The sequence below is a fragment of the Elephas maximus genome, chromosome 25 (assembly GCF_024166365.1).
Source record: "Elephas maximus indicus isolate mEleMax1 chromosome 25, mEleMax1 primary haplotype, whole genome shotgun sequence".
NCBI classification, from domain to species: Eukaryota; Metazoa; Chordata; class Mammalia; order Proboscidea; family Elephantidae; genus Elephas; species Elephas maximus.
Window position 1 is genome coordinate 20,454,807 of NC_064843.1, and position 520,225 is coordinate 20,975,031.

The window sequence follows — 520,225 nt, forward strand, 5'->3', positions numbered from 1 at the left end:
AGGGTCGGCAGATTGAATCCGCCAGGTGCTCCTTGGAAACTCTATGGGGCAGTTCTACTCTGTAGAAGAGGGTCACAAAGGGGGGAGGGAGGGAGGGAGAGGGCTTTTTATTGATCAATCAGTAGATAAGAACTGCTTTGGGTGAAGGGAAAGACAACACTCAATACAAGGAAGGTCACCCTAATTGGACTGGACTAAAAGCAAAGAGGTTTCCGGGATAAAATGAAAGCTTCAAAGGTCAGCGGAGCAGGGGCTGGGGTCGGGGGAACTTGGTTTGAGGGGACTTCTAAGTCAACGGGCAAAATAATTCTATTATGAAAACATTCTGCATCCCACTTTGAATTGTGGCGCCTGGGGTCCTAAATGCCAGCAAGCAGCCATCTAGGATACATCAATTGGTCTCGACCCACCTGGAGCAAAGGCAAAGGAAGAACACCAAGGTCACACAACAACTAAGAACCCAAGAGACAGAAAGGGCCACATGAACCAGAGACCTACATTATCCTGAGACCAGAAGAACTAGTTGGTGCCCGGCCACAATCGATGTCTGCCCTGTCAGGGAGCACAACAGACAACTCCTGAGGGAGCAGGAGACCAATGGGATACAGACCCCAAATTCTCATAAAAAGACCATACCTAATGGTATGACTGCGACTAGAGGAATCCCAGAGACAATGCTCCCCAGAACTTCTGATGGCACAGGACAGGAACCATCCCCGAAGACAACTCATCAGGCATGAAAAGGACTGGTCAGTGGCGGGGAGAGAGATGCTGATGAAGAGTGAGCTAATTAAATCAGGTGGACACTGGAGAGTGTGTTGACAACTCTTGACTGGAGGGGGGATGGGAAGATAGAGAGGGAAGATGGCAAAATTGGCACGAAACGAGAGACTGAAAGGGCTGACTCAATAGGGGGAGAGCAAGTGGGAGAAGGGAGTAAGATGTATGTAAACCTACATGTGACAGACTGATTGGAATGGTAAATGTTCACTTGAAGCTTAATAAAAATTAATTAAAAAAAAAAAAAAAGAGGGTCGCTATGAGTCGGAATCGACTTGACAGCACTGGGTTTGGTTTTTTTGGTTATATCCAACCACATACATAGATCTGTTTTCTGGCTTTCTCTGCTGAGAGTGCCTGTAAGCAGAGACACCCCAGTGGCAATGAGCACACCTAGTGTCCAGATCTTGGTTTCTACTAAAGGGAACCAGGGCTCCTTGGAGAAATGGCTGAATTCAGGACTGGGGAAGAGAAAAGAACAAGGTGAACCTGGAATATCTCAGTGTGTCAGAAAGCAAATTGGGGCTCAGAAAATGATGGGACATGCCGAAAGGACACAAGAACCACCTTGGAGGGTCTTCTGATAGTCCAATTTGGAGCAATTTGAGCAATATTGTAAATGGCATTAATGGATTATAACCCGTTGAATAAGAACTCACGAGTCGATGCAGTGTAAGTAAATGAATAAACAAATGGAGAAGGGAAGCCTTTTCCTGCAGCAGGAGAATGCTAACGATATTAGATGTAGAAGGAATGAGGGAAATGGAAGGTCATCAGTGGTGGCTGGTTGAGATGGAAGTTGTCAGTGGAGGGTGAGGGCACCGGGTGGATGTGTGAGGAGGAACAGGTCAGGAGTGTTTTCAGAATATCTCCCCACAAATGCTCATCAGTGACAAAGGGGAAAGGGGGACTTTATGGTGAAGAAACCCGGCAGGTCTGTGTAACTGACCCGACCCACAAGGTGCTTGTGGATAGGCAGAAATAATGAGTCCTTAGCTCACATTGGTGGGTCAGTGGATCCCAAAGGCCCGGTCCTGCAGATAGGCAAGCCGAGGGTGAGAGGACGGCCTCCCACAACAGCCTGGTCAGTGTTCAAAAAGCAGGTGGTGCTGATTTGTGTCAGTACTTTCTCAAACTCTTAGGAAGATGTTAGTAAAGATTATTTCCTTATAGCTGGTTTTTATTTTTTTACATTTTTTAAGAGTTTGCTGTTCTGGTTTCACCCTCCCCTGGAGTATTTGAATATTAATCCTAGTTACCATTTCAGTGTGAACACTTCTGCCCATAGGCGTTTCTTTTAAGGCCCTCTTTTTTTCAGGCAGAGGAATGTGTCACGTATGAATCTAGGTTTCCTTCCATAGCTCACTGAGCTGACGTGCTGCCTGTGCTGCCCAGCACGGCCCCCTGGAGAGGGAAGAGGGGCTCTAGGCCTGGTGTGATCAACGGGAAGAGGAAGCGGCCGTTCCCGAGGAGCAGTGTGCTGCTTGCCAAGGGGGAGACAAATGTTCGCTCAGTAGAGTCTGACCATTTATAAGTTGGAGAAGTACAAACCTGAGGATAGAGATGCATAACTTGCTTTTTTGTGTGTGACAGAACTTTAAAAGCTACTGTTACCATCTGGTGGCGCAGTAGTTAAGAGTTTGGCTGCTATCCAAAAGGTCAGCAGTTCAAATTCACCAACCACTCCTCGGAAACACTATGGGGGCAGCTCTTTGGTGTCCAGTATGAGTCACTGTGAGTAATCGGCACCACAGCAACGGGTATTACCATCCCTGGTTTTAGGGCTTAAATGCCTCTCTGTGGGTTCTTGAAAACAGACAAGAAAAACTTATTTGAAATTTCCCAAATCCATCAATAACGGATTTGCCAAGCACTACTGGGTTGGCACATTTTCTTAAATAGACTTTGAAGGAAATATGTGCTTTTAAAGAGGCAACGGATAGCTTAGGAGGTGGTGGGGGTTTTGATTAATGAAAGTCGTGGAGCCATTTTCTTGGAATGTGTTACTCTGTGTATTTGCTTTACTGTGTGTTTACAAACATGTACATATGTGTTTATGTGTATGTACATATATATACAGTATATATAGAATATATGTGAAACTAATATTTTTAAACACCATATTCTAATCAGACCTTTAATGACATTCCAACTTTTCTTTATTAGCAAAAATATATAATTTAGGAAATTAGCACTGCTTTGTTTAGTATGTGCTTAACCAAAGTTTAATATCTTAAAATACTTCTTTTTCACACTCTTGCAAATATTCATTGAAACCTACTTTGGTCCCAACACTTGTTAGGTAGGTACTGCAATGACAATAGTAAAAGCAGTCTTTGTGTAGTGGGAGTTTTTCAAAATGACTTTTTATTTTAAAAAGTAACTTACAGAAAATTTGGAAATTACCCACAATCCCTGTTATGGATTGAATTGAAAATACGTATTGAGGTCCTGCCCCCTAGACCTGTGAATGTGACTGGGTTGGGAAATAGGGCTTTCTTTGTTGTGTTAATTAATTCAATCTTGTAGGATGGGTCCTAAGTCTCATTACTTCGGAGATTCAAGAGCAGAATAGAGATAGCAGTAATGCGGGAAAGATGCCATATGAAGACACACACACATGGCAGATGCACCTATAAGCCCAGAAATGCCAAGGATTGTTGGCAGCTGCTAGAAGCTGAAATAAAGATCCTCCCCCTAGAGTCATGCCCTGAATTCGGACTTCTAGCCTCCTGCAGTGTGAGAATTCAATTTTTGTTCTTTAAGGCCACCCACTTGTGGTATCTTTTTTAACGGTAGCATTAGGTCATTAGGACAGAATTTGGCACCACAGTGGGCGTGCTGCTCTAAAACTGGGAACTGGTTTTGGAACTGGCTAACAGGTAGTGGCTGGAGGAATTCTGGTGCACTTGATAGTAAGAGCCTAGATTGCCTTGAAGAGACTTGCTAGGAATGTGGACGTTAAATGAGGCTTTAAACAGAAATGAACATGTTCTTGGACACTGGAGGAAAGGTGATCTTGTTACGATAAGTGGCAAAGACATTGTATGAATTATGTTTAAAGGTTTTGTGGAAGGTACAGCTTGTAAGTGATGAACTTGGATATTTGGCTGAGGAAATTTCTAAGCAAAATCTCGAAGATGCAGTGGGGCTTCTCCTTGCTCCTTATCGTAAAATGCAGGAGGAAGCAAGTGGATTGAGAAATGAGCTGTGCAAAACCACCAAAAACCGTGAACTTAGACTTGGCAACTTCTATTGCCCCTGGAAAGGGCAACCATTTGCTAAAGAGATTAGGCCTGTGAGCTATGAATCGAATCAACCCATCTCAGCAGAAACCCTGTCAGCTTAGACTGAAAAGGACAGAGATAGGATAAAATGAAGGGAAGCTGTTTGCCTTCTGGAATTCTAGAGGCAGGAAATGGGCCAGTGGAGCTACTTGGTTGCAAACATTTGTTGTCTTCCAAAAAAATGAAAGGACCATCTGTGAACAGTTCAGAGATGAGCAGAATTGTTGGAAGAAACAGGGGGCAGGGCTGTAGCTTCCTTGGCTTCAAAGGGTAGAAACGCCACCTAGATCTCAAAGGGTGGGGCTACCACCTGGGTTTCAAAGAGTGAGGTTGCTGCTACCTTGGTTCTGGAGGATGGGGCTGCTGTTCTGGTGGGCCAGGAGAATGGGGCTGCTGCCCAAAGTTGAGAGGACAGGAAAACAAGGTAGCACAGGGCAGAGGGGCTGGGGTCACTGCTCTGGTGAACCAGGGGAATTGGACCACCCAAAAGCGAGGGGGTGGGGCCACCATACCAGTAGGTAGGCCTGGAAGGTGGGGCTGACATCCAGCATCCAGACTGTAGCCAATGCCCAGAGCCTCAAGGGTGGGGCCACTGCCCGGATGTTCCTAAAAAACGGGACTATTTTCAAAGCTTGAGGGCTAATGAGTTGCCCTGCTGGGTTTTCAGCTTGCTTGGTAACTGTGACCCCCTTTCCCTCCAATTCCTTCCATTTGGGATTGGAATGTTCACTTTATGCCTAGTTCACTGTTGTACTTTGGAAGCAGATAACTAGTATTCTGGGCTTCACGATCCACAGATGGGGGGGAAAAAAAATTGCCCTGGATGGAACACATCTGAAGTATTGAGATTTTAGACTTGACACTGGAATGGGTTAGGTCTCTTGGGGATGATACAATAGGGTGATTATATTTTACACATGGGAAAAATGAATTTTGGGGGGCCAAAGGGTGGCACATTATGGATCGAATTGTGTCTTTCCAAAGTATGTACTGAAGTCCTGGCCCCTTTTACCCCCAGGTCTTCACATGATCCCGTCTGTAGTGCACAGGCAACTGTGACACTGGCTGTAAAGCCACTTGTGAGGAGGTTGGTGGGACAGGATCAGGTTGTGACTCACCTCTTCCTGCTCTGGTTGTGCGAGTTAGCCAGCAGCTTTGACTGGATGTCCCTACGTCCTTACACTGCAGTGTCCGCAGCACTGGGTGGGGGGTGACTCTGACCTCTTTGGCATTGCTGAACTTGGTGTACAGTTGGTGCCATTTTGGAATGGGGTCTGTAAGAATCCCGAGTTTCATGTCTGCAAGCTGTTTTTCTGTATTATCTTTTAAATTGTGTATTAGCTATATAAAAAAAAAAAACAAAACCCGCTGCTGTTGATTCCAACTCATAGCAACCCCATAGGACAGAGTAGAACTGCCCTATAAGGCTTCCAAAGCTGTGATCTTTATGGAAGCAGAGTGCTACAACTTTCACGGAGCACCTGGTGGGTTTGAACCACAGACCTACTGGTTAGCTGCCAAGTACTTAACCATTGCACCACCAGGGCTCCTTGTGTATCAGCTACAGCTGCTAAAAGGCCTCCCAAGGTAATGGCCTGCAATTCTCGGGTTTAGAAGTTGCTTGGGCCTTGATTTTTTCGTGCAGCTGCTCCCTAGGGGTCTGTGTGGTGTCTCTGGGAGATGGTGAGAAATGTGTTGCCGGTTAGCAAACAGCATGCCCGAAAGGCCCCTCTGGGCCCTACTAAGTTATTTTCCTGAGTGGCTCCTTGGATTTATGGTCAAGAACCTGTGAAAATGTGGTTGAAGGCTGAATCAGACTTAAGCTAAAAAAAAAAAAACAAACACTGGGCATGCTCAGACCTTCACTAGCCCAGGGACCACACTGCCTTTTCAGTTAGCCAAATGGCTGAGACTGGGGAGTTGGGGCCTTGAGCGTGTGTGGCAACTAGCTTATCCCCTGAAAGCTCCAGAGTCTGCGTGGTCCTAGACCTGGCACACTCTGAGGTGCCTGGACAACTGTGTGGACAAGGGAGCGTGATGGCAGATGGTGGATTCTATGTAATGAGGCTTCTGGGCTTTGAACAGCACTTTGCACTGTGTCACTCATGGCCCTGATACTGTGGTGTAGCGCGCAAATATTCGCCTTTGGCAGAGGCCTCGAGCAGCAGCATGAGCTGAGCTGCCGTCCCTGAGTGACAGGCAAGACCCTGGACAAGCTATGTCACCTCTCTGTGCCTCAGTTTCCTCATCTATAAACTCGGGAGAATAAACTAGCTCATAAGGTTGTTACGATAGTGCACGTAAATAGCTTACCCAGTGTTTGGAAGGCTCTGTTCTTATTACTGTTGTCCTTTTGCTCACAGCTGGAAGCTGGCTGCCCCTCATTTTCCTAGCCCCACACTTGGGCCGATTCCCTGCAGGAGTCATTACGCCTTCCTCCCCCCAAGGCATGTCTTTCATTCCTGCTGAAACTAACTGCTGCCAGGGCCCTCCTCACAGGTGTGCAGACCAAGTTCCAAACCCCGCCCGCCCCCCCCCGCCCCCGCCGAAAAAGCTTGGAGACAGGTTCCCAGAGAGCCAAGATCTGCACCCATCTCGGGTGCCGCTGGAAGGAGTGGATGAGTTTTGGAAGAGGTTGGCTCCCAGGCTGAATGATGAGGGCCCCAGCCCCGTTTCCTCGAGGTGTCACTGTAGCAGAGGTGGCAAGAGGAACTGCACTTCTGGGGTGTGAGGCCTGGGTGGGGACCCTGGAGGGGAGCAGCCAGAGCTGGTCTTCTTCACAGGGCAGACTGTTTTCCCCTGGAGTAAGTGGACTTGGAGGGGCAGCTAGTCCCAGCTGCATTTCTGCCGAGCCTGGGCTGAGGGGTTTGAGCCGGTTATCACCTGTCTACATGCCTGTTTCTCTTCAAAATACACCCTGAGCCTGTCATCTTTCCATCTTCACTGCCGTACCCCGAACTATGTCTTACCTGGACAACTGCAACCGCCTCCTAACGCTCTCTCTCCGCATCCTCCCGCTCCATTCTTCAGCAAAGGAAACTCAGCACATGCAAACCAGACTGGCGGCACCCAGCCTAAAGCCTGCCCCTGGTCTCCCTGGGCTCCAAAAGTAAGACGCACGCTGGCCCAGCTTACCAGGCCCCGAGTGAGCTGCTGCTTCCTGCCCACCCCGTAATCACTGTGCTCACTGTGCTCTGGCCACACTAGCTTTCTGTGTGTCCTTGAACTGCCAAATCCCATCTCGCCTCAGGCCTATGCACTGTTCTTTCAAGGTTCTCACATGGTTGGCACTCCATGCTTCACATCTCAAATGTCACCTCTTCAGTGAGGTCTTCCTGTGACTGTCCCATCTAATGTGGCAGCCCTACATGGCCGCCCCTATTACCTAACTTACGTCCTAGTCACATTTATCTCCAACTTGTAGTGATCATAGCCATCTCTTCCCCAGTAGGATGTAAGCTTTGAAGGCTGTTTTCTCGGGGCTTAAAGCATTGTCTGACACATGGGACATACCCAGAAAAGATTTGTGCAAAGGACAAATGAGGGTCGACCAGATGATCTGTGGCCCCTCCCAGGGTAAAACTGGTGAAGGGTTCCAAGGTAGTCAGGCAGGCTTTTCTCCAGCCCCATGGGCCCTACCTGCCACAGGTGATCTTTCGTCCTACATCCCTTGTGATGAAGCTAATTTCATGTCTTTAAAATGTGACCTCATTTTTATGGCCACAAAACTTTAGACTGCTGTTCCCCAAACTCCATTGTCACAAGTTTTGCCGCTTCATTCCTAAGTGGTTCCCCAAGTTGAGCACCAAAATCACCTGGAGGCTGGTTAAAACAGAGCACCGGAGTGGGATGCAGACCACAAATTCTCATAAAAAGACCAGACTTAATGGTCTGACTGAGACTAGAGGAATCCCGGCGGTCACGGCCCCCAAACCTTCTGTTGGCCCAGGACAGGAACCATTCCCGAAGACAACTTGTCAGACATGGAAGGGACTGGACAGTGGGTAGGAGAGAGATGCTGATGAAGAGTGAGCTATTTGTATCAGGTGGACACTTGAGACTATGTTGGCATCTCCTGCCTGGAGGGGAGATGGGAGGGTAGAGAGGCTTAGAAACTGGCAAAATTGTCACGAAAGGAGAGACTGAAAGGGCTGACTCATTAGGGGGAGAGTAAGTGGGAGTATGGAGTAAGGTGTATATAAGCTTATTATGTGACAGACTGACTTGATTTGTAAACTTTCACTTAAGGCTCAATAAAAATTATTATAAAAAAAAAAACAAACCAGAGCGCTGGATCCCAACCCCAGAGTGTCTGAAGCAGGTGTCTGGTGCGGACCCCCAGAACATGGATTTCTAGGTGATACTAATGGTACTTGGAGAACCACTGTCCTAAGCAGTTAACAGCTACGAAATTGCTGGGCTCGTTTTTTATTACAAAATACATATGATCAATCTTCCTTTGGGTGGTACTACAAATCCCGTCCATCATGTTTTGAGGAATCCACCTTTGACTAAATGAAGGGCAGCTCTGGTGGGATGTTCCGGACATCTCACCTTGTCTGCACTCACGACAAGCCTGGTTTCCTAAGCAGCCTGCGGGGACACTAAGGAGTACTACTAACTTGGGACAGGAGAGTCAGAGCAAAGGGTAGGATGTTCACATGGCTAGGTGCTTGGAATTTGGGTGCCTTGGGGAGGGTTCTGCAGTCTCCCTGCTAACTGGCTAGGGTGCTCAGCAGGCTCAGGGACGTTTTCCCCCTCCGAGGCTGAGCTCTATAAAGTCACGGCAGAGGAGGCTCTCAGGGTAGGGCTGGCTCTCGCTTGGCTTTTGATTTAAGGAGCGGCCGGCTGGGCTAAGCTCCTCCTCTGCCTAGTCCTGCTGGCATCAGGTCCAGACTCACAAAGACTCAGGATCTGTCTTCTCAGCTGGTGTTTGAGCAGAAACCCAAATTCCCTGAGCAGCGACCGTTACCTCCTGAGACACGGATGCGTTGACACTGCTTGAGAGGAGACAGCTTGTTTTCCAGCACAAGGTAAATAAGCCTCTTCTCTCATTTTGTCTCCTATTTCTCACGAGCCCTCCCTTTGCATCAGATCTGAGAACATGTTTCCTTGACCTGTTGTGGCGCTTTTTCACATGGACAGTGCATTCCCATTGCCAAATTCTTCTCTTACACCCACCAAATTATAAGGGAGGAAACCCAAAAACGGGTAAATAACTCCACATCCGTTGTGGCTGGACCCCTCCCCCAACAGTGAGCTTTGTTAAGTACTGCCTTCACTACTAGGACCACAGCTACCCCAGAGAAGGGGGGCTGGGTGAGCTGACCATTCAGCTCAGGGCAGTGTTCTATCAGGGGGCCCTGGCGCATCAGAGAATTCACTGGAAAATGCCTTCTGGCGGAAGAGTTGTCTTCAAAGGACCCATGGCGCTCCTTTGCCATGCCTGAAGGCTGTGTCATCCCTTGCAGTCACAAACGTAAGTCACCTAGTTTCTGAAACAAATACCTTGCCAGCAAGTACAGGGTTGTAAGCACATACTTGGCTTTTATGAAATGGAACAAAAGGTCACGTCCACAGTCTGCATAAAGGACTGTGCCCAGGGGCAGGTGTGCGGCTGACCCATTTTTACCAGCGCCCTGTGAAAAGGGATAAGGTAATGCCACAAAGGCAAAAACTCTACACAGTATTTATATTAAAAAAAAACTTGTTAGCAAGATGCCTCATTCCCTTATTAACTGATGATCTGTTTCTAATTTTTGCCAGACCGTCAAGCACAGTGGTTAGACTAATGTGCCATGGAGCCAGGTTACCCGGTATGAGTCCTGCCTCCATCCAGCTGTGCAACCTGTTATGTTCCTGCACATCCCAGGAACACAGGACAGCAGACCTGTTAAGATACTCAAGCCCAAAGATACACATGTATTTCTCAATGACGAGAAACAGCGGAGACTGGGTCTGTGATATTTAGGCAGTTTTGGGTTCTGGGTCACTGGGTAGAAGTATGCGGGAAAAACTAACTGGATATTACAACAACTTAAAAAGTGGGTGGGCGTGTCTCGATGGGTGAGGTAACAAAGAGGAACACTGGTTGGGACAAGTCACAATGGGGATGGGAGCCCATACGGGAGGAACCACTGTGGCCCACAAAAGCCTGTGAGCTGTGAAAAGAATGTTCTGGAGAAGAGACAGGTACCATGCAACACCCAGGATGAAAAAGAAACTAGTAGGCCTCACTGACATGGTAAAGACAAAGATGGCTTCTATTCACGAGAAAAAGAAAGGTAATTAAACTTCAGGAAAAAAAAAAAAATCCCCAAGAAAGTCAGTATCCAAATATAATTCAAGCTAAAATGGGACATGACTTTAAGGAACTCATATAGCATGAGGAAAAAAACCAATCCACAGACCTTGACTCTAAGAACACTCTCCTTTGAAGGCTACAGAAGTCAAGACACTGGACCTGGGGAGAAAGAAAAGTAATATTTGCCCGCTGCCTGGCCCACACCAAGCATTGTTCATGCCATCCTAACAACTCAAGCAGGTAGTGTCCATTGCTTTCTAACTTTTAAAAAGGTTCAGAAAAGAGCTGATTATTGCCCAGACTGAAATGTTACCTACTCTGACAGTGAAGACAGACCTAACGTGGAGAGTGGAGCCAGAGTGAGCCCCTCATCTTCAATACTGAGATTCAGGAGATCTGGACCAAAGCTAATGGGACAAGAGGTAGATGATTATTTAAAGATAAAAAGAACCATAAAGTCATATAATTTAAAAAACTTAGGGTAGAAGCTGAGTGAGCTAAATCCTTATTTTTCATAGCAGGGAGTTAACACGTATTTTAAGGTTGACATATCAAGAAGTAGTGGTAAAGAATTAAGGAAGTACCTCTAAAAATACGAAAGGCAGTGCTGCTTCAAAGGTTTTGTTTCCAAGAGTCGAAGTAGGGACAGGGTATTGTAGCGTACGCATATAATAGTTTGATTAAATGCCAAACTGATTATGCCCCACAAGTTAAGAAATGAAGTACCATTTTCACCCATCACTATGGTGGCAAAAATAAAAAGAAATAACGGCCAGCATGGGTATGGTGGAAACCCTGGTGGCGTAGTAGTTAAGTACTACGGCTGCTAACCAAAGGGTCAGCAGTTCAAATCTACCAGGCGCTCCTTGGAAACTCTGGGGCAGTTCTACTCTGTCCTATAGGGTCGCTAGGAGTTGGAATCAACTCGACAGCACGGGCTGGGTTTTGGGTTTTTTTTGTGGGTATGATATATAAATTGGCACAACCTTTCTACAGGGTAATTCTAACTTAAGGAGCCCTGGTAGCACAGATAGTTAAGCACTCTACTGCTAACCAAAAGGCTAGAGATTTGAACCCACCCAGTGGCTCCTTGGGAGAAAGACCTGACGATCTGTTTCTGTAAAGATGGCGGCCAAGAAAACCGTATGGGACAGTTCTACTGTCACATGGGTTGCTACGAGTCAAAATCAAAGCACCTGACAGCAGTTCCACATTCAGGAAACAATCCAAAGTGTAAACAAAGATTAATGTATACAATGTTCATCTCAAAAGTTATTTATAAAAGATTAATATTTATAAAAATCAGAAAATGCTAAGATGTCCAACAATGGTTATAATTACATATAATTTGATAATGATATATCCAAATGATAAACCCTTATATAGCCACTAAAAATCATGTTTACCAAGTATGTTAAGTTATATAATATATATATATATATATAAAACTATATATACAGAATGTTCTCAACTTTGTTTAGCAGGAAAGAAGGAAAAGAACCAAAATGTTTGAAGTAAGCAGGATTATGAATGATTTTTCATTTTTTAAATATTTTTCTGTTTTTTTCCCAAGTTTCCTACAGATAAGATATACTTACAATCAGAAATAGGTTATAAAAGCAGGGTGAATCAGTGGACCCAGCAAGAAGCTCTCATGATGAACTTTGCAAAGACGGTTCCCAGTATCTAAAAATGCCCTGGGGGCAGGGGACACATGTAGGCCAGGACTATACTCCACAAAGAGCCTTCCACCTACCAGGACTGCTGCCTGCTGAGTAAGATAGGGTGGTGGTCTCCACTGCTCAGTAACAAACCATTCCTCCCACTCAAGGCCCCGATTACCTGCTACTTAAAACAATTAAACCAATAGCAGCTTTAATTTCTTAGTATTTACTCTGTACCAGGCACTCTGCTTAGGTACTTTACCTTCAGGGTAGTTGTAAGAATAAACTGAGGTAGTACATGTAAATATTATTATTCTCATTTTTCAGAAGAGAAAAAGAGAAGTGTACAGGTTAAGGCATTTCCTCAAGGGCACAGTCAGTGGCAGAGCTGTACCTCAAGCCCAGGTCTACCTGACCCCAAAGTTGGCAAACCCAGCTCTTTGGGCTTCGCCGCTGAGCTGCAGCCACTAAAACGTGTCAAATCCCTACAGCAACGTCAGCCTGCCACCTCGTAACAACGCCCTTAAAAGTCAGACGTAAAAACTGTCCTAGAGAATGGAATGAGAAACCTCAGTTTAAAGCTTTTTAAAAAACAATTAACTGAGAATACTGATTAATGAATTATGCCAGAGTAAAGGAAAGTAGAAGGTTCCGTCTTCCTCTTCAGAAACAATTTTAAAGGGCCCACTTGCTGGCACTATACAAAGGTGAACCATCCACCATCTACTACTTCCTCGTAATTCTGGAAGGAAAAGATTCAGGACTTACGCAATCCTCTGAGGTTAAGATGCTGAAACAGAAGTTCTCCAGAGCTTTAGCCAGAGCGAGCCACGTAGATATGCTAGGGGCGAATCTGAGTGCCAAGCGCAGAGCAACCGTCCCCACCAATTCTGTGCTTCCCGCCCTAGGCTTTTATTTGCGTTAGAATAAATTGTTTGTAGTTTAAAAATGTATTCCAAGGATATCTCAGAATCCTTCCACCAATGACTGATTAAGCCAAAGTAGTAATATATGATTTAATGCTTCCATTACTGTGTCAAACAACAACAAAATATCAGATGGGTTCAAATAGACTTAAAATTGCTTCTCCTAGACCTCAGGCTTCCAAGATGCTATGGTTTGAAAAGTTCCAAGCAACCTCTGATGTGCAGAAAAAGACATTGTGAAAACGATCAAACATCCACAGGCCGGAAGTCCTCCCAAGAGCACGTGAGGCCAAGCAGCGCCTCTCTCCCCTGTTCCACAGAGGAACTGCCTGTCCACAGCTCACGCTGCCACCAAGGAACTCCTATATGAAGTTCCAGTAGATAAACTCTAAGCCTGAATTAATGTTCCCTTCCTCTTTGTAAAAAGCACTAAATTTGAGTTAGGATTATTTAGAAATTACAATTTTATGGACTCCAGGAGGGAAAAAGCGAGAGATTTAAAGATATTCTTCATTACCAAAGCATCAGAGAGCTCTGAAAACCTGGCCTTAAGATGGTCTTAAATACGTATTTTAGGGCTTTCTTTATTGCTGATTATAGATTTAAAACTATGAAATGTGCACTGCTTGGCAAATCATACAAGCGATTCTTTACTTATTCACATTTCTGATAAAAGCTTAGGAAACAGACAAAAATACAAAGACAAGAGAAGTACAAATGACAACGGTCTCAAAACAAAAGGCTTTAGTAAAAGAAAGTCTGCACAGCCAGTGCTCGTCGACAACTTCAATGGCCCAAACAGTGCCAGTGCTCAGCTCAGTCCAGGTCAGTTAATAGTAGGTCCACTGATGATGCAAAGGGAAAAGTCACCCACTTATATTTATGACCACACAAATCACCTAATTTGCTCCAGGTTAAGCTTAAAGCAACATTTAATATCCTTTACAAGACGGATTTTGTGACAACTTCAAAAGGAAAACTTGCTTTGTTTTAGCACAGCTCTGCTCAAAGTTCTACATGATCATCTCCTCACAAAGCATCCGGGGCTTATTATCAGCCTCTTAGAAAAATGCAGTTCAAAGCAGTGTCACGCTGGCCGCCTGCAGGTAGCCTTGGAGATACTGGAGAGCTTCTGCGTTGAGGCTGGTGCTCACCATTGACGGGACCTGCAAGAGATTGGAAACACTCGGCCCGGCTGTTGGGAGATCCTGCTGAGCTAACACAAACCCCGTGTTCTACCAAACAGCAGTCAGTCATAAATCGCTGTCAAAGGGATTCCAAAGTGACTCAACTACTTTTATGCCTTCAAAAATGGATGGGTCTAAAAAAGCAGATTCATAAGGGATTACCATTATTAGGTATGATAGCAGCATTATGGTTATGTTAAAAAAAAAAAAAGTAAATGAATATTGGAAAACTGTTGGTAATTATTGAAACTGGGTACACGAGGATTCATCATACTCGTTTCTGTATATGTGTGAACTTTTTCATAAGGAAATACTGAAAATATAAATATCAGATAACATAAGATTCTGTAAAAAGTGCTGACTAAACGCAACTCTACAGCCACTAGTAGGTTTAGTCCAGGTTCCATTATTTCATTTCTGAGTATACTGCAGTACAAAAAAAAAAAAAAAGCCCACATTTTAAGAATAGATTCATGCTTTCTATACTAGACTGATTATTTACAGGTGGAAAATAAATACATTTCTATTCAAAGATCCTACCCCCCCATAACTCTTAAAATCATTTGCTTAACTTATATCTGCAGTATGTCATAAAGAGAAAAAAATGACACATCCTTATAATTAAAGTCAGCTTTGCCTATAACTCAGTCTGAGACGTAATTTAATGATGCTGACCCATGAAGAGAGGCACAAGCACTGCCCTCTCACCTCCCCATAAAATCTCCACAGTTGTAGTTCTTTGACAACACAGATACTCACCCTTCCTGGACAGGCAGTAGACAATTTGTGAAGTGACTGTGCCAGGTGGATCTTGGGGTTGTTCACCATTTGACCTACAGGGTCATGCTCCTTTTTCCCAGCAAACGCCAACTGTGAGAAGGCAGTCTGGTACCCTGGTGTGTCTTCAATGTCAATAAAATGCTCCTCATCAGGAATGGTGTCATCTTCAGGTAACTCAAAAAGGCCAATCAGAGATTGTAATAAAGGAGTCCTGGATTAGAAAAATGTGAAGACAAAAGAAAATACTTTGAAAACTTAAACAATAAGTAGCAGTTCTTCAGATAAACAAAATTACATACAGTTTCAAGAGTAGGAAGGGACTTTTGAAATGAAGATGGACATTAGTGCCTTACGCTTATCCAGACATCATTCTTCAATTCTTTCACCCACAGCACCCGTTTGTCTTTGGGAAACTACCTGACCCCCAAAACTCTCAAGCTCTGCCTGTGTGACCCCCCCACCCCCACAACCCCTCAAAAAAACCCAAACCAAACTCTTCGCCATCAAGTCCATCCTGACTCATGGTGACCTACAGGACAGAGGAGAACTGAACCATAGGGTTTCCAAGGCTGTAATCTTTACAAAAGCAGATTGCCACATCTTTTTCTCACAGAGCAGTTGGTGGGTTTGAACTGCCAGCCTTTAGTTTAGCAGCCAAGACTCCTTTGTGTGACCCAGGCCTGGCCAATTAGAAGGGCATGTGACCCAAGCCAAGCCAAGACGACTCAATGCTAGGCCTTTGGTTAGAAAATACAAACCTCAGGTTGCCACATCATTTCATGGCAACGGGCTGCCTGAGTGAAACCAAAATAAGGAGAAGCAAGACGTAGAGAAAAGCCACCCCATTCAGTTCCCCCCTCATAAAGACTTAGCCAGTTTGGTTGGGCTTCTGTCATTAAACTGTCTTAGAGACCATCTAGACCACTTGCATCAGATTCTCAAAGTCCATGATGCCCCCAGCAAAGCTAAGAACCAGTTAGGAAGCCCAGAAGGGTCCCCAAGTCATACGTAGCACAAGGTTGTTGCTAGTGGAGAAGTCAAGATCAGAACCCAATTCTCTTAGTCTCAAAGGACTATACTTGGTTAATTTTGCAGTCATAAGGAAAAGAATCTATAATTTCCAAAAAAATTAGAATGGTGTACTTACCATAGCTTAGTATACTCAGTGTCCATCATTGGGGGACATTCTGTTAGTAATTTGGTTATGCCAACTGCACAGATCTTCTTCTCTACATTTCCAGACACCTTCTGAATTTCAGGAATAATGATTTTCTCCAAAACCATTCCAAACATTCTATTAATTAAAGCAAAATAAATCCACTCAACGTTAGAGTATCACTGTAAAGTGAAATGCTGAGATGTTATTTATACTCAGTGACTTCTTATGAATAAAATATTAAATTAAAAAGCTGCCTATTTTGTCAACTGAAATGAATTAAGAAATCTCGAGCTGACAAAACCAACTTCTCCCTGTGGACACGTGCCATCAACTCTGTAAATGAACATTTATATCACTGTAAGTCCGTGCTCAGGGAAGATCCTTACAGCTTTATTTTTCTCCCTGATTTTTTTCATTATTCAAGAAATCCTTGAAAAATTGGAAACTAGAAAACAGAGTAAGAGCAAGAGTTAAAAAAAAAAAAAAAAACCACTCGTCCCAGCATCATCTAGTGGTAAGTAGCTTTAATAATTCTGGATTATAACCTACCTTTCTTTGCTTACTTTGCTTACATACCTTCAACTACGCAAATGTTAATGGCTGTATTAAGAAAAGGATTTGGCCAATCAATCACTCTATGTTATTGCAAACATCCTAGAAGCAAAGTTTTTCAAGATTCGAAATTATGCAAAATCTTGTTTATGCTTTAATAAATTCTTTGAAATGGAAACACCAGGTAAGGCTCTGGATACAGAGTGCATATTTTTTGCTCTCTAGAAAGACTGTCAACTTAGGCTCCCACTAGCGGTACATGAGACTGTTGATTTCCTCACCATTCCCTATTGCTCAAATTCATGTTCTCTGGTACTCCTTTTGGGTTATTTTTCAAAAAATCCAGTACAGACACCTGATTTGAGTTTCCTCCCCCAGAAGCTGACTCTATCACTTCTTTATAACTCTTCCTTTTGCCATGAATGCAAAATAACACCTAATTACATTTCTTATATATACACTAAATAACAAAGGCAAAGTTTTGTTGGTCTAAGCTTTTCCCATTTAAAAAGTCATGCCGTTGGTCTTTACAGAGCAGGCTCCTGAAAACACTACCAACCTCCCGACAGAACACTGGCTGTCGAGATGAGCACGTGAGAGTGCAATAACCTGGTGGGGAATTAGGGCCATGTTTTGCAGGTATTTTCCTCTTTACAACTCAACACCCCAAGAATATTTTGAAAAGCTCAGAAATATCACTGCATCAAGAAACCTGAAATCCTGTATAAAACATATATTGGTCTGAGCTGAAAGGAGAGGTCAAATAATTTTTCCCTTTTATAAATAATGAAAACAAACTTACTTTGGTTGTATGCCATCAAATATCTCTTGCAGTGCTAATGCCCCATATTTTATGCAATACAAGTTAATAAAGACTAAGAAACCTGTTGAAAGAAGATACTGAATGTCAATATAAATGATTTATTGCACTAAGGTTTAGGTCTTGACACACAAAAGGGCTTTCTGCCAAATGAAACATTTGTAATCATTAAAAACTCAATTACACCCACTCCTCACTTATCAACATGGTTAGGTTCCAAAGACCAGGTCATTATGCAAAAATGGAGGATGACTACATCATTACATAACTTCCAAACCACTGAGATTCATGGCCCAGCCAAGTTGACCCATAACCTTTAACCATCACAGCCAGCATTACTCTCACTTCATACCCTGGCATTTGCTGCCAGACAAACACGCAAAATAGTCAGGTAATAGTTTACTAGTGTCATAAATGCAAACTGTCGGTAACAAGATCAGAGGTAGGTAAGGAATAGGTACACTGGAACTTATGCAATGACCTGCTCTCTGATATGAAATTATTTCTATTGGAAAAATGTTCTGACATCTAAACTTCCTAACCAACCTTTGGAACGCAATACATTTGAAGGTGATTCAGTGTTTGGAGAACACAAACATTTAAAAATATTTTATATGTAACATTTATAACTGATAAAAGGATTGTAACCATAAAGTCTGTTATTGAATTGAATTGTGTCCCTCCAAGAGAAGAAGTCCTAACCCCTATAACCTGTGAATGTGACTGCGTCTGAAAATAGGACTTTTTGTTTGTTATTGGTTACATCATACTGGAGGATAAGTTGGGCCCTTCCTGTGCTGTCTTATAAAAGGGCAGAACAGACATGGAAACAGTCACATATACGGGAGCAAGACAGTATATAAGGGTCCTGCTACAAGCTGAGGAACACAGAGAAAACAGCAGGGTTACCAGAAACTGAAAAGAGACAAGGAAACATCTTCTCCTGCAGCCACAGAGAGAGGGCACAGGCCTGCTGACACCCTGAATTCTGACTTCTAATCTCCAGAATTGTGAGAAAATATATTTCTTTAAAGTCACCGACTCTGTGGTATTTTCCTACAGCCAAACCACACTCACTGCCATGGAGTCGATTCCAATTCATAGTGGCCCTATGGGACAGAGTAGAACGGCCCCATAGGATTTCCGAGGCTATAAATCTTCACGGAAGCAGACTGCCACAGCTTTCTTCCTTGGAGCAGCTGGTGGATTTGAACTGCCGACCTCAGTCAACAGTCGAGCGCTTTAACCACTGTGTCGCCAGGGCTCCTTTTCCCATGGCAGCCCTAGGAAACTAAGACAAAGTTCCAAGGGTTTTAGCCACTTTCCTTCACTTCTATAGGAACACCTAAATGACTTTACTTACTCTTGATAAACTTTGTTGTTTTGGAATTCTGAAGTCTTTGGAATAGTAGAATGAATATTTGCTTCCTGTACTGGTCAACTGACTCCCTAAAAAATTGAACAAAAAAGCAACAATATAAATGCAGCATTTTTCTGAGTACTAAAGAAAATCTTTGATTAAATTCACGATGCAGTTACATTTGCACTCACGGAGGCATGTGCTCTATGATACTGTTGAGAAGATAAAAGCCTTGGTGGTCATTTGCTTTAGATGCAATCAGCTTCTGGAAGACACCTAGCAACCCAGGCTGTAACGCATTAGACCAGATAAACAAACAAACAAACAGTAAAACAGATGACACACAGGTTTAAGAAGAATTAGTCTTTTCTCTGTAGTTCCTACCTTTGAAATGTAGGAAAAAAAAAAAAACACACCACGACATGCCCTTCAAGTTCTTGAAATTAATCCATTTGACTTATTTTTAAAGTTTTTCTACCCGAGATAACTACTGAAAGATACCTAATCCTAATAAAAAACACATTAACATTTTTTACCAATTACCTCGCTCTTTATTAAATTTAAAAACCCACTGAACTGGCAAATGTTGTGTTCTATGTATTTTTACAATAAAAAAAAAAAGAAAAACAATTTAAAACCTGATACCCTTAGTTCCTCAAAGCTACTTTAGAAAATTGGAACTATATCGAGACAAATCTGACTCACAATTTTGTCAGCTGCAGCGCTGGCTATAGTGTTTGAGCCACGTTCTAAGAATGCTTGGAGAAGCCTCACTAGCGCAGGGATGTTCCCCGTTCTTTCCCAAAGCACTGGCTGAAGGAGGTGAGGAAATAAGGCCATGTAGGAAGAAGGGATATCACTTTTATGTGTTTCCAGAAGCAATGACATCACTTGAAAGACATAGGGAATAAATTCTGTTGATAAAAGTAAACACAGCTGTTAGTTTCAGAATTAATGGCGCTGATAAACATGACACAGATCTTAGGCAGGCTGCATTTTATAGCTACTGTCATCATTTTATTCTTTTAGAAAAGGTAACTTCCTTTTACTTACCTTGCACATCATTTTGTAAAATTTCAGTGAATACCAGAAACAAAGCCTCCTCAAAGTTTACCACAGCAGCAGGGTTAGCTTTGCAAGTGATCCTTATGGACAAACATATTGCCTCGAACATGTAGTGATTAAAGTGAGGTTTACTTGGGTTCTGAAATTTAATAATAATGAAAAGCTAATTATTCTAATAATTCAAGTGACTTTTTAATAACTAAATTAAAACACATCTAACCTTTGTAAAACACATTTAAAAGAGAGCCACTTATTTCTTCGTCATCAACATTAAGAAAAAAATACCAGTTACACTAAAAAGACTGTATATATGCTGAAATTTTAAATTGACTTTAAAATTAAAAAAGCAGCAGTACTTAGTAGTACTAGTTTGTTTTTAGTGGACAGAAGTCCACTATGGAAAAAATACTCCGAGTCATACGTAGGTAATACACAAGCCTTAGCTCTCAGAGCAGTAAGGACCCTTCTCATACCTGCACACGCTCCTAAAGCCATCACTGTATAGAAATGACGTGGTGGTGAAGAAACAAGCAGGAGTAGGACCACGTAAATTCTGGCTCTGCCACTAGCCTGGTGTGGGACTGTGGCAAACCTTAACTCCTATGGGCCCTGATGCCGGTATCTACAGTGATGATTGTCCGTATCAGTGGTTTTCTTTTTTTAAAACAACAAAACCTTATTTCCTTGAACAAAATCTTTCTTGGAAGGCTACCACATAAAGTTGATGAAGTCGGAAAATGAGAATGTGTACTGTACTTGCAGGGTGTGTGTGGGGGTGGGTGGATAACTGCTTTCCTTCTCCCTTGCTCCTCCAGGGCCCAAAGTAGTCCAAGATCCTTACCAAGAACTAGTGAAAAATAATCACCTTGTTCTTCAAGGTCCCTCTAGTACTTTCTGTGAATGTATCTCCCTTCATAGAGTAGTCAGGAATAAGCATCTAAAAGTGGAATTTTGTCAGCCTTAAACAGATCTTTTATTTTCTAAAACTCAGTATTAATATCTAAATACAAACAAAATTATACATAACATTTTAGACCAGAGTGTACTTTACTGCTGGGAAGTATACGGACGCAAGGACGACAGAGGACGAGCTACCTGTGTTCTACAGGGGCCCGACGGCCTCTTACGTCCTTCAGCGCACAACCTGTCACCCTCCACCTGACACGATTTCAGACCACCCCAACTTTCTCAAATTTCCACAAATCAACATGTTACTTTTGTAATCAGAATAAAAATGTATTAAAATTTCTGAGCCTGCAGGTAAAGGTGACTGCCACATGAATCCAATCGAATACCATCCCTACATTTTTAGAAAAGTTTATTAACTGCTGGTTAGGAAGAATTCACAGACTTTCTCCCAAGTCTGACCTACTATCAGGGAGTTCTGAGGGCCCAGCAGATTGGAAGGTAAGTTAAAAAATGGGTGCACTTTCGGAATTGCTCTGTTACCTTACTAACAGCTAATAGCTTCTGTGTGAGCTGAGTGATGAGAGTAGGGATGTAGGGGATTATGGCTTCCTGGAGGAGAGAAAAACTCCTCATGATGGCTGTAAATACAAAAACAGAGGTCAGTTACAATTCAGAATAAAACAATAAGGAACTGTTTAAGAAATTATTTATTGTAATTGCATTTGGATCCAGTATCATCAGAAATCAAAATTGTAGGTTCTCAACTTCCAAACATCTGCTATAAACAAGGCCTTCAAATTAAAGACATTTTGTCACTTAAAAAATAAAAAAATCAGGGGAGGGGAAAGCCCACACTAATTAATTCATCAGCTAAAACTGTAATAAGCTTAACCAATCCTCAGGTAGCTATCTCAATTTAAAAATTACATTTCCCATCCTTTTAAAATTGGGACATGGGTTGGCTACAAAATTTAGCTGGGAAATATTCAAGTATTTCCAGAAGGCCCAAGGCTTGAAGAATCAAAAATGGACAAGAAAAATTAATTAAGTGACTAAAGAGATAGACAAATAGGAGAACTAGTGGGTTGAGATGGGGCGTGGGAGTGCGGCGTGGTGCTGGAGGGCAAAGCAACCTAAAGTGCCTTGGAGAACTGCCTCGGTCGTCTCTGTCACTTAGGTAGCAGTGGCAGGAAATGTTTATCTCAAGCCTACAGGAAACATGACCTCAGTGTTTAAAAAACTGTACAGGAAACTGAAAATGAAGGCCACGAATCCATCTTCTCCCGAAAGAGAAATTAAGAGCCTAAGGAAAATCTAAAAATACACATAAAGCCACCAAAACCCAAACCTGCGGCCGTTGAGTCGATTTTGACTCGTAGCGACCCTGCAGGACAGAACAGAACTGCTCCATAGGGCTTCCAAGGCTGTAAATCTTTACGGAAGTAGACTGCCACATCTTTCTCCTGTGGAATGGCTGGTGGGTTCGAACCACCAACCTTTTCGTTAACAGCCGAGTGCTTTATATAAAGCCACAGAAGGACCCAAGCTGCAAAACTACTGCTCATTAATAGATGCCTGAGAATTATTTGCCATGAGAGATAAATACATTGTTAAGGTAAAAACGTATGCTATCTCCTCCCACAAACAGAACACACGTTTACAAGTAGAACGCCTACTACATGCCTGGCACAGGGATAGAAATTGATCTTCTCTTGCCTCTAAAACTTTGGATTTGATTTCCTCTACCTGAGTCAAAGGCCCACTCACCCTTCACACCTCAGCTTAAACATCATTTCCTAGAGAAAGCCATTCCCTTAGCTCGGAGAGGATGAATCAGGTGCCCTTCCTCTGGGCTGCCAATGAATTCCTTCATTATTCACTCACATAAGGATATTTATTAAGAAGGTATTACAACCTTAATGCTTTTGCATACCCTAGGAATACAGCACTGAAGACCACAGACCAGTTACCTGCCCTCATAGAAATGGACACAAAACAAAAATAACTACACATTACTGTTGGGAGATGCGTAGCGCTAAGCGCACGCACGCACACACACACGCGCACGCACGCAAGCGCGCACACACACACACACACATCAGGCGTCCTGAGCCAGGCTGAAAGCGTCTGAAATCATTTCTTTGAAAAGTGTTTCCTATGGGTTTTGGATGCAACAATTAAGACTGAGATTGTCCTTGAAATCAGTAGCCAGGGGACTCTCCTAGTGTGCTTGGCAGGTGGTTACAGCTGCCTGTGTCCTTGGTAGTACATCTGTCTATAAAGGCAGGATCTGCGGGGGGTCTGCTGTGTGCACACTGCACCAAGATCTAGGATAGCAGGCCTTTAATGAACGTTTCTTGCATAACCTGATTCTTGCCCTCAAGAAATTCAATACAGAAAAAAAAAAAATTTGCTGCTTTTTCTGTAAGAGGGGAGCTATATCAAGTTAAGGTAAAAAAACTTCTGAAAACACTTAGTATAAACAAAACCGTATTTTTCATTTTAAAATATCTAAACCTACTGAATTCTTGGCAAACAGTATCTGGTTCACAAACTATGTAACCTGAGATTAGATACTTAATTACTATCTATATACCAGGAAAAAGGCCTACCTTTCATAATATATTCATTTTCTGAAGAGCCAGGAAGTGTGAGGGCTTTGAAAAGGTTTGTTAGCAGAATCTCAACAAACGGTGCAATTTCTGCAGCTGTAAAGCTATAGATGAAAAAACAGCTTTCAGTCACTACCAACTCTTGAGCTTGTCACTGTGGAATACCCTTAGCAACTTAACCACTAAATCACGATTCTTAGCATAAGACTGAGCCATCTCCTACCACTGACAACTGGCAGACAGCTTAGGGAAATAACATTTCTTATATGCTCCTGTGAAGCTCATAAAGAAGGCAAATCTGGGACTAAACACAACTGAACAAACCAAAAACCAAGAAAACTCAACATAATCTAAGGCTGCAAAGGTAGTCCTTGATTCCTATCTATCATGCCTCTAACAGGACCTGGACTCTCAGGGGCTTCAGTATCTCTTTTTTTCCACGTAGAGCAAATTTAAAACTGTTTTCTGCATCAACTCTGGTCTGAAGATAGGTACTGTCTCGACTCACCTCAAGGAATGTCCTCCAAACCCTTAACTGGACACTGAAAGTATCTGTACTACAGGTTCTTGATGGAGCAAAGAACCAAACTATTACCCACCTCTGACCAAAGCTAAATTTCTGCTACAGAATGGCCTGAAAGATAAGCAAACTATCCATTCTTCTATGTTTTATCCTTGGAACAGGTCAGAAGAGCTACTTCTTGGCTTCCAGACAGTTACTTTCACTCAGCTGTGTTGTATCTCAGCACTGAGAGAGGCTACAAAAACAGCCATGTGAAAATAACTGCTGCATGATGTTGCTGAAAACACTGCTAACTTCACAGCGTCCCTTACCGAAGACCCACTTCTGAGATGCTAAGTGATTTTAAATCTCATGGACATTGTGACTATTTTAATTCACCAAGTTTTTCTTTTTTGCCTTGGCTGCTAGGAAACTCCATATAAAATTTCAGGAGCTTTTATACCTACTGTACAGAATCCTTTGACATAATAAACCAAACTAATCCAAACCCGTTGCTGTCGAGTTGACCCCCACTCACAGCAACCCTACAGGACAGAATGGAACTGCCCCATAGGGTTTCCAAGGAGCGGGTGGTAGAGTCAAACCGCCAGCCTTTTTGGTTAGCAGCCGAACTCTATACCACTGCATCACCAGGGCCCCCTTTGATGTAATACTTTTGTTGATTAACCTTTCCTCACTTATTGTGCTCCCCAATTTCCTCATGTATTTAATTTTACTCTGTCATAGCTTATTTATTTTGGTAAGCTGCCTCAAATTCATTTTGGAAGGAGACAGAATGTAATTGAGTAAAAAGTACACATTTCTTTTCCTAACTACTAATGAAATTATCAATCTATTCAGACACATCTCTGACGAAGTATACAATAGCCCTCCATCCTGAGCTAAAAACTGTATCAACTGCCTAGAACCATGTACTTACAGAGTGGCGCTGTTGGGCCCTCTCATAGTAAACAGCCTCTCGAGAGCATGTGCGGCGTAAGTATGAACAACAATACTTTCAGCTTGAAGATGGTTAATCAGAAGAGGAATAGAGACTAAAAGGTGCTCTTTCGGTACCTGAAAAAATACAGTAACACACACACACTCTTAAAAACATGATGCTATCCTAGAGTAAAAGAGAATTAAGGAGAAGCACTTGCTGATTTAAAAAGCTGATTTTTTAAAACACTCTTACAATGGAAGATTATACTGTTGAGAAATTAAATACGCCTCTATATAACAATTCAATTCATGTTCATTTTTCCAATTCTTTTTCTGAGAAACTTAAGAAAACTAAGATGAGGGTAAATCTTATATAAATAGGCAATAACATCAAGGAGAAGCAGACCAAGACTGCACCAAATTTTAAGAACTATACTTTTTACTCTTAGATATTTCTTGGAAAAGTCATCGAACCTCTTTGTGCCTCGTTTTCTTTTTTAAAAAAACGGGGCAAAAATAAGAGTTATAAATTGAATTAAAAGCCTCTAAAAATCTAGAACATACATCACTGAATCTTGAAAATACAGTAGCTTGGCAAGGTTGTGTAGCATAGCAACCCTGGCAAATACTGACAGACACACCAAAATTATTATTTTGAAAACGAAGAAATTGAAGAATCACCCACAGGAAATAAACTGTGGCATGGCCTCATGATGGAATACTATGCAACTGTTAAAAAATGAATTATGGCTACATCTACTAAAATCAAAGCTCCAAAATAAAAATTTAAAACCTACGAAAATCCCCAAACCATGTTGCCTTTGAGTCAATTCTGACTTATGGTGACACCCAGGTGTTGCAGAACCTATAGAATACTATATAATTTTTATGGATATATAAACACATAATAAAAGTATAAACCCGTACAGTGTTCAACCTAGCTCAAATAAGGAAAATCAAATTAAAACTACAATGGGACACCATGTCTCGTCTATCAGATTGGCACAGCTCCAACATACTCTACTGGGAAAACAGGCGTTCTCATTTATTTTTCAAAGAGATGCAACATGGTACAACCTTATGAATGGAAATTGGGCAACATCCAGCAAAATTACATATGCAATTACCTTCTAATCTACCAATCCTACTTCTAGGATCAACCCCAAAGTTACAAGGGCAAAAGTACAGAGCGACACATGAACAAGGCTAGTCAAGGTATGAGTATTTAAAAGAACAAGGGGCAGAACACAACCAAAATGTCTATCCACAGGGGCAGCTGAGTCAGCCGTGGTAGTACTATGCAGCTATAAAAAAAGAATGAGGATAATGTGTACATACTGTGGGATGATATGCGGGATTTTTAAGTGACAAAAAAGCAAAGTACAAAAATATTCACAGTGCACTGTCTTCTGTGTAGGACAAGGGAAATATGAATGTACACAGGATAGGTATTTAGTTCTATTTTCAAAAATAAGTACTGGAAAAATAAACCAAAACCCAACCAAAAAACGGTTACCTTTAGGGAGGGGGAAAATAAGGAGAAAGGTACAGGGATGAAAGCTAGACCTTTCTGAAAATAACTTGTTTTTCTATCGTTTTGATTTTTTGGAATCATGTAAAACAGCCCCTTCTATGCTCCCCCCAAAGCAAAAACAAAGAAAAACTCACAAACCAATGAAACTAATTGTTTACTAAGCTGGTAGCTAAAAAGATAATGTCCTAAGGACATAAAAGAATCACAAAGAAATTAAACTGCAAATAGTAGTCTTACATTAGCATTATACTGTTCTTTTCAAACCGTTAACAAACATATTAGGACAAGGTAAGTAACCAGAAATATAAATATAAAATTAAAAGTTAACTAAAGACTTTATAACCTTAAATGTGAATTGCTTACTATCAATAGGATTTTTCCTATTTCCTTCTACATCTATTTCCTAGCTCTGTCCTGGGAAAAAGCCTAGAACCAATGACAACTCATAAGCAGTATTCCTAGCACCCAGACTGTGGTCTTTCAACAACATTTCCCACCTTTAAGAGGTGCTAATTCAGATCTGGGGCGGGGGATGTACAAGATAAGCCTCGGACATCTTGTCAGGCGTGAAAGGAGGGAAGCTATCAAAGGCTACTGAGTTTACATCAAGAAGTTTATATCAAGAAAACATAAGGAGACCACGTGAAGAGCCTCTCCCCGGCCAAAGACTGTGGAGCAACTAGAGTACAAAACAATCAATAAAAATCCTAATTTGTCTTCTCTGAAAGTTGCTAGGGCACTAACTCATTACTCTGAAATTGATAAAGGGAAAAAACCACAAGCATTTGTCTTGCTGTTTCCTGTGTACACTAGTAATAAAACTGTCAATGAGACGAGGGTCATGGTTACACAACATAATGAATATACTAAAAACCACTGAAGTTGACACTTTATTTTTTTTTAAATAATTTTTATTGTGCTTTAAGTGAAAGTTTACAAATCAAGTCAGTCTGTCACACATAAGCCTATATACACCTTACTACCTACTCCCATTTACTCTCCCCGAGTCAGCCCGCTCCCTCCCTCTAGTCTCTCCTTTCGTGACCGTTTTGCCAGTTTCTAACCCTCTCTACCCTCCCCATTTCCCCTCCAGACAGGAGACGCCAACACAGTGTCAAGTGTCCACCTGATACAAGTAGCTCACTCTTCATGAGCATCTCTCTCCAACCCATTGTCCCGCCCCTTCCATGTCTGATGAGTTGTCTTCGGGAATGGTTCCTGTCCTGGGCCAACAGGTTTGGGGACCGTGACTGCTGAGATTCTTCTAGTCTCGGTCAGACCATTAAGTCTGATCTTTTTATGAGAATTTAGGGTCTGCATCCCACTGTTCTCCTGCTCCCTCAGGGGTTCTCTGTTGTGCTCCCTGTCAGGGCAGTCATCGGTTGTGGCTGGGCACCATCTAGTTCTTCTGGTTTCAGGATGATGTAAGACTCTAGTTCATGTGGCCCTTTCTATCTCTTGGGCTCATAGTTATCGTGTGACCTTGGTGTTCTTCATTCTCCTTTGATCCAGGTGGGTTGAGACCAATTGATGCATCTTAGATGGCCACTTGTTAGCATTTAAGACCCCAGATGCCACACTTCAAAGTGGGATGCAGAATGTTTTCATAATAGAATTTATTTTGCCAATTGACTTAGAAGTCCCCTTAAGCCATAGTCCCCAAACGCCCGCCCTTCCTCCACTGACCTTCGAAGCATTCAGTTTATCCCGGAAACTTCTTTGCTCTTGGTCCAGTCCAGTTGAGCTGACCTTCCCTGTATTAAGTATTGTCCTTCCCTTCACCTAAAGTAGTTCTTATCTACTAACTAATCAGTAAATAACCCTCTCCCACCCTCTCTCCCTCCCCCCTCTCGTAACCACAAAAGAATGTATTCTTCTCAGTTTATACTATTTCTGAAGATCTTATAATAGTGGTCTTATACAATATTTGTCCTTTTGCATCTGACTAATTTCGCTCAGCATAATGCCTTCCAGGTTCCTCCATGTTATGAAATGTTTCACAGATTCGTCACTGTTCTTTATCGATGTGTAGTATTCCATTGTGTGAATATACCATAATTTATCCATTCATCCCTTGATGGACACCTCGGTTGCTTCCAGCTTTTTGCTATTGTAAACAGTGCTGCGATAAAAACATGGGTGTGCATATATCTGTTCGTGCAAAGGCTCTTATTTCTCTAGGGTATATTCCGAGGAGTGGGATTTCTGGGTTGTGTGGTAGTTCTAACTTTTTAAGAATATGCCAGATAGATTTCCAATGTGGTTGTACCATTTGACATTCCCACCAGCAGTGTAAAAGAGCTCCAATCTCTCCACAGCCTCTCCAACATTTATTATTTTGTGTTTTTTGGATTAATGCCAGCCTTGCTGGAGTGAGATGGAATCTCATCGGTTTTAATTTGCATTTCTCTAATGGCTAATGATCGAGAACATTGTCTCATGTATCTGTTAGCTGCCTGAATATCTTCTTTAGTGAAGTGTGTGTTCATATCCTTTGCCCACTTTTTGATTGGGTTGTCTTTTTGTGGTTGAGTTTTAACAGAATCATATAGATTTTAGAGATCGGGCGCTGGTCGGAGATGTCACAGCTGAAAATTCTTTCCCAATCTGTAAGTGGTCTTTTTACTCTTTTGGTGAAGTCTTTAGATGAGCATAGGTGTTTGATTTTTAGGAGCTTCCAGGTATCTGGTTTCTCTTCGTCATTTTTAGTAATGTTTTGTATTCTGTTTATGCCTTGTATTAGGGCCCCTAACTTTGTCCCTATTTTTTCTTCCATGATCTTTATCGTTTTAGTCTTTATGTTTAGGTCTTTGATCCATTTGGAGTTAGTTTTTGTGCATGGTGTGAGGTATGGGTCCTGTTTCATTTTTTTGCAAATGGATATCCAGTTATGCCAGCACCATTTGTTAAAAAGACTATCTTTTCCCCAATTAACTGACACTGGGCCTTTGTCAAATATTAGCTGCTCATATGTGGATGGATTTGTATCTGGGTTCTCAACTCTGTTCCACTGGTCTATGTGTCTGTTGTTGTACCAGTACCAGGCTGTTTTGACTACTGTGGCTGTATAATAGGTTCTAAAATCAGGTAGAGTGAGGCCTCCCACTTTCTTCTTTTTCAGTAATGCTTTACTTATCCGGGGCTTCTTTCCCTTCCATATGAAGTTGGTGATTTGTTTCTCCTCACATTAAAAAATGTCACTGGAATTTGGATCAGAAGTGCATTGTATATGCAGATGGCTTTTGGTAGAACAGAAATTTTTACTATGTTAACTCTTCCTATCCATGAGCAAGGTATGTTTTTCCACTTATGTAGGTCCCTTTTAGCTTCTTGCACTAGTACTTTGTAGTTTTCTTTGTATAGGTCTTTTGCATCTTTGGTAAGATTTTGAAGTTGACACTTTAAAATGGTGAACTGTATGTTATGTGATGCATACATCAACTTAAGAGAACGCTCTTTAAAAACTGCTGATGAGGGAAAATTTCTTCTTCACCTGAACCCACTGATCACTCTTAATACCAATAAAAATAGACAACCAGACACGATGTGTGTCTTGATTAAATGAAATAGAAAGTGTACTTATGACATGTTCATGTCCCTCTCCAAAGAATCTCAATCTAAATGAAACCTCCAGATCTAACAGCTCATTTAGAAATGCAGGGACCAGAGGAACAAGAGAACTGTGCCGTGAAGATGCAATTAGCCACAGCATAATGTGAGAAAGCCTACAAAATAAATTACTGTTTTCTCCAATAAATAACATGCATAAAAGGGGGAAGGAGGACCTCCCCGTTGTAGATCAAAAGACTTGAGACAAAAATCAAGCATAAGCAATGTGTGGACTTTGTTTGGATTCTAATAACAAACCCTATAAAGTGACATTTTTGAAACAGTTAAGGAAAATAAAGCCTGGGCTAGAATCAGAAGAACTGTGAATTTTGTTACATGTGGATGTCAAATGATTCCACAGCACCATGGAAGGGAAGCTGGGATATAATAAATGAAAAGCTACTTACTTGATTCCTAAAAATCATAATATATTTGATACCATCAGCTTTAAGAACTGGAAATTCATTCACTATTAAAAGAATAAAAAGTCATAGTTACTTAAGTGCTAATTATTCAGACTGTTACTATCAAAGTAGTGACAATATTATCAAATTTTTAAAAATGGTTTTGGTAACCCAAATGTCAAATAACTAAGCTTACTTAATTATACAATGTTCTACTATGTAGCCATTAATTCTGCCCTTACCTTTGAGTTACATTACAAATGACTGTGTATTACTTATATAATTGAGTAAAAATAATTTGGACCATGTTCTAATTCCCACAATGTAGCTATCTGGAGTTAAGAACACATCACTCTGGCTGGGATTTGCTTTATTCTAATCCCCTTGCTGTCAAGCCGACTCATAGTGACCCTATACGACAGAGCAGATATGCCCCATAGGGTTTCCAAGGCTGTAATCTTTATAGAAGCAAACTGCTACATCTTTCTTCCATGGAGCAGCTGGTGGGTTCAAATGAGTGACCTTTTGGTTAGCAGCCAAGCACTTCAAACTGTGCCACCGGGGCTCCTTTTAAATCATTCTAGTGGTGGCAATATAAATGAGTGCGAGAGATAGATAAAGAACACTGGCCAAATGCTAGTAATTCTTGAAGCTGGAAGATGGTAACGTGGAAGTTAGTTATAACATTCTCTTCTCTCTGCCTTTGAGTGTATTTAAAAATTTTCATGCAAAATGTTAAAAAAAAGAAATATATATATATATACACACACACATATATTAGCTTGATTAACATATTCTCTACAGGAAACTATCCTCAATATTTATCAGTTTCAAGTATTTTGAAATTTACCTCTATTTTTGAGTTAATTTTTCAAATGAAAAGGAAAATGCAACAAGTACAATTACTATGCACACACCAAACTAAAACTCAGTTATGGCTCAGACCTACTTGTTTCTTTTTTCTTTCTACACAAGTGACATTTTCTTTATAGAAAGTTCATTTGACCGGGGCAGGATCTGAGGAAGCCATTTAAGATTTTATTCAATGAAAGAAATAACTGCAATAAGTACATGAACCAGTTTTATGATCGTCATTGTTATGTAGAGGCCTTATTACAACTTTTGCCAGAATGTGACTTACTCTGTAGCATAAAAAAAAAGATGCAAATAAAAATTAGTAGGTATAATGCTGTAGGAAACCCTGGTGGCGTAGTGGTTAAGTGCTATGGCTGCTAACCAAAGGGTCGGCAGTTCAAATCCGCCAGGAACTCCTTGGAAACTCTATGGGGCAGTTCTACTCTGTCCTACAGGGTCGCTATGAGTCGGAATCGACTGAACAGCACTGGGTTTGGTTTTTTTATAATGCTGTAAGCTGTACTAAAGAGAAGTGTCACACAACTTACCATTAGCTGATTTTAAATCAGGGAGAATGTGATTCACAAAGAACTCGGTCAGGTTTACGAGTTCATTTGCTTGTGTAATCCCGTGCTGAAAAGCAAATTTGTAACAGCATAAAATAATATGAAGTACTTACACAGATCTACCTACCACATTAGAAATCTAGGCAACTTTAGAAAACCACATTAAAAATGGAGATGAACACAAAATGTTTACATATAAAACAAGACTATCTTAATAGACAATAAAGAAATGTCCCTAAATTAAAGAACAGCAAAATTTAAGTTTAGCATACTTTATACATCAGTCTCAGCTAAGGTAACAAGTGTGGCATCTCGTCCATTTTTGGTCCATTACAAATTTAAGTATTTAATACATCAACATAAAGCCACTGTTGAAGATGACATAAATTCTAATGAGAACTAACAGGTGATTACATTGTATCTGGTTATCAGGCAGAGTAGGCTCTATCATCAGATAAGTAGGTTACTTCTTGACTTCTGTGGTCACTGACAAGTCTGAGAAACAAAACCATATTGAAAAGAATCACCTTCTGTGTTTGGGCTTTGGAGGCTAAAGACGTCACTAGGTAAATGGCTGCATCTTTGTGTTTCCAGTTGACAGATGGGTTTTTTGCATATTCCTGCAGCATGGAATTAACATAACCAGAGAAGATCCCTGTCACGGGTCCCTCAAAAAACTTGCATAATCCTCGTACAAGATCACACGCAGCCCTGCGTCTAGTGTCAATATCTATAAAACCAAATGGAAATACAATCACGGGAGAAAGAAATAACCACCAACCATTGAGCAAGTTCATAAGGAAACAAACTGCCCTCTGACAGCTATAAGCAACATAAATTAGTGAAAAGAGCACTCCCCCCAACAACAAAAAAAAAAAAACACAAAATGACAACAAGGCTAACAAGGAGGTCACAGCAGTGGGAGAAACACTAACAAGTACATAAGGAAGGAAAGACAAATGACTCAACCTTTGATACTGCGTGTAGCTCACAGAAGAGCTGCTTTTTAAGGTTTACAAGTTAAAGAAAAACATTTCTCCAGCGAAGGCCCGTTGAGATGATGCCCATATACAACTCCCACTCTTCCTCACATTTACCAGAAGAATGATTTTAAAACTGGATTGCTAAGAGACTAACAGTTAAAAACCAAAATACACACCAGATCCTTCCAAATCTCTTCTTATATACTCCTCAGAATTATCTTCAAATGCTTCCTCATCAGCAGCTACAAAGAGAGTTGATATTTCAGATAACCCCCGAAAAGCCATGACAAGTCTTTGTACTTTACGACTCCGTAAGCAGGTGAGTATGCAAAATTGTCTTTTTCACAGCAATACATACTTTTCCATCAAATGACTACTTCATATACTCTTAATCATCACGGTAAGCAACAATTACCACCCTGAGAAGCTTTAGGTAATTCAACCGCTGTGATACAGGCTCACTTGTTCTAACGTGGCAGGGTCCAGAGTAAGATCTCACCAACCAATTATTAAAAGTAAATGGTGGAAACCAATCTAGGGATGCCAGCATTTTATTTTGCTACATAAGGACATTAAAAAAAGAAAAAAAAACCCTAACAACTATACCACCATTATTTCTTAACAACCACTTCAACACCAAAAAAGATGGATGGTATCAGAATAAAATCAGTCCTTTGAACAAATCAGTGTTTTATGAAAATACAATACACTATATAATGCCCTTATTTTCCTCATTTTGGTGCAGGCTGGCATTCTGGGAACCACTGATCTTAATGACTGCTTTGATATAAAACGCAACCCAGTCCACCTTTACTACTTGCTCTTCCTGACTATTAGAAAGGGGAAGGGCATTCTGTATACAAATACAGGCACTCAGGACTATTTAATCTTAGATACAAACTAAGTGGGCTTTCATCAATGCTATTCTCAAGTCAACTGAACTACTAAATCTAACAAAACCAGGTTCTTTCTCTACATCGAGACCCTAGATAGTTTACTTTCCCTCAGTATAACAGGATTTTTCAAGTCTTGTTCAATATTTCTATGAAAAAATCTCCACAGTACGCAAAAGAGCTCTTCATAGCAGTGCTCGCTTCACAAATACCTTTGATACCACATTTTACCACATTTTCTCTCTAGGTTTAGAAAACAAGCAATAAATGATCCACACGAGGTTTTATTTACTAATAAATAATAAATATGTTACAAAAAGAAATGAGGCGAAAATATTAAAAGACATATTGATTTTTACACTTTTTTTTTTAACCAAGAGCTTTTAACCCCTGAAAATGCTTCATACTCTGCCATAATTACCTCTAAATTCCATGTTAGGGACAATAACCTTTTCACAGATACTTGTCAGTGTGTTCTGGTCCTCAAATAGATTCTTATAATGTGGTCTCTCACAAACTGAAGCCAGGAATTGAATTGCATTACTTACCAACTGGAATAAAACACAAAAAGTTCACATTATTAAAGGCAAAGCTGACCAGTTTCTTTCCTAGGGGAGGTGGTGAAGAGAGTATCTTTCAATGATTTGTCTCCATTCTCATCTTACCAAATCATATTTAACCTCTTGACCTGTTGTAACTAACAAATTCCAGATGGCGGTGACAAAACGAGGCAGGTACCGCTGAAATTCTTCATCATACTTTTGTGCATAGAGTGCAGCATTATCGCAAATCTGGGATTTTAAGAGCTCCAATAAGCCTGCTTCCTCTTCATCCTCATATAAGAAAAAACAGAACACTCAAACATACAACTTTAACGCTACCATGAATACGGAGCTGTCATTTCTGAACTAGACGCTTTAAAATTTAAATCCAAAGCCAAGTGTTCCTAACTATATTCACGCCACCTTCAATCTATTCAGCTCATCTTTCAAACAGGTAAAAGATGGAACACTTTTCATTTTTTACTTACTAAGAACTGTTCTCAAAAATTTTCAAGTTAAACAAAACCTTTTCTTCTGGTTGTTGAATTATAAAAAACATTTTACAAATTAAACTGAAAATAGTATATTCCTATGGAAACCTGGATAACCCTGCAAACATAAAAAAATCACATCACATTTTCCTTTGTAACAGGGTTGTCTTGCTGTCTCCCATAAAGGTTCTCATCTCCAATACATTCAGATGTGTAATCTCCCCCACCCTCCTCCCCAAAATTCGGTAATCCTATGAAATTCTCACAATAATATTTGGTTATAAAATATTAAACAACAATCTAAATCAGGGATCAGCAAACTACAGTCTACGAGTCAAACCCAGCCTGCTGCTATTTTGTAAGTCAAGTTTTACTAGAACACAGTCATGCTCATTTGTTTATTCATTTATATAATTCATAGTACTGTCCATGGCTGCTTTCACACTACACTGCAGAACTGTGTAGCTGCAACAGAGGCCGTATGGTCCTCAAAGCCGAAAATATTTACTACCTGGCCCTTTACAGAAAAAGTTTGCGAACCCCACTGTATACCATGACAATGATTTACATAATAGCCTCTGCTATAATAATCTCTACCCTTTGAGCTGTATTATGTGCCAATAAACTGAAACTTAGAAGAGATAAAAAGAATTCCCTCAAGGCATGTGCACGTTTGTTTTCTTATTATCTTCAATGACAAGCAATTTTCTATTTCATAAAATGTTCACGATGTGCATACTAAGCCCTTACATTTCAAAGATGTAACAAAATACAATAAAACCAATTCTGTATACTATATATAACTAAATATGGAACATCCAACAGAATTGCCTATTACTTCCATTCTTGGAATTTTATCTATTAACAATGCAAGAGTAAATAATTTTTAAGGAAGCAAATGCTAAATATTCTCAAATATCTTTTTATTTAATTTTTTACAGTTTAATAACTATCCCCCAAGGGTTTCAAAGGGTACTAAATAATTCTTAAGAAAAAAAAAAAAAAAAAAAAGCTAGTCAGGCAACATTTGAAATAACACTTACATCAGTTTGGAGCAGCTTATTATCTAATGTCAAGAGGGTATGGAAGTTGTCCATCCAAGTTTCCATATTATCCTCAAAAAATTCAGGAAGATCCTAAAAAATAAACACTGACTTAGGACTTCTCTTTTAATAAGTCTTCACCACCAGATACCCACATGCCAAACTTCCTAAACTGATCCACTCATATCCATTCTGACAAGAATTCTCTGCTCTAGCCAGGTCTGACAGCTGAGGAAACCATTCTGACTTCTGGCTCTGTTCATACTCTTGAACACAAACATTGCCCACCTCTACTTCTTAGTCTCCAATCTAAATCTACTTATTCCTTCAAGGTCCAGCTATGGCTGTACAAAGCCTTTCCTTTCAAAACTCAGTGCTTATTTCTTTTCCTTTCTGTGTTACTTATTTCCTGGGGCCTAGTACTGCTTTCTTAACAAGGGATAAGCCCTGAGGGCAAGGACAATGCCTCCTTCTTCTGGTCTACCTTACTATGCCTAAGAAGTTAAGTACCTCATTTTACCTGGCTTCTCAGGAGCAGAATTGAAAAGAAGATGTAAGCAAAAGCAGTAACATTCATTGTTAGAATTCTCAAACTGCTGTCCCGGCTGACCTGATGTGGGCACATCCATCTCCATTTCTGCTACCTAAGAGAGCCCAACTTCCCTTTGGGGAATGCTCTTCCTATTGATGAGTGCAGTTGTGTTGTGAGGGTGAGTCCAGGTACTTGGCTCTTGCTATGAACTATGAAAAGGCCAGATTCTTCCTCTTACAACTCGGTATGGTAAACTGCACCAGTGAAGTGACTCCTCTCCGAATCTTAATGTTTCAACAACATAAAGAATGACTGGAGGTCACTAAGTAGCAGTACGGTGACCAGGCATTTTCTGTGAAAGACTGGCTGTTTTCTTGGAAATAACATTGATTCCTACTCTTCCAAAGCCTTGTTTTCCAGCCTTCTGTTGCTTCTGCCAATCTCTCCTAAATGCTTCCAATAAAAGTATAATCTAGCCAGGAATGGAACAGGTCCTTTGTTGCAAGGAACAGAACGTATCTATTCCTTGCAACGAAGGACTCTAATCAAAACTGGTTTCCCCAATGATAATATCTATGTAAATGAATAAAAGAGGAGGACCAGAGGAATGAGATTTCTCAGTGCTTTCAAAAGAATACTGTATAGAGTGACTCTTCAAAAAGGTGACTGAGGATGCAGGGTTTCCTCAACTTATTAGGCTACAAGAGATTGCTACTTTTTCCCACGAAACATCCACTTGCAACTCTAGGAACCACTATAAAGTAGAACACTTGTTTGGGAAATGCTGTTTAATATATTTTAAGTATCTGGTGATCTATAATTCTTCGTGACTCTAGAGTGACAATTAAAATCTTAAAGTGGATAAAAATTGGAGAATCAGAAAAAACAAATTTCCTTAATTTCAGAAAAATCAATTCAGGCAAAAAGATCTTTATCAAATAGAGAATAAGAATCAAAAGGAAAAAATAAAGTGAAACTTACCTGGAAGTTTAAACTATAGAACAGCTTTGAGATCAGAATCAGTGAAGAGAAAAGGATCCTCAGGGCAGAGGCATCATTTGCGTGCGTGCTACAGAGCTCGATAGTGGCCTTGACAAGGAAAGGGATTGAGGGACACAGCTTTAGTGTGTTGCAAACCTAGCACACTTATCTTGGTGACACAGCCTTGCACTAGGCTTTTAAACGGTAGTATGTAGTCATTTAAGATATTTGGGAAAAACATATTTTACAGTATACATTTTTAAAAGTCTATAATAGCACTACTGAAAAGTCCAACGTTAGTGTGAGTATATATACATACGTGTGTGTATGTATGTGTGTGTATATATATACACACACATATAAAAACCAAAAACCAAACCCAGTGCTGTCGAATAGATTCTGACTCATAGTGACCCTACAGGACAGAGTAGAACTGCCCCACAGAGCTTCCAAAGAGCGCCTGGCGGATTCAAACTGCTGACCCTTTGGTTAGCACCCATAGCACTTAACCACTATGCCACCAGGGTTTACTTACTTACTTACATACACACTTACATACATACTTACATACATACATACATACACACACATTTTTCACAAATCTGTCTTTATAGGCTCTCATTAAATAATTCCCCTGCCAGTTGGCATTTAAGTAGTTTTCAATTGTTCATTACATGCTGCAAAACCAGGCTTATACAGAAAACTTCGTACACAGCTCTCATTTTCAGCCAGAGATTTCTAGAAGTGTCTTACAAGGCAGCATACATAGTATGCCACGAACACAGGTTTTGGAAACCAGACAGATCTAGGTACAACCCAGACTCTGTTACTCACAATGAGTACTACTCTGAACAAGTTTTTTTTTTTTTTTTAACTTTGCGCTCCAATCTCCTCTGTAATGTAGGAATAATGCCTATCTCATAGACAGAGTGTGAGAATTAAATGCGAAAATACACATAAAAGGCCCTTGTACTTGGTGCAAACCTGGTATGTATTCTGGAGTCCAAAATATGAATATTAAGGTTTTTCTTAATGAAATGCCAAATGGGCCTCCAGAAAGGTAGTACCAGTTACAAACCAATGGCCAGGACACCAGAGAGTTCGTTTCACTGCTCTCTGACTAAGGTTTGTAACATCATTTTGTCCCTATTTTATTTTTTAAAATAAAAATGTACCATCAGTAAGACATGCTCACTCTGAATTGTAGAAAATAAGAAATGAACAGCTTTTCTAGAGCCAGCACGACTAAGTTTGAGGCCTCGCTTCCTTATTTATTAAATGTGTGACAGTGGACCCCCTTCTTTAATGGAAGAAACAGTTAACAATACATCTCCTGTGATCCCAAAGGATTTTCATAAGGATCAAACAAGAAAACGTTTAGGGAAATAGCCTGTACACTATAATATGATGTACCAATTACTTTAATTCCATAAACGGTGAAATCAAAATGTGGATCTACCCTGCATACTCAAACACCTATGGGTAAAACGGCACACCGTCTGGGGTTTGCTTTTTAATGTTTCCATAAAAGGGGTGGGTGGGGCGGTAACTGTTAAACTTGTCTAAGCGCACATGGGGATTCATTATACCATTTTCTATTTCTATGTAAGTTTGAAATTTTCCAAAAGAAATAATGCTCTAAATATTACCAAATAAACTTTCAAAGCATTCTTTTAAACGTAAAACTTACAGAAATATTTAAGAGATCAGTAATTTAAAATTATCACCAAAATTGTTAATCCATACCTTAAAGAGATTAGTTAAAGGCAAAGCGAAGGCATCCAGAACAAGTTTGATTTCAGTCCATAACTCGTTTGACTTAAATTCATGGCGATATCTAGATAATTAAGGTAAAATAGATAAATTAAAATTTTCTGTTTACTCACTTCAGTCTTCAGGGATAAAGGATGATTACAGAAAATAAAATATAACTAGACAGCTTTCTGAAATTCAAAGGGAATTTTTTTTTTTTAAATAAAGGAATCACTTTATTAAGACCAGGTATCTTACAGGTAACCCTATGGATTTCAGCTCTGCTGTGACACACATGGAGTTGCCAGGAGTTGGACCTGACTCGGCAGCAACTGGTTAACCTTACAGGTAATAGGGCAGTGTGAAATAAACTTGAGAAGAAACAAACCCAATAACGAGCTGAGAGTCTTACGCTCTTATTCTAGGATGATCATATTCCAAGGAGTGACAACAGTCACAAAAATAAAAGTTTATAAAACCAAATATATTTGAAAAGTACTTTAAAAGTATGAATTTGTAGAACAATACCTTTTAAATAATGAATGTGCGGTACGAAGGACTCCATTAATAACATGAAAATCTCCACTCTGAAAGCGATTCACCATTTCTGTCAACAGGTCGGGCCATTTCTGAGGGAAGTCTTCTCTGCCAATAATGCTAATGGCATCACTTAGCTGGGCGGGAGGAAAGGATTAATTAGATAAAAGCGTTAGAAACAAGCCTACCTAAAAAGCAGAATTGTGTGTTACCTGCTTCTGCATCTGCTCTGGGCTGCTAAGCATCAAGTGCACTATGTTGGCTTTAATAGCAACTCGATCGGCTTCGCAAATTTTGTTTGGTTCATCTTCAACCTACAAGCAAAACATCGATGAGCAAGTAACATAGAATCTATATGCATATCTATGAACTAGTAGACAAAACAGGATCTTTTTTTTTCTTTTATGTCCTGGTTATCTGAGAAAAACGTATCACTGTTTATAATACAAAAAATTAAAACGGAGGTGGGGCCTTCCCTTAGTTTTCCTCTACATGAATGGGTCAGATTCCTTTAATAATCTGTTGAAAGCGCAAAACCTTTTCCTAGCAAAATTACATTTTCCCACCCCCAAATGCAAACATTTAACATACAAATTAATGGGCTTCTGACTCCCATGAAGAATCTCAGTTCTGTACGTTAACAAATCAGGACATGTGGTTAAAATCTTTATAAACATATGCCACTTAATCCACATTCATCTTCAAAAGCTTCTGTCTGACGTTCACCCTAAGTCAAAGGTCTTTTCTATGAAAACTTCTTGACCATTACGGGTTAGAATGCATCTTGGACTACATTACCCAAAATGGTTCTTGAAGTCTCACAAGTGTTACAAATTACAATAGAAATAGAGGGCTAGCACGCCTACAAGTAGAGGGAAGGACTTTCTAAGACTCATCAATTCGTTTCTTCACCAAATGTGGTAACATGACTAATTATTTAAGCTTGAAAACAGTATTTGCTATATATTTTTTTATCCTTTATGGAATAAAATACATACTGCTACCACTACAAAACAATTACCATATTTTCTTTATCCTAGGCCAGGGTTTCTCAACCTCAGCACTGCTGACATTTTGGGCCAAAGAATTCTGTGTTGTAAGGCTGTCTTGTGCATTGTAGGAAGGTTAGCCACACCCTTGGCCTCTTCCCTCTATGTGCCAATAGTACCCCTTCCCCAGCTGTGACAACAAAAATGTCCCTAAATATTGTCAAATATTCCCAGGGGAGCAAAATCACCCCTTACCGAGAACCACTATCCCAAACTAAGGTAGGGAAAATGCCTGTTTCTCAATTTCTAATTTTATACTGGTCATTAAATTTGTAGCTAAATAGGAATCGTCTTGAAATTAGAATCTATTTCCACAGCCCATCAGACAGGGTAAAGCCCATCATTAAAAACTTCAAATCTAAAATTATTTCCATGCTACAAAAATTTTTATACATAATGTGGATTTTTCATCTTTAATTTTTCCCAGTGCACAAAAGAAACTACTCCACTTATTCCTTTAGGCTGTGCCTTCCCACACAGTATCTCCTCACTAAACAGTGAGCTAGAGTTGAATTTCAACCATAAAGGAGGTTAAAACCAAGTCGCACACCCTCCAGCAACCTGTGTCTTGAAGCCGAAGTAATCTATGTGAATTCAAGTGAAATAAAAAAATAAAAAAGAATTTTTTTTTTTTTTTTTTGGAACACAGCCCTGTTTAATTTTACCTTTAATGCACCTCTGACTCTTTCAGGAACACTGCTTATAGAAATCTTATAACCATATAGGGTATTAAATTAAAATTAGGTAATAACAAAATACCTACAATTCTCCAGTTCCTTTTAATATAGTTCTTGAATGTTACTGAGGCACACACTTTGATGACATTATCTTGAGATTTTTCCAATAATGTTAAAAGCAACAGTGGGTAATTCTGGTTTCCTTCTACAGATTCAAGAAATTTCTCAGCTGTAAAAGAATTTTCATGTTAGAAAATCTGTTTTTGTAATCAGAATCTTTCTCTACTTTATGTATATGTGTACTACGAATATCTCTTCTTGAAGCATCAAAAAGTTGAAAGATTAGGATATTTTCCTTTTGGAAGCCTACAATGGGTATACTCGGCCTTAATCTTATCTATTAAATGGGTTATATACATAATGTTACATTAAATTTACATAACATTTCATTTTCCAACCTATCAGATCACCTGATTGTCATAAACCTGTAAAGTGGCCTAACTGGACAATCACTCCTACTCCGTGGTCGGCATTTTGTACGGGCAACATACCGTGTCCATGGCTTATGGAGACATCCATAAAGACAGGTGTCTTTCCTAAGTTACAATCCACATCCTGGAAGCAGTATTCCCATGAATGTAAGTCTCGTTACTCCTTTCTGTGTTCTTTACCTTCAACTTGCCACAGAATATCCACACTGACATGTTTCTGCACACTCAAAGAGCCTCAAGAGGTCTTGCAATTCATCCATACCACTGTCACATCTTAATAACCGAGGAAACTGAGCGGTATACGTAAGCTGTGATCTACTGCACATTTCCACCTCCAGATTATTTCATAAAGATGTTTGGTAAGTCTCGTACCAATCCCTCAGAAATGCCATGTTCCTAACTCTTCCCAGGAGTATCAGTTTATTTTTACACTGTCCTGGATTCATAAAGCACCTGCATCCTCACCTTACAAAGACACAGTTACCAAAAATAATTGTTAATAGGTAACACCAGGAGAAGCTTTCTGGGAAAGTCTGAGAAGATTAGAACCATTACCTTCCCTTTATCAAGGAAATAATTACTTCTTAAGAACTAATGAGAAAATCACAATGTTCTCCCTCAGAAATTACCTAGACTTTTCTACAACAGGGTGGATTTACTGACAAGTTTATGCCTCTCCTTATTACACAGAACACAGCAATGCACCACGTACACCCACGCGCTCATCTGTAGCTTCAGGGACCCTTCCAAAAGCATCTCTACGCGCGGGCACGTTAGTAAGCTCTGAGGAGTCAGGTTATGAGTATTTCTGGTCAATATGGCTCAAATTGAGGACTACAAATGACCACTCACAGGCCACACCTGGCCCCCTGAAGTTGTTTTGTTTGCACTGTGATTTAAAATTTAAGTTAATTGCTACCATTTAAAACGGAAAACACTTCTTATAAATCACCTTATTTTTAAAGCAAAGCTGGAAATCTGATCTTACAAAACTTTCTAACTGGACCTGACAATCTGCCCTTTGACCAGGGCAGATACTCATACAATGTCCACACTTGGCCTGCCTCCCTCATCTACCTCCATCCCTGACTCCTGTGGGCATCTGAGTTCGCAAGTCAAAGCTTATAGTAAGTTTCTAACGGAAAGTGATCAAATTCAGGAGGAAAAAAAACCCTGGATCATAAAACATTAATTAAATCAAACCCAAAATGGATATTAAGAGACAGTGTCTGATTACCTGGTCTCATTCACTCAATTACTTTTTAGGCGATTAACTCCCATCTCTATGCCCTAATTATTATATCTCTATAAAGCAAGCAGGTTTTAAATGGGGATGTTCAGACAGGCCAAGGGACAAAGCATTTCTAAACATATCACTACTTCTTATCCCAGAAGATGCCAAATAAAAGCTCTTTTACTCAAAAGGCACCTTATGTTATCACAGCTACAAGCAGCCAACCACACATGTTATGGCTAGAGAATGAAAAACAAACTATGTCTGAGAATCGAAATGCAAATCTTTTTCTTTTTAATATATGAACAGGCAGATTCCATGAAGGTTTCGGTCTCCCGTCCTTGAAGACTAAAACAACTACAGTACAGTATTTATTCTCTTTACCTGGACGTCTGATGGTAGGATCAGGATCAAGGGTTTTCTTTAAATATTCTGTTAGTGTTTGCAAATTTGCATCACTGAGCTCCATTGCTGTAGAACCTAAAATAAAAAACGAGGTTTGTATAATTGGTCACAAGGGGACAGTGTGATTTACATAAAAGAATCCTTTTTATATTATGGGCCTTCCCCCTCTCTGAAAGTCATCCATCTATTATTTCAGTATGTGCTACAAGCCTGACTCTTAGCTGAGACAGAGTCCCAGAAGATGGGCTTTTTTTGAAATCATGGTGAGATAATTTTGAGGTTAAGAGAGAAGAAAAACCATACCGTGATTTCAAAAAGACAAGTATAGAATATGGAAATTGCTCAAAGTGACCAAAAAGATTATCTGATTTAATGCTATAAAAAAGGGCTAACAAAGGATTTTAAAAGGACCCACTAAAGAAGTTTTTTTTTTTTTTTTTAATAAAGCCCCACGACTAGAAATTAAAAATTTCAACAGAGGAGTCCCTGGGTGATGCAAACAGTTAACATGCTCAGCTGCTACCACAAAGTTGGCAGTTTGAGTCTACCCATAGAGAATGGCGTGGTAATCTACGTCCAAAAAATCGGCCACCGAAAACCCTATGAAGCACAGTTCTACTCTGATACACATGGGGTGGCCGTGGTCAATCTGTTCTGTGGGGTTCGTATAAGTCGGAATTGACTTAAAAGCAATGGGTTTGGTTTCTGTATGTGTTAGCACTGGCCAGGTACAAGCTGCCTTGATTTCTGACCAAGTCCCACATGGGTGAGACGGCATAAAATCATTTTAAACTGTAAATAAAAACCAAATCTGCTGCTGTCAATTTTGATTCACAGTGACCCTAAAGAACAGAGTAGAACTACCTGTAGGGTTTCCAAGGCTGTAATCTTTAGGGAAGCAGACTACCACATCTTTCTCCCACAGGGTGGCTGGTGGTTTTGAACTACTGACCTTTTGGTTAGCAGCTGAGGCACAGTGGTTAAACAGTAAATAAGGACCCCACAAAGAGCTCTGAGATTAAATAAACTAGAAAAAAATTCCTATATGCAATCGTAAGTTGGTGTTAGCTGCCGTCTAGTCTGTTCAATGTATAGCAATCGTATGTACCAAAGAACAAAACATTGCCCAGTCCTGCGCTATCCTCATAATTGTTGCTACGTGTGAACCCACTGTTGCAGCCACTGTGTCAATCCATCTCGTTGAGGGTCTTCCTCTTTTTTGGTGACCCTCTACCTTACCAAGCACAATGTCCTTCTCCAGGGACTGGTCCCTCATGACTACACGTCTGAAGCACACGAGATGAATTCTTGCCATCTTCGGTTACAACGAGCATTCTGGCTGTACATCTTCCAAGACAGACTTGTTCGTTCTGCTGGCAGGCTGTGGTATATTCAATAAGCTTGGCCAACACCATGATTCAAAGGCATCAATTCTTCTTCAGTCTCCTTATTCACCATCCAGCTTTTGCATCCATATGAGACGATTAAAAATAGCATGGCTTGGGTCAGGCGCACCTTAGTCCTCAAAGCAACGTCTTTGCTTTTCAATACTTTCAAGAAGTCTTTTGCAGCAGGTTTGCCCAATGCAATACGTCGTTTGATTTCTTGACTGCTGCTTCCATGGACTTTGATTAAGGATCCAAGTAAAACGAAGTCCTTGACAACTTCAATCTTTTCTCCATGTATCATGATGTCGCTTACTGGTTCAGTTGTGACAATATTTGTTTTCTCTATGTTGAGGTGTAATCCATACTGAATGCTGTAGTCTTTGATCTTCATCAGTAAGTGCTTCAAGTCCTCTTCATTTTCAGCAATTAAAGTTGCATCATCTGCATAACTCATCTGTTAATAAGTCTTCCTCCAATCCTGATGCCACGTTCTTCTTCATGTAGTCCAGTTTCTCAGACTGTTTGCTCAGCATACAGATATACACTGACGTACACCTTTCATGTTTTTAAACCACGCATCATCCCCTTGTTCTGTTGGAATGAATGCCTCTTGGTCTGTGTACAAGTTCCGCATGAGCACATTAAGTGTTCTCGAATTCCCATTCTTCGTAATGTTATCCATAATTCGTTTATGATCCACACAGTCGAATGCCTCTGCATAGTCAAAAAAAAAAAGGGGGGGGGACATCTTTCTGGTATTCTCTGCTTTCAGCCAAGATCCATCTAACATCAGCAATGATATCCCTCGTTCCATGTCCTCTTCTGAATCCAGCTTCGATTTCTGGCAGTTCCCTGTCCATGTACTGCTGCAACCATTTTAAAATTATTTTCAGCAAAAATGTTACTTGCGTGTGATATTAATGATATCGTTCGATAATTTCCACATTCTGTTGGATTACCTTTCTTTGGAATAGGCACAAATATACATCTCTTCCAGTCAGTTGGCCAAGTAGCTGTCTTCCGAATTTCTTAGGATAGACGAGTGAGTACCTCCAGTGCTGCATCTATTGAAATATCTCACTTGGTATTCCATCAATTCCTGAAGCCTTGTTTTTCGCCAATGCCTTCAGTGCAGCTTGGACTTCTTCCTTCAGTACCATTGGTTCTTGATTATATGCTACCTCCTGAAATGGCTGAACGTCAATCAGGTCTTTTTGGTACAGTGCCTGTATATTCCTTCCATCTTCTTTTGATGCTTCCTGTGTCATTCAATATTTTGCTCATAGAATCCTTCAATATTGTTGCTTGATTTGAGGCCTGAATTTTTATTCCATTCTTTCAGCTTGAGAAATGCCAAGCATGTTCTTCCCTTTCGGTCTTCTAATTCCAGGTTTTTGCACATTTCATTATAATATTTTACTCTGTCTTCCTGAGCCACCCTTTAAAATCTTCTGTTCCACTCTTTTACTTCATTATTTCTTCCATTCACTTTAGCTGTTCTACATTCAAGAGCAAGTTTCAGAGTCTCTCCCAACATCCATTTTGGTCTTTCCTTTCTTTCCCATCTTTTTAATGACCTTTTGCTTTTTTCTTGTATGATGTCCTTGATGTCATCCCACAACCCATCTGGTGTTTGGTCATTAGTGTTCAATGGGTCAAATCTATTCTCGAGATGGTCTCCAAATTCAAGTGGGATACACTCAAGGATACACTTTGGCACTTGTGGACTTGTTTTAATTTTCTTCAGCTTCAACTTGAATTTGCATACGAGCAATTGACGGTCTATTCTGCAGTCAGCTCCTGGCCTTGTTCTGACTGACGATATTGTGATTTTCCATTGTCTCTTTCCACAGATGTATTTGATTTGATTCCTACACTTTCCATCTGGTGACGTCCAGGGGTATAGTTGCCATTTATGTTGTTGAAAAAAGGTATTTGTGATGAATAAGTCATTTGTCTTGCAAAATTCTATCATGCGATCTTCAATGTCATTTCTATCACCAAGGCCTTTTTCCCAACTACCGATCCTTCTTCTCTGTTCCCAACTTTTGCATTCCAATCACCAGTAATTTTCAATGCACCTTGATTGCATGACTGGTTGATTTCAGACTGCAGAACTTGTAAAAATCTTCCATTTCCTCATCTTTGGCATTAGTGGTTGGTGCATAAATTTGAATAAAAATCACATTAACTAGTCTTCTTGTAGGTGTATGGATATTATCCTATCACTGATAGCTTTGCACTTCAGGATAGATCTTTTTGATGATGAAATGTTCTGACGATGAATGAGACACCATTCCTCTTCAATTTGTCATTCTTGGAATAATACGGCCATATGCTTGTTGTGATTCAAAATGGCCAATACCAGTCCATTTTACCTCACTAATGCCTAAGATATTGATCTTTATGTATCTCATTTTTGATGACTTCCAATTTTCCTAGATTCATACACCGTACATTCCACATTCCAATTATGAATGCATGTCTGCAGCTGTTTCTTCTCATTTTGAGTCATGCCACCTCAGCAAATGAAGGTCCTGAAGGCTTGACTCCATCCCTTGTTATTAAGGTCGACTCTACTTTGAGGAGGTGGCTCTTTCCATTCATATTCTGAGCGCCTTCCAACCTGAAGGACTCATCTTTTGGCACTATATCAGACAGTGTTCCACTGCTACTCGTGAGGTTTTTACTAGCTAATTTTTTCAGAAATAGACCACCTGGTCCTTCCTAGCCTCTCTTAGTCTGGAATTTCTGCTGAAACCTATCCACTATAGGTGACCCTGCTGGTATTTAAAATACTGGTGCCATAGCTTCCAGCATCACAGCAACACACGGGCCACCTCAGTAGGACAAACTGACAGCCTTGTCGTAGACTAATTATAATCCTAAGTACTCACTACAAACCACATGCGGAGAATTTGCATAGGAGATGATTTGGGAGTTCAGAAGATGCCAGCTGTGACTATGATTAAAAAACTATTTTCTTAAGAATATAAAAAAAATTATGTACAGGAAGGAGCCCTGGTAGTGTAATGGTTAAGTGCTTGGCTGCTAACCGAAAGGCTGGCTGTCTGAACTCACCCAATGAATCCATGGGAGAAGATTTGGCAATCTGCTCCGGTAAAGATTACAGCCTAGAAACCCTATGGGGCAGTTCTACTCTGTCACATGGGATCGCTATGAGTGGGAATCAACTAGACAGCAACTAACAACAACATAACATATGTGTATGTACGCAGACAAATATATGTATAGGTACGTATATGTGTGTGTATATAGGTATGCATGTGTAACTGTAGTGCACACATATTTATATATATAATAAAGCACTGAGAGGGCACAGTATATGAGACCAACTGGTCAGCAACTACCTTAAAACAAAGACGAGACTGCAAGGGGGCAAGGAAACTAGAATAATGGAAAGAGAACAACCAGAATGGAAATACTGAGAATGTTCACGCATTGTGAAGAATGTAACCAATGTCACTAAACAATTTATGCAGAAACTGTAGGATGGGAACCGAAATTGCTATGTAAACCTTATTGTGAAAACACAGTATTTAAAAAAAAAAAACTTTTCTTATCAAACATTTAAAGCTTAAACTAAATAAAAATCACAGAATACACTTATGAGTGACCACAAAATTCACATCTAACATGTAAGCTAAACAGATGGCCTACAGTAGAGATAACTGGTAACACAAGGCTAACACATGTACAAAAGAAATAACACATAAACACAGATTACAACTGTGTGTGTGTGTGTGTGTGTGTATATTGCCAACGATCAAAAATCTTGGGAGTGTTATAAACTGGGCTTTACGGTCTCTGAGTTGTTGGTGAGTACATAAAACCAAGTGCAAAATGATGGAACTTTTTGGAATGACAGAAGTATTCTAAACTCGGATGTGGTGATGGAATCACAACTGTATAAATTATTTTAAACTCATCAAATGGTATATCTAAAACGGGTGAATTTGATAGTGTGTAAATTACACCCCAATGAAGGTATTAAAAAAATCCACTCTGCTTAGGTTCCACTAGGCAGTTTTTAGATACATAGCTACTCGTAGCTGCAAAGGAACCTGGGAAATACAGCCTTTTCAGGGCAGCCATGCACCAAATTAAACCTGGGGATTCTATAAACAAAGAAAAAATAAAAATTAAGTCCCCAGTAATTTTTGTAAAATGTCATAAAACTAGGTTAAAAAAAAAAAAGTCAAGTATATGATAACTCAAGATATGTTAAAAAAATTTGTTTTTGTTAAATTTACATACACCCAAATGTTTAGAAAAAACTAAAAAATACATTCCAAAATGTAAACAATGGTAACATTTAGGTGATGAATATGGGAAATTTTTATTCTCTTCATATTTTTCTAATATCCTAACATTGTGTCCTACTTTTATGTATTCCATTTATAATCAGAAAGTTATTAAACTTTTATTTTTAAAATGTCTACTATACAGGCAATTTAGGAGGCACCACGAAGTTTGTATACTGAGTGAAAGCACATTTCTGCCCTCAAAGGATCTCACATACCAGTATGGAAGATAAGACACAACTGAAATGCCAGGTACAGACCTATAACCCCTTTTCTGCAGTATGAAACCCAATATTATATAAACTGAATCTTGGTTTTTTTTTTTTAACAAGTTGTGGCAAACTCCTTTGACAGTAAAACTCAGCCTAAACTGACTGACGCTGTGTGTGTGTACACACACACACACACACACATAACGAAAGGGTCAGTAGTTCAAATCCACCAGGCACTCCTCGGAAACTCTATGGGGCAGTTCCACTCTGTCTTGTAGGGTTGCTGTGAGTCGGAAGCAACTAGACAGCACTGGGTTGTTTTGGGTTATATACCAAACCCACTGTCATCAAGTTGATTCCAACTCATAGCAACCCTACAGGACAGAGTAGGACTGCCCTGTAGGGTTTCCAAAGAGTGGCTGGTGGATTGAAACTGCTGACCTTTTGGTTAGCAGCCAAATGTTTAACCCCTACGCCACCAGGGGTCCAATATAAACTAAAAGTTGGTATTCTTTTTAGCTGTATATACAGACTTTATTTACTCTATTTAGTATGCATATTTTTTCACTAAAGAAATTTTGTGTTTGATTGCAGGGTGCTACTCCACACCTCACTGGGATGTTGCACAGTTCACAGTATATGCATTCAAAAAATTCTAAAAACAAAAATTTGTCCCCCAGCATCAATTGGCATAGCAAAGTTTATTAATAAAATGTTCTGCATCCCACTTTGGTGAGTGGCGTCTGGGGTCTTAAAAGCTAGCAAGCGGCCAGCTGAGATGCATCAATTGGTCCCAAGCTACCTGGAGCAAAGGAGAATGAAGAACACCAAAGATACAAGGAAAATATTAGTCCAAGAGACAAAAAGGGCCACATAAACCAGAGATTCCATTAGCCTGAGACCAGAAGAACTAGGTGGTGCCTGGCTACCACCAATGACCACCCTGACAGGAAACACAAGAGAGTCCCTGATGGAGCAGGAGAAAAGTGGGGTGAAGAACTCAAATTCACATAAAAAGACCAGACTTAATGGTCTGACTGAGACTAGAAGAACCCCAAACAACATGGCCCCCAGACTCTCTGTTAACCCAGAACTAAAACCATTCCTGAAGCCAACTCTTCAAAGATTAGACTGGATTATAAGACATAAAATGATGCTCATGAAGACTGTGCTTCTTAGTTCAAGTAGATATATATATATTATATATAATAAAACATAAATGGTCAACTCCTATCCAGAGGTGAGATGAGAAGGCAGAAAGGGGTATAAACTGGTTGAATGGACCTGGGAAATCCAGGATGGAAAGGGGGAGTGTGCCGCCACATTACAGGGATAGCAACTAGGGTCATATAACAATGTGTGTATGAATTTTTGTATGAGAAACTAACTTGGGCTGCAACCTTTCACCTAAAGCACAATAAAAATAAATAAATAACAAGTAAATTTGGACGCTGGAATTGATGTTAGCCGCTGATGAGCTGCTATCCGACTCACGCTGACTCCCTGCACAATGAACAAAGCCCTGCCGGGTCCTGCTCCACACCTCCAGGACTGGCCGCAGGTCTGACCACTGTGATCCACAGGGCTTTCTTCGTGGTCCACCTTAGTCTGAAGGCTCCACTGACACCTGTTCAGCAACACGCAAGCCTCCAGTGACAGACGGGTGGTGGCTGTGCATGAGGCGCACTGGCCAGGAATTGCACCAAGGTCTCCCACATGAAAGGTGGGAATTCTACCAGTGAGCCACCTTTGTGTCCTCTGAATCACCAATGTGCCCTTATCCTCCTGAATAGAAGCCTCAGTGAGTCACACAGACAGCAACTTAACTGTTAGACGATTAAGAGAGTCACTGAAGGACGTGGCAGTCATTTCCAGGGGCTGAGCCCTGAATCTCAAAGATATATCGATTTGGATAGACGAGTAGAATGAGGACCCATCTCACAAAATAAACAGTGTGAGCAACGTCAGAGAAGCAGGGAGAACAGCAGAGTGCAGAGCTCCTTTAGGCAACAGTGACTAGGAGACTGAAATCTTGTCATCCAAGTTCCTCAATGCGTGGCTGAAGAGCTGCATGATTTAATGTACAACACGGAGCCACTGAAGGGTTTTTGAAGTGGATTTCATTTTACTTGGATCCACTATCAACATCCCATGGAAGCAGGAGTCAAGAAATCAAACAACATATTGCACTGGGCAAATCTACTGCAAAAGACCTCTTTTAAAGTATTAAAAAGCAAAGATATCACTTTAAGGACTAAGGTGCGCCTGACCTAAGTCATGGTGTTTTAAACTGCCTCACGTGCATGCAAAAGCTGGACAACGAATAAGGAAGATCGAAGAATTGATGCATTTGAATTATGGTTTTGGCGAAGAATGCTGAATGTACCATGGAGTGCCGGAAGAACGAACAAGTCTGTCTTGGAAAAAGTACAGCCAGAATGTTCCTTAGAATGAGGATGGTAAGACTTATCTCACGTACTCTGGACATGTTATCAGGAGAGACCAGTCCCTGTGGAAGGACATCATGTTTGGTAGAGAGTCAGCAAAAAAAAAAAAAAGACCTTGATGAGACAGACTGACACAGTGGCTGCAACAATGGGCTCAAACAAAGCCATGATTGTGAGGATGGTGCAGGACCAAACAGTGTTTCGTTCTGCTGTGCACAGAGTCACTATGAGTCAGAACTAACCTGACGGCACCTAACGAAGACTTAATGAAAACGGAATACAGAAACTTTGGGCTGGTAATGGTTTGCAGAATGGAGCTGAAGTATAAGAGAACAGATCTGTTAGGAAACTTTTTTTAACATAGGAGAGGGGATCACATCTATGAACTAGGCATTGCTAGATGTCGTATACGTTTCTTGTCATTTATTGCGCATAATAATTTTACACTCAAAGAGAGAAACTGAGAGGTTGACTAACTTGCTCCAAGTCACACACAGTTAAAAAAAAAAAAAAAATCAGATTTCAAATCAATCGCACCATCCTCTGGCTATCCAAGACTGCCTCAAGTGGAAGTGATAATGACAGGGGAACTGAACTAGGGTGAAAGTACTGGGAAGAAAAATAGGATAATGTGAAGAAGGGCAGCCAGATGAGAACCAGGAAGAGGAAGAAGAAAAAGATGACTCTGAGATTCTAAACAGGGCTGATCCAAAAACCATAATCCTTTATCTTGAAATTAGGCAAAAAAAAAAAAAAAAAAAAAGCTAGAAAGATAAAGAAAATGGCTCTCTGCTGTGCTTGTGCCTGGTACTCCTCAGCAGCCAGAAACCTCGACCTTCTGAGAAGTGTTTGAAAGGTTATTCTTCTTACTACAGTCTTTCCCCCTCATTAGAAAAGGTTTTTAATCACAAGAGGAACTAGTATCCTACCACCTCCCCATCTCCACTCCCTCTGACCCAGGGCATACCACTCTATGTGCACGAACAGCAAGTTCCATTCAACCACAGGATTTATTTAAAGGCTACCCTTTCTGGCCTTTAATATTCCAAGTCTGGTAAATGCTACACATTATATTTTGTTCTCTTTAGAGATTCACAATATATATTAATATTTAAATGCTTCAGGAACTCTGATCGGTAACTTCCCAGTTTAATCCAGTTTTCCCCCATTACTTGGCCAAAGAAACCCTTTTCTGTGGAACATAAACACTTTGGAAAGCAGTGATTTAGTCAATTCGTTTTCTCAGTCTTTTTTTTTTTTTTTGTGTTGAAATACTGAATCTGTTATGAAATCATATAAGTTTGCTGTTGCCAAGTAAAATTATTTGCATCGGTGTATTTGAGCTTTAAAAAAAAAAAGCAACTGCCCTATTCCTTTAACTCACGCAAATTTATTCTTCGGGATTTATGCAAGGCAGCATGTTAGAAACTGTGGGTGGGGGGGGTGCCTAGAGAGATTAATTGGATCTATTTAGTTGGTTTTTAAAAAACCCTCCTCAATAATTAAATTTCACTGTCTTCATGATGTTGCTATAGCACTTGCCCAAATCCCTACCAAAATTTATCAGCCCACTATCAACTCCTGAAAGAGGGCCTTCCGTGATCACTATCTACCTCATTTACCCCCGAATACGGTTTAAAGCAATTAATCCCATCTGAAATTATCCTTTTTAGAAATTACTTGTTTTCTCTTGCACTTGCTAGATTGTAAGCTCCTTAGGGCAGAGGTTTTGTGTGTCTTGTCTGTGTGTCCAGGACCTTCAACATTGCCTGGCACATAGGAGACATTTGGTAAGCATTCGCTGGATGAACTAAGGGATGAGTCGGTATGTCAATCACTCAGCTAAAACATGAGTTCCTGGTCAGGACTGGAGAATATTCTTTGAGGGTCAGTTATTAGCGGTCCCAACATATTGTAGGAACTCAGAACAAGCGATCAATGTACCTGCCACAATTAACTTGTATACATCCAAAAGTACTTAAAGAAAGAAGTGAATTTTGAGACTTATTCTGTATTACTGTTCATACATGGCAGTGCTTATACTTTCATTTCGGGGCTTTGCACTTAACTGTTCCCTCTGCCTGGACAGCTCTGTCCCCAGAGAGCTGCACAGCTCACCACCCCACTTCATTCAGGACTCTCCAGAGATGCTTTCCTGCACCATTCTATCTAAATGAGCACCCAACACAGTCACACTCCATCTCTTTTATTTTTTTCAAGTAAGTTTTACCAGACATATTAATTTTAATTTACTTTCTTGTTTACTGTGTTCCCCCCTCCATTAGGCTGGAAGCTCCATGAGAGTAGGGACTTTGCTTTGTTAAGCTATATCCCTAGAGCCTTACAACAGTGGTGAGCACCTAATACATATTAGTTGTACTATTTTAAAAAGCTGGGTACTCTTGCTTGATTTTCCATCAAAAGCATTACCATTCTTCACATTTATTCTGGTCAATTCGACTGTGACACAAAGAGGTGGAGAAAATTGACTCTAAGACCACAAGATAGAGTGTCCCTAAAATGATAAAGTAGACACACTGGGGTAGGGAAATTTGTAGGAGTTAAAAAAAAAAAAAAGTGGAAAGTTAAATAAATATGCATGTTACAACTCCTGAAAATTAAAATACTATGTAGATCCTAGAATTTTACTGTTAGTTAAGGCACTAAATCTTTGTCAACAGCCTCTTTTCCTATCTCCTTAATGACAATGTCTATAAAACTCAATTGCAAGCTTAGCCCAGATTTGGGAAAGTATGACAAACTGGGGAATTCCACAGAACACTCCACAGGTAGTCACAATATATCAGCAAGACAAAGGTTTAATTAAGTGATCTTATTTGACCATAGGTGAAGGTTCTTTGACACTTGAAAATATTTATCAAGCTATAAATGTAAAAAGTGTTAAGATTTTATAATAAAAATCCAAACTGGAAATAAGAAATCCAATAAAGATTTTATTTACTGAAAAACAAAAAAATATATACCATAATAAATCAATTATGACACACTTATCTAAATTCCAAGTTCTTCTTGTTGACTGAATGGCTGGAACCTAAGTCTAGCCCCTTCACATAGGTCCTCAGTTATAGATGAAGTTTTGGAACAAAAACTTGGCTTTCCAAGGTCATCTCACAGACATCTGTGACACAAGCCGACACAAGCTGTGTGCCTTTTTCTTAAATATTTCCTCCACGTTAGAGAACTATTTCTGAGGCTTTACATCTGTGAGGAGGGAAAAGAGACCCAATGAATAAGAACTACTGGCCACCCACACATTAAGAACACACTCCACTGGTGAAGGGTAAGACAGTACACAATACTGGAGAAGCCAGCACAACTTGTACAAGGCAGGGTCACAGAAGCTCCACAGAGACATCCAAACTCTCCTGAGGACTGAATTGCTGGGCTGAGGGCTATGGGGACCATGCTCTCGAGGAACATCTAGCTCAACTGACGTAACATAGTTTATAAAGAAAACGTTCCACATTCTACCTTGGTGAGTAGCGTCTGGGATCTTAAAAGCCTGTGAGCGGCCATCTAAGATACTCCACTGGCCTCACCCCTTCAGGAGCAAGATAGAATGAGGAAAACTAAAGACACAAGAGAAATATTAGTCCAAAGGGCTAATGGACCACAACTACTACAGCCTCCACCAGACCGAGTCCAGTACATATAGATGGTGCCCGGCTACCATCACTGACTCCTCTGATAGGGATCAAAATAGAGGGTCCTGGACAGAGCTGGAGAAAAACGTAGAACAAAATTCTAACTCACAAAAATAGATCAGACTTACTAACTAGCCTGACAGAGACTGAACAAACCCTTAGAGTGTGGCCCCTTGGACACAGTTTTAGCTCAGTAATGAAGTCACTCCTAAGGCTTACCCTTCATCCAAAGATTAAACAGGCCCATAAAACAAAACGAGACTCAAGGGGCGCACCTGCCCAGAGGCAAGGACGAAAAGGCCTAAGAGGACAGGAAAGCTGGTAATAGGGAACCCAAAGTCAAGAAGGGAGAGTGTTCACATGTTGTGGGGTTGTTAACCAATGTCATAAAACAATATGTGTACCAACTGTTTAATGAAAAGCTAGTTTGTTCCGTAAACCTTCACCTAAAGTATAATTAAAAAAAGGAACACACTCCAATACCTCAGCCTAATCATAGGACTAAACCACTTAGAATCAAATCAAAACTCCTTATATTGCCTACAAGGCCCTGTATGATCTGGCCCCTGGATACCTCTCCTTCTTCACACACTATACTCAGCAACTTGGCTGTTCCTCAAATATTCCAATTATTCCAAAGTTGTCCCTGTTCCCTCTGCCTAGAATGTTCTGCCCCCTCACCTATGCATGCTAGTCTCAGTTTAAATGTCACCTCCCCAGGGAAGCCTTCTTTGCTTGTCACATCACTGTCACTTACCATTGTTTGAAATTATCTAATTCATGTATTTGTGTTGTTGTTTGCTTTACCCACTAGAATACAAGCTCCCCAAGAGAAGAGACCTTGTCTATTTTTGTTTCGCTACTGTATTCCCAGAATTTTAGTGGATGGTCAATATAGTTAGTAAAAGAAGAAATTAATTCCAAAGCTAGAGCATTGCTCCCACACCCAACCAATTCTGTAAAGAAATGGTTTCCCTCTGCCCAACCTCCAACTAGCAGAAATCAAATTAACTAGAAGGGGTGAAAGAATTCCCCTGTATTGTTGAGAAGAAGTGAAAGACAAAAGGTCTTAAGAGAGGAGTGGCTAGGCAGACCAAGAGCCCCAGACAGTCTACAAAAAAATGAAGAACCACAAGGACAGGCCAAAGATCTGACTATGGGGACCCAACGTGAAGACAAAGAGCACTGGTGGACTCCAAAAATAATGAGAACCCACCTGTGCCTCCAAAGAAGAATAATACTTTTTACATTGTGCAACTATCGTGTGACAAGCACGGGTCACTGGAAATACAAGACAGTCAAAGTTCTTGCTCTCAAAGAGCTTACACCTAGTAGTTGAAAAAGACAATGAAAAAGTAATGCTATGAAGCAAATAAGACTAGGATGATGTGATGATGAGTTGAGGGAAGAAGGTCCCTAGAGAGGTTGCTCAGGGAAGGTGTGAAGTGAGGGAAACTTGAAGAATAAAAAGCCAGTTTTGCAAAGATCTGGTACCGGCAATTTCCAAGGGAGAAAAAAAAAAAATACAAAACCCAACCCCAGTGCCATCCAGTCAATTCTGACTCATAGCGACCCTATAGGACAGAGTAGAGCTGCCCCATAGTTTCCAAGGAGCGCCTGGAAGATTCGAACTGCCGACCCTTTGGTTAGCAGCCATAGCACTTAACCACTATACCACCATTAAACCAAAGACATGTGCAAACGCTTTAAGACAGGAACGAGCTTGGAATGTTAAGGAAGGAGAAAGATCAGGTCAGTGCAGCTACGGTGGTTAAGGAGAAGAGACAGGGACAGGGGCACCAATGGTCAACTCAGGTCGGGCTTTGCAAACCATGTAATAACTCAGTGGAGCCTCACTAGGTTATTTTAGGAGCCACTTTAGGAAGAGACAGATTGTATTACTACCCCGTTTTGCATATAAGGAAATGGAGCTGAAATGACTGGCCTAAGTTACACTCCTAGGAATCAAATTTTCTCTCCCCCCCACCCTCCATCGCCGTCAAGTTGATTCCGACTCACAGCGACTGTACAGGACAGAGTAGAACTGCCCCCCAGGATTTCCAAGGCTCTGATCTTAATGGAAGCAGACTGCCACATCTTCCTCCCACGGAGTGGCTGCTGGGGTAGCAGCTGATCTTCTGATGAGCAGCCAAGGGCTTAACCACTGCACCACCAGGGCTCTTTAGGAACGAACTCAGGCGGCCTAATTCCAAAGCCCAAGCTCCGAAGCACCACACCACAGCGTTCTCCCCAGGAAGGAAGGTCCCATATTATTGGATATGTATTATATCCCAGCTGCATCAGCTAGAATTTAATCCTCACAAACAACTCAGCAAAGTGAAATCACGATGCCCAGTTAGTCGAGGAGGCTGAGGCACACAGAGTAAGCTCCCCTCATTCTTAAAAAGAACGGTGAGTCCAGGGGCCTGACTGGAGTCGAGAGGTCAGAGCGATCGGACCTGGCCGCACGCCCACGCACCCTACAGCCCGGGCGGCCAGGCCTCGCCGCGCGCCGCACACACAGCTCACGTTGCAGGTGGCCGGGACCACCCCAAGCCTCGGAGAACAGACGCGCAGGCGTGACCAATCAGAGGCGACCTTCCCGGGCGGCCAGGCGGCGGCGCAGCCAATCAGCGCAGCGCCGGAGGGGAAAGGGCGGGCGCTCGGGCGGTTCGCGTTAGGCCGCGCCGCGGCTACCCTCGCCCCTCATAGGCCCCGCGGGTCTGGGCCTGAGAGCTGGGCGCCGCGAGGTGAGGCGAGACCAGTCTCAGAAATCAAAGCTCCGGCTCGAGAACGCCGCCTGAAGCACCGGCTCACACTCCGCTCTCGCCCAGAGGTGCGGTCCGGCTTCCTAGCGCTCGGAAGTGCCAGGAGCGCCTCACCATTCCCTCGGCGGGGTCCCAGGAGGCCACCCTTTTAGACCGCGCACGCCCCGCGCCTTACCTCGTGGGGATACGGGAACGGAGAAGGGAATCCCAGCCGCGGACTGTAGCCGCTACTACCTGCTTCGGCTACTGCTCCGCCTCACATTCAAACCCCGGCAAAATGGCGCGGCGGGGAGACTGCGGCAGGAGCGCATGCGTGAGAAGAGGAGCGGCAGGGGGCGGGGCCAGGATTGCTCCGGCCCCACCCAAGCGCGAATAGCCAATCGGAACCCCGCTCTGGTTTTACGTGACGTCACGAGTGACAATGCCCTTTGACTTTGACCACTTTTAACCAGCATTACAATTCCAAATTTTTCTGAGATTAACCCAGATCCCGCGAGTGGCTGCTGGATTTTGATCTGTTTTGATGGCAGGACGTGGTATGTAGTAGGTCTATAGCAGCAGTTGAATGAAGCTTCCAAAGTCATACATATTGTCTCAGACAGAACAGAACTGCCTGCCCCTCATGGAGCTTATATTTTAGAGGAAGAAAGAAAATAAACAAGCAAATAAGATGATTTCAGATATTGATAAATGCTATGAGAAGAAAAAGGAGCCCTGGTGGCACAACAGTTAAGTGCTGGGCTGCTGACTGAAAGGTCAGCGGTTCAAATCCACCCAGTGGCTCTGCAGGAGAAAGATCTGGTGATCTGCTTCTGTAAAGGTCACAGTCAAGAAGACCCTATGGAGGCAGTTACACTCTGTCACATGGGGTCGCTAGGAGTAAAAATTGACTCGATGGCACCTAACAACAACAACATGATAAGAAAATAAACAGGAAAACAGGATGATATGACAGACAGTGACTTGGAAAGTAAGTGGGATGGTCATGGAAGGCATCTGGACAAGAGACAATTGATCTTGATTTCAGGAAGGAGACAGCTGTGTGAAGATCAGCCGGGAGACCATTCCAGGAGGAGCAGATAGCAGTAGCAAAGGCTCTTAGGCAGGAATGAGCTAGGCTGGAGCTTAGTGACGTAGAGAGTGGCAGGAGATGTAGTTAGAGGCCACAGGGGCAACGTCAGGTAGACCTCCTAAGCCAGTGTCTGGTCTCTGTCTTCAGTGCATCTATCACAGGATGACCACCAGGTTTCCACTTTAAAAGTCTCACTGGTGGCTGTGTAGAGAATGGACTGTATGGACAGGGAGACCAGTGAAGAGGCTGTTGGAGGCACCCAGGTGAGAGATGTGATGGCTTGTACTGAGGTGAGTAGCAGTACATATGAAGAGAAGTAGACAGCTTCGAGATATATTTTAGAGATACGGCCCATAGGCTTGAGTGTGGGAAAGAGAAATCACAAACCTCAGTTTGATCACTGCCTCCTCTTCTCTCATCAGGCCTGCCTAGCTTTCTCCACTCAGAGCCATCCCTTGGAATTGCTAGCATGCTACTCCTGGGATTGAACTATGTGGTCATTTTTAATGAACATTATAAGAACAGAATTATGTAGGCACCCTAGCTATAAACATGTAAAAGCAATTCCTATGGATAAAATGTAAAACGTTCTGTTTTGAGTGGCGGGGTTATAGATAATAGTTTTTTGTAAAGTTATTTGCCATCTCCAAATTCTTTGTCATGGCCAGTAAGCTCTGTAAGATCTGGCCCCTGCCAACCTGTCTGACTTTATCTCCTTCTTCTTTCCCTCCTTCTGCCAGCTTAGCCAGCACACCTTCTTTCTAGTCTTCCAAGCTCATTCCCATTTACAGAGCTTTTACACTTGCTGTTCCCTCTGCCTGGAATGCTCTTCTTTCAGATCCCGCATGACAGGCTCCCAGCTCAATTGTCACCTCCTCAAAGAGGCCTTCCTGGACCACCCTACCTAAATCTGCCCACCCTCCACCACCCAGTGATGCTGTATTTAGGGTCACCAGATTTAGCAAATAAAATACAGGACGCCCAGTTAAATGTGAGTTTCAGATAAACATGTTGTTAGGTGCTATCAAGTCATCACCGACTCAAGTGATCCTGTGCACAACAGAATGCAATATTGCCCGGTTCTGTGCCATCCTCACAACAGTAGGTATGTTTGAGCCCATCGTTGCAGCCACCGTGTCAGTCCATCTCACTGAGGGTCTTCCTCTTTTTCGCCGATCCTCTACCAAGCATGATGTCCTTCTCCAGGGATTGCACCTCTCTCATAACATGTCCAAAATATATGAGACAAAGTCTCACCATCCTTGCTTCTGGCTGCACTCCCTCCAAGATAGATTTGTTTGTTCTTTTGACAGTCCATGGTATATTCAATATCCTTCACCAACACCAGTCTTCCTTTTTCATTGTCCAACTTTCCCATGCATATGAGGTGATTGAAAATACCAAGATGAATATAAGCATTGTTTATCTGAAATTCACATTCTACTGGCCATCTTATCAGACAGCCTTAGCTCCAATATATCAATGTTTTCTTCATGGCACTTATCACTCCTTGCAATTCATTACCTGTTTGTTGTCTCTCCCCACCAGCCTGAGGGCTTTATTATAGTAAAGGCCTTATTGATCTTATTGACAGCCATACTCCCGAGCACTTAGCACATAGTAGCTGCTCAATAAATATTTGTTGACTGTTGAATGAAATACCATTTATAAATAGGAGAAGTTCGTTGAGAAAGATGGATGGTGGTCAAGGGTGGGCAATTTCAGGTAGGATGATCCAGGAAGGTCTCTTTGAGGAGGTGACATTTGAGCTGGGATCTGAACATGATGAAGGAACCAGTCACTCGGGATCTGGAAGAAGAGCATTCCAGGCAGAGGGAAGAGCAAGTGTAAAAGCTCTGAAGTGGGAATCAGCTTGGAGCTTGGAAAGAAAGTGGTGCGGTGGCTGAGCTGGGAAAGGGAATTATTAGAACATTAGTGAAAAAGACTATGTTTTTACCATTGCATCGTATGCATTCCTGGAACAAGCGTTTTCTTCAGTCCTGGTATGAGAATGACCTTGATGACCATTTTCCATCTCTGAGAGCCAGTCATGAAGGAGGCTGGCTGGCATCCTGCATCTGTCTAGCATCTCTCCTAGTTTCTTCAGGAAGCCCTCAAGCTATGCCAGGATGACCATGTCTGTGGACACAGTTCAAGGGGCACCCCACCCCTTCTTAGCCACCAAAAGAACATGTCGGTGAGGACTGTGGAAGGGCTGAGGGTCCTTCCTCTCCATTCTCCAAGGGGGATGCGTGATACCCGAAGACTCCCTGAGGAGCCCTCTCCTAACCCCTCCTCCCCCATGTACACACACTCTTGGGGTTTGCTAAAACTGGTAACAGACTGTATTGGAATCCAAAGAAAATAATTCAGCCACTTGGGGGAGCAGAGAACTGAGGACTCATTCATGTAATTTTCTTTCCTTCCAAACCTTGATAAGAAAATCTGCTTAAAGTATGCACAGACATTCTGAAAAGACACGTCACCTAGGGCATGCTCTGTGAAAGATCATTTTACATTGTAATTGGGTTCAGAAGGGTGTGGACACAGGCAAACATCGGGCTGTGCTTGGAAAACACAAGTCTTCTTTTGACCCAATCTCAACTAAGATACGAAAGAGTTGTTGTTAGGTGTCATTGAGTCGTTTCCCACTCATAGCGGCCCTGTGTACAAGAGAACAAAACACTGCCTGGTCCTGTGCCATCCTCACAATTGTTGCTATGCTTGTGCCAACTGTTGCAGCCACTGTGCCAGCCCGTCTTGTTGAAGGTCTTCCTCTTTTTCGCTGACCCTCTACTTCACCAAGCATGATGTCCTTCTTCAGGGACTGGTCCCTCCTGATAACATGTCCAAAGTATGTAAGACAATGTTTTGCCATCCTTGCTTCTAAGGATCATTCTGGTTGTACTTCTTCCAAGACATATTTGTTCATTGGTAGCCCAACACCATAAGTCAAAGGTGTCAGTTCTTCTTCAATCTTCCTTATTCATCGTCCAGCTTTCACATGCATATGAGGCAACTGAAAACACCATGGCTTGGGTCAGGCGCATCTTAGTCTTCAAGGTGACATCTTTGCTTTTTAACACTTTGAAGAGGTCTTTTGCAGCAGACTTGCACAATGCAATGCATCCTTTTATTCCTTGACTGCGGCTTCCATGGGTGTTGATTATGGATTCAAGTAAAATGAAATCTTTGACAACTTCAATGGAGAAGTATTAATAGCTAAAACCGAGAAGTATCAGTTTGCTGTTTCTTACCTTTTTTAAAATGGAGGTACCTTTCTTTTTAAACATGCACGCATGTGGTGAAAAAATTTACAGTACAAACAGGAAAGCTTTTGGTCTTTCACTACTAATTAGAATGTTAGCTGTAGGTAAAATATATTATTTATACCCCTCCATCCCCTTATTTTGGAGACCTGGTGGCACAGTAGTTAAGAGTTTGGCTGCTAACCAAAAAGTTGGCAGTTCAAATCCACTAGTCGCTCCTTGGAAACCCTGTGGGGCAGTTCTACTTTCTCCTATAGGGTCACTGTGAGTCGGAATTGACTCGATGGCAACAGGTATGCTCTTATTTTAAAATTGCCTTTGCCTTATGTCTTCTGAGTGGCATGTTAGTCTGTCATCATGATTCTGGCCTTGTCATTTTTCCTGTGTCCTTCAGTTTGCCTTTGGTTTACATTTTGAAGCTATGCTATTAGGTAGATAAAGCTTTGGGGGATTGCTTCTTGATGAAGTCTACCACTTGACCATGTGAAATATTCTTCTTTGGCCCTTTCAAAGCTTTCCTCCTCAACTTCTGTCTTGTCTGATATTGTTAACAATTTCTCGGCATATCTCCTTTTGTAGCATACTAGTTAAGCGTGTATTTGAGCCAGATTACCAGTACCAGAATCAGTTGTCGAGTTGATTCCAACTCATGACGATTCCGCATGTGTTAGAGTATGACAGGGTTTTCAGTGTCTGATTTTTTGGAAGTAGATCACCAGACCTTTCTTCTGTGATGCCTCTGGGTGGACTCAAACCACCAACCTTTCAGTGAGCAGCTGAGCGCATTAACTGTTTGCACTACGCAGGAATTCCAAAGACAAAGGTATATTTATCAAGGAAGGAGGATAGAATGCATTTTATTCAAGAGCTTATTCGCTTGATGTACATCTTTTAAATATTTAGACTTAACTGCAGGTGAGCCTACGTCTGTATTTCTGCCCCAGAGCCTGCAAATGTTGGTACTGTGCCACATGTGTTCTCTGCCCACTGGGGCTGCCCAAAGGGGACAGTGCCCTATATTGTGATTGTCTTCTCTCTAGCACATCAAAATAGCCCTTCCCTTGTGTGAGATTCCTCCTTAGGGTGCGACTGAAGGGAAGAGAGGGATGGGGCAGGAGCTAATGGCACTCAAGCACCCAGCACTGAGGGGGGTGGGTATGGGGCAGTGGTTCAGAGGTGGGCTCTAGAGCCAGACTGCATGGCTTCAAATTCAGCTCTATGGCCTTAGGCAAGTTAGCTGACCTCTCTGAGCCCCAGGTAACAACAACAACAACAAAAAACCCCATTGCTGTGGAGTTGGTTCCAACTCATAGCAACCCTATAGGATAGAGGAGAACTGCTCCACAGGGTTTCCAAGGAGTGGCTGGTGGATTCTAACTGCCAACCTTTGGGTTAGTAGCCCTGTCTCTTAACCACTGCACCACCAGGGCTCCCCCAGGTGGCGCTCCACATAAAGAGGTAAAAAAAGGGGATGGTCATAATAAGAGTACCTACCTCATGGGGCTGTTGAGAATTAAAGATGATGTGTGCAGAGCACCAACAAGGCCTGGCACAGAAGAATCCAATAAAGGTCATTACTACCATTATCATCACTTAGCTGCTAGGTACTTGCACAAGGAGTCCTGGTGGTGCAGTGGTTAAGTGCTCACTGCTAACCAAACAGTTGTCAGCTGGAACCCACCCAGAGGCTCTGTGGGAGAAATACCTGGAGGTCTGCTTTCATAAAGATTACAGCCAAGAAAACCCTATGGGGCAGTTCTGCTCTGACACATAGGCTCCCTATGAGTCAAAAACAACTTGGCACCTAACAACACAAAGGCGCTATCACAGGAATGGAAAAAAAAAAAAAAAAAAAGGCTCAACGATAGTTGAAATAGTAGGAGTATATAAAATGATCAGTCTGGGAAGCAATAAACTTTTCTTCTTTCCTTTGGTGGAGTGAGACTTCAGCTGGAGTCTGGGATATACAGAACTCCAAACTGTGCCCTTTGAGCACCCAGGGTCTTTGGAGGGTGAGGATCAAGGGCCTTCCAGATCTCAGGGAGGCAGGTGCTGAGGGCTGGTTTCCACCTATGACAATGTTGAAGGGAAGTGAGTCTTCAGGTGGCAGCTTCCTGTTCAAGCTGAGGAAGACAGGAGCTGCCAATGGCCCGAGAAGCAAAGTTAATTAACTAACTCTCCTGACGTAGTGAACTGTCCTGTGGTCATCCTAGAAGAATTTCCACTTAAAGAAAGGATCCCACTTTCACCTAAAGCACAATTAAAAAGAAAACAGGTAAATTTGGGGAGGAGGGTAAACATTTTCCATCATGGACAAATTAATGCATTTTCAGAGCCAAGCAAGATAATCCACCAGAGAGAAGCAATATAAAAGACCATGTGGTTCAAGAAAGACTGAGAAATGGAGACACAGTGTCTTATGAGTTATCAATTCCAGCATGTCATTTCCCCTGATCTTTTCAACAATGAAGTTGCTTTCTACCTGAAAACAAAGATCCCTGCACTCTTTCACCGAATATTTACTGAGTGTCTAGTATGTGCCAGGTACTGTGTTCCAGCTGGTGAGATTGTCCTAAATAAAACACATGGTCCCTGGCCTTGTGGAACTTCTGTGGGGAGGTGGGGGGAGATGGGGGAGGGACGAACAGGCAGATATTAAAGAGATGGTTGCAGATGGTGGGAAGCTCTGAGGACACAAGAAGGTAACTGTAGTCAACAAAGGCCTCCCTGAGGAGTTAACGTGTGAGCTGAGCCCAGGATGAGGAGGAAGGAGCCACAGAGGGATCTAGGGAAAGAACATTTCAGGCAGAGGGACAGCAAGGGAAAGGCCCCTGAGGCAGGAGCAAGTGTGGACTCAAAAGCCACCACAAGTTGAAGTTTGAGGTGTGTAATCAAGTAGAAGAGTGAAGGGGAAGATGAAAATTGGTGAGAATGAGGTGAGATTTTAGGATAAGGAGAAAACCACAAGGGCTTGCTGAGCCAGACCCCAGCATCTGCTCACTTCCCCTTATATTGTCTCTGCTTGTCAGTTTCTTTCCTTGACTTCTAAATCTCCATAAAAGAAATATTTATATAAATAGTCATGCGAAGTCCAAGTTATGGTCCTACAAAGGCTAAGGCCAGGGGTCTGGCCAAGATTGTTTCTAACTCAAATTTGCAAAACCCAAGCAGTTCAATTTATGAACAGGGCCTTGGAGACCAGGACTACATTCTGGGCACCCTCCCTGATGTCCCCGCCACTGCCCCCAGGTTAACTGTTGGCAGTGAGAGGTGTTGTGGTTGGGGTGATGGTGACAAGCATGTGCTCTGGAGATAGAACCTGGGTCTGGGTCCCAGCTGTTCCATTTCCTGTGTGATCAGGGTGCAAGCCTCAGTGTGCCTCTCCAGGCCTGTTTCCTCATCTAAAAAATGAGGATGTGGTGTCCGGCTACCAGCACCAACTGCTCTGGTGGATCACAATAGAGGGGGAGAAAAATGTAGCAACCCTATGGGGCAGTTCTATTCTGTCTTATAGGGTCGCTCTGAGTCAGATGGGTTTGGTTTTTATTTTTGGCATAAAATTATCTTCAATTGCTAAATCATCAGTTAAGCACCAGATAAAGTTGACTTCTATATGCAAATAGGAATTTTTAAAAATACGAAAATCACTTTTGCCAAAATATTTGGTGTCCTATCCTTTACTTTTTCCTTTGTATACGTAGTTGCAATCACTAAATTGGATACTCCTAAGATGTGACATAAATAACTGAAGGACAACTTAGCAGATTTCTTGAAGGAAAACAGTCATATTATACAGGTTTGCAAAAATTCCAGAGAACTACTCTGGTCCCCTGAAACAAGACTTACTTTTTCCTAAAATGTGCAGTCTGTTAGCAGGGTACAAATGCAGTGTATTTTTTTTTTTTTTTACATTGATGATCTCTAATAAAATTTTACAGACATGAAATACATTTATTTTAAAAGGAAACTTGATGTCACTACTATATATGGAAAACCAGATTCACTTGCCATAAATAGAAAGTAACTATAAAAACAAAGATAATGACAGCAAGAGACAGGATTCCTGCTGGAGATGATTTTAAAAAAGACTCAAGTATGAATAACCTCACTATTCACTGTTATTTGATGAGTCAGGTGGGAGGGGTCTCTGTGTTAATTTCTGAGCCCGCCACAACAAATTACCACAAACTTTAGCCATTAGAGAAATGCAAATCAAAACTACGAGATTCCATCTCACTCCAATAAGGCTGGCATTAATCCAAAAAACACAATAAACGTTGGAGAGGTTGTTCAGAGACTGGAACACTTAAACGCTGCTGGTGGGAATGTAAAATAGTACCACCACTTTGGAAATCGATCTGGAGCTTCTTTAAAAAGCTAGATCCAGCAATCCCACTCCTTGGAATATATCATAGAGAAATAAGAGCTTTTACACAAACAGATGTATACATACCTATGTTCATTGCAACACTGTTTACAATAGCAAAAAGATGGAAGCAACCAAGGTGCCCATCAACAGATGAATGGATAAATTACGGTATATTCACACAATGTAATACGACACATCGATAAAGGCCAGTGATGAATCTGTGAAACATTTCATAACATGGAGGAATCTGAAGGCATTGTGCTGAGTGAAATTCGTTGCAAAAGGACAAATATTGTGTAAGGCCACTATTATAAGAACTTGAGAAATAGTTTAAACAGAGAAGAAAATATTCTTTGAGGGGGGAGGGAGGGAGGGTGGGAGAGGGGTACTCACTGATTAGATAGTAGATAAGAACTACTTTAGGTGAAGGGAAAGACAACACACAATACAGGTGAGGTCAGCACAACTGGACTAAACCAAAATCAAAGAAGTTTCCTGAATAAACTGAATGCTTTGAAGACCAGCATAGTAGGGGCGGGGGTTTGGGGACCATGGTTTCAGGGGACATCTAAGTCAATTGGCATAATAAAATCTATTAAGAAAACATTCTGCATCCCACTTTGGAGAGTGGCGTCTGGGGTCTTGAATGCTAGCAAGTGGCCATCTAAGGTGCATCAATTGGTCTCAACCCACCTGGAGCAAAGGAGAATGAAGAACACAAAGGACACAAGGTAACTACGAGCCCCAGAGACAGAAAGGGCCACTTAAACTAGAGACTACATCAGCCTGAGACCAGAAGAACTAGATGGTGCCCGGCTACAGCCGAGGACTGCCCTGACAGGGAACACAACAGAGAACCCCTGAGGGAGCTGGAGAGCAGTGGAATGCAGACCCCAAATTCTCATAAAAAGATCAGACTTAATGGTCTGACTGAGACTAAAAGGACCCTGGTGGTCATGGTGCCCAGACCTTCTGTTGGCCCAGTACAGGAACCATTCCCAAAGCCAACTCTTCAGACAGGGATTGGACTGGACAATGGAATGGAGATGGATGCTGGTGAGGACTGAGCTTCTTGGATCAGGTGGACACTTGAGACTATGTTGGCATCTCCTGCCTGGAGGGGAAATGAGAAGAGGGGATTAGAAGCTGGTGAAACAGACACGAAAAGAGAGAGGGGAGGGAGGGAGCGGGTTGTCTCAGGGGGAGAGCAATTGGGAGTATGTAGCAAGGTGTATGTAAGTTTTCGTGTGAGAGACTGACTTGATTTGTAAACTTTCACTTAAAACACACACACAAATTTACCACAAACTGGGTAGCTAAAACAACAGAAATGTATTTGTATTCTGTTAAGTTCTGGAGGCCGAAAGTCTGAAAATCAAGGTGCTGGCAGGGCAGTGTTCTCTCTGAAGGCTCTAAGGAAGAATCCTGTTCCATGCCTCTACTCTAGCGTCTGATGGTCACTAGTAATAATGCAGCGTAATTTTGAAATTACCTTTCAAAATGCTTAGATACTTGGCATCTTAAACAAGGCTTCCTCAACCCCAGTATGCCTTCTTTCATAAAACGAGATCTTTCAAATGGGTAAGTGGAAGTGGGAGCCCTGGTGACGCAGTGGTTAAAAGTTCGGCTGCTAACCAAAAGGTCGGCAGTTCAGATCTACCAGCCGCTCCTCGGAAACTGTGTGGGGGCAGTTCTACTCTGTCCTATAGGGTCGCTAGGAGTCAGATTTGACTTGAAGGCAACAGGTTTGGTTTTTTGGTAAGTGGAAGTGAGTTTTTTCTTTTTTAAACAGAAAAAGGCCAAAGAAAGCTGAAAGGATCTGCCACTTTTGGGTCCTATAACACCATCCCACACGAACCTTGTTAAGACTTGGAGAAAGGAAGTCATTTTAGTTTGGGGTTTCTTAACCTTGGCACTATTGACACATTGGGCTAGAGAAGCCTTACTTGTAGGAGCCTGTCCTGTGCACTGTAGGATTACCAACATCCCTGGCCTCTACTCACTGGATGCCAGTAGCACCCCCCATTCCCCAGGCTATTGACAACCAAAAATGTCTCCAGACATTACCAAGTGTCTTCTGTGGGCAGAACTGCCCTTAGTTGAAGATCACTGCTCTAATTAAAAGCCAGGCACTATCTGCTCTGAAGAGATAAAGACTCTTCAGAAACTTCCCCCCCTCCCCCGCCAAAGAAAGGGCTTTCTCTTTCATACTTCACTGGCGCCATCTACCACAGAGACTAGAGGTTTTACTGCACAGCGAATTAACAAAGATGACCATATATTGGTCATATTTAACACTGGAACATTTTAAGTACAGTTAATATTTAAAACTTAAAAAAAAATGCAGAATGGATTCTGAATTCATGGGCAGTAAATCCACACCTAGATTTTACTGTCTCCAGAGATGAACGCCCTGAATGAACCCTGGAATTCGCCACCTACTCACTCAGTGCCCCATACGCTAACCTGCGAGTCCTCTTCCGGTATCTCAGGACTGCACACTTGCCCTCCATGTCAGCGTGAGACTTCTGTTCTCGCCAGGAACTAACCCACTGATCAATTAATGAGTTACAAAGTGGATTTCAGAGATAAGTAAGAATCTTCTCATGACTGGATTTTTTTCATGAGCAAAAACATACTCAAAAAAATTAAGACCCACAGTTAATGTTCTCTCCTTGATAGTCGTTTTCCGTTTGCCCATGTGTGCCTAGTAGAGCTGATGCATAGGGTTTTCAAGCTGTGACCTTTCAGGAGCAGATTGCTAGGCCTGTCTTCCAAGGTGCCCCTGGGTGGGTTAGAACAGCCGACCTTTCATCTAGTAGTCAACTGCACAGCTGTTTGCTCCACCCAGGAACTCCTAATAGTCTCCCCTTAATTACGTATGTTAAATACGAAGTCTGATTTTACCACCAATCAAGCTTATACCTATCGTAAGAAGAAACTAACCCAAAACCATGACTTGATAGATGTTTTAATTATTACATCCAAAACAACTTTACTTTTTAAAACTTTATTGATTTACCACCTGATTAAAGCATGGGATATTTTAACAGTATTATACATGGTATTTTTCCATAGAAAACTTTACAGAGCATTTCATATTATATAAGTCTGCTTATTCTTTCAAAAATGTATACATCCATTGGGCAAGGAGTGCTTTTCATTAAGTCACCAATATTAAATGCACGTCATCATTGTGTACAGATTAAATCAAAGGGGCTGGTAACTAACTTTTAGGCATTTTAAGGAGGAAAAACATGTATTTTGCACATAAATATCTGATGTAAATATGCAGATACAATTTTTAAAAAATTAGAACACTGAGAAAAACTACACCTTTGATGAGTGTCTGTGATTTTTTTTTTTTCAGAGCAAGGAATTCCAGATATATTCATTCTTCAAAATATTCAGCTTTGGCTTATTGTTTTTCCCAACTTCAAAGCTGCTGATAACAAAGCTCCAAGGATTTCCTATAAGCTCAAGCCATGTTTAACACGAACATTAAAACAGAATTCAGAAAATAAAGTACTAGGGATCCAGCTTCTGTTTAAATCAATATCTGCTTGCATCGTAACAACAAACATTCGAATGAGATGGTAATACTTGCATTTGTCAGCAGGTTCCTTTATTAACTATGACTACGGGATGTGCAGCCATGATCACAAAACAACAAAAAAAAGTTTAGCTTTTTTGTATGTTTGTTTTGTACAAAAGTCACCTGTCAAAGGATAACGTTCTGTTCCCAGATATTACTATACAATTTCTGTAATGTATGTTCTTTGGTTGTATACAAGGAGCAGCAGGGAAAAGGTATATTTGTCTCTAAAGATGCAGATTAGAAAGAAAATACACCATCCACCATTTGTTGTTAAGATGCCAAAGCTGGTGATTTCCCTAATGGACAATGAAGAAAAACGAAATCGTTCAAAGCAGCAGTATTGTAACAAAAACTTCTCTGGGGACTCTGCACATAATCAACACTTAAAGCATTCTGAGAAAGAAATAAGGCCTTGAAAAAAGCTTCACACTCCTCCATAACTTTGTGAAATAAACAGCGCCTGGCCCAGTGCCCTGGAGTCGCACACACCCTCTTCACTAGTGTTTGAGTGGCACAAGCCATGTGTACCACAAGAAAGAATAGATTTATTCACAAAAAGGAATTTCGGCTGAATGGCTTATCACTGGAGGTAAGGGGTTTCCTCTGTCCGTTACTGTCTACCAAAAAGAAAAATTACCCAAAATGGTTTTACATCCAGTTTTTAAAAGGTCCACTGCTGGTACACGTCAAATTCAGAAAAATGAAACATTCAAAAGACAAAGTTAAAAAGAAATCTAAGCCTGAATGTTTCAACAATAAAATGCTCTTCCACAATCTAGAGGAGGCAAAAATTAAAGAGAAGGCAGGAATACACTGGAAAAGTCTTAGAGTTACAATCGATGAGGAAGTGCCACGTGAGAACCTTGGAAGGAAACAAAAATACCACCAATCCAGGGATGTAGCTCTACTGTACGGAGGACATACATATGAATGAACATACGTGTTCCATTTATACTTTTAGTAAAAATATTGGTTATCACTGAGGTTGTGACGAACTACAGTACCAGGGAGTGAGCCTTAGAAAGTGGGTTTCACGCTGCAGTGTAAAGATGTAACAGATTCCAGGAAAGTCGGTCACGGTCAAATGTGCTAATATTTTCCATTCACAGTCAAATATTCTCCCATAGTCCCTTCCTGTTAAATTATATAGCTCCTCTTTGCTAATGTAAGTAATATAAAAACCTAAACTTGGTCTTTTTTTCTTTGGTAGAGAAATTAAAACACTTTTTGGGAAAGAAGAACAGAGACAGAGTATGGCTGGACAAAACCAAAAAATTCTCAAGGCTGTTAAAAACAAAAACAAAAAAAACTTAAAAAATCAGTCTCTTAATAAGCACCAGAAATCCTTCTCTATAAAGACAAAATACCCCGTTTTACAGATAGGTTCCCAAACTAGTAACTTCTAAGGCACCAGAGTTGACATCAACACCACCCAATTTACAGAACTAAAGGGTGTAGTAGAAGTGTGAACGTTTGAGTAACTGTGTAACACTTTCTAACGCTCACTGCTGCTCCAGGAGAGCAGTGCACGAGAGGGCAGAGAATGAACGTGTGGGTTTTTTTCGCTGACTCAGAATAAATTAAGCTTCCACGTATGCTGTCTGCAGGTTCCGGGCTATATATGTGTAAGCCCACTTTTACAAAAGCTGCTTCAGAATTCACTTCTACTGCAGTTGAGAGTATTGCACCATCATTAACATATTAAGGACCCCAGAATCTAACCGTCCCAAAAATTCAGCTCCCAGGCTCAAATTAACGGAAGTGTTGGGCGCATGCCACCTCCTGCCGTCACTGCGTCAGCTGTGCTGGCCCCGTGACAGCACAGGCTCGTTCTGGTTCAACCCAGGCTCCTTGGCTGGGGGGGTCCACGGGAGCATCCCTTTGCACAGTCACCGTCCCTCTCTCGAGGGCCCTTTAGTGGGGGCTGTGCAAAGCAGTGATACAATCAGTACACTCACTATTCTGAGTTAAAAATAAAAAGGTTTTACTCAAATATAAATTAACTCTGGTTAAATTACTACATTTTCATTACTATGTCATATATTAGATTTCAGTGTGTGAGATGGACAATGTATTCTGAAATTTTAATTTAATACCCATCCACATATACTTACTTCAAAGGAGACCAATCATCTTCCTTAAATTGTTTACTTTTTTCCTACAGATTTTTCTCCCCAACTTACTAAAACAGGGAGAGCCTGGAGGCACTATATTTTTTTTTTTTTAAATCCTGCAAGCTCTTAATTCTAACTTAATTACTAAACTCTGTCTTCAATCAAATCTTCGAGAATAACATTTTAAAATACTTTAGAAACAACTCAGACATTAAAAAACAAAAAACAACCCTTCTTTTCCCGAACTTTCCCCAAACTGATCTAACTATAGCTGACTTACAACTTGACAAAAACACTCAAACTTCTCTAACACACCCAAACAACAAAAAACCCAGCATATTTTCGGTGGCAGTGAGCCATTATAAGAAATTTTATTAAAGTACTCTCTAATAATCACGAACCTATACAGCTATGTTCAGTATTTTCAAGGAGAGCAACTTCCTCTGACAGAACGTTTACAACCAATCATGGGACTTGGCTAGAAGACGACGGCATCTGTGGTGACAGATTCGACAGACGATTCAATCAGCAAAATGGAATGACGGAGATGAAACAGACTCCCCACCTCCTGTGTTAACTGCGCAGACAACAATTTGATGAGATAACCATCATGCTTCTAGTCAGGGACTCTGATGGGGCCAGCGTAGAGGCCATCCTCACCCAGGCCATTCTGAGATCCAAGATGCTGAACTCTTTGTTTCTATAACCTGACCCTTCATAAGATGTGTCAGTCAGAGGAGGCATTAGGAACGTTCTGTAGAGCTGCAGCTGTGGTCCCGGAGGGGCCAGTGCTACCACACTGGTGACAGGGTCCCTGGGACACACTGTGATGGCTCTTCTGGAATCCATATCTTATATACAACACCTATCCGTAAGAAGAACTTCCGCAGAACTGCTCGGAGCTCAGGAATCAAGTCAAACTGCATAATTTCACACAAGTAGGGATAGTACATCGACGCATGTGCTTTAAACTTGAGGTGGGAGAGAAGCGGAAACATAAAATTAGACGTGGTGCCATTTTCTTTTTGCACCAGATTTTTAAAACTATTCCTTTCACCCCGAAACTTCTTGCAATATTGGTGCTTTTTCTTGCTATTAGAGAGTTGGTGCCAAAACACTTGCAAATTAACGATATTTAACTACAAATTATTTGGGGATAGCCTTGCCACCCAAAGTCAAGTCCTCAGGCCTAAACCAGTTTTTCACAACCTCAACCCCTCTAGTCACTTCAAAAAACCAACCCCCAAAACAGAAAAAAAGGCAATCCAAATCTTATATCCTAGTGGAGGCATCAGGAAGTTTACTTGTTTATACCTTTTCATCATTTATTTTGAGGGTTTTTGTTAGGAGTAGCAACAGGAGACTTGTCCAGGCCTCTCGATGGCTTTCAGAGTTCACCGTGATGAAGTATGCAAGAGCTTCACTGCACACACTAGAAGTACGGGGGGAGGAAGACGCAGCAAACAGCAATTAACATCTCACGTTTAGTGCAGAACTTTTATTCTTGCAGTGGGTGTTGACTGAGCACCCACTCCAGCTGCGCCATCTTGAGCAAATGCTGAGCACCTCACTTTCCTCAGCTCTACAATGGGGATAAATAACTGTACCTAACTCAAGGTGTTGTTTTGAGGATTAAATAAGTTTGTTAAGTTTTGGCTCAGGCCTGGCACACAGTGAGGGCTCAATCAATATTTGCAGAATTCATCTTCTTCAGCTCATGGGAAAAGCAGGCAACTCAAATGCATGATTTAATTACACACTGCCTCCCTCTTTTCACCACCACATACAATTGCTATTTTTAAAAACATGTTATGCTAAAAACTTAACCCTTATGTATCTCCTTTAGGGAAACTTTATGACACTATGTAGGTAATTCTCTTTTGGGCTTGGTTTAAGTTGAGATGAGCCAGTGGAGTCCCATTCATTTACTTATTGATTTTTTTCAGTTTATAACTTCTTATATATTCTCATTGTAAGGCAACTGCAAAGTACATAAAATTATAAATGAGAGACAGAGTACCCATAATTTCATCATCCTAAGGGGCGCATGATGACACTTTGGCATATTTCTTTCTAGTTTTTTAGCTATGATTTTTTAAAAATATTGTTGAAAATCACAAGTATATATAATTTTACATCCTGAATTTTTGTCTTATTGTCTGATGAGCATATTCCCATATCAAAGGAAAAAAAAAATCTTAATTTTCAATGGTTACATAAGACTCCATCATACACAAGTTAGCTGTCCATTTTTAATTTTTTCTCTTTCTAAGTCAGCCTGCAATGAAATATTCTGTGTGGGAATTTGGGTTCCTATTTCTAAAATATTTTCTTAAATAGATTCCGAACAGTGGAATTACTGAGTCAAAGAGAATGAATATTTTAAGCTCCTGAATATATAATGTCACCTGCTTTCCAGCAGGATCATGTCAACATGCACTTCCACCAGCAGTGCAGGAAAGTCTGTGTCTCTACAGCTGCCAGCACTGCAGGTGACTGCTTTTAAATCTCAGAGGAAAAGGGAGCACAGACATCAGCAATCTAGCTCAGCCACCCAGGAGCTGGGTGGCAAAGATATACGCTTCTGACTGAGGCTGTCTCGATGACATTCCACTGCCTCCCCATAATGGAAGTTGGTGCATTCCAGTATCCATATGATTCTAATATATTCATCTTGGAAAAAAGGAATGATGGGGTGCTAGAGCTGACTGGGCTCTAGAGTCCCAGGAGGGGAAGTGACTGGCTCCAGTCCTGTGAGGACTCTGAGCTCAGAATGCTTCTCACTGCTCATGTTTCTGTGCCTTAAAGAGGACTTATGACAGAAACAAAGGAAGCCTGATGCTCCAAACAGAAAGTAAAAAGAAAACAGCTTGTGAGGGTGTCAGTGTAGCTGTTCTTCTCTTACTTTTCCATCCACAGTATCGTGGTGATGCATTTTGTATATCACGAACAAAAAATTTAATTGGAAACCAATCTTCTTACGTTAAAAGTCGCTGCTGTATTTCTTCCCAGGAATCCCTGCGGTTCTCATCGACATACATTCGAAACAGGATCCTCAAACAGCAGGCCAGGCTGCTGGTTTCTTGTTTTAGAAGGTTGGGCTTAGACTTGCCCTTAAAACCTAGAGATCAGATACTCACATAAGTAGTGCACATCTCCAGGATAATGTGGAGGAATCATGTGGGAACCTAATATAGTCACTTTAGGAAACAATGAAACATCTCCTATACTTAATACAGCTCAATTACCCGAAATAGAATGCTTTGTGTGCCAGGTGACGCCATTAGCTTCATCTTCTCAAGTGTAATAGCTCTTAAGGATTCTAGCATGTTTCTAAACTGCAAGATGTTTTTTCACAAAGTACACAATAAAGTATAAGAATACACTTTCTTCAACAAAGCAGTACCAATCTGCCAGAGATGTGCAAACCACTCTTACAATCTCTTTTTATAGCAAAACATTGTTAAAGGCAAAGACATAAAACATCTAGATATTTTAAAGCCTTGGAGGAAAATTACTTTTTTTAAAGTTGTGGGTTAAAATAGGAACTTGGGCAGAAAATGAAAGTAATGGTAACAATACAAAAACATTAATAAAGCACTTTTATGCAAAGTTCAAAATACTGAGAAGTCCCCCCCCCCGCTGCTACATGTGCATGTATAGACATACACTTGCACACAGCACACACACACAGCACACTCAGCACTCACATAACACAGCACACGGCACTCACACACAGCACACTCATAGCACACACAAAGCACACGTGGCACACAGCACTCACACAGCACACTCGCACAGCACTCACACAACACACACAGCACTCACAGCACACACACACAACACACTCAGCACGCTCACACACAGCACTCACAGCACACTCAGCACGCTCACACAGCACACTCAGCATGCTCACACACAGCACTCACACAGCACACAGAGCACACCACACACAGCACTCACACAGTATGCCCAGCACACAGCACACTCACAGCATGCTCACACAAGTGCACACACACAGCACACAGCACTCACACACGGCACACAGCACAGCACACACAGCACTTACCCAGTACACACAGCACACTCACAGCACACACAGCACTTACCCAGTACTCACAGCACACTCAACACTTACCCAGTACACACAGCACACTCACAGCACACAGCACACACAGCACTTACCCAGTACACACAGCATTTCACCCAGAACACAGTACACTCATACACAGCACATTCACAGCACACACACAGCACACAGAGCACTCACACAGCACACTCACAGCACACACAGCACTCACTCAGCACACTCACAGCACACACACTGCACTCACACACAGCACACACACACAGAGGAGAAGCATAATTTCAAGGCTGGAGACCAAGGAGCTGTAAATTGTTCTTAGGTGTTTGTGACACACAGCAGTATCCCTGCTGCTAATCAGCAACCACTGCCAGGGCCATGGAGCCTTGCTATTACTTTAGAGCCTTGGAAAGCCTGTGAGCGATTCTGGTGGCTTTGTGGTGTTATGCCACATTTATCACTGTAGTAATTTTAAATATTTTTTTACAGCTGATAGCAATGTCACCTGTGTCCCAAAATCTATACTGTTGAAATGAAGTTAGAATTCATTTTAAAAAAGCTGCTGAGGGGGCCACACTTTAAAACAGAAAGATAAATAAAATAAGCTAAAACAGTATTTAAAGCAAAGTTACCTTACAGTGACTGTGGATACATGCGCTCTAAGAACGTGACCCCTCTCCTTTACTCTTAGGCCTCTGGAATATACCTCTTGAGTTACTTGAATTTTGAATTATAAGAGGTGTTGAGGAATCAGAAAAACCCAACCTCCCTATTTAAGAAATACACCTTTTCTAGCGAGCCTTACAGATCCAAAGTCTCATGTACTTCCAAAGAATATAAATATGACATGTAGCTTACCTGGAACATAAAAACCATGTGCAGCACAGAAATAGTAGCATTCCATAAAAAACAACTATTTGAAATACTGGACTCACCACCAGGGTTTACGCATTTATTTTGGGAGGTGGGAAAGAGAGAGAAGAAAGGTGGCACTGTGGAATCCCTAAAAGCCTCAGGAAATGTCTGAATATTTTCAGTTCTTCCTAGCCCACCATATGTTTTACATTACATTTAACTACACTATTTTAATTTAATGTGAAATGTCTTGACTTACTAGATCAGTTCAAGTCTCCAACATTCGATTTGTTGTTTCATCAAATACTGTGAGTCTACCAGTTGCCAGGCAGTGGTTCTGGTGCTGGGATAAAACCTAGCAAGCATTCCCCTTCCTTCCCTCTCAAGTAGGAAAATATTTAGTAAATGACTCCAGCTATTGTTTAAAATATCAGGAATTTCCCAAAGATTCTAATATTTTAGGACGGTGGGCAGCGTGGCCACTTGTCCTATCTGCTGGGGTGGCCTTACCTGCTCGCCACAGGACGGTCCGCTGCTCGTAATTGGAGTTGAAGGCCTTTGAGAACGAATGGGACTCCTGCAAACAGTCCAGCAGCTTGAAGAGGTGCTGCGACGACATGTACTTGTACATGCCCTGGTCCTCTGTCTCTATGTGGATCTCTGCATCCAGCGTATCTTGCTAGGAGGGAGGCGGGGAGAGCTAACTGAACACAGTGGAGTGGCTTTGGAACACCGGCAGGAAAGCTTTCCTGTGATATCAGATGAAGTCAGTTCTGACTCCCCAAAAGTCACCCTCTGTATATGCTACACTTCATCCCTCAACACCCTAAACTGTCCTCCATTCAGACTTGGCTCACTGGCTGGTGAAAGAATGTCACGAGCTCATGTATCAGGAAGACTGCTGGCTAAGGATCCAGTGTCGTCAGGGAGGCCTTCGTGGAATGAATAGGAATGTGTGTTTCCACAATTATCTGACTATAGGATTGCACTGTCCTCTTTATTTCATAAACAAAACTGGAAAATAAGAAAATTAACATGCTAAACGATATATATATACGTAGAAATTGTTAAATAGGTACCTAATTTGCTGTGTAAACTTCCACCAAAAATACAATATTAAAAAAAAAAGAAAATCAAGGTGCAATATATGTAATAAAAAGTCTCACACATATTGACTGAAAGATAGAAAACATTAGGCCAAGCCCAAGTGGCGTCTATAGCCTCCATCAGGTGATTGATGAACCCTTGATTCTGGCTTCTCTGGAAAAGTTATAAGACTGACGACTTGACCCCTGGATGGTGGCCCTCCGCTGCAGCCACTTTGGCGGGAGCCCTCCACTTTACCACAGTCCCCACCTGTCTGCCTCATCCACTCACAGGGCCTGCTAGCCGCTGAAGCATTTGAGTTTGCAGCCCAGGGTGTAAAGTTACTATCCAACTTTTGCACACTCAATTCTCCATATTTTCAAGAATACCTTACATATAAAAGGTTGCATATACAAAATGAACAAAAAAGTAAGCTTTCTGAATGAAAAACTGGGATCCTTATTCACATTATTTTCCTTCATTTATGGTTAAATTATAGACCAATTAGAGGAAATAGTCCTTCTGATTAATAACACTCATTTCAAAGCATCAAGGTGGCCTCTGAGCAGTGGTATGCCTAGAAACAGCTCTGGGGTAGGGGGGAAACCCTATTGTATAGTGTCTCTCATTTTCTGTGGTGTAAGTATTTCCCCTGTGGCTGGTTTCAAGCTATTGATATGACATCGCTGAATGCAGAGCTGGGAAAAGCCGAACACCATCAGCTTTTGCCAGCCAGTACAAGCGTATCACTGCCTCCAAGTCACCTCCCTGCAGACGAGGAGGTCCTTCTGAGGCCTGCTGTCATTACCTGGGCAGCAACCATGTGCTCTGCATCCTCCTTTTTGCTCGTTGCAGGGTAGAACACAATGTTGTCAATGGCCTGTATCAATTCCAACTGGACCACACACTTGATGAGGAGGCTGGCAAACAGTTTCTGATCTATATTAGATAATAAGGATTAACCCTAATATGATTTAGCCAATAACCAAAACCAAACCAAACCCAGTGCTGTCGAGTTGATTCCGACTTACAACGACTCTGTAGGACAGAGTAGACCTGCCCCATAGAGTTTCCAAGGAATGCCTGGTGGATTCGAACTGCCGACCCTTTGGTTAAAAGCCATAGCTCTTAACCACTACACCACCAGGGTTTCCGATTCAGCCAATAGTGAATAAATATTCACTGAGTTCCTACTATGTGCCAGGCACGATTCATGACGCTGTGACACAGCAAAGAATAAAAGGGACAAAAATCCCTGTTCCCACAGAGTAGACAGAGAATAAACAAGACGTTTAAGTATGAGATAAAGCTTGTCAGATGATGATGACATAGATAAGGAAGGAGGACAGGAAGTGCGAGGGTGAGGGTACGAGTTTAAATAAGCTGCTCAGAAAGAGCTTTGTGAAAACATGACTATTTGAGAAAGACCTAAAGAAGGTGAGCGAATGAGCTATGCAGGGCAGGAAGTTTCTCTGCCACTCAGTGGGCCTCCCCTACAGGCCACCTCTGGCTTTTGCCCCAGCAGCAAGAGGCTGTGTGTTCCTGTGGCAGCCCACCTCTCCTCAGCAGTCTGAAGCTGAGCCTCGGGAGCATAGGGTGGCTCTTCTAAGTTCCTAGTCCCTGGATCACACTCTCTCCGCCCTACTGGAGGTAGATGCTTTTTGCATTTTCCACTTCTACATCCGTTACAGTAGCCCTGGTGGCACAGTGGTTAAGAGCAATGGGTGCTAACCAAAAGGCTGGAAGTTTGAATCACCAGCCGCTCCTTGGAAACTCTATGCAGCACTTCTATTCTGTCCTATAGAGTTGCTATGAATCAAAATTGACTCAACAGCAACAGGTTTGGTTTTGGTTTTTATATCCATTAAGAGTCCTCTCTTACCCTTTCGGTAGTTCGCTACCTTTGACTAGTTAACAATTCTTCATTGAATTCTTCCTGTTCAAATTTTTGGCATGGCTTCTGCCAACTGATGAGACTCTGACAGTGCCTCATCTGTCTCTGTATCCTCAATCCCTGGGCTCAGGGGAGGCCCGTGTCAGGCACTTCGTAAGGGATGACTGACTTGCCTCTAGCAAGGGCGAGTCCTTTTCCAGCTTCTTGTTACAGAATCGGAATGTGTAAAACATTCAATAAAACTTTTAGTGATGGAAGACAAGGAGGTGGAGTTATCGTCACGTTTCTGAAAGTGCTTGTGAAATTATACATACATACAGAAATTCTCCAAGCAGTATTAGTCTTAATTAAAAAACAAAAAAATACAGTGGAGTTACAAGAGACGTATACTTAACTCACGCCAATCCATTATACCATCTTAAAAGAAAGAGAGAGAGAAATACAAATGGCATAGGAGATTCTGCCTGCCAACTGGCTTACTGAACGTATACCCACCAGGGCAGCTGAGGTAGGGGGCTAGAAGGAACACATCCACTGTTGCCTGGGGGAACCAGGGGTCTCAAGTTCCAGGTACCTCTTGGGGTGCAGACACCCTGCTGCACTGAGAGACATTCTATTTTTAAAGAAATGTATACTGCTCCCCGCACACACCAATCACTTTGTCTGGAGTTGATGGAAGAAACTGAGACCGTACCACCACTGGACACGGTGGAGAAAACTGGGCGTGCTGCAGTTACTGAGACCCCGCGGGGTCTACTACACAGTGCTTTTTTAATGGATTTCAAGGGTGATTATTTTTTATTCCTTCGAAAGATAATGGCTTTTGTCTAATGTGCTGCTTCAGAAGTTAACTTCAATGTCGGCACTTACAGCCTGGTGTGGTGAGGAGGGGGTGGGACCTCAATGAAGACAAACAGTGGGGCGCACAACTTTAAAAAGAGCAAAATAATAACACGTAAAAGTTCCAACTCCTCAGTCAGCCAAGGATGCGTGTGAATCCCAGCTGGCACACGTCGCCTGTCTAAGCCTCCGGTCACACAAATGTAAAACAGAACGTCCTTCAAAGGGCTGTTGTAAAGGCTCAACAAATGAGACCACGCACATGAAGCACGGAGTGCCTGCACACAGCAGAAGTATTCCACCATCTGTATGAAAATGAGGGGAGGAAAATTCACACAGACGTATATACGTGTGTTTGCTTGCACATGGATGATGTGTCTCCGGAAAGGCAGGCAGCACTGGCTGCCACAGGCAGGGGTCTGGCAGACCAAGGCATGGGGGTGGGAGGGGAGGCTTATCACATGTACCCTTCTGTACCTTCTGATTATCTGAGTCATGTAAACGTGTGACCTATTTTAAATCAATGAAAACATTAAAAAATCTGTGGTCTTACTTGCATATGGTCTACCCTTCCAGCTGTCGTCAGTCGGGTTAGAGAGCTGGCTCTGGCCCCTCTCTGATGCATTCTTATCTACGCTGCTTAAAGACTGGCGGTCCAGATCCACATCCTGAAAACAAACCAGAGAGGAACACACGGTTCACTTCTCTTCATCCAAAAGCAGTGCTGGCCAGAGGTGTGCCTGTTTCAGCACTGCCAGGCCAGCTAGATTTACGGGCCGTGCCCAAAGTAAAATTTCTACTGCATGTACTTCTCCAAGGCTGCAGAGGAGAGATTAAGAAGTTCAATTATGTCTCCTCTCATTAAAGCTTCACATTTTCCTATTCCAATTTAGAAGGCATTTCTCTACATGCTGTGATTTAACGTGAGTATAACAAATTTTTAATGAGCTCGAGTTCAAAAATAAATCAGTGTGGTGGCTACTGATTTCAAGTTGACAGTGGAAGACAGAGTCAAGGAGCAGAAAATGTTTAAATAATGTGCTTCGTTTCTGTATCTCAAATTCCTCTTACAAGGTTAATGAACTGGTGGTAGTTATTTGAGAACAGAAGTCAATAATCCAAACTCCTCTGTAAACCACAGTATTTTAAAATGAGATTTGAATTAGAACTTCTGAATGTGGCCTCATCTAAAAAACAACTTTCACTGATGGAGAGTAAAACTCTGTTTGGGAAAGCAACAAATCAAACAGTGTAACTTATAATAGTGAAACGCTGGAAATGACCTGAGACTCCAACAAGGGAGATTGGTTAAATAAATTGTAACAATGTACAGCCACTGAAAAGGCTGTTCTCAAAAAATATTTAAGAATATGGAAAAATACAATGTTAAGTAATACGACATGTCCCAAATGATCCCTTGTTTCAATTAAGTATGGTGTATGTGGGCATAGCCACACAAAGAAAAAAACTAGAAATGTAAACTCTGGTTTTTATTGGGTGAGGTGACTCATTTTCTTAATAGTTTTCTGTACATTCTAAAAAAAATTTTTTTTAAATGAACATACATTGTTTTTAGCTCTTCTGACTTTTTTTTACTCACATCCCATCAAAGAAGCACAGACTGTTCGGGCTGACTGATCTTTTACTAAGATATAAGATCACAGAAAAGACAAAAAAAAAAAAAAAATCCTACCAAATGTTTTTCTGATGAATCTTCCTCCATGCCTACAGGTCTCCATGTCAGCAAACTTACGGGAATGCAAGAGAAGGGAATGATCAATGTCAAGGGCAACCAGCTTCAAGACAATCACTGAACACAGAATTACACTGCAACAGTCACATTACACTTACATATGTGGGATGGTTGTTTTGAAAATATCCAACATACAATTGCATGTTTCATCCCAGACACCAGGGCTGAATTTCTCTCCATTGGATATTACTAAGTTTTCTAAGCAATTTGTACCTGATCGAGCCAACTGCTCATTATCTGCAAAATAAAACAACATCTATCATTAAACTCCAACTGCTGTTTTGGATTCCAATTAAATCCCTGATCCTTCATATTTTGAGGTGGAGACTACACAAGTGGCAGGTTTGTAGGCTTTTAATTAATTAAGTAATGCTACAGACAGCATTACAATTTTTATAGTTTAAACAGGCTACAGAGAGGTAGGATTATTTGTCATGGTTTTATTGCCAGGGATGAAGAAAGATCAACATTTTGCTGCTTTAACTAAATGGGTTCACATATGAGAAATGCTAAAAGAAGGTAGAAAATATTAGACCAGTGTTTCTAAAAATTTAGTCACTTCAACACTACGTTTCTAATTTTTACCATATTAGTATCAACTCTTTCATCACTTACGTTATTTTATAAAAACTAGGTCGCTTTTTGAAAAACTTAACTAATTTACCCTTGTCCTAAGCCAAAACTATCTATGGGATCCAGGTATGATGTCTTAGTTGGGTATTTTTTTTCCTAACATACACTAAAATAAACACATAACTACCTAAACAAAAAAAGTCCACTCATGAAGCTGTTGATCATGAATCCAAGGGTACATTTCAAAAACATTTTATTATAGAGAATTTCAAACACACACAAAAGTAGAAATAACAGTATAATGTACAAAGGTACATTTTAAACATATAGCATTAACTACATCCCATCTTAAAGAAATGCTTATAAACTGAGTTGGGGGGGTTGCTTTTATGTTCCAGTTTAAACACACACACGCACACACATGTACACTTTCACCAATAAAATTATAGAGTGTACTCCTTGGCATACATCTGTTTTTATACACTGAGAACAATCAGCCTCTCATGAAGGACCTGGACAAGAAAACCAAGCCCACAGGCTTAAAGAGTACCTTGCTTTACACACCACTGCAACTGTGCAAATACATCAGGAAGCAGAACTTCATTCAGAGCTTCGTAAAACTGGGTAAATACATCACAAATAGCATAAAGGGCGTGGTTGCAAGTTGTCGTCATCCACTCAGATTTCTAGAAAAATCATACAGAGATAAAGCTTAAAGGCCTCTCTCCTTGAGATGAGATGGACATTCTCATACACTGTTGGCAAAACTTCTGGAAAGCTATTTGGTCATGTTGTCAACAGCCTTAAAAAAGTTCACACCTGCTGCCCACTACTTCCAGGAATTGATCCTAAAGAAATAACCAGGTTTATGAATAAAGATGTTTACCACACTGGCATTTATATACTGAAAACACAGATACAACCTAATGTCTAACAATGTGGGTATTAAATTAAGTACATCCACATGACAGAATATTCAACGGATATTCAAAATGATATTCATAAAGAGTCCTAATGATCTGGAAAATATGAATGTATTATGCTAAATACTCACACCTTACACTAAAATCTTAAACATTAAAAACGAGGCCATGACATCACCAGAAGAAATACACGTGGATATTTATAAATCCTGGACAGTGGAAGGGCTGCTATGCATGATTCCAAATGTAAACCATGAAGGCAAAAACTGAGAGATCTGGCTGCTTTAAAAGCTAAAAGTTCCCAAAATAAAAATGAAATAAGAGTGCCAAAGTGGGCAAAACCATTTGTAATCTACGTAAAGTATGCTACTACAATCTATATATATTAATATAGACTGTGGTAGCATGTAGCAACAGGAAAAAGGTGAAAACCAAATAGAAAAATGTATTAAGTTATGGCTTTAAAACATGAAAAATATAATTTAACTGAAAATTGCACCTTAATTTTGGATATTGCTATTTGATTCAATTCAATTCTTGGAAAACATGAAGTATCCAAGAATTAAAAAAAAAAGAAGACAAAGAAAAGCAAATGATCAAAGATGTGGAAAAGTGCAGGCTCACCAGCAATTAAAGAAAAATTAAATGTGATACTTTTCCTATCAAATTAACAATGATTAAACCAATTAAATATGAAAAGCTCGAGTGGTCGTGGAGAAACAGGAACGCTGACACACTGCTGACAGAAGTGTAAAGGAGTACACATTTATTTGGATGTAATTTAGCAGTACTCATCGAAAAGCTCAGTAACATGCAAGCCCCAAACCTGCCATTCAGACCACTTATCCTAGAGAAAAGAAAGAACATGAGTAGAAGTGTAGCTACAAAAAAATGTTCGTTTCAGTGTGTCTGAAGAAATGAAAATTGGAAACAACCTAAATGTCCAATAATAGAAGACTGGTTTAATAAACTACGGTACATTCACAACTAGGAATATTTTGCAGCCCTTAAAAATACTGTAGAAGAAAAGTTAGAGTTGTGAAAGGTTGTATATGTGAAAAACTCTCATATGCATTAAGTTAAAAAAGCAGTTTACAGTATGAGCAGTGGATTCCATTTTTGCAAAAATAAAATGTGTATGATACAGGAAGAGAGGAGACATTTGAAGGGGTTAATTAAAGGTTGTCAGTGCAACTGTGGGTGGTTACATTTTTTTCTTTGTTTTATGATTTTTCTGTAATGAATATGTGTTTGTTTTATAATGAAAACTTATTTTAAAATTAAGGGAAAAAAATACTATAAATTGCATCTATACTATGAAGACTAACCACACCTGACTGAAGCCATGGTGTTTTCAACTGCCTCATATGCATGTGAAAGCTGGACAATGAATAAGGAAGACTGAAGAAGAACTGACACCTTCGAACTATGGTGTTGGCAAAGAATATTGAACATACCATGGACTGCCAAAAGAACAAACAAATCTGTCTTGGAAGAAGTACAACCAGAATGCTCCTTAGAAGCAAGGATGGTGAGACTGCATCTCACATACTTTGGATATGTTATTAGGAAGGATCAGTCCCTGGAGAAGGACATCATGCTTGGTAAAGTAGAGGGTCAGCAAAAGAGAAAGACCCTCAACAAGATGGATTGACACAGTGGCTTTAACAATGGGCTTAAGCATAACAACAATTATGAGGATGGTGCAGGACTGGGCAGTGTTTTGTTCTGTTGTACACAGGGTCGATATGAATCAAAACCGACTCGACGGCACCTAATAACAACATGTAATAAAGACAGAGAAATTTGTCGAACAGTAATTCTAGTTTCTGGATGGTAAAATGATGAATTTTCTATATTTTTCATGTTAAGCTTACGTTACTCTTACACTAGAAGAGGGGGAGGAGGGCATGGTGTTCCTAAGAGAAGGTTAAAAAGTTACCTAAAAATCTTGAAATAAAATATCCCCTTTACCCTCTTCCCCAGGGGGACAAGTAACAAAACACCTACATGTATCTGAAGTCCTTTGTTAAAAAATGACCTAATATTTGCCATCATTCATCTCCAACTCTCAAGGGATCAGAAACATTCCACTTACTACTGACTCTGTTTGGAAGTCAATGTGAACAAACAACTATGACAGCCAGTAGGGAGCCCTGCCGAAGTGGACAGGTAGGAGGCCTGAGGGCCACGTGGACAGATGATGGTGACTCATTTCTGCTCCCCTTTCCCGGACAGGGAGAGCCTCTTTAGTCCTAGTTGATGCTGGTAGGAGAGTACCAGGAAGGGAGCCTCCATTCTCAAAACCCACCTTACAGAGCTCAGTATTTCAGACTTCCAAGTTGATGACTATGCAGACCTAGAGGTGGACCAAGGCCAGAGGCTTTTCTCCCCATCGTATCCAGGGCAGTGCATTCATCATCCTCTTACCTCTGACTGCTGCTCCGGAAGTTTCATGTTATCAAAAATCCTAAACACAATCCTGAACAGATCCTGCCACCAATGCTTTTCAAAGGTGTGGCCGTAGCTCTTCATGATCTCAAACATGACGGTGAGTCCTCTGGAGGAAACAGAGCCAGGCGCAGAAGAGGGAATGGGGTGGGGGAGGGAACAACAGAGAAGACAGTGGGAGACATGGGGCCAGGTAAGCAAGTGCCCAAGGCCCATGACAGTGTTGCAGGGGGCCGCCACAGTGGGGACACGGTTACCTTGTCCGTACATCTAACTTGCATCTATTAATGATGCAGGAGAGCTCAAATAGGATGGGGAACCAGCCTCGGACCCAGACTCTGTCACCAGGAGCTACATTCATGTCATCGCTTGTGTATTCTTGTAGCACCTACAATGAAAATCACATCTAAGACGTGGACTCAGCAAGCAAAGAGAAGAACTTAAAAGGAACACAACAAAGATTAAAGCGATGTACATTTTCCTCCCCCCAAAATATCCTTTCAGCACCGGTACACAGGGAGTCCCCAGGCGACAGACATTTGCCCGTCCCAAAGGACATACAAGCAGTTTCCCCATATAAACCTACAGCCCTTTGCAGGTTTGAGTGGGGCAGATCACAGATTCCTGGGGGTGGGAGGTATCATGTTAAAAAAAGCACTACAGACCAAATCGTGTTAGCTAAATATCCAGGATGACTGAAAATCTTAGATCATTCCAGACTGTTACTGTAATAAAAACTACTTAAAATTAACAGCAACAGCAACAGCAACTACTATATACTAAGTGCTTGCTATGGGCCAGGAACTGTTAAGGTGCTTTACATAGATGCAGGGAGAAATAATGGTCCCGTTTTACAGATGAGTTAACTGACACACTGAGAGGTGAAGTATGCTGCCCAGGGTCATACAGCTAGCAGCTGGAGTCTCTCCACAGTCTGGCTGAGGGCCCCCACTTTCTGCCCCATCACTGGGATTTTGACCCCTCTGCTCTGTAAAAAAAAAAAAAAAAAAAATTTTTTTTTTTTTTTAGCTCTGTTACTAAGGAGCCCTGATGGCACGATGGTTAAGTGCTCAGCTGCTAACCAAAGGCTGGCAGCTCAAACCCACCAGCAGCTCCGTGGAAGAAAAAACCTGGCAATCTGCTGCCGTAAAGATTACAGCCTAGAACTGTCCCATCGAGTTTAACCTTTATAGGATTTAATTTTTAATCCCATACATAAAGATTAAACCCTTGGGGCAGTTCTACTCTGTCATACAGGGTTGCTATGGGCTGGAATCAACTCTACAGCACCTGACAACAAGCTCTGCAACCACTCTTGAAATGGTATCGTCTATTGTAATGGAATTTCTTTATCAACACTGGTTATCTATCATTTGGCAATTACTTAACCTCTTTGTTCCTCAGTTACTTTCCCTGTACAATGGGGATATAATTATTTACCTCATTGAAAAAAAAACCAAACCTGTTGCCATCGGGTCCATTCCAACTCATGGGATAGAGTAGAACTGCCCCATATGGTTTCCAAGGAGCGCCTGGTGGATCTGAACTGCCGACCTTGTGGTTAGCAGCCGTAGTTCTTAACCACTATGCTACCAGGGTTTCCAATAGGTCTGAAAATACCTAGAATGGTGCCTGAGATATAGTACGTGTACAATCAATATTCGTTCGTTCTCATCATGTTCGTATCTTAGTCACTAGACATATCATCTTAAAGGTTTACAGTTCTCTAAAGAATGCTTACTAAGAAGTATGTAGAGGTCATCAGAGTTTAGATGTGCTGTTTCCGCCCCAATTTCAGTGCCTGGGGACACTGTCATTTAAACCAAGTAGGTCTCTTTAGAAAAGTGAAGTATAACAGAAAGACTCCAAACATTTTCAGAAGAAGATGAAGGCTGATTTTTAAATGTGATTTCTTGGCCACATCACGATGGCATAATACCATTTCCTAAAAGACATTTTTTTTTTTTTCAAATAGGAAGGTCTAGCTTCTTTGGCTTTGCCAAAAAAAGCAAAAATACTATTTTCTTTAAAAAAAAAAAAAAAAAAAGACCTATTTACAGAAAACCATATGAAAGTTCAGTTTTTAAAAAAAAATGATTTCATACATACAAAATAACAGAAAAGTAAAACCCCTGTGCTGGTAGCATTTTGAAAGAAACACTTTGTTTAGGGCAAACACAATTCTGAAAGAGCAGCTGGGAAGCTCTTTGTCAGTGGTGTGTTCTTGTCCCAAAAGAGCCCTTCTGCCCTCACTGTCCATGTGAACAAGGAGAAGAAAACCATACCCGGGGCCTCTCAGAGACGTATCTCCCACAGAAACGGATGAGCCGGATGGCTTCCATGCTGGTATCAGGGAAAGCGACGTTGCACGCAAACTCTGATAAGCACTTCACCGCGTCCTGAAAGGAATCGATGGCTGCAGGGAAGTGGTGCTGGAAAATAGTAGCTGGGGAAACAAACAGCATATGTATATTTAAGGCCAGGATTTAGAAATGGACATTCATAAAACAAAACGAAAACAAAAAAATCTATAAACCAGAGACAATTACTTTCGTGAAATTCTAAGAAAAGCATGTCAGTATCTCTAGAAGACTGTTATTCTCATTAAGTTATTTAAGAATAAATGTATTGAGCACATCTCGGGCTAAACTGGTTCCCTGAGCTCAAGCAATGATGTAAAGGTTCAAATAGTCATTCATTCTACATATATTTACTGAGTGTCAATTATGTGCAAAGCATGGACGTATGCCTGGGGGTACAGAGGTGAACAAACTGAGCTCCAAAGAACAAGATGGACAATAATCGCGTAAGTCACCATACATATAGAATAGGCTCTGGTGGAGTGAGTGCCGGGCAAGGGGACAGAGGGTAGGAGGGGTTGCTTAGGCAGTGATGAAGGAAGGACTCTCTGAAGAGGGCCTATCTAAGAAGAGACCCTAAGGAAGTGAGAGAGGGCAAGCTGTGAGAAAACTAACATTTACCAGGATACCAATGTGTCCGTTACAACTTAATTCATTTTAGGATACAGCTGACTCGAGGAACTATGTAAGATATAAAAATGGATCTGTGCATGAAGCCAACCCACAGAGGTCTATCCAAAAGAGATTAGCACCGAGCAAAGCTCTGACCCCAGTTCCATGATCCTGAACACATCCCTGCCTTCCCTGGCCATTTCCCTCCTGAGACACACCTCCTGCTACCTCCCTGGAGCCTGGTGAAGAGCAAGTGAAGAAGGCACAATGAGCTGAAAGGCAATTTAGAAATCCAAGTTCTCAAAATCCTACAAATATCACCTAAGAGAAAAATATCGGTAGCAAGAAGCTTACAAAAAATTAAGAGACCTCAAAGGTAAAAAGTAACTGGGTGCCTCACAGTTTCCCCAATGACCAAGTAAATATCTTGTTAGTGATCACAGGCAGAACCAGAGACTTCTGGTCAGTACAGGGTGGTGGAATACTGCATCAACGTTGGGGCTGGATGGCCTGGGTGTGAGTCCTGGCTCCACCACTTCCTAGTGAGGGACCTCAGACAAGTGGTCCTACTTCACTGTGTCTCAGTTTCTCTTTAGTAAAATGGGAGAAATAATGGTATTTCCTTCATAGGGTTGTTTTGAAGATTAATGGATTAATGAGTGCCAAGTGCTTTGAACTGACCACCTGGCACATGATCATATCACACAAGAGGAGAAACAAGCCCCTTTTGGAGTAAAAGAGACAGCAAATAAGTAGTCACTCTCCTAGACTTGCAGGTGGGATGCTGGTCAGGAGGGAACAGAGCCACTTACTGACAATGTGGCCTGTGGTCTGGAAGGCCAGCTCCACGATGTTTCCGTCGTGATCGGAGGCTGCCTGGTGGAACACGGTGAAGATGTTCTTCCAGCCTGAGCGAATGTTAGCTGCCTGGGAATTCACCATCTGGGCAATGCAGCGGATCACCATGTCTCGGATGGTTGGAGACCTGAGGAAAGAATGGGGCAGCCATGTCATCTCTACTTTGGAAAATGGGAAGAGCAGTGAATCTAGCACATTACTTAGAAAGAGCGCTTGAAAAAAAAATTTTTTTTTTAATGTACAAGTAATCCACGTTTATTTTTAAAAATGCTGTTAGGTGCCGTTGAGTTGGTTCCAACTTATAGCAACCCGACATACAACAGAATGAAACGCTGCCCAATTCTGCACCATCCTCATAATTGTTATGCTTGAGCCCATTCTTGCAGCTACTGTCAATCCATCTCACTGAGAGTCTTCTTCTTTTTGGCTGACCCTCTACCAAGCATGATGTCCTTCTCCACGGACTGGTCCCTCCTGATAACATGTCCAAAGTATGTGAGATGAAGTCTCACCATTCTTGCTTCTAAGGATCATTCTGGCTGTACTTCTTCCAGGATAGATTTGTTCGTTCTTCTGGTAGTCCATGGTGTATATATTCAATATTCCTCACCAACACCATAATTCAAAGGCATCAATTCCTGGGTCTTTCTTATTCATTGTCCAGCTTTTGCATGCATATGAGGGGATTGAAGACACCATGGCTTGGGCCAGGTGCACCTTAGTTCTTAAAGTGATATCTTTGCTTTTTAATACTTTTAAAGAGGTCTTTTGCAGCAGATCTGCCCAATGCAATGTGTCATTTGATTTCTTGACTGCTGTTTCCACAGCTGTTGACTGTGGATCAAAGTAAAATGAAATTACTGACTTCACTCTTTTCTTCATTTATCCTGATGTTGCTTATTATTGGTCCAGTTGTGAGGATTTTTGTTTTCTTTATGTTTTAAGTCCTCTTTGCTTTCAGCAAGCAAGGCTGTGTCATCTGCATATCGCAGGTTGTTAATGAGTCTTCCTTCAATCCTGATGCTGTATTCTTCTTCATATAGTCCAGTTTCTTGGATTATTTGCTCAGAACAGAATGAATAAGTACGGTGAAATGATACAACCCTGATGCACACCTTTCCAGACTTTAAACCATGCAGTATCCCCTTATTCTCCTCGAACAACTGCCTCTTGGTCTATGTACAGGTTCCTCATGAGCACAATTGAGTGTTCTGGAATTCCCATTCTTTGCAATGTTATCCATAAAAAAATTAGAGACAACAAAAAGAAAAAAACAAGACAGTAGCAGAAACTATTAGTTGCCTACCCAATAGCCATTCCCTCACCCCTTAACAAGAGAACTCTGATTTCATCTGGGTGGGAACAGACCCAACTACAGGGAACAAATCACAAATGGTATAAGGCAATCTGCCTTTACTGAATTTTCCAGCCTCCCTTGAAGTTAGGGGAGCTATATGAACTGTTAGATACAAGAGAAAGTCTACAGGGGTCGGGGGCTTCTGGGAAAGTTTTCACTCTTGTCTTAGAAGGAACATACATGGTTGGCTTTGCCCCTTTTCCTCTTGTTCCCATTCTGAGCACAGCATGCTGCTGGGATTAATAGCCACGATCCTGCAACCATGAAACAAGGAGTTCAAGGATAAAAAGCCAACACTGTAGATGGCAGGACAAAAGGATGGAAAAAGCCTGGGCCTTCCATGACAATTTTGGGCTATAGAACCGAAGTTGGGATGCTTGACTCTTGTTTCTTGTTAACAATACACAGACTTGTGGTTTAAGCCATTGTTATTCGTTTTTTTTGCTCCTGGCCAAAACATTTTGACTAATACACTCATAATTTAGCTACCCAGAGATAATCATTTCTAAATTCTTAGTGCATATTCTCTTAGATTTTTGGTCAGGTATACTTATGTATGATAAACACATACCCCCGGATCACAGTATACGTATATAACTAAAGAAACAATATTTTTAATTTAATTATTTAAAAACTTAACAAAACCTGAAAACAGAAAAAATGGCCCACTTTCAGAAATGGCTCCTATGTAAAATACGGTAGCACCCTGAATACTTGTAATAGGCTAGTATACATGTCTTGAAACCTATTAAGACGTGTTCCATTATACAGTGAGCTCTATTACTGTATTTTTACACAAATAACACGCATGCTCTATGTTTGTTTTCCAACCACAACCTCCCCTGGTGAGGTATTTCTGAAAGTACACTATGATAGCTGTTTTTATAATAACATGTAAAAAAAAAATACTGGTATAGCGTGCTTACAAAAATAACTCATGGGGGAAGAGTATGGTTGGCAAAAAATTGTAGAACACATGTTATTTGCATAAAAATACGGTATCCCACAAATAGCAAGAAGCAAGGGTAAGCAAACCTATCACTTCTATAGCACTTCCTTTGAAAGGCATTAGGGTAGCTTTGGAATTGCTGATTTGACTTTTGAATTTCACCTGGCTAAAAACAACATTCATGTTTGTCTGCTGGACCCATACTAATTAATAATAGGAAAGGTCATTTAGAGAAGCAAGGAGAGAAACCCTGGTGGCGTAATGGTTAAGTGCTACGGCTGCTAACCAAAGGGTCAGCAGTTTGAATCCGCCAGACGCTCCTTGGAAACTCTATGGGGCAGTTCTACGCTGTCCTATAGGGTCGCTATGAGTTGGAATCGACTTGACGGCACCGGGCTTGGTTTGGTTTTTGGTTTATTAAGCATTTCCCTGTGTCATAAATTTTGTGTATATTTTTAACAGCTGTACAACATTCCATGTTATAACCATACCATTATTTACTTTTAGATAGCTTCCAGTTTTTATTCAAACTATTTTACATGACTCACAATGTTTTCCTGTAGTTCAAATTAACTCCTTAGGAGAGGTTTATGGCCGTGAGGCACAGAAGTACTAAGTCCCTGACGCGTATCATCAGAATGCTTTTGGAAACATTACAGCAGATCTGCAGCATCTGCTTAGGGGCAAAGGGTGTGCCCAAAGTCATCCTTGATACCTGTTCTGGACTAAAACGTGGCCTTCCCCAAAATGTGTTCGAATCCTAACCCCTATACCTGTGGCTGTGATCCCCTTTAGGAAAACGGTTTTCTCTATATTAACGAGGCCCAGTCAGTGCAGGGTGTGTCCTAAACCTGATCACCTGAGTGCTGAGCAGCAGTAGACAGAGAGACAAGCAAGCAGAAACTGGGGAACCTGGAGCACAGTGAGGGTTGCCAAGTAACAGGGGACACCAGGGCCACACGGACCTTCCCCCAGGGCTGACAGAGAAAGCCTTACCCTAGAGCCCATGTCCTGAATTTGGACTTCTAGCCTCCTAACCTATAAGAAAAATAAATGTTTTTCAAAGCCACATACTTGTGGTACTTTTGTTACAGCAGTACTAGGAGACAAAGACAACACCTTTCTCTCATGCCGCACAGCTAATTCTACCAGCCAGCGCATGCACATGGAATCCAATGCCAGCACATCTCTCCATGGCCACTGCTACCACCCTGGTCCAAGCCTGGACAACTACAGAGCCTTCCTAACTCGTGCAACTGCTTCTCATTTTCCAGGGAGCAATGACGGGTGGTTCTTTAAAAAACACGTCAGACCACTTCTCTGCTCAAAGGCCTCCAATGGCTTCCATCTCTCACAGAGAGCAAGCTAAAGTGCTTAGAACGGCTGACCAGATTCTACATGATCTAGGCCCCGGCTACCACTGGGGTTCATCTTCTACCTCTCTGGCTTGTTTGCTCTGCTCCGGCCACACTGGCCTCCTGGCTACTCCTTCACTGTGCCAAGTGCTCCTGCTGCAGGGCTTTTGCTCCTGCTCATCCTTTTGCTTATGACACCTTTCACAAGACAGTATAGAGCCATCCCTGGCATTCCTCACTTCTTTCAGGTCTTTGTTTAAGGGCCACCTTTACAAACCCATCTTTACTGACTGCCCTATATAAAAGAGCAAAGGAATCCTGGTGGTGCAGTGGTTAAGCGCTTGGTTGCTAATCAAAAGGTTGGCAGTTCGAACCGACCAGCTGCTCCGCAGGAGAAAGATGTAGCAATCTGCAGCCTGGGAAACCCTATGGGGCAGTTCCAGTCTGTCCTATAGGGTCACTATGAGTCGGGATCAACTCGATGACAACAAGTTTGGTTTTCTGGTTTAAATAAAGGAGCAGTTCTACCCCATCCTCTTATCTTGGTTTACTTTTTTTCAGAGCACTTATTACCTACTGATTCACCAAACATTTATTTATCTACCCCACCACAATATAAACACAGATTCATTTTATCATGGAAAATTTCAAACATACCAGTATAAAAAAGTAGAGAGGACTGTAGAATGAACTCCCATATATCCATCACCCAGCTGCAGTGATTATCAATCCAGGGCTCAACCTAAACAGGGATTTCTGAATGCTTTCTGTATTGTGTATTCTCAGCATTTCGAATAGGACCCAGCAGATGGCAGGCCTTAATAACTAGGCTTCAGGGGAACAGGTGTCCTAACCTCTTTTATCATTTCTCCGGAGCAGGAATGCTGGTCATGTAATTTTTTTTTTTTTTTTAATTTTATTGTGCTTTAGGTCAAAGTTTACAGTGCAAACTAGTTTCTCATTCAAAAATTTATACACAAATTGTTTCGTGACATTGGTTGCAAAATCCCCGCCATGTGTCAGCACTCTCCCCCTTTCTCTTTCTACTCCAGGTTTCCCGTGTCCATTCATCCAGTTTTCTTGTCCCTTCCTGCCTTCTCGTCTTTGCTTTTGGGCAGGTGTTGCCCATTTGGTCTCATACACTTGACTGAACTAAGAAGTATGTTCCTCACCCGTTACTGTTTGTTTTATAGGGCTGTCTAATACTTTGGCTGAAAGGCAGCCTTTTGGAGTGGCTTCAGTTCTGAGTTATCAGGGTGTCCAGGGGCCAGTCTCGAGGGTTCCTCTAGTCTCTGTCAGGCAAGTAAGTCTGGTCTTTTTTAGTGAACTTGAATTTTGTTCTACGTTTTTCTCCCGCTCTGTCTGGGACCCTCTATTGTGATCCCTGTCATAATGGTCAGAGGTCAAGTAATTTCTGCCCTGTCTGGGGCTGCCTCAGCAGTGACTTTCTCTTCAATCTTCCTGGCACCAGCACCAGCAAGGACGCATGACACATTTCTACTAATTGCAATGGTGTAATCGCTCCTTATGGGAAGGGTTACACACAGATCTTAGGGACAATAGATGTGAGTCACAATCTGTTCATTCTATCTGCTTCCACCACCAACAACAACAAAAAAAACCAACAAGGGAGGAACAAATTAACCATGTGGTTAGTGTCAGGAGGGGCAAATCTAACCAGAGTCTTCTGGAACAAAGTACATACCTGTTTTTCTTCATAATATGCTCAAAGGGTCTCAGAAAATCCTTCTGGAAACGGAAGTTGGCTAATTCTCCCTTCTCAAGAAACTTCATAGAGAGTTGCCTTAATGAGTCAACAGCAAAGATGGCCACGTCTTCATTGGGGTTACAGCCAACCTGAGCAGGAGCAGAAATGAGGTAAAAAAGGCACAGTCAAACTCCGGTGTATCTGAGGTTCTGAACGTCAAAAATGAGTACTCGACCTTCCAAACAAATTCTCTGGGAAAATTCACCCAAAGAGAAAAGAAAGTGGTATTCCTTGGCTATGACCTGTCCAATATTTTTTAAGGACAATGACAAAAGGTCTGTATTGCACATTTAACTCAGAGTGCTCTAAAAATGTGCTATTTAATTTTATCCAAACATACATGAGGGGGGTCAAAAGACCGTATAGTCAATGTAAAGCTTTCTTATACTTGCCTATGTCTGCCACCTAAAGCAAATAAGTGTAAACAAATATCATTAGCCTCAAAAAACTTACCAGAAATATTGAGGCTTTTCAATTTCCTTGCAAACTGTACTTGTTTACGGTTTATCTAAGGAACCCTGGTGGCACAATGGTTAAGTGCCCGGCTGCTAACTGAAAGGTTAGTTGTTCAAACCCACCCAGAGGCTCCATGGAAGAAAGACCTGGTGATCTGCTCCTGTAATGATTATAGCCAAGGAAATCCTATGGGGCATTTCTACTCTGTCCCATGTGGTCACTATGAGTCAAAAATCAACTTGATGACACCCACAATATCAACATGGTTTATCTACTTTAAGGAATTGGAGTTATTGGCACATATTCGGTTGGTGCTTCTCACACTTTTCCCTCAAGAAGAACCCTTAAAAGCAGAGCAGAGGGAATGTTTCCCACCAGTACCAGCCAAGGGATCTGGGGACACCTTGCAGTGGCCTGGTCCAAGTGACAAATTTCACTGCAATGTGGTCTGACCTGAAAATGTCTTGTTTAACAAAAATAACTCAACAGTATCATTTATAATAAAGAATAATTGGGAACATCAATAGGAAAATGGCTACATAAAAATACATTCATATACATAATACTATTTGGCAGTTAAAAAGAAAGAGTAAATCTCCATAAGCCAACATGGCTAAATCTTTAAGATTCCTTGCTAAGTGCAAGAAGTACAAAACGATATGTAGAATGCTACTTATGCTTTTTTTTTGAAATGCAGAACAAATCAAGACAATAATTCCTACATTTCTGAGTACATACAAGTGCCTAGAAAAAAGTCAGGAAGATACACATCAACCTGATAAGAATAATTAGCTTTGGGAAGAGCCAGGTTGGGGTGGTCAAAGTGTTTTGGGCTCTAATTTTTTTTGTAAACAGGGAGAATGTACTCAAGTAATGTTCATCTAATTAGAGACTAATAAAAAGAATATTTCCATCCTAAAAATCCAGGTAAAACACATGCTTCGAGAATACACACCACACTTATTCTGCAGATTTGCACCCCACCTGCCCACCTCCCCTATCTGCCCTGGTTTAGAAGAGGGCTACCGACTATTAAAACGGCCCTGCTAGAATTCTGAGAGCTAAGTTACAGCTATACTCAGCCATCTACCATGTCTTCATGTGGATGCTCATGTGATCCAGTTCACAAGGATCACACAACACTTTTCCCAGGTGGTGGGAAGAATGAAGAACCCCCGAGTAAGTAAGTTGGTTTTCCAGACGTTGTGCTCAACAGCACCGAGTTGATGGAGCAAACATTTGCAATGAAGATGACCACCATGGAATGTCTAATTACTACCTGCCAGCCTACGTCCCAAGCTTGCCCGTAAGTGGCCCACAGATCAACTGAGAATTGGCACGTACAGTTCTGACAGGCAGAGTCACAGGTGGGAAATGTACAAACTGATGTTCCGTCTCTGGAAAGAAGTCCCACTGAACAAGAAATCTAGACTTTAAGGGTTAAGAAAATGTTTACGAAAACACTTTTTAGATAATCATTTGTAAGAGAACAAAAGTTTCCACAGCTGTTAGCCAGAAGATCTTGTGGAATAAATGAGTAATCGCTATTCTGGTTTAGCTGTTATTTCCATTGAGCTACCCTTGACTCCACAGAAAAATGAATGATAGACAACTAAAAAACAGGTCAACTCTTTAAGTGCTTATCACTTCTCTTTAAATTTAGTTGCTTGCATTTTGGGGTGGGGGTAGAGATGGCACAGTTTTTGAGTTTCAAGTGTTACCTTATTAAAGTGATTTCCAATCACATGCCATATTCGGGACCACTGCAGCCGGATCCGATTCATGTTGTAGTATGATATCTCGACAATCTTCTGCAAGCTGAACATACGAGGGTGGTGGGGGGAAGCCAGCTCGTCCATGGACACAGCACACAGCCAGTGGACAAAGTCAACTACAGGCCAGACCCAACAACACACACGAGGCCTCATTAGTCATGGTCAGTCACAGCATGAAGGCTGCTGTAGCTGCCACAGGTGAGTCAGATACATACCGATTGCATTTCCATCCAGTCTGGTAGAGCCAGTAAAAATTCTAGAAAGGCAATTTGGACATAATAAAATAAGAGTTAGATTTGGAAGATAAAGCTTCAACCTCAAAAACTCTGCAAAGGGAGAAAGAAAACTTTTCTAAATAAAAGAAACAACAAAGCATCACAAGGATAGAACTGGTCAACGAACTGAGGTGAGGGCAGAAAATGCCTACGCTGATAAAGAAAAAAAGACATATTGAAGGGGCTAGGAGTTAAAATGTAATATCACGTGATGTCAGAGGGAATGACGGAGTAGGGACCTATAAGAACCTACTCTTACGATATGTGAATTATATTCAACAAATATATATTGAATATGTTCAATAAAAAGAAATGCAATAGCACATAAAAGGGTGCTGGGCAAGATTTCTAATGTCTGTTGTTATTGGGTGCCGTTGAGTCAATTTCAACTCATAGCAACCCCATGTGACACAGCAGAACTGCCCCACAGGGTCTTCTATGCTGTAATCTCCCCTGGAGCTACTGGGTGAGTCTGAACTACCAACCTTTCAATTAGCAGCAGAACGCTTAACCATTGTACCACTAGGGCTCCTTTTCTAATGTCTACTACCCCACAGAGAAACAAGAAAGAAATGTGTGGGTAATGGAGAAATAAACACCTTGTTCTGTAAGTATAAATCAAATTGGAAAAAGTGGGGAAAGTCTGTCAAAAGTAAATTACATTACAGGCAATTCTTGACGAGAAAAAGAAGCAACAGGAGCAAGTTCTTCAAAATAAGTAGATGAAGAATTTAAAACACTAGAAGAACCGTTCTGACAGAATTATGTATGTGTTATGTCAACAATTCCGTACCGCTAACCTCCTCAGGTTGTCTGCATTTCATACGTACCTGGCGCAGGTCATGAAACATCAGAGAGTGGCTTACGTGACTGTTCAGTAAGAATTTTCAAAAATGTCTCGATTTTAAAGAAAATTCACACTTCACGCACCGGTACCTAGTGAGTACCTTCAAACAAGCATATAAGCATTTCTCCTGGGTTTTAAGGTCAAGTTCTAAGTAAACAGAACTAATAGAAACGTTCTGAAGAGAAAGAAATGGAAACTGTCAACTCTGCCAACTCTCACTCATGAGCAGGTTTTAGATCCTAAACTCTGAGTTTTTTTTTTTCAAGTAATTTTTGCGAAGGAAACAAGGCAATTTAAAACATCAGCACGAGGGAAAACTCTTGTTTGTGACATTTTCTCACAATATTAAAGTTATAATCTTTTAAAAGTTCACAACACAATTCAAGGTCAAAATTCTAATGCACGTGAAGGTTATTAGTGATACATCACGAGTGCCACTTTTCATTTTTTTTAGCTTGAGTAAATCTGGAGCTGACAATACTCATAGCAGTCGAACAAATGATGTATCATTCGCATCTGGTTACTACATAGGACACCAAGCCACCAGGGAGTCCAGCCTCCCTGGAAAACAAACATTCATTACCTGTCCACAGCTACGACTACGCTCTGTGAACTGGTTTCACCAACCGATTCCTGGAAGCTGGCCATCTGTCTTTTATCCACTCCACCGCTCACCAAGTTACCTGAAACACAATGCACAACACTGGTAAGTGCTTCAAACACAGTCAAGTATGTAGAACGAAGTACCCTGTGGTGTCAACTATGCAGAGACAAGGGTCATACATGAGAATGGCTCCACAGGCCAAAAAAAACCAACTGATGACAATAAAATTAAACTTATGTTTTGGCATCTGACAGTTAAAATAACCATCCTTATTACAAGCTCCCTGTTCATACCAACCATTGCCCTTTCTCTACACGCACACTCCTCACTTACTGACACGGTTAGCTTCTATAAGACCCGGCTGTTACTCGAAAATTGGCGTTATGTGCAAACAGAGGATTTTTTTCTTCCTGTTTTCAGACCATCAGTTTCTCCAAGTTTGTTTATTTAGAAAATATGACCACCGAAATAATAACAGCCAAGATTAACTGATGTGCTCACCACTGTGCTAAGTCCAGTTATGGATCATTCTTCTGTGGAGGAGGAGGACTGGAGGAGACAAAGAAGGATAAAGCTGGGCTGGCGTGATTGGAGGGCCCACGGCTTAACCACTTCACCTTCTTCCACAGAGCCTCCCTCGCAGAGCCACCTCCAGTGCTCTGCTCCCACCCCTGCAAGCTCTGTGTTCACAATCCCAGAGTCTGCTTGCCCTCCTGGCCTGGTGAATCACTGAGGCTCAGGGTTTCCTGCGAGGACGCTGGGAGCCTGGCTGTGCAACTGGCCCCACCAAGGCAGAGGCTTTGGGCCCTGTTCGGCTTTGGGATGTCATTAAACTCACATGCATTTCTTCCAAACTCCCTCTCTGAGGCCTCTTTCTTTCCTCCCTTCCCGCCAGATAGCAATTTTGAGCTACAGGGCCTCAGGCTGCATAGGAGCTGGGAACCCCAAACAGGTGCCTGCTGGCCTGGTGCTGCCTGAGTGTGGGCCTGGGGGCCCTGGCCATGGAGGAAGCCAGCCCCACATGGCAGCTGGATGAGATGCCCCACAGGCAGGAGGGAGCAAAAGCTCAGGGCAGCGCGGTCCAGCTTCCTGGAGGTCACTGGGAGACCCTCCTCGAGGGAGGGGATGCTCTGCAGCCGTTGTTGCCATGCCTGCTGCCTCAATAATATGCAAGATAGTTGGACAGTAGATTTTTTTTTTTTTTTACCGTTGTCGTAAACATGAAATTCAATAATCGGATAACGAGATAGTCGGTAAGTGAGGACCAGGTGCAGCCTTTTACATTTTTATAGTATTAAGTGCTGATATTAGGAAAACAAATTAGGATCAACTGATACTAATCAGAGGCCCCAGAACATGTAACGCTCATACTTGCTGAATGCTCTGGGTGCTTTACAGGATTCCATTCCACTCATCTTCACAAGGACCCTATAAAGCAGGTGCTATTACAACCCCCATCTTCAGAGTCCACGCTTTTCACCACGACGCTGTACTAGTCTAACCACTGTGCATGGGGCCTGGGAGCTGACTCTGCAATCTGATGTCCTTGATTTAATTCTGCCTCGGCCTCAGACACTTCCTGGCAGTGTGACCCTGCTCAAGTCCCTTCACCCCTGTGTGCCTCAGTTTCCTCATATACAAAATGGGGATGGTAACAGTCTCTAAGGAGTTCTGGTGGTGCAGTGGCTAAGCGCTCAGCTGCTAACCTGAAAGGTTGGTGGTCTGAACTCGCAAGGAGCTCCATGGGAGAAAGACCTGGAGATCTGCTCCGTAAAGATTACAGTCTTGGAAACCCTATGGGGCAGTTCTACTCTGTCCCACAGGGCTGCTATGACTTGGAATGGACTTGATGGCACACAACAACAACAGTCTCTATCTCACTGGGGTGTTGCGAGGATTAAATGAATTAAATATATAAAGTGAGGGCTCAGAACGTGGCCTACATGTTTGTTCTTTTGACTATATTTTATTACATTGCTTTCACATCACTGACAGGAGAGTCTCTCAATCCAATTGAAAGCACAAAGTAAATCTACCTTCGCGGTAAGGATACCCTTTAATAAAAGCCCTCCAAACAAACATGGGAGAAATGATGAATCCCAGAAGGACATGTATACAGCCCTTTAATACCAGGCACTAAAGCTGTACCCTTTCTAAAGCCAAGGCCTCCCCCGCAATATAGTTATCTATATGGAAAAAAGGAAACCCTGGTGGCGTAGTGGTTAAGTGCTACAGCTGCTAACCAAAAGGTCGGCAGTTCAAATCCACCAGGCGCTCCTTGGAAACTCAGTGGGGCAGTTCTACCCTATCCTACAGGGTTGCTATAAGCTGGAATCAACTCAACGGCAACAGGTTTTTTTCGTTTTATGGAAAGAAAAGTGATACACACTGCTGATTTCTGTCAGCTAGGCATTTCACTCAATAGTTGAGCACAATTAAGAGAGTTGAAGCAGGACTTCCAGCAATAAACACAGTGTTAGCTGCACCTAAGGAAGAGACAGTTTATGTGACAGTCCTGACAAGCCAGTTGACTTGTGAATCCATGACCGCAGGGCTGGCATCTTACCGAGACCAAGGCCCATGAACTCTTCTCCCGCCAACGTGTGGCTCTTCAGACTCCCCTCTCTTTCACGCCCAGACCCAGACAGGTAGCGGGTCTTCACACCGGTTCCTATTAGCTGAGCGAGCTCCAGCTGGCTGATGCATTTCAAGATCTAATGGAACAAAGGCAAGAAGAAATGAGTTCCTGCTTCACAGCTTACAGAAGGACACTGTCATCTTATGCAACAGTCATTAAAGAGTATTTTCAAATAAGCAGTGTTTCAAGATGAAGATAAAACTGGGGGTCTTTGGATTGTTTCCCTAGAAGATAGAATGATTGGCCAAGGCATAGCAAGGGTCCTGGCTAGACAACCCTTTCAGAATGGGTCTTGAAAACAGACTGAGCAAATGAGCAAAAGAAAAGTTGGAAAAAAAGAAAAAGAAAAAAAGAGTTGGTACAATAGAGTTATACCCTATAGATGTTTACCAAATCTAATTAAGTTTTTTAATTAAGTGCTCAATAGAGAAGCAGTATTTAACTGGAGCTGGGATTCCACCCACCATGCTTCCATGCTCCAGAGCCAGTTTCTCTCAACTAATTAGATGGAGGGGGCAGGGGGGTTACAGGCTGAAAACAATTTTCTTTCTACATCAACACAGTCCTATCACTCTCCATGGTTTTATCTCTATTATTCCATAGTTTTCTCTCTAAATAAAAACTAAGACATATGAGGTGAAGGACCACAGACTCAGGACAGCTATGTCAAATGGTACAACATAGTTCATAAACACAAAGTTCTGCATCCTACTTGGGTGAGTAGCATCTGGGGTCTCAAAAGCTTGTGAGTGGCCATCTAAGATACTACTGGTCTCTTAGTGTTCAGAGCAAAGGAGAGTAAAGAAAACCAAACACTCAAGGGAGTAATTTGTCCAAAGGACTAATGGACCACATGAACCACTGCCTATACAACCCCGAGACCAGAAGAACTAGATGGTGCCTAGCCACCGCTACCAACGACTCTGACTAGGATCACAACACAGGGTCCCAGACAGAGCAGGAGAAAATCTGTAGAACAAAAACTCAAATTCACAAAAAAGATCAGACTTGCTGGTCTGGCACAGACTGGAGGAACCCCCAAGACTACAGCCCTAAGACACCTTCTGAACTAGAACTGAAGCCATTCCTGGAGACCACCTTTCAGCTAAACGATACCTGCTGCTGTCAAGTTCATTCCAACTCACAGTGACCCTATAGGACAGGTTAGAACTGCCCCACAGGGTTTCCAAGGAGCGCCCAGTGGATTTGAACTGCCGACCTTTTGGTTAGCAGCCAAACTCTTAACCTCTACTCTTTGGGTTTCCAGCCAAACAACAGACAGTCCCCCGAAATAAACAGTAACACCCGAGAGGAACATGCTCATTAGAACAATCAATTAAATGAGATCGAAAGGGCAACAGTTGCCCAAAAACAAAGATGGGAAGGTTTAGGATGAAACAAAACAGGGAGCCTAGGATGGTAATGGGAGAGTGCTGACACACTGCGGGGAATGAAACCAATGTCACAGAACACCGTGTGTACAAACCATCGAATGGGAAACTCATTTGCTCTGTAAACTTTGACCCCCTGCATAATAAAAATTAAAAAAAAAAGTAATACATACAGAAGAAAAATTATAAAAATATGATTCAAGAAAAAGAAAATAAGAATTGTTGAAGTTTGTTACTGTCAAGTCGATTCTGACTCATGGTGACCCTATATATGCAGAGTAGAACTGCTCAATAGGGTTTTTGAAATAAAAAGTCTCCATAATTCTATCCCTAAGATACAGTGTTAACATTCTGGTTTATCCTCTCAAACTTCAAACTCTGTATTTGTCTGGCAAAAGGGACCATGCCTTACACAATGTTTTACGAAGACTTTTTAATATACCGTGATCATCTGTGGTGCGATTAATTACTTGTGTGCGTGGCCTTTCTTAGGCGTGGGCTTGCAATTCCCACCCAGGTGACTGTGTAATAGGTAACTGTGGCCTACCAAGGGGATCGGTCAGTTTTGCCTTAAAAGAAGGCCAATTCCAGAGCAGGGAGGAGGAGCCCACCACCACCACCACCAAGGACGGAGAGCCCCAGCGGCCAAACCCTAGCACGGTAAGGTTCCTGGCCCATGGAGAGAAAAAGCTGAGTGCCTTTGGGCAGAGACTGAGGGCCAGGGAGAGGCGTGCCTGTGAGCATAGCTGGGGAGAGGCTATCCCAATGGAAGAACACTGCAGTCTGAGTGTTCTTGAGCCTGAATTTTAACTCTTACTTCCCTAACAAACCCCATAATTTTGAGTATGGTCTGTGAGTTCTTTGTGGCCGTTGCAATGAATTATCAAACCCAGTAGAGGGTGCTGTGGGAGGGACCGTTGGTGTCAGAATTTGTAGAGATGGCAGAGAGGAGGCGTGTGTGACTTCTACTCATAGAAATCGGCCTTGGGCTGCTGGTCTTGGTTCTCCTTCCCCTAGTGGGGTCAGAGGAGATCAGACACTTCTCCCCCACCATTCTTACATCTTCTCACAGCGTTAGACGGTTTTCCTAACACCTTTTTCTTTTTTTTAACTCTTTTAATCCATACGTTCTGCCATCTAAGAAAAGGCAATTATGGAGTTGTCATGAGACACACACCTCGTGCCAGGAATTCCCCAGGTAGTTGCCATCGGTGTGAGCCACTGTAATAAGCGTCTTTATGGTGTCGATGTTTTTCTGCTTCATTTCCGTGATGCTGGAGCTGGCGGTCAGTAGGGAGAAGCGAGCGAGCGCCTGAACATAGGCATCTCGTTCTAGCTGTAACGAAAGCCCAAGAGAGAACACTGTGATTCCACCCTTAGCGTGTCTGTCTTCGCATCTACGGGACTGGTGCACCGGACTTCCCGGACACTTCTGTATACACGTCAACAGGCTTTATGCACGCTAAACCATGTCAAAACCAAATCCCTTGCTGTCGAATTGATTTTAACTCATGGTGACCCTATAGGACAGAGTAGAACTGCTCCCTAGGGTTTCCATGGCTGTAATGTTTACCAAAGCAGACTGCCACATCTCACTCCCACGTAGTGGCTGCTGGGTTTCAACTGGCGACCTTCTGATTAGCAGCCGAGTGCTTAACCACTGCACCACCAGGGCTCATGGTTATTGCAGGCTGGTCTCCTCCTGCTACTGGAACATCCCAGTGAAGCTTCCTGTGCACCACCACCTGTCTGAGAACTAACCCTCTCCTTTCTAAGAGATTGCAATCAAACTCGTCTGTCCCATGTTCCATGCCCTGGGAGGGAGCAGAGGAAGAATCTCTTGGATGCTAAGCACGTCACATAAATTTGAATATCTACAACAACCCTGCGAGGGAGGTCTGTCTTCTCAAGTCTACAAATGAGGAAATACATGGTGTCTCAGAGAGATGTTAGCTGGGCCAATGTCATGTGGTTAGGAAGGAACACAGCTGTGGTCCTGGTACAGAAGAAAAAGTCTAACTAAAAGGAATGGAAAGAGAAGACTGAGTTTTTCAAAATAAATGAGTGCAAATCCTTACTAATTTAGATAGCAAGGCATGGGATTGAAACCTCCAGATTTTATTACAGTTTGACAACTGTATTTTATTTTTTTGAAATTTTTGAGATTCAAAAGGTTTACAGATAACACTTGCATTAAATTATGTTTCCCCAGAGAAGAACTAGGAAAAAGAGAAACTATAATAAAAACTGACCCCTTAAAAAAAAAAAAACACCACTTTAAGCACCAAGGCAGGGAAGTCTGGAAGATGGGTAGGAAGACCATTTGGTCACATCCAATTTTTAATCAAGTAGTTTGGACTCTGCCTAACCTTGAAGGCTTTAATCTAAATCTCTAATCTTTCCCTCGAATGAGGCTGTGGCCAGCACAAACCTATGGGTTTCTCCTCAGTGGGTGTGAGTAAGTAGTTTGCTGAGACTTTTGGCTAGCTGGAAACTTCTGATAGTTTCTAAGTTTGGCCACATCTAAAAGAACACAGCCCAGCAGCACCTGTGGAGGCTTGTCGATGTATACCCACCTGCATTCCGAAGATGCAGGCGATTCGGATTGCACAGCGGATGCCTTCCAAACACAGGGAGGCGACTTCAGTGTCATCGCAGTTCTGCAGCCCGATGCTGTAGGCTGCCAAGAGTGGCGTCCAAACCAGCTAACAAGGAAGGTTTCAACAGCATCCAGAATTTAGCATGGGAAGGGCATTTAGAGGCCAGTTCACTGTGTTTCGATTTCGATCTATTTACCATAGAAAACAGTTCCTCCTGAATTGCGGTCATCACTATAGCTGTGTTCCTTACTAATTAGACAGCTCAAAATGAAGGATGGCTAGTGTGCTACTATTACACTACATGGCTAGTGTGCTACTATTACACGGACCTGTGTTCTTGGCAGACATCACTAATCACCCACAGACCCCATTCCCTGCTGAGTCTATATGGGGCTTAAGATCCTTCTTTACACAGTGCACCAGGCAGCCATGACCGATCAGAGGTTGGCATGCAAAACAAAACCTGTAGGCAACGTCTGTTCTATAAACTTAATTTACTGAAACGTCTCAATTTCAAATTACTTAGACTTTACTTTTCTGCCAACCTTATTGTGAATTCCCTGGAAATAAAAGCTCATAAATATCTAGAGTTGATCACCCAAATGGAAACTGAAGATGTATCTTTTTCAGACATTTTTAAAACAGAGAGACCGCGAGGGTATTATCTTACTTCCACTTAATCTAATCTGATAAACTAACCCTGAGGCCCCTGAGGTGAGATGTCTCAACAAAACTGCCTCTTTATCTTTTGTCTGAATAGATAGTAATTCATTCAATCCTCCCAGCAGTCCTCACAGCAACCTTATCTCTTGTCCTACAGGCGATGGAGAAGTTGGGGTCACACAACTACACAGTGGCAAAGTCAGGATTCGAAACCAGACCTTCTGACTCCAAGTCCATGCTCTTGGCTGGTGCTGCTAACTCCCCAGCATCACCAGGGAGCATCTGCAAAGGACCCACTTCAGTTCTGTTCAGAGAGAAGCACCCAAATCTGGCCTTGCCTCTCCTTAACCTCCTCACCATTATCAAATCCCTGGTCAGCCTCCTGCCGCTCGACTCCAGCATCAAGCCCCTCTGCCTTCTTAGGGTACTCACTTTGAACATTGGCCGGACGTGGTCCAAGTGAGTGGCACTTGTAAACGGGGCTTTGGCATGGCTCACGGCCTCCATCAGAGCTTTGGCTGTTTTCGCCATTTGTTCCATCTCCAAATTGTACAGTAGTCGTCGCTGCTTTTCACTAGCTACACCTACAAAGAAACAAAAGCATGATAATAGCAGCTACCACTAACCGAGTGCTTCCTATGTGCCAGGCCCTGTTCCAAAAGATTTACGATTAACTCATAAACTCTCCCAATCATCTCATGTGGCTGTTATTAGTATCATTACTATTTTACAGATGGGGCAAATGAGGCACAGCGAGGTTAAGTAACTTAACCAGGGTCACACAGCTAATAAGTACAAGAGCTGGGACCTGAACCCAGGCAGTGGCACTCCAGAGCCTGAACTGTAAACCAGAACACTCTGCTGTCTCTTAAATAAAGAAATGAATAGCTTCACAGGGGGCTTACCTATCAAAATTTTAATCAAGCCTGGCACAATCACCACAGGAATTAGAGCAAAGTCTTAAGAAACATTTTTTTCTTTTTGTAATTTAGCTCTCAAATTACTTAAATTCCCTCTTGTTCCAAATCAAAAATGTAGCAAGAAGACGGTAATATTATGAAAGAGCTAGCATCACCACAATTAATACTTCCTAGTAAGATTTCTAGATACGTAAATTACATTTACCATCATACTTAGTCGTGCATTCAGATACACTAGGAAATTGGAATTAACAGAATTTTCATTAGACCTTACTCTGCTTAGTAGATTTGGTTGCGATCGTATGCTCTTTTGTTTCTTTCATTGCAATTTTCTTGCCTTCTATCTCTTCATAGATGCTGGAGAGATATTCTTCTGGTAGGTCTTTACTATCATTGATACCCCGATTCATCTTAATATACTGCTCTTTTGTCATTTTATTTTTTACCTGAAATTAAAAAAAAAAAAAACATTTTTTAAAATATCCAATGACCCAAATAAAGCTATTTACTTAGCTACTGCGATACACAAATCATTAAAATATTTTACCTGAGGACTGTGCAAGTCGGTAGTCAGCATGATAATTGAGTACGCTAGGACGTAGGCAGTGTCAGCACTAGCAAACAGAGTTTGCCTAGAAGACAAGAGTCCAGATGTAAAGGCAATGAAGGGGGTACAACGCTAATGGAGGCACACTTCACTGAAAGCAGGCCGACTGCTCCATGGGAGGCCACATTAGTCAAGGGGGTTCTTGTTTTCATCACCACCCAACATTATTGACCCAGAAAGTGGAAAAAGCTAGTTAAGGCTATGCGTCAGGTCCTAGGTTTCTTTGAATCAAGTAGTTTCAAGTCAGTTTTTACAAAAGACCCGTAAGGAACATCTAGGATCGAGACTAGGGTCAAGACACGGGATTAGAGTCAGGCAAGTGAGGCACCCAGGCCCACAATTCAAGGAGGCCCTCTCTCAGGGGCCGGCCCTGCACTGGACGCACCGTGGAAGTGAGGCCTCCTTACATACGCAGCCAAGGTGCCTTGCTTGCCTCACTCTAGTCCAGTTCCTGGGAGCGTCTATCTTGTGCCACGTGCAGTGCCATGACTAAAACTGCTGTTAGGTGCCGTCGAGTCAATTCCCACTCATAGTGACCCCATGTGACAAAGTAGAACTACCCCAAATGCCCCACAGAGTTTTCTAGGCTGTAATCTTTACGAGAGCAGACCACCAGCTCTTTCTCCCGGGGAGCTGCTGGGTGGGTTTGAGCTGCCAACCTTCCGGTCTGTGGCCAAGCGCTTAACCGTCTGCACCACCAGCTCTCCTTAACTGTTTTTTAGTTATTAGTTATTTACAGCTTCATTGCGTATTATAATATTTAACAGTAGAAATACAGAGGAAAATATTTATGTTGTTCTAAACAAAATGCCAGTGAAGTTTGACTTTTTTTTGCCTTGGGCAAGAAAAGAAGGAAAAACAAAACAAAACAAAAATCTGGATGCATAGCCTCACAGGATGTGCAGCTGAAGCGAGAAAAACTGGCCTGTGCAAACTGGCCCAAGGGAGGAATTCCGACGAATACAACAAAACGTCTACATTCTAACACGAAATTTAACTGGGTCACAGGTTTACTGACTAAGGAAAACAGACCAAGGCCTCCAGGTCCAGACAGGAGATATAGTTAAGGTCAATAACCTCTATTTATGTCTTCCCAGTGAATTCTAATGTCCAGGAGGTTAAAATGACCAGCTGCTGCCTTTGCTGACCATGCTGTCTCATGGAGACAGCCTGCCCTCCATTGGTCCTACTGGGGCCAATTAGTATGGAAACCAAGTTGACTTAAGAGGCAAAAACGTTTCCATTGAACAGTTTCCAAATCTCGTTCACAGTACACTCAGACATTTTAAACTTCATGCTCAGAGGAAAAGGTATGAGCTTTTGAGCGAGACAAATTCATATTCAATCTGGTCTCTGCACTTACTAGCTGACTGATACTTGGACAGATTGTTTCATCTCCTAAAGCCTCAGTTTTCTCATCTGTAAAACACAGGTACTATCCCAGGGTCACCGTTAGAGAAACAATGCATGTAAGACCCACCGCACAGCTGACACACAGGAGGTGTTTCAGAAAGCTCACTCCCTTTTCTATCCCCACTTCATATAAAAACACGAAGCACCCACCAAAAAAGGTGCCAAGATGAAAATCACATACTTAGGTATTTTTTGTTAATTATGCTACCATCTTTGTAACCTGCTCATCAGGGTGTAGTCAAGAAAAACCCCAATTCTTAAGATCTACCATGTATATCAGAGAGCTCTTCTTGATTAGGAAAGAGATGCCCGAAGGTCTAGTCTTCAACAGCATGGGCTCTAGTTGTATGCTCTTGGGCAAGTTACTTAACCTCTCCTGTGCTCAGTCTCCTTATCTGTAGAATGGAGACAGACATAGGGCTGCTATGAGGCTTAAATGAGGTAGCTCCTTAGCACAGTGCCTGGCACACGGTGAAGAGAAACTGCAGCTGCTTGACACAGATTTAGATAGAGTAAACCCGTCCCCCAACCAAAGACTGATGTTCTGAGGTAGGCAAAGATACACCTGAAGTGGGAGGGACTCAAACACGGTGCTCACCCCTGGTTGCACTCTATGTATCTTGCGGCAAACTTCTCCATTAACCGATCAATCTTCTGGGCCTCCCCGGGTAGGCGGAAACCTTCGAGGAACGTCCGCAGGGCTGAGACGAACTCCTTTTCGCAGAAGTCGAGCTGGTCAACGTAGGCATACATCACCTCCTTGTTGAACCTCATGCTGTCTCCCAGAAATTCACCTACTTGGGTCTGAAGCATACATACTCACTCACATCTAGAAATCACTGAATATGAACCCACCACCAAACTCACTTCAGCCAAAGCGGGGAACGGACGGCCCTGGCTTAAACGCCCAGAACAGGCTGGACTGTTAGAAGAGCTGGGCAATCCCTGAGCCCGCATCCACCCAACCATCCCTGGGTTAGTCTGTCCTGCCACGGATGAAGGGAGAGGAGGCAGAGAGCCCTAAAAGCAGAGGGAATGACATGGCACGCTCAGGAGGGAGGTTAGCTGCAGATGTGCAGCCAGAAGAACAGTTTCTAGCCATCAAAAGACACATCGCTCTGATGCTATTCCACCAAATACACAGCCACCTGTCAGGAGGCTGGTTTGTTCCCACCGAAGAGCTTTCTGCAACACTGCAAAGGCACATGCTGGACTGCTGTAATCAGGTGTCTGGACAATAGCCATAGTACTCAGGTCAGCCAATCTCTAGGTTAAAGTCCAGGAGGTGTCAGAATCACCTGATGGAACCTGCCTACAAGTGCCATAACCCCCAGCCTTACAGAATCTAGGCGCTCCTCCTGGTGCAGAAATTGGGCAATGTCTTCAACTGACGTTCCCAGCATTCCTTGTTCCTGGAGAAACTGGATCCCCCTCTTGGGCTTTTTGTTGAACCTGCCTCAACAAGAGATGGGACACAGGTTGCTCACTTCAAAATCTGGATGGAAAAAGCTGGCAGTTGAGGCAAATTACAATAGAAAATACTACAAACAAGTCACCACATATCAGCTAGGAAGGCTCCCTGTGTCCTGGTAGCTTTTCTGAATGCCAGCTTCAGTTTCTGAGTCATATATAGCAGAGTCTGCTGGTTGTTCTCCCCTTCCCCAACACTAATGTAATCCTAGATATTTAGCTGAGCACACAACCACCTAGACAAAAACTGTATTTCCCTGTCTCCTTTAAGCAAAGCATGGCTATGTGATTAAAGTCTTCTTACAAGTGATAAAGCTGAATATGAACCTACAATAAAAGGGAGTAGGTCCCTTTGCTTAAGGGAGACATTATTGACTTCTAGAAAGATCCTTAAACAAAACAGACTCAGCTGGGAGGTACAATCTTTTGCCCTTTTCCTCTTCTTCTTACCCAGAATATATGTGTGATGGCTGGTGCCCCAGCAGTCAATTTACACCAAGAGGCAACCCTGAAGATGAAAAGCATGTGCTAAAGATGGTGAAGCAGAAAGATAAAAGGAGCCTGAATCTCTGATGTCCACAGAGCCAGCATAAGAGCCCTGGGCTGTTCGCTTTTGGATTTCTTTCTCTTGAGAGAGAAATACAGAGTTTAAGCACTGTTATATTTTTTGTTAGAGGCAGACAAAACTAACTATTGTATAAATTCAACTTATTTTTTACCAGGCTCTGCACTGGAGAATCGCACTCATATATTAAGCACACACTGGGGCAAGCACTGTGAAGGAAGGACAGAAATAGGGTCCAAGGACAGAGAATAACTCAGGGACGTGTTAAGATATCATGGTTATGGGAGGTCTCTTTGAGGAAGTAATGGTTTGCCAAGCCTGAAGAATGAAAAAGAGTCAAGAGTATTCCAAGCAGAGGACATAGAGGCGGTGAGAGTTTGAAGTGTTCGAGTGACTGAAAAGGCATTGTGTAACTCAGGGGATGAGGTGAGTGAGGAAGCCGGAAGCTTATCAAGGAGGACAAGAAGAAACCTGGAATGATGTGGGGCAGGGGAGTGAGAAGACCTGATTTATGTTTTTTTTACAAGATGACATTAGCTGTTAGAATAGACTGGAGGGATGTGGGATGGTGAAAGCGGAAATGAGGAGATCAACACTTCAATCACCAAATAAATACGGTCACTTCCACTTTTAAAATAAACTGAATTTACTAAGCTACTCCATCATTCAAAAACTGGACAGAACAGGAGATTGTGTGTGGATTTGTGTAAAAGACTGGAAATAAACACAAGATTTACCGATGGCGTGTTGATGATGCTGTGGTTATATGGAAGAATGTCCTTGTTTTTCAAAGATGTGGGGCTGAAGTTTCATGATGTCTACAAATTACTTTCAAATGGTTCAGAAAAAATATATACATAAACAAACTTGGGAAATGTTAATTTTCCTGTATCTTGAAATGTTCATAATATACTGTTGGAAAAAAATGTTACCAATACGGATTTCCTCCAAGTAGCAACATTAAGAGCGATTGTTATATTCTTGCTTTATAGTTTTTTGTGTTTTCTAAATTGTTTTAATTTTTTCGTTAGGGAAAAAAAAAAAGCCAGGCATCAACCACACAAAGGTACTAAATTCTCTCTTTCTTGCACTCTCCTTGTTGCAATTAAGCTCATCTACAGGTGCCAGGTGCCAGGATTAGCTTTTTGTAACTGGCATTTTCCCTTCAGGAGTCAGTCCCAGGTTCCCAGAAAAGACAGGCTTTGTCGGACTTCCCAGGAGATTCTGCCAGAGCAGAAGCCATACTCACAGCTCAATGCCGTGTTCAATGATTTCCTTTTGTTGCTTGATGACCTCAAACTGCTCTGGATCATCCTGGACAGCCGTCTGAGTCCCGGAGGACACCGTGGACTCCATGGACGTCACACTGCTCCGTCTCGCCATGTCAAGGCCTTTCCCATCCCCCATTTCCTGATCTGGGAGCCTCTCCTGACCTGCAATGACATAAAAGCAAAGGAAACCAAATAAGCAGATGGGACAGACACAGCTGAGTTCAGGTCTGGCTTCGCGGGTCCCTTTCCCAGCTCTGTAACAATACAATTCTTACTGTTAGGATCATAAGCATGAAACCTTAATGTTACTCAGATACTTATTTTTCATGGACCTTGGGAGGCATTTCTAAAAGTCACAAGAATGGGTAAAAATTTGGGTCATTTAAAAAGAACAACAAACAGGAGGATTTGCCCTACGAGGTATCAAAACTTACTATACAACTCTAGAAATCTGAAAAATGTGGTGCTGGTACAAGAACAGACAGATCAATAGAACAGAAGAGAAAACAGTATTTTACGCAAATGGTGCACAACTTCTACATTTGTTTGCCAACCGTGCCCTCCTCTCACAAGGTATTTTCGTAAGCTCGCTATGCTGATTTTTTTTTACAGCAACATGTAAAAAAAAAACTAGCATAGTAGTGCTTACCAAAATAATTTGTGTAAAAATACGGTACATACATACAGGAGTTTAGTGTATTAAAAAGGTAGTGTTTCAAATCAGAGGAAGGAGAGACTACTAAAGTAAGATTGGAGCAACTAGTTCTCCATTTGGAAAAAAGTTCAAAATGACAAATGTTCTGTTTTATATATATATATATGAATAAAAAAATATATATATATATATACACATTCACAATTGGAAAAAAGGTAAAAAAAAAAAAAGTTTAGAGATGACTTCACGCTATTCCTCAAAAAATTCCAGATGAATTATAAAGTAGAACCTTTAAAACACAACAAGATGACTGCAAACTAAAGTTTGCTTAGTTACAAGACCACTCCACCAAGACGACAGTCGCGAGCAGCCGATCATGGATGGAGGCGGTGTGGCGGCGGCAAGCGTGCTCTCTCACCGAGGCTGGTCTGGTGGTTGGGGTTCACGTACAGGTCTTTGCTCCACTCCACCATGCACTTGAGAATGGACACCAGGCATTCTAGGCCTTTCTTCCTCAGACTGAGCTCCTACAGAACAAAAGGGACACGGCACAGAGACTCAGCAGATAACTCACATGCAGACACCTATGGGGCCCTTAGGGAACTCCAACACTAGATAATCACTGAAAACCCAAGGAAAAGTTAACATGAGGCTAGTCTTATGGCTCACTGCGAAAAACACTTAACGCCTCTAACAGCGTAGATTACAAATATCCCAGCAGTAGAAACGTGGGATGTGTGCATTCCTAAACCAACAATGTTATTTGGATTATTTTTTTACATTTTCATTTATTGCTCTGTGCTTAAGAAAAACAAAACACTTTCCCTTAAAAAACAAAAGCAAGGTCTTAACCAGTAACTCTGAAAAATGAGAAAGGAACCTTGTGTGATGCAGCAAATGAGTGATTCTGGACACAATCTTACCCCTAAAGGCTCACGAAATGGATTCCAGTTAAAGGCTTGCCCTATATGTCATTTTTTAAAAACAGCATTTCCTTAAACAAGCAGTTGAATATCAGTCGCAGATAATCTTTTACAAATACAAACAGATTAAACTCGAGCCACTTCTAATACAGCATCTCAGGTGTCACAGATCTCCCTGAATTTGACAACAGCTATGGACCTTCCTCCAGGAAAAATGCACACACACCAAAGTTCTGCACCTAAGTTTAGGGGGTTCCTGGCCTCTGACAGGCCATGCACAGACCTCAGGTTAAGGATCCCGTTCTCTTTGCAGGCTCTCTACTCATGACAGCTACCCACTTCGCCCAGACAGGGGACTAGGGTCCTGCTCCAAACATTATCTTTGAAAAGGCAGCCGAGAATAAACTCACTCCCTGTCGGTCTCAGCCAAATTATTGTCTTCTCAGGGAGACCACCGTGACGACCACATAAAAATGTACAATGCCCTCATCTCCAGCACTTACCCTCTATCTTCCCTGCTTCATTCTGCTCAGCAGCATTTACCACCACCTGAGACCACAACTCTTTACTGTCTGCTCATAAATTTCATGAAAGCAGGAATTGTGTGTATGTGTGTGTGTGTGTTTTGTTCACTGCTGTGTCCCCGGAACCAAAAACAGTGCTGGCACATGGTAGCACTCAATCAGTGCTTGTTGAGATAAATGAACTTTAGATATAAATGAGTGTTCACAAGGTTTTTACCTGCAGAGGTGTCATTCCCAGCTCGTGTCCACTTCTTCCCTGAGCAATTTTGGATAAATCATTTACGAGGCGCTCAAAAATGTTAGCAGCATTTAAATCACAGTCGTAGTTGACGTAAATATCCACAACACACTGGGCATCTATGAAGATAACACACAAGTTATCAGAAATTCTGACATGATCTTATACGAGATCCCTCTGCTCACAATTCTCCCCAGTGACCAGTGAACCCAGGAGGCCAGGTCTCCATCAGGAACCGCACGTGGGCGGTACTGCCAAGTCGGCGGGCCTTGTTTTTAGGACGCTTCCACACTAACCGAAGTCTCAGGCAGCGTTCTATCTCACCAAGGCTCACTTCCCTTATCAAAAAAACCAGAGAACTATGGCCCTGTCCCCTCTTAAAGTTGCATAACTCTTATGAAACCAATTTGATGAGACAAGTGAAATGTTTAGCTTATAATATCCACACAATTGTACAATGTGAGGTAAACCGAAATACACCAAACCACCCGATCAAGAATTTGTAACACCAATATCTTGGAGCCTGTGCCTCACTAACAGCATTCAGCTTGTAGGCAGGGGGACCAAGTGCCCTGGTTTGCCAGGATGTGGGACTTGCAGTGCTAAAACTGGGAGAGTCCTGGGTAAACCAGGCTGGGTAGGTTATCCTATAAAGAAGGATGGGGTATAGAGGTGAGATGGGACATTCATAAGGTTAGAATTAGCTCAGAAATGCTTTTGATACATTCATTTTCCAAAGCCCCGATCAGGCGTTTCTGAGTGAGTCAAATGGAGGAGGAAGCTCAGGATGAAAATACCTGCACAGATCCTTGTCAGAGTCTGAATGACCATCCACCTGTGCTCGAAGGAACTTGTGGACGTTTCTAAAATGTTTAGGAAAATCTCTTTAAAAAAGACCTATATGACATGAAGACAAAGAAGGACATGGATTAACAGTCTAAGTTAGGGCTCAAAACCTCCAAGGCTTTAGAGGACACGCAGATTCCGTAGTGAGTGAAGTAGCCTGGGTAGAAGCCTGGCTTAGAGTTGGAACAGCAAGGAGGGTGGGCCGTGGTGAACTTCAGCACGCCAGCCCCATTGGAAGGAGCAGCTGCCCCTCAACTCCAGCCAAGAACTGTTATGTGGAAACTTAAGACCAGTACTGTAACTCTTCCAGAGAAACCGCATATCTGGATTTTCACATAAAATCTGGTTTCTCAATTTGGCAACTAATTCATGTTCTTTCAAAGGATTTACACACCAAACAAACATGTTTGGGGGGTTGAGTCCAGCACCTGGGCCCTGAGATTTAAACCTTTGGTTATAATGAAAGACGTACAAGGCTTTGGGGCAGTAATGTCTTTCTGAAAGGTATTCTTCCTTCACTCATTCAAAAAGTTCCTCTTTGGGGTGCTAGCAAGTTGACTGGGTAACTGGTTTCTGGTGATGGTGACACCAGTAGTTCCTTCATTTGGGTTATCCATTTATTTGTTGATGGGCATTTAGGTTGTTTTCACCTTTTAGCTATTGTGAATAGTCCTGCAATGAACACTGGTGTACAAGTCTCTGAGTCTCTGCTTTCAAGTCTTTTGGGTATATACCTAGGAGGGAAATCACTGGGTCATATGGTAATTCTATTTTTAGTTTTTGGAGGGACCACCACACTGTTTTCCACAATGGCTGTATCATTTTGCATTTCCACCAGCAATGGATAGGAGTTCCAATTTCCCCCCACATTTGTTATTTTGTTTCTTTTTTTTAAATCTTAGCCATCCTAGTGGGAGTGAAATGGTATCTCATCATGGTTTTGATTTACATCTCTCTGATGGCTAATGGACTTGAGCATCTTTTCATGTGTATGGCGGCCATTTGGGCTAAATGTCATCAAATAGAAAAAGCAAACTTCAAGTCCTTACCTCGATCTGCATTTTCAAGTGCATCTTAAAGTTTGAAAGAAGAGTAAGAAAAATTGCAAGAGAGAGCTCAAAGACATCAGGCACTGAAGAGACGCCGTTTTTGGACAAGGCCACACAGAGATACTGCTTGATTGCATTGATGAACATCTCATGCGTCCTGAAGACCGGGCCGGCATTCTGCAACACGGAGAGGAGGAGCTGCAGGGAAACCACCTTGGAGCGCAGCTCATGGGATCTGGCAAAGAAAAAGAAGAACGAGGACGTGCTAAAAGATCAAATGTAGGGGACGTGTTTCTTGAGATGGCCTTGCTCCTCTATCAGTGACGAGCATTTCCTGAGAGGTCAAGGAACTAAGAATTAGTAACGGCACCTAAATGTCAAGAGCATGAGGGCAGATGGCACAAGGTGGGTCATCATGGGACCTGCAGGACCTCTGAGAACAGGAGCTGCCACTTCTAGTATTTTTGTCTCTCTCCACCCCACAGTAGAGAAGACAGTAGGAGCAAAGGAAGTGTCAAGTGATTCTGGAGTGATGGTTCTGTAACTACCAGAACCAACTACTTTACATGTTCCATGTGAGGCTGAGATCTGTCCCACTCTATCCTTACACACAACAAGGTGCTGCTCTCTATCCACCCCCCTCCCTGATTCACCAAGTTCAAATATGGTAAAAATGGGAAATTTTTTTTTTTTAATTTTTATTGTGCTTTAAGTGAAAGTTTACAAGTCTATCATACAAAAATTTATATACACCTTGCTATATACTCCTTTTTTTTTTTTTTTTTTTTTTTTTTTTATATACTCCTAGTTGCTCTCCCCAAAATGAGACAGCACACTCCTTCCCTCCACTCTCTCTTTTTGTGTCAATTTGGCCAGCTTCTGTCTCCCTCTGCCCTCTCATCTCCCCTCCAGACAGGAGCTGTCCACATAGTCTCATGTGTCTACTTGATCCAAGAAGCTCACTCCTCACCAGTACCATTTTCTATCCCATAGTCCAGTGCAATCCCTGTCTGAAGAGTTGGCTTTGGGAATGATTCCTGTCTTGGGCTAACAGAAGGCCTGGGGACCATGACCTCTGAGGCCCTTCTGGTCTCAGTCAGACCATTAAGTCTGATCTTTTTACGAAAATCTGAGGTCTGCATCCCACTGCTCTCCTGCTCCCTCAGGGGTTCTCTGTTGTGTTCCTGTCAGGGCAGTCATCGGTTGTAGCTGGGCACCATCTGGTTCTTCTGGTCTCAGGCTGATGTTAGTCTCTGGTTTATGTGGCCCTTTCTGTCTCTTGGGCTCACAATTACCTTGTGTCTTTGGTGTTCTTCATTCTCCATTGCTCCAGGTGGGTTGAGATTAATTGATGCATCTTAGATGGCTGCTTGCTAGCGTTTAAGACCCCAGACGTCATTCTCCAAAGTGGGATGCAGAATGTTTTCTTAATAGATTTTCTTATGCCAATAATGCCAATTGGCTTAGATGTCCCCTGAAACCATGGTCCCCAAACCCCCGCCAAGAATGGGAAAATTTCGTAAACCATTTTCCTAACGGTCATAATAGTAGCTAGCATTCTCAATAGGAGAGCTGTGGCTTATAAATGACAACTAATAACAACAGTGACTGCAAAACTATAAAAGTGTAAGGTCGTGTGCTCAGGACATCACCTATATTGTTTCGTCTAGTCATCAACCCTGGATGGTGATTTTCTGTACTTCCATTTCCCAGATAAAATCTGGTAACTCGCACAGCCGCAGAGCGAGTATTAAGCGGAGGAACCATGATGTGAATGCAGCTTTCTCTGGTTCCAGAGGCTGTGCTTTCATCACAGTGCTGCCATTCCTGCAGTGGTTTGTTCACTACAAAGAAATGCTGGGCTTCCCTGGGCTGAATCTAGGGCTTAAGTCTGTATCCATCAAGCAGAGGTTTCCAACCAGGGCAGGGAACTGAGGTTTGCATGTATCCTGCCCCTTCCTGCCCCTCCCATCAGGAGAATAAATCAATTAGTAAAAAAGGGGTACATGTTCAACATGGGAACCCTGGTGGCGTAGGGTTAAGAGTTTGGCGGCTAACCAAAAGGTTGGCAGTTTGAACCCACCAGGTGCTCCTTGGAAATCCTATGGAGCAGTTCTACTCTGTCCTACAGGGTCGCTATGAGTCAGAAACAATGGCAACAGGTTTTCTTGTTTTTTATGTTCAATATACTGTCTGTTTTTAGCATATAAGCCAAGAAAAGCAAAACAGGGTAATACTTTGGTTGGTGGGGATCCAGGGACAATTCAGTGAAAGGACTGTGGGGACTGCAGGACTGTCCAGAATTTCACGCATGCCCTGAATACGTTCCAGGGCTCACTAAGACAAGAGGACAGTGCCAGAACAAGGCGAGGCTGAGACACAGCGTCCCATGCTCCTGGGTTGTTTGGGCTGCAGAGGGCCAAGAACTGGGGTCTGCTTACTTTGGATCTGGGGGGCCTTCTCCAAGGGGTTTCATGGAAAGCTTGCAAAGGGAGCGAAACACGAGGAAGGCATCCTTCTGCAGAATGTGAGAAAACTTAGCAGCCACCTGATGTCCTTGCGTGTCCGATTCCTGATATTTGCAACAAATAAAAGAAAAACCAAAGGGTCAACACAAAGGATTATTTTTTCCAAAAAATAAGAAACATAATTATCTCATTGAGATTGAAGTTCTTATGTTTATTCACACAGGGTGGTGAAGGATGTGGGGGAGGGGAGAGTCTGGCAAAACAGAAGCCATGGGGGAGCCCTTACGGCAGTATAAAGCCTTGTTCCTTGTCCTTCAAAAAGCTGGTATGGATGGTTTAAAATGATAAATGACCAAAAATTAAACCACAAAAAATTCTAACACAAAGGTAAATATTTATACAAACTTGGGGTAAGGAAGGTATTTCTAAGAATGCTATTGCAGAATAAATGGGAAAAACAGCAGACGTTTTAAAATAAACTTTTTTACAAAACTAAAGCACGTTTTAAAAAAAAAGAAAAATACTTGTAACAGGATACAACATACAAAATCTTCTTAGAATTCATTGAGGAAATATGGGACCCCCCCTCTCTCCCCAGGTAAAGCAGCAAAAGACATTAATAAGCAATTCACCAGAAATACAAATGGCAAATAAACCTAAACAAACTTCCTAGTAATCACTAAGGTAGGACCTTTCTCCCATCAGACTAGCAAACATTTAAATGAATGATATTGCCTGGTTTAATGACAGAACAGGTACCGACACCCTGCAAGTGGGCAGATACTTGAGTATGTCTTCCCAGATGGCTAATTTGGTATTAATGATCAAAAGCCTTAAAGCTTCCAACTCTTTTGACACAGCAGTAACACTTCAGGAATTTATCCTAAGGAAAGAATGAAGGATGTGCGCAAGATTCATTTACAAGGGTGTTCATTACAGAACCATTTCTTCTGATAAAACTGAAACATCCTAAAAACCTAATAGAAAAAAAAAAAAAAAACCTAATAGGGGACTGGTTAAATAGATTATGGTAATTCACATGATAGAATTTCACGTGGCCATTACAAAATTGGTTAGATCTATATGCACTGACGTGGGGAGATCTCCGTGATACAGCCGGGGTGAACAAAAAGCAAGGTACAGCTTAGTAGATCAGACGCAAGTCCCTCGTGTGGACCCGAGCGTAACCCTGCGAGCGCAACGCACGCGTTCTCAATGGGGATGGTACCACCCCAACAAGGCAAGGAGTAGTTCATGGGGAGAGGCGTGTCTAATCCTCTTTATGTACAAGGCACAGATATAACAGAGTACATCAGAAGACACACAGTACTATCTGTAGCATTAAAGTATTATGGGGAGGGGTAGTGATTAGGAAAAAAAAATATCTCAGAAGGCTCCTTAGGAGAACGATATATGAAAAAGGTTGAGAAATACTGACATAAAGGTGCAGAGAGTGGGGTCTGGAGGGATGTTTGCAAAACAGCAGTAGGACCTATTTCTCAGGGCGGGGGGAGGGAAGGATTTCTGTCGATACTACTTTTTGTTTTGAATGTTTATATATAGCAGTTTATATATAACAGTAAAGCTACTTTTAAAAAATAATGTGACAGACATGTTTATGGTCATGAAAGGATGTTTATAATATACATGAATTTTAAAAGCAGGTTGCAAAACAGCACGCATATTGTGTTATTCCATTTAGGTGGAAAACATATGCAAGTGGAAGAAATATCTAGAAGGATACATGTAAAATGTTAACAATAGTTATCTCCAGGTTACAGGGGTATGGATGATGTTGATTCCTCTATTTTTTCCCTTCTGTATATTTATTTTCCTATGATGAGTGCACATCACTTTGTGAGGCAAGAAAAAGGGCAGGATACAGTAATACTTTAAAGTCTGAATAAACAGAGTTTAATAACAATGTTATATATAACCAACACTAGCACATTCCTGGAACTGAGTCTGATAATACACAGAACATCAGACTTTATGACTAATAACACGGTAGGGCTTGTTTGTTTTTCTTGATTGAGTTATATTCTGCATCTTCTAAAAAAAAAGTAAAAATAGAAATGAGACTGAATAAAAGAATCATCAGCCTACCAGATTATCTGCCGATGACAAGGACTGCCTGTCGTCTGCTATCCCATTGGTCTGTGAGTTTTCATCTACTCCTGGGGGGACAGCAGATTCCTGGCACTCTGGTCCGCCTAGGACCCCCTCGGGTTCTGTCACACTGTGCTTTTCTGCTGCTGCTTAAAACACAAGTGCAAATGTCGTCGCCAAATTAGTTCTTATCCTAAAAGGCTTCCTGACACCAGAAAGAAGTTGCTCCATAGAACTTCCCAGATAACACATTTTCCCTTCACCCCTCTCCACCACGCTGTGACTGACAGACAGGAAACCAACAGAGCTTGGCCAAAGTGGTGCTTAAGCTTGACACGTGTCTGTTATTTACAGCCTCACTCCCAGGGCTGCAGCAACGCACAACTCACTCTCAAGGGCTTCATTCCTATTGGAGTCCATCTCAACGTGCCCCCCGGATTGTGCAATGCAGCAGCCCTGGCTAGCTTCACCCATTTCTGAAAAAGATTTACAAGCAGCTAAAACACGAAAGGCACAGAAAAAACAAGGAGGGGAGGGAGTATTATAGGGGTTAGAGAAGATGATTCATACGGATGAAAAGGGTTTGACAGTTATGACAGAAACCTCAAACACAGAGAAAACGTAGACCTGAGCTTCCTGGCAGCCATGTGAAAAAGGGAAAGACAAAGAATTAAATAGATCTCATCATTTTGTGAAGGAAGGTATATTCAGCGAGTAGCAGAACAAGTGAACTCTTCGAGGAATTTGCCATGTGGATCGACATAAAGGGACACTGAATAATTTAATAAGCAGGATCTTCAATAATGGTTTTAACAGAGCATATATTCATTCAACAAACATTTATTTATTAAGGGTGTATCATGTGCCAGGCTCTGTGCTAGGGGCTGGGATCTAGCAGTGAACAAGACTGAGAAATACTCATTATGTAATGACTTCTTGTTATGTTGTTGTTGTTAACTGCTGCTGAGTTAATTCCGACTCATGGCAACCCCATGTGAAACTTTCTGTGAACTTTCTGAAGCAGAATGCCAGGCCTATCTTTCAAGGTGCCTCTGGGTGGGTTTGAACTGGCAACCTTTCAGCTAGTAGTTCAGTGCTTAATCATTTGAGCTGCCCGGGGACTCCTTTCTTGCTACAGGACCCAGAAAAAAAAAATCTAAAGGTACAAAATGAAATTATTCTATTTTAAAGCCTTTTCTACAAGGAGTTCAATAAATGAAGGAATCTGTGTATGTAGTATGTGGTACTCTATATTAACAAAAAGATATGGCTTAGAGCAGAGGCTTTCAAATTTCTCTGACCAAAACCCTCAGTAAGAAATACATTTTTAAACAATATGACCCAGTACACGCAAATGTCCACATAAATAACTGAAACACATGCTTCATGAAACAACACTTAATAGTTCTACACACAATGCAATGAGCTCGTATTCTATTTCTTATTCTGTTTCATTTAAAAAAAAAGTGCTAATTGCAACCCACTAAATGATTGATTTCTCAACTCATTAATCATTTACTGGCACTGGGCCGAGCATTCAATATGTAGTCATTTACCTGAGACTACAGGCGAAAAGAAAGAAAAAAACTATCCAACGGTCATTCTGAGCTATACACACTGCATTCCACTGAAGCCAGCAACACCATGAAACTGAAGGAGTTTCGAAGTCTAACAAAATTAATAAAGCTTCCTGTGCGCCCAGTGCCTGCTGACAAGCGGACTGTCCCCTTGAGGCAGCGGTGGCTGGCCAGGACAATTCAGTGGCAATGGACTTGGGGCTCAGAGCCTCCTCCTAGAAAGGCCTGGGCGCCCTTGAGCTGCAGAATGCATACAGGAGTGGCCCGTGGTGTCTCATGTGGAACATCCAACCCTACCATGGTCAGACTTTGCTCCCTGAACCTAAGCCGCATGAGAACAGTATCAATCAACAAAAACAGGTAGTTTTGTTATTCCATCTGAAAGGCGGGCACAGAGCTCCATGAGTTCACTAGGGCGAAACAACAGTAAGAGCAACGATAATAAAACCACATCACTACCATATCTGACGAAGGGCTTTTTTGGAGGAATGAGGCTGGAACAAAGGCTAGGTCCTTGGTTCTTACCTTTAACAGCAGATGTGACTACATCTTCTAAGATCTCCTTCACCACCTCCTGGGCTCCATCCACGGGGGTTTCATCCATTCCTACACACACACCCAAATACACAAACACACACACAGGGGCGTTTCCAGGGAGAACAAAAGAAGAGAGAGAAGCAGATCCCGTCAATGTTCCTTTGTAGTCACGTTTCAGAAGGCCAGGGTGCGAGCAAGTCCTCCCCAAGGCCAAATCTGACTGTGCCAACGCAACAGCGTGCCCTGAAATCTGAAACACTTGGGCAGCATCTGCTATGATTTCGAGTTTGCCTCTGCGGAACACTAAGCCCCCCTGACTTTCACACTCTTCCTTTGTAAGTCACAGTTGTTCTGCCAGGGGCCACCCCGCAACCTGGAGGCAGGAGCTGGGTTTTATTCAGCTCTGGTTCCTGGGAGAACACAAGATGGAGCTTTCTGCTGCAATTTCACCTTGGGCGCCTCGGAGCCTCGGTGAGTGTTGTGCCTACCCCAGACGGTACACCCAGAATTTTGCGAGAGATTTCTAATGTGACAGCTGAGGACTGGCTAAATTTTAAATTGAGCTACTCTGTTTAAGCCGAAGAGGTTTGGCACCAGCTGTTTTTTTTTGAAAACTAGTTCTGGGAAACAGTTTATAAAGTAAATAGACTAGACTTTTAGTAAACACTGTTGATTTATAAAACAGTGCAGTGACCAAAAGACCATTACCTTACATAAACAAAATTAAAATAATCATTTTAACTCTTCCCTAATGAAGATCTTCAATCAAGCCACCGTTCTTTTGAGTTCTGGGCTTTGTCTACAAGTTCCTGGAGAGCTAGCACTAAGCATTTTCATTTCCATACAGCACTTAACACACCGTAACTAAACAGGTAGGTAAATTTATATTAAAAAGTATTGATGTTATAGGCTTGTCTTAGAGGGCAAAAAGAACTTGAACCTAAGTTAGAAAACTCCCCAGCCAGTCACAAGCACCTGGATCTGCTTCTCCATCTAAATAAGATGGTTTAGACTAGGTCGATGTTACCCTCACTTCAGTCACTCTCATGCCACCTCCATGATTTTTGCCATATTCACGTACCACTTACATGATTACATACTTGACAACACTCTTTAAATTAACTTCCCTTAAGCAGTATCTGCAAAATCACAGGCTTGATACGCTGATTATACTTTCTGGATGTTAACATAAACGTATAACTATTAAAATAAAAACTGCTCATCTGAGAACCGCCCAAAATCATCTTACCTACACCATGGTTTGGCAAACATATGACTAGACAATTCCAGGTTCCTTTCCAGTTTTAATAGCCTCTGATGCTATGATTTCCTAAAATTATAGTGACAGTTTCTAACCTGTATTGTACATTCCAAAGTAGCTGGTACACAGCATGTTGCTCACATTTACCACCCAAGAAACATAACTTAATGAATACATTTAGCAGATAAGCTACAAGCCTGGGGAGTTAGACCAGAGGCTGTAAAGTGGGTGGCTGGCAGGGACAACTAGCCCGTAGGTTTGTGTTGCTTAGCCTTTGCACTGCTTTTTAAAACTTTTGAATTAATTTCCTACATTTGAAAACTAGGAGATTTCTCACAAAAATCCAGATTTCTAACATAATTGGGAAAAAACCCACAAAAACTTATCTGGCCCCACTGGGCTACAACTGGCTGCAATTAGCAGCAACTGCTCCCTGTAGCCAGGGCTCCAATGAGCTGTGCAGAGACCTGGGTCCTCACCAGTCCCAGCTGTCTCCCCTCCACTGAGGCCAAGTGCCAGTCACCATCACACTTGTATCGCCGTTGTTACGGTACAGCAAGTAGGAAAGTAAGACGTGTCTAGAGTGGGAGAAACAGGAGGCTCAAAGGACCGCGTATTTTAAGAAACACCGGAGGGAAAATGTTCCCTTGCAGAAGTGAATCTGACACACGGTGGAGGCTCTGGAGGCAGCGTGCCTTGCTCAGGTCTCTGCTCTGCCACTTCCCAACTTGGGGATTGAAGTTACTTCACCTCCTCCAGCCTCAAGTCCCAGTGAACGAGGATGATCACAAGAGGAGCTACCTCACAGGGTTTCGTACAAATTAAATGAGATGCTAAAGCATTTAAAACAGTGGCTGGAAAAAGTGAGCACTCAAACGTTAATTTTTTTAGGCCCGTGTGTTTTACATGCACAGAGTGGCTTGTGTGACAATATGTATGCCACGCTCGGAATAAAAGCCCACACCTTCCTGTCACCTGCCTGGTCTGGTAGACTAAGCCCTCCCTACAAAAGAGAATCCATATTGAAATTTCCCATCTAACCACTGTGATGCATACAGAAGGCAGTGTCAATTAAAGCAGTCACTGTCTTTCATTTCTAAGGAGAAAAACATTTTCCATTTCAACAGAGTTCCCCTTTTCCTCACTGCAGCTCTTCTACTTAAACAACATCAGGATCACCATTTTTTAGAGGAATAAATGTTTATCAGGAGGGACCAGTTCCTGGAGAAGGACATCCCGCTTGGTAAGGTAGAGGGTCAGTGCAAACAGGAAGACTCTCAATGAGACGGAAAGACACAGTGGCTGCAACAATGGGTTCAAGCATAACCACGACTATGAGGATGGCACAGGACCTGGCAGGTTCGTTCTGTTGTACACAGGGTTGCTATGAGGTGGAGTCAACTCAATGGCACCTAACAACAACAACAACAGTGTTGAATTCATTTTCTTTGACAAGCTGGGAAGGACCCGTGCAAAATCAAAATGTCCTCAGGTCAGGAAGGAGAGGGGGTTGAGTCAGGGAGCCCTAACACTGGTGGAAGCTTCCTGAAGGGGGAGAAGGGAGACATGGAGTCGGAGGGGCAGATGCAAACACATGGTGACAATGAAGTGAGGCCTGCTTGTTTCCTAGAAACCGGCTCAGGGTTTGGTTGCTTCCAAGCACTTAGTCCTATTTAAGAATATGAAGGGCAAGAAACCAGCAGCAAAGCTTTTTGCCGTCCCACTCCAGCCACACACCGATAGGGTTCCTTGACAGTAAAACCATGGTTCATTGAGAACAAATCCATTAGGTGATGTACTGTCCATTACACAGCTACTAAAAATGCTGTGACCCAGTGAAGTGAAGAATCCAATGGGGTTTATTCCTTGGAAGACAGCCTGTGTCAAAAACAAGCCAGGAAGCAGGGGAACCTAGCAGTGTACTTTGCTAATTTTATAAAGTGTCACTCTGAAGCCTGTTGTTTTTTTGGTCAACAAAAAAATAATAAAATTCATAAAGCAGGGGATTTGGTGTTGCTAATGGGGAGAGAATGTTCTCTTGTACACAGGGTCGCTAGGAGTTGTACACAGGTCCTACTGCATGGCCCTGACCTCCTTCACTCTGATTACCATCTGAAACATTTGCCATTTTTCTCTACCCCAGCTTTGAGCTGAAGTTTATTAAATAGTAATACTGATAGCAAACACTTACATAGCCCTATGCGCCATACACTGCTCTCATTTCCTTCTCACAACAGCCCTGTAAGACAGGTACTGAAGGAGTCCCCGTGGTGCAGTGGTTAAGTGCTCGGCTGCTAACTGAAAGGTTCAGTCTGAACCCACCAGCTGCTCCACAGAAGAGTGGCAGGCTGCTTCCATAAAGATGACAGCCTTGGAAACCCCAACGGACAGTTCTACTCTGTCCTCTAGGGTCACTATCGGTTGGAATCAGCTTGAAGGCAACAGATTTTAGTTGCATCGCCCTTTTACAGGTCAGAAAACTGAAGCTCAGAGAGGTTAAAGATTCTGTCCAAGGTCACAGAGCAATAAAGTGATGCAGTCACGATCTAAACCCACACTATCTTACCTGGGAGCCTCTGTACTGGCTGAAAGAAGATAAATTTTCTCTATTTTATTTTATAGTACTTAAGAGTTGGGTTGTTTTCTTCTTTGCAAGAAGAAAAGATGAGCTAAAAAATTCGTAAACACATAGACAAGCTTACATATTATCTACATAAATGTAAAACTGATAATGTCTAACGTTAGGGGTCAAAAAGCCAGAATCTTAAAAATGAACTGAAAAGAAAACGGGAGAGACTGCTAATGGGTACAGGTTTCTCTTTAGGGTAATGACAGCATTCTAAAATTGACTGCGGTGCTGGTTGCACAACTCTGGGACTATACTAAAAACCACAGGATTTTAAAAGGGTAAATTATATAGTGTGTAAATTACATCTCAACAGAGCTGCTAAAAAAAAAAAAAAATGGGCAAGAACAGTTGGAAAATCAGAAGAGGTGTGAAATGTAAGCAGGGAAGGCTGGCTGACCACACCCAAAATTTCACATGAACTAGCATATCTCAGGATCAAAATTTTCATTTGGTGAGTTTACAAAGAGCCATTGACCCACTTCTTCATGGGCTGATGAGACTGACAAATTGGTTGTCAATTTATTAATGTAGCATGAGAAACAGAACTGCTACGGGCAAAGAGATGCTCCAGCGTGCCAGTAAATTCTCTCCATCTGGGCAAATGGGGAGACAAAAGGCCCCAGGAGGGCTGTGGCAAAGGCTCTCAGTAACAGGAAAATAGGTGTCAGTGAGTTGGATAGCACAGAACCTGGCACAGGGCCTGCCCAACTGGGGAAGCTACTGTGAAGGGGACCAGTACAGGATGGAATCTGCAGGAGAATCTGATGTGTTCTCTCTATCACAGAGTAGCTGAAGCATGGCCTCTCAATGACTGCCTGGACTCCGGCCCAGGTCACCGTCTCCCTGGATGGGCACCTCCATCATCTGCCTCTCAGGCTGCCCTTCCTCTGTGCCTTCCAGCCCCGCTTCATCCCCTCTTTTCAAGGGCCCATCCTGTCTTACGGCCTCATCTTGAGAACTGGAAGCCATTTGCTCTTCTTAAGGTAACGGTGCACCTCTGATCCACTCTCTGGAGGTTTGCAGTCTGACTCTCATCGACCAGTCTAATTTCAAGTTCCTGGGAGAAGCCCCCAGAGGTCCACGAAGTACAGGAACAAAACCCATAGCAATATAGTAACCACCAATCATTTTCCCTTCATTACAGCAGACCTTCAATTTACAGTGTTTGTTCAAAACTATATTGTATAAATCATGTTTTTCCTATTCATTCAAAAAATACATTTACTGAGTATCTGTCATGTGTACCAGGCACCACTCTAGGTATTGGGAAGGAATACAGTGGTGAACAGAGAAGGCAGCCCAGGTCTTAGACCAGGAACAAGTAAACAGAAACAAGTAATTTCAGGTAGTAACAGGCACTGTGAAGAAAATAAAGGTGGACAGGACAGAAGTGATAGGCTGTTTCAGATGGCAGGCTCAGGGAAGCCTCTCTAAGGAGGTAACGTTTGAATAGAGAGACCTGAAGATGAAAGAGGGAGGAAAGTAAGTGCAAAGGCACTGAGGCCAAAACAAACAAGACACATGCAAGACCAGAACCAAAGTCTGTGCGTTGTGTAATAAACAAGAGGGAGAAGTGTAAGAGGACAGAGAAGGGAACAGGGGCCAGGCTACACAGGGCCTTGAAAGCCATGGGGGACAGGCAGGAGGAAGGACCATGAATTTTACTCGGAATGGGATAGGATGAGAAATTACCCAAGGGGCTCGTGCAGATTAGGGCTTTTAGGAGATGACTTTGGCTGCTGTGTAGATAATGGTCTGTAGCGGAAGCACTTTCATGCAACTCAGAGGGATATGCTTTTATATCTGCACAACTATGCTTACTATAACTAGCATGCTTAAATATTAATATTTATTGATTGATCATAGTTTGATACCAGTTACAGTACAATGCGGGTCCTTGCTCTGGAGAGTGAAGGAGGCAAAGATGAGGACAGATGAAGAGGGTGGGCTGGGAGTTTCTGAAAACCTTTCTTAAGACACATGACAGAAGCAATGAGTAGGCAGCAACTCTGCTCACCCGGAGACACATGTAATTCTTGTGGCAACTTTCTCTTTTGTCTTTCCTTGAGCAAACAGATACAGAACAACATTCCAGTAACAACACTCTGGCAAATTATAAAGAAACAAAAGCTGCTCAAGCTATGCGCACTCTAGCAGGGAAAACATTCCAGAACAGAAATCATTATCACCAATGTCACAGAAGGTGGGAGACCAATTTTAAAGATGGGTCGGGTATTTCTCGTAGAATAAGCAGCTAGAGTGAAGAATTTTTTGACAGATTCATTTGGGAAGGGTAAATTCCTGAAAAACTAAGAATTTTGAATCTGGTTCTTATAAATTGCCCAGGGAGAAATATAAACATTCATACATAATTTTTTGTCAACTCAAGCCAAGATTTTATTTAACTATAATAGGGTTTGGAATATTCTTTCATTAATAAAAAGTAAACAAGTGATGTACCTGGTCACCAGGAAGAGGAAAAGAAAGGTATCTATCTGTCCATCAATCTATCTACTCACCCATTTTCTTGCTCCTTTCACAGATGTTTGAGTAGCTAACTGCCAGGCACTGGGCAAGGACTGGAGACCCAGTAGAGACATGACAGACAGGGTCCCCGTCCTCCTCCAGGTGATAAAAGACAGACAATAAATGACCAATCACTCAAATAATGAACTACTGGGCGCTAAGTGCCCCCACACTGAACCCAGTGCACTGAAGCTGACATGAAGAAGTAGCTAGAGACATTCTAGGAGCTATGTGACGAACACCGCATGGCCAGCAGCAGGGCACTAGATCAGACACCATGCCTCGCTGGTTGTGTTCCATAACAGAAAAGCAAAGGGGAAGGATGTCAGGGGAAAGCCCAGGAACAGCCAAGCTGCTGCTGTCAGAGGTTCCCTGCAGATGTTACCCGACAACCCCAACCACCCCTCAGACACAGGCTGATTCCCTCTCGCAGCTGGAAAGGGACAGAGCGCTGGGGCGTACCTGATAGTGACGGGTCTCTTTCTCTGAGCACGTCTCCGTTTTCTGGGCCCACTTTACCAGAACCACTGCTGGCATGGTCACCATTGGTTAAATCTGTTTTTTCGGGAGTTGTCGGTTTGTTCTGTGCCTGGTTCTGCTTCAAACGACCAAACTTTGGGGATACTGCTGCAACTTGGCTCACGGGGGACTGGGGTTTCGACTGGATTGGTTTTTCCAATTCTCTGGCCTCCTGCAACTAAAAGGCAACAAAAGAGGGATTCAATCAAAAGGGTCCCAGCATCTTGATAAGAATAAAAAATATGCCAGCCCAATGCTTAAAATATTTCCAACTAGAAGGGTGAAATTTAAAGAAGAAAGGAAGCTCCTTTGACAAACTCATAGTAAACTCTGAACACAAACTTCAAAATCTGCATTAGATTTTCGCTCTGGTTTTTAAAGCAAGAACAAAAGCACAGTACAGGGAATTCACAGGGAAGAGGCATAACGCGAGGATTAAACTTTAAAACTCTAGGGCTTCTCCCCAGGGTGCGGGGCCACACATTAAACAACACGCAGCAGCAGACGGACGGGACTCTCCGCTCAGCGGCCGATAACCGCATCACTCACCACTTGGTTTTCCATGCGAGTGAAAATGACGTTCAGCATCTGAGTAAGGGTGGCCTTGGCAGTAGTTTGATTGATGAGATTCTTGCTGGCCAAATAGATATTGTAACACGTCCTAACCGTCTGTAGGATAGTGCCCTCGTGAATCTCAATGTGTGGGGAAGTCACCGCGGTCAGGAGAGCCTGAAACAGAAAAACCCAACCTTCACATTCCCGAACACGCCCCCCCCGCCCCCCACGGTTAAAATTTTCTAGAGGGGTTGGTTTTCTTCAAATGAATTTTAAGGAGATGACTCTGCAACTAAGCTGGACGGCAATACCAGGAGCTACCTCCCTACTGCTCTGGGTTCAAACCAACGATTGAATCCATGAACCCAAATGATTTGAAATAATTAAGCTGTGTTGAAGTGGGCTTTCTACAAGCTCACTTTAAAAAAGGCCAAACTTCCAAATGTTAGTATTGATTGAAAACCTAGAATGCACAACACAGCCACTTGTGTCAGGAAGGAAAAAAGCCCCAACTCGATCTTGTCCATATTAATCACAAAATGTACCTGTTTTGGTGGGCAGGTTCCTAGCTCCCTCTTGGGTTTTGGAGGGAGCTTTTCACAGTGCAGCTAACAGGAAGCCATCCCTCACAAAGGTAATACATTCAGGATTTAGGATTTGGAACCTTGGGTATACCCATCCTGATCCTGTTCTGACAAGCAGATGGTACCATCCCATGCCAAACCATTCCTGGCAGCAGAAATGGAGGGGAAGTGGAATGGGGCGGGGGACAAGAAGACAGGGGACAAGCTGGTGATATGAGTATCAACAAGAACCTACTGAAAAATGGTAGACGGGGAAATCCAGAATTTCAAGGGGGCAAGACCAGAGGGTTTCAAGCAGGTTTAATTCACAAGGCAATTTAAATTGTTACTAGCAGAACTGTTTTCTTGGAAAACACACCTGGCTCCACTCTTCTTGTCTCAGTCCACGCTAAAAAATTCTAACACTTAAAAGATGTAAGTGATGCTTTAATTTTTCTGTTCTAGCTGAGTACCAACCAAGACAACTAACACATGGAAAATCAAAAATCCAAATTCCCAAAGGGGAATGATGTCCTAATTTAATAAGTAGACCAGGCAAACAGGAATACCTTAATTATCTGCAATTGAACCCCTTCATCGGTCTGAGGGCCCTGGAAACAATTGCAAATGGTTTCAACGATCCTATCGATCAGCCGCTTCCCTGGGGCTCCGCTGTCGGGGGCATTGCCCGTGATGTGCCCATACGCGATGAGTTTCTAAACAGGGAAAGAACAGAGATGAGAAGTTTCTGCTGCCTGGGACTAAGGCCGCCCACAACAGCAAGGCAGGCAGTGCGCATGGCCTTTAACTTCCGGTTCCCACAGATGCTTCTGCTCCCCAGGAGCAAGGCAGGCACAACATCTGCAAGGGCAGCCAGCTCGCCTCCGCCTGTCCTGACAGTGAGATTCCAGGATAACAAGACAGGGCTCGATGAGAAAGGTGATACAGAACAGTTCCTGGTGTGCAACCCAGTGTGCAGAACGTTGACGGGTTAGCGAGACGGAAGGTGGATTAGTGACTGTGAGGGCTACTGAGCGGGGGGATTCGGGGAGTGAATGCTAATGGGTACCGGTTTCTTTTGGGGGGGACAAAAACGTTTTAAAATTAGATTGCAGTGATGGCTGCACAATTTTGTCAATATGTTAAAAACCACTCAACTGGCACTTTAAAGAGTATGCTAGGTAACATATATGCCAATAAATAGGTGGATTATATCTCAATAAAGCCATTAGAAAAGCCATGTGTGTGTTTGTTTTTTTTTTATCGGAAAGATACATTAGACACTAATGACACCATGTTTTGCTTGATGGCAGAAGAACCACGCAGCTGACAGGAGGGGTGAGACTATGACGTTTTATAGTACATCCTTCCATTCTTTCTGACTGCGAATCCCATCAGCGTATTTCTGTTCCAAAAAGTAAAAGCACCAACTCGATCCCACATCTGTTACCAAACAGCGCAGGTCATCCACGTGGCCAAGGAGACAGTGACTGTGAAGGCAGCGCCCTGCTGTCACGCTGCAGATGGGTGTGCACAGGGCCCCTTTCATGGCCTGTGCCACCTCACTCACAATGACGGACAACCTGAGAGCCTGAAGGACAGTCTGAGAGCTCGAAGGGACTGTAAAGGTCAGGATGATTTCCAAGTCTGGTTTCGATGCAGAATCACCTGGGGGAGCTAGTTGAAAGTACAGATTCCTGGCCCTCAATCCAGTCCTACTGAAACAGAATTTCAGGGGTGGGGCCTGGGAATCAGTGTTTTCCTCCAAGGGCTCCATGTTATTGTTGCTCAGATAACAGAACCACCCACCAGGTACAAGCCCTCCAAGGATTCTAAGTTGAATGACTCTCAAAAACGCTCTTCTTTATCTTTCTGGCCTCTAGCTTGTTACACTCTTGCTCTACTGCACAAGGCAGACACAGCTCATTAGGTTATCTACAGTACAGTGGCTACCATGACAGGAATACTGGCCACTCTGCAAAGCCCTGAGGCAGCTCCTCAATGGCTTATCTCAGCATTCCCTATAAAAGTGCTGCCGCCATTCAACTGGCAGAAAGACAAACAGGTTGAGAGAGTGCCTGATAGTGGAAACCTGATGCTGCTGGACCAAGTGACTGAAGGAGCAGGAGCAATGGGGGCACACAATATGCTGCTCAAGTCCAGCCCCAGGCGTCTCCAGCTGCGTGGACAAGAGGCACATCTCTGAAGAACAAGTCCAGATGACCTTTACTTCATCTCCTCTCATGGCTGCTGCATGTGCAGGCTTCCAAGAGGGCAGGGCTGACCATCTCGGACATGCTGTAGGTGCCTCATAGTGACCCAATATGACATAGCACAACTGCCTCATATGATTTTCTAGGCTGTAACCTTCACAGAAGGAGCCCTGGTGGCTCAGTGGTTAAGTCCTTGCCTGCTAACCAAAAGGCTAGCAGTTCAAACCCACCTAGTGGCTCTGCAGGAAAAAAGACCTGGCGATCTGCTCCTGTAAAGGTTACAGTCTAGGAAACTCTATGGGGCAGCTCTACTCTGTCCTATGGGGTTGCTATGAGTCGGAATTGACTTCATGGCACCCAACAACAATCTTCCCAGGGGCAGATGTCCAGGTCTTTCTCCCACGGAACTGGTTAGCAACCAAGTGCTTTGCTGTTATGCCACCAGGCCTCCTTATCTGGTACATGGGCCCTGGTTTTTTAATGCTGCTTATTTCTTACTCCTAACTCTGAGTCCATTTTTACCACTGTGCTGTGAGTGGGATCATTTACGAGCTCCTAAAATATGAATGTTAAAAAGCAGGCCCCACAAAACCGGTAGATGCTGCAAAGATGGAGATGAATTACAGCACATTTAATTAAAGTATGAGAAAGGATGGAAAGTATCTTCTTCTCTACATACTCCTTAAAAGCCACATTACCCTCCAAACTGAAAAGGATTTTAAGAAAGACTTTACTTCCTTTACTGCACAGTGAGTCAGGGCCAAAAAAAAGCAGAGTTCTTAGGTCCTGTGGGTTTTCCTGGTTCTGCCTTCTTATCCTTCTCTAAGCAGACACTGTTCTGGGCACTGGGTAAACAATGGTGATGAAGACAGACAAGGCCCTTTTTCTCATGGAATTCATGTTCTCCAGGGAAGGCAGACCAAACCCAAAAGCCCCCACTGGGATCTATAGGGTTTGTAGATTTGTAGACTACTCTCCCTGCGAGATCTATAGACCACTTCCCCTTATTTTCTCCTGCTCCCCTCCAGGTCACTCTGTTCCAGACCCACTGACCCCCTCCCTACTCTACGCCACGTCAGAGGCACATCCACCACAGGGTCTTTGCACTTGCTGTTTCTTCTGCCTGGAATGTGCTTTCCCCAGAAATCCATATGGCTCACCCCTGACTGCCTTTAAGTCTTTACTAAAATCTCACCTTTTACTGACGCCTTCTGGAATCATCCTACTTAAAACTGCAACCCCATCCTTCATCCCTGCTTTACTTTTCAACATAATGATCCCATTCTAACACTTACCAGTGACTACAATGTACACTCCATAACGATGGAGCTCTTTGGTTGTTAAATTTACTGCTGTATTCCTGGAACCTAGAACGGGGCCTGACACAGAGAAGACCAAAAAACCAAAAACCAAACCTGTTATCACCGAGTCAATTCCAACTCACAGCAACCCCACAGGGCAAAGTAGAACTGCCCCACAGGGTTTCCAAGGAGCAGCTGGTGGATTCCAACTGCTGGCCTTTTGGTTAGCAGCCAGACACTTAACCACTGCGCCATTAGGCAACCAAGAAAAATTTGTTGATGGAGTGAAGAACTCAATGTAAAGATGTCCACAATACCCTGCTAAATACAACTTGGCTGTTCCCAGCTGCAGTGATAATGTACAACTGTCCCATTTAAAACCGCATATAGTGTGTGTGTGTAAGTATTTTCATAAATGCAGAGAAGCCTGGAAACGTATCAGAGGTCCAGGGGCACAAGTATGCCTAGCAAATTCACTCAAGGAAAGTGCTTCGCCCAGTGTGTGAGTGGAAGGCTACTGACATGTCTGAGTGAAGGATTAATATACTGTGACCTGTTTTAAAAGGCCCTCCCTGGCTCCTGAGGCTGGAGGGAAATAGGAGTGGAAGGCAGGGGGCCCAGGGAAGAGGCTGTCTCAGCTGTCCAGGAGGGAGACACTGGTGACTTGGACTCCGGGGGTGGTAGAAGAGATGGAGAGGAGTTCTGGCCTTATTTCTGGCCAGTGCAAGGAGGGATGGGAAAAGGGGCAGAGATGGGAAGCCTGTGGGTAGCTGGCCCACTGATTCTGTGTCCAAGGAGGTTTTCACAGGGATGTTCTGGCATGGAGCAGAAAATGAAGAAAAGAAAATGCATTACAACAGGTCTTCAGAGGACCAACTGTGCAATGAGAAATGCTACACACCCAGTAATAAACAAAGGATCCCTGGTAGCACAGTGGTTAAGCACTCAGCTATTAACTGAAACGCCAGTGGTTCGAACCCACAGCTGCTCTGTGGAAGAAAGATGTGGCAGTCTGCTTCTGTAAAGATTACAGTCTTGGAAACTCTATGGGGCAGGGCTACTCTGTCCTATAGTGTTGCTATGAGTTGGAATCGACTCGATGGCAATGAAGTAGAAATAAACAGAAGCTGGAATCACGAAGTTTTAATTCAAGCTATCCTACCCCCAGAGAAGAGTATACATGGTACAAATTAAGTCTTCCACCTCCATTTCCTTTGTCCAAATGGTAAGAATCAAGAAAGTCACCTATGACCAAGGATGTTCACTGTAACCTTATTTGTAAAAAATCACAAATTAGAAAAAACTAAACACCCTTCTATAAAGAAAGGGATAAATAAAATGTGAGGTATATCATATAGCAGTCAAAAGGAATGAACTAGGTCTATATGCAGCAATATGGCAATGAAGGGAGGATGGGAGGGAGGGAAAAGGAAGGGAGGAAGGCAGGGCAAGAATATCACACATCTAAACAGGTAACTGGAGCCCTGGTGGCACAGTGGTTAAGAGGCTGGCTGCTAACCAAAAGGTGAGCAGTTTGAATCCACCAGCCGCTCCTTGGAAACCCTATGGGGCAGTTCTACTCTGCCCTACAGGGTTGCTGTGAGTCAAAATCGACTGAAGGGCAATGAGTTTGGTGGTTTTGGTAAACAGGTAACTAGGTTTGGGGCTAACGGCCCAAGGACCTCAGCCTTATCTATAAAGTTCTAAAAAGTTTTTTTTTTTTTTAAACAGAGAATATATATATTTTTTTATAGCTATGATACGACTTATAACTTATATAATTACAAACTGATTTTAAAATGTGCATTAAAAAATTCCAAGTTTTGCAGAAACAGGAACTAAAAGATAATGCTTCTGGTCAGAGCAGGACAGCTGAGACCAGTGGTCCAGATACCCTTCACGGGGCTGTAGAAAGAAAACATCAGAACTTCTACTTCTGTTTATTTTTTATCTTACCTTTTTAGTTATACTTTTGTATGCTTTACAATGTATATAATTTAATAACAGTACCACATGTATATAATTTTATAATTGAAGAAATATGAATATATTGGGAGGAGATTCTCAAAGACTTTTTTAATTATTGATACATGATGGGCAAAACTTGGAGACCACTCACTAACTTAGACAAGACTGAACCCTCACACTCTTTACCCTGAGCTCGGCCTCTGAAAAAGTGCATAGCCGATCAAGTGCTGAAGGAAAGAAATACAGAGACTATCACTTGGTAGAAGCGAGCAACAGGGAAGGCTCCAGGCTTCTCCCATTCGGAAGAGGGGCCTCCTAGCTAATCGTGCTCCTGACAAACCAAACCCGGCAACACCTTTCACCCCACCGCCTTGCCAAGCTCAGTGAACGATGCCTTTAAATGCTCAGGGCACAACATGGATGTGTCTGCAGCTAGCTTCAATCCTGCCAAAACTAAACTTCCCCTGTAGATGGCTTTCCATTTCCAAGACAGAAGTTACCCCACCTGCACTGGGAAATGGCAGTCAAACAGGCTTAGCAGAGATGACCACCAAGGGGACATTTATTCAGTGTTGCAGGATGCACCAGCCACCTTTTAATACTATAAGAGGAGTGCACATTTACATTTTGTATACTAACCGAAGAAACCCTAGTGGAACTACTCAACTACAGAGAACTACCATCCCCAAAAGAGAGATAACCATAAGCCTCAAGACAGGTACACTTAAATTTACAACTCAGGGCTGCAGACAGACAGTGGGCTGAAGCAGGAAGTCAGTGTTTCCATTAGAAATCAGACATACACAAAGGGTTTCAGAAACTGACTATTTCTAGGAAAATACAGCATATTTTTAATTAAAGAAAATGGAACCAGAGGGTAATGGTTAAGAGCAGGAGTTAGCAGCTTTTTCTATAAAGGACCAGATACTAAATATTTAAGACTGTGGGTCACAAAGCATCTGTCAAAAACCACTCAACCCTGTCATAATAGCAGGAAAGCAGTCACAGATAATACATACGCAAACGGACATGCTGTGTTCCAGCTGAAGCCCTGGTGGTACAGTGGTTAAGGGCTCGGCTGCTAACTAAAAGGTCAGCAGTTTGAATCTATCAGCTGCTTCTTGGAAACTCTATGCGGCAGTTCTACTCTGTCCTATAGGGTCACTATGAGTCAGATGATGGCAATGGATGTGCCAATAAAACTTTATTTACAAAAGCAGGCAGCGGACCATATTTGGCCCGTGGGCTATAGTTTAGTGACACCTGCTTATGAGCACTGACATGGGGTTAAGAAGTTCTGGATATCCCCCTAATTCTATCACTTCCCTGCCTGGGGGACCTTGGACTCGCTGATCACTTTATTTTCTAAGCCTCAGTTTCTTCAATTCTAAAATGAGGACAAGAGTTAAGTACCTCCAAGGGTTAAACACAGTAAGGTGGAGAAAGCACTTAGCACAGGGCCCAGCACATGACGGTTGCTCCATCCATGTCAGCCACTGCTCTTAGTGCATCAATCATGTTACCTATCAGCCCCAGCTGCAAAACTAAATCTTGGTATGGGTGAAAAAAACAACTAAAATCAAACTGATGCCAAATTTCCTCAGAAAATGTGCACGGCAAAAATATTTGGGGATAAGCAAAGAAGTTTCCTGAATAAACTGAATGTTTCGAAGGCCAGTGTAGCAGGGGCAGGGGTTTGGGGACCATGGTTTCAGGGGACATCTAAGTCAATTGGCATAATAAAATCCATTAAGAAAACATTCCGCATCCCACTTTGTAGAGTGGCGTCTGAAGTCTTAAATGCTAACAAGCAGCCATCTAAGATGCATCGATTGGTCTCAACCCACCTGGAGCAAAGGAGAATGAAGAACAACAAAGACACAAGGTAATTATGAGCCCAGGAGGCAGAAAGGGCCACAAAAAGCAGAGACTACATTAGCCTGAGACCAGAAGAACTAGATGGTGCCTGGCTACAACCGATGACTCTCCTAACAGGGAATGCAACAGAAAACCCTTGAGGGAGCAGGGGAGCAGTGGGATGCAGACACCAAATTCTCGTAAAAAGACCACACTTAATGATCTGAATGAGACTACAATGACCGTGGAGGTCATGGTCCCCAGTCCTTCTGTTAGCCCAAGACAGGTACCATTCCCAAAGCCAACCCTTCACACAGGGATTGGACTGGACTATGGGATAGACAATGATGCTGGTGAAGAATGAGCTTTTTGGATCATGAGACTATGTTGGCATCTCCTGTCTGAAGGGGAGATGAGAGGGTAGAGGGGGTCAGAAGCTGGCCGAATGGACGTGAAAAGAGAGAACGGAGGGAAGGAGTGTGCTGTCTCGTTTGGGGGGGAGCCATTAGGAGTATTTAGCGAAGTGTTTATAAATTTTTGTATGAGAGTCCGACTTGATTTGTAAACTTTTACTTAAAGCACAATAAAAATAAAAAAAAAAAAATTGGGGGGTAGAAGTAGGACTTAAGCTTGCCATTTAAGAATTCCTGGCTCATTACATACTGCATGTAGGACAATCTGTACAGGATTACATTGAATGAGAGAATGGCTTTTCATTTGGAAAAGCCTCTTCTCTGAAGAAACCGTCATCCATTCTCAAGCATATATATCAAGGGAGGTTAACACTATAAATATTAGATCAGAGATGCCGAAAATATGGTACGCCCACTGCCAGTCTGCAGTCCTGTGCCTAGGCAGAAATAACCAATCAATCATGGCACTCTTTCTCAAGAAACCCAGGTAAGGCTTCAGAAGGCTCAACACAGCTCTTCAAATAATCATAATATAGACTCTATTTACCATCCCTGTTTTAAAAAGCACTGGTAAATTATGGATCTCTTTAATGTGTTCTTTTAAATTCATCAAACTTTTTTCACTGATATGAGTTACCCTCTGATGTTAGGAATAAATATTCTTTGAAACAATCAGAAACCTCAGGAGTAGGTCTTAAGGAAAAAAATACAAGAAAGCTAGACTAGGAATTGAAAAACCCAAGCTGTAGTCTTGTTTGCGCCTCTCACTACAGGTACATTGCTGCACAAGCCATCCTAACTTCTCTACTCCTGCTTCGACCTCAGGAAAAGGTGATTTATAAGAAATTTACGGCTCCAGTTATCTACACCTCTACTTGTTATTATGAATTTTAATGCCACCAAGAAAGAGGACGCATAGAAGTGCCTTCTGTGCTCATGTGTACCAAATATTCCAATGAATGCTAAAGACTTTATTTAGAAATATGTAAGAGAATGCAATAAATCAAATATTTCTAGGGAAACAGATTCTTGTTTTAGCTAAAGAGGTCAGACCCCTTCCTTATTCTCTGTCCTCCTCACGCTCTCCTTCAACAGACCTCAGTAAAGAGTAAGCTGGATTGCTCCTTCCTCCATCACCTCTGAGAGCATCTGAGTACCCGGGTGGTGACCAGCATAGCTCCTGTACAAGAGCCGCCTATGGCTTGGAAAGAACTTCCGGTACAAAATCAAATTGAAACATGGCACCTGCAAGCAGTCGAGGGATGTGCTGACCACCCGTGGGGACTTGGACTGGCAAGCCAGCTCGAACGGAAGGAAATATTTGTCGGCTTCAATGAAGTTTGCCTTTGGCGGTGCGGCAGCGCCAAGCCTGGGGAAATAAAGCAGGAGAGGGCAGAGAAAGAAGATGAGAAAAAAAAAAAAGCTTGCTTTTCCCACACATCACTCTAACTTCCCATTTCACCTGGAATTAATTAAAAGTGCCTGAAAACTGGCATTGGTGGGGCTAGAGAATTAAAACGTTATACACGTGCACTAGAAAATCACCAAAGTGCCACATGCAGACAGCAAGGTCCTAGACCGAATCCTGGCATCAGGCATGACAGAGGTGTATTTCTGAACTGTGACTAAATGGAACCATTACTATGACAATCAGGTGCAGCCACTTCTGGGGCAAGCTGTTCTCATGCCTAAGGAAGCATGACATCTGAAGAGACAAGGGCTTTGCCTCTTCTGTCAGGAAAAGCTACAAGAGCAGTAACTTGATCTTCTTTAACCTCTCCTCCAAACACGCAATTACTGAGCCAGCAACCTATTAACCTAGCACTGGTTCACACATGTATTAAGTCCTACGGTGTGCCCAGCGCTGTGCCAGGAGAGTATATGCTGTCCTGAGGATTAGAATTAAGAGAAAGCAAGCAGAGAAAGAGGTCCCCACGACCTCTATTTATTTCCTTAATAACATATCTCGACAGGAAAAAAAAGATACAGCTTACCTTTGCTTTTCTATTTCTGTTTTAATTTCATCTGGTAGGGAAGAAAGAAAGGCAAGTCAGGAGTATGCAGCATTTATGTAAAAGAAAATTTAATATAAGATCGTGAAACCATTAAAAATAATGTTTGACATTCTTAAATAGAGACATGTCTATAGAAAGAGTGAAAAATAATTATAATATTAATAATAGCTAATACGTGGCAGTTACTATGTATGAGGCATTGTTCTAAGTACTTCACATATTTTATCTCTTTTAATCCTCACACCAAACCTATGAGGTAGGTACTATTATCATCTCTGTTTTATTTAGAGCAGGATTTCTCAACCTTGGCACGACTGACATTTGGGGACAGATCACTTTTTGTTGTGGGGGCTGTCCTGTGGATTGTAGGATGCTAAGCAGCATTCCTGGCCTCTACCTACTAGATGCTAGTAGCACCTACTTCCCACAAAAACCAAAAATGCCTCCAGACGTTGCCAAGTGTTCCCTGGGGACAAAACTGCCCTCCATCCCACCCTGTTTGAGAACCACTGATTTAGATGACGAAACCAAGGCACAGATATATTAGGTAACTTGCCTATGGCCACACATCCAGGAAGTGAGGGAACAAGAATTTGACCCCAAACATTTTGCCTCCACAGTCCATGTTCTTACTTATTTCCCTATTCTACAAAATGTAGGTTAATTTAAACAAACAAACCTGTTGCCATTGAGTCGATTCTGACTCACAGCGACCCTACAGGAGAGAGTGGAACTGTCCTACAGGGTTTCCAAGGAGCAGCTGGTGGATTTGAACTGCCGACCTTTTGGTTAGCAGCCAAGCTCTTAACTGCTGCACTACCAGCTCCATTTAATAATGGCTAACACAATATTATGATATTACCGTAGCAGCTCAACTGTGTAAAAATATACATGAGAGACTGCATACAAATATGACAAGATATTGAAACAAATACACAAAAATATTGAAAGTTCCCTAAGTAGTGAGATGATTTCTCTTTTTTCACATTTTCTACAATAAAAATATGTAACCTTTAGGAATGAAAATTAATCTAGACATCTTTGCCATGGAGTTACAACTATATAGTCAGGGTCACAGGAATAAAGTGTTATTCTTCAGAAATCACAACCTTAAAGAGATAGTCTTTATTTCCAGGAAAGAGAACATAAGTTTTGCATGACTCAAACAGCAGCACACTCTAAGTTCACGCAATTCCCCCACAACCACGCAGTCACACGTATCCCACGTTTGACTCCGCTACCCAAACAGGCAAAGCGAGTGGCTGCCCTGGGCGCTCTGCATTCCGATCATCCCAAAAAGCACCACTTCCTCACACAGCCTCCTGAGGGCCGCTGGTCTGCATCTGGCATTAGCTATCCGAGCAGTCCCAGGACACAGCTCTGGAGGCTACACGTGTCTTGCTTGCTCTTGGACAACTATACTATAGACCGAGCTTTAGGACGTGAGAACCCAATGTCTGAATAGGTTCCTAATCTTCAAGACAGTCTGATTTCAGTGTTTTCCTAGGGTCAGATAATTACATGACACACATAAGAGAACAGGAGAGGCACACCCAGATCATTAATATCGAGCATTCTGCTCATGGACCATAAGACCTGTGACCCACAAGCTCTGGGCCATGGAGCCGGCCCTTCAGGAACAAGAATCTGCTAAGACGGTAGCTCAGCTTCCTCTAGCTGGGTCCCAGGAAGCTGCAGGTGTGGTCAAGGAGATCCAACCGAAGAGGCTGGCAGCCAAGCTTTCCGCTTTCAGGAACCAATGCCCACAAGCACCAAGGTTCTGCTTGGGTGATAAGGTCATCTGTCATGTGTGACATTCCAGAGGGGCATTGTTGCCTGAATTCAAATGTAAGCTTTCCTTCCAATCACGTTAATGGTTACCTTGTTAGAGTTAAGTTCAAATGTATCTGAAGCAATCAGGCTTTTGCTACAGTCTGTGCTGGGCTCTGAAAGCTTAAATAATTTCTCCTTTCGAATGCCACTGGTACCAACCCAGTGGCATTCCAAATGACTCAATCACCAGGACTACTGCGCACTCAGTGAGGAGAACAAAACCAAGTGCAGAGGTTACAAACTCAAAGGCCTATGGAGGCCAGGCAAGGAACCAAGGAAAGACATGGGTGGGTATAAGACAACAGGGGCAGGGAAGTACCCTTCCCACGCCACCAGCTAAGGGGCAGCAGCTCTTCAGCCTCAGATGACTGGTGCCTCCAGAGACCCTGAGCCCAGGGTGCTAGTTCCGGTTTTTCCAGAGGTCAAAATCTAGATTTTCCATGAAAACTTCAATTGCAATCCAAAGTAACTTCGCTATTTTTAAAAACATGCCTCAACTGAAACTAGTTTGCAGGCTCTCCTAGCTTGGGGCCACCAGTTTGCAACTTTTGTTTTACAGGACAGCTAAGAAACAAGGAAAAAGTACTTCACTGATTGCAGAAAAGCAACTTAAAGGAGATAAAAACAGCGTTTAAGGGCTATGATCAGCACTATGAGGACAAAACATCCAAGTTTTGTACAAGGCAAGGGCTGTCCGGTAAATGAGCAATGACTAAGGAGCTGGAGGACCAGCGTTCAAGGCCAAACGCCACTGAACTTTATAGACGAAGAAACAAGACCCAGAGATGTTAAATCCCTTGCCTGAGGTCACAAGCTAGTGTGGAGCTGGGACTTGAACCCAGAAAATGTGGCTGCAGAGTCCATGTTCATAACCTCTCAAATTATTGTTATTAGCTATCAAGGCAACCCCAATTCATGGAAACCCCATGCACAGTGGAATAAAGTGCACCCTGTCCTGTACCATCCATATGATCAGTTCTGGATTAGAGCACTGTGATCTGCGGGGTTTTCACTGGCTAGTTTACAACCTCGGTCTGGAGTCTCCCAATCCCCTTTCCTGGCCTGCTGGGGCAAGACCACTTGTTTTCAAATGAGAACACGAAAGGACCAGCATAACCTGCAGCAGCAGCGTAGGCACAGCACAGGGGACCGTGTCTGAGAAGAGTGGCCCTCCACTGTGAGCAAGGCTACCAGGGAGAGCAGTTGCAGAAGACCAAGGAACGACAGTCACCAATCCTATGCTCACAGTTTACCTTTCTTAATTTACACTTAAGCACCCCCATAAGAAGTAGGAATAGTGGCACTTCTAAATTACTCCTTGATGAAGGGGAGAAACATCTTTAAAAATTCTCTCCATTAGGCATAGAATCCTTGTAAGGACTCCACTTTTGACCTTCCTTCTAAAAAACCCATTGTCATTGAATCGATTCTAACTCATAGCGACCCTATACTTATAGGACAGAGAAGAACTGCCTCATATGGTTTCCAAGGAGTGGCTGGTGGATTCAAACTGCCGACCTTTTGGTTGGCAGCCAAACGCTTAACCACTGCACCACCGGGGCTCCTTCTAAATGAAATGGGAAATCCCTAAAAGGGCGGAGGAGAGGGGAGGCATGATCTGACCTACATTTCTGACAGATCACTCTTGACAGGGAGGTGATGATGGTGGCTTGGACCAGGGTGGAGGCTGAGGAGGTGGAGAGAAGCATCAGTCTGAACCACAAGAAGGCACCATTTTTGCAGGTCAGAAATGAGCACATATAGCAGTTCCATGGGTTCAGACCTAACAGGTGGGTTCTGGATAGATTTGGATAATATTATTACTTTTTTTTCCAATGAGAAGAAGGAGAAAAAAGGCACAGGGAAGAAGTACGTGTGCATAACACAGCCTGGTGTGGTGGAAAGAAGGTTTGCAATTCAGACAGAACTGGGTTCAAGTCTCGGCCTGGATCTCTATTAGCTGTACGATGCCAGGTGGGTAATGAAACCTCCACAGACCTTGCCTCTTACTCTAAAAAATGCGGATGATACCAAGCAGTCCCCTGTACTCCGGAGACTGGGTGCCTTTACGCAGAACCGGCTGCTGCTGAGTGGACTCTGACTTATGAGTGACCCTGATGTGTGTGCGGGTAATTCTCTCAAAAATCCCATGTTTGAATAATGACTAAGGCAGAGTCTGGCACACAGCAGGTGGTCAATCAATGACAGTTCTTTTGCTCTTATCTTAAAACAGGAGTCAGCAAAACAGAAAAGTCTCCGGTGCTTGGCAGACCCAAGCAAAGCTAAGGGAAGGAGGAAAACAAGTGGAACACCAATAGTAATAATAGCTGACATTCACTGCCTGCCTGCCAAGGGCAGGCGTTCAGTCCTCGTCAACACCCTGGGAGGCGGCAACGGTCTCAATAGCCCCATTACGCAGGTAAGGAATTTGGGCATCAAGAGGTTAAGTCACCTGCCCATGGTTACAGCCGGGAAGTGCTCCAAGCAGAGTCAGGATCCGCACCCAGGCTGTCTACTCCAAAGCCCTCTCTGAACTGCTCAGTTATCAGGTACAGAAGACAGTGGTGGAGGTGGGGCATACCTCCTCCTGTTTTATTGCTCCACATCTTAAAAGGCACTGCTTTCCCAACTGCCATCTGGGCAATTAGCAGCAATAAATGAGCAGACTGCAAAGCGGGGAGACCTAAGTACGGTGAGCAGGTTCAGCTGATAAAGGCCACACTTCTTCCCTCAACTCCCACCTGGATGTTGCTGTCACCTATGAGCCTCTCAGGTCACACCCCCTTATTCATCAGCAGCTTGGGCACCAGCTCCCATTCTCCCCTTCACTCCCAAGGTGAGTCCAACGATGACCATCACCAACCTCAAACCCAACAATGACCAATGACCTCGTCACTGGTCCATGTGATTCCATAATACCCCTTCAAACCTTCTACTCTCCTCAAATGCCTCATCTGCCACACCCCTCCCTACCACACAAACCAGCCAGAAAAAAAAACCATTGCCACTGAGTTGATTCGGACTCATGGTGACCCTAGAGGACAGAGCAGAACTGCCCATAGGTTTTCCAAGGCTGTAAATCTTTATGGAAGCAGACTGCCAACTCTCTCTCCCAAGGAGGAGCTGGTGGGTTCAAACCCCCAACCTCTCGGTTAGCAGCCGAGCACTTTAACCACTGCACCACCAGGGCTCCTGTCCAAACCAGCGCTGTCCCTCAAGTTCTTCTAATTCCACTCCAATGACCTCCTCCTCCCCTCCAAGCCAGCCTGGTGTGGCTGGTCACACTCTGAATCTTGTCCCCGTCTGGAATGTGGCACTTCCAGCTCCTTCCTGTTCTCTGCTCACAACCTCCTTTCCTTCCAGGTGATCTGTTTAAAGACCAGTAGATCCTTTCTTCGACTTTTCAGAATCTCCAGCCCATGAACCCTTAACTGTCAGCCAACACGTCAGCATCCTCCTTTCTTCATTATCCAGATGGATCCCATTGGCAGGACTGTTATCAGACTGAGGCACAATCGATAACCTTGAGAAGCCTGACTCAGATCTTTAGTCCTAACTTGTGGCAAAATCCCAAACTTAGATTATATTAGTATCCTCTTTTGACCTGTCTCCACCTAACCAGACCTCTGAAAATAGGGCAAGTTGGTAGGTTTATAAACTCATAAACACCAACAGCAAATGGAACCCTAATACTGTCAGTTAATCCTATCTTCCCTAACTCTCCACAGTGACCACTGCACATTTCTATACCTGCTGTCATTGTGCTCAAGTCAATTCCGACTCACAGCAACCCTACAGAACAGAGCAGAATTGCCCCATAGGGTTTCCAAGGCTGCAGTCTCTACAGAACTAGGCTGCCACATCTTTCCCCTGCAGAGCACTGGCAGGTTTGAATCGCCGACCTTTTGGGCAGCAGCTGAGTGCTTAACCACTGCACCACCAGGGCTTCTTGCACATTTCTCTACTTTCCTCAAGCACCCCATCTCTCTCTCCTGATCATCACCATTAGTCGCCTTCCTCCTTACTCACAACCGATGTGGTGGCTTCCTACTTCACTCAGAAATTAGAAACCACTACAAGGAGACTCCCTCAGCTTCCTGTTAGCAACCTACAGACTGACCTACTTCTCTAACCACCCTGGGCTCTCTCCCGTCATAAGAGGTGGTGTCCAATCCTTCCACCTCTGTCCTATCCTATCCCCGCCTGCCTTCTCAGGAATGTCACGCTATCGGTAATATCTAGAATCTGATCACTTTCCACCTCTTCCACCATTGCCACCCTAATCCAAGCCACCAGGCAAAAGACTCTTAACTGGTCTCTTACTCTCCCACCCCCACCACACATCTTTCTCTACACAGCAGCCAGAGGAACTCCCTTAAAAAACAAATCAGATTACATCACTTCTTCGCTCAAAGCTCTTCAATGGCTTCCCATTTCACTCTGAGCAAAATCCAAAATCTTGACCTTGGCCTCCAAGCCTCTCTGTGATTTGTTACCCTTCAGAATTCACCTTCTACCACCCTGCCCCACTGGCCTATTTGTTGTTCTCGAACATGCCAAACAAGTTCCTGTTTCAGGGCCTTTGCACTTGCTATGCTTGCTGCCTGGAATGCCCTCTCCCAAAGTATCAGCATGGCTCACTTCTTCACTTCCTTCAGATGGCTGCTCAATGTCACCACTTCAGAGAGGCCTCCCTCACCACCTCTCTATTCCACCCCTCCTTATCACTGTATCTCCTTACTTGCTTTGTTTTTTTGTTTTACTCTGGTTTATTTTTCTTCACAATATTTATCACCCTTGTCATATTATGTTTCAGTTCGTTTAATATCTGTCTGCCACAGCAGAATATACGGCAGAGATTTTTGGCTGTTCTGTTCACTGCTGAATCCCTAGCACCTAGAAAGTGCCTGGCACAGAGCAGGTGCTCAATAAGTATTTGGTGATTGAACGAATGAACTGTCCTTTCTCTTTCCTGCATTCCTTCTTCCTGAACTGGCTCCGATCCCAATGATATTTAAACAAGTTCAAGCCTCTTCTACCTTTAAGAGAAGCAGAAGCAAAACAAAACAAAAAACTCGCGATTCACATCTCCCTCCTCCCCTTCACATCTCAGCCAAACTTCGGGAAAGAGTTGTCTATGCTCATTGTCTGTGTCCTCACCTCCCACTCATGCCTCAACCCACTGCAATCTGGCTTTCACCTTCATCACGCCACCAAAACAGCTCAAGCTAAGGTCATCGGTGACTCACAAGTCTCTAAATCTGATGGGCATTTTTTCAGTTTTCATCTGACTTAACCTTCTAGTGGAGCCCTGGTGGCCCAGTGGTTAAGAGCTATGGCAAGCTCGGCTGCTAACCAAAAGGTTGGCAGTTCGAATCCACCAGCTGCTCCTTGGAAACCCTACGGGGCAGTTCTACTGTGTCCTATAGGGTCGCTATGAGTTGGAATTGACTCAATGGCAATGGGTTAACCACCCAGTAGCATTTGACCTATTAAGGAAATGACCTCACCCTCCTTCATGAAGCTTTCTCTACTTCTGCCTTCATAACCACATACTCTCCTATCTGACCTCTGCTTTCTGACCCACCGCGTCTCCACCTCCTTTGCAGAGGGAGCCTCCTCCGCCCAGCCAGGGAAGGCTGGAGTTCCTCAGGCCTAGGCAAAGCATCCCTCACTCCCATCTCTCCCTCTCTGTGCACTCTCTCACTAGGTCATCTCATCCTCACGTACACCTTCAGTGCCCACCTAGATTCTGATGACTATCTCCAGCTCAGACGTCTCTTATGAGCATCAGGCTCAGACATTCACTTCCTACTCCTCTTGTCCAACTAAATGTGAAAGGCAGCTCAGACTCAACACATCCAGGTTCCAACTCACCATCACTGTTCCTCCCCCAATATGTTCAGTCCTCTTCCCATGCTCCCATCTTAAAGAACAGCACCACCATCCATCCAGGTAGGTGAGTCAGAAATCTACGGTCAGCCATAACGATCTACCATCTCATGTCCTTACCAACATATCACATGGTTTTGTTAGCTTTACCGTCTAAACAAGTCAGGAATCCAATCATGTTGCCCTATTTCTATTGTCACCACTCTACTCTAGGCCATCAACATCTCTCACCTGGATGATGACATCAGCATCTTCATCAACTCCTCAGCAATCCCTTTGGTTTTCCTCCAACAAGTTCTGAACATAGGGATCCAAGTGATCCTTGCAAAATTCAAACCTGGTCATCCTATCACTCTCTTCCCTGCTTAAAATTCCTCAGTGTCATCCCACTGCTTTCAGTCTAAAGATCAAACTGTTCACCATGACCTCCAAGGTTCTGCATGACAGAGCCCTGGCCAACCTCTCCCACCTCATCCCCAAACACTCTCCCCACTTTTCACCATGCTCCAACCACGCACTGACCTATTTTAGTTTCCTTAACAGCCATGCTCTTCTCTGCCACAGGACCTTTGCACATGCTGTTCCCACTGCTGCAATACCTCCCACTCAGCCTATGTAATTTGTATTCATCATTCAGATCTCAAGGGTAACTTCCTTAGGGTGTCTTTCCTCATCCCTTGGTTAAATGCCCTTGCAGGACCAGGTTCTCTCCTTCATAGGACTTCCCAGAGGGCATGATCATTTGAATAATGCCCATCTCACCCATTAAATGGCAAATGCCATCAGAATAGGGTCCTTGTTTGTTTTGTTCCCTTGCATCATGGCACTGGGTCTGACATCCAAATAAACATCTACTGAGAGAATGCTGGCCTGCTCTAGTCAACAGACAACAGGACTATAAAGAACAACAAATATGAACTGAGCACTCCCAAGGACTAAGGGAAAATTTTAGAATTTTATGTCCTAGCACAAGAAGCCTGTTCTCCCCATCAATCTATAAAACCTAAGAAAACATTGGAGCTAAAAGACTTATTTACAACTAAGACAGTAAACCAAAACAAGCTTCTTACAGGAAGAATCCAGGAATAAATTCACAAATGTAAAACTATTTTCTAAGATAATCTTGTTGGAAAGAAAGTCAAGTATTTTCCTGGCAGGGCCCCTAAGCCTGGTGAAAATGGTAAGAACTAACCACTGTTCTGAGCTATTTATATAGGAGACTCCATGTACTTGCTGATTAAGTACACATTTTCACAAGTTTGCTCTTTTCCATAAAGAATGGCCTTACTGTTTTCCCCAGCACTGCCTTCAGAGTCTCCCCTGAGATTTACAAGTCCAGGACAGAGCTCTAAATTCCTCCAACCACTTGCTTCGCCGGTGTCAGAGACTTGCAAAAAGGTCCATAAACCAACTAACAAGTGAGGCAAAGACAGCAAGCATCCAGTCCCGTCTTTAAATACTGGTGACAACTATGCCTCTGAATTTTAGCAGATTATCAATCAGGGGCCAAGTACTGTGTCAGCTGTTAAGGACTCAGGTTTCGGGAGAAAGATGTGGCAGTCTGCTTCCGTAAAGATGAAAAAAAGAAAAAGAAAAACCTAACCCATTGCCGTCCAGTAGATTCTGACTCATCGCAACCCTATAGGACAGAGTTGAACCGCTCCACAGGGTTTTCAAGGAGTAGCTGGTGGATCTGAGCTGCTGACCTTTTGGTTAAGAGCTGAGCTCTTAACCACTGTGCCAGCAGGGCTACTCTGTAAAGATTACAACCTTGGAAATCCTATGGGGCAGTTCTACTCTGTCCTATAGGGTCACTATGAGTTGGAATTGCCTTGATGGCAACATGTACGGGTACCGTGCCCACTACTTTACTAGATTAGTTCACTTAGCCTTGACAGTAATCCCATGACATAGGTGTTATCACCTGTATCATTTCAGGAAACAGAGGCCCAGAGAAGCTAAATTATTAACCCAGGAACACAGGACTACCAACAAGCAAAGTCTCAAGCTCAGTTCTCAATGAATTTTCCCCTAATCCAATAATTCAACACTTTTCAGTAATCAACAACAATCCAATATTTAGATGATGTTTCTAGACAGATGATCTCCTGAAGAAAGATTAAAAGCTTTTCAACAAAAAGGAGTCTGCCAGGGTCTCGAATCCTGTTATTTCTCAGAACTTTTATGCTCTCTAGCATTCTCAAAGAAAACACCTAACCGAAACACCAGAATTTGCTAAGATTAAAGGTTTTATTCAGTATGTGCGATGGTTAAGCACTCAGCTGCTAACCGAAAGGTTGGTGGTTCGAACCCACCCAGCAGCGCCATGGGAGAAAGACCTGGCAATCTGCTCCTGTAGAGATTACAGCCAAGAAAACCCAATGAGGCAGTTCTACTCTGCCACATGAGGCTATGAGTTGGATTAGACTCGCTAGCACTTGCCAACAGCAACAACATGCTGATTTAGGAATATTTTTGGTGCTTTTCCAATTTCACTTAGGTTCTTCCTAATGGTGAAAAGTTTTTTGAATACATCAAAATTAGAAGAGCAACAATAACAGCAAAATTATATGGCACAAAAGGCAACTTACCATATATTATGTAGACGTGGAAACTGAATATTTTATGCAAATTAACATACAACTAAGATTTATGAACACACTCCCTCGACTGGCTCTCTCCTCAATGACATTTAAACAAGTTTAACATCTTCTATCTTTAAAAAAAGAAAAAACAAAACAAAAAACTCCCATGATCCATATCTCTCTCCTCCCTTTCACATCACAGCCAAACTTTGGGAAAGAGTTGTCCCTGCTTGTGGTCTATGTCTCACCTCCCACGCATGCCTCAACCCACTCCAATCTGGCTTTCACCTTCATCACGACACCAACAGCTCAAGCTAAGATCACCAATGACCCACATGCCTCTAAATCTCATAAATTCAACAGCTCAAGTAGCAAAGCTAAAGATGGATTTTATAATCTATATGTCAGGACAGAGCATTTGCTGCCACTGCGTTTCCCCACCTGGCTGTGTGGCTGTGGGTAATTTGCTCTCTGAGCCTCGATTTTCCACTGCCAGCTGTGCCCAAACACAGACATTAATTATGTGTCCTAACTTCGGAATAAGAGACTTAACTGCTGATCTCACAAGTCAGAAAAACTTAGTAATTCGAATGAAACCAGCTCTTCATCTTCATTTCTTCCATTAGTCCCTGTGGTTGCGAGCTACCGTCAAAGTCGGCCCTGACTCATGGCAACCCCACACCCAACACAACAAAATGCGGCCTAGTCCTGTGCCATCCCCACAACTGGTTGTGGACAGGACCACTGCGTCCATAGGTTAAAGTAAACCAAAGGCACCTGCAGAAAAAAGCTGCACTCTTTTGACCAGAGGCTTTCAAATACATCTCAAAATTCAGCCAGAGAAATATGGTCTCTTACCGAACCTTCACTGCACAAGAAACCTCACTGCAGTATAATGGTTGTTTTAAAACTCCTACCTATTGCTGCTAAGTTGATTCCAACTCATAGTGACCCTATAGGACAGAGTACAACTGTCCCATAGGGTTTCCAAGGCTGTAATCTAATGGAAGCAGAGTGCCACATCTTTCTCCCATGGAGTGGCTGGTGAGTTCAAGCTGCTGACCTTTCAGTTAGCAGCCGAACACTTAACCACTATGCCACCAAGCCTCCTTAAAGGCTCCACAGAGTATTTCCTGTACAAGAGCTTTCATATGGAGAGGCAATAAAGCATAGTCACCTGTTGCCGTCGAGTCAATTCCAACCCAGAGCGACCCTACAGGACAGAGTAAAACTGCCGATATTTTGGATAGCAGCCGAGTTCTTAACCACTGCACTACCAGGGCTCCATAAAGCACAGCAGTAATGGTTAAGACACGATGGGGTCGCTACGAGTCGAAAATGAATTGAAGGCACCTAACAACAACAATAACGGTTAAGATTTTGGGCTCTGGAGCCAAGACTGCCTGTGTTCACACCCTGGATCCATCACAAATGAGTTGGGTTTCCTCGCTAACTTATTTAACTTCTCTGGGCCTCAATGGAAATTATTAAGTGAGAACTAAACTGCACATAAAACACATTGCATTGTGCCGGAATGTAGAAATGCTTAGTACATAGGATATGTTATATAGATATTATCTAATTTATGTGCTTAAAAAAATCAATTTCATATGAAAAACTGTATAGCTATGTTTACTATTCTTTTTATATTGATAATGACTAGGAACAATGACAGCTGGCAATAACAGAGCACTTAGCTCTTACTTAGCACTTTGTGCACATTAAATTAAATGAGATACTACATCTCCTATCGTATATAATATATATGAAGAGTACTGTTAAAACAATTCAGTTAAAGTTTTCCAATTGTTGACAAATTTTCCCATACCCAATTTAAAAACACTTAGGATTATCTTGTCAAGTCTCCAAACTCCATAGAGTTTAACAGTGGAAATATAATTTAAACAGAGATCATGGGAGAAAATGGCTCTTAAGTAAGACAGTTATAAAAGAGAGGTTTAAGCACATAATTATGCTCCCCAACAGAGAGCTGAAAGGTTTAAGATGATTAATATACATCAAAGCTCCATAAATGAGGTAAAGAGCAACAAAGTCCTGGGGGTGAGACTACTCTGGGGCTTGCTGGCTTTCTCCAGGTAAAGGGTGGAAGGACACCATCTCTGAACTGGGCAGTCCCAGCGATGTATTTGCACTGAGTTCAGATGAAATCAGTACAATTCCTCCAAGCCTATTCCGTCCTGATCATCACTGCTTTTATAAGGGACAATCCCTGTCTTCATTGAGCTTATCAAGTTAACACTCCAACGAACACAGCTTTTTAGTTATGTAATATCATTCTTATGTACTGCCATCTACAAACCAAATAGAGCAGTAAATCATTCCCAAATGAGGAACCAAAGGAAGAAAAGAAAACTGAACCAGGGCATTTTTAGTTTCTGTGGTTTGTCTCCGCTTAAAATAATATTAAGATAATAAAAATGGCAGCAAGCCTTTATTGAGCACCTACTACATGCCAAGCACTTCACACACGTCCAATAACTCAGTCTTTATAATAGCTCTATGAGGAAAGTACGAAATTAAATAACTTGTTCAAAATCTCAAAGGTAGAAAGTGGAAGGAAAGGGATTTGAATGCTGGCAGGCTTTCATTGAGAGCACAGGCTGTTAACCGCTATACTATACAGTCCCTGCAGTCCTGATCCCCAACATGCTACAATTAGTGGAATCGTATCACAGAAGCTGTTTTCTGTAAGTGCCCTCTATAATCCAAGCTTGGTTCAACTCTGAGCTGTCATTTACAGTTCCTCTTATCAAAATTAATGACAATCTACAAAAGGTAATCTCTAAAATGCTGGCCAACTGCAATGCTTCCTATACTTATTTCAATTATTTTTCTAACCGCTACTTAAATGGGATTTATGAACACAAGACTGTGCCCTGAGACACAGAGTGAAAGATCTCCAGGTACTTCACTGTGTTTTGAAGTAAAAGCGGTCATTCTATTTAACAGCTATGACACACAATGACTCTCTTTAAAAAGATGGCCAATTTATATCAACATACACATAAACCCCTTGCCGTCGAGTCGATTCCGACTCATAGCGACCCTATATGATAGAGTAGAACTGCCCCATAGAGTTTCCAAGGAGCGCCTGGTGGATTCAAACTGCTGACTCTTTGGTTAGGACTCGTACCTCTTAACCACTACACCACCAGGGTTTCCAACACCACACACAGGCTCCCTTATAATGGTTCCTAATACTCATTTCAATGATAATGATGAGCCACCATGCCGATTTACCATTCACTGAATCTGTAATCAAATGACTTCCTATCTAGGCCATTTCTTGGGGGCATTGGTGGTTCAGCGGTAGAATTCTCACCTTCCCCGCAGGAAACCCTGGTGGCGTAGTGGTTAAGTGCTATGGCTGCTAGCCAAAGGGTCAGCAGTTTGAGTCCGCCAGGCACTCCTTGGAAACTCTATGGGGCAGTCCTACTGTGTCCTATGAGTCGCTGTGAGTTGGAATTGATGGCACTGGGTCTGGTTTTTTTGGGGGGTTTATGCAGGAAACCTGGATTAGATTTTTGACCAATGCATCTCACGCATAGCCACCACCTGTCTGTCAGTGAAGGCCTGCATGTTGCTATAATGCTGAACAGCTTTTGGCGGAGCTTCCAGAGTAAGATGGAGTAGGAAGAAAGGCTTGGCAATCTACTTCCAAAAATCAGCCAATGAAAACCCTATGGATATCATAATGATCCTATCCCAGCTGATCTTGAGGATGGTGCAGGACCAGATGGCTTTCTGTTCCATCATGCAAGGAGTTGCCACGAGTCAGGGACCAACTTGACGGCAGCTAACAACAGCCCATTTCTTACAATTCACTACTAACACACTGAAAGTGCATGCATTCTACAATTTTGGTTGGAAAGATATGAACTTCTGAACAAAGTTATATCTATCTAATAAACTCTCAACATTACGGCCCTTTACGACCCATATGGCAATTTTAAAAGAAAGTTCCAACAACATGACATACAATTTGGTGGAGATTTTATGTTAAGTTTTCTGAAAGGGGAATGAAAACATTTCTGCCAAATAACTATTTTGAAACTTCCACAATACTCTTTAAGTAATAATATTGAGAGGACAGAGTTCAGGCAGATTTCAAAGTGGTTATAAACACTAGACTTCTGCCTAACTAACAAACTACTTTTTAGTGCTTAGCCTGCATTCTTATACAACAATATCCAACAGTTGGCCTTGGTTGTCTGAATAGAAAAGCTTTAAAAAAATCTAAATCTTGGTAAATTCCTACCACTGATCCTGAATTTCACATGGGGTCACTATGACTCAGAATTGATTGGAGGACAACTAACAACAAAAACCCAACTATTTCCAGATTATCTGGACAACAGCAGCCTCTATATCAATAGTTCTTGACCCCCGAGGGAGTCTCAGACCCTTCTGAGAATCTGATGAAAGTTTTGGACTCTCTTCCCTGAGATGAGCAATTTTCACAAGCTCATTCCTAGCACCCAAGAACCCCAGCTCTATACCTTGCACCAAATGAAGGGAGAAAGGTGATGGCAATATCAAAATCTGTGACAAAAAAATAAAAACTTGCACGTGCTCAGTCAATTTGTTAAAGAGTCCAAACAAAGGCACTGCAGTGGTGAATTAGCTTGAAGACAGCTCTGTTCAATGTATTGATCCCACTGCCCTAAACTCTTCTCCTGAAACTCCACATGGGATACTTCTTGCCTTTCAGTACTAAGCTCAAATGTCACCTCCTCTGAAAGGATAACTTTCCTGGAGGCCCAATTTAAAGAAGCCCTCAGACCCTCTTTACCACATCTCTTTTATTTTCACAATAGTATTTATTACTATCCAAAAATACTTCATTTATTTTCTTATTTACTTTAGGCTCTCTTATTAGGATCTAATGGGGCAGTTCTACTCTGTCCTATAGGGTCCCTATGAGTCGGAATCCACTAGATGGCAGTGGGTTTGGTTTTTTTTTTTTTTAGAGTCAAAGCTTTGCAAAGTGTTAAAAAGCAAAGATGTCACCTTGGGCAATAGGGCGTGCCTGACCCAAGCCGTAGTATTTTCAATCACCTCATGTGCATGCGAAAGCTGGACAGTGAATAAGAAGACTGATCAAGAATTGATGCCTTTGAATTTTGGTGTTGGTGGAAAATACCTAATATACCATGGACTGCCAGAAGACAGAACAAGTCTGTCTTGGAAGAAGTACGGACAGAATGCTCCTTAGAAGCAAGGATGGTGAGTCTTCGTCTCACGTACTCCGGACATGTTATCAGAAGGGACCAGTCCCTGGAGAAGGATATCACGCTTGGTAAAGTAGAGGGTCAGTGAAAGAGAGAAGACCCTCAACAAGGTGGACTGACACAGTGGCTGCAATGATGGGCTCAAGCATAGCAACGATTGTGAGCATGGCACAGGACCTAGCAGTGTTTTGTTCTGTTTTACAGAGGGCTGCTATTGAGTTGGAACCGACTTGGCGGCACCTAACAAGCTTCAAAAGGGCAAGGATCTTGTCTGTCTTGTTTCCCAGTGCCTACAACAGTGGCTGGTACACAGTACGCATCTGATAATTATTTGTTCCGTGAACAAAACTAAAAGATAGGATGTTGATGCTGGTCTCAGCTACCAAGAGTTTTAACTAGCTATGAGTTAGGGTTTCTCCCTTTTCCATAATCTGCAGTCCATTCAATCGGCAAATATTTAGTGAGCATATGCTGTGTGCCAGGTACTGTTGCAAGTGTGGGGGACATAGTGAATAAAACAAATATGTTTGCCCTCACTGACCCTACATTTTAGTGGACCAACAAGAATAAGCAGTTCTCTTGCAACCCATAACACCTGGGAGCTATAGAATAAATCTCTACATTCCTTCCTTGAGGTAAAGAGCTATGAACGGATTAAAAAACAAACAAACCCACTGCCATCGGTCAATTCCGACTCATAGGACCCTACAGGACAGGGAACTGCCCCGTAGGGTTTCCAAGGCTGCAATCTTTACGGAAGCAGACTGCCACGTCTTTCTCCAGCGAAAGAGATATGGGAGATCACCAAATAAAAGGAAAACATTCTCCAATCGGGCACTTACAAAACGAGCCTCAGGGGTTCCCCCGAAACCAGTTGGACAGCTCTTCCCACCTATATTCTGCTCACCTGGGGGAACCCGAACCGGTAAAGCCCAGGTAAAGAGAAAACTTGGGGCAAGGGCTGCTACTTTTGAGGACTTGGGGTGGTGAGGGGAGGAACCAGGAAACAGGACAGCGAGGAGTCGTGGCAAGAGCCCTGGGCTGGGAGGCTGGAGAGCCAGCTCTGACTGTCCCCAACTTGCTAGGTGACCTTGGGCCAATCCTGAGCTTCCCCGACATCAGTTTCCCCTGGGGATATAATGAGTATGCCGAGAGGGTGGGATTCCGGGCCCAGGGGCGGGGAAAGCGGAAACAAGGAGGCCGACTGAGGCCCGGTGGGGTAACGGCCGGCGTGGGGCCGGGCCGGGGCGGCTCACCCACCGAGCGCCACCTGGCAGGCCCTGCGCAGCTGGGAGTGCTGGGGCCGCTTCACCTCCTTGTCGGCCAAGATCTTCTCCAGGGCCCGGGACACGAACATGCTCTTGGTCTGGCTCTCCTGCATGGCCCCGGCCCGGCGGGGGCTCGCAGCCCCGCGGACGGGCGGCGCGAACGAGCCGGCGAGCAAGGCTACGGCCCCGGCGTCCCGGCCGGTACCGGCCGCGTCCGTCTGCACCGCCCCGTCAGGGAGCGACGCCGCGGCCCCACGGCGCCGCCATGTTGGAGCGCGTCACGTGACCACGTGACGGGCGGAGCCGCTAGGGCTGCCGCGCGTCTGTCGACCCCGTGCCCTGACGGGGCGGGGCCTGATGCTGGGGGCGGGGCGGGGCGGGGCACGATGGGAGGGCAGGGGAGGGGCTGAAGATGGAGGGAGGAGGGAGAAAAGGCGGTGAGAGGGAGTAGAAACCTGTGAAGAGGGGACGCGGGTCGGGGGGAAGAAAGGAGAGGGAGGAGAGGTGGTGATGGGAAGAGAAGAGCTGAGGAAAAAAGGCAGTGAGGAGGATGGGCCTGGAGATGATGGGGTTAGAGATGAGGAAAGAGAGATGAGAGGGAAAGAGGAGGTGAGACGGAAAAGAAGAAAGGAAGGCGAAAAGAGGGAAGTCTGGAAAAAAGAATTGGTGCGGGAATGAGATAGATGATAAGGGGCAAAAGGAAGAGGTGTGGAGAAAGAGGAGGTGAGGGGGAAGATTGGAAGAAAGAATTGGCGGGGGAGTGAGAGTTGATGAGGGAGTGGGAGGAGTTGAGGAAAGGGGAAGCAAAGAGAGGAAGTGAGGGATGAGGGGAGGCATGGAGGTAGAGAAAGTGAGGGGAAAGAGGAGGTGGAGATGGGAGAGAGGAGGTGAAGGAGTAAGAGAAGGGCTGAGGGGAGAGAGGAGGTAGAGAGAAGAGTCTAGGAGAAGAGCAGAGAAGAGGAAAAAAGATGAGGAGAAGGGAGAGAGAAGATAAAGGGAAGAGGGAGGAAGTTAGGAGAAAAGGGGAAGAGGAATGAAATGGAAAAAGATGATGTGAGGGGGAGGCAGTGAGAAAGAATGGAAAGAAAGCACACTCGGAAATGGAAAGAGAGAAGGAGTGAAGGGAAATAGGAAGTGAAAGGAAGGCAGGCAGAGAAAAGGTGTATTTGTGGACAATTTCCAGAAACAGTATTTTACCGTTCCCATCTGCAAAACACACAGCATCCGCACAACCCTCCTGTGGCCATGGCAGAGCCAGCTCCTGGTATCCGGCTCACTTGTGTTTATTGCGCGCCACGTCTGTGCCTGGTGCTGCCAGGAAGGTCTCACTGCCAGTCCACCTCCTTTTGGAGTTTATCTGGTCTATTTTCATAAACCTGTGATTCCTTACAATGCTGCAAGCAGGCCGGGAGTGTTTCCTACGTTTGACAGAGGAAGAAACGGAGCTCACCACTGATACCACAACAGCCAGTAGTGATGTCCCTGGGCCCCTTCACACACCACCCACCTCTGCCAAGAGAAACTGTGTGGCTGCTGGGACTCATACGAGGTGAGGCCCCTTCTTATAACCCTCAGAAACCTCCATGTGAGTGAGGTCAAATCCTCAGGTCTCAGCTCAGACATCTCAGGGAGACCCTTCCTGACTACCCAGCAGAAAATAGCCCCCCCTCCCTATTTTAGGAAACCCTGGTGGCATAATGGTTAAGTGCTATGGCTGCTAACCAAGAGATCGGTAGTTCAAATACACCAGGCGGTCCTTGGAAACTCTATGGGGCAGTACTACTCTGTCCTATAGGGTCGCTATGAGTTGGAATTGACTCGACGGCAGTGGGTTTGGTTTTGGTTTTGGCTCCCTATTTTATGATTTTTATAGCATTTTTCTGATTTTTTCTTTTTTTTTACTTGTTGACTTTTTTGTTGTCTACTAGAACGTAGGCCAGGGAAACTCTGGACTGTATCCCCAGAACCAGGTAGAATGTTTCCTGGTCATAAATTCCATTGCTTTGAAATGTGACTTTGCAGGTCCTTTCATCAGGTGATGGAGTCTATTTCTCCACCCCTTTAAGTCTGTTCTACCCTTGTGATTTGCTTTGGCCTATAGGATGTATTTGCTCACTACCATCTTCCCCACGTAGAATGCAAATTCCATGAGCTCACAGCTCTATGCCAGAGTCCATCGTACTTACGGAATGAATGAGTAAATGGAGGGGGCTGGATTTAGGTCCACGGGATTTAATCTTTCAATCAGCAAGTTATTTGTGGGGTACCTTCTATGCTTTTGTGGGGTACACAATAATGACTCCCCAAAGATGTCCACATCCTAATCCCTAGAACCTGTTACTTTACATGGCAAAAGAAACTTTGCAGATATGATTAAGTGAAGGATCTTGAGATGGGGAAAGTATTCTGGATTACCAGGTGGGCCCAGCATAATCACAAAGGTCCTTATAATAGGGACCCTGAAGGGTCAGAGTTGGAGAATGGGACCTGATGACCAAAGCAGAGGTCAGAGTGATGTGGGGCCATGGGCCAAGGAATGTGGTGGCCTCTAGAAGCTAGAAAAGCATAGAAGTGGATTCTACCTTAGAGCCTCCAGAAGGAACAAAGCCGTATTGACCCATTTTAGACTTTTGGTCTCCAGAACTCTGAAAAAATAAATTTGTGTTGCTTTAAGCCACTAACTCATTGCCACTGAGTCATTTCAGACTCATAGCGCCCCTATAGGATGAGTAGAACTGCCCCATAGGGTTTCCAAGGCTGTAATCTTCATAGGGAAACCCTGGTGGCATAGTGGTTAAGTGCTACAACTGCTAACCAAGTGGTTGGCAGTTCAAATCCACCAGGCGCTTCTAGGAAACTCTATGGGACAGTTTTACTCTGTCCTATAGGGTCGCTATGAGTCATAATCGACTCAACGGTAGTGGGTTTTGGTATAGTTTCCAAACTGGGTTGGCACAAGGAGCTTCAGCTTTGAAATCCAGCATGTCAAACCTCAACCCCACCATTCAGTATGACCTTGGACAATGATTTTATCACCTTGAACCTCAATTTCCTCATCTGTAAAGTGGGTAATCCTAACTGTAACTTGTGAAAATCAAGTGAAATGATGCATATAAATCATGTACCTGCACTACCAACCATTCGGACCAGACACACAATTGATGACCCTGGATAGAATGGGAGAAAAATGTAGAACAAAACTCAAATTCCTAAAAAAGGGCCAGACTTACTCAACCAGTAGAAACTAGAGGAAACTCCGAAACTATCACCCTGCGTTAGCCTTTAAACGTGGAGCTCAATCCACTCCTGTGGTCACCTCTCAGCCGAGAGAGAGACTGGCTCATAATACTACCACCCGTGAGTGCTGTGCTTCTTTAAACAAGCATATAAATGATACCTAACGGTTAACATTTACCCTAGACCAAAGATGAGACGATAAGGAGGGACAAGGAAGCTAGATTAATGGAAATGGAACAACCAGAATGGAAATACTGAGAATGACACATTGTGAAATGTCTCTGAATAATATGTACGGAAACTGTTAAATGAGAACGTAATTTGCTATGTAAATTTTCTCCAAAAACACAGTAAAATATTTTTTTAAGTATTTTAAAAATATATTTTTTAAAAAGACCAGACTTAGCGGTCTGACTAAGGCTAGAAGGACCCTGGTGGTCATGGCCCCCAGACCTTTTGCTGGCCCAGGACAGGAACCACTCCCGAAGCCAACTCTTCAGACATGGATTGGACTGGACGATGGGTTGGAGAGGGATGCTGATGAGGAGTGAGCTTCTTGGATCAGGTGGACACTTGAGACTCTGTTGGCATCTCCTCCCTGGAGAGGAGATGAGAGGGTAGAGGGGGTTAGAAGCTGGCGGTATCAACACGAAAAGAGAGAGTGGAGGGAGAGAGCAGGCTGTCTCGTTGGGGGAGAACAATTGGGAGTATGTAGCAAGGTACATATAAGTTTTTGTGTGAGAGACTGACTTGATTTGTAAACTTTCACTTAAAGCACAATTAAAAAAAAAAAAAAAGTGCCCTGGCCACTTAAAATTGTTCTAAGAGTTCAGGGCCTGGCAAACTTCCCCAGGTCTGTCCTAAATTACTAACCAAAAAAAAAAAACAAACAAGCCAGTTGCCCTGGAGTTGCTTCTGACTCATGGTGACCCCATGTATGTCAGAGTAGAACTGTGCTCCACAAAAATAGAGTTTTATGGCAAAATTGTCACGAAAGGAGAGACTGGAAGGGCTGACTCATTAGGGGGAGAGTAAGTGGGAGTAAGGTGTATATAAGCTTATATGTGACAGACTGAGTTGATTTGTAAACATTCACTTAAAGCTCAAAAAAATTATTAAAAAAAAAAAAGTTTTAAATGGCTAATTTTTCAGAAGCAGATCACCTGGCCCTTCTTTCGAGGGGCTTCTGGTTTTGGTTAGCAGCTGAATGCTTAACCGTTGTGCCACCAGGGCTCGTTTTTCCTTATAGCGTGCAGTAATTATTTCATCAACCAATAATTTACCATTAGTTTTAGGGAAACTTGGTGGCACAGTAGTTAAGAGCTTGACTGCTAACCTAAAGGTAGGTCGTTCAAATCCAGCAACCGCTCCTTGGAAACGCTATGGGGCAGTTCTACTCTGTCCTATAGGGTCACTATGAGTTGGAACCGAATAGAGGGCAATAGGACTCCGATTCAGGGTTACATCATCCTTCACTAAGCATAGGGCTGTTGAGATGATTGACTGTGATAAAAAATGTAAATCACTTGAAACATAGCAATCTCGTGGTCAGATATTACAGCGCGTAGGTAAAGATGCTAGACCCGAGAGCCTCCAAGGTGAGAAGGAATTCACGAGGTGATCCAAAGGTGCTAGGTGGCCAAAAAGCATACCATGTGTTCACCACAGGCAACCTTTAGGTGAGCCAGAAGGAGAACGAAGGCCATTCCAGGTAGGAAGAACAGCATGGATAAAGACATGGATTGAACGAGAACTGTGCTGACAGTGTAGGGCATCCTTCCTGGACAGAAAATGGATGGGGAAGATGAGGGAGCCAAAGGTCAGTATTAAGCTCTAGAGTGTTATCTCTGTAAAACAATGTGTTTAACACCCTGGAAAGTATGCAACAATTTTTTAGGGACAGTGTTTAAACACTGTGTTTAACAATGCTTATTGTATTAAGCTTTACAGTCAGTAGGCGTTCAACACAAACAGAGTGGAAAAAAGTTTGGAAAAGGTAATTAGAATTATTAGGGTCTCTCACTGTCTTGTGACCACAGACTCCTAGCCTGACCCGGAGGCATTAAGTGGAGATCTCCTTAATAGGGAGGGGAACTGTCTTCATCTTCTTCTCCCTTCTGGCCAGAATGTAGACACAGTGGCTGGAGCTAAAGCAGCCATCATATACCATGAGGAAATGTGGAAAGTGTGGCCAAAGTACCAAGACACAAGGATCCTGGCTCCCTGAAGACTGTGGGCACCATACAAGCCCTGGACTGCCAACCGTAAAAGAGAAAATAGATCCTACAGTTTTGTCATCAGTAAAAAAAAATGGGGATAATAAAAGTACCTACCTCATGGATTTTTTGTGAGAATAATATGAGTTAATACATATAAAACACCTAGAATATTACCTGGCACATAGTAGGTGCTCTTTGTTTGTTCTCACTCAAGGGACCAGTTTATTACTTTATCAACAGGTCCCCATTGGGTAGAGCATCATTTGAAACTCAAGAGAGCATAAAAAGAGGAGAAGGCAGAACCCCCAGGATCTTATGGTTTATCATTGTTGGGAGAGGGGAACTAAAGGGTGCAAAATAAGATACAGTAGAGAATGAAACAATACAAGAAATAAAATACAATGAATATAGGCAAATCCGTAGATAAAGTAGATTAGAGGTTGTCAGGTTCCCTTCCCATTAGCAGCTGCGAATGGCTACAGGGTTTCTTTCTGGGGTGATGAAAGTTCTAGAATTAGCATACTAAAAACCATTGCATTGTACACTTTAAATAGATGAATCATATGGTATGTGAATTATATTGCAGAAAAATTTTTAAAAAATTGAGTAAACTCTATAACTCAGAAATGAGAGTTAATAATGACATTTACATGGTGTTTCCTACAGGCCAGGGGCAGCTCTAAGAGCTTTGTCTAGATTAACTCATTTAATTCTTACAACAACCTCAAGAGGTAAGTACTATTATTATGCCCATTTTACAGAAGAGAAAACTGAGGCTCAGCAAGGTTTCTTGTCCAAGGTCATACAGCAAGTTCACGTGAGAGTTGGGATTTGAATCCAGGCTGTCTGGCTCTTGGGGCTAAGCTTGTAATCACAATAAAAAAACAATACTACGCTGTATTTTAAGTTGCCACAACTTAGTATGGAACTAAATAACTTTTAATTGAAGAGGCAAATAGACTTTAGAAGCTTAGAAAGCCACAGAGGAGGGATGTGAGCTAGATGTTGAAAGATGCTTTGCCCTAAACAAACAGAAATGAGAGGGGTGGGCATTTCTTTCTATTCCATCAATGTCTTACTTACTCAGTGCTTCCCTAATAGAAATGCCACAAATGATTGGCTTTAAAAAACAGAAATTTATTTTCTCACAGTTCTGGAGGCTGAAAGTTCATATTAAGTCCTGGCCATGTTGATTCTTTCTGTGGGCCTCTTTCCTAGTTTCTAGTGTCTGCTGGTGATCCTTAACATTCCTTTGCTTGTAGACAATCCTCCCATGTTACCTGTCTTCTGCCTCTGTGTGTGTGTGTGTGTGTGTGTGTGTGACATGAACTAATTGATTGATTACATTATATTACATTATGGAAGATGATTACATTGTACTAGATATAAGGCTGTTGTTGTTGTTGATTGCCATTGAGTCAGCTGTGACTCATAGCAACCTTATGTATAACAGAATGAAACATTGCCGGGCCCTGCAGTATCCTCATAATCACTGCTATGTTCGAGGTAATTACATTAGGTTAGATTCCATTATGGAAGGTAATCTGCTCTAGCCAAGGCTAACTGATTTAATCACATGTAAAGAGCAACCAGACTAGTATTTGATCAAACCGGTGGGAACCATAGTCTAGCTAAGTTGACACACAAAAAAATTAACCACCAAGGTCAGCATATAGTTCTTGAGCTCTGTTCTACGCACAGGGGACACAGTAGTGAACAAAATGCTGAATTCCTTTCCCTCGTAGGGCTAAATTCTAGTGTTGGGAAACAGACAATAAACGTATAAATGCATGTGTGGAGTGCTTAAAGCCTTATTTGCATCATATTTTAAAATTTTTATCAGGTATTAGTTATAACTAGTCCAACTGCCTAGAGTCTGCCATGTTGGGAGGAAGCCCAAAGTAACTCACACGGAGAGACTTATGGAGAAAGGCGATACCCAGCCATGTGCAGCTGCTCCAGTCCCCACTGTTCCAGTGCCAATCACCATCCATCTTGGACTATCCAAATCTAAAGCCAGACGTGCCCAACTAAGCCCTTTGCAAATTCCTGACTTACAGAAACTGTGAGAGGTAATGATTAATGTTGTTTTAAGCCACTAAGTTTGGGGCTGATTTGTTATACTGCAACAGTTACCAGAACCGTTGTTTATTTGAAAATAATCTGAAGATAAAAGGAAATATCACCCTGGTGTAATGGGCCTAAGAGAGAAACTTCTTAAAGCAGAGTGACCCCCTAGGAAGCTTCTGGGATTTTCTAGCTGGAAGCGGACTTGGACCAGGACTGTGAGGTGGTGGAAAGGAGTCAGGATCAAGACATATTTAGCAGGTTGAGCCAAAAGGCCTCCAGACTGGCTGAATGTGAGGATGAGGAAGAACAGGGGCTCTAGATGACCAAAAGGGTGGTGGTGGTACCATTTAGCAAGGAACACAGGAAAAGCTGGTTTCAGAGGGCAAAGATGCTATAGTCACCAACTCCAAGAACATGCTTTCCAATGGGCGTTCTTCTCTAAAACTTCTTAGCATATCTGACCTTTCTTTTTTCATAAAAAGGAAAGAAAAACATTTCCTTCCTCAACTTTAATGCAATTAATATTGCGGCCACCAGATGGCGCCAATGTTCAGGCAGTTCAGACAGCCTCACCGCCTGGTCCTGTTTTACTCTTTTAAAAAGTTGCAGGAGGAGCCGGAGGGGACGCGTAGATTTTGGCTTAACTAGTTTGGCTCACAATCATTCTCATGAGCTACACTGGCACCAGAATAAAATCTGATAGCTTGTCATGTGTGAGAAAGGGTTTGGTACTGGCGTATTTACTCATTTTATCCCTCAGCGCTAACGACAAAAATACCTCCTTCACCACAATTTTCCATGTTGCCTGTACCCTTTTCAAAGTACTGGGGGAGACTTTTCCTTACTTCTTTTGCGTTGCTAACTGTAAGCCCAAATTAGCAAAGTTTGATTCTGATACACTTGCACTAATTTTTCCTTCCCTCCTCCCCTATTTAAATGACCTCTGTTGTCTCCTCTCCTGGCTTCTGTGCGTTTGGCAGTAGGTACTCGTTCCTCCAGCTATCAGACTGGAAAGCACAGAAGATAATTCTTTCTCATAATGATTTCAGCCTCAAATGCTATACCCTTCAATCCTACTGACCTCACCACCAGCATTTTTAAGGGATTTAGGAGCTGGGTGGGGAGAGGGAGGCAGGGTCTCAGAGCCTCTCAGACCCCAGCCCTCTGGTGTCTGCTGCCCCAGGTACAGCTTTTCCTTCCTTCATGAGGACTCCATGACCCCTCAAGTTTCCTGTCCTTCTGGGGGCTGTAGTTTTGCTCCCAAACCTGCTCCAAGGGAGGACACTTTAGGGCCAGTTCCCCAGCTGGTTCTCATCAAAGGTGTTTGTTCCGTGAGCTCCTGGGGGCCAGGAGGGGAGGGGACCCAACTTTCCCCCTGTTTTCATTTATGTCCCAAATGGAAGAGATTATTTGGCAATAGACTCGTTGTGTTCCCGAAGGTACCGAGGCTCTAGGAATTGCGAATTTTCTCTGGTCTGGTAAAAATTATCTCTCAGACTTGTGGGCGCGCAGAATTCATCTCAGTCTGCTCAGATCTCTGCTCCCCACCTGTTTTTCCCAGGTTCCTGTGGTCGGAACTAATTTCTGTCTCCGGGATTTCTCATTGCTGGTGCTGCAATTACAGCAGTTATTCTGGGTTTTTATTCTTTTCCTAGCCTGAAACCCCTCAGGGCAGGAACCACTTTTTACACTTCCCAGAGTTCCCTAGTGCTGGGGTACCCAACATTCCCCACAACACACACACACACACACACACACACACCCCTAGGCTTTGGCAAGACTGTGAGGAGGTTTTTTTTTTTTTTTTTAACACCAGCTAGTGGTACTTCGGAAATCCTGGTGGCCTAGTGGTTAAGTACTATGGCTCCTAACAAAAAGACCGGCAGTTCGAATCCTCCAGGCGCTCCTTGGAAACTCTATGGGGGCAATTCTACTCTGTCCTGTAGGGTTGCTATGAGTCGGAATTGACTCGATGGCAATGGGTTTGGTTTTGGCGTGGTACTTTGGGGAAAACAACAATGTACTAAAACTTTCATAAAATTAAATTTAAATAAATGGTATTTATTTCGATATTTTAATCCCTCTTCCTTTGGAGAGGGAGACAGTTTGGTTTAAATGTTCTTTCTTTGAGAAGCAAAGTTGAAAATATTTATTTGATTTTATCTTTAATTCATCTTAAAGTTCTTACTCAGCAATATAAAAAATAGACCATCTTATATTGTTTTTAAGAATTTTTAGTGACCTGAGAAATCTAAAAGGTGGGGAATCATTGCCCCCAAAGCAGAGAAACGAAAACCTCTACCCTCATGGAGTTAATACGCTCATAGGGCAGTGGTTCTCAACTGGGGATGATTCTGCTCACTAGGCCAAGTCTGGAGACATTTTTGGTTGCCGTGATGGGGAGAAGGGAGGGTGTGCTATTAGCATCTAATGGGTAGAGGCCAGGGATGCTGCTAAATGTCCTACGATGCACAGGACAGCCTCCCACTATGAAGAATGATCTGGCCCAAATGTCAATAGTGCCAAGCAAACAAAAACGAAACCTGTTGCTGTCAATTCCAACTCATAGCGAGTCTCTGAGACAGAGTAGAACTGCCCCATGGGGTTTCCAAGGAGCAGCTGGTAGATTCAAACTGCTGACCTTTTGGTTAGCAGCCGAGCTCTTAACACCACCACCACCAGGGCTCCAGTAGTGCCAAGGTTGAGAAATTCTGTAGGGAGATAATCACTTAGTGAATAATTGAACTGAAGCAGCTTTGGACCAAATTGTGCAAAGGCAGTTTGCCTAAGGCAAGTCCATGTTTAGGGGAGCCCTGGTTGCACAGTGGTTGCTAACCTTTCGGCAATTCAAACCCACCATTGGCTTCATGTGAGAAGGATGTGGTAGTCTGCTCCCGTAAAGATTACAGCCTTGGAAGCCCTGTGGGGCAGATCTACTCTGTCCTAGAGGGTTGCTATGAGTTGGAATCGACTTGATAGCAACAGGTTATCCATCTTTGCCTTCATCTCCTTTCACTCTTTCTTTGAGGATGGTGGCAAGTACTTGAACTGATTATCTAAAAACTTCTCACAGCCTCCTTTCCCTTTGCCTTTTTCTCTTTAGTGGCAGGAAGCTAAAGTACCCACCTTCCCAGAGGCCCCTGAGGCTGGGAATGACCATGTGATCTCATTCTGGCCAATGAGCTAGAGGCAGAGTTGCTGGGTGAGGCTTCCAGGAAAGACTTGAGAAGTTTCACTCTCATCTGGATTCCCCCTTGCCTTTTAGCCTTTCAGAGCTTTGCATTCTGTGGCCACAGTAATTGGGAATGGACACTTGACCCAAGATAGTCTAATGAGACTCATACCCAGTAGGAACAATGGGAAAGAGGAGAAGTCTTTTGATGTTGTGGTGTTTATGCTTGGAGAATTAGCCTGGAGCCACCAAGGACTATCAAGTAGGGCCTTCCTGTGCAGTGAAGTTAACCTGAAAAAAGCAGAGTTAAGAGATGGAGATAAAGAGTCCTGATGATATTGTTTGAGCTCCTGGATCAAACCATGCCTGAAGCTATCACAGCCCCAGGCTTTTTCAATTCTATTAGCCAACAAAGTCCCTTTTTGGCTTAAACCACGTTGGGTTAAGAGTTCTGCCCGTAATTCAGTCAACAGATATGGGTCAGGTACTGTTTTAGGTGCTGGGACTACAGCAGTGAGCAAATCTCATCTCTTCCTTGTATTCTAGTGTAGGCAGACAGACAATAAACAAGACAATAAGCAAAGTCTATAGCAGGTTAGGTGTTGAAAAGTTCGATAGAGGAAAATTAAGCCATAAATGGGGATAGGAAGTGTTGGGGGGGATGATAATTTTTTAGTAATTTATTTTATTATTTTTTGTTGTTGAGAATATACACAGCAGACCATACACCAATTCAATGTCTACATGTACAATTCAATGACATTGATTATGGTCTTCAAGTTGTACAACCATTCTCACCCCTCTTTTCTGAACTGTTCCTCCTCCATTAACATAAACTTACTCCCCCTAAGCTTCTTATATAAACTTTGCAGATGCCATCATCAGTTTGATCCCATGTAGATAGTTCTTTAAAAGAGCACAATGCTCAAGGCAGACATTCTTTTACTAATTAAGCTAAACTATTGTTCTCTTTAAAGACCTTAGGAGATATTTTTGGTCTAAGGTTTAAAGATTATCTCAGGACAAGAGTTTCAGGGGTTCATCCAGCCTCAATGGCTTCAGAAAGTCTGGATTTCATGGTAATTGGAAATTCTGCTCTGCATTTGTGGGGGAGATTTGCGCAGGATGATAAGGAAAGCCTCAAGAGAAGTAACACTGAAGAAAAAGATTGAAGGAGGTGAAGAAGTGAGTGATGGGGAAAAGCACTCCTGGCAGAGGGAATAGAAAGTCCAAGGGCCCTGAGGCAAGAATGTGACTGGGGTTTTGGAAAAACAGCCAGGAGGCCAAGCGGCTGGAGTAGAGGGATGAAGGAGAGAGTAAGAGGAGGCAAGGTCACAGAGGTGATGGGGGCACATCCTGCAGAGCCCGGTAGACCATTGTGGGGACTTTGGCTTTCCTCTGGGTGAGGTGGCAGCCATGGAAGGTTCTGAGCAGAGGAGGGACAGGATGTTACTTAAGTTCTGATGGTCAGTGGAGAGTAGAGTGTGGAGGCAAGGGTGAGGGTGGAGGCAGAGAGACCAGGGAGAGGTGACTATAGCAGTCCAGGTGGGGTGTGACGGGGCCTGGCCCAGCAGGGTAGCAGTGGAGCTGAGGAGGGGTTGGATTTGGATACATTTTGAAAGCAGACCCAACAGAATTTGCTGATGGATTGGATGCAGAGTGTAAGGAAAAGAGGATAAATCCGGGTGGGATGATGCCAAGGTTTTCTGCTGGCATAAGGAGAAGAACAAAGCTGCCATTTGTTGAGAAGGAAGGGCTGCCTGTGGGAGGAGCAGCCAGTGAGCATGACCCCCAGGCTCAGTTTAGGACAGGTGAAGGCCCCTACTGGACATTTAAGGAGAGATGTCAGGCGGGCCATCAGATATACTAGCTGGAGTTCAGGAGAGAGGCTGAGATAGAAATCTGGAGTCACCAGTTTAGAGAAATTTTCAAAGCCACGAGACTAGATGAGATCACCAGGGAATGGATGTGGATAGAGCAGAGAACCAAGGACTGAGAGCCCCTGGGGCACTTCACATCTGGCTGTTGGGGAGATAAAAAAGAAGCAGAATAGGAAGCTGAGAAAATGTGGCCGGTGGCATAGGAGGACACCAGCAGCCTGTGAAGCCCTGGGAGCCTAGCAAGAAAATTGTTTTAGGAAGGAAGGCGTTAAGTTTACCACATGACCCACCAATTCCACTGCTAGATATCTACCTGAGGAAAATGAAACCAGGTGTCCACGCAAAGATTATACTTGGATGTTGATAGCAGCATTATTCAAAAAATAGCCAAAATGTAGAAACCATTTAGGTTTGAGTTTTCTGTAACTGCAAACAAGAGTCCTGACTAATACATCTATCAAAGACAACACTCATTCATTCTCATATTCAGGAGATATACTCTATGTTACCAAGAACTCATCATATCTAAGACGATGACTCAGCAAACCAAATCCAGTACGTAGCAGAGTCTTATCAGGGAGGCAGACACCCATCTAGGTGTATCAAACTGAGGAAGTATAATACAGGGAATTGGTCATAAAGGTGAGGGACAAAAAGTCAAGCAGGACATGGTAGGCAACTGGGTGATCAACCATTGTGTGTGGGGCAGAGAAGGTAATGGGAGGAGCTGGTGTTAAACCATACTGCTGAGCGTAGGCCACTCAGAAGAAGCCAGAACCAGGACAGGCCTGCCCTGGCAGAGCCGGAAACACAGAGGGAGGTGGGAGCCACAGAGGAGCCACAGCAGCTGCTGAAGATGCCAGCAGAGACAGAGGGAGAAGAAGGAAAAGGCACTGGATTCTCCCTTCTCCCCATCCTCCGGTCTCCTGCTAGCACCTCCCATTAGCCAAATCCACCCAGAAACTAGTAAGACTGTATATGTGCAATACCCAGCCAAGCCCAGACACATAACAGGCTTTTTGGAGGTGTTGGTTGAATCTGAATTTGAAGAAAAGAGAGATGTTTACAGTTTCTCCATTTGTAAAGTGGGGGTAAGGATAGTGTGCTTGTAGGACCATCCAGGGGATTAGATGAGCTGATGCCTGCCAAGTAAGCAGTGGGGTCACTAGGGGAGTGTGGGGGGTGCAGGCCACACTGTGTGACACTGTCAGAAGGGGTGACACTAAAATGACTGTCTATAAAATGTTCGTGCAGTGTTTCAGCAGAAATGTAATATTTTGTATAAAAAATATCCCTGTAAGGGATGCAGACCCCAAATTCTCATAAGACCAGACTTAATGGTCTGACTGAGACTAGAAGGACCCCAGTGGTCATGGCCCCCAGACCTTCTGTTGCCCCAGGACAGGAACCATTCCCGAAGCCAACTCTTCAGACACGGATTGGACTGGACAATGGGTTGGAGAGGGATGCTGGTGAGGAGTGAGCTTCTTGGATCAGGTGGACACTTGAGACTCTGTTGGCTTCTCCTGCCTGGAGGTTGGAGGGGGTTAGAAGCTGGCGAAAAGGACACGAAAAGAGAGAGTGGAGGGAGAGAGCGGGCTGTCTCATTAGGGGGAGAGTAATTGGGAGTGTGTAGCAAGGTGTATACAAGTTTTTGTGTAAGAGACTGGCTTGATCTGTAAACTTTCACTTAAAGCACAATAAAAATTATAAAATATATTTATATATCCCTGTAAGCAGGAGAAAAGTGGGATGCAGAATTCAAATTCTAGTAAAAAGACCAGACTTAACGGTCTGACTGAGACTGGAAGGACCCCAGAGGACATGGCCCGCACACTCTCCGTTAGCCCAAAACTAAAACCATTCCTGAAACCAACTCTTCAGACAAAGATTAGACTAGACTATAAGACATTAAATGATACTGGGGAAGAGTGTGCTTCTTAGTTCAAGTAGACACATGAGACTTAATGGGCAGCTCCTGTCTGGAGGCGAGATGAGAAGGTAGAAAGGGACAGGAGCTGGTTGAATGGCCACGGGAAATACAGGGTGGAAGGGAGGAGTGTGCTGTCACATTATAGGGAGAGCAACTAGGATCACATAACAAAGTGTGTATAAATTTTTGTATGAGAAACTAACTTGAACTGTAAACTTTCACTTAAAGCACAATAAAAAACATAGAAATAAATCATATAGCATCTCAAAAATATATATATCCTTGTAGTTATTGTTATAACATTTTACAAAAACATTGTTCTTAAGCTCAGCTTACATATATCAAGGTACCAACAAGGCTAAAACTCTATGCTAATTTACTTTTTGAACCTTCTAATGCGCTCCAGTCAGAGCTGTCATTATTACCCGATAACAACGATGCGTTGAATCACATGGTGTTTTCTGTACCCGCTACAAGCACGTGCTGTTCTTTTTGTCGCTGCTAGTGTTTTAATAGTCGTTGATTTTGTCAAGCTTTCTGGTGTTTTAGCTACAATATTGTGGTAATTACTATTTGTGAACCTATATTAATAACTTTTTTGAGAATGAAGCAGTAATTAAAGAAAAAAAAAACAAAAAACCCAGTGCCATCAAGTCGATTCCAACTCATAGCAACCCTATAGGATAGAGTAGAACAACTGCCCCATAGAGTTTCCAAGGGGCAGCTGGTGGATTTGAACTGCTGACATTTTGTTTAGCAGCCAAGCTCTTAGCCATAATACCAACAGGGCTCCAATTAAAGGAAAAGAAGGAGTGATATATGGGAATTACAATCAATGAGTAACTTAGTATAAGAAGCATTACTAAGGATTCTGTATGGTCTGGTATGAGAGAAGGTCCATGGTGGGGGTGACACCATGAGTTACCACACTGGGTGACACCAACCCTAGGGACGCCACTGAAAGTCAGGGCTCAGTAATGCACTGTACCAACAAACCTGTTGCTGTCTAGTTGATGCTGACTCACAGGGACACTGTAGGAGAGAGGGTGGAAGATGAGAGTAGAAGTGCCCCATACGGTTTTCAAGGCCATAGTCTTTATGGAAGCAGTCTGCCACAGCTTTCTCTCCTGGAGCGGGTGAACCGCTGGTGGGTTCGAACCTCTGACTTTTCAGTTGGCAGATGAGTGCTTAACCACTGCACCACCAGGGCTTCTTACAAACGCACTTTAAATAATGACAATCCTCACAGCCTCTATTCAAGGTCAATATTACAATCATTATTAACCTGGTTTTACTAGGGAGGCTGAATTAGTTTTAGAGCAGCGGCTCTCAACCAGGGGCAATTTTGCCACCACCCTCCACCTCGGGAAGTTTGACAATGCCTGGAGACATTTGGGGTTTCATACTAGGAGGTGGTGGTTGCTACTGGCATCTTTAGTGGGTAGAGGATAGGGATGTTGCTAAATATCCTACAATGTGCAGGACAACTCCCCACCCACAATGTAGAATTATCTGGCTCAAAGTGTTAATAGCGCCGCAGTTGAGAAACCCTGTTTTAGAGACTTGCCCCAAACCTGAGGCTCGTAAGGGGCTGGAACAACCACTGTCTGTGTGTATCCTAGACCCACAGTCCTGCCAGTGGCCCACACCATTTTCTACTGATGCACTTGGTCCCTGCAGGCCGGCATGCCCTCCCTGGCGAGAACCCCTGCACATACTCACAGCTGCAGCTAAAACCAGTTGAGTTTCCTTTTCCCCGTCCAGTCCCCTCACCCAACTCCTGACACTGCTTTCAATTCCCCATTGATTCTGAGAAGCATTTCTGCTTATTTATAGAGTCTCAAGTTTGGAAAGGAACATTGAGTCCTTTAGCTCAGCCAGGCACGCTTGTGAGGCCCACACTATACTACCTGCCTGTGATGGTTAAAATTGTGTGTCAGCTTGGTTGGGTCATGACTCTCAGTGGTTTGGCAGTTATGATGCAGTTTGGCAGTTATGTAATCACCTCCATGATGAGATCTGATATAATGTAATCACCTCAACGATAAGATCGGCCATGAGTAGCCAATCAGTTGAAAAGGAGTGTTATGGATTGACTTGTGTCCCCCCAAAATGTGTGTCAACTTGACTAGTCCACGATTCCCAATATTGTGTAATTCAGTGACATTGACTACATTCTTCAAGTTCTGCAACCATTCTCACCCTCCTTTTCTGAGTTGTTCCTCACCCATTAATATAAACTCTCTACCCCTTAGGTTTCCTATCTAATCTTGCTATTGTCAATTTGATCCTGTATAGATAGATCTTAAAAGAGTGCAACGCTCAAGGCAGGCATTCTTTACTAGTTAAGCTCAACTATTGTTTGGTTTTAAGAAGACTTTAGGGGATATTTTTGTTTTAAGGTTTAAAGATTGTCTTAGGGTAATATTTCATTTTGTCACCTGATATGATTTTCCTATGTATTGTAAACCCTACCTCTGGGTTTTTACCTCTATGATGTTAATGAGGTGGGATTAGCAGCAGTTATATTAATAAGACAAGACTCAATCTACACGATTAGGTTTTGTCTTAAGCCAATACCTTTTGAGATATAAAAGAGAGAAGCGAGCAGAAGAGATATGGGGACCTCGTACCACCAAGAAACAAGAGCCAGGAGAATAGACTGTCCCTTAGACCTGGGGTCCCTGCCCTGAGAAGCTACTCAACCAGAGATGATTGATGACAAGGACCTTACCCAGAGCTGACAGAGAGAGAAAGCCTTCCACAAGCTGGCACCCTAAACTTGGACTTCTAGCCTCCTAGACTCTGAGAGAACAAATTTCTCTTTGCCAAAGCCATCCACTTATGGTATTTCTGTTATAGCAGCAAAGATAACTAAGACAGGGAGTTTCCTTGGAGCTGTGGCCTGCATCCAATCTATATGGGCTTTCTGGTAGAGCTTGCTGGCTTTTGCTCACTCTGGATCCTGCATCTGGCTCATCAACACCTGTCCTCCTGTTCTTTGGACTTGAGCCAGCACCTTCCTGTATTGCCTACCAATCTTGGGATTTGTTGGCCTCCACAATCTGTCAGCCAGCAGCTTGCCCTCTAACTTGCCAACCTTGGATTCATCAGCCTCCACAGCCCGTGAGCCAGCAGCCTGCTGTCTGACCTGCTGATCTTGTGTTCGTCAGCCCAGCAGCTACCTGAGTCAGGAGAAGCCTCCAGCCTGAAGCCTGACCCATGGACTGGGTCTTGCCAGCCTCTAAAACTGTGTGAGCCACTTCCCTGAGGTAAATCTCTTTCTATATGTATGTGTGTCCCCATGACCCTATGCTGTGCAGGTCTAGAGGTCTTAATTCCAAAGGGAACAATGCTTCCACCTGGAGACACATCACTGATTCCATTGAACTGGAAATTAAGAATGCCACCTGGCCACTTGGGGCTCCTTATGCCTCTGGATCAACAGGCAAAGAAAGGAGTTACTGTATTGGCTGATGTGATTGACCCTGATTACCAAGAGGAAGTCGAATTGCTATTACACAATGGAGGCAAAGAGGACTATGTCTGGGATACAAGAAATCCCTTAGGGTGTACCCTGTGATTAAAGTCAGTAGAAAGCTATAGCAACCCACTTCCAACATGACTACTAATGGCCCAGAACCGTCAGGAAAGAAGGTTTGGGTCACCTCACCAGGCAAAGAACCATGACCAGCTGAGGTGCTTGCTGAGGGCAAAGGGAATACGGAGTGAGCGGTAGAAGAGGGTAGTTCTAAATACCGCTTACAACCACATGACCAGTTGCAGAAACGAGGACAATTGTTATGAGTATTTCTTCCTTGTATGTGTACATCAAATATTTTTGTTTTCTTCACTTATAGAATATAAGATATAAACAGGGCTAGTGAGTTTTCAGTTGCATGTTAGTTGTATCATATTAGCAGCAAATTATTTTATAATTGTCTTTATTCAGAGATTATGTATGATTTAAGGAGATGTGTACAGTTGCCTAGTTGACAGTGGGTGGGTTGTGGTCATTTAGGTTGTATGTCAACTTAGCTGGGCCATGATTCTCAGTGGCCTGGCAGTTATCATGCACTTTGACATTCGTATAATAATGTGATCACCCCCATGATGGGATCTTCTGTGAATAGGTAGTCTGTTGAAAGTGAGTTTCCTTGGGGGTGTGGCCTGCATCCAATTTAGGTGGACTTTCTGGCAAGGTTCCTGGACTTTTGCTTGCTCTGGATCTTGCAGGTGACTCCTGTTCACGTGTCTCCCAGTTCTTGGAGCTTGAGCTAACAGCTTACCTGCTGTCTTGCCTGCCTATCTTAGGATTCACCAGTCTTTACAGCCTGTGAGCCAGAGGCCTGCTCTCTGATCTGCCGACCTTGGGTTTGCCATCCTCTGCAGCTACGTAAGTCAGGAGAAGCCTCCAGCCTGACCCAAGGACTTGGGACTTTCCACCGCTACAACCATGTGAGCCATTTCCTTGATATAAGTCTCTCTATATATATTTATATGCTTTACTGATTTTGCTTCTCTAGAGAACCCAGCCTAAGACATTCACTAATTCATGTAAGCATTCATTCAACGAATACTTATTGACCACTTACTCTGTGCCTGGCTCCTGGAGTAGGTTCTGGAAGAAGCCAATGTATGAATAACGGACATAGTTTCTTCCTTTATTTTGTGTGTGTGGGTGGGGCAGAGATCAATAAACAAGTGTAGGGGAGACTGGGGCTCCCCCCAGACCCCTCTTCAGGCCCGTGCATCCAACCTTTTTTCTGAGCTGCTGGAAATATTGGTTGCTGAGGGCTCAGCCACATGAGCTACCTCACCCAAGATTATGTCCCTTCTCCTTCTCCAGGGATGTTGTTGTTTTGAGCTGCTCTGGAGTCAGCCTCGACTCGTGGTGACACCATGCACAATGGAATGAGATACTGCCTGGTCATATGCCATCTGCATGATCAGTTGCATATCAGACAGTTGTGATCCGTAGGGTTTGCATTAGCTGATTTTTAGAAGTAGATTGCCAGGCCTTTCTTCCTAGTCCATCTTAGTCCAGCAGCTCCACTGAAACCTGTTTAGCACCATGGCGCCATGCTGTATATGAGGTGCACTGGCCGGGAATCTAACCCAAGTCTCCTGCATGGGAGGAGAGAATTCTACCCCTGAACCACCACTGTCTCATTGTCCAGGGATGGCCCTGGTTAATGACTGGCAGATGCAGGGATACAAAGTCTCCTTGGCCATGTAGGATCAGCTGAGGCCTCAGCTATGGCCACATTTTGAGTTTTACCTCCTTCCACGTGTACCTCTTGACCTGGTGCCCCAGTAAACATTCTGTATTCCACTTTCCATCAGTGTCAGATTCCCAGGAATGCAACCAAGGGTGGTTGGAGCCAGGAGAGGTACCAGGAAGCTGACTTTTGGGGCTGGATCACTCACTGGCCAGCTAGCAACAAGCATCCATAATCAATGGGAGGTGGAGCACGGGCAGCCCCTGGAAGGCTGCAGTGGGGCAGTTGTTAAAACTGTCATCCACAATGAACTGGGATGTGATACTGATGGAAGAAATCACACTGGCCGGTACATCTCTGGTGCTTGTACGATGTAAGGAGAATGGTCACCATAAAGATGATGGGATTGGGTGAAGTTGTTTGTCCCTTGTAGAGAGATGATGACAAGCTCAAGATGACTCATCATCAATTCAAGGCAAATGGGAAAGCCAGGAACCTCCTTGCTTGACAATATTTAAGGAAACCCTAATCTCTTGCAAAGGAACCCTGGTGGCACAGTGGCTAAGCACTGGTCTGCTAACCGAAGGGTTGGTGGTTTGAACCCACCAGCTGCTCCGCGGGAGAAAAATGTGGCAGCCTGCTTCTATAAAGATGACTGCCTTGGAAATCTTATGGGGGCAGCTCTACTCTGTCTTATAGGGTCACTATGAGTCAGAATTGACTTCACGGCAACAGGTCAGTCTCTTGTAGTTAGGGGGTAGATAGACTCAGGGCTTAATTCCAGGAAGAGCAGAGCTTCAGAGAAGGTTGGATTTTTCAGCCCTGGCAGGCCTGCTATGCCAAAGTCGGGACCTAAGAGGGAAGGTCTGGGACTCTGAGACTTGGAATGAGAACATCTTGGTAGAGCAGTTGAGAGCCAAGAAGTCCCAGATTCCCCTTAGCCTGGCACGTCTGCAAAAGTAGCCCCCTCCCTCTGTTAGAAGATCATGCGGAGCCCTGAGTGGAGGTGGGGGCCTTAGGGGGCGATGCTTATCCCCCAGGATTCACCCACACCTTCCTTGCTACCCATCAGACAACAGAGACAGAGGCCGTTTGTTGTAGATTCAGTTCTGACTCGATAGCATAGATCTGCCTTATGTAAGGAGTCCCTGGGCGTGCAAACAGTTAACGTGCTCAGCTGCTAACCAGAAGGTTGGAAGCTTGAGTCTCCCCAGAGGTGCCTCAGAAGAAAGGCTTGGTGATCTACTTCCCAAAAATCAGCCACTGAAAACCCTAAGGAGCACCGTTCTACTCTGACACACGTGCCATCACCGTGGGTCGGAATTGACTCGACGGCAACTACTTTTTACCTTATTAGAAACACCTGCCACTCGTACTTTGTGGAATGGCTATACCATGGTTTATTTATCAGTTGCTTTCTTCAGGGACATTTAGGGCACTTCCAATTTATTGCTATGACAAGCCAAGTCGCGATAAACATCTTTTGCACAAGTGAACTGCAGCCCCTGGGGTAGAAAATAAGTGGAACAGCTCAGCCAGAGGGTGTGTGGATTTTTAATTTAATAGAGATATCAAATTTCCCTCCGAAGAGGCTGTATCGTTTTATGGTCCATTTCCTTGCACTCTTGCCAATACTTAATAAAATCAAACTTCAAAATGTTATTTCCTAACTGGTGAGATGGAAGATTTTTTCCTATGTTTCTTCACCATCTGTCTTTTCTTTTTGGTGAATTGCCAGCTTCTCTCTTTTGCCTGCCATTCTATTGGGTAGTTTGCCTTTTGAAAAATTAATTTGTGGGAGTTCTTTATATATTTTGGGCACTAATCCTTTGCAGGTTGTATAAGTTACAAATGCTTTCTCCCATCTGGCCACTTGCCTTCCAACATTGTTTCTGGTTTTTGTTGTTGTTGCTGTGGTTCAGATGTTGTATATTTATAAAGCTCCTAACAACAGCTGGCACAGAGGAAGCATTCAACAAACAGTAGCAGTAAGAGTAGCTAATGTTTATTGAGCACTTCCTACATGCAAAGCAGGGCCAGGACTAGGGTGAAGCAAGTTTAGTAAAATTTAAGGGGACACCAAAAAACTCAGTTATAAAGATAAATAATATTTGTAGTGCAATATTTTAAAAAATTAGCACAAAAAAGCTCTGATGAACAAAATATCAAAATTTTAAGGCAGAACAGTGCAGTAATCAAGAGCATGGGCGTTAGAGCCAGGCTTATTGGGTTCACATCCTAGCTCTGACCTATGTTAGCTTTTTGACTTTTGGGTGAGTGACTTAGCCTCTTTGTGCTCCAATTTCCTCATCTGTAAAACGGGAACAATAATAGTAACTACCTGATGGGGTAGTTGTGAGGGTTGAATGAGTTCATGTTTGTAAAAGCTCAGAAGAGTACCTGGCATGTGGTAAATGCTATATAAATGTTTGCTCCTGTGACTATCCTTTACTTACTTATGAAGCTGAGCTGGGCCTGGGGGAGGGCAGCTGGAACCAAAGCCCAGCTCAGCTCCTGTGTCTGTCATGTGATCCTGGCCAAAAGTCCCTTTGTTTCTATGCTTCCTCCCCATTCACCATGCCAGCCAATTGGGGGCGGGATGAGAACTGATGATGACTGGGCCTAGCTTCTGGGTGCTTCCCTTGAAAATGCCAGAGGAAGGCCTTGGGAAATGAGGTTTCTGATCACACAGAATCAGAGTTTGGTAGACACTTCTCATTGCCCAGATTCAGCCAAGCCGTAGCTCAGTGGGGGACATCTGGTCTACTGACGGTGTGTTCTGAGCACTGTACAGCCTGGGTCAGTGCAGGGGAGCAGGGGAATTTACCAGGTTGCTGTTCTTAGCTTGTGTTGTGCAAGTGGCCCACCACCAAGCAGAAGGAAGTGAGAGGCCCAGTCTCTGGTTGACCAGGATCTGGGGGCACATCAGAGCACGACTGTGCTACAGGTCATACCATGGAGGCTTCTGGAATTTCTTTCACTCTTAAACTAAAGCCTCACTGTGCTCAGGTTTTCTTCATTCATTCATTTATTTGCTGGCATGCATTCATTCAAGAACTATCTGTTGAGAACCTACAATGTACCACACACACTCTTCCAGGTGCTGGAAATAGACAACGTCCCTACTTGAGCAGTATCTATTAGACGTATCTATTAGATTCTATGATACAAGGTGGTGATGATGACAATGATGATAATGATGATAATGTTGATGGGAATAATGGTAATGGTGATGATAGGATGGTGGTGATGATGGTAAGATGACGATAACGCATTGCTGTCGAGTTGATTCTGATTCATAGTAATCCTATAGGACAGAGCAGAACTGCTCCACAGGGTTTCCAAAGCTGTAATCTGGAATGAGGGATATCATTGCTGATGTCAGATGGATCTTGCCTGAAGGCAGAGTATACCAGAAAGATGTTTACCTGTGTTTTATTGACTATGCAAAGGTATTTGACTGTGTGGATCATACCAAATTATGGATAATATTGGGAAGAATGGGAGTTCTAGAACACTTAATTGTGCTCGTGCAGAACCTGTACATAGATCAAGAGGCAGTTGTTTGAACAGAACAAAGGGATACTGTGTGCTTTAAAGTCAGGAAAGGTGTGCGTCAGGGTTGTATCCTTTCACCATACTTATTCAATCTGTATGCTGAGCAAATAATCCAAGAAACTGAACTATATGAAGAATGGGTTATCAGGATTAGAGAAAGACTCATTAACAATCTGCCCTATGCAGATGACACAACCTCACTTGCTTAAAGCAAAGAGGACTTGAAGCATTTACTGATGAAGATCAAAGACTCAGCCTTCAGGATGAGTTACACCTCAACACAAAGAAACAAAAATCCTCACACTGGACCAATAAGCAACATCATGATAAGCGGAGAAAAGATTGAAGTTGTTAAGGATTTCATTTTACTTGGATCCATAATCAACGCCCATGGAAAAAGCAGTCAAGAAATCAAACAATGTATTGCGTTGGGCAAATCTGCTGCAAAAGACCTCTTCAAAGTGTTAAAAAGCAAAGATGTCACTTTTAGACCCAAGGTGCCCCTGAACAGGAAAAAAAAAAAGTGTTTTTTTTTTTTTAATCACCTCATAACCATGCGAAAACTGGACAATGAATAAGGAAAATCAAAGACGAATTAATACATTTGAATTTTGGTGTCGGCGAAGAATATTGCATATACCATGGACTGCCGGAAGAACGAACAGATCTGTGTTAGAAGAAGAATAAGCCTTAGAAGCTAGGGTGGTGAGACTTCGTCTCATATGCTTTGGACAAGTTATCAGGAGGGACCAGTCCCTGAAGAAGGACAGCGTGCTCGGTAAAGCAGAGGGTTACTGAAAAAAACGAAGACCGTCAACGAGATGGATTGACACAGTGGCTGCAACAATGGGCTCAAACAGAGCAATGATTATGAGGGTGGCACACGAACCGACTCAGCCGCGCCTAACAACAGCAAAAATCTTTACAGAAGCGACTGCCAACCTTTCAGTTAGCAGCTGAGCACTTAACCACTATGCCTCCAGGGCTCCTTGGAAGATGATGATAGTGGCTATTATTTGATTCCTTTTTATGTTGCTCTTTATAGGCATTAACTTTTTAATCCTCAAATGCTCCTATGAAAGAGGTGCTACTATAATTATCTCCATTTTATAGATGAGATAACAGAAGCAGAGAAGTTTAGTTACTTGTTTAAAGCCACAAAACAGGGTAGTGATGGAGCTGGATTCCAACAGTCAGTCTGGCTCTTTATAGTGTGGCCATCTGTCCTGGTTTGCTCAGAATAGTTCGTTTTCACACATGTTATCCCAGGATAATTATTTATAGCACCACCCTATCAGTCTCAAAAGGGAGCCCTCATGGCATGGTGGTTAAAGCGCTTGGTTACTAACCGAAAAGTCAGCAGTTTGAGCCCATGGGAGAACGATGTGGCGGTCTGCTTTCGTAAAGATTACAACCTTGGAAACCCTATGGGGCAGTTCTACTCTGTTCTATAGGGTCACTATGAGTCAGAATTGACTCAACGGAAATGGATTTATCAGTCTCAAAGTATCCTTATTTGGATGATAAATTATATGGTCACTCTACATCTTAACCATATGAAGTCTTTGTGTCTGACAAAGCTTCAGCAAACAAGTAAATGTGAGAACAGGGATTCATAAAACCCCAGAATGAAAAGTTGCTTTACAAAAAAAAAAAAAAGAGTTTTTTAATCAAATAACTTTTGAAAATGTTGCGTACTGAAGCATCTTCTTAAAAATTCTCAATATTGGTAAAGATAGCAAAGGTCTGAGAAGCCCTGCAGTTAAAAAACAAACAAAAAACTAATTAGTATTATTAAATCCAGTGCTTCCCAAAACAATTTAGTCAGAGAAATCCTTTTTCATGTACCAAATGATATTTCTAGTCCTGTAGAAAATAATTTAGAAAACACTATTTTGAAAATATTGGGGATAAACATAAGGCAAACGGAAGGAAATAAAGATAAGAGCAGAAATTAACGAAATAGAGAAGAGAAAAGCAAAAAGAGCAGTGAAACCAAATGCTGGTTCTTTGAAAAGATCAACAAAATTGACAAATCTTTAGCTAGACTATTATCATTGTATGTCATCAAATCAATTTGACTTACAGTTTGACTTACAGCAACCCTATAGGACAGAGAAATACCTCATAAGGTTTCCTAGGGTGTAATCTTTACGGGAGCAGACTGCTAGGTCTTTTCTTCTGAGAAGCGAAGCGGCTGGTGGGTTTGAAACGCTGATCATTTGGTTAGCAGTTGAGAGCTTTAACCATTGCACCACCAGGGCTCCTTTTAGCTAGACTAAGCACGAAAAAGAGAGAAGACTGAAATGACTGAAATCAGAAATGAATTAGAAAAGGCAGAAACATTTCCAGACTCATTGCATGAGTCCAGTATTACCTGATACCCGAACCAAACAAAGACATCACAGGAAAAGAAAATTACAGACCAACGTCCTCATGAATATGAATGCAAAAATCCTCAGCAAACGGAATCCAGAAACACAGAGGAAGTACTATACACAGGAATTTATCCCAGGAATGCAAACTTGATTTACCACCTGAAAAACAATGAATGTAGTACACCGTCTCAATAAAATAAAGAATAAAACCACATGATTGTCTCAATAGATACAGGAAAAGCGTTTGGTAAAATCCAGTGCATTTTCATGATAAAAACACTAAACAAACTAGGAATAGAAGGGAACTTCCTCAACCTGATAAAGAGCATCTCTGAAAAACCCATACCTGTCATAATTTTTTTTTTAGTCATAATACTTAATGGTGAAAGAATGTAAAATTTTCCCCTAAGATCAGGAACAAGACAAGGATGTCTGCTCTCACCACTCATATTCAATGTCATAGTGCATGTTTTAGCCAGAGCAAACATGCAAGGAAAAAAACATCCAGATTGGAAAGGAAGAAGTAAAACTATCTCTGTTTGCACGCGGCTGCTAACCTAAAGGTTGGTAATCCGAACCCACGCGCTGGTGCCTCAGAAGAGAGTCCTGAAGGTCTGCTTCCGTGAAGATTACAGCCAAGAAAACCTTGTGGAGCTCGGTTCTCCCTGTAACCCGTGGAGTCACCACCATTAGTCAGAATTGACTTGATGGCAATGGGCTTTATAGGGAAAGGATTTTTTTTTTCTGAGCGGTGGGTTTGCTTTTGTTGCTTGGATAAGACACCTCATATTTAATCACGGACTCCTTTCTGCCATAATTACTAGGATGCTCATAGACAAGCTGCCAGCTTGCTTCCAGATACCCTAAAGGTGCTTAGACTGCTCATTTTGTGATCCGGCTGGACTTGCCTGATGTGTTTTATTTTTTCATCTGTGGCAGAGACCACTAGTGGCCTATCGTTTATTCTCCCTTCTTGCCTAGTAACTGAGCTGTGATTTTAGTTGGGGTGGCAGCATCACGCACAGTTAAAAGACTGCACTTCTCAGCCTCCTTTGCAGCTAGAGCTAAATTGTGGCTGTTGTTGTTACGTGGTATCAAGTTGGTTCCAACTCATAACCCTCTGTCCAAGAGAACGAAACACTTCCCCCAGTCCTGCGGCATCCTCACCATCGTTGTTATGCTTCAGCTCATTGTTGCCGCCACTGTGTTAGTCCATCTCGTTGAGGAAATTCTGGCTGATGAAGTTTTTGGCTGAAATTTTCAAGAAGGCTCTTGAATGAAATCTTGGATTGCAGGACGTTCTCCCTTCTTTCTTCCTGCTGCCAAAGTATGGCTGCAATGGCTGGAGCTCCTGTAGCCTACTAAACCATGAGGTGGCTTTGAGGATGGAAGTTAAGCTCTAAGGATGGTAGAGCAGGAAGCTGGAAGGAGCCCGGGTGCTCAGTGACCTTGTGGAGCCAGCACATCAGCCCTGGACTGCCCCCTCTGGATTTCATTTATGGAAAACGAAGATTAAACTTCAGTGGTGTTTACCAGTTGCTGAGGGGTGCTGACTCATGGCGACCCCATCTGTGTCAGAGCAGAACTGAGCTCCACAGGGTTTCATGGCAGATTTTTTGGAACTAGATCACCCTGACTTTCTTCCAAGGCACTTCTGAGTGGACTCAAACCTCCAATCCTTTGGTTAGCAGCTGAGCACATTAACCATTTGCAGTACCCAGAGACTCCTCTATGGTGTTTAAACTAAAACCAAACCAGTTGCCGTTTAGTTGATTCCAACTCACAGTGGCTCTATAGCGACCCTATAGGGCAGAACAGAACTACCGCATAAGGTTTCCAAGGAGCAGCTGGTAGATTCGAACTGCCGACCTTTTTTGGGTAGCAGCTGAGCTCTTAGCCGCTGCGGCACTGGGGCTCCTTCTACGGTGTTTAAGCCATTATTATTTCTGTTCTCTCTTACTAGCAGCTGGACTCAATACCTTTCAGATACACTACCCCTTATTTTTCCTTCTCCTTGATTCCCTCATGTATTGATTTCATCTTGTATGTATTTTTATAAACCACTTTAAATCCTTCATGGACTTAGAGTCAAAATAAATAATTTATTAAACAGCAGTATTACACAATTGAGCACATGGATTCTTATTTCAAAGAGCAGTAACAGAAAAACATTTGCAGACAAAAAGTTAAACTGGGTCTCGTCATTTGTGAAACTGAAGTTTGAATCAGGAAGGAAATTCGTTGCTTATTACCACAAAGATGGGCACCACATGGAAATTCAATTTCCAACACGGCAAGTTTTTAAAATTTGAAAAGCCGAACAAAAGTGGACCATATGTCCCACTGTGGAGGAAGGAGCAGGCCAGTCATAGCGTGTCAAAACAAAGGAATATCAGATTGCCGATAGGAATGACAAATCTGACCCCGAGGTAGAAATCAGGAAGGGGCTCTACAAGGTAATAGGCGGGGAGAAAGATAGGACTTGGCCAGGCGCCCACCCCCACTTAGCCTCCACTGTGGAAAATTACGTCTCTGGTATCTTTAGGATCAGAAGAGGTTACACAGTCAAAAGTAATTGGTGATGTGAGGGATGGTGTGAGGTTTCATGGAGCTGTTGATAATTTAAGTGTTTCCATTTAATGTGTACGCGTTGAAGAGGTGACAGATGTACCTGGAGATGATGTTACAATTATGTAGCGTAGACTTGGCTGACATGGAGCAGGGTCCAGGGCCCCCACCCCCAACCCTCTGCTGGGCCTGGTGTTAACCCTTTAGGTGCTAGAGTGTAGGATGGCCTAGAGGGTCCCCAGAGAGGCCCTGGGCACATCCTGGGGAGCCAGGGAGCCTTTGAGAAGTTCAGAGTGGCACCATGTATCAACCATTGCAGAATTAGTTCAGCATTTTAATAATCTGTGTAGCCACACTGGTACCAAGTGATTATCAGCCCTGATTATATCAATGTTTAAACATTGTATCTTAAGTAAAAGTGTCAAAACTGAGAACAGATTTAAACACGTCTGTGAAAGACCCAAAACCCATTGCTGTCGAGTAATGACCCCTTTTTGAACACTTACTGTGCGAAAAAACGAGAAAAACAAACCTATTGCCATTAAGTCAATTCTGGGTCAGTGACCCTATAGGACAGTGTGTTAGTCATCCAGTGCTGCTATAACAGAATACCACAAGTGGATAGCTTCAACAAAGAGAAATTTATTCTCTCACAGTCTAGTAGGCTGTTGTGGTTGTTGTTAGGTGCTATCGAGTCAGTTCTGACTCATAGCGGCCGTATGCACAACAATAAAACACTGCCCGGTCCTGAGCCATCCTTACAATCATTGTAATACTTAACTCATGGTTGCAGCCACTGCGTCAATCCACCTCGTTGAGGGTCTTCCTCTTTTCTGCTGACCCTGTGCTCTGCCAAGCATGATGTCCTTCTCTAGGGATTGATCCCTCCTGACAACATGTCCAAAGTATGTAAGATGGAGTCTCGCCATCCTTGCCTCTAAGGAGCATTCTGGCTGTACTTCTTCTAAGACAGATCTGTTTGTTCTTTTGGCAGTCCATGGTATATTCAATATTCTTTGCCAACGCCACAATTCAAAGGCGTCAATTCTTCTTTGGTCTTCTTTATTCATCGTCCAGCTTTCACATGCATATGATGTGATTGAAAATACCATGACTTGGGTCAGGTGCACCTTAGTCTTCAAGGTGACCTCTTCACTCTTCAACACTTTAAAGAGGTCCTTTGCAGCAGATTTATCCAATGCAATGCATCTTTTGATTTCTTGACTGTGCTTCCATGGCTGTTAATTGTGGATCCAAGTAAAATGAAATCCTTGACAACTTCAATCTTTTCTCCGTTTATCATGGTGTTGCTCATTGGTCCAGTTGTGAGGATTTTTGTTTTCTTTATGTTGAGGTGGAATCCATAATGAAGGCTGTGGTCTTTGATCTTCATTAGTAAGTGCTTCAAGTCCTCTTCACTTTCAGCAAGCAAGGTTGTGTCATCTGCATAACGCAGGTTGTTAATGAGTCTTCCTCCAATCCTGATGCCCTGTTCTTCTTCATATAGTCCAAACCCACTGCCGTCGAGTTGATTCTGACTCATAGCAACTCTACAGGACAGAGTAGAACTGCCCCATAGAGTTGCCAAGGAGCGCCTGGCGGATTTGAACTGCCGACCTCTTGGTTAGCAGCTGTAGCACTTAACCACTACGCCACCAGGGTTTCCTCATATAGTCCAGCTTCTCGTATTATTTGCTCAGCATACAGATTGAATAGGTATGGTGAAAGAATACAACCCTGACTCACATCTTCCCTGACTTTAAACCAATCAATATCCCCTTGTTCTGTCCGAACAACTGCCTCTTGATCTATGTAAAGGTTCCTCATGAGCACAATTAAGTGTTCTGGAATTCCCATTCTTTGCAATATTATCCATAATTTGTTATGATCCACACAGTCGAATGCTTTTCATAGTCAATAAAACACAGGTAAACATCCTTCTGGTATTCTCTTTCAGCCAGGATCCATCTGACATCAGCAATGATATCCCTGGTTCCACGTCCTCTTCTGAAACCGGCTTAAATTTCTGGCAGTTTCTTGTCGATATACTGCTGCAGCCGTTTTTGAATGATCTTCAGCAAAATTTTGCTTGCGTGTGATATTAATGATATCGTTCTATAATTTCCACATTTGGTTGGATCACCTTTCTTGGGAATAGGCATAAATATGGATCTCTTCCAGTCAGTTGGCCAGGAAGCTGTCTTCCATATTTCTTGGCATAGACGAGTGAGCACCTCCAGCGCTGCCATCTGTTTGTTGAAACATCTCAATTGATATTCCATCAATTCCTGGAGCCTTGTTTTTCGCCAATGCCTTCAGAGCAGCTTGGACTTCTTCCTTCGGTACCATCGGTTTCTGATCATATGCCACCTCTTGAAATGGTTGAACATCAACTAATTCTTTTTGGTATAATGACTCTGTGTATTCCTTCCATCTTCTTTTGATGCTTTCTGTGTCGTTTTATATTTTCCGCATAGAATCCTTCACTATTGCAACTCGAGGCTTGAATTTTTTCTTCAGTTCTTTCAGCTTGAGAAACGCGGAGCGTGTTCTTCCCTTTTGGTTTTCCATCTCCAGTTCTTTGCACGTTATTATGATACTTTGTCTTCTTGAGCTGCCCTTTGCAATCTTCTGTTCAGTTCTTTTGCTTCATCAATTCTTCCTTTTGCTTTAGCTGCTCGACGTTGGAGAGCAAATTTCAGAGTCTCCTCTGATATCCCTCTTGGTCTTTTCTTTCTCTCCTGTCTTTTCAATGACCTCTTGCTTTCTTCATGGATGATGTCCTTGATATCATTCCACAACTCATCTGGTCTTCAGTCACTAGTGTTCAATGCATCAAATCTATTCTTTGGACGGTGTCTAAGTTCAGGTGGGATATACTCCCGGTCATATTTTGGCTCTTGTGGACTTCCTCTGATTTTCTTCAGTTTCGGCTTGAACTTGCATATGAGCAACTGATGGTCTGTTCCACAGTTGGCCCCTGGCCTTGTTCTGACGATGATATTGAGCTTTTCCATCATCTCTTTCCACAGACGTAGTCAATTTGATTTCTGCGTGTTCCATCTGGCGAGGTCCATGTGTATAGTTGCCATTTATGTTGGTGATAGAAGGTATTTGCGATGAAGAAGTTGTTGGTCTTGCAAAATTCTATCATTTGATCTCCGGCATTGTTTCTATCACCAAGGACATATTTTCCAACTACTGATCCTTCTTCTTTGTTTCCAACTTTCACATTCCAATCGCCAGTAATTATCAATGCATCTTGATTGCATGTTTGATCAATTTCAGACTGCAACAGCTGATAAAAATGTTCTATTCATCTTTGGCTTTAGTGGTTGGTGCGTAAATTTGAATAATAGTCGTATTAACTTGTCTTCCATGTAGGCGTATGGATAGTATCCTATCACTGACAGCGTTGTACTTCAGGATACATCTTGAAAGGTTCTTTTTGACGATGAATGCAACACCATTCCTCCGCATGTCGTCATTCCCAGCATAGTAGACTATATGACCGTCCAATTCAAAATGGCCAATTTCAGCTCACTAATGCCTAGGATATTGATGTTTATGTGTTCCAGTTCATTTTTGATGATTTCCAATTTTCCTAGATTTGTACTTCGTACATTCCAGGTTCGGATTATTAATGGATGTTTGCAGCTGTTTCTTCTCATTTTGAATCACGCCACATCAGCAAATGAAGGTCCTGAAAGCTTTACTCCATCCACGTCATTAAGGCCGACTCTACTTTGAGGAGGCAGCTCTTCCCCAGTCATCTTCTGAGTGCCTTCCAACCTGGGGGGCTCATCTTCCGGCACTGTATCAGACAATGTTCTGCCTTTATTCGTAAGGTTTTCACTGGCCATTGCTTTTCAGAAGTAGACTGCTGGGTCCTTCTTCCTAGTTTCTCTTAGTCTGGAAGCTCAGCTGAAACCTGTCCTGCATGGGTGACCCTGCTGGTATCTGAATACCAGTGGCATAGCTTCCAGCATCAGAGCAACACGTAAGCCCCCACAGTATGATAAACTGACAGATATGTGGGGGAGTCTAGTAGGCTAGAAGTCAAAATTCAGGGCATCAGCTCCAGGGAAGGCTTTCTCTGTAGGCTCTGGAGGAAGGTCCTTGTCATCAATCTTCCCCTGAACTGGGAGCTTCTCTGTACAGGAACCCTGGGTCCAAAGGATGCGCTCTGCTCCCAGCACTGCTTTCTTGGTGGTATGAGGTCCCCAACTCTCTGATTGCTTCCCTTTCCTTTTATCTCTTGTAAGAAAAAAAAGGTGGTGCAGATCACACCCCAGGGAAACTCCCTTTACATTGGATCAGGGATATGACCTGAGTAAGGGTGTTATAGCCCACCCTAACCCTCTTTAACCACAGGCAGAGATTATTGTTTATGACACATAGGAAAATCACGAAATGGACAAAACCCACAAAATACTGGAAATTATGGCCTAACCAAGCTGACACATATTTTGGGAGGACACAATTTAACCCATGACAGAATAGAGCTGCCCCTTAGGGTTTCCAAGGCTGTAAATCTTTACAGAAGTAGATTGCAGAGTGACTGGTGGGTTGGAAATGTGGACCTTTCAGTCAGCAGCCAAGCACTTAACCACTATGCCAGCATGGCTCCTTCTTATTGTTCTATGTACTTTATAACTCACAATCTTATTTAGCCCTTACAACAACAGCCCTTCAAGGTGGTCTTTTGGCTTCAAGTGACTGAAACTCATCTTAAACTGATTTAGCAAGGAAGAGAACTAAGATATGCAACTGTAAATTCTAGTGGGATTCAGGCATGGCTGAATCCAGGGGCTCAAAAATATCACCAAAACTCCATTTTCCTTTTCCTGTCTCACTGCTCTGCTTTCCATGGTGTTGGTTTCACTCACAGATGGGCTTTCTCTCTCCATGTGGTAATTCTGGTGGGTTAAGGTTTATATTATCCTTCCAACAACATCGGTATAAGCTGAGCTTTTTATTTCTAACAATTCCAATGAAAGTTTCAGGATTGACTCTCATTAGACTGACACGGGTCACATGCCCATTCCTGAATCAAACACTGTGAATCATTCTAGAATGGTGCTGAAATACTCTGATTGGCCAGGCCAGGATCACACGTCCATCTCTGGATCTGAGGATAGGGTCGACACTTCCTGAAACACATGGGAGGGGGATGCAATTATGCCATCAAGTTGCCAGAAAAGGGGAATGCTGGGTAGACAAATGCAGTGGTTAAGAGCTACAGCTGCTAACCAAAAGGTCAGCTGTTTGAATCCACGAGTGGCTCCTTGGAGACCCTATGGGGCAGTTCTACTCTGTCCTATAGGGTCTCTAAGAGTCAGAAATGGCTTGAAGGCAAGGGGTTTGGGTTTTTTTTTGACTGCAAGTGTAAAATGGTTAATGCTTTCTGCTGCTAACCTAAAGGCTGGAGGTTTGAGTCTGTCCAGAGGCACCTGGGAAGAAAGGCCTGAACAGTCTACTTCCGAAAAGTCAGCCATTGAAAATCCTATTGAGCACAGTTCTATTCTGACACACATGGAGTTACCATGTGTCAGAGTCAACTCAGTGGCAACTGGTTTCACTCCAGGCAGAGTCGATTCTCGTTACTTGCGAATTCTGAACCTTTGCTACAAGGGAAATCCAGAGAGGTTCCTGCAAGTCTCTGATCACAACGTTTTCATCAACTGATCAGTACATAGCCTAGTTTTATGTGTGTGTCTGTCCAAAGACACCTTGTTTAATGTATTGTTGATTCAATACCGTTGACGTTAACATATAGCACCAACCGCACTATAACTCATGCCAGAACAAAGCTTATCTGACACACATATTTTCTCAGTAAGGTGTATCACAGCCTTCTTGCACTTAGGAACACTAGACAGCACTTCAGCACGATGCTTGGGGGTCATTTTAAACAAGAAAATCGCCAGCAGAAAGCGCAAAAATATGAAAAACGCAGCACTACACAGACCACGGAAAGGACACTTGTTTACAATATGAGAGCTGAAATGAGAAGGCAGAGCATCTCCTTATTCCACCTCAGCTGGGAATGCATGTGGTGGGTGACTCAAATTTTTCATCATTCTGTGCATGTCTGCAAATAGCTGTGAAAATGCCACCAGTATTGATTTTGGAGTTACAAATAAATTTTAACAAGTAGGCAAATTTGCAAGGAGCCTGGGTGGGGCAAGCCGTTTGCAGTTGGTTGCTAACCCAAAAGATGGTGGTGATTCAGTAGTTCCACGGAAGAAAGGCCTGGTGAACTGCTTCTCTAAAGATTACAGCCAAGAAAACCCTGTGGATGGTTCTACTCTGTAACATGTGGGGTCACGATCAGCCAGGGACCAATTCGAAGGCAGCTGACAACAACAGCAGACAAATTTGCAAATACAGAATCAGCAAATAATGAGGATTGACTATATCCTTGTTTATTAGCGAAGAAACCAAGGCTAATACGTGCCTAATGGTTTGTGGAACAGAAAGGAGGACAGCCTAGCTAGAAGAAGGCAAACGAGGGAGGAGTTAATGGAAGTCAGAAAGCAATCGGGATTAGGGGAGGCAGGTTGTGTAGGGCCTCGTGGGCCATTGTAAGGATTTGGGCTTTTGCTCTGAGTGAGATGGAGGGTCCAGAGAGAAGTAAAATAATCTGACTTAGGTTTCAAAAAGGATTGCTCCAGTTATTTTGTTATTCAAATGTAAAATATTAAATATAGTATTATATTATTGTCTCTAAGCTTTCATATTTATTCTTGTAACAAATATGAATTCAACCTGGGACCTAGGCTTGGCCAATCAGCCTATTCCATTTCCCTGGCCAGTGATTGTATCAGGGATGGGCCTGTGACTTGTATTGGTCCGGTGAGACCCAGTCCAGGCCCTTCTGTTGAAACTATTGAGGGAAAAGAATTTCTTTCTACTAGTGTTGCTAAAGGTAGAAGTCTTGCCTGCCAGGAGCCACCACTTAGAAATAACCTTCCTGAGAATGAGGCCAACACAAAGATCACAGCAGCAAGCCCTGGAGAGGAAGAAAGTCTGATTTTGGTGGCATCATTTGACACCTTGATCCAGCCATGCCTGAAGTCATTCTAGCCCAGGACTTCTCAGTTGTGTGCATCGATATATTCCACTTTTCATGTAAACCATTTTGAGCTGGGTTTCTAATACAACTGGAAGAGTCCTGAATGAGAAGACATGTATATTGAGCCCAAACATGTGCCTGCTTACAGAGACAGACTTTAAGATGGTTCTGACTCGGTTCCTGCTCCCAAGGAGCTCACAGCTGAGTGAAGGAGGTAGATCCAAAAACCAAATCCATTACCATCGAGTTGATTCTGACTCATAGCGACCCTGTATGACTGGGTAGAACTGCCCCATAGGGTTTCCAAAGAGTGGCTGGTGGCTTTGAACTGCTGACTTTTTGGTTAGCAGCTGAGCTCTTTACCACTGTACCACCAGGGCTCCAATATAAATAAAATACAGTAAATACTGTGCCTCTTCCCAGCCTCTCTATCTAGATTATAAACTCCTTTTGTGCAAAGACAATCTTTTCCCTTTTTTGTCCCTCCCAAGAGCATTTAGCACGTTATAGGGCTGTTTGGGGGATGCTCCCTAAATAGTGAGAAAGTTCGCTTGAGGATGTAATTTCCAATACGAAAATGTGAAAAATCAAAAGTGGCTGGGAAACCTGCCTGCCTTCCAGGCCCGATTACATGTCCAAGAATCACCCACAGTCCGCCATCCCACCAAACCCTGGCCAGCAATTAACCGGGAAGTAAAAGGAGAGAAAACAAGAAAGGCTCTATTCCCTTTCTTTGATTCCAAGGAGGAGTTTGCTGGAGAAGATAAGGACTTAGGCACCTCTTGCCATCTTTGATGTTGCATTAAGTTTCCTTTGTGTCCTTTAAGGGGCCGATGCCACAGGCAGAGCCGTCCCCAGAGGATTCTGGTTGGCTTCCCTTCCACCCACCTGAGGCCAGGTAGATGAGAAAAACAGTTTTCCAACCTTGGTCTTAAGAGCAGACCTGGGAGGGAGCCCTCTGGGGAAGGACTTCCTGACTCAGGGATTTGGGGATAGGATTACAGGATCTGTCACCTCCATCTGCCACCTCCCCAAAAGATGTGTCTCAGGAAGCGGAGGAAGAGGCCCCAAATGATTCGCTGTAGTCCCTTGTGGTGACAGAGCACAGAAGGTGAGTCCAACACATCATTACAGGCCACCTGATCCTGCTGCCCCCCAGTTCACCTGTCTGGCCTCTAAGGCTCTGCACACCCAGTCCCCAGCTGAACCATCCAGTGTCCCTGTGCTCCACACCTCCAGGAACCTGAGCTCATATCATTTCTGACCTGTTCCCTGCATCAGCCCGGAACATTCAGAACACCCTGTCTTAGCCTTTGCTACGCCTTCTGCCTGCTGTATCCTTCCCCCCATCCTTGCTTAGTAAAATACTATTCATTCCTTAAGACCTAGCTCAGATGTCGTCTTTGTGGCACCTTCCAAACCCCAGTTTCTCCCCCACTTCTCCCCCCTCCCCTGTCCACAAATGCATTAGAATTCGTCTCTTTTGTGCTTTGTTCAAAATTCATGTTAAGGGCTTCTCAAGTTTTGCTGTTTGAGGCACGCTTTGAAATCTTGCGTTTTTAGCTGAAACCTGAACAGGTTAAACCATATCCAGAGTCATCACATGCTTTCCACAGTACATACCCTGGCCCTGGAGGAGAGCTATTTGCTATTCTGACCTTGCTCTCTTATATGCTCGGGAAACCATTCTTCCATATTCCCGTAAATGTGCAATTGTCCTCTGGCGCCAACTTGTGGTCACACCATGCCTTTGCCCTCTTACATGCCTTCGCCATGGCAGCTCAGCACAAGCCAACCTCTTAGCTTTATCTTGGTTTTTTCCCCACCTCCATTCCCGTTCTTCCTTCTTCCTCACCATCCTGGCTTCCTTTCTCTTCCTACAATACCCCAAGCCCTCTCCAGCTTAAAGGCTTTCATACAACACAGTTCTCTCTGCCTAGCTCTCTTCCCCTACTGTTCACCTCAGTCCCACTTAGCCTTCAGGTTTCTGCTTGAATGTCTTCCTCAAGAAGCCTTCCCTGTCTAAATCAGGCCTTCTGGCCACACATATATTGTAGCTAATGCTGCTGGTAATAAGCACAGCAGTCGCCACCATTCCCAGTTCATGTCGAGAGTACATTCTTTCTACTTTCTCGAACTCCTACCCATATTCTAGGAACTTGTTTAAGACCTGTGTCCTCCCCAAAGGCTAACCAGGTATACCAGCCCCTGGCTAAGGTCTCCTCGAGCGTTTAGTTCTTAGGTAGACGGTAATGCTTCCTGTAGGTGCCCATGGAGTCCTGGTGGTGCAGCTGTTAAAAGCTCTCGTCTGCTAACCAAAAGGTCGGTGGTTTGAACCCACCAGCCGCTCCAAGGGCGAAAGATGTGGCAGTCTGCTTCCGTAAAGATTTACAGCCTTGGAAACTCTATGAGGTAGTTCTACTCTGTCCTATTAGGTCACTATGAGTCGGAATTAGCTTGACAGCAGTAGGATGGTTGATTTGGGCAGATGCCCAACACTTAAACTATCACCCATTGCCTTGTTATGAATGGCTCAAGAAAGGCTTCTTGTTTCTTCAGCTTAATCATAAACAACCCGAGGGTGCGGGTCTTATCTCCTCCATATCACGTCTTCCAAAGCACCTAACACAAGTTTGGTCAGAGGAAATGGCCTCTCTTCCTTTGTCTAAAGTGTGCGTGCACACACACACGCATGCACGTGCACATACACACATGCACGCAAACATGTCCTGCTCTGTGGTCCCGTAGGATAGATGTAGTAGACTGGTAACAACAGGTTTGGTGGTTCAACTCAACTCCTCCTTTATAGAGGCAGCCTCATTGTAATTGAAAGAGTTTTTGGAAAGACCCGGGCTAGCATCCTGGTTCAGCCATTTAAGAGGGGGGCCACCCTGGGTAAGCATCTTAACCTTGGATTCCTCAGTCACCACCGTTCCCTGCTGTCTCCCTCACCCTGACACCAGTGTCTGTTGATATTTATCATTTTGTTTGCTGTTTTGTCGCTTAGAGTAGGGCTGAGAGGAATGGGAAACACATCTCACATCCGTGTCTCTATCAGAAGTGGCAGGCTCTACACCTGTGGTGCAAGGATGACTCTGGTACCAACTACGACTGATTCTCATCCGCCCAGCTTGGTCCAGGAGCCTGCTCCCTGACCTGGGGATGGAGCAGCTCATCTGCTTCGCTTATGGCCAGTGTCTGTGCAGCCCCTCAGGTGTGTGACTCTGGAGTAGGGGGTTTCAAGGTCTCTCCTGCCTCTTTGATTCCTTACTGCTTCTGCCCCTTACTTGCTGTGTGGCCTTGGGCAAGCCGCTTGCCTGCTCTGTTACCCCACCTGCTAAATCAGAAGCTTGAAGTGGATTATCTCTGAGGCCTTACCGCTCTGAGTGTTTCCTACTTGATTTGCCTCTGAGCAGTCCTGTCACTGTCTCCAAAGAGATGAAGTGAATTCGGGGCTGGGGGTGGGGAGGCGGGGTAGGCCTTCCTTTCACTTGGCGGCTGTGTGGGCTGGAATAGGAGGTTCCCTTTTCTTTCTTCCTTTCTTTCCTTTTTTAAAACCAGAAAGTTATCTTAAACCCTAAGTGAAAAAGGAGCTGCTAAAAGCCAGCCACCTCAGATCTCACGTGTTACAACCTCTTGTGGAGAGCAGGCAGAGTGCTTAATTCTTGCAGTTCCCCCAGAGGGAGGGGCCCTCATTCCATTCATCCATCTCTGCTAGGCTGAGCCAGGAGTTCGCAGAGCACTCTTCTTGTCTTCTGGCCTTTGGCAGCTGCTAGGGCTGCAGGCCTTGAACCTGTGGGTCTCCAACGTGTACTTGCAGGCTGCTCACCTGGGCATCTTGTTAAAATGCAAATTCTGGTTCCTTAGGTCTGGAGTGGGCCTGAGATTCTGCATTTCTAACAAGCCCCCAGGGGCCATGAACAGCAAGGCCTTAAACCACAGGGCCCAGGTTGCTGTTTGATCAGAAAAGCCAGTGGGAAAAATAACCTACTTTGTTGTTGTTGGGTGGCATCTAGTCAGGTCCAACTCATAGCAAGTCTATGCACAACAGAACTAAACACTGGCCAGTCCTATGCAATCCTCACAATTGTTATTCTTGAGCCCATCGTTGCAGCCACTGTGTCAATCCATCTCCTTGAGTGTCTTCCTCTCTTTCGCTGACCCTCCACTTTATGAAGCATGATGTCCTTTCTCCTGGAACTGGTCCCTCCTGATAAAATGTTCAAAGTACGTAAGATGAGGTCTCACCATCCTCGCTTCTAAGGAGCATGCTGGCTATACTTCTTCCAAGACAGATTTGTTTGTTCTTCTGACAGTTCACAGTATATTCAATATTCTTCACCAACACCATAATTCAAATGCATGAATTATTCTTCCTTTGGTCTTCCTTTATTCATTGTTCAGCTTTCACATGCATATGAGGTGATTGAGGATACCATGGCTTGGTTCAGGCATTCCTTAGTCCTCAAAGTGACATCTTTGCTTTTTAACACTTTAAAGAGATCTATTGCTGCAAATTTGCCCCATGCAATGGGTACAAATAGGGATTTTTGTTGTTGTTGTTGTACTGTAGATGAAGGTTTACAGAGCAAACTAATTTCTTGTTAAACAATTAGTATGCATATTATTTTGTGATATTGGTTGCCACACCCATGACATGTCAACACTCTCCCCTTCTCCATCCTATTCCTCATTACCAGCTTTCCTGTCCCCTCCTGCCTTCTCTTCCTTGCCCCTGGGTTGGTGTGCCTATCTAGTCTGGTTTTGTTTCGTGGGCCTGTCTAATCTTTAGCTGAAGGGTGAATCTCGGGAGTGACTTCATTACTGAGCTGTAAGGGTGTCTGGGGGCCATACTCTTGGGGTTTCTCCAGTCTCTGTCAGACCAGCAAGTCTGGCCTTTTTTTTTTTTTCTTGAGTTAGAATTTTGTTCTACATTTTTCTCCAGCTCTGACAACTATGGATTTCTTCCAGTCAGTTGGCCAGGTAGCTATCTTCCAAATTTCTTGACAGATGAGTCAGCATTATATCCATTTGTAGAAACATCTCAATTGGTATTCTGTCAATTCCTGGAGCCTTGTTTTTTGCCAATGCTTTCAGTGCAGCTTGGGACTTCTTTCTTCAATACCATCACTTCTTGATCAAATGCTACCTCCTGAAAGGCTGAATGTTGGCCATTTCTTTTTGGTACAGTGACTCGGTGCATTCCTTCCATCTTTTTTTGATGCTTCTTGCATTGTTCAGTATTTTGCCCATCCAAAAAAAAAAAAAAAAACCAAACCTGTTGCCATTGAGTCAATTCCAACTCATAGCAACCCTACAGGACAGAATAGAACTGCCCCATAGGGTTTCCAAGGAGGGGCTGGTGGATTCGAACTGCCGACCTTTTTGATTAGCAGCTGAACTCTTAACAACTGCTCCACTAGGGCTTCATTTTGCCCATAGAATCCTTCAATACTGCAACTGGAGACTTGGATTTTTTCTTCAGTTCTTTCAGCTTGAGAAATGCTGAGTGTGTTCTTCCCTTCTGGTTTTCTATCTCCAGGTCTCTGTACATGTCATTATAGTACTTCACTTTGTCTTCTTGAGCTGCCCTTTGAAATCTTCTGTTCAGTTCTTTTACTTCATCATTTCTTCCGTTCCATTTAGCTACTCTACATTCGTATTTTTTAAACATGTGGTACATACACAAATTAAAAAAAAAAAATCAAACACTTCAAAAAGGGCATACGATGACGTCAGTCGCACCCCATCCTCTCCCTGAGTCCTCCTAATTCCCTAAGGTAGCCCCAGTTTCTTATGCCTCCTTCCAGAGAGAGAGCTTGTGCGTGGTGATAGTGATATTTATTGGATAAATCCTGTGTCCTAGGCACTGAGCAGAGCCCTTTAGGTGGCTTACTCATACCCATCGCCGCCTAATCAATTCTGACACATAGGGACCCTATAGGACCGAGCAGAACTGCCCCCATAGGGTTTCCAAGGCTGTAAATCTTCATGGAAGCCGACTACCACATCGTGTTCCTGCAGAGCAGCTGGTGGGTTTGAACTGCCAAACTTTCCATCAGCAGCCAGTAGTTTAACCACTGCGCCACCAGGGTTCTGTTTATGTAGATTACTTTATTTAATTCTCCCAGTAAGCCTAGATATTGGTACCTGTTATATATTGAATTGGGGCCTGGTGGCGCAGTGGTTAAGAGCTCGGCTGCTAACCAAAATGCCAGTTATTCGAATCCACCAGCCACTCCTTGGAAACTCTATGGGACAGTTCTACTCTGTCCTGTAGGGTCGCTATGAATCGGAATCTTAATGAATCTATGAATCGACCTTGATGGCAATGGGTTTATAGATTGAATTGTGTCCCCCCAAAAGATATGTTGACATCCTAACCCCTAGTACCTGTGAACATGACCTTGTTTGGAAATAGAGTCTTTGAAGCTGTTATCAGTTAACACAAGGTCACACTGCAGTAGGGTGGATCCTAATCCGATATGACTGGTATCCTTATAAAATAGGAGAAAAGACACAGAGATGTAGAAGGAAGAATTCCTTGTGACAACAAAGGCGGAGGTCAGAGTTATGCTGCAGCTGCGAGCCAAGGAATGCCTGGGGCTAGCAGAAGCTGGGAGAAGCGAGAAAGGATCTTCTCTTAGAGCCTTTAAAAAAACCCAAAAACCATTGGTGTTGAGTCCAACTCATAGGAACCCTATAGGACAGGGTGAAACTGCCCCATAGGGTTTCCTAGGAGTACCTGGTGGATTTAAACTGCTGATCTTTTGGTTAAGCAGCCAGTAGCTCTTAACCACTGTGCCACCAGGGTTTCCTACAGCCTTTAGTCTCTTTAACTTCCAGTAGCCCCAGGCCCTTGGCTTGAGCATAGTCCTGCTGATACTCTGATTTCAGACTTCTAGCTTCCAAAACTACGAGAGAATAAACTTCTGTCGTTTCAAGCCACCCACTTTGCGATAACTTGTATGGCAGCCCTATGTAACTAATACAATACCCAGTTTTACAACAATTCAGGAAGCTGAACCATGAACAGGTTAAGCAATACTTCATGACCCAGCAGGGACGGGCCAGAACGAGGGTGTCTGGCTCCAGGCTCCTTGCCCTCTTTCAACACCTCTGTAGACCAAGTCCCCATCCAACCTTTCTTTGTCATAGCTGTGATTGCACATGCTCTGAACCTTGCTTTTTCCTCTTAACAATTTATTTTGAAGAGGGCTCCGTTATACGTGGAAAGCTGCTGCCTTCTTTTTAAATCTGCATAAAATTTCATTGTAAATATAACCCTTATTTATCTCGCCAGCAACTGTTTGGGGGGTGGGGAAAGAAGGGGTCTCTCAAGTTTTTTCCAATCTTTTGCTCACTACAAACTGCTGTCACGCATAGCCTTCTGCATACATCATTTTACGCAAGTATGATGGTATCTGTGGGGTGAACTCCTAGGCCTGCAATTGCTGGGTAAAAGGTGTGTTCCTTTAAAGTTTGATATGTTGTTGTTAGGTGCTGTCAAGTCAATTTCGACTCAGAGTGACCCCATGTGACAGAGTAGAACAGCCTCATAGGATTTTCTAGGCTGTAAAAAAAAAAAAACTTTTTTTTTTTAATCTTTATGATCTTCCTTACTGATGAATAAGGAAGACCGAAGAAGCATTGATGCCTTTGAATTAGGGTGTTGGTGAAGAATATTGAATATACCATGGACTGCCAAAAGAATGAACAAATCTGTCTTGGAGGAAGTACAACCAGAATGCTCCTTAGAAGCAAGAATGGCGAGACTGCGTCTTACATACTTTGGACCTGTTGTCAAGAGGAATGAGTCCCCGGAGAAGGACATCATGCTTGGCAAAGTACAGGGTCAGCGGAAAAGAGGAAGACCCTCAATGAGGTGGATTGACACAGTGGCTGCAACAATGAGCTCAAGCATAACAACAATTGTAAGGATGGCTCAGGACTGGGCAGTGTTTTATTCTGTTATGTACAGGGTTGCTACGAGTCAGAACCGACTTGACGGCACCTAACAACAACAATCTTTATGAGGAGCCCTGGTGGCACAGTGATTAAGAGCTCGGCTACTAACCAAAAGGTCGGCAGTTCAAATCCACCAGCTGTTCCTTGGAAATCCTATGGGGTAGTTCTACTCTGTCCTATAGGGTTGCTATGAGTTGGCATCGACTTGACAGCAGTGGTTTGTTTGTTTTGGTTTTAATCTTTATGGGAGCAGATTGCTGGGCCTTTCTCCTGCAGAGCCACAGGGTGGGTTCAAACCACCAACCTATAGTTAGCTGCTGAGCACTAAGGCGTTGAAGTTTGATAGTTGATGTCAACTGTTTTCCAAAGTGGCTACAGCAGCTAGCTCTCACCAGCAGCAGCCATCTCCCCACAGCCTTGCTCTCACTGTGTGTTACAAACTTCGGGCTTTTTCTTTTTTTTTTCTCTGACTCATGGTAACCCTGTGTGTTACAGAGTAGAACTGTGCTCTATAGGTTGTTTATCTTTTTTTTTAAGATAATATTTTATTGTGTTTTCAGTAAAGGTTACCCAGCAGCTTAGGTTCCCACTCAACAATTTCTACACAAATTGTTTAGTGACATTGGTTACATTCTTCACAATGTGTGGACGTTCTCATTATTTCCCTTCTGGTTGTTCAGTTTCCGTTAATCTAGTTTCCCTTCCCTCTTACATTCTCTTCTTTGTTTTAAAGTAAATGTTGGTCATTGGTTTCCTACAGGTGATTTTTTTAAAGGAACACAGTACTTACGGGTGATAGTCATTATTTTTTGAGCCAATTTGTTATTTAGCTACAAGGTGACCTCAGGGGTTAGTTTTGGCTTAAGGTTTGAAGGGTCTCCCAGGGAGTCCTCTAGTCAGGAAGTTAAGGTTCTGTTCCACATTTCTCTCCCATTCTGTCAGGGTCCATCTATTGTGGCCCTGATCATAATTATAGGTAGTGGTAGGTAGCGGGGCACCATCTACCGCTGGTCTCAAGGTAGATGAGGCTGTAGTCCTGTAGACTAGTTTCTTCTTAGAGCCTTTGGCTAACTTTGGCTTTTTCTGCTGCTGGTTTTGAACCATCCCACAGCAAGTAGAGTTAGGCAGGACAGCCCCTCCCTGCCTGATTGTCAACAACTCCACCTGAGGTGTGTGGCTTTGAGAGCCTTTTCCATGCCCAGTGACTCCTTCTCTTGGTCAGGTCAGACCGCTCCTCTGAAGAGCAGCATTTGTCATCAGGGATTTAATGGCTTAAAAATAAAGGAGATCCAGTTGCATGCAGGAGTCCTGACCAGCCAAGAGCACAGGGCTGGCAGTGAGCTCTAGGCCCTTCCCCTTACCCCTACCCCCAGGGACCACAGCTAAGAGACTGAAAGAAGCCAGGAAGAACAGCAATGTTTGACTGAAAGACAAAGAAGCCCAGCACAAAGGAGAAAAGACACCCAAGATCTGGGTTTATCCTGGGCTCTGCCAACAACCTTTGGTCTGAAATGATCTTGCCATGTTTTAGAGCAGTGGTTAAGTGTGCCCATTCCGGGGGCCCATTGTGTAGGTTCAAATCCTGTTTCCTGCACTTATTATATGACCTTAGGTTATATTATATGACTTTCGGTTACTGATTTATCCTCTCTGGAGCTCAGTTTTCTCATCTGTAAGACTGGCATAATGATAGACTTCCTAGGGTACTTGTCAGGATTAACTGTATTAATGTATACACGCAAACCCCAAAAAACCCCACTGCCGTTGAGTCAATTCTGACTTATAGCAACCCTATAGGACAGAGTAGAACTGCCCCATAGGGTTTCCAAGGCTATCAGTCTTTATGGAATCAGACTGCCACATCTTTCTCCTGCGGAGGAGCTGGTGGTTCGAACTGCTGACCTTTTGATTAGCAGCCGAGTGATTAACCACTGTGCCACCAGGGCTCCTTCATGTATACACCCAGGGGCCTTATAAGATGCCTACCTCCCCTCAAAAATCAAATAATGCATAGCACATAGTAAGTGCCCAATAAATGTGAGCTAATATTATTAATGGAGCCCTGGTGGCACAACGGTTAAGTGCTCGGCTGCTAACCACAAGGTTGGTGATTCCAACACACCCAGTGGCTCTGCAGGAGAAAGACCTGGCAATCTGCTCCCGTAAAGATTATAGCCTAGAAAACTGTATAGGGTAGTTCTGTTCTGTCACGTGGGGTCGCTATGAGTCAGAATCAACTTGATGGCACCTAATAATGACAACATTACTATTAACATTGAGAAGATTTCAACTGCCTCCATCAAAGAAAGTTAACACCAAGGAAGTGTGTTGGGGGTCTGATGGAGATAAGGTGGGGCTTAGGACTCCCCAAGGGCTCCTGCTAGAAGCTGCCCCTGATGCTTGGCTAGCTTCAGTGGCCCTCATTCTGGGATTCAATCTGCCACCTGCCACCCAGGAGAGGGACTGAGGAGACAGCTCTGGTCCCTGGGAGCCTGTCCGTCCATCTGGGACAGTGTTGGGAAGCCCCCACCGCGTCTGACCCACATCCTCTCTGCCTTTCTGCCTGGTTTGCAGGTCAGTTCACTCCTGAATTGGACTTCCACTCCTCTCTCTCTTCTCCTATCCCCAGTCCCCACTACTGGAGGGTAGGGAAGATGAAATGCAAATGCTCCCAGAGAGTGTGAACTTGAGAAGCCAAGGTGAAAACCCCGCCCTGTGTGAGGAAGGCGGGTAATGCTGAGTGAGTTGGTGGGAAATTGGGGCTGTGCAAATCACTTGACAGCCAAGGGGGCAAAGAGAGGGTCACATGTAGGAGTATAACCAGGAACTTCCAGGGGTGACAGAGGAAGTACCCGGATGGGAGGTGTTTGTAGAAGAGCAAGTCTTGTTCTTAACGAGGCCATAGGCTTTGAGGCCCAGCTCTGCCATCAAAGCCTTCAACTGGCATCGCACTGCCCACTGCCTCTAGAATTGAATTTATATTGCTTACGGTGGCCTGCAAGGCCCTGCGAGGTCTGGCCCCTGCCCTCAAGTTGACCTTCCCTCCCCCTCCTCTCCTGCCTGCTCTGCTCCAGCCACACTGGCGTTTCCGTTTCCTTATGTTCCCCCATCCCCAGGCTTGTGCCAGCCACAGCACCTTTGCATATGCCATCCCCTCAGTCTGGGACCTTCTTCCATCTGGCTCTGGGCATGGCTGGTTGCTTCTCAAACAAGAGGACTCACTGATATGTCACCTACCTTGGGGGCTCTTCCCTGACCACCCCTAAATTAGTCCTGCCCTTTCCTCTGTTTTATATCACCCGTAGCTCTTGGTATGCTCTGAAATTATCTTGTTTATTATATTATATCTTGTCTTGAGTCCCTGGGTGGTGCAAATGGTTAACGCGCTTGACTGCTAGCCAAGAGGTTGGAGGCTTGAGTCCACCAGAGGTGCCAGAAAGCCCTGGCAGTGTGCCTCTGAAAAACCAGCCACTGAAGACCCTGTGGAGCATCGTTCTGCTCTGACGTGCACGAGGCCAGCATAAGTCGGGAGTCGGGTCTACGGCAGCTGGCGTGTGCTCCTTCCCTCCTGGAGAGATCGTCAGCTCCAGAAGCAGGGCCTGTCTTCCGTGTCGCCCCAGTTTAGGGGCTGACCGAACAGATAAACCCACTGGACAGCCTCAGGGGAGCCATTTCACCACTCTGGTCCTCAGTTTCCTCATCAGTGCATAGGGCAAGACAGTGTCATATCTTCCCTGACCTTTACCCGCCACCAGCCTGAGAAAATTAGGGGAAATATTTAGAAAAGTCCAAAAGAGAAGTCGCTTCCTGAGAGCAAAGACACCCAGAGAAAACTGCTCATTTCACACATTTAATTTGCTTTGCCAAGGGTGAATCCCCTCAGCTCCCCCCCACCCCCAGCAAATAGTCTCCCCCTCTTCTTGCCTTAGGGGAAGTAACAGCTTAAGTAGAAAAGAATATTGATTTTATTTACCCTCATCTTCACCTGAGGGTAGGAGAGTTCAATATTTGTTACCCTCTGGGTCTAGATCCTGGAAACCCAGCCTCTGGCAGGAACTTGCTACGTGACCTGGGCAGGTTTCCTCCCCTCTCTGAGTCCTACTTTCCATCCTTCAAATGAGGGTGTTGAAATCTTTGAACTTTGGGCTCTCCCAGTGCTGATACCTAGGATAATACAGACTCATCAGGTGGGAGGAGAAACCACACTGTCCCAAAGTGCCCCTGGCATTGGCCTGGGCCGGGGTGTCCATTAATAACACTCCTATCTGCCCCTGCTCTGGCCTTCAGAGCTCTTGCCCATCCTTTATCTCCTGCAGCTCTTGGATGGGGGCGGGGTGGCAGCCTGATGTCCTAACCTGTTTAGCAGGGAAGAAAAGAGGAGAAAAGCCAGGCTTAAAGACTCAGCCCTTGCCTGCGCCCTCAAGAACATTTCCTACCATTCTCCCCATTGGTCCTGCCTCAGGGCCTTTGCACTTGCCCCTCACTCTTTCCCCTGATGGCCTCACTTTATTAGCTTCTGTTCAAATGTTTCCCAGGGGCCTTTTGGGACATCTTGGTTAAAATAACATACCCCTCACCACTCTCCACCCCCTTACCCTGTTTCATTTTCCTTCATGGCACTTTTTGAAACTTAACGTCATATCTTGTTTGTTGTTTGTCTTCTCTGATGTCGGCTCCATGAAGAAGGGGTTTTGTCTGTCTTGTTCAGTGCTCTGTCCCCAGTCCCCTGCAGGTACACATTTACTAAATAATGTTGAATTCCCAGGAACGTGAGATGGAAGCGACCTGTTGTTCTACTCTTTCCTATAGGGTCGCTATGAGTCTGGATCGACTCGACGGCACTGGGTTTGGTTTTGGTTTTAAGTGGAAGTCTTTAAATGCTGTTTTTTTTTTTTTTTTAAACAAAAAAACAAACCTGTTAAGCTGATTCTGACTCATAGTGACCCTTTGTAGGACACAGTAGAACTGCCCCATGGGGTTTCCACGGAGCAGCTGGTGGATTCGAACTTGATTATTTCTGGTTAGCAGCCAAGCTCTTAACCACTGCGCCACCAGGGCTCCAGATGGTTTATTACTTACCCTCAAAACAGCCCCAAATACTGCTAGGATAATCCTCATTTTACAGACGAGGAAACTGAGGCTCAGGAAGGCAAAGCACAGGGAGGAACTTCTGATGCCTAAGGTTACCCTCCTGGAGGCAAATACAAGTTGGCAGCATTTCCATCAACATCACTCACCGCACTGGGCCAAGTGACACCCAAAAAAACCCCTTTAAGGAATGAAATTCTCTGTCACTGAGAGATTAAGAGCAAGGTCTGTGGAACCAGACCACCTGTCTCTGAATCTGGGCTGTGTGACCTCGGGTGAGTTAATTACCCTTTCTGTGTCTCAGTCGCCTCATCTGGAAAGTGGGGTTGATGATGATGACAAAAATAATATGGTATCAGTGAAGACTCACTCAAGTTAATTTGTGAAGTGCTTAAGACAGAGGCTGGCACAGGCTAAGTACTCAATACACACACACCCACGCACACACGTACACGCGCGCACACACACTCAGTTGGCTTCCTGCAGGAGGAGTTCTGCAGCCAGCCAAGCAGCCAGCTGAGACCCTGGCCTAGGGTCAGGCTTAGATCTTCTCCTCTGCCACCCTCCCCCAACCCCCACACGCATACCGGCCCCACACAGGGTCATGTGCCTATCCCTCGGCCTGCACTGCGTGTGACTCACCCTGGCAGTTGGACCAGATGGTGGGAGGAGGGCTGGAGATGGGCGCTGCCAGGGGTTGTCCAGAGCAGCTGCCTGACGGCAAAGGTCAAGGTGTTGGGTTTCCACCTTGCTCTGGGGCTCCCGGAGGTGTACATGGGACCCCACGGAGACCAGGCGGGGCTGCCCACCCCTGCTCATTGTTGGGTTCACCTTATAATGAGTCCTTTCATGTATACCCTGGACAGTTTAGGAAGAGCTTCCCACCACCCAAGGTCTGTGGGGCAGCGTGTGTTATTTTGATCAGCTCCATAAAACGAGGCTCATGGAGGCTCAGTGTCTTCCCCTCTGTCACTTGTCTGGTGGGGCTGGGATTCAAGTGAGGTTTGCAGAGTTTAAGCTCAGCATGCTTGCGGACACACTGCTCTGACTGTATTCAAAGCTGTGCGTATGTATGTGCCCCGTTAGGAGGCAACCCACCTTGATACATGCAGCTCCACTTTTCTGATCGGTCTAAATTGATGTCTGAGCGTTAGAAGCACACAGTGAGCCTTTTTATTTATGTATCATTGTCATTTAAATTTTTGATTTATTTTTTGAACAGGTATTATCTTCACGTCGTTCAGAATTCAAATGAGTGCACAGTAGAATGCCACCCTCCCTCTTGGTCCACCCACCCACTCAGTTTCCCTCTCCAGAGGCATCCAGTTATCAGTTTCGCCTGCCAGGGCTAGTCTCTTCATCTACAGATCAACATGAATAGAAATATTCTCCTCCTGGTGATGCTCTACACAAATGGTGGCATGCTACACTCACTGTTCTGATCCTTGCACTTTTTTGTTGTTGACTCATATGTTCTGGAGATTATTCCCTATCAATACATAAAGAGCCGCCCTGATATTTTTCAAGGCTGTGTAATGCTCCTTTGTAGGCTAGCCCCATAATTTGACTGCCCCCTACTAATGGACGTTTAGGTTATTTCCAGTATCTGCAATTATAGACCATGGTGCAAAGGGTCATCTTGTGCACGCATCAGTGTGTATGAGTGTTGGGGGGAGATCCAGGGTCTTGCTACTCAGTGTTCCAGGACCAGCAGTGTGGGCATCAAGTGGGAGCTTTGTTAGAATTGCAGTCCCACTGGATGGGGATCTGCATTTTAACAGGATTCCCAGGGGATATGCATGCACATTAAAGTTTTTGAATCACTGGTCAGGAAGATGGATTCCCAGAAGTGGAATTGCTGGGTCAAGAGATAGGTGCATTTATAATTTTGACAGGTACAGCCAAATTGATGTCTGCAGAGCCTGATTCATTCAGTACATATTCCCACTTGCAATGCATAAACGTTTTGAGAGAATCTTGGAAAAGATGCATATCCAGTGCCCCAATCTGTGGACAGTAGGAGTCAATGGGTCTGGGGCAGGCCTGGGAATCTGCACTTTATGCACTCTGTAGGCAATTCTGATATTCAGCCAGCTTGGAACAGCTGGCCTATATCCCTCCCTAATCTCTGACTCCTGAGGCTTCTTCAGGGCTCCTGAGTAGCATGGTTGTAATAACCTGTAACTCCCCATTCAGGAATGACATACTCAGATGCTCACTGAGGCCAGGTCAATTGTACTCATGACTCAAGTTGGCTATGTTAGGTTTTATTGACACCAAAGTTAAAAACCCACCACCTGTCTGTCAGTTTGTCCTACTGTGATGGCTTGTGTGTTGCTATGATGCTGGAAGCTATGCCACTGCTTTTTCAAATATGAGCAGGGTCATCCATGGTGGACAGGTTTCAGCGGAGCTTCCAGACTAAGGCAGACTAGGAAGAAAGGCCAGTCAACTACTTTAAAAAAATTATTTGCCAATGAATCACAACAGAACATTGTCCGACTTGCTCACTTTGGATGTGTCATCAAGAGGCATCAATCACTAGAAGAGGACATTGTCTTCAGTGAAACAGAGGGTCAATGAGAGTGAGGGAGACCCTCAGTGAGATGGATTGGCATGACAGCCACAACAATGGACTCCAACAGTTCATTGATTGTGAGGATGACGCAGGACTGGGAGACATTTCATTCTGTTGTACCTAAGGTCGCCTTGAGTCAGAGTAGACTCAACAGAATCTCTCTCTCTATATCTAATCTATCTATCTATCTATCTATCTATCTAAGGAGCCCTGGTGGCACGGTAGTTAAGCGGTTGGCTGCTGACTGAAAGGTCAGAGGTTTGAACCCACCAGCTGCTCCACAGGAGAAAGATGTGGCAGTCTGCTCTTGCAAAGATTTATGGTCTTGGAAACTCTATGGGGGCAGTTCTACTCTGTCCTATAGGGTCACTACGAGTCAGAATCAACTCGATGGCAGATTTATCTATGTATGTATCTGTCTGTCTATCTAAGGTAAAGATAATTTATAAGAGGTGCGAGCCAAACAAAACACATCTAGGCTGAAATTGAGCCGTTAATCTATGAGTGTGTAGCTTCAGGTGCTTTCACTATATCTTTATTACCAGTTTTGGTAAATAATCCCATATTGTCTGGCAAGAACTACAGTGTCAAGTATCTCTTAAGGATCAAGTCTCCCATTTCACAGATGAGAAAACTGAGCCTGGAGTGGGAGAGGGGTGGCCCCAGTCTTGCAGAATAGTTGAATGCATATTTATTGGCTATCAGGCAACATGCTCAATACTAGGGGATTTAAGCCTTACGACGAGGTCCAGGTCCGTGGGGGAGGGAGAGGACAAGCAGTAAACAACAATGGCACACAGACCAGTGTGTGGTGTGCAATAACATAAGTTGGTCCTTTCTGCCAAAATGGTTCTCAGGAACGAGAAAGATTTCACTGAGGAGGTAAGGCTGAGAAAGGGATTGGCGTTTTTCTGTTCTTCTTCTTCTTCTTCTCCAGCAGGAATTTAGAGCAGAGGTCGGCAAAAGTTTTCTGTAAAGGGCCAGGTGTCAGATGGTTTGTATTTTGCCGGCTACACGATCTCTGTCGAAACTACTCAACTTTGCCCACGTCTCGTGGAAGCAGCCACAGGCAATAAGAACATGGATGAGTGTGACTGTGTTCCAATAAAACTTTATTTATGGACATTGAAATTTGAATTTCATATAGTTTTCATGTGTCACAAAATAGTCTTATTTTGATTTTTTTTCTCTCCAACCATTTAAACTTGTAAAAACTGTTCTTAGCTGGCAGGCTGTACAAAAACAGGCAGTGGGCTGGGTTTGGCTGGCGGGCTACAGTTTGGGGACCCCTGATTTAGAAGATGAAGGGGTGTTTGCCAGGCAGAAAAGAGAAGGGTGTACCAGGCAGTGAGAATAGCAGGTGCAAAGGCAGGGAGGTGACTGGGAAGAAAAGATCTAACAGAAAAGTTGGGATCAGAATGCAGGGCTCTTGGCTCCAGATCTCACCTGCCCAGAGATTGAAAACTCAATGAATAAAGTGAGGTGGATGGGGACTGTGGCAAACAGGGGAAGGGGTGGCCCCACCTCAGCCCCTGCCCAGTGCTGCCAGCTTCTTCCAATTGTTCCAGAAAATATTGTTCAAGAGTATTCCGATAATGAATTGTACTTATTTAACAAATATTTTTGAATGCTTACTTGCGTGCCAGGTACTATTCTAGGCCCTGGGGAGTCAGTGGTGGTCAATAGACTAAGGAGACTGTTTGTAGTGTAATGGGGAAGACAGGTAATAAAATAAATAGGTAAGCTATATACTGTAGTATGTTGTCCCTGGGTGGTAAAAATGGTGAATGTGCTCAGCTGCTAACTGAAAGGTTAGAGGTTCAAGTCCACCCAGAGGCACCTTGGAAGAAAGGCCTGGCAACCTACTGCTGAAAAATCAACCATTGAACACTCTTTGAAGCATGCTTCTACTCTGACACACGTGGTGTTGCCATGAGTTGGAATTGACTTGATGGCAACTGTTGTGTGCAGTATGTTAGTGACGATAAGTGCTATGGAGAAAAAGCAAGACAGGGCTTAGGAAATGTCAGAAGTAGCATGAACTTTTAGATAAGGCACCAGAGAAACCTCACTGAGCAGGGGTATTTGAGTAAATGCTGGAAGGATTCAGAGAATGAGTTGTGGGGATAAACCTAGAAGAGTAGTCCAGGCAGAGGGAATGGCAAATACAAAGGCCCTGAGGAGACAGCCTGCCCCGAATGTTCTAGAAACAAGGAGGGATCTCTATGGCTGGGACAGAGGGAATGAGGGGAGAGTGGGAGGAGCTGAGGGCAGAGACGTAAAGTAGGGTAGATCGTGCAGGACTTTGTGGGCCACAGGGAGGATTTGGCTTTTGCTTTTTTGCGGGGGGGGGGGGCGGGGTGAGGTGGGAGGCTTCTGAGCAGAGCGGGGATTTGTTCTGACTTAGAGTCTCACAGGATTGCCCTGGCTGTAGGCAGGTGAGGGTGCAGTCAGAGAGATCAGATCAGAGGCTTCTGCAAAGTCCAGGTGGGAAGGGATGGTGGCCTGGGCTGGGGAGGTAGCAGCAAAAGTGGGAGAAGCCATCGAACAGCAGACTTTGCGTTTTGAAGGTGGAGCTATGGAATTTACTGATATTTAGGATGTGGGCTCTGAGGAATTCAGGTCTTAATGTGAAGATTTCTAATATGCAATTGCTGACAATGGAGACAACCTCAAAAATACATCTCATGGGCCCTTTGTCGGCTGCCGGTTTGCAACCCTTCTAACCAGGACTGCCCCCATGTTCTTTTTTTTTTTTTTTTAATTTTCTGACTCAAAGCCTAATGTTATTATTATTTTTTAATATTTTATTGTGTTTTTGGTGATGGTTACGTAGGAAACTAGGTTCTCATTTCACAATTTCTGTACGTATTGTTCAGTGACGTTGGTTACATTCTTCACGCTATATCAGCATTATTGTTTTTTCCATTTTAGTTGTTCTGTTGCCATTAATCTAGTTTCCCTGTCACCCCTTGCCTTCTCATCTTTGGTCTAGGGTAAATGTTTACAATTTGCTTTCATCTAGATGATTATTTTGAGGACAGTACTCACAGGTGATATTATTTATTTTATGGGCCAAACTGTCGTTTAACTGATATGTGACCTTTGGGAGTGGTTTGAGTTCAGGTTTAAAGAGTATCTCAGGGCGAAAGTCTCAGGGGTTCATCTAGTTTCTATGGTCCAGTAAGTCTGGCTTTTTTTTTTTTAAGGAATTTTTGTTGTCTCCTAAATTTTTCTCCCATTTTATCTGTAACCATCTATTGAGTGTCTGGTCTGGATGGTAAGTAGTGGTAGCTGGGCACCATCTAGTTCTTCTGGTCTGAGGGTAGGTGATGTTGTTGTTCATGTAGGCTGTTTGTTCTGTAGACTAGTTTCTTCTTTGAATCTTTGGTTTCCTTCTTTCTCTTTAGCTCCAGACGTATAGAGACCAATAGTTGTATCTTAGAGGGCTGCTCGCAAGCTTTTAAGACCCCATACGCTGCTCACGAAACTAGGATATAGGACATTGTTTATATAATGTCCCCCATGTTTTAGCTCCTTCATCACGAGTTTACTTTTTTCGTCATCCTGTGTCCTTTTCCAAACTAGATTGAAAGCTACATTTAACTAAGGGCAGGGACTGGGCTTTTTATTTCTTGGTACCTCACACTGAAATTTGTGGGTGTGGGGTAGGTGGGTGGTTAACAGTTCAATAGAAATTGGTGGGGTATCCAATCCTGTCTTAGGAAAACTGGAACCACAAAGTTTGAAAGTAGATTCAGGTGGCATGATCTTCATACACGCCAGCCTCTTCCGTCTCATTGGGACTGTGGGCACCCTGGGGCCGCCCTGGCACACGTGGTGCCCAGTGCTGTACTCAGATGCTTTTCTGAGAGATTCAGGCCCTAAATATACCAGCCCCAGCTCCGTTACCCTTAGACCCTGAAGACATGGCTCTTGAAATAATGCCTCCTGCCCCCACAATGTGCTCAGATCTTTTATCTTTAAAAAACTAAGCATTTTTCTCCTCCTCAAAATACAGTCCAATCTGGCTAGGTTTCTCGGAAGAGGAGTTGGCGCTCCCAGCCCATATTATGCCTGGGTTTGGGCCCTGTCCCTGTTCCTCTGGAGCTGGCTTCTGCCCCAGAGTCCCTTCCAAAGGTCACTGGTGACTTCCCCACCAAACTGCTATAGCCTCTTCTCTGTCCTCACTGTCCTCAACCTCTCAGGGCTTTTGTTGCTCTTTATTGGCCTTCCCTTCTAGAAGCTCTACTCTCTCTTGGTTCCTGTAAGTCTGCTCGTCCCTGGGTCTCCTCCCCCTCAAACCTCTGCTTCTCTTGGGTCTCCCCTCCCTTCTCAGCAATAAGCGCCCTAGGTCAGAGGATGGAGCACTCAAATGCTTCCAGAGCCAGGAAGGTAAAGAAAATAACGGGAGTGAGCTGAATGTGTTCTTTAGACACAAACACACTTTGGCTATTGAATAACAACACCAGATGACACACTGGATATTTAACATGTGCCTATCACAACCCCTAAGCATTTCACAAAAATGAACTCATTTAATTATCATAACAACCCTTTGAGGTGGCTATTATTTTTTAGGTGCCCTAAACTGAGCTCCCTTGGAGACCAGGGGGGCAGGAGGGGAGCAAGATGTGCGCTTGATACTCCTTTCAGTAGCACAGAGGCACAGAGAAGCTGAGTAACTTGCTGAAGGTCACCCAACTTTTCAGTGGCAGAGTCAGGATTTGAACCCAGGGTGTCTGGTCAGAACGCCATACTACAACTTTGATATTACCTTCTCCCCCAGTGGTTATTCTAGGGGTGGTTGTGGGTACCAAGTGGTTATCCAAAGTCTCTTTAGCCTTATGGGAATATACTTCCATGCCTTTTTTAATTAAAAAGTAAAAACAGTAGCCAACTGGAACCATAAAATGGTACGTTTTGGAAAATTGTTGGTAGTTTCTCAAAATGTTAAACATATAGCCCAGTAATCCCACTTCTACGTATTTATTCAAGAAAAATTGGTAGTTCAGTGATAGAACTCTCCCCTTTCCATGTGGGAGACCCAGGTTCGATTCTAGGCCAATGCGCTTCCTGCCCAGCCACCACCCGTCTGACAGTGGAGGCTTGCTGTATTGCTGAACAGGTTTCAACGGTGCTTCCAGACTAAGAAGGACTAGGAAGAAAGACCTGGTGATTTACTTCTGAAAATTAGCCAGTGAAAACCATATGGAGCACAAGGGTCTGACTGGCAACCAGTCATGGGAACAGCACAGGACCAGGCAGTGTTTAGTTCCGTTGCGCATGGGTCACCTTGAGTCAGGGCTGACTCCATGGCACCTAACAACATCAATGTCCACACAAAGACTTGCCACCAATGTGTACAGTAGCTTTTTTCATAATAGCCCCAAAGTGGAGACAACCTAAAAGATCACCACCAGGTAAAGGGGTGAACACATTGTGGTATACCCACACAATGGAACCCAATTCAGCAATAAAAAGGAATATGTTACTGATGCACATGAAAATGTGGACAAACCTTAAAAACATTTTGCTGAGTGAAAAAAGACACAAAAGAGTGTGTCCCGTATGATTCCAATTAGGGGAGGTTCTAAAACAGGCAAAACTAATCAATGGTGATAGGAATCAGAAGGATGGTTGCCTACTGAGGGTGGGGCTTGACTGGAAGGGGTCCCGAGGGAACTTTCTGGAGAGTCAAAATGCTCTAGATCTTGATTGGAAGGGTGGTTAGGTTACATGGTACAGATATTTGTCAACATTCATGGAATTGTATACTTCAAATCTGTGCATGTCACTATCAGTAAATTTTACCTGAATAATAACTAAAAATAACCATCAAAAACTGGTGAGAAATAGACTGAGGTGTTAAGGGTGTTTATTTCTAAACAGTGGAAACATAGGTGATTTTCTTTTTCTTCTATAGGCTCATCTGGGCTTTCCAAGGTTTCATATGCCATTTTATGTGCCATTGAGTTGATTCTGACTCACAGTGACCCTATATGACAGAGTAGAACTGCCCCATAGGGTTTCCTAGGCAGACACCTTTACAGGAGCGGATTGCCAGGTCTTTTCTCCTGTGGAACTTTTGGTGGGTTTGAACCGCCAACCTTTTAGTTAGCAGCCAAGCACTTAGCCATTGCTCCATCAGGACTCCTTTTCGAAGGATTAGTCATCTGGAAAAAAAAAAAAAAGATTTTTAAATTCCATTTATGGAGAAAGGATACACGCCTTTTTGTGCTTCTTTTATTTATTCTTTTTTGGGGGGGGAGTTTTTTTTTTTTTTTAAAGGAAAGGAGGGGGCATAGAGAGACAGAATGAGATAGAAATAAGAAAGGAATCTTACCAATTCTATTATCGGATTTCTCTGAAAGGCCGCCTTCTCTTTGAAGCCTTCCTGGATTTCTCCCTCAAACTTTTGCCTTGACTTCAGTCCCTTTGCACCTCCCTTCTCACCTGGACCCCACCCCTGGAGGACAGGCTGTCTTTCTTTTTCTCTGAGCATCCAGAGCCTAGCTCAGAGCTTCAAAAGACATGAGTTCTCTATCCAGGCTCTGAAAGCCTACTGCCTTTTTTTAAAAAAAGCCCCAAAGCAGCTCCAGGCAGTGGGTGCGGTCCTCCCTTTTCACACTTTCACCCACCACTGAGTCCCACCCGGGTTGATGAGGAACCGAGAGGGTGACCTTCCAGCCCCTGGGAGTGGGGAAAGACACTTTGGGGACTCCCGGAGACATAGAAACTCCTGCCTCCCCTTGAGAGGTCAAGCTGGTTGTCTCTGGCAGTCCTGCTCCCCTCTCTGTTTATTGGCTTTCAATAGGAATCCCATGGGGTGAGGGCTGCAACCTGCTACTACTTCTCGCTCCCCCCCCGCCCCTCTGGCCTCCGAGAGAGCTCAGTTTACAGCTGGCGCCCCTTCCCTGGGGCTGGGAGAGAGTGTGTTTGCTGGTGCAATCTTTGGCTAGGCAGCAACTGGGCCACTTGCATTGTTTTCTGTCTTCAGCGACACAATAGAAGTTTTGCTGAGGCTCAGGGAGCGTCTACAAAGTGCTTTCCTCCGAGAGGGAGGCACTGCAGGCCAGGCTTTTGGCAACTTTTTATCTCTGGATCCAGGCAGATGTGTGGAGGGGCAGGGCCAGGCTGAGGTGGGAGACAGTCGTGGCAGGGTTGGGGCTGTGCTCGGGGGAGGTGGTCATGTGAGACAAACAAGGTGCCATGCTGCAGGATAATGGGGGAAGATGGGGGGGTGGAAACAGGGAGACTACCAGAGAGGGTGACCTGGCTGCAGTCCAGCTGGAGAAGGGAAACAGAAGGGACAGATGAAGACTGCTCACACCAACACAAAGTTCCTTTCATCTGTAAATTATATTCAAGATCTGTATGCTTTGCTCCATTTCCAGTGCTACTAGGCAGGGCCAAGCAAAGCCTGTCTCTCTCTTCTGTCTGTCTGTCTGCCTGTCTGACTCTCTCTTTCTGATGGAGACCCACCATAGCCTTTAGCTAGTCTTCCTGTTTTCTATAGCCCAGGTTCTGATTTATTCACTGTGTGACCCTGGCCAAGTTATTTTACCTCTCTGTGCTTCAGTTTCTTTATCTCTAAAGTGGGAATGATTATGGTGTGGACCATGTTGGACTGTAGTGAGGATTTAATAAGTTAACATATGAAAAGTGCTTAAAACAGTGCCTGGCACACAGTCAGTGCTATAAAAGGGTTACCTACGACCATTTTTAGGGGCCCTCTGTGGTTAAAGCACTGAGCTGCCAACCAAAAGGTCGGTGGTTCGAAACCACCAGCTGCCCCAGAAAGATATGGCAATCTGCTTCCATAAAGATTACAGTCTTGGAAACCCTATGGGGCAGTTCTACTCTGTCCTATCCCATAAAAAAAAAAAAAAAATCCCATAAGGTGCTTATAAGTTGGAATCGACTTGACAGCAGTGGGTTTGGTGGTTTTGGATGATCATTTTTATAATTAAGGGTCATTCTCCACACAATAGCTTGTGTGACCATTTAAAAACGAGAATCAGCTTGTGTCGCACTCGTTTAAGTCCCTCTTTTAGCTCTTTAGCTGCCCACTGCGTTTAGCGTAAAATCTACACAGCACTTACGAGGCCCCACTGAATCTACCCCTCTCCAGTTACCGCTCTAACTTCGTCTTCCACTATTCTTCTCATTAGTCATTTTTTTACCACCTCAGGCCTCCTTGCTGCTTCTAGAATGTTCTAAACTTGATCAACCTCAGGGCCTTTGTACTTTCCGTTTCTTCTGCCTAGAACGCCCTTCCTCTTGCTTTTACAGAGCTGGTCTGGCTCAGCATTCATAAAAAAAAAATATCTCAGCTTAATTGTTACCTTCCTAAGGGAACCTTCTCTGATCACTGTGTCCTCCTGGATAGGGTGCCTCCCTGTGTTTCTCTCTCAGTTGGTAAGTATGAGTTGGTTCAGTGTATGAAAGAAGATTGAAAAAAGGAGTCTACGATTATTCATGGGAGATTATATAGTTGGAGACGCTATCTATCTGGTAGAGCAATAAAGATCTTTTGGGGAAAGTGGCAGATAATTGGTTTGAGTTGGGACGCGTTTTTGAGGTGCCCGTAGGACTGCTTGGGGAGATGTCCACTGTGCATTCGAGATGGCTGGAGTAATTTGAGGAGGAAGGTTAGAGCTGAAGTGAGGGATCTAGAAGTTTCACTATATACAGTGTATATCTATCAGGATGATTTTGGCTACAAGTAAATGAAGACCCAACTCAATATGATTTAAACAATATGAAAAATATGTCCTGAAATAGGGAAGTTCCAGGGTTAGTGAATTCAGTGGCTCAACAGCAGCATCAGGGATCCAGGTTCTTTCCATCTTTCCATCCGCCATGATGGCAAGGTCTCTCCTCATGGTTCCAAGCTAGCTGCTGTGGCACCAGTCATTGTGTCTTCAACAACATCCATAGGTCAGATGAGGGGAAGAGGTTCCTGGGTCCTCTTTGGAGGGAGAAAAACCATTTCCAAAGTCCCCAGCAGATTTCCATCAAGTCTTATTGGCTAGAATCATGTCACATGCTCTTTCCCTGTGCTATCACTGTTAAGCAAATGAGTTTACCATGACTGGCTGAGATTAATTAAGATTTGTCCATTGGGGGCGGGGAGGAGCTCATTTTCTTCAGAAGTATATGGTATCCAACACCTTACAACTTGGGGTTTTGATGGGAAGCGAGAGAAGGAAATGGGTGTTGGGTTTGCAACCACGTCTTCACTGAGTGTAGAGGATAAAGGCTGGCCACATTCCTGCTGTCAGAGAAGCTAGTAGGACCTGACAGTGCAAGCGGTTGGGGAGAGCGGATGGCAGGACACCCCCAGCATTTGCTACAAAGAACATGCTCTAAGAAGGAGGAAGATGTCACTGTGCTGAGTGCTACTGAATAATCCAGTAAAATAAGGATGGAGAAATAGCCCCCAGATTTGGACTTTGAGATCCAAATTGGTGACCTTGATGAGAGCAGTTTTTATGAAATAATGAATGTTGTTGGAATCCAGGCTTGCATTCCCACTCTTCCCACCCAACTCCATGCCTCACTATTGCCTAGATTCTTAGAACAGCCTCCTCACTGACCGCTGGACTTGAGAAGACCAGTGTCATATTGCAGAGGGCTTTCCATGCCAGGCTGAGAAAATTGTAATTACTTTGGTCATCAGTGTGGATCCACTGGAGGTGCTTGAGCAAGGGACTGACTTGATCATGGCTGCATTTTATGGAGTTTAACTTGGCAGAGTGTGCAGGTTGGAATGGAGGAAAATCAGGCTGGAGGCAGGAGGAACCTCCCTATTTGGTTGTTTTTGCCTGCCTAGCATTCATTCCCCTTCCTCAAGTGCCAGGCCTGGCCATTCAGAATCATAGATGCTGGACACATGACCCAATCCTGGCCAATCAGAGACAGTCTTCCAAGATAGACCCTTGGAAAAGAGGCAGTCTCTTTCTTTGAGCACCTGGATCCAGCTAATTGTACATCTTACTTATTGTCTTAGTTAATCAGTGCTGGTGTCACAGAAATACCACAGGTGGATGGCTATAACAAAAAGAAATTTATTTCTTCAAAGTGAAGTAGGCTAAAAGACCAAATTTGCTGCGTCGGCTCCAGGAGAAGGCTTTCTTTCTCTGTCGGCCTTCTCGTCAATCTTCCCCAGACTAGGAGCTTCTCAGGTGCAGGGACCCGAGGTCCAAAGGATGCAAAAGATAAAAGGTGATGCAGGCCACATCCCAGGGAATCTTCTTTTACATTGTATCAGGAATGTGACCTGGGTAAGGGTGTTACAATCCCACCTAATCCTCTTTAACATAAAATTACAATCACAAAATGGAGGACAACCACACAATACTAGAAATCATGACCTAGCCAAATTGATACACACATTTTTGCGGGGACATAATTCAATCCCTGACACTTATGTAACCCGATACATTGTCCTGTTTTTTGCTTGAGCTGGTTTGAGTTGGATTTTGGTCACTCGCATCCTAAGGAGCCCTGAATAACATGGTAAAAGGGATTTGAGGAATGAGAGTCTGAGTATGGGCAACGGGGGTGCCCAGGTTGACCTTGGAGGTCTCTTCTGGGGCGGATGGTAAGCTTCTTAAGGTTAGGCAAGTATGGGAAACAATTAATTCATTTATTCGGCAAATATTTATCAGATACCTATATAGTGCCAGGAAACGCTGGTGGCATAGTGGTTAAGTTGCTATGGCTGCTAACCAAAGGGTCGGCAGTTCGAATCTTCCAGGTGCTCCTTGGAAACTCTATGGGGCAGTTCTACTCTGTCCTATAAGGTCGCTATGAGTTAGAATCGACTCGACGGCACTGAGGTTTTTTTTTTTTTTTTTTTAAATATAGTGCCAGGCTCAGTTCTAGACCCTGGGGATACAGAAGGGAGCAAAACAGAAAAACACCCTTGCCTTCATTGAGCATATATTCTAGTGGCTCAGGAAATGTTAGCTACACTTATTCTGTTATTATGATTTCATCATTAGCCCCATTTATAGACACAGGAACTGATGCCCAGTGAGGTGAAGTCACGCAGCCAGTGAAGGACTTCATAGACATCTGACTTCATCTCTTTCTAATTTTCAAGTCGGCTCTGTCCATTGCACCAGGCTGGCGAGAGGGAACACACCCACGTGGAAATGACTTCACACTTGAGAGAGCGAGCTCCAAATGAGTGGAAAGGAGTTGAATAGAGATTTTCTACATAAATGCTGCAGGGGTCCACCGCAGGTTAGCAATGGGATCAGAATGAGGTGAGATTTGATTCGCAATTGATGGTGGTCTTAGAGCTGGAAAAGGTCCTCGAGATCAGATGAATGAAGAAAGCTTTTTGAAAGGAAGGTCACTGGTGGCAGGGTCTTCAAAGAAGGGAAAGGTATTGGGAGGAGAACGTACCAGCCTCTGGTTGCCCGAATCACTCCCTGTGCTGCATCCCCAATCAGATGCTGAGTCAATATTTTTTCTTTCTTTTTTATTTGTTGGATGCTGTCGGGAGTGGGGGAACGGTACGGGGAGGAGGGGGGAAGGAGTCCTGGTTAGCGTGACTTGCCAGCTTTGGTTGTTGCTGCTGAAATCATTAGCCCCCTGCCAACAGCATCCAAATCTTGCAGGTCTGTGAGCCGGAGATAGACACACAATGATGCATTTAAAAAAATTCTCCAACAGGAGCTGTGACTCATACACATTTCTTCTGGGACAAATAAAAATACTGGAATGAAAGATGGATTAGTCACTGGAACACAGTTTGCTTTTGAGAATTGAGGCCCCCACAGTTGCCTTTGCTCCTCATAAACTTCTGAAATTTGGAAACTGAACCCCTAAATGGTTGCCTACCAGGGATGTGGGATGAAGCTTGAGTAGGTGGGTGAAGGGCAAGGAGGATATAGGGTGGTCTCCATGAAGCAGTTGCAGAGCTGAGAACCATGCTCTGTCCAGGGCTGGGCTCCCATAGTCCACAGCTGGCTCCTGTTCTGATCGGTCTTTGCCTGGATTGTTCATTGGGACCACCTCTAAATTAAAGCCATTTGCTCATTCATTTATTCGTTCAGGCAGTCTATCACAGGCAAAATAATGTGTTAGGCTCTACATGGGATCCCAACATGGATGAGAAAAGGGAGATTATCAAGGAACTAAGACCAGGAAACAGGGCCTAAATGTCTAAATAGACTTTTAAAGAAAGGAGAGATCACTTACTTTTTGGCTAGCTTAGCTATTGGCAAATTATGGCCTGCAGGCCACGGTTTTTGTAAATAAAGTTTTATTGGAACACAGCCTTGCCTAATCATTTACATTTCTTTGACTGCTTTAGTGAGACAAGGGCAGAGTTAAGTTGATGTTACAGAGACTGTGTGCCCTGAAAAGCCTCAAGTATTTCCTATTCAGCCTTTTACAGAAAAAAGTTTGCTGACCCCCCCAATCTAGCTTTTAAAAAAAGAGATTTGCAGTGGCAAACAACAGAGGCTAGTTTAACACTTTTATTCATGGTTATGGGGGAGCTCACAGAATCTCAATGATGTTCAGGAAACCAACGTTTGAGACCACGCAGCCAAGAACAACGCCTAAAGTGCTCCGTGGGATGGCTCTAGTAATGACCCCACTGGAGCCCTGCTGAGCACCCCAACTGGCAATTGCTGACTCTGGGTAATTGAATACTACAACCTCTGCTGTTGCTGCCCCTCAAAAGCTAGAAGCCTCTGCCATTGCTTTGATCTGGTAGACCCTATGACCTAGCAATTCCATTTCTGGCACGTATCCTGAAGAAACCTACTCATAGATTCGAGTGGACATATATATGAGGATGTCCATCATAGCATTGCTTTAAGGAGTTTGGGGCAACAATGTCCAGAACTAAAAAATGGTTAAGTAGAATATGGTTTTATTGGTTAGGGTTAATATTAGCTGCTATAACACATAGACCCCAAGTATGTCAAGGTTCAAACCTTATAGCAGTTTCATTTCTTGTTTACCTAATGGTCCAAGGTGGGTGTTATTGATCAGTGGTAGCACTCCCCTCCACACAGGTTGGAAGCCTTCAACACATGGCTTCTAAGGTCACCCTCTGTATGGTCATCCCAATCAGCTAGATGGGAAAAGAGCATGGAGGTGAGTTATAGGAGGTTTCATGGGCTGGGACTGGAGGTGATGAACATCTCTTTGGCTCACATCCACGGGCTAAAACTCCATCACCTGGCTCCACCTACCTGCAAGGGAGGCTGGTAAATGTAGTCTTTCCGTGTGCCCAGGAAGGGGAGGAAACTCCAAATGGTGCTCAGATAGTAGTTTCTACCATAGTGGTGCCTGTACACAATGGAATACTAAGCAGCAGTCGGAAGTAGTGAGTTGTATTTACAAATAGCAACAAGGAATGATCTCAGAAACAAGATGTTGAGTGAAAAAAGTAGGAGCGTGAGGTGCATGACTCTGTACCATTTCTGTAAAAATTTAAAAACACACATAAAACAACATTATATTTTTATCTCTCTCTTTACACATTTTTTTACTATATCTATTTGGATACGCATATATCCAAACAAATGCATGGCAGATGGCTAGAAAGAACATACTTTAAATACACTCGAGTGGGTGTCCATGGGGGTGAGGGAAATAGGAGGAGCAGATATGGGCAACGAAGGCAGAAATAAGAAGTGAGAAGACAAGAAAACAGAGGCTGTACTCTGATGCCACTGAGCGTGTGCCATTGCCCAAAAAGTGTGATCAGCCAATTCTGGGCATCTTTTAAGAGGGGAGAAAAGCAACATATTAAAGAATAAAAGTAACTTATATCCATAGGAGAACATTTGGGAACTATAGAAAAGTATAAAGAAGAAAACAAACACCCATAAAGACACTGCCTGGATGTAACTAATCTTATTATGTTTACATATTTCCTCCTGTCTTTTTTGTATGAATATGCCGTATATAGTGACAATGTTGGGATGACAGTTTAGGTATTATTTATATTCCGCTCTTTTCCTCTCCATTTATCCAAATACCATGAGCAGTTTCTTATTCCATTTATTCTTTGATGGCAGCCTTTTAAATGGCTAAATAATTTTCCAGATTGTGGATATACAATAATGTACTTAACTATTTACCTATTAGTGATAATTTAGGTTCTTTCAAATATGAGGCTATTATAAGGAACACTAAGGAGCCCTGGTGGCAAATTGGTTAAGCAGCTCTGTGGGAGAAACAAACTGTCAATCTATTCTTATAAAGATTACAGCCTAGCTGCTTATGTACAACCAAAAACCTCATGGCTTGTGTTTTTCAGTTTGGAGGTTTAGGGTCATGGCTTCATGGGACATCCCAGTTAATTGGCCTAATAACATGTTTAGTGCTTCTGTTCAACCTCCTAGTTTGATGTATAGTGCCTGGAGTCTTAAAAGCTTGCAGGCAGCCATCCAAGGCATGACAATTGGTTTCTATTCAGCTGGAACAACAGAGGGAGAAGGAGAGTCAGGAACAGGAGGAAGATATGGAATGTGTGGCTAATATCCTCCATGAATAACTGCCTCCTTTTTTGACATGAGACCAGAGGAACTAGATGGAGCCTGGCTGTCATTATTGAAGATTTTGATCAAAGATGCCATAGAAGAATCCTGATCAAAAGAGGGAATATGTAGAACAGAATTTGAAATTCTCAGGGACTCCAGACTTTCCAGGGCCGTAGAAGGTTGGATGAACCCCTGAAACTATTGCCCTGAGATAATCTTTAAACCTTAAACCAAAAATACCCCTGACTCTTCTTAAAACCAAACAATAGTTTAGCTTAACTAGAAAAATTGTCTGCCTTAAGCATTATGCTCTTTTAAGAACTATATATATGGGATCAAAACGCCAACAGCAACTTGAAAGATTAGAGAGGAACTTTAGGGGGCAGTGAGTTTATGTTAATTAGCAAGGAACAACTCAGAAAATGAGAGCAAGAATGGTTGCACAACTCAAAGAAGGTAATCAATGTTGTTAAATGGTACACGTAGAAACTCTTGAATTGGTGTATGTTTTGCTGTATATATTCTCAACAATGACAACAAAATAAATACAATTATATATATATATTTTTAAAAAAAGATTACAGCTAGGAAACTCTATGGGGCAGTTCTCCTCTGTCCTATTGGGTCACTATGAGTCAGAATCGACTCAATGGCACACGACAACAACAATATAACTAACACTTTAATGGACATCTTTGTGCATCAATGTTTGTCTAAACGTGTGATTTTTTCTGTAGTTTAGAGTCCCAGAATGAGAATAACTTGGTCAAAGAGTATAAATGTAGGTGTGTACATATTTTAACATTGGGAAATAGAGAATACGTAGAGAAAGGCACATAAAGTATAAACGTAAAACATAAATTATTATAAAGTGAACCCCTGTGAAATCACCACCTGGGGACTGGGTTAAGAAATAGAATATTGCCAACCCCCTAAAGCCTCTGTGTGTCTCATCCAGATTCCAGTCTCCATCCCCAGAGGAAACCACCTTCCTTACTTGTGTGGTAAACACTTACCTCTTTCTTTATAGCTTTACCATGGAAGTGGGCCCACCAAGCACTATGGTTTAGCCTTGCCTACTTTGGAGCTCTGAATAGGTGGAATCATCCATGATGTCCTCTGTTTTATCTGGCTTCTTTGGCTCAATACTATGTTTTAAAAATCTATCCACCTTCATGTGTGAAGCTGTATGTGGCTCTCTCCATCACAACTTCTCTTGTTTTCTCTGAATCTGCATACTTTTTTTTTTTTTTTTGCTTAAGTTTCACATTTCTGAGGACTTAAGTTTGGGGTTGGGGAGGAAGGAACTCTTTTCATTTGTGCAGCGTTTTTCATTTTTAAGGAGTCCTTGGGTGGCATTTTGGGGTCTGTTAGATCTCATTAAAAAGCAAGGATGTCACCTTGAGGACTATGGTGCACCGGAATCAAGCCATTGCATTTTCAATTGCCTTATATGCATGCGAAAGCTAGACAATGAATAAGGGGAAGAAGAATTGATGCATTTGAATCAATCGCGTTAAAAGAATATTGAATATACCATGGGCTGCCAGAAGAATGAACAAATATGTCTTGGAAGAAGTAAAGCCAGAATGTTCCTTAGAAGCAAGGATGGTGAGACTTCATCTTATGTATTTTGGACGTGTTATCAGGAGGGACCGATCCCTGGAGAAGGACATCATGCTTGGTAAAGTAAAAGGTCAGCAAAAAAGAGGAAGACCCTCAATGAGATGGATTGACGCAGTGGCTGCAACAATGGGCTCAAACATAGCCAATATTGTGAGGATGGTCAGGACCATGTTTTGTTCTGTTGTACGTAGGGCCGCTATGAGTTGGAATCACCATGACAGCACCTAACAACAACAACAACAAGATCTCATTTTGTGTTTTCACATTCCCTTGGAGAGCTGACAGAGCAGATGCTTAATGTCCCTGTTCAACAGATGAGGAAACTGAGGCTCAGCACTGTGAAGTAAATGACAGAGCTGGGACTGGGAATTTTGCCCTATGCCCCATTTCAAAATGGGAAATGAAGTTCGCCTGGAGGCTCCATTACTCCATCCAGTCTTATTAAGAGAGCCCAGGAAACTCAACTAACAATTGAAAATGAAATGGGCTCTCTCTAGCATCTGTTCTGGCGTCCGCTCACTGCCTGCCCTACCTCTGAACGTTGGCATGCCCCAGGGCTCTGGCCTTGTCTTCTAGATCTACATGCCCTCTCTGGGTGATCTTGCACAATCCTGTGGCTTTAACTACCACCATTTATATCCTGACAACGCATACATTTGTATCTCCAGCCTGACCTCTCCCTTGATCTTCAGGATTGTGTATCTGACTGCCCACTCAAAATCTCCACTTGGATATTTAATTTGACATCTAACGTGGCCAAAATCAAACTCTCAATCTTCCCCAAACCTTCCCCTCCCATAATTTTCCCCATCCTGGTGAATGCCAACCCCATCCTTTCAGTTGCTCAGGCGACAAATCTTGGAATCAGGCTTAATTCTCTCTTTTACCCCTAGTCCTTTAGTAAATCCTGTTGGCTCTATTTTTAAAATACATCCAGAAGCAACCATTTCTTTCCGTCTTCCCTGCTGTCATCCTGGCCCAAGCCTCTGTCATCTCTCACCTGGACTGTTGCAGTAGCCTCCTCACAGGTCTCGCTGCTTCTGATCTCATCCCCTTGCAGTCTGTTCCCCATAAAACTGCTGGAGGGATTCTGTTAGAACCTAGGTCAGTCCATGTCTCTCCTCTGTTTAGAATCCTCCCTGGCTCCCATCTCACCCAGAGAAAAAGCCAAAGTCCTTTCAGCCACTCACATGACTCATACATCTGGTCTCCCCCTGCCCTCTAACCACATCTCTTATTGCTCTTCCCCCTTGCGTTCTCTATTCCTTGCTGTTCCTAGCATTTGGAGGCACACTTCTCCCTCTAAGCCTTTGCACTTGCTGATCTCTCTGCCTGGAACCCATGCAGGACTTGTGCCTCATCTTTTGCAGTTCTTAGCTAAAATGTCACCTCTCATTCCCCCTACCAACCGTGGACGCGCTGGGCCCAGCTGTCCCTGTCCTCTTCCTGCTTTGTTTTTCTCCATAGCCCTTATCGCAGGCTGGTAGACTTTGTGTTGGACTTATTGGGGTCTTTATTGACTGTCTCTTCTGCCACTAGAACGTTATTTTCAGGAGGGCAAGGATTTTATCTGTTTTGTTCACCGGCCTATTCTCAGTGCCTAGAACAGTGCCTCGGAGTCCCTGGGTGATGCAAGCAGTTAATGTACTCGACTGCTAACCAAAAGTTTGGAGGTTCAAGTCCACCCTGAGGTGTCTTGGAAGAAAGGCCTGGCAATCTACTTCTGAAAAATCAGCTACTGAAAACCCCATGAAGCACAGTTCTACCCTGACACACATGGTGTTGCCATGAGTCAGACTTGATAGCAACCAGTTTAGAACAGTGTCTGGTGCATGTAAATATCAGTCAAATGAATGAATATCTCCACTACTTTTTTTAGATTCCAGGTTGGGAGAAACCTCACAGGCAGTTGGAGTGGCAAAGCCTGTGATGGCTATGGGGAAAACGAGAGAAACGAGATTCTCGCAATCCGCTGACAACACCTGAGAGCTGGTTTGGCATGGATTTAGGGTCAGACACTCCTGGTGATAAAATTCTGGTGAGTGGGGCTGGAGCAGAAGTGGTGTGTAAAATTTCCATTTCAGGTCCCTAAAAAAGGACCAGCATTCCCTTCCTTTCCCTGTCTCCCTTCCGGCTGGTTGGGATGTGGCCCAGGGCAGCCATCTTCGAGCAGGTGCTGAGCATCACGTGTTGAGGGTGGTGGAGCCACAAGCTGGGAGGAGTTGGGTCCCCCTCCTTGGGCCCTTCATACCTGCCTTGGTCTTGTCCTACAGAGACATAATCTTTTATTTCAAAAAAACCCGATATTAATTTGTGACTCATCACAGTAGCTAACCTATGCTCGAGTTCTTTTCTGAGCCTCAATTTTCTCCTCTATAAAACAGAGATGGGGATGATAGTAGCTACCATGAAGAGCAGTTAGATGTCATGTCTCAGTAGTGCCTGGTACGTGGTGAGCACTCAGAAACCGGTAAGGGTTGTGATTATAACGTTCCCCCTTTGAACAAAGCCTCCGGGAATGGAATTTGCCCAGGAAATTTGGAAGGCAGGCCACAGCATACATTTGGAGAGGGTGTGGCTGTTTGTGTTTTTTGCTGGCTAAAGAGGAAACCGGCAGCTTTCAGTAAAACTTACCACTGGGGTTGCCAGGTGTCTGGATTTGGACTGGGCAGTCCTATTTTTGAGCTTTCAGTCCAGGAAACTGGAAAAAGAAAAAAAAAAACCAGACATATAAATGTGTGTCCAGTATGTCTGTTGAAACCATCTGGCATACTCGACTGCAAAATTTCAAGATACACAGTCCAGGGCAGTCTCTGCCCTTCATTAGTTGCAGTTACCTTCTACTCAGCAATCTCTTCTTTCTGAACCTTTTTCTTAACTTTTACCCCAGTCCAGGCTTCAGCTTTTCAAACCTTGAGTCTTCGCTCCATTGAGACAGTCAAACAGTGGAGACCAGCACCCCTCTGGGGCATCTGCGTTTAAAACGAGGAGGAAGTGTAAGAGAAGGGAGCTGCTTACCTCAATGGATAGGATGACCATATAATCATCCACATGGGGATGTTATTAATAATTCTACTGGGGCAACAGCCACAAACTGAGATTGTCCCGGGCAAACTGGGTTAACAGTTCATCTCAGTGAGAACAATTCTGGGGGAAGGGAGGCATATCAGTCAGGATACTTTTGGCTGCAAGTAAAGGAATCGCAGCTCAGCTGGCTTAAACAAAAAGGAAATTTTATTGTTTTATAATACAAGGAGTCAAGAGGCAGGGCGGTTCCATGATTGATTAATTCAAGGGCTCAGTGACATCAAAGATCTGTCACTCTGCCATCTTGGTAATGTCCCCATCATGGTCTCAAGATGGCTGCCACACTTCCAGGCATCATGACCTCATCCAGTTATGACAGCTAATACTCAATTGCATGCCAGGCAGTGTCCTAAGCACTTTTGATCTATTGATTATTTTAATCCAAACAACAACCCTGTGAGGCAGCAATTATTATTGGCTCCATTTTACAGATAGGGACATTAAAGCTCAGAAAGGTTAAGTCATTTGTACAAAATCACCCAAGTAGGAAGGGGCGGGCCTGGGATTTGCACCTGGGCAGCTGGTCTCTAGAGCTACAACAATGTCCGAAGGCCGGAAAAGGAGAAGGGACATGTGTCAGCAGTGGAGCTGGGATTTGAACTGAGGGTCCAAAGCTTTTTCCCCTCTACTTTCCCCAGACCAGGCTTCCAGCACTTTCTGGCACAGACATGATTTGGCAAAACTCTGGAGCCCTGACTTAATCTGATATCTATTATGTTTGAATCAGATCTTGAACCAGAGCCCTCTGGCTTCCTTTGGAAAAGTTTTGACTTGGGTATTTGGGGGTGGCTCAGCTGAAACTATTATGAGGAGAATTATTTTTTGGTCTGGAAGAAACAAATTCTGGCGTGCATGGCCAGCACTGGGTTTGGCTGTCCAGCACTTTGTCCACTTCCTAGGGTGGAGTGGCCTTTCTCCTCTTCTCAAAGAGCTGTTCCCCGTGCTCGAAACAGAGAAAAGCCTGAGTCTGGGCAGCTGGCCTGAATTACTAAGAACTCAGTTGCATTCGGACAATGATTGGCACTTCAGGGTAGTCCAATAACTCATTTCTCGACCTGTTTGTTCAACTTGGGATGTACAAAAATCACTCCTTGTTTTACTTTGCTTTATCTTAATTAGGAGGTCCATGGGTGGTGCACGATTCCCGCACAACTACTAACCTAAAGGTTGGTGGTTTGAACCCACCCAGCAGCTCCATGGAAGAAAGACCTGGCTGTCTGCTTCCGTAAAGATTGCAGCCAAGAAAACCCTATGGAGCAGTTCTACTCTGTAACACATGGGGTTGCCATGAGTCGGAATCAACTTCAGGGCAACAGGTTTGGTTTGTGGTTTATCTTAATTTTTCTTCCAAACAACTTGGGGAGGGGCCTTCGAGTCCTGAGCCTGCAGAAACCCGAGAGGGTCTTGTGAAGGAATAAGGAACTGTCTGTCTAGTGTTTCCAAGCAGCAGTATCTTCTTCCCCGCAAATGCGAAACTTATGCAACAGAAGTAAAATGGTATTTCCCACTGTTTGTGAAGCACATGGCCACGGGAACTCTAAAATTGTCCCTGCAGCAGAGAATTTCCCTATCATTATCATAGCTTTTTTTTTTTTTTTTCCCTCCATTGAACTGAAAGTTTTTTCTTCTCTCTCCCTGTTCTTTTGGTGAATGTTTCAGCTCTAGATTATTTTAGGCTCTGCCCTGAGACACATACGTATTGGTATGGATTGAATGGTGTCCCCCAAAAATATGTGTGGTAAAATCCTAACCTCAATACTTGTGGTGGAGCTGTGGTGGCACAGTGGTTAAGAGCTATGGCTACTAACCAAAAGGTAGGCAGTTCGAATCCACCAGCTGCTCCTTGGAAACCCTATGGGGTAGTTGGTTAAAGACAACCACTTGTGGTATTTCTGTTATAGAAGCACTAGATAACTAACACACATACACACACACACACACACACACACATATGAACTTCCCCTGGAGATCCTGGAGGGTTTGGGTGGGAGGTGATGGGGAAGAAGAGAGGTGAGGTCAAGGTTGCAATGGGGAAAGGAAAAGGAAATCTCCACTGGCCTGCCATTACTTAGTCAGGTTTGGCTGAGTGAGTTGCTCTGTACCAGGATTTGCTGGGAGGCAGCCAGGTCCTGAACACAGGGAGTCTCCACTGATAAAGCCAACATGAAATGTTTCCCCCCACCTCAGTCACCAGATTTGGGGTAGGTAGTGACCTGGCACAGAGGCCTGGATGTGCCACCAACCAACACTGGCGTCCCAGGCCCACCCTTTGAAGGCCTTAGAGAAGCTGAAAGGATCCTGTTTATGCATTGCTTGTTTGGTTACTGTCCTTCTCCCCTGGCTCTGGACTGGAAGTACTGGGAGGGTAGGGACCTTATCTGTTGTGTTCACTGCTATATCCCAATGCCTGGTGCAAAATACCAGTTTAAAAAAAAAAAAAATTTGCCATCAAATCGATTTCAACTCGTGATGACCCTACGTGTGTCAGAGTAGAACTGTGCTCTGTAGAATTTTCAATGGTGTGACCTTTTGGAAGTAAGATCACCAGGCATTTCTTCCAAGAAGCCTCTGAGTGGATTTGAACCACCAATCTTTCAGGTGGTAGCCAAAGGTTTAATTGTTTGTGCTACCCAGGAACTCCTGGTACATAGTATACCCTCAATAAGTACATGTTGAAGGAATAACTGAGGGAACAGGCTGTCTTTGTTTGCTTCATCTTTGTCTGTCTCCTTTACTGGAATGACAGCTCCCCGGGGCCTGAACATTGTTGGTCTTACCCACTTCTGCGGTTCTAGCACCTCACCCAATGCTTAGCACGTAGGTGCTTGTGGCAGACACTGTTACAGGACCGCTGGACAACTCCTCCTCCTTTCTTGACAACAGAACCTCAAGTGGTTCAGGCAGCCATGTCCCAGGGGATGAAGCAGGATGGTCTAAGCTGGTGGTGGCAATTCCTTGCTCTTTGTCAGGGACTGTTCAGGTGTGGCCACAGGACCCAGTTCTGGCCAATAAGATGCAAGGGAAAGTGCTGGAGGCTTCTGGGAAAATTTTCCCCTGTAAGAGAAGCACAGAGGAGAGCACTCCTTTGCCCTTTTCTTTCCCTCTTTGGGGCTGTTGTGTGAGGAGGTGATGTTGCCATTATAGCAGCCACTTGGGACTAGGAGGCTCCAAACCATGGGAGAAAAAGCCACCAGGATGAGGATAGCAGGGTTGAAGGAGCCTTGGTCCGTGATGACATCACCAAGCCCTGAATCTGCCTTGGGAAGCAGCCCCCTTGGGATTAACAGTTTATGTCCTTATGTCTTAAGCCATCAGTAGCCTGTTTTTCTCCTTCTTACAGCCAAATGTGTCGTAATGGATTCAGCACTCAAGCCATGAGTTGAATAAATAAGAGCCTTCACTTACTGAGAGCTCTCTGTATGTTCTAAGCACTTTTCACATATAAATTTGGGAATCTTTGCAAAAACCTTATGAAGTAGGTACTTGTCATGATTGAATGGCATCCCCCCAAAAATGTGTTTATCAACTTCGTTAGGTCACAGTTTCTGGTATTCTGTGGTTGTCTTCCATTTTGTGATTGTAATTTTATGTTAAAAAGGATTAGGGTGGATTGTAACACCCTTACTAGTTCATATCCCTGATCTAATGTAAAAGGAGTTTCCCTGGGGTGTGGCCTGCACCACCTTTTATCTCTCAAGAGATAAAGGGAAAGGGAAGCTAGCAGAGAGCGGGGCCTCATACCACCAAGAAAGCAGTGCTGGGAGCAGAGTGTGTCCTTTGGGTAGAGAAGCTCCTAATCCAGGGGAAAATTGATGAGAAGGCCGACAGAGAGAGAAAGCCTTTCCCTGGACCTGACACCTTGAATTTGGACTTTTAGCCTACTTTACTGTGAAGAAATAAATTTCTCTTTGTTAAAGCCATTCACTTGTGGTATTTCTGTTATAGCACCACCAGATGACTGAGACCGTATTTTATTATCCTCATTCCATAGATGAGTGAAATGAGGCACAGAGAACTTAAGGAACTTAGTTACAGTTGTACCATCTTTCAGTGTCTTCCTTATCACTAGGGGTGGAGATGAAGGGGGAGAAACATCCTGGAGGAATCTGAGGGAGAAGAGAATGTTGAAGAGCTAGGATGGGCCAAGGGTAGGCTCCATCTATAAATGCAGAAATATCTGAATGGCCTTTTTGGCAGTGCAGGCAAATTCTTGGGTGAAGTATGGGATTTGTGTGTGTGAAACAAATATCTCTGTGAACTTGAAGCTGACTTTCCTGAGTCACAGGCTGTGAAGGGGACTGACATTTATTGAGTACCTACTATGTTTTTACTATGTGTCAGCTATCTGTGTCAGGTACTTTATGTCAGTGGTTCTCAAGCGGGGGTGGGGGGGATTCTGTCCCCCACAGGACATCTGGCAACGTCTAGAGACATTTGGTTGTCCCAGCTGGGTAGGGAGTGCTACTGGCACCTTGTGAGTATATGCCCAATGGTAAATGTCCCACAATGCACAGGATAGCTGCCTATGACAAAGAATTATCTGGCCCCAAACGCCAGTAGTCCCAAGGTTGAAAAACTCTGCTTTACGTAAGTTTCACTCTCATGAAGACCTCCATTTTACAGATCAGGCTCAGAGAGGTGAAGTGTCTTGGTCAAGATCACCCAGCTAGTTCAACTTGGAGCTGGGATACAAATGCAAGCCTGTTTCATTCCACGGCCCATGAAAAATACATGACGAACTTAAAGATGAGCCTCTGACGGAGCGGTGTAAGGTCATACAGCTTTTAAGAGGCAGAGCTCCTGCAGTTGCCTAGAAGTGGAGACTGCTACTTTTCTGAAAAACTCAGGAACAAAAGGTCAGCTACCTTTTGGACATAACTGGTCTCCACCAGCCATGACTTGCAGGATCCCCTACCTCACACCCTTTACTCTCTGTCCAGGGGAACAGCACTCATCCCTCAAGGTCCAGATCAAATGCTGCCTTGCCCCTGGTCCCAAAGAAACAGCTCTGTGGGGGCTGAAGCCACCCCATATTCTCCTTGTGTTCTTAGGCACTTGCGGTATTTACAGAATCCACGGGGAGAGCCAGTCTAGGTGTTTGGAACAGAAGATAAATATGGCAGTAAATTTCCTACCCAAAGCCACTCTAGTCTAGAGGGGAAGATTAAATGAATCAACCAATCTTACCGGGGAGATAATACAATCTCTGGCCCCTTAAATAGGGGCTGGTTAGCGATTGTGGGGGCAGTCTGGAAGGTGGAGCCAGGCCAAGAGGGCACTTCACACATGTAAAATAGGACAGAGTAGAACTGCCCCATAGAGTTTCCAAGGAGCACCTGGTATATCTGAACTGCAGACCTTTTGATTAGCAGGTGAGCTCTTAATCACTACACCACCAGGATTCCCAACAATAATAAACAAGAAACATTTACAGAAAACTTTCTAGGTGCAGGACACTGTTCCAAGTACTTCCCATGAATTAACACATAATCCCACGCAGGACCCTATGAGGTAGGTAGCACTGTTATTCCCTTTGTATTGATGCAAAAACTGAGGCTCTTGAGGGGAGGAACCTGTCTAAGATCACCCAGCTAGCAAGTGAGGGAGCCAGGATCCGAACCTGAGCAGTGGACTCTAGGCCCCAGAGCTCCCTCAACTCTCCTTACTGTCCTCTGGGGCAGGTGAGGACGGTTATCAAAGCCACACAGAGCAGCCGGGTTTCCAAAGGTTTCATCCCAAGTGGTGGGTGAATGGAAGAGGGGTGCAGCGATGGGCGTCTTACAGCTGCCTCCTGAACAGTAACTCGAGGGTAGGTAATAATTTCTTCTGGAAGAGGTGGAAGGGCAGGGTCACTCTCTGGGGACAAAGAATTTCAGAAAGAAAAAGGAAAGAAAATAAAAAGGAGGAATGAAGGAGAGAAAAAGCAGAGGGAAAGAGAAAAGAGGGAGAGACAGCGGGCCATGCGTCTTCCTTCCCAAGGTCGTGGTAGCTCCCGAGGGCACCCAAAGGTGTCCCCGGGAGGGAGGCTGCGCGACCGGGGCAGAATACTCCTCTTTTCCTGGAGGCCGGGGGCGGGGGGCGCGCGCGGGGTAGGGTCCGCTCCGCGCTTCCCACCGGTGTTTACTCGGTCCGAGCAGCAGCAGCCGGACCTGCGTGCGTGTACATGTGCGCAGCGGGTGTCGCGTGTGTCGGGGTGGGAGTGGCGTAGCCCGCGGGGGTGGTGCCACGCGCCCAGGCGCGGAGTTGGTGCGCTTGCCGCTGCGTGCGCGCTGTTCGGGATCGCCGACCTCGCAGGGCCCCTTCCGGAGGTCTTTCCTGGCCTAGTGTCCCGGGCGCCCCCGATCCGGCTGCGCGGAGCTTCCGACGGAATCGCGAGCGCAGGGGCGCGTCTGTAAGGGACTCCGTGCGCGCGCGGAGCGCCTTTGCGGGCCGAGCGCGGCGTGGCACTTGGCAGACGCTCCCTGGGCGGCGGGGGTGGTGACGGGGGGGGCGCCGTCTGGGAGTCCCGAGGGCCGGCCCCCTCCCGCCCCTCGGCCGGCCTCCGCGAGCTGCCTCCGCCCCCGGCCCGACGCCCGGCCCCCAGTCCCGCCCGCCCGCCCGCCGCCCGCCTCGCCATGCGCCGGGCCCGCCGCTGAGCCGGGCCCGCCGCTGAGCCCGGCCCGCCGGCGCGCCCCGTCCGGGATGGGGCGCCTGGACGCCTGAGCCGCCGTTCGGCGCGACCTCCGCGCGGGGGAAGGAGCCGGCGCCGCGCGGCCGCGCTAGAATGGAGGCACCCAGCGGCAGCGGCCACAGCGGTGATGGGGCTGGGGACAGCGCCCACCCGGAGCCCCCGGCCCCCGGCGCCGCAGCACCCAGCTCCGGTCCCGGCCCGTGCGCGGCCGCCCGGGAGTCGGAGCGCCAACTGCGCCTCCGCCTCTGCGTCCTCAACGAGATCTTGGGCACAGAGAGGGACTACGTGGGCACCTTGCGCTTCTTGCAGTCGGTGAGTGGCGCTGGGGGCGCGGGGACAGCCCGGGTCTGGCCGCTCGTCCCGCTGCGGAGCGCAGAAGCCTCCAGCCCGGAACAGGTCCTCCCAACCTGTGGCCGCAGTCTCCCGGGGCCGCGAGAGTCTCCTCGGAGGCGCCCCGCGGGTCTCGCAGAGAAGTGGGGTGATCCTGCTCCTCCAGAGCTGTGCTGTCGCCTCCCTGGCCGGTTCGCGATCCAGCCCCAAACCGGGGTCTCCTGCACACCATCCCTCCTCGCGGCCCCCCCTCCCCGCCCGCCGTGCGCTCCCCTTTTGTCTTTTTCTTCCCACTCCCCGCCTTTCAAATAGTTTTAAAATCAGTTCCATCGCGAGGCAGGGGCTCTGGGACCCAGGCGCCGGCAGTTTTCGGTCCTGAGTCTTTTCCCCGGACTTGTTCGACTTCTGGTGCACCGCCGAATACTTGTCTGGAGGTGGGGCGGCCCCTAGAAATCATAGAGGCCAGCGTCCCTCCTCGTTGAGTAGAGGAGGATAAAAAACGAAGCCTGGAGCAGGGTCGGAAATGGACAGAACCGCAGGGTAGGAGACCCTCCTTCACTCCCCACCCCCCAGCCCCCACCGGAGTCGGGGAGAGGCAGTTTGGAAGTCACGATTTGGTAGTCCAGGGCCCCTCACCTCCTAAACTGCAAAGCTACAGATTCAGACACTGCTTGTAAAATAACAAGTTTTTCTGTGCTTGGCACCCGACATATGTCATTCACAGCGTTAACCTTCACAAGTGGTCCGTGAAGTAGGGACCAGCATTTCCCCCAACTTTTAGCTTGGGCGAGTTAGCTTCAGAGAGGTTGAGTGACTTGCCCAGGATCACACAGCTGGTTAAGTGGGGGTATTGGGCTTTGAACCAGAGGAGCCCATCCTGTACTCTAAACCCTTATTCTGTGCTGAGTTTTTCTTTCTTTCTTTTTTTTTTTTTCAGTGAGAGGAAGGGGCCACTTCTCTACTCTCTTAGGAAGTGAGAAAAGTGACTAGGGGGCAGAGGAGGAGGGACAGGGCAGAGCCTTGGATGGAAGTTAGGAGACTCAGGGGCTTTAATCTCCACGCCTCCTGCTGGGACCTCATTTACTCGCCTTCTCTGCTCCAGGAAGTCTTTTAATCCTGGCTCAGGAATGGCCGGTGGGGGGTGGTGGCTCCTTTAGAGACCCCAGAGCTGGGCTCTGCAGCCCCCAGGCTATGGGGGAAAGAGGGAGACTCTGAAACTCTCTGGGCTCCCAGTGGCTTACGGGTGCACCTGGGGCTGTGTGAGATTCGAGTTCCAACTCCGAATTCTGGGAGGAGAGAGCCCTTCTCCCTGTGAAAGAAGGTGTGTGGGTGCATAGGGGGTGCAGAGGCATTGAAAACTATTTGCCCAATGACCCTTCTAGAAAGGCTTGTAAGAGTAAGGCAGAGTTGGCATCTCTTTCCTGTCTCTCCCTCTCAGAAAAGAATCTGCTCAATGTGAAACTGGCAGTTTGTGAATTAAAGATGTAGACAGCACTGGTATCTGTGGGCCCTGTCAATTTCTAGGGAACTCATCACTTCTGCTTCTCAGCCTCTCCCTCCCTGCTCCCCAGTCTGGAAGGGAAACAGGAAACAAACCAGTTTTTATATTAACGGGCAAGAATGGATACCTCTCTATCCCTTGCCCTTGCCCTAAGTGGTGTGGTTCTGAAACAGAGACTGCGTTTCGGTCAACGGTGGTTTAAAATCGTCCACATGCGGAATCCTAGGAAGCTGGGATAATGAAAATTGATTGGGAGCAACCATTCTTATCATTCAAGAAACGGGGGAAAAAAAAAGATTTCTCTAAGTTCTGTGTTATCGCCTTGACACTTTTAATATTCTGAGTTCCTGCAGTTGTTTTGTTGATATGTATCAGTGCCGGGATGATCTGGTTCTGACTTTGACGTCTCGGACCAACCATGTCACCTGTCCTGGCCACAGTTTCCCCACCTGTATAACAAGGGAGGGGAAGCCAGGCTTCCTTCTGGCTTTGTTCTTTGGGGCATCCGTAAGCCTGTGTCAGAAACAGGCTGGTTGTGTAACCTGAGCAGATGTACCTCCGTGGTCAGTGTGAGGCGCAGGGGTGCTTTCTTGTCTTTACCCATCAGAAGTGTTCCCTAAACAACCCAAGGCCTTTAAGTTCTGAAAAGCCAGGGCTTAGAGCTTTAGGAACTGCTAATTACCAGGGCTCTCCATGCAACGAGGCTGGCAGCCTGCAGGTTGTGATTGTCTTCGGTCTTCCCACTCTCTCTTCCCAGTCTTCATATTTGCTGAGGGATTTTTCCCCCTGGTAGCTCCTGGCTCAGAAGCCCGCCCAGCAATCCCTCCCTGCTTTTAATTCCATGTGGTAGAGGCAGGCAGTGCAGGGCTTCCCTGGCCCTCTTATGTCCCTGCTTTTAAGGGCTCGGCAGCCAGTGGAAATGAAGCCTCTGTTCTGTGGGACAGAGTAGAACTGCTGCGCAGAATTTTCTAGGCTGTAATCTTTATAGGAGCAAATTGACAGGTCTTCGCTCCTGCAGAGCCACTGGTGGGTTCGAACTGCCAACCTTTTGGTTAGCGGCTGATCACTTAACCACTGCGCCACCAGGGCTCCTGAGGATAATAATGGATCCTACTTTATAGGGTTTTGAAAAGGATTGAGTTGTACGTATATATATATATATGTATATATACGTACATGCATATGTATGTGTGTATTTTTTATGTATATATAAATAAAGCACCTAGAACAGTGCCTGGCAGGTAGTAAGGCCTATGTTGTTAGTCGTTGAGTTGGCTACAACTCATTGGGACCCTATGTACAATGGCATTAAATGTTATCTGGTCCTGTTTCATCTACAAGATCATTGGTATGCTCGTATCCATTGTTGGAAGCACTGTCTCTGACAGTATTCTGTCGCAGTCCATAGGGTTTTCATTGGCTAATTTTTGGACATAGATGGCCAGACCTTTCTTCCTAGTCTCTGAGTTCTGCTGAAATCTGTCTAGCATGAGTGACCCTGCTGGCATTTGAAATTCCAGCATCACAGCAACACCACAAGCCACTGCAGTATGACACACTGACAGATGGGCAGGGGAGTAAGGTATATAAATACTAGTTATGGTCATTAATTATTATTGCTATTATAGGATAACTGAACAACTAATCATTAATTGTTATTGTTATTACATCATAACTAAACAACTAATCCAGGTGATTAGGGTTATAGGTTTCAGTATCCAGAGAGCAGAGAGAGTAGTCAGGGAGGGCTCCCTGGAGGAAGTGAGGTCTGAGTCAGCACTGAAAGAAGGATAGGAACTCTGAGTGAGTTTCCTTTTGATGTTCATTTCTTTGAAACTCCGTTGGCAGGAACCAGCAGTTTTGTTTGGCTCTGGTCCTGGGACCGTGTGGTTTCTCTAGAATCTCCCCATCTTTCACCATCCTCTTCAGGAACTGGATTGCACCCCGTCTCCCTACCTCTAAGGGCACTGCTGACTTTGGTGCCATGTTTTATGTGCTTAAGAGTCATAAAAAGGAAAGGACCAGCTTTTCCTAGGGATGCTGCGTCTCTCTTGGGGCAAACCATAGAGATTGTAGGAGAAAATGCCCTGGGTTTTTTTGAACCTTGGATCTTAACGCTTAGAAGCCCTGGCTGTGCTGTGCACTTCCTGTGTGCTCTTGGGCGATGTTAGTGATGATAATAATGGTAGTCATTACTGGGTAGATGCTGACACTCAGGAATTATTTACCATCCTTTTAATCTTCCAGTCCCTCAGGGGAGGGGTGCTGTTATCTCCATTGACAGATGAGGAAACTGAGGCAAAGAGAGTTTAAGTGAGCTTCCCTGGGTCATGTAGGCAGCTTGCAAGCGACATTGGAACCCAGGCTGCCCTACTCTAGAACTCATGGCACCAACCACTTTGCAAACTGCCTCTGGCTTATAAAGGGCTCAGCACATGGTTTATTCAGGTGGCAGAGCTGGGATTTGAACCCAGGTCTGTGTGACTCTTAACCTCTGCTGGTGCTGCCTCCTGTTCTGTCTTCTGCAGAATGGACAGAACTGTGGGAGGAATGGACATGGTGGGCTGCCAGGTTTCTCCTCCTCTTTGTGCGTCTGTTTATGGTGTGGCAGTTGAGTGAGGGACTCTACAGCCAGGCTGCTGGTGTTCAAATCCTGGCTTAAACCTACACAGACCGAAGGTGACTCTGGGCTGATCCCTGACCTGCCGTGTGCCTCAGCTGCCTCATCTGTACAATGGGCATAGTATAACAACTACATTGTGGGGGTGTTGGGAATCTTGAATGAGCCTAAAGTTTAAGCTCTTAGAACACTGCTGAGCACATAGTTGTTGGTGTGCTGTTGAGTTATTTTTCAACTCATAGCAACCCCATGTGACAAAGTGAACTGCGTCATAGGGTTTTCTTGGCTATAATCTTTACAGGAGCAGATTATCAGGTCTTTCTTTCGCTGAGCTGCTAGGTGGGTTTGAACCACTAACCTTTTGGTTAGTAGCTGGGTGCTTAACTGTTGCACCACCAGGGCTCCTGAGGCACATAGTAGGTACTCAGAATGCTAAGGTGGTTTTCCTGGGATGTGCAGCAATCTGAGTGAACAGGTGAGGTTATCTGAGGCTCCAAAGCTCCCCCCTCAGAGAGGAAGTGAATGATCCCTGGGCCCGGGCCCACCTGGTTCTTGGTTTAGATTGGTTTGAGGGTCCCTCCTTACAAGGGGGGGGACCTCATGCCGATGGGTTCCATGATGGGCATGCCAGTCAGCCAGGCAGGAAGAGAAAGAGGGCCTGGACGGATGGGCAGAGGGACCTCTTAGGCTCCAGGGGTGGGGGTTGGTCAGCAATCAGCTGCAAGGCTCCTTGTAGCCAGGGAGAGAGAGACCTGACACTCCCAGACACCCAGAGAGCCTGCCCTGAGCTGGCTGGGCCTGGGTCCCTGAGGAACAGGGGGTGCGGGCAGGCAGCTTCCAGAATGCTTTTTGTGTTTCTGCTTTTGCGGGGAGGCGCTTTGCTTGCCAAAAGAAGAAAGTGCGGTTTCGTGTTGTCACTCTTTGTTGGTTTTTAAAAGATTGTGTACTCCTAGCCTCACACAAGGGAGAAATGCTGGTGGGTGGGAGGTGGGGGGCACGGTTTTTGATCCTGCAGCCCGAAGAAGGACCTACCTGGTGCCTTGGAGGTGTCATGAAAAGTCAGATGCTCTATCATCCTGCATGTAACATGATTGTATTTTTGGAAAACAAACAATAGCCATAGTATACTCGTGTACCTTGCATGTATATGGAGCCCTAAGATTAAGCTGCTCAGCTGTTAACTGAAAGGTCAGCGGTTCGAACCAACTAGAAAGACCGGGCAGTCTGCCCCCATAAAGATTACAGCCTAGAAAACCTTATGGGGCGGTTTATACTGTTGCATTGGGCTGCTGTGAGTCAGAATAGACTTCAGGGCACCTAACAACCATGACTTTGTATAAGGTTGGAGGAGCTTGGAGAAAAGCATAGAATGATGTATATTATGTAGAGAAAGGGAGAAAGGCAAGCAGGAAGAAAAGAAAGGAAAAAAGTATACCAAGAAGCTCCGTTTGTAATACACTTTTTGTATAAAATTATACATGTGATGTGAATATATTGAAAAAAAAATAAGGGTTGCATTTTCAGCATGGCTATAGATTAATGCAACAACAATAGTAATTTTAATTTGCTAACACTCTGATAATGCTAAACATTTGCAAACCCTGTGTCAATTAGGTGTTCTCTGTGTATTAACTCAAAAGTTCTAGATATTATTGTGTTTCCCGTTTTACAAGTGAAACAAAGGCACAGAGAGGTCAAGTTGGTTTCCCAAGATCACACAGCCTGACAGAGCTGGCATTCAAACCCAGGCAGTCAGTCTGACCTCAAACCCCACACTCTTTACCGCGCCTCTGAACTCCCCCAACCTGATGCTTGGTTCACGAGCAGAGTTACTGCTTTTGTGAGACCTCCTTGGCTGCCCGAGTGGACAAGAATGAAGCCAAAAGGTCCAAGTGATCTGAACTTTCAGATGCTGGAGAGCCTGGGTCAGGCCACTCTGGACGGAACTGAACAGCATCCAGATGTTGGTGAAAGTCTTTTGATGATAATTACCCAAGTGTCTGCAGGCGTTAGAGGAGCCCCATCTTTTGCGTATGGAAAACAGAGCCCCGTATAGGTAAAACCAAAGAGAAATTAGACTGCTTTTCTCACTCTGCAAATATTTATGGTGCACCTGCTGTATATTTCAGGCAGTGTGTATTTCTAGACCGTGAGGATGTAGCCGACAACAGGGAAGAAGTTGTCCTTGTCCTAGGAGAAGGATGACCCATCAGACATGCTGCAGCTTGTGTATCAATTGAGTACGTTCTTCAGATGGGCATCCTGGAAGCCCATGTCCTTAATTATTCCAGCATCTGCCCTTGTGACCATTTATTTGTCACTTTAGGAAGAGATGGATGGGGTTGGTGTCCCTGGCTCTTGGGGGCTTCAGGGCACCCTTTTTTTGGAGAGGGCCCTCCTATGTCAAGCCAGTGAGCAGATCTGTTGGCTCAGAGCCACGCCCTCAGATAAAACCACATCCTATTTGCTACACAGCCCCGTTCCGCCTTGGAGGTTTTGCAAGAGGGAGCCCTGGTGACGCAGTGGTTAAGAGCTTGGCTGCTAGCCAAAAAGGTGGGCAGTTTGAATCCACCAGCTGCTCCTTGGAAACCCTATGGGGTAGTTCTTTTCTGTCCTGTAGGGTCACTATGACTTGGAATCTGCTCGACAGCATCGGGATTTTAAGTCTTTGAAACAGGACATGCCTGACTACAGGAGAATCTGACCTCTCAGATTTTTGTGACTTTTCTCCTTTTTTCCAACAGATAACAGGTGTGCCAGCTGGAACCCTGGTGGGTGGTGGGTGAGCAGGGTGGGCTAGTTCTCAAACCCGGGTACAGTTCCTGCCAGCTTTGTTCCTTAGGCCTAGGGCCAGGACAGGATGATGCTAGCCTCAGAGTTTAGGAGACCATAGAACTTGAAGGCAAGCCAGGTGGGTCATTGGGTCCAAAACTCCTTGCTTTGCAGGTGAGGTGTGTGGCCCCCAGAGGGGAGATGAGCTTTGGTTAAGGGCAGTGATCCCACAGCCAGTCAGGTATTCATCCTGAGAGTCCTGGGGAGGGGGCTTGGGTAGCCCATGTCCCTCTGTGGGATTTGTTTTAGCCTGGATCAAAACCTAAAAACCCAAACCTGTTGCCTTTGAGTCGATTCCAACTCATGGTGACCCTATAGGACAGAGTAGAACTGCCCCATAGGGTTTCCAACTTTGTCATCTTTACAGAAGCAGACTGTCACATTTTTCTCCTGTGGAGTGGCTGGTGGGTTCGAACCACAGACCTTTCTTTTCAGTTAGCAGCCTAGCACGTAGCCTGGATCAAAGTCACTGTTCAGTAGTTCCCACAGGGGGGCATTTCCAGCCCTAGAAGCTGATAAGGGGCCAATCTCTTTACTCTGTCTTTTTTTTTTTTAATTAATTTTTATTAAGCTTCAAGTGAACATTTACCATTCCAATCAGTCTGTCACATGTAGGTTTACATACATCTTACTCCCTTTTCCCACCTGCTCTCCCCCTATTGAGTCAGCCCTTTCAGTCTCTTGTTTCGTGCCAATTTTGCCATCTTCCCTCTCTCTCTTACTCTGTCTTTTTAAAACTTAAGTTTTAATTATCCACTGAATTGTAGCGGGTTCTCCATCTCATTCAGGGTAGATGCTAAAGTCCTTACGATGTCCCACAAGGCCTTACATGGTGGGGCTTGTTACCTCTCTGACTTCACCTCCCTCAACTCCTTCCACTCAGCCTCCTTGCTGTTCTCCACGTGGCCAGCTCCAGGGCCATTGCCCTTGCTCCTTCCTGTGCCTGGAATACCCTCCCCTCAGATACCCTTTGGTTCCTTCCCTCACCTCAGTGAGTTGTATGCTAAGAATTAATAGTCTTCTACCAATATGCCTTTTTTTTTTTTTGGTGGCTTAAAGCAGTACAGATTTATTGTCTCACAGTTCTAGAGGCTAGAAGTCTAAGATCAAGGTGTTGACAGGACTGTGTTCTCTCAGAAGGCCCTTCCTTGCCTCTTCCAGCTTCTGGTGGTTACTGGCAATCCTTGGCGTTCCTTGCCTTTTGGGAACCATATATCTGGTAAGGGTTTAGTATCCAACATGTATAAAGAATTCCACAACAGAAAGACAAACAGCTCAATCAAAAAATGAGCAAAGGGCTTGAATAGACATTTCACCAGTGAGTCTTTTAAGCACACACAATTTCACATAACTGACATCCTGTCAGATATGCTGACTTTTTTTCATTCAGGTCTCGACCCCAGTGTCCGCTCAGAAAGTAGCTCCCTTCCCCTCAGCCCTCCTGCTGCGCTTGTTCATCTCCCCCACCTTAGCATTTATTTTACCCTTTGTGTCATTTGCTTATTTATCCTTGTCCTTCCCCCATGCACATTAGCCCCTGAGGGCAGCCCTCCTGCCCTGTTCCCCTGAAGGCTGGTTTGTTCACTTTGGAGTCCCTAGCAGGACCCTGGTGGCCCAGTGGTTAAGTGGTTGGCTGCTAACATAAAGATTGGCAGTTTGAACCCACCAGCTGCTCTGTGGGAGAAAGATGTGGCAGGCAGCTTCCATAAAGATGACAGCTTTGGAAACCCTATGGGGCAGTTCTACTCTGTGCTGTAGGGTCGCTGTAAGTCGGAGTTAACTCGATGGCAATGGGTGTCCCTAACCAGGACAACACTTGGCACAGGGGAGTGACCAGTAATTCCTTGTTGCTTGAGCGGCTGAATGGGCAACACATGGAAGCATTCCCCTGTAAAAAAACTAAACACTACCAAAACCAAAAAAAAAAAAACCAAATCCACTGTCGTAGAGTTGATTCCAACTCATAGCGACCCTATAGGACAGAGTAGAACTGCCCCATAGTTTCCAAGGAGCGCTTAGTGGATTCGAACTGCCGACCCTTTGGTTAGCAGCCATAGTGCTTAACCACTGTGCCACCAGGGTTTCCCTAAACACTACAGATAAGGCTAAAATAAGGCTTTTCAGCCTCAGCACTATTACCACGTGGGGCTGAAAAACTATTTGTCATGGGGGCCTGTCCTGTGCATTGGAGGATGTTTAACGTTGTCCCTAGCCTCTTCCCACTTGATGCCAGTTGCCCTCCCTCCCTCAGTTGTGACAATCAAAAATGTCTCCAGACATTTTTACCAGGTGCCCCCTGGGGCTCAGCATTGCCCTGGTTGAGAACCACTGGGCCGAAGCCCCTTTTGACCACCAGCCCTGCTTTCAGACCTGTTCTGGCATTTATGTGCATATGTGGGAATACATGGAATTGGAGTGTGTGTGTGTATCCATGTGTGTGTTTACACAAACTGTATGGTACAGTTAGCATCACTGTTCAGGCTGGCTCTTTTCACCCGCAGTGTGTCTTGGAAGGGGCTCTTTCTCTCTTGGCTTGTGGTTAAGAGCCCAGAGTCTAGCACCAAATAGCCTGGGTTCAAATCCCGGCTCTGCCCTTGGGCATATCCCTCTGCCTCTTTGAGCCCTGGTTTGCTCATCTGCAAAATGAGGGTGATGATAGCCCTCCTAGGGTTGCTGTGAGGAGTGAGTGGATGATCCATGGAAAGCGCCGGGCACTGCTGAGCGATACGAAAAGGTCAGACTCATCCCAGAAGCTGCCTCTGGCTCACCGCTCCTCTGGGAGGAGGCCCAGGAAGAAGGAAAGCCCTCCAGCCTTGCAGCCCCAGGTGGACTGGAAATTTGTTTTTATTTTCTCGGCACCATGAGGATCAGGAGGGATCCCCTCCCACCTCCCTAGCCCCCTTTTGTCTTGTGGTTGGACACTCAATCTGTGTTTACCTGCTGGTTCCTCCCCCAGGGTGGAACTGACAGACAATCCCTTGATTCTGGACCAGGGGAGGCAAAGCTATTTCAGGCAGGTTCTCAACCAGGGCCACTGAAGGCTGGTGGAAGGACACAAGTGACCGTTGGCTACTAGGGCCTGGGGTCTTGGCTGTGTTTTCCCCCTTGCTGGGGAGGATGGGCAGCTTTTGCAAGAGGAGCGAGGCCCAGATCCGAGCAGGGTGTGGGCAGTTGGTGCCTTCATTCACCTATTCAGTCATTCATTCAATAAAGAGTCATGAAGCACCTGCTTTGTGCCAGGCATAGTACTATGTGCTGGTGTGTTTCTGGAACAAAGTAGATAAGATCTCTGCCTTCATGGAATCTTTAGATACTACACAGCTAAAGAGATCACTTGAGAAAGTATTAAGATTTGTAATAATACAGTAACGTTATTACAGTGTTATAAGAAGGACATCACGCTTGGTAGAGTAGAGGGTCAGTGAAAAAGAGATGACCCTCAGTGAGATGGATTGACACAGTGGCAGCAACAATGGGCTCAAGGATGGTGCAGGACCGGGCAGTGTTTCATTCTGTTGTACATAGAATTGCTACAAGTTGGAATCGACTTCATGGCACCTAACAACAACAACAACAACGGTATTACAATAGTAATAATGTAGGGATGGTGGCAATGCCTTTGATGAGTTGGTCAACAAAGGCCTCTCTGAGGAGGTGGCCTCTGGGCTGAGTCCTGAAGTAGAAGGAGCCAGCTGTGGAGAAAGTTGAGATGTGTGTTCCAGGCACAGGGAACAGCATGTGCAAAGGCCCTGAGGCAGGACCATGCTTGGTTTGTTTGAGGAACAGCAAGAGGCCAGGGTGCTGGACAGAAGAGTAGGGAAGATGAGGTTGGGGTGGTTGGCAAGTACAGGTTACGTGGGCCTTGTGTGCGTGGGGAGGAATTTGGGTTTTATTCCTAGTACGTGAGGAGCCACTGGAGGTTTTCAGCAGGGGTGTGGCATGGTCTAATTGATTTGAAAACCAGGTCTGGGCAGTGGTTTTCTTAAGGTCTCAGCAGCCACCTCCTGCCTGTGGCCTGGACACTGCTCCAGGAAGGAGTGACCACCTTTCCCTCCCAGGCAGAGTCAGGAGGGCTGGAAGTCAGGAGGCCTGACATCTGATCCCCTGTCTGTGCCCAGGCTGCCGTGTGACCTGGGGTGGGTTCTTTGCCTGTTCTGGGTCTCAGCCTTCCTGTGGGTACCATGTCACACCTGAGTGACCAGGGCGGGCTCTCTGGAGGAGACTGGCTGAGCCAGCCACACCCAGAGAGGGCCCCTGTTTGTGGCTGGGGTGTGAGTGGCTGTCAGGGTGGCTGCTGCTGAGCTGAAAGGGCTGTTGATGGTGAGAAGGGCCTCTGCTTCCTGTGAGAGAGGAGGGTATCATTTGTTATTTTGTTCAGGAAACTAATTTGCATGATTAAAAATTGTTTGGCGGGACCTTGGACTCCATCCTCCACTTCTAGCCATCACAACACTTTACTGCTTGACTCAAGCTTTCACCACTGCCCTGTGGAGGATGTATTTTTCAGACCCACTTCATGGATAAGGAAAACTGGGAGCTGAAGTGGTTGCATGGCTGCAAAGTGGCCAGGACCATTGCAGTCCTGACTTGCTCCATCTGTTCTCACCCTTGCCTCCCACAGTGTGTTCTGCACACGCAGCCAGAGGAATCCTGTTGGAACCTAAGTCGCTTTACGCCACTGCCTTGCTCAGAGTCCTCCTGTGGCTCCCATCATCTTAAGGGGTCACCTGATTAGGTCAGTCCGGCTCTGAATAATTTTTTTAAAAATTCACTTTATTTTTTTGAGAATATACATAGTAGAACACACACCAGTTCAACCATTTCTACATGTACAATTCAGTGACATTGATGACATTCTTCAAGCTGTGCAACCATTCTCCCCTCCCTTTTCAGAATTGTTCTACCCCCATGAACATAAACTCACTGCCCCTTAAACTTCCTATGTAATTTTTCGAGTTGGTCTCTGTCAGTTCGATCCCATGTAGGTATTTCTTAGAGGAGCACAGTGCTCAGCGTGGACATTCTTTACTCATTAAGCTGAACTTTGGTTTGGTTTTCAGGAGACTTCAGGAGATACTTTTGGTTTAAGGTATGATTTTTAAAGATTATATCAGGACAGTAGTTTTGGGTGTTCGTCTAGCCTCCATGACCCCAGAAGGTCTGGATTCCTTGAGAATTTGAAATTCTGATCTTCATCTCCCCTGATTTGATCAGGATTTTTCTATAGAATCTTTGATCAAAACATCCAGTAATGGTAGCGGGCACCATCCATTTCTTCTGGTTTCTACTCTGAATCATTTTTGATGAACTCAAAGTCAACCGATTTAAGAACTCAATTATGTCTAAAAAATCCCTTCATCTTTGTTAGGTAACATAACGTGACCTTTATTATGTAACAGGAGTGAACTCAGAGTCACAGTCTTGAGTACATGAAACGGGGAGAGATTCTACAGGGCATGTACACAGAGGTCGGGAATCTCAGGGGCCATCTGGGAATTTGGCCTGCTACAGATGGTAGGTGGTGGATTTGAGCTCAGGACTGTCTGATTCCAAAGCCCATGTTCTTGACCACTGGGCCCTGCCTAGAGTGGCTCCTAAACAAAGTGAGCTGATTGGCAGATGGAGTCAGTCAGTTTCCTTTTCAGTGAGATGGAGTATGTGGAATGTCTAATGGGGTATACTTTCCTTCCTGGCAGGAGCTGGTCTCTCTAGCATGGTACACAGACCCTGGCATCCCTGGAAATGATTTGCTGGTTGAGTTTTTGAGGACCTGGCCATGGGGCAGACCCCACTGCTCCCTTCTTGAGGAGACTTTCGTGGCAGATACTGTCTCCTGGTACTCTGGTGGCGCAATGGTTAAGCCCTTGGCGCTAAGTGAGAGGTTGGTGGTTCAAACCCATGCAGCATCTTTGGGGGAGAAAAGCCTGGGCTACCTGCTCCTGTAAAGATTACAGCCTGGAAAACCCGGTGGGGCAATTCTACTCTGTCATGTACGAGCTGAAGTCGACTTAACATCTGTTGTAGATATTATATAGTTAGATCTGGCATTTTTATCTATTCTGACAATTTCTTTTTAGTTGGATTGTGTATTCCACTTACATTTGATGTAATTGACAGGGGTGGGTTTAGGTCCACCATCCTGGCATTTCACTCTAGTTGGTTTGATGGTGGCAATAACAGCCATAAAGGAACGCCTTCCTCTCCCATCCTCACTGTACTGAGGGGTGGAGCAAAAAATGGAGGTTAATTAAATCCAGACTCTTTAACTATGGCTTACAAGGCCTCTTATGATCTGGCCCCTGCTCACCACTCCAGTCTTATCTTCTCACGTTGTCCGTTATGTCCAGGTCCCACCAGCTTTCTTTCTGTTCTTGAACTGTACTGAGTTGGTTCCAGCCTCTCAGCCTTGGCGCTCGCTGTTCCTATCGCCTGGAACACTTTTAACTATGATTTGCCTCAGGGGCCCCCTCCTTGTCTTTCAGGTCTCAGTTCAGATGTCACCTCCTCAGTGGGCCTTCTAGTCACTCTACATCTCCTCACTTATTTTCTTCAGGGTATCTGTCACTCCCTGAACTTATCTTGTCTGTTTACTTGTTTAGTATTGGTGTCTCCCATTACAACATAAGCCTCATGAGGTCAGGGTCCTGCTCTTGTGTGTATTCACTGCCATATCCTCAGTGCCTAGGACATTGTAGGCACTCTGTTACTGTTTGTTGAATGAATGATTAGTGAATAAAAGGAATCGAATGAGGCAGATTCTGTGACAGGTGTTCCTGGTTCCTGACGGTTTCTTAGTGAGTGGCCATGACTTGGCCTGGGGGACGCGGGACCCAGCAGGGGGAGTCACTGCAGATTGGCGTCCTTGGCTTCCTCTCCTTATCACAACCCGGAGAGCAGAAGGATCAGAAGGTTTTCTTTGCAACATGAGGGAGCTCTGTGTGGCCCTAGTCACCAGCTGATGTCTGGCCAGGCTGTTGATTGGCTGGTTTTTAAGGTTTATTTCCCCTTGATCCCAAAGGTAATAAATACAGTGGGGTGTGTCATAGGCATGTTCCCTTGTGTCGGTTCAGCTACAGGTGATGTCTAATGGAACCTAACAATAGCAGCAGCTCTAAGGGAGGGCCGGGGAGTGAGGAAGCCATTCTAGTTGTGTTGATTCCCAAATTTGGGGGCTTTTCCAGATAACTTATCGTTTAGTGATTTCGATTTTAATTCTCTTGTGCTCAGAGAGTATACTCTGGGCTTTCAGGCCTTTGAAATTTACTGAGACTTGGTTTATGGTCCAGCATATGGTGTATCTTGGTGACTGTTCCTTGTGCATTTGAAAAGTATTGTAAAACGATGTTTAGGGTATACATATTATGTATTTCTACATACATACATACATGCACAAACCCAAGCATGCTGTATTTATGGACAATTTAATACATTTTCAAAGTTAATTGTTTGTTAACTTAAAGTTTTGGCATTTCAAGAATACAGAGCATTCCTGCTTATCCTTCACCTGGATTTACCAATTGTTAGCTTTGGGGCTGTACCGTTCTCACTCTCATCTCTTTACCCCCTCTCTCTTCCTTGTTCCCCTCTCTCCTCCCCACTCCCTTCTCGAAATCTATATTATATGTGTATTTGTATATATATATGTAATGTTGTTATTAGGTGCTATCGAGTTGATTTTCAACTCATAGGGACCCCATATGACAGAGTAGAATACCCCATAGGGTTTTCTAGGCTGTAATCTTATGGAAGTAGATCGCCAGTCTTTTCTCTCGTGCAGCTGTTGGGTGAGTTCAAACCACCAACCTGTCAGTTAGCAGGCAGTGCTTAACTTTTGCGCCGCCAGAGCTCCTTTGTGTATGTATACATATATGACCCCCTTTACCCCTAATTCCCTCAGCATGTATCCCCTAAGAATATGGACATTCTCTTATATGTCCATAGTACAGTGAACAAAATCAGGAAATTTAGCATTGACAACAGTATTAGACAGTCCACAGTTTGTATTCTAATTCCACCGGATTTTCCCAAGATGTCCTTTGGACCTATTTTCACCCCCCATTGCCATGGTAGGGTTAACTAGGAAAGTGTTCCCAGGAACGTGTGTGACACGTCGGCTGCTTTTGCTGGTGCTCTGCGCATCACAGAACGTTTGGAAAATAATGAAGAGTAAGTTCTCACCCCTCCAAACAGCTCCTTTACCTTTAGGTGCGTTTCCTCCTTGTTCTTCTCCTTTGCGTTTTGTTGTAGCCTAGGTATGATCACACTGCACACACGATTGTGTAATTTTAGATCTTGCTTCTTTTGCCCCTTTTGAGTTCTTCCTCATAATACTACCACTCTTCATTACCAGGCCTTTAATGGCTTCGTAATGAAACATGGGGGCTCTGGATCCCCACTGCCTGGTTCAAATCCTGGCTACTTACCGGCTATGTGATCGTGGACCAGTTGTTTCACCTTTGTGTTCCTCAGTTTCCTTATTTCTGAAAATAGTGCCTGCCTCTTAGATTGACGGGAGAACTAAGTGAGTTAAGACCTATGAAGAGTCCCTGGGTGGTGCAAACGGTTAAGCACTCAGCTGCTAACTGAAAGGTTGGTGGTTCGAGTCCACCCAGAGGCGACACAGGAGAGATGCCTGGTGATCTACTTCTGAAAAATCAGCCATTGAAAACCCTACGGAGCAGTTGTACTTTGACACACATGGGATTGCCGTGAGTCAGAATTGACTTGATGGCATCTGGTTTGGTTTTTTGGTTGAAGACCTGAAAAGCTCTTAACAATGTCTGGCACATAGTAAGCACTCCATATGTATTCGTTATAATAATTAAAATAGTTATCGTAATTGTACATTTTTGTTCAAGTGCTGCCAGTTGGTTGATTTAACAATAGAGGGCTAAGGAAGGCTTTGGTCAGGACCTTTTGGCCTTTACTAGTGCAAATTAATCATCCACTGGCAACTAGAATCCTAGAATCAGGTGTTTAGAGCTGGAAAAGGCTGAGACATCATCTCTCCCAATCTTCTCATTTTTCCAGCAGGGAAAACTGAGACCCAGAGCTTGGCCCAGGGTGTTACCACACGAGTTTGTGGCTGAGATGGAACTTAAACCCAGGTTTCCTGAGTCCTATTCTATCATTGTTCTGCTTTTGTCCAATAGCTGACCCTCCTTGGAGGACTCAGAGGGAGATTTATGTTGTGTCCAAATCAGTTGGACGAATCCTGTGTCCCAGAGGATTCCTGTGTTTCTGGGAAACTTCACTCCCAGATTCTTTAGTGACCAAAAGATGTATATGTGTATGTGTGTGTGCGTGTGCGTGCATGTGTGCATAACTGGCTCAGGTCAGAAGTCACTTATTGGGCCCTTTCTATGGGCCAGGTCTTGTGCTAGCCTCTGAGGACACAGACATGATTAAGACAGAGGCTCACTTTTGTTCACAGTCAGAACCATGAGTTCCAAACTGGAGGTCCTCAGGCTAGATCAGGCGTATAAGTGGGCTTTATCTGGTCTGCATAGTGTTTTTCTTTTTTAAAAATTTATTAGCTGCCAACATTGAAAAGTCAGAAATTTCACATAAAAATCTGTATTTCTGACTTCTCTTGAAGGCTCTGAAGATCTGTCCACACCAAGCTCACATCCCCACATGGCAACACTTTGACTGGGGCCATATAGTGGCTGCCCCCTTTAGACAGGGCTTGCTGTGTTCAGTTTGCCACGGTGCCCACTCCTCCCCCAACATACCGCTGACACTGAGGCTGAGTGTTGGTTGCTGTTTATCATTGTGCTTGCTCAACTGGGTTTTTTTTTGAGTTAAGAGGACATTGGAATATCTCTTCTAATCCTTATGTCTGTCAAATGGAAAACTGAGAGCCAGATCAAGAAGGCCATGTGTTTTAAGAAAAGTAGGAGGTGGGAGATTTCTCTTTGGAAGGGAAAAGGTGTTTATAAGGAAAAAAAGCCCTTCTCTGATAGAAGGATACAACTTTGATTGCCCTTGGGAGGGAGACCCAGCCAACCTTGCATTGCTAGGCTGACCCCTACGGGCATCTGAGTGTGAGATGTGCATTCCAGTTTGTACGTGGTCCTTGTAGTTCTGTGAGGTGGAGAAGAAGAGAGGGGGTGGTTCTCTCTTGGAGGAGGTGGAGCCTCATGCTCACCTCCTGATTCTCTTACCCAGTTTTCACTTCCTGTGGCATGTGGGCAATCATTCCCTTTTCTTTTTTGCAACATCAGCTGTCAAGCTAGAAGTTCCCACATCCGCCTGCCTACTTCCTGAATCTTGTCCTGTACTTAGGCTCCTTTGGGAGGCCCTGGTGTACAGGCCCCAGTGAGGAAGCAGTGGGTTCAGACCAGAGTCCCAGACCCCCTCAGTGCTGACTGGGGCGTCTTCTCAGATCACAGGACCCAGACACCATCTTGGTTGGGCTTGGCATCTTCCCAGCCTTGTGCAGTCCAGTGTTGCGGGCTTGGATTAATAATAACATTGATGATGATAAGATCAGCAGGAGCTGGTTGTCTCAGTCAGGATTCTTTGGTTGCAAGTGACAGAAAATCCAACTCAAACTGCCTTCAGAAAAGACAAAACCAAAAACTCAAAAATGGGAGTTGCTTGGCTTATGTTAGTCCTTAGCTAACTCTTACTTATCCTTCTAATTTTATCTTAGATTAACTTCCTCCAGGAAGTCCTCCCTGATCCCCCTGGGCTGGGATCATTTATTTATTCAACAAATATTGGAATGTTTGCTGTGTGTCAGGCGGTATTCCAGATACCCACGCTGGAATACCCACGCGCAACACAGCTGGCAACAAAAAAAAGCCCTTGCTCTCAGAGAGTTGCTATTCTAGTGAGAAAGACAAAACAGTAAACAATTACATAAGATAATGTCCGTTAGTGTTTTAGGTGCTATACAGAGAAGGAAGGCCTCCTGATGGTCATGTGTAAATAGAGACCTGAAGGATGTGGAGGAAGGAAGCTCTGTGGGTATCTGGGGGAAGAGCATTCTAGGCACACGGGACAGCAAGCACAAAGGCCCTGAGGCGGGAACAATGAGGCCAGTGTGGCTGGAGGAGAGTGAGTGAGGGGGAGAGTGATAGGAGGTGAAGTCAGGGAGGTGACAGTAGGTGTGGAGAGGCTGGTGGGAAGATTAGGCAGGGCCTTATGGGACACCGAAAGGACTTTACATTTTACTGTCAGTGTGGTGGGAGCCATCGGAGGTTTGAGTAGAGGGGGGACAGGATCTGACTTAATTTTGGCAGGATCCTTCTGGCTGCCAGTGGAGGATGGACTGTGGGGGGCATGTGGAGGCAGAGGGAGTAGCCCCGGTGGGAGAGGTTGGCAGTTGGGTCTGGGGCGGCCTGCAGTTGGTAAAATGTGAGTTAATTGCCCTGTTTTGTGCTCCTGCATTTGGTGCAGTAGTTTAGAGCTACAGCAGCTGACAAAAGGTCAGTGGTTCAAATCCACTAGCTGCTCCTTGGAAACCCTATGGGGCAGTTCTCTGTCTTTTTTTAGTGTATTGGGTTTTTGTGTGTGTGTGCTTTAACTGAAAGTTTACAGATCAAGTCAGTCTGTCATGCAAAAATTTGTACACTCCTTGCTATGTACTCCTAGTTGCCCCCCCTAAGGAGACACCACACTCCTTCTCTTCACCCTGTATTTCCCGTGTCCATTCAGCCAGCTTCTGTCCCCTCTGCCTTTTCATCTTCCCTCCAGACAGGAGCGGGGCAGTTCTCTTTGTCTTATAGGGTCACTCTGAGTCGGAATCAACTCAATGGCAGTGGGTTCGGGCTTTTTTTTAAAAAAATTACTGGCTGTGTGACTGGAGTTGAGGCTTCCTCTCACTGAACCTCAGCTTTCTCATCTTTAAAATGGGAGTAATGATGTACCTCTCTTACTGGGCTGTGGGAGAATGGGTTGCATGCAGTGATCAGTGTAAAACGCTTCCTGAAGAGCCTGGTGGATTCCTTAGCAAATGTTTGTGGAATGAACCAGCGAGTGGACAGCAGCGAGGTTGGGGCTGCTCCAGCTCTGCCCGAGTCATCTCTCTTGAGGTCGGGTCGAAGTGGGGAGTGTCCTGCTTCTCCCCGACGCCGCCTTTCCCCTCCCCACACGCTGAGATTTGAATGAACAGAACCCAGAATGTTCCTGCAACAGTCTCTCCCCTTTCCTAGGGACAAAGGCACCTTTGTTAATCCCGGGTGTGAAATCCATTTCAGAAACAGAGGATGGTGCAGGCCCAGGAGTCAGCTTGCGAGGATGGGGAGGGGCTTCAGGGAGGCATCTCAGTCCAGCCTGGGCCTGCTCAGTGGACGGCCTGTTCCTCCACAGCCCTCTGTCCTCATCTGGGTCCAGGACACTCTTGACTTCATAGCATTTTGTGGAATGAGAACTATATGGAGCTCCATTTCTCCTGAGTAACCACATCAGTTAGTCACCTTCCATGGCTTTACCACTGACACACACGAGTGATAATACCCAGTGCTGACATGGCTGCTGGAAAACAAGCCATTGCCCATGATGCTGATGGGAGTGTTAATAACTTTTGTTTTTTGGGAAAAGTAGTCTGTCATTAAAAAACAAAAACAAAACAATCTCCGCCCCCACCCCCAAACACTCTTTGATTCAGCTTCTTTGGGATCGTTTCCTGTAGAACTAGGAAAAAGTGTGTAAAGCTTTAAGTAACAGAGGTATTTATTTTTTGTTTATAATGGCAAAAAAAATTGGAAACCACATGAATGCCCCTTAGCAGGCTGACGAAGATTGTGGCTCATCCACACCTTGGGATATCAGGCACCTGTTTAAAAGAACGAGTATGAGCTCTCTGCTGTCGTGAGGACTGTACCTGCTATACTGCTAAGTGAGGAAGGCAAGTTGCTGAGTCAGACGTAGAGCATGATTCCAATTTTGTAGGAAAAAAAAAAAAAAGACCCTCTCGGTGGTTTTATTTTTTTGAGTGTGGAGAAAGGTCCTGCAGGATCTGCACCAGAATGTTAAGATTGATGGTTTTTAGCTGAGAATGGGGACGGGTGTAGAGAAAGATTGTTTATTTCTCCTTGTACATTTTTTTTGTGTGTGTGTGTGTTGCTTCATTAGCTGGAATTAATACATTGCTGTCCAAATGAAGGTAGACTTATAAAAAAGGACAGTTATCGATGTCTTTCTCTTTAAAATGCTGAGGTTTGAGGGAAGGGCCACCAGATTCCCTGTGCACCTGTTGTGGCGCACCTGTGCTTGGGCAGTGATAGCAGCATGAATAGGACCCCTCGTGGGCCCCTTGGGGTCAGAAGCATGAAGGATAATTTCATTATACTATGTATGTGCCAAGACAGACTGCACTGGCTCCAGGTGTCCTTAGCTGTCTCTGTCTCCGCCTGCACACCTTTCCCTGCCACTCTTCCTCCTCGTCTTTCCTCTATGACACCAAGCATGTTCTGCCTTCAGGTCTTGTATGTGCTGTTTCCTTTGCCAGCTCTCTTTTCCCAGACATCAGCATGGCTGCCCACTTTCTCCAGCCGTATCTCTACTCAGATGCCACCTCCTTGGCAAGTTCCTTCCCTGACCATTCCACGACTATCAGATTCTTTTGAGTTTTCCTCTTACTCAGAATACGTTCTCCAAGAAGCCATCCTGTTGCCCTCAAGTAGCTGTGACCCTCTTTCCTTCCCCAGCCCTCTGTATCTCCACTGAGCCTGCACCACATTCCACCTGCTGCTGGGGCTGCTTCGGGTCCACCTTGACCTTGGTATCTTCTGTGCTGAGCCCAGGAGATTGAGTAAATGCTTGTTAGGGACCTTTGCAGTCTGAAGGCCCAGAGTGTGAGAGGCCCTGGTGTGTTATCTTTTAGTTCTGGCTCCTTTCTGTACCATCTGTGACGTGGGGTGAGTCACCTAACCTGTTTGAGCCTCAGTGTCATCCTCAGTAAAGGGGGACTTATAACGGTACTTTCCTCCTAGGGTTATTATAAATCTGAAATGAGCCTTGATACGTGAACGATGTTTAGTGTGGTGCTGGCATATAATAAATGCTCAATTAATTTTAGCTACTATTAACAATAGTGAACCAAATTTGGAGTTTAAAACGGAAGTGAAGGTGACCATGCCTAGAACACCCACTATGTGCCAGATCTATATATAATACTGGCCCCGTAATCTTTTGAGAATCAGATAGTAGGATAATCGAGCCAGGTTCTGAAACTGGGCCCCATAGGTTTAAACCTGGGTCCCACCACTTACCAGCGGTGTGGCCTTGAGACAGCTCTGTGCCTCAGTTTCCTCATCTGTAAAATGGGGATAGTAGGGTTGTTGAGGGGAACAAGTAAATAAAGGAATCATGAATTCTACAAATGTTTAGTGGATACCTACTCTGGGCCAGATACTACTCCAGGCACTAAGGATGTGTCGGTGGATAAAACAGACAAAGATCTCTACCCTCATGGAGCCCATATTCTAGTGGGTTTTGATATATAGTTCCTAGGCCAGTGGGTCTCAGCTGAGGGCAGAGTTACCCCCAGGGGACATCTCATAGTGTCACAACTGGGGAGGGAGGCACTATTGGGATCTAGTGGGTAGAGGCCAGAAATGTTGCTAAACATTCTACAGTGCACAGGCCAGTTGTGTGTTATGTGCAGTTGAGTCAATTCCAACTCATAGCAACGCCATTTGACAGAGTAGAACTGCCCCATAGGGTTTTCAGAAGCACATTGCCAGGTCTTTCTCCTGTGGAGCTGCTGGGTAGGTTTGAACCGCCAACTTTTAGATGCGAAGCTGAATGCTTAACCATTGTGCAACTAGGGATCCTTCAACAAAGGGTTACCTGTCCTGAAATGTCAGTAGTACTGAGGTTGAGAAAGCCTGGTCTAGAACAGTGCCTGGCACATAGTAAGAGCTCAACAAGTATTACTGCTGTGAGGACAGTGATGATATAGACATTTCTATATTTGCCACCCATCTTATGGTCAGGAAATTGAAGCTTTGTGAGGTGTTGCAGCTTGTCTAAAACGTCAGTGTCAGTAGGTGCCAGAGCTGGGATTGGAACCCAGTGCTCCTGGTCTCTGGAGGCTGACACTAGCTCGTCTGAGCCGGTGGCTGAGGTGGGGGTAGGCTAGATACTCACACCCACCCCTGGTGTCTCTGGTGTCCATGGGGCACGGAGGGAGGATGGTGAAGTTCTGGGCTGGGGTGGCCAGTAAGTTGGGGAACAGGGAAGACCTGACTCTGGGGAGATGCTGAAGATCAAATCTTGAGTCTGGTGCTGGTGCCTCTCTTGATTCTCAGCTCTGTGCCAGTGCATGTCATCTGCCAGTCATGGCGATGCCTCAGGCCAAGACACGTTCTCAGCCCCCCTCCCCATGTGTCAGGTTTTTGTCATGTTGTCCATGCTGGCAGCTGTGAAGGTGGGATCTCTTTATTATTTCTGCTCGTGGAAAGCTGTATTTGGCAGAGAGCGCCTCATGCTGCAGCCTGGGGCTCAGGTGGCTCTGTTGGCTGAGTCAGCCTTTGGGTCTCCTTGCGTCAGACTCATCTCTCTCTGAGCCTCAGTTTCTTGTCTGGGTGCCGAGGTGGGTCAGGGAGGGCTAATTCCCACCCTACTTAACCTCTCAGGATCAAGTGAGACAGTGGGTGGATGCCTCCTTTGTCAACAGCAGGTCATTCTAGAGGGAGAAGCTGGTGTCATTGTTACTGTTCACAGTGTGTGTCCCCAGCACATAAACCAGGTTCTATGCGGCAGGGGGATTGAGAACCCAGTGGCAAGGAGACAAGACGATTCTCTCTCTCCTTCCACCATTTTGTTGTCTTCCCATGTTTGAGCTCATCATGTTCAGTCACTTTAAATGCCATCCTTTTGAGGACACTTCCGAGAGTTATGGTTCCTGCACGAACCTCTCCCCTGAACTTCTGGTGCCTGTATCTGCATGAAGACTCGGCATCTCTTCTTGGGGTCTTACGGGCATCGCAAATGTAACACGTCTGGGACAGCTCTCACCGCCATCTCTAAATGGCTCCTTTTAGAGCCCTGTCTCAGTCAGTGACCTTTCCATCTGCCAGTTGCTCAGGCACATCCTTGGACCCGTTTTGACTCTGCTCTTGTTTGTACATCCCACATCCAACTCATCAGGCAATTCTGTTGGCCACCTCTCAACCTTCCACAGCCCCCACCCTGGTCTTAGCCACCATCATCTCCCACTGGAACTGTTGTAGCTGTCTCCTCCTTCACCCCCGACAGCTGGCTCTGCACACGCACGCAGTGTAAGCCAGATTACAGCCCTCTTCTGCTCGGAACCCTCCCATGGCTCCCATCTCATGCCAAGGCCCTGACAATGGCCTGGAGGGTTCTGTAGGATCTGCCTCCTGTATCTACCTCTCTGACCTCATCTGCAAATATGCTGAGGACACTGCTGCCACAGGGCCTTTGTACTTGCTGTCCCTTAGTCTGGAACACTTCCCAGGTATCCATGCAGTTCTTTCTTTCTTCAGGACTCTTCAGATATTTCGCTTTCTCATTGTAGCCTTCCCTGACCTCCTCATCAAAAAATTGCATCTCCCGTTCACTGTTGCACTTGTGTTTTACTCATGTGTTTGGTTGTTGTCCCTCACTAGAATTTAAGCCTCTGGAGGGCAGTGATTTTTTTTTTTTAATTGTGATTTAGATGAAAGTTTACAGAGCAAATTAGTTTCTCATTCAAAAATTTATACATAAGTTGTTTCATGGCGTTGGTTGCAGTCCTGCATTGTGTGAGCACTCTCCCCTTTTCCCTTTCCACCCCAGTTCACTGTGACCATTCCTCTAGTTTCCCTGTACTCTCCTGCCTTCTTTGTTCCTGGGCTGATGTTGCTCCTTTGTTCTGTATACTTGATTGATTTAAGAAGCACGTTCCTCACATGTGTTATTGTTTGTCTTATAGGCCTGCCTACTCTTTGGCTGAGAGGTGAGCTTCAGGAGTGGCTTCAAGTCTGAGTTAGAAGCGTGTCTGGGGGCCATAGCCTTGGGGGTTCCTCCAGTCTTTCTCAGACTAGTAAGTCTGGTCTTTTTTGTGAATTTGATCATTTGTTCTACATTTTTCTCCTGCTCTGTCAGGGATGCTCTGTTGTGATCCCATTCCAAGCGGTTGGTAGTTGTCTTAGTCATCTAGTGCTGCTGTAACAGAAATACCACAAGTGGATGGCTTTAACAAGAGAAGTTTATTCTCTCACAGTCCAGTAGGTTACAAGTCCATACTGAGGGTGTCAGCTCCAGGGGATGGCTTTGTGTCTCTATTGGCTCTGGAGGAAGGTTTCTCATCATCAGTCTTCCCTTGGTCTGGGAGCATCTCAGCGCAGGAGCCTCAGGTCCAAGGGATGCGCTCTGCTCCCGGCACTGCTTTCTTGGTGGTATGAGGTCCCCAACTCTCTGCTTGCTTCCCTTTCCTTTTATCTCTTGAGAGATAAAAGGTGGTGCAGGCCACACCCCAGGGAAACTCCCTTTACCTTGGATCTGGGAGGTGACCTGAGTGAGGGTGGTGTTATAATCCCATCCTAATCCTCTCAACATAAAATTACAGTCACAGAATGGAGGACAGCCACACAATACTGGGAATCATGGGCTAACCAGGTTGATACACACAGTTTTGGGAGGACATAATTCAATCCATGACTGTAGTGGTAGCTGGGCACCATGTAGTTCTTCTGGTCTCGAGGTCCTGTGGGCTGTGGTTCATATGTTCCATAAGTCCTTTGGACTAATTGCTCTCTTGGATGTTTAGCTTTTTTTTTTCCTCTCCTCTGCTCTGGACTGGAAAGGACAGATAGTTGTAACTTAGATGGCCGTTCGCAAGCTTTTAAGACCCTATACGCTACTCACCAAAGTAGGACGTAGAACATTGCCTTTAAGAACTATGTTGTGCCAGTTAACGTAGATGTCCCCCGAGACTATGGTCCTTTGTCTTCAAGCTTGGGAACTACATCCCGTGGGGTGTTTGGTTACATCTAAGAGGTTTCCCCAACTCTGCAACTTGTGAGCTCTATTGTCCATATTAATATTGTGGAGCGTGTATAGTCATGTATTTGGAAATTTCCACCTCTGAACCTATGTCTGCTGGTAGATGTGTTCCCTTACCCACTTTATCTTTCTTGTCCCTGCTATAGCCTCACACCCAGAACAGTGCCTGGCTCACAGTAGGTGCTCAGTGAATATTTGTTGAGTTAAAGGAAGGGTCATCCATTCGTTGCCATGTATCTCCTGAGATTATAGTATATACCAAGCCCTCCTCTAGGCATCAGGGACACACATGAATCAATCAATCATGAGTGTCCTTAAGGAACTCCAGTCCAGGAGAGAGAATGGATACATAAGTAATGACACCATAGGATGGCAAGTGTTTTAACAGGTGTATCAGTTAGGACTCTTTGGATTGTAAACGACAGAAACTGCGACGCAAAGGGTCTTAAAAAAAAAAAAAAAAGACTTTATGGGTTCACTTGGTGCAGGAGTGATGGCTTCGAGGATAGCTGGATCCAGGTGCTCTCTGGCTTGACCCTTAGGTCATATATCCAACCATGAACCAATACATTGCCCATCCGAGGGGGAGCAGAGCTCTGGTTGGTCAGGCATGGGTCATACATTCATCATTGTAGATGGAAGTGAGGTCTCAGCTCCTCTGCAACCACATGGACCAAGAGCAGGACTCAGGGCTTGACCTTCAGGAGGTCAGATCCTTGGGAGCCACAGAAGGGCTAATTTCACATGGATCCTAAGCGATTTTTGGGACATGTGGCCCTGTCTGTTGCAGCCAGGAGGTGGAGTGGGGTGCTGCAGGTTTCCTGGTGAGAGGTGGCCCCATGCCTCTCCCTGTACATAACTTCCTTGCCCCCTCGCCCTGTGCTTTATAAATACTCTTGGCTCTCTTGCCGTCCTCCCTGTCCCAGTGTTACAAAGGAGCTCCAGATGGTACGACTCTCAGTGAGTCTGCTGTGCAAATCTGTTGGGTTTGTATCCCCGTCCTCCCTCCCCCACTCGCATATGCCAGCTCTGGGCATCTCAGATCGTATTTCAGGCCTGAGGAAAGAAGGGTACTCGAGGGTCCCTGGGTGGGGCCTTGCTGCTCTTTCTGGGCCATGGTGCTGAGAAGTGACATTCTGTAAGAGACCGGCCTCACAGGCCTGCCCTGTGACTTTTGGTTCCTGGGGATGCCCTGAACCAGCCACACCTGCTCTCACCTACTCATCCTGGGTCTAATGCAGGGTGTCTCAAATTTTACTATACGTATGGACCACCTGGGGATCTAGTGAAAATGCAGATTCTGGATTACAGGTCTAGGCCGGGGCCTGAGATGCTTCATTTCTAACAGCTTCCAGGAGATGCTAATGCTGCTGGTCCAGGGCCCACACCCTGAGTAGTGAGAGTCTAAAGCACTTTCTCAGGAAAGCGCTCCTTGGTTTACACCCCTCCCTGCTCCTCGGCCTGGGTCAGATTGTCCTGTTACGAGCTCTCGGAACTGCCTGTCTTCTCTTGGAGCCCTTGTCGTAATGGGAATGGAAGGTTTGCACCCCATGTTAGACATGCTTTAAGCTCCAGGATTCTTGTTTATTGTCTTCACACCATCAGCAAATATTGATCCTACTGTGTGTCAGGCACTGGGGAAACAGTAGTGCACAAAATAGACAAAAGTCTCATAAAGCTGAAATGGGAGTTCGGGGAGATGGACGATACATAACGAAGAAAATCCTGCCAGTGGTCAGTACTATGAAGTGATTGTTGGTGGGTGCCCTTGAGCTGATTATGACTCAGTGAGCCCATGTGACACAGTAGAACTTCCCCATAGGGTTTTCTTGGCTGTAATCTTTACAGAAGCAGATCCCTAGGTCTTTCATGGAGCCACTAGGTGGGTTCGAACTGCCAACTCCTTAGCAGTGGAGTGGTTAACTGTTGTGCCACTGGGGCTCCTTATGAAGACAATAACAGATGGATATATAATAAGAGTGTTGGGGTTGTTTTGGATTTGATGATCAGGGAAGGCCTCTCTGATGTTGCAGCTTTTGAGCTGGGACTTGAACTCTGAGAAGCCAGCCACGGGAAGAAAGGTGAGGGAACTGTGTTCAGGCAGCGGTTACAGCTTGTGCTAAGGTCCTGAGACAGGGATGAACTTGACCAGTTTCCCCATCAGCAAGGAAGCTGGTGTGGCTGGAGTGGAGTGAGTGAGAGCCGAGAGGATGGAGAAGAGGTCCGAGCTGTGTTGTGAGGGCCACATGGTACAGGGCCTTAGAGACTAACGTGAGGACCTGGGTTTTTAGTAAGCGTGGTGGAAACCACTGGAGGGTTTTAAACCAGGGAGTGACAGCGGATGACTTATCTTCTGAAAGAAACCTAGCTGCCGTGAGGAATGTAGACGGGGGTGGAGGGGCAAAGACAGAAGTGGAGAAACTAAGGGAGAGACAACGATGGCGTGGCCCAGGGTGGTGGCAGGTGGAAGAAGAGAGAAGTGGCTGGCTTCAGGATATGGGCTGGTTTCTAAGCAAAAAGCTAATTTCCATGGAGCCTAACTGAAGCCTTGGCTCTCATCTGTTGACGGAGCAAGTTTTGGCCAAAAAGACTCCATTAAAGGGTGATTTTAAGAGCCTCGCTTGCCTCTGAGTTGATGTCTGATGTGGGGTGGGGGCATCAGACAGGCCCGGCCTGGCCTCCTCTCCTCCAAGCTTGTCAGTGAGTCAGAGAGCCGGCTGGCTGGGCCTGGCCTCTCAGAATTAGATCTTTGATGTCATCTGTCCATAAAGGCTGAAAGAAGGGTAATGAACAAGGGGAATGTTCACTTCCTGACTTAGACGGTTTCTGTAAAGACCACACCGCCTGTGATATCAATAAATCATGATGACAATAATACTAATAGTTGGTATTTATTGGGTATTCCTTCATGCCAGCTGCCCCTCAGTGGTGCACATGGTTCATGCGCTCGGTTGCTTATCAAAAAATTGGAGGTCCATTCGAGTCCACCCAGAGGTGCCTTGGAAGGAAGGCCTGGTGATCTACTTCTGAAAAAGCAGCTATTGAAAACCCTGTGGAGCACAGTTTTACTCTGACACACTTGGAGTCACTATGAGTTGGAGCTGACTTGACAGCAACGAGTTGTTTTTTCCATGTGAGCTAGACCTCACTTTAATCCCTTTAGTGTGTGATTTTATGGGCTGCTCACTGTAATCCAGTGAGGGAGTAATCTTTTTTTTTTTTAATATACATAATTTATTTTGTGTTGTTGAGAATATACACAGCAGAACACACACTAATTCAACAATTTCTATGTGTACAATACAGTGACAGTGATTACATTCTTCAAGTTGTGCAGCCAATCTCTCCTGCCTTCTCTGAGTTGTTCCTCCCCCATTAACGTAAACTGAGTGCTCCCTAAGTTTCCCACCTAATCTTTCGAGTTGCTTTTGTCAGTTTGATCCCACATAGATCTTTAAAGAGTGCAATGCTCAAGGCAGACCCTCTTTACTAGTTAAGCTAAACTATTGCTTGGTTTTAAGAAGATGTCGGGGGTATTTTTGCTTTAAGGGAGTACTCTTATTATCTCCATTTTACAGATTGGGGAACTGAGGCCCAGAGAGGTTCAGGAATTTGCCCAAAGGCCATCTAGCTAGTAACTGGTGAATTCTAAGCTAACTTGTTTTTAGAAATCCCATCATTACTTTTATCCAGACTGGTTCAGTCACATATCATGTGTGTTAAAAGCGTTGATCTGATAAAGGCCAGTGTTCAAAGCACGCTGTGGTCCTTGGGGAACCTTGTTTTGGCCATTCTTCATTTTGGAAAATGCGCTGGCAGCCCCAGGACACGGAGAGGCTCAGGCCGCTTTGGTCACCTAAGGACCTGTGCTGCCCTTGCTGAGTGTTGACCGTAGGCAAATTCTACATCCTCCCTTGGCCTCAGTTTCCATATCCATGAAATGGGGAAGGGAAGGAGGAGAACAAAAACTCCTTTCTGGCAGGTCTGTATGGTGAGGATTCAATGACAAACATGCTTTAGGTGGTTCGCATGGAGGGTACCTGGCACACAAAAGTGCTTAGTGGTGATTACCTGCTACTACTATTAACCAAAAAAAAAAAAAATCTAGTTGCTGTCAAGTCCACTCCAACTCATAGTCACCTCACATGTGCCAGAGTAGAACTGTGCTCCATAGAATTTTCAATGGCTGAGTTTTTAGAAGTAGGTCTCTAGGCCTTTCTTCCGAGGAGCCTCTGGGTAGGCTTGAACCTCCAACCTTATGGTTAGCAGCAAAGTGTTAATGGTTCCTACTACCCAGGAATTATGCTGTTACTATTACTTTTTTCTTATTGATGGTTAGGGTGGTAAATATGGTGACCAGCTGTCCTCCTTTGCTTAGGACTGTCCCGGTTTTAAGGTTGCATTCTAGGTGACCCCTCAGTCCCAGGTAAACCGGAATGGTTGGTCACCCACGTTGTAAAGTGCTTATAAGTTTAGGAATCACCTTGGCCTAGATTTGAATCCAGCTCTGCCACTTCCCAGCTGTGTGACCTTGGGCGGGTTACCTAGCTGCTCTGTGCTTCAGTTTCCTACTTGTAAAATGGGAATGATCGTAATACCTACCTCATAGAGTTGTTGTGAGGTTTGCATGAGGTAATGAATGCAAAGGTTTGGTGAGTCGTTTTTTTCAGATGGTCCCTGGGCCCAAGGGTAGGGAAGAAGCTTGAGACTGTTTTGAAGCCTAAGCCTCCTCAGCCCCTCCCTCCCCCACAGCAGGCCCCTGGTGTCTGAGTCAGGCTGGCTCCATTCTCTACCACATCAAAGCCCCTTCTGCTCTACTGAGGCCCCCTTTATGGCGGGGTCTCCTGGGCCCTGACTAGGAGGCTGATTATAGCAAGATCCTATCTGGGTGGTTGGAGCTGCCTGGCAGTCGCAGTCGGGGGCCGGGCTCGAGGTCGTGGATAAGCAGGGGCTGTTCTTCCAGCAGCCCTGCCTTCACACAGAGCCCAGCCCTCACACACAGCCCAGAGCATGGCTAAGGCTCGGTCCCTGTTGGGGTTTCCACCCAGCTGACCCCTTGCTGGCCCTCTTGGGGGTGGACAGAAGCCCCCTCGCCAGCAGGACCCTGGCCAAGCTATTCACCCTCTCTGTGCCTCACTTTCTCCCTGTCAAAAATGGGGCTCGTTAAACCTTACCTGTGGGTGCTTGGGAGGCTAGAGTACCTCCAGTCTCAGGCTTTATTAACAAAATGATGTTGGACAAAATGGGTCCCCAAATGGTGCCCTGGTGGTGCAACTGTTAAACACTCGCCTGCTAACCAAAAGGTTGGTGGTTCGAACCTACACAGCTGCTCCGTGGGACAAAGACCTGGCAATCTGCTCCCATAAAGACCGCAGCCTAGAAAACTCCATGGGGGCAGTTCTCCTTTGTCACATGGGGTCAGTATGAGTCAGAATCGACTCCATGGCACCTAAAAACAACAACAGCTGACATCTTAACGCATACATCTCCAGTGCAATGCCACTATGCTGCTTGCAGGAGGGTGACAGGGTTTCGAGAAGTCGCCATTTATTTTTAGGATGCCACAGACCACACGCTCAGGCAGCGGACAGAGGTCAGAGGGGCATTTGGCAGGCCCTCCGTGTCTGTGTCCTTGCGGTGGGTGTGGCATCTCACTGGATGATCATGTGAGGGACATCCCTGAGCCCCAGGCCAAATGGCCCCAGGCTTCCCACCCAGCTGTGCAGGGGATTTTTAATAATTAAATGGAAGAAAGTCTGTGGGCACTCAAGAAATGGTAGCTGCTGTTTTTTTTTTTTTTTTTTAAGTTTAAGTCTCAATTGTATTGATTTTTACAGAGTTAAGTCAGGGTCTTACACGGACCTGTAAAGACCCCAATTTCATCCCAGTAGGAGACCCCCCCCGCCATTCCTTTCATCTGATTTAGTCAGATGATAGTAACCACAGGAGACAAATTTTATTGAGCACCTACTATGTGCCACGGTCCTTTAGGTTCTTGCTGTCTTCTAAATGTAGCCTAGGGACCGGCAACCCCGGTACCAATGAATTAAAATCTGCCACTAACAAGACTCCCCAGGTGATTCACATTTTAAAATTTTTATTTATTTTTAACTTAATTTTTTTGTTGAACGTAGACACAATAAAACACATACCTGTTCAAAATTTCTGCATGTCCAGCTCAGTGCTGTTGGTTATTCTTCACACTGTGTCACTGTTCTCACTGTCTCTGCCCCTCTCGTTTCACCACCATTAACCTTTACTCTGCCCCTTAAAGCTCTCATCTGTGCTACTGAGCTGCTGCTGTCAGTTTGGTTGGGTATAGTTAGCTCTTTAAAAGAGTGCAGTGTTCAAGGCCAACACTATTCATTCAGCTAAACTGTTGTTTTGTTTACAGATGACTTCATGGGATGTTTTTGGTTAAGAATTAAAGATTATTTCAGGACCATAGATTCAAAGGTCCCCCCTAAGTCTCAATGGACCCAGTAAGTCTGGTTTCCATGGGAATTTGATGTTCTGTTCCATAATTTTTGTCCTTTTGATCAGGATCCAGCGCCTGAGTCTTTGACGAGGTGATTCACGTTTAAGGCACATTTAAGTTTGAGAAGTGTTGGCTTGGGTGTGTTTCACTCTTTTAGTCCCTACAACCACCCTGTGAGGTAAGGCTCCACCTTAAAAAGGAGGAAACTGAGGCATGCAGAGGCTCAGTAACACGCCTGGGTTCATACAACTAGCAGGGTTTGTAAGAGAGTCTATGACAAGAAGCAGAGTCAGGATTCGAATCCAGGCTACCCGGTGCCAGAGCTCCTGCCCTTGACTATCATGTGCTGCTCATTCTGCGCCCATGGAGAACACGGAAAGGGAGTGGATAGTCCTGACTGGAGGTAGCAGGGCTGGCCTCAACGGAGCCCTGATTGACTTGGTTCCTCAGGGGAGGAGGCCTTGTCTGGCAGAGGAGCGGTCCTGGTCAGCCCCTGACCTTTCCTTCATGTGCCAGTCTCTGCCCAGTGCCCAGTAGGAGGCCCCTGCCCCCCTTTCTCTGCTCCATCTCCAGGAGCTGTACAGGAATCACAGAATGGCAGATCCTCATACTGCTGGGGTTACCAAGACAAAGAGGGGGAGCTTTTGGCTTTTAGCAGCCCAAGAACTGGTCAACAGCAGTTGGTTAGCAGCAGAGATAGGGCCAGAGCCCCAGCCTCTTGAGTGATATTTCATTGGAGAAGAGTAGGAATAGTCCATCATTAATCAGTTCACCAATCTTTTTTTTTTTTTTAATTTTAATACTATATATTTTTACTTAACTACCACCCAGTGCTTTTGAGTCAGTTCCGACCACCAGGGTTTCCTATATTTTCACATATAATAACATATCCAAAATATTATCTTTGTGACATGTAATTAATATAAAACTTAGTGAGATATTTTTCATTCTTTTTCTCATACCAAGTCTTTGGAATCCAGTGTGTATTTTATACCTACCCATATACCCATTGCAGTCAACTCATAGTGACCCTATAGGACGGAGTAGAATTGCCCCATAGAGTTTTCAAGGAGCTGCTGGTGAATTTGAACTGCCAACCTTTTGGTTAGCAACTGAGCTCTTAACCACTGCGCCAGCAGGGCTCCTTTATACCTACTGCACGTCTCAGTTTGCTATGCAGCTATACAACAGTGATATCTTATGCGACACAGCGGTTAAAGTGAAACATAGTCTCGCCGAAAAAATAAAGTCGTGTTAGTGCCTCAGTTTTTAAATTTAAGTTAATTAAAACTAAATAAAACAAACAATTTAGTTCCCCAGTCTCACTAGCCATATTTCAAGGTGCGGTAGGCACATTTGGCTAGTGGACCAAATTGTTTGTTGTTGTTAGGTGTTGTCGGGTTGGTTCTGACTATACCAACCCTTGCGTGCAACAGAAAGAAACACCGCCTAGTCCTGTGCCATCCTCACAATTGTTGCTATGTTTGAGTCCGTTGTTGCAGCCACTGTGTCAATCCATCTCCTTGAAGGTCTTCCCTTTTTCTCTGACCCTCTACCAAGGATAAAGTCCTTCTCCAGCGACTGGAGCCTCCTGATAACATGCCCAAAGTATGTAAGACGAACTCTTACCATCCTTACTTCTAAATGAGCATTCTGGCTGCACTTCTTCCAGGACAGATTTATTCATTCTTTTGGCAGTCTGTGGTATATTCAATATTCTTTGCCAACACTGTAATACAAAGATATTTATTCTTCTTCGGTCTTCTTATTCACTGGACCAAATTAGACACAAGGAGCCCTGGTGGTGCAATGGCCAAGCACCTGGCTGCCATCTGAAAGGTCAGCAGCTCGAACCTACCAGAGTCTCCTAAGGAGAAAAGACCTGGTGATCAGCTTCCGCAAAGACCACAGTTCCCTAGTGCTGCCATGAGTTGGAAATGACAAGATAGCCCCGGCACAGGCGCGTGGCACAAGCAGTTCACCAGTCTTTGTTGAGCACCTAGTATGTGCCAGGTGCTGTACTAGGTGCTTGGGACACAGCAGAGAACAAAACGGGCAAAAATCCCTGCATTTGTGGAGCTGACATTGTGTGCAGATGAATAGCAATTATACAACAAGCAGGAGCATTTCTGATTTTAATACATGCTAGGAAGGCAACAAAGTGAAGGGTGTGATCCCCAGTGACCAAGGAGGTCAGGGAAGGCCTGACCAAGGAGGTGATGTTGGAATGAAGCCAGGAATAGTGTGCAGGAGTCAGGTGTGTGACAATTTTGGGAGTGGAGAGTTCCAAGAGGAGGAAATGGCAAGTTCAAAGGCTGGGAGATGGGAAGGAACTTGGTATATAAACAGTAGTGGCTGAGGTGGAGGAGGTGAAGGTGCTGAGGGTAATGGTGGGGTGGGGGCGGGGGCAGATGGTGCAGGGCCTTGCAGCAGAGGTGAGAAGTAGGACTTCTAGTGTAGCGGGCAGCCACTGGGGGCTGTCAGCAAGGGAGAAGAGTAGCCATGCTTTAAAAGGGAGACTCAGGTGGCATGTGGAGGCTGGGCTGTAAAAGCAGCCACAGTGGTTGGGCGGCGGCTGCAGTGTCCAATGAGGGATGGTGGCAGCTTGGACCGGAGCTGGTGTGGAAAGAAGTAAACAAATTCAGGATGGCCATAAAGCTGGACCAGACTTAAATCAGTGTCTGGAGAATGTGGGAAGTGAGGCTTTGCAGTGGAGAAGTTGGACCTTGACTGGTGCAAATTGGAAGGCTTCCTGGAGGAGGCGGAGACTTTCAGGATAGGCGGGACAGACTTGGGGAGGGATATTCAGGCAAAAGGAACACCATGAGCAAGGGCAGACATGGAAATGTTGTACGAGTTCACGTGAAGGTCAGGAGGTTGGCTTATGTGACGTCTTTCCAACCCTTCCAGGTCAGCAGATGAGGTGAGGGTCGTTCTGGAGCTGTGAGAAGAGAATAAAGGTCAAAGGTTTGGCATTTGCTTGAGTGGAGGGTGAAAAGGCAGCTTAGGGAAAGGCATGAGAACCAGGCCGAGGCATGTCAGGGACATCAGGCCTGTCATTGACCATCCCTGGGCCTCAGTTTCCTCAAGGCATCATGTGGGGTCATGGTTAGGCTTAAAGTGAGTATGCCAGTGCCTGGGAAAGCTGGAACAGAAGATTGTATTGCGGGGCCTGGTACCCCTGTGCAGAGCCAAGGGCAGCTTGGCTGGAAGGCGGCCCTTTCTGGGTGAGAACAGAGTTGTTTGAGGAAGGCGACTGAGGGGGCGTGGGGGGGCTTCTTTCTCTTCATTGAGAGAGCAAGCTCACAGAGGGGCAGTGAACAGAGGCTGTGCTGTGGGCCTCGGTTTTTGGGGGGGTTGGGAGCGGGAGCTAGGTCAGCTGTATGGGCCACTTAATACCCATGAACTTGCAATTAAATGCGGAAGTAGAGACAAGAGGGGTGGTAAAAGGGGATATTGTTCCCAGCTCAGGAGAGAAGGGCGGCTGGAGCCCCAGGGAAATGGCCAGCCTCCAACATGAATGGGCTCCAGTGTCCTGGGGGGCTGGGGGGAGCAGGGCCCCCGTCATTTGGCCCTTTATCCTGCTCTGCTGGACCCAGCCACAAAGGCCAGCTTGATTCCCATTCGGCTTCATTCTGGGGGAGAAGGAGGACTCGACCCCAGCTTGGCCCCCTCCCAGAGCCCCAAGCAGAGAGCTCCCTCTGGGAATGGGGGGTGGTAGAATTGGATCCCATTGGGATTTTGAGGCATTTCTAGAACACCCAGCTCACCGTGGTCAAACCTTTTATTTTGCCTATTAAATTAAAAAAATTTTTTTTGGTGTTTTGTTTTAGGTATATCTGAGATATCAAATCCACAGTAGTGTCTGCATTACCAGATGTCCGCTGGGGGCAGAATTGCCCTGGTTGGCCTGTATTGATCAGCGCGTTGGCAGCATCCTTGCCTGAGCTGCTTTGTGCACATGGGCAAGGTAAACAGTATTGTATTCCTATTCCACAGATGAGGAAATGGAGGCTCAGAGAGGTCGAGTCATTTCCTTGATGTCACACAGCGAATAAGTGGGAGAACTTGAATCTGAGCTCATGCTTCTTCCCACTTGTTAGACACACACAAGTGCCAGGCACAGTCCTAGGCCAAACTGGGCGTTAAGTGGGTTACAGACGAGACCCAACCCTTGCCCTCTTAGATCTGACATTCTATTGGGGGAGACCGGCAGTAAGCCAGTCATCAAATAATACAGGATGAGTTAGGTGGTGGTTAGTGGGTGAGGATAAAGAGATGGAGAATCACATGGGGTCTCTGTGAGTCAGAATTGACTTGCGGGCACCCAGCAACAACAGTGAGGGTTACATGATACTTTAAGTACTGTACAAAAGAGTTTCATACAATTAGCTCATTGAATCCCCGTTAAAAAAAATCCCTGTGATATACTGTTAATGTTATCCCCGAATGGCAGATGGGGAAACCAAGGCACAGAGAAATTCTTTGTCAGGAATCCCCAAAGCTGATATTAGAACCTGGGCTGCTAGAACCGTTAACCACTCTGTAGCCCTGCCCTCACGCCCTCTCTAGTACCCACTTCCTGGGTGGTCATGAGGATCAACTGGGCTAAGACAGGATGATCCAAAATGTGGTTTGCAGACTGCATGCTACTGGTCTGTGACGGGGTGTGGACAGAAACTGAGAGTAAGGGTTTAAACTTCTCCAGCAGTTTGGCAGAGTAATTTTGCATCAGTTAAAACCAAAAACAAAAAACAAATTAGGTTTGTAGTCTGTCTTTTTATTTTGTTTTTCTAGTAATTTATTTTTATTGCATTTTACAAACGCATTAGTCTTAAACAGATTGGAAATTAAAAAACAAAAGTAGTTCTACTGATAGTTTGCGGAACCCTGCATTAAGACAGGAAAAAATGCTTAGAGCAGACCCTGGCTCGTTGTAAGCCCTTGGTAAGTGTGAGCTCTTATATTTGATCAGTACCAACTCCTTGTCCCTGAGATGTAGGAGAAGCAGAGGGCTCCTATCCCTCGTATTTTACAGATGAAGAAATTGAGGCCCAGCCAGGTTAGGCAACTTGGAGGTGGCTGGCAGGGTCCAGATGCTAAGGGAGCCTTCTCTTTGTTGACCCTCCCTGGTCCACGATTTTCACTGTCTCTCCAACCCAGGCAGCTGGATAGGCCCTGACCTGCAGGCCTTTCGGTGGACAGGCTGATTGGCCACCAGCCTGGAGCCCTGGTTAAGCAGGTCCTAGAGAGAGACTATACTTCCCTGGGGCTGTAGGTGGCTGGGGCCCCTCTTGGGGACCCTGTTCCCGGGCCTCTCATCAGCCCCTCTCTTTGTCTCTGTGGCCATGGCAACCTGGCTGGACGCTTGGCACTCCCAGGCCCAGCCCCCCAGCCTGACCAGCTGCCTTCCTCCTCGCTGAGGCTGCCCTGGGAGGCTCCAGCCTGGCTGGGGAAGCCGCCCCCCCCACCACCCATGGATGGGGGCTCCTGGGCAAGGCTGGTGCTGCCCTGCAGTGTGAGACGGACCTCAAACGAAGGTCCTTGTGGGTCCTCCTCTCCTCCTCCTGGCCTCCTCCTTTCTGGCTTGGAGCACTCTTGTTTTCTGTCTCCCGGCTCTGCCTCCAGCCTGCTTCTGGGGCTCTTTGTCAGCTCTGGTCTGCTCTTGCTTCTCTGTGTTTCTCTCTTAGTCTCTGTGCCTCTGTCTTTCTCTCTGCCGGGTTCTAATATATCATTCGCAGAGTAGTCTCTATAGGCTGAGAACGGGCTGACTTAGAGCCCCTAACTGCAGGGTACGCTGGGGGACCTTTCCCTGACCAGAGAAAGGACTGCAGTCATGTGGGGCTCGTTAGTCAAAAAGCTGTAGTCCCGGCCCCCACAAGCCCCGTGAGATCCTACTGCCCCAGACACAAAGGCCCATGAAGGGGGCCTCTCCCACCATGGGGAGCCCTTCTGGTAAGGGAGGGAGTCCTTCTGGTGAGGAAGGATCCTCTCACCCAGTCCTCCTGGTCCAAGCCTCTCGGGAGGAGTTGGGCTGCTGAGCCCCCTTGTGCTGACATCTCAGCCAGCCATGTGAAGGGCTTGGACTTGGAAAACCCACAATTTTTTCTTCCCATCCACCTGGGAGGGGGCCAGTTCCCACTGGCAGGCCGTAAAAGTCATCACTTATTAATGTCACAGCTGTCCCTATAGATATGAATAAATTATGGTCCATATAGACAGGTAAGATCCATGGGCCCTTAGAGGGATTTCAGTAAGAGTCATCCCAGTCCAGCCTTTGACTGGAGCCCAGAGAAAGAACATGATTGCCTGGACAGGGGTTCCAAACCCAGCTGACGGGTAATGTGGCCAGGTGTGAAAACGATCACAGCACCCTCTCCACCTGCCTTTTGTTTCTCCTCTTTTAGCATCAGCGTGGATGTAGAGAGATGTTTCTCTACCCTTAACCTCTCTGTAAGGAGGCCTGGTGGCACAGTGGTTAAGTGCTCAGCTTCTAACTGAAAGGTTGGAGGTTCAAACCCACCCAGTGGCTCCAAGAAGAAAGACCTGGCAACCTGCTCCCATAAAGATTACAGTCCAGAAAGCCCCATGGGGGAGTTCTACTCTGTCACATAGGGTTGTTATGAGTCGTAACTGACTCAGCGGCACCCAACAACAACTATGTCTCTGTGCCTTGGTTTTCTAATCTGTTCAATGGGGATAACAAGAACACCTGTCTCATAGACCTTTTTCTTAATTTTTCTCATTGACGTAATTCTCATGACATAAAATTCACCCTTTTGAAGTGTACAGTTCAGTGGTTTTTACTATATTCACAAGGTTTTGCAACCGTCACTCTCTCTTAATTTCAGAGCATTTTCATCACCCCCAAAAGAAACCCCATCCCCATTAGCAGCCACCTCCCAGCTCCCCGACCCCCCAGCTCCTGGCAATCACAAACTTACTTTCTGTCTCTGTAGATTTGCCTTTTCTGGACATTTCATATAAATGGAATCATCCAATATGTGGTCTTTTGTGTCTGGCTTCTTTCACTTAGCATAATGTTTTTTCAGGATTTATCCATGTTGTAGCAGGTGTCAGTACTGCATTTCTTTTTTATGGCTGAATAGTATTCCATTGTAGGGACATACCACATTTTGTTCATTCATTCATCAGTTGATGGGCATTTGGGCTGTTTCCACTGTTTGGCTGTGAGGAGTAATACCGCTCTGAATCCTCCTCTACAGGTTTTTGTATGGATGTATGTTCTCAGTTCTGAGTATATACTTAACAGTGATCTCATTGGTTTCTTGGGAAGGTTCAACGAATCCATAAAAGGACAACTCTTAGAATAGTCCCTGGAACATAGCAGATGCTAGACGTGTATTGTCGTTGGATGCCGTTGAGTTGATTTTTGACTCGTAGCAACCCTGTGTGACAGAGTAGAACTTCACCACAGGGTTTTCTAGGCTGTACTCTTTATGGGAGCAGATTGCCAGGTCTTTCTCCTGTAGAGCTGCTGGGTGGTTTAAAACTGCCAACCTTTCAGTTAGCAGCCGAGCCCTTAACTATTGTGCCACCAGGGCTCCTTAGATGTGTCTTAGGTTTTGTTGTTACAAAATAACCCCTCAAGCTGATGATAAATGCCCACTGGCCCTTGGCCTTGATGTTGGGGAGACAGCAGTGCTATTTAACATTTACTGAGCGCTTACTGGGTGCCAGGCAACGGTTCTCTGGGGCGAGTCCTATTTTACAGATGAGGAAACTGAGGCACAGAGAGTATTAAATAATTTGTGCAAAATCAGACACCGAGCTCAGACCTGAGTCCTGGCAGCCTGGCTCTAGACCCATGCCTCTGACCCCTGTAGCCTTGGAGAATCGGAGCACGTGTCCCGTCTAAAGCTGACAGCAGCTTCTTAGCCTCAAGCAGTGGTTCCATGCAGGAGTACAAACCTAGTACTGCCAAATTGCCTGACTTCTGAAAGACTTTTTTCAGCAGCTGGAAATGGTGGATTTTTTGGTATGAAATCACTCGATTTTGAAAAGTTGGCAATTCAGTCACATTTTTAACAAACACTGCATGGGCCAAACAAAACACATCTGCGGGCCCAACCCCTTTGTTGCCAATTTGCACACTCTGGCCTGAGGGCAACTCACTGGTGGGGAGCATTGCTGGACAGTGATCTTGGCCCGCTGTATCTCTGAGCCTCGGGCACCCACCTTCCTCAGGGGGTTCTGACTTGTGTTTGTGCCATTTGTGTTCAAATCTAACCCCTCATGGGATGTGATCTTGTTGAGGGCTTGAATGGTGCCTGAACATTTTGGGATTCCTCTCTCCCTCTCACCGCTGGAGTCTTAAAACGATGGAGTCCTAGGAGTCCCTGGGTGATATAAACAGTTACTGTGCCTAGCTGCTAACTGAAAGGTTGAAGGTTCAAGTCCACCTCGAGGTACCTTGGAAGAAAGGCCTGGTGATCTACTGCCAATAAAACGAGCCCTACGGGACACAGTTCTACTCTGACACACGGGAGTCGCCACGAGTTGCAGTTGGCTCCACAGCACCTGGTTTTCCCACGTTGGGCCCTCACTGCTCAGCACTTGGCTTTGCCTTTAGGAGCTAACTACCCTTCTACGGCCGGAAGCCGTATTGCACATGAGAACGAGAGATCTAGAGCCCGAAACCCTGATTCAAATCCCAGCCGTGCCACTTCTCAACCTGTGACCCCAGGCAAGTTATTTAAACTCTCAATGCCTCAGTTTTCACATCTGTAAAATGGGGCTAATATCTTATTTCAGGGATTCTTGCAATCAGTGTGCAGGCAGAGAGTAGCATGTTGGTTAGCTGGCCCTGCTATTAGAGCAGTATAAAGTGGGAATGGAGGGTGCAGGGTTTGGAGCTGGACTGCCTGGATGCGAATCCTGGCTTTGCCATTCACCAGCTATGTGACATGTGGGTAAGTGACTTGATTTTGCTGCACCTCAGTTTCCCTATCTGTCAAATAGGGACAATAATAAAACTTCTTTTATGGGATTGCTGTAGCATTTAGGACAGTGACTGGTACAAGGTAAGCTCTGAGTGATGTTAAAAGCAAAAAACCAAACCCATTGCTGTCGAGTCGATTCCAACTCGTAGTGACCCTTTAGGACAGAGTAGAACTGCCCATAGGGTTTCCAAGGAGCACCTGGTGGATTTGAACTGCTGACCTTTTTGATTTGCAGCCATCACTCTTAACCACTATGGAAACCAGGGTTTCCTGAGTGATGTTGGCCACTGTTATTATCATACACAAATGTGCAGACTTGTGCAGACACATGCAGTCATTGCCAAGGCTCTGCCATCTGGCAGGCAGGGCGCAAAGGTACCCGTTTATTTCTGAGTGTGTGTCACCATGTTTCCTGCGGGGAGCGATTCTAATGTGTGTGTGTGTGTGTGTGTGTGTGTGTGTGTGTGTGTGCGTGAATCTGCACAGTCCTGAGCCAGCTAGCTGGGGTGCTCTTTTCCCTTTGCATATCTCCCTGCATAAATAGAGCATATACATTATGCGCACACACACGTACACACTCTAATATGCTTACCTGAAATAAATACACATTGGGGTTTTCGGGCAGTGAGTTCAGCTACTGGAGCAGCCAGTAACGTTTCAGTGCATTGAGAGGGTGGAAGCTGCTGGGGGCCGCCGGAGGTGTATGGCAGATCTAGGTAGTTGCTACTTGGGAGGTGGGGATCTGATGGGGAGGATGTTGGTTACACGGGGGGCTGGGCTGTGGAGCTTGGGTAGGATGGCTGTGGCTGTGAGGACAGGTACTGTAATTCAGGTCTTAGTTCGCCCTTGCTGTCCAGCACTGGGTTGGATGGTGCAGACCCAGCTCTCTCTGAAGCACGCAACAGCCCCAGAGCCTTCCTCTGCCTCTTGTTCACCTTCCCCTCCTTGGCATATTGCAGGCATTGATTTAGGCAAAAGCTCCATGGCGTCTAAGAACAGCTGAAGCACGCAGAATTAGCACAACAGAATCAAGCTATCTGGAGAGGCAGCCTGGACTGCTGAATTTATCTTCCTTTTTCTCCCCACTCATGTCAAAGTTTTTTTTTCTCTCCTGTTAAACTTCTTAAATTGCCTTGCAGCCCACTGCCCTCCTTTTCCTTTGAACTTCCAGGGATTAGAGCCTTTTGTCTCTCTCTTTTTCCTTTCCATTCCTGGCAGTCTTTCTGAGGAGACCAGTGGAAATTCAGGTTGTTTCTGAAAGAGTGAGGTGGATAGATTGGGTCTATTTCCTATTACAGTTCCAGGATGCATACAACAATTTACTCATCATTCTGTTTAGCTGAGATTTATCAAATTTTCAGCATGCATCTGGCTTTATCCTGAGCGTTTTACACATCTTCACTCACTTATTCCTCTTAACAATCCTGATGGAGGTGTTTTTATTGGTCCCATTTTAACAGACGAGGGAACTGAGGCACAGAGAGGCTATGTCACATACCCAGGGTCCCACAGTGAGAAAGGACTGAACCAGGCTGTGAGCCAGTAGTCTGACTTCAGGGCTGTGCTCTTAACCACAGCACTGTACTGTTTCCTCTGCTAATGGGTTAATTTAACACATTTGTTGAGCATCTACTATGTGCTAGGCCTGATTTTTTCCCCTTCTTTTCTTGCCTTTCTTTTGTCCCTCCTTCCCTCCCCCAGCCACCCACCCAACTACCCATCTATTTTTTTCTTTCTTCTTCTCTCCCTTCCTTCTTCCCTCTTCCCTCCCACCCACCCACCCATGCATCCATCCACCTACCCATCTACCCACGCACCCATCCATACGTTTTTCTTTCCTTTCTCCCTCCCTCCCTTACCCCTTCCTTTCTCCCTCCCATCCACTCACCTGCCCATCCACTCACCCGCCCATCCATCCACCCATCTACCCACCCATCCACCTACCCACCCATCCATCCATCCATCCACCCACCCATCTACCCATCCATCTCTCCACCCACCCACCCATCCATCTCTCCACCCACCCACCCATCCATTCACCCACCCACCCATCCATTTATCTACCCACCTACCCACCCATCCACCCACCCACCCATCCATCCACCCACCCATCTACCCATCCATCTCTCCACCCACCCACCCACCCATCCATCTGTTCACCCACCCATCCATCTACCCACCCATCCGTTTACCCACCCACCCACTCATCTATCCATCCATCCAATCAGTGTTTCCTAAAATTGCCTCATTTCAGTATCAGTCTCATGATTTTTGCCATGTTTGAATACCACCTGCAGCATTATTTATATAATATTTTAAAATTTATTCTTGCCCTTCCTTTTGTTTTAAAGCTCTAGTTTCATTTTAAGCAATAATGTCATAGATTTGATATGGTAGCCATAGTTGTTAATATCAAAATAAAAAACGTTCATCTGAGTGCTGAAGTCCCCTCTTCACGGCAGTCTGAGCAGACTTGGGGAAACCCGCCACCAGGCAGTTATGAGGGTCACAGCCCCAAGCGAAGCCCAGGGTGGCTGGGGTGTCCTAGGTGTGGGGTTTCCACCAGCAGCTTTTACTGTAACAGGGAAGATCAGACAAGGACTTGAATGACTGGCATTCCTGTGACCTGTGGTTTGTGAGAAACCCTTTGTTAAAGAACTCCGGATGTCACCAGAGATCACTTTTGGTCTGAGTCTCAAGGAGAGGTGACATTTAGACTAGAACCTGATAGCCTGGCCCCACCATGGACAGGCCGTGGGACCCTGGGCAGGTGACCTAGCCCTCTGCAGCTCAGTCTGTAGCGTGAAGATAATAACGGCGCCCACCTCTGAGATTTAAGTGAGATACTACTTGAACATGCTTAGAGCAAGACCTCCCAGCACATCCTGAGTGCTCAGTAAGGACTAGCTGTTGATATTATAATTATAGGTAGTTCCCAACTTATTGCATATTCAAGGTACAGTGAACCACTCTTACGACCGTCTTTTTTTCATACATCTTATCATTATTAATATGCACTACAGACAGGGTTGGCAGTGCGTAATTTGCTGATGTTATCATTCTCAGATGTTCAATGACTTACAGACACTGATAATAAAAGGCAATAATAGTGAAAAAAAAGGAGGTATTCAACTTACGTCAGAACTGACTTAGAGTCATCGGAACGGAACCCCGTTGTAAGTTGGGGACTACTTGTGTTATTATCATCATCATCACCCTCTTCCTCCTCCTCCAGATAAGCCCTGTCACAAGGACCAGGGTCAGAGCCTGAGGCTCAGCCAGGTTGTCCTGGTGATGAAGGTGATGGGGTTGTTGAGACACAGATGATAGACTTCGTTGTGAGGTCGGATGCAGCTGGATGCCTGTAATTTGCTTTCATCCATGACACCTGAAGGACTCATTCCATTCTGAATGAGTGGTTATTTGAAGGACTCACTTAGAAGGGGTAGACATAGCTGAAATTCTAAGTTCCCAGCTAAAGTCAGGGCTCTGTTTAATCCTTGGATGGTGGACCCTCTGCGTAAGTGACTGAAAACCCAATCCAAACTGACTTAAACAAGAAAGGGAATGTAATAGTTTATGAAGCTGGAATATCAGCCTCAGGCATAGTTTGATCTAGGGGCTCAAACTGTGTTGTCTGGATTTGTTCTTTGTCCTTCTTTTACCCCTGCTGTATTTCCCAGTGCCTTCACTCTTGTGTCCTGTGGGGCTCAGATGGGGGTGGATCAGCACCCCTCAAGCAGCAGTTGGGGTGCTTTACCACAAGAAGACGGAATGGAAGCGAGATGCCTGCCATCGAGCTTGAGGCCGAGCTTATTTGAAAGAGGGAACTTCCTGTTTAAGGGCAAATGGGCCTTTGGGTCTAAGCCCTATATTCTGCAACTAAGATTTCTGAAGGACATTTGAGGGCTCCTTTTATGACTCATCGTCGGATGAGTTCACTTCACGCAGGTTACATCATATTTCCAAACATCTGCCCGCCACGCTCTTGAGAGGCTCCACGACACTGCCCGTCCATTCCCAGGTGGTGGGGGGTGGGGTTCCACGGCAGACGCCATCTTAACAGGAAATGTTCTCCATTTGCAGAAAACTTCCCATGGGCCTTTTAAATACAGCAGGTGAACCCCAGTTTAATTTGGTTTTGTACCCAGGCTCCCGTGGTACCCCACTCCAGCCTCAGATGCTCGGTTTCTGGGTGCATTCATACTGAAGCCTCTGGCAGTCTGTGTACGTTTAGTCACCACATGGGCAGTCTTCCTGCTTTTTTTCTTTCCCTGCGTGCTTGTGACTACCCCTAATTTTTTGGTCTCTTAAAAACAAAGAAAATAAAACAAACCACCGTCGTATTTCTAGACACCAGCATCTGGTAGCCACCTGTCATGTTTGATGTTTGGAAAAAAAAAAGTATTTTGATCATTCCTCAAAATTAGACTTTAAAAATGTATGTTTGGGTATTTCTGTGTTAAAAGTTTTTTTGTTTTTTAAACATTTTGTAACCAGATTTCTTTGGGGATTTCCTTAGTGTTTACTCTCTCTATCTCCTTCTACAGTTCCTTGCAAAAATGGGTTTTTCTTTTTTGCAAGAGCTTTTTTTCGTTCTCCTCTTTATATAAATCAGTAATGCTGTGAACAGCAGAAAGAGGAAATGAGCTAGAAAGTGTTCAAGCCTTTGAAAAATTCTCTTGTGGACACCGGTTGGCCTGGAGCCCATCCAACGCTTGTATGTGTGATGTTTGGGAATCAGCCTTTTTTTTTTTTTTAAAGAAAGAACATTTATGATGTCTTTTGGCAGAAACTACTGGACAATCAGAATCAGCTTTTATGCACATATGAAGTTGATATATTCAGAAGTGACTGCTGGGGTCTGGGAAGTCAGTCACAGGTGTCGATGTCTGTTTCCAGGGTTAGAAGAATTCTCCTGAGCTCTTCAGGGGAGCCTCTGCTGAGTGGGCTGACCACGGTGGGGAAGAGGGTTTCCGGAATGGCCTTTGACCCACTGGGCCCCTAGAGGGTCATCAGTGTTCTGTGCTTGTCCTGTAGGGGCTTCTGAGAGGCCCTTGGAGTGTGTGTGGGGTAGGGGTCATGGGTCATCAGCCAGAGGTGCTCTGACCCACCCCAGCGACCTCTGACCTTACCACTCCTCCCCCTTGCACTCCCCAATTCTCACTGCTCTCCTTCCATCCCCGCCTCCTTCCCTCTCACCTCTCTCCTGTCCCTGTCCTTCTTTCTCCCTTTTCCTTTCATTTTGCAGCTGGATATTTTAACCATTTGTTCCACTCAGTCTCGTGCTGGTTGTTGTTGGGCACACTTGAGATGATTTTCGACTCATAGCGACCCTATAAGATAGAGCAGGACTGCCTCATAGGGTTTTCTTGGCTGTAACTTCTACGGGAACAGATTGCCACGTCTTTCTCCCATAGAGCTGCTGGGTGGGTTTGAACCACCAGCCTTAAGGTTAGCAGCCAAATGCTTAACCTTTGCACCACCAGGGCTCCAGGCACGTGGTCAAGAGCTCATAAATATCTGTGGGATGAATTTTGGAGTATGTGCTCAATTTTTTTTCCTGCTGGGGCATTGGTGGCGTGGTGGTTAAGCATTTAGCAGCTAACCAAAAGGTTGGCTTTTTGAATCTACTGACCTCTCCTTGGAAACCTTATGGGGCAGTTCTGTCCTATAAGGGTCACTATGAGTCAGAATCGACTTGATGGCAATGGGTTTGTTTGTTTGTTTTTCCCTGCTGGGGCACTGAAGGATCAAAAACTCTGAGACATATAGGCTTAAAAAGGGCAGAAGAGGGACCACTGGCACAGGCCAGATTTATGGGACGAGGTGAGATGCTGACAGCTGGTCGTGAGACCAGAGAGGCTGGGCCGTTGGAATGACAGTTACTTCCATGGGGTCAAAGGAAGAGCCCCCAGAGTTTGAATAAAAACCAAACTCATCGCCATGGAGTCAGTTATAACTCATAGCAATACCGTAGGGCAGAGTAGAACTGGCCCATAGGGTTTCCAAGGCTGTAAATCTTTACGGAAGCAGACTCCTGCATCTTTCTCCTGAGGAGCAGCTGGTGGGTTCGAACCACTGACCTTTCAGTTAACAGCTGAGCGCTTTAACCACTGTGCTGCCAGGGCTCCTTAGAGTTTGAATAGCAGCAATGATTCCTGAGCTTGGCACCGACTGGGACGGCTGTGTCCCGTGGAAGGGGCTCTGGGGTGCTGGGCAGGCATAGAGGCTTCAGCATCACCAAAGGGGGAGGGAGCACGGATACTTGTTTTTTGGGGCAGAATGGACAGCAGCAGAGGCCCTGGCAGCTCTTCCGTCCTATGCATTTTTTATGAATGAGTCTTAATGGTGCTCTCTCGGGTTTGGTGTCGGCCTGGCCCTCACGTACTGCAGAGTGGGGAGGTTATCCTGCCTTCTTCTGCCTCCAGATGCCTTTTTGGAGGAGACCCAGGCAGGGAGGGAGTAGATTGACAGGCAGATCAACAATTAAATTTTTTTTGTGTGTATAATAAAATGTACCCTTTTTAAGTGTACACCTCAATGAGTTTTCACAAGGGGCTGGGCCTGCTGGCTACAGGTAAGGTGGCTGATGCCTGCTTCCCGCCTGGCCAGTGGTGAGGGAAGGGGCTGCTGTGGGGGCAGGTAGGTTTAGGAGAGAATACTGGAAACTGCCCGCCCGAGGCTTCGCACCCACAGTTCCACTTGGCTTGGCTTTCTCTTCTTTGGGCCTGAGGTTCTTGAGGGAATTTAGCTTCCTGACCCCAGTGAAGAGGTTTCTCCAGGGAAGGGGGGATGTTTTTAGTCCCCTGCAGATCCAGGGTAGCCTCACTATCATGGACTATTGGCACTGGAAGAAGGCCTGCTGCTGAGAAATGGGCCCTATTGTGGCAATATTGGGTGTGTGAGTGGGAGTTGGGGGGGGAGGTTACTACACCTAGAATCAGATGAATTTCATCCTTTCATTAACACTATTTTGGATTTAATAGCAACTTTGCGTGAATTCTTAGACTTAACACAAAAGGAATCAAGTGTTGATATTTTTCATTGGGGATATGTAATTTTTCTAATAAAATTATATGATTACATGATGTGATTGTAATTGAGGTTGCCTTTTGCAGTATGATGGTAAAGAAGGTCATTTTGAAAAACATTAGAGCCCATTTTTGGGCTCTTTGATGGTCCGCGCACCCCCCGTTTGGCATCCCCCATCTTGTCTTCTCCCTTGGCCATTTTCTCTTACCTTGTGAACTGGTCTGTCAGACTTTCATTTGTTTATAGCTTTGCCTGGCACCCAGCTGTTGTTTTCGAACATCACTTTCATCTATGTCATGAAATTCTGCCTCTCTTGCAAGATTTGTAGTTTCATGTGATTTGCTTTCAGTCTGCGTTGTATTATGACTGTGACGTTTTCAGGAGACCTGGATCCTTAAAGACAGCAGATCCCATTTGTTCTACCTTCGGAACATCTAATTCTCGCCACCTTCACTGCCACCACCTTATTTAACAAACATCGACAGCACTTTTTTAAATGCCAGTTACTCTTTCATGCACCTTACAAATAGTAACTCCTTTTATCTCTGTAAAACCCTATCAGGTATGTACTGTTTCTGTCTTCATTTGATTTGAACCCAGCTGCCTGGCTCCAGAGACGATGCTCTTAACCAGCATGCTGGTTTAAGTCCCTGTCATCTTTTGATTGGGCTGTTTCAATAACCCTATCACTGACCATCCTGTCCCCCTGCTCTACCTCTTTCACAGCAGCCAGAGGGATCCTGTTCAAACCCAAGTCAGATCATGTCCCTCCTCTGCTCAGAACCCTCCGTGGGCATCTCATCACACTCAGGGTAAAAGCCAAAGTTCTTTATTGAACTTGCTGCTCCATAGACCTTCTGACATGGCCCGTGCTGTTCCCTCTGCCTGGAAAGAGCTTTCCCCGGATATCCCCATGGCTTGCTTCCACCACTCTGTCAGATCTCACCCCCACACGAAGACCTTCCCTGACAGCCATTAATTTAGGCCAGACCATGCCAAACATACCCTCCAAATTTGGTGTGAATCTTTCTCATCGTTTTAACAGGCTGGAGCCAAGAGCCCATAGCCCAAACCTTACTTTTTTCTTTGTTGGTTATTGACTTGGTGAACTATGCTGTTGAGCTTCAAGGAGACAAAACTCAGCAGGGGAAGGGCTTGCCAGATACCATATGGCCAGGTAGAGGCACAGGTTGCCCAGAACCCAGATCTCCTGGGCCCCAACTCCCTCAATCTTTCAGTAATACGGGTAAGTCATTTATACTTTCTGGGCCTCGGTTTTCTCATCTATAAAATGGGGGAAATAATAGTACCTACCAAGGGAGTTGGAAACCCTGGTGGCGTAGTGCTTAAGTGCTGTGGCTGCTAACCAAGAGGTCAGCAGTTTGAATCCACCAGGTGCTCCTTGGAAACTCTATGGGGCAGTTCTACTCTGTCCTATAGGGTTGCTATGAGTTGGAATCGTCTTGACGGCAGTGGGTTTGGTTTGGTTTATCAAGAGAGTTATTGTGAGAAGTGAGTTAATGTATGTAAAATGCTGGGACCCTGATCTAACTGTAATTCTACCACTAATTGGCTGTGTGACCTTGGATAAGTCACTTTACTTCTCTGGTCCTCAGTTTATTTATCTGTAAAAAAAGGACCAATCAGAGGGTTATTGGTAAGGTTACGTGCATTAATCTGTATAAAACATTTAGATCAGCATCCAGTGTATGGTAATTGCTCAGTACATATTAGCTACCATCATCATCATTTCTAGAATAGTCCTATGTATGTACTGTTTTGAACTTTCTCAGGGCCGTCTTTGACCTTCAGGACTGCCTTTTGAGAAGCCTGCTGTAGACATGGTCATTCCCCTTTGGCAGATGGGGAAACTGACTCCCCGAGAGAATCTCTGACTTCCCGCAGTCCGGGGCTCTGCAGTAGAGCAGCGAGCAGTTCAGGAACCCCAGCCCCAGCAGGCAGATCACCCATGGTAGACAGGGGGGCAGCCCTGACGCTAACCTCAGATTAGCAGGGTCCTAGGAGCTGGGGCCTCCCTGGAGCGGCTGACTTTCTGGCTCCAGGAGGGTGGGAAGTAGGGGAGAGGCTTCCTGGGCACGTGGCCAGGTGCCCCGGGGCAGCTGTGGCTGTGGTGAAGGAGGCAGGTTCATTCCCAGAGGCCCGTCTGGGAGAGAAGGGGGATCCTGTCGTCACAGAGGGTAGATTCCCAGGCCCATCTCCCTCTGGTACTCTTGGTGGCCTCAGTAGCAGGTCTTTCTTGCCCTTTGGGTCTCCTGAGTATCTAGGACTCTGGGGATTTCTCTAGGCCTGGCTGTGAACCCTGTGTCTTTTATTCTCAGGAGCCAGGCCCTCTTAACTCCTCTAGTCACTTAGAAGCTCTGACTCCTCAGTGTGGCCTGTGAGACCCCTGCTCCTCTCTCCCACCTCCTCCCCCACCTTGCTCCTCCCCAACGCGTGGGCCTTCTTTATCCCTCCAACGTACAACGCTTACTCCTCAAGGTCAGAATCCAGATGGCTCTTCCTCACAGAGGACTTAGAGAATGGCCTTGGTTCGTCCCTGGATCTTAACTTTGCCTAATGGCTAGAAAATATACAGGAAGTTACTGAGCAAATGTGGAAGAAGTGGGATCTGGGGTGAAAGCTGTAGCCTCCACTGCATAGGGTTGCTTTGGGGATTGATGAGTTAAAACCCCAGCGGGTGCTGAGCATTCAGTCAGTGTTAGCTGTTGGTACTGTTTCGTTGTTACAACAAACTATGATCTGTGTGATAGGAAGCCCCAAGATGGCCACCAACTCCTGCCTCTTGTTATGCACGCCTTGTGTCTTCCTCTCCCCTTGAGTGTGGGCTGGATTTAATGACTTGCTCCTTTTTATTTTTATTGTGCTTTAAGTGAATGTTTACAAATCAAGTCAGTCTCTTATTTAAAAGTTTACATATACCTTGCTATGTACTCCAAGTTGCTTTCCCCCTAATGAGACAGCACACTTCTTCCCTCCACCTTGTATTCCCCGTGTCCATTCATCCAGCTTCTGTCCCCCGCTGCCTTCTCATCTCCCCTCCAGACAGGAGCTGCCCACATAGCCTCATGTGTCTACTTGAGCCAGGAAGCTTACTCCTCACCAGTATCATTTTCTGTCTTATAGTCCAGTCTGATCCTTGTCGGAAGAGTTGGCTTTCGGGATGTTTCCAGTCTCGGGCCAACAGAAGATCTGGGGACCAGGACCTCCAGGGTCCTTCTAGTCTCAGTCAGACCATTAAGTCTGGTCTTTTTACAAGGATTTGAGGACTGTATCCCACTGTTCTCCTGCTCCATCAAGGATTCTCTGTTGTGTTCCCTGTCAGGGCAGTCATTGGTTGTAGCCAGGCACCATCTAGTTCTTCTAGTCTCAGGCTGATGTAGTCTCTGGTTTATGTGGCCCTTTCTATCTCTTGGGCTCATAATTACCACCTTGTGTCTTTGGTGTTCTTCATTCTCCTTTGGTGCAGGTGGGTTGAGACCAATAGATGCATCTTAGGCGGCCGCTTGCTAGCGTTTAAGACCCCAGATGCCACTTACCAAAGTGGGATGCAAAATGTTTTCTTAATAGATTTTATCAGGCCAATTGACCTAGATGTCCCCTGAACCCCGTGGCCCCCAGACCCCTGCCCCTGCTACTCCGGCCTTTGAATCATTCGGTTTGTTCAGGAAACTGCTTTTCGTTTAGTCCAGTTGTGCTGACCACTCCTGTATTGTGTGTTGTCTTTCCCTTCACCTAAACCAGTTCTTGCCTACTATCTAATTAGGGAATAACCCTCTCCCTCCCTCCCTCCCCACCCTTGTAACCCATCAAAGAACATTTTCTTCTTTGTTTAAACTGTTTTTTGAGTTCTTATGATAGTGGTCTCATACAATACTTGAATGATTTGCTTCTAATGAATGAACAAGCAGTCGGAAGTTTCATAGTTTTACATTTAGATCTCTGATCCGTTTTGGGTTAACTTTTGTATAAAGTGTGTAGTTTAGGTTGAGTTTCATTATTTTGCATCTGGTTGTCCAGCTGTTCCAGTACCATGTTTTTTAAAGACTGTCCTTCTCTATTGAATTGCCTTTGCACAGTTGTCAAGATGCAAACGGCCATATTTGTGTGGGTCTGTTTCTGGACTTTTCTGTTCCATTGATTTATGTGCCTGACCTTTCACCAGTACTATATTGTCTTGGTTACTGTAGCTTTATAGTAATTCTTAAAATTGGGTAGGGTCAATCTTCCAATGTTGTTTGTTTTGGGTATTCTAGTTTCTTTGTCTTTTCATATTCGAGAATTAGCTAGCATAGGGTTTTAAAAGTAGGAAAAATTGTCAAAAAATCTGGACTTCCAAGTTCTCTTGGAAAACAGAGAGATGTGGCTACACTTCTGGCTGGTGACAGTTGATTGGAGCAGAGTAGTGAACACTCTCTATCCTGCAGTTTGCCACAGTCCCCACCCCTCCCTATTGCACTACAGTTGGCTAACTTTACTCATTCATGCTGCCGGCCTGGTTTCTGTGGACACTGGTGTTTGCAGCCTCTAGTGTAGACTTCTTAGGCATCTCTGGCTGTGCAACCTAAAATACTAATAATCGTGAGGATGGTGATGATGATAGCAACAGTTTCGGTCAGAACGACGTATTTGACATTGTTCTTGGCCCTTGATTCATGATCTCTCCTCAGATCTTGGCCACTACAGAACAGGTGCTCTCATTATCTTTGTTTTGGAAGCTGAGTATCAGTGAGGTGACGTTGTGGGCCCCAGGCCATATGGCTTGGCTTTGCTGTGACTCCAAGGCCTGTGGTTGTCGTATCAGAGTTCACTGTATGTGGTATTGGCTGCCCCTTGACTCTGAACCCCCTGAGGGCAGAGACCCCATCAGCATCTCAGCTTCTTAACCCCTACCTGGCTCTGTTCAGGTCAGGGTTGTTCTCAGATATTTGTGATATGAAATTAAAGAGCCATTTATTCCCCTGCAGGATGTATCTGTAGATAATTCTGGATGGTGGGGGTGGGATGAATGTCCACCCTAGTGGTCAGCTCTGAGGGACATGGGGCTTAACAGCCTTCTTTGTGGCTGTCTGGGCTTGGGATTCGAGCCAAAGCCATTACACCCTCAGGAGAATGGTGCAGTGTGGCTGGGGCAGGGGTCGTGGGTCCCTGGGCCTCCAGCTTGAGGCTGGAGAATTGGAGGATTGGGGACTTAGAGGCCTTTTCATAGTCAGATCCAATTCACGTTGTTAAAACACTAACTGCCTGGTATAGTGTACTGGGTTTTGGCGTTAGAAAGCCTGGATTTGAGCTACGGTTTTACCACTTCCTAATGTACTTGAACCCACCCAGATGCACCTTGGAAGACAGGCCTGGCTTCTGAAAAGTCACGGCCTTGAAAACCCTATGGAACAGTTGTACTCTGTACATGTGGGATTGCCATGACTTGGAATCAACTTGTTGTCAACTAACAAAGGTGTACTTTCTTAGGCAAGTTACTTTGCCTCCCCCGCCAGAGTTTGCCCTTCTGTAAAAAGGGCTCTTCATAGCATCTACCCCATTGGGTTGTGAGGGTGAAGTGAGTCAGTGCAGTCAGTCGAGTGCTTAGGACATTGCTTGGCCCATAGAGCACACTTGAAAAACATTAGCAACTATCATTATTATTGTTACAGAAATACTTGCTGATTGGGCCAATGGTGAGAGAAGCACTCCAGGCCCTTTACAAACCACTGGTGTGATTGGGAGGCTTGGCATGGAGGTCGGTCTCTGCTTTGTCACTTGGTAACTATGTGTGATGTTTTATCTCTCAGTGCCTCAGTTTTCTCATCTGTAAAATGAGATTATTAGTAATAATATTATTATTAGTATTAATAATTAGTTCTATTAATAATTAATGATAATATTACTATTCGTAATGCTGTTAATAATACCTACCTCAGGTGATTGCTCTGAGAATAATGAGGTAATGGCACATAAAATAAGTAGCACAGGGCCTGGCACGAAGTTAAAAAAAAAAACCCTAAATGCCTGCTATTTTTATGTTTATGTCTTATTGTTTCATTCCCACATGTCTCTGCCTGGCAGGCATAGGTCTTCCTTCCAGAGAGGACACTAAGTGCAGAGAAGCTAAGGGAACTTCCCAGGGGCCCAGTGCAGGGAGCGAAGTGGGGCCTCTAACCTGTGTTCCGGAATTTGGGGACCCACTGGATTTTCTGAGGGACTGTGAATCATGCTGGCTTTGAGAGGAGCCTGGGAACCCCGTCCCCCTGCTGGCTCCCCTCTGAAGCCGTGCCCAGCCTCAGGGCCCCAGCTGCTGGTTGCCATGGAGTCCAGCTGCCATCCCATCCCGCCGTTGCTAAGCAGGCCTCTGGTTGCCAGGCGCCACCTCCTTGGACACCTTGGCTCTCGGAGAGCCTTTTTTTAGGCTGTCTGAGGGGGGCAGGTTCTTGGGGGCCAAGCATTTCCATCACAGCGGTCATTGGAGCCTGGGAGGTTCTCGGGGGCAGAGGGATCAGAGCAGCCCTGAAATCAGGCCCCAGGATGACCCAGGCCAGTCTGCTAGGGATTCCAGCATCACTATCTCAGCCACATTCCCCATTGGACCCCTACGGGAGACCAGGCAGGGCTTGTGTCTCCATTTTACAGATGGGGACAGATAAAGCTCAGGGAGGTGAGAATATGGCCCAAGGCCTTGGGAACGGCCAGTAGGAATGTGGGAGTGGCGCCAGGCTTCTGAGGGCTGTACTTACCCTCAGACACCAAGGACTTGTTGCTTGGATCTTTCCCTTGCTTGCCAAAGACGCCAAGTGCCCTCCTTCCTGAGGACCTTTGCCTGCTGTGTGTAGCCTGATGACAAACCTGTATGGCCTGGCCCTGTCACGCCCTGCTCACTCTGCTTCAGCTACAGTGCCCTCCTTTCTGCTTCTCAAACACCCCCAGCAGGCTTCTGCCTCAGGGCCTTTGCACTTGCTATCCACACTGCCGGGCCACACTCTCCCCTGGTATCCTGTGGATCACTCCCTGACTTCACTGGGGTCTTGGCTGGATGTCCCTTTATCAGAGGTGTGTTTCCCAACTACCCAGTTTAATATAGCACCCCTCCCCCCTATTTCCCCCTTCCTGGCTTGATTTTCTCTGTAACACTTACCCAGTATATTTTTATTTGTCTATCATCTCTGCTTCTCCCATCCCTGTCCCCCAGATCTCAGCTCTCTGAGGGCCGGAGCTTGGTCTCTTGTTCACTGTTCTGTCCCCAGGGCCTAGAACAGTGCCTGCCCTCAGCAGGTGCTCAGCATTCTTCACTGAGGAGTGAATGAATGAACTCATAGTAATTCAGGGGCACAGAAACAGGTGATCCGGCAGTAGGAATGGAGTGAGCCGGGGGTGGTGACTGGCACTTACAGGCGTTGGTCAGCAGGTGCCCAGTCGCCTCAAAGCTGAGGAGAGAAGTAGGTTCTTGTTGCCCATGGAGTGGTTCTCTGACCTGTTTTTCAAAGAGTAGAGCTTCTGCCACCCCGCACAGCCATTTAAGACTGAATTCGGCCTTCCTCTGTGGAAAAACACCCTTGGCCTGTGGCAGGCTGGGAAGCCGCACATTTTCATAGAGTTCCCGTTTGTAACCGATGGAAAATCCCAGCAAGGCCAGCTGTGTGACTGGCCAGGGCAGTGGTGGGCAGGAGGCTTGCCTGGAGCCTTGTGCCCTGGGCCTGTGGTTTTAGATCTACAGGTCCAGCCCCTCCCTGGCCAGTCTGGGTCCAGCTTCCTTAACAAAGCAGCTTCTCACTGAGGCTGAGGAGAGGCACACCACGCTGAGGGAGGGCGGTTTCTAGATCTTCACAACCACCCTACAGAGTTGGCATAATCACTTCATTTTACAGATGAGGCCACTGAGGCCTGGAGGCCCACACGAGAAGGGGCTGGTCTGCATGACTTCAGAGCTCTGAAGCCAGGAAGCCAAGGTGCCCTCATTCTAGCTCCTCAGCCCTCTGGCCTCAGTGCGCCTTCCTCCAGGCAGCCTTTCTTGAACCTCCTGCAGGTATCACCTTCCCCAGCCCTCCTTCCTAGCGCTCAGGATGACTGAGGTTGAAGCCACATTGTGCACGGATGATCTGTCTTTCTCACCAGACTGCCTTGCACAAGGGCAGATCCTTAAAATGTCCCATATTGAACTCTCACTCTCTCTGTCCCCCCAAATCCGCAGCCTTTCCTGTCTCAGTAAAAGTGGCCTCCATTCTACCAGCGTTATCCCCCGACCCCAATCCAACCATCAGCAAATCTGTGGATTCTGCCTTCAGAACGCATCCAGAACCTGGCTGCCTCTCAGCACCACCAGGCCCCCAGCCTTCTCTATTGCCAGGACTGTTGCAGGCGCCGCTCCCTGGGGTCCTGCTGCCACGTTCACTCACCATGGCCCATTCTCCACAAGTAGCCAGAGGGATCTGGTTAGAACCTAAGTTAGATTCTGTTCCTCCCCTGCTAGAAACTTCCATAGCTCCCACTGAAGCCAAAGACCCCACAGTGGCCCACGAGACCCTGCACCATCTGGCTCCTCGTTCAATTTTTGGTGTCGTCTCCTCCCACCCTCCCTCTCACTCCCTCCACTCCAGCCACACTTGTCTCCTTGCTGTTCTTTGAAGCAGCTCGCTCCAGCCGGGGTTCCTCTGGAACAGTCTCCTCCAGATGTCCATGTGGCTTACACCCCTCCTTGTTTAGGTCTCAGCTCATATATCACTTCCCCAATAAGTCCCCATTGAATACATGAATGAACGAATGGACAAAGGCCCTAGCCCAGGAAAGTTACTTTGCTTCTCTGTGCCTGGCGTGTTGCTGCAGTGTATTATGGTTAGTGGTGATCAGGAAGGGGATCAGCGGAGGGCACCTGGAAGCCAGTGGGCAGGGCCCCAGCCCAACCAGGGGAGACAGTAGGAGGATGTGGTGTCCAGATGCCAAGATGAAAAGCTTGAACTTAATCATTGTGGATATATATTGAGCACCTGTTGTGTACCAGGCCTATGCTAGTGAGTACTTTACAGATCTCTTTTTTAAGTTTTCTCAACAGCCCTTGAGGTAACTGTAGAAACCAAACCAAACTCCTTGCCGTCAAGTCGATCCTGACTCACAGTGACCCTATAGGACAGAGCAGAACTGCCACATAGGGCTTCCAAAGAGTGGCTGGTGAGTTTGAACTGCCAGCCTTTTTGGTCAGCCGTAAGTACAGATAAGTAAAACCGAGGCCAGTGAAGGTAATGACTTGCCCTGAGACGGTCACTGAGTAGACTTGTTTGGTTTCTCCAGACAACTTCTCCATCTGTCCAGGCCGTGCTCTGCCACATAGCCATCCCTGACTGGACGGCAGTGGGCAGGACCAATCCTTGCCCAGCCCGAGCTACCTCTTCCTCTTTCCTCTCTACCTCAGACCTGCAGACTCTGAGTTACAGACACAAAACAATTTGTGTTGCTGTCACTATTTCTCTTACTGGGTTGCCGACTTCCCTTTCAGCTTGATGTGGCGGGAAGTTCCGCAAAGAGAAAAAGGGAACTGAGATGTTTGTTCTGAGCCGAGTGCAGGATTCTAGGTCTGTGACCTGTGGCTGGTGGACCAGGGCGAGAATCGGGGCACTGGGGTGCCATCCTCTTGCGGCAATGCCTCACCCACAGATGTGTCTGTAGTCTTGCCCTCATTCATTCAGTTGTTCTCTGCTGTCTGCCTGAGGGCTTGGTTTCCTGTGGGCTGTGGGCTGGGACATCCCTCTGGCAGGCAGGTCCAGCCGTGGCACAGATATGTGTCAACCAGCGTCACGGGGACCAGGGCTGTCCTCATTGCAGGTACAGTGCAGAGTGTCATCATGATCTCTGTTGTCCCCACATGGGGGTGTGGCTCCCATGTTGTCTATACCTTACACCGTCTGAGGAACCAGACCCAGGTTTTTACTTAGCGACGTGCTTGGACAGACCGTTTTTATAGCAAAATCAAATGTAGGTAATAATAATGCAATGCACTTGTTGGGTGCTCACCGAGTGCTGGGTCTCAGGAACCACACCCAGGTCACTGAGTCCTTCTGAGGAGTATTTCAGCTTGTGTTAACAGAGCACTTAGAACAGTGCCCAGCATGAAGTAGGCATCGGCCATTAACATTTTGCTCCCTGAGCCTTGTGTTCCTCCTCTATACACTGTGGGCTGCCTTGCTGATAAGGCTCAAACTCATTGCCGTTGGCAATGAGTTTTTAAATTGGTACTCAATAAATATCTGTAACAGTTACTAAGTTGAAGCTTTTGATCCTGGCATCTGGACTCCACATCCTTCTACAGCCTCCTCTGGCTGGGCTGGGGCCTTGCCTGCCGGCCTCTGAGTACCTCACACTTACCCTTTCCTGATCACCACTAACCGTATTATGCACCAGCAATGTGCCAGGCACAGAGAAGTAAATTGGTGCAGTTTACCACTACTCATCTGTCAGTTTGCCGTAGTGTGGTGGCTCACGTGTTGCTATCATACTGGAAGGTATGCCACTAGTATTTCAAATACCAGCAGGTTCACCCATGATGGACAGGCTTTGGCAGAGCATCCAGACTAAAACAGACTAGGAAGAAAGGCCTGGCTATCTACATGCAGAAATTAGCCAAAGAAAACTCTATGGACCACAACAGAATATTGGCTGATATAGCTAGAAGATGAGCCCCTAGGTTGGGAGGCACTCAAAACACACAGTGGCTGCAACAATAGACACAAACATACCAATGATCGTGAAGAACTGGAAACAACCTAAATGTCTGGAAATGGGGAACTGGTCAGGAAAGCAAGCCACACCCTCATCCTCAGCTACTGGAGACCAGTGAAAAGGTGACATGCCAGATTATGTATGACATGCAATGACACCTGTACCTTAAAAACCATACAGGAAAAACCACTGAAGGTGACATGCCAAAGTTTTAAGGGGATGCTGTTGGGGTGGGTGATTTCTTTTCCAGTTTTCTTACTGTGATTTTATTGGTTTTTTCAATGAAAGACAATCGTGCATATATAAACCAGTAGGTCAGGCTCCATCAGCATCTTTTAAACCTCAGCACCCATCACAGGCACCTGGATAAACATATTAAAAATGTAGATGCCTGGGCTTCTCATCCCACCGAATAGGGCCTCTGAGTAGAGGCCCCAGGTGATTCAGATGCGTGCTGAAGCTGGGAGGTCATGGATTAGGGGGTTCTGAAGTTGCCATGTGGCTCTGAAGGTCTGCAAATCCAGGTGTCCCCTGTTTCCCTTCTTTCTTCTTTCTGCTAGCCAGACCTTGCCTGTTGAGATCACTCTCAGGATCCTCTCTGTCTTCCTCCTTTGAGCGGCCCTCCCTGACCACCTGCCTGCCCCTGAGCTTTCTCATCGGAAGCCCCAAGACCGAGGCCCTCAAGGCCTTCGAGGTGGTCTGGGAAGCTTTAAAAAATAGCCCACCTTGCCGGCACTTCCCCAGATGTGGGGAGTTTAGCTTAGAATTTCCTGGAGCACCTCCTGGGCAAGTGTGTTTTTTGAAAAGCTCCCAGGTAAAGCTCACCCTGGGGTGTCAGCCCCACTGACGTAGGGATGGCCTCTACCTGGCATACACAGCCAGATTTTTAATTGCGCTTTTTAAATTGTGACCATAACACAGATTTAGCGGAAAATTGAAATGATGCAGAGAATTATAAGAAATTTAACATGTGACGAGCCTTTGGTTTATATCGTGGAGTCTACAGTAATTTATTGAGCATCTACTTTGTGCCAGGCACTGGAGAAACATCGGAGCACAAGACAGACAAAAACCCTCTCTCTCATGGAGTTTATAATGAAGATAGACGATTGTTGTTAGGTGCCGTCGAGTGGGTGCCGTTGCATAGGGACCCCATGCGACAGAGTAGAACTGTCTCATAGGATTTTCTTGGGTGTAATTTTTATAGAAGCAGATTGCCAGGCCTTTCTGCCTTGGAACTACTGGGTGGGTTTGAATCATCAATCTTTCGGTTAGCAGCCGAATGCTTAAATGTTGCGCCACCAGGGCTGCTTAGACGACAATGAAGGTATGAAATAAGAAAAGTTCGTAGTGTGGCTGTACACCAGGGTGCATTGCATCACGATTTACAACAGTGAAACGACCCGGGTGTCCATTAACAGATGGAGAAACAAAACGTGATACATGCGTTGGTGAAGAATACTGACTACACGATGGGCTGCCAGGAGAACGGACAGATCTGTCTCGGAAGAAGTATGGCCAGAATGCTCCTCAGAACCAAGGATGGTGAGACTTCGTTTCACGTATTTTGGAGATGTTATCCGGAGAGACCAACCCCTGGAAAAGGACATCCTGCCTGGTAAAGTAGAGGATCAGCGAAAAAGAGGGCGCCCCTCAATGAGATGGATTGACGCCGTGGCTGCAGCAGTAGGCCGAAACGTAGCGATGATTATGATCATGGCGCAGGACCGGGCAGCGTTTCGTTCTGTTGTACATAGGATTGCTATGAGTTGGAACTGACTCGGCAGCACCTAACAACAACAGAATATCATTCAGGCATAAACAGAACTCAAGTTCCGATGCATAGTATGACATGGTATGCTGAGTGAAATAATCTAGACACTAAAGGATACATATTATATGATCCTATTTATATGACATATCTAGAATAGGCAAGCGTATAAAACAGCCCATTGCTGTTGAGTCAGTTATGACTCCTAACGACCCTATAGGTCAGAGAAGAGCTGCCCAGTAGGGTTTCCTAGGCTGTAATCATTACCGGAGCAGACTGCCACATCTTTCTCCTTTCAAGTGGCTGGTGGGTTTGAACTGCCGACCTTCTAGTTAGCAGCTGAGTGTTTAACCACTATACCACCAGGGCTCCTGGCAAGTGTACAGAGAGAGGAGATTAGTGGTTACTATGGGCTGGTTATGGGCTGGGGGAAGAAGAGAATGGGGAGTTAACGCTTAATGGGTACAGGGTTTCTGTTTGGGTGATGAAAAAGTTTTAGAAACAATGGTGATGGCTGTACAACATTGTGAATATAATTAATGCTACTGAGTTGTATGCTTAAAATGGAAAATTTTATGTTATGTATGTTTTACCACATTACAAAAATAAAAGAAAAAAATTTATAGTGTTAGCAGGTGACAGGTGCTATGGAAAATAAAGTAGGGTAAAGGGGATGGGTGCTGGGAAGGTGTGGCCGTTTCAAGTAGGGTGGTCAAGGTGAGCTTCACTGACGAGATGCTTTAGGTGAAAGTTTACAGCTCCAGTTAATTTCTCATTCAAAAACTTATATACATATTGTTTTGTGACATTGGTTGCAATCCTCACAATGTGATAGCATGCTCCCCCTTTCTACCACGGGTTCCCTGTGTCCATTCGTCCAGTTCCTGTCCTTTTCTGCCTTCTCATCTTGCTTTTAGGCAGGAGTTGCCCATTTGGTCTCTTATATTTGATTGAACTAAGAAGCGCGTTCCTCATGTGTGTTATTTTATAGGCCTGTCTAATCTTTGTCTGAAAAGTGGGCTTCGGGAGTGGTTTCAGTTCTGGGTTAGCAGAGCGTCTCGGGGCCATAGCCTCAGGGGTATCTCTGGTCTCTGTCAGACCAGTAAGCCTGGTCTTTTTTGTGTGTATGAATTCTATTCTACATTTTTTTTCCCATTTGTCCAGGATTCTCTTTTGTGATCCCTGTCAGAGCAGTTGGTGGTAGCATTTTTGCAGAGACCTGAAGGAGTGAGAGAATGAGCAGTGTGGATACTTGAAGGGATAAGTGTGCCAGGCAGAAGGAACTGCCAGTGCAAAGGCCCTGTGGCAGGATGGTGCCTGGTGTTTTCAGAACACCCAGGGGCTAGTATCAGAGGAGGAGAGTGAGTGAGGAGTCAGTGGCTAGGAGACGAGGTTGTGCAGGGCCACAGAGGCTGTGGTGAAAAAAAAAAAAAAAAAAGTGGTGAGGAGTGATTTTATTCATAGTTAGGGGGTCTTAAGCAGGAAAACAAGGAGCCCCGGTGGTGCAATTGTTAAGCACTCAGCTGCTAACCAAGAGGTTGGCACTTCAAACCTACCCAGCAGGTATGCAGGAGAAAGACCTGGCAATTTGCTTCTGTAAAGATTACAGCCAAGAAAACCCAAGGGCAGTTCTGCTCTGTCATATGGGGTCACTATGCATCGGAACTGACTTGATGGCACCTAACAACAACAGGAAATTAACAAGTAGGGAAGCAGCATGCAGTGGTCTTGCCTGAGGTACACTGAGCATGCCCACTGCCACAGGAGAGGCCCCGTTAGTAATTGCGGAGAAATGTTTTTAGACATTCCTGTGCCTGTGGTGGTGGTGGGGGCGGGGACAGCCGTGATATGCCCAGAGGGGTCCCTCTGCAGTCTTCAAGGTATGTCTCATTCAGTGGCGAGCTCCCCTTCCTCACCCTCCCCCGTGCTACCTCCCCTGACCTTTTTGCTTCAGAACCTCAGAGCAGACGCAGCCTTCCTGTTCTTGTATCTTCTCGGAAGCTGGGCTGGGAGAGCAGCGAGGGGGTGTCTGTGGAAGGTGGTTTGTCTCTTTGGCAACAGGTTCCACAGAAGCAGGGCCTCATGGGTGCGCGAGGGCTGTAGGTGCAGGGACGGTGAGTGTGGGGGGCGTAGGTGTGGGGGCTTTGTAGGAGGAAGGGTGGTGGGACCCAGGTCTGCCTATAGCTGGAGGGATGTACTGGTGGCAGGGCCTGAGCTGGAGTGACCTGTAGGTGGATAGACAGATGAATCAGGTGGACGGGAACAATTCCCTTATGCCACTTTGCTGGGGGAAAAAAAATTTTTTGGGGGGGGAATAATTTTTATTGCAGTTTAACTACATACACAAAGTGCTCACATCTTAAGTGTATAGCCCCATGAATTTTTACCCATGCAAACAGTACCAGGTGAAGATCTAGAACATTCCCTGTCCATGAGGCCCCTTCATGCCCCTTGCCAGTTCGTACCTGCCCCAGAGGTAACCACTTTTCTGACTTCTGTCTTCAGACATGAGTTTCACCAGGGTTCATACTTCATAGAAGTGGAATCTGTAACACGTGTCCTTGGGGTCTGGCTCCTTTCACTGATGTAATGCTTTGAAACGCAACCGTGTTGTTGTGTGTGTCACTGGTTTCTTTGTTGATTGCTGAGTAGTAGTCCATTGTGTGACTACACCAAAACTTGTTCATCTCCTCTCGAAAGGATGAGAAGATATCAAATGTCAAAAAGGACATTTGCGGTTTTTAAAATTTGAGCTTTTATTGTGTCCCTTCCCGTGTGCAAAGCACTGGATGTTACATGTAAGGTTTTCTTTAAGCCTGAAAAGAACCCTAAGAGGTGGGGACTCCTGTTATCCCATAAGACAGATGTGGAAATGGAGGCTCTGAGGCTTATGTGACATCCCCTCCTTTTTTCTCTTGACAAGTATTTATCGAGCCGCTAGTATGTGCCTCTCCCTGTTCTCAGTGCTGTGGAGGCGACCGACAGTGAACCAGACAGACGGACAACCTGCCCTCATGGAGCTGACACTCCATGGAGAGGACACTGAACTTATAACCTAACACATACAGTGACAGCTGCTTTACAGGGAATTAAAATAGGGTGTCACGGTAGGGGGAAACCCTGGTGGCATAGGGGTTAAGTGCTACAGCTGCTAACCAAAGGGTCGGCAGTTCGAATCCGCCAGGCATTCCTTGGAAAAGCTATGGTGTGGTTCTACTCTGTCCTATAGGGTCTCTATGAGTCGGAATCGACTCGATGGCTCTGGGTTTGTTTTTTTTTTTTGGTCATGGTAGGGAGTGACTGGGTGGCGGGTGGGATAGGAGTTTTCTTCAGTCAGTGTGGTTAGGGCAGGCTCTCTGAGGTGACCTTTGAGCTGTGGCGATAAACTGTCCCGTGATGATCTGGCCAAGGGAACGGTGTGTGCGAAGGCCTGAGGTAGGAAGGAGCCTGGTGTGTTCTAGGAACAGGCAGAATAGCCAGTGTGGCTGGAGCGGGGTGAGACACACAGTCACGGGGAGATGGCAGGAAAATGCAGCGCCATGTCTCTATTTTGGGGGTGGAGGTGTTCTTTTATCATGATTTGCTGACAGATAAAATATCAATGATGGTAATAGTAAGCGCTGACATTTAATGAGGCCTTACTCAGGCACGTTGCTGAAGTTTAGGTTCATTATCGTGCTTTATCTTCTGAGGTAGGTGTTTGAATCTCACTTTTACCGAAAAGGAAATTGAGGTTCAGATGCTTGCACACGTTCCCCCACCGGTAGTTGACCCCGGCTTGTCTTTCAGCAGAGCCCTCACCCTCACTGCTTTAGGGCCTTTTTGGGGGGAGGCTCCTCTCTGATCCCCTCTCCCTGCCTTCCTCTCCTCTCCCCTCTCGGACTCCCTGGGCCATGGTCAAGGACCCGAGGGAAGAAGCTGTTGAAAGACTCACAAAATCCCTTGTAAGCTGTGGGGTGGGGCTGGTTGTTGCAGGCCTGGCCAGAAGGTAGGGGGAAAGTGGTTAGAGTGCAGAGTTGGGGTCCTTGGGCATCTCCTCATCTGACCCTTATCCCCATTTTACAGAAGAGAGAACCAAGGACAGAGTGTGGGAGTGGGTCACTTAGCCAGTCTGTGGCAGGGCTACATTGAAAACTAGGCCAGCAGGTCCAGAGCGGTGGATTCTGCGTTGTCCCTATTGTGCAGGTGGGGAAACTGAGGCAACATATTCACACGTTCTGGGGCTTAGGATGTGGACATCATTGGCGACCATTATCCAGCTGACCACAGAGGTCAAGGGCTGTGCCCAGGATTTCTGTACCCCCTTCTGCCTCGTCTCCATGCAAGGCCTCCCTCCCTTTGCCTCCTGGCCCCAGAAGGCCAGACCAGACCAGACTCTGTGCTGAGCCCAGGGGACAAAAGTACCTGCCCTTGTGGAGCTTGGGGGAGGTGACTTTAACAAAGTGATGCCATGATGAGTGGGAAGTGGGTGGTCAGAGAAGCTGAGAGCACCAGAGTAGGTCAGAGTAGATGTGGCCAAAGGTCAGCAGCTGGACTCTGCCAGCCCAGAGGTCAGATCCTAGCTCTATCTGTTGTGTGCTTTAGGGCTGTCACTTCATTCACTGAGAACCTCAGTCTCCTTTCTTGTAAAATGGGGGTGAGGTTGCCTGGGATGAGGCAATGTGTGGGAAGCAGTGGAAACATAGCCTACACTCCCTAAATTTAAGAACCCCCAAACTGCATCGGAGTTCCTTCCCTGGGGCCTGAGCAGGAGCTTGGGAAAAATAAACCGGCGCCCCTCTCTCCCCAGCCACTTCCCTGAAGGCCACTATTTTTACATTCTCTCACTTTTGTGCATTGTTTCCTGACCCTGCAAACACAATCCCTCACAAACTGGTGGGGTGGGGTGGGGGCTGCTCACCCGCCAACCCAGGAACAATTGTTTGAGGAGACTGAAAAAAAAGTTGGACCGAGGAAAAAAACAAAACCTCTTGAAAGTCATTGTCTTCATATGTCAAGTGTCAGCCATGCTGCGTGGAGAGCGCATTCCACCCATTGTCCTGCTGCAGACAGGCACGGGGACCCCTGGACGTCCAGCCACCCCGCCCTGCATCCTGGGGCCCCCAAGTGGCTTAGTTAGCTTTGTCTGAGACATTCTGGCGGGAAATACTACCCAAAGCTGGGCCGTTCCCAGCCACCACCTTCTTGGTCACTTTAGGCTTTTTTTTCCCAGCCGCCTGCTCACACAGGCCCAGATCAGCACTGGTTGATGCTGATGATAATGGCCAAGATGGCTAAGTCCCTGGGTGGTGCACATGGTTAACATGCTCAGCTGCTAACCAAAAGGTGGATGGTTGAATCCACCCAGAGGCACCTCAGAAGAAAGGCCTGGAGACCTACTCCCTACAAAATGTACAGAACACAGTTCCATTCTGAGACATCCAGGGGTTGCCATGGGGTGGAAACGACTCAATGGCAATTTTTTTGTTGTTTTACTCTATTGACATTTGGGGCTGGATAATTTCTCTGTTCTGGGGGGCCATCCAGAGCACTGTAGGATGTTCAGCAGCATCCCTGGCCTCTGCCTGCTAAATGTGAGTGGCACCCCTCCGCCAAGTTGACAGAACTAAAATATCTCCAGACATTGCCAGATGTCCCCTGCAGGGGGACAGAATCACCCCTGCCGAGAGCCACTGCTCTACAGAATAGTTGGGAAAAGGGGGCTCTGGAGCCAAATATTGAGTCCAGCTCCTGGCTCAGTCACTTGCTGGCAATGTGACCCTGGGCAGCCTCTGTGTGTCTCAGTTTCTTTTTCTGTGAAACGGGGGTATAAAAATGATACCTGACCGCAGATAGGTATGAGGTTTCATTTTGGGGTGAGGAAAATGTTCTTAAGTTAGATTATGGTGATGGTTGCGTAACTATATGAAGATACTAAAAGGCTTTGAATAGAACACTTTAAATGGAGGAGTTGCATGGTATGTGAATTACATCTCATTATAACCAAAACCAAACCAAACCCAGTGCTGTCGAGTCGATTCCGACTCATAGCGACCCTATAGGACAGAGTAGAACTGCCCCATAGAGTTTCCAAGGAGCGCCTGGCCGATTTGAACTGCCAACCCTTTGGTTAGCAGCCGTAGCATTTAACCACTGCGCCACCAGGGTTTCCTCTCATTGTAACAGCTGTTATTATTTTTAAATGGTGGCTACCTCGCAGGGGTACTGTGAGAATTAGGTAAGTTAGGATAAGGCGTGGTTAGCAGCTGAGCGCTTAACTGTTTGTGCCACCCAGGGACTCCACCAAGGCTGAGAAGCCCTGCTATTATCCCTCCCTGATTAGCCCATTCTTCAGGAAGAAAAGCTGAGGAAACCAAGGGAGTGGGGAGAAGCTGGGGTTAGAATAGGAAGGATTTCAGACCATGCTTTGGGTGTCAGCAACAACTATGAGGGCAAAGAAATTCTGAACAGCATAGGGAAGACTCTGTGGGAAAGAGAGCTGTGTTCCAGTGGTGATGTCTGCACTAGGGAAGGGTGTGGGGGAATGTGGGCAGGCTTCACGCTTGCCATGCCTGTGTCTAGAACAGGGGTCTCACACTCCGATGCCCACAGGGCTGGGCAGACACACGAGCAACAGGCTGGGTGGTGAAAACAGGAGCACCTGTCTGGGGTAAAGGTGGTCGCTGCCACTGCAGATTCTCCAGCTGCCTGGGCCCTGTGGGCATCTGAGACTATGTGTCAGATTTTTCAAAAGATGCTGGGAATTGGGATTTTGATTTGAAATCTAAAATTCAAACCTAGGCCCAAATTTTCTCAAAGCCCCCTGTAGGCCAACCTCAACATGCCTGTGGACCGCCAGTTTGGGACCCATGAGAATTAGTTCTGCATCGGAGGCACTGTTGAAGTCTTGTTGAAGGAATGGCCGGTTGTTGGTGAGGTCAGGGAAGATCGTGTGGGGGAAGAGTGTCACTTCCCCTCTGTGGTCCCCACCTCTTTTCCCCTACTCTTGCATCAGGCCTGTTGACGGTAGGTTGTGGCAACTTAGTTTTTGCTTCACTTCCTCTGTGGTGGAAATGGGGCAGGGCTGGGTGAGAACTGGGCACCTTTTTTCAGGGCCTGGAAGTTGAATGGGCGGAATCTATTTTAGATGATTGATAATCAATTAAACACATATTCATTGAGAGTCTATCATGTGGTGGCCTATAGGGGATCCCTAAGTGGTACAAATGGTTAATACGCTCAGCTGCTAACTGAAAGACTGGAGGTTAGAGTCCACCCAGGGGCCTGGACCATCTAAGATACAACACTGGTCTCAGCCCTTCGGGAGCACAGGAGAATGAAGAAAACTAAAGATACAAGGGAAAGGTTAGTCCAAAGGACTAATGGACCACATCTACCATGGCCTCCACCCGCCTGAGTCCAGTACAACTAGGATGTGCCCAGCTACCACCACCGACTGCTCTGACAGGGATCACAATAGAGGGTTTCAGACAGAGCTGGAAGAAAATGTAAAACAAAATTCTGACTCACACACAAAAAAGATAAGACTTAGTGGTCTGATAGAGACTGGAGAAACCCTAAGAGTGTGGCCCCTAGACACCCTTTTAGCTTAGTAATGAAGTTACTCCTGAGGTTTACCCTTCAGCCAAAGATTAGACAGGCTCATAAAACAAAATGAGACTGAAGGGGCACACGAGCCCAGAGGCAAGGACTAGAAGGCAGGAGGGGACAGGAAAGCTGGTAACAGGGAACCCAAGGTCCAGAAGGGAGAGTGTTGACATGTTGTGGGGTTGTTACCTAGTGTCATAAAAGAATATGTGTACTGTTTAATGAGAAAGTAGCTTGTTCTGTAAACCTTCATCTAAAGTACAAAAAAAGGAAAAAAGGCCTGGAAATCTACTTCCGAAAAATCAGCCATCGAAAGCTCTATGGAGCTCGGCTCTACTCTGACACACATTAGACCAGATGAATACGAACTAGGAACAAAGGCCTGGTGATCTGCTTCAGGAAATCAGCCAGTGAAAACCACATGGATCCACAGGAGCCTGAGCCACTGCCAGTCATGGGGGTGGCACAAGACTGGGCAGTGTTCCCTTCCATTGTGAATGGGGTCATCATGAGTCTGGGGACTGACTTGTTGGCAGCTACAACAACAAACTGTGTGCTGGGCCCAGTCCTACATTCTGGGGACACACAGTGACTAAGGCCTCCTGGAGCTGACCTTCTGGTGGGGTTGATGGACAGTGAATTGATAAATGAACACATAGAATGGTGTCGATAGAGACAGTGGCTGTGAAGCAAATAGAGCAGGGGCAGCGGGTTGGTAATTTAGTTAGGATGGTCTTGGAAGGTCTGAAAGTGCCCCAGGGCCTTTGCACTGATTGTACCCTCTGCCTAGAATGCTGTTCCCTGAGACTTTGGGAGGCCTGCTCTCTCACTGCAGTTACTGAGTGTTCAGTCTGCTCAAATGCCTTCTCCTCAGAGACGCTCTGCCTGAACATCTCTGAAACAGCCCCTCTGCCCACCCCAACCCTCTCTGTCCCCTCATCCTGCTTTATTTTCCCTCATAGTCCTCATCTATACCTGCTGTCTTATTTTAAAACCAATACATAATTTGTCTCCACCACCACTCCGTGAGGCAGGGATTCAGTCTGATTTGTTCACTGATGTGTCTTTGGCACCTAGCACAGTGCCTGGCACGTAACAGGTGCACAGTAAACCTTTGCTGAATAACTGGATGCATGTGGGAATGACTGACTCCTCCCATGGCAGGATCATGTCTCACTTGTCTGTGTCTCCAGCACCCAGTTCAGTGCTGCGCACAGTGGGTCCCGGGTGATGCTAGTTGGATGGATCGTACTCAGAAAGGACTTTCTTCCCCCTTGAATATAACCATGGCAATTTCCTGTTCCCTTTACTGGTCCAACCCATCTCTCCTGCCCCAGCCTCAGCGCCACTTCTTCCAAGAAGTCTTCATAGTTACTAAGTTTTTACCTGTGTCATTTTGCTTAAACCTCAACAACTGCCCCGTATTTTTCAGATAAGGAAATAGACTCAGAGAGGCTCGGGCTCTGAGGTCTCGTGGCTGACTGTCTGCAGAGAGGATGGGGCAGGGTGGAGGGTGTGCAGGTGGTACAGCGAGTGGCTTTGTGTGGTGGTGATGATGATGATGCGGTAGTACACCACAGTTTATGAGTCTTCTTCTCTGACCCCAGGAGCCCTGGAAGCAAGCAGTCCATGATAGTGCAGATTGGGATGAAGAGAACAAATAACAATGAGTAGAAATAATGCAGGGTTTATGTAAAAGAGGCTGGCACACAGTTGGAGTTCTGCAAAGGCTCAGGCCAATTTTAGAGGTTTCCTTAGGAAACAGGACAGGTTCATATCGATACCAGGGCCTAGAGTCCCTCAGGATGCTCTGTAAATTCAGGGTGGAAGTAATAATAGCTAACGCTTTATTGAACACTTACTGTGTACCAAGCATATGTTGTATGTGTTGGCTTCTGTAGTCTGCATTGTAATTGTGTGTTTCAGATACTCATTTTACCCCCATTTTTACAGAGGAGGAAACTGAGGCACAGAGAAGGTAAGTAATTTGTTCAAGGTCACACGTCTAATAAGCAGCAGAGCTGGGATTTGAGTTTACTTATCTAAGCAGTTTGCCTGCATTATTCCATAGTCTATGATTTCGGCCATTTCATTATCTTGATCCATGTTATGGATGAGGCACAGAGAGGCAGAGTCACTTGTCTAGGTCACACAGCAATAAGGAGGCAGAGGCAGGATTTGAACCAGGGGGCCCAGCTCCCGTGTCTGAGCTCTCAGTGACTCTCATGTCCTACTTCCGTCAGATGTGAGGTGCCCTTCTGAGTTTGAGAAGGAGAATTTGTAAGAACAGGGCAGGTTTTGGGAAGAGTTGGGGTGTTGGTGAAGAACTTGGGGTAGTGGCCTTGTCTGTGGCCTCCACAGGGGAGTGTGTCCCTGCTTTGGCGGCCTCAGTGTGAAACGGCCTCCAGGTCTGACCCGGACTGCCCTTGGCTCCTCAGCCGCCTGCTCTGACCTCAGCCAGCCCACACTGAGAGATTTTTAGTGTTTTTAACAGCCAGTAAGGCCATCCTGGTACATACCAGTGGAATGTCATCCCTGCCTGGAAGGACATATGTCAGTATCCCAGGAGTTAGACCAGCCTGTATGGCCTTCCCTCTGCAAAGCTTGCCTTTTGCCTTGGAGCAGACCCAGCCCTTTGAGATGTTTTGCTCTTCTTCTCCTTCTCTTTCTCTCACTGAGCCCTAGACTTCCTTTCTTCTGGAGGCTCCATTTTGGCGCCTCAGACACTTCAGGGCACTTCCTGCCACCATCACCTGCGTTCCTTTACCTGAAGGCTTTCTCTGGCCAGCTGAGCAGCTTTGCCCCTCATGGGGCAGACCTGAAGTACCAGGGGATTAGTGTCTCCCCCAAAGCCCTCAGTGACTGGCAGGAGTTGGTGTATAATTGCCCCAGCTCTCTTGCCCCCTGGGGGGTTAACTCGGAGGTCCCTGCTCTATACTGTCTCTCAGGGTTCCTCAAAGGGATTGAGCCCTAGTTGCCCACAGTGGTAACTTGCTTGACATTATGCTCCTGGTTTGTTGCCTTCCCTCCCCTGTCCTGCTTCTCTCTCCTGCTGGTGGTTGCTTTAATTACCTCCCACATAAACTACTTGCACTCAAAGCTTTGTCTCAGGGTCTGCTTCTGGGGGAACCAGCCTAAGACACCCTGTCATGGTCAGCCTACTAGAGTGTGCCCACAGCCCATGTTTGCCCTCCTCTGTGTGTACGTAGCTAGGAGTAGAGCCAATGGATATTGGACATGGCGATGTCACTTGTGCTTTGTTGACATTTAAACCAAGATCCAGCAATTATGACAGCCCAGCTTTTCGTAGCACAGCTGTCTTAGTTATCTAGTGTTGCTGTAACAGAGATACCACAAGTGGATGGCTTTAATAAACAGAAATTAATTTTCTCACAGTTTGTTGTTGTTGGTGTTGATAGGTGCCGTTGAGCCGGTTCGGACTCATAGCGACCCTGTGCACAACAATCGTTGTTATGCTTGAGCTCATTGTTGCAGCCACTGTGTCAATCCACCTTGTTGAGGGTCTTCCTCTTTTCCGCTGACCCTGTGCCCTGCCAAGCATGATGTACTTCTCTAGGGACTGATCCCTCCTGACAACATGTCCAAAGTATGTAAAATGCAGTCTCGCCATCCTTGCCTCTAAGAAGCATTCTGGCTGCACTTCTTCCAAGATAGATTTGTTCGTTCTTTTGGCAGTCCATGGTATATTCAATATTCTTTGCCAACACCACAATTCAAAGGCGTCAACTCTTCTTTGGTCTTCCTTATTCATTGTCCAGCTTTCACATGCATATGATGTGATTGAAAATACCATGCCTTGGGTCAGGCACACCTTAGTCTTCAAGGTGACATCTTTGCTCTTCAACACTTTGAAGAGGTCCTTTGCAGCAGATTTGCCCAATGCAATGCGTCTTGATTTCTTGACTCCTGCTTCCATGGCTGTTGATTGTGGATCCAAGTAAAATGAAATCCTTGACAACTTCAATCTTTTCTCCGTTTATCATGATGTTGCTCCTTGGTTCAGTTGTGAGGATTTTTGTTTTCTTTATGTTGAGGTGGAATCTATACTGAAGGCTGTGGTCTTTGATCTTTATTAGTAAGTACTTCAGGTCCTCTTCACTTTCAGCAAGCAAGGTTGTGTCATCTGCATAACGCAGGTTGTTAATGAGTCTTGCTCCAATCCTGATGCCCCATTCTTCTTCACATAGTCCAGCTTCTCGTATTATTTGCTCAGCATACAGATTAAATAGGTATGTTGAAAGAATACAACCCTGACGCACACCTTTCCTGACTTTAAACCAATCAGTATCCCCTTGTTCTGTCTGAACAACTGCCTCTTGATCTATGTAAAGATTCCTCATGAGCACAATTAAGTGTTCTGGAATTCCATTCTTCGCAGTGTTATCCATAGTTTGTTATGATCCACACAGTCGAATGTCTTTGCGTAGTCAATAAAACACAGGTAAACATCCTTCTGGTATTCTCTGCTTTTAGCCAGGATCCATCTGACATCAGCAATGATATCCCTGGTTCCACGTCCTCTTCTGAAACTGGCCTGAATTTCTGGCAGTTCCCTATTGATATACGGCTGCAGCTGTTTTTGAATGATCTTCAGCAAAATTTTGCTTGTGTGTGATATGAATGATATCATTCTATAATTTCCACATTTGGTTGGATCACCTTTCTTGGGAATAGGCATAAATATGGATCTCTCCCACTCAGTTGGCCAGGAAGCTGTCTTCCATATTTTTTGGCATAGATGCGTGAGCATCTCCTGCACTGCATCTGTTTGTTGAAACATCTCAATTGATATTCCATCAATTCCTGGAGCCTTGTTTTTTGCTAATCCTTCAGAGCAACTTGGACTTCTTCCTTCAGTACCATTGGTTCCTGATCATATGCCACCTCTTGAAATGGCTGAATATCAACTAATTCTTTTTGGTATAATGACTCTGTGTATTCCTTCCATCTTCTTTTGATGCTTCCTGCATTGTTTAATATTTTCCCTATGGAATCCTTCACTATTGCAACTCGAGGCTTGAATTTTTTTCTTCAGTTCTTTCAGCTTGAGAAACGCTGGGTGTGTTCTTTCCTTTTGGTTTTCCATCTCCAACTCTTTGCACATGTCATTGTAATACTTTACTTTGTCTTCTCGAGAGGCCCTTTGAAATCTTCTGTTCAGTTCTTTTACTTCATCAGTTCTTACTTTTGCTTTAGCTGCTTGATGCTCAAGAGCAAGTTTCAGAGTCTCCTCTGACATCCTTCTTTCTTTCCTGTCTTTTCAGTGACCTCTTACTTTCTTCAGGGACAATGTCCTTGATGTCATTCCACAACCCGTCTGGTCTTCGGTCACTAGCGTTAAATGCGTCAAATCTATTCTTCAGATGGTCTCTAAATTCAGGTGGGATATACTCAAGGTCATATTTTGGCTCTCGTGGACTTGCTCCGATTTTCTTCAGTTTCAGCGTGAACACACAGAAATCAAATTGACTACATCTGTGGAAAGAGATGGTGGAAAAGCTCAATATCATCAGTCAGAACAAGGCCAGGGGCTGACTGTGGAACAGATCATCAATTGCTCATATGCAAGTTCAAGCTGAAACTGAAGAAAATCAGAGGAAGTCCACGAGAGCCAAAATATGACCTTCTCACAGTTTAGGAGGCTAAAAGTCCAAATTCAGGGTGCTGGGTCTAGGGGAAGGCGTTCTCTCTGTTGGCTCTGGGGGGAGGTCCTTGTCTCTTTCCAGCATCTCTTCCTTGGTGATCTTCATGTAGTGTGGCATCTATTTTCCCCCATCTCTACTGGCTTCTCTATGCCTAATCTGTTCTTTTTATTTCTCACAGGTGGTTGACTTAAAACACACCCTGTGCTAATACTGTTTCTTTAAGGAAACAAAGAAAACCCATTCACAAATGGGATTATAATCACAAGTGTAAAAAACCTGTTGCTGTTGAGTCAGTTTCGATTCCTAATGACCCTATAGGACAGAGTAGAACTGCCACATAGGGTTTTCCAAGGAACGGCTGGTAGATTCAAACTGCCGACCTTTTGGTTAGCAGCTGAGCTCTTAACCACTACGCCTCCAGGGCTCCATCACAGGTCTAGGGGTTGGGATTTACAGGTATAGGGGTTAGGATTTACAACACATTTTTGGGGGACACAAGTCAATCTATAATAGCAGCCAATAGATACCTATTTTAAGGCTTCCAGTGTTTTTGTTTGTTGGAGTTCTGGTGGTGTAGTGGTTAAGACCTATGGCTGCTAACCAAAAGGTCGACCGTTCTTATCCACTAGGCACTCCTTGGAAACCCTGTGGGGCAATTCTACTCGGTCCTGTAGGGTCGCTCTGAGTCAGAGTTGACTCGATGGCAACGGGTTTGGTTTGGTCCTGGTTAATACTTTTGTAGGTCCAAGGAACTGTGCTTCCTATGCCCAGAGGCCAGCAAAAAGGGGCCTACTCTCAGCTGGTTCAGGGCAAAATGGAATTTGAAATGCTTGCCCCTTCCATGGTCATTTATTGAGGATTTATTGAGTGGCTTCTGTGTGGCTGGCACTGTGCTGTGCCTGAGTTGATAATCATTCACCAGCTGACCCCATTTTTGTTGAGTATCTGCTGTGTGCCCGGCACAGGTCTGTGGGTCCAGGCCCAGTGGGTGATGCTCTGTGAATGAAACAAAGCTGTTGCCCTATTAGAGCTGGTATTACAGGGGAAAGAAGTAGACAAAGAATAAATATGTGCAGATGGAGCTAAGTGCTTAAGGGTGATAGAACAAACACACTAAACCTATTGTTGTCAATGCCAGCTCATGGGGACCCTGTGTATTACAGAGGAGAACTGCTCCATGGGTTTTCTTGACTGTAATTTTTTACAGAAGCAAATTGCCAGCCCTTTCTTCCACAGTGCTGCTGGGTGAGTTTGAACCATCAATCTTCAGATTAGTAATCAAGCACAAACCATTTGTTCCACCAGGGACCTGCAGGGGAGATAAGGGAGGATGAAAGGATGGAGAGTGCGGCATGGCTGGGGGAGGCTTCTTGGAAGAAGTGACACTTGATGCAAGATGGGAATGAAATGAGAGAGGGGCCCTGTGGATATGTGGAGGAAGAATGTTCTAGGCAAAGGAAGTACGGCAAGTGCGAAGGCCCTGAGGTGGGATGGGGCTTGGTATGTTCATGAAACAATACAGAGTCCTCAATTATAGCTTATTTTTAGTACTTATAGCAAGAAATTAACCCGTTAAAGACAATACAATGCAATATATTTGTGCAGTCCACAATATAGTGATACAAATTGCTTATGGTGTTGTGTGCTGTCGAGTTAATTCTGACTCATAGTGACCCCATGTGACAGTAGAACCACACAGGTGTAATTCATCATGTGCTACACAAGGCATGGCACATTCTAAGAGGGATGCCGTCTTCTCCTAACCCCCTCAGGGTACATTTGTGACTGAGTATGTAATGTTCCTTGGAAATGACTTCTCAGCTCTGAATTTTGGGCCTTCTGGGAAAGCCAGGCCTGGATCAGGGACTCTCTGCCCCTAGTCCTGCCTCATGAAAGGGAGTGCTTGCTGAGAACGGGTGGGTGGCAGAGGTTTTTAATCTCTGCCTGGGTGGTGGTGTTGGCTGTGGGTGGGAGAAGGTCTCCTGTTACCCCCCAGGCTGTGGAAGCTCCAGGCCAGCTCATGGGAGACCAGGCAGGAAGGGCACTTTCCCACCCGACCTCCTTGTTTCCACAATCAACACAGAGAAGGAGGGATGGGCACCCAGAGACTCTATTGCAGAAAAAGAGCCTTCTGGCCTCTCATTTGCATGACCCCTGCTGCTCTGTCCCAGCCACTTTTCCTCCACGCCTTCCAGGAGAGCAGTATAGTCAGGTCTCCCTTGATGCTGAGGTAGTGATAATTGGGGTGGGCAAATGAGAGCCTGGTATGGTTAATAATCTCTCTCGCACCCCCAAATTAAAAATATATTTATGTGAAAATGACTTTTGATTTAGAAGTAGAATGTTCGTTATAGAAAATTGGGAAAAAACAGAAATGAAAAAAGAGAAAATTGATATTACCAAGAATTCCACTCTACCTATTAGGATTACGTTCAGCAGCTAGTGATAAAACCCAGGTAATAATGCCTTAACTAAGAGGGAAATTTCTTTCTTTCTTATGCAGTTATAGGCACCCAGGGCAGGTGTGGTGGCTTCACTATCATTAGGGACACAAGTGCCTTCTGTATTGCTGTTCCATCGCCTTTAACACGTGGCTGCAACCTCATGGTACAAAATGGCTGCTTAACCTCCAGGCATCAAATGTGTAGTACAAACTGTAGGAAGGAGGAATAGTAGAAGAAAACCCTGTCTGCCCCCTCCCCCCTTAAGGATACTTCTAAGATGGTATACATAATACATCCATTTAGACCCCACTGTCCAAACTTAGTCACATGGCCACACCTAGCTCCAAGAGCTGCTGAGAAATAGTCTTTAATCTTAAAATCTGAGGTCAGAGAAGGGGGCTGAGGAGCCAAGTACAGACCCCCAATGAAACCTGGAGGCTGTTTCACACCAAGTCTGCTTCCGCAGGAGCCCACACCCACATGTACTTCCCTGCAGAGGCCACAGACATGGCTAGGACCCCAAGTTCTTCTCTGGCCCCCCAACTCTTTCAAAAGCCTTTCCTGTTCTCAGAAACTCTTTTTGAACTCCGGAAGGGCCTGGGCCTCTTAAGGAGGCAGAATATGAGAGTGGCTGAGGGCTCGGGCTTTTGAGTGTTGCCATGAGGATGAACTAGGTGAGAACGGGTGAAGTTCATGGACAGATGCTTAGAGATCACTCTAAAATGGTCTGCTGTTGTCATTACCATGCCATTATTGTTATTTGGGCTCCATGACACTCTGTTCCCCTGGACACCTAGTCACCCAGACCACGTGGAAGATGGGGTCCTCCAGGCACCCCCTTTATGTGATCCTTGTGACGCTCTACACTCCCCACCCTCCCGGCTGGTCCCTGGCTCTCGGGTTTCGCCATATGTCTGGTGAGGTCACCCTGGCCAATGTGGGGATGTCCTTGGGGGCCCCTCTGTGGCCTATCAGGTTGCTGGTGTCGGTCTTGGAGAGCGACTTCAAGGCCTCTTTCTGTCCTTTGTTTTTTTAACCTCTGGGGAGATATTTATTCTCCAAGGCTGTGGCCACAGGTTCCAGACAGATGGAGGCTCCCAGGAGGTCTTCAAAGGGCAGCTGCTACCGGTTTTGAAGGCTTATGCGGTTTTTTTATCCACAGTTACTTACTGATGACGCATGTTGGGGGTGAGTTGGGGGCTTATTACCAGGCCAGACTGCCTGAGTTCGAACCCCAGCTCTGTCACTTACTAGCTGTTTGGGTTTGAGTAAGCTCTTTATTGCGCTCGGCCTCAGTGACATCATCTGACAAATGGGCATAATAGTAAAAGTACCTACCACCTAGTGTTGTTGGGGGTCTTAAAACAGAGCAGTGCCTGACATGTAATAAGGCCAGTGAGAGTGGGTAGGAAAAGGTCCCGTCATACAGCCAGGAAAATGGGTTGAATTTTTTCCTAGGTTTTAATAAGAACCTCTTTAAAGGCAGAGATTCTCAACTTTGCCACTGTTAACATTTGCGGCCAGATAATTTTTTGTTGTGGAGGCTGTCCTGTGCATTGTAGGATGTTTAGGAGCATCCCTGGCCTTTACCCACTACAGGCTGATAGGGCCTCTTCCCGCTTTGTGACAACTAAAATTGTCTCCAATGTCCCCTGGGAGTAAACTTGCCCCAGGTTGAGAATCACTGGTCTAAGGCAAGGAGGGGTAGGGGCAAGACTGGCCTGGCATCAGGAGACCTGGTTCTGATCTGTTTTATCACCAACTTGCTGTTTGACCTCAGACCAGCCTCTTACTCTCTGGGCTCCTTGATTAAGTAGGAAAGCTCTGAAGGTTGCAGATGAATAATCCTGCCACCTCTCTCCCTCCCACAGCCATGGCAGACATCGCTAATCGATCCTGGAATGTCTTCCTGCTCAGACCAGAACTTTGGGGACTGGAGACACTTGGGTCATGAGCCCAGTGAGCAGCCTCTCCTATCCCCCCATCCCAGCAGCAAACAGCAATCAGAGAATCTTGAGTTCAAGCCTGGCTCGTTTGGTTTTCTTCTGGTTGACCTCTGTTAGGCCATTCAACCTCTGGGCTTTAGTTTTGTTCATCTATAAAATAGGACCAAAATGCCTACCCAGAAGGCTGGTTGCAAGGGTTCAGAGAAACTTGTAACAACACATGCTTATTGCATGAGTGAATGAGAGCGTGGGGGTCTTGGTCTGGGTTGTGGAGTAGTGGGAGTGCCATCCACTGCTGGTCATAGTGTAGACTGGTACAGTGTGACTTTGGAGAGCTGTTTGGCATTACGTAATCAAGTTGACCATGCTCCTAACCTCTGGCATACCTAGATACGTACCTAGAGGAACTTGCTCATGTGTGCCCCTGGAGACTTGGGTATGTGCTTAGGGGACCTTCCTGTCCTGTGCCCCAGGAGACCTAGATATACCCCTAGAGGAACTCACCCACCTGAACACCAGGAGACCTAAGTATCACCTAGGGGAACTTGCACACCTGTGCTCTAGTAGACCAGGCATTAACCTAGAGAAACTCGCACACCTCGGCCCCAGTAGACTTATTTGTTGTAGCATTGTAGCAAGGAAATTTGAAACAACCTAAATGTCTGTCAGCCCTTGCACCACCACTGCACAGCAATGAAATGGACAACTAGAGGTCTGTCATAGTGTGGGTTCCCCCAAAAGCAGATCCTGAGACTGCTTCAAGGGCAGGTGGTTTCTTGGGAGGTCACCCCAGGAAGAATCGGTAGGAGAGTGCAGGAGGGAGGCGGGGAAGAAAACCAAGAAAAGTTGATTACCAGGCAGGTTACTTCTGCCTGATAATCCTACTGAGCTTAATCCCACCAGGGCACTCTGGAAATCAGTGTAGAATGCATGCCTCAGTTTCCTTACCTGTCTTTGCATGCCTGCTCCTGTCAGTCACCACTTGAGGGTTGCTACCAGGGGTCTTATCCCTTCATACCTCCAGCCTGCCCTGCTCATGAGAGAGGGCCCCAGTCCAGGAGATGAGGATGCTGGCAGCTGGAGGTCATGAACCAAAGGGTGGGTCAGGTCTGAGCTGAGCGGGGCCCAGACAGCAGGTGCTGCCGGGTGTAGGTATGAACGTGAATAAATGTGGAAGACGGTGTTGAGTAAGAAAAGCAAGTGGCTGGAAGCCTGCCATTCATAGCAATGCTGTAAGCATGCAGGACAGTATTTTCTACTGTTTTATAGCTACCCATATGTGTGATAAACAGGCAAAGACATGCGTGGGGATAAGGACCACTGTGTCAAGAGTAGAACTGCCCCATAGGGTTTCCAGGAGTGGCTGGTGGATTTGAACTGCCAACCTTTTGGTCAGGAGCCATAGCTTTTAGCCACTGTGCCACCTTATAGTTACCCATGTGCATGGTAAACAGACAAGGACATGCGTGGGGATAAGGAGCATTGTGTCAGAGTAGTGGGAACCTCGCAGGGAGGGAAGGTACACAGATGGCTCACCTCTCTCTGTAATGATTCATTGCTTCCTTTTTCTTCATTATAGTTTTGATATGCGCACAGTAACTTGCGTAAAGTGAGCTCATCACATGGATGAGGCTTTGCATATTATTCACCTGTGTAACCGCACTGCGATCAAGGTATAAAACATTCCCAGCACCCCCAGGGCTCGCTCCCTTGTGCCCCTTCCCAGTCTGCACCTCCCCTAGACTCAAATTTCTTTTTGAAAACGGTTTAAAGCAAATGTGGCATCACGTTTAGATTTGCCAGAGCTGGGTAGTGAGAAATTTGTAGGCGTTCGTCATCTTTTCTCTTTCTCCTTTTGTGTGTCCTTCAAGTTTTTCATCATCATATTCACAAGAAGAGGAGGCCTTGGGGAGAGATGAGGGGGACGTGGTCCAGGCAGGGGTGCGACAGGGCAAAGACCCAGAGACTGGAGGGAGTGGAAAGCCTGAGAATGGCCCTGTTTCTAAGGGAGGGTTCCAGGAGGGGAGTCATTTTTGGCCGAGTGTCCAAAGCTGTCAAGCCTTGGAGTCACCCTGGAGGGTCCCTTTAACCAGCCCTGCTGTGTGGAGGGCATTGACGCCGCCTGGAAAAGCCGGGTGTGCCTTGGGCAGCATGAGGGCTGGGCCCAGAGCCCCTGCCTCCTCATTCTTTCCAAGTCACGAGCTGCCTGCTGCCCGTTGTCCCCATCACGATGGCCTGTTTACAGCTTCTCCATGGGTGGCCCGAGCCTCTCATTGTCCCCACACAATAGTGGTGGCTGCATTCGTGTGAAGAAACCAGGACAGGAAGCCCTGATCTAGGGCAGCCGAGCCACACTCTCAGCTTCCTGCCCTCCCTGGCTGCTCTGGGCCTTTGTCTCCCTCCAGTCTGGGAGGCTGGAGGCTTGAATTCCTGGCAGCATCACTGGCCTGGTTAAAACATCCTCTAGGAACTCCTGCCCCCATCCCTTCCACTTCTTGTCCTTCAAAAAGCAAGACCAGAGTCTCCTGCCATGTGTCAGGCACTGTACTGGGCACATGCTGTCTGTTCATTTGATTTTTGAGTGCCTACTATGTGCCTACATAACTGCGAACAAGACAGGCAAGGGCCCTGCCCTCATGGAGTTTCCATTCACTTTATCCTGTTATATTCTGAAAAGTAGTCACGGTTTTACTGTGATTTCCATATTTGGGAAGAGTAAGATTAATAGAGAGGCTAATGCATTTTCCTGAGGTCACACAGCAGCAGAGATCGAAGGAGGAGGCTCTGCGGTTTAAACCCAAACTCACCAGTTTCCAAATCTGGCCATTACTGTTGGATCAGGGATTAAGGTTTCAGCCCAGCCTTGCTCTCTTCTTGTGTTGACCTTTTCTTCAGGGGCTTGTGTAGATTACTTAACCTCAGTTTTGTTTGTCAGATGGGCTCATAATGCAAGTTGGAAAGGTGGTAAGTGCATGAAGACAAGGAGGGCCTCTTGGAAGAGGTGACATTTGAGCTAAGGCCTGATGGATGAGAAAGAGCTGGCCTTGGGTGGAGCTTAGGGAAAACATCTTGCTAGTGGGGACACCATGTGCAAAGGTCCTGAGGCAGGAACATACTTGGCAGGTGGGACGAACAGTGAGAATGAAGGTGTGGCTGGAGATTATGTGGGGGTGGAGCGCTGGGAGGTGTGGTCAAAGAGGCCAACAGGAGTAAGGTCATGGGAGCCTTGTGGCCCTGAAGGATTTGGAGTTTTTTTTTTTTTTAAGTGCAAGGGGAAGCCCTGGAGAGTCCTAAGCCATGGAATGATATGATCTGATTTACATTTTTAGAAGGATTCCTCTGTCTGTGTGCAGAGAATGGACTTTTAAGGGGCAAGGGGAACCAGGGAGGGGGCAACTGCATTAGTCTAGGTAGGAGAAGATGGTGGCTTGGACCAGGGGGTGGCCACGGAGGTGGGGAGAAGTGGTCAGATTTTTTTCTTTTTCCTTTGCTATGTGAAACCTTCAAGAGGTCCACTCACTTTTATTCACCTGTTTGTGCATTTTCTCTGTAGGCCAATGGACATGAGAAATCTGACAAACACAAAACAAACAAATTTACAAATCTAAAGTAAACTTACCACCTTTATGAAAAGGGATGTTAAAGAACAAGGCAGATGATGTTTTGATGGCAAACACGTTAAGCAAACACTCGAAGGCTTGGCATAAGGCTGTTTTTGTCTAGATCTTTGAGGAAGACTGAATTTGAGAGAAATGAAAGATGGAAGGCTGTCCTAGACTCAGATGGTGGTGGTTCAGGGAGGTGGCTTCCTGGTGGCCTAAACTGAAGTGTGGGCAGAATTTAAATACTTAGAAGAACGGATGAGGAACTTTTTCTGCTCCTAGATTGTTCTCCAGTGCAAGACGGTAATTGGACTAGAAGCAAAGACCCCTTCACCGAATTCACTTAAGGTGGGAACCAAATAGTAATAGGGTAAATCATGGAGGAAAAGAATTTGCTTAAGAATTTGCCTTGAAAAATTAAAAAAAAAGAAAAGGAAAATATCTTGAATTTGTCTTATAGTCAAGAAATTTTAGGGCATGAATGTAATTGTGTTAATTTGTAGAGCCAACAAAGAATAAATCATGTGTTGATGGGGGGGCATAATGTTTCAGCAAGTTGTATGATAGCTCAGTATGCCTTTCTTCACATTGTGTGCGATTTTCCCAGCTCCCTCGTATGAAGAGGATTGGTTTTGCCAAACTGTACCAGGGCATCGTCTGTTTTTTCAACAGCCTCTCAATGCTTCGACACTCAGATCATTTCTTGCTGACGTGCATCCTGTCATTAGCTTTGTTGGTTTCTTCGGTCTCCGTTGCCCACCTCTCTGGTGTTGCCAACCTGCCTGTAATCGTCAATGGCTCTGGGCTCTATCTCCCCCTTCCCCAACATCAGGTTCATTGGCTTCTTGAAATCTTGCATCTTTGGGTCTGATTTGCACTGTAGTCCCACCCCTTCACAGCACCATTTCCGGTCCTTTCAGGTTGGGCGGGGGGAGATCCTGAAGCTACACTGGGAGAGAAGTTTGAGTGGAGATTAAGTATGTAAATGCTCAGTTTGTTAGTGAAAATTTTGTATTAAGAGGATTTCTGTGTTCCTCTGCAGCCCTATAATTGCAGGGACTCAGATAACTGGATCTTCAGATCATGAAGATTTCCTGGATGTGACGCTTGCCCTTGGGATGGTTAAGACTTTGAGTTTAGGAATCAACCTCTTTAACCCTTACTAATGCTGTGATTTTGGGCACCTTGCCCTCTCAGCCTGTTTTCTCAGTTAAAAATGGAGCTAACACATCCTTTCTTTTTTTTAAATAATTTTTATTGTGCTTTAAGTTTACAAATCAAGTCAGTCTCTCACACAAAAACCCATATACATCTTGCAACATACTCCCAATTGCTCTCCCCCTGATGAGACAGCCCGCTCTCTCCCTCCACTCTCTCTTTTCGTGTCCATTTTGCCAGCTTCTAACCCCCTCTACCTTCTCATCTCCCCTCCATGCAGGAGATGCCAACATAGTCTCAAGTGTCCACCTGATCCAAGAAGCTCATTCCTCACCAGCATCCCTTTCCAACCCATTGTCCAGTCCAATGCCTGTCTGAAGAGTTGGCTTTGGGAATGGTTCCTGTTCTGGGCCAACAGAAGGTCTGGGGACCATGACCACTGGAGTCCTTCCAGTCTCAGTCAGATCATTAAGTCTGGTATTTTTATGAGAATTTGGGGTCTGCATCCCACTGCTCTCCTGCTCCCTCAGGGGTTCTCTGTTGTGTTCCCTGTCAGGGCAGTCATTGGTTGTGTCCGGGCACCATCTAGCTCTTCTGGTCTCAGGATGATGTAGTCTCTGGTTCATGTGGCCCTTTCTGTCTCCTGGGCTCGTAATTACCTTGTGTCCTTGGTGTTCTTCATTCTCCCTTGATCCAGGTGGGTTGAGAACAATTAATGCATCTTAGATGGCTGCTTGCTAGCGTTTAAGACCCCAGACGCCACTCTTCAAAATGTTTTCTTAATAGATTTTATTATGTCAGTTGACTTAGATGTCCCCTGAAACCATGGTCCCCAAACTCTGCCCCTGCTACACTGGCCTTTGAAGCATTCGGTTTATTTAGGAAACTTCTTTGCTTTTGGTTTAGTCCAGTTGTGCTGACATCCCCTGTATTGAACACACCTTTCTTGATGAAAATCCTCAAGGAGATTGGAGTAAAAGAGAAGATCTTCAGTAGGATTCAGGGCATATGAAAAGCCAGCAACCAACATTATCCTTAATGGAGAAGTGTTGAGAGCTTTTCCCTTGTAATCAGGCATGAGAGAAGTGGTCAGATTTTTAATATATGTTGACGAGAAAGGTGATACAGTTTGCTGACAAATTGGATGTGGAATGTCAGAGCAGATAGGCGTCCAGGGTGGCTGTGGGGTTTGGGCCAGAGCCCCTGGAGGGTGGTGGTGTCACTCATTAATCATTAATGGAGGTGTCATTAATCAGGCTGGGAAGGGTGTGGTGATTGGGGTTTGGAGGGGAGAGCAGGAATGAGGTTTTGGATGGAGTACATTTGAAATGCCCCTGGGACATTCAGGTGGAGATGTGGAGTCTGCAGCAGGAGGGATGAGTCAGAATTTTAGGGGCGAAGTCCAGGCAGGGGATAGAAGCTTGGGGCTCGTTAACATACGAGTGGACTTGTCAGGCCCTGAAACTGGCCAAATTCACCTGCAGTGAGTGTGGACCTCCTTCCTTGCTTCCTTGACTTCCTTCTCTGTGACTTGCTATAAGAGACCCGAGTGTGGGTGGCTGAGCTCCTTGCTACAGTCGTGGACGTCCCTCTGGGTGATGGGAAGGACCTGACAGCCATCTGTGGAGGGCCTGCCTCCCCCCGCCCACCTCCCCCTGTTTCTCTCGACCCAGGGTGCTGGGTCCCCTTCTATCTCCCAGCATTCGGCGATCTCCCCAGACAAGCACGGGCTCTTCATTAACCCACAGCCTGACTCTGTGACAGGGGTGCCATGGGCTCACTTGGCAGCCCCCATGCTGTAATTAGCTGCACCAGCAGGGTGACTGACAGGCCATTGCAGCTCAGGGGTCCCTGTGGCTGTGACGGGACCATTTATCTATTTTCCCAGGTGTCTCCAAATGGCTGTTGGCACATTAACCTGGGTCCAGGCCCTGAGTACTGGGGCAAACAGGCGGAGTTTGTGTCGGCCCTGGTCTCCTTCTCCTGGGCAGCATCACTGAGCCCTCTGTATCGCCTCCACATTCAGCTTGTCCCCAGGGCCCACCCATGGTCTCCTCAGCTCTTCATTCCATCCTCTGCCTCGCCCCTGCATTCGGCCTGTCCCCAGGGCCCACCTGTGGTCCCCTCAGCTTTTCATTCCATTCTCTGCCTTGCCCTTGCATTCAGTCTGTCCCCAGGGCCCCCCCTTGGCCCCCTCAGTAGCTCTTTATTCTGCCCTCTCCCTTGTCCCTGCATTCAGCCTGTTCCCAGGGACCACCCATGGTCCCCTCAGCTCTTCATTCTGTCCTCTGCCTCACCCCTGCGTTCAGCCTGTCCCCAAGGCCCCCCCCACCGCCCTCTCAGCTCTTCATTCCGTCTGCTCAGTGCCATCACACCAAGAGCCTGGCCACCGTCTCGGGTCTCCTCACTTGTCTCTCCACAGTCTCCTTTCCTCACAACGCCTGAGGGTGCTTTCGTCAACATTCAAAAACTGGGAGGCTTTGCTTTAAAAAAATCTTAATTTGTGGCGTCTCTTGTAAAACAATAACAACAACAACAAAAAGCCCAGAACATCTGGTAATACCAGGCCCACCAGCCTTCCCTCCTTCCCACGCGTGGTTGGCAGTGACGAGTGTCGCCCCTGAAAAAAAGCGGCAGAACCGTCATGCCGCGTATCCTGTGTTGTTAAATGCCATCGAGTTGACCGTTGAGTTGATTCCTACTCATAGCGACCCCATGTAACAGAGTAGAACAGCCCCATGGGGTTTTCTACGCTGTAATCTTTATAGAAGCAGATTGCCAGGTCTTTCTTCCATGGAGCTGCTGGGTGGGTTTGAACTGCTGACCTTTTGGTTAGCAGCCAAGCACTTAACCATTGTGCCACCAGGGCTCCTTACAGCAGTGTAGGATGCTATTTTTGTGTGTGTAAAATGGGGGAAAATATGAACACATCTTGCGTGTGTGTTTGCATAAAGCTTCTTTGGAAGGATACCTGAGAAACAAGGCACTGTGGTTTCCATGGGGCGTGGGGAAGGACTGGATGAATGGGGGCCAGGGCGGGGGAGAGTCTTTTCATATTTTTGACTCTTTATATTGTTTGCTTTTAGCCACATGTTGTTGTTGTGTGCCATTGAGTTGATTCTGACTTGTACATAGAGTAGAATTGTCCCTTAGGGTTTCCTAGGCTGTAATCTTTACAGGGGCAGGGAAACCCTGGTAATGGTTAAGAGCTACAGCTGCTAACCAAAAGGTCGGCGGTTCGAATCCACCAAGCACTCTTTGGAAATTCTATGGGGCAGTTCTACTCTGTCCTGTAGGGTCGCTATGAGTCAGAATCCATCAATGGCAATGGATTTTGTGCTTTCTTTCATCTTCACGGGAGCAGATCGCCAGGTCTTTCTCCCACGGAGCCGCTGGTGGGTTGAGGCCACAGACCTTTGGGTTAGCAGCCTCGCGCTTGGCCGTTGCACCACTAGGGCTCCTTTTAGCTGTGAACTTGTTGTTATTCAGAAGTTAAATTTTAAACGGGGGTGGGGGAGGAGGGGAAATGATTGTAGCCTGAGAGGGACCTGAGGTGAAGAAGGAGTCGTGTGGACGTTTCCTTGGCTCTAGTTCCTTGAGGGCGGAGGCTTTGTATTGTTCACTACAGTACGTTCAGTATCAGCACAGGGCCTGGTGTTTAGTAGATGCCCAGTAAGCATTTGTGCCCTGAATGGGAGGGAGGGAGACTCCAGCTTGTTGAAGGTGAAGCAAAGTAAGCTTTTCCTTATTCCTTGCCCGTGCCCTTTGATTGCTACCTCCCAGGGGCCTGGTGGCATTTGAACTTGTGACCCTTTGGGGCCACCCCTGGGAGAATGGAGGTGTGGACACTCACCTCTCCCTGTTTCTCTCCTCTAGGCCTTCCTGCATCGCATCCGGCAGAATGTGGCGGACTCGGCGGAGAAAGGCATCACGGAGGAGAACGTCAAGGTGTGGACATGGGGGCCGGCCCCTTCCTGGTTGTCCCTGAGCTTTACTCTCCTCCCTGAGCGGGTAGTGCTCAGAGGCTTGGAGGGGGAGGCACATCACATGGCTGTCACCTGGCCTGGTCCCTGCAGCCCCAAGAGACCTCCCTGTTCCATGGGCAAGCTGTGCCTGTGGATGTCAGCGGCAGTCAGCCTAGGCCTCCTCTCCCCAACTCAAGATTCTCTCTCCTTGCTCACCATGACCACCCTGTCTTCCCACCTCTGTGCACCAAGCCCTGGCCAGGAGCCCGTGGAAAATCCTTTCCCAAGTGCCCCCGGGAGCCTGGCATCTGCAGCTGCCCTCCTGGCAACCCTGGCCCCTGCCCTGCACTGGGCACTGAGTGTCGGCTGGGCTGATGAGTAATGGGTCCGGGCTGTCATTTGGCATGGCTCTGGGGAGTTTCAGGAGGACATCAATAGGCCTTCTGTGTGCATGGCTAAGGCCCCGTGTTCCCGGACCTGGCTTTCTAGCCTGACCTCACCCTCTGAGAAGAAGCAGCTTTCAGTCCTTGGGGTCTGTGGGTCCTGATCCGAGGGGAGCTGAGGAGCTGGAGAGCCAGGGCAGGGGGAGTGTCAGAGGTGGTACTGGCTGGCTGGTACCCAGAATTCACAGCACACAGAGGACTTGATCGAGTCAGGGAAAATGTCTCCCCAAATGTTCTGGTTAATTTGGACAGTAACCTGGCACGTTGAAAATTTTAAGCCCAATTTTTTGGATAAGGGGACTGAGGCTTAGAAATAGAGACCTGCTTGAGGTCACTATGTGACTGTTTCCTGGGGGTGTTGGAATTTAAGCTCTTTATGCATTCATTCATTCACTCATTCAGGAGATATTTACTGAGTGCCTTCTATTTATTTATTACAATTTAAAAAATTATTGCAATTTTTAATTACAATTTATTATAACTTTTAAAAAATATTTTTATTATTGAGGTATAACCGACAGTAAAGGGCATAGGTCCCAAATGCCCAACATGATGTGCTTTTTCATACGTGAATATGCCTGTGTAACCACGACCTAAATGAAGACAGAGAACATTCCTCACTCCCAGCAGGCTCCCCTGTGGCTCCTGCCAGCCAGTACCCCCTTCCCAAAGGTGACCGATGTCTGGTACCACTGATTAGTTCTGCCCATTCTTAAGTCTTATATAAATGTGTGTTCATTTGTGTCTGTCATCTTTTGCTCAGCATCATGTCTGTGAGATTTGTCATGTTGCTCTGTAGCTGTGGTTCATTCTTTTTCATTGCTGTATAATATTCCACAGTAAGACCACATCACAACTTACTTATCCATTCTCCTATTGATAAATATTTGGGGCATTTATAGTTTTTGGAAACTTTAGACCATTCTTTTACATGTCTTTTGATGGACACAGACTCATGTTTTTTGGGTACATACCCAGAAGACAGATATTTGTTTGTAAGTTTTGGTTATTTCTTAAAATATAACAGTTGTTGTTAAGTGCAGTTGAGTTAGTTCTGACTCATAGTGACCCTGTATACCACAGAATGAAACACTGCCCAGTCCCGTGCCATTCTTACAATTGTGGTTATTCTTGAGCCCATTGTTGCAGCCACTGTGTCAATCCATCTCGTTGAGGTCCTCCTCTTTTCCACTGACCCTGTTCTTTGCCAAGCTTGATGTCCTTCTGCAGGGACTGATCCCTCCTGACAACATATCCAAAGTATGTAAGATGCAGTCTTGCCATCCTTTCTTCTAAGGAGCATTCTGGTTGTACTTCTTCCAAGACAGATTTGTTTGTTCTTTTGGTAGTCCATGGTATATTCAGTAGTCTTCGCCACCACCACAATTCAAAGGCATCAATTCTTTATCGGTCTTCCTTATTCACCGTCCAGCTTTCCCATGCATATGATGTGATTGAAAATACCATGGCTTGAGTTAGGTGCACCTTAGTCTTCAAGGTGACATCTTTGCTTTTCAACCTTTTAAAGATGTCATTTGCAGCAGGTTTGCCCAGTGCTATGCATCTTTTTTTTTCTTTTTCTTTTTTAATTTTTATTGTGCTTTAAGTGAAAGTTTACAAATCAAGTCAGTCTCCCATGCAAAAACTTATATACACCTTGCTACATATTCCCAATTGCTCTCGCCCTAATGAGACAGCCTGCTCCCTCCCTCCACTCTGTCTTTTCACTAGCTTCTAACCCCCCATCCTCTCATCTCCCCTCCAGGCAGGAGATGCCAACATAGTCTCAAGTGTCCACCTGATCCAAGAAGCTCACTCCTCACCAGCATCCCTCTCCAACCCATTGTCCAGTCCAGTCCCTGTCTGAAGGGTTGGCTTTGGGAATTGCTATGCGTCTTTTGATTTCTTGACTGCTGCTTCCATGGGTGTTGATTGTGGATCCAAGTGAAATGAAATCCTTGACAACTTCGAGGAGGCAGCTCTTCCCCAGTCATCTTCTGAGTGCCTTTCAACCTGGGGGGCTCATCTTCCAGCACTATATCAGACAGTGTTCTGCTGCTATTCATAAGGTTTTCACTGGCTAATTCTTTTCAGAAGTAGCCTGCCAGGTCCTTCGTCTTAGTCTGTCTTAGTGTGAAAGCTCAGCTGAAATCTGTCATCCATGGGTACCCTGCTGGTATCTGACTACTGGTGGCATAGCTTCTAGCACTATAGCAACACACAGGCCCCCACAGTATGACAAACAGACATGTTTGGGGGGTGGTGGTGGAATATAACAGTAGGGTCTATTATATGTGTCTTTAACATAAGCAGATTCAGCCATATGAGCTGTGGATAAAATGAGAGAGAGAAAAATAAACGGTGAGGGTGATTTTTCCAGCCACTTCCCATGATGAGCGTCTTCCAGGCGGAGGGGGAGAGGAGGTAGGGCCTTTGGCCCCTCAGGCTCTGCAGCAGTTGAGGAGTGGTCTCCTGCCCCTTGTCCCCTCCCTGACCTTCAGCCCATGTCGCTCTGCAGACTTTGTAGGTGCATTCCAAGGTCCCATGAGGTTGGTATTCATTTTCTCAGGACTTGGCTCAAATGTTGCCTTCTCAGAGTGGCTATCCCTGGCCACTGTATTTAAATTTGCAGACTTCTTCCTTCTGTCCTCTCCTGGGACTCCCTTGCTATTTTATTTGTGTCTTTAGTGCTTATTATTGTTTCCGATAAGTGCCATGGAGTCAATTTCAACTCATAGTGACCCCATGTGACAGAGTAGAACTGCCCCTTAGAGTTTTCTAGGCTGTGGTCTTTACAGGATCAGATCGTTAGGTCTTTCTCCCATGGAACTGCTGGGTGGATTTGAACCACCATCTTTTGGTTAGCAGCTGAGTACTTAACCATTGCTTGGCTTCTGTTAGTGTTTATTGCCACCCCAAAGTCTCCGTTTCACTGATTGTTTGTTTGTCTGTCCCCTCCCAGTAGAATTTCGCCTCCATGAGGAGAGGGACTTGTCTGTTTCTTGCTGTGTCCCCAGGGCCTCACACAGTGCCTGGCACACAGTCGGTGCTCAGTAAATATTTGCGCAATGAATGAAGTCGTAAGAAACTCTAGAAGGACACATAAACCACCAAGACTGGTGACCTGGGGTGTGGAGCTGCTGTGGGTGGGAGGGGATCTCCTTTTTGTATGCATCTTACTGTGTTTTAATTTTTGAACCACAGGAGTGAATTACTTGTTCAAAAAATAAATAAAAAAATTAAACACGTACTTGTAAAAAAAAAAAAACATATGCAGTTTGAGTTAATGAATATACCGTGGGCTGCCAGAAGAACACACAGATTTGTTTTGGAAGAAGTACAGCCAGACTCCCCCTTAGAAGCAAGGATGGCCAGGCTTCGTTTCACGTACTTTGGACATGTTATCAGGAGGGACCAATCCCTGGAAGAGGACATCATGCTCAGTCAAGTAGAGGGTCAGCAAAAAAGAAGTAGGCCGTCAACAAGATGGATTGACACAGTAGCTGCAACAGCGGGCTCAAGCACAGCAAAGATTGTGAGGATGGCGCAGGTTGAGAGCCGTACCTGTATATACACATCTATAGAGTCTTCGTACAAGCTGCACAGAATTCCGTGTGTGGAATTTTTAACTTATTTACCAGTCCCCATGGATGGACATGGCTTGTTTTCAGTCTTTTGCCTTTGCAAGTCAGGCTGCAGTGTGTTCTTGGTGAATGTGGCCATGTTTATCGGAACAGGCTTCTCAACCTTGGCACTACTGACATTTTGGACCAGATAATTCTCTGTTGTCGGGGGCTTTCCTGTGCATTGTAGGATGTTTAGCAGCATCCCTGGGCTTTACCCACGAGAGGGTATGGGTGATGGTGGTGGTGTTAGGTGCCGTCAAGTTGTTTCTGATTCATGGTGACCCCATGTACAACAGAACAAAACACTGCCTGGTCCCGCACCATCCTCACAATTGATGTGATGTTTGAGCCCATTGCTGCAGCTGCTGTGTCAATCCATCTCATTGAGGGTCTTCTTCTTTTTTCTTGACCCTCTACCAAGCATGATGTTCTTTTCCAGGGATTGGTCCCTTCCGATAACATGTCCAGAGTACATGAAATGAAGTGGGGAGCTGTCCTGTGCGTTGTAGGATGTTTAGCAGCATCCCTGGCCCCTACCCATGAGAGGGTAGTGGGTAGCCAGTAGCAACCTATCCCCCGCACCTACAGTGTGACAGCCAAAACTGTCTCCAGACATTTCTAAGTGTCCCCTGGTTGGGGTTGGGCAAAATTGACCCTGGTTGGAAACCACTGATCGAAAGGTTATATTCTAAAATACAGACATGCTGTGTCAAATTGTATTGTGTTTTAAACTTTTAGATTCCTGCGGGAAACAGGCAATCTTATTGTTTATGAGAGCGTGAACAGCATATTTTGAGCACCATTCCTTATCGTTTTGTCTTCTACAACATCATCTTAATGGGTGCAGGGAAGTACACTGACCTTTCTAAAATCATTCGCCTATGGTGGGAAACACCAGTTGTATCTGGTTCTGATGAATATCTTAATATATAAATCTCTGCATACTGAGTGTGAAGCTCAGTTCTGCAGCTTACTGGACTAACCTTGGGAATGCTGATTATTTTCTCTGAGCCTCAGTTTCTTCATCTGTTAATTGGGGATCATAATAGTTTCCACCTCCAGGGGCTATAGTAATGATTGGTGTTGTTGCTCTGTGCCCTTGAATTGATTCCAACTCATAGCGACCCTATAGGACAGAGTAGAACTGCCTTATGGGATTTCCTAGGTTGAAATCTTTACGGGAGCAGACCACCAAGTCTTTTCTACCATGGAGCAGCTGGTGGGTTCAAACTGCTGATCTTTTGACTAGCAGCCAAGCACTTAACCATTGCGCCACCAGGGCTCCTTATAATCAACATTTCCAAGATTAGTCCAGTAAATAGCAGAAGTGAACTTCACACTCAGTATGCAGAGAATTATATATCAATATATTCATCACAATATTCATCAGAGGACTAGAGGCCACAAATATGTGTAACATATTTAACACAGGATTAGGTTGGCATTCTTTTGTTATCATCCTTGTTTTTATTAGTGGTAAATTGGCTCCCATGTATTAGAGTGTCCATTTCACTGCATCCTCACCTGCACTGGGGGTTATGTATTTTTCCACGCTTGATTTTGCTCTCCCTCTCTGCCTTGATTAATGCTATTCTTGGGTCTCCCCTTTCCTTGTAGATCCTGTTCTCTAACATCGAAGACATCCTAGAAGTTCATAAGGATTTCTTGGCCGCCTTGGAATATTGTTTACATCCAGAACCTCAGTCTCAGCATGAACTTGGAAACGTTTTCTTAAAATTCGTGAGTACAATGCCTCAGCCCCTATCAGACTCTGCAGCTTTTGGAAAGCAGGCTTCTCCCTGCTCTGCCTGCCCTTGGCCAGCTTCCTCTGCAGGCTTGTCTGGGAGACGGAGAGGCCGTGGCTGGCAGGCGGGTCCAGCCTCGGCATCCCAGGAACAATGGAAGTGGGCCAGGCCCAGCCAGACATGGGTATTTTTAGCAGCTATCCTTTCTCGCACTGGCACGTGGAGAGTGGCCCCCCTTTCCTCAGGGCCACTCACTGAATGGCCACTTCCAGGGGCTCCCATGACCTCCTAGCCTGGCAGAGCGCCTCTGCTTAGAAAGACCAACAGAAGCAGCTAGCGGCCAAGAGGGTGGGCTCCAGGTCAGACAGACCTGAGTTTGAGTCATGGCTCGGCCACCCACTGGCCAGTCTCTGATCCTTGGGTGCCTACTTGGGCTTCTGGTCAGAGAGGCTGCCACTTGATGTGCTCTGTAATAGCCTTTCTTTTCCTGTGGGATTCCTAATGTATTGCAGGGAAGGGCTGGAGGAAGGAGGGTGGGGAGCTAGCCCACATGAGCCAACTGTTCTCCCATAGCCTCTCCTTCTGTGCTGCCCAGAACCCTCCTTGTGGGGGAGAAAAGCTCACACTAACCTCACAGGCACAAGGCTAGGGGCACAAGCCTTCGCCTCTCTGAACCTCAATTTCCTCCACTCCCTGAGAAGGGGAGGTCGTCATGTCCTTGGGTTGATGGAAAGGCTCCAACAGGTTGAGCAGCAGAGTGCTTAGCATAGTGTAGTGGCTCTCAACCAGGGACGATTTTGACCTCCCAGGGGATATTTGGGGTCTGAGACATTGTTGGTTGTTATAACTGGGGAAGGGAGTCTGACTGGCATTAGTGGGTAGAGGCCAGGGATTCTGCCAAACCTCCTGCAATGCACAGGACAGGTCCCCCAAACAAAGAATTAGCTGGTCCAAAATGTTAATAGTGCCGAGGGCATGAAACCTCGGTGTATGGTTAGCTCTCAGTGGACGTTAGCTCTTATTTCAGTTATCACCGTCATCATCATCATCACTGACTCCCTTCTCTAAGGGAGCACATATTGGTGGCTGGAGTCTGGGATGAGAGAGACTGTCATGGTTCTGCCCTCAGGGACTTACAGTCTTGAGGTGGTCAGGAGGGCAGCACTTTCGGCCAGGCTGCTGAGCTACTCATTAGCTGTGTTACTCCTCTAGGATACTTTAACTTATTTATACCTCAGTGTCTTCACCTAGGAAACCCTGGTGGCGTAGTGGTTAAGTGCTACAGCTGCCAACTAAGAGGTCAGCAGTTCAAATCCATCAGGTGCTCTTTGGAAACTCTATGGGGCAGTTCTGCTCTGTCCTATAGGGTCACTAGGAGTCGGCAATCGACCCGACGGCAGTGGGTTTGGTTTTTGGTTTGGTCGTCACCTATAAAATGGGTATAAAACTAGACCTCACTTGTGATGTTGTTGTGAGGATCAAGTAAGATAACACAAGGAGAGTGCTCAGAACAGCTCCCGAGCTGCTCACAGGAAGTACTCGATACATGTTGGGTGTTGTCTTTCCTCTTCAGGTAGGCAGCATTCCTCAGTGGTGAAAATGGAATAAATGAGTGAGGAAGATGGGGCACAGGTGAGAGGGGTGTTAACAGAGGGTGCGGAGCAGAGGAGAGATGGGATCTGCTCTGGGTTTCAAAGGGTCCCTTAGGCTGCTGTGAGGAGAAAGGGGCAGGGAGGGAGACCAGCTAAGGGGTCACTGAGGTGATGGTGTCTTAGAACAGGGTGGAAGTAGTGGAGATGGTGGACAGTGATGGTTTGGTTCAGTAAATGTTTCTGGAATAGGAGAATGAAAAGAATGGAGGGACAGTCTTCTTAGGTTCAGAGGAAGGAGTGTTTGGTTCTCTGGAGCCAGACAGCCTGGGTTCAAATCCTGGGTGACCTTGGGCAAGCTACTTTGCCTCTGGGGACCTCAGTTTCCTTCTCTGTAAAATGGGGCAATAGAATGAATGAGTGGTGGGAGTGAAGCACTCAGAGCTGGCCCAGCCCGAGCTGATACTGAGTGAATGTTAGCCGTGGTCGTTTTTTCAGCCGGGGTATCATAGGAGGCCATTGGGAGGAGGTGACTTTGGAGGTGGCATGAGTTGACCACACCTGAACTTAGAGCGAGACTTTGTTGTGTTCATTGCTCTGTCTCTGCATTAAGATTTAAGTCAGGCTCCAACCTCATATGCCCACTTATTGGCAAGAAAATTGAGAGAAGGGTTAAGTTCAAGGTTACAACACTGTAAATGGTAGAGCTGGGACTTGAACCCTCTTGGGGCAGGGTGGTTCAGTGGTAGAATTCTCACCTTCCATGCAGGAGATGCTGGTTCAGTTCCCAGTCAGTGCAGAAGCGCATCTACCACTCGTCTGTCAGTGGAGGCTTCCACGTTGCTGTGATACTGAGCAGGTTTCAGTGGAGCTTCCAGACTAACAGACTAGGAAGTAAGGCCTGGCGATCTACTTCTGAAAATTAGCCAGTGAAAACCCTGTGGATCACAATGGTCTGATCCTATTGTGCACGGGGTCACCATGAGTCTGGGGCTTACTTGATAGTAGGTAACACAACAACAACAACTAAACCAGTGCTTTTTGGACTTACTTAATACACATGATAAGTTCGTGATTTTTTTTGGTATCTGGGTACTTCTCGTATTATTATTTAATCTTTTAAAAAAATGATTCACTTGAAAAAAAAAACCTTAAATAAACTTATTTAAAAGGGAAATTTACATCATTATTAGAAATGGAAAATTAATGTCACTTGCTATAAATAGACCAAGAAAAGAAAAAAACCCCAAACCCGTTGCTGTAAAAATAAATGCGGTAGAAACCAAACTATGTTACCACATTCTGACTAGAAACCCTTGCCCACCTAAGGCTCTGAGCCTCAGGCCTGCCCTAGGTTTTTGTTATCTAAATGAAAAAAAAAGAGAAAAGATTAAGAAGTGTCAGACTGGGCTTAACTTCACATCACACCTTTTGGTAACTAGAACAGTTGAGAAAGGAGCCAGCTTTCTTAGCTTGTGAGTCAATTTTTTTTTCATTTAAAATCGGCTTCCCCATCTCCCTCTATCCTCCACTCTCCCTTACCTGCCCCAGGGCTGTGGGGGATGGCACTGAGTCATTCCGCTGTAGGATTTTTTTTTTTAAAGTTGCTGCTGTCGTCATTGAGTTCCCGGAAGCCGAATGGGAGATTTGTGTGCAGGTAGTTTGTAGTAGGCAGCTGAAGGAGAGGTTGCACCTTCACACTCAAACCTCCACAACCCCATGGGAACTCTGGAGTTGGTACGGCCCTTTAGGTTGCCCCGAATTACAGCGAGAGGGCAGGGTCTTTGTACTCCAAGTCACGGGACTTGGGAGGTGGTGGAAGGTCTCAGGCAGGTAGCTCTCTCAGGCCTAGGATCAGTTCCTGGGGAGGGTTTGAGTCTCTGTTTTTCACCATTGGTATGGGAGAAGGTCTCTTGAAATATATGCCAAGCATCTTCGGGGTTCCAGGTACCATGCTAGGCTCTGAGGATGCCTCACTAAGACAGACTTGCGCCCTGCTACCACAGGCTGGAGTGTGGTAGGGAGGGAGGGCAACTCAGTAAGCAGGCGAGGTCATTTCAGATAGTGATACAGCCTGTGAAAGGGTAGCAGAGGCAATAAAGAGCACCTTTGCTTGAGGTTGCTTTAAATAGGAGGCTCAGAGATAGTTGCTCCATTCAGCCGATAAAAACAGAGCGTCCAATTAAAGTTGAATTTCAGGTCAACAGTCTGTAATTTTTTTTAGTATGTCTCATACAATACTTGGATATACTTATACTATAAAATTATGCATTGTTTACTTGAAATTCATATTTAACTGTATGTTATATATATATGTATATATATGTACAAAAAACCAAAAAACCAAACTGAGTGCCGTCGAGTCGATTCTGACTCATAGTGACCGTATAGGACAGAGTAGAACTGCCCCCTCGAGTTTCCAAGGAGCGCCTGGCAGATTCGAACTGCCAGTTAGGCCACATTAAAGAATGGATTCAAACTGCCAACCTTTCAGTTAGCAGCCGTAGCACTTAACCACTATACCACCAGGGTTTCCGTATATATGTATGTATGTGTATGTATATATATACACATACACACATATACATACATATATACATGGAAACCCTACATACCATACATACATGGAAGCCCTACATACCATACATACATGGAAACTACGCCACCAGGGTTTCCGTATATATGTATGTATGTGTGTATATATATATATATATATATACATGGAAATCCTATATACCATATATACATGGAAACTATGCCACTAGGGTTCCCGTATATATGTATGTATGTGTGTGTATATATATATATATATATACACACACACACACACATATACATATATATACATGGAAACCCTGGTGGCGTAGTGGTTAAGTGCTACGGCTGCTAACTGAAAGCTTGGCAGTTCGAATCCATCCTTTAATGTGGCTTAACTGACATTTAATTAGGCAACCTTCATCAAGGAAGACCTCTCCAAGGTGAAATGGGAAGGATCTTCCAGACTGAGGGAATAGAAAGGGCAAAAGTTCTGATATAGGAAAAAGCTTGACCCATTTGAGGAAAGCCAGGAGGCCAACATGGAACCCCCCCGTCCCACCCCTGGTTGCCACTGGGTGGTAGGTTGGGGAATACCTCGCAGAGTTGAGACTCAAATTCCTCGCCCCCTTCTCTGCTGCTGTCTCCAGGCCCTTGGAGGCATCCACACGGGCAGCCAGCTCTCTGAGCCTCAGTCTTTTTGGCTGTGAAATGAGTGGCTTGGAGCAGGCGTTCTCTGGGGAGCAAGTGTCATCCCCGGGTACAGCCACCACCTCTGACAATCCTCGAGCCCTCCCGGGGGGGCTAGATCCCCTCCCCTAGTTGTCCGAGGCAGCTGCACCTTCCCATAGCCTTCTCCTCCTTCACACCCAACACCCACACCCACACATTCCCCACCCGCCACATCTGTGCGCGCGCAACTGTGTGTCCGTTTCTTCCTGGCAAAACAATCGAAGTGGCTACCAGGAGGAAATAAACACTTTAGACCCTTGGCTGTCAAAAGCAGTGTTCTACATTTGCAGGGTCTGGGTCCTGAGATGCAGCTGGGATTGGGCTTGATGAAAGGACATGGAGGCGATTGGCCTGGGCCTGGTTTTGAAGAGGGGATGCTGTCATTTGCTAAATTTAACTTCTCTAAGCCCCAAGCCTTGGTCCCTTGCCCTTCCCACAGGATGAAGGAGAGGTTGACATTGCAGAACGTGTCAGAGGAGGGGCTTTGGGGATGAGGAATGACAAACCTGTGGTAGTCTTGTCATTTACTGTCCTCCTGCATCCATGGCAGACATCGCTCATCAGTCACAGCATTCTGTCTTTGGGCTCCCTGCAGAGCACCAGAATCCTTGTCACCAGTGTCCTGCCAGCACTATCCATTGATTGGGGTTGGCATGTGAGAAGAAACAGATTTGTCCCTGATTTCTGGCCCAACCCCTTTATGGTACAGATGGAGGTGGATAGGGAGGCCTTGTCCCCTCACCAGGCTTGGATCCACTTTTTGGTTTTATTTCTGCCTTCAGAATGTGCATTTATCAGGACTGTCTTCACTGTAGGTGACGGAAACACCAACTCAGATAGGCGTCAACAAAAAAGGAATTTTATTGGCTGTTACAAATGAAATGTTCACTGGGTGGGCTGGCTTCAGTCACCGCTGGATCAAGGACCCGAAACGATGTTTTCGGGACTTGGTCTTTCTCTGTCTCTGAGCTCTGCTTTCCTCTGTTAACTTCTTTCTTGGGGAGGGGGCATGTCTCACATGGTGGCAGGGATGGCCTTCAGCAGCTCTAGGCCAGCACTCTTCCAGCTCATCGACGACAGTTCAAAAGAGCGTCTGTTTCCAGTAATTCAAACATGAGTCATTGAGGGCTCTCATTGGCTCAGCTCAGGTCACATGGCCACTGTTGCCAGGACAGGGAGCTTTGACTGGTTCATTCTGGGTCACATGCTCACCTGTGGGGTGGGCTCAGCAGGCTCATACTGTAGGTGAGGCAGTTCCCCAACTGGAAAATTGGGAGCCATGAGCAGAAGAAGGGAAATTGGATGTTAGTTGAGTAAAACAGCAAATGTTCCAGCCAGAGAGTTGAGGCTGAAGTTGTAGTGGAGCAGGGTCATCCTGGGAAGAAACGCAGAGCTGCTTCGAGGGGCCATTGAGTCCCTCTTAGTTTCTCCCTCTGTTTTCTGGCATCCATTCATCAAATAGTCATGATGCCTGCTCTTTGCCAGGCAGTGTTGTCCCCACTGGCACCAAAGCAGCGACCTCAATGGATGCAAACCCTACCCCCTTGGAGCTCGCAGTCCAGTGGGGAGGATGGACCATACAAGAGTGAGAAGTAAAACATACCGGGGCATAGAGGCCCACCATATTTATGACTGCCTGGTGCCCTCCCCTGGTGGTCCTCCCTATACCTACCTTCCTCCTGACTGCCTCTCTCTCTTTTTTTTTTTGCCATCAAAGCCTACCCATCCACTGACCAACCCTGTCATAGAACTAGACCAATTCACCAAAGAGATAATGAATTTGCTGGAATGGTAATGATGGTGACAATAGCAACAACATCAGTAGCAGCAGTAATAATAACAGCTAATATTTAATGAAAGCTTACTATGCACCAGGCACTGTTTTAAGCACTTAATATTAATTCACCTGATTATCTACACAAAAACCTTACGAGGATGTGTATGTGTGTGCGTGTGCCATTATTGTCTAAAATTCATGGATGAGAACACAGAGGCACAGAGAGGTCGTATGCCTTGCCAAGGTCACAGAGCTGGTTATCAGGGGACCTGGGCTATGAACCTGGGTGGTCTGGCTGCAGAACCTGCACTTACACTCATGAGGTTGATGGTCATGGGGACTTTGGACATCTTAACTCAGAACAGTACTAATAGCGGGGTCTCTAGGCCCCAGGAAAGCCCAGGGAGAGGAAGTTGGCTGTGAAGGGACTTTTTCTAGAGCCCCTTACATATAGTCAGGACCTCCTTTTGCTGTTCATGTGGCTGTTGTCAGTGCCTGGCGCCCCATCTACAGCCCTGCCAGCCTTCTCTGCAGGTGCAGGTTCCCAGGCACAGGTTGATTCTCACTGCCTACAAGAAAAGCTCCTTCCCGCCTTCCCAAAGCATGCTTTACCTCAACCTGCAGCTGAGGCCCTGGTTCCAGATGTGTCCGGCAGCCCCCAACCCCTGCCACTGTTTTATCTGTGCCTGGGTGAGCCCCTGGAGTCCAGATTTCTCCTCACCCTGATGGCCCCCTTGGTGCATTTGAGGCAAGTAGAAATAGAATGAGATCTGCTTGGGCAGTGTGGGGTGTACTGAGGGTCTCTGTTCTCCTCCTCTGCCCTTGTGTGTGTGTCAGCATCTCAGGTGGCTGTAGACACTAGGAGATTGTGATTCAGGACTCAGCATGTGTTTCCATGTGCACACTGATGTTGGTGTTGTTTGGAGCATGTAGCTTGTGTGTTGTAATTCTTGAGATTTTTTTGGTGGTTCCTCAGAGTGTGCAGCAGGGTTGCGCTTGTTCTGTGGTTTGTATGTGTGTATGCACACTTTGGGTGCTTGTGACGTTGTATATTTTGGTATTTTTCCTGTTGATTCATGTTTGTGTTTGTAACTGCAACTTGATAGAGGATGGTGAAGTATTATATAGAGCTCATTGTGTACCAGGCACTGTTCTACGTATTATATGTATACATATATTAAGTAATTTCATCCTTTAGGAGCCCAAGTGGTAGGAGAGTCTGTTGTTTTGTCAATTTTTTGGATGAAGAAACTGAGGTATACATAGGTGAAACAATTTGCCCAAGGTCACCCACCACTTAGGGAGTGTGAAGCTGGGTTTTCATCCCAGGTGGTGCCTGGGAGCATAGTCTGTGTGTTTGTGGCTTGAGATTTGTATCTAGTGTGTTTACCCCCCACTCTCATCCCGACCCTGTGCTGTGACCTTGAGCTGGTGATGGGGGTTAAGAGAGTTTGAATCCTGTTCTGCCACTTTACTAGCTGTGAGATCCTTGGCAAGTGACTTTACTTCTTTGTACCTTGGTTTTCCCATGTGTGAAACGGACCCAATACAGTAGCTACCACATAAGACAGTTGGGAGGAGTAGATGAGTTTTCCCTTGTCCGAGAGAACAGCACGTGTGTACTCAGTGCACATACGCACATGTGTTAGCCCCAGCTCTGGCTGTGGGCACTTTGTTACTCAGAGTGTGTGCTTAGATGGTGGACTTGGAGCCCCCAGCGTGAGCTGGGGTGGTGGTGGCGGGACGTTATCGATTCTGAAACCATGTCCCTCCCCTTTGGTTTCCCACTTCCTGTAGCCTGCCCTTCGGAAGGAGGACCAGAGGCTTGTTTAGAAGCTTTGCAGACCCACCTCTTCCTTCCTTAGCTTCTTGGGGTCTCCTATCCTCCATTTACCCCCCCAGCCCAAGGCCAAGGCCCTTCAGCCCTTCCTTCCCTAGTGACCTCACCCAGGACATCCTTGTTGGGTTTGGCAGGGGGAGGGGCATTCTGTGAGCCTTTCAGAATGAAGAATGCTCAGTGAAGAGCTTCCAGCCGAGAAGTCTCTGTCCCTTCACTTCCAGAAACCCTGCCTGATGGTTACAGACCTGGTGACCCACAGGTGACTTCTAAGCCAGAAAGAGCCAGGCCTTGGGCTCAGGGCACCTGGAGGTTAACAGAGGTATCTCCCTGCCTCAGGACTGCCAGTGCTGTGTGAACCACAGATCTGCCTGTTTCTGCCAGAATTCCTGATCCTTATCTGGACTCTTCTGTTCATACACAGGGCGTTGTACATAGTAGGTGTGCAAAGTCCATTCACTTAGCAAGTATTTATTAAGGGTCTATTGTGTGCCAGGCAGTGTGCTAGGACCAGAGAATATCATGGTGAACAAGGCAGCAGTGATCACTGCCTTTAGGGAACTGACTGTCAAGTGGGAAAAGATAGATAATGAACAATCCGGATCGTGCCAGATTGTGAGAACACCATGAAGAAAATAAAGGCAGGTGGATGAGAGGGAACATCTGGATGGCTGCTTTAGCGAGGGTAGCCCAGGTGTCATTTGAGGAGGGGTCATTTGAGTTGAGACCTGAATGGTGGGAAGTAGCTAGACCTGGGGAAAGAGTGCTCCAGGCAGAAGGAACAGCAGGTGCAAAGGCCCTGGGGCAGGAGCAGGCTTGGCAAATTCAAGGAGCAGCTAGAAGGCCAGTGAGATGAGGTCAGGGAAAGGCAGAGCCACATCATCTGGGCCTTGGAGGTCATAAATGTTGGTTTTCATTCCTAACGTGATAGAAAACCATTGGAGGGTTTTAGGTGGGGTGTGATACAATCTGGCTTATGCTTTAACAGGAACGACAGACTTTTATTGAGCATTTACTGCATGCCCAAAGCTCGATTAACTCTACCTTATGGATCATGAAACTGAGGCACAAAGAGGTCCAGGAGCTTGCCCAAGGCTACAGCTAGGAAATACAAAGCCAGGGTTCAAACCCAGGCCACGTAGCCCAAGTCTGCGCTGTTGACCACCAGCCATGCTACTTCCAGAAGGTTTCTTAGGCTGCTGGGTGCAGAATGGGGGCCAGAGTGGAAGCTGGGAGGCCGGTAGGGGGTGAAAGCCACTCTACCTGAAATCCCTCCTGCTGTAGCCTCTCCAGGGTCTGGGGTAGTCTCCCCTCCTGGACCCCTGGGCCCAGCCGTCAGTCTGTCTCAGGGTATCTCCTTTCCTGCCATGACCTGTCTCCCACAGGCTCTGTCCTTGCTTTGCAGAAGGACAAGTTCTGTGTGTACGAGGAATACTGCAGCAACCACGAGAAGGCCCTTCGGCTGCTGGTGGAGCTGAACAAGATCCCCACTGTGCGTGCCTTCCTCTTGGTAAGTTCACCCATCTCCCTTGGGCCCTCCTGCCCTCACCATTAGAGACCCTTTTGCTATCTGCTGCTTTAGCCTTGGGATTCCATGGGTGCAAGAGAACTTCATGCTGACCCATGCTGCCTGATCCCTTCCTCAACTGGAGTAATCTATTGTATAAAGCAGAAATTGGCAGGTGTTTTCTGTAATGGGCAAGGGGGTGAATATTTTTGGCTTTGTGGTCCATACATTCCCTGTCACCACACCTTACTTCTATTTTTATAGCACAAAAGCAGCCATAGACAATACGCAATGGAATGAGCATGTATGTGTTCCAATAAATCTTTATTTACAAAAATAGGTGAAGGGTGAGATGTGGCCCTAGAGCTGAGTTTGTCAATTCCTGGTCTAAGGTAATGCTCCTACGGAGAGTGGTAGCAATAGTAGTAATAACTATTATTTAAGATTATTTAATTGTAAGTAGAAGAAAATCCAATTAAAACTGGTGTTATGGATTGAATTGTGTCCCCCCAAAATGTGTGTCAACTTGGCTAGGCCATGATTCCCACTATATGTGATTGTCTACCATTTTGTCATCTGATGTGATTTTCCTGTTTTTATAACTCTTACCTTTATGATGTTAATGAGGCAGGACTCAATCTACAAGATTAGATTGTATCTTGAGTCAGTTTCTTTTGAGATACAAAGGAAGCGAGCAGGGAGACAGGGGAACCCCATACCACGAAAAAACAAGAGCCAGGAGAATAGCATGTCCTTTGGACTTGGGGTCTCTGTGCTGGAAAGCCCCTAGACCAGGGGAAGATTGATGACAAGTACCTTCCCCCGGATCTAACAGAGAAAGCCTCTCCCTGGAGCTGGCACCCTGAATTCGGACTTCTAGCCTCCTAGACTGTGAGAGAATAAATTTCTCTTTGTTAAATTCATTACTGGTGGTATTTCTGTTAAAGCAGGACTAGATGACTAAGACAACTGACTTAAGCAAAAGAATGAATTGACTTATTCACTTTTCTGGGAAGTTTAAGATGTGAGAGGGCTTCAGGTGTGGCAGAGTCTAGGTATTCAAATCATATTATTAGGAAATTTTCTCTTGGCCCTCTTCTTGTCTGCCTTGGCTCCATTCCCAGGCAGACTCTCCCCAAGTGGTAGCAACATGACCTCTGGTAACCCCAGTGCCCCTTTCCCGATAGCAACGGAGAAAATCCTGCATCTGATGCTCATTGGCTCAGCTTGGCTCGAGAGCATTTCTCTGAGCCAATTGTTGTAGACAGAAGGACTCTCTGATTGGTCACTTCTGGAGCTGGAGGGCAAGGCCAACTTCTCTCCTACCCCAGGGACTGAAAGTGGGGTGTTTCGTAAAGGACAGTTGGTTTGTGGAAGAAATTTGGGGTTAGAGGTGGATATCTGTGAAGATCTCCCTACAGTTGCAGAGAGCTTTGCTTGTGTATAAAACAGGTTCTCATTCGTTATCTCCTTTGAGCCTTACAAACCACTGTCTGTTGTGTGCGAGTTAAGACATGTCTGTCAGCTTTGCAGATGCCCCAAATAACAGTGATTTAAATAAGGCAGATGTTTATTTCTCTCATGTCCATGTATTCAGTCTGGGGCTGGTATAGGGGCTCCAGGGTCAAGGGCCCGTCTAAGTCCTTGTTCTGCATCTGCAGGGTGTGGCCCTCATTTACATGGTCTAAAATAGCGGTGGCACAAAGCTTAAGTGCTCAGCTATTAATTAAAAGGTCAGCAGTTTGAATCTACCCAGGATTCCACTGGAGAAAGACCTGGTGATCTGCTCCCCTGAAGATTACCCATTGCTGTCAAGTCAGTTCAACTCATAGTGTCCCTACAGGACAGAGTAGAACTGCCCCAAAGAGTTCCAAGGCTGTAATCTTTACAAGAGTAGACTGCTACATCTTTCTCCCGTGGTGTGGCTGGTGGGTTCAAACTGCCAGCCTTTTGGTTAGCAGCTGGAGCACTTAACCACTACACCACCAGGCCTCCTACCATAAAAATTACACCTAGAAAATCCAGTAGGGCAATTCTCCTGTGTCTCATGGGGTCACTATGAGTTGAAATCCACTCAGAGCCACACAGCAACAACAACAACAGCAATGTGACATCCACATTCCAGGCCGTTGGGGAGAAAAAGCGGGAGTGGGGGAAGGAGGGTATACCACCCCTTTCTTTTAAGGGCACAACTAGGAAGCTGCATACATCTCTTCCACTTGTATCTCATTGGCCAGCACTTAGTCACATGGCCACACCTACCTGCAAGGGGGGCTGGGAAATGTAGGCTTTATTCTGGGCAGCAGTATGTGGTAGGCTGCATAATGGCCCCTTAAGATGTCCATGTCCTAATCCCCAGAACCTGTGAATGTTACCTCATATGAATGTCACCTTATAAAAGTTTTTTGCAGATATGAATAATTTAAGGATCTTGAGATGAGGAGATTATCCGGTTGGATCCAATGTTATCAGAAGGTTCCTTATAAGTTGGAGGCAGGAGAAGTCACAGTCAGAAAAGGAGATGTGGTGACAGAAGCAAGGATTGGAGTGATGTGCTTTGAAGATGGAGGAAAGGGCCACAAGGCAAGGAATACAGGCAGCCTCTAAAAGCTGGAAAAAACAAGGAAATAGTGTCTCCTCAGAGCCTCCAGAAGGAACCAGCCCTGCTGACACGTTGGTTTTAGCCCGGTAGGCTCATTTCACACTTCTGACCTTCAGAACTGTAAGAAAATAAATTTGTGTTGCCTTAAGCCACTAAGTTTGTGGTGATTTGTTATAGCAGCTGTAGAAATTAACACTGTGACCAGCTAAAAATTCTATCGTTGTAGAAGAAGCGTTTGTAATTGGGGGACAGCTCCCAGCCTGGGTCATTTTCATGGCTCCTTTCTGAGGGGACATACCTCATAAGGGATGGCGCTTATCTTGGCTTTGAATCTTTATCTTTACCTCTAAATCCCCTGCTCAGTCACAGGTACCCACCCCGCCCCCTCCCCTTTATACTGTTTTCCGGAATTCAGCACACAAAGGTTAAATAATTAACTCCCATAGCAAGAGGACTTGAAAAAGCACTTACTAATGAAGATCAAAGACCACAGCCTTCAGTATGGATTCCACCTCAACATAAAGAAAACAAAAATCCTCACAACTGGACCGAGGAGCAACATCAGGATAAACGGAGAAAAGATTGAAGTTGTCAAGGATTTCATTTTACTTGGGTCCACAATCAAGAGCCTTGGAAGCAGCAGTCAAGAAATCAAAAGACTCATTGCATTGGGTAAATCTGCTGCAAAGGACCTATTTAAGGTTTTGAAGAGCAAAGATGTCACCTTGAAGACTAAGGTGTGCCTGACCCAAGGCATGGTATTTTCAATCACATCATATGCATGTGAAAGCTGGACAATGAATAAGGGAGACCAAAGAAGAATTGACACCTTTGAATTGTGGTGTTGGTGAAGAATATTGAATATACCATGGTCTGCCAAAAGAACGAACAAATCTGTCTTGGAAAAAGTACAGGAATGCTCCTTAGAAGCAAGGATGGTGAGACTGCATCTTACATACTTTGGACGTGTTGTCAGGAGGTATCAGTCCCTGGAGAAGGACTTCATGCTTGGCAGAGTACAGGGTCAGTGGAAAAGAGGAAGACCCTCAACGAGGTGGATTGACGCAGTGGCTGCAACAGTGAGCTCAAGCATAACAACAACGATTGTAAGGATGGCTCAGGACTGGGCAGTGTTTCGTTCCGTTGTGCCTAGGGTTGGAACTGACTCAACGGCACCTGACAACAACAACAACATCAACGACATAGCATACGGAATGTTAACCATGTGCCTGGAGAGCTAAAATGTATTAAAATCCCTAATTGTACTTCCCCTGAACGCACAGACTCCAACAAAGTTCTTCAGACTTTTGTTTCAAAATGGTACCCTTTTCCTTCACAAGTGAATTCGCGCTGCCTTGTTCGGTTCCAAGGAGCATCTGATGAAGGGGGAATTGGCCAACTGATTTCCCTTTTTGTCTCAGGTGCATAAGCTTTCAGGATGGCTGCTTTTCCTTGGTGTATCTGCAGCTTCATATTTTTGCATGTCTAGTCATAAAATTGTCTGAGCAAAATGTACAGTTAGAGTCACCTGAGTGCAAGACCTCACATGGACAGAGATGGCCAGGTTTCGGTGATTGACCTGTTGTCCTGCAGACAGCACCAGCGTGCTCAGGGGCTTCGCTCTGGGCTGAGGCTTCCGTCCTCAGAGAGTGGCCCTGAGAGGCAGGAAGAGCCAGGAGGGTGTCTGCTGGGGTGGGAAGGGAAGAGCCCTGCTGGGGTGGGAAGGGAAGAGCCCTGCTGGGGTGGGAAGGGAAGAGCCCTGCTGGGGTGGGAAGGGAAGAGCCCTGCTGGGGTGGGAAGGGAAGAGCCCTGCTGGGGTGGGAAGGGAAGAGCCTGGCTTCTCTCTCTCTCTCCTGCAGTCTTCCCGCTGTTTCTTTAGCGGCAGCGGGGCTGGGTCGGCTGGGAGAGGCTGTGTGGGACGCCGGCCGGCCCACGTGCCCTCTCTCTCCCTCCTTGTCGGCATCTTCCAGCTTTTGGCCACCTGCAGAAGAGCAGTCATGAGCCTCTTATGGGATGTTAAGGCTTTGGAGACAGTCAGAATCTGGTTTTCCACTCATGATGTGGTATGCACTAGCTAGGCGATGGGGTGGGGCCTTCATCTTTCTTTGCCTCAGTTTTTTTGTCTGTAAAATGGGAACAACTTATTCATTAAACAGCATTTTCCCAAGTACCTACCATGTGGTGTAGGGATCATTCCAAGTACTGGTGATAGAACAGTGAATGAGGCGAGGAAAATCCCAGCTCCCATGGGGTGGCCATTCTAGTGGGGAGATACGTCAAGTGGCATTAAGTCCTCTGGAGGAAATCTAGTAAATTAAGGTCAAAAGGATGTTTTGGGGGAGCTAGGGTGGTTTTTTTTTTTTTTTTTAGGGTGGTAGATGCTGTTTTAGATTGTTTTTTGGGGGGGAAAAATATTTCTTAGGTGCCATGATCTGGAGAAAAAAGAGAGAGGGGGGTGAGGGTGTCTGGAGGGAAAGCATTCCAGGTAGAGGAACAGCTAGTGCAAAGGCACTGAGGCAGGAGTGTGTCTGAGGGTGTTTGCGGAATCACAGGGAGTAGTGCGTATGGGCAGGAGCACAGGAGGAGATGAGGCTGGAGAGATTGAAAGAAGCCCGTGAATGGAAGGAACCTGAGATTTTGAAAAAGCTTCTGTTGCGATGTAGCACACGTGCAGTAAATGCACTGACAGCATGGTGAGCTTTACACATGTGTACACCAGGTAACCACCACCGGGACCGTGGTTTAGAACATCCTCATCACCCCAGAAGGTTCCCTCAGACCCTTCCCAGTCATGTCCCTCTCTGCCTCCAGGGGTAACCAGTGTGCTGATTTCTCTCCCCACAGGTTAACGTTGCCTCTTCCAGGATTTCACGTGAATGGAGTCATGTTGTATCTGGCTTCCTTTGCTCAACAGAACGTCTGTGTGTGTCGTCCACGTTGGAGCAGTGGTTTTGAGAATGTCCAGTGTTATTCTGAGTGGGATGGGAAGCCGTCGAAGGGTTTGAGCAGAGGAATGACTAATTTACCTTTTGAAGCCACCTCCTCAGCTGTGCGAGGGTGGAAGCAGGGAGGCCAGGGAGGGGCTACTGCAACAGTACAAGCGGGGGTTGCCGGGGGCTGAGCACAGGGTGGTAGCGGCAGGGGAAGTGGTTGGAGTCACAGAGAGTTTGCAGGCACAGCTGACTTGATTTGCCAGATGGTTGGCTTTGGGGTATAAGGAAAGAGAAGAGTCGGAAACAACTCCAGGTTTTGGTCCTGAACAGCTAGAAGGATGGAGTTGCCATTTCCTGAGATGGCAGAGGCTAGGGTAGGAGCAGGGATAGGAAGTAAATAAAAAGTCCTGTTTTACATCTGTGAGGTTTCAGTGCCTGCTGACAGCTAAGTGGGGATACCAGGTAGGCAGTTGGAGATTCGAGCCTGGAGTTCAGGGAGGGGGCCAGACTGGAGATACGAATTTAAGCATTGTCAGCATAAAGATGGTGCTTAAAGCCATGGGTCTGGGTGAGATTATACAGTGTGGAGAGAAAGAAGGATCCAGGTCTGAGCCTGAGGACTGCCACTATTCGGAAGTTGGGAAAATGATGAGATTGAGACCTCACCTGAATGACTTCTGTGAATTAGGAGACTTTAAGGAGATAATTAAGGAGAGCTTCTAGTACGATGGTTAAGAGCTCAGCTGCTAACTGAAAGATCAGTGGTTTGAACCTGTCGAGCAGCCTTGTGGGAGAAAAGACCTGGTGATCTGCTCCTGTAAAGATTACAGCCTAGGCAACCCTATGGGGCAGCTCTGCTTTGTCACGTGGGCTCACTACGAGTTGGAGTTGACTTGATGGCACACAACAACAATGGGCGGATTCTCCAAAGTACTTCCCAAACTGCCTGGCATTTAATAAGAGAATAGTGAGTGGTAACTCTGTGCTACTGTGCATCTGTCAGTCTGTCATACTGTGGTGGCTTGCATTTGCTGTGATGCTGGAAGCTATGCCAGCAGTATTTCAAATACCAGCTGGGTCACCCATGGTGGACAAGTTTCAGTGGAGATTCCAGACTAGGACAGTTTAGGAAGACTTGATGATCTACATCTTAAAAATTAGCCAGTGAAAACCTTATGAATAGCAGTGGAACGTTGTCTGACATAGTGCCAGAAGATGAGCCCCTTAGGTTAGAAGTCACTCAAAATACGACTGGAGAAAAGCTGTCTCCTCAAAGCAGAAAACCAGGAAAACTAAACTCATTGCCGTCAAGTCGATTCTGACGTATAGTGACCCTATAGGACAGAGTAGAACTGCCCCATAGGGTTTCCAAGGAGCGGCTGGCAGATTCAAACTGCCAACCTTTTGGTTAGCAGCCAAGCTCTTAACCACTGAGCCACCAGGGGTAGCGGAGTTAACCTTAAAGATGTGCGTGGATGGAGTAAAGCTTTCAGGATCTTCATTTGCTGATGTGGGACAACTCAAAATGAGAAGAAATGGCTCCATTAATAATCAGAATGTGAGATATATGAAGGATGAATCTAGAAAGATTGGAAGTTGTTAAAAATGAAATGGAAATGCTTGCAGATTATTATCCTAGGCATTATTGAGCTGAAGTGGACTGGTAGCGGCCATTTTGAATTGGACATTCATATGGTGTACTATGCCTGGAATGACAGATTGAAGAGAAGCAGTGTCACTTTCATCGTCAAGAAGAACATTTCAAGATCTATCCTGAAGTACAGTGCTGTCGGTGATAGGATAATATCCATATGTCTGCAAGGCAAACCAGTTAATATGACTATTATTCAAATTTATGCACCAACCACTGATGCCAAAGAAGAAGAAATTGAAGATTTTCACCAACTTCGGCAGTCTGAAATTGATCAAACATGCAATCAGGATGCATTGATAATACTGGTGATTGGAATGTGAAAGCTGGAAACAAAGGAGAAAAATCAGTAGTTGGAAAATATGACCTTGGTGATAGAAACAACGCTGGAGATCGTGTGTATTTTGCAAGACCAACGACCTACTCATAAGAAATACCTTTTTTCAACAACATAAACAGCAGATGTACTCGTGGACCTCACTGGACAGAATACATAGAAATCAAATCGACTATATCTGTGGAAAGAGATGGTGGAGAATCTCAGTATCATCAGTCAGAACAAGGCCAGGGATTGACTGTGGAACAGACCCTCAATTGCTCATATACAAGTTCAATTTGAAGCTGAAAAAAATTAAAACAAGTCCACAAGAGCCACCTGAATTTAGAGACCATGTCAAGAATAGATTTGGCACATTGAACACTAATGGCTGAAGACCAGATGAGTTGTGGGATGACATCAAGGATATCATACGTGAAGAAAACAAAAGGTCATTAAAAAGACCAAAATGTATGTCCGAAGAGACTCTGAATCTTGTTTTTGAATGTAGAGCAGCTGAAGCAAATGGAAGAAATGATGAACTAAGAGAACTGAACAGAAGATTTTGTAGGGCTGCTTGAGAAGACAGAGTATTATAATGAAATGTGCAAAGACCTGGAGTTAGAAAACCAAAAGGGAAGAACACACTCAGCCTTTCTCAAGGTGATAGAACTGAAGAAAAATTCAAGTCTCAAGTTGCAATACTGAAGGATTCTACAGGCAGAATATTGAATGAGGCAGGAAGTATCAAAAGAAGATGGGAGACTTCAGAGTCACCTGTACCAAAAGGAACTAGTCGACATTTAGCCATTTTAGGAGGTAGCATGTAATCAAGAACCAGTGGTATTGAAGAAATAAGTCCAAGTTGCACTGAAGGCATTGGCGAAAAACAAAGTTACAGGAATTGATGGAATACCATTTGATGTGTTTCAACAAATGGCTGCAGCACTGGAAGTGCTCACTTGTCTGTGCCAAGAAATTTGGAAGACAGCTACCTGGCCAACCGACTGGAAGAGATCCATATTTGTGCCCACTCCAAAGAAAGGTGATCCAGAAGAATATGGAAATTATTGAACAGTGTCATTAATATCACATGCAAGTAAAATTTTACTTGAGATCATTCAAAAATTTTTGCAGGAGTACATCGATAGGGAACTGCCAGAAATTCAAGTCAGCTTGAGAAGAAGATGTGGAATGAGGGATATCATTGCTAATGTTAGATCTTGGCTGAAAACAGAGGAATACCAGAAAGATGTTTACCTGTGTTTTATTGACTACGCAAAGGCCTTCAACTGTGTGGATCATAAAAAGTTATGGATAACATTGTGAAGAATTCCAGAATGTTGTGCTCATGAGGAACCTGTACATAGACCAAGAGGCATTTGTTCAGACAGAACAAGGGGATAGTGTGTGGTTTAAATCAGGAAAGGTGTGTGACAGGGTTGTATCCTTTCGCCCTACTTATTCAATGTATTTGCTGAGAGCAAATAGTTCGAGAAGCTGGACTATATAAAGAAGAATGCAGCATCAGGATGGGAGGAAAACTTTATTAACAACCTGTAATAATGCAGATGACACAATCTTGCTTGCTAAAAACAAAGAGGACTTGAAGCACTTACTGATAAAGATCAAAGACTACAGCCTTCAGTATGGATTACACCGCAACATAAAAAAACAAAACAAAACTCCTCACAACTGGACCAATGGGCAGCATCATGATAAACGGAGAAAATATTGAAGTTATTAAGGATTTCATTTACCTTGGATCCACAGTTAACGCCCATGGAAGCAGCTGTTCAGAAATCAAAGGATGTATCGCACTGGGCAAATCTGCTGTAAAAGACCTCTTTAAAGTGTTTAAAAAAAAAAAAAAAAAAGCCAAGATGTCACCTTGAGGACTGAGGTGCAAGTTAACCAAGCCATGGTATTTTCAGCTGCCTCATATGCACGTGAAAGCTGGGCAATGAGTAAGGAAGACTGAAGAAGAATTGATGCCTTTGAATTATGGTGAAGAAATGTGGAATATACCATGGACTGTCAGAAGAACGAACGAATTTGTCTTGGAAGAAGTACAGCCAAAATGTTCCTTAGAAGCAAGGATGGCAGCTACGTACTTTGGACATGTCATCAGGAGGAACCAATCCCTGGAGAAGGGCACCATGTTTGGTAAAGTAGAGGGTCAGCAAAAAAGAGGAAGACCCCCAATGAGATGGATTGACACAGTGCTGCAACAGTGGGCTCAAACAGCAACGATTGTGAGGATGGTGCAAGACTGGACAGTGTTTCGTTCTGTTGTACATGTGGTCGCTGTGAGTTGGAACTGACTCAGTGGCATCTAACGACAACAATAGCTGTGTGTGTCTTTGCTTTCTTTTCTTTTTTTAATGAAAATAAAGTGAAACAAAAATCTAGAGTGTTTTGGAACAAGTGTAGTTGGTGGCTGTAACCATCCTGTGAAAACTCCTTGATTCTGACATAGAGACAGGCTCTTCTCCTGCCACATTCTGTGGGCCTCTGGAAAGTGCTCCCCACCCTCAGGCTCCCCTGTCTCTGCCGGGAGCTGACATCACCAGAGTAGCTTGTGTCGAGTGCTGGCTCAAAGGACAAAGGCCTGCGTGTGAGCAGTGTGGGGCCTGGCATCTCCCAGCTGCCATGGCCTTGGTCCCCCATCTGTGCCTGGGATAGACACAGGGGTGGGTAGACATGAGGGTGGGAGCGGGGCAGCTCCTGCCAGAGCAGGGAACTGGGGCTCCAGAGTTCTGCTTCTAAAAGCAGAGGGCCAATTTAGATCCCTGACAGGCAGCAGAGGTGGCCCGGAGCTTGGCTGTCCATCTGGATCCGACCCCTGTGGCTCACTTGTTCTGGGGTGACCTTGGGAGAATGAGTGCCCCCTGCAAGCCTCAGTTGCCTGAGCTGTGAAATGGGAATAATAATGTTTTTCCGTTCATACGGTGGCTCAGTGTTTCGGTGGTGATGATTAGAGCCCTTGGTGGCCTGCCTGGCACACAGCCAGCTCTCAGTCAGTGTTTCCAATGGAAGATGATGATGATTTAAAAATTATTATTGGGGGAAATAAGAGCATTTTCAGGAGGGGGCACAGAATGAGCCGGTGCACGGGGCCTGGTGAGAGGGAGTGTCGACGAGGGAGGAAGCAGGTGGACATTGAGTGGTCGTGTGGACAGGAGCTGCTGGTGCTTTGGGAGTGATGGCCTCCTGTCTTTGGTTCCTTCCTGGTACAATTTACTCTGCAGGCTGAAATATAGGTGTCCATGTGACAGCTCACGTACCCACCTTCCACGTAAAGGAAGAAAACATCTTCAGTACCACTGGGAGATTCCCACTGCACTTTGCAGACCTGTTCCCGTCCCTCCACAGGGGGGAAAAAAAACCCACTGCCATGGAGTCGATTCCAACTCATAGTCGTAGAACTGCCCCATACAGTTTCCAGGGAGCACCTGGTGGATTTGAACTGCCGACCTTTCAGTTAGCAGCCGTAGCACCTAACCACTGTGCCACCAGGGTTTCCACAGAGGCAATCCCCGTCTGAGTTTGGTATGTTTCTTGCCTTTGCAGCTTGATATATGGGTTCATGTGGTACATTATCAGAAGCCCTCGTGGCATAAGGTGCTCAGCTATTAATCAAAAGGTTGGTAGTTCGAACCTACCCAGCATCTCCATGGGAGAAAGACCTGACGATCTGCTCCCGTAAAAGTTACAGCCTGAAAAACCTTACAGGGCAGTCCTGCATTGTCATATGGGGTCGCTACAAGTCAGAATTGACTCCACAACACGTACCAGACAGCAGGGGACATATCCTTCTGTTTTTCCTTTTATTTTTTTGCTCAAGAGCATGTGTTTGAGGTTCACCCGTGTTGCTATAAAAAAAAAAATAGGTAGCCGTAATCCCCCATTTTCAAGGCTGTCTAGTGCACCAGCCTATCAATTTGCTACAAATGTATTTTCCATTCTCTAGCTGATATTTAGGTTGTCCAGTCTTTGCTCTTCCAAAACAAGGCTGAACATCCTTGATGCTATCTCCTAGTGCATCTGTGTGAAGGTTTCTCTAGACCAGGGTTGGCAAACTTTTCTGTAAAAGACTGGATAGTGAATATTTTAGGCTTTGCGGCCATATGGTCTCTATTGTAACTACTCAACTCCGCCACTGCAGCCAGAAAGAAGCCACAGATATTATGTAAATGAAGGCAGGTGGCTGTGTTCCAGTAACACTTTAGTTACAGAAACAGGCAGTGGGCAAGCTTTGGCCCACGGGTCATATTTCGCCAACCTCTGTTCTAGGCTGTAGACTAGGTTGTAGACCAGGCGCATGCTCAGTTCTCCTTCACCGGAACCCAGTTGCTGTGCAGTCAGTTCTGACTCCGGGCAACCCCGTGTGTGTCAGAGTAGAACCACGCTCCATCGGGGTTTCAGTGGCTGATTTCCTAGATGTAGGTTGCCAGGCCTTTCTTACAAGGCACTTTGAGTGGACCCAAACCTCCATCCTTTCAGTTAGCAGCTGAGCATGTTAACCATTTGCACCACCCGGAGAGTCAGCTCTCTTGCTTGTCGTTGTTGTTAGTTGCCATTGAGTTGATTCCGACTCATTGTGACCCCATGGGTGCCGAGTAGAACTGTACTCACTCTATAGGGTTTTCAAGGCTGTGACCTTTCAGAAGCAGATTGCCAGGCCTTAAACTTTCGAGGTGCCTCTGGGTATGCTTGAACCACCAACCTTTCGGTTAGTTGTCTAGTGCTTAACCATTTGCACACCACCCAGGGACTCCTTCAACTCCCCTAAACCTAAAAAGAAACCAAACCCATTGCTGTTGAGTCAATTCTGACTCATAGTCACCCTATAGGGCAGAGCAGAGCTGCCCCATAGGGTTTCCAAGGAGAGACTGGTGAATTTGAACTGCTGACCTTTTGTCTAGCAGCCGAGCTCTTAACCACTGTGCCACCAGGGCCCCAGGGCCCAACTCCCTTAGCCACAAAACCAAACCTAGTGCCATCGAGTCGATTCCGACTCATAACGACCCTACAGAACAGAGTAGAACTGCCCCGTAGAGTTTCCAAGGAGCGCCTGGCGGATTCGAACTGCTGACCCTTTGGTTAGCAGCCGTAGCACTTAACCACTACGCCACCAGGGTTTCCCCAACTCCCTTAGGTGTTGCTAAATTGCTTCTAAAATGATTGTCCACAGCTGCGTTTCAAGTGTTTCCCATGGCTGTTTGAGGGTGGCCGGACCCCTATGTGGTCCTCAGTGGGTTTTAATGGAGGCCTCCTGTCCTTTTGCAGAGCTGCATGCTTCTGGGAGGCCGGAAGACCACAGACATCCCTTTGGAAGGCTACCTGCTGTCTCCAATTCAGAGGATCTGCAAGTACCCACTCCTGCTCAAGGTGAGATGCTCGATGACTTCATGCCCTGTATTTGAAGTGACAGATAAGCCAGCTCTGACTAGCTGATGTAAACAATAAGATTTGTTAGCACAAGTAACTTGCAGCGTGCCTAGGGGCAGTGTCGGCCCTGGGCCAGGCTGGATCCAGGGTTCAAATAAAGTCCCTGGGACCCTGTTCCTTTCTCTTAGGTCAGTTCTGCTTTCAGTATTTTGCTTTATTTTCAGCTCTGTAGCAGCAGATGGCTCTAGTTATGCTGGTCTACATTTTCTCAAGTTCAGGGTCAACAGGAAAGTGCGAATCTCTCTTTTAGTAGATCTTAACAAAAGTCCTGAGGCTTTTGTCTCAGGCTTTGGCCACCTGCAGCCAGGCAATGTGATATTCAGAATGGTTTGGGCCTGAGTCTGGGCCTGAGTTTTGGTACTTTACTCCTGAAACAGTCATTGTGAGCTGGGTAGTGTGCTTTGATTGGCTGAAACGTGTGTCCAAGTGTTCCAGTTCTGATCCAATGGCAGTGAGCAGGTCATTCTTGAGCTTTGATTGGCTGAGACATGGTCAGGTGTTCCACTTGTGATCCAGTGGCACTGAGCCCAGCAATGTTGTGCTCTTATTCACCAAGATCTGAGTCAGTGCTTCACCCCTGAACCAATCACTCTGAGCAAGGGAGCTCTCATTGGCTCACACTTGGGTCATGTACTTCAACTTGGAACCAGTGACTGGATTCCACAGCTCACAAAGTCTGGGCTGTTTGTGGAAGAGGGGAGGTAGATTCTGGGTGTGTTACCAGACCACTACTGCCCACATACCTGCTGTTCCCTTCCCTCCCAGCCACCCCTGGCTTGGTCTTGGTCACGACAGACCAGGGGGAAGATTTGGCTGCTTGTGTGGGCACCTGAGGAGTCTTGAGTCTCAGCTTCAGAGTCTGCTCCTGGGCAGATCCCAAACCGAATAGATGGCCCTGCAACCAGCCACTGCTCTTAGCCCTTGGAAATGGTAGCAGTTGGCCCCAGCCTGCCCGTCCTAAAGACCTCCCATGTGACAGCTGTTCCTTGGCGGTTCCCTGCTGGGGTTAATTTGCCTGGTGATGCCTCATTCCTACAACTACTCATGGGAGCCTCGTGTGTCCTCAGTCCATGAACTGGAAGGAGAGAGGAGGAGGAGGCCAATAGGCTATTCCTGAACTTGACTTTCTGCTGGAGAAGATGGTTGGCAACTAGATAAAACCCTGGGCCATCAGCTCTGCCCATGGACTGTAACGTGCAGCCGGGGACAGGACAGCACAGTAGGGAGTGGGACGCAGCTCTCCCTGCCCCTCCTCTGGCCTGGTGCTGTTGGTTCCTCACAGGGATCCCAGAAGTTCTGCAGTTGTTTTGGCAGCTGCTTTGATCCCTGAACAGATGTTGGAAACATCATAGCTCAACTCTTCACGCTGGTCTGAAAGAAACTCCAGGTGGAGCTTGTAAATTGGTGGCCTGTGGAGAGTTTCATTTGACCTGTTTGGTGTGTCTTCAGAACTTGAATTAGTTGCCAGCATTTAAGAGGCAGTATGATGAACTAAAAAAAATAAAAAATAATACATTTTTTTTAGTTTTTTTTATGATGTAGTAGTAGTTTAGAGCAGGGCTTGGCAAACCGTGGCCCATGGGTCAGATCAAGTCCATAGCCTCTTTTTGCTCAGCCTGAGAGCTAAGAATGGTGTTTACATTTTAAAGGGATATAAAGAAAAAAAGAAGAAAAATATGTGACAGAGGCCGGATGTGGCCTGCAAAGCCTGAAGTATTTGCTACCTGGACCTTTACAGAAAAAAATTTGCTGACCTCTGAAGTGGAGTCTGGCTTTGTAGCTAGCTGCATGGGTTTGAAGCCAGCTGCCTGGGTTCGAAGCCTAGCTCTGCCACTTACCAGCTGTGTGACCTTGGGCAAGTCACTTCATTTCTATGTGCCTCGGTTTCCTCATCTGTAATATAGGGTTTGTATTAATAATACGTGTAGGGATAGTGTGATGATTAGACATGTACTTAATTCTTGCAGCAACTTGATGAGTTAGGCACTATGAGTAGTCCCATTTTAGAGATGAGGCAGCTGAGGCACAGAGAAGGGAAGTGGCTTGTCCAAGGCCACACAGCTGGTAAGCAGTGGAAACCACTGGGCCTGACAATTCAATTCCAGAGCGCTGTCCTTTAACCACTAGGCTGCATTGCCTGTTGAGCAGTGCCTTGGAGAGTTTAGCGGCCAGAGCTTGGGTATTAGGGATGTTGACCTCCTTAGTTTCCTAAAAGGGGATCTGGGGAAGTTAGTGGCTTTGTGTTTCATGGCTCGGTGACTGGTCCGCTCTTTCCTCTCAGGGTTTCAAGAACTTCAACATCTGATCCATTAGAAGAGCTGCCAGCTATAGCCCTGGAGCTGGATCCGGGAGGTTCCCTAGGCATCAGCCCTTTGGTTTCTATATCTTGGGGAAGTCTGGGGGTCACAGCCAACACTTGGAGCAGTAGCTTCTGCAACATATGTATATATATATATATATATTTTTTTTTAATTGATTTTTATTGTGCTTTAAGTGGAAGTTTACAAATCAGGTCAGTCTCTCGTACAAAAATTCACATACACCTTGCTATACACTCCTAATTGCTCTCCCTCTGATGAGATAACACAGTACTTCCCTCCACTCTCTCTCCTCGTGTATGTTTGGGTAGCTTCTAGCTACCTCTACCCTCTCATCTCCCCTCCAGACAGGAGATGCCAACATAGTCTCATGTGTTGACTTGATCCAAGAAGCTTGTTCTTCACCAGTCTCATTTTCCATCCCCTATTCCAGTCCAATCCCTGTCTGAAGAGTTTCTGCAACATATTTTAACAGCCAGTTTGGCTGGACCTGCATGTATGGGTAGACTCTGACTCTTGACTTGAGGCCTGGGGGCTTCGGAGCCCTGCTCACCCCCAGGGGCCACAGTTTGTACCAACAGGATTCCTGGGCTCTGAATCCTAGGAAAGCAGAGGAACCAGGGCGAGAACCACCAGGAACCCATGGGATGAAGCCAGCTATGGGTTTGCTTTTCTGACCAGGCAGCTGTTTACACTGCCCCTTCTGCACTCTGAGGAGGCACGCTCCACTTCCTCTGTCTCCAGCTGTGTTTATTGGGCTGGGAGAGCACTGGGGGACCAGCCAGCAGGGCCTTGAATTCCTGTGGGGACACACTATGCTCCTGCCTGACAGAATTGCTTGGTGTCCTGGCCTTTGGCACCCGCAGCTGGAATGTTTGCATCAGAGAACAGCCGGGCCTGAGGGGAGCTTTTCATGCCCTTCCACTTCCTCCTTCTGTCATGTTTTCCAGTAGATCTTAAAGATGATCCCATTAGCTTGGGGCAGCTGAGCCCCAACCCACCCCCTCTGGCCTTCCAGATTCCGACGCCCTCACAGATGTCCCTGTCTCCCTCTGAAGCCCCTTGTTTGAGCTAAACTCCAAGTTATGTAGGCGAGCAGGGTAGGGGATCCTGGGTGGATGAGAGGAAAGAGGCAAGAATGAAAGCCTTGAACATTACCTAAGAATAGCCGGAACATTCTATTTCAGCCCCTCAGCCCAGGCCTGGGATAGACAGTTGGCATTTTCAGTCTTTACTGAGTTTTCCATTGACGTTTCTAGGGATATGATTCTACTTGGAGTGATGTCCCTGCACTTGGGTGGCTGATGTCTGAGGGGCTGTCTGTCATCGACTGCCCTGATGGTGTCCAGATTTCGTGGGGAGCCCCACTGTGCACTGGCTATGATGCAGCTCAGGACCCACACAGTTGTGAACAAGATGGACCCAGGCCCTGCCCCGTGGATCTTCCAGCCTTGGACTGGGCACTGGGAGATCCTGGGGCATAATGGAAGTGTGTGAGTTCGGGGTGGTTCTGGGGCACACTGGGGGTACACATCCTATCTAAAGGGGGCAGCGGCCATTCCAGCACCCACCGGTTCCCATTTGTGTCTTACCTCTGTGGCTGCTGCTTCTCTGTCTTCTTGCTAGTTTCCTCATCTCCCAGACCTCTAAGCGTAGCTGGACCCCAGGGCTCTGTCCTGGCCTTTGCTCTCTCTAGACCCTCTCCCGTGGCAGCCTCATCCACCTCCGTGGCTTCTCATTTTTTTTCAGTGTGTTCACAGCGTTTTGCAATCATCACCACAATCAATTTTAGAACATTTCCACCATCCCCCAAAAGAAATTCTGTCCCCATTAGCAGTCACTTCCTCTTTCCCCCCGGTCCCTCCAACCCTTGGCAACCACTTATTTACTTTCTGTCTCTATGGATTTGCCTCTTCTGGGCATTTCATATAAATGAAATCATATAATATGTGTGTGGCCTTTTGCGTCTGGGGTCTCTTACTTAGCATAATGTTTTCAAGGTCCATCCATGTTGTAACATGTGTCAGAACTTCGTTCCCTTCCCCCCCCACCAGAAGAGTCTGGATACAATAGTCATGTGTTCTGATCACGGACTCAGGGGCATAACCATTCTTTTGCAGCCTTTTTAGTATTCTGATGTGTGAATGGACCATACATTTTTTTGTTGTTGTACAACCATCACCATTATTTCCAAAACTTTTCCATTACCCTAAACAGAAACTCTGTACCCATTCAGCAGTAACTTCCTATTCCCCCTCCCCCTCGTCCCACTTCATTTCTTTTTATGGCCACGTAATATTCCATTGTCTGAGTATACCACATTTTGTGTATCTGTTCATCAGCTGATGGACTTTTGGGTTGTTTCCTTTTCAGCGATTATGAATAACGCTGCTATCAACATCCGTGTACAAGTTTTTGTGTGGACGTTCCCATGGCTTTAAACTTCATCTCTGTGCTGAGGACTTCCTGCCTAGACCTCTCCCCTGAATTCCAGACTTGTCCTCCTGCCCAACCAGCTTCTCTACTTGGATGTCTAACAGGCATCTCCTACTTAAAGTGTCCAAAACTAGATGCTTGGTTCTTCCCCCAGACCTGTCTCACATCCCTGTCTCAGCAAATGGCCCCTCCAGTCCTTTTAGTTGTTCAGGCCAGACCTTGGCGTTACCTTTGCCTTCCCTCTTTGTCTCAGCTGACATCCAGTCCGATAGGACATCCTGCTGGTGGTATCTTCAGGATCTCGTCAGAGTCCAGCCACTTGGTAACTTCTCCGTGACCCCTGTCTCCTAGACCACTGCCAGAGCTTTCAGTGGGTCTCCCTGATTTTCTCCTGGCCCCCAACAGTCTCTTTTCAACACAGTAGCTAAATGGAAGTCAGTTCATGTCACTCCAGGGGCTCCTTGCTCATTCAGAATAAAATCCAAATTCCTCACCATTGTTGCCTCCAAGGCCCTGCTTCATCTAATCCGTGTTTCCTCTTTGACCTTCTTTCCTTCTCTCTCCCTCCCTCTGCTTCGGGCCACACGTCTCCATGCTGTCCTTCCAGCGCAGCAGGCAAGTTTCTGCCTCAGGGCCTTTGCACTTCCTGTCACCTCTGCCTGGGACATCATTATCCCAGATATCCTGAGGCTCCCTCCCTCCCTTTTGTCAGACCTGTGCTCCTCAGATGTCCCCTCCTCAGAGAGGACTTCCCTGACCACCCTAGGCAGGCGAGCAGCCTCTGCCATTCCCTCTCCCCTTACCCTGCCTTATTTTTCTTCATACTGTGTCTTGTTAGCTCACGTTGTCTTATATAACTCTGGTGTGCTGATTGATTTTCCACCTCCTCCATTAGAACCTCAGCTCCACAAGGCCAGGGGTTTGCATCTGCTTTGTTCATTGCTGTTTTCTCAGCGCCGAGAATGGTGCCTGGTACTCAGTGTTGCTGGCTGCTGTGGAGTTGGCCTTGACTCATGGTGACCCCATACACATGGAACAAAATGCTGCCTAGTCCTTTGCCATTCCCATTATTAGCTGCAGATCAGATCCTTATGATCCATAGGGTTTTCACTGCTAGATTTTCAGAAGGAGATCGCCAGGTCTTTCTTTCTAGTGCATCTAAGTTTGGGTGCTTCTCTGAAACCTGTTCAGCATCACAGCAACATGCAGCCTCCACTGACACGTCGTGACTGCTTGTGAGGTGCATTGGCCGGGAACTGAACTTGGGTCTCCCGCATAGAAGGTGAGAATTCTACCACTGAACCAACACTGCCCTCTGGCACACGGTAGATGCCCCTAATTACTCATGGAAGGAGTGTGGGAAGTGCCACCCCGCTGATGCCAGCTGTTTCCAAATCTGGGAATTGGGACTTTTAGGTGACAGCTCCTGATTTTCAATTGTTGGCTTGATTCAAAATTTGTCAGACATCATGAGGCCAAACAGAGCATGTCCTGGGGCCTGTTCACTTGGGTCAGGTGTGTGTCGGGTGTTATTTGCAAAATGGCAGCCCAGGGCATTGCCTTGCATTAGTGCATGATGTCTGGAGTCTCTGAGCCACCTGTGTCTATCTGTGGGTGATGAGCAACCACCACAACTCGGTGTGAAAACCTTACTATTTGGGCCTTACCTCTGTTTCCTTGACTGATGGGGAGTGTGAGTGATACTGAAGTCAGTGCCGCTGGGGGACCGAGAAGGACCACTGCTAGGGAGGTGTTGGAATCAAGTCTTGGTGGAGGCCATGGCTGTAAGTGGCGTGTCTGTCATTGGGCGAGTCACGTACCACTTTCAGTTCTTCTAAGGATTTTAGGTGGCACGTGAGAGCACCTCATATGGGATGGCAAGGAGGAGAGAGGGCAGCATTAGCAAACTGTGGCTTGTGCAGTGGGAACGTTATCCTCTTAGCAAATCCCTCTTAGTCTTCTTGGTTGCTTCTAAGACAGAGCTGAGTTGGTGCTGCAGTGTCTGGGGTTTTGGAAGTTATTCATTTAGTCAGCAAATATTTATTGAGGAGCTGTTAAGTGTCAGGCATTGTTCCAGGTGCTGGAAATATATCAGTGAACAAAAACAGCCCAAAGCCCTGTCCACGTGGAACTGACATTCCATTACAGACAATAAGTGAATAAATAAGGAGCACATGTGCTCATTTAGATGGAATGGGTGCTATGAAAAAAAATATGTCAGGCTAAGAGGGTTAGTCAGGACCAGGGGTGATTCAGGGGTTTGCAGTTTTAGATAATGTGATCAGGGAAGGCCAGACTGAAAAGGTGACATTTGAACAAAGACCCAAGGGAAGTGAGGGAGGAGGCCATGCATGTACTTGGGGGAAGATTTTCCAGGCAGGGGTAACAGCGTGTGCAAAGGTCCTGTCTCAGTTAGCCAGTGCTGCTATACCAGAAAATACCACAGGCTTTAACAAAGAGAAATTTATTCTCTCACAGATTAGGAGGCTAGAAGTCCAAAATCAGGGCTTTGTCTCTCTGTTGGCTCTGGGGGAAGGTCCTTGTCATCAGTCTCCTCCTGGTCTAGGAGCGTCTCAGCTCAGGGACCTGGGGTCCAAAGGATGTGCTCTGCTTCTGGCTCTTCTTGGAGGTAAGAGGTTTCTCTCCTTTATGCTGGATTCTGTCTTTTATATCTCAAAAGAGATTGACCGAAGATACAAACTAATCCTATAGATTGAGTCCTGTCATTAACATAGAGGTTAGGATTTACAACATGTAGGATAATCACATCAGATGACAAAATGGTGGACAACCACAGTACTGGGAATCATGGCCTCACATAGTTGACAGACATTTTTGGGGGATACAGTTCAATTGATAATGGGCCCTGAGGCCAGAATGTGTCTGGTATGTCTCAGGAACAGCGAGGAGGCCAGTGTGGCTGGAACAGAATGGGCGAGGGAGATAGTAATAGAGATGAAGTCAGGAGATGATGGGGGCCAGATCACACAGGGCCTTGTGGGCCATTGTGGGGTCTTTGGCTCTTCTCTGAGTGAAGCGGGAGCCATGGGGAGGTTCTGAGCAGAGAAGGGACATGGTCTGACTTGGTTCTAACAGGGTCCCATTGTTTGTGTGTGGAGAATGGACTGCAGGGGTGAGGGTGGAGGCGAAGAGACCAGCGAAGAGGCAGGAGATGATGAGGACTGGACCAGGGAGGTACCGGTGGAGGTGGGTGTGTTTATGAGAGCCGCCTCTTCACATCATTTGCCCATTTTCCGTTGGATGGTTAGTTGTCTTTATACTGATTTGCCAGAGCTCTTTATACGTTATTTTGGATACTTTGGGTCATGTCTTTGGAGTTCTCTTCCAACTCCGATGTTAAGAAGTGAGTCCCCCATCTGCTGAGGATCTAGCATTGTCACCGTCTGCTGAGCAGGCACAGGAAATCAGAGGCCTCATCACTGTGGGCCCCTCTGCCCTTGCACCTGTCCTGCCCTGACCACAGTACCTGCTTCTCCATCCTGCCTCTTGTGCTGAGCGCTGACACCTTGCCCACAGCTTCCCCAGTACCCCAACTTGCCTCAGCCTCAATTCAGGCTCTTTCCTGTGTGTGGTGAGCAGCGCTAGCCTTGGGACATTCGAGGAGTGCTTTAAGTGTCATTCGAGGAATAAAACACCTCTCCTGCAGAATGGGGGGCCTGCTTCTCCCTCTTCTTTGTAAACCCTCAGAGAAAAGCTCAGATACTGCCTCTTCCAAGCAGGCTTCCCAGATCACCCTTCCCAGGAGTACTGGCAGCATTCGACTTTGTGCCACACCGTGTGTATAAGTGTAGTGAGGAGTTTATTCCGAAACCCACCTCCATCTCTTCTTAGCTGTGTGACCAAGGGCAAGTCGTTGAACCCCTCTGTGTCTCCATTACCCCATCTGTGAAACAAGGATGGCAGTTACTGCCCAGGCTTGCTGTGAAGATTAAATGAGACGGTATATGACATGCTTTTCATTAGTCATGCCTGGTAAATGTTAGCTACTCCGATATTGCAAAAATTTTCATTCCCAACTCCTGCACTTACTAGCTGTGCATGTTTGAGAAGCCACTTAAGAACTCTGTGCTTCAGTTTCTTTCTCTGTCAACTAGTACCTAAGTCATAGATTGTTGCGAAGACTAAATAATACGTTCAAAGTGAGATAATACATGCCAAGTGCTTAAAATGCTTAGTAAGGATTAGCAGGTTTATTGCCTCAAAGTCTAGTTTTTTTCTACTATCCGTATAACTGCAACCGTATTGTGCAGCCAAACAAGCTGGGCAGCATCTGGCCCTGCAGGGCCCATTCCCTGCATGGCATAGCTAGGGGACCTATGCTCAGAAAGGGGAAGCAACTTGCCTGAGATAAGAGAGTGCATCCTTGTCAAAGCCAGAACATGAACTCCCAGGCCTGAGTGCTCTTCCCGCTGACTCTCTGTCTCCACCTGGAAGGAAGTGGTTTTAAGACCCATGAACACTATGTCCTTGCCCCTATTAATCCCTCATCTCTGGGCCTGCAGTTTCACCAGCTGTGGAGCAGGAGCTGAAAGAGTTTAAATAGGAAATTTATTTGCATGAGGTTTGCGTATGATTTGCATGTGTGGATTTTGCTCTGCTTTGAGGGGCAGTTTTCACTTCTGTGTTTTCTTGGACTTCCAAATGTTTTTTGCTTCTTGATTAATTTTTTTTAAGTGGTGGTTGGTTTCCTCAGCAGCTCCTCATTTACATCTTTTTTTTTTTAAATTTATTGTGCTTTAAGTGAAAGTTTACAAATCAAGTCAGTCTCTCATACAAAAATTATACATACCTTGCTATGTACTCCTGGCTGCTCTCCCCCTAATGAGACAGCACATTCCTCCTCTCCGCCCTGTATTCCCTGTGTCCATTCAACCAGCTCCTGTCCTCCTCTGCCTTCTCACCTCCCCTCCAGACAGGAGCCCCCCACATAGTCTTATGCATCTACTTGAGCCAAGAAGCTCACTCCTCATCATTATCATTTTCTTTCTTATAGTTCAGTACAATCCCTGTCTGAAGAGTTGGCTTTGGAAATGGTTCCAGACTTGGGCTAACAAAGGGTCAGGGGACCATAACCTCCAGTGTCCCTCTAGTCTCAGTGAGACCATTAAGCCTGGTCTTTTTATGAGAATTTGAGATCTGCATCCTACTGTTCTCCTGCTCCATCAGGGATTCTCTGTTGTTTTCCTTGTCAGGGCAGTCATTGATGGTAGCCAGGCACCATCTAGTTCTTCTGGTCTCAGGCTGATGTAGTCTCTGGTTTATGTGGCCCTTTCTGTGTCTTGAGCTCACCTTTACCTTATGTCTTTGGTGTTTTTCATTCTCCTTTGCTCCAGGTGGGTTGAGACCAATTGATGCATCTTACTTAGATGGACGCTTGCTAGCATTTCAGATCACAGATGCCACTCACAAAGTGGGATGCAGAATGTATTCTTAATACGTTTTGTTATGCCACTTGACCTAGATGTCCCCTGAAACCATGGTCTCCAAACCTCTGTCCCTGCTATTCTGGCCTTCGAAACGTTTGGTTATATTCAGGAAACTTCTTTGCTTTTGGTTTAGTCTAGCTGTGCTGACCTCTTCTGTATTGTGTGTTGTATTTCCTTCTATTATCTAATTACTGAATACCCAACTCCCTCCCCCCTCACGCTCGTAGCCATCAAAGAATATCTTCGTCTATGTTTAAACTTTTTCTTGAGTTCTTATAATAGTGGTCTCATACAATATTTGTCCTTTTGCAGCTAATTTCACTCAGCATAATGCCTTCCAGATTCCTCCGTGTTACGTTTCACAGATTCATCATTGTTCTAAATTGTTGTGTAGTATTCCATTATGTGAATATACCGTAATTTATCCATTCATCTGTTGATGGGCACCTCGGGGTCATTTGCATCTTGCTGTTGCCCTGGATATGGTGCTTGGGTACCCCAGAGTGGGAAGTACAGGAGAGATGTCATTTGAAAGGGATTATGGCCAGCTTCTTGAGCTTAGATGGTGGGGCCTGGGGCAGAGGTCTGTGTGAGCAGAGACAAAAGGTGGAACGCAAAATTAGCTCTTACTTGGAGTTGGCTCGGAGTCCCTGAGTGGTACCAGTGGTTAACGCACTTGGGGGCTAACTGAAAGGTTGGAAGAAAGCCCTGGCAATCTACTTCTGAAAAACCAGCCGTTGAAAACCCTTTGGAGCACAGTTCTAATCTGACCCACATGGGGGTCACCATGAGCCAGAGCTGAGAGGCGCTGGTCTGGTTTTAGAGTTGACTGAGGTATCACAGAAATCAGGCACTGCTCTGTTTGACCCAGACCCCAGAAATAACTTCCAATCCCCACCCCCACCCCCAAGGCTAGCCTCGTCTCTGTGGAGAGGACATCATGGGTTCACAACCCATTTCTTGCCCATGACTCGTTTTGGGCTTCCTACCAACCCCAAGTCACAGCAAGTAGTGGATATTGCCATGTCTCCCAGCTTTGTTTTACTATGGGTCTGGTTCTGCTTGCCAGTGACTAAAAACCTAAATTACTGCCTTTATGACCTTTATCTTTTTAACTTTAAAAACCTAATTTGAACTTAAACTCATTGCTGTCTGTCGAACACACTCCAACTTATAGTGGCCCTAGAGGGCAGAGTAGAACTGCCCCGTAGGGTTTCCAAGGCTGTAGATCTTTACGAATGCAGTCTGTCACGTCTTTCTTCTGTGGAGTGGCTGGTGGGTTTGAACCACTGATCTTGTGGTTGGCAGCTGAGTGCTTAACCACTGTACCACCAGGGCTCCTAATTTAAACTTGCTAATTTTTTTTTTTTTTTTTTTAATTAAAGAAGACGCAGAAAAGCAAAGTGGGGACCTGGGATAGCAGGGCTTCGAACTGGTTCAGAACAGTTCAGTAACTGCCAGTGTAAATGAGGGCAGCGTACATGTTGCATAGTAATCAAATCTATTGCCTGTGGGATTTTGACCCCAGTAGGAAACAAACAGTGGTGCCCTACTCAAAGATGGCGGCCGACTGCACTACTTTGAACTTTGAACGTGAGTCGCTGTCCACAGTCTTGCCAATAATCCAGTCTCCTGCATGGATCTTGAAAATTTCAGGACCCCGATGTAGGAGACAGGATTACTGATAGGACTGTGGAGGGCGACACACATTCAAAGTAGCATGGTCAGCCACCATCTTTGAGTGGTGCACCACTGTTTCCTATTCAGGTCAAAATCCCACGGGCAGCAGATTTGGTTACTATGCAACGCCTATGCTGCCTTTGTTTACATCAGCAATTACTGAACCGTTGGAACTGGTTCAAAGCCCTGCAGGATATGGATGACTTCAGGCAGAACCTCATTGGGGGCTCAAAGGATACCATCAAAACTCAGTGTCTTTCTGTCTCCTGGCTCCATTTTCTTCTCTCTTAGCTTTATTTTCAGAATGCTCCCCTCTCATGGTGGCAGCATTTGTCACCAGCAGCCTCAGTCACCAGCAGCCTCAAGCCTCTGTCCAGTCAGCGCAGCCACCTAGGGAAGAGAGAATGTGTCTTTCCCAGTAGTGTCACCCAGAGTCCCAGGCGTGAAGCTCATTGATCAGCTTGGGGCACGTACTCTCCTTGAGCCAGTTGCTATGGCTAGAGCAGCGCCCCCCGCCCCTGACTCCACGGCCTGAGAGGGGGTGTAAAGAGAGGGGGCTCTCTGCTGCATCTCCTTCCCCTCTGCCTCCTCCATGCTTCTCCTTTCCCTTCTCTTCCACTTTCTCTGGGCCCTCTGCTCTCTTCCTGGCCCTTCCCTGGGTCCCCAGCAAGGCTGAATGAGAAGGTAGGCACTTGCTATGGCCCTGTTGGCTCGTGGTCTAGTTTGGCCTGGAGTTTGAGGCCCTGTGTCCTTCTACAAGCTCTCATGGCCTTACTGGGCAGGGACCACACTTTTGAGGCATGATGGAGCTGCTCAGAGTGGGCACCAGCGGGCACCCTCTTGGTAAACACGATTGGTAGGCAGTGAGGGAGATAAGGCGTCTCGCGGAAGCAACCAATCCTCTGTTGTGACATCCTCTTTTCTAGGAAGCCCTCACCTCAGCCGCGCTTGCCAAAACCACACGGTGCTTGAGGGACGGATGCCCTGGGCACGCTCCCTCCTTCCTCTGCACTCAGTTTTTTTCAGCGACCCTCCAGTCCCCACCCCTGCTCAGACATTTTGTGTTCTAAGAGCCTAATTTTGTGGCTTCATTTCCTGCTGTTGCTGTTTCTGGGGTGGCCTGTAGATGTGGTTCGTGTCTACCTGGTCCTAATTATAACACTTGGTGCAAGAGACTTCTGTGCTTCAGTATCCTCGTCTGTAAAGTGGAAATAGTAACGGTACTATCTCATTGGGATGATTTGAGGATGGATGACCCAATAGATTAAAATTTGTTTAGAACAGTGGTCCAAGTAAGTACTCAATAAATATTAGGTATTATTACTACTACTCTGACTGAACAAAAATAATAATAAAAATAATAATGATTATTCTTGTGGAAATAATGGTGATGATGATAAACCTTGTGTCCTTACTGTTTACCATTCACTGCTGTTTATTATCTACAATGGTTTTTATATTCATCATTCGATTTGATCGTGCTAGCAACCTTAGGAGGTAGATGCTGTTATTATCCCCAATTTACAGATGTCCAAACAGTTGAGAAGTGATGCAGCTGTGGCTCAAATCCTCCCCACTCCTAGAACCTATTTTTTTGACCACAGGGCTTTTTGACTCCATGCTCTGATACACTGCTCGAGCTAGGATAAGGCACGAGTGGGCCTGAGCCTATTATCAGTATCTTGAAAATCTCTCTTTATTGTTATTGTTGCTAAAAATTTAAACAGCGAAACATACACAGATTCAATTTCTATACGTACAATTCGTTGACATCGATTTCGTTGTTCAAGTTGTACAACCATTCGCACCCTCCTTTTCCGAATTGTTCCTCCCCCATTAACATAAACTCACTGCCCCCTGAGCTTCCTATCTAACCTTTCGAGTTGCTGTTGTCAGTTTGATCCCATATTTTTCCGCAAATAATTCATGTAAATCCATACCCACACACATAACTTGTGGAAATGATGAAATGCAGTGGAACAGTTCTGGCATCTTGTGCACGCTATTTGCATAAAAATACAGCAGTTCTTTAAAAGAGCATAATGCTCAAGGCAGATACTCTTTACTAATTGAGCTAAACTATTGTTTGCTTTAGGGGAGACTCCTGAACACATTATTGATAGCTCTAGTGATGGCCTCTCCTTCCTCCCTCCCACGGAGCCCTAGTGGTGCAGTGGTTAAGTGTTCGACTGCTAACCAAAAGATTGGCAGTTCAAATCCACCACCTGCTCCTTGGAAATCCTATGGGGCAGTTCTACTCTGTCCTACAGGTCGCTATGAGTCAGAATCAACTCAACAGCAGGGGATTGGTTGGTTGGTAGCAATGAGAGCTCACTACCTTTCAAGGCAGCCTACTGACTTATGGGAAATCTCCTGTTGGCATATGAATGGATCAACTCAAGCAGGCAGTTGCCTTCTGCGTTGGCCCACATTTGGGCTTCTGGGGTCTTACAGATCCAATGGGCTGCTTCTTAGTTGTGCATTCCTCCCAAGATGCTTAGCAGGCAGCTCTTGGGTTCCTTCTACATCTGCTCTTCTCTGGGTCGAGCCCTGTAGATTCATGTAGCTGTGGATCCCTTTGGATGTGGATTCCAGTTTTTTCAATGCCATATTCTGTCTCCTTTGAACCTGACACTTTCCTAACTTATCAAGGCAGTATGTTCGGTCCTGAACTGGGTGGGAGCCTCCTTTTGTGCATTAGACCTTTCGTAGTGTAACTCAGGCTCCCGTTAACTCTGAATATACCCACGTTTTGTGACCTGACCTCTCAGTGCTTCAGTTTTTACATCTGTCAAATGGGGACAGTCACAATACCTAACCCATAGGTTGGTGTGAAGATTACATGAGCTTGACAGAGAATGATTACTAAATACTAGCTGTTATCATGGTCAGTAGTAGTAATAGCAGTTATCTTGTTAACTGTTCCCCTCTAGACTGTCCTCCCTGAGAGCTCGTTTGTTCTCTCCCGCTCCCCAGTGTTCATTCACAGACCAGTCGCTCAGTCAGTGTTTGATGAGTGAAGACTGAGTGGACGTATTTCCCCCTCACAGGGCTCTGTCCCCAGCCTCCCACCTGCCTCATCTCACTTCCTCCTTGGAGTCCCTCCGGCTTGCTCTGGATCGCATTGTCCTTCCCCTTCTCTGATTTATCAGGAGCGTTTTCACCACGTGGGGCTGTTGTCTGATCCTCCAGCGAGCAGTGTCTTTAGCCTCCAGCGAGCAGGGCCCCATCCCCTCCCACTCCTGCTTCCCCTTTGGCACATTCCCGGGCACGAGGCAGGAGCTCAGTAAATCCCCAGGGTCGTGCTGCTGCAGAGCATCTGGGCCTTGGGATCGTTGGGACCTGCTTTTCCGAAGAGAGGTGGTTTGTTCAGGCGGGGCAGGATTGATGTGAATAGACAGGGCAGGTTTTGGAGTTGTTTTTTGCAGGGAGGGAGCCCTGGTGGTGCAGTGGTTAACTGCTCAGCTGCTAACTGAGAGGCTGACGGTTTGAACCCACCAGCTGCTCCACGGGAGACAGATGTGTGCGGTCTGCTTTCGTAAGGATTTACAGCCTTGGAAACCTTATGGGACAGTTTTTCTCTGTTCTACGGGGTTGCTATGAGTTGGAATTGACTCAATGGCAGTGGGTTTTTGGTTTTGAGTTTTTCTGCAGGGAGTGCTCAGAACAACACCCTTGCCTGAGAGATTGCGTCTCACAATCACAGCTCACATGTGGTGTTGTATAAGAAGAATGGTAGCTAGCATATACTCAACGTTAACCATGTGCCAGAAACCCTGGTGGCGTAGTGGTTAAGTGCTATGGCTGCTAACCAAAGGGTCAGCAGTTTGAATTTGCCAGGTGCTCCTTGGAAACTCTATAGGGCAGTTCTACTCTGTTTTATAGGGTCTCTGTGAGTCGGAATTGACTCGACTGCACTGGGTTTTTTTTTAACCATGTGCCAGCTACTTTTCCTGCAGTATTTGATTTATTCCTCACCACTCTACTAGCAGAACCAGATGGCCTGGGTTCAAATCCCAGTTCCTCCCTTTACTTTGCTAAGATCTTGGGTGGTTTTGCTGGGCCTCAGTCTTCTCACCTGTTAAATGGGATAATAGTAGAACCTACCTCATAAGCACAGAGTAAAGGTTCAGTAGGCATTAACATCCACTGTCATCATCTCCATCATCATCATCACTGGTTTTCCGATGATGAAATATTCAGAATGGAAGGGTGACTGGCCGAGATCACCTAGCTAGTGACTGGCAGGGCCAGCCCTCGAAGCCACGCTGGTCTGTGCTTATAACCACCTCACGAGAGTGTGGTGTCTGCAGAGACCTTATCTGTGACTTTTGAGGCAGCAGGGAGAGATAGGGGCATGGGGAGGGACTGGGACCGTTAGGCATATATCTGGGTCAGATGATAGGGACACTTATCTCTTTGGGCACGGTCCTGGACGAGAGGCTGACAGGCTGTCGGTTGGGTGATTTGGCCTGGAAATCTTCCCAGATATTGAGGCTGAGCTAATTCCTTCTTCCTTGGGTCCTCTCAGTAAATCCTTTGATTATGACTGGCCTGGCCTTTAGAATGTCCCAGCCTATGCCTGTGGTGAGTGCTGAGGTGGAGTTAGAAATGGTGGGGGAGGGGTTCATGGATTAAGAATCTACCCCTTCTGGCTTCTTTACATGCCACAGCCCATGTCCCTGTGAAGTGGAGGTATTTTTATGCCCACTTTACAGATGAGAAAACTGAAGCTGGGATTGAGAATATCTGTGGCTGCTTCCCTGAATGACTGAATTTCTCTTTCTCTCTCCCTCTCTCATTTACTTTGCTCCAGCCACACTGGCCTCCTGGCTGTTCTTGCTGCACCCCACACTCTCCCACTAAGACCGTTTGCATTTGCCGTTCCCTTCCCAGATTTTTGCTTTATTTAGGTCTCTGTTCAAATGCCACCTCCTTAGAGAGGCCTTCCCTGACCTCTGTATTTGAAATAACACCTCCCTTCCCAAGACTTCCTACCTTCTCATCCTGATTCATTTGTCTTCCTAGCATTTGTTACTACCTGACCTTGTATTTGAGGAGCCCTGGTGGCACAGTGGTTAAAGCACTTGGCTGCTAACTGAAAGGTTGGCGGTTCGAACCTACCAGTCACTTCCCGGGAGAAATATGTGGCAGCCTGCTCCTGAAAAGATTTATAGCCTCGGAAACCCTATGGAGGCAGTTCTACTCTGTCCTGAAGGGTCACTTTGAGTCAGAATCAATTTGATGACAGTGGGTTTGGTTTGATCTGGTATTATATACTGTTTTTTTTTTTTTTTTTTGTCCCATGCTCTTCACTGAATGTAGTATCCACGAAGTGAGGCATTTTCATTCGTTTTATTCGCAACTCTATCCCTGGAGCCTTAGAACAGTGCCTGTGTGGAGGAAGTATTCAGTGGACATTTGCTGAGTGAACGAATGAGCAGTGTTCTGCAGTACCAGGTTACACAACTTGTGTGGCAGAGCTGGGATTCAGCTCCAGGCTGGGTGACCTGGTGACCGTGTCTGGTTCCCTCTGGGCTGACTTCTCTCTTTCTTGCCCCTGCATCAGGAGCTGGCCAAGAGGACCCCTGGCAAGCACCCAGACCACCCCGCGGTCCAGAGCGCTCTGCAGGCCATGAAGACCGTCTGCTCCAACATCAACGAGACCAAACGGCAGATGGAGAAGTTGGAGGCCCTGGAGCAGCTGCAGTCCCACATCGAAGGCTGGGAGGTGCATATGGGGCAGGAGGGGGCCTCTTGGGCTGGAGCAGGGCTGGGAGGTACATGACGGTGGACACAGGCTAACAGCCTGGGTGCCAGAATCGGCCTTCAGGGTATATTGTTTGGCCTACACAATGTTTGTAAAAAATATTAAGTCATTTTCTAATTAAGTCCATAGAAAAATCCAGATTTCAAGCTTCTCTTGAAAAATTGGTAAGGCTGGGGCCCCCAGTTCTCCTCAGTCCTCACTACTCACTATTTTCCCCTCACTCAGGCTCCTTCACACGTGGCCTTACCTGCCTGGTACCCACTGACCTTTGAGCTTTTGTCCCTGAGGTTCAGGGTAGGGGTTAAATGTCCATTCTGGCCTTCACGCTCCCTTGCAGGATGACTTTCGGGAAATATCTTAACTTCTGTGAACTTCGGTTTCCTCGTCTAGCCTGGTGCATAGTAGGTACTCAGTAAATGGTAGGTATTCGTATTAGTATCATCCCTGTTGTCAGGGGATGGGATCCTGGAGATCTTCTGTCTCCAGTAGATGTCCTTTATTTGTTTGAAACCTCCTCCCCTCAGATTATTAACCATTTCCCATGAACCTGTAGAATGAAATGGGAAAATCTGGAGAAATAAAAAGTAAATATTGGAGCAAATATAGTTGGAATGGGAGATGAAGAGCAAAGAGGAAAGACTGCTGGACCATGGTTATTTGCCATCTGCCTCAGACCCTTTGGATTTTCTGGGCCTTTGAGGCACTTGCTGTGTTCAAGACTTCCACTTTTTTCTTCTTTCTTGGGGAATCCTAACCTGTGACTCAGTATCACAGCCAGGTTGAGGGTTTAGCTACAGAGAGGAGAGTCTATGCTCAGGGAGGAGGTGAACATTGTGGATTGGCACTTGGCATGCATCCTTCCAGGGGCCCTTCCTGCCCTGCCAAGGGGAGAGTGAAGAGCTGCGTTCCCCAGACTCCCTTGCAGCCCAGTCTTGGGATGTGTCATGGATTGAATTGAGCCCCCCAAAATATGTGTCAGCTTGGCTAGGCCATGAGTCCCAGTATTGTGTGATTGTCTAACATTTTGTCATCTGATGTGATTTTCCTGTGTGTTGTAAGTTCTACCTCTATGATGTTAGTGAGGTGGGATTATCGGCAGTTATGTTAATGAGGCAGGACTCAATTTACAAGATTAGGTTGTATCTTAAATCAATCTCGTTTGAGATATAAAAGAGAGAAGTGAGCAGAGAGGTGGGGGACCCCATACCACCAAGAGACAAGAGCCAGGAGAATGGCGCGTCCTTTGGACCTGGGATCCCTGTGCGACCAAGCTCCTAGACCAGGGGCGGATTGATGGGAAGGACCTTCCCCCAGAGCCGACAGAGAAAGCCTTCCCCTGAAGCCAATGCCCTGAATTTGCACTTCTAGTCTCCTAGATAGTGAAAGAATAAACTTCTGTTTGTTTAAAGCCATCCACTTGTGGTATTTCTGATAATAGCAGTACTAGATAACTAAAGCAGGATGTGATTTGAGGTTTGGCGAAATTCAGATCCAGTTGCTTGAGATTTGTAAGGTCGGGGGGTAGGATGGAGGCACCTTTCTTCTGTTTTTGCAGCAAAGCACAGCTGTGGACACTCTTGGCTTTCTGTGGTAGCACTGGCAGAGGTCCCAGGTTCTAGCCTCTTGGGTGTCAAGAGGCAGGGCATGGGGTATCTGGTTTTTGTTTGTTTTGTTTTGCTGGTGTGTATCTAGCAGGCATAGGCCAGCTTTGCAGCTGGCAGTTGAGACAGCAGCTCCTGGAGCCTAGATACAGCCTGGGCTTTGCCTTCCTGGAGTACTGGCTCTAATGGCAGTCCGATTCTGCCTCTTTTCAGCTGTGGTGGAGGCAGTGGCAGCTCTGGCGGGCCAGCTCTGCAGTGCATCAGTGTCTTAGTCATCTAGTGCTGCTATAACAGAAATACCACAAGTGGATGGCTTTAACAAAGAGAAGTTTATTCTTTCACAGTCCAGTAGGCTAGAAGTCCAAATTCGAGGTGTCAGCTCCAGGGGAAGGCTTTATCTCTCTGTCAGTTCTGGAGGAAGGTCCTTGTCATCAGTCTTTTCCTTGGTCTGGGAGCATCACAGCACAAGAACCTCAGGTCCAAAGAATGCATTCTGCTCTCGGCGCTGCTTTCTTCGTGGTATAAGGTTCCCATGTCTCTCTGCTTGCTTCTCTCTTTTGTATCTTAAAAGAGATTGGCTTAAGACACTATCTAATCTTGTGTTGTTGTTCGGTGCCAGCGGGTCGGTTCTGACTCATAGTGACCCTGTGCACAACAGAACGAAACGCTGCCTGGTCCTGTGCCATCCTTACAATCATTGTTATGCTCGAGCTCTTTGCTGCAGCCACTGCGTCAGTCCATCTCGTTGAGGGCCTTCCACTTTTCCGCTGACCCTGTACTTTGCCGAGCATGATGTCCTTCTCCAGGGACTGATCCCTCCTGACATGTCCAAAGTATGTAAGACACAGTCTCGCCATCCTTGCTTCTAGGGAGTATTCTGGTTGCACTTCTAAGATAGATTTGTTTGTTCTTTTGGCAGTCCATGGTGTATTCAATATTCTTCGCCAACACCACAATTCAAAGGCGTCAATTCTTGTTTGGTCTTCCTTATTCATTGTCCAGCTTTCACATGCATATGATGTGATTAAAAATACCATGGCTTGATGGCATCCCCTGTCTGGAGGGGAGATGAGAGGGTAGAGGAGTTTAGAAGCTGGTGGAATGGACACGAAAAGAGAGAGTGGAGGGAGAGAGTGGGCTCTCTCATTAGGGAGAGAGCAATTGGGAGTATGTAGCAAGGTGTATATAAGTTTTTGTGTGAAAGACTGACTTGATTTGTAAACTTTCACGTAAAGGACAATAAAAAAAAAAAAAAAAATACCATGCCTTGTGTCAGGCACACCTTAGTCTTCAAGGTGACATCTTTGCTTTTCAAAACCTTAAAGAGGTCCTTTGCAGCAGGTTTACCCAATGCAATGAGTCTTGATTTCTTGACTGCTGCCTCCATGGCTCTTGGTTGTGGATCCAAGTAAAATAAAATCCTTGACAACCTCAGTCTTTTCTCCTTTTATCATGATGTTGCTCCTTGGTCCAGTTGTGAGGAGGATTTTTGTTTTCTTTATGTTGAGGTGCAGTCCATACTGAAGGCTGTGGTCTTAGATCTTCATTAGTGTTTCAAGTCCTTTTCACTTTCAGCAAGCAGTGTTGTGTCATCTGCATAACGCATGTTGTTAATGAGTCTTCCTCCAATCCTGATGTCCCGTTCTTCTTCATATAGTCCAGCTTCTCACATTATTTGCTCAGGACACAGATTGAATAGGTATGGTGAAAGGATACAACCCTGGCACACACCTTTCCTGACTTTAAACCACACAGTATCCCCTTGTTCTGTCTGCCAACAACTCTCTCTTGATCTATGTAAAGGTTCCTCCTGAGCACAATTAAGTGTTCTAGAATTCCTATTCTTCGCAATGTTATCCGTAATTTGTCATGATTCACACAGTCGAATGCCTTTGCATAGTCAATAAAACACAGGTAAATATCCTTCTTTTATTCTCTGCTTTTGGCCAAGATCCATCTGACATCAACAATGATGTATAGCCCTGGTTCCACATCCTCTTCTGAATCCAGCCTGAATTCCTGGCAGTTCCCTGTCGATATACTGCTGCAGCTGTTTTTGAATGATCTTCACCAATATTTTGCTTGCGTGGGATATTAATGATATTGTTCTATAATTTCTGCATTCGGTTGGACCTCATCAATTTAACTGCTTCTCATCTTTTTTTTTAATCCATCTTATTACATCATAGCGATAGAATTTGCAACACATAGGGAAATCACATCAGATGATAAAGCAGTACAATCATACAAGGGAATCCTGACCTAGCCAAGTTGACAGGGGCGAGGGGAACAATTCAATCCATGACAGTCAGTTTTCTGGGAGCCCCAGCCTGGAGTCCTAACTCCTCTAGTCCTTTCAATGACCATAAGCTCCTCATTCCTTTCTGCTTAAAGTAGGTAGCTTGGCCTCTGTTTTCTGTAACTGAAAGCTGCTTGATACTCAGCTGTGCCAGTCAGGACGCCTTCTCCAAGGACTCTCATTCCAGCCTCACGAGGGTCTTTGTGTGATCTTTTTGGCCTTCCCTTCGTGATTCCAAAATGGCAGCAGCTTCAGGTAGCACATGTTCAAAAGCAGGAGACAGGCATGGCTGGAGCAGTGAGAGAGAGCTTTCTTCACCAGTGGAGGAAAACCTTTTCCAGAAGCCCCAGGGAGATTTCCCCTTTCATCTCTTTAGCTAGAATGGGGGTCACTTTCAGCAAACATGCTAACTGTGAGAGGAAATAAGAGTTGACTCATTTAAGCGTCTGCCTGTTTGGGCTCCGAGCTTCCTGGCAGCCAAGGTGAAAAGAACACTACACATAAGTTTCCTAACACTCATTGTCAAAAAAGGAAGAGGCAGAGCAGGTCTTCTGGCAAACAGAGCATTTCCTGACACTTAAATGGAAAAGAAATTTTTCATGTGAGTCTCTTTGGAGAGGGTATTGAGCAAGCTCATTGGCAACCAGAGCAGAAGTGATTTCCAGAGGACTCCTGCTAAGGTCTTAGGGAAACTAACTAAGGGTCTTTAGGGTCCTTTCTGACCATGCAAGTCTGTAGTTCGAGAACCCCATGACCCTTATTTTGATCAGTTTCTGGGTGGAATGGGAAATAAAGTGTCCTGGAATAAGAATTGCTGCAATTATTGAGCACCTATTACATGCTTCCAACACTATGAGGGAGATACCATTATTATCCCCATTTTATTGCTGTGGAAACTGAGGCACAGGGACTTGGTTTGCCTTGGGCAAGTTTGTCCTGCTCTCTTGGCCTCATTTCCTCCTATTTATCTAATCTCAGTAATAATGAGCTTATCCCCTGGTGTTATTTTGAGAAGTAAGACGTGGAATATGAGTGTCCTATGGAAAATGGAAAATGGTTTTTCATGTGATAGAAAAGTTCGTAAATACAGTTTGATTCTAAAAGGCGACTTGAAAAGAGAATATGTTCTAGCTAGAAAAAAAGTAATGTTTAAGAGTGAAGCTAATTGTGATGGCTCCATGTTCTCAGTAGTTAGAACTTCAGGGGACAGTATGGGCTTAGGACACAGTTCACAGTGAACGGCAACCCTGGTGGTTGCAGATCCCTGCTGTGGATACTCTTCTTGATAGTTTCTTGTTGTTTTCTTTGAGCTCTTGCCTGATCTGAATGGCTGGTTATCTTCTCTGTCCTGGAATGTGGCCGACAAGGAGCTCGTACTGAGGAGGGGGTCTTTTCTTTCCTACTCTTCGTTGGGACTGCATCATTAGTTTGATCTCTGATCTGTGGTTTCTTGGCAAGATCTTTTCTAAGCCACTTGCCCTTCTTTGCCTTGAGGACTGGTTTCGTGAAAATTGGAAAAATTAATCCGTAAACCCTCTTCACTGAGCACGAGGAAGTGTCAGTATGTCTCAGTACCTTGGAAGGGAGTGAACAAGTCAACCCCCTCTACGCGGAGTGATGCCCTTGCCTCAGTTTCCCCATCTGAAAAGTCTGGATAATGGCGGTACCTGCCTGGTGGGCCATGGTGAGGATTTTGTGTTGGTGCACAGAAAGTGCTCAGAACAGCCTGGCTTGGAGGAAATGCAGTCAGCATCAGGAGGAGCTGTGTAGGCAAAGCGGGATCTCTTTCTTATTTTTATAGATGGAAAAAGCATCAGGCAGCTTTGTTGAGAAGTCATGCCCAGTGTGGGTGACTCTCCTGCAGAGGGACATCACAGATTCAAGCCCCATGGGCTCCCATGTAAAGCTCACAGTAATAAAAAGAAAAGGCATGTTCTCAATAAGAAAGAACCAGGGCACGTTCCTCTCGCAGCCTCTTAGTCCTGGTTCAAGAGACGATCAGCTGCTCACCCGCCCACATGGGGAAAGAAAGGAACAGGAGAGAGGAAACATCAAATCTTTACAAGACTCTAAAGAGAAGTTCCCTTATTTCCTTCCTACTCTCCCTGGGAACCCTTGTGTTCCCTGGGGGACATGGGCGCTCCCCTTGGGGACCCCTGCTTTAGACTGTCGATTGCATAGAATAATCTTCAGGCTGTCCTGTAAGAGGCATACTAAGGCAGAGGTATCAGATAGGGGAGCAGGGGAGTGGGTTTGAATCCCAGCTTGCTTACTAGCTATGTGACTTTTGCAGGGCACTTCCCTGTTCTTTGCCTCAGTTTGCTTATCTGTGAAATGAGGCTGTAAGGACTAACAGGGTTTGTACAAGGTACCTAGAACATTACTCAGCACGTGTTAAATCCTACGCTTGTAGCTTTTGTCATCTTCTGCTTCGGTTTTATCAAGCCTGTGTTATCTGGAATGAGGTCTTGGTGCTGAGCCCCTTCCCTGCTTATCTGATCCTTAGAATTACCCATGACCTGGGTTTGAGGACTGTAGAGAGTCTGAGGGGCTGGTAGGGCTTTTCAGCAGGGCTGGATAGACAGGGCTTCCCCCCATGCTATGCTTGTCATTTCAGACAGTTTACTGGGTGGTCCTTGGCCAAGGCCAGAGAGGCAGTATCCTGGGCTGAGTATGCTTCCTCTCTGCTCTGTGGTCCTCTAAGACTTGTGTGACCTTGGAGCCCTCTGGACCTTGGAGCCTGGGGGGCTACAGTAGGGCCAGGTACCAGGTTCAGACATATTTTGGCGTTAGTTGCATGGAGTTGGCTCTGACTTATGGTGATCCCATGTACAATAGAATGAAACAGAGGAGGTCCTACGCTTTCCTCGTGATTGTTGGTATCCTTGAGTCCACTATTGCAGCTGTTGTATATTTTGAGTGCCTTCTAACCTAGGGGGCTCATATTCCAGCACTATATCAGATAATATTTTGTTGTGAGCCATAGGATTTTCATTCGCTAATTTTTGGAATTAGATCACCAGGCCTTTCTTCCTAGTCTGTCTTAGTCTGGAAGCTCCACTGAAACCTGTCCACCATTGGTAACCCTGCTGGTATTTGAAATAATGATAGCATAACTTCTGGTATCATAGCAACATGCAAGCCACCACAATCCGACAAACTGACAGACAGGTGGTGAAGATCCAGACATACAAAACCAAACATGTTGCTGTAGAGTTGATTCCAATTCATAGCAACCCTATAGGACAGAGTAGAACTGCCCCATAGGATTTCCAAGGATCAGACATAGAAGCAGCTAAACACCCCTTTGGAGCCTGGAAAGGCTGGTGGGCTGGGTGCGTGAGGCGAGAGGAGGAGAGGAGACCTGTGGTCTGGAGGAGGGTTCATCTCTAACTGTTGTTCACCCTGAGCTGGCCTTGGGCCACCAGTGGAGCCACATGGCCTAGGGAGTTACACTCACCCTATTTGTGAGGACAGTGGTGGTCCAAGAGACTCGTCATCAGGGAAGCCTTAGTGCAGCAGGTGCAGCAGGCCAGGGGCTCTGTTAGCCAAATCTCTGTTTTCTAGACACTGTCCTGATGCACCTTGAGTGCCACATGGCCATCCAGCTGCTTGGCTCGTTACTTCGCTGGGCTGCTGTGCTGTGAGACTCAGAGCTTTGCCTGTGATGCGCGTGTGTGCATGCCACGTGGGACCCTGGCCGAGCTGGGTGCTGTGATTGCTGTTAACGGTGCCAGCCCTGGGCTGCACAGCTGTTGGCCACAAGGAGGCTGGTTTCCTAGCCTGAGTGGATCCAGAGGGCATTGTTGGGATGAACGGTGTGCTGCGCCCAGCTTGGCTGAGGACATGGAGCAAAACCTAGCTCTAATGGCAGTGAGAAGGCCATGGCAGACAGTGAGCAGACTGTGTCTTGATTTCTTCATCAGTTCCCCTTTTCGCGTCTCAGAAATAATTGTGTCAGCAAACCCGGTTTCAACCAGGATATGAACTCCCCGTTGCCTCTGGATATTGAGTGTTTTGGGAAGGAGATTGTTGCAAGCAGTTCTCCCTCTCTCTTCTCTGAGTTGGTCATGAGAACCCCTGTTTGTAAACCCCTTCACTGTATTCTTCAGGCCACCAAATGTATCTCCCCCAAAACACTGCTTTTGCGTAATAGTCCTTGGGCCCGAATGTCCATGCCGCCCATTGATGGCTACTTCCTTGTCTTGATGTGTTAGTTAAAGTATATGTTTGACTCCTGCAAGGAGGACATCCCAAATGAGAGGAGGAGTCCCTAGTGGCGCAAACGGTGAACGTGCTGAGCTGCTAACGAAAAGGTTGGAGGTTCAGATCTACCCAGAGGCACCTCAGAAGAAAGGCCTGGTGATCCACTTATGCAGAAATCAGAAAAACACTGAAAACCCTATGGAGCACAGTCCTACTCAGACACACATGGGATCACCATAAGTCAGAATCAGCTCTCTGCCGGCTGCTGGTAAATGAGATGAAAGTTTATTTCACAATGGCAGTACACAGGTGGGCATGCTGGCCAGAGGCGGGGCGGCTCTGCTTCGGTAGCTTCCAGCTTTCTTCCACCACCTTGTTCACCATCTGCTAGGGTGTAAGCCACCACCACTGCGGCTGTCCTCCAGTCTGTGGAAAGAGGAAGATGAGGGGAAGCAATTTGTTTTCAAGGAAGTGGTGTGAGGTGAGGGACACTGGCACTAATTTAGTCATATGACCTCACCTGGTGCAAGGGAGGCTGGGAAGGGTAGTCTGGTTGGACAGTCAAGAGCCAGCTGAAGCTCTTCCTGTGAAGGAAGAGGAACATGGATTCACGGGAATCTGGCGGGCTACCTCGGGTGGCATTTCCGTGCCCTCCAAGGTCTCTTTCAAGCCTCTTCTCTCAGAACTTTGGGTCTTCCTGTCCCACCTGGGTCTTCCTGGAGCTCTAGCCAGATCCGTGTGGTCTCTGGCCCCTGAAGACCCCTCCCAGCCAGGATCTTCCCTGATCCCGATCTTCACCCTCCTTTTTTTAAAAAAATTATTTTTTTAATCAAAAACATTTTTTTTTTGGGGCATTGATTACATTACTCGTGATATGCAACCATCACAGCATACCTGTTGCCAAATTTTCCACCTCATTAACAGACCCTCAGCGCTTTCTAAATACTGATTCCTCCTTTTCCCCTCCCTCCTGCCCACCCCTGGTAACCACGAATAAACTTTGGTCTCTATACATTTGCCTATTCTAGAAATCTTGTATAAGTGAGATCATACAGTCTGTGTCCTTTTGTGACTGACTGCCTTCACTCAGCTGATGTTGTCAAGGGTCATCCATGTCGTAGCATGTATCAGGACTTCGTTTCTCCTTACGGATCTTCAGCCCCTTTATCCTGGCCGTCTTCCAGGGCCCACTTCAGCCCTCCCTCTTGGCTTCTCTGACCACACCGCCCTGAACCTCACCACATTTTGTGAAACGTCACACATCCTTGGTGTCGTAGCCACCCCCCGCCTCCCGTCACTTAGCCTCAGTGGCCGGATGGAGCTGAGGAGCTGTTGTATCTACACTCCCATCCTGAACTAGGCTCCATGCTTTTTGAATCCTGCCCCAATGCGTGCTTGCATTGAATCAGTCACCAGCTGAACAAGCATTTATTGAGTACCTGCTGTGTGTCAGTGAGTGTTGCAGGTGCTGGGAATACAGTGGCAGGTGCTCGATAAAGGCTCGGACTGTAGGGAAATGGCATTCTTGTGCACGGGGTATAATGACAAGCCAAGATATAGGAGGAAGGGATAGGCCAAAAAAAAGCCACCAACAAAACAAACAAAACCCAGATGCCCAAAACAGGGCATGCTGTTAGCTATGAGAGCTGGGTAAGTCCCTTCACCCCAAGTCCCTCGTCTGTGAAACTGTCACATTCCTGGGATTGTTCTGGCGTGTCCAACAGATGGAAGCCATCAGTCAGGTGGTCTTGGTTTTCTGTCTGCTGATGGATTTACCCACAGAGGTGCATTTGGATATTTTGGAGTGTGGAGGGGGCAGGGTGGTACGTTCTGCCTCTGGGGAAGGAAGCTACATTCCTGAGTTGCTCTCCTGGGTTTGCTGGCTCACCCACTGTGCTCCCCGCCCCCACCTAGGGCTCCAACCTCACGGACATCTGCACCCAGCTCCTCCTGCAGGGGACTTTGTTGAAAATCTCTGCAGGCAACATCCAGGAGAGAGCCTTCTTCCTCTTTGACAACCTCCTTGTCTACTGCAAGCGGAAATCCAGGTCAGTTGCTGGGGGCCTGGGCTGCCCCGGTGGACCAGGAGGCTGGGACTGGGTCTCACCTCTCCACTTTTCTTTAGCATTGACACCTTGGGCTTGTCACCTCTCTCTTTGGGCCTCTCTTTTCTCTTCTGTAAGTTGAGGGGTTTGTTCTAGATCAGAGCTGTCCAGTGGAAATATAGTATGAGCCACATAGGTTATTTAAAATTTTCCAGCAGCCACATTAAAAAAATGTAAAACAAAACAAAAAACAAGCAAAATGAATTTAAAGAAAATATTTTTTTATCCTGATATATCCCAAGAATCCCAAAGTATTATCATTTCAACATGTAATCAATTCAAAAGATATTGATGAGGTGTTTTACATTTTTTTTTGTACAAAGTCTTTAAAATCTGGTGTGTTTTTTACGCTTAACAGTGCATCTCAATTTAGACTAGCCACATTTCAGGTGCTAAGTAGCCACATGTGGCCTGTGGTTACTGTGTTGGACAGCATAGGTCTAGATGCTCATGGAAGTTTGGAGATTCTTAGCAATACCAACATTCTGTGATTGTAGGGTCTTAGGATAAGAGGCTTGATGGGGGGCTCTTCTACCTGTTGAACTTTTTGAGTGAAGCAGGGCATTTTTCTCCTCTTTGTGTCCTTCTTGCACTTTGTAAAGTCTGAGAACTATGGACTTGGTGAATGGATGGGTAGGTAGATAGATACAGAGGTGTGTGTGACTGAAGTGTGAAGGATAGGATGCCTGGGCAAATGGGAAGAAGGATAGATAGGTGATTGGGGGTTTGGGAAATGAATGGATGGTAGATGACACGGGGGAAGAAGAGAGAGATATGTGGATGAATGCGTGAATGGTCGAATGGTTGGAAATTTAGGAGATGGCCAGATGGAGGGATAGTTGGAAAGTTGGGGGAGTGTGTGGATGTTTGGGTAGCTGGAGAAATGGATATGAAAGTATGGTAAATGGGCAGAGGCATGTTTAGATAGAGGATTGAAGGCCTTCATGTAGGGTTTGTTGAGAAAGCGGGCGAATGGATGGTTGGCTGCATGGTTATATAATTGGGAGCATAGGTGGATGATGAAGTTTGGGGATTAGTGGATAGACGGTCGATGGGTGGGTGTGTTGATGGATGGATAGAAGGTTGGTTGATAGCTGCTGGGGCGATTGAACTCAGGTGTGGAAGTTTGGATCTTTGGGTGGATGAGCGGATAGATGGACGAACGGTTGGACAGAGTTAGGAAATGGAGGGGTGGGTAGATGGTTGGAGGACTGGGGGCACGAGTCAGTGTTGAATGGGTGGGTGGTAAATGAGTGGGTAGGTTTGAGGATGGAGAGATTCCTGCCTTTCAGTTATGTTGCTTACAGGTTGGTCTCAATTGACCAAAATAGCTCTTCTTGAATTCTCCTTCCTGTTATTTGTCTTAGGGATGAAATGTTGACTTTCCAGAGGCTTCTTTATCCTTTATCTAGCAAAATCTAGAGCCAAGGGCCCAAACCCTGCTTCCAGCATTGCCTCTGACTTGCTTTTGTGGCCCGGCCATGTCTCATAGGCTCATTTCCTCATCTGTTTCTTCTGGCCTCCTAAGGTTGTGGCGAGAAAGACGCAGGGTGAATGGGCATTTCATGTGCATGTGTGGGCTTCTCTTTGTTTCCTTCCTTTTGCAGGGTCACTCTGAACCTCAGTTCCCTCATCTATAAAATGAGGAAGATAAACCCCTTTTGACAGTAGTGTCTGGTTAAGATCCAGGCTCCTTTTCATTGAATCCGTATTCAGCCATTTCTGTAGCTCTGTGCCTCAGTTTCCTTATCTGTAAAATAGGACTAATTATCATGTCTGCCTCATAGAGTTGTTGTGAGGATTAAGTATGTTACACATTTAAATGTGTTACATATGTAGCACACAGTAAGTGCACAAAGTCAAGGTTAGCTGCTATTACTGTTATTGCCAGCTTACCTCCGCCTATTGGGTCCTTATTCAGTGCGATGGCATGGCTAGTGCATGGGTATAGCCTCTGACATATAAACCCGTTGCTGTCAAGTCGATTCCGACTCATAGCCACCCTATAGGACAGAGTAGAGCTTCCCCACAGGTTTCCTCTGGCACACCGTAGGTGCTTTAACCACAGGCCCCCTTCCGCTTTGCCATTTCTTCCCTGTTCTGGGACTTGGTCCTTCTTGTTAAAGGCCTTGGTCTTCCTCTTCTACCATCTCCCATCTGGTTCAGCTTCTCTTTTCCTCGTTGATGCTTCACCCTGCCCGCACCTTTAGGTCTGCCTGTGTCTGTCTCATGTCCTCCTGTCCTCCCTCCCCCATCCCCACCAAAGTCTCCTTTTACTCCCTCCTTCCTTCCTCCCTGTCCTCCCTGGGGCCATCCTGAGAGTCCTCCGTTGGCAGTTCCAAGCCTGCTGCCAGCGTCCACCCCCTGCCTTTCCCCACTGCCCCGCCCTGGGCTGTCTGAAGCAGGCACTTTTCCCAGAACGCTGGAGTTTAGAAAACAGAATGTCCCTTCAGGCCTCTGTGACTGCTCCCAACTTTTGGCCGAGTTTGCTCAGCCTTTGGCTACCCTAGTGCAGGCCCTTCCTTCCGTGGGGCAGTTCTACCTATCGAGGTAGAGCATCTGAATCCAGCTGTGCCGGATTCCCTGTGGGCCTTTTTGGGCCTTTCCTGTGGTTGCCACAGCAACTTTAAGGCCATTCCCTGCCTCTGTTCTGGAATGAGCCTGGCTGGCCAGAGGGGAAGGGCACGTCTGTCTCTGGAGAGAACCTGGCAGGCTGCTAGCATTCCTGCCTCTGGATAGAGAGCCAGAGGACTGGACTCTGAGAGGTCCAGGGACCGGGCAATGATGGATGGAACTCCAGCCTGACTCTGACATGGTCACAGGAAATGCCTGAAGCTGCTAGGTGTCTGCCGACTGTTTTCATAGAGTTTAAATGTGGAAGATAAAACAGTAAAGCTTCTAGAAGTAAACATAGGAGAATATTTTATTTTTATGTTCTGGGGGTAAGCAAAGATTTCTTAAGTAGGATAAAAAATAAATTATAAAGGAAAAATAGATAAATTAGAATGTGTCAAAATTAAGAACTTTTATTCACCAAAAGATATCGTGAACAGAGTAAAAAGGTAAGCCACAGACTGGGAGAAGGTCCTTGCAATCCATATAGCTGACAATGGAGTTATGCAGAATAGATAAAGAAGTCCTATAAACCAAATTCTGTCCTCTGCCTGTTTTTGTGTATGAAGCTCTATTGGAATATAGCCACATCCATTCCTTTTTGTATTGTCTGTGTCTCTGGGTGGTGCAAACAGTTAAGCACTCAGCTAGTAGCTGAAAAGTTGGTGGTTCAGACTTACCCAGAGGCACCTCAGAAGACAGGGCTGGTGACCTGCTTCCAGAAAGTCCCAGCCTTGGAAACCCTGTGGAGCAATTCTACTCTGAGCCATTATCGTCAGCAACAACATGGCTGCTTTCGCAGCACAAGGCTAGAGTTGAGTGGTTGGGACAGAGTCCATATGGCCTGCAAAGCTGAAAATATTTACTGTCTGGCCCTTTTCAGAAGAAGTTTGCCAACCCCTGCTATAAATCATTCAGGAAAAGATCACCCAGCAGAAAAATGGGCAAGGGGCAGTTATTTTCCAAAGGAAAATACCAGATGGTGAATAAACATGAAAAGGTTACTCATCAGGGAAATACAAATGAAATGGTTAATGAAGTTCTACTATGTACCCGTCAGCGTGGCCAAAATGAGAAATAAAATACCAGTTCTGGGGAATATGGAGCAGCCCAAGCTCTCCTTCCTCTCTGGTCTTGTTTCAGAAAGTACCTGTCTGTTTATGGGAAACTGAATGGCCTTTTCCTACCTTCTAGCCAAGAAGAATGGGTTTCTGTTTCTGGTTGGATTCTCTTCTGATGTTTCCTGTTAGCCGAAAAGTAGCTCTGTAAGGTCAGCAAGGTTGTACCCATTTTACAGATGAGGAAACCGTGGCTGGGAGAGGAGAAGTGACTTGCTCAATCCGCACAGGCACCACTTGTAGATCCCCCACTCTTAATACTCCTAACCCTCTGCTCGCCCTGGCTTCCCCTCAATATTTCTGCTCTCCCCTTTGCTCTGTTGAAAACATTTGTAGTCTGGTGTGAGGTGCAGGGCACGATGACTTCCCACTTTGTTTCAGGGTCACCGGGAGCAAGAAATCAACCAAGAGGACCAAATCCATCAATGGCTCCCTCTACATCTTCAGGGGTCGAATCAATACAGAAGTCATGGAGGTGGAGAACGTGGAAGATGGGACAGGTAACCCCCTCCCCTAGACCTTGCCTGAGCCCAGTGCCTCCTGCTTCTTGGTCCTATTTCATTTAAATGATTTTTTCCTCCTTATTGTGAAATGTGAGGCTGGCTAAGCACTCAGCTGCTAACTGAAAGGTTGGTGGTTTGAACCCATCAACCGCTCTGTGGGAGAAAGATGCCGGCAGTCTGCTTGCATAAAGATCACAGCCTTGGAAACCCTATGGGGCAGTTCTACTCTGTTCTGTAGGGTTGCTACGAGTCAGAATCCACTTGATGGCAAAGGATCTGGTTCTTTGGTTTTATTATGAAATGTAACCTACCTACAGAAAAGTGCCTGAAACATAAAGCAAATACCCAGGTAGCCAGCTAGTGTCTTAGTTGTCTAGTGCAGCTGTAACACAAATACCAAAAGTGGATGGCTTTAAAGAACAGAAATTTTATTTTCTCACAGTTTAGACGGTTAGAAGTCAAAATTCAGGGCACCAGCTACAGGGAAAACTCTCTCTGGGGGAAGACCCTTTTCTCAGCTTCTGTAGCCCCAGTGTTCCTCAGTTCTTTGTCAATCTTTGGGTGGCATCCATGCCCCTTCAGTGCTTGCTCGTCTCTGTGTCTGTGCCGTTCTTTATGTCACTCTGGAAACTAGGGTTAAGACACACTGTACACTGACGTAGCATAACAAAGAAAACCCTATTTCCAAATCGGATTGCATCCACAGGTATTGGTATCAGGACTCCAGCACGTATTTTTGGGGGACGCAATTCAATACATAACATCCAGGTTAAGAAAAAAAACCACTGCCAGCACCCCAGAAGTCCCTCATCAGCTCTCTTGTGATCACAACTCCTTCCTTCCAGAAGAACTAACCTCTGTCTGAACTTTGTGATAATCACTTTCTTGCTTTTTAAAAATATTTTTACCTCCTAAACATGCATTACTGAACATTTTGATTTTCCCTGTTTAAACCTTATATTATGTTGGAAAGATGCTGGCTACATTCTTTTGCATCTTGCTTCATTCATTCAGCACGATGTGGGTGAGATTCCTCCATGTTTCTACGTGTAGCTCTTTGTAGTTGGTTGATTTCCGTGGTGGTGGAGTATTCCATTGTGGGTATATTCCACAATGTAGCCATTCTTCTGGTGATGGACTCTGGGGGCTGTTGTCACTGTCCACCTTGTGAATAGTGATGCCCAACCGTCTTGCAGGCATCTCTTGGTATATGTGTCCTTGAGTTTGTCTAGGGCAGAGTTCTTGGTTGTTTTTGAGCTGCCAAGCCCTTTGGCAGTCTCCTGAAACCTGTGGACCCTTCTCAGATGCAGGGTATGACCGTCTTCAGCTACACTGGCTAATACCAACCTGTTTGCGAAGAGGTTTGCTGTTTAGCATCCAAACCAGCAGTGTGAAGGGCATAGTTGGGTTTGCACTGAGGTTCAAAGTAACCCAAGTGCCTGAGTAAGATAGTTGAGGAGGCTGGGAAGCATTCCTAGGCTCTGGGCAGGGGTCTCCCATGAGCTACCCCTGAGCCTGTGCCAGGGCTGCGAGGTCTTAGGAAAAAAAAAAAAAAAAGTCAGTTGCCGTCAAGTCAACCCCGACTTACGGCAACTCCATGTCAGAGAACTGTGCTCCATAGGGTTTTTAGTGGCTTCTTTTTGGAAGTAGATCGTTAGACCTTTCTTCTGAGGTGCCTTGGGCGGACTTGAACCTTCAATCTTTTGATTAGCAGTTGAGTACGTTGAAAAAAATGCTCCCTATAATTGAGGGGTTGGGAGAATGTCCTCCTCTCCCACCAGAAAATAGACAAGAGAAGAGTGAGCACTGGAGGGCTTCCGAATCCCGGTCCCTGTTAATGCCCTGGCCCTGTCGTTCTGGAGCAGGAAGGGCTGGTCCCACACCCCTCACTTGCAAGTGCTCAGTGTGAAATACCGAGAGTTGTACAGCTGAGTTCACACTCACCCTCCTTTGCCTCCTGCCCCCGCCAGCGGATTACCACAGCAATGGCTACACTGTTACCAATGGCTGGAAGATCCACAACACGGCTAAGAACAAGTGGTTTGTCTGCATGGCCAAGACGGCGGAGGAGAAGCAGAAGTGGTTGGATGCCATCATCCGTGAGCGGGAGCAGCGTGAGAGTGAGTGCTTGGGCCCTTGCCAGGCCCTCCCAAGAATGGCAGCTTTGGGTGGCTTTCTAGGATCCCTGGGGTTTGTTTGGCTTCCCCAGGCTGGTTGCTTCTGCAGAGGGTGAGCTGTGCCTAGAGGGGGAGCTTACAGTCCTATCCAGAAAGGTCAGAGGCTGTAAGAATCAGGGCTTTGAACGGAGAGCTCTGGGACCATTTCCTAACTTGATGGTACATCAGAGGTTACCTAAGGTTGTCTGCTCCAGCCCACTGGACAGATGGTGAAACTGAGGCCCAAGGAGAAGGGACTCATTCAGAGTCATGCTGATGGGGTCGGTTGGCCCGAGATTCTTGGCACCCTTCACTCTTGTGGATTAGAATCTGAGGTGCTGCCCAAGTACCCCTTTCCTTTTGGGGGAGTCCCCACTGCCTCACCCTCTGCATGGCCCTACCCCTTTTGCCTGGGGTTTTCTTTCTTTGAGATCCACCAAGTCTGACTCTGGGAGTGGAGTCCTTTGGGGCCACCAATAGCCTCAGTCAGGGAACCCCTCTGGCAGGACCCCGGAGGCAGCCTACATAAGGAAGTGGGTGTGTATGTGACATCTGGGTGGGGCTGGGGGTGGTCATAGAGCTGTGTTGAGGCATTTGTTGTGCCGAGACCTGATAAATGGGGGTAAAAGTTCCTATGACAGGGTGGCTATGCAGCTACAATGAGGACTTGGATTTAACCACGCTTGGAAATTTGACCCATGACCCTCAAAGCCCTCCCCACCTCCCATTTTACAGAAGAGAAAACTGAGGCCCAGTTTCCTCCATATCCAGCCACCTGCTTGAAATCACTTGGTGTGTCATGGCACCTCACACTGACTTTGTCTGAAACAAAGTTCTCCAGTTCCTCTACTTTCTGCCCCATACCTGCCCTTCCTGATTTCCCCATCTCGGCAAATGGACTCCATATGCTCAGGAGCTCAGACTCTAATGTTTCTTGTCACCCTTGATTCCCCCGCTGCCCCCGTGGGATAGATCAACAAGGCCTTTAGTTCTGCCTTCCGCAGACACGCCAGATCCATCCACCGTCTCCTTTCCCCACTTCCACCCAAGCACATGTCCCTATCACCTCTTGGGAGCATGGCTAGATCAATTGGTTTTCTTTTTTTTTCACCTGAATTTTTAGGGGTCTTATTTTCTGATTTTAAATGTTACCTCAAAATTTATTAAAATGCCATCAGGCCAAATAAACTCTGAACTTGGTTGTTGGTCAGGCAGTTTGTGACCTCTGAAACTGAGCAGGGCTGGATGTGCCATCAGGACTGGGGGTGGGGTTCAGGGTGTGGCCTGGCCTGGGTGCAGCTGCTAGTATCTTTGTGGTCTGAGTTGAGGGCTGTGATCAGTGCCGGGCGTATGTGATCAGGGGTGGCCTGTGTGGGCCTCGATTGTTAGATTCAGGGTGTTGTCCAAACCCTGATGTCGGGGCTGGGTTTTTAGGGTGATAGGAGTAGCGATTACAAGCTCAGATCTGGAGCCAAAACTTCCTGGGCCCAAATCTTGGTTCCACCACTTCTCACTAGTCAGTCTTAGACAGAGACCTTAATTTCCACGGGCCTCAGTTTCTTCATCTATAAAACGGGGATAATGGTATCTGCTGCCTAGGCTTCTTATGAGGACTAAAAGGCAGATGTAAAGCATTTCCTGCTATCATTTGTCATTGCTTTTATCGTCAGGATTGGGTGGGGTCCAAGTAGAAGATGAGGAGCAGGGAATGGACTCGGGGTTCTGGTGTGTTGCCTGGAAGAACGACCAGGCTTCCGTCACTACCTGGAATAAAGATCTCACCAGGCTTTTTGATAACCTCTGGATTTGGAAACCCAACCTCAGGTTGAGAAGGCAGCATAGTAGAGTGGTTAAGAATGTAGCTCTGTAGTCCAGCTCCTGGGTTGAGGGCTTGATCCCTGATTACTCCAGGATTTAACCTCGCTGGGCCTCAACTGGAAACCCTGGTGGCATAGTGGTTAAGTGCTACGGCTGCTAACCAAAGGGTTGGCAGTTCAAATCTGCCAGGTGCTCCTTGGAAACTTTATGGGGCAGTTCTACTCTGTCCTATAGGGTCGCTATGAGTCGGAATCGACTCGACAGCACTGGGTTTTGGTTTTTTTGGTTTTGGGCCTCAACTTTGCCATCTGTAAAATGGGGGAGATTAGCCACCCCCACTCCTACGAGGTTTTTTGTGAGGATTCAATGGCAGGTACTTAGAACGGTGATTGACGTACAGCAAGCGTGCTGTAGATAATTGTAGGCTATGTGACTAGAGGGCCAGGCTTCAGGACCTGCAGGCCTGCTCCCTCTGCCCCCTGGCTCTGGTGGTCTGCCCAGCGCTGACCGTGCCCCCTTCCTAGGCCTGAAGCTAGGCATGGAGCGGGACGCCTACGTCATGATTTCAGAGAAGGGGGAGAAGCTTTACCACATGATGATGAGCAAGAAGGTGAACCTGATCAAGGACCGCCGGAGGAAGCTGAGCACCGTGCCTAAGTGCTTCTTCGGCAAGTGAGTGACCCACCCCGGCCTCGGTCGGTTCCCTGGGGTCTCCTCTGGAGGTGGGACTCCTCCCAGCCCTGCACCTCCCCCCAGGAGCCTTCCTGGGCAGAACCACTAAAGGGCCCCAATCCTTGTGGAGCAGCCTTCAGAGGTCAAGAAGGCAGGGGTCTGCATATCAGGGTCTTTCCAACTATTTTGATTATAACCCACAGCAAATGTAAGTTTTACATTATGACCTGGCACACACATACATATGCTATATGACTGAAGAAAAAATTTCACGGAACTTATTATGTTCCATGCGCTCTGAAAACTTCTATTCAACCCTGTCCTATCCTATCCTAGTAATTAAAAAATAGTGCTGGGCAAGACCCATGAAATTGATTTCACAAGTTGCTCATCATGGATTGACAAACGCTGCTGAAGCAGTCTGTGTAGTCCTCAGAAAAAGAGGCCACTCTAGGTGTTTTGAGCAGAGGGATATTTAATGCAGGGAGCTGGTTACCAGGCATCGGAAGGGCAAGAAGAGCGGAGGTGGGTCTTCATTGTGGTTGACCTCATTGTTACTATGTAGCCCTCCTTGGAGACATCCCAAAGCACCTCCCTTGAGGCCCTGTCTGAGTTTGAGGCTGAGCTGGCCCCCTCCCTCCTGTGGTCAGCTAACACTGTGGTGTGTTCCTCCACTACCACTACTGTTGCCAGGGGAGTTTTCCAGCACAGAAGACCCCGTTGGTGCCCCACTATAGTGCTAAGGATAGTAACTAAACAGGGGCAGTCCAGAAATGTTTTTGAAAGAATTTGATAATTAAAAAAAAAAAAAAAATCCAGTCCTTATCAAGGGAAAACTCTGAGCTTTGTAGCACTTCCTTAGATTTACTGTGTGGTGGGCATTGCTTTCATTTAGAGTTACATGTGAGGGGGAGGAGAAGGGTCCCATATCCTTTTCAGTACTTAGGGCCTCCAGTTGCTTCTAGGAAACATAGCCTCAAACATTGTCCCCACCCCCATTTTTATATCCGAGGACCACAGGTTCAGAGCAGAGATGTGCCAATCTGGATCAGAAACTCCATCTTCTGGTGTTGAGTCTCGTTCACCTGTGCGAGGGGCCAGGAGTGGTCAGGAGCCCTGAGTTCTAATCCTGGCCCTGCCAGGGACCAAGGGGGGAGACCTCGATGTGTTTCTTCCTCTCTCTAGATCTCAGGCTTCTCATCTGTAATCCAAGGGTTCCCCATTCAAGAAGTTGATGCGTTCAGCCTGCTCCAAACACATGAGTGTTGCATCAGACAAATACCTGTAGATGTTACTATCAAAGGGCCACCTGGGGGAGATCTGTCCAGCCCAGGGCTGCGGGCCAAGTCTAGGTGTTTTTCTCTTCCTGATAATTTCTCTCCTTTTGTTCTTCAGCACCTGCCTTTTTTTTTTCTTCTTTGGTCTCTCCCCAGCTCCTTTTTCTCACTGCCCTTATTCTTTCCCTTTCCCTCCCTTCCTTTTTAAAATTCTTCTGTGGGCCTAGAATTTGGCTAGGCGCAGAGAGGCAGAGGAAATAGATAGAACCCACGTAAAATTTTCAGGCCATCTTGAGGTCCTGTTATGTGCTATACATGATGTTAGATGCCTGGAGAGGACGGATGAATGCCGAGGGCTCCCTCCCTCCCAAAGACAGGTTTGCATGTGAGACAGGGACTTTATTTAGAATTTATTATTTATACCTCACCCACTTCTAAAAAGGAGTCCCTGGGTGGCGCAGATGGTTAAGCGCTCAACTACTAGCCAAAGGCTGGTGGTTCGAGCCCACCAGAGGTACTGCAGGAGATAGGCCTGGTGATCTGCTTCCAAAAGCTAACAGCCTTCACAACCCTAGGGAGCAGTTCTATTCTGCACACCTAGGGTCACCGTAAGTTGGAATTGACTCACCAGCAACTAACAACAACAGCAGCAACACTTCCAAAAAGCCTTTGAGGAGGCTTAGAATGAAAGCGGGCTGACATCCCCTGCCGTAGACCAGGCGAGAGATGATAGTGGCTTGGACCAGAGTGATGACAGTGGAGGTGGAGAGAAGTGGTCAGATACTGGATAGTGTTGAAGGTGGCAGTGGCCACATTTGCTGATGGGGTGAAAAAAGAAGGAGCTGTGTATGGGTGGTGAGCCACTGGCAGGATGGAGTTGCCGCCTCCAAGAGGGAGAGGAAGAGGTCGGGAGGCACAGGTTTCGGGGGCCAGGAGTGGAGCTCAGGGACTCAGTTTGGGATGTGTTGGGTTAGAGATGACTCTGGCATTAAGTTGTTGGTTGGAAAAAAACCCTGGTTTGGGGTGAAAAGCCTGGGCTGGAGACGTAAGTGTAGGAGACTTTAGCATTTCGATGGTCTTTGAAGCCACGAGACTGAGTATAATCTGCAGGGAACGAGAGGAGCGAGGAGAGGTAGGGACTGGGCCAACGTCCTTCAGAGGAGGAACCAGCAAAGGATCCTGAGGAGGAGCAGCCAGAGTGGTGGGAGGTCCACAGGGCCAGGGTGGTGGCCTGGAAGTGGGTGGAGAAAGATGGGGATGGCAGGGATAGGTTTTGGGGGGATAGAGGAGGAGCCCAGTTTTGGACATGTGAAGGAAGATTGAGAAGCCTAGCAGACATCCAGTTGACAGGCTGTTGGAGACCAAGTGTGGAGTTGGGGGAGGGCTGACTGGTGGTGGTCTGAGGCTCATGGTTAGAAGGGCAACAGGCAGGAGGTTTTGGGGTGCTTGGACCTCAGAGGGGTGGCTGGCCGCCTTTGGACTTGGGCCGCCCAGTTGCCTTCAAGGTTAGTGGCCTCAGCTCCCAAGCTCTCTGGGGGTTGTGGAGAGTGTGAGCACTGATGTATTGCAAGCTGGGGAGGCCGGGAAGGGGCAGTCCTGCTGACCTTTGTTGGCTAATCCCTAATCTCAGGCGGAAAGGAGGTTTTTCTCAGTGGAGGGGCTTGCTTCCGGGCCTCCGGGGTTGGACAACCTCCTCGTCTCCTGCCAAGCTGCTGGGCAAGAGGAGTCCGGCCGGATGGGATAACCAAGCAGGCCTATGATTAGAGCTTCAGAGGGGTTTCTTGTCTCCTCAGGAAGGATTAGGGGAGATGACTTTTACTGCCCATTTGAAATGGGTCCAGGATTGCAGCTTGTTTTGTAACCACCTGGGTCTTAAGGACCAACCTCCCTGCAGGGCTTTGCTGTGCACCCAGCCCCGTCTCATGTCTCTACTATTTCCTGCTGGGGCCCAGCTGCGGAGTCTGCTCCTCCTGGATGTGTCCCTGGTCCCCTCGGGAGGAGGCATCGGCAGCGGAGAAATATTTACTGAGCCCTTTCTCTGCTCTAGGTGCTGGCATTTGGCTGTGTCTTTTAATCCTCATACAACTGTGTGACCCAGGTCACTGCCATTATTTCCATTTTAAGGGTGTGGAAACTGAGGCATGGAGAGGGGATGAGACCTGCTCAAGGCCACATGGCCAGGAAGTGGGGAGCTGAATTTGAGAACAGGATGGGGTGACTATAGAGCCTGTGCTCTCGCCCATGGCACTCTGCTGTATCTTTTTTGTATCTTTATCTCTTCAGCATATTTCACGTTTCCTTGATACTCGCTTTCTCCATATCCATTTCTGCTACTAGACGGGGAGCCACGTGAATGCAGAAAGGGTCTGATTTATCTTTCTAACCTTCAAGGGCTGAGCTCTGGGTCAGACTTGGACTCTAATCCTAATTCCCTTACTTTTTTAGCTGTGTGATTCTGGGAAAGTTTCTTAATCTCTCTGAGCCTCAGTAAATGATCTATTAAAGAGCGCTAATAAAATGTGCCTTATAGGATTGTTGGAGGATGTAATAAGATAATGCACATGGCACGCCCACCAGGAATGATGGAAATGTGTATTGGGTTTAAGGAGCAACCTGTGTCTGCCCTACTCAGAGACAAAACTAATAGGTACCCCGTGAAAAAAGGAATACAATTTGTATATTTTCGTGGGGACACCATGGGAGGAACAATGGCTTTGCTCTCTAGGAGCCTCAGATGTGTTACGGAGACAAATGGAGTCACTCAGTCCATTCATGCAGTGTTTTTATTAAGTCCTTACCACATGCCCACAGTGAACGGGACAGATGACAGTCCTGCTGTCATGGAGATAACAGTTCAGTGGGGAAAGCAGAAAATAGACAAATAAGTTAAGGTAATTTCAGAGGGTTGATGGATGCTGTATGGAAATCAGTAGATCCATGTAAGGAGGAGAGGAAATGGAGGTGTTTATTCAGCCAGCGTGGTCAGGAGAAGCTCTTAGGGGAACCAACATTTAAACAACAATCTGACTGAAAAGCAAGAGCCAGCCATGACCTGGGGAAACAGCGTTTTCAGCAGAGGGCATCTGTTGCCGTCAAGTCGATTCTGACTCACAACGACCCTATAGGACAGAGTAGATCTGCCCCATAGGCTTTCCAGGGAGTGGCTGATGGATCTGAACTGCCAACCTTTTGGTTAGCAGCTGAGCTCTTAACCATGAGCCACGAGCGCTTCAGCAGAGGGAAAAGCAGGTGCAAAAGCCCTGAGGTCAGAATGAGCTTTGAGTGGATGGGGAAGTTCCAGGCCAATGTGGCTGGAATGGTGTGAGTGGGGTGGAGGGGCGGGGGAGACGAGGCCACAGGGATGAGCGGGACCACGTTATGCAGGGCCTTGGAAGGGGTTCGGACTTTATTCTGGGTGTCTGAGAAGCCACTGGAAGATCCTAAGAAGGGGTAGGAACGGAGATAGAACTCCTCAAACAGGCCCTGGATGCGGGTGTGGTTGGAGATATCAAAGCTCAGAGGACACAGTAGGGTGGGAGTGTCCTGGAGGGAGGTAGAGGCCTTTGGTTCTACCCTTGACAGATTAGATTGTTGCTGTTAGTTGTGATCAGTCAGCTCCAACTCATGGCAACCTTATGTATAGCAGAACAAAGCGTTGCCTGGTCCTGTGCCATCTTCATGATCGTCGGTATGTTTGAGTCCATGGTTGCGGCTAGGTGTCAATCTGTTCATTTATTGATGTCCAAGGTGCAAGCGGCCTTGCTGTCTCATCCACCTGTGTCCTGGGCTAGTGCAGGGTCTTAGCATGTAAGAGATGATCAGTAATGATTTGCAAACATTGCCACAGGCATCTTCAGAAACAGCAAACAGGGGGCTTACAGGGATGGACATAAACACCCAAGTCCCTGCCCTCATGGCACTCACAGCGCATGGAGTGGGCAGTCCAGACAAAGGGGATTCTTGTCCTGGGTAGGAAGTGGTCCACTGGGTGCAGCTCAGGGCTTTCCTGGGAAGACTGAAAGACTGACCTATGTATTCCTTGTGTCTGGCCTAGGGCTTGCCACCTAGTAGGCCCAGTAAACGCTGACTGGGTAATTGACACCAGGAGCAGGCAGGAAGGGTGGAGGGGTTCAAGCTGACTCATCCTAACCCTCAGCCAGTCCCCCATTCCCTGTACCTCTGACTCCCCACCGAGCTAGGCTGACCAGCTCCTGAGTTCCCAGCTCACCTCCACACTGCCCTGAGTTATGCCTTTCTGGAACACTGGACCTTGCTGCCTGTGTCCCCAGTCCCCCGTCACCTGGCAGATGCCTGGCTTCCCAGCCTCCGTCCTCACTCAGGGCCTTTGTGCATGCTGTTCACCCTGTGTGAACACCCTTCCCACTGACCCAGTGCAGCTCGCAGATGTGTTTTCCTTGGCTCACGTGCTGTTTTCAGAGAACGTGGGATTAGATATCAGCATTGAACAGCTGGGAGATTGCACAGGAAATTCCGGATTTCCGGCTTCTCTTGAAAAGCATCTGGTTCTCTCGGATTAGATGCTTTAGTCTTCCCATGCGGCTGCACAGAGTCGCTGGCTGGGTCCACACAGACTCCACCTGGCCTGTTTTGCTCATTTACAGGAGTTGGAGTTACAGATGAACTTCATCTGGTTTTGCATACTGGGATCTTGGCAGTGTAAGATTTCGTATGATTAAAAAGTTTAGCTGCTAAATCCAGAAGGCCCTGAGTGAACTGCTTGCTGGGTGGATCCTTTTGAGGCCCAGAGAGGGATGACGACTTGCCCAGATTTGCCCAGCAAGCTGTGAACCCCTCTTGATCCTTAAAAAGGTGGCAACACCCCACTCAGGAACACGGGTTACAGTCACTGTCCACCTGGCTATCTTCTTGTCCCCCAGCAGCTGCATGGGGCACTTCCTGTACCCCCTCCCTGGCCACAGGGCCACCGGTCAGACAGCTGGTGGGCAGCTGGACGCCAGCCGGGTCTCCAGCTTCCGAGAGTGGGCGCCCAGCATCTGCTCACCTCCGTCAGCAGCTGGCAGCATTTTTCTTCTCTCTCTCTGGTGTTTGGGACCCTGAGAATGGAACTGGGGGTGGGCAGAACCCAGAACAATCTCTTGCCCACCCAGGGCTCCCGTGCCATTTCTTCTACACCCCCTCTGCCTCCACTGGCAGCTCTCTGAATGCCTCGGTACATACCGCTACCTACACGCAAGGCAGGTCTTTGCTCAGCCAAACACTGGGAGCTAAAAATAGCCCTGCCCCCTCTGGCCCTGTAATTGGAGGCGGGACAGCTGCTTTCGATAAGCGGGAGAGTACCGTGCTCTGGCCAGCTGCCACCTGCTTTTATTTAACACAGATTGCCTTGGTGGAAACTGTCCCGGCCTGGGCTCTCCCTTTTCCCCGCTGACTCTGAGTGGGTTGAGTTCTGCGCTAAATCAAGAAGCACCCCCCCAGCAGCCAGGACCTGGGGGCCTGGCAGAACCTCTGCCCCATAGGGGCAGTTACACTGGAGTCAGAAAAGCTGCTGGGTACCCTCTGCCCCATGAGTGCTTCTGCCTCTACCGGAGACCTCCTCGCTGACCCCAGAACATGCCTTGTTTGGTGGTTCATTCCTTCGATTATTATTGATGACTGAGCCCTAACGGGGTTAGACCCTGTTCAGTCCCTGGGTGGTGTAAATGGGTAATGCGTTCAGTGCTAACTGAAAAGTTGGCCGTTAAAGGCCACCCAGCAGTGCCTCGAAGAAAGGCTTGGTGATCTAGTTTGGAAAATCAGCCATTGAAAACCCTCTGGCACAGCTCTCTGACACATGTGGGCCTGCCATGAGTTGGAGTTGATGTGACAGCAACTGTTTTTTTTGGTTCTTGGTACTGGGGCTGTTGCTGAGAATAAGATTGATAAAAATACCTGCTCACATGGAGATTACCTTCTGGTTGGGGTAGAGGGCCAATAAGCACATAAATAAACCCATAAACAAGGTAATTTCAGGCAGTTGGTAAGTGCTGAAAAGAAAGACAGGGAGCTATGATGGACTGTGTGGGAGTAGAGGGCTGCTTTTGAGAGGTAGTTAAGGAGGGCTTCTCTGAGGAGGTGGCATTGGAGCTGAGAGCTGAAGGATGAAAAGAAATGCCACGTGAAGAGCTGGGGAAGGGTGTTTCCAGGCCAAGGGAGCAGCAAGTGCAAAGGTCCTGAGGCAGGCATTTTTGAAGAAGCGAAGGGTGGTGGACATGGCTAAAGCACAGTAAGTGGAAGGCGTAGGAGATGAGACAGTGAGGGCTGGGAGGCCAGGTGCTGCAGGGCCTTGTCATCATGTGAGCCGTGCTGAAGAGTTTGGGTTTTTTCCTGAGCGTAGTGGGGAAGCTCACTGGAGGGTTTTTTTTTTGGTAAATTTTAGAAAATTTTTATCGTGCTCTAAGTGAAAGTTTACAAATCAAGCCAGTCTCTCATACAAAAATTTATATACACCTTGCTATGTACTCCTACTTGCTGTCCTCCTAAAGAGACAGCACACTCCTTTTCTCCACCCTGTATTCCCGTGTGCATTCAGCCAGCTTCTGTCCCCTTCTGCCTTCTCATCTCGCCTCCAGACAGGAGCTGCCCACATAGCCTCATGTGTCTACTTAAGCCAAGAAGCCCACTCCTCACCAGTATCATTTTCTATCTTATAGTCCAGTCCAATCCCTGTCTGAAGAGTTGGCTTTGGTAATGGTTCTCACTGGAGGGTTTTAAGCTGGAGAATGACATGATTTGATGGCCATTAGTGCTCCTGACTCCCTACGGCTTCATTTCTTCTGTTGCTCATCTATTCCTCCATGTACTCACTCATACATGTAGCCACCCATCACCCATTTCCCCACCCATCCACCCAACTATCCATCTACTTAGCTTCCTCCCCTCCACTCACCCATCCATCCATTCTTCCATTTACCCAGTCATTTATCTATCAAGTCATCCACCCATCTATCCACCCACCAGCTCACACATCTACCCAGTATCCATTCATGTAGTTATCCACCCACCCACCCACCTACCTGCCTGCCAGCCTGCCCTCTCTCCTCCTCCCTTCCCTTCCATCTATCCACAGAGCCTGAGGGCCTGGGCACACCCACCTTTCTGCCCCTGGTCATGCGGAAAGGCCTCAGGCCTCAGTGTTTGGGGCCCCTGGTCCTCAGAACATGCCCAAGTCTGTGGGGGCCAAAGCCTTTCTTCCCTGTAGGAAGTTCCAGCTGTCCTTCCCAGAGGTGTGTGGGAGCAGGCCAGCTGTGTGCTGGTTCCTGGTCCCAGGATTGGGGATGTCCTCTCACCTGTCTCTTATGTTCCTGGCAGTGAGTTTGTTGCCTGGCTCCTGGAAATTGGTGAGATCAGCAAGACAGAAGAAGGGGTCAACTTGGGCCAGGCCTTGCTGGAGAATGGGATTATCCATCACGGTGAGTGGGGTCAGGGGTGCTCTGGACTTCTGGCAACTGCAGACACCTAGCTCCAAGCAGCAGATCCTAGCAGGGCCCTGCACAGAGCAGGGAGACCTGGTGTCTCTATCTACGTAATGGGGAAACAGTAGCACCTGCCTCACTGGAGTGAGAATGGGATGTCCGGTGACACTGTGTTCAGCACAGAGCCTGGCTGGGCCAATGATGACGATGGCAGTGGCCACTGGTGGGCTGTGGGTGGGGAGGGCCTGGGGGCATGCCTGGCCTCACCAGGCCCCTGGGTCCGTCCAGTCTCTGACAAGCACCAGTTCAAGAACGAGCAGGTGATGTACCGCTTCCGCTATGACGATGGCACCTATAAGGCCCGGAGTGAGCTGGAGGACATCATGTCCAAGGTAGGGACCCCTTGACTCTTATGACCCTGACCCAGCTGGTCTTCCTGAGACCCACCCCCAAGCCACCTCAGACCAGGCCTGTGCCCCAGAGGCCTGCTCTGCTCCCCAACTGGTCCCCACACCACCCTTTTCCACCCTGGGAGTCATCTCTCCCAGCAGCCTGGATGTGGACCCCTTGGCCGGATGGAGGGCCCTGGAGGATGTGGCCTGATCCCAGACTCCCCACTTTGTTTCTCTTTCAGGGTGTGAGGCTCTACTGCCGTCTTCACAGCCTATACACCCCGGTGATCAAGTAAGTTGCTCTCTCTAAGCTGCAGTTTTATCTTGCCCTTTTCCCAGCTCTGTGGCCTTGAGCTGGTGACTTGAACTTTCTGAACCTCAGTCTCCTTATCCATCAGACGGGCCAATAATCACACCTGTCCTCTAGGTTTGTCATTACGGTTAGTTAAGTTCTAGAGCCGGGCAGGGTGAGTTTGAAGTTCAGCCTGCTAGTTACCAACTGTGTGACCCTGGGCAGAGTAACTTAACCTCTCTGGAATTTAGCCTTTTCCTCTGTAGAATGGGGATAATAATAGGATCCACCTCAGGGCCTTTGTACTTGCTATTCCCTCCCCTTGGAATATTCTTCCTCTGCGTATCTGTGTGTTCAGTCCCTCACTTCCTTCAAATACTCCAAATCAGAAAGGTCTCTCCTGACCACCTTTATAAAGCATCACTACCCTGGCAGTCTATCCTTCCTTACTCCACTTTGGTTTTCTTCTTGAAGCTTGTCACTGGTCGACATTCTATGTATTTATTTGTTTATCTGTGTGCTTTCTCTCTGACTGAAGCGTAAACTCCCTGGCGGTGGGAATTTGTTCACTGCTGTGTTCCCCAGCACCTTGAACAGCTCCAGAGCAGCACCGCCTGGTAGAGCTTTCCTTACTGATAGAAATGCCCTGTTTGTGTCGTCCAGTGGGGCATCCATTCGTCACATGTAGCTTTTGAAGACTTGAGACTGAGGAATGCAGTTTTTTAAATTATAATTTATTTTTTTGTTGCTGAGACTATACACAGCAGAATGTACACCAATTCAGCAGTGTCTACATGTACAGTTCAGTGACATCGATTACATTCACACCCTCCTTTTCTGAGTTGTTCCTCCTCCATTAACATAAACTCACTGCCATCCAAGTTTCCTATTTAGTTTTTGAGTTGCTGTTGTCAGTTTGATCCCAGATAGATAGATATTAAAAGAGCACAATGCTCAAGGCAGGCATTCTTTACTAATTAAGCTGGATTATTGTTTGGTTTAAAGAGGAATTTAGGGGATATTTTTGGTTCAAGGTTGAAAGATTATTTCAGGGCAGTAGTTTCAGGAGTTCATCCAGCCCTCATGGTTCCAGAAAATCTGGAGTCCATGAGAACTTGCAGTTTTGCTCTGCATTTTCCCCCTTTTGATCAGGATTCGTCTACAGAATCTTTGATCAAAATGTTCAGCAATAGTAGCCGGACATCATCCAGTTCTTCTGGTCTTATGGCGAAGAAGGCTGTTGTTCATGGAAGTAATTATCCAGTTCTTCTGGTCTTATGGCAAAGAAGGCTGTTGTTCATGGAGGTAATTAGCCACACAAAAGAAATGTGATTTTTAATTTGATTTAATAATAATTGACTGGAGTTTAAATTAAAATGGCCACGTATTAGACAGGACAGGCTCAGGGCAGAGTAAACAACAACGCAAAATCCAACCCCAGTTGCTGTGAAGTTGATCCTGACTCATGGCAACTCCATGTATGTAACAGCAGACCTGTGCTCCGTAGGGTTTTCAGTGGCTGATTTTTCAGAAGTAGATTGCCAGGCTTTTCTTCTGAGGTGCCTCTGGGTGGACTCGAATCTCCAGCATTTGGTTAGCAGCCATGTGTGTTAGCCATTTGCACCACGCAGGGACTCCTGGGGCAGAACAACCTGTTTCAGTTGAGTCGATTCCAACTTGTTGCGACCTTGTAGGACAGAGCAGAACTGCCCCACAGGTTTCCAAGGCTGTCGACTTTGTGGAAGCAGACTGCCACATCTTTTCCCATGGAGCAACTCGTGGGTTCGAACCAGCGACCTTTCAGTTAGCAGCTGAATGCTTAACCATTGTGCCACCAGGGCTCCTTTAGGGCAGAAGTACAGTCAATAAATATTTGTTGAGTGAATGTTGGAAGGTAAGCCTCTTTTGCCTCGGTTTCTGCAGCTGTGAAATGGGCATAAGAGTAGCTCATACTGCTTGGGATGTTATGAGGATTAAATTCATGAAATGTGCTTTGAATGGCACCTAACATGTACTGAGTGCTCTATAAATGTTAACAATTGGTCCTTCCCTATACTACAACTCTTACAGCTGTGGGTGAGAAGACAGGAAGGGTAACTGGATTCTTACCCCAGCTACAAATTCCTCTGCCTTGTGTCTTGATAGCTCTTATCACCTCTCAGAGGAGGAGAGGGGAAGGGCCTTTTCCTGGCATTTGCTGACCTGGTTCGAGGTCAGGCCCTGGGAATTGCTTTCATCCAGGCCTCCCTCCGTGACTCCTCCGCGGATGCTCTTGTGCAAGCCCGAGAAGGTGGTTGGGCACTGCTGAAGGCCTGGCCCCAGCCCTCTCTGGGAAGGCCCCTCCATCAACCCCCAGAGAAACAAGCAGCAGGGGAGGGCAGCAAATCTCCAGTTACCACCCTGTGGTCTGCAGGGGGTGGGGCGGGGGGACAACTCCTGAATGCCTGGGAAAATCCCCCACTGGGCTTTCATTATCAGGCTTGACACAGGCTGGCCACAGAAACTCATTTTTGTTGGTTCCAAAGGCTGAGAACTTGTTGCAATTTGGCTGCAAGGTCAGCACAACCCACCGTGCAAGGCTCAGCAGGGGTTTGGATGCAATGACAGGTCAGAGCATTTACTCGACAAAGAACCCTGACTCTCACAGGCCCTACTCTCTGCTCTGTGTGATCCCCCACCAGCCTCCCGAGAGGGATTTCCATGCCAGGACTGCTTGCTACCTTTAAACACGCAAACATCAACAACAAAGAAAAGGAAGAAGAAAGGAGTGTGTTTCTCACTACAGACAGTCCCCTTACTACAGGCAGTCGTTATGAACCAACCCGCATGAAGCCTATTGTATATTAAAAATTCGGGGTACACACAATGATTTGTAATAACAAATGGATGCTACTTTGTGATGCACATCAAAACATTATTATTACTCTGTTCTGTTAAAGGTGTTTTTAGTGTGTCAGGAAGTGTTTCTTTAATGTTTTTTATGTGTAGAAAGGTATACACTGTATACTATATACTAAGACAAACATTTGACTGGCTGACATTAGATACGAACTGTACCTAACTGTTCGAACTTACATAAAAATTCGACTTAAAGACAGATTTAGGGATGGAACTTACTCATAATCCGGGGACTGCCTGTACTCTGTTAGAGTCAGTCGAGGTTTCTCAGCTTCAGCACTATTGACATTTTAGTCTGATGATTCCTTGTGGTGGAAACCATCTTGTGTATTGTATGGTGTTTAGCAGCACCCCTGGCTTCTGCCCACCAGATGCCAGTAGCATTAATTCCCCCAAGTTGGAACAACCAAACATGTCTCCAGATGTTGCCACATGTCTCCCGGGGGCACCATAGCCCCCGGTTGAGAAACCCTGGTCTAGAGAGTGGAAAGAATTTCTAGGGCCTTAGAGCCATCCGCTCCTGCCCCCTCACTCTGTAGGTGGGAATGGAGTCCTGGATTGGGAACGGACCTGCCTCAAGTCACGCTGCAGGTGACATGTGGACTCTGGCAGGCCTTGGATCACTGAATCCCTGCTCAGTGTTCTCCTCCGCGCTCCACCGTGTCCAGAGAGCCTTGGAGTCCTTCAATCGTGAGCACGTCAGGCAGGGACATGGGCACCGTTCCACCTGGTTCTCCCATTCATGGTGTGTGCCTCTTTTCCGCAGGGACCGAGATCACCACCTAAAGACCTACAAGTCGGTGCTTCCTGGGAGCAAGCTGGTGGACTGGCTGCTGGCGCAGGTGAGAGCTGTGCTTGGAACTAGGGTGACCAGCTATCTCGGTTGGCCCTGGACTGAGGGGTTTCCTGGAATACAGGGCTTCCAGTTTCAGAATGGGACAGTCCCAGGCAAACCAGGATGAGGTGGTCACCCCCTTTGGTACCAAACTGGGGCCTCCACGTAGCCCTTGCCATGTTATTCCTTTTTTTGTGTTAAATATGTAAGTAACAAAACATTTGCCGTTTCGTCTTTGCACATACAGTTCAATGACATTAAATATGTTCATCATGTCATTCCGCCGTCACCATTCCCAAATTTTTCCCTCACTCTTGATGTTACTCCTTTTGAAGAAGTTCTCAAGGGGCAGGGGCTGAGTGGAGGCTTGGAAAATGAATCACTGGGGCTGTTTTGCGGCAACTTGTCAGAGGCGTTTGTTCCATCTCCACTGCTTGTTTCGAGGTGCCTCAAATGCTCTTACCTGTCTGTGTCCTCTTCGTTGTGGCTCTTGTTCACAGGGTGCTTAACCTGCGCCAGGCCCTCGCAGGGGGTCGAACATCACCTCATTTTGTTCTCTGATCCTGACTTTATAGAGAGGAACTGGGGCTCAGAGAGGCTGAGTACCTGGTCCTAGGGCACACAGCCTTACAGTAGCAAAGCTGGGGCTTGGACAGGCCCATCATATTCCCTGGCACCTTGGTTCTGCAAGCTTCTCAGGGAACCCACAAGAATGTTCATTTCTGGGCTGTAAAAAGAGTGTATTGGCTCCGATAGATGCAGAGAAAACAGCAAAACCAAAATGGATCAATGCTTAATTAAACATCTACAGAGCACAGCATTCTGTCAGCCTCATTAATTGTTAAATTTAGCATTCATGGAAACTTCACACCATTTGAAAACAATTTGCTGGCTGGATTTTCTCACGTCGCAAGATTTCTGATAATCGCTGAGAAATCACAGCCAGTCTGTAAAGTAAATGTTTCTCAGCACCAATTAATTTCAAAAACAAGTTTAGAAAAATCCTTGGAAGAAAATGTTTTTTAAGCCAAAAAAGTATACTTAATGTGGGAGGTGAGTATATTTTAATACGTTTGCTACGTTGAGGGACCCTAAAGCCTGGGAGGCGTTGACAGGACTGTGGGTTTGAATTCAGATATGTAACGGCTTGGAAGCCCAGAGTTCAAACCGCCACTCCGCACAGGAAACCAGCCCAGAGTGTATGCTTCGTCTGTAGCCGGGCCGATCTGGTGATTCAGCGTTAGCGTCTGTAGCCTGGCCGATCTGGTGATTCAGCGTTAGCGTTTGTAGCCGGGCCGATCTGGTGATTCAGCGTTAGCGTCTGTAGCCGGGCCGATCTGGTGATTCAGCGTTAGCGTTTGTAGCCGGACCGATCTGGTGATTCAGCGTCAGCGTCTGTAGCCGGGCTGATCTGGTGATTCAGCGTTAGCGTTTGTAGCCGGACCGATCTGGTGGTTGATTCAGCGTCAGCGTTTGTAGCCGGGCCGATCTGGTGATTCAGTGTCAGCGTTCTTGCCCTCTGTGTGGAAGACTGGGGTTTAGTCCCAACCAGTGTACCTCACGTGCAGCCACTACTCATCCCTGTGTAGAGGCTTGTGTGTTGCTGTGATGCTGAGTAGACTTCAATGGAGCTTCCAGACTAAGATGAACTAGGAAGAAAGGCCTGGCAAGCTATTTCTGAAAATTAGCCAGTGAAAAGTCTATGGATCACAGTAGTCCGATCCACAACCAGTCATGGGGATGGTGCAGGATCGGGCAGCATTTTGTTCCATTGTGCAGGGTGTTGCCATGAGTTGGGAGCCCACTCAGTGGCAGCTAACAACAACAGACCTGAGTTCAGATCCCAGCTTTGCTGCTTCCTGGCTGAGTGACTTTGGGCGAGTTGCTTTACCTCCCCATGCCTCAGTTTCCTCCCCTGTAAAGTGAAGCTAAAAACCATCCCTTCCTCTTTAGTTTGTTTTGAGGATTCAGTGAGTTAATCATGTAAAGTGCTTAGAACGATGTCTAGCACAGAGTATTTGCTCGATAAATGCCACGGTTATCGTAAATCCTCATCTCTTTCCACAAAGGATTCAGGGTGGTTCAAAATTCCAGGCAGTATAGAAGGCTAGAAGGAGGACTGGTGGCACAGGGGTTAAGCACTCAGCTCTAACCAAAAGGCTGATGGTTTGAACCCACCAGCCACTCCATGAGAGAAAGATGCAGCGGCCTGCTTACTTAAAGGTTACACGGCTTTGAAAACCCTGTGGGGCAGTTCTGCTCTGTCCTATAGGGTCGCTATGAGTCAGAGGTGACGGCAATGGGTTTGGTTTTGGTTTTGTTTATAGAAGGCTAAAGAATTTCCCGAGGACTTAGGGGCACCAGAGCAATAAGACCAGGGAGCAGGCAGCCAGGGTGCTCCCAAGCATGCTGTGACCAGGTGGGGGTGGTGCTCAAGCATTTTGTTTTGGGGTTTAGGTGCTTTGGTCAGAGCCCAGCCATCCCTGTGGTCAGGGCTCTCAGAGATGCCTGCTTCTCACCACCAGGATGGACCATTCCGTGACCCATCCTCCCGCTGAGCTCCATCCATGTCTGCAGGCTGCCTGGTTGGTCCACCAGGATGGACTTTTCCATGGCCCATCCCACTGAGCACCATCCATGTCCAGGGGCTGCCTGGTTGGTGTCACAGTGGAATGTGGACATGGCTTCAAATGTCAGATCATGGGCTTGAGCTGAGCTGGGGGTGGGGCAGGTCAGGAGATGGTGAGAAGTCAGCGGATGGAGACATATCTGGAGACGGAACAGAGAGGATGCATGGCTGGGGGGACCAGGTGGGAATCCAGGATGAAGGTGGGATTTTGGTGTGGATTTTGGGTGAACAGAAACACCATTTATAGAGATGGGAAGACGAGAGAGAAAACACCAATCTGTGAGGAAAAGGAGATTCCTCCTTGGGCACAGAAAGATGCTCCGTTTGGGATGCATGCCTGTGAGGCTCCGCAGTGTGGGGTGGCAGAGGGGTTGGGCTCTACTAATCTAGAGCTTAAGGTGGCATCGCCCATGCAGATGCTCTGTTTCTAGTCAGCTTTTGGGAGGTATTTAAAATGTGGGATTAGAAGACAGTGTAGGGAAGTTAGATAAGACAGCTCTTTAACTCATTCTTTTCTTTCTTTTTTTTTTTTTTGAGCACCTACTGTGTACCAGGCACTGTTTCAGGTTCTGGGGCCACATCAGGCAAAAGTTCCTGCCCTCACAGACCTTAAGGGCTGGTGTGGGTTGAAGGGGTAGGAGAGACATTTAATGAACAAGAAAAATGAGTTGAACATGTTACTTGTACTTTCTGTGTTAGCTGGTGCTAGAGGTCAAAGTGGCGGAGTGGACAGCATGTGTGAGAGCCGGAGGGGAAGTTGCCCTCTCAGTGGGTGAGGGCTGATTACACAGGGCAGTCCAGGCGGACCTTATTGAGAAGGGACATTTAGGCAGAGACCTGGAGGAAGTGAGAACATCCCTGAGTTCAAATCCCAGCTTCTCGGGACATCTGGGACAGAACCTTCCATTCGGGGACAGAAGTCAAAGGCTCTGAGGTCAGAGTGACCTTGAGATGAGCCAGGAGCAGCAGTGAGGAGGCCAGTATGGCTGGAGTGGGTGAGGGGGTGCAAGGAGCTGAGGGGAGAGTGTGATGGGGCAGCCAAAACCAAAAAGATCTGTTGCTGTCAAGTTGATTTTGACTCATAGTGACCACGTGTGTTACAACTGTGTTGTGGAACTGAGCTCCGTAGGGTTTTCTTGGCTGTGATCTTTTGTGGACGTAGATCGCCAGGTCTTTCTTCTGTTGTGCCACGGAGTGGGTTCAAACTACCAACTTTTAGGTTAGTAGTGGAGCGGAGGCCATTTGTACCACCCGGGGACTGATGGGAGAGCCATCGGGCAGACAATCACGTGGGACCTTTAGGCAGTTGGCCGGACTCGACCACTACAGGCTCTGAAGAGAGGTCGGATGGTGCCTGACTTGGTTCTCACAGGATCCCTCTGGCTATATAGGAGGAAGAACTGAGGCACGAGGCCAGCAGCAGGGAGGTCAGTGAGGAGGCACTTCAGTCCTCCCAGCAGGGGAGGCCGGTGGCAGAGCAGGGGGAGAAGTGGCTGGATTCTCGGTATGTTTTCAAGGTAGATTGTCTTAGTCTCTTAGTGCTGCTATAACAGAAATACCACAAGGGGGTGGCTTTAAAAAAACAGAAATTTATTTTCTCACAGTTTGGAAGGCTGGAAGTCTGAATTCAGGGCACCAGCTCTAGGAGAAGGGTTTCTCTGTGGCTCTGGGGAAGGTCCTGCCTCAGCTTCTATAGCTCGGTGATCTGCAGTTCTTTGGTGATCCTCACAAGTGTTTCGCATTCTGCAATTTGTGCTTGCTGGTCTCTGAGTCCATGCTGCTGCCCATCACTCAGGTGATCAGATTTAGGCCACACCCCACACTGTCATGGCCTCATGAACCTAACAAAGAAAACCCTATTTCCAAATGGGATTGTATTCACAGGTGTAGGAGTTAGGATTCCAACACATTTTTCAGGACACAATTCAGTCCATAACATAGACTTGACAGGATTTGCCAATGGATGGATGGCATGTGGGAGGGGAGAGAAAGAGGGCCAGAGCAACTAGGGGGAAGGATTTACATTTGACTGAGACTAGGAGGCTGCAGAAGGAGCAGGTTTCCAGGGAGGCTCAGGATTGAGCTGAGGCTGCTGTAACATTTAGAGGTCCGGGAGAGGAGAAGGACCCAGCAGAAAGGACTGCCAGCAGTGGATTCTGTTTGGGGCTTGGTGTCAGGACAGGGTGGAGGTACTGCTTGTGGCCATGCTGATGGAGAAGCTGTGGTGCCGGCCCAAGGCACCTGGAGTAGCCTGAGTCGTTGTCTTGTGGGTCTTGAGATTCCTCCCCACCCCAGCATCCTACTTCCAGCGGAGACAGGGCGAGGAAGGGGAGCAAAGGTTGCAGCTGACCACGAAATGTGCCATTCCACTTTAGTGGACCTCCAGTGGCTCAGCTTGGCCTGGCTCACAGGGAAGCCAGTTGGAGCTCATACAGGAGAATGACTTCTGTGGGACTGATGGAAAGACAGCTGGCATCACACCCTGGGTCAGGGAAGGGGGAGGAGGGTGTGCATGCCTGTTGAGGGTCAGGGGAAGGAGGTGCTGAGGATGTGACCTTGAAGACTGGTTATAAGGAGGCTTGATTTCAAAAGTCATCTCCGTCTTGTACCTTAACAGGAAAGCCAAGAAGAAAGCATGTAATTGTTTAGTTTGGGAGGGTATTTCACTTTGGACACACCTTCCTTTCTAGCTTCTCGATCATTCTATACTTTGAAACAAAATGTCGACTGGATCAGTTAAAAATGCTTTGGCTGCACATAATAGGGAACGTAACTTACTCAGTGAAGATATTTTTCTTTCACATGACTAGATGTCCAGAGTTTATGGTTCTAGGGATCAACAATGCCAGTTACCTAAAGTCTTAGGATGGCTGCCATAGGTCCAGGCATCACATCTACGAAGACTAGCCAAAGGCAGGCAGCAGAGGTAGTTGGAAGAAATTGGCTTACTCCGTTAATTACAGAGGAAATCTTGCCACAAATCTCCCAGAGGTCTTCCCCTCAGGTCTCATTGCCAGATGGGTCCCAGGAGGACCCTGAAACCAGTTTCCAGGAAAGAGAACGGATTGCTGAGAGCATTTTAGAATTCCTCAGGATGCATCCCCTGGGGCTGGGGGAGGGGCTGCCTCCCCACTGCCCAGAGATCCAGAGTTTTCTTAACTTCCAGGATGTGATGGGGATTAGCCCTTGGATAGGCAAGCTCTGCCGTGTTGTCATTTTTCCTCTGCTCTGTGTGTTGTCTCCTTTAGTCCTCAGACCAATCCCGAGGGAAGTTCAGCTATTACTCTGTGAGGGGAGCTGTTTTGGAACCAGCACGCCCCCTCCTGACAAGGGCAGCTGAGGCCTGCTGCGTCCTCAGGAGGGGTTGCCAGACAGCTGGGTTCTCCCCAGGCCACCCGTGACCACCTCCCGACTCTGGGGCCTCAGAGTGGCTCTACATGCTCAGGCTCCTTTTCTTCTGCCTAGCATGGGGTGGGCGACAGTGATGACCTCTTGGGGTCTTCTGTGGTACCCCCGAGGTAGAAGACAGAAGCCTTGCCATTACTGTCTGCGTCCCAGCTTTGTGGACCTTGCCTTGACTAGATAGGAGTGGACTGGCCCCCGCATCTCCCAGCTGCCCTCACTGTGGTGTAGGTTGCTCCCAGCCCTGTGGACCTCCACATGAACCAGTGGGTTCACCCCACAATCGCTACCTGGGCAGCTTTCTAGACTTTCTGTCCCAACAGCTCCATTTTACTGATGAGGAAACTGAGGCTCGGGCTATGTAGGCACACAGTCACTGGGGTACTTACTGAAAGATGGTGTGTGTGTGGCAGGGGGAGGGAGGGATTATTATGATGTGTTGATAGCCAATAATAGTTATATCAGCCCTCTGTATTGATAACAGAGCCCTGGTGGCACAGTGTGTTAAGAGCTCTGCTGCTAACGAAAAGGTCAGCAGTTTGAATCCATCTGCAGCTCCTTGGAAATCCTATGGGGCAGTTCTACTCTGTCCTATAAGGTTGCTTTGAGTTGGAATTGACTCTAGGGCAACAGGTTTTTTTTTTTTTTTTTTGTATGACAGCTGATAATATGGAATCTAAGCAGGGATACCGCTCAGCGTGGCAGGTACCTTGGAGAAGTCAGGACTGAGAATAAAATAAATACATTCAAGGAAATGATGCTCAGCAAGGTTAGGGAATTGCCCAAGGTCACAGCTAACAAGTTGCAGAGCTGGGTTCCAACCCAGGGAATCCAGCCGCAGAGTTACTCTCTGACCTGTCTGCTCAGTGCCCTTGTGTCTGAGTGGCCTGGGCTCTAGATGCCTCAGGCTGCAGCCGGCAAGTGGAGGGCAGGGGTCAGTGGGCTGGGGCAGGAGACAGCAGGGGACAGGCCAAGGAGCCAGGTGCTGGAGGGCACAAATCTGCAATTCCTGGTGCTGGCTCAGCAGAAACATGTGCAGCAGAGTGCCGCCCCGCTGACCCTGCAAGACCGGGCGGGTGGCAGGTTTTCAGGGCGGTAGAAAGCCGCCAGGTGGGAGTAGGCAGAGGTCGGGGCAGAGGGGCAAAGGGAAGGGATGCAGCTTGAGGCACTACAGAGCAAACAAAGAATAAAGGGACAGGAGCCCTGGCTGCAACCCTGGACAGTTAGCCTCTCCTCTCCAAGCCTCAGTTTCCCTATCTGTAACATGGGGGTGGGAAGAGCCGGGCTCTGAAAGGCCTCCATCCTTGCTATGTATCCTTGGGCAAGCAGCTGAGTCCCTCTGTGCCTCAGTTTCTCATCTGTCAGTTGGGGTTGGTAAGAGTGGTTGGCCTCCAGGGCAACTGTGAAGACAGGGTGAGGCCCTGTGGCTCCCAGCACACAGTTGGTGAGCCAGAGTCCACTGTGGCCATTTCCGAGGGGTCTCAAAATTCATGGGCCAGGGTACCTGAGGCCCTAACTAAGTTACCACCCTGCTGTGTTCCATCTCCCCACTCTGCTTTGCCTCTGCCACCTCCATTCCTAGGTGGTTCTCCTGACGAGAAGTAGTTCAAGCCAGAAGTGCTGCCATCTGTCAGCTGCTCCCTGTGCACCAGGTGTTGCGCTGAGAGTCTTACATGAAGCAACTCATCTGACTCTCAGAGATCACTCAGGTGCAGGCATGATGATTGCTCCCCATCTGAGAGAGAAGGAAACCGAGGCTTAGGGAAACGAGTCCAGAGTCAGTTTCCAAATCTGGTTTTCTTTTCACGTGTTCATTTAGTAGGTATTTATTGTGCCCCCAGGGGCCACATGCTGTGCTTCAGGGTGGGGAGACAGGGTGAACATGGCAGACACCATGCCTGCCCACAGGGAGCTGACACTGTAGTGGGGTAGACGGACCTTAAACTAACTGAATAAATGCATGAGTTAATGTCACACTGTGACAAGCGCCACTCAGTTATTCACAGGTAATGATGAGAGCATGTGGCTGGATGGATATTTGTTGAGGGGATGTGTGGCGGGGTTGGGGGCAACTTTAGGGTAGTTAGGAAAAGGTCCCCTAAGGAGGTGACGTGGGTGCTGAGACCTGAAAAGCCTGGAGAAGAGCATTCCAGACGGAGGGAAGAGCAAGTGCAAAGCCAGGTTGCGTGTGGTGTGTGGAAGGAGCAGCCAGGAGGCCAGGGAGCCATATTGTGGGGGCGAGCGGGCAAGTGGGGCAGCTGAGGCGGGCAGTGTGGCTGGAGAGATGGCCCAGGATGTGTGGGCCCTGGGGCGGTATCTGTGTGGCCTTCTTGGGGTGGGTAGAAAATGCCGCCTTTGGTGACTTGTGGTTCCCCACAGCTGGCGGGAGTGGTGTGTCCAGGGTTATATTTCATTTCTGGCAATAGCCCAGGCGTGTTAACCTGAGAATCCCCACTGTACTAACTTTAGGAGCCTCCCCGCTAGTCTCCCCAGGGCTCTGGGGCAGGGAAAGCGTATGGGGGGCTGGGGAGAGAAAGGCAGAGAGCCTAGGTTGTGACTGCCTCAGAAAGCCAGGTGGGCTCCAGACCCTCCTGGGCCCCCCAGGCAGCAGAGTGGGCCTGGTGCCCACTGGGCCCGGCCTCCCTACTCTGGTCCTCACAGCTGGGGGCAGCTGCTCCAGATGAACCTCTCATGGCCGCCTCCCCTGGCAGGGTGCTGAGCACGCTGGCCTTCCATCCACTGGCCTGGGGTCTCGGGAGAGATTTGTCCTGTCTGATGTCAGCCAAGCAGCCTGTGCAGTGGAATACTGAGGCCAACGACTGTCCCAGGCCCTCTGATATGGGTCTAAGCACCAGCCTGAGTCTTACAGCCTCCAAATAGAATTTGTTTCTTCTTTATCAGGAAATTCCCTTCCCAACCTCTGGGCTGCTGAGGAGGAAGGGACATTCGAGGCCTCTGGCCTGGCTGTGTGGGTGGGCACCTCTCAGGACATCTCACTTTTTCAGTCCATTAAATGAGAGGCTGTCCTGGCCTGTGGCCCTCAGGATGTCATACTGCTTGGTACCTGGCTACAAGCTCATGTATGATTTGGCTCCTGCTGCAGCTCTTTTATTCAGCCCAGAAATGTTTACTGAACACCTACTATGAGGCACCTAAGCTGTGGTCTTTGCAGTGGTCTCATATGCATGTGAAAGCTGGACAATGAATAAGGGAGACCGAAGAAGAATTGATGTGTTTGACCCGTGGTATTGTTAGCGGAGAATATTGAATACACCATGGACTACCAGAAGAGTGAACAAATCAGTCTTAGAAGACATACAGCCAGAATACTTTTTAGAAGGAGGGTGGTGAGGCTTCAGCTTGGTTAATTTGGACAGGGCACCAGGAAAGACCAACCGCTAGAGAAGGACATCGTGTTTGGTAGAGGGTCAGAGAAAACAATGGAAACCCTCAATGAGACGGATTGACACAACAGCTGCAGCAATGGACTCAAACATAGCAATGATCGTGGAGATGGCACAGGACAGGGCAGCATATCGTTCTGTTATATATAAGGTTGCCGTGAGTTAGAACCAACGTGATGGCAGTTAACCACCACAACAACAACGTGCCAGGCCCTGTTCTGAGCCCTGAGGATTCAGCTGAGAACATGCAAGGTGAAGGTCCTTGTCCTTGTGGAGCTGACCACCAGCTCACTTCTCCTGACCAGCCTTGGTTCCTCCCGTGTGCTGAGCCTCTCCCCACCCTGCACCTCTGCCTGCACCGCCCCCCTGCCTAACAGCACCTCCCTCATAACTCACACACTTTGCCCGGATATATTGAGATTATTTGGGTTGCAAGTAACAGAAACAGACTTTGGCTAATTTAGGCAGAAAAAAAGAGAAGGCTTATTGGGAGGGTATGGGGCACTCACAGAGTCCAGGGGAGAGCCAGGAGCCAGGCCTTAGAGAGGACAGAGTCCAGAAACTCCCAGCTTCTTGGAAGCAAGAGCCAAGGGGGCATGTCTTTGGTGCAGTGCCACCAGGGAAAGTCAGCACCAACTGCTCTCTATCCTTGGATTCCTCCACTCAAGTGTCACGTTCCTGGGGCAGGGAGTGTTCCATTGGCCTAGCTTAGATCCTGTGTCCCCACCTGGCCAGGAAAGGCAGCGAGTTCTTATGTCCTGTCTCACAAGACTGCATCTTACATGGGAGAGTTGGCCCCAAAGGTAGAACCGAAAGAAGCCCACCACTCTGGCCACTCTTGTTCATTCTTCAGATTTCTGGTTGGATGTTGCTTCCAACCAGAAGCCCTAACTAACATGAGCCATATCCCTCCGGGGTTCATTTGTATCATCTTGGAATGTTTTCAGTTGTGAGGACGGAAAACTCAACAGTAACTTAAACAGATAACCATGCCACATATTAAGAAGCATGGAGCTAGATGGTTCCAGGGCTGATTCCTGGGCTGAGCAGTGTCATTGAGGACCTAGGAACCTTCTATCCTTCACTCTGCCACCCTTAGTACCTCAGCAGAGTCGGCCATCTTGGTAACAAGATGGCCACCACAGCCCCAAGCCTCACTTCCTCACATGGCTTTGTCCCAGGCAGAGAGAGTGGTGCTGGTTTTCCCTTTGATCAGGGAGGAACATGTTTTCCAGAAACCCCTGGTAGGCTTCCCTGGATGTCTCATTGTCCGGAACTGGGTCAGTTGGAAATTAAATTTGATTTCTAATATCAGAGACCCAACTACAGAGGCTGAAGCAAAGTGTTGTTGGGTGCAGTCGAGTTGATTCTGACTCATAGTGACCCCGTGTGACAGAGTAGAACTGCACATAGTGTTTGCTAGGCTGTAATCTTTATGGAAGTGGATTGCCAGGTCTTTCTCCTGCAAAGGTGCTAGGTAGGTTTGAACTGCCCACCTTTTGATTTGCAGCTGAGTGCTTAACCATTGAACTACCAGGGCTCCTTTGAAACAAATTAGATGTTTATTTTTCTCTTGCATAATAGAAACCCAGAGGTCAGTTATCCAGAACTAGTAGGGCAGCCCCATGATGTCATCGTGGACCGGATTCCCTTTGCCATCCTTTCTGCTGTGCCATCCTCATCATATATCTTCCGTCCTCGAGGTCACATAGTGGTCTAGGATGACTGCAGGAGCTCTAGCCATTTCATCTTTGTTCCAGGCAGAAGGAAGAGAGAAGGGCCTCGGGCAAAAGGGGTTTTGCCAGAGCTCGCTCCGACAAGTTCTACTTGTATCTGACTGGCCACTCTGGCTACAAGGGAGTCTGGGAAATGTAGTTTTATAGCTTTGTAACAGTGCAGGATTTCATTACTAGGGAAGGATGCCCCAATGGTTGTTGCTAGGCAACCAACAGTGTCTGCCACTTAGAGTCTCCATTGTTCCTTTGTAGCATTTATCACAATTAAATAGTTTTCTTGTTTGGGATTTGTTAGTAGTGATCACAAGCATGTCTGGGGATATTGCAGTAAACAAAACAGACAAAAGTCCCTGCCCTTGTGGAGCCTGCATCCCAGGTTGTGGAATTTTCGGATGGTGGTCCGCCTAATGCCTTCTTGCTCCATTCCAGGGAGACTGCCAGACACGGGAGGAGGCGGTGGCGCTTGGTGTGGGACTGTGTAACAACGGCTTCATGCACCACGGTAATGCCCTCACCTTTACCCCTAGACCGGTCTCCGAGGGGTCTTGCCTTCCTTTGATGCCCATCCTAGTATGGGAGTGCTGGCAGGGACCCAGGGAAGGGAAACTGAGGCCTCAAGAGGGCAAGTGATGGCTGGAGGCTGCACAATGTGCTGGTGGGAGAACCTGGGCTAGATGCTGGGCCTGTGGCTCTGTAGACAATTGGGAGTGGGCAGCCCGTGAGTCCCACCCTGTCCCCTCCCATGTTCTGTATCAGTTGAGAGGTCATATCAGGTGTCTGATGGGGACCTAAATGGTAAAGCTGGGCTGGAAAGCATGGATCGCTTTGAGGTCAGATTGGGCTTCCTGTGCCCTTCTTCCTGGATTGGATGTGGCCTCCCAGGGTAGGCAGCGAGGCCCATGGGCTTCTGTGTGGAGGAGAGGGGAAGTGACCCTGTGGGACTGTGGACAGTGGGTTATGAACATGAGAGGAAGGAAGCCAGGCTGGGCCCTTCCTGAGGCGTTCATTCACTTTTGCCGGCCTTACCGCTCAGATGCAGTTGCTATATGAGTTGGAATCGACTCTATGGCACCCAATAAGAACAACCCCTCAGGTAAGTCACTCCTCTCCCATGTGGGCCTCGTGGTCTGTGCAACTACTCAACTCTGCCATCATAGCACAGAAGCAGCCAAAGGTGATAAGTCAACAAATGGGTGCAGCTGTGTTCCAATAAAACTTTATTTACAAAATCAGGCTGTGGGGCCATACGCTTTTAATCTTTTGTCTAACTGCTGGGTGAGAGAGATACTTCATGTCCTGAAAGGTCATCAGGTCCATCCCCCTGCCTTATAGCCAGCTAACCTGGTCCTAGGCCTGACCCCACTGACTCTAGTTAAACTCAGGCCCCTCTTTGGGCCTCAGCTTCCTCCGTCTTTCTACTGAGGCCTTGCTGCCCCTTCCTTCTCTGAGCTCAGCAAGCTAGTGGTTCTGTGGGGTTAAGGTGGGTAGGATTGGCCCAGCCGATGGTGACCTCGTCGTCCCTGCTCTCATCAGAGTCCCTTGTTCCCAGAAGCTGCTCTGTTCCCTGCGCCCCCTGACAGCTGGGCCCCTCCTGCCAGTCAGCTGGGCAGAACCTCTCATTTGTGGGTGATAGTAATGAGGAGTCCACCCTAGCTGCTATTCCGGGAAGGCTGCTGGCTGAGGACATTCCGCAGGGGGCAATTCCCAGGCAAGGCTGACGCCCTCAGGCCTCTTCAGGGAGAAAAATTGCAGGGCGGGGGCCCTGCACCCTGTCCCCTGCCACGAACTCAAAAATAGGCTAAAACAGGAAAAGGCCAAATCCTACAGTTGCGGCTGCAGCAAAACACAGGGTGGGGCAGAGGGTGGGCTGGGCCACCGGGCACCTCCTACCGCACCTCCCGCCACGTCTGCACTGAGCTCAGAGGGCCCCAAGGTGTCCTCACTTTAGACACATATGGGAAACTGAGTTCACCATTGAATCTTTGAAGCCACCCCGGGAGGTTGGTGCTGTTCTTATCCCCATAGATGAGAAAACTGAAGCTCAGAAAGGCTAAAGGGCTTGAGGTTAGTAAGTGGCCGAACTGGGATTTGAACCTGGATCTGTGCACATCTTAAAAAGCCCGACAACAGCCTTGTCTTAAAGGGTTGGACCTCACCCGGCCGAGCTGTTTTCCCCAAACATTTCAGCCCAGACGAAGCATTTTGCTTCCTCCACCCACACCCTGAGTCTTTTAACTTCATGTTTATGCTGACGGCAGAGCCAGCGGCCCCGTGGGGCCTGGCTCCCAGCTCTGGGGAAAGCAGCAATTTGTGTGTCTGTTTTCCCCAAAGAGGTAATAGGGGCAGTCCAAGAATGATGCTCACAAACAGGTAGAGGCCCCAGTGAGGCATCCTGGGAGATGAGGGGAAAGAAAGAAAGGCTTCCTGCTACTTTTCATTTAGTCACCAAATCAGTAAAAGGCCTGTCTTCAGGGGTTACAGGGATGTCTCACCGCAGATGCACCTGGTTTTCCTTCTGTCAGGGGACCACTGACCTCAGACAGCTCGCTTTTACTTCACCAAGCCTCGATTTCCTCCTTTGAATAATGGTTATATTCCTCCCTGCTCCTGTCTGACAGCCTAGGCTGGGCAACACAGTGGAAGGGAAAAGCCTGGATGAGGGTAGTTCTGCTACCTACTGGCTCTGTGACCTTTAGCAGTTTATTTAGCCTCTTTGGGCCTCTGTCTTGCCATCTATAAAATGGATATCGAAAATCCTTCCTGGTCCAAGGAGTAAATGAACTTTGGCATGTGTTCACTCTGTGCCTAGCACTAGTAGGTGTTTAGTTAAATTGGAATCCACAGGGATCAGATCAAATATTGGTTGTTATTGGTTATTTTTATTCATTTTCCTGGCTTGTTTTAGAACAGGGGTTGGTAAACTTTTTTGGTTAAGGGCCAAATAGTATTTTAGGCATCGTGGACCATACATCTCTGTCACAGCTACTCAACTCAGTCGTCATTATGCAAAAGCAACCAGAGATAATACATAAACAAATGGACATGGCTGTGTTCCAATAAAAGTTTATTTATAGAAACAGGTAGTAGGCTGGGGCTGGATTTGGCCTGAGGGGCCGTAGTATTCCAATTGCTAGTATAAAGTATCTCATTAGGGTCCTTTTCTGATTACTAATGAGGCTGAACTCCTTTTCACATACTTGCTACCCATTTGGGTTTCCCCATCCACTAATTGCATATTCATATTATTTTCCCATTTATCTCTGGGTTTCTCAGCTTTTTCTGGTTGATTTGTTGGAGTTTCTTCTATATTCTAGATACTAACCCCCTGTTGGTTTTAGATACTAGAGTTATCTTCAAATATGCCTGTGGAGTGGTTATTCAAAAGAGGTTCTTAACTTTATTGTAGTGCATTTTTATGGGTTTTATACATGGACTCTTTTTCTGTCCTAGGAAAAAAGATATTTTTCTACATTTTGTGTTGTTAGCTTTAGTTTACCACTCATACTTAGATCTTTAATCCATCAGGAGTTTATTTTTGTATATGGTGTGAGGTAGGGATGCAGTTTTATTCTTTTTTCCTGAGTGAGCCAATTTTTCCTGCACCAGATGTGGAATACTCCGTCTAATCATTCATCATCTGTCATATACTAAGTTCTCATAAACACATGGGTTCTTTATGTGATGTCTCCTGTCTTCCACTGGCTGTTATCTGTTTCTGCTCCAGTTCCACACTGTTTTTGTTACTGTGGCTTTGTAGTATGTCTTTATAGCAGGTGGTACAATCTCAGATTTTTCAAGAGAAGTCAGAAAGTCACATTTTTATGTGAACTATCCTAATATGTTAATGTTGGCCCACAATTCCATTTTTAATAACCACTGTGTTGGCCAAACCAAGTGTATCCCGGGGCTGGTTCCGCCCCACGGCTGCCAGTTGGCAAATGCTGCTGAAACGTTCCCATGTGAGCCTGACCATGTGCTTGTCTGTCTGGGGCTTGCAGTGTTGGAGAAGAGCGAGTTCAAGGACGAGTCCCAGTACTTCCGCTTTCATGCTGACGAGGAGATGGAGGGAACCAGCAACAAGAACAAACAGCTTCGCAATGACTTCAAGCTGGTGGAGAACATCCTGGCCAAGCGCCTGCTGGTAGGAACAGAGCCAAGCTGCTGGGTTTTCCTTCTCAGACCCACCTGCAGGCCTACGAGCTGGCAGGCCTCTGGGTTATAGCCAGAGAAGGTTCAACTCTGAGTGCCAAGGAGTATGGGGGATTCTAGGTGGTGAATGGAGACACTGCTAAGAGGCCAGGTCAGTTCGTTGGCCAGGGCTACACTCCTCCCAGGAGCCCTGGTGTTGCAATGGTTAAGTGCTTGCCTAACTAGAAGATTGAAAGTTCGAACCTGCTCAGCAGCTCCACAGGAGAAAAAGACCTGGGGATCTGCTCCTGTAAAGATTATAGCTTAGAAAACCCTATGGGGCAGTTCTATTCTGCCACATGGGGTTGTGATGAGTCAGAAATGACTCGACAGCACCTAACAACAACAACCCTCTTCCTAAAAGAGATTGGGCTTGCTGGGCGTCCTTCATTCTACTTTCCATCTCCTTTCTCCCTTGCCGTGCCACCAGCTAGTATTGTGCAGAGAAGATGGCCTCCTGGAATCACTCAGCCTGCATACTGAATGGCTAAGGTCTTACAGCCTGGCCTCCTGTCCATGTTGCCATATATATCCTTGAAGTTAGGTGGAGCATTTACCAGCCTGTTCAGATATTTTACCGGCCTAGCCCACCAAACCTGTTTCTCTGTTTCTCTGCCTACTGATGAGCCCTCATCTTCATGCCTGGCCCATGGTGGTCAGTCGAGAGAGAGGCTCAGAAAAGTTAGGTCTCTTGAGACATTCAGTGTTAGAGCTGAGGTCTGACTAAGGAAGATGGCTCCATGAAGTGCTGCAGTACCAGCTTGTCTTCTGTGGTACTCGTGGGGGCTGCTGTTCCCTGAGTCCCATTTTTCCTACCCGAAAGCCCTCCAGCACTCCCATCACACTTGGATTGAAACCTAAACTCCTCCTTCTGGCCTATAAGACTATCTGCTTCTCCAGCTTCATCTCCTTCGCTCTCTCTCTCCCTCATTCTGCTCCAGCCACCCTGGGATCTTGGGGCCTGCCTCAGGGCCTTTGCACATACTGTGGCCTCTGCCTGGAGCACTTCCCCCAACTCTTGATGAAACTCTATTTCTTACTTTATTCAAGTCACAGCTCCTCTGGCCCCCCTTTCTAAAACAGAATCCCTCGCTGTGCCGTGTTCTGTCATTTTAAGCTGCTTTATTTTTCTTCAAACCCCTTATCACTCTCTGCATCACCTTCTATGTATTTTTATTTGTTTATAGTCTGCCTTCTCCACTGGACAGTCACCTACAGGAGGGCAGGAACCTGTCTTGCTCAGTCTGGCATCTCCAGGATCTGGCAGAGTATCTGGCCCACATAATAGGCAGCTGCTTAGTAAAAGTTTCTTGAATGAATACATGATTATCCTGTACCCCTTCCCCCCACGGAGCTGCAGCACGTTCTTCCAACCTGCATGCCACCCTGCCATGGGGAGGAACCGCTCCCTGCTCAGCTCCTTTGCTAGCCCCACATCCTTGGTGGCCGGGCTCCTTTGGCTCTGTCTTGTTCAGTAAGTCAATAAATATTTGCTGAGCACCTCTGGAATGCCAGCAGGTGGGGAGACAGTGAGGAATAAGAAAGGAGGCCCTGTGCTTAGGTTGGAACAGGAGAGGGGAGACAGGCAAAGAAGTAAACCTACATGTAATCGGCCACAGGTCGTGGTAAAAGCCAGGTTCCGTGTCTTTATTTGATAGATGTGTATTGAGCACCTGCTGTGTGCCAGGCACTGTTGGTGTCCCTTAAGCCTCTCCCCCTCTACCCCGTGGTAGGTCTAGGGCATGGAGAGCTGCCAGGGGCCTGGTCCTTGAGGGGCCAGGACAAGGCTGACCCCCTCCCACCTTGGGCCTGCAGATCTTGCCCCAGGAGGAGGACTATGGCTTCGAGATCGAGGAGAAGAACAAGGCGGTGGTGGTGAAGTCGGTCCAGAGAGGCTCGCTGGCCGAGGTGAGCCTCACGTGGGGGAGAGGGGGGCGCCCTGGCTTGGGCTGCACGTAGGCGGTAAAGTGGAACGTCTCTCAGCATTCCTCCAGGGTTCTCATAGGGTTCCGAGGCAGGCAGGCCAGCTCAGCAAGTCCGGGAATGTCAGCTACTGCTGCTTTTTTCCTTGCCTGTGTGGGGAAACTGAGTCCAGGAGTTGTCTGCAGTTGTTGGGGGAGCTGGGATAGAGCCCTGCTGCTTGAGACTGCCCTTCTAGCGTGCTCCACCAGCTCCCTCTCCTGGGCCTTGTGGGGAGAGACAAGGAAAAAAGCAAGAGACTTCTGAACCAGTTAGAATTTAGGTCCAGCTGGGATAGTGGAATAAGGACCCCTGGTGGTGCAGTGGTTAAACACTTGGCTGCTAACTAAAAGGTCAGCTGTTTGAACTCACCAGCCACTCTGCAGGAGAGAGATGCGGCAGTCTGCTCCAGTAAAGATTACAGCCTTGGAAATCCAACAGGGCAGTTCTACGCTGTCTCAGAGTCACTATGAGTCAGAATCAACAGCAACGGGTTTGGTTTTGGTTTTTGGTGATAATGGAAAAAAGCAAATACCAGTGGCTTGAATAAGATGGAGGCTAGTTACGCTGTCTTGTACACAGTGATGAGAGGGAAGCTCAGGAAAGCAAGTCTGGGGCAAGCTAGGCGTTCAGCACCAGGTCCTCTGCCACATGTCCTCTCACTGTCTCCTAGGAAGGGGGTGGGGGGCAGATGCACCCACTGCATTGTCCAGGCGCACTGGCCTCCTGGCAGCAATTAGGAAGGCTTTTGGCTGCATGCATACCTCATAGCAGCTGAAGTAATAGAGCAATAGAGCTTTACTTTCCTAATGACAAAAGTGGTGGGAAGGAGGTGATCGCAAGTCTTGGTTCAGGGCTAGCATCACATCAGTTTTCTTGGCCAGCTCCTCATGGTCACAGTATAGCTGCCCAAGTTCGATGCTTCGTGTCCTTGCACGATAGGTCACGCCAGAGTTTCTCCTTAAGGAAAAACATCTTCTCCATTAGTGTCTCCAGCCGGCTTCCCTTCACTGCTCATTGGCCAGAACTTGGCCAGACAAGTACCCCTTAACCACTTACCACAGGGAATTAGGGTTGTTGTGGCAGGCTTACCTGGTCATGCTGGATTCCTGGGCTGGGTTACCTGAATGTTCGAGGTTCCTTAGTGAGGAAGAAAGGAAGTTAGTAACCTGGTGTGTGTGTCTCTCCAACCAAGATGGCAGGCCTGCAGGTGGGGAGGAAGATCTACTCCATCAATGAGGACCTGGTATTCCTGCGGCCCATCTCGGAGGTGGAGTCCATCCTCAACCAGTCCTTCTGCTCCCGTCGCCCACTGCGCCTCCTGGTGGCCACCAAGGCCAAAGAGTGAGTGTCCTCAGGGGCAGGTGACTGGCCGACTTTCCTCTCTCATTGAAGAATTGCCAGAGGCCCGTTGGAGGGGCGGGGAGACTGGAGTGGTGGTGGTGGCATGAACTGTCCTAGTTCCCCATGGATAGGGCCTACTGCTGGCAGCACATGACAAGATGCTGAATGCCTCCATTCATTCCACAGATATTTACTGAGTACCCACTGTATGCCAAGTGGTGTTTCAGGCTCTGAGAATACAGCTGTATTGGGATGGGTACGGTTCTTACCTTCCTAGATCTCAGAGCCTAGTTGGGGATGGGGGAGGAGACAGACAGTAAACAAAGAGATGAGATATACACTGAACCAGGTGATGCAGACATATAAAGATGGGAAAGGTCATAGAGTGTTTGGAGGGATGGTGGTCAGGAAGACCTCACCGAGAATTTGGGTGAAGACTTGAGGAGATGAGGGAGGGAATCAAGGGGACATCTGAAGGAAGAGAATTCCAGGCAAAGGGGGGGCAGCAAGTACAAAGGCCCCGAGGTGTCAGGTGTGTTTGTGGAACACTGAGGAAGCTAATATGGCTGGAGCAGAGTGAGTGAGAAGGAGGGGTAGGTGATAAGGCTGCATAGGCCATGGGGTCCTAGGCCCCGCCCAACCTTGTGTCCACTTTATGGACCCATGGAGAGCTGCTGGAAGGGCTGACAGTCTCTCTGGCTGCATGTGGAGACTGGATTGCCAGGGGCAGAGGTGGAAGCAGGTAGGTGTTGGGGCTGGGAGCAGTGGAGGTGGTGAGAAGCCGTTGGATAGTGGATGTAGGTACAGCAGAAATGTTTTTTGTTTTAAAAATCATGCTTTTGTCTTTGCTTCTCCCTTCTATTTAAGGCAAATGTCACTGGTTTTCTATTGATGGGAATGATGGAAAGTTTTGAATGTGGTTTTTTACTAAAAAGGCGACCAATTTAGGGAAAATGATTGGTAGTTTAGTTGGCATGTGGAAGTGGCAAAAATCATGTAGGTGGAACAGACATGCAGAAAGTTCTGGAAATACTTGGCATTTGAGAACAGGCCCCAGGGATGGTTTTGTCTGGTGAGTGGGGATGGGAGAGACAGTCCTGCAGCCCAGTGTGGGGACATGCCCTGTACAGGGAGATGGGACAGCTGAATTCACCCTAGGATTAGAGACACCTACTGCTCGACCCAGGCAGGGCCTGCCTTCCCTGCTTTGACCTTCTACATATAGGATGGCTGAGATCTGGCCTTTCAAAACTAGTTCCCTAGGCTAGCCATGTGGGTGTTTTTCTTCTAGGGTCAGCACCCAGAAAAGTGCTGGTTCATCTCTTGACTTCCCATCTGTGATTCTTTTTTTTTCATTTTAATATTGCAATTTTTAGAGAGAATTTACACAGCAAATTAGGTTTTCATTTAACGGTATTTATTTTATATATATATATATATATATATATATATATAATTCAGTGACATTGGTTATCTTTTCACAATGTGTCAGCATTCTGTATTTCCATTTGGTCGTTCTCTTTCCTTTAATCTAGCTTCCTTATCCTATCCTCCCTTACCTTCTCATCTTTAATCTAGGGTAAATTTTGACCATTAGGTCTCATTTATATCATTGTTCAGAGGAGCACAGTACTCATGGGCGGTATTTATTTTATGAGCCATCTGTCTTTTGGCTGATAGGTGACCTCTGGGAGTGGTTTGAGTTCCAATTTAAAGGGTATCCCAGGGTGATACCCTTGGGGGTTCCTCTAGTCTCTGTCAATTCAGTGAGTTTGTCCTTTTTTAGGAATTTGAGCTTTGTTCTACATTTTTCTCCCATTCAATCTGGGGCCATCTGTTGTGTCCCTGGTCTGAACGATTGGTAGTGGTAGCTGGACACCATCGAGTTCTGGTCTCAAGGTAGGTGAGGCCGTGGTTCATGTAGACTATTCGTCCTGAAGACTGGTTTCTTTTCTGAGTCTTTGGTTTCCTTCTTTCTCTTTTGTTCCAGACATGTAGAGACCAATAGTTGTATCTTAGGTGGCTGCTTGAAAGCTCACCAAACTAAGATGTAGAACCTTATCTTTATGAGTTATGTCATGCCACTTGACTGAATTGTCCCTCGAGACTATGGTCATAAGCCCTTCAACCCAGTAACCCAATCCTGTGAAGTATTTGGTTATGTCTAGGACGTATCCATAACTGTGCCCCCTATGTGCTTTATTTTATATATGAATATATATGCACCACACCAGACATGCATATACTTTTGCCTACAGAAACACACCCTATATGCACACCCTTGCCCCTGTGTATTGGTTACGTGGTTACATGGGTAAGATACGTATGCTTATATATGTACGTCCTTACCTATACGTATATAAGCATACATATCTTCCATGTAACCACACACTTTTTTTTTTTTGGTCATTATTACTGTTGCTGCAAAATTGTATATGTTGTGGCTTTTACCAAATTGTTCCTTATTCTTGAGTACTTCTTAGTGTCATCTTTTACCTTGGTCCAGTTGTGCTGACTTCACCCTTATTTGGTATTGCTGTAAAACAACAACAAAAAACCATTGCCATCAAGTTGATTCCAAGTCATAGCAATCCTATAGGACATAGGGTTTCCAAAGAGTAGCTGGTGGATTTCAACTGCTGACCTTTTGGTTAGCAGCTGAACTCTTAACCACTGTGCCACCAGGGCTCCTGTATTGCCTTACCCAACACTAAAACTAATAAGTGTCTACTGTCTAGAAAGTGATTCCCCCTCCTCCTCCCTCCCATACCTGATAACCACCAAAGAATATCGCTCTGTGTATGTATACCTGTTCGTTTCTTTTTATAATAGATCATACAGTGTTTATCCTTTTGTGATGGGGTTATTTCACTCAGTGTAATGACCTCCAGATTCATCCATGTTATAGTGTATTTTGGAGCCCTGGTGGTGCAGTGGTTAAGAGCTTGGCTGCTAACCAAAAGGTCAGCAGTTAGAATTCACCAGCTGCTCCTTGGAAACCCTATGGGGCAACTCTACTCTGTGCCGTAGGGTTGCTATGAGTCGGAATCGACTCAACAGCAACAGGTTTGGTTTTTAGTTTATAGTATATTTTGAGAACTCGTTGTTACTCTTTATGACTGAGTAGTATTCCATCGTGTGTATGTACCACTGTTTATCTATTCATCTGTTGATGGACAGGTAGGTTGTTTCCATCTTTTTGCTATCGTGAACAATGCTGCAGTGAACATACGTGTGCATGTAACTGTTTGTATCAGTGGTTTTAGTTCTCTAGGGTGTATACCTAGCAGTGGGATTGCTACGTCATAGGGTATTTCTATTTCTAGCTTTTTGAGGAGGTGCCATACTATTTTCCATAGTGGTTGAACCAGTTTACAATTCCACCAGCAGTGGAGCAGGATTCCAATCTCCCTGCAACCTCACCAGCACTTGCTGTTTTCTGTTTTTTTAACCAGTGCCATTTTTGCAGGGGTGAGGTGATATCTTATTATAGTCTTGATTTGCATCTCCCTGGTGAATGATGGTGTTCGTCTTTTCATGTGTTGGTTGGCTGCTTGGGTGTCCTCTTTGATAAAATGTTCGTTCATATCCTTTGCCCGTTTTTAATTTGGTTGTTTGTCTTTCTGTTGTAGAGTTGTTGGTTTTCTGTATGTTTTAGAGGTTAGAGCCTTATCAGATATATCATTCCCTAAGATTTTTTTCCCCGTCTGTAGGTCTTGTTTTTACTCTTTTGATAAAATTTTTAATGAGCATAATTATTTAAGTTTTAGGAGGTCCCAGCTATATAACTTGTCTGTTATTGCTCATATATTTGTAGTTGTGTTTGGTAATCTATAACTGAAAATAATTAGGCCCCGTAGTTTTGTCCTTGTATTATCTTCCAGGAACTTTATAGTTTTGACCTTAACATTTAGGTCTTTGATCCATTTTGCATTAGTTTTCATGTCTGGCGTTAGGTATGGATCCTGTTTCATTTTTGTGCAAATAAATATCCAGTTTTGCCAGCACCATTTGTTAAAGAGACTGCTTCTTTCCCTATTGCATGGTCGTTGACCCCTTGACAAAAATCAGCTGACCATAGACGGATGAATTTATTTCTGGGTTCTCAATTCTGTTCCATTGGTCTGTGTATCTGTCATTGAACCAGGCTGTTTAGTATGTTTTGAGATCAGGGAGAGTGAGGCCTCCAACTCTGTTCTTCTTCACTATTGCTTTGGCTATTTGGGGTTTCGTTCCTTTCCATATAAAGATGGTGGTATATTTTTCCATTTCAGTAAAGAATGTTGTTGGAATTTGGATTGGGATTGTATTATATCTACAGATCACTTTGGGTAGTATTGATAATTTCACAACATTAAGTCTTCCAGTCCATGAGCATGGAGTGTTTTTCCATTTATGAAGGTCACTTTTAGTTTCTTGTAGTAGTGTCTTATAGTTTTCATTGTATAGGTCTTTTACATCCCTGGTTAGGTTAATTCCAGGTATTTTATCCTTTTGGGGGCTTTTATAAATGGTATCATTTTCTTGATTTCCTTTTTGGAGTTCTCCTTGTTAGTGTAAAGGAACCTAACTGATTTTTGTGTGTTAATCTTGGACCCTGTCACTTTGCTGAATCCTTCTATTAGATCCAGTAGCTTTCATGTAGAATCTCTGGACTTTTCTATGTAAAGAATCATTTTATCTGTGAATAGAGATAGTTTTACTTCTTTGTTTCTAATTTGGATACCCTTTCTTTCCCTTTCTTGTCTTATTGCTCTGGCTAGGACTTCCAGTACGGTGTTGAATAAAAGTGGTGACAGTGGGCATCCTTGTCTTGTACCCATTCTCAGGGGGAAGGTACTCAGTGTTTCTCTGCTGAGAATAATGTTGGCTGTTGGTTTTGTGTGGAAACCCTGGTGGCGTAGTGGTTAAGTGCTACGGCTGATAACCAAAGGGCCGGCGGTTCGAATCCACCAGGCGCTCCTTGGAAACTCTACGGGGCAGTTCTACTCTGTCCTATAGGGTCACTATGAGTCGGAATCGACTCGACGGCGGTGGGTTTGGGTTTTTTTGCTTTGGTTGGTTTTGCACGTATGCCCTTTATTATGTTGAGGAATTTCCTTCTATTCTTATTTTGCTAAGAGTTTTATCAGGAAAGAGTGTTGGATTTTATCAAATGCCTTTTCTATGTCAATTGAGATCACCATGTGATTCTTCTTCTTTATTTATATGGTGAATTACGTTGATTGACTATTTTTTAATGTTCAACCATCCTTGCATTATTGGTATGAATCCCGCCTGATCGTTGTATATCATTTTTTTTGATATGCCGTTGAATTCTGTTGGCTACAATTTTGTTGAGAATTTTTGCATCTGTGTTCACGAGGGGTATTGGTCTGTAATTTTCTTTTTCCCTGGTGTCTTAACCTGGTTTTGGCATCAGGGTGATGCTGGCTTCACAGAATGATTTGGGGACTATTTCTTCCTTTTCTGTGCTTTGAGAGAGTTTCAGAAGAATTTGTGTCTGTTTTTGTCAGAATGTTTGGTGAAATTCCCCAGTGAAGCCATCTGGTCTGGGACTTTTTTTTTGTTGGGAGTTTCCATCTGTGATTCTTGAATAAAATACTAAGTGGCTGAGGTGCTGGTCTGGCTGCCCAGAAGCCTTAGGGTGAGAGAGAGATGGAGAAGGTGTAGGAGGGTGAGGAGCATACTGTGATGTGTGCCTGGATGGAATCTCCAAGGGCAGGGCAGTGGTTCTGGTTAATTGAAGATCCTGGTGGTGTGCCTTCTGGTTAATTGAGGTTTCTGCAGATATTTGGAGCTGGAAAGCCTGGTGCTGCTACTGTTTTGAGCTTGATTTCCCAAAAATCTCAGAGGCAGGGACCTCTTCAGGGTGGTCCCCTGGGGCTGTGGGGAGAGATACTGCTTTTTCTTACGACTTTTCCCCTGTTGTTTCTGCTTATGCAGGGTCATCAAAGTCCCTGACCAGCCAGAGGCTCTGTGCTTCCAGATCCGAGGGGCTACCCCGCCACATGTCTACGCTGTGGGCAGAGGTAAGTGGGAGCTGAACAGACGCGGGAGGAGCCTTCTATCTCCCGGTAGGAGTCCAGAGCTGCCCAAAAGGTTACTCCCAGGCCTCTGCCTGCTAATGCACCATTAGCAACTTGTTTTCTTTGCTGGAAGCCAGGGCTTGCAAACACAAGGGCGAGTTACAATGGATAAAGTGATCTGAGTGGGAGACAATAGGGAGTGGTGAGGACTATGGTAAGGTGCCAAAACCTGTTCACTGCACTTCCAGTGGAAGTGGTTGCCCTTTAGCTTAAGCTCCTTAGTACCGGGCAGGAGTGTGGGCCCACCCTTGCTAGGTTTAATTTTTCAAGAGAAGCTGGAAATGTGAATTTTGGGGCCCCACAAAAACAACATCTGTGGCCAGATCCAGCCCAAGGGCCACCAGTTTAAGAGCTCTTCTTTTCTGCATTGCCTTTTTCTTGCATGTTGTTTAAAGTGTCACTCTCTCAAGAGATGAAACCAAGTAGGTCTGCAACACTGTGCTCCTGGCCTTTTTGCATTTAAGGGCCCCCTTTAAACTTTAAGCATTAATTGTACCCCTTTTGTGGTCATGGTTGTACTTTTAATATTTATTGATAAAGCAAATGTATACCATGACAGAAAGCTACTGAGAGTTTGATAATATTTTAAGGTAGGTTTTTATTTTAATAACCTTAAAGCACTGGTTCTCAACTAGGGGTGATTTTACACCCCTGCACCCCCAGAAGATACTTGGCAATGTCTGGAGAAATACTTGGCTGTTGTAATTGGGGGAGGGGGTGGGTGGAGGCCAGGTGTGCTGCTAAATATCCTACAATGCACAGGCCAATCCCCACAAGAAAGAATTATCTGGCCCAAAATGTCAGTAGTGCCAAAATGAAAAACCCTGCCTCCAAGCATCTACAGACAAGAATAGGTGTTTATAGGTGAGCCAGCAAGAATAAAAAACAGATGATGTTTCTGGAGCACTTACTAAGTACCAGACACTGTGTTAAATGCTTTGTATCTTTTAACTCAACGCATTTCTTGAGAACCCTACAAGTACATGTTATTAGTACCCCCATGTTACAGATGAGGAAACTGAAGCACAGGGAGGTTAAGGAACTTGCCAAAGGTCACACAGTATGTCAGTGGCAGAGTTAGAGTTTGAACCTGAGCCCCTGGGCTCCAGGGTTTGTACTCGACCCACGATACTATAAAGGCTGATGTTCTGCTATGTATAGATGAAGCTTGGCATTTGTTTGCATTTCCAGACCCTTCGTATTAACCACAAAAAACCCTGGGATCCAAGACCTGCAGTTTGGGAATCATAGCACAGTTGAAAAACGTGCACCTAGACTCTGGTAGACCTGGGTTCGAGTCTGGGCTTCTCCTAGCCATGTGACCTTGGGAGAGTTACCTTTGCCTCTCTGATCTCCTGTTTCCTTCTCTGCAAAATGGTCCTTACTGATCCTAGTCCCAGCATCATAAGGTTTGTGAGACTTTTTAGGGGACAGAGGTCTAGAATTAGACATGCTGTTGTTTTTTGGATGCTGTTGAGTTGATTCCAACTCATAGTGACCCCATGTAACAGAGCAGAACTGCCCGATAGGATTTTTTTTTTTGGCTATAATCTTTGCAGAAGCAGATTGCCAGGTTTTCCTCCCATGGATCTGCTGAGCGGGAACATTTTGGTTAGGAGCCAAGTACTTAACTGGAGCACCACCAGGGCTGCTTAGATACCTGAATCCAAATCCAGCCTCCTCTGCTTCTATGGTCTAGCTGTTGCTTCTCTGAGTCTCAATTTCTTCTGCAAAATGGGAATGCCAACCCCTGATCTGCCCACTGAGTAGGTTGGAGGGAGTCTCCAGGGTGGGAGGGATGGAGGTGGTTTTGGGCATGTGTTTATGGGAGTGGGACAGGGCGGGCGCCGTGTTCATCTTGTTCCTAACAGCTCTTGACTGCTGCTGTCCCAGGCCACCTTCACCTGGTGCCCAGCCTCAAGCTCTCCCATCTCCCTCAGGTTCAGAGGCTGCGGCTGCAGGGCTCTGTGCTGGCCAGTGCATCCTGAAGGTCAATGGCAACAACGTGATGAACGAAGGTGCCCTGGATGTCCTGGAGCACTTCCAGGCATTTCGGAGTCAGCGAGAAGAGGCCCTGGTGAGTTACCCAGCAGCCAAGGGGATCAGAGAAGCCCTGCTTAGTGGGATGGGATACCCAGGGCCGTTCTCCATTCCCTGGGAAAAAGCCTGAAGGTACCATAGGGTTGTGTATAGGGTGGAGCTGCCTGCCTGGCAAGACCTATCCAGGCCTGGGTTCTGTCCTCTCTGTGCCTCCCTAAGCTGGAGGACCCAAGCTGTGATACCTATGGCCTCAGTTTTCACAGCTGTGAAATGGATGTGGTAAGAGCCACTTATTACATAGACACACGGGCAAATAGTCATGTTGATGAAAGGGAAAGGCCTTGGATGGTAAAAATTAGTATTACCCTTGCGTTCGGGGGACTGGGTCCTGGTGGAGGGTGATACTCATTCATTCATTTATTGGTTTTTTCATTAAGTGTTTATTGATCACCTGCTGCATGCCAGGTGTGTTTCTAGGCCCTGAGACACAAGAGAGACAGCTGTTTCCACCGAGCTGTCTGATCCTATTTTCAAAGACTCCCTCCCCCGGCTTCTGTAGGAACATAGGCTATAGGTAGTAAGGGCAGTGTGTGACTTGGGTCCTTCTAGAAGATTCCAGAGCTAAATCGCAGAGGCCTCTCCAAAAGTGGGGTCACAGACAGGCTAACGCCGGAGCTTTGGAGCCAGAGTACAGTTTGAGTCTTGTCTCCCACCCTCCTCGCGGGGCCCCTCTGTCACGGCCACGCCTCTCACTCTGGCTCTCCTCCCAGGGCCTATACCAGTGGATCTACCACACCCATGAGGATGCCCAGGAGGCGCGAGCCAGCCAGGAGGCCCCCGGTGAGGACCCTAGTGGTGAGGGGTCCAGAGAGGAAGACCAGCCCGACTCAGGTAACAGGACAGGCAGGCCATGTTTTGGGAGCTTCGCAAAGGGCAGAGACTCCACAGAAGGGCCTGGGCTCTCTCTGTGTCTCTGTCCCCTCCCTGGTCCACCTCACGCCATCAGTTCTATATCAGTTTCCTACTGCTGCTGTAACAAATGACCACACACTTAGTGACTTCAGGCAGCACATACTTCTTACCTTACAGAATTCTGAAGTGGGTCTCATTGCTCTAAAATCAAGGTGTTGGCATGGCTGTGTTCCTTTCTGGAGGCTCTAGGGGAGAATCTATTTCCGTGCCTGGTTCAGCTTCTAGAGGCCACGTGCATCTCTTGGTGTGTGGTCCCTTCCTCTGTCTTCAAAGCCAACAGTGTTGGCCTGAGTTCTCACATGGCCTTCTCTCTGGTTCTCACTCCTCTGCCTCCATCTTCCCCATATAAGGACTCTTATGATTATAGTAAGGAGCCGTGATTGCGTGGTGGTTAAGCATTTGGCTGCTAACCCAAAGGTCGGCGCTTTAAACCCACCAGCTGCTCCCCAGGAGAAAGATGTGGCAGTCAGCTTCCGTAAAGATTACAGCCTTAGAAACCCTGTGGGGCAATTCACTCAGTCTTAAAGGATTGCTATGAGTTGGAATTGACTCAACAGCAATGGTTTTTTTCTTTTCTTTTTTTAATGATTACAGTGGGCCCACCTAATCTTACTTTAAGGTCATCTGATTAGCAATCTTAATTTTATCTGCAACCTTAATTCTCCATTGCCGTGTAACCTAACATATCCATGGGTGTCAGGGGTTAGGACATGGGCATCTTTTGGAGGCCATTCTTCTGCCTCCCACAAGTTCCCACCTGACTTCGGCCTTAAGTCTCTCTAGCCCAACTTCAGCCCCAGCTCCAGATCTGTGTGTTCCCCTGCCAACTGGGCTTCTCCACCTGGAGGTCTGACAGGCTTTGAAGATTCAGCCTGGCCAAAATTGAACTCCTGGTGTTCCCTGAAACCTGCTCCACCCCTCAGCTTCCCAGCTCCATCCTTCCCCATCCCAGGCCCAGGCATGGGGTGCTCCACTGACGATAATGACACCCATACTGAGAGGGTGGCCAGTCCGCTCTTCCAGCAGCAAATAGAAGCACCTACCAAGTGCCAGGCCCTGTTCTAGGAGCTGGGGATACACAAGTGAACAGGTGGACGTAGCCCCTGCTTTCATGGATCTGACATGAGGGGAGATAGACCATGAACAAAAGAGCAAGAAAGTTGACAGGTGATGACAGGGGGAGAGGGCGATGGGTGGGTGGAGAGGGGCTCTTTGGAGCAGGGGAAAAGGAAAGCACTTCACACCAACGAAGTGGCTGCTTTATCTCCCACGTATGCCATGACTGGGCTCTATGGCCTCTGAGAAATTACTTCGCCTCTCTCGGTCTGTGTTAACCTGGACTGAAACTGGGCTGCATGAAAAAGGAAGTTTATTGCTGAGCAAACTAAAAAGCGTGAGTGGGGGGTCAAGCTTCAGGTCTGGTTCAGTCCAGAGCCTCATACAGTATTGTGAGGAGTCTCTTTCCTTCTCCTCAGTTCTCAGCTCTGGCTTCCCCCTTACACAGGGGTTTCTCCATGTGGCAGCTCTGGCAGCGTGGGATCCAGTTGAAGTAGAGAATGTCTGTTTGTAGAGCTAACTTGAGTCCCACTGGCCCAGCTTGGGTCACATGCTCATGTCTGAACCAGTCACCGTGAATGGGAGAACAGGATATGCTGATCGGCCCCATCTCTGGGAGGTGGGGGTGGAGGTCAACCTCCCCTAAACCCATGGATTCGAGGGTTGATTCCCAAGAGGAAAATTGGTGTGGTGTTATCAGAACGGGGTGAGCGGTAGTGGGCCGTCGAATAGAAACAGAACTGCGACCTGGGGCTTTGGTCCCCACCCGTCACATGAGAGTGCTCAGTGCTGCTGATGGCACAGGCCTGGGCTGATGTGGGCTTGGTATGCCTACCACAGTGTCCTTTTGGCTTCTAGCCTTCCCTCTGCAGTCCCTGGGTTCCCAGCTGACCCTCCACGAGGACAGCCCCATGGTCAGCCTGACAGTGGACAATGTGCACCTGGAGCATGGCGTGGTCTACGAGTATGTGAGCACGGCGGGCGTCAAGTGCCATGTGCTGGAGAAGATTGTGGAGCCCCGCGGCTGTTTCGGCCTCGCCGCCAAGGTCTCCCCGGGTGCTACCCTAACCTGGGGACAGGGGACACGGTTTCTTTTACCAGGGCTGGGGAGAAGGGCAGCCCAGTTCCCATTTGCTCAGAGTTAGCCTAGAGCCCTGACCTTTAGTCCTTGCCCCACCACTTGATAGCTATAAGGCTTAGTAAAGTGACTTATTGTCCATTTGGTCTCAGTTTACTCATCTGTGAAATGGGCCAGTAATAGGCCTGACTCCAAAGGAGTGTATTGAAGCATAAAGGAGTCACAGCATGTAAACTGTCAGGACACTCACTCCCTGGTGCACAGCAAGTGCTGAGTAGCTGTTCACTTGTCTACAGATCCTTGAGGCCTTTGCTGCCGAGGACAGTGTCTTTGTGCAGAACTGTGGGCGGCTCATGGCCCTGAGCAGTGTCATCATGACCATGCCCCACTATGAGTTCCGCAACATCTGCGACACCAAGCTGGAGAGCATCACCCAGAGGATCGCCTGCTACCAGGAGGTACCTGCACCCTCTCCCTCCAGGGTCTTTGCTGAGGACCCCCAGACACAGTGCATCTTGGTCTGGAATATGTTGGTTGTTAACGTCAAAATCCAACCCAACCTAGCTTAAGCAAACAGGAAAATTCATTGACTTATATATTACTGGAAGGTGCAGGGATGAACTTCAGGCATGGCTGTATCCAGGTGCTTAAACAGAAATCACCAGACCTTGGCCTCTTCATCTCTTGACTTGGTTTTCCTCTGTTTTGGCTTCACTCTCAGGCAGGCCTTCCTTATGGTGACGTGTCTCCATCATGGTGACATGATGACTCCCAGTAGCCCTAGCATTAGCAACCCCAGTAATGAAGAAGCTTAGTAGGTCCAGCAAAAATCCTAAGGAGGATCTTGTTGGCTTGCCTTCGGTCACTTGCCTAGCCCTGTACCAAGAAATGTGGCCTGGGCCAGGCCTGAGTCATGCATCTGCCCCTGGAGTTGGAGAGGTGGGAGGGACCAGCACTATACGGGCTGAGGGTGGGGAAGGGGTGGCCCCCTGCACCTGAAGGGCAGCTCAGGTGCAGCTGAAATGGGGAAATGAATGTGGACTAGTGTTTAGCAGCCTGATTTCCTCCAGGTCTTCTCTGAAATCTGGATCTACCCAAAGGCAGTGCACAGGGATCTACTTTTCCATATGGAGCCATTGGCAGCCTGTCCAGTTTTGGAATGACTGGCCTAGGTTGGAATAAAGTGGTCACAGGTCCCAGGGCCTGACTCATGGCCGCATGGCCCGACTCATGGCCCCATGGCCCCTGTCTTTCTCAGTTTGCAGCCCAGCTAAAGAGCAGAGTCAGCCCACCCTTCAAGCAAGCATCCCTGGAACCCCACTTGCTGTGTGGACTGGATTTCTGCCCCACCAACTGCCACATCAACCTCATGGAAGTGTCCTACCCCAAGACCACCCCCTCGATTGGCAGGTCCTTCAGCATCCGCTTTGGCCGCAAACCCTCCCTCATTGGCCTTGACCCAGAGCAAGGTACCTGCGTGTATCTGTTAGAAGTTGTGTTTGGGTCTTACACTACAGATAATTAAGGAGAAAGCTGTCTGGAGGTCAGCAGCCCAGGGCTGGAATTGTGGCTCTGTAGTCATCAGGGAGGAGTCCTTGGGTGGTGCAAATGTTGAAGCACTCAACGACTAGCTGAAAGGTTAGCAGTTCACTCCCACCCAGAGGTGCCTCAGAAGACAAGCCTGGCAGTCTGCTTCTGAAAAGTCACAGCCTTGAAAACCCTATGGAGCAGTTCTGTTCTGCACACGTGGGGTTGCTGTGAGTCAGAACTGAATCATTGGCAACTAACAAGGAGTCATCAGGGATCCAGGCTCCTTGTTTCTTTCTGGACCACCATCTTTGGCATGTGGCTTCCATCCTCAAGGATTACTCATGGCCTGGTATGGCTGCTATAGTGCCAGCCATCATATCTTCATTCCAGGCAGGAAAAAGATCACAAATGTAAAAAACATATTAGCACCAAACTGTAATTTTCTTTTTGAAGTAATCTAGTAGATTAAAATAATATTAAAAAGAGAATAATTTTCTCTGTCATTGGGATTCCTGAAATAGTTTGTATGTCTTTGTTCAAGGGTTTATGGGCATCTGGGGGCTGTTTCCAAGTGAGCTCTCCCCTTCTTCCCTTGCAGGCCACCTGAACCCCATGTCCTACACCCAGCACTGCATCACCACCATGGCTGCGCCATCCTGGAAGTGTCTGTCTGCTACAGACGGGGACCCCCAAGGCCAGGGTCTTAATGACAGCAGCTTTGGGCTGACCAATGGAGCCCTTGGCCAGGAGGACCGGGGGCTGAGCTTCCTGCTGAAGCAGGAAGATCGTGAGATCCAGGATGCCTACCTGCAGCTCTTTACTAAACTGGATGTGGCCCTGAAGGAGATGAAGCAGTACGTCACCCAGATCAACAGGTGAGCCCTGGCCCCCAGGGTGTGGGAGTGAGGTCAGCTGGACTTCTCAGCCTCGGCACTATTAGCGTTTTGGGCTAGATAGTTCATTGTCGTGGGGCTGTCCTGTGCATTATTGGATGTTCAGCAGCATCCCTGGCCTCACCCACTAGACGCCAATAGCACCACCACCACCTCCCCCCAGTTATGACAACCCAGAATGTCTCCAAGACATTGCCACATGTCCCCTGGAGGCAAAATAGCCTAGAGTTGAGAACCACTGCTCTAATGAATTAATGGATCTAGGCAGTGATCATCAATAGAAGCTAAAACTGTAAGGTAACAGGTTTTGGGAGAACTTTATAATTTCAGCATCACAGAAAGAGACAGCCGACAGCACCTGCACAGTGTTCTTGCTGGTGGAAATTGAGCTGGCATCTCATCAAGGCTCCAGATCTCACCACCAGGTCATAGAACGAGGGGCTTGGTAGTGGAGGCCACCCTGGGCATTGTAGGATGTTGACCAGCATCCTTGGCCTCTACCATCTGGAAGTCAGGAGTCACCTCCTTCCCAGCCATGACAACCAAAAATGTCTCCAGACATTGCCAAATGTCCCCTGGGGTGAAGGAAGGAAGTCACCCCCAGTTTACAACTACTGGTCTGGAAAAATTTTATGTGTTAGAGATATGTATGGAAGTCTTTATAGGAGAAATTAGATGATGTCTTAGATTTGTTTTAAATACCCCAGGAAAAGAAAAAGTGACAGGAAGATTGAGGAGACAAGATGGGCTCTGCATTGTCATTGTTGAAGCTGATTACTGGGTGCCTGGGGTTCATTATACTGTTGTCTCTACTTTTGTGTATAATGGACATTGTCCATGATAAAGAAAAAAAGAATGTAGTCTCTGGAGCCAGGAGGCCTGAGTTTGCATCCTGGCCCTGTCACTTATTGGCTTGTGACCTTAGGCAAATCACTTAATCTCTCTAAGCCTCAGTTTCCTCATCTGTAAAGGGGTGCTAATTCTAATACTGACCTTACTGAGATGACTTGGATTACATCTATCCAGGGTTTATCGGTCACTTACAAGGCACCAGAAACATTCTAAGCATTTACACATTTTAACTCCTTGAATCCAGCAGCTGCCTCAGAGGTAGGTACTATTATAACCCCATTTTACAGATGAGGAAATTGTAAGGTTCAGAGAGGTTAAATAATTTACTTTAGATCTTTAGGGCAGGAAACGGCAGCATCAGGATTTGAATCCAGGTTCTGTCTGGCTTTTAAACATATACCCTTAACTCTGTGCCAGGGGCTGATGGACTGTAGCCCACAGGCCAAATCCAGCCCACCGCGTGTTTTTTTAGATAAAGTTTTCTTGGAACACAGCCACACACAGTCATTATGTATTGCCTGTGGCTTCTTTTGTGCTACAAAGGCGGAGTTGTGCAGTTGTGACAGACTCTACGGCCTGCAAAGCTGAAAGTATTTACTATTCGGTCCTTTGCAGAAAGAGTTTACCAACCTCTGCTCTGTACTGTAGAGCCTTATGCAGCTTCGCCCTGGAATAAAGAATCCCCGCATAACCACCCCCCGCCCCCAACAGTAGGGAAAATGGGAGATATTTGCAGAGGGGCTAGCAGGTTTTTCAGGAAGGGACACAAAGCATTTGCTGGCACCCTCTGCTGACGGTGCAAGATAAGGCCCAAACCCAGGGCCTTACCTGGCCCTCCACGGAGGCGGGTGAAGCTGGAGGTCTGTGTCTTTAACTTCAAATCTCTGCTCCCCGCAGGCTGCTGTCCACCATCACAGAGCCCACCTTGGGTGGGTCCTGCGATCCACCTTTGGCCGAGGAGGCCTCGTCCTCCCCACTGGTCAGTGAAGAGAATGAGATGGACAGGGCGGACCATGGTGGCATCAAGAAAGTGTGCTTCAAGGTGTCTGAGGAAGATCAGGAGGACTCGGGCCATGACACCATGAGCTACCGTGACTCCTACAGGTGGGCGTGTGGCCTTGGATGCAAATGGCCAGCTGGACAGTTAAGGACACTGACTCTAGACAAGAGTCAGATCAGTGGGGTACCTACCAGGGAGCAGTGGGTTCAGGGCACTGTTGCTAAGCAGTGTGGTTCTGGGGTTACCCGAGCCCCCAAAGTGCATCCCAGAATGCTCACCTTGGCTCTCCTGCCCCAAAGCTGAAGTTTCAAGATGTGCCCATGTGGACATTGTCCACTCTACTTCAGTCTCACTCTATACACGTCAATGGAGTGTTGTCAAGGAAAACCTCAAGGTTCTGTGTGTTTGTGTTAAAATGCAGTTTAAGACATATGGCTTCTGAAACAAATGCCATTTATTTTTACTTGACCCAAGGAGGAATATTGGTTGTTTTTTTTTTTTTAATTCTCCTAACTCCAAGAGGCTCTGAATTGTTTTTGTATTGGTTAATTGTAAAAGGTCAGTGGATTAAATAGACCAAGACTCAATTTTTTGTAATAAAATATAAAAAAAAAATTTTTTTTTTCTTTTTTTGTAATTCCCTACCACAAAAGTTATATGACATTTGACCATGGTGGCTAAAACAGAATCTTACAGGGGAGTTTCAATTTTATGGGGGCAAAATACAGAAATGATGGAATTTGGCGACAATGACCTTCACCCCAGTCTTCCTGGCGTTTGTATTATTACAGTTTTCTAGGGAGCTGGCTGGTCCATATTGTCCAGCCTTTTTGGCATGTGTATAACAAGATGTCTCGGCTAACTCGTCACTTAATGTTCTTGGAGCCTTGTGTCAGTGGTCCAGAATTTTCCTGTCTCTCCAGGTTTCCATTCTGACATTTTTGGGTCCCCCAGTATTTGCTTTAATTGTCAAAAAGCCTAAAGGAAAAACTTTAAGGATTATGGCTTTTAGTTCTGCAGTACCTCCTGAGTTGCTGGGATGTCAGCTAATAAAATACAGTCCCTGTCCTCATAAGGTGTCTATCCGGCTGGGGAGACAGAAAACAGAGCCTTGTCTTTGAGGGTGGTATATACAGGTGTGCCCAGGGACCAGGCTATCCTACAAGAGAAACAGTGCACTCAGGAGAGTTGGGACACCTGACAAGTTACATCTGAACGGAAGTGATTCACTTGTCCTCCTCCTCTTTCTGGTTTCCCACTGTCAGATGCAGAAAAACAGCTCACCTGATCTTTCCCTGTCTGGGGCACCAGTGGTCAGCCTGTGGCACACTCTCTGGGCCAAGTGTCCACCCAAGGGCCCAGGGTTTTGTCTGTGCTCCAGAAGTGGGTCCCAGATCCTGGGACTGGAGAGTGTGAGCCAGAGGGTGACTCACCCCTTCTCTCGACTCCTTTGCAGTGAGTGCAACAGTAACCGGGACTCCGTCCTTTCCTACACCAGTGTGAGAAGTAACAGCTCCTACTTGGGCAGCGACGAGATGGGGTCTGGTGAGTTGAGTGACACGTGCTCGGGGGAGAGGGGCCACCCTGGTGAGATTCTGTTTTGTTTATATCTTCTTGTATTTTATTCTAGTTTGTTTAGTTTTATATTGCATTGCGTAGTATGGAGCTGTATTTCCTTTTATTCACTAAAATGAATGAGTCCTTTATGGATTAATGAATCATTTCATTAATACTTTCATTCATGAAAATGCAGACATTTATTGAGCATCTACTATGGGCCAGGCCCCTTGCTGGGTCTTCGGAGCACAGCCATGAACAAAACTGACAAAGTCCCCACCCTCATGGAGCTGGCATTCTCCAAGCATGTTGTGGGCTGTCATGGAAGCAGACTGCCACATCTTTCTCCCACAGAGTGGCTGGTGGGTTCAAACCACCAACCTTTGGTCAGCAGCTGAGCGCTTAACCACGGTGCCACCAGGCCTCTTCCTGTAAAGATTTACAACCTTGGAAACCCTATGGGGGCAGTTCTACTTTGTCCTATAGGGTCACTATGAGTCGGAATCGACTCAAAGACAACAGATTTTTTTGGGGGGCTACTTCGAATTTTGTAATGAAAGCCTGACAATTGTTTTGATTTGTCATTGCTCTTTGTTATTGTTTTATTTTAGTTTTTTGGTTGTTTCAGCCTTTTAAAACATTTAATTTATTTAAATTTGTTTATTTTGTGACTAGGCCACACATCCACATATTCATGATTCACAAGGCACAAGAGGGTGTACAATGACAAACTTCCCTCCCACCCTTGCCCCTAGTCTCCCAGTTCCTGCTGCCACTGTTACTGTCTTGTGTGCCCTCCCAGAGGTGGTCTCTGTATAAAGGTTTAATTATACCTCAGTGTAACAGAAGAAAACGCAGCTGAAGTTAAAGATACTGCTGAACATTAGATAAACATTTCATAACATGAGATATTCAACAGCAAAAAACTGTCCCTGGGGAGGTTTTAGGAAAGAGCTTACATGAGGCAGCTGATGGAACTAAAGAAGCTGGGGGTGGATCGGGAGACTTGGGGTCCAGTTCCTTTTCTCTGGTTCTTTGTCTCCTCATTTGCAGAATGGAAGTGATAACAGTATCTTATAATCGGGAAATGTTTTAGAACCAGTTACCCATTTTGCAGATGAAGAAACTGAAGCTCAGAGAGGTCAAGTGATTAGCTCAATGACACACAGCCTGGACTTAGATCTGTTGGACTCTGAATCTAACCCGGGCTTTGGAATTCTATAGCTACACTGTCTTTTTGGGACAGAGGCTGGAAAGGCGTGAGGTGGGCCATGAATGGCTGATGGCTATGGCTTCTTTCTTTTGCCAGGGGACGAGCTGCCCTGTGACATGCGGATCTCTTCGGACAAGCAGGACAAGCTTCATGGTTGCCTGGAGCATCTCTTTAACCAGGTAGCCCTTGCCCCACCCCTAGTGTAGCCCATGGTGAGAACCCAGGGGCTGGGGCAGGGTCTGTGGCTCAAGGAGGTAGGAGAGGGGCTATGCATCCCAGGTATCTCAATCTGGAGGGCCACCGGGGCCAAACTTACTAGAGCTCCTTGCCGCCCAGGTGGACTCCATCAATGCACTCCTCAAGGGGCCAGTCATGAGCAGGGCATTTGAAGAGACCAAGCATTTCCCCATGGACCACAGCTTGCAAGGTGAGCAGACAGGAGTCTCTGGGCAGGGCCAGGAGGGATTCCAGCATCCAGCAAGGATGCAGCCTATGCTGGGGAGAGGATGCCAGACCCAGGCAGGACACCTGGTCACAGCCTCATCTGCTGTATGGGTGTGGGCTAGTCCAGGGGTCAGCAAACTTCGACCCGTGGGCCATATCTAGCCCCATGGCCTGTGTGTGTATGGCCTGTGAGCTAAGAATGCTTTAAAAAAAATTTAAAGGTTGTAAAAAATCCCACAAAAAAACAAAGAAGAATATGCAGCAGAGACCATATGCCCTGCAAAGCCTAAAATACATTAAGAAGCTTGCCAGGGCCTGGGCTGGTCCCTGAGCCTCCCTGGGCCTCTGTCTTGCCATCTATAACATGAGGGGAGGGGCTGGAGCAGAGTTTGCCAAACTTCAGATGTTCACACGCCCTTTTCGGGAGTTTAGACATATTCACAGGCTCTGTTTACATCGTCATATTTTTAGAAAACCATTTTCATTTGCCACCTGTATTATTACTGACAACATTTTTTTAAAAATCTACCTTAAAAAACTAATTTTAATTGGAACTTACAGAACTCCCTGTATATGGAAAACCACCGTAACATGCCACAAATTATTGATCACAGTAAATCCAGTGAAAACAGGAAAATGTCATGACACTCTAGCTGGATACTGTCGACTGTCAAGGACTTCTCTGTTCAAGAAAGGGATTAGTGAGTTAAGAAGTGTTAACTGACCTGCCAGCACCAAATTAAGACTTTCTTCTTGAAATTTTTAGGAGAGAAAAAGAATTAAAATTTCTTATGTCCTCCCTCCCACCTACCTTTCCTCCCATTTACCTGTCTGCTCACCTGCTTATCCATCCGTCCGTCTGTCCGTCCACCCGCCCACCCACCCGCCTGTCCGTCTGTCCGTCTGTCCGTGCATGCACCCACCTACCTATCCACTTGCCCATTCATCTGTTCACCCACCTGTTACTCATTTTTGCATCCATTCCTTCTATCCACCTACCCAACCACCTATCCATCCATCCACCCGTCCATCCACTCATCCATCTACCCGTCCGTCCATCCATCCATCCACATGTACATCCGTATGTCCATTCGTGTGTCCATCCGTATGTATATCCAGTAAATAATTCCCAAGAACCAGCTTGTGCCAGGTCTGTACTGGGCTCTGGGGACTCTGAAATGAACTTGACACTGCTTCTGGCCTCAAGGTCAGAGTGGGGGCAGGAGTTAAGAAAGCAGGCAGGCAGTTGCCCTTCAGTAAGGGCAGGAAGGGGTGAGGGGCTGGGGTGCTCTAGCTCAGGTGCCCCCTGCTGTCTCAGTAGCATCCCTCTCTGAGAAGTGGACCTCAGTAGGCCCATCATCTTTTAAGCTCAGGAACATCAAACCCAGAGGAGCCAGACCCACAAATATCTTAGAAACCTAGGGCCTGTAGTAGGGCAGAAGCCAAAAGAACAGGGACCTGCAACTGTCTGGCTTTGAATGGTCCTGTTGGGGCCAGAATCAGTTTCCAGCTTTGTCACTAGCCAGCTGAGTGACTTTAGGCAAGTCACTTTCCCTCTCTGTGCCTCAACTTCCTCTTTTGTGTAGGGAAAAGGTTAGACTAGGATACAAATCATGTGCTGGCTCGATTGGTTGAGGCTACAAGGACGTAACACCCGAGAAACCTATGGCTTACATCCAGGCTTAGGAGAAAAGAATGCTGTGATTGATTATTGATGCCTGCAGTAGCTTGGTTGCAGCTGTGGGGAGTCGTGGTCTCAGACTAGCAGGAAGCAGTGCTGAGATTGATTAGTGATGTCTGTCACGGGTATGGGATTGTGAAGCAGTAGCACACTTATCACACATTTGCCTTGCATGGACCAGATAATACTCAAGAGCTCTGCCAAAGCTCTTGATCTCGGAGTCTGAGCTTTGGAGTTTGGTGATGGGATGTAGACCTTTGTGCCATCCTTACCCAAAGCTACCTCTGTCCCTTCCCTGGCCCTCATGCCATTTTCCTGCCCCAGAGTTCAAACAGAAAGAAGAGTATACAATTCGTGGCCGGAGCTTAATCCAGATCAGCATTCAGGAAGATCCCTGGAACCTCCCCAACTCCATCAAGACCCTGGTGGACAACATTCAGAGATACGTGGAAGGTCAGTCTGGCTGGAAAGTCTGAAGCATGTGGGGTTTTTGTTGCCTTTGGTTCTTAATGTAGAAGGATCAGGAATGGCTCTCTCTCCATGCCCCGTGTCTCCCCATGCTTTCTAGTTCAGTCCCCACCAGCCTCGTGTCTACTTTACCCATCTTATATTGCCTGCCTGGCCCTTGTCAGCCTTTGAGTTTGGGACTCATTTGAGTTTGGGACGCCAGGGTTAGAAGGACCCCAGGGCAGGAGACATTTGGCTGGGATAGCAGGAAGTACGAGGACTCTAAGCCATTCACCCAGGCAACAGCAGCCTTTGGGTTGAAAGTCAGTGTAGACTTGTAACTGTCCTATTTTCTAAAACTTCAGGAACATTGTCTTAGTCATCTAGTGCTGCTATAACAGAAATACCACAAGTGGATGGCTTTAACAAAGAGTTTATTCTCTCACAGCCTGGTAGGCTAGAAGTCCGAATTCAGGGTGCCAGATCCAGGGGAAAGCTTTCTTTCTCTGTTGGCTCTGGAGGAAGGTCCTTGTGATGCATCAGTCTTCCCTTGGTCTGGGAGCATCTCAGCACAGGAACCTCAGGTCCAAAGGATGCGCTGTGCTTTCTTGGTGGTATGAGGTTCCTAACTCTCTGCTTGCTTCCCTTTCCTTTTATCTCTTGAGAGATGAAAGGTGGTGCAGTCCACACCCCAGGGAAACTTCCTCCACATTGGATCAGGGAGGTGACCTGAGTAAGGGTGGTGTTACAATCCCACCCTAATCCTCTTAACATAGAACTACAATCACAAAATGGAGGACCACCACAGAATACTGGGAATCATGGCCTAACCAAGTTGATACACACGTTTTGGGGGGCCATAATCCAATCTATGACAAGCATGAACTCTGGAGTCAGACTGCCAGGGTTTGAGTCCCACCGTGTGACCTTGTCAGGTTCTTTGACTTCTCTGTGCCTTGGTTTCTTCATCTGTAAAATGGGCTTGTAATGTTACCTCCCTCATAGGTTATTGTGAGGATTAAATGAATCAGTGCAAATAAAGCACTTAGTACAGTGCTGGCCCATAGTAAGTATACCCTGCTGCTGCTTTTAGTGCCACCTCCCACCCTCAGTCTGTGTATCTCTGTAGCGCATAAAAGTATCTAAAGAAGCCAAATCCAAGGGGCCTTTCAGATTTTTCTTTTGAACCCCTGGAGCCCTGATGGCACGGTGGTTAAGCATTTGGCTGCTAACTAAAAGGTTGGCAGCCCAAATCCACCAGCTGCCCCTTGGAAACCCTATGAGGCAGTTCTACTCTGTCCTACAGGGTTGCTATGAGTCGGAATTGACCCAACAGCAATGTTTTTTTGGGGGGGCGGGGGTGGGTGGTGGGGCGGTGCCCAAGAGCATGTTTCTGAAGGAGAGAGACCAGGATGTTCAGCCTCTATGTGGAAGAAATGGGTTTTTCTACTCGTGTGTAGGGATGTGACTGTGTAGGACATGAGTACATATGTGAGTATGGGTATGAGTACATGTATGTCTTAGTATATGTGTGTATAATATGTGCATATGGTGTTCTCGTGGGTGTCCAGTGCTGAGCGGGTGTATCTGTGTCTGTGAATGTGTATGTAGCTGTGTGTATTGACACGTGCATAAGTGTGTGCCCACACATGCACGTACAAGGCATAGGGCAGGAGGTCCTGGCCCAGGAGTTAAAGAGGCTGGTTTTAGCCTCTGTTTGACTGATACATATAAACAGATACGGCTAACAGTTGGGAATCCATTCCCTGGATGCCCAGGGGTTTCTGGAATCCATTCAACATCCAACAGAAGCTTCTAGAGCACAGCTGTGCAACCCAGAGCTTCCCTGAAAGGGGTCAGAGCACTTGGACTATGGGGGCCCCACCTCGGCTCTCTCCCCTCTGCTAGCCCCTCTCACTCCATCCTCCTTTGTCTCTTCTCCTTCCAGATGGAAAGAACCAGCTACTCCTGGCCTTGCTGAAGTGCACAGGTGAGGCTTTGCAGGGGCAACTGTCTGCATGATTCACACCTGCCCCAGGGTATCCAGGAAGCCATCCTGGCAGTGGGCGCTCATGACCATTAGCCTCAAGGAGGCCTCTCTGCTGGCCACGTGGTCTCGAAGTTGACATCTCTGTGGTCCATCAGGGCCTGGACTAGGGGGAGCCAACATTTTGGCCTCTAGCACCTCTGAGAACTGCGTGAACCTCACATCCTCCTTTTAGGTTCAGAGGGCAGGTCTCAGGCCCCTAGACCCAGGAGCCCTGTCTCTTGCCACCTCCTAGGCCTGGGTGGATCTTGACAAGGGCCAAGGGTACAGGATTGATGATTAGGAAGGCTCTTTGCCAGTAGAAAGTAGCCCCAGTGGTGCAATGGTTAAGCGCTTGGCTGCTAACCAGAAGGTTGGCAGTTCAAACCTACCCAGTGGCTCCATGGGCGAAAAGACCTGGTGATCTGCTCCTGTAAAGATTACAGCCTAGGAAACCCTATGGGGCAGTGCTACTCTGTCAATTAAACGGCATCCTGCTGCACTGCCAGTCCCTCGGCCGTGGCCACGGTGGTGAGTGAGTGTGGGGGGGGGGTGGGGGGTAGGGTTGCTCTGAGTTGGAATCGGCTCGACAGCACACAACAACATTCAGAACAACAACATTGCCCCATCCTGGGGACTTCTAACTGAGCAGATCATGGGGAAGAGGAAAGGGCTGAAGGGGGGCTGGAGGAATCTTGAAGACCTTTCCTGTCCCTCCCTACTCAGTCTGGGGGATGCCAAAACGGGCTCTGGGTCAAAATTCGCCACTGAAATACCTGTTTGTCAGAGCCAGTCATTAAAAATAATTATTTCTACAAATTGAGACCCTGAATTACCAACATGGCCAATTCTTCAAACCAGTGTTGAAAGCAGGGGCAGGAAGAGGGCATGTGTTCTCAGAAATAGAGAAAAGAGTAAATGATATTTCTGAAAAGCCTCCTCATTCACACATAAAGCGTGGAGCTTGGCGTCCAACCAGCCAAGGCCAAGATGCTCCTGACAAAGGGGGAAACTGCTGCTGAGGGCAGAGGGTTCTGGGAAAGCTTTGGGAAAACCAACTACAAGTTTTTCTTTTTTTTCTCAAAGAGGCAGATGGGCCATTGAGAGAATTGAGTTTTTAGGCAAGTTGGGTTTTGGAGAATTAAGTTTTGTGGAATTGGCTTTTGGTGTCTAGGATGTCCAGAGGATTAGCTCTTGGCAAGGTGGCCCTCGATGGTTGGTCCTTGGGAGGTTGGCCCATGGCTGTGGGGGGCTTTAGGGTGTGGGCCTGCTTTATGGCCCCACCAGAGCACCCAGGCAGTGAGGCCCCTCCTGCCCTCTGCTTCCAGATGTTGAGCTGCAGCTGCGCAGAGACGCCATCTTCTGCCAGGCCCTGGTGGCGGCTGTGTGCACCTTCTCCGAGCAGCTCCTGGCGGCCCTGAGCTACCGCTACAACAATAATGGCGAGTACGAGGAGAGCAGCCGCGACGCCAGCCGCAAGTGGCTGGAGCAGGTGGCGGCCACGGGTGTCCTGCTGCACTGCCAGTCCTTGCTCTCGCCAGCCACCGTGGTGAGTGGGGGGTGGGCAGGGGGGAGAGAGGGGGAAGGGGGCCCCACTGGCCCACCTGCTGGTACCCTCTGCAGGCATGGTGCAGACGAGAGTTTGCCTCCTCCCTTAGGCTCTGACTCGCTCCATCATTCATTCAGCCACTACTTATTGAGTGCCTACTGTGTGCCTCTGTTCTAGGCACTGGGGGTTCACGGTGAACAAAACAGTGTCCCTATACTGAGGGACAAACATAAACAGCTAACTCTAATTATATGGTATAAACCAAGAAGCCCTAACGGTACATTGGTTAAAGCACTCAGCTGCTAATTGAAAGGTCGGTGGTTCAAACCTACCAGCTGCTCTTCAGGAGAAAGATGTAGCAGTCAGTTTCCATAAAGATTTACAGCCTTGGAATCCCTACGGGGCAGTTCTACTCTGTCCTGTAGGGTTGCTATGAGTTAGAATCAGCTCGAAGGCAATGGGCTTGGTTTGGTTTTGGTTTAAGGTATAAACCAGTCATTCTCAACTGGGGCAGTTTTGCCCCTCAGGGGACACTTGGCAATGTCTGGAGACATTTTCGATTGTCATCGATGAAAGGGAGGAGCTACTGGCATCTTGTGGGTAGAGTGCACAGGACAGCCCCACAACAAAGACTTATTCAGTCCCCAATACCAACAGTGCCGAGGCTGAGAAACTCTGTTGTGTAGTGATAAAGGGGTAAGGACAAAAATAAAGCAGGGAGGGGCCAGGAAGGTCTGGGGTTGGTGGTGGTTGGAAGTTGAGATGAGGTGGCCAATGAAGGCCTCACTGAAAAGGTGGCACCTGACCTAAGTCTTGAAGGAGGGGATGGAAGGAGCCATGAGGATATTGAGGGAGGAGCCATTCTGGCAGAGAGAGGGCAAATGCAAAGGCCCTAAGGTAGGAGCTTGCTTGCGGTGTTCGTGAGCAGTGTGGCTGGAGGAGAATGAGCAAGGGGAGATGAGGGCTGAGAATTAATGGGGTCAGAGTGTGGGGTCTTGCAGGCCGCTGTAAAGACTTTGGCTGTTGCTCTGAGTGGGGTGGGAGCCACAAGAGGGTTTGGAGCAGAGGAAGAATGTGACTGGCTTTGCTACTTAAGGAACGACCCTGGCTGCTGGGTGGGGATGAGACTAGCGGAGTGTGCGAGGCGGCTTTTGTGATACTCCAGGCAAACTCAACATGCAGCATCCCACTTAGTCCTCTTAGGGTCTCGAGGCAGATCCTTCACCACCCACATTTCAAGGATGTGAAAGCTGAAGCTCCCAGAGCCAGGATTTGAACTCTGGGAGTCGGCCTCAAGGGCCCAGTCGCCCCTAGGCAGCTCTGCTTCCTCTGCACCTCCTGGTTCCTCCCTTGGCCTCCCTGCCCAAGGCTCAGAATCAGGCTGGTCTCTTGGCCGGTCTCTCTGCCAGCCTGGGGAGGGAGAGCCAGCACCTCTGCATTTTAGGGGTGCTGCTGCCTGGTGCCAGCGCCCCCCAGAAATGGAGCCTGCAGAGGCACTTGCTTGTCTGTACTGTCTCCTCCTTTACACGTGAACCCGGGCCGGAGCTCCCCTATCACCACAGCCCTGAGTCCCCTGGACTTGTCCCAGGTTCAGCTTCCTGAAGCCACAGCTGGGCCTCGGCACCCTCTGCTGGCTGATGATGCACACAGGCGCTTACCTGGCAGGCAGGCCACTCTCATTGGGTTCCTGGAAAGCATAGCCCTGGCTTCTCTAAGCATAGGTAGCACAGCATAGACAGGCAGCTGGCATACCTGCCCCCCCATCCTCCCTTTCCAGTTGAGAATCCCAGGGAGGAGTGACATCTGGGACCCCTCCATCCTGTCTTCTTCCTGCAGAAGGAGGAACGGACCATGCTGGAGGATCTTTGGGAGGCCTTGTCGGAGCTAGACAATGTTGCCTTCTCCTTTAAGCAGCTGGATGAGAACTACGTGGCCAGTGAGTGATTCCTCCCACCCCCACCATGAGGGCTGGGGTCCTGGGGTAGAAGGGATTGCTCTGGGACCACCCTGCCCTTCCCCTGCCTCCAGGCCAGCTGCCTGAGGTGAACCTGGGTCACCAGGGCCCTGGAACCCAGTGCTTCAAGCCTCATGCTCCCAACACGAATCTCAAAGCTGAATCTTGGGGGCACATGTGGAAAAAGAGGAGTTTCTTTTTTTATAAACCCAGCCATCGCCCATAGCTCGTAAGAGATAACATCCTGTACCCAATTCCTTTTAAAATTCTCTAGAGGCATCCTTCTTTGGGATAAAAACTTGTTAATTTTTTTTTTGCGTGTGAAAGTGTATACAGCCAAAGATAACGCCATTTCAACAATTTCTGCATGTACAGTTCAGTGACATTGATTACATTCTTCAAGCTGTACTACCATTCTCGCTGTCCTTTTCCACATTATTCCACTACCATTGTCTTAGACTCACTGCCCCCTAAGCTTCCCATCCAACCTTTTGAGTTGCCATTGTCAATTTGATCTCACATAGATTTTTGTAGGGGCTTATACCATATTAACAAAGTTTTTCCTCCCTCCCTCTTTTCCTTTCTTCCTTCCTTTCTCCCTTTCTCCCCTCCTTTCTTCCTTTCTTCTACCCACTCATCTGTCCATCCATCCATGCATTTTCTGTCCGTTCATCCACCCATCCATCCATCCACTCACCCATCCATCCATTTGTCCATCTACCCACCCATCCAACCATCCACCCACCCACCCACCCATCCATCCATCCACCGACCCACCCACCTGTCCGTCAGTCTGTCCACCTATCCACCCATCCAGCAATCCACCCATCCGTCTGTCCATCCATCCATCTGCCCATGCATCCATCCATCCATCCACACATCTGTAATTATAAGCGTGTAATCTGGGCCAGGCAAGTTTTGGGCTCTGGAGCCATGGTCCCTGTCCTCCTGGAGCTCACAGTCTAGTCCAGCGGGTCTCAGCCCTGGTTGTGCATTGGATTCATCTGGGAAGCTTTTCAGATACTGACATCCCAGCCCTCAAGATTCCAATTTGGTTTATGGGGTGGGGCCTGGGCACTGGGATGCTAGAAAAGCCCTCCAGATAATGTGGGTGTACAGCCAGGCCTGAGGCCCGCTAGGCTTGAGTCTAGAGCATGGTTCTCTAAGAGTGGGCCCGTGGACCATGTCACCTGCAACGTGTTAGGAAGGCCAGTTTTCAGCCCTGCCCCAGGCCTACTGAGGCAGGGCCTCTGGGAGCGGAGCCAGGAAATCTGGGTGTTAACAAGCTGTCAGGTGATTCTGAACACCTACCGGATTTGAGAACCGCTGCTCTAGACCAGGGCTTCACAACTTTTTTTTTCCCCCATTATAACCTTCATAAGGAGCTTTTTAGACATATTTCCTTATCATCGTGCCCCCTGTGAAATTTTAATACCACAGATACACTGTATATCTGCTTATGTCCTGTGTGTCTATCTGCACTTTATATGTAAAACGAATACGGTTCTTTCACCTGCCTCTTAGAACCCATCTTCACCTCCTTGGGGCATCGTTGTCCCTGCTGAGAATGCACTCTCATCCCGGAGGGATGGCCTCAGAACTTGCCCTCTTGCCCAAAGGGGTAGCCTGAGACCTCCTTGTCTTCCCACTCTCACATGGCATCCTGGACTGGACTCTAGAGGAACAATGGGTTTATTTTTGGGCGCCAGTTCCAATGGAGGGCAGTGGCTGCCCATCTGTAGGGCTGCATTGAGGCCGTCTGGGTGCTGGGGGACTCTTGATTGATTAGTGCAGTCACAGGGGCAGGAGGAGGGGTGAGTGCCACCATTTTGCCAGCTCTGCCCTAAGCTCTTCCTTGCTCTTGGGTGTGAATAAGATGTAGGTCGTGTTTGGAGGGCAGCTTTTTCCAGGTAGAGGCCCTGGGTCACCAGGTGAGGGGGCAGAAACACATAGGTGAAGCTCTTAAGATGACAGTGCTGACTACCCAGCTGGGTGGGATCAGCATCAGTCCAGAGTTAAGCAGTGGAAACTGGGGCCTGCTGAAGTCAGTGGGGAGGGAGCTCAGAGGCTGCTCTGCTAAGGGTGGGAGGATGGGGCTGTCTGAGGCTACCCTTGTGGGGGTGGGAGGGCAGGGGGATCTGAGGCTACCCCTCAAGTGGGGGACATGGAAGTTCCAGGGTGTCACCTGAGAGTGGGAGGACAAGGAGGTCTGCGGCTACCCCTTTGGGATGAGATGGCAAAGTCTGAGGCTACACCTCTTGGGTGGGTGGACATGGAAGTCTCAGATTGCTAGCCTGAGGGTGGGAGGACAAGGGAGTCTGAGGCTACCCCTCTGGGATGAGAGGGCAGGTCTGAGACTATCTCCTGGGGTGGGTGGACATGGAATCTCAAGTTGCCAGCCTGAGGGTGGGAGGACAAGGGAGTCTGAGGCTACCTGCTGGGGTGGGGAGAATAGGGAGGTCCCAGGAAGGTGTTCTGGAGCCCCAGGGAGGTGAGTCTGGAGCTGCCGCAGCAAAGGCAGGCAGGGCTCCCTCTAGCCTCTGTGGTGAGCCGCCCAGCCCCACCTTGTCTGCCCACAGACACCAATGTCTTCTACCACATCGAGGGCAGCCGGCAGGCGCTGAAGGTCGTCTTCTACCTCGACAGCTACCACTTCTCCAAGCTGCCTTCCCGCCTGGAGAGCGGGGCCAGCCTGAGGCTGCACACAGTTCTCTTCACGAAAGGTGAGCTGAGGGGGCTGAGCAGGCCCCCAGGGGACAGGGCCCTGAACGCACAAGGACGTCACCCCTGCCTTCCTGCGTCTCCCGTCACAGCTCTAGAGAATGTGGAGGCACTGACTCCTCCAGGCAGCATGGCCTCAGAGGATTTGCAGCAGGAGATCAACGCTCAGTCCCTGGAGAAGGTTCAGCAGTATTACCGCAAACTCAGGTATCTGCCTGGAGTATGTGTTGGGGCAGGAATTAGGAAACCATCACAGGAAGTGGCTGTTAGCAGCAAAGGCCCTCAGTGTGGGAGGGGCAAACCGTCCTCTCTTTGACACCTGCTGTATGCAGCCGCTTTCCTTCCACGAGCTCATCAGCCTCTCTCAGCAGTCCTGCATGGTTTGCCATTCTCATCCAGTCTGCAGGTGAGGAGACGGAGGCCAGACAGCAGACACAGCTTGTCCAAGGTCACACAGCTAGACAGCGACGGTACTGAGATTTGGCCCTGGGTCTATTTGGCTTCAGAGCAGGTCCTTCCAACTGAGACGAGCTTCCTGTTTTATTCTGCATGGGGGTGGGAGCCAGCACAGGTGGGCTTCAGAATCTTGGAGCCTGTGAGTCAGGTGTGTAGCCAGCACCCAGGGCCTTGTCCCCACTCAGAAGAGAACACCCAGGAGAAGTTGAGAGAGCAGGGGTCAGATTTTCTGAGGAAGAAGCACCAGGCCTGGGGACACAGCTTGTAAGCTCTGCAGGTCCTGCTGCCACTGCCCTCACCCATGCCCCTCCCCAAGTTCTGCCTCACTTTCTCCTGATGTAATCAAGGCACAGGCAAGGTAGGCTGAAAATCAGGACACCCTGGTCTCGAGGTGTGGGTAAAGTATTACCGTGGTGGGGCCCAAGTGTTCCCGTTTGGAGATAGAATAGTGGTGCTGTCGTTTGTCAGGGCAAACATCCAGCCGTATTATTTAAAACTGGATCTTTTTGGATCAGTTGAGGCCATCAGTCTACTCAGTGCCATTTGTTAAATATTTTGAATATCACCTCTGTGATCATTCATTCACTCCTTCATTCATTCAGCACCTGCTCACTGAGGCTTTCTGTGGGCCAGGCCCTGTTCTGGGTGCTTGCTTGGGAGTCAGCAGTGAGCAAAACAAAGTCCTGATGGTCATGGAGCTTGTATTCTTAAGCAGGGGTTGGCAAAATCCGGCCCACCCCTTGGTTTTATAAGTAAAGTTTTATCAAGACACAACCATGCTCGTTCGTTTACGTATTGTTAACGGCTGCTTTCACGCTACAAGGACAGAGTTGAGTAGCTGCAGTAGAGATCATGTGGTCCATCCATGAAACTGAAAATATTTACTGTTTGGCTGTTCACAGAAGAAGTTTGCTAACCCCTCTACTAAAAAAAGGGGTTAATAATCAGGTAAACAAAGAGCAGTGTGAAGTGTCAAGTGGTGAGAAGTGCTCAGAAGAGAATAAAGCAGGACAGGGGGTAGAGGGTGTAGGGTGTGAGTGCTCTTTTGGACAGGGCAATCTAGGAAGGCTTCTCTGAGGAGGTGGCATTAGGCGAGCCTTGGAGGCCCCTTCTTGTTTTCCCCATGGGGCTGTTGGAGGAACAGGTATAGAAAGCTGTGCAAGGTGCTGTGTGTGATTCTTTTCAGAGAGTGAAGTGGGGCGGAGCAGCTGTGGCTGCAGAAGCTGGGGCTCAGGTGGGGGCTGGGAAGACGGTGGACGTGGGGCCTGCCCTCAGCACCACTTTTCTTTCTCAGGGCATTTTACCTGGAGCGGTCTAACCTGCCTACAGACACCAGCACCACCGCAGTGAAGATAGACCAGGTGTGTCCACCATTCCCGCACCCCTCTGCGGGGCTGGGGGCTGTGGGGGCCAGGACTCAGAGAGGGCTGAGGGTAGAACTCCAGCCCCAATCCTGGCCGAGAAGCCCCTGAGACCTCTGTACTCCCTCCTCCAGGAAGTCATCCAGGATAGCTCCTTCCCCATTTTAGGAATTCCAGCTTCTTCCTTACCCATTTTGGAATTTCACAGATGATTTATTTTCACTTGTGCCCACTCACTGTGTCTCTCTCATCTCCCTTGTTTATCTCAGCATTTCTCTGAATCCAGAGTTGCGTACAAGTCAGAGTAGGGAGTCCAGGCCAGATACAGCCAATGCAGTGTTGTTTGTTTTGAATTAGTTGCTAACGATTAAAAATCTAAAGAGTTCCCCTAAAGACTGAGGTTTCCAGGTTTTCTTGAGAAATTGGAGGGTCTGGTTGCCCTGGGCTCACATACCTGCATGTCACTGTTGACCAGTGCTGGGGGGAGCTGGCCCTCAGGCGGCGGGGGTAGGGGGGATATGCCCCATGCTGGCTCATTTGTGATCCCTGCCTCTTGCCCACGATGCAGCTCTCTTGGTACCCCGGTTTCCCAGGCTCGGGCAGGGCCTAGAACTTGACAGTCATTTTGAGGTGCTGGCCCCAGAGCTGTGAGACTGGGGGCTCTCAGGAAGTGGTGGACATGGCCCTTTGGGAGTTTGTAGTCTGGCTGGCAAAATGCCCCCACAACCCGGAAAGAGTTGGCAAATCATCATTTTGTGCCTCCACGTGGTCCACTGGGGGCAGGAAGTCTTGTTCTGGGGACATGGTGCTTGAGCTGGTCACAGTGGTTTTGGAGAAGGTGGGAGAGGGTGCTGTGCCTGGCCTTAGCTGGGAGCACGCCTGGGCAGGTGAAGAGAATTAGGTTGGAAGCTTAGGTGTGAAATCTATGGTGAGCATTAAATGCCAGCTTGTGGAGCAATGGGGAGCCACAGATAGTCCTTGAGCAGGGATTATGGAAGGTTAATTGGGCCATCACCTCTTGAGAGGTGAGCTGGGAGGACAGCTGCAGCAACAGAGCCAGACTGGAGGGAGACTGTGGAAAGGAGGCCATACGGGGGATGGGAGGCATGGGGCCCTCCCCTCACTGTGTCTGGACATGTGTTCCTCACAGCTGATCCGCCCCATCAACGCCCTGGATGAGCTCTGCCGCCTCATGAAGTCCCTCGTCCACCCCAAACCTGGTACCAGTGGGAGCTTGGGCGCCAGCCTCATCCCCATTTCCTCTGAGCTCTGCTACCGCCTGGGGGCCTGCCAGATCGCCATGTGCAGCACGGGCATGCAGAGGTGAGCAGCCGGGACCCCATGGGAGCAGAGGGGCCGGGAGGCTTTTGGGCAGTTTATGGGGGGCAGGGCACGGGGGCAGGAAGGGGAGCTCAAATCCTGCTTTTGCCACTTCTCATTGAGCCCGGACACGGCCTTGACCCTCTGGACTCAGTTTGTCCACTTGTGAAATGGGTGGCAAGAGTGGAGGCCCTAGGAGGGCTGTGGAAATGTCTGGTTCTCCAGCTCTGTGGCTTGGGTGCAAGAGAGTCTGTACAGCCTGGTTCTGCATGAGCATTCGTTCAGCAGTAACGGTGGTCACTGATCTTCCTTGGGGCAGAGCTGGCCTCTTGCTGTCCTGGAACTCGCTGGATAGACACTGTCTTACCTGTCCTTTGCCCCTCCTGCTCCCCAAAAGCATAATGTCACCTCTGTGAGCCCTTCTGTGACTTCCCTGTTTTAATTACCCCTCCCCTTCCCAGTACCTTCCCTGTCCTGTCCCCTATCACTACGGCACACACACTGTGCATCCCCTGTATACCTGTGTCTTCTCTGCCACCCCAGCTCTGTGAGGCCAGGACCTGTTTTGCCCTGTGTTGTCTCAGCACCCAGAGCAGTGCCTGGCACACAGCTGGTGCTCAATAAGCATTTGTTGAATCAACATTTGAACAAGCGGAGTGCTCGCTGTGTACCAGGAAACTGTGTTAGTGTTCCTCTCTGTTCCACTTGGTTTGTCCTTGCCACAAGCCAGGCAGTGGGGGCTGTTACAGGGATTCTGAGCTGGGGGCGATTTTGCCCCCCCCACCCCCCCACGGGAGACTTGGAGCCCTGGAGGCTCAGTGCTTAAGAGCTCAGCTGCTAACCAAAAGGTTGGCAGTTCCAATTTACCAGCCGCTCTTTGGAAGCCCTGTGGGGCAGTTCTGCTCTGTCCTGTAGGGTAGCTATGAGTTGGGACTGATTTGACGGCGACAGGTTTGGTTTTTTTGGTTTTAGGGGAGACTTGATAATGTTGGGAGATATTTTTGGTTGTCGCTACTGGCATCTAGTGGGTGGAGGCCAGGGATGCTACTCAACATCCTGCAATGCACAGGATAGCCCCCATGTTTGGTCCAGAAATGTCAGTTGTTGTTAGATGCTGTCGAGTGGATTCTGACTCACAGCAGAACTGCCCCATAGGGTTTTCTGGGTGTCATCTTTGCAGAAGCAAAAATCACCAGGTCTTTCTCCCGTGGAGCAGCTGAGTGGATTCGAAGTGCCAGCCTTCTGATTAGCAGCTTAGTGCTTAACTGATCGCACCACCAGGGCAGTGTGCCATTATTATCCCTATTGTATAGTTAGGGAAACTGAGACGTGGGGGGCTAACTTGCCTGTCCAGAGTCACAGAGTAATTACATGAACGAATAACCAAGAAGTCTGGCTACAAGAACCCGTTTCTAGAATCTTCAGAAACAGGTGTGAAGGGTTGAACAAATGTGTGTATCTCAAACCCTGCTGATAAGTTGTGAGACATGAATAGAGTCACCCCATTCATTCATTCAGCAAATACCGTTGAGTGCTACAAATACTAGGCACAGGGACTATCGCAGAGAATCAAAGACAGAGGTCCCTGTTTGTGGTGCAGATAGTAAGGCAGTAAAACACCTACTCTGTGAGGCGGTGAAAATGGCTAAGAGAAGAGTGACAGAGTAACGGGCTGAGGAGGAACAGGGTGAGGTGTTTAAGGCGGGGTGGTCAGGGGAAGACTCTCTGAGAGAAGACACCTGAGGGGAGAGGGGCAAGCTTGATGCCCTGAAGCAGGAGTGAGGCAGGAGAGAGTGGAGACGAGGTCCCAGGGCTTGTTAGGCTCTGGGTGGGTGGGGGCAGGGAGCCGCCCTCCCGCACTGTCAGTCTGCCATCATCCCCACAGGAGCACCCTGAGCGTCTCCTTGGAGCAGGCAGCCATCTTGGCACGGAGCCACGGGCTCCTGCCCAAGTGCATCATGCAGGCCACAGACATCATGCGGAAGCAGGTGAGGGGCTGTGGGGGCCCAGGCCAGGGCACCATGGGTGAGGGGCGGGATGAGGGGCTGTCTTGGGGCTGGGCAGTGCCACACATCAACCTTCTCTCTGTCCGGAGCGGGCCCAGGATTTTAGCTTCAGGGAATTTTAGTTGCCTCCCCTGAACTCTGAGCTGAGGCAGGCCTAGGTCTCACAATTCTTTCTTTCCAGGGCCCCAGGGTGGAGATTCTGGCCAAAAACCTCCGGGTCAAGGATCAGATGCCCCAGGGTGCACCGCGGTAAGTGGCTGACCCTTCTCTCCAGCCCCCTCTCCTCTCGGAAGGCTGGGAACTGGGTTTGACATCAAGCTCCTGGCCTCCCACCCAACCCGGGCAGAGCCCCTGATGCCCAGATGGGCCTTCACCCATTTATGAAGTCCCCACTCGGGAGAGGGAGAGACAGGACTCAGTCTGTTGCTTCCCCATGGAGCTGCTACTACCGCTGGGAAGATGAGACAAAGCCTCCCAAAGTGAGCCATGGGGCAGTGATTTGTGTGACTACCCCCACTCTGCCCCCTACTGCCCCAGGCCATTCAACCCATCAGCCTCTCTCATCCCAATCATGTTGCTTTAAGACCTTCTTAAGGTCCTAACCATGTGCCAGGCCCCCTTTATGAATATTAACTCATATCAGCCTGTCTCCTTTGTCTGTCCCCACTGCCCTGATTTGATATCACATCTGCTCACAATTTTTAAATAATGTTTTATATCAAAATAGTTTGGCTAACAAGAAGTTGCAAAAATAGTCACGAGAGCCCCTGTGTACCCTTCACCCAGCTTCCCCCAGTGATAATGTCTTCTATAACCACAGTGCATTGTTGAAGCCAGGAGATTGGCATTGGTGCAATACTAGTTAACTTACGTGCAGGCCTGATTTATATTTTACCAATTATTACGTGCACTGTTTTTTTTCCCTACATTTCTTTTTCTTATATGGTACTTAGTCAGCTCCAGATACTGTTCTGATCTCTTATATTAACTTCTTCAATCCAAACAACAAACCTAGGAACAAAGTACTGTTATTGTCCCATTGGGCAGATGGAGAGGCTGAGGCACAGGGAGGTTAAGTGTCTTGCCCAAGATCACACAGCTGATAAATGGCAGAGCTGGGACCTGAATGCAGATAGTTTAGGCCTAGAGCCTGGGCTTCTAACCACTGGACCACATTGCCTATTGTACCCCGTGTCATCACACAGCCCGTCTTGTCCCCTGCCTCTGGAATCACCATTTACCTCACAGCAGATGATACGGTCCCTCCCCTGCTTGAAACCCATCAGTGGCCCTTTAGCACTTGAAGTGAACACTGAACCCCCCACCCCCATGCAGCCCACAAAGAAACCAGGGTGGCTTCTCATGTGCTGCGTGGAAAAGTCCCTAAGGTCTCTGAAGTGAAACAAGCAAGGGGCAGACACCATGTCTACTTTACTGCCATTACCCATTGCCGCCCAGTTGATTCTGACTCAGCAACCCTATAAGGCAGAGTAGAGATGCCCCACAGGGTTTCTAAGGAGTGGCTGGTAGATTCGAACTGCCAGCTTTTTGGTTAGCAGCCTGAGCTCTTAACCACTGCACCACCAGGGCAAGGGCAGAGTGTTCCGCCATTAGTGTGGAGAAATGCACACAGCTGCACACATACACATATATAGCAACAGATGTATGTAAACACACACACGCACACACAAGCACGTCTGTGTTTGTAAATGCCTCAACAGCCTCTAGAAGGAGCAGAAGAAACCGGTTCCAGGGGCTGCTTGGGAAGGGGCTGGGCAGCTGGGGCACACGAGGGCAGAGCAGGTATTTTCCACTCTATCTTTTTGTTGTTGTTTTTTTGTTTTTCTTGTTGATTTGTGATTTAGAAGACCCCATGTGTTACAGAGTAGAATGACTCTATAGGGTTTTCTTAGCTCTGATCTTTTTGGATGCAGGTTGCTAGGCCTTTCTTCCATGGTGCTGCTGGGTAGGTTTGAACCACCAACCTTTTGTTTACTAGCTGCGTGCAAACCATTTGCACCACCCAGGGACCTGTATCTTTTTATACCTGTTGAGTTTTGCTTTCTGGGTGTGACTGACTTGTTCAAATAAAGTGGAAATACTAATAACTGGCCCCATTCCAGCCAGGCACCTTCTCACTCTCTGCCTCTGTTCCCCAGGCTCTACCGTCTCTGCCAGCCGCCGGTGGATGGAGACCTGTGAACCCCTAGCTGCCCTGCACTGGGCTGTGTCCTCTGGAGCTGAGATTTGGCAGGATAGAACAGTCACGCGGCCTTCTCGGGAGATGGCTGAGGCCTCTGCTCCCATTGCCCTGGGAGCTGCCCAGCCTCCTTCCCCGCCTCCATGAGGACGAACCTGTGCCCAACTCGGGGATGTTTGGCCCTCGGCTGGCATGTGCTCCCCACTTCTGCCAGAAGCCCGAGGGGTGCTGGGCACCCACAGAGCTGAAGGGTACAGCCAACGCTCCTGCCCACAAGCCCCCAGGACATGGGGTGAACTCATGGGGTGAAACAGCTGTAGCTCTGCAGACACTGCTCTCGGGCTGATCAACCTGCACTTTTTGAAGCCACTGGTTTCCTTCCATGTCCACATTCCAGGCACCCCGTCTCCTCACCTTAGCTTCCAGATTGACCCCTAACCCTGTACTAACCTGCTTGGTGGAACCGGAAGAGCCGGGCCTCTCTGGGAGCGACTTGAGAGACAGGGGAGGACACAACACTTGGTCCCGAGAGGGCACAAGAAAGCCACACCAGCTTCCGACATTGTCATCATTGGAACAGGAGCCACTCAGCTCCGGGAGCCAGAATTGCTCCGACTTTATTTATAGGGCGTGAAATCGCTGTGGTTTATTTGGAAATTTTTTTGTTGTTGTCATTGGTGTTGTCAAGGTCTTTTTTTGTTTTGTTTTGTTTTTTTCTGGGTTGTGTGATTATATATTTGACATTTTAAATTTCAAAGAAAGTTATATTGTCTAACAAGGGACCAAAATAAGATAGTATTGACAACTTTTTCCATTTCTACTAAAAGGAAAGAAAAACTAAATTATTGAAAATTCAAAAAATGTCAGTATTTCATCTTTTTTTAATATTAAGGTCTTAAGGTATTGCTGACAGGTATCGACTGAGCCCCTTTCCCCCCCACCCTTAGCGCTCCGGCACTTGGTGATATTAGAATGAATTACTTCGGTCTCTTTAAAGGACTGGCTACAAAGGTTTGAGAGGTGGTCAGGCCGGGGGCCTGGCCGGCGTGGGGGAAGGGGGGATTTGAACCACCCACCTGAATTGCTTTAGCTTCACCCCACACAGGTGTCTGTCACACAGGCGGAAGGGGGTCACTGGGAAACACCAGTCTGTGGCTTGTATAATTTATTATTTTGACGATAGCTTCTCAGAGCAGGGCATTTGGGACTTCTCAGCCAGCCAGGGACACAAGAAGTTACTGTGTCCGCCTTCTGGGTGGTGGACCCACACGGGGACCCCTTAGCAGTGTGCCCCCTCCAGCTTCTGTGTGTCTACAGGGACATGCCATACCTGAGGAGGAAGGGAGGGGGATCTTGCCGCCTCTGGTTGGTGGGTGCTGTCAGGCAAGGGTCCAGGGGACTTGAAGCCCTTGGCATCTTGGCTCCCAGGGACCGCCTTCCCTCTTTTGCCACTGTGCACTGGATTGCAAGAGGCGGCCTTGTTGCTGGACACACGTGACCAATATAAGCAAGGACCTGCCCCACTGCAGGAAACGGAGTGGCCCCCGAGGGCCAGGGCGCTGTGCACTGGTTTACTTTAAAATGTACAGGTTCTCCTCCTTAAATCCATGATAGATTTATTATTATTATTATTAAAAGTCAGTTTATAATACAAAGAAGGAGGCCATGGTCTTCTCGATCTGTGGGTTCTTTTGTTTCGGGCTAACGCTGGGTGGCGTGGGGTTGGGGGGCAGTGTCAGAGGCAGAATGAACCTATGCTGCAAAGCTCACATGGAGGACAGCACCAGTCTCAATACCATCAGGGTCCGTGGGCCAGTGGCCCCTAAGCCAGTGATGTTACCACCCTACACCTCGGTTTCCCCCTCTGTAAAATCGGGGACAGTATTGCTTCCCTTGCAGGGGAGTTGTGAGGACTATCCAAGATGGCCTGGCAGGCCTGTGGACTCGGGTGCTTCAGGAAAAGGAGCCTTTATGTTGTATTTCAACTTCATTTTGGACTCTGAGCCCCATTTCACTAGGATGATGGGAAAATGTAACTGCTCTTTTCCCAGGCATTTCCTGCCTCTCCTGAGTGTCATGCCAGGTTTCCCGGGTCTTAGAGGTGCCAAGGGCTCTGGGTGGGAGCAGAGCCCCCCTTGTGCTCCAGCCAAGGGTTGCCTCTGAGTCATCCTCCTCCCTGACCTGTAAGGCCCCTCAGAACTGGACCAGAGTGATGTTCAAAATACTCACCCAGTGGTAATGCTTGGTTCTTGGCCAGTCTGAATCAACGCAGGCCCTAAACTGGCCTATCAGAGCAGAGCCAGCAGCAGACACCCTGCATGTCACAGGGTCTGCGTGTCACAGGATCTGCACCTGACTGGGCCCAGCAGCCTATAGGAAGCCGCCTGGCTCTGTGTGCTCAGCCAGAGCAACCTCACGCCCTGGCTAGGTTTGACCTTGACCTTCAGGCCTGGTTCATTAGCCCTGGCCTCCTGCTTTTTTCTTTCTTCCCTTTCTCTCTCCGTCCCTCCCTCCTTCCCTTCCTACCTCCGCCGTTTCCCTCCCCTCTCTTCCTTCCTCCCTACTGCCATTGCTTCCATTCCTTCTCTCTCCTTCCACTTCCCCCCTCCCTTTCTTTCCATCTTTCCGCACTTTGGAAAGCACTGAAATGTATGAAAGGTTCTTTTGGGGTGGCTTCCTCTTGATCCTCCATTGGTCAGGGGCCACCTTCGGGACCCCCATTGAGCCACAGTGCCCCCCTCGGTCCTGCCATTCCAGGACCCTTAACCATGTTCCCTTCCAAGCTCACATGGCCAGATGCCCTTCTCTCCAGCCCCCTGTTGGTCCCTCCTGGAGAAATAGTCTTATATCTCTCAGTGACAGGGCTCCAAAGCCCCACTGCTGTAGTGGATGAAGTGTGTACTGTGCACCGTTGGGGGCACCGACACACTGGCCATTTGGAGTGATCTGAGGCCAGGCTTTGGATCCAGGGAAATCTCTCAGAGCTGTCACCTTGATCTTTATTTGGGGTCACAAGGGGACTTGATGTCTTCCTTCAGGCAGACTCTTTTATGTTAATTGTCGTTAGTTGCCACTGACTCAATTCTGACTCATGATGACCCCATGTATGTGGAGTAGAACTGCTCCATGGGGTTTTCAAGGCTGTGACTTTTCAGAAGTAGATTGCCAGGCCTGTCTTCTGAGGCGCCTTGGGGTGGGTTCAGATCCCCAACCTTTCAGTTAGTAGTTGAGCGCTTAACTGTTTGTGCCACCCAGGGGCTCCTAGACACTTGTGGAAAGTACCAATTTCAGCTTGTCCTCCACTCTGGGACCTACAGAGAAAAGTGAATCCCCTGTAGTGATGGAAGGGTAGCTCTGACTGGAGTTGAAAAGTGGGTCTCTGGCCTTGAGCAGGTCACGCCCCTTCTCAGGCTCAGACGTGCGAAGTGGGGTAAGAGCTGGCCCACTTCTTTTGGGGATTTGAAACGCTCAACATGCAAAATGGGGCGGGGAAGGCTGCTCAGAGTGAGAGGGCATTACAGGCTACAAGAGGTCTCAAACTGGCGGCCTGAGGGCTGAAGCTTGCCCATGTGGGGTTGTGTTTTTGTTTTCCCTGATACATTGTTTTTAAAATTGTGAATAAGACACATTTAAAAACCAACAGATTTCACCTCCAATTTCGGAGTTTTGGTTTCTTTTGAAACCCAGAAGCTCTGGTCACATGGGCCCACGCTCCCACCTGGCCGTATGTTGGCTGGAGCTGAGGAGTGGCTGCCACCCTCAGGCAGGCCACCAAGTCTCTAGTTCCCCATAGCCCCTGCCGGCTCAGCACACTCCTTCATCAGACCTATCCGGCTCCCATGGGCTTCTGAGCTTGCAAACTCCAGGGCAACCCTGTCCAGGTAAGTGGCTAGCACTGGCCTCTTTAGCGTCCAGATCCTCTACTCTGGGGCTGCCATGGCGATATTGGCTGAGCAAGACCTGGTGACAGGAGTCGCAGTGCTGGCCAGCGGAGCCCCAAGCGGCAGGTGCTGTCCTCAGCTGATGAGTCTTAGAACCTCCAAGGCGATGGCAATAGTCTGGGCCTGTTGGTTCCCAGGCTCCTCAGCCTCAGTTGCCGCACCTGTCAAATGGAGCTGATGCAGAGACAGTCTCTTGGTGTGGATTGGGTCAGTGGTCACTCGGGAAGCCAAGGCGGGTGGGGTATGTTGGCGACTATGATTTTATCTAATTCGACTCATTGCCATTGCCGCTGAGTTGATTCAGACTCTTACTGACTGTATAGCGGCCCTATAGGACAGAGTAGAACTGCCTCATAGGGTTTCCAAGGACCGGCTGGTAGATTCAAACTGCAGACCTTTTGGTTAGCAGCCAAGCTGTTAACCACACTGTATATGTATTTATCATTCTTCCATCAGTAAGAGCATCCTGAGCAGGGACTATATCCATGCTGTGCTGGCATCAGTGAATGGCAATTAAATAAAAGAAACAAGGATTACAAACATCAGAGCCAGGAGCTAAAACCACACCGATCTGTGGCCAAAATGCTCTAACCACTGCACTCTGCACCCTGGTTCAGGGCCAGGCAGGCTGTGAGAGGCTGACGTGAGACCTTTGATACTAGCTTAGTGGCCTGGGGAAGCCACTATCTCTCTTGGGCCTCACTACACCCGCCTGGCTGCGTGTCTGAGGCCAGAAGTCTCCCGGGTCCCGAAGGTTTATTTCCAGGGAATAAACGTGGTGCCCTATCTATCCAGCAGCTGGTGCCAGGGACTGTGTAGTGTCCAGAAATTGAGGTTCCCTCTGCTTGGGTGGGACCATTCCTGCCTCCCATTTTCAGACCCAAAGGCTGGCTCCTGGGTGTCCGTGTTTGGGACAGAGCCATCCGGGAGGCAGGGCTGGGACTGTCTGCATCATGGGCACAGCCCTCCTGCCCCTCACTTGGGCTGGGCTCAACCTGGCTTGGCAATGATATTTTCTTTTCCATTTTTATTTCTATTAATTATTTTTTGTCTGTTTTTCCCTCCATTCTCTTTCTTTCCTAGATTTTAGTTTTTTCTTTGTCCCATAACATATGTCTGTGAGTCTGACTCTATTTTTCTATTCTTTCCTTCATATCTTTCTTTTCTCTTTTTTGCTTTTTCTTCTCTCCTTTCCCACCTTCCCTCTTTCCTTCCAATTTGATCTAAGAGAAGGCTGTGAAGGACCCTTGTAAACTGTGAAGTGCTGTGCTCATGAGGACATGATCAGGAACCTACAATTACTGTAGCATACCGCGCCCCCTTGCCCTGGGAGCCCCAAGTTCTCTAGGACCTGCATGGGAGCATTCCGTCACCAGGTGGCGCTGTGGGCCAGGCTGTCCTGGTTGAGCCTCTGAGGGCCTTAAGCCCATGTGTCTTGGGGCTCGCTCAGGTTGTAAGCCTCCGGAGTTTTGGGGCATTGTGGGGAGGCAAATCAGAAAGCCCAACTGAAAACTGCCTTACCCTGAACACTGGCAACGACCCCTCTCTCCCTCACCCTATTTTTTTTTCATAGCTTTATTACCACCACCTGGCTGAGTCTAATCATTTGTTCCCTTGCTTATTGCTTCCTGCACTAGAACTTCAGCTACACTCGGCCAGGGATTCTTGTCTGTCTGGTTCATGAATGACCCCCAGATCATCAGAATGAGGTGGGAAGGCCTTTCCCACGACACAGCAGCCTCCTCTGGGTCCCTGGCGAGTCTCCCCTCTGGACAGGGAAGTTAAAGATGCTGTAGAGAGAGTGCTACCAACATCAGTGTTGAGAGCCACTGGTTCTAGGTTGCTTCTACCATGTGTTCTGAATGACATGCCTGTTGCCACTTGAGACCTGGTGACCCCAGATGTATAGGGAGGGAATTGCCATCTGTAGATACCAACAGCAGCTATGCCTTGAGGACCTACTGTGTGCCCGGTGCCATACTGGGCAGTCAACGCTTTATTGCCACTTCTCCAGGTGACTCTGAGAGGAAGACCCAATTATCAGTCACATTTTACAAATGAGAAAAAAGAGGCCAAGAGAGTTAAATGACCTCCTCTAAGTCACGTAGACTTGAACGTCCCAATGTTTCAACCGCCACTGTGGCTACAGAAGCAGCCAAGAAAATCCTATGGAGCAGTTCTACTCTGTGAAACATAGGGTCACCGTGGGTTGGAATTGACTCGATGGCAACAGGTTTGGTTTGGTTTTTACATAATATGGTAGATAGCCTAAGTGCCAACGAGATAGAGTATAGGAACAGACGTGAGAGCTATTTTAATAAATGGCCAGGGAAGGCCTCTCTGGGGCAGACCCTTGAGCAGAGACCTACAGGAGGAGAGCTCCATGGGGCTATCTGGTTCCAGGCAGAAGAAACATCAGATGCAAAGGTCCTGGGGTCGGAACTTGCCTGGTGTGCTTCGGGAGGAGTAAGGGGGAACTGGGCAGTGTGTGATGTCAGAAGGGGCAGGGACCAGGGCACCTAGCCAACTCTGGATTTTATTTCAGCATCAGGAATCCAGCAGCAAGTTCTAAGCAAAGGACAAGCAGTTTTTCAGTCTGTAACACAGTGATCCCAGCTCCTTGGCTACCTTGTCTGTCTCATCTGAGTGCGTTTAAAAGTAAGCTGAGTGCACGCTCCAGAGTGCAAGTGATATTATCACATTTTATTTCTGTAAGATGTAGTGCTTTTCCTGTTGTGTTTTATGAAATGCATGGCATTATAATGACATAGAGTTATTTTATTCTCTGCAGCCAGCCTCTTTTATAAACTCCAAATCAGGGTCTCCAAGATTCTTCTGGAGACAAGGGACTGGACTGATGGGGCAATTTCAGGCACGGGGACAGGTCACGGGGAGGACAGAGTCTGCTGAAACACTGGGGCCACAGGTATGTGACACCAATAGGCTGGGAAAAAGGTGGCTCTCGTCTCTAGAGTAAGGAGAACAGGAACAGGTGACACTGTTCTAAGTACTTGATGTGTATCACCCAAATCCTCCCAATAATTCAACGGGGCATTATCCCCGTTTAAGGAGGAACAAACCAGGCTTGGTAGCTCCCATGCCCTGGATCACATGCTGGTGAGCGGGTGGTGCCGGCGCTGGGGTCTCACCTCCCCACATCCCACCCTTCCTCTGGCTGGCTGACACCGACTTCTGTCTGGGTGGCTACATGCTCAGCCCCGGCTTCATGGGTGTGCAGCAACCTGCACGGCTGCAGAGGGCCCTGCACTTAGAACTGCTTGTTTTTGGCTGAAGGCTGTACTGTCTTGGTCTTAAAATTCTTTGTAATTCCTTTAAAAAAATAATATTGTGTTTTAAGTGAAAGTTTACACAACCAGTTAGGTTCCCCTTAACAATTTTTATTCAAATTGTTCCGTGCCATTGGTTACAATTTTTGCAATGTGTCAGCATTCTCATTATTTCCATTCTGTTGTTCTGTTTCCATTGATCTAGCTTCCCTTCCCCTCCTTGCCTTCTCATCTTTGCTTTTGGGTAAATGTTGACTATTTGGCCTCGTATAGTTCATTGTTTAAGGGAACACATTACTCACAGGTGATACTGCTTATTCTATAAGCCAGTCTATTGTTTTGCTGAAAGGTGACCCGAAAAAAATAGCTTCAATTCCATGTTCAAAGGATATCTTAGGGCAATAGTCCCGGGAGTTCCTCTAGTCTCTATTGGTCTAGTAGGTCTGGCTTTTTTTTTTTTTTTTTTTTAAGAAATTTAAGTTTTGTTCTGTATTTTTCTTCCATTCTATCTGGGACCTTCTACGGTGTCTCTGGTCAGAATGGTCCGTAGTGGTAGCCGGGCACCGTGTAATTCTTCAGGTCTCCGGTTAGAACAGGCCGTAGTTCATGTGGTTTATCCATTCATCCGTTGATGGGCACCTAGGTTCTTTCCACCTTTTTACCATTGTGAATAATGCTGCGTATGTCTCTATGCTTTTGTGAGTAATGCTGCATAGTTGCGCGTATGTCTACTCACGTCATTGTTCGTTTATCTCTGGGATATATACCTAGAAGTGGGATTGCTGGATCATATGGTGTTTCTATTTCTAGCTTTTCGAGGAAGTGCCATACTCTTTCCATAGTGGTTGTACCATTTTACAATCCCACCAGCAGTGCATGAAAGCTCCAGTCCCCGGACAACCTCGCCAGGATTTGTTTTCTGTTTTTTTGATCATTGCCATCTTTTGCAGGGTGAGATGGTATTTCATTGTAGTTTTGATTTGCATGTCTCTAATTGATAATGATCACAAGCATCTTTTTATGTTATTTGTTGGCTGCCTGAATGTCCTCTTTGGAGAAGGATCCGTTCATGTCCTTTGCCCATTTTTTTATTGGATTGTTTGTCTTTTTGTTGTTGAGTTATTGAAGTTTTCTATATATTTTAGAGATTAAACCCTTATCAGATATGTCTTTTCCAAAGATTTTTTCCCAGTCTATAGGTTCTCTTTTACTCTCTTGGTAAAGTCTTTTGATGAGCCAAAAAAAACCCAAACCAAACCCACTGCCGTCGAGTCGATTCCAACTCATAGTGACCCTATAGGGCTGAGTAGAACTGCCCCATAGAGTTTCCAAGGAGCACCTGGCGTATTTGAACTGCCAACCTCTTGGTTAGCAGCTGTAGCACTTAACCACTACGCCAGCAGGGTTTCCTTTTGATGAGCATAAGTATTTAATTTTTAGGAGGTCCCAGTTATCTAATTTATCTTCTGTTGTTTGTGCATTTTTAGTTTTGTTTGATGGGCTATTTACGCTGGAGATTAGGTCCCTTAGTTTTAACCTTATGCTACTTTCCGGGAACTTTACAGTTTTGGCTTTAACATTTAGGTCTTTGATCCATTTTGAGTTAGTTTTTGTGCATGGTGTGAGGTATGGATCCTAATTCATTTTTCTGCCTATGGATATCCAGTTTTGCTAGTACCATTTGTCCATCCTGCCACTCTCTGTCTCTTTATTGGTGCATTTAGTCCATTTACGTTCAGAGTAATCATGGATAGGTATGAGTTTAGTGCTGTCATTTTGATGTCTTTTTCTGTGTGTTGACAGTTTATTTTTTCCACTTATTTTTTTGTGCTGAGTAGCTTATGTTATATATTGTCTTTTCCTCTTATTTGTTGTTGTTGATTTTGTTTTTGCTGAGTCTTTATGTTTTTCTTATATTTTATTTTGTTGTGTAGGACTGTTAGTCTCTTTTGTGGTTATCTTAATATTTATCCCTATTTTTCTAAGTTTAAACCTAACTTTTATTTCTTTATATCACCTTGACGTTCTCTCCATATGAAAGATCTATGACTGCATTTTTTAGCTAGCACTGTTTGTTAAGGAGATTATTTCTTCCCCATTGAATGGACTTTGACCCTTTGTTGAAGATCAGCTGTCCATAGATGAATGGGTTTATTTCTGAGTTCTCAATTCTATTCCATTGGTCTATGTCTGTTCCCGTACCAGTACAAGGCTGTTTTGAGTAGTGTGGTTGCATAGTAAGTTTTGAGATCAGGAAGCGTGAGGTCTCCTACTTTGTTCTTCTTCAATATTGCTTTAGCTATTTAGGGCCTCCTTCCTTTCCATATGAAGCTGGAAATTAGTTTTTCCATTTCATTAAAGGATGTCGTTGGAATTTGGATTGGGATTGCTTTGTATATATAGATTGCTTTTGGTAGTATTGTCATTTTCACAATGTTAAGTCTTCCAATCCAGGAACATGGAATGCTTTTCCATTTATGTAGATGTCTTTTAGTTTCTTCCAGTAGGGTTTTTATAGTTTTCATTGTATAGGTCTTTTACATCCCTGGTTATATTTATTCCTAGGTATTTTTTTCTTTTGGGGACTATTGTAAATATATTGTTTTCTTGATTTCCTTTTCTGAGTTCTCCTTGTTTCTGTAGAAGAACCCAATGTATTTTTGTGTGTTAATCCTGTACCCTATCACTTTGCTGACTCCTATTAGTTTCAGTAACTTTCTTGTGGAGTCTTTGGGGTTTTCTACGCCTAGGATCATGTGATCTGTGAATAAAGATAGTTTTACTTCTTCCTTTCCAGTTTGAATATACTTTCTTTTCTTGCCTTATTGCTCTAGCTGGGACTTCCAGTACTATATTGAATAAGAGTGGTGATAAAGGGCATACTTGTCTGGTTCTTGTTCTCAACGGGAATCCTCTGAATCTTTCTCTATTGAGAGTAATGTTGGCTGTTGGTTTTGCATATATGCCCTTAATTATGTTGAGGAACTTCCCTTCTACTCCTATTTTGCTGAGAGTTTTTATCAGGAAATGGTGTTGGATTTTATCAAATGCTTTTTCTGGATTGAGATGATCATGTTTCTTTTCCTTTATATTATTTATGTGGCGAATTATGTTGATTGATTCTCTAATACTGAACCATCCTTGTATTCCTGATATGAATCCCACTTGATCATGATGTATTATTTTTTGACATGCTGTTGTACACTGTTGGCTAGAATTCTTGCATCTATATTCATGAGGGATATAGGTCTGTGATTTTCTTTTTTAGTAGTGTCTTTGCCTGGCTTTTGGTTCAGGGTTCTTTTTTTTTCTCTCCTCCTGTTCTAGAATTCCAATTATGTGTAAATTATCCCTTTTGATAGTGTTGACATAACTCTTAGGCTTTCTTCATTTTCCTTCTTTTTTCTGCCTGTTCCTCAAACAAATTAGTATCAAGGGATTTTTCCTCTATTTCACTGATGTTTTCTTCCCTTGGTTCAGTTCTACTTCTGTGTCCTTCTATTGAGTTTTCTATTTCTGATATTTGATTGTTAATCTTCTAGAGTTCTAGTTGTTGTTTTTGTATGGTTTCTAACTGTCAATTTGTTTTGTTATTTTGCTCTTGTATTGTTTTCCTGAATTCTTCTAGGGTTTTGTCTGTGTTTTCCTTGCTCTCTTTGAGGATCCTATGTATAAGGCTTTTGAATTCCTTGTCAGGTAGTTCTATTACCATCTTCCTCAGGAAGGTTTTCTGCCCCTTTATTTTACTGTCTTGTTTGTGTGATCTTATTCTGTTTCTTCACACAATTTGTTATTTTCTGCTGTCTCCGAGGCATTAAATTTGGTGCTAGCAATTAGTGCATTCTCCGGAGGTCAGGGCAGGACTTCTCCGTGTCCACTGGGAAGGAGTGCTGCTAAAATGGACAGGGTAGGCTCACTCTGTGTGGACAAATTGGCATCTTAGTAGGTGGTGAGATCAAGGTGTTTCAGCGCAAGTGCAGACAGCCTGCAGGAACTGTTTGGGCATGGAATATGTGCTATTGTAGCCAGTGGACATTAGATGAGGGTGCCAGGTTCTCCTGCTTGTCTTTTGGGCATAGTGGTGCCTGTCAGAATGTGACTGGCATTGCTGGCAAGGTGATGTGTATTCTCACTGGTCACTGGGTTGGGTGCTGTGCATGTACACTACCTGTTGCCAGGTGATTGGGGCAAGGGTGCATGGGTCACTGGTCACTGGGTGGGTGGCACGGGAACTCACACCACCAGTTGTTGGGTGGGCATGGTGGTGTAAGGGTTGTTGGCATGAGCGAGCATGAGCCTCCTGTTGCAGGTCCAACAGTGTGTTAGCACATGCTGTGGATTGTCAGCAGGGGTGGCTGCGTGCTGATGGCCAGGAGTGGTTATGAACCTCTGGTCACAGGTCTGCTGTGGATTGCTGGCAGGCAAGGCTGTGCAAGAATGGGCTGAGGCAGGTGCAAGCCTCCGACTGAAGGTCCTATGGTGTAGGAACGTATGCACCATGTATCACCATGTTGGGGGGGTGAGGAGCGGGACTCACTGCTGGTGACTGGGAGGGTGGGGGGTGGGGAGAGGGGAGCATGCTCCCCCAGTCTCTGGTGTAGGCACTGGGCACTCTCTGCAGGGTGCAGCCAGCGATCTGGACCTGGCCCTGATCAAATGTGAGGAGGTGGGGCTGTCCAGAGTCTGGTCAGGTGGGAGATCTCTAGCTGCTACTCCAAGGATCCTCCACTTTGCCAGTGCCACCTGCCCAAATGATCAGGGACTGAGGCTGGTGAGTAGTTCTGTCCCTATTTCCTGGCTCCCTCCCTGCTCTATGGTCACCTGGATCCCTAGGGCTCTCGTTCAACTTCCTGCACTTTCTGTCCTTAGATCCAGTTCATGTTCTGCTCACCTTGCTTCACTCTGAATTCGTCTACACATTATCTCTGTCTCCTACTGGGGATCCCATGAAGTTACCTTCCTGTGCTCCTCACCCCGGAATGCTGCTTGCTTTGTCTCAAGATTGCCATGCTGTGCCACTATTTTCATTCAGTTTTTCCTTCCCTTCGGTGTTGATCTAATTCTTCATCCTTCTGTCTGATATTATGGGTGCCCAGATTGTCATCTGTGTCTGTTTCACTTGGTTTCTCAGTTTTTTGCTGCAGGGGGATGGCAAGGCGTGTGCGACTAATCTACCATCATTAAAAGCCATCCCAAATTCTTAGTAATTTTTGAATAAGGGGCCCCATATGTTAATTTTGCACTGGGCTCCACGAATGACAAAGCAGATCTTGCAAGAGGATCTAGCCCATCATGAACTCCACACCTTTGCCTGTGATTGGTGGACATTGACTCACTTCTGACCAATGAGGAACAAGGGACTTGCTCTGGGGATTCTAGGAAAATCTTTTCCCCCTGAAAAGAGAGGGCTCATGAAGAGCTTTTTATTTCTCCCCATGCCCCATTCCTTCCTGCTTCATGTGTTGTGATCTAACCACTTCTCACCTTGACTGCCACCACCCCAGCCCAAACCACCACCATCTTTTGCCTAGAATATTCGGGTCCTCTCCTCACTGGTTTCCCTGCTTCCTCCCTCACCCTCTACATGCAGCCAGAGGGGTCGTGTTAGAATCTACATCAGACCTATCCCTCCTCTGCCCAGAACTCTCCAGGGACTTCCCATCTCACTGTGAGTGAAAGCCTACAGCCCCACCATTCCCTACAAGATGCTACATGATCTTTGCCCCACCCACACTAGGACCTCCACACCTGCTTCTCTCCCTTCATTTGGTCTGATCCAGCCTCTCTGGCTTCCTCCCCATTCCTCAGACTCATCAGGCATCCTCAGTCTCTGGGTCTTTGCACTGGCTGTTCCCTGTGCCAGGAATGCTCTTCCCCCAGGAATTCCCACGCCCCCTCACCCACTTTCTTCAGGTCTCTGTTCATATGTCACCATCTCTGTATGGCCTTCCCTGATTCCCCATCTAAAACCTAAACTCCCCACACCCTGTATACCCTACCCCTTCCCTGTTTTACTTTTCTAATCTACTATATCATATTCTGAGGTATTTGGTTGATTGTCTGCCTCACCCAGCTGGAATGTCAGCTCTGTAAGGGCTTTGTCCCTAGCTTTTTCCCAGGGCCTGGGAGAGTGGTGGGCACAGGGCTGTCGCTCAATAAACAATGGCTGAATGAGTGAATGAATGAATAAATGGTGGGGCCTGGCAACATAGGACCATGGGGGGACCCTCAGGGACCACGCTGGGGCTGAAAAGCAGAAGGAACAGCCTGGGTGGGGACCCTGGTGACTAAGTGCAGCCTCTGACAAGCCTGGGCCTCCCACCTCCAGAATTCTCCTGAGGGAGGTAACAAAATGCCCTGCTTATTGGCACCTTCATGGATTGCATCTCCTGTTATTACTGCTGAAGTCATCTCATTAGGGACAGGGGCTGGATTTGAGGCCAGGTCATCTGACTCTGGAGCCTGTGCTAAGGGTCATACCTGGGGCTGTGGCCCAGGGGGCAGGGCCTTGGGTACAAGGGGTAGGGGTGGTGGTTGGTGCCTCAGCTTTGACTCTTCCACCTGGGTCGCTGCAGCAGCATTCAGCTGCTTCTGTCTTCCTGCCCAGACCCAGAGGGGCCTTCAGCTGAGGGGCCCATCCTGACATGACAGGTCAGTCCACTCCAGGCGGCCCTCAGCCAACCTGTGCCCAGCGGGTTCTCCCACTCCCCATTGTTCCCTCACAGTACATCCCAGACCTTCCCTGCCATGTCATCCTCTCCAATCAGAACCTCCCCTTCTGTCCCACTCCCTCTGGGCCACTCGCTGCTAGGGACACATGCATTCATCAGTGCCCAGAGGGATTGGAGAACGGGTGGAGGGTGGGGGACCTAACCCAGTCCTATTTGTACTTCACCTGCTACTGGCACTTGGGGTGACGAGTGGTGGGATTTCAGACTCCACGACAGCAGAAGCCCGACTGGGGGTGGGGGGTGGGTAGGGCACTGTGCCCTGGATGTTGTATGTATGCCATGGGTGTCACATGTGTGCCCTGGGTGCCACTTGAGGCAGGCTCCGATGAGCAGTTTCTATTGGTCATCACCAGCTGTGAAAGATCATTCAGCAATTTAACATTAATTGCCCTGGGCGCTGTTTTCAATAGTTAGGCGCTTGCGTGACAGGGCCTGGGATGAGCTATTCCAGGGATGGGTACATGCAGACGAGCAAGCTGGAGAGGGCCAGCCCCGTGGGGGCGGCACACACCTGCTGCTCTCCTCTCTGGCTTTGGCCCAAGCAGCTATTTGGAGAGAACCCAGGAACAGGTGGGCCTATCTCCACGGTGCTCACGACGGGGTCTGGGCTGCAGGGACAGCTCACCGAGAGAGGAGGAGGCTCAGGAAGCCGTGGTCAAACAACTGGCCCTCCATCCATCACATCACCTAGGTCAGGAAGCTGGTGGAGGGTCCTGGGTACTGATGCCAAGTGACCACGGGGAGGCACAATGCTAGCTGGGGCCCTGTTTGCACAGACTCAGCTATCAAGAGGGGCTGGCTGGGCCACCCTGCTATTTTCACCCTCTGCTGTTCCAGCTGGGTCCCCCCTCCCCATGCTGGCCCTGCCCAAGGTGGAGGCTCACAATGTCTGAACCAGAAAGGGCATCAAGGGGAACCCAGTCCCCACCTCTGATTATGATGAGGAGAAGGATCCCGGTGCCTGGCTGGGTGTGAAGAGACAATATGGCGTGCAGTGTTTATTGACCACTTCCTGCGTGCTGGGCACCATTTGCACGTGCACATATCACCTCACTGAATCCTCACCACAGCCCTGTGAGGTGGGCACCATTATTCCCACCTCCCATTGCAGAGATGAGGAACTGAAGACTGGAGGGACGGGCTTAAACTGGGTCCCACAGTTAAGGAGTGTAGAGCGGGAATTAGAGTACAGGGCTGGTCCCACCTCACTCCCAACCCCCAAGCTGGAGAAGGAGGGATGCTGGTGTTCTGGGCAGGGTCACTCACAGATAGGACCCAGGACTCTTGCCCCTTGGGGGTCCCTGTTATATTAAAAAATGCCAGAACAGGATCATGAAAATCAGGGCCTGGCTGACATGTTTAATGAACACACGAGCCCTTCACCACTGTGAAGGTCAGTTTTTCACATGTCAGTGTGGGTGTACTCAGGCATGAAGACCGGGACGGGTGAGTCGTGGAAGAGTTGGGGCTCGTGGTTAGGTGCACAAGGTTTGTGGCCAGACTTCCTGCAGTCAGATTCCAGGGCAAGTCACTCACTGTCTGTGCCTCAGTTTCCCCATCTGAGGCCAGGGCTTATAGCAGCATGCTCCTCCTAGGGCTGTTGTGGGGGTTAAAGGGGTCAGTGGTGGGTGCACAGTCACTGCTCAAGGGGCACTGGTGACAGTCACTTGTCCACACAGTTCTCGGCTTCTCTGTGACTGAAAACAGTCGTATTTTCAGGTAATTCCAAAAGTCTAAACTAAAGGCCTTTTGTGAAAGAGGGCCCGCCCCCCCCCCACCCCCCGGATAGGCTCTGGCCCTGGGGACGGATTGCATCCATTTATTTTACAAAGAGGTGTGTTTATCTGCATTTCCACCTCAAGGCTCCAGGGAAATATTTGTGAGGAGGCTGCTCCCAAAATAACCTGATTTAGCTTGGGAGCTAATTAGGCGGAATCAATGTGGTTTAGTCAAAAGAGGGGTTCTTTACAAAGACAGTGTGCAGATTAAAAATGAGCTCTGCTCGGGCGAACGCAGGGTTGGGGAGGGTTTTGCTGACTGCATAGAACTGCCCAGGGCAAGATTTCCCCTCCGGCCTCCATGGCTACAGATTAAATCCGTGCCAGGGTCTGACACTAGAACTCCTCGGGGGCACCCGCAGATGGGATGTGGCAGAGGACCTGGAACACATAGCCCCTGGGCGTCCGCGCCCCACATCCCTCCCTCAGCCCTCAGTATTGCCCGTGGTGACGTCAGCATGAACAGCAAATTAGGAGTCAGTGGTTGTCGGTTCAAATTCCAGCTCTGCCACTTAAAGCATATGTGTATTTAGGTATGTACATGACCACTCTGAGCCACAGTTTCCACATCTGTAAAATGGGAACATATAATACCACCTCCTTCCCGGGGCTTGAAAAAAGCAATATGCTAAAATGCTTAACAAAATGCCGGGCATATTTTAAATGCTCAGTGAATGCTGGGTATTAGTTTTACTTCCTCCTTTGTTAAATGGAGAATAAGAATCGCATGTATATGTATGTGTATATGTATGTACACTCACATACACACATATGTCACCTATGTTGTGTGAATTATATGAAAGAGCATCTTTCTTGGAACGCTTGAAGGCTCATAAATGTAGCTGTCCTTCTCTTGAGGGATGGGTCGGAACAAGGGTCGTTTTGGACATCAGGCCTGACCAGTCAGGGTAACCTGGATTAAGATGCAGTAACAAAGATCCTCCAAATCTTGGAGGCTTGTAACAATAAAGGCTTGTGTCTTGCTCAAGCTGCATGTGCAGTGTGGGTCCCTGGGAACTCTGCTCAGTGTCTCCTCACTGACAACCAGGGTGAAGGAGGAGCCGCCAGCTGCTGTGTTCCCACTGCCTAGGCAGAAAGGCATAGAGCCTTGGTCATTAAGCACCCCAGCCTGTGGGTGGTTCACATCACTTATGCTCACCACCCATTGGCCAGAGTTAGTCACATGGCCCCACCAACCCCAGGGGAACAGGAAGTTTCACCCTACCCTGTGCCCATAGGGCAGAGAGCTGGACACATGGTGAGTGACAGTGTCTTAGGCTGGGTTCTCTAAAGAAGCAAAACCTGTGAAGTGTATATATATATACATATGTGTGTCTGTGTATATGCATATATGTATATATATGTATACAGAGAGAGATTTATCTCAAGGAAATGGCGCATGCAGCTCTAGAGGCTGGCAAGTCCCAAGTCTGTGGATCAGGCATCAGGCTGGAGGCATCTCCTGACTCATGTAGCTGCAGGGACTGATGAACCCAAGATTGGTAGGTCAGACAGCAGGCTGCTGGCTCACAGGCTGTGGAGGCTGACGAATTCCAAGATTGCAGGTAAGCTGCTAGCTCTAGTCTCTAGAATCAGAGGTCAGATGATGATGATCTGAATGCAGAAACCAGAGCAAAAGCCTTGCTAGAACATCCATTTATTTCTTGGAGGCAGGCCACACTCCCAAGGAAACCCCCTTTTAAGTGATTGGCTGCTCATAGCAGATCTCATCATGAAGTTAATTACATTATCACTTGACTGCCAAATTACATTATAACTGTCAAACCACTGAGAATCATGGCCCACTCAAGGTGACACACAACCTTAACCATCATAGACAGCAATGACTTCCAGGGATTCCCCAGAAATTGTTGTTGGGTGCCATCCAGTGGATTCCAACTCACAGCGATTCTATGTAACAAAATAGAACTGCCCTATGGGGTTTCCTAGGCTGTAATCTTTATGGGAGCAGATTATCAGGTCTTTCTCCCATGGAGCTGCTAGGTGGGTTAGAACAAGCAACCTATGGATTAGCAGCCAAGTACTTAACCATTCCACCTCCAGGGCTCCTTCTCCCGAGAAACAAGAACTTGGTAATTGACTCTGCAACATATGTGGGTAGACAACGGATGCTTGCCCATTAGAATGCACACAGTGGTGAGAGAAGTCCTGCAGCTCCACTTTGTTCTCCTTTCTCATGGATCAGGATAATGAAAACTCAACAAAGGATAACAAGCCTTGTAGCTAATTCTCTCTCAGATCTTTTCTCATGGATAATTCCTTTAATATTATAAAACCTGTGTTTGTGAGAAGGGTAAAATTGTTCTTTTGTTTATGTTTCAATTCCCAAAGAGAAATGTTTGCTGCAGAAAGGGCCTCTTTCTTAATTACAACAATTAATAAATAATAATCTCACTCACGGACGTGTGTGTGCATGCACACGTGTGACTTTCACAAGCCTTCAAAGCTCACACAACCCTTTCCATCGATGCCCCTGACCCTGAACTAAGCAAACCCAGGACCAGCTCCCAGCACAGATGATACGTGAATGGAGCCCCATGTCTTCCTGTGTTTCTACTCCTGCCTGATTTGGACAGTTAACCCTGAGTCTCCATTCTGTAAGCGAAGAAATGGCAGCATTGGACTAGAAAACTCAAGCGAATGGACAGTTCACCCTGGCTCTGGTCACCCTCGTGCTCCTGCCTAGCCGATGGTGCTCCCCAGGTCTCCTGGTCCTGGCTGTGTTCACCCTAGTGCTACTGCCTGGCTGATAGCGCTCTCCAGGGCTCCAGCTCCTGGCTCTGGTCACCCTGGTGCACCTGCCTGGATGATGGTGCTTCCCAGATCTCCAGCTCCTGGTTCTGGTCCTCGTAGTCCTCCTGCCTGGCCAATAATGCTCCCCAGATATCTAGCTCCCTCTGAAGTGCAGACTAGGGGGTTTGTCTCTGGCCTCTTGCTCCACCCTTTTACCCTGCTTTCTCCTCTACATGTGAGCACCCACTCCTTGTGCCAGCCTCCTGGGAACAAGGAGCCATTCTCAGAGGCCCACCTTGCAGTGGGAAGAGGCCTGACCCATTGGAGGTGCTTCCCAACCCTCATGCCCACACACCCAAGATGACCTGGTCCAGTGCAGCTTCTCTGAGTTCCAGAGCTGCCCCACAGCCCACATTGGCAGGGGGAGTTATCAGATGGGAGATATCAGTGGAGATGAGGACAAATGACACCATTTATTCCCAAAAGACTAGATGGGCTTATTATCGTATTTTTCAGATGCAAAAAAGTGGTAATTAGAATGTTTTGACCTCAGGGAATCTTTAGATGGGAAGTATACCAAAATGTTATTTAATCTACATAAAAGAAAAACTCTAGGAGCCAATGCAATGGAGAGTCACAATCTCTTGCCCAATTTCTTTACAGAGCTCAGGTAATAAACAGAATTTTGGCCAAAGTTCAGATTGTAATGGACCTGGTAGTTCTGTGGACCACACTATTTCTCAAGTTCCATGGAAACTGGAAAGATCCCCATATGGGCTCTCTGCACCATGCAGTGGAGTCTACCATAGTAATAAGGCCCAGGTAGAACCCTCTGGTAATTTCCCTCCTAATCAGGATACCACTTTGGGGTGAATTGCAGAGATTACTGTCATCATCAAAGACTTGGAAGATGCAGGGGTGGTGATGTGATCACCTCTTCATCTAACTTCCCTGTTTGGCCAGGGTAGAAGGCAGATGGTTCTTGGACAATGGCTGTGGGCTACTCCAGACCTAGTCAGGCACTGACTTTAATTGCAGCAGCTATTACAGATATGTCATCTTCACTTGAGAAAATCAACAAAGCCCCTGATACCTCACGTGCAGCTATTGACCTGGTGAATGCTTTTTGTCCTATACCAATTTACCAGGGCTGTAAGAAGCAGTTTGCTTTTACCTGTCAGAGCAAACAGCACACATGCACAGTCTCACTTCAAGGCTATGCCAATTCTCCGTTTTGCCACAGTAGAGTCTTTAGAGATTGGCAATCATTTTTTCATTGTACGAAACATCGCCTGGTCCACTACATTAGTGACATTTTGCTCTTTAGACAAAAAGTAGTAAGTACATTTAGTGCCTAAGACAAATATGAACCCTAGTCTTGGTTCCAATTTCTGTATGAGTAAGGGTCTAGTCGGGAGATAGAAACCACACCAGTTATTTAAACAAGCACACACACATGCACACACACATATAAACTAAAATCCATTGCCGTTGAGTCAATTCTGACTCACGGTGAACCCGTGTGTGTGTGTATAAACACACACACACGTATATAAAACCAAACCCATTGCCATTGAGTTGATTCCAACCCATAGCAACTCTACAGGACAGAGTAGAACTGCCTGCCCCAGAAAGTTTCCAAGGAGTGGCTTGTGGATTCAAACTGCTGACCTTTTGATTAGCAGCCAAGCTCTTAACTTTTGAGCCACCAGGGCTTCATATATATATGAGAGAGTGAGAGACAGAGGGCACGCCTTAGCAGTACAATGGTAAGTGTGATTGGCTACTAACTGAAAGGTTGGCAGTTCGAATCCACCCAGCGGCTCTGAGGGTGAAAGACCTAGTGATCTGCTTCTGTAAAGATTGCAGCTATGAAAAGCCTATGCGGAAGTTCTACTCTGTCCCATGAGGTTGCTGTGAGTTGGAATGGACTTGATGGCACCCAACAATAACAACAATAAATATACATACACATATATGTACATACATATAATGTGTGTATATATATATAATAATGTGTGTATATATATATGTATATATACCATTCTGTCAAGTCGATTCCAACTCATAGCAACTCTATAGGACAGAGTGGAACTGCCCTGTAGGGTTTTCAAGGAGCGGCTGGTGGGTTTGAACTGCTGACCTTTTGTTTAGCACCCATACTCTTAACCACTGTGACACCAGGGCTCCATATATACACGTAGTATTAAGGAATTGAAATGCAAAGACAGAGTGAGCAAGCTATGGTCCACAGGTGGGCTGCCTTTTTTTGTAAATAAAGTTTTATTGGTGTACAGTCATGCCCCTTCTTTTTACACATTGTCTATGGCTACTTTCACACTACAAGTGCAGAGTTGAGTAGTTGCAACAGAAATCACCATATGGCTTGCAAGCCTAAGATATTTATTACATGGCCCTTTAGGAAAACGTTTTCTGACCCCTGTACCTTGGTATGGTAGAAGCAGCAACTTCCGGAATCAGCCACCACCTTAGGGCTGGGGAACAAAGGGAAAAGGTTGTAATTATGAAAACTTAGAAGCTTGAAAGAGGGACCTTGCAGAACTGAAACTGGAGCTGAAAACTTCTTGCACTGGCTGGTTGGTGTTGGAGTATCAGTGGTCACTAACGTGTCAGTGTCAGGAGCAAAAAACCAAACCAGAAGAGGCAAAACAGGGCCAGGAAGCAGACAGGAAAGAGCAAGTTCTTTCTTCCTCCTCCCGTCTTTCGATCTACACAGAGTGCCCCCTACTGGCGTAAACCACAGAGAGTGGCCAGCAAAGCCAAAATGTGGCTTGTAGAGTCCCAACCCCATTATCACGGAGCCCTGGTGGTGCAGTGGTTAGGGGTTTGGGTGCAGACCAAAAGATCAGCAGTTTGAATCCACCAGCCGCTCCTTGGAAACCCTATGGGGCGGTTCTACTTTGTCTTGTAGGGTCACTATGAGTCAGAATCAACTCCACAGCCAGGGATATACGTGTAACTCCATTATCACAAAGTAGAAAATAAAAGGGTAGGTTTTCAACTGTGAAACAGTAGCTTAGTAAGTGGTAAAAGGAGCAAGGTGTTTCTTTCCTTTTCATCTCCAGGCAAATGAGTTTAGAGATGGAAAACAGAGTATATATCATATAGGAATGCAGAGCAAGGTAGACCTTGATGATTGTAGATTCCATGGTTGGACTCAGTTTCCTCATCTGTAGAATGGTAATGAAAATTGTTGTTGAGTGCCTTTGAGTCCATTCCGATTCACAGCCACCCTACAGAAAACAGAGTAGAGCTGTTCCACAGTGTTTTCCTGGGCTGTAATCTTTATGGGAACAGGTCACCAGGTCTTTCTCCCAAGGATCGGCTGGTGGGTTAGAACTGCTGGCCTTTCAGCACCAGGGCTCCTTCTAATGAAAATAACAATGATGACAACAATAATAATAAAAACAATGATAATAATAAGACATCTGTAAATGAATGTATTTGGTTGCATTCAGCCCTGAGACGTAACAACAAAATCCTGCACACGCATAGCTGGCTGGCTGCTGGTGGCCAGCTCTGCGTGTATTTATGGCTCTAACTGGCTGTAAAGCCTACATCACCAAGTGAGAGGGCTGTTCCCACCCACACTGACTGCTCACAGTCTTGGTTCTGATTGTGTTATCTGGCCTGTGTTACTGACCCTCCTCCCAGTTGCTGTCACCCCCCGACCCCGTTCCCTCCTCCCCAGTTTCATTCACTTCATAGCAGGTATCATGTACAGAGGAACCCTGGTGACACGGTGGTTAAAATGCTTGCCTGCTAACTGTAACGTCGCTGGCTTGGACTCACCAGCCACTCTGTGGGAGAAAGATATGGCAGTCTGGATAAAGATTACAGCCTTGGAAACCGTATGGGGCAGTTTTACCCTGTCCTGTAGGGTCGCTATGAGTTGGAATTGACTAACCAATAGGTTATCACGGTCTGAGCTGACCTGCTCAATGTCGTTCTTCCCTTGGCCGTTCTCTTTAAGCGCTTCCTAAGCACTTGTCCGTCTTGGTCTCCACTATTTCCCAGAGCACAGGCCAGGGCTTGGCACAAAGAAAATATCCAATAAAGACACCATCTAAACTGCATTTACTCCTCAACCACCTGGTTTGGCAGGTTGTGTTCTTCCCCAGTGATAGCTGAAGAAACTAGAGCTCAGAAGGGTCAGGTAACCTATTGGGTGTCACAAAGCAATTAATGGGCAGAGCCAGGGTTCAAACCCAGGTCTCTCATACCGGGCTCTTAGTATGACCCTGAGCACGCTGCTTTCCAGGATCCCCAGTTCAGGGGGCACCAGCTGCACCCAGACGGTGGGGAAGTCAGCTCGAGACGGAAGTCCACTGTCCCCTTCATTTTGATAATTGCACCAAGGACATATATCCAGCAGTCTATGTGTGGTCAGCTGCCCCGCTTTTCTCCTAAGAAGGAAATTTATGGGGCATGCACACGGGGGCGATTATTTCCCAATAGTTTATAGTATCGAGGCTCCTTTCTTTCCCCCTAATAAATCTGATTTATGTGGACCAGCAGATCACAGGGTGCATTTCCGGGTGGTGAAGGCTGTGAATCGTTCACAGAGCTTTAGGAAACTTTGGGAGATTAAGATTTTGCATAATGCAAATCAGGATGAGAAGATGTTTATTCTGCCTTACTGTGGAGGCAATTAGAGTGATGAATACCAGGAGAAATTCATTTTCCCTGAAAAGAGAAAGGTCTACTTGGTATGCAAAAGGGCGCAGTTATTTGCAACACAGGAGCCAGCAACATGGTTAGCAAAGCACCCAGTGACGGTTTGATTTGTGGCTTTAAAGAATTCAAGGATGAATAAAACATTGAATTAATTTTCAAAGAATCATTGTCAGACAGCGTAAGATCTAAGCATTTGGGAGGGAATAAAAAACCAAGACTGTACCTGTGATATCCCAGTTCCAGGCCCCGGGAAATTGCCTTTGAATCCTTTATACTACCTGGAATTTTCCCCCAGCAACTTCCTGGCTCTCTTAGTTCCATCAACTCAAGTCCCCTCCTCCAGAAAGCCCTCTCTGCTTACACCAGCCAGTCCACTTACCCCCTGCTCCTCTGTCTGATCTCCAGTTGGCTCATTTATGCCGCAAATATTTACTGATCACCTAATTTGTGCCAGGCCCTCACAGTTCTAGATGCATGGGATAGAGCAGTTAATAAAACAGACAAATTATCTGTCCTCTTGGAGCTGATGTTCTAGTGGGGAGTAAGAGACAGTAAACCAAATAGAGAAGTTAATATGACAAGATGCTAAGGGCTACAGAGAAAACAAAGCACAGGGGAGGAGGAGAGGACAGGAAATGCCAGGAGGGGGTGGTTTGCAGATCAGGAGGGCCTCCCTGTGACTGTGACATTTATACAGAGATCTGAAGGAGGTGAGGGTGGGAGCCACAAGACATAAGTCAGGGAAGAACTTCCCAGGCAGAGTGAGCAGCAAGTGCAAAGGCCCTGAGGCCAGGACAGGGGGTTCCTGGCTGTTTGAGAAACTGCAAAGGCCAGTGTGGCTGAAGTGAGTGAGGGGGAGAGTGATGGATGATGAGTCTAGACAAGGAGCAGAGTCCAAGATCATATAGAGCCCATTCATTCATTTAGCTAATTCATGAATTCATTTGACACTTTTGAAGCCCTCCATGTGCCAGGAGGCTGTTCTCCCTCTCAGCCACTGACTGTTCTAGATGCTGAGAACTCAGCAGTAGATGTGACAGGCTCTCCTGGGGTCACATCCTGGTGGGAAAACAGAAAATAAGCAAATAAACAAGGGAATTTTTGAGTGTGAGAAGGAGACATAGAATGACACAATAGAGAAGGTGGCTTATGAACAGATGTCACAGGTGATGAAATAGAGACTGATGGGCACGTGGAGGTGGGTGGGGTAAGGTGGGCAGGAAGCCCAGTAGCCGTGGCTTCCAGGCCCACAACCTGGAGGAATTCTTTCACGGTTTGCTCTTGAGTGCCTCTGTCTTTCCCCTAAGTCTGTTTTGCAGATGGGAAAACTGAGACTACTTGGGGGAAGGGATCCTGGCTTATGCTTTTTTGGCTTCTCCCCATTGAGTCTGGGAATTTGGGAGTAAAATAAACTTTCTTCTTCTCACGGAGCCAGCATGAGGCTTTGGGAAGGTTTTTAGACGGTACTTCCTGCCTGGGAGGGCCGTGACCAGACCTGAGCCTCGTGCTGGCCAAACCTCAAGGTAGTGGTTGTATTCTTGAAGTGGAGAGTCCCCAGCCTGGATAGGGGTGCCCCTCCCAACCCCCACCTCACTCTGGGGCAAGGCGCTGAGGGCTCTCTGGGAACATGAGACCAGGCCTTCTCTCCTGCCCAGATGGGCTGGTGGCAGTGAAAGGGTGCAGTGCCTGCTCTGAATGGATCTGGAGACTAGCTTTGAATCAGGGGGCCGGGGGCAGAGGGCCTGGATTCAGAGTCAAAGGCAGAGCCAGGACTACATCCGGCTCTGCCACCTGGCTCTGACTATAGACCTTCCATGGGCTCTGGGCTCCTGCTTCCACCTCACCCCCACAATTCTCACCGCCTACTGTCTTGTCTTCCTGGAGCCACAGAGACCCCATTGGAACCGAAATCTGATTGTATTCCCTGCTCAGAACTCCCATGGCTCCCACCACAGTGGAGAGAGCCCAGTCCTGAGAGGACACCTAGTGATGGCTCCTTGCCAGGCTGGACTGGGCACTGTACGCACCATGCCATCCACCCTCCCACAGCCTTTGTGGGGGCTGTGCCATCCCCATCTCTGATTGGTGAGACCCCAAAGCATATGCTGAATGAATGAATGATTACCAGTGCAGCGACCCCCCTGCCCACTGCCCTGGGGTCTGGTGAGGTGCAGAGGACGGGCGGGTGCAGGGCTCTGGGGCCATCGCTCCTTCAGGGCCGTCTCCGCTCGTCCCAGCAGCAGTGCTGGCTCTGTCCCTCACATAGGGGTCCAGTTGTCACTTACAACCACAGGCCCTGCTGGCACTCACCAGGCCATGGGACATTCCAGCACTGGCCTCAGAAGGCAGGAAGAGAGGAGACAGATGTGGTTTTTACCAGTAAAGGGTGGATAGGGCTCTAGAGACAGAGGCCCTGGAAATGAGAGGCTGACCAGAGGCCGTCTGTCTCGGGGCTGTCCCAGCACCTGATGTGGACATGGCCTTGGTCTCCGCTAGCCAGCCAGGCCTGCACGGTGGACATCTGTCCAGCTGCCTCCCCTCCTTTGTCATGTGAAAGGCACCCGGGATATGACATGGGGATGGGGCTGCCATCTGCTCTGGGAGCGCACTCTGCTGAGGGCCACGTGTCCTGCAGGCAAGGAGAAAACAGAAGGCGGCTCCCAAGGCTGGTCACGAGGAGGGCAGACCCAACAGGCTGGGCTGAGCTCTGGCTCCTTCCCACTCCCCAGAGCCTGTTCTGGGCATGTCACCATCTGTGTCCATCCCTCCTGTAGGTTCTGGGCTTGGCCAGCTTAGATGTCCCCTCATGTCCCTGCCCCAGGGCCCGGCTGCTGGTCTGCAGCTCACTCCTTCACAGCGAGTCCCCCGGGAGCAGGACTTGAACTCAGATCTGCCTTTTTCCAGAGTCTGCGCCCACCAGGTCATCCTGCTCAAATGATTGGTGGCCAGAGCATTGGGGACAGTCTCCAGGTTGTGCTGGTCAGTGGCTGAGAGGGAGACAGCTCCTGGGTGGTTCCCTCTGGTGTTCACTTTCTGGGGCATGGACCCCTGACACTCCAGTCAGAGGAGGCCCAGGAAGGGGTGCTGGAGGAGCTCTTCGGGTAGGGGGATGAAGGGTCCAGCCATCCTCTGTGCCACAGACGTGGATATCAAGGAGGGAAGAGACAGCCACAGTCCCTTCCTGTAGTAACCCTTCTGCCCTGGCCTCTCCGCTGGTTCAAGAAGCCTCTCAGTCAGGACCACCCACTCCTTTCCCAAAAATGCCTTCCCACAGCCTGGACCTGAGGCCGAGTGACAGCAAGCGCACAGTGTGACCTCAAATGATCCTTTTTCTTGTTTTTGTGGAAAACTTCGTGTCGGTCTTTTGTGTCTCAGCACCTCTTTGAGTGGTTTTGGGGACTGGGGTGCAGGAGGCTGTCGGGGAGCAGAACCCACAGGCACATGTGGGGGGTCTGATGACCGGGCAGACGGGTCACCTGGACCCCTGCTCATGGCCATCAGACCTGACAAAGGAGGACCAATGCACGCTGGGCCCCTCAGGGCACTGGGAACAGACAGGAAATCCTGGCCTGCCCAGTCCTACAAAGCTGCTTTCATTTCTCTCTCCACACCCGCCCTGCTCACCCAAAGGGAATCCGCAGTTACGCTGTTTGTAATTAAAAAGTAATTTAATTATCCACTGAAAATGAGATTCCAGGATTAATACTGAAATGAATTCTAGCTGTGCTATACAAGGTCTTTTTTCCCTGTTCGTTAGGAAATTGGGAGGGTCAAGGGAGAGAGAGGGCTCGAGAGAACACGTGGAGAGAACACGTGGAGGCTCCTTCCTCGGCAGCTGTCACAGCCCCTGAGAGCTCTGTGATGGAGGACGCAGCTCAGGACACCCCAAGGACCCCAGACCCAGAGCATCGGAGGGTCTGGGTAAGACAGGGGAAGATCAGAATTACAATGAGGTAAAGAGGCAGACTGCAGGGGTTGGAATTCTAACTCTGTCACATAGTAGCTGTGTGCCCTTGGGCAAGTCCCTTATCCCCTCTGAGCCTCACTTCCTCACACGTGGATAACAATGGTGCCTCTTTTGTAGGGTTGTTGGGAGGATACAATAACCCTCTTTAGGTATTGGCTCACATCACTTCTGAGTGCAGCTGTCCCCCACCCCATTAAAATCCCAACCCAGCCCCTTGCCACTTTCTGTCCCAGTTACCCCTTCAGTTCTCTTCACAGAATTTGTCCCCATGGAGCAAACCATAGATCTTACTTCTCACTCTTGCTGGTTGTATGGCTTCCACTGTGGAACTGAAAAGTCTTAAAAGTGTAGTAAGTTTTGTCTGGTTTGCTCATTGCTTTATTCCTAGAACCCATTATAGTTGCTGGCACATAGTAGGTGCTCAGTAATTCATTGCTTGGGTCAAATAATAAATGAGTGGGTGAATGAGTGAATGTATAAGATATTACAAAGCAGTGAGTGCACATAACACTCTCCACACAGGTGTCAGCCAAAGCTGATTGTTGCCAGTCTCTATTCCTTGTCTTCCAGTCATTTGTTCAGCAGTTATCTATGGAGTCCAACTAAGCACCAAGTGCTGTTTCTAGGTACTGTGAGAGTATAGCAGTGGAGAAAAAAGGCATAAATTCCTGCCCTTGTGGAGTTTATATCTCAGTGAGAGGAGACAGACACCGGACGAGTCAATGGTTAAATACAAATACAATGTGAGATTGGGATAAGCCTTAGGAAGAAAAACTACGTCAGGGGAAGGAGGCAAAGAGTAAGAGGAATGCTATAGCCGCGAGAGGTTTCAGGGGTCTCTCTATGCCAGGTGTGAACAGAGACCTGGAGGGGCGAGGAAGGAGGCAGGTGGATGGGGCGGGGGAAGGGGTCCAGGCAGCGGGAACAGAAGGGCAAAGGAAGGTGGGCACAGCCTGGAGAGGTTCAGGAACTGCAAGGGGACCCGTGTGGCGGATGCAAAGCAGGTACAGCAAGAGTGGGAAGAGGCAGGTCAGCTCCTGAGGCGCCGTGTGAGCCACTGTCAGGGATTTGCCACTTACTCTGAGCGAGATGGAAGCCTCTGAAGGGTTCCCAGCACAGGAGGGACCCCAGCATAGAAGGACACGATCTGAGAGAGGCTGGAAAAGCCTCCCTCGGGCTACGTGGGGAGACAGCCTGGGGGGCGAGGGGGTGGCAGGGAGCCCGTGAGGAGGCCACTGCAGTGGTCCATGGAGGTTGGGGCTGGACCAGGGCAGAGGCCCTGGAGGTGGGAGAGGTGGTTGGAAGACAGTGTCCAAAGCAGGAAGGAAGGAGCTGGAACAAAGAAACAAAATGGTGTGCTTTCTGCCTTTTGTTTTTTTGTTTCCTTTTGCTTCTCTCCTCACAAGCCTCTTACTAGGGAAACAGGCTCTCCCAGAATCCCCAGAACACGCCCCTTAAATCTCATTGGTCAGAAGGGAGCCACCGCCCGCCAATCACAGGTAAGGAGTGAGATCCCATGATTGGCTTAGCCCCCCCCCCCCCCGCCACCTGATTCACTTGTGGGCTGGGCACATGGCCGCGGCGTGATGGAGCTGCTGTGTGCCGGGGGGTGGGCGAAGGTTGTGGGGACAGGACCACCCCGTGTGGGCCTTATCATCACCAGCATGAGGTCCAGGGCAGGTGAGTCACTGTGCCTGGGCTTGCTGGTCCTTAAAATGGGTTTAGTGCCCCAGGTTGTGGCTGGGAACACGAAGCGGCAATGTAAGCAGGGAGCTCAGCACAGTGCGGGGCACAGAGTTCGCAGTCAGCAAGAAGGTCGCTGTGGCTGCAGCAGGGAGCCAGGGGGAGGGAGCCTGGAAGAGGTAAGCCTAGAGCGTTAATGGGCCCTGAATCCTATAAGGCCTCTAATCATTTGCGGTCAAGTTTGTTCGACTCACGGTGACCCCAGGTGTGTCAGAATAGAGCTGTGCTCCAGTGGGGTTTTCAATGGCTGTGGCTTTTCAGAAGCAGATTGCCAGGCCTCTCTCCTGAGGTTCCTCTGGGTGGATTCCAACCTTTGGTTAGTAGTCGATCACTTAATTGCTTAACACCCAGGGACTCCTCTAAGGTCTGGAGGCATTTTTAAATAACAGAGAATGAATTGCCACTACTAGTAATTACTTATAATAAAGGTTGGAAAGCTGTTAGTTGCCACCAGCTTAATTCCAATGCATGGTGACCCCACGTGTGCAGAGTAGAACAGCTCTGTAGAGGTTTCAAGGCTGTGACCTTTTTGAAGCAGATGGCCAGGCCTGTCTTCTGGGGTGCCTCTGGGTGGGTTTGCCCTGCCAACCTTTCGGATAGTAGTTGGGTGCTTAACCGTTTGTGCTACTCGGTGACTCCTAGTGAAAAGTAACAACAACTTTTGGGGACAGAGATGGTGGCAGAGGGAGGGACCAGAACCTGCGGGCCTGACTACTCCCTGGGGTCCCCTTCTTCATGTGCCCCATGTGCGGCCTCCCCATCTCCTGTGGAACCCTCCGGAATGCTCCACCCCTGCTCTGGGAGGATAAACTTCAGGAACGGAGGTTCAAGGAGGTCTTGCAGGATCTCGTGCAGTTGAAGGCCCCAACTGATCGACCAGTGGGCTAATCGATACCATGTTGGATGAAGCTTTCTAGCAGGGGATCAGTTCCCAGAACTGGGCTCTTGAGGACAAGCGTCGTGATTGGCAGGGATGCCTGTGACCTGGCTTCCTGGATGCCCTGGGTCATCGGTGGATGCAGGCCCACTAGATCAATGGATATCTTTCATAGGAAATGGGTCCCAGGAGCTGAGGGCAAACAGCACACGCTCAGGGCAATTCCTTACCTGGTGAGCACCGCCTGCAGTGCCACTTGTTGAAGGGTGGGGTTGGTCCTGACCTACCAGCTGTTGAATAATTTGGAACACCACCCCCCCCACTGTGTGCTGGATCTGACCCTGGGGACACCCAGTTGTGGCCCTACGTGGGCACTTGATAATGTCTGAATTGGCCATAGAAGCCAAACCTGGTGAGGCCTGGCCCAGTATGTTATGTGCTTTGCAGCTGCTGATGGCCTTTTCCAGGCCCCCAGGCATTTTCTCTTACTTATCTTCCTCCCTTTCTCACCCTCCTCCTTCCTTTTGCTCCTTCTCTGATCAGAAACGTGTTGCCTTCATGGAAAACTGACACTTGAGCCCCTGAAGTCTGGGGATTGTGGAGTCTGTGCAGACATGTGACTGAGGCAGAGAGATTACCACCACCTGTTGGATCTCAGGTTGCTGGGCGGTTTCTCCAGTTCCTAGCCTTGGGGGAAAAGGTGTGGGGATGCTGCCTGCAGACGCTTCACCTGGCACATGTCATACAGAGGCAGCACTGGTTCAACCCTGGCTGGGCCTGTGCCTGGTGCTGGGGACACAGGGAGGAAACAGACCCCAACCCTACCCTCAGGGACATCCCAGGCTGGCAACTGTGAGCGTAAATTAGCCTCTGGACTGCACCCGGCTCCACATGTTCAGGTGAGCAAGAAATCCATCTCACCTTTCTTCCTCCACTTCATTTAATTTCTCAGTTCACTGGAGGTGAGGGCGTTTTATAGTTCTGTGTTTTACATTTAGATCTGTGGCCCATTTCGAGGTAATTTTTGTACAGGTGTGAGGTTTGGGTTGAGGTTCTTTTCTTTTTTTTGGTACATATAGATGACCAGTTGTTCTAACACCATTTGTTAGATATGCTATCTATTCTCCATTGATTTACTTTTATACTTTTGTCAAAAGTCAGTTGGTCATATTTGTTTGGGTCTATTTCTGGATTCTGTATTCCCTTTCACTGATCTAAGTGTCTATTCATTCAGCAATACCACACTAACTTGATTACCATATCTTTATAGTTAATAGTAAAATGGGATAGTGATTCTTCCTACTTTAGTCTTTTTCAAAATTGTTTTAGCTATTCTGGTTCTTTTGACTTTGACTATATGGTTTAGAATTGACTTGTCTCTAGCTCTAAAAAAAAAACCCTGCTGACATTTTGATTGATATTGCATTAAATTCTCAATTTGGGGTGTAATGGCATCTTTACCATGTTGAGTCTTCCAATCCATGAACATGGTATATCATTCCATTTAGTAGGTCTTCTATGATTTCTTTCAAGGAGCCCTGGTGGCACAGTGGTTAAGTGCTCAACTGCTGACCAAAAGGTCTACGGTTCAAACCCACAAGCTGCTCTGTGGGAGAAGATGTGGCAGTCTACTTATGTAAAGACTGTAGCCTTGGAAACCCTATGGGGCAGTTCTACTCTTCCTATAGGGTCACTATGAGTCAGAAGTGACTCGATGGCAGTGGATTTATGATGACTTTAATCAGTTTTTTGTAATTCTCAGCATACTCATCCTATGCATGTTTGTTAGATTTATACTTAAGTATCTCATTTTTGAGGCGGTTTTGTTTACTAATTGTACATTGCTAATGGAGCCTTGGTAGTATGGTGGTTAAGAGCTTGGCTGCTAACCAAAAGGTTGGCAGTTGGAATCCATCAGCTGTTCCATGGAAACCCTGTGGGGCAGTTCCACCCTGTCCTATAGGGTTGCTATGGTTTTGGTATTGTATGGAAACATGATTGATTGTTGTGCAGTGACCTCGTTAATAGCATTAATAAATTCTAGAAGGTTTCTTTTTTTTTGTAGATTTCTTGGATTTTCTACATAGATGATCATGTCAAATGGGAGTAGGGACAGTTTTATTTCTACTTTTCCTGTCTCTGTGCCGTTATTTCTTTTTTGCCTTCACATGGTGCTTTTTAAAAAATTATATTTTTGCCAATTGAAAAAACAACAGAGCAAAAAAAAAAAAAAAAAAGAAAACCCCATAGCTTACTTTACACAGAAACTGGAAAAGTAAACCAGACATAAAAATTTTGCAGAGCTGAGGAGTGCCACCTCTTTAAAGGAGCCGCATGCTCTCCTGCAGCCCCCACCCAGTCCATTCACCTATATAGGCCACTTGCCCGGTCCCTACAGGCATCTGAGTTTGCAAACCCTGCCTGGGAATTCAGGCTCTGGAGGATGGCAGAGAGTACCACCTCTCTCAGTTCAGGAGCTGTAAGGTGATTCCCACGTGCATAGAATAGCAGAGAGAACAGCTGGGATGGGAGGGGCATGGGACAGGCACAAGGAGTGTGTCCATGGCACCCCAAGATCCAGGCAGAGGGATGGCTGTTTCAACAAATGCCACTCTGAGTGATGGTGCCTGAGGACTACATTGGTCCCCACTGTCAGCGGATACCAAGTTAAGTCCTCAGAAAAGTGGGATGTCATCCCCAAATTGTCTGAGGTCAGGTTTCCACCATCCTTTCAGAATAGAGGCTCAAACATAAATAATGATAGCCAGCAGGTGCAGGCACCATTCTAAGTGCTTTTATGGAAAAATGTTTTTAATCCTCTCCACCATACTAAAAAAAGATTCAGTTATTATCCCATTTCATGGATGAGAAAACTGAGGTACAGAGCATTCAAGTAAAGGTGGCCAAGGTCACACTGCTGGGAGGAAGTGGATGCAAACCAGACATTCTGGACCCAGAGTTTAGACTTTAACCATGACACTCGAATGCTGTCAAGACTATGTTACGTTTTGGAAAATAACAAAAGTTGCATTTCTTTCATACTTGAGTTGTAAGCTGAGATGTGGTCTTGCCTCCTCTCTAGATGTGACCTGTCCACACCAGCTGCTTTCCTGGCTTCTCTGGGCAGGGGCTGCCCTGCTGGATAAGCTCTGTATGGGCAGGGACGGGGCCGTAGCCAAGCTCTGCTCTGGCCTCCACCGTCCTCCGAGATGGGGTTCAGTGCCAAGCCAGGCCTGGTGGGCCACTCCCAGGGGCCCCCCCGCCGGTCACTCAAGCCATCCGTTTCTGCTGATGAACGCTTAGCTGGCAGGATGGACCAGGGCCACGGCCGCTTCTGAGGGTTGCAGGCCAATCACTGGAGCTGGGGAAGGAAGCCTTAAGGGCTCTGCCTACAACCACCAAGTCCAAACCCCAGCGCAGAGCCCCTCAGCTCAGTGTGCTCTTCAGATGAGAGTGCCTATTAACGTCCTTCACAGTTCAGAAGTGAAATTCATAAAATAATATAACCTAGGAAGAAGGACCCGGCAGTCTACTTCTGAAAAGCATTAGCCAGTGAAAGCCTTATGAATAGCAGCAGAACATTGTCTAATATAGTGCTGGAAGATGAGCTCCCCAGGTTGGAAGGCACTCAAAAGATGACGGGGGAAGAGCTGCCTCCTCAAAGTAGAGTCGACCTTAATGACGTGGATGGAGTAAAGCTTTCGGGACCTTCGTTTGCTGATATGGCACAACTCAAAATGAGAAGAAACAGCTGCAAACATCCATTAATAATCGGAACTTGGAATGTACGAAGTATGAATCTAGGAAAATAGGAAACCATCAAAAATGAAATGGAACGCATAAACATTGATATCCTAGGCATTAGTGAGCTGAAATGGACCGGTATTGGCCATTTTGAAACAGACAATCATATAGTCTACTATGCTGGGAATGACAACTCGAAGAGGAATGGTGTTGCATTCATTGTCAAAAAGAACGTTTCAAGATCTATTCTGAAGTACAACGCTGTCAGTGACAGGATAATATCCATACGCCTACAAGGAAAACCAGTCAATACGACTATTATTCAAATTTATGCACCAACTACTAGGGGCAAAGATTGAAGAAATAGAAGATTTTTACTAGCTGCTGCAGTCTGAAATTGATTGAACATGCAGTCAAGATGCATTGATAATTACTGGCGATTGGAATGCAAAAGTTGGAAACAAAGAAGGATCAGTAGTTGGAAACTATGGCCTTGGTGCTAGAAACAACGCCGGAGATTGAATGATAGAATTTTGCAAGACCGATGACTTCTTCATTGCAAATACCTTCTTTCACCAACATAAACGGTGACTATACACATGGACCTCACCAGATGCAACACGCAGAAATCAAATTGACTACATCTGTGGAAAGAGATGATGGAAAAGCTTAATATCATCAGTCAGAACGAGGCCAGGGGCCAACTGTGGAACAGACTATCAATTGCTCATATGCAAGTTCAAGCTGAAACTGAAGAAAATCAGAGCAAGTCCACCAGAGCCAAAATATGACCTTGAGTATATCCCACCTGAATTTAGAGACCATCTGAAGAATAGATTTGACGTATTGAACACTAGCGACCACAGACCAGATGAGTTGTAGAATGACATTAAGGACATCATCTATGAAAAAAGCAAGAGGTCACTGAAAAGACAGGAAAGACAGAAAAGACCAAGATGGATATCAGAGGAGACTCTGAAACTTGCTCTTCAGCATCGAGCAGCTAAAGCAAAAGGAAGAATTGATGAAGTAAAAGAACTGAACAGAAGATTTCAAAGGGCCTCTCAAGAAGACAAAGTAGAGTATTATAGTGACATGTGCAAAGAGCTGGAGATGGAAAACCAAGAGGGAAGAACACGCTCGGCGTTTCTCAAGCTGAAAGAACTAAAGAAAAAATTCAAGCCTCGAGTTGCAATACTGAAGGATTCCATGGGGGAAAATATTAAACAACGCAGGAGGCATCAAAAGAAGATGGAAGGAATACACAGAGTCATTATACCAAAAAGAATTAGTCGATATTCAACCATTTCAAGAGGTGGTGTATGATCAGGAACCAATGGTACTGAAGGAAGAAGTCCAAGCTGCTCTGAAGGCATTGGCGAAAAACAAGTCTCCAGGAATTGACGGAGTATCTATCAATTGAGATGTTTCAACAAACAGATGCAGCGCTGGAGGTGCTCACTCATCTATGCCAAGAAATATAGAAGACAGCTTCCTGGCCAACTGACTGGAAGAGATCCATATTTATGCCTATTCCCAAGAAAGGTGATCCAACCAAATGTGGAAATTATAGAACGATATCATTAATATCACACGCAAGCAAAATTTTGCTGAAGATCATTCAAAAACGGCTGCAGCAGTATATCGACAAGGAACTGCCAGAATTTCAGGCCGGTTTCAGAAGAGGAGGTGGAACCAGGGATATCATTGCTGATGTCAGATGGATCCTGGCTAAAAGCAGAGAATACCAGAAGGATGTTTACCTGTGTTTTATTGACTATGCAAAGGCATTCGACTGTGGATCATAACAAACTATGGAAAACACTGCGAAGAATGGGAATTCCGGAACACTTAATTGTGCTCATGAGGAACCTTTACGTAGATCAAGAGGTAGTTGTTCAGACAGAACAAGGGGACACTGATTGGTTTAAAGTCAGGAAAGTTGTGCGTCAGGGTTGTATTCTTTCACCATACCTATTTAATCTGTATGCTGAACAAATACGAGAAGCTGGACTATATGAAGAAGAACGGGGCATCGGAATTGGAGGAAGACTCATTAACAACCTGCGTTATGCAGATGACACAACCTTGCTTGCTGAAAGTGAAGAGGACCTGAAGCACTTACTAATGAAGATCGAAGACCACAGCCTTCAGTATGGATTACACCTCAACGTAAAGAAAACAAAAATGCTCACAACTGGACCAGTGAGCAGCATCATGATAAATGGAGAAAAGATTGAAGTTGTCAAGGATTTCATTTTACTTGGATCCACAACCAACAGCCATGGAAGCAGCAGTCAAGAAATCAAAAGACGCATTGCATTGGGTAAATCTGCTACAAAGGACCTCTTCAAAGCGTTGAAGAGCAAAGATGTCACCCTGAAGACTAAGGTGCACCTGACCCAAGGCATGGTATTTTCAGTCACATCATATGCATGTGAAAGCTGGACAATAAATAAGGAAGATGAAGAAGAGTTGACGCCTTTGAATTGTGGTGTTGGTGAAGAATATTGAATATACCATGGTCTGCCAAAAGAACGAACAAATCTGTCTTGGAAAAAGTGCGGCCAGAATGCTCCTTAGAGGCTAGGATGGTGAGACTGCGTCTTACATACTTTGGACATGTTGTCAGGAGGGATCAGTCCCTGGAGAATGACATCATGCTTGGCAGAGTACAGGGTCAGCGGAAAAGAGGAAGACCCTCAACGAGGTGGATTGACACAGTGGCTGCAACAATGAGCTCAAGCATAACAACGATTGTAAGGATGGCGCAGGACCGGGCAGTGTTTCGTTCTGTTGTGCATAGGGTGTCTATGTGTCGGAACCAACTCGACGACACCTAACAACAACAACAGCTGCACACACCATTTCATAAAATTCAGTAAAGTGCTATCCAGATGATATAAAGGTGAAATAACAGTAACTAATAAAATGTGTTATTATACAATAAAATATCTTTCCATATGCAAATCTTTGAGGGTGATTACCCTAGAATGAAGCAGGTGGGGCTTCTCACTAAACACAAGAAGACCATGAATGAGAAGTATACGGACCCACGTGCCATATTGGTGACTTGAATACCACCAGCAGCATGTGGTTGGTTTTCTAGAATGGTGGACAGTCTTCCCTAAAAAAATTCAATGTGTCTTAAAATTCTACAAAGAAGATAAAACAAGAAGCCATTGTAGTTGACAGTATCACTCTTGGAGCCTCAATTTCTCTATCCTCAAAATGGGAATGACAGTAGCCTCAACTTTGTGGAGTGGCTGCAAGGACAAAATGAGAAGATTCATGCGAAGTGCCCGGCACATAAATGTTCAGTACCGATTAGCCAGTGTTATGGTTAGGATTGTGATTTCATAATACAGCGATAGCGTAGTATAGTGGTTTAGAGGGTGGTCTGTGGATCCTGGCTGCCTGGGTTCAAATCCCCACTTCACAAGTTCATTGCTTTGTGACCTCGGGCATGTGACTAATGTCTCTGGCACTCAGCTACCTCATTAGTGAACTGGACGATGGTAATTGTGTGGACCTCCTGGGGCTGTGAAGGGTAAAGCGAGCTAACTTAGGCACTTAGGACCTCGCTGGCTCAGAGCAAACACCCAACAAACAAGAGCTGTGTAGATGCTGTCTCCTTGTTCCTTAGTCTTCCCCATCTAACCCAGCTCCTGTGGACTTCAGGTGCCGCTTCAGTTCTGCCTTCTCCCTGGCCACCACGGGCTCTTGGGCTTCCTTATAACATGCTTCTGATCAGGGCCCTTGTGCTCCCCAGTGCAGCATGTTGGTGTGTGTCTCTGAAACCGATGATGAAGATGATAGTGATGATGGTAACAGTGGCTGAGCCCTTAATACGTGCAGGAGCTATGTTTCACCCTACGCACCACTTCTGTAACTGACAAAGGGCAGACGTGGACTCTGCTGTCATTCCTGTGCCCACCAGGCCTCCTGGCAGGAGGGGCAGGACCAGGACACACGCTTGTTTCTAAGTGCCTGCTGTCTGCCTGGCAGTTTTTTTATGTGTTGACTCCCTTAACCCTGCAGAATTGATGTTACCATTATCCCCATTTCACAGATAGGAAACTGAGGCTTGGAGGGTGAGGTGACCTGTCCGAGGTCAACACAGCCAGTGAGTGGCAGAGGGTGGTCACGCATTCGGGTGTGTTTGGTGCCAAATGCCAGGCCATGCCCATATCTCTAGCCAGTGTTTCCTCCTGATGAGAGTGGGAAGAAGATTCTGTGGGGCTGGGCTTGGCCTTGGCTGGGCTGTTGGCACAGAGAAAGTCGTGTGAGTGAAACAGGTTAGAAGCGGGGCAGAAGGAGGAGTGGGACTGTGGCCAAGTGGGCACCCTAAGTGGTGGAGATGGGCTGAGAATCAGGATTCAGGTAGGCCGTGGTGGCTTCAGTACACGCGGAAGCAAATGTCCTTCCTGCTGGCTGGGTGGGACCCTCAGCAAGGCTGCCTGGGGCCCTGGAGACTGAGCTGGTGCCCCTGGGTGCAGGGCGGAGCCGGGCACAGCCCATGGTCCTTCCTTCCGTTGAGTCCTGCACCGTCTTGGCCAGTGTTAACAGACTCTCAGGGCAGGGCAAAGGCAAAGGTGAGGGCTCATGAGCCATGGGTTTCAGCAGGAAGCCGCTCTCTCTGGCGCATTTCGTCCTAACGGACGGGGAAATAAAATGGGAGAGCAGGACTGCGCGGGCACAGGGCCATCCTCAGGCGCCTCCCTCGTTCCTTCTGTCTGTTTCTTCTGGGACCAGAGCTAGACTTCCCAGGTGCACGGGGCCAGAGGGTCTCTGGCTAAAGTCCCAAGTTCCAGCTCACAGCCTGGCTTCCCAAGGTCTCTTGCAATGCTGGGAATCCCCCATTTGATCAAGCCTTTGAGGCATTGTTTCCACACACAGTTAGAGATGGTGATTGGCAGGGAAATGTGATCCCCTCGGCAGTTCAGGCCCAAACTGTTAGACTCCCTGGTCCTTATGCTGCGTGCACGCTCAGTGCGGCCGTGCCATCTGCACGCCTCTGCTGCCAAGGGAGCCACAGCCCTCTAACCTGGGCCACTGCCGATGCCGCCTCACCGGCCTATCCCCAGAGCCATGAGCAACACTTTTCAGCATGTAAATCAGGTCTTGTCACCTCTCTGCTCACACCCTCCGTGGCTCCTCACCAGCCGCAGAATAAATGCCAGAGCCCTCATCTTGGCTACAGGCCTAGACCGCATGTCTCCTATTTGTGCCCCAGATTCCCCACTCCCATCTCTACTGCTGTGTGGCCCACAGACTGACAGGGTGGCCCACACCACAGGGCTCCCTTCCTCTGACTTTAGACTTGGTACCCCTACAGTGGGAACCCCAGCAGGAGGTCAGCAGGAGGGGGAGGCTGGTGTTGGGCTGTTGTTCACCTGGCTCCCTCCTCATGGGGTCACCTTGAGCTGGCTGTGCCCTGCCCTCCTTTCTATTGTCCACTACAAGAAGATCTTCCCTGCCCCAGGGCCTTTGCACTTGCTGCTTCCTCTGCCTAGAATGCTCCTTTCCTGGCTCTTCCCATGGCAGCTCCTCCCTCTTTCAGTAAATGATACAGCCAAGGGCTCAGCTGGGGAAGTCCGAGGGCGGGAAGTTGGGCAAGAGAAACAGAAGCTCCCCTTTGGCCATGTGGGCCAGGAGCAGAATGGACCTCGAGGGAGGTTGGAGCTGGTGGCTGGAGCTCAGAGCTTGGAGCTCTGAGGAGGGGTCTGAGCTGGGTTGAATAGTGTTCCCACAATTCATTTCTGCCCAGAACCTGTAACTGTGACCTTACTTGGAAATGGAGTCTTCGCAGAGGTAACCAAATTAAGATGAGGTCATACTGCATTAGGGTGGCCCTAAATCCAGTGACTGGTGTCCTTATGAAGAGAGGGAGACGTGGAGACAGACACCCAGAGAGAAGAAGGACGTGTAAAGACAGGGACAGAAATTGGAATGATGCCGTTACAAGCTGTGGACTCTGGGGCCAACAGAAGCTGGAAGAGGCAAGGAAGGATCCTGCCCAGGAGCCTTCAGAGTGAGCCTGACCCTGCCGACACATTCAGTTCAGACTTCCGGCCTCCAGAGCTGTGAGAATAAATTTCTGTTGTTTTAAGCCACACACTTGTTACCATCCACTCAATTCCGCCTCATAGCGACTCTATAGGACAGAACAGAACAGCCCCATAGGGTTTCCAAGGCTGCAGTCTTCTTTTTTTTTTTTTTTATTAACTTTTATTGAGCTTCAAGTGAACGTTTACAAATCAAGTCAGTCTGTCACATATAAGTTAATATACATCTTACTCCTTACTCCCACTTGCTCTCCCCCTAATGAGTCGGCCCTTCCAGTCTCTCCTTTCGTGAAAACTTTGGCAGCCTCCAACTCTCTCTATCCTCCCATCCCCCCTCCAGACAGGAGATGCCAACACAGTCTCAAGTGTCCACCTAATATTATTAGCTCACTCTTCATCAGCATCTCTCTCCCACCCACTGTCCAGTCCCTTTCATGCCTGATGAATTGTCTTCGGGGATGGTTCCCGTCTTGTGCCAACAGAAGGTTTGGGGACCATGACCGCCGGGATTCCTCTAGTCACATCCAGACCATTAAGTATGGTCTTTTTATGAGAATTTGGGGTCTGCATCCCACTGATCTCCTGCTCCCTCAGGGGTTCTCTATTGTGCTGCCTGTCAGGGCAGTCATCGATTGTGGTCGGGCACCAACTAGTTCTTCTGTTCTCAGGCTAATGTAGGTCTCTGGTTCATATGGCCCTCTCTGTCTCTTGGGCTCTTAGTTGTTGTGTGACCTTGGTGTTCTTCATTCTCCTTTGCTCCAGGTGGGTTGGGACCAGTTGATGAATCTTAGATGGCCGCTTGTTAGCTTTTAAGACCCCAGAAGCCACATTTCAAAGTGGGATGCAGAATGTTTTCATAATAGAATTATTTTGCCAATTGACTTAGAAGTCCCCTTAAACCATGGTTCCCAAACCCCCGCCCTTGCTCCGCTGACCTTTGAAGTATTCAGTTTATCCCGGAAGCTTCTTTGCTTTTGGTCCAGTCCAGTCCAGTTGAGCTGACCTTCCATGTATTGAGTGTTGTCCTTCCCTTCACCTAAAGCAGTTCTTTTCAGCTAATTAATCAGTAAAAAAACCCTCTCCCTCCCTCCCTCACTCCCCTCCTCGTAACCACAAAAGTATGTGTTCTTCTCAGTTTATACTATTTCTCAAGATCTTATAATAGTGGTCTTATACAATATTTGTCCTTTTGCCTCTGACTGATTTCACTCAGCATAATGCCTTCCAGGTTCCTCCATGTTATGAAATGTTTGACAGATTCGTCGCTGTTCTTTATCAATGAGTAGTATTCCATTGTGTGAATATACCACAATTTATTTACCCATTCATCCGTAGATGGACACCTTGGTTGCTTCCAACTTTTTGCTATTGTAAACAGAGCTGCAATAAACATGGGTGTGCATATATCTGTTTGTGTGAAGGCTCTTGTTTCTCTAGGGTCTATTCCGAGGAGTGGGATTTCTGGGTTGTATGGTAGTTCTATTTCTAACTGTTTAAGATAACGCCAGATAGATTTCCAAAGTGGTTGTACCGTTTTACATTCCCACCAGCAGTGTATAAGAGTTCCAATCTCTCCGCAGCCTCTCCAACATTTATTATTTTGTGTTTTTTGGATTAATGCCAGCCTTGTTGGAGTGAGATGGAATCTCATCGTAGTTTTAATTTGCATTTCTCTAATGGCTAATGATCGAGAGCATTTTCTCATGTATCTGTTAGCTGCCTGAATATCTTCTTTAGTGAAGTGTGCGTTCATATCCTTTGCCCACTTCTTGATTGGGTTGTTTGTCTTTTTGTGGTTGAGTTTTGACAGAATCATGTAGATTTTAGAGATCAGGCGCTGGTCGGAGATGTCATAGCTAAAAATTCTTTCCCAGTCTGTAGGTGGTCTTTTTACTCTTTTGGTGAAGTCTTTAGATGAGCATAGGTGTTTGATTTTTAGGAGCTCCCAGTTATTGGGTTTCTCTTCATCATTTTTGGTAATGTTTTGTATTCTGTTTATGCCCTGTATTAGGGCTCCTAGGGTTGTCCCTATTTTTTCTTCCATGATCTTTATCGTTTTAGTCTTTATGTTTAGGTCTTTGATCCACTTGGAGTTAGTTTTTGTGAATGGTGTGAGGTATGGGTCCTGTTTCATTTTTTTGCAAATGGATATCCAGTTATGCCAGCACCATTTGTTAAAAAGACTATCTTTTCCCCAATTAACTGACACTGGGCCTTTGTCAAATATCAGGTGCTCATACGTGGATGGATTTATATCTGGGTTCTCAATTCTGTTCCATTGGTCTATGTGCCTGTTGTTGTACCAGTACCAGGCTGTTTTGACTACTGTGGCTGTATAATAGGTTCTGAAATCAGGTAGAGTGAGGCCTCGCACTTTCTTCTTCTTTTTCAGTAATGCTTTGCTTATCCGAGGCTTCTTTCCCTTCCATATGAAATTGGTGATTTGTTTCTCTATCACCATAAAAAATGACATTGGAATTTGGATCCGAAGTGCATTGTATGTATAGATGGCTTTTGGTAGAATAGACATTTTTACAATGTTAAGTCTTCCTATCCATGAGCAAGGTATGTTTTTCCACTTAAGTAAGTCCTTTTGAATTTCTCGTAGTAGAGCTTTGTAGTTTTCTTTGTATAGGTCTTTTATATCCTTGGTAAGATTTATTCCTAAGTATTTTATCTTCTTGGGGGCTACTGTGAATGGTATTGATTTGGTTATTTCCTCTTCGATGTTCTTTTTGTTGATGTAGAGGAATCCAAGTGATTTTTGTATGTTTATTTTGTAACCTGAGACTCTGCCAAACTCTTCTATTAGTTTCAGTAGTTTTCTGGAGGATTCCTTAGGGTTTTCTGTGTGTAAGATCATGTCATCTGCAAATAGAGATAATTTTACTTCCTCCTTGCCAATCCGGATGCCTTTTATTTCTTTGTCTAGCCTAATTGCCCTGGCTAGGACTTCTAGCACGATATTGAATAAGAGCGGTGATAAAGGGCATCCTTGTCTGGTTCCCGTTCTCAAGGGAAATGCTTTCAGGTTCTCTCCATTTAGAGTGATGTTGGCTGTTGGCTTTGCATAGATGCCCTTTATTATGTTGAGGAATTTTCCTTCAATTCCTATTTTGGTGAGAGTTTTTTTTATCGTAAATGGGTGTTGGACTTTGTCAAATGCCTTTTCTGCATCAATTGATAAGACCGTGTGGTTTTTGTCTTTTGTTTTATTTATGTGGTGGATTACATTAATGGTTTTTCTGATATTAAACCAGCCTTGCATACCTGGTATAAATCCCACTTGATCGTGGTGAATTATTTTTTTGCTATGTTGTTGAATTCTATTGGCTAGAATTTTGTTGAGGATTTTTGCATCTATGTTCATGAGGGATATAGGTCTATAATTTCCTTTTTTTGTAATGTCTTTACCTGCTTTTGCTATCAGGGAGATGGTGGCTTCATAGAATGAGTTGGGTAGTATTCCGTCTTTTTCTATGCTTTGAAATACCTTTAGTAGTAGTGGTGTTAACTCTTCTCTGAAAGTTTGGTAGAACTCTGCAGTGAAGCCGTCCAGGCCAGGGCTTTTTTTTGTTGGGAGTTTTTTGATTACCGTTTCAATCTGTTTTTTTGTTATGGGTCTATTTAGTTGTTCTACTTCTGAATGTGTTAGTTTAGGTAGGTAGTGTTTTTCCAGGAATTCATCCATTTCTTCTAGGTTTGCAAATTTGTTAGAGTACAATTTTCGTAATAATCTGATATGATTCTTTTAATTTCAGTTCTGTTGTGATGTGGTCCTTCTCGTTTCTTCTTCGGGTTATTTGTTTCCTTTCCTGTATTTCTTTAGTCAGTCTAGCCAATGGTTTATCAATTTTGTTCATTTTTTCAAAGAACCAGCTTTTGGCTTTGTGAATTCTTTCAATTGTTTTTCTGTTCTCTAATTCATTTAGTTCAGCTCTAATTTTTATTATTTGTTTTCTTCTGGTGTCTGATGGATTCTTTTGTTGCTCACTTTCTATTTGTTCAAGTTGTCGGGACAGTTCTCTGATTTTGGCTGTTTCTTCTTTTTGTATGTGTGCATTTATCGATATAAATTGGCCTCTGAGCACTGCTTTTGCTGTGTCCCAGAGGTTTTGATAGGAAGTATTTTCATTCTCGTTGCATTCTATGAATTTCCTTATTCCCTCCTTGATGTCTTCTATAACCCAGTCTTTTTTCAGGAGGGTGTTGTTCATTTTCCAAGTATTTGATTTCTTTTCCCTAGTTTTTCTGTTATTGATTTCTAGTTTTATTGCCTTGTGGTCTGAGAAGATGCTTTGTAATATTTCGATGTTTTGGATTCTGCAAAGGTTTGTTTTATGACCTAACATGTGGTCTATTCTAGAGAATGTTCCATGTGCACTAGAAAAAAAAGTATATTTTGCAGCAGTTGGGTGGAGAGTTCTGTTTAAGTCAATGAGGTCAAGTTGGTTGATTGTTGTAATTAGGTCTTCCGTGTCTCTATTGAGCTTCTTACTGGATGTCCTGTCCTTCTCCGAAAGTGGTGTGTTGAAGTCTCCTACTATAATTGTGGAGGTGTCTATCTCACTTTTCAGTTCTGTTAAAATTTGATTTATGTATCTTGCAGCCCTGTCATTGGGTGCATAAATATTTAATATGGTTATGTCTTCCTGATCAATTGTCCCTTTTATCATGATTTAGTGTCCTTCTTTATCCTTTGTGGTGGATTTAAGTCTGAAGTCTATTTTGTCGGAAATTAATATTGCTACTCCTCTTCTTTTTTGCTTATTGTTTGCTTGATATATTTTTTTCCATCCTTTGAGTTTTAGTTTGTTTGTGTCTCTAAGTCTAAGGTGTGTCTCTTGTAGGCAGCATATAGACGGATCGTGTTTCTTTATCCAGTCCGTGACTCTCTGTCTCTTTATTGATGCATTTAGTCCATTTACATTCAGCGTAATTATAGATAAATAAGTTTTTAGTGTTGTCATTTTGATGCCTTTTTATGTGTGTTGTTGACAATTTCATTTTTCCACATACTTTTTTGTGCTGAGATGTTTTTCTTGGTAAATTGTGAGATCCTCATTTTCATAGTGTTTGACTTCATGTTTGTTGAGTCGTTACGTTTTTCTTGGCTTTTATCTTGAGTTATGGAGTTGTTATACCTCTTTGTGGTTACCTTATTATTTACCCCTATTTTTCTAAGTAAAAACCTAACTTGTATTGTTCTATGTCGCCTTATATCACTGTCCATATGGCAGTTCTATGCCTCCTGTATTTAGTCCCTCTTTTTGATTATTGTGATCTTTTACATATTGACTTCAGTGATTCCCTGTTATGAGCATTTTTTGTTTTAATTAATCTTAATTTGTTTTTGTGATTTCCCTATTTGAGTTGATATCAGGATGTTCTGTTTTGTGACCTTGTGTTGTGCTGGTGTCTGATGTTACTGGTTTTCTGACCAAACAATATCCTTTAGTATTTCTTGTAGCTTTGGTTTGGTTTTTGCAAATTCTCTAAACTTGTGTTTATCTGTAAATATCTTAATTTCGCCTTCATATTTCAGAGAGAGTTTTGCTGGATATATGATCCTTGGCTGGCAGTTTTTCTCCTTCAGTGTTCTGTGTATGTCGTCCCATTCCCTTCTTGCCTGCATGGTTTCTGCTGAGTAGTCTGAACTCATTGATTCTCCCTTGAAGGAAACCTTTCTTTTCTCCCTGGCTGCTTTTAAAATTTTCTGTTTATCTTTGGTTTTGGTGAGTTTGATGATAATATGTCTTGGTGTTTTTCTTTTTGGATCAATCTTAAATGGGGTTCGATGAGCATCTTGGATAGATATCCTTTCGTCTTTCATGATGTCAGGGAAGTTTTCTGTCAGGAGATCTTCAGCTGTTTTCTCTGTGTTTTCTGTCCTCCCTCCCTGTTCTAGGACTCCAATCACACGCAAGTTATCCTTCTTGATAGAGTCCCACATGATTCTTAGGGTTTCTTCATTTTTTTAAATTCTTTTATCTGATTTTTTTTCAGCTATGTTGGTGTTGATTCCCTGGTCCTCCAGATGTCCCAGTCTGCATTCTAATTGCTCGAGTCTGCTCCTCTGACTTCCTATTGCGTTGTCTAATTCTGTAATTTTATTGTTAATATTTTGGATTTCTACATGCTGTCTCTCTATGGATTCTTGCAACTTATTAATTTTTCCACTCTGTTCTTGAATAATCTTTTTGAGTTCTTCTACTGTTTTATCAGTGTGTTCTTTGGCTTTTTCTGCAGTTTGCCTTATTTTGTTTCTGATGTCTTGAAGCATTCTGTAAATTAGTTTTTTATATTCTGTATCTGATAATTCCAGGATTGTATCTTCATTTGGGAAAGATTTTGATTCTTTTGTTTGAGGGGTTGTAGAAGCTGTCATGGTCTGCTTCTTTATGTGGTTTGATATGGACTGCTGTCTCTGAGCCATCACTGGGAAACTAGTTTTTCCAGGAAATCCGCTGACTGGGATGCTGGCTCCAGTATTTGTTCGTTTTCCGTCTCTAAATCTGTGTTTGTTGTTCAGGGTTCGTAGATTGTTATGTATGTGATCGATTCACTTGTTTTTCTGAGTCTTTGTTGCAAGAGGGATCCGAGGTAGCGTCTACCTAGTCTGCCATCTTGGCCCCGCCTCTCAGTCCAAGGCTGCGGTCTTTATGGAAACAGACCATCATAGCTTTTTCTTGCTGAGCAGCTGATAGGCTTGAGCCACTTACCTTTTGTTTAGCAGCCAAATGCTTAATCACTGTGCCATCAGGACTCTTTTAAGCAGGGCTTCGAATCGGTTCTTCCTGGTTCAGTCATGGCCAAGGAAGCCAAACTGGAACAGGCCTGAATTTTTAAAATTGGGTGAACTGAAACAATAACCAGAACGGGAAAAATTGTGGATGGAAGCCTTGCTAGAAACCTAATTTTCTTCTTAGAAAACAAGGGCAGCATACGTGTTGCATAGCAACAAAATCTCTTGCCTATAGGATTTTGAGCATAGTTGGAAACAGCTGTGCCCTGCTCAAAGATGGCAGCCAACCATGCCGCTTTGAATGTGTGTCACTCTACTCAGTCCTGGAAAGAATCCAATCTTACGTATCGGGCTCCTGAAAAGACTCACTATGCCTCTTCCAAGTCTCCAGTTCCAGGGCTTCGACTCACAAGTTTTCTCCTTCCAGTCGTTGTTCCAGTTCACCCAGATTGTAAAAATTCGGGTCTGTTTCGGTTTTGCCTGGTCAGCCATGACTGAACCAGTTCAAACTGGCTCAAAGCCCTGCTTTTTAAGCACCTAGTTTGTGGTAATTTGTTACGGCAGCCACAGGAAACTGACAGGGTCTGAGCTGGAGGCAGAGCTCTAGGGAAGGGGTGGGTGGGCAGATGTATGTCCTTCAGGGACACCCCACACCTTCTGGGGAGGGTGTGGGGGGCAGATGTGTCTCCTTGGGGACATCCTCCACAACCTCTCCGTCTACAGTGGGCTTCCCTGCTCCCCCCATTAATCTAAAAGCCATCACCCTGTTTATGTCCCCCATTCCACTTAAGTCATCATAAAATTATCTTACTTGGTCACTGATGCACAGTACTCAGGTTTTGTCTGTCACTTGACTGCCCTGTTAACCACTGAATCTAAGGGTCTAGCACAATCCCAGGCATATGGCAAACGTTGGGTTAATATTGACTGAACAAATGAAAGAATTAATGAATACGTTGTATGCATGAACACACACACGCACACATCCCTCTATAGTCTCCTTTCCTGATGGTGAGAATCTTGTCCAATGACACAACCCAATTCTCTGGAAGGAGCTTCCAGTGGAGCCCACGATGAAGCCATGGCTTACCCCTAGTGCCCCCACTGACAGCTGCCAAATTAGAACATGGTATTTATTTAAACTCTCCCCCCTCTGGACACAGAAGATCATAAAACTTCCCTGGATTTATGCTTTGTTCTTCCCATCTCAGTACTCCAAGGGTGTCTGGGTAAAATTTATGGGACAAATAACAGGATGAAACCTGAGTTACTTAAGCTTGGGGACATCAGCCATAGCTTTCCAAAGGGAAGGGAGCTTTCCCATGATGGCAACTGCCTGAGTTGATGACATCTCCTCATTTCCTTCCTGAAGCTCCTCCCCCAGCTTCTCTGCCCCCTGAAGGCTGACCCACCCTTCAAGGCCCATCCCAGTCTGCCTCTTCCAAGAAGTCTCCTCGGGTGTTCCTGACTCATAGGGCATGTCTTCTCTGAGCCCCTGAGGGGGCCCAGCCTGCCTCTCATTGAGGTCTAATTCCACATGGAATGTCCTCTCTCCTCACCGGGTCATGCTTGTGGACACGCCTCCTCACGGCTTCCGCAGGTGCTGCTCATGCGTTCCAGAAGCCGAGGTTCTGCTTGGGGTCAAGTCCAACTTTGAACCTTATGAGCAGTGTGACCTTGGGAAAAACACTAGACCCCTCTGCTCTTCTGTTTCCTCATCCGTAAAATGAAAATAGTAACAGGATCTCCTCGTGGGATTGTCCTGAGGATTCAATGAAGTCACCCATGTGAATGGCTAACACTGGGCCTGGCGCGCATACGTGCTCATTAAACCGTAAACCTTCACGTTACTCGACTACACAGGCCCCTCCTACTGGGGTCCTTCCATCCAGCATCCCAGGCTCTCTGGAACTCCAAAGGAGAGGTGCTGTTATGGATTGAACTGTGTCTCCACAAAAGATATGCTGACGTCCCAACTCCTGGTACCTGTGAATGTGACCTTGTTTGGAAATAGGGTCTTTGCAGATGTAATGAAGTTCACATGCCATCATACTGGAGTAGTGGGTCCTAATCCAATCTGAGTGGTGTCCTTCTAAATGAGAAGAGACACAGAGACACGCAGAGGAAGCATGGCCACATGAGGATGCATCTACAAGCCAAAGAGTGCCTGAGGCCGCCAGAAGCTGGGAGAGACAGCAAAGGGTCTTCCCCTGGGGACTTCCAGGCCACACGCTGGTTTGGACTTCCAGCCCCCAGAACCGTGAGACGATAAACTTCTCTTCCTCTGAGCCGCCCAGTTCGTGGTGGTCTGTTACTGCCATCCGAAGAGACTAACGCAGATTCCTTGGTGTGAGCTTCACAAAGAGCTAAAACAATAAAAAAAAATATGCTCTAGATGTGTAAAAAGGGGCATATTGATTGCACATGGGGGCCAAAGGTAATAAAAACTATGCATAGAGAAGAATAAAAATACAACTCTCTCTAGCTCATAAATTTGACCTAAAACTTGCCCATGAGCTAGAGCAGACACTAAAGATTCTATTAACGCTCGTTTGTTTGGCCTCTTAGAATTTGGAACAAGGTCTGGTGAGGGGTGTCACAGCCTGCTCCGTGTTCCGGTTCCCTGTAGACAGGCCTCTTGTCCCTGCTTTCATCCATGTTTCTGGAATTTGGAATTTACCCTCTAGCCCCTGAGAAAGCATTTCCATGTGCTCAGGACTCAAGGGAATTCATTCATTCAATAAATACTTATGAAGCACCCACCCTGTGCCAAGCAAGGTTCTGGGCTTTGGGAATAAAACATTTAAAAAAAAATTAAAAATCTCTACTTGCCTGGATTTATAGTGCAATTAGATGAGAGAAAGAGAAAAGGAAGGAAGGAAGAAAGGATGGAGAGGAGGGCGGGAGGAAGGAGAAGCCGGGGGAAGGTACTGCAGGTTTGCTCTGTGCTGGCCTCCACCAGGCACACCCATGCGGTGTCTCAGTTCACAGCAACACATTGGGTTCAGGTGCTGTTGTGCTCTCCATTTTACAGATGTGGAGACTGAGGCCCAGAGAGGCTGTGATCCGTGCCCAGAGTCACCGAGGTAGGAAGGGGTGGAGACAGGAATTGAACCCAGATCCATAGGGAAACAAAGCCTGTGCTAGGTCTAGAATGAATAAATTCTGGAGCGAAAGAATGTGCAAAAGAATGAGCAAACACCAGGGTATGTTCCCTGTAACAGCCCATTCGAGCCCATTCGAGGCCTAGAGAGTGTCAAGGCCTCTCCCTTCCTCCCCTTCTTCACTTTCTGATTCTCAAGGATTATTCAGGACAAAGAGAAGACATTCTCCCCATAATCCTGCTCCGTAGGCAGCGGTTCTCTCATTCCAAATTTTGTGCGGACTATTGTGATAGCCTGCTGTGGTAGAATAATGTCTTCTCCCAAAGATGTCCACATACTAAACCCCGGAACCTGTGAATATAATTTTCCATAATAACAGGGACTTTGAAGTTGTGAGTAAATTAAGGATCTTGAGATGGGGAGATGGTGCTGCATTATCCAGGTGGGCCCCTTCCTCCTCATCGCTGACGGGATTGTGAATGTGATGGCTGGAGCTCAAGCAGTCATTTTGGATCATGAGGTAGATGCTGTGTGTTATGGTTCCCAGAGTAATAGGTTAGAAGGAGCCTGGATCCTTGAATCAGAGTGAAGCCATCCTATCAGCCCTGGGCTGCTTACTTCTGGGATTTGTTTGCCAGAGAAGGAAAGAAATAACCTTGGGTCTTGCCTGTGCACATCTGTAATGGGTTTATTGTCACTTGCAGATGAACCTAATGCTACCTGATATCCACTCCCCACCCCTACCCTGCCTCATCTCCTTTCCTGACTGTGGAAACCATCCTTTGGAGGGGGCTACATATTTATCCCACCATAGAGCCCATGCCCACCCACAATCCCACTGACAACCACTTAACCAGAACACAGTATTTATTTCGACTCCCTCCTCTTGACACAGAAGGTGATAAAACTTCCTTGGATTTATGCTTTATCCTACCCATTTCTTTAAGGGTGTCTGGGTAAGATTTATGGGACAAATAACAGGATGCAACCTGAGTTACTTAGAGCTCGGGGACGTCAGCCACAGCTTTTCCGAAGGGAAGGGAACTTTCCTGGGATGGCAACTGGCCGAGTTGGTAACATCCCCTCATTTCCGTCCCGAAGCTCCCCCTCCAGTCTCTCTGCCCCCTGAAGCCTGACCTGGCCTTCAAGGCCCATCCCAGTCTGCCTTTTCCAAGAAGTATCCTCGGTGTTCCAGACTCACAGGGCATGTGTCTTCTCTGAGACCCCCATGAGGCCCAGCCTGCCTCTCATTGGGGTCTAAGGTTCTGTTTGGTGTTGTTTCCTGGACATGGTCTCGGCACGAAACACATGATGTATACTACCATAGTAGGTCACCCTATGCCATAAAAGTGGCTTTAAACCTCTGCAAATATTTAAAAGTAATGAAATTATTCTCCAAATCTTATAAGAATGGGCATAAATTTACAGTTCATGTTGATTCTATCAGAGTTCGTCAATGTAATAAAAATGCACACATCATCCTTTATAAATGTACCTCTCTAGGCCCATAGTTTGATGTAAGACTAACATATGAGCTGTAACAGGCATTGAACATTTCATTAACGCTAGCTTTGCTTGCCTTCTCCTTAGGATTTAGGATGTCTGTTTTGGAATAGTTCGGGTAGCCCAAGACTGGGGCTAGAAACTGATGTGGGAAGGTGTGAGGGTTTAGTCAGCAGAGGATGAGACACCCTGTTGTTGACCTTGGAACGTGGCTTTGAAAGATAGCCTGCAGCTCTCCTCTTTTTCTTCTTGGTGGGACAAGCTCCTTTGTGCATCTACCTGGGGATGGGAGATGGGGTACCAAGTATGAAGGACCTACTCTGTGCTGTGGTCTCACGTTTTGGTATAGCATTTGTAAAGCAGAAGAAATGTGGAGGTTGCCACTCATTTTAGAGTGTTGTATATGAGGCATTGGTGATTCACTGGTAGAATTCTCCCCTTCCACGTGGGAGACCCAGGTTCGGTTCCCAGCCAGTGCGCCTCAGCGCAGCCACCACCCGTCAGTCAGTGGAAGCTTCTGTGTCACTATGGTTCTGAACAGGTTTCAGCAGAGCATCCAGACTAAGGCGGACTAGGAAGAAAGCCGGGCAATCTACTTTTGAAAATCAGCCAGAGAAAACTCTATGAATCACAATGGCCTGATATGCAACCAGTCATAAGAATGGCACAGGACTGGGCTGTGTTTTGTTCTTTTGTGCATGAGATTGCCATGAATTGGGGTCCAATTTGCCGGCAGCTAACAGCAACAGACTTTGTATTAAACAGAAGGTTTTTTGCGTAGCAAAGGATTAAGCTGAATTCAAACCGACTTACACTAAAAAGGAAGTTACTGGCCCCACAATGAGGAAGGCCAGAGGTTTCAGGAGAGGTTGGATCCAGGGGCTCAAATATTATTATAAAGTATCTGTCTCTATTACTCATTCACAATTCCTCAATGTTGGTTCCATTCCCTGGAAAGTTCTTCCCTCACAGTGGCAGAGTTGGCTCCCGTCAGGTTAGACTGGTAGCCCACCAACTCAGCAACCCCTGAGGAAAGATACTTTCTCCTTTCGGAGTTCCAACAATACACGGACTGACTCCCATTGGACTACTACTCAACAATAAAAAGGAATGGACTATTGGTATATGCGACAACCTCCATGGATCTCAAGGGCATTGTGCTGAATGAATAAAAGCCAGCGTCGAAGGTCACGTACTGAGTGATTCCATTATATAACATTTTTGAAATGACAAAATGATAGAGACGGAGAATAGATTTGTGGTTGCCAGGCAAAGGAGATGGGAGCAGGGTTGGGAGTGGGGTAGGTATAACTGTAAAATATTTGCATGAGGAATTCTTTTCTTGTGATGGAACAGCTCTTACCTTGGTGGCTGTGGTGGTTACATGAACCTATACATAGGATAAAGTTGACTAGCGTGCACACGTGATTGCATGTAAATAATTATGAAACTGACTAAGGGCTTTAGTGTAGCGGTATTGCTCCCATGACAATCTTCTCGTTCTGATACTGTACTACAGCTATATAAGATGTCACCATTGGAGGAGGCTGGGTCAGGGTACATGGGACTGCATGTACTATTTTGGCAGCTTCCTGTGAGTCTATAATTAATTTTCAAATAGTAAGTAAAAACAATCCAATGAAATGTGGCTACTTCCCACCCTCCAAGCATTCCCTTCCCTTTTCTATATCTTTGCCCTGATTCATGAGTTTACGCCACCTGGGATGCCCTCGCCACCCTCTTCTATGTGTTCCCAGAGAAGATCAGGTAGTGTGTGGTTCACAGCATGGGCTTTCAGTGCGTGTCCAACAGTCCTGGTTTCCTCGGGACTCAAGGGCTCCCACAATGTTTGACTTTCTGTTTTCAGACCAGGCAGTCCCAGGTAGACCAGGATGAGTTGATCACCCTAGCTTTGGAGTCAGTTGGGATGGACCTGGGTTGAAGACTTGACTGCTGCTCAAGAGCTGTGTGAACTTGGAAAAGCACTAGACCTCTCTGCTCTTCAGTTCATCTGTAAAATAGAAATTATAGCAGGACCTGCCCCCATGGGGTTGTTCTGAGGAGTCAGTGAAGTCACACACGGGAGTGGCTAACACAGGACCTGACATGGTAACCAGCCCACTGCCGTCGAATTGATTCTGACTCATGTCAACCTCATGTGTGTCAGAGTAGAACTGTGCTCCATAGTGTTTTCAGTGGCTGATTTTTTTGGCAGTAGATTGCCAGGCCTTTCTTCCAAGGTGCTGTGGGTAGACTCGAACCTCCAGCATTTCAGTTAGCAGTGAATGTGTTAACCGTGTGCACCACCAGGGATTCCCTGGCCTGGGGCAAATGCTCATTCAATCAGAAGTCTCCCTTGTTACTCGGCCACACTGGCCGCCTCCTCCAGGGGGTGTCCAATGCCCCAGGCTCTGTTGACCTCTGGGGCAGAGACCCCACGCTACATCTCATAGTTAAAACGATGATCGCATACACTGAGATTAATAAAACATATTCGTTACACAATGGGCCCCAATGTAATAAAACATGTACACACCCTGTTGCCATTGAGTTGATTCCGACTCATAGTGACCCTATAGGACAGAGTAGAACTGCCCCATAGGGTTTTCAAGGAGGGGCTGGTGGATTCAAACTGCTGGCTGTTGGTTAGCAGCCAAACGCTTAACCACTGCATGTACACACAGCACTTTGAAATACAGGCAGTCCCGGGATTATGAACGATTTCCATTCCCAAGTCTGTCTTTAAGTTGAATTTGTATGTACGGTTAGGTACGGTTCGTATCTAATGTCAGTCAAATGTTTGTCTTAGTGTATAGTGTACCTTTCTATGCATAAAAAACATTAAACACTTCCCGATACGCTAAAACATCTTTAACATAAAAATGCAATAATAATGATAATTTATTGATGTGTGTAGAAAAGTAGTGCCTGCTTGTTATTACAAACCATTGTATGTATCCCAAATTTTTAATATAATAGGCATTACAGGGGTTGGTTCATAACTACGGGTTGCACATAAGTTGAATGTTCACAACCCGGGGACTGCCTGTGCAGCTGTCTCTAGACTATAAAACTGGCACGTGGGCTAGAGCAGACACTAAACATTTTATTAACACTCATTTGTTTGTGCCCTTAGAGCCGGAGCAAAGTCTGCTGGTGTGTGTCACTTCTGCAGGGTGATCCAGCTCCCTCTAGACAGGGCCGCTGCCCCCACTTTGAGCTTCGTTTCTTAGATTCGGCATTTACCGCAGCCCTGACCCTGCCACAGGGTGTTTGCCGTCTGCTCAGGACTCAGGGTCTCATCCACTTGTTCAATATCCATGGAGCATCCACTCCATGCCAAGCAAGGTTCTGGGCCTGGTAATAGAACAGTGAGCAAAAAGGGTAACAATCACTGCCCTCGTGGAGCTTGTAGTCTAATGAGGTGCTGGACAAGAAGGGAGGAAGGGAGGGAGGAAGGAAGGAAAGAAAAAGGAAAGCAAGGGAGGCCCCTACTTCCTGGGTGCCGTTCTGCACACTCACGCATTGGCTCAGTGAAAGTTCAATGAGTGTCAGCACCGTTGTCCTCAGTGTGTTTGACCCCTGTTGTGCAGGTAAGGAAACTGAGGCCTAGAGAGGTTAAGATCCTTTCCCAAAGTCACTCAGAGCTCGGAAGTGATGGAGGCAGTATTGAACCCATTTCTGTCTGGATCCAAAGCCTCGGCTAGGTCCGAAATGAATGAATGAATTCTGGAGCAAATGAGTGAGTGAATGCATGAGCAAACCTTACTGTAGGCTCCCTGCAAGCAGGAGTCCCTTGAGAGCCCTTTGGAGCCCCAGGGAGTGCCGAGGCCTCTCCCTTCCTCTCCTTCCCCACTTTCTGATTCTCAAGAATTATTCAGGACAAAGACAAGGCGACCTTCTCCCCATAACCCTGCTCCACAGGCAGATGTTTGTTCCAGTGCTCACCTAGATGATGACAGTAGATGCCTGTCTCCCTCTTGTCACCGAGGGACCTTGTTAAAACTAAAGTCAGACCTTGGCTCTACGCCCACCCACTCAGAGCAAGAGCCAGGGTCCTCACCACAGCTCTACAGCCCCTCCTGTCTGCCCTCAGCTCGCCTATTTCCCCCTCGTCTACACAGGCCTTGGCAAACACACTAGTCCAGCCTCAGGAACGTTGCACATGCTGTTCCTTCTGCCTGGAACACTTCCCCCAGAGATCGACATGGCCCTCCCTCACCTCCCTCAGGCCTTTGCTCAAGTGTTGTCTTCTCTGTGAAGCCCACTCTGACCGCTGGGTTTCTCATTGCCGTCTCACCCCCACTGCCTCATTTTTCTCATAGCACTTGTCAGTATCTGACATCTTTTTTGTCTTCTTTACCCTGACTGCTAAGAATGTAGTTCCACGAGGCAGGGTTTTTATCTGTTTACTGCTATATCTCCAGGGCCTAGAAGGTGGCTGGCCCTCAACAGATGTTCGGCAAACGTTTGTGGATCGAATGGATGAATGGGGAATAAGCGCACACATTGGGTATAAACTTGGCATTCCAACCTGGTTGTAGGGAGTCTGTGTTACACTTTGGGAATCAAGTCTCTGCTGACAGTGGGGTGCAGCTGTGCCTGGTCATCCTCTAGTTTCCTGGACACATTTCCCTTGAGGAACTCATGAGAAAGAGAGTGGGAGGATGCAATCCCAGTATCCATTGCTGTCAAGTCGATTTCAACTCATAGTGACCCCATGTGACAGAGTAGAACTGCCCCATAAGGGTCTTCTGGTTTGTCGTTTTTATGCAAGCAGATTGCCAGGCCTTTCTTTCACGGCACCAGTGAGTGGATATAAACCACCAAATTTTGGTTACTAGTTGAGTGCAAACCATTTGTGCCACCCAGGGGCCTCTGCAGTCCTAAAGCACACCCAAATCCCTGCCCCCCAAGAGGCTTCCTTAAGCCCTGGGCTTCCCCGCTGGTCTTCGAGTCTTTGAGACCCTCCTCCATTGCAAGTTTGCACAAAGCTCATGTTTATTTTTGCTAATTGATATAAATGAGTAGGCTTTCACAGCCATGCATCAGCGCTGAGCACTTTCACATTAATTGGGTTGGAGGAGGAAAATTAAGTGCTTCATTTTGCCATCTTTCAAGGTGACAAAATGGGAAAGAAGAAAATCACTCTACTCCAAGAGAGAAGCCATGAGTAACTGAACCCCCCTCTGGGAGAGCAGAGGCCACCTGTGCAGGGGTCTGGACTCCTGAGGGGCGGGCAGGCCTGGGCAGAGGACAGCGGTGACAAGGTCAGAGCCTGGCCACAGCTCCTGCAGCCCTTTCTATGCATCAAGTGATTAAAAAGAACAAAGTGCACTTCAAGGGCAGGGGTTCATTTAACTACACCATGTGGAGTGTCATGACCCTGTCCTCTGGGTCAGACAGGGTCAAGTGGTTGTCAGTGACATAAAGCCCAGCTCTAATAGGCTTAAGCAAAAGAGATGTATGGGCTCATGGAATTGAAAAGTCTTGGGAGGTTCTGGCATCATGTAGGGCTGGATCCAGGAACTCTAGTAAGTTTCTCCCCAGTCTTAGAGCCCTGCTTTCTCCCTCTTCCTTTACTGTGGGAGAGATGCCACCTGTTAGTAGAACAACCCTAGAAGGAAGACCTTCTGTTCCTGGTGACACCTGTGGGTTTTTTGGGGTTCACCTGATTGAACCATTCTGGGCCACGTGCCCACCTCTGACCCCACACTAGGGCCAGTGCAATGGGATTTGCTAATGGCCAGGGCTAGCCCATGAGGTGTCTTGGTGTGAGTTAGAAAATGGTGCCCTTCCTTTGCAGTCTTGGTGAGCAGGGATTCCAGCCCCTTCAGCCAGGCACCCTTGGACAGGACACCACCTTCCCAGGTGTACCTGGTGGTCCTGGATGTGCAGATTGCTGGGCCGGATTGCGTGCCTTGCTGGAGCTGGGTGTGGGACCCACTCCACCCAAACCACAGGAACTGGGAGTAGAGGTGGCACGTATGAATAAGGAATTGATGGTGAAATGTTCTGTTTGTCCACTCCTGGGTCACATGCCCACTGTTAGTGTTGGGGGCTGGGGTCAGCCCCACTCAGTCCACCCAATGGCTCAATGTGAGGGAGGGCTAAACCCACTGTGGAAAGTCAAAGGTGGACGGGGATGAATGCGTGTGGACAGAAATAATAGTCGTCACTATCGTCTCTTCGTACAGAGCCAGAAGCTGAGTCTGCGAGGTGGCGGTCCTCACTCAAGGACAGAGCCTGAAACGGCTAGGCTGGGTCTTCACCCAGGTCCTCACAGGCAGCTCCTGTGGGTGGAGTCTCCAGTCTTTCCATCCATATCACCCCTGTGTGGTTCCCCAGAGGCCCGAGGTCATGGGCAGAGGGAGGCCTCTTCCTGGGAACCACACCACAGGGCAAGCCTCATAGGTGCACCCCAAAAGGCGGTCTGGGAAATGAGCCCCCCAGGACAGCCTTCTCTCCCCATCCACATTTCTGGGGCTGCCAGGACCCCCTCAGCGCAGCATCATCTAGTTTGGAAAATATAAATGAACACTCCTACCACAGACTCATTTATCAGGTTTCTTTCCTGCTCCCCGACTAAGAGGACCCGCGGTGACATACTGGGGGGAGCGGGGAAGCACAGGTAAAGGGGAGGAGGGGGAATGGAAGAGGGGGGCTGCGGGGGGAAGTCAGCTGCCTTGGGAGGGCACTGTGCACACACTCACGCCCTTCCTTGAAAGTGCCTGCAGGTGAGCCTGTGCATACCCAACATCACACACGCGTGTGCAAAGCCTGCCTCCAGAATACATGTGCCCTTCCCAGTGTGGCACATATCCATGGAGCCAGGCACACACCTAACTCACACCCATATCCACGCATGAATGCATGAATGTCCGTGGGCCGCCCACACAGTCCCGTGCACACACCTCCTGAGGTACTGTGAGCACAAAGCCCTGCTCTGCAACCACACCTCACCCCGATCACAGGCTCTGGGCCAGACTACTGGGGTTCAAATCCCGGCTCACCAAATCCAAGCTGTGTGATTTAACCCTGTGCCCCTGTTCAGCGAGCCTTGGTGGCACGGTGGTTAAATCATTCTGCTAACTAAAAGGTCGATGGTTCGAACCCCCTAGCCACTCCAAGGGAGAAAGGTGGCAGTCTGCTTCCATGAAGTACAGCCTTGGAAACTCTCAGGTGAAGCTGTGCTCTGCCCTACAGGGTCTCTGTGAGTAGGAATGGACTTCGACGGCAGTGAGTTTGGTGTGGCTGATTTTGGTGCCTCAGTTTTCTTCCCTGTGAAGTGGGACTATTCTAAGACCGCAGCTCAGAGCTGAGAGGGTTAAGGGAGGAAATACAGGGAAAGTACTTAAAAGAATGCCTGGCAGGGAGCAGGCATCTAACAAATGACACCCATAATTATACAGTCCCCCACACATGCCCACATGCTTCCACACATGCACATACCTGCACATCCCACATGTGCACAGATACCCGGTTCATGCACCACGTACATGTAGACACGCATTCATACATGTGCAAACATGCATGCAGCTATGTGCATGACTTGTGCAGACCAGCACACCCACACACCTACAGAGTGCACACAGGTGCGCACGCCTGTCCATGTTCTTCATGTGTGTGTGCATGCACAAACACACATATTACTCTTCTCCGCAGCCGGGCCAAGCATGCCCAGCACCTCCACCACCCCCTTCCTCTCAAACCTTACGTGGTACGCTGCAGACCCCAGGCAGAGGGAGATGGCTGTCTCCGGCTGAGATCACCAGTGAGAGGGATCCTCTCATCCACCTCACCCCCATCACTCCATGGGACTTTCCTGGAAGCTCTTTGTGGAGACTCACAGACTCACAGAACATTTGGGCTGGAAGGGCCTTTACCTGACCACTCTCAAATCCCCATTGTAAAGACAAGGAAGCTGAGGCCCAGAGAGGGACACCTACTTATCCATGGTCACCCATGGAGCAAGTGACCAGATCAGGACTAGAACCCACCAGGTAACCACCAGGCCAGGCCCACAGCAGGGGGAGATGTGTGGTGGAGGCAGGGAGGTGGTGGGGGAGAGGCCTAAGGCTGTCCCGAGGTCCAAGCATTATGCTGGAGAGATGACCACACCAGGAGGGCTGGGGTGAGGATGCTAGGGAGGCCTCAAACCCAGGCCCCAGGGCCTGAATGAGAACAAAAATCTCTGAGCAGGGACTCTCTAGGGCTGGGAGGTGGGGGGCTGTTGTAAATCGGGGACTACCTGTACTCTGAGGGCTTTGTCATGAAGGGACTGAGTGTGCGCTGGGCATGCAAGTGTGTTCCTGTGGGGGGTGTGCCTGGGGTGGCATGGTCATGGGCTGTGTTTGCCGAGTATGTGTGTACGGGGGTGTGCAGAGAGACCACACAATCACGGTGTGTGCCCAGGGATTGTCTGAAGGGTCTAATATTAAAATGCCGTCTGTTTGCTGAGTGCCATCCCCTGTGGCATTTACTTTTCCAGACCTGCACAATCTCCAAAGCTCTAAGGCTGGTGAAATGCCACCACGTAGATATTGCTGAGTTTTGCCTGGCCCTGGCCTATTGGGGAGAGAATTAATTTTCCTTCATTGTCCTCTGCCTACAGCTGTCCCAAAGAGAAGCAAGGACTGGAGTCTCTCGAGGAATCCAGATTGTTTTGCCTAGCCCCTCAAGGGCTGTGGTTTAAGGGAAGATAGTAAACCAGGGTGATGTGAGCAAATGGGGGCCCTCAGTCACTGCTGGTGGGATGTAAACCGGTACAGCGTCTATGGAAGAGCATTTGACATTATCTCTAAAACTGTCAAATGGATGTGTCCTGTGACCCGGTTACCCTACCCTTAGTGGTAGTTTGTCCTGGAGAAAATGGCACATGTGTGGGTAAGAAGATACGTGTGAGGATGCTCATTGCAACAGGGCTTGCAATAGCAAAATACTGGAGAGAACCTAAATGTCTAAATGTCCTTCAACAGACCAGCTAGATAAATATGGTTATCTTCAAACCAGAGAATACTGTGCAGTGGTTTGAAAGAATTTTGTAGATCTTTGTTACTGCTGTGGAAAGATCTCTAAGATGTGGTGTTGAGTGACGAAAGCAAGTGGAAGAATGATGGCATAGCTTGAGGCTATTTGCATGGAATAAGATCAAATATTATGTGCCGTATGTGTGTGGGTCCATATGTATGTAGGAGAATACATAAGAAAAGGATCTAGAAAGATGCATTCAGAAAATCACAGTGGTTACTTCTGGGGAGGGGGCCAAAACTGGTTAAAAGGGACATTTGTCCTAGAGAATCAACAAAATAGCTGACAAGAAGGAGTAAGCGAATTTAGAAAGATTGCAGGCTAGAAGGTCAACAGAAAAAATCAATTTAAATTCTATATGCTAACAATGAATAACTGAGAAATGAAATTTGGAAATACCGTTTGCAATAACATCAAAAACTTCTAAAATGCTTAGGGATGTATTTAACCAAATATACACCAGACCTGTACTCCAAAAACTATAAAACATTTCTGACAAAAATGATACACCTAAATAAATGGAGGGATCTTCCAGGTTGACCAGTTTCCTAATGCTGCTGTAACAGAAATACCACAAGTGGGTGGCTTTAAAGAGCAGAAATTTATTTCTCATAGTTCTGGAGCATAAAGTCCAAATTAGGATCTTGGCCGTTTCGATTCCTTCCTTGTCAGTAGCCCCAGGTGTTCCTTGGTTCCTTGGCGTGTAGGCTATTCCTAACATGGCATCTCTCGTCCCCTGAGTGTGTCTCTGTGTCTATGCTGCTCTTTTTATAACTCAGAAATAATTAGGTTTAGGATTTTTTTATGGTGGTATGACCTCATTAACATAAAAGAAAAACCCCATTTCCAAGTAGAACCACACCCACAGGTACGGGGGCCAGGAATTCAACACATGTTTTTGAGGGACACAATTCAATCCATAACACAGGTTCAGGGATTAGAAGTTTTAATATTATTGTTAAGATGACAGTCCTCTCCAAACTAATGTATAGATTCAATGTAATTTAATAAAGCAGTACAGACAGTGAATGGCACATAGCAGATACTCAAGAAATACTGGTTTGTTCCTTTTCCTTGTCTTCTATTTGGAGCTCAGTTTTATCCCTGCCAAATGGGGGCATTAACTCTTACCCTACATTATCTATCATGACAATTTTGGTTACAAGTGATGGGAAACCCAACTTTCGACTTAAGCACAAAAAGGAATTTATTGTCTCATATACAGCTTGGCTCAATTCCAATGCTGACAAAGTCATCTGGATTTTCTCTTTTTTATCTCTGGGGTGGCTTTGCCCCCAGGCAGACCTTCTCCTGGAGGCAGCAGGGATGGGCCCCAGAAGTTCTGGACTAATCTCCTAGCTCAGCCACCCCAAGAGATAAAGGACACCTCTTTTCCAACATTGATGAAAAGTCCCAGGTCCAACTGGGTCTGGAGAAACCTGGGTCACATGCACAGCCCTGAGCCAGTCACTGCAGTCCTGGGAACAGGGTGCTTTGACTGGTCAGATCATGATCACATGACAACCTGGCCCTGCCGTTGACCCAGCTACTCCCAGGAGTCACTCACTGACAAGTAGGTTGCTTAGCAACCAGCTCCTGGCTCCTTTCTGTCACTCAGGACTGGCAAAGCCCCTTCCACAAAAAAAAAAAAAAACCCAGTGCCGTCAGGGTCCTGCATATTGAATTGTAGGGTTCAGTATTTGGTTTTTAGCTACCGCAGCTCCTTGGAGGAGAGCAAGATGGCAGATAATTAAAACAGAGGCTGTGCATTTCAGCGATCTGTGGTTCAAATTTCAGGGGTGATATTTACTCACTGGGTTAATTACTGTCATGGATTGAATTATGTCCCCCCCAAAATGTATGTATCAGTTTGGCTGGGCCATGAGTCCCAGTATTGTGTGATTTTCCTATATGTGTTGTAAATCCTGCCTCTGTGATGTTAATGAGGGAGGATGGGCAGCAGTTGTGTTAGTGAGGCAGGACTCAATCTACAAGATTGGATTGTGTCTTGAGGCAGTCTGTTGAGATATAAAAGAAAGAAGTGAGCAGAGAGTCGGGGACCTCATACCACCAAGAAAGAAGCACTGGGAGCAGAGTGTGTCCTTTAGACCCGGGGTTCCTGCATGGAGAAGCTCCCAGTCCAGGGAAAGACTGACGAGAAATAACCTTCCTCCAGAGCTGACAGAGAAAGCCTTCCCCTGGAGGTGACCCACTGAATTTGGACTTGTAGTCTACTAGATTGTAAGAAAATAAATTTCTCTTTGTTAAAGCCATCCTCTTGTGGCATTTCTGTTACAGCAACCGTGGATGACTAAGACAGTTACTGTACCTCCATGTGACCTAGTTTCCTTGTCTATAAAATGGAATTGGTAATGGGTTACTAGCTACAGGGTTATTGTGAAGATTAATGAGGTGATCCATATAGATGGGTTAGGATTGGGCATCACCTGCAGTCGGTGCTCTGTGAGCTAAATGCTAACTGCTCATTGGAGGGGCCTCCATCACCACACCTGCCCACTTCCCACCCCCATCTCCACTCAACTCCCACCACCTCCCAGGGACCACTCTGCAGCTGGGGAGTATTTCTAATGTGCAAAACAGTCCACCTCACTCCCCCACTAAAAGCCCCTTAGGGCTCTGTCAAGTGCAGTGCTTGGCACGTAGTAGGTGCTCAATAGATGTTTGCCAAATGCATGAATCCAGGACTCCCAAGGTGGAATCAGCCCTTCGTGTGCTCCTCAGAAACCTTGAGGAGCATTTGGTTAGGAGAACTCATCCCCTCTCGGGCTCTAGAGACTGTCTTAGAAGCAAAAAGCAGCAAAAGCTGACTGCCCACCTGACCTGGCAGGCCCATCTCCCTGAGCGTGGGGGCTGGAGGCGGGGTGCCACCTGGTGCAGCGTTGGCAAAAAGCAAACAGCCTGCCTGTGGAATGGCATTTATTATTTTTACTGGGCATAAAACTAGGGTCTTAAGCATTTATGTTTCCATCCTATTAATTTCAGAGGCAATTAGCTGTTGGGTGCTCTTGCCTGTCAGCTCCTTTGCACATCAACTTGTTGGGTGCACTCACCCTTGCCCAAGGAAGTCAGCCAGAGAAGATTTTTGTCAATTCAATACTAAAGTACAATTTTAACAATCTTCTTAAATGACAGTAGCACAAGTAGCACTACATGTTAAACCTCCCTTGGGGACAGTAACCTGCCTCATTAAAACAGCCATGATGAAGAGGCTCTATAAATCAGCATCTTTTGTACAAAAACATACGATCTAATCTTCTCCTGCAGCCCAGCCCTAATGCCCATGGAAGGCTCAGATGGGAGGTGAGAAACTGAGAGCCATCGCCATGAAGGGTGAAAGGAGCCTGTCTTAAATATTTTCAATGAAGCCAGGCCAGCCAACCCAAACTTGTTTTCTCCAACATGAGCCTGGGGTTTCTTTCCGTGATCAGACTTTCCCACTGAGCTGGGCTGGGGGTGAGGTCACCCTGACATTTCTCTCTGTGACTTTGATGGGCTGGTGAGGCCCAACTTCCAACCCTGCCCTTGGGACTTTAAACTCTGCTGCCCAAACCGCCCAGTAACTTAGTGTTCCCCAGGTGTCACCCATCCACAGACCCCCTCATGATTGTTGTTCTTGGCCATTTCAGTGCAACACCT

The 520,225-nt window shown here is 46.1% G+C and overlaps 3 protein-coding genes across 6 annotated transcripts; 1 reads left to right on the forward strand and 2 right to left on the reverse strand.

Annotated features, from left to right (window-relative positions):
* Positions 1-11,828: 11,828 nt before the first annotated feature.
* Positions 11,829-58,530, reverse strand: CSE1L (chromosome segregation 1 like). The gene is made up of 25 exons (XM_049869172.1): positions 58,408-58,530; positions 43,407-43,502; positions 41,384-41,526; positions 39,784-39,885; positions 39,563-39,708; positions 39,029-39,119; positions 37,283-37,390; positions 35,770-35,862; positions 34,359-34,526; positions 34,115-34,244; positions 32,977-33,042; positions 32,345-32,547; positions 31,800-31,884; positions 30,400-30,461; positions 24,848-24,984; positions 23,406-23,509; positions 21,334-21,431; positions 19,873-20,023; positions 19,525-19,733; positions 19,011-19,108; positions 18,823-18,908; positions 17,442-17,523; positions 16,076-16,222; positions 14,908-15,139; positions 11,829-14,127 (listed from the first exon to the last, which is right to left on the reverse strand). Exons 2-25 carry the CDS (start codon positions 43,489-43,491, stop codon positions 14,038-14,040), a joined length of 2,916 nt encoding a protein of 971 aa, XP_049725129.1. The 5' UTR covers positions 43,492-43,502; positions 58,408-58,530; the 3' UTR covers positions 11,829-14,037.
* An 11,437-nt stretch (positions 58,531-69,967) lies between these two features.
* ARFGEF2 (ADP ribosylation factor guanine nucleotide exchange factor 2) lies at positions 69,968-159,740 on the reverse strand. 4 transcript variants are annotated; one of them, XM_049868868.1, is made up of 39 exons: positions 159,436-159,740; positions 142,593-142,623; positions 141,844-141,967; positions 133,416-133,562; positions 132,278-132,457; positions 131,672-131,906; positions 124,782-124,862; positions 122,677-122,825; positions 120,544-120,674; positions 118,103-118,337; positions 117,005-117,104; positions 116,187-116,326; positions 114,941-115,049; positions 113,846-114,029; positions 111,902-112,013; positions 111,160-111,365; positions 109,089-109,173; positions 108,816-108,987; positions 108,054-108,205; positions 106,935-107,063; positions 105,536-105,694; positions 102,896-103,043; positions 100,309-100,408; positions 98,819-98,859; positions 98,550-98,719; positions 96,310-96,461; positions 90,898-91,070; positions 89,399-89,559; positions 87,371-87,501; positions 87,093-87,222; positions 84,290-84,425; positions 83,265-83,403; positions 83,107-83,161; positions 81,967-82,081; positions 79,488-79,618; positions 78,104-78,272; positions 75,637-75,775; positions 73,969-74,086; positions 69,968-73,625 (listed from the first exon to the last, which is right to left on the reverse strand). In XM_049868868.1, the coding sequence occupies exons 1-39, from the start codon at positions 159,554-159,556 to the stop codon at positions 73,446-73,448; spliced, it is 5,370 nt and encodes a 1,789-aa protein (XP_049724825.1). In that variant the 5' UTR covers positions 159,557-159,740; the 3' UTR covers positions 69,968-73,445. The 4 variants fall into 4 exon arrangements, with proteins under 4 accessions (XP_049724825.1, XP_049724824.1, XP_049724827.1 ...); XM_049868867.1 differs by having other exon boundaries at positions 122,677-122,828; XM_049868870.1 differs by lacking the exon at positions 124,782-124,862.
* Positions 159,741-236,257: 76,517 nt separating this feature from the next.
* On the forward strand, positions 236,258-458,256 carry PREX1 (phosphatidylinositol-3,4,5-trisphosphate dependent Rac exchange factor 1). The gene is made up of 40 exons (XM_049870048.1): positions 236,258-236,609; positions 322,787-322,858; positions 328,562-328,684; positions 338,565-338,669; positions 351,461-351,562; positions 369,073-369,234; positions 379,294-379,427; positions 383,597-383,715; positions 385,689-385,838; positions 388,217-388,364; positions 396,971-397,071; positions 397,363-397,466; positions 397,709-397,758; positions 401,423-401,498; positions 413,092-413,164; positions 416,661-416,803; positions 418,666-418,758; positions 420,005-420,153; positions 426,100-426,185; positions 428,183-428,319; positions 429,053-429,173; positions 431,169-431,356; positions 431,685-431,846; positions 432,647-432,857; positions 433,517-433,793; positions 435,561-435,767; positions 437,120-437,208; positions 438,530-438,612; positions 438,770-438,860; positions 440,883-441,011; positions 442,954-442,995; positions 444,360-444,580; positions 446,417-446,516; positions 449,114-449,257; positions 449,348-449,462; positions 451,006-451,072; positions 452,223-452,395; positions 454,278-454,380; positions 454,580-454,647; positions 456,558-458,256. Exons 1-40 carry the CDS (start codon positions 236,391-236,393, stop codon positions 456,598-456,600), a joined length of 4,980 nt encoding a protein of 1,659 aa, XP_049726005.1. The 5' UTR covers positions 236,258-236,390; the 3' UTR covers positions 456,601-458,256.
* Positions 458,257-520,225: the final 61,969 nt, after the last annotated feature.

What these genes read in the sequence shown, in the direction of transcription:
- ARFGEF2 (XM_049868867.1), bottom strand. Translation starts at nt 159,556, where the DNA reads ATGCAGGAGAGCCAGACCAAGAGCATGTTCGTGTCCCGGGCCCTGGAG. An exon ending in AACCAAATCTACTAAGCAGA is followed by an intron (nt 108,206 to 108,815) that starts GTAAGGTCTAAT and finishes GTTTCTTTGTAG; the next exon opens with GTGTAGCTAGTGAAAAGCAG. An exon ending in ACTGGATGGAAATGCAATCG is followed by an intron (nt 98,720 to 98,818) that starts GTATGTATCTGA and finishes TCTGGCCTGTAG; the next exon opens with TTGACTTTGTCCACTGGCTG.
- CSE1L (XM_049869172.1), bottom strand. Translation starts at nt 43,491, where the DNA reads ATGGAGCTCAGTGATGCAAATTTGCAAACACTAACAGAATATTTAAAG. An exon ending in CCAAAGCCCAAACACAGAAG is followed by an intron (nt 31,885 to 32,344) that starts GTGATTCTTTTC and finishes TTTGCTTTTCAG; the next exon opens with CACGGGATTACACAAGCAAA. An exon ending in TTTACAAAATGATGTGCAAG is followed by an intron (nt 19,734 to 19,872) that starts GTAAGTAAAAGG and finishes TTTTATCAACAG; the next exon opens with AATTTATTCCCTATGTCTTT.
- PREX1 (XM_049870048.1), top strand. Translation starts at nt 236,391, where the DNA reads ATGGAGGCACCCAGCGGCAGCGGCCACAGCGGTGATGGGGCTGGGGAC. An exon ending in TACTGCAAGCGGAAATCCAG is followed by an intron (nt 379,428 to 383,596) that starts GTCAGTTGCTGG and finishes ACTTTGTTTCAG; the next exon opens with GGTCACCGGGAGCAAGAAAT. An exon ending in ATGCCCCAGGGTGCACCGCG is followed by an intron (nt 454,648 to 456,557) that starts GTAAGTGGCTGA and finishes TCTGTTCCCCAG; the next exon opens with GCTCTACCGTCTCTGCCAGC.